Consider the following 576716-nt stretch of genomic DNA (forward strand, 5'->3'; position numbering starts at 1 on the left):
CTCCGGTTCACTTCTGGAATTTCAGACTTTAAAGTCTAAAAACCACTGTGCGGCCGTGCCACAGACCATACTGGGCCAGCGCAGTACACTCCTGGTGACATCAGCGGGAGCGAGGACACGGCAACGCAGGCGCAGTGGTTTTCAGACTTTAAAGTCTGAAATTCCAGAAGTGAACCGGAGGCGGGGCTGGAGCATCGGTGAGTGGCTGCGGGGGACCATTAGAAGCCCCGGGTAAGTTCAAACATCGGGTATCTGAAACTGGATTATGCTATGGTCTGTCCAATTTTGTTTCTGAGTCTCATATAGGAGGAAGTTGATCGGCAGAAGGGGACCTGTCCTGTCCAAACAAAGCGCATATGCTGATTTGTGATTGAGTCAGCCACTAACGTTGGTGAGCGTGTTTTGTACTATCTGTGATTAGATTTAAAGCAGGAAGAGCTGTTTTTGGACTATATATTTATCACACATATTTCTGGACATTGTTTATGCATAAGGAGTGTGAGCGCTATACAAGACTTTTAAATCATTGTTTCAGGGTGGTGATATCCCCTATATTGTTGAGCGATCGAACCCAAAGAATATTGTAAGGGGTACAAACGCTGAATATTGGCTTGAGAGGAGCGCTCATACCACATCATAATCAAAAGGATTCAGATCAGACCTGTCGGAAATAATCGATTCCATCAGTCTGATCGAAAATTGCATTGCTTGTAAATAAACATTAGAGGAGCTCTTAATCTAATCCCTACTGTGGTCAGTCATTATTTTATGTAACTATTTTGTGCGTGCAAACATCATGCAGATGGCATCCTGGCTCAGATATGAACCAGAGACCTTAGCGCTGCAATGCGAAAGTGCTGCCCACTACACCACTGTGATGCCTAGTACAGCACATTTTGTACACGAAAACAACTTTTTGTTGTTATACAGGTCCTTCTCAAAAAATGTGCATATTGTGATAAAGTTCATTATTTTCTGTAATGTACTGATAAACATTAGACTTTCATATATTTTAGATTCATTACACACAACTGAAGTAGTTCAAGCCTTTTATTGTTTTAATATTGATGATTTTGGCATACAGCTCATGAAAACCCAAAATTCCAATCTCAAAAAATTATCATGAAAAGGTTCTCTAAACGAGCTATTAACCTAATCATCTGAATTAACTAATTAACTCTAAACACCTGCAAAAGATTCCTGAGGCTTTTAAAAACTCCCAGCCTGGTTCATTACTCAAAACCGCAATCCTGGGTAAGACTGCCGACCTGACTGCTGTCCAGAAGGCCATCATTGACACCCTCAAGAAAGAGGGTAAGACACAAAGAAATTTCTGAACGAATAGGCTGTTCCCAGAGTGCTGTATCAAGGCACCACAGTGGGAAGTCTGTGGGAAGGAAAAAGTGTGGCAGAAAACGCTGCACAACGAGAAGAGGTGACCGGACCCTGAGGGAGATTGTGGAGAAGGACTGATTCCAGACTTTGGGGGACCTGCGCAAGCAGTGGACTGAGTCTGGAGTAGAAACATCCACAGCCACCGTGTACAGGCGTGTGCAGGAAATGGGCTACTGGTGCCGCATTTCCCGGGTCAAGCCACTTTTGAACCAGAAACAGCAGCAGAAGCGCCTGACCTGGGCTATAGAGAAGCAGCACTGGACTGTTGCTCAGTGGTCCAAAGTACTTTTTTTTGGATGAAATCAACTTTTGCATGTCATTCGGAAATCAAGGTGCCAGAGTCTGAAGGAAGACTGGGGTGAGGGAAATGCCAAAATGCATGAAGTCCAGTGTCAAGTACCCACAGTCAGTGATGGTCTGGGGTGCCATGTCAGCTGCTGGTGTTGGTCCACTGTGTTTTATCAAGGGCAGGGTCAATGCAGCTAGCTATCAGGAGATTTTGGAGCACTTCATGCTTCCATCTGCTGAAAAGCTTTATGGAGATGAAGATTTCATTTTTCAGCACGAACTGGCACCTGCTCACAGTGCCAAAACCACTGGTAAATGGTTTACTGACCATGGTATTACTGTGCTCAATTGGCCTGCCAACTCTCCTGACCTGAACCCCATAGAGAATCTGTGTAATGTGAAGAGAAAGTTGAGACACAAGACCCAACACTCTGAATGAGCTTAAAGCCAATGGGTACCGGTAAAAAAAAGAAAAAGTCAGATACTCACCTAAGGAGAGGGAAGGCTCGGTCCTAATGAGCCTTCCCTCTCCTCTCCCGGTGCCCTCGGTGCTTGGCTGGCTCCCCCGTTCGCGTCCGCCGCCGCAGGGACTTCGGAGGTCTTCGGGAGCACTCGGGCTTCCGAAGACGGGCCGCTCCATACTACGTACGTTGAAGCGCGTCATAGAGGGCGCTCGCGCATGCGTAGTATGGAGCGGCCGCGTCATCGGGAGCCCGAGTGCTCCCGAAGGCTTCCGAAAGCTCCCTTCGGCATGCGGAAGTGGCAGTATTTGACCGAACTGGTCGAATACTGCCACGGGGGATCCTGCGCGGGACCGGGAGAGGAGAGGGAAGGCTCATTAGGACCGAGCCTTCCCTCTCCTTAGGTGAGTATCTGACTTTTTCTTTTTTTTTTACCGGTAAACATTCACTTTAAGGCCGCTATCGAAGCATCCTGGGCCTCTATAACACCTGAGCAGCGCCACAGGCTGATTGCCTCCATGCCACGCCGCATTGAAGCAGTCATTTCTGCAAAAGGATTCCCGACCAAGTATTGAGTGCATAACTGGACATAATTATTTGAAGGTTGACTTTTTTGTTTTAAAAATACTTTTCTTTTATTGGTCGGATGAAATACGCTAATTTTTTGAGATAGGAATTTGGGGTTTTCATGAGCTGTATGCCAAAATCATCAACATTAAAACAATAAAAGGCTTGAACTTCTTCAGTTGTGTGTAATGAATCTAAAATATATGAAAGTCAAATGTTTATCAGTACATTACAGAAAATAATGAACTTTATCACAATATGCTAATTTTTTTGAGAAGGACCTGTATATTGACACATTTGTAACTCTAGTGTTTGTAAGTAGGGGAGTATCTGTAATTGGATTACGGCAGAAGATGAATTTCCCAGTAGGGCATTGGTCACGTTTCTGTCAGAGGGTTACATGGAGACCATGAAACCAGTGTATTGGAAATGGCTCACATGACACTGCCAGGTGGACTGCATCTCCTGAGCTTCTTTTAGTATGTTTTTTACAAGGGGTGCTTAAGCTTAGCTTAAAGGATTCCTTAGCGCCAAAATAAATTAAAAACGGGGAGAGCAGGCATGTGTTGTGGGCTTTCCTCATGCCCACCGCTCCCCCCGTTCCCTTCCGGTACTGCCTACCGATCCCCCGAACTTCCTTCCTGGTCGGGTGGTCACGGCTGACTGCACAGGCGCTGCCCGGCGACATGCGCCCTTGTTTCTGCAACTGTGAGCACTCTGCGCAGACGGACTATGTAGTGGTGATGTTGCAGCTATGTAGTGCGCCTGCGCAGATAGTTCCTGGCCGCGGGCGCACAAACAAGGACAAGCGTCACCAGGCAACACCTGCGCAGTCAGCCGTGACCAACCTGACCAGGAAGTAAGTTTGGGGGGTTGGTAGGTGGTACTGGAGGGGGACGGGGTGGTGTTCATGAGGAAAGTACAATACACATGCCTGCTCTCCCCGTTTTTAATTTATTTTTGCACTAAGGTATCCTTTAAAGAGAACCTGAACTGAAAATAAAAAGACAAAATAACCATACACAGGTCATACTTACCTCCCCTGTAGTCTACTCCTCAATCTCTTTCTCATCTCCCGTGTCCTGTTTGTCCGCTGTGATCAATGGAATTCTACATCCTCCATTTTAAAAATGGCCACTACCCCATAACAGCTTCCTGGTCAGCACACTGTTACACTGTAATATCACCCACTTGAGCCATAGGGAAACATGGACTGCACATTCAGTTGTAACTGACAGCAGCTGATATGTAACTGACAGCAACTGGTACATTTCAGTTCTGACAAAATCTTGTCAGAACTGGAAGGGATCGCTGTAAGAAGAAAATGGTGATCTTCTGAGAGGAACTGGCGGTGAGGTACGTATGTAATATTAATTTGCAGCTACGTCATGTGTTTATTTTAAATAATTTTACTCGCTTCAGGTTCCCTTTAAGGGTACTTAAACTTCTCCTATCCAATCTAATATATATTAATTTCTGAGATTACACATTTGATTTTAGCGGACCCCAAAAAGAAACCAGACAAGAGCTTGTCAGATTTCTGACAAGTTCTGTGCTCCTCTTCATCCATCAGTGCGGCCGTATTGAGACTGCACAAATATGGCCACGCCTGCACAGGAGCAACTCGTCCATGATCGGCTCTGTGCTACCGCAGGATCCAGAGGCTTGCTTCTACTCTGGTAAGTACTGTATATGCTTTTTTGGATACATGTAAACGCGGCTCCCACACTAGTTGGACTGTGACCTGTGCAGGATTTGTGATTTTTACACAGATGACATTACTTAGGAATAAAAGTAGGCTAACTATGAACAATAAGGAGTTGGATTTTATTGTATTTTATTCCAGGATGAAATTCTGCCTTAGGTTAGGTTCTTACTTGGCTGGGTTCCTGACATAGACAGTCACCGCTGATTTGATGTACAGTCTGCTGTCTCCATCGTTTAATCTGGGGTCCATTGTAATGGACGTGTCATAGATACTGTGCTATCTACGACATGCCCTGGCTTGTGGCATCCGGAAAACTTTATGCAAGGCAAGACTTTAATGCAATAGACACAATGGACATATTCAAAATGGACGTGTGAATGTATTCTATAGATCCTAGGTTCTCAATGTGTGGTAGGTGTACCCCAGGGGTAGTCCATCTATTAGAGTAATGGTGTGTACACACTTGAAAGATAAATGAAAGATATCACATCAATTTTACCCCCTTCCATGTAGTATGAGAGCCATACCTACATAGTCTATTCTATTGTGCTGAACTCCCCATCAGATAAAAATCTCTGCAAGATGCTGCACACAAAGATGCTGTACACATTCAAAAGATCATTATCTGCAAAAGATCTGTTCCTGCAAAAGATCCATTCCTGCAATATGCATTCATAGCCTATGAGATCTGCAGATCCTCATACACACCTTGTTTAACAGACTTCATCTGCATATCTGACAATCATCTGCAGAACTGAAAATCCATCCTGGTGGATCTGATCTGCAGATGAATGTCTGTTAACCTCCTTGCCGGTTATCCCGAACTCAGTTCGGGGTAACCTGCGCAGGAGGATTTCTCAGGCCCCGCTGGGCCGATTTGCATATTTTTTTTTTTTGTTACAAGCAGCTAGCACTTTGCTAGTTGCTTGTAACTTCCGATCGCCGCCGATCCGCCGCGCCGAGTCGTTCCCCCCCGCCCCAGACCCCTGCGCTGCCTGGCCAATCAGTGCCAGGCAGCGTTGAGGGGCGGATCGGGATTCCCTATGACGTCCCGACGTCCATGACGTTGGTGACGTCATCCCGCCCCGTTGCCATGGTGACCGGAGAAGCCCTGCAGGAAATCCCGTTCTGAACGGGATTTCCTGCTTACTCTGATCGCCGAAGGCGATCGGAGTAGGTAGGGGGATGCCGCCGCTCAGCGGCTATCATGTAGCGAGCCCTAGGCTCGCTACATGATTAAAAAAAAAAGTTAAAAAAAAAAAAACCTCCTGCGCTGCCTCCTTGCCGGAGGAATTGAACCGGCAAGGAGGTTAAACAAGGTGTGTATGAGGATCTGCAGATATAGACTATGAATGCATTTTGCAGGAATGGATCTTTTGCAGGAACACATCTTTTGCAGATAATGATCTTTTGAATGTGTACGGGCATCTTTGTGTAGAGCATCCTGCAAAGATTTTTATTTGATGGGGAGTTCAGCTCAATAGAATAGACTCTGTAGGTGTGGCTCTCATACTACATGGAAGGGGGTAGAATTGGTCTGATATCTTTCATTTATCTTTCAAGTGTGTATGTAGCATAAGTTTTAGGATCAAAACAAATATGAATCATATACTGTATAAATAAACTTAAGGTAAGTAAATATACACCACGTTCCAAATTATTATGCACATTATATTTTTCTCTGTTTTTCCTAGTTGATGCAAGTGGCAGTCAGTATCATTTTTGAGTCATCAACCATTAAAGTATAATTCAAATATTATTGAACTAATCTAATAACGGTATGTTTTTAAAAAAAATAAACTTGATATGCACTGTTCCAAATCAGAAGCCCGTGTGTTCCTCACTACTGCTCCGCTGTTAGCCAGTCTCCTGGGGTCCCCTCCGCAGCAGCATCTGCGCGATCGTGCTGGCTCATCGCTAGCAGTTGAGCTCCTCCATAGTGTGGCGTAGGATTTACGCTGTGCGGTCCCCAGAAGGTTAACCTTCAACTACCACCTGTACCTGTACTGCCTGCAATTAGTACAGAATGTAGAAATGGGCTAAAGTATCCGCCAGGCAAATCATTTGCTGCTAAGTTTGCGTATTCACCGCCTCAGGCGAATACTTGGTTGATTCGATTTGCCCCCTATACATCATCATTGAGCTAAACTTTCACCCCTTATCTCACAGTCAGCAGACACATGGCAGCCAATCAGCTAGCACCCCCTCCTGGACCCTTCATCCCCCTGTAAAAAAAGAAAAAAAAAGCCAGGATGGCAGCCATCTTAGACTCATTCTGTGACTGCTGTCTTAGTGAGAGCAGGAATGAAAAAAGGCATAGAAGGAAGTCTGGCACTATAGTGTTTAATGTTCAAAAAATAGTATCGCATCAGGTGGGTATATAGTGCATCAGCAAAACTTGATAAACAACAATTTGATCAAGCAGTGAAAGACACAAACCAACATGGTATCTTGATACTTAGCTGGGTACTGGTGGGAGGTGGCGGAGGTGGGTGCCAAGAGGTGCACGGCCTAACGACCGTTTCGCATGGCTTGCGCCAGGCTTTCTCAAAGGTGAAATGTGCAACAGTGCTGGAAAGGCAGCGGAGCGTTTTTAAAAGTGCAATAAATAGCACTTCCGGTCCGCCGTTATAAGCCACGCCCCCTCCGGAAGTTACAAAACTCATGCCCTATGACCTGAGAGCATTGTGGAACGCAAATGGTACGCATGCAAAGGCCGCGTGTACGCGTCAAAAATGACGTAGGCGCACGCGGACTCATCATACCCACAGCTCGCACAACGCTCCCAGAACGCGGATATGCCGCATGAAGAAACGCGTAAATGCGTAAGAACGACGCGCACAAGCGTCAAAAATGACGCAAGCACGTGCTATCCAAATAGCATGCAAAAAAGTACCTGCATCGCATGGAGCTACTGTACGTTGCTCAAGTCATGCGTACCGGTGGTTGCAATAAAAAACCCTTAGCCCACCCGCTCGTCAAAGGCGAGCAGAGAAAGGCCCAGGGTAAACAGCCATCAGTAGGCAAGATATGGCAAAGGCCTAGCAGGACTAGATATGGAAAATTATCTCATATCAGGCTTATTAGCCTTAGAGTATTATGGCAATATCTTGTGGGGCAAGGAAGGAGAGTTGATAGCACCGGAGGGGGATTGGGTGAATAGAGGAATAGTGAACCCAAAGGTGTGAAAGTGAGCAATAGGGAGGGGTGATATAAAAGAGGTGGGTACACTAGAGAGAGTAGAAGTGGGAGCAGTGGACAGTATTCCAAAGAGAGGTAATTGATTCAGTCCCAACACGGCATCCATCTAAAATAAAGAAACATATCAATGAATTTAAATATTTAATAATGCTCATCGAAGGGCGATTAGGAATAATTATATCAAAGGATGTAAATTGCCGTGCTGGGGATGAAAGGGCAACAAGTGGCGGCCAGGGGTGGGGGCACGAAGGATCCCCAACCAGGAACACGGAGAGAAACTAAGGATCAAGGAAGCATGCAAGATCTACGTAGTCATTTAGACCCAAAGGACCCATAGCATCCGTGCGTAGGATCCAGAGCGCTTCTTGTCTGAGCAAGAGTTTTTTTCTATCGCCTCCTCTGCGAGGAGTATTGCAAATGTCGATACATGCATAAGACAAAAGATTGGGGTTGCTTTGATGGAAAGTCGACATATGCTCGACGATCCTTGGGCAACCTTTGTTTTTGGGAAGCAGGCGAACGTGTTCCAAGACGCGTTCCTTCACCATTCTGGTGGTTTTGCCGACGTAAAAACGTTTGCATGGACACCACAAAGCATAAACCACAAATTTGGTTCTGCATGTGGCAAAAAAAGAAACGTTATGATGGATCGAACCTAAAGTGTAAGACTTACCGGTTTTCATAAACTGGCAGGCTTTACAAAAGCCACATTTATGATTACCAGATGAGGTGAGATCATTCAGCCAAGTGCGCTGTGGATGCTCGCGAAAGTCGCTGTGTACCAAAAGGTCACCAATAGTTGGTGCTCTCTTAAAAGCGATTAAGGGTTGAGAGGGTAAGGATTCTTTCAGGAGTGGATCTTCTAAAAGTAGGGACCAGTTCCTACTAAAAGCCCATTTGATCTGACTGGCCATGGGTGAAAAGTCAAAAGAAAAGACTCCTGTTCCCTTAGTGGACTTGACTCGCTTTTTCCTTTTTATAAGGTCAGATCTATCTCTATCAAGAGCTTTTTTAATGGCTAAGTTAAGTTTGTTTTCATCATAGCCTCGGTTCAGAAGCCTCTGTTTTAGATTTTCAGCTTGGTTAAGGAAATCCTGGAGCGTGGTGTTATTTCTGCGCAGTCGCAGAAACTGACCATAGGGGAGAGAATCTGTTACATGTTGTGGGTGGTAACTCTTGCGGTGCAGAATGGTATTGGAAGCAGTGGGTTTTCGGTAGCTCTTTGTCAATATGCCTTCTTCTGTAACGGTCAATTCCAGATCAAGAAAGCAAATGCTTTCTGTTGACCATTCCATTGTGAAGAGCATATTGACCTCGTTGTGATTTAGATATTCTAAAAAGCACTGCAAGAGTGGAATATCTCCCGACCAAAAGGTCAGGATGTCATCCACGTACCTGGACCACATCCTCAGAGCCGAGCGGAAAGGGTTATTGGGGGAATGAATATAAATTTCTTCCCAGGCTCCCAAGAACAAATTGGCATAGGTACAAGCTACTGGGGTCCCCATCGCCGTACCTGAGACCTGCTGGTACCAAGTGTCCCCAAACATAAAGGCATTGTGAGTAAGGATAAACTCCAGACATTCACACACAAATGCGTTGTGAGAAGCCTCCTTGTTGGACTCTCTGTCAAGGTACATCCTTACAGCACCAATGCCATCTGTGTGTGGAATTCTGCTGTAGAGACTGGTTACATCAATAGTCACCAGCAGATCCCCTCTGCACCACGATGAGGACTCCAGGCCCTCTAAAACATCAATAGTATCGCTGAGGTGTGAGGGGATATAATACAGCAAAGGTCGGAGGATGTGGTCCAGGTATCGTGACAGCCTTTCCGTGACCGCCCCCAGGCCTGAGACAATTGGTCGGCCTGGGGGATCGGTCAGGGACTTATGTATTTTCGGAAGGCAATACCAAACAGGCTTGACTGGGAAGGTAGGGAGAAGGTTGTTTGCCAAGGCTGAGGTCAAAAAGCCTTTTTCAACCCCTCTTCTAAGAAGTGATCTTAGGGCAGAGTGGTAGCTCATAGTGGGGTCTTTTTTAAGAGGTTTGTAGGTAGAGGTATCAGACAATTGTCTCATGGCTTCTATCTTATATTTCTCAGTGGAAAGAATTACCACTGATCCCCCTTTGTCAGCTTTGCGGATGGTGAGATCAGGACGATTTCTCAGCCACCGCAAAGCATTACTTTCAACAGGGGATAGATTGGGAGTTACTGTGGGGTAGATCAAGGCCTTGATATCATTGTCTACTTGTTTTTCAAAGTGGTCAATGCAGGAACCTGCTTGAGTGGGAAAAGGCATAATCGATTTGCATGGTTTAAATTTAATATCTTCAGTCATTGGTACAGCAACCAATGCTGAATCAACCAGAAGTTCATTCAGAGCTGTGATTTCTTCAAGTTGTGTCTCCTTCCATGAGCCCATAGTGCTGAAACCAAGTGTTCCTACTGATTTCATATCAAATTCTTCTGGGTTTTTTAAGGACAGGGGCTGCTCTGCCTTCATTTTTCCAAAATGATGTTGGATATTCAGTTTCCTGATTCCCTTATAAAGATCCACCTTGAATCGAGAGTAGTCGAATTGTTGTGTCAAAGAAAAGTTCAGGCCTTTGTTGAGTAAGCTTTCCACCCCATCTGGTAATTCTACAGTGGTCAGATTTACCACACTGGTCTTGATGTTAGAAGGCATGGTTTCTAGTAGGTTACTTTCCTCTTCTTGTTTTTTCCTCTCGATTTGTCTTCCCAGGTCACCCTTCTGCCCTTTTCTCCCTCTTCCTCTCCTGATGCGCCGCCTAAAGGGGCACCAGCTGGATTGGTTTGAGGTTTTTTCTTCTTTGGGGTATGCTTGGGGCGCGGATTAGGGACGTCTTCCCCACTTGACTCAGAATCAGTGGTCCAGTAACCCCTTGGTTGTTTAGGTGAATTGGGTTTCGCCTTGGGTTTGGAACCGTAAAGTTGTGCCCAGGAAAAGATTCTTCCAAACTTATAGTCTTCTTTATCACGAAGGAATTTTTGTAGCTTTCGTGCTTTAATATTATCTTGTACTGTTGCTAGCTTTTTATCGATTTTGTCAACTGAGTTTTTAAAGTGTTCTTCAGATACTAGCTTACTGAACTCTGTTTTATTTTCTGAAATAGCACTGGTGAGTAGATTAAGTTCAATCCTGCTTCTATTTAGAACAATGTCTTGTAGACGAGCTGAATGTTCCAAAAATTCTTGCTTCCAAGCTTCGACAAACTTCGGATCCTGTTTATATTCGGAGGGTTCCTGATACCTCCTAAAGCCCCTGGCCACCAATTGCTCTCCCTTGTACCTCTCCAAGGTAGTGACCGTCCAAAAGACTCCCACCTCTCTCTCACATAATCTCCTCAGATTTTGTTCCAGCACCTTGGCACCCACAGAACTGTTAGAACCGCTTGATCCACCAGTGTTGGTGAAAAAACTGGTGAGATCTGACCTCCCTGCTATAACGTTATCACCATGGACCGTTAGTGGTTGATGGGCAATGTCCAAATCCTCAGGGGGGCTGTCCTCTTCGGTATTGGACATATCCGGTGCTCAATACCAAAAAGCAAAAAGCTGGTACAAGTGTGTGGGAGAGCTGGCAGGCACTCAGAGCTATAAAGCCAAAATCAACAACAGATACCCAGTACACTATGTGCTCAAGACTGGCAAAGGAAACGGTTCTGCAGCAATGAAAAAAGGCATAGAAGGAAGTCTGGCACTATAGTGTTTAATGTTCAAAAAATAGTATCGCATCAGGTGGGTATATAGTGCATCAGCAAAACTTGATAAACAACAATTTGATCAAGCAGTGAAAGACACAAACCAACATGGTATCTTGATACTTAGCTGGGTACTGGTGGGAGGTGGCGGAGGTGGGTGCCAAGAGGTGCACGGCCTAACGACCGTTTCGCATGGCTTGCGCCAGGCTTTCTCAAAGGTGAAATGTGCAACAGTGCTGGAAAGGCAGCGGAGCGTTTTTAAAAGTGCAATAAATAGCACTTCCGGTCCGCCGTTATAAGCCACGCCCCCTCCGGAAGTTACAAAACTCATGCCCTATGACCTGAGAGCATTGTGGAACGCAAATGGTACGCATGCAAAGGCCGCGTGTACGCGTCAAAAATGACGTAGGCGCACGCGGACTCATCATACCCACAGCTCGCACAACGCTCCCAGAACGCGGATATGCCGCATGAAGAAACGCGTAAATGCGTAAGAACGACGCGCACAAGCGTCAAAAATGACGCAAGCACGTGCTATCCAAATAGCATGCAAAAAAGTACCTGCATCGCATGGAGCTACTGTACGTTGCTCAAGTCATGCGTACCGGTGGTTGCAATAAAAAACCCTTAGCCCACCCGCTCGTCAAAGGCGAGCAGAGAAAGGCCCAGGGTAAACAGCCATCAGTAGGCAAGATATGGCAAAGGCCTAGCAGGACTAGATATGGAAAATTATCTCATATCAGGCTTATTAGCCTTAGAGTATTATGGCAATATCTTGTGGGGCAAGGAAGGAGAGTTGATAGCACCGGAGGGGGATTGGGTGAATAGAGGAATAGTGAACCCAAAGGTGTGAAAGTGAGCAATAGGGAGGGGTGATATAAAAGAGGTGGGTACACTAGAGAGAGTAGAAGTGGGAGCAGTGGACAGTATTCCAAAGAGAGGTAATTGATTCAGTCCCAACACGGCATCCATCTAAAATAAAGAAACATATCAATGAATTTAAATATTTAATAATGCTCATCGAAGGGCGATTAGGAATAATTATATCAAAGGATGTAAATTGCCGTGCTGGGGATGAAAGGGCAACAAGTGGCGGCCAGGGGTGGGGGCACAAAGGATCCCCAACCAGGAACACGGAGAGAAACTAAGGATCAAGGAAGCATGCAAGATCTACGTAGTCATTTAGACCCAAAGGACCCATAGCATCCGTGCGTAGGATCCAGAGCGCTTCTTGTCTGAGCAAGAGTTTTTTTCTATCGCCTCCTCTGCGAGGAGTATTGCAAATGTCGATACATGCATAAGACAAAAGATTGGGGTTGCTTTGATGGAAAGTCGACATATGCTCGACGATCCTTGGGCAACCTTTGTTTTTGGGAAGCAGGCGAACGTGTTCCAAGACGCGTTCCTTCACCATTCTGGTGGTTTTGCCGACGTAAAAACGTTTGCATGGACACCACAAAGCATAAACCACAAATTTGGTTCTGCATGTGGCAAAAAAAGAAACGTTATGATGGATCGAACCTAAAGTGTAAGACTTACCGGTTTTCATAAACTGGCAGGCTTTACAAAAGCCACATTTATGATTACCAGATGAGGTGAGATCATTCAGCCAAGTGCGCTGTGGATGCTCGCGAAAGTCGCTGTGTACCAAAAGGTCACCAATAGTTGGTGCTCTCTTAAAAGCGATTAAGGGTTGAGAGGGTAAGGATTCTTTCAGGAGTGGATCTTCTAAAAGTAGGGACCAGTTCCTACTAAAAGCCCATTTGATCTGACTGGCCATGGGTGAAAAGTCAAAAGAAAAGACTCCTGTTCCCTTAGTGGACTTGACTCGCTTTTTCCTTTTTATAAGGTCAGATCTATCTCTATCAAGAGCTTTTTTAATGGCTAAGTTAAGTTTGTTTTCATCATAGCCTCGGTTCAGAAGCCTCTGTTTTAGATTTTCAGCTTGGTTAAGGAAATCCTGGAGCGTGGTGTTATTTCTGCGCAGTCGCAGAAACTGACCATAGGGGAGAGAATCTGTTACATGTTGTGGGTGGTAACTCTTGCGGTGCAGAATGGTATTGGAAGCAGTGGGTTTTCGGTAGCTCTTTGTCAATATGCCTTCTTCTGTAACGGTCAATTCCAGATCAAGAAAGCAAATGCTTTCTGTTGACCATTCCATTGTGAAGAGCATATTGACCTCGTTGTGATTTAGATATTCTAAAAAGCACTGCAAGAGTGGAATATCTCCCGACCAAAAGGTCAGGATGTCATCCACGTACCTGGACCACATCCTCAGAGCCGAGCGGAAAGGGTTATTGGGGGAATGAATATAAATTTCTTCCCAGGCTCCCAAGAACAAATTGGCATAGGTACAAGCTACTGGGGTCCCCATCGCCGTACCTGAGACCTGCTGGTACCAAGTGTCCCCAAACATAAAGGCATTGTGAGTAAGGATAAACTCCAGACATTCACACACAAATGCGTTGTGAGAAGCCTCCTTGTTGGACTCTCTGTCAAGGTACATCCTTACAGCACCAATGCCATCTGTGTGTGGAATTCTGCTGTAGAGACTGGTTACATCAATAGTCACCAGCAGATCCCCTCTGCACCACGATGAGGACTCCAGGCCCTCTAAAACATCAATAGTATCGCTGAGGTGTGAGGGGATATAATACAGCAAAGGTCGGAGGATGTGGTCCAGGTATCGTGACAGCCTTTCCGTGACCGCCCCCAGGCCTGAGACAATTGGTCGGCCTGGGGGATCGGGCAGGGACTTATGTATTTTCGGAAGGCAATACCAAACAGGCTTGACTGGGAAGGTAGGGAGAAGGTTGTTTGCCAAGGCTGAGGTCAAAAAGCCTTTTTCAACCCCTCTTCTAAGAAGTGATCTTAGGGCAGAGTGGTAGCTCATAGTGGGGACTCTCCTTCCTTGCCCCACAAGATATTGCCATAATACTCTAAGGCTAATAAGCCTGATATGAGATAATTTTCCATATCTAGTCCTGCTAGGCCTTTGCCATATCTTGCCTACTGATGGCTGTTTACCCTGGGCCTTTCTCTGCTCGCCTTTGACGAGCGGGTGGGCTAAGGGTTTTTTATTGCAACCACCGGTACGCATGACTTGAGCAACGTACAGTAGCTCCATGCGATGCAGGTACTTTTTTGCATGCTATTTGGATAGCACGTGCTTGCGTCATTTTTGACGCTTGTGCGCGTCGTTCTTACGCATTTACGCGTTTCTTCATGCGGCATATCCGCGTTCTGGGAGCGTTGTGCGAGCTGTGGGTATGATGAGTCCGCGTGCGCCTACGTCATTTTTGACGCGTACACGCGGCCTTTGCATGCGTACCATTTGCGTTCCACAATGCTCTCAGGTCATAGGGCATGAGTTTTGTAACTTCCGGAGGGGGCGTGGCTTATAACGGCGGACCGGAAGTGCTATTTATTGCACTTTTAAAAACGCTCCGCTGCCTTTCCAGCACTGTTGCACATTTCACCTTTGAGAAAGCCTGGCGCAAGCCATGCGAAACGGTCGTTAGGCCGTGCACCTCTTGGCACCCACCTCCGCCACCTCCCACCAGTACCCAGCTAAGTATCAAGATACCATGTTGGTTTGTGTCTTTCACTGCTTGATCAAATTGTTGTTTATCAAGTTTTGCTGATGCACTATATACCCACCTGATGCGATACTATTTTTTGAACATTAAACACTATAGTGCCAGACTTCCTTCTATGCCTTTTTTCATTGCTGCAGAACCGTTTCCTTTGCCAGTCTTGAGCACATAGTGTACTGGGTATCTGTTGTTGATTTTGGCTTTATAGCTCTGAGTGCCTGCCAGCTCTCCCACACACTTAGTGAGAGCAGGGACAGTGTGTTGTAACAGGGAGAGAGTTAGGTAGGCCTGTGTTCTGTGTCCTCTCAGTGCAGATTCTTGCTGCTACCACATTGTCCAGAACAGCTAAGCCCTTCTTAAGGCTGACACATTGTTTTTCTTGCTATTGTAATGCTCTTCTCTGGCCAGTGCACAAGTTAGCTGTAGGAGACAGGTCTGCTGGTCCTAGTAGTGCCCCAACCATAACCCACTTTCACACCACTACTGGCATCTAGTATCCACTGGCCCCTGTGTAAAACCTCAGTGCTGCTAGAGACAGGTCTGCTGATCCTAGTAATGCACCGACCATAACCCACCTTCACACCACTACTGGCATCTAGTATCCACTGGCCCCTGTGTAACACCTCTTTGCTGTAGGAGACAGGTCTGCTGGTTCTAGTAATCAGAATCAATTTTATTTCGCCAAGTAAGTTTGCACCTACAAGGAATTTGTATTGGCAGTTGCTTAACAAACACAAACAAAACCAATACAAGGACAGACAGTGTGTATATTACAAGTCAAGGACATTATGCAAGTATAGTGGCAGTAAGCAATGTGAGAATTGTTCATTTTCAGTTCTGTGCTGATTACTTTAAAGTCCTAGCAGCTCTAACGTGGTTCAGCATTAATTATGGCTACCGCTTGAGGAAAAAAGCTTTTCCTGTGTCTGGAGGTTTTGGAAGCGATTGACCGGAATTTTACTCCTGAAGGCATGCACTGGACGAAGGAGTGAGCTGGGTGCGAGGGGTGTAAGGCAATTTTGGTTGCTCTTTCTGCACCTGCTAGCGTAAAGATCCTGCAGGGAAGGTAAGCTACAGCCAATTATCCTTTCCGCTGTTCGGATGATGCACTGCAGCCTCCCCTTTTCTAATGCTAAGCAGGAGCCGAACCATACAGTCATAGATGATGTTATGGTGGATTCGATGATTGCAGTGTAGAACTGCACCATTAGATTTTGAGGTAGGCCAAACTTTTTCAGCTGCCGTAGATGGTACATCCTCTGTTGCGCTTTCTTGACAATAGTGGCATTGCTGCTGTTTGAGATTGTGGACCCAAGAAACTTGAATGACTCTACTTGGGTTATTATGGATCCATTTAGGGTTAAGGGGAGGTGCTGGGGGGGAGATCTAAAGTCTATTATCATCTCCATGGATTTGAGAGCATTTAGTTCCAAGTTGTTGCTGCAGCTTTCCTCCACCAGGAGGAAAGCTGTCCCACCACATGCCTGTATGCAGACTTGTCCCCGTTATGTATGAGACCAACTACTGTTGTGTCGTCTGCAAACTTCAGAACCTTAAGGCTACTTTTACACCAAGACGTTGCGTTTTAGGGGACGTTAAGGTCGCATAACATGCCCCTAACGCAACGCGTGGTGGTGTTGAAGTTGGACGTCAGATTGAGCCGCGTTATGCGGCTCTCAAAGCAGTTATGCGGCTCTCAAAGCAGCCGCGCCAGGATAGTGATGGGAAGTCCGGATCTTTTTAAGGATTCGGATCATTCCAATCGAATCATTGAAAAGATCCGGATCTTTGAACCAAATCATTTGAATCATTTTACTAGGGAAGCAGACTGGGTGAGATGACTAGCAGGACAGGACTTTCCCTGCACTGTACATTCTGTATGTTCCTGTTTCTTCCAGACAGAAATCCACTGTGAACCGAATCTTTCATTTTCATGATCCGGATGATTCGACTCACAAAAAAGATCCGGATCAAATGAACAATTTGTTCATGATCCGGACAACACTACGAGTCCCACCACAAGTCACCACAGTGCAGTGGATATTAACTAGCCATGTGGCTAGTCACTGAGCATGTGCAAACAATCTAACGCAGCTCTATAGGGGTATAACATACAGCATGCTGCACTTTAATTTAACGTGCAGCGTTATACCCTAACGCAACGTGTACACTGTGAACAGCACATTGATTTTACAGTGCTGTGAGTTAGGCTGCGTTACTGGTTGCTGTAACGTGGGACTTTAACGTCCCACTGTGAAACCAGCCAAACAAATGGATCTGTGGAGATGCAGTCATTGGTGTAAAGTGAGAAGAACAGTGGGGAAAGCACACAGCCCTGGGGTGCACCAGTACTGACTGTCAGAGAGCTTGATGTGTGTTTACCAAGTCTAACATGCTGTCTCCTGTCGTTAAGAAATCGGTTATCCATTTGCTGATGGATTCAGGTATGTGTAGCTGGGAGAGCTTGCTGTGCAGCAGTGATGAAATTATGGTATTAAATGCAGAGCAGAAATCTATAAATAAAATCGTGATGTAGGTTCCTGGGGTGCCTAGATGCTGTAGTACATAATGCATACACATGTTCACGGCATCATCTGCGAATCTATTAGGCCTGTAGGCAAATTGCAAAGAGTCCAGCAGGGAATCTGTGATAGATTACAGATAAGCCATTATCAGTTTTTCAAATGCTTTCATGACCAATGATGTCAGGGCAACAGGCCTGTAATCATTTAGGCATGTAGGTTTTGATTTTTTTGGAATTGGTACAATAGTTGAGCTTTTAAAACAGGCCGGAACAATTGAGAGTTCTAGAGATGCATTGAATATGTCTGTGAATACAGGCGCTAATTGATCGGCACAGAGTTTCAAGCATTTTGCAGAGACAGTGTCTGGCCCCATTGCTTTCCTAGTGTTTTGTCTATTTACATCTGATTTGCATATCGGTAGAGCATGCACATCTGGGGACAGGTTAGCAGATTTGGTCTGGCATCCTTGTTTTTGTAGATACTGAGGCACTGCAGGGGGTGGAGACGATGGCTGGTTGGAAGAGTGCTCAGTTTGCCTTTTGCACAGATGCACAGATGCAAATTATGCAAACTGACTTGGTGTGTTTGGCTATTGTTGCTAGTATCAAACCTGCAATAAAATGTATTCAGTTCATTTGCAAGCTGCAGGTTGTGTGGTGATTGTGGAGATTTCTTTCTGTAGTTCGTAATTTCATGTAGAGATTTCCATATTGAGGAAGAGTCGGCCGTGGAAAATTTTTCCTCAAGTTTTTTAGAGTAATCTTTTTTTGCGTTGGTAACGGCTCTCTGCAGTTTGTATTTCGCAGCTTTGTAGAGGACTTTATCGCCTGTATGATATGCCCTTTGTCGAGGTGCAGCTTCCTAAGATGTGATGTAAACCAGGGTTTATCGTTATTGTACCGGGTGCACTTTTTTGTGGGGAAACAGGACTCACTTTCACACCGCTACTGGCATCTAGTATCCACTGGCCCCTGTGTAAAACCTCAGTGCTGTAGGATACAGGTCTGCTTGTCCTAGTAGTGCCCCAACCATAACCCACCTTCACACCAATATTGACATCTGGTATCCTCTACTGCCCCCTGTATAAGGCCTCCGTGCAGAATCTGTGTTTTTTCTGGTCATTTACCTGTAAATGAACTACCTTAGCCTGTCCATAGGGGCTGGAAAACTGAACGCCTACGATTGTGCCCACAAGCACGGCGGCCACTACACACCACTACACAGACTGCCGCCGAGAGGACTAACATTTATGTCCTGGAGGTGTCAACTAGTAAAAACAAAGATATGCTCACCTGACATAATCACTAAAGGCCTTTGCTGTTGTTTGTGGACTGCGGTCCCTTAAAGGGGTTCTGTGGGGGGTCTGAGGATAAAAAACACCACTTACCTGGGGCTTCTATCTGCCCCATGTAGCAGTAATGTCCCACGCCGTCCTCCTCCAATCCGCCGTACGAAGCTTTCTTGTACTGCGCCTGCGCAGTAAGCTTCCGATGACGCGGGCGGGAGTGAGCAGGCCACGCAGCCGAAGTTGGACGGCGTGCCGCGCTAGACTGGGGCCGCCAGCGGAGGACGGCGTGGGACATTACTGCTACTTGGGGCAGATAGAAGCCCCAGGTAAGTGGTGTTTTTTATCCTCAGACCCCCCCCACACAGAACCCCTTTAAATGGGACGTTTCATCTGTCAGTGTGAAGCGTGTGTAACCCTTACACTACCTGATTGATATGTACATATGTCGGATGTTTAAAGCGCTTTATTCCACCAATGTAGGAATGTAATGTTATTTCTGCCCTTTAGCGATTAAAACAGGACTGCGTCAACTACGTAATTTTTGATTGGACTTTTGCAATGGATCCCTCTCCGGCATGCCCCTGTCCAGGTGTTAGACCCTTTGAAACAACTTTTCGATGACTTTTGTGGCCAGAAAGTCTTTGTAGGTTTTAACATTCTCCTTCCCATTGAAGTCTATGGAGATTTGCAGATTTGTGAATTTTTGATGAGATTCGCCTTCAAAATTTGTGAACCCAAAATTTGATATTCGGCCCATCACTAACAGAATGCTGCTGCCAGACAAGACAAGACAAATAATATTTACCGGTATATTGTGATTTTCTCCTGGTGGAAGGCACCAGAACTGCAACTACTAGGAAGCACTCTATAGACAGTAGCAGTGTTAGGGAGTCTTGCCCAAAGTCTCCTACTGAATAGGTGGTGGCTTACTGAACAGGAAGAACTGAGATTTGAACCCAGGTCGTCTGTCAGAGGGAGAGCCCTTAACCAGTACACTATTAATAACAAACCAGCCTTGCTACTGATTCTTCGCTCACTGCACTGGCTACCTGTAAAATGGAGAATACGCTTCAGGATTGGACTGTTCAAATCCCTACACAATTTGCACCCTGGATACATGAAGGAGTTTTCGAAACTGCACTATACCTCTCACAACCTCAAATCAGCAAGATTCATAAACTTGGTCACTCCCAGAGTGCACCTCAAAACCTTTGGAGGCAGAGCTTTTTGTCATGCTGCCTATAAACTTTGGAACGCTTTACCATACCCAGAAAAAATAGCCCCTTCCCTAGACTTATTCAAATCCAGACTGGAAAACCACCTGTGTAGCCTGGCATTTGCGGAATTCTTCCACTGTACCACAATTTAACATTCAACCAATTACTGGTCTGAGCCATGCTCATGCGCTTTGAGTTTTATGGGAGAAAAGCGCTTTACAAAAGCTGGTTTTTTTTGTTCAACTAACCTTAAAGAAATACTGTAGGGGGTCGGAGGAAATTGGGTTGAACTTACCTGGGGCTTCTAATGGTCCCCCACAGACATCCTGTGCCCACGCAGCCACTCACCGATGCTCCGGCCCCGCCTCCGGTTCACTTCTGGAATTTCAGACTTTAAAGTCTAAAAACCACTGTGCGGCCGTGCCACAGACCATACTGGGCCAGCGCAGTACACTCCTGGTGACATCAGCGGGAGCGAGGACACGGCAACGCAGGCGCAGTGGTTTTCAGACTTTAAAGTCTGAAATTCCAGAAGTGAACCGGAGGCGGGGCTGGAGCATCGGTGAGTGGCTGCGGGGGACCATTAGAAGCCCCGGGTAAGTTCAAACATCGGGTATCTGAAACTGGATTATGCTATGGTCTGTCCAATTTTGTTTCTGAGTCTCATATAGGAGGAAGTTGATCGGCAGAAGGGGACCTGTCCTGTCCAAACAAAGCGCATATGCTGATTTGTGATTGAGTCAGCCACTAACGTTGGTGAGCGTGTTTTGTACTATCTGTGATTAGATTTAAAGCAGGAAGAGCTGTTTTTGGACTATATATTTATCACACATATTGCTGGACATTGTTTATGCATAAGGAGTGTGAGCGCTATACAAGACTTTTAAATCATTGTTTCAGGGTGGTGATATCCCCTATATTGTTGAGCGATCGAACCCAAAGAATATTGTAAGGGGTACAAACGCTGAATATTGGCTTGAGAGGAGCGCTCATACCACATCATAATCAAAAGGATTCAGATCAGACCTGTCGGAAATAATCGATTCCATCAGTCTGATCGAAAATTGCATTGCTTGTAAATAAACATTAGAGGACCTCTTAATCTAATCCCTACTGTGGTCAGTCATTATTTTATGTAACTATTTTGTGCGTGCAAACATCATGCAGATGGCATCCTGGCTCAGATATGAACCAGAGACCTTAGCGCTGCAATGCGAAAGTGCTGCCCACTACACCACTGTGATGCCTAGTACAGCACATTTTGTACACGAAAACAACTTTTTGTTGTTATACAGGTCCTTCTCAAAAAATGTGCATATTGTGATAAAGTTCATTATTTTCTGTAATGTACTGATAAACATTAGACTTTCATATATTTTAGATTCATTACACACAACTGAAGTAGTTCAAGCCTTTTATTGTTTTAATATTGATGATTTTAGCATACAGCTCATGAAAACCCAAAATTCCAATCTCAAAAAATTATCATGAAAAGGTTCTCTAAACGAGCTATTAACCTAATCATCTGAATTAACTAATTAACTCTAAACACCTGCAAAAGATTCCTGAGGCTTTTAAAAACTCCCAGCCTGGTTCATTACTCAAAACCGCAATCCTGGGTAAGACTGCCGACCTGACTGCTGTCCAGAAGGCCATCATTGACACCCTCAAGAAAGAGGGTAAGACACAAAGAAATTTCTGAACGAATAGGCTGTTCCCAGAGTGCTGTATCAAGGCACCACAGTGGGAAGTCTGTGGGAAGGAAAAAGTGTGGCAGAAAACGCTGCACAACGAGAAGAGGTGACCGGACCCTGAGGGAGATTGTGGAGAAGGACTGATTCCAGACTTTGGGAAACCTGCGCAAGCAGTGGACTGAGTCTGGAGTAGAAACATCCAGAGCCACCGTGTACAGGCGTGTGCAGGAAATGGGCTACTGGTGCCGCATTTCCCGGGTCAAGCCACTTTTGAACCAGAAACAGCAGCAGAAGCGCCTGACCTGGGCTATAGAGAAGCAGCACTGGACTGTTGCTCAGTGGTCCAAAGTACTTTTTTTTGGATGAAATCAACTTTTGCATGTCATTCGGAAATCAAGGTGCCAGAGTCTGAAGGAAGACTGGGGTGAGGGAAATGCCAAAATGCATGAAGTCCAGTGTCAAGTACCCACAGTCAGTGATGGTCTGGGGTGCCATGTCAGCTGCTGGTGTTGGTCCACTGTGTTTTATCAAGGGCAGGGTCAATGCAGCTAGCTATCAGGAGATTTTGGAGCACTTCATGCTTCCATCTGCTGAAAAGCTTTATGGAGATGAAGATTTCATTTTTCAGCACGAACTGGCACCTGCTCACAGTGCCAAAACCACTGGTAAATGGTTTACTGACCATGGTATTACTGTGCTCAATTGGCCTGCCAACTCTCCTGACCTGAACCCCATAGAGAATCTGTGTAATGTGAAGAGAAAGTTGAGACACAAGACCCAACACTCTGAATGAGCTTAAAGCCAATGGGTACCGGTAAAAAAAAGAAAAAGTCAGATACTCACCTAAGGAGAGGGAAGGCTCGGTCCTAATGAGCCTTCCCTCTCCTCTCCCGGTGCCCTCGGTGCTGCGCTGGCTCCCCCGTTCGCGTCCGCCGCCGCAGGGACTTCGGAGGTCTTCGGGAGCACTCGGGCTTCCGAAGACGGGCCGCTCCATACTACGTACGTTGAAGCGCGTCATAGAGGGCGCTCGCGCATGCGTAGTATGGAGCGGCCGCGTCATCGGGAGCCCGAGTGCTCCCGAAGGCTTCCGAAAGCTCCCTTCGGCATGCGGAAGTGGCAGTATTTGACCGAACTGGTCGAATACTGCCACGGGGGATCCTGCGCGGGACCGGGCACCGGGAGAGGAGAGGGAAGGCTCATTAGGACCGAGCCTTCCCTCTCCTTAGGTGAGTATCTGACTTTTTCTTTTTTTTTTACCGGTAAACATTCACTTTAAGGCCGCTATCGAAGCATCCTGGGCCTCTATAACACCTGAGCAGCGCCACAGGCTGATTGCCTCCATGCCACGCCGCATTGAAGCAGTCATTTCTGCAAAAGGATTCCCGACCAAGTATTGAGTGCATAACTGGACATAATTATTTGAAGGTTGACTTTTTTGTTTTAAAAATACTTTTCTTTTATTGGTCGGATGAAATACGCTAATTTTTTGAGATAGGAATTTGGGGTTTTCATGAGCTGTATGCCAAAATCATCAACATTAAAACAATAAAAGGCTTGAACTTCTTCAGTTGTGTGTAATGAATCTAAAATATATGAAAGTCTAATGTTTATCAGTACATTACAGAAAATAATGAACTTTATCACAATATGCTAATTTTTTTGAGAAGGACCTGTATATTGACACATTTGTAACTCTAGTGTTTGTAAGTAGGGGAGTATCTGTAATTGGATTACGGCAGAAGATGAATTTCCCAGTAGGGCATTGGTCACGTTTCTGTCAGAGGGTTACATGGAGACCATGAAACCAGTGTATTGGAAATGGCTCACATGACACTGCCAGGTAGACTGCATCTCCTGAGCTTCTTTTAGTATGTTTTTTACAAGGGGTGCTTAAGCTTAGCTTAAAGGATTCCTTAGCGCCAAAATAAATTAAAAACGGGGAGAGCAGGCATGTGTTGTGGGCTTTCCTCATGCCCACCGCTCCCCCCGTTCCCTTCCGGTACTGCCTACCGATCCCCCGAACTTCCTTCCTGGTCGGGTGGTCACGGCTGACTGCACAGGCGCTGCCCGGCGACATGCGCCCTTGTTTCTGCAACTGTGAGCACTCTGCGCAGACGGACTATGTAGTGGTGATGTTGCAGCTATGTAGTGCGCCTGCGCAGATAGTTCCTGGCCGCGGGCGCACAAACAAGGACAAGCGTCACCAGGCAACACCTGCGCAGTCAGCCGTGACCAACCTGACCAGGAAGTAAGTTTGGGGGGTTGGTAGGTGGTACTGGAGGGGGACGGGGTGGTGTTCATGAGGAAAGTACAATACACATGCCTGCTCTCCCCGTTTTTAATTTATTTTTGCACTAAGGTATCCTTTAAAGAGAACCTGAACTGAAAATAAAAAGACAAAATAACCATACACAGGTCATACTTACCTCCCCTGTAGTCTACTCCTCAATCTCTTTCTCATCTCCCGTGTCCTGTTTGTCCGCTGTGATCAATGGAATTCTACATCCTCCATTTTAAAAATGGCCACTACCCCATAACAGCTTCCTGGTCAGCACACTGTTACACTGTAATATCACCCACTTGAGCCATAGGGAAACATGGACTGCACATTCAGTTGTAACTGACAGCAGCTGATATGTAACTGACAGCAACTGGTACATTTCAGTTCTGACAAAATCTTGTCAGAACTGGAAGGGATCGCTGTAAGAAGAAAATGGTGATCTTCTGAGAGGAACTGGCGGTGAGGTACGTATGTAATATTAATTTGCAGCTACGTCATGTGTTTATTTTAAATAATTTTACTCGCTTCAGGTTCCCTTTAAGGGTACTTAAACTTCTCCTATCCAATCTAATATATATTAATTTCTGAGATTACACATTTGATTTTAGCGGACCCCAAAAAGAAACCAGACAAGAGCTTGTCAGATTTCTGACAAGTTCTGTGCTCCTCTTCATCCATCAGTGCGGCCGTATTGAGACTGCACAAATATGGCCACGCCTGCACAGGAGCAACTCGTCCATGATCGGCTCTGTGCTACCGCAGGATCCAGAGGCTTGCTTCTACTCTGGTAAGTACTGTATATGCTTTTTTGGATACATGTAAACGCGGCTCCCACACTAGTTGGACTGTGACCTGTGCAGGATTTGTGATTTTTACACAGATGACATTACTTAGGAATAAAAGTAGGCTAACTATGAACAATAAGGAGTTGGATTTTATTGTATTTTATTCCAGGATGAAATTCTGCCTTAGGTTAGGTTCTTACTTGGCTGGGTTCCTGACATAGACAGTCACCGCTGATTTGATGTACAGTCTGCTGTCTCCATCGTTTAATCTGGGGTCCATTGTAATGGACGTGTCATAGATACTGTGCTATCTACGACATGCCCTGGCTTGTGGCATCCGGAAAACTTTATGCAAGGCAAGACTTTAATGCAATAGACACAATGGACATATTCAAAATGGACGTGTGAATGTATTCTATAGATCCTAGGTTCTCAATGTGTGGTAGGTGTACCCCAGGGGTAGTCCATCTATTAGAGTAATGGTGTGTACACACTTGAAAGATAAATGAAAGATATCACATCAATTTTACCCCCTTCCATGTAGTATGAGAGCCATACCTACATAGTCTATTCTATTGTGCTGAACTCCCCATCAGATAAAAATCTCTGCAAGATGCTGCACACAAAGATGCTGTACACATTCAAAAGATCATTATCTGCAAAAGATCTGTTCCTGCAAAAGATCCATTCCTGCAATATGCATTCATAGCCTATGAGATCTGCAGATCCTCATACACACCTTGTTTAACAGACTTCATCTGCATATCTGACAATCATCTGCAGAACTGAAAATCCATCCTGGTGGATCTGATCTGCAGATGAATGTCTGTTAACCTCCTTGCCGGTTATCCCGAACTCAGTTCGGGGTAACCTGCGCAGGAGGATTTCTCAGGCCCCGCTGGGCCGATTTGCATATTTTTTTTTTTTGTTACAAGCAGCTAGCACTTTGCTAGTTGCTTGTAACTTCCGATCGCCGCCGATCCGCCGCGCCGAGTCGCTCCCCCCCGCCCCAGACCCCTGCGCTGCCTGGCCAATCAGTGCCAGGCAGCGTTGAGGGGCGGATCGGGATTCCCTATGACGTCCCGACGTCCATGACGTTGGTGACGTCATCCCGCCCCGTTGCCATGGTGACCGGAGAAGCCCTGCAGGAAATCCCGTTCTGAACGGGATTTCCTGCTTACTCTGATCGCCGAAGGCGATCGGAGTAGGTAGGGGGATGCCGCCGCTCAGCGGCTATCATGTAGCGAGCCCTAGGCTCGCTACATGATTAAAAAAAAAAGTTAAAAAAAAAAAACCTCCTGCGCTGCCTCCTTGCCGGAGGAATTGAACCGGCAAGGAGGTTAAACAAGGTGTGTATGAGGATCTGCAGATATAGACTATGAATGCATTTTGCAGGAATGGATCTTTTGCAGGAACACATCTTTTGCAGATAATGATCTTTTGAATGTGTACGGGCATCTTTGTGTAGAGCATCCTGCAAAGATTTTTATTTGATGGGGAGTTCAGCTCAATAGAATAGACTCTGTAGGTGTGGCTCTCATACTACATGGAAGGGGGTAGAATTGGTCTGATATCTTTCATTTATCTTTCAAGTGTGTATGTAGCATAAGTTTTAGGATCAAAACAAATATGAATCATATACTGTATAAATAAACTTAAGGTAAGTAAATATACACCACGTTCCAAATTATTATGCACATTATATTTTTCTCTGTTTTTCCTAGTTGATGCAAGTGGCAGTCAGTATCATTTTTGAGTCATCAACCATTAAAGTATAATTCAAATATTATTGAACTAATCTAATAACGGTATGTTTTTAAAAAAAATAAACTTGATATGCACTGTTCCAAATCAGAAGCCCGTGTGTTCCTCACTACTGCTCCGCTGTTAGCCAGTCTCCTGGGGTCCCCTCCGCAGCAGCATCTGCGCGATCGTGCTGGCTCATCGCTAGCAGTTGAGCTCCTCCATAGTGTGGCGTAGGATTTACGCTGTGCGGTCCCCAGAAGGTTAACCTTCAACTACCACCTGTACCTGTACTGCCTGCAATTAGTACAGAATGTAGAAATGGGCTAAAGTATCCGCCAGGCAAATCATTTGCTGCTAAGTTTGCGTATTCACCGCCTCAGGCGAATACTTGGTTGATTCGATTTGCCCCCTATACATCATCATTGAGCTAAACTTTCACCCCTTATCTCACAGTCAGCAGACACATGGCAGCCAATCAGCTAGCACCCCCTCCTGGACCCTTCATCCCCCTGTAAAAAAAGAAAAAAAAAAGCCAGGATGGCAGCCATCTTAGACTCATTCTGTGACTGCTGTCTTAGTGAGAGCAGGGACAGTGTGTTGTAACAGGGAGAGAGTTAGGTAGGCCTGTGTTCTGTGTCCTCTCAGTGCAGATTCTTGCTGCTACCACATTGTCCAGAACAGCTAAGCCCTTCTTAAGGCTGACACATTGTTTTTCTTGCTATTGTAATGCTCTTCTCTGGCCAGTGCACAAGTTAGCTGTAGGAGACAGGTCTGCTGGTCCTAGTAGTGCCCCAACCATAACCCACTTTCACACCACTACTGGCATCTAGTATCCACTGGCCCCTGTGTAAAACCTCAGTGCTGCTAGAGACAGGTCTGCTGATCCTAGTAATGCACCGACCATAACCCACCTTCACACCACTACTGGCATCTAGTATCCACTGGCCCCTGTGTAACACCTCTTTGCTGTAGGAGACAGGTCTGCTGGTTCTAGTAATCAGAATCAATTTTATTTCGCCAAGTAAGTTTGCACCTACAAGGAATTTGTATTGGCAGTTGCTTAACAAACACAAACAAAACCAATACAAGGACAGACAGTGTGTATATTACAAGTCAAGGACATTATGCAAGTATAGTGGCAGTAAGCAATGTGAGAATTGTTCATTTTCAGTTCTGTGCTGATTACTTTAAAGTCCTAGCAGCTCTAACGTGGTTCAGCATTAATTATGGCTACCGCTTGAGGAAAAAAGCTTTTCCTGTGTCTGGAGGTTTTGGAAGCGATTGACCGGAATTTTACTCCTGAAGGCATGCACTGGACGAAGGAGTGAGCTGGGTGCGAGGGGTGTAAGGCAATTTTGGTTGCTCTTTCTGCACCTGCTAGCGTAAAGATCCTGCAGGGAAGGTAAGCTACAGCCAATTATCCTTTCCGCTGTTCGGATGATGCACTGCAGCCTCCCCTTTTCTAATGCTAAGCAGGAGCCGAACCATACAGTCATAGATGATGTTATGGTGGATTCGATGATTGCAGTGTAGAACTGCACCATTAGATTTTGAGGTAGGCCAAACTTTTTCAGCTGCCGTAGATGGTACATCCTCTGTTGCGCTTTCTTGACAATAGTGGCATTGCTGCTGTTTGAGATTGTGGACCCAAGAAACTTGAATGACTCTACTTGGGTTATTATGGATCCATTTAGGGTTAAGGGGAGGTGCTGGGGGGGAGATCTAAAGTCTATTATCATCTCCATGGATTTGAGAGCATTTAGTTCCAAGTTGTTGCTGCAGCTTTCCTCCACCAGGAGGAAAGCTGTCCCACCACATGCCTGTATGCAGACTTGTCCCCGTTATGTATGAGACCAACTACTGTTGTGTCGTCTGCAAACTTCAGAACCTTAAGGCTACTTTTACACCAAGACGTTGCGTTTTAGGGGACGTTAAGGTCGCATAACATGCCCCTAACGCAACGCGTGGTGGTGTTGAAGTTGGACGTCAGATTGAGCCGCGTTATGCGGCTCTCAAAGCAGTTATGCGGCTCTCAAAGCAGCCGCGCCAGGATAGTGATGGGAAGTCCGGATCTTTTTAAGGATTCGGATCATTCCAATCGAATCATTGAAAAGATCCGGATCTTTGAACCAAATCATTTGAATCATTTTACTAGGGAAGCAGACTGGGTGAAATGACTAGCAGGACAGGACTTTCCCTGCACTGTACATTCTGTATGTTCCTGTTTCTTCCAGACAGAAATCCACTGTGAACCGAATCTTTCATTTTCATGATCCGGATGATTCGACTCACAAAAAAGATCCGGATCAAATGAACAATTTGTTCATGATCCGGACAACACTACGAGTCCCACCACAAGTCACCACAGTGCAGTGGATATTAACTAGCCATGTGGCTAGTCACTGAGCATGTGCAAACAATCTAACGCAGCTCTATAGGGGTATAACATACAGCATGCTGCACTTTAATTTAACGTGCAGCGTTATACCCTAACGCAACGTGTACACTGTGAACAGCACATTGATTTTACAGTGCTGTGAGTTAGGCTGCGTTACTGGTTGCTGTAACGTGGGACTTTAACGTCCCACTGTGAAACCAGCCAAACAAATGGATCTGTGGAGATGCAGTCATTGGTGTAAAGTGAGAAGAACAGTGGGGAAAGCACACAGCCCTGGGGTGCACCAGTACTGACTGTCAGAGAGCTTGATGTGTGTTTACCAAGTCTAACATGCTGTCTCCTGTCGTTAAGAAATCGGTTATCCATTTGCTGATGGATTCAGGTATGTGTAGCTGGGAGAGCTTGCTGTGCAGCAGTGATGAAATTATGGTATTAAATGCAGAGCAGAAATCTATAAATAAAATCGTGATGTAGGTTCCTGGGGTGCCTAGATGCTGTAGTACATAATGCATACACATGTTCACGGCATCATCTGCGAATCTATTAGGCCTGTAGGCAAATTGCAAAGAGTCCAGCAGGGAATCTGTGATAGATTACAGATAAGCCATTATCAGTTTTTCAAATGCTTTCATGACCAATGATGTCAGGGCAACAGGCCTGTAATCATTTAGGCATGTAGGTTTTGATTTTTTTGGAATTGGTACAATAGTTGAGCTTTTAAAACAGGCCGGAACAATTGAGAGTTCTAGAGATGCATTGAATATGTCTGTGAATACAGGCGCTAATTGATCGGCACAGAGTTTCAAGCATTTTGCAGAGACAGTGTCTGGCCCCATTGCTTTCCTAGTGTTTTGTCTATTTACATCTGATTTGCATATCGGTAGAGCATGCACATCTGGGGACAGGTTAGCAGATTTGGTCTGGCATCCTTGTTTTTGTAGATACTGAGGCACTGCAGGGGGTGGAGACGATGGCTGGCTGGAAGAGTGCTCAGTTTGCCTTTTGCACAGATGCACAGATGCAAATTATGCAAACTGACTTGGTGTGTTTGGCTATTGTTGCTAGTATCAAACCTGCAATAAAATGTATTCAGTTCATTTGCAAGCTGCAGGTTGTGTGGTGATTGTGGAGATTTCTTTCTGTAGTTCGTAATTTCATGTAGAGATTTCCATATTGAGGAAGAGTCGGCCGTGGAAAATTTTTCCTCAAGTTTTTTAGAGTAATCTTTTTTTGCGTTGGTAACGGCTCTCTGCAGTTTGTATTTCGCAGCTTTGTAGAGGACTTTATCGCCTGTATGATATGCCCTTTGTCGAGGTGCAGCTTCCTAAGATGTGATGTAAACCAGGGTTTATCGTTATTGTACCGGGTGCACTTTTTTGTGGGGAAACAGGACTCACTTTCACACCGCTACTGGCATCTAGTATCCACTGGCCCCTGTGTAAAACCTCAGTGCTGTAGGATACAGGTCTGCTTGTCCTAGTAGTGCCCCAACCATAACCCACCTTCACACCAATATTGACATCTGGTATCCTCTACTGCCCCCTGTATAAGGCCTCCGTGCAGAATCTGTGTTTTTTCTGGTCATTTACCTGTAAATGAACTACCTTAGCCTGTCCATAGGGGCTGGAAAACTGAACGCCTACGATTGTGCCCACAAGCACGGCGGCCACTACACACCACTACACAGACTGCCGCCGAGAGGACTAACATTTATGTCCTGGAGGTGTCAACTAGTAAAAACAAAGATATGCTCACCTGACATAATCACTAAAGGCCTTTGCTGTTGTTTGTGGACTGCGGTCCCTTAAAGGGGTTCTGTGGGGGGTCTGAGGATAAAAAACACCACTTACCTGGGGCTTCTATCTGCCCCATGTAGCAGTAATGTCCCACGCCGTCCTCCTCCAATCCGCCGTACGAAGCTTTCTTGTACTGCGCCTGCGCAGTAAGCTTCCGATGACGCGGGCGGGAGTGAGCAGGCCACGCAGCCGAAGTTGGACGGCGTGCCGCGCTAGACTGGGGCCGCCAGCGGAGGACGGCGTGGGACATTACTGCTACTTGGGGCAGATAGAAGCCCCAGGTAAGTGGTGTTTTTTATCCTCAGACCCCCCCCACACAGAACCCCTTTAAATGGGACGTTTCATCTGTCAGTGTGAAGCGTGTGTAACCCTTACACTACCTGATTGATATGTACATATGTCGGATGTTTAAAGCGCTTTATTCCACCAATGTAGGAATGTAATGTTATTTCTGCCCTTTAGCGATTAAAACAGGACTGCGTCAACTACGTAATTTTTGATTGGACTTTTGCAATGGATCCCTCTCCGGCATGCCCCTGTCCAGGTGTTAGACCCTTTGAAACAACTTTTCGATGACTTTTGTGGCCAGAAAGTCTTTGTAGGTTTTAACATTCTCCTTCCCATTGAAGTCTATGGAGATTTGCAGATTTGTGAATTTTTGATGAGATTCGCCTTCAAAATTTGTGAACCCAAAATTTGATATTCGGCCCATCACTAACAGAATGCTGCTGCCAGACAAGACAAGACAAATAATATTTACCGGTATATTGTGATTTTCTCCTGGTGGAAGGCACCAGAACTGCAACTACTAGGAAGCACTCTATAGACAGTAGCAGTGTTAGGGAGTCTTGCCCAAAGTCTCCTACTGAATAGGTGGTGGCTTACTGAACAGGAAGAACTGAGATTTGAACCCAGGTCGTCTGTCAGAGGGAGAGCCCTTAACCAGTACACTATTAATAACAAACCAGCCTTGCTACTGATTCTTCGCTCACTGCACTGGCTACCTGTAAAATGGAGAATACGCTTCAGGATTGGACTGTTCAAATCCCTACACAATTTGCACCCTGGATACATGAAGGAGTTTTCGAAACTGCACTATACCTCTCACAACCTCAAATCAGCAAGATTCATAAACTTGGTCACTCCCAGAGTGCACCTCAAAACCTTTGGAGGCAGAGCTTTTTGTCATGCTGCCTATAAACTTTGGAACGCTTTACCATACCCAGAAAAAATAGCCCCTTCCCTAGACTTATTCAAATCCAGACTGGAAAACCACCTGTGTAGCCTGGCATTTGCGGAATTCTTCCACTGTACCACAATTTAACATTCAACCAATTACTGGTCTGAGCCATGCTCATGCGCTTTGAGTTTTATGGGAGAAAAGCGCTTTACAAAAGCTGGTTTTTTTTTGTTCAACTAACCTTAAAGAAATACTGTAGGGGGTCGGAGGAAATTGGGTTGAACTTACCTGGGGCTTCTAATGGTCCCCCACAGACATCCTGTGCCCACGCAGCCACTCACCGATGCTCCGGCCCCGCCTCCGGTTCACTTCTGGAATTTCAGACTTTAAAGTCTAAAAACCACTGTGCGGCCGTGCCACAGACCATACTGGGCCAGCGCAGTACACTCCTGGTGACATCAGCGGGAGCGAGGACACGGCAACGCAGGCGCAGTGGTTTTCAGACTTTAAAGTCTGAAATTCCAGAAGTGAACCGGAGGCGGGGCTGGAGCATCGGTGAGTGGCTGCGGGGGACCATTAGAAGCCCCGGGTAAGTTCAAACATCGGGTATCTGAAACTGGATTATGCTATGGTCTGTCCAATTTTGTTTCTGAGTCTCATATAGGAGGAAGTTGATCGGCAGAAGGGGACCTGTCCTGTCCAAACAAAGCGCATATGCTGATTTGTGATTGAGTCAGCCACTAACGTTGGTGAGCGTGTTTTGTACTATCTGTGATTAGATTTAAAGCAGGAAGAGCTGTTTTTGGACTATATATTTATCACACATATTGCTGGACATTGTTTATGCATAAGGAGTGTGAGCGCTATACAAGACTTTTAAATCATTGTTTCAGGGTGGTGATATCCCCTATATTGTTGAGCGATCGAACCCAAAGAATATTGTAAGGGGTACAAACGCTGAATATTGGCTTGAGAGGAGCGCTCATACCACATCATAATCAAAAGGATTCAGATCAGACCTGTCGGAAATAATCGATTCCATCAGTCTGATCGAAAATTGCATTGCTTGTAAATAAACATTAGAGGAGCTCTTAATCTAATCCCTACTGTGGTCAGTCATTATTTTATGTAACTATTTTGTGCGTGCAAACATCATGCAGATGGCATCCTGGCTCAGATATGAACCAGAGACCTTAGCGCTGCAATGCGAAAGTGCTGCCCACTACACCACTGTGATGCCTAGTACAGCACATTTTGTACACGAAAACAACTTTTTGTTGTTATACAGGTCCTTCTCAAAAAATGTGCATATTGTGATAAAGTTCATTATTTTCTGTAATGTACTGATAAACATTAGACTTTCATATATTTTAGATTCATTACACACAACTGAAGTAGTTCAAGCCTTTTATTGTTTTAATATTGATGATTTTGGCATACAGCTCATGAAAACCCAAAATTCCAATCTCAAAAAATTATCATGAAAAGGTTCTCTAAACGAGCTATTAACCTAATCATCTGAATTAACTAATTAACTCTAAACACCTGCAAAAGATTCCTGAGGCTTTTAAAAACTCCCAGCCTGGTTCATTACTCAAAACCGCAATCCTGGGTAAGACTGCCGACCTGACTGCTGTCCAGAAGGCCATCATTGACACCCTCAAGAAAGAGGGTAAGACACAAAGAAATTTCTGAACGAATAGGCTGTTCCCAGAGTGCTGTATCAAGGCACCACAGTGGGAAGTCTGTGGGAAGGAAAAAGTGTGGCAGAAAACGCTGCACAACGAGAAGAGGTGACCGGACCCTGAGGGAGATTGTGGAGAAGGACTGATTCCAGACTTTGGGGGACCTGCGCAAGCAGTGGACTGAGTCTGGAGTAGAAACATCCAGAGCCACCGTGTACAGGCGTGTGCAGGAAATGGGCTACTGGTGCCGCATTTCCCGGGTCAAGCCACTTTTGAACCAGAAACAGCAGCAGAAGCGCCTGACCTGGGCTATAGAGAAGCAGCACTGGACTGTTGCTCAGTGGTCCAAAGTACTTTTTTTTGGATGAAATCAACTTTTGCATGTCATTCGGAAATCAAGGTGCCAGAGTCTGAAGGAAGACTGGGGTGAGGGAAATGCCAAAATGCATGAAGTCCAGTGTCAAGTACCCACAGTCAGTGATGGTCTGGGGTGCCATGTCAGCTGCTGGTGTTGGTCCACTGTGTTTTATCAAGGGCAGGGTCAATGCAGCTAGCTATCAGGAGATTTTGGAGCACTTCATGCTTCCATCTGCTGAAAAGCTTTATGGAGATGAAGATTTCATTTTTCAGCACGAACTGGCACCTGCTCACAGTGCCAAAACCACTGGTAAATGGTTTACTGACCATGGTATTACTGTGCTCAATTGGCCTGCCAACTCTCCTGACCTGAACCCCATAGAGAATCTGTGTAATGTGAAGAGAAAGTTGAGACACAAGACCCAACACTCTGAATGAGCTTAAAGCCAATGGGTACCGGTAAAAAAAAGAAAAAGTCAGATACTCACCTAAGGAGAGGGAAGGCTCGGTCCTAATGAGCCTTCCCTCTCCTCTCCCGGTGCCCTCGGTGCTGCGCTGGCTCCCCCGTTCGCGTCCGCCGCCGCAGGGACTTCGGAGGTCTTCGGGAGCACTCGGGCTTCCGAAGACGGGCCGCTCCATACTACGTACGTTGAAGCGCGTCATAGAGGGCGCTCGCGCATGCGTAGTATGGAGCGGCCGCGTCATCGGGAGCCCGAGTGCTCCCGAAGGCTTCCGAAAGCTCCCTTCGGCATGCGGAAGTGGCAGTATTTGACCGAACTGGTCGAATACTGCCACGGGGGATCCTGCGCGGGACCGGGCACCGGGAGAGGAGAGGGAAGGCTCATTAGGACCGAGCCTTCCCTCTCCTTAGGTGAGTATCTGACTTTTTCTTTTTTTTTTACCGGTAAACATTCACTTTAAGGCCGCTATCGAAGCATCCTGGGCCTCTATAACACCTGAGCAGCGCCACAGGCTGATTGCCTCCATGCCACGCCGCATTGAAGCAGTCATTTCTGCAAAAGGATTCCCGACCAAGTATTGAGTGCATAACTGGACATAATTATTTGAAGGTTGACTTTTTTGTTTTAAAAATACTTTTCTTTTATTGGTCGGATGAAATACGCTAATTTTTTGAGATAGGAATTTGGGGTTTTCATGAGCTGTATGCCAAAATCATCAACATTAAAACAATAAAAGGCTTGAACTTCTTCAGTTGTGTGTAATGAATCTAAAATATATGAAAGTCTAATGTTTATCAGTACATTACAGAAAATAATGAACTTTATCACAATATGCTAATTTTTTTGAGAAGGACCTGTATATTGACACATTTGTAACTCTAGTGTTTGTAAGTAGGGGAGTATCTGTAATTGGATTACGGCAGAAGATGAATTTCCCAGTAGGGCATTGGTCACGTTTCTGTCAGAGGGTTACATGGAGACCATGAAACCAGTGTATTGGAAATGGCTCACATGACACTGCCAGGTAGACTGCATCTCCTGAGCTTCTTTTAGTATGTTTTTTACAAGGGGTGCTTAAGCTTAGCTTAAAGGATTCCTTAGCGCCAAAATAAATTAAAAACGGGGAGAGCAGGCATGTGTTGTGGGCTTTCCTCATGCCCACCGCTCCCCCCGTTCCCTTCCGGTACTGCCTACCGATCCCCCGAACTTCCTTCCTGGTCGGGTGGTCACGGCTGACTGCACAGGCGCTGCCCGGCGACATGCGCCCTTGTTTCTGCAACTGTGAGCACTCTGCGCAGACGGACTATGTAGTGGTGATGTTGCAGCTATGTAGTGCGCCTGCGCAGATAGTTCCTGGCCGCGGGCGCACAAACAAGGACAAGCGTCACCAGGCAACACCTGCGCAGTCAGCCGTGACCAACCTGACCAGGAAGTAAGTTTGGGGGGTTGGTAGGTGGTACTGGAGGGGGACGGGGTGGTGTTCATGAGGAAAGTACAATACACATGCCTGCTCTCCCCGTTTTTAATTTATTTTTGCACTAAGGTATCCTTTAAAGAGAACCTGAACTGAAAATAAAAAGACAAAATAACCATACACAGGTCATACTTACCTCCCCTGTAGTCTACTCCTCAATCTCTTTCTCATCTCCCGTGTCCTGTTTGTCCGCTGTGATCAATGGAATTCTACATCCTCCATTTTAAAAATGGCCACTACCCCATAACAGCTTCCTGGTCAGCACACTGTTACACTGTAATATCACCCACTTGAGCCATAGGGAAACATGGACTGCACATTCAGTTGTAACTGACAGCAGCTGATATGTAACTGACAGCAACTGGTACATTTCAGTTCTGACAAAATCTTGTCAGAACTGGAAGGGATCGCTGTAAGAAGAAAATGGTGATCTTCTGAGAGGAACTGGCGGTGAGGTACGTATGTAATATTAATTTGCAGCTACGTCATGTGTTTATTTTAAATAATTTTACTCGCTTCAGGTTCCCTTTAAGGGTACTTAAACTTCTCCTATCCAATCTAATATATATTAATTTCTGAGATTACACATTTGATTTTAGCGGACCCCAAAAAGAAACCAGACAAGAGCTTGTCAGATTTCTGACAAGTTCTGTGCTCCTCTTCATCCATCAGTGCGGCCGTATTGAGACTGCACAAATATGGCCACGCCTGCACAGGAGCAACTCGTCCATGATCGGCTCTGTGCTACCGCAGGATCCAGAGGCTTGCTTCTACTCTGGTAAGTACTGTATATGCTTTTTTGGATACATGTAAACGCGGCTCCCACACTAGTTGGACTGTGACCTGTGCAGGATTTGTGATTTTTACACAGATGACATTACTTAGGAATAAAAGTAGGCTAACTATGAACAATAAGGAGTTGGATTTTATTGTATTTTATTCCAGGATGAAATTCTGCCTTAGGTTAGGTTCTTACTTGGCTGGGTTCCTGACATAGACAGTCACCGCTGATTTGATGTACAGTCTGCTGTCTCCATCGTTTAATCTGGGGTCCATTGTAATGGGCGTGTCATAGATACTGTGCTATCTACGACATGCCCTGGCTTGTGGCATCCGGAAAACTTTATGCAAGGCAAGACTTTAATGCAATAGACACAATGGACATATTCAAAATGGACGTGTGAATGTATTCTATAGATCCTAGGTTCTCAATGTGTGGTAGGTGTACCCCAGGGGTAGTCCATCTATTAGAGTAATGGTGTGTACACACTTGAAAGATAAATGAAAGATATCACATCAATTTTACCCCCTTCCATGTAGTATGAGAGCCATACCTACATAGTCTATTCTATTGTGCTGAACTCCCCATCAGATAAAAATCTCTGCAAGATGCTGCACACAAAGATGCTGTACACATTCAAAAGATCATTATCTGCAAAAGATCTGTTCCTGCAAAAGATCCATTCCTGCAATATGCATTCATAGCCTATGAGATCTGCAGATCCTCATACACACCTTGTTTAACAGACTTCATCTGCATATCTGACAATCATCTGCAGAACTGAAAATCCATCCTGGTGGATCTGATCTGCAGATGAATGTCTGTTAACCTCCTTGCCGGTTATCCCGAACTCAGTTCGGGGTAACCTGCGCAGGAGGATTTCTCAGGCCCCGCTGGGCCGATTTGCATATTTTTTTGTTTTGTTACAAGCAGCTAGCACTTTGCTAGTTGCTTGTAACTTCCGATCGCCGCCGATCCGCCGCGCCGAGTCGCTCCCCCCCGCCCCAGACCCCTGCGCTGCCTGGCCAATCAGTGCCAGGCAGCGTTGAGGGGTGGATCGGGATTCCCTATGACGTCCCGACGTCCATGACGTTGGTGACGTCATCCCGCCCCGTTGCCATGGTGACCGGAGAAGCCCTGCAGGAAATCCCGTTCTGAACGGGATTTCCTGCTTACTCTGATCGCCGAAGGCGATCGGAGTAGGTAGGGGGATGCCGCCGCTCAGCGGCTATCATGTAGCGAGCCCTAGGCTCGCTACATGATTAAAAAAAAAAGTAAAAAAAAAAAAAACCTCCTGCGCTGCCTCCTTGCCGGAGGAATTGAACCGGCAAGGAGGTTAAACAAGGTGTGTATGAGGATCTGCAGATATAGACTATGAATGCATTTTGCAGGAATGGATCTTTTGCAGGAACACATCTTTTGCAGATAATGATCTTTTGAATGTGTACGGGCATCTTTGTGTAGAGCATCCTGCAAAGATTTTTATTTGATGGGGAGTTCAGCTCAATAGAATAGACTCTGTAGGTGTGGCTCTCATACTACATGGAAGGGGGTAGAATTGGTCTGATATCTTTCATTTATCTTTCAAGTGTGTATGTAGCATAAGTTTTAGGATCAAAACAAATATGAATCATATACTGTATAAATAAACTTAAGGTAAGTAAATATACACCACGTTCCAAATTATTATGCACATTATATTTTTCTCTGTTTTTCCTAGTTGATGCAAGTGGCAGTCAGTATCATTTTTGAGTCATCAACCATTAAAGTATAATTCAAATATTATTGAACTAATCTAATAACGGTATGTTTTTAAAAAAAATAAACTTGATATGCACTGTTCCAAATCAGAAGCCCGTGTGTTCCTCACTACTGCTCCGCTGTTAGCCAGTCTCCTGGGGTCCCCTCCGCAGCAGCATCTGCGCGATCGTGCTGGCTCATCGCTAGCAGTTGAGCTCCTCCATAGTGTGGCGTAGGATTTACGCTGTGCGGTCCCCAGAAGGTTAACCTTCAACTACCACCTGTACCTGTACTGCCTGCAATTAGTACAGAATGTAGAAATGGGCTAAAGTATCCGCCAGGCAAATCATTTGCTGCTAAGTTTGCGTATTCACCGCCTCAGGCGAATACTTGGTTGATTCGATTTGCCCCCTATACATCATCATTGAGCTAAACTTTCACCCCTTATCTCACAGTCAGCAGACACATGGCAGCCAATCAGCTAGCACCCCCTCCTGGACCCTTCATCCCCCTGTAAAAAAAGAAAAAAAAAAGCCAGGATGGCAGCCATCTTAGACTCATTCTGTGACTGCTGTCTTAGTGAGAGCAGGGACAGTGTGTTGTAACAGGGAGAGAGTTAGGTAGGCCTGTGTTCTGTGTCCTCTCAGTGCAGATTCTTGCTGCTACCACATTGTCCAGAACAGCTAAGCCCTTCTTAAGGCTGACACATTGTTTTTCTTGCTATTGTAATGCTCTTCTCTGGCCAGTGCACAAGTTAGCTGTAGGAGACAGGTCTGCTGGTCCTAGTAGTGCCCCAACCATAACCCACTTTCACACCACTACTGGCATCTAGTATCCACTGGCCCCTGTGTAAAACCTCAGTGCTGCTAGAGACAGGTCTGCTGATCCTAGTAATGCACCGACCATAACCCACCTTCACACCACTACTGGCATCTAGTATCCACTGGCCCCTGTGTAACACCTCTTTGCTGTAGGAGACAGGTCTGCTGGTTCTAGTAATCAGAATCAATTTTATTTCGCCAAGTAAGTTTGCACCTACAAGGAATTTGTATTGGCAGTTGCTTAACAAACACAAACAAAACCAATACAAGGACAGACAGTGTGTATATTACAAGTCAAGGACATTATGCAAGTATAGTGGCAGTAAGCAATGTGAGAATTGTTCATTTTCAGTTCTGTGCTGATTACTTTAAAGTCCTAGCAGCTCTAACGTGGTTCAGCATTAATTATGGCTACCGCTTGAGGAAAAAAGCTTTTCCTGTGTCTGGAGGTTTTGGAAGCGATTGACCGGAATTTTACTCCTGAAGGCATGCACTGGACGAAGGAGTGAGCTGGGTGCGAGGGGTGTAAGGCAATTTTGGTTGCTCTTTCTGCACCTGCTAGCGTAAAGATCCTGCAGGGAAGGTAAGCTACAGCCAATTATCCTTTCCGCTGTTCGGATGATGCACTGCAGCCTCCCCTTTTCTAATGCTAAGCAGGAGCCGAACCATACAGTCATAGATGATGTTATGGTGGATTCGATGATTGCAGTGTAGAACTGCACCATTAGATTTTGAGGTAGGCCAAACTTTTTCAGCTGCCGTAGATGGTACATCCTCTGTTGCGCTTTCTTGACAATAGTGGCATTGCTGCTGTTTGAGATTGTGGACCCAAGAAACTTGAATGACTCTACTTGGGTTATTATGGATCCATTTAGGGTTAAGGGGAGGTGCTGGGGGGGAGATCTAAAGTCTATTATCATCTCCATGGATTTGAGAGCATTTAGTTCCAAGTTGTTGCTGCAGCTTTCCTCCACCAGGAGGAAAGCTGTCCCACCACATGCCTGTATGCAGACTTGTCCCCGTTATGTATGAGACCAACTACTGTTGTGTCGTCTGCAAACTTCAGAACCTTAAGGCTACTTTTACACCAAGACGTTGCGTTTTAGGGGACGGTAAGGTCGCATAACATGCCCCTAACGCAACGCGTGGTGGTGTTGAAGTTGGACGTCAGATTGAGCCACGTTATGCGGCTCTCAAAGCAGTTATGCGGCTCTCAAAGCAGCCGCGCCAGGATAGTGATGGGAAGTCCGGATCTTTTTAAGGATTCGGATCATTCCAATCGAATCATTGAAAAGATCCGGATCTTTGAACCAAATCATTTGAATCATTTTACTAGGGAAGCAGACTGGGTGAAATGACTAGCAGGACAGGACTTTCCCTGCACTGTACATTCTGTATGTTCCTGTTTCTTCCAGACAGAAATCCACTGTGAACCGAATCTTTCATTTTCATGATCCGGATGATTCGACTCACAAAAAAGATCCGGATCAAATGAACAATTTGTTCATGATCCGGACAACACTACGAGTCCCACCACAAGTCACCACAGTGCAGTGGATATTAACTAGCCATGTGGCTAGTCACTGAGCATGTGCAAACAATCTAACGCAGCTCTATAGGGGTATAACATACAGCATGCTGCACTTTAATTTAACGTGCAGCGTTATACCCTAACGCAACGTGTACACTGTGAACAGCACATTGATTTTACAGTGCTGTGAGTTAGGCTGCGTTACTGGTTGCTGTAACGTGGGACTTTAACGTCCCACTGTGAAACCAGCCAAACAAATGGATCTGTGGAGATGCAGTCATTGGTGTAAAGTGAGAAGAACAGTGGGGAAAGCACACAGCCCTGGGGTGCACCAGTACTGACTGTCAGAGAGCTTGATGTGTGTTTACCAAGTCTAACATGCTGTCTCCTGTCGTTAAGAAATCGGTTATCCATTTGCTGATGGATTCAGGTATGTGTAGCTGGGAGAGCTTGCTGTGCAGCAGTGATGAAATTATGGTATTAAATGCAGAGCAGAAATCTATAAATAAAATCGTGATGTAGGTTCCTGGGGTGCCTAGATGCTGTAGTACATAATGCATACACATGTTCACGGCATCATCTGCGAATCTATTAGGCCTGTAGGCAAATTGCAAAGAGTCCAGCAGGGAATCTGTGATAGATTACAGATAAGCCATTATCAGTTTTTCAAATGCTTTCATGACCAATGATGTCAGGGCAACAGGCCTGTAATCATTTAGGCATGTAGGTTTTGATTTTTTTGGAATTGGTACAATAGTTGAGCTTTTAAAACAGGCCGGAACAATTGAGAGTTCTAGAGATGCATTGAATATGTCTGTGAATACAGGCGCTAATTGATCGGCACAGAGTTTCAAGCATTTTGCAGAGACAGTGTCTGGCCCCATTGCTTTCCTAGTGTTTTGTCTATTTACATCTGATTTGCATATCGGTAGAGCATGCACATCTGGGGACAGGTTAGCAGATTTGGTCTGGCATCCTTGTTTTTGTAGATACTGAGGCACTGCAGGGGGTGGAGACGATGGCTGGCTGGAAGAGTGCTCAGTTTGCCTTTTGCACAGATGCACAGATGCAAATTATGCAAACTGACTTGGTGTGTTTGGCTATTGTTGCTAGTATCAAACCTGCAATAAAATGTATTCAGTTCATTTGCAAGCTGCAGGTTGTGTGGTGATTGTGGAGATTTCTTTCTGTAGTTCGTAATTTCATGTAGAGATTTCCATATTGAGGAAGAGTCGGCCGTGGAAAATTTTTCCTCAAGTTTTTTAGAGTAATCTTTTTTTGCGTTGGTAACGGCTCTCTGCAGTTTGTATTTCGCAGCTTTGTAGAGGACTTTATCGCCTGTATGATATGCCCTTTGTCGAGGTGCAGCTTCCTAAGATGTGATGTAAACCAGGGTTTATCGTTATTGTACCGGGTGCACTTTTTTGTGGGGAAACAGGACTCACTTTCACACCGCTACTGGCATCTAGTATCCACTGGCCCCTGTGTAAAACCTCAGTGCTGTAGGATACAGGTCTGCTTGTCCTAGTAGTGCCCCAACCATAACCCACCTTCACACCAATATTGACATCTGGTATCCTCTACTGCCCCCTGTATAAGGCCTCCGTGCAGAATCTGTGTTTTTTCTGGTCATTTACCTGTAAATGAACTACCTTAGCCTGTCCATAGGGGCTGGAAAACTGAACGCCTACGATTGTGCCCACAAGCACGGCGGCCACTACACAGACTGCCGCCGAGAGGACTAACATTTATGTCCTGGAGGTGTCAACTAGTAAAAACAAAGATATGCTCACCTGACATAATCACTAAAGGCCTTTGCTGTTGTTTGTGGACTGCGGTCCCTTAAAGGGGTTCTGTGGGGGGTCTGAGGATAAAAAACACCACTTACCTGGGGCTTCTATCTGCCCCATGTAGCAGTAATGTCCCACGCCGTCCTCCTCCAATCCGCCGTACGAAGCTTTCTTGTACTGCGCCTGCGCAGTAAGCTTCCGATGACGCGGGCGGGAGTGAGCAGGCCACGCAGCCGAAGTTGGACGGCGTGCCGCGCTAGACTGGGGCCGCCAGCGGAGGACGGCGTGGGACATTACTGCTACTTGGGGCAGATAGAAGCCCCAGGTAAGTGGTGTTTTTTATCCTCAGACCCCCCCCACACAGAACCCCTTTAAATGGGACGTTTCATCTGTCAGTGTGAAGCGTGTGTAACCCTTACACTACCTGATTGATATGTACATATGTCGGATGTTTAAAGCGCTTTATTCCACCAATGTAGGAATGTAATGTTATTTCTGCCCTTTAGCAATTAAAACAGGACTGCGTCAACTACGTAATTTTTGATTGGACTTTTGCAATGGATCCCTCTCCGGCATGCCCCTGTCCAGGTGTTAGACCCTTTGAAACAACTTTTCGATGACTTTTGTGGCCAGAAAGTCTTTGTAGGTTTTAACATTCTCCTTCCCATTGAAGTCTATGGAGATTTGCAGATTTGTGAATTTTTGATGAGATTCGCCTTCAAAATTTGTGAACCCAAAATTTGATATTCGGCCCATCACTAACAGAATGCTGCTGCCAGACAAGACAAGACAAATAATATTTACCGGTATATTGTGATTTTCTCCTGGTGGAAGGCACCAGAACTGCAACTACTAGGAAGCACTCTATAGACAGTAGCAGTGTTAGGGAGTCTTGCCCAAAGTCTCCTACTGAATAGGTGGTGGCTTACTGAACAGGAAGAACTGAGATTTGAACCCAGGTCGTCTGTCAGAGGGAGAGCCCTTAACCAGTACACTATTAATAACAAACCAGCCTTGCTACTGATTCTTCGCTCACTGCACTGGCTACCTGTAAAATGGAGAATACGCTTCAGGATTGGACTGTTCAAATCCCTACACAATTTGCACCCTGGATACATGAAGGAGTTTTCGAAACTGCACTATACCTCTCACAACCTCAAATCAGCAAGATTCATAAACTTGGTCACTCCCAGAGTGCACCTCAAAACCTTTGGAGGCAGAGCTTTTTGTCATGCTGCCTATAAACTTTGGAACGCTTTACCATACCCAGAAAAAATAGCCCCTTCCCTAGACTTATTCAAATCCAGACTGGAAAACCACCTGTGTAGCCTGGCATTTGCGGAATTCTTCCACTGTACCACAATTTAACATTCAACCAATTACTGGTCTGAGCCATGCTCATGCGCTTTGAGTTTTATGGGAGAAAAGCGCTTTACAAAAGCTGGTTTTTTTTTGTTCAACTAACCTTAAAGAAATACTGTAGGGGGTCGGAGGAAATTGGGTTGAACTTACCTGGGGCTTCTAATGGTCCCCCACAGACATCCTGTGCCCACGCAGCCACTCACCGATGCTCCGGCCCCGCCTCCGGTTCACTTCTGGAATTTCAGACTTTAAAGTCTAAAAACCACTGTGCGGCCGTGCCACAGACCATACTGGGCCAGCGCAGTACACTCCTGGTGACATCAGCGGGAGCGAGGACACGGCAACGCAGGCGCAGTGGTTTTCAGACTTTAAAGTCTGAAATTCCAGAAGTGAACCGGAGGCGGGGCTGGAGCATCGGTGAGTGGCTGCGGGGGACCATTAGAAGCCCCGGGTAAGTTCAACTCATTCCCCCCCCCTTACAAGATTCCTTTAACTAGTGCTTACACCAAATACTAACTTTTCCCCTAAACTGTGCGGCGACCAATGTGCTTTAATGTATCACTGGTCTTCTTTTGTAGAAAGTTATAAATACTGATAAAATGCAAGTACACAATAAAATACAGAATAAATAATACTAAGAATAATAAAGTGCGCTGCAGCTATCCTGCCATTTACATGATCTGCCTGCCTGGGGCTACTGTAGTAGAGTCTAGACTAGGTAGAGCCTGGTCAAATTCTGATTTCACTGCGACTATAGAGCAGAGCTGCCATTCCCTCCTCCCACCAGCATGAGCGCTGCTGCCACTGAGGAGCTAGGTGTATGCCGGGTTCTGCAGACAGCACTAGTCAATCCCGGAACTAGTCACTATCTTCTTTTGACAAGGCGGTGCTCGGATAGTCGGCCTGTGACGCTGCCGGAGGGACGTTGTGGAACCCGGGCGGAGGGGTGCTCGTACCTCCGGTAGGGAGACACTACGGGTAGCGCACTAGTACTGGAGAGGGTGAATGGGTTAGCGACACTCGTGGGGCAGTGCTAAGGGACTACAACTCCCAGCATGCCCTGCGACTTATACCGGGGTGGCTGATGTCGGTAGGTTTGTGGGGTGACACAGGTAGCTCTGTTTCTTTATGTCACGATTTGTGCAAGCGTGTAAGTTGGTCCTGGGTGATACAGATGTGTGAGGCAGTCCATATACTGAACAATCAGTCTGCTTTGAAGACCTACCTGACCATTATATAATACATGACGTAGATGTGATTGTTGATGATGAATTGTTCAGTCATTAGTGCTAGTCTACTTTGGGGGGACCCTGTTGGAAACCCCATTTAAATAGGCGACCCAGCAGGAGTCACTATCCACCCCACCAACCAAATTGGTTTAGTAAAGTTGTAAGGGCCGGTTCACACGGGCGTCTGCCGGCTTTTGGCGGTGTAGTGAAAAATTTTGCTACCCATCATATTTTGCAACTTGCCATAGAGGACAGTGTATGACTGTGTAGGCGTGGCTCCTCTGTTAACACGCCTGTAATTTTTTGCAACCACAGATCCCATTGAGCTAGAAGGGGGATTGTTCCCTCCAGGGGGGGTTATTAGTTGAGCAAGAGGGGGGATTGTTCCCTCCAGGGGGGGGTTATTAGTTGAGCAAGAGGGGGGGATTGTTCCCTCCAGGGGGGGTTATTAGTTGAGCTAGAAGGGGGATTGTTCCCTCCAGGGGGGGTTATTAGTTGAGCAAGAGGGGGGATTGTTCCCTCCAGGGGGGGTTATTAGTTGAGCAAGAGGGGGGATTGTTCCCTCCAGGGGGGGTTATTAGTTGAGCAAGAGGGGAGGGTTCTGTGTGAGAATAGGGTTTGGTTGGGTTGCATTTTCTGATACAGATAGGTTAAAGTCAATGGTTAGGTTGCACTTTCTGATAGCTATACCTATAAATAAATGCAACCGGTTGCAAAATCTGATAAAGTTGCAAAAAATTTCACCACAGCGGCTTGGCGTTCGGACTTTCAGCGGCTTTCAGTTGCAGTCAGTGTTTTTTTTTTCCCCATAGGGGGACATTAGCTGTGGCGGTTAAGTGCCCCAGGATGCTACATGTAGCGTCCAGGGTCGCCTCGAACGCCAGGGAAAATGGGGACCTGAACGCCGCGCTTGCATGAACGCCAGTAAAAGCCTGGTACAAACGCTCCCATTCACTTGAATCGGAGCGTTTAAGGGCTGGTTCACACAGGCGTCTGCCCCGCGTTTACCGCTACCGTTTGGGACTTGGCGTTAAATGCAGGGCTGTGGAGTCGGAGTCGGGCAATTTTGGGTGCCTGGAGTCGGAGTCGGGAAAAAATGCACCGACTCCTAATTAATTTGTAACTGTAATTAAAATAGAAAATATGATAAAATGTTCTATTTCTCAGATAATAGTCATTAAAAATAATGTATATATACAGTAAAAGCTGTGCTTAGTCCACAAAAATGAAATAAACCAATCAAAATTAGTTACTTGTGCTGCTTCAATAAAGCAGTCCCTGTATTTTTAAGGTCAGATATACATATCTGATTGTGACTGTATATATGATGTGTACACAGGAATCTCTCTTATATATACAAAATAACATCTATGCTGTAAGAATAAAGCCTGATGTGTAGCTGTGTCACTAATACAGATTGTCAATGAGATGGAAATAATTCTGCACTGATGCTGATTTATTCAAATGTATGCACTCCCTTTGCTGATGAAATCAAATAATTTAATATGTTGTTAAAATTTGGTTTGGTGACTACAAATTAAAGGGTACCTGAGACGGATGAAAAGTAAAGTTTTATAAATACCTGGGGCTTCCTCCAGCCCCCTTTAGGCTAATCAGTCCCTCGCTGTCCTCCACCACCCGGATCTTCTGATATGAGTACTGGTAATTCAGCCAGTCAGCGCTGTCCGGCCGCATGCCGCTCCCACAGCCAGGAACATTCTGCACCTGCGCAATAGTGCTGCACAGGTGTAGTATGCTCCTGGCGGCGGAGTGTGTGCATGCGCACTACGCCCGACTGGCTCAAGTACCTGGACTCATAGCAGAAGATCCAGGTGGTGGAGGAGGACAACGAGGGACTGATTATCCTGAAGGCGGCTAGAGGAAGCCCCAGGTATGTATAAAACTTTAATTTCATCTGTCTCAGGTTTACTTTGTTACACAGTAGTACTATACTCTGCATATGCACTCCCCACAGAGCTGCAGGGAATCCACTGAGAATGATGTGCACATTGAACACAGAGGTGTTGTCTGTCACCCAGAATCTCCTCATTCCCCTGCAGAGTACCTGCACATCATTCTTACATGTACCCACACTTACATTGCCTAGGGCCTGATAGATGTTCTTTGTTCCGGTTTGTACCTTTTACAAGTACTCTTACCAAGGACTAGTTTTAGTCTAAAGGGAATAAATATAGTAGTCTACATATCCTTCTCACTTCAGTTGTCTTGTAAAATTCCTAAGCGTTGGCAGTTAAGAGACAAATTTCATGTTACATACTTTTAATCAACAAAATTGTAATATGCAAATTAGAGGAGTCGGAGTCGTGGAGTCGGAGTCGGTGGAATCCTAAACTGAGGAGTCGGAGTCGGTGGATTTTTGGACCGACTCCACAGCCCTGGTTAAATGCTCCCATTCAAGTGAATGGGAGCGTTTGTACGAGGCTTTTACTGGCATTCATGCAAATGCAGCGTTCGGATCCCGATTTTCCCTGGCGTTTGAGGCAAACGCTGGCGGAACGCTGGCGGTAAACGCGGGGCAGACGCCCGTGTGAACAAGCCCTAAAGGTGGTAGTAAAATCAAGCTCTGTGCCTGAAGGCTGCGGGCGAGGGTCCTGGTGTGCAGTGTTAATGTTTGTGTTTCCCACTGGATCCCTATTTTTTACAAATTAGTGTTTGTGACCAAATGTAGTGAGTTTGGCGCTAGTCTAGTACCAAGCAGGAAACATTATAGGGAAATTTTGCTAACTCGATTGGGTGGACAGCACATTCTCGAACTGCAAGGTTTCAGATAGGTTGTAGTAACCTACGTCCCCATACAACGCCTTGTGTCTGTAAGAGGGTGCTGTGATTGAAGAACTGTTCCCTATGAGGCTTCCTGTTTAGTTCCTAAACGAGACAAGTGCCTGTGAGTTTTCTGCTAGCAAGAAGCAGCCATTTTTTCAATAAGGATTCCTGTTGGGTCCTCTAAAGTAGACTTCTGCCCTTAATTTTCCATTCATTAAATGTCACTCTTTCCTTGCTGTGTATGGATAGCTGCAGCTGGGCACACACAAAACAATCGGTGCTACAGCAAAATTACCGTTGCACTAACTGTTGAGAAACTTAATGCTGGCCGTGAGAGAATGGTTTTAGAACACACAGTGTGTTGCATTTCACTGTGTATGGCAGAACTCGCCCAACCCATGCCCCTAAAGCTATGTACACCCGCATGACTAAAGAAGGCTGAGGCAGCCAATTACAATCGCCTCAGCTGATAGGCGTGTGTACAGTAGCCCCCAACCACCACCCCATTAGTAAACAACCCTGCGGATTAACTTGGCTGAGCGACGACCAACTTCATTGTGCACGCCGCTTCCCCGCCCACCACGTCACACACCTGTCAATTGTCCCCCCTTCGCTTCGATGCTCCCTGAGGGATCAGGTCCTGATTCCCGACGGGCGACATCAGTCAAAGGTGTGTACGCTCCTTAACAGCTGGCATTGTTTAAAAGGAAATAAATATGGCATCCTCCATATCTCTCTCACTTCATGTTCCCTTTAAAGGGCATTATTATATACTGATCCAGCAGAACTGGTTTTCCATCATACAACTGGTGTATTAAGTTTCCCAGAGCTGTAAAACACAGTGTAATATAACCTGTGGTGACTTATTTACTTGGAATACTGTATAAAAATGAATTCTGAGTTGTGCATTTGTTCCACAGGTTGCGGTGTTCCTGAGCAGTGACAGTGATGGATGCAGCCACACAGGGCAATGGGGGAATTGTATCAGATGTGGTCTTCGTTATTGAAGGAACAGCTAACTTAGGACCATACTTTGAGTCTTTGAGGAAACATTATCTGCTTCCTGCAATAGAGTAAGTTCGGTTAGGTGTGGAAACTAAGCAGGTGTGTTGTAGATGGAGTTGACGTGCGATCGCAGCAGCACAGCAACTAAAGTTTTCAACGAAAATAATTGTATATGTACAACAGGAGGAGATGGCAGCGCTTCCAAATGCAGGCTGCACCCGAATTGACCAGCTGCATAGATGTGCAGAGCTAACACACGGTCAAATTACACAACTTGCATTCAAAACAGGTGCAACAAATGGAGGACGTTAGCTTCCAATAAAGTTTGTGTGTAGATTATTCAGTACTAGACTTTTCCACCACATTGAGGGGAACTCACAGAAGAGTCCTAACCTCTAACAAATAAACAGTGTAAACCTTGGGCAGCTAGCCATAAAATGGTCTACACATTCACATTTTCTAAAGAATAGCAAAGGAATTGGCAGCACTCCTATTCAGGATGCAACTGAAATGATTACCAATAGAGGTGTACAACACCCAAGAGACTGAAATACACACTTTGATTTCTAAATAGATGCAAAATATGCACTAAACCATAAAACTAGATAAAATACAAATGCATTGAATGCAAACTGATACACATGGATGCCGCTAGTTTATCTAGTTTTAGGGTTTAGTGCATAGTTTGCATCTGTTTTGAATTCAAGGTGTGTATTTATGTCTCTGGGGGGGCCGTTGCACACCTCTGTTGGTAATCATGTCAATAGGAGCGATGCCAATTTCTTCGCTAACTATATATGTAGCTATGGGCCTGATGCACAACTGTTGGCAATGTTACTGCTAACACTAGCTACGTAATTAGCACAACTTTTGTGTTACTGGGGTGAGTACCAGTAGCATCCTGATAACACACCAACAAAGTGTGCGTTACCCCGGTAATGCAAGATGCGCTAATTGCCTAAAGTGCACTACTCCCCTGTTATTAGTACCGCCCCAATTGTCGTTTGTTTCCAGTGCACAGAACAATTTACCGACAGTTTGTGCTGCAGGCCCTGTATTAGGTAGGGGAGCTGAGAATGGTTAATTTATACAGATAAAATGATAGGATAGGCCTTTTATCCCTCCCTGGTTGGTAGGAGATAGGGATAGTTTGTGAAATGCAAATAACGACAATCTGATACAAATTTCTTGGTAAATTATGCAAACATATGCAGTTTGAAAATGAAACCGTAAAATTTAGCAGCGGCCACATTTGACTGGTTCATTTTCAAGCTGCATCTAACTACCATAACATTTCGTCCAGTTGTTTAGAATTATTTGCATTTTACTGACCATCGCTGGTAGGAGATGATCTTCTTAGGTGTGATTGTCTATCTAATCTTCTAACATGTTTTTCTGTAGGTATTTCAATGGGGGTCCTCCGGCAGAAACAGACTTTGGAGGAGATGTAAGTTGCTCATTGTCATTTACAACCATTGTAGCTGTCTAGGCAGAGGCTCCACACATGTATACTAACCTGCTACTGCCTTGGCTTCTTTCAGTATGGCGGGACACAATATAGCCTTGTGGTCTTTAATACTGTGGATTGCGCTCCGGAGTCCTACGTTCAGTGCCACGCCCCGACCAGTAGCGCCTATGAGTTTGTGCAGTGGCTGGACAGCATCCAGTAAGGCTCATCTGTGTTATTTTCATTTTCTTTCTTTGCTAAATCATTCATTGAAAAGTGTTAAACATAATACCCCAGACACTTCATTTTCACAATGAGGCTGAATAGTGGCTGTGAATAGCGAGATCCAGCATGAAGCTGGATGACCGCAGCAGCAAAGCCCAGTTAGATACAGGGATGGGGCCTGGGGATGAGTCATGTCATCTCTGTGCCTTCACAGCACTGTGTACCGCCTGACTTGGGTGCCACCATGGATCGTAATGGTAATTATGACTATAGTGGCGCAGGAGGGATTTCTCGACGAATCACTAATTCGGGTGCCGGCAACAGCCAGACCCCAAAATATGTCCATAGAAGGACAAATTATATTATCAATAGGGGGATATATTTGTTGTTTTTCCCACATTGCCTAGCTCAGGGAGAGCCATCTCTTTGCTTCTCCCTGCTTCCAGCTGACCACCACCGGGAACATACGTACGCCTGGAGGACCAGTGAGTGGAGAGTGGCCGAAGGGCAGAGACCCAAATAGCTGGAACCAGGATATGTAGCTATAGTAATCTAACCCCTACCCCCCAGCTTCCTACTATACTCTGCTTTTATGGTGGGCAGGAAGAGACATGCCACTGGGTGCCCTGCATTACGTTACGAGGTTGTGTTTGGGGGGACAATATTGGCGTTGAGTACAGGGGGCTTGATTTGGTAGCCTCAACCAGGGCTGTGGAGTATGAGCAATTTCAGGTACCTGGTGTCGGAGTCGATGGTTTCATAAACTGAGGAGTCTGATGAATTTTGTACCGAATCCACAGCCCTGGCCTCAACATTCCTCTTACTTCAGGTTCTCTGGAACCTGACGCGAGAAGTATATGGAGGCTGCCATATTTATTTCCTTTTAAACAATACCAGTTGCCTGGGAGCTGTGCTGGTCTATTTGGCTGCAGTAGTGTTTGAGTCACACTAGAAACAAGCATGGAGCTAATCTTATCAGATTGTACAGAAATGTCAGATGCCTGATCTGCTGCATGCTTTTTCAGGGTCTATGGCTAGACGTATTAGAGGCAGAGGATCAGCAAGACAGCCAGGCAACTGGTATTAAGTAGAGGTTCTTTCGTAGAGGCGCCCCAAAGTGGTAGCCTTTTATCTCTCTAACACACACACCGCTGCCGTGCCTGGGATAAATCCTTCTCATCCACAGAAGCAATATGTTAGAAAAGGCCACAGCGCAAGGTGATCATAACCAAAGGCACACCATAAGTCTCTTCCACCTCCAGAGATCCCACTTGGATGCTTGATGCCTAAATGTGCCGCTCACTCAGTGCACCAAAAAGACAAAGAGGGATTCTCTCAGTGGAAAAGTAAGGCAACTTTATAAAGAACATCAGCTTGATACACAGCAAGTCTCACTCACATTAAGAGGGTCCTACATCACTTAGGACCCTCTCCGGAAATAGCGCTTCCCACCCTTGTGGTACTATGTGGAATACTTGAAAATCAGATGTACAGCAATGCCCACTCTTGTCCCTTATTTGCAAGTATTCCACATCCTATGAGCCATCAATCTGCTGCCAGCAGCAGATCGACCTAGATTTTCCATCCAGTTAGATCAAATCGATCAATTGGGGAATTTGATAGAATCGATTTCTGATCGATTGATTCTATAGGATTGATCGATGGATGGATGAAATCGACCAGTGTATGGGCCCCTTTAGATAGGACAGTAAATCCACTGAAAAAATCTCATTGTGTATTCCCAGCACTATGGTCCAATCATGCATTTAGATCGATTTCCAATAGATTTCCTTCTGAAATCTATTGGAAATCTGTTTCTAGTGTGTGGCACACATCAGATAGATTCCTGTCAGATTCGACCTGACAGGCATCTGACAGAAATCTATCTGATGGGCGAATCTGCTGCAAATCTATAAGTGTATGGCCACCTTGACACGCAAGTCTCCCATGTGAAAGTGCATGGCATAGTGGTAAGAGCTGACACGGGTCTGTTCATCTTTCTCTGCAGGTTTATGGGCGGTGGAGGGGAGAGCTGCAGCCTCATCGCTGAGGGACTCAGCACTGCTCTACAGCTTTTTGATGATTTCAAGAAAATGAGGGAACAGATGTAAGTTGTGGAAGACTTCAGGTTCTTTTCCATTATGAAGCATGAGGCAGGCCCCAATGAATAGGCATTGTTTATTAGTAGCTCTAAGCGTCCCATATTCTATACATCCGGAGATGTTTTATACAGAGCACCTCAGCAGTGAGGCAGAAAATACACAGTGAGGACAGATATAGAGAATGCGGTTTCACTCCTTCAACTGAAACAGCTGTGTGGTGTTGTCAAGGTCTTGTTGACCTCAGCACTGGTGATTAGTGTGGGGTCTAAGTGAGCACGGGTCTTCACCAGCGCACTCCGCAAGGGATGATGGGCCACTACCCCTAACAAGTGACAAACTTTTTTGCTGCGTGGTGCCCACCAGGTCACAACCCCCAGGGCTGCCCCACCAGTGATGAGAAGAACAAGAGGGGTGAGCCTTGCAATAAGGGAAGAAAAGCAGACTGGGAAGACAGGCTGGACTGATGTGACAGGACCGACTGATGACATTACTAGCAGGCAGTGGCGGACACAGCCAGCAGTGGGCCCCTGTGCAAAATTTCAATTGTGGGCCCCTATGACATGCGAAGCGTGCCGCGGCAAAAATGGGCGTGGCCATAACCTAAAAATAGGTGTGGATAGAACCTGAAATATGGCAGCCTCAATATTATTCTCACCTCAGGTTCCCTTGAAAAGTGCAACGCAAAGACAGTGGGTCCAAGTTTTGGTGACCCTTTCCCCAGAAAATTCACATAATTGTGCAGGTTTTCTCAAGAAAATACACATAATGTGAGCAGATATGCCCAGAAAATACATTCAATCATGTCGGCAGATATACCCAGAAAATACATTCAATCATGTCGGCAGATATACCCAGAAAATACATTCAATCATGTCGGCAGATATGCCCAGAAAATACATTCAATCATGTCGGCAGATATGCCCAGAAAATACGTGCAATCATGTCGGCAGATATGCCCAGAAAATACGTGCAATCATGTCGGCAGATGTGCCCAGAAAATACGTGCAATCATGTCGGCAGATGTGCCCAGAAAATACGTGCAATCATGTCTGCAGATGTGCCCAGAAAATACGTGCCATCATGTCGGCAGATGTGCCCAGAAAATACGTGCAATCATGTCGGCAGATGTGCCCAGAAAATACGTGCAATCATGTCGGCAGATGTGCCCAGAAAATACGTGCAATCATGTCGACAGATGTGCCCAGAAAATACGTGCAATCATGTCGGCAGATATGCCCAGAAAATACGTGCAATCATGTCGGCAGACATGCCCAGAAAATACGTGCAATCATGTCGGCAGACCTGCCCAGAAAATACGTGCAATCATGTCGGCAGATATGCCCAGAAAATACGTGCAATCATGTTGGCAGACCTGCCCAGAAAATACGTGCAATCATGTCGGCAGACCTGCCCAGAAAATACGTGCAATCATGTCGGCAGACCTGCCCAGAACATACACCTAATATAAATAAATACAAAAAAAATGTACTCACCTGCAGCAGCAGACCCCCTGTCCCAGCCTCCATCCGGCGCGCAGCTCCCATGGGTGGTTGGGTGGATAGGTGGGTGGGTGAGTAAGTGGGTAGCCTGGTAGGTAGGTAGGTAGGTAGGCAGCCGGGTGGGTAGGTAGGTAGCCCTTAGCCGGGTGGGTAGGTAGCCGGGTGGGTAGGTAGTCGGCGGGTGGTTAGGTAGTCTGGTGGGTAGGTTGGTAACTTGCCCAGTAGGTAGGTAGCCGGGTGGGTGGTTAGGTAGGTAGCCGGGTGGGTGGTTAGGTAGCCGGGTGGGTAGGTAGGTAGCCGGGTGGGTAGGTAGGTAGCCGGGTGGGTGGTTAGGTAGCCGGGTGGGTGGTTAGGTAGCCGGGTGGGTAGGTAGGTAGCCTGGTGGGTGGGTAGGTAGGTAGCCGGGTGGGTAGGTAGGTAGCCGGGTAGGTAGGTATCCGGGTGGGGGGCCCAACTCCTATCCTCCCTCACCTCAGGGGGCCCCCTCCCTGTATGCGCGGTGGGAGAGCGGCAAATACAGGAAGTCTCCGGGGCTCCAGCAGGCGCTAGAGGCTCAGCCGCTTGGTCTCCCGTGTCTCCAACTTTGTATACTGCTCGCTACTTCCTGGTTTAGTAGCGAGCAGTATACAGAGTTGGAGACATCGGAGACCAAGCGGCCGCTGAGCCTCTAGCGCCTGCCCGGAGCCCCGTAGACTTCCTGTATTTGCCGCTCTTCCGCCGCATGAGGGGGGGGGGCCCGAGGTGAGGGGGGAGGATAGGAGTCGGGGCCCCCCAGGAAAAAATAAATTAATAATAATAATAATAATAATAAATAAAAAAACAGCAATACTTAATGGGCCCCTGAAGCAACGGAACTTCAGGGGCCCTCGTGCGGCGTATGTCCGCCACTGCTAGCAGGTGACTAAAACTTGCGGTAAAGCCCAGAAACATTACTGGCAGCTCTGGTGTGTCGGCAACTGTTGCCTACACTGTGTGGGGGCCGTGACTCACAGAAGCAGAGAGGTATAACATATGACTGACGGGAGCTCCCCTAAACCCCCACCCCCCAACCACACTCACACTTCTTCTTTCACTTCTTCATTACCACCCCAAAGATTGTCCTACCAAGCCAGTTACTCTAGCGGTGTCCATTCTTCCGAAATGAGTCCATATATCCTATCCTACCATCTTACCCTTCAGTGTAGTGCTCCCTTTATTATACTGCCCCTTCCGTTTTAAAGCATACAGTCTCCTTTCCTTATAGTTTACCTTAACAGTATAGTCGTGCTCTCCTTCATCCATCTTATTAGACTTTTTATTGGTGCTATGCTGGTAATGAACACCTCTATATGTGCATTGTATAGAAGTGATCCTTAAAAGATACCCAAAGTGACATGTGACATGATGAGATAGACATGTGTATGTACAGTGCTTAGCACACAAATAACTAGGCTATGTTCCTTTTTTTTCTTTCTCTGCCTGAAAGAGTTAAATATCAAGAAATTCCCCTTTTTACCTCTTTCTTGAAGAAGTCATTTTCTGCTAGGAAAGTGTTTTATAGTTGGAATTATTTATCAGTGATGTTCACACTGTAATCACTTCCTGTCTGAGTCAGGACTGAGTCAGCCACTTACATACCTGATATTTAACTCTTTCAGGCAGAGAAAGAAAGAAAGGAACACAGAATAGTTATTTGTGTGCTAGGCACTGTACATACACATGTCTATCATCTTGTCACATGTCACTTCAGGTATCCTTTAACCACTTGCCGACCGCACGCTTATACCGTCCGTCGGCAAAGTGGCAGCTGCAGGACCAGCGACGCAGTTCTGCGTCGCCAGCTGCAGGCTGATTAATCAGGAAGCAGCCGCTCGCGTGAGCGGCTGCTTCCTGTCAATTCACGGCGGGGGGCTCCGTGAATAGCCTGCGGGCCGCCGATGGCGGCTCGCAGGCTAAATGTAAACACAAGCGGAAATAATCCGCTTTGTTTACATTGTACGGCGCTGCTGCGCAGCAGCGCCGTAAGGCAGATCGGCGATCCCCGGCCAATCAGCGGCCGGGGATCGCCGCCATGTGACAGGGGACGTCCTGTCACTGGCTGCACAGGACGGATAGCGTTCTGTGCAGCCCGGATCACCAGGGGGGAAAGGTAGGAGAGGTAGGGGGGGAATTTCGCCGCAGAGGGGGGATTTGAGGTGCCCCTCCCCCGCAACATCCCTGCAGGCAGGAGCGATCAGACCCCCCCTGCACTTCATCCCATAGGGGGGAAAAAAGGGGGGGGCGATCTGATCGCTCTGCGTGCACCCTGATCTGTGCTGGGGGCTGCAGAGCCCACCCAGCACAGATCCCAACAAACAGCGCTGGTCCTTAAGGGGGGGTAAAGGGTGGGTCCTCAAGTGGTAAATAAACTGTTTCCTCACTCTAAATACACTGCATTGGTAGGTTTTGTGGCTCCATTTTACTTGAGAGCATAGGGCCCCGTGTAAAACTTACACTGGGGCGGCCCCAAGCTCCTTAGCCACTGGCCTTTTGCAACATTCATAAGCATTTTTATCTATCCCAGTTACACACAGAACAATATCAGACTTATTATGCCATATTGTTTAGTCCAGGCAGACTGTTGGTTCTGGAGGAAGAGGATTCCATGGTGATCATCCTGTCTCATGTATTTGTATCTTGCAGCGGCCAGACACACAAGGTGTGCATACTGATCTGTAACTCCCCACCGTACCTCCTTCCTGCTGTAGAGAGCACCACCTATTCTGGTTACACCACGGAGAACCTCGTCCAGAAGATCGGGGAGGTACATGTAACTTCCAATTAGCTTGTCCAGGAAACCTGGCTATGTACGGTCTCATGTGTCTGCAGCTTTTACCAAGTACTAAAGCAACCTATTTGGAAATGGGTAGACTATGAAGAGGAAGAACTGTAGTTTAATGATTGTTTGCAAGTGTATGAGGAGGAGATGCTGTACAGACAGCTGAGGGAAGGGAGAAGCAAGACGACAATGGATGATGAGGAGAGAGGTGATGGGAATGGTAAAGCACACCAATGACAGACAGACACAGAACATTTATATTGCGTTTTTTCCTGGTGGACTCAAAGCGCCAGAGCTGCAGCCACTAGGATGGGCTTAGGCAGTAGCAGTGGTAGGGAGTCTTGCCCAAGGTCTCCTACTGAATAGGGCCTGGCTTACTGACCAGGAAGAGCCGAGATTCGAATACCCTGTTCTCCCTGCCACTATGACACTGTTTCCTTTACTGCCCCATGGCGTACATTAGTAAAGACAATAAAAGAAATAACAAAATCGGCACACTTCAAAGAGAATCTGAAGTTAGAGGATATGGAGGCTGCCATAATTATTTACGCAATACACATTTCCTACCTGTCCTGCTGATCCTCTGCGTCTAATACTTATAGCCATAGACCCTGAACAAGCATGCAGATCAGGTTTTCTGACCCAGTTAGCTGCATGCTTGATTCAGGTGTGATATTCAGACTTTACTGCAGCCAAAGAGAGCAGAACAGCCAGGCGACTGGTATTGTTAAAAAGGAAATAAATATTTCATAAACACTGACTACATTTATAAATGTAAAAAAACATTTTTTTTATTCATTACATTATTTTGACTACAGTTCCTCCATAAACCAGGTGGGTCTAGCGCTTAGCCTATAGAGCGGCCAACTCCAATGACACTTCCACGATACTTTAGTTCACAGTTGGATGATCCATATTTAATGACAAGTTCCACATGAAAAACCTACACTTTTAAACTCAGGTCTCCTCTCCCTGTGTGATGGGAGGCGGCTGCTGTGTGATGGGGAAGGGGGCAGATGCAGCTTCTGTGTGACCAGGGAGGCAGCTGCTGCGTGACTGTCTGGGGGCAGCTGCTTATGGCTGTGTGATGGGGGGCAGATATGCCTTCTGTGTGACTGGGGAGCTGCTGCTGCAGATTGTGCATGCACAACAGCAGCAGCCGCCCCCAGCACACAGCCAGCAGCAGCACAAGCCCACAGCACACAGCCAGCAGCAGCACAAGCCCCCAGCACACAGCCAGCAGCAGCACAAGCCCCCAGCACAAAGCCAGCAGCAGCACAAGCCCCCAGCCAGCAGCAGCACCCATCACATAGCCAGCAGCAGCAGCAGCTCCCCAGTCACACAGAAGGCATATCTGCCCCCCATCACACAGCCATAAGCAGCTGCCCCCAGACAGTCACGCAGCAGCTGCAGCTGCCTCCCTGGTCACACAGAAGCTGCATCTGCCCCCTTCCCCATCACACAGCAGCCGCCTCCCATCACACAGGGAGAGGAGACCTGAGTTTAAAAGTGTAGGTTTTTCATGTGGAACTTGTCATTAAATATGGATCATCCAACTGTGAACTAAAGTATCGTGGAAGTGTCATTGGAGTTGGCCGCTCTATAGGCTAAGCGCTAGACCCACCTGGATTGTGAGGTGGTGTCAATCTGAAAAGAAGAGGAGCGCTGTCACAGCAATATAGACTGAGATTCAAGGACTTGTGATAGCGAATACTCGACTGAAGCATATGCTATCTATTGTACCCGTTTGTATTTTGGCAGGCGCAGTTTGTGTTTATTATAAGTTCCTCCATAAAGAAAAACCTAAAGTGAATATGTGGAGGCTTATGCAGCACGTTACAGATAAAACTCAACAGTACAGTTCCACCCCTAATTAGATATCAAATTTACAAACACGACAAAGTGGGGCTTTAAATGAACAGATATTCGTCTTTTAATTCTTCATATCAAAAGGTCTTCACAGTTGCGGACACACAGGTCAACACAATTTCCAGAACTCCAAATTACAACCAAACCGACTGCCTGACACGTGTTTCACGAGGACCTCCGCATCAGCGTTGATGGTGGTTATCTCTGGACGTTGTCCACTTGGTGTTGTCTTCATACTCTTACAGATTGCGGTCTGTGGTCTCTATTTGGACTCACATGTGATGTACATGTATACTGTATGCCTCTGAAGAAGCGATTTTTGATCGTGAAACACGTGTCAGGCAGTCGGTTTGGTTGTAATTTGGAGTTCTGGAAATTGTGTTGACCTGTGTGTCCGCAACTGTAAAGAGACCTTTTGATATGAAGAATTAAAAGACGAATATCTGTTCATTTAAAGCCCCACTTTGTCGTGTTTGTAAATTTGAATATGTGGAGGCTGCCATATTTATTTCCTTTTAAACAGTACCAGTTACCTGCTTGCTCATAGTCTATGGCTAAAAGTATTATCTCTGGTTAATAGAAACAAATGCAACACCCTCCATATCCCTCTCGCTTCAGGTTCCCTTTAAAGTAGCCCTGTAGTGAAGCCGTTGTGTTCTGCATTCATAAGTCTTGGAGAACATACATATGCTAGATGGTATACATATGCTACCTCAGCAGCTGTTTATCGGCCATAGTCCGCAGTCTGAGCGCAGGCCTAGGCCTCTGTACCGCTCTTGCTCCCCCCTCTCCCAATGGATCAGAACGTGTCACTAGCCTGCAATCTAGTGACACATCTTTACAGCATTCAGTCCTGAACAGTCACCCAAGGGATTCCAGTCCCTTTATTCTCCATGTAACCATGGGTTGTGTTTTCTGCAGCGAGGGATCCACTTCTCTATCATTTCTCCTCGGAAGCTGCCAGCTTTACGGACGCTGTTTGATAAAGCCTTGACAGTGGGTGGCCTGATGGAGCCTCAACCAAAGGACTTCAGCCAGGACCCCCGACACATGATACTGATCAGAGGGATGGTCCTCCCAGGTTGGTGAAACTGGCTTTCTCCTATTTAGACTGTTGTACGTTATTATGGTTCCTGTAGCTGCTGCCCACACAGTAGATGTTGTGGTTTTTAATATCGGATGCAGAATCTCTGCAGAATATAAAACTGCTCAGATTATTGCTGTTAACAGAGATGTATGCTTTGTTTATTTTTGTTCTTTTTTTTTTCTTTTTTTTTTTTTCTCTTACATTGATGTCGGCATCTCTCTGTACTGTGCTCCTCTCTGCATAAGCAAATGTACTGATAACTTGTGAGAGAACATGGAAGTGGGTGGGAGGCTGAGGATAGTGGGCTTGAGGCTGGGGATATTGGGCGGGAAGCTGGGAAAGTGGGCAGGAGGCTGGGGATATACTATGTTTTAATTGCTAGTTAGTAGTTAGGTCTCTTTCGTGAGGGCACATCATAGTCATGGAAGAGTCTAGTACTGAACAATCTATGCGCAAACTGTTTTGGAAGCTAACATCCTCCATTTGCTGCATCTGTCTTGAATGCAAGTTGTGTAATTTGCTCGTGTTTTGGGCTCTGCACATCTGGTCAACTCGGGGACAGTCTGCATTTTAAAGCGTTGGCATTTTCTCCTGTTGTACGAAATAGGAGGCTGGGGATAGTGACCAGGAGGCTGGGGTAGTGGGTAGGAATCTGGGTAGTGGGCAGGAGGTGGGTATTCAATAGAGATGGAGTTTGCACAAAGAGCTTCAGTGAACTGCAATAGAATTACGTTTCATGCAGTCATGCATCTATGTACTGGAATATTGTTAGTTTCACCATAGGGTTCACAAGTCTTTCAATTTCTGTTCTAATCTTCCAGGTGTTAGGGTTTTCTTTTGACAATTTAAACTTAAATTGATCCAGTGGAATCTGCATTTGATTTGCCCCTTTTCGAAGCATTGTAGAGATTGTATACCATTTCCATCAACTCAGAATTATTTGCATCTCATTGACCATCCCTGCTCTCAAGCATGTTTATCATCATTTTTATTAATTCATTAGAAAACAATGCAATGAAGCTGCATTGTTTTCTAGAATGCCACTTGCTAGAAGCGGAACACACAAAAGATTTCATATTTGGCGGATTAAAAATGAATAAAAAGCATCTAGAGATTATTATACTTGCTGGCTTTCTATATACTTGTGTGTTATTGACTGCCCTTATGGGTCTCTCTTTTTATTAAATGTTTGTGTTCATTGAATATCATTGCTGTGTTTTCCTTTATAGTTGGCGGAGCTGCTACCGTTCCACCAAAGCCATCCATCCCGCAGCCGCAACTTCCTGTTGTACAGCAACCACTTCCTTCTGCGCCTAGTCACCAGCTTCCTTCAGTGCAGCCCCCATACATAGTACGTATCAAGGCTATCCATAACTCCATTATAACCTGTGCCTACTCTGACGTCTATTGTATCATTTGCTGCTCGGGTACATTAGATTAGGCAGCGATACAGTGGATAGATGGTACATGCTTGTCATTCAGTGTATGTTGTTGTTGGACATAAACTCATTTGTGTTGACTTCAATCAGCAGCACAACCCCCAGGCAAATACCCTGACGCAAGCACAGATAGCTGCCCAGTCTGCTGTGGAAGCTGCCAAGATCCAGCAACGGAAGACCAACATGCAGAACCCCTGTAAGTACCACGGATATTTCGTTTTAGATTTGAACTATGATTACAGTATGTTGTAGTAATCCTATCCCAAGTCCCTTAAAGCACGTTTCTGGTGTACAAGCAAAAGCTAATACTGTATATACTTAAATACTGTATATACTTAAAGGGAACCCAAGGTGAGACAAATATGGAATCTGATACATTTATTTCCTTTTAATCAATGCAAATTCCCTGGCTCTCCTGCTGATGTAATTCATATCTCTGTACAGATGGTTTAGATTAGTCAATATCCAATTTTAAATGTGGACAATATGAGAAAATGAGCTGTATATTTAAAAAAAAGGGGGGGGGGTGGCGAGTAAAAAATCTTTAACATATACTACATCTTTTACCTAGCTATAGTTTAAGACATTTTAACCACTCTTAAAGCATCACTTTTCTAGGTGTCTCTCTAGGTAGGTAGCTTCTTTCCCATCTGGTAGTAGAACTTTATGCTAGACAGCTGGATAGCATACTGGTAAGGCTTTTGCCTATGACGTGGGACTTGAGCCCTTGACCAGGGTTCGAATCCTTTACTTAAGCCAGTGAATAAACAGTAAGGAGTCATTAGGCAAGGCTCCCTAATGATCCTGGTCAACCCATGGAGTGCCACCCTTAGTGTCTGAAGCCCTGAAGTAGTTTGAGTCCATCAGGAGTAAAGGGCAATGTTAATTGTTTGAATGTTATGTGTCTAGGCAGCTTCACTACCTCTGCAGTACTTGCTGCTGTCACACTGCATGTGAACTGCCGTCCTGCGGGTGATGTCAGCACTATGCACAATACAGGGACATTTAGCCCACTCTGTTTCTGTCATTTCAGCCTGTCAGCTGAAAAAAGTTAAGGCAGGGCCCAATTCTCATCAGTTATGTGTGTTTTGTGTAGATAACAATCTGAATAGTGGTCAGGATATAGTATGGTGCATTGCTTTGTATTCCTCAGTAATGAAATGTCATCAGGTCATTTTCTTCTGTATTTCTTTTTTTCATTCATATTTTTGGTTTTTATGTTGATAGTTATTGTCCAGTTTACTGATCACATTTTATAGTCCTCACAGTAGTTAGTTATTTAAGCTGTGCTTGCACTGAAATGTCTTCTGATGATTGCTTTTACAGTTGCAGGCATTGGTGGCTTGCCGAATAACCCGGCTGTGGTGTCACCATTTAACCAGCCACCAGCTCAATCCAAGATGGTTGCCTCAACCGCCTCTCTGATAACACCTCCCTCTCAGCCCAGTCTGGTCTCCACGGTAACCACAGGATCTGTTCCAGCCCAAGGCCAGTTACCACAACAACCACCGCCACAGCAGCCGGCCCCACAACCCATGGTAAAGCCAACATTGCTTTCATTTACCCACTGTGTTTGTTTTCTGTTGACTCGTCCAGATTTTGTAAGCTTTAATTTCCTATCATTATTATTATTACTTTGGTTTTATATAGTGTTAGCATTTTCTGTGGCGCTGTAATAACTGTAGAAATTTCTTTAAATCCCATATTTGTTTTGAGGATTTGTCTGTACTTCTAGCACCTGCTGCTGCACTCTGTTAATTAAGCTCCCATACAGAGTAATAATGGCTAATTGAACTTCCTTTTTATTTCCAGCAATTAGAATTCTTAGTTGCAGCTGTCATAGGCATATTATTGACTAGGTATTGAATAACATTCTTTACCTCATAGGTTATTGTTTAAATCCAGGATTAATTGATTAGATCCCCCAACCAGTCACTGCTCATATTTCTCAATATATATATTGTTTTATACTGCTTATTCTCTTGTGTAATGTGCTGCAATTAATTTAGCTTATATCAGCTCTGTCCCAGCTCCGAGACAAAAGACAAAACAAAATCCGCATTGAAAGTCATTTGCAAGACGCTGTGAAATGCCAAGAAATTTAGCAATGCTGGCCTGACCTAGAGATCACAGGACACTGAGCTCATCTGATTGCATCATGTTTAATTAAGTACATCCCTAACACACCTCTTAATAATTATGTACACCCTCTACTAACCATAAACCGTCCCTCAAATGAATAAACATTAATTGTTACGTCATGTAATCTATAAAATTAAGGGCTGCGTCCCAATAAAGACACTTGTTAATTATGAATCTAATAGATATGGTCTCCGTGTCTCTTTGATTCAAGGTTTCTAAATGCATGCATAGAAACAGATAACATTAATTTGGTGCACCTGGATAAATCCATTAAGGTAGTGTTCCCCGCTATATCACAGCCAGGAACAAGTTTTTATGACCTCTAATTAGTTATCAGGTAAAATTACCCTGTAGTCTGACTCCACCTGACTTTTGAAAGACTGTGATTTATAGCCCTGGTTTATTAGCCCTTAACCACTTACTGCACCAAGTGCAGTATAATTACTTCTTGAGAAACTTCACTTGAAGTCCCAGGGACATAAATATTTATTTTCAGCGGCAGGGAGATGAATGGGGAACGCAGTTCCCATTCATTAATCTAAGTCCCGTTTCAATGATCGCCTGCATCAATGAGATACCACAATCATTTGTAACTAGAAAATAAACATGTCCATTCATTACTTCCTGTTAGCATACTTATAGCACGAAATAGAAATAATGCACCACATCTTGTGGCCAAATAGTAAAATTACGACGACAATACCTGTTAACCCCTTCCTGTCACTGAAAAGTAGATCTGATTCCAACACTTCCAAACAGATAAACACTGTGGTTGTCCTTGGCAGGTCTTGGTGCGCTGTATCAATTGTTATGTATAGAGTGCTTGGGGGAGCCTAATGTAAAACTTGCACTGGGGCCCACAGCTCCTTAGCTACACCACTGGGTATTATGACTTAGTGGGTGAATGTAAAGCTTGACACTGTTTTCTCTTGTCACTTGGGTATGAAATGTCTAGGGGCATGAAGGGGTTAATGAAGTTACTTATTTGAGTGCATGCCTTTGTACATACTGCTGCGCTTGTGCTGCATTTTTAAAATCGCTAAGCCTTCGTGAAAATAGAAAAAATCACACTGCACCAGTGTGTACAGGTCTTCACGATTTTCATGATTTTTCAAAAGACCTTGCGATTAAAAAAAATGCATGCGATTTTAAAAGCGCAGCAGTGTGTGCAGGCCCTAACTGACTCTCATGTGTAGTGTTTATCTTTCCAGCAGCCTATTGCAGCAGTGCAGGGTGTAGTCCCGGCCCAGCAGCCGGCCCCCCAGCAGATCGGGGCCCCACAGCTGCCCGCTATACAGCAACAGCAGTCTGTTGCCAACAAGATGCTGGCATGGAGCGGCGTGCTGGAGTGGCAGGAGGTGAGCAGTTCCATCTATTGTCTTATATGGTATAAATATTACTTATAACTAGGTGACCAGATCTGCAGCAAAATAATTTGTTGCATTCTGTGCTTAATCTTTCACCCAGAAGCCTAAGCCAGCCTCTGTGGACACCAATGCCAAACTGACACGCTCCCTCCCGTGCCAAGTGTATGTCAACCCTGGAGAAAACCTGTAAGTCTTTAATTCGTATTGCTGTTTTTTCCTGATAGATCTGCTTTATATTTCCTGAACAAGGAATTAGCCTCATCTACTGTGACCTGACTGTATACACACAACCTCCTTGCTTTCTCCCTTCCTGATCCAACTACCAACAGGCACATGGGTGGAGTGACACAGCAGCATGATGGGGGTAGGGCCTAAGCTGTTGCTTGTGACTGCACTGCCCATAAAATTGTATGGGCATTATCTTAAAGGACACCTGAAGTGGTATATGGAGGCTGCCATATTTATTTCCTCCTAAACAATGCACATTGCCTGACTATCCCCCTGCTCCTGTGCCTCTAATACTTTTAACCATAGACCCTGTACAAGCATGCCGGTCAGATTCTCTGACTGAAGAGTGACTGGATTAGCCACATGCTTGTTTCTGGTGTTATTCAGACACTACAGCAGCCAAATAGATCAGCAGGGCTGCCAGGCAACTGGTAATGGTACTGGGACTGCAGCTCACTGTTACCAAGCAGTTTGGTCATTTATGAATAGACTCCAGCTTGCAGGAACAAGATAGTGAATTTAGAAAAAAAAAAAAGTCTGAAACACCACATGCGGTATTTCATCGTCGGAAACCAGATTGCCAACCAGCCCTTTGTGAATGGAGGCCACAGTGTGAATTTACACTTAAAACCTGTACTAATTTGTTTTTGTTTTTTTAAATGGTCACACCACATGGCTAAGAACTACCTGCATTCCAAAAAGGGGGTTCTGCTGTATTGAGAAGATGCATGACAGGCACCACATTCTTTGAAGTTTCCACCTGTGGAATAAAAACAATATTTGTCCAGAGGATGTGTGCTGGCGGGTTGCAGAAGAGGCTGCCTGCAACGTCTGGGGAATTTGAATCTCTACTCATATCAATGCTACCTTTGTTGTAGTAATCCTTAGGAACAGTGGCAGCTTTTCGGATGACTTTGCAACCAGTAATGGTTGTGTAGACAAATGAAACTGAAAGTTAATGCTTTGGGATGGCCTGTAGCGCTTACATGAATGTGGGGCTGCACTTTAACAAGCAGGACACCTTTAGCTGTAGAATATAGATGTAATCTCAGCTTTGTTTTGTTTGCAGGAAAACAGACCAGTGGCCTCAGAAGCTAATAATGCAGCTGATCCCACAACAGTTGCTGGTAAGTTAGGCAGTTTATGTAGTCCAGTGACTACCTGATGTACATTCACCGGCCTCATCATTAGGTACACTATGCTTGTTCCTGGACAAGACCACCTTTTGCTGGTAAATTATGTAGTCTGGTGAGTGCATGATGTGTGTTATCCTGGGGCTGACCTAACAAGCCACCATTTTGATCGCCACCACTTTTCATTCATGATAAGGAACCCCTCTTTGTAATATACTATTTTCTTTAATAATTGTTATCTGATGTATGAAGTACAGCAATAATTTGTATCTAATACGATAAGACAGAATTCCAGATAAACTCAACATCCCACCTGATCTCAGTGGAGCTTGATAAGTGACATCGGGCAGCGCTGCTGAGGTGGTAGAGCACCTATGACAATTTGCAGGGACTGCGCAGGAGGAGTTGCAAGAGTTGCCGGGGCTGCACAGGAGGAGTTGCCAAGGCAGCACAGGAGCAGCCGGTTCTGTGCAGGAGGAGTTGCCAAGGCAGTGCAGGAGCTGCCAGGGCAGCGCAGGAGGAGTTGCAGGGGCTGCACTGCGCAGGAGCTGCCGGGCAGGGTTGCACAGAGGAAGTAGCAGGGGCTGCACAGGTGTTGCAAGGACTGCAGCCAGTGCCAAGCAGGTGGATCCAGCAAGCATAGTATATAAGACTTCGCTATTAACAGGGCAATGCAATGAGTGGGAAAAGATCGATTTGGTGCCCACCGCCAAAACAGATGACATAAGGGGAGTATTTGTTGGAGATGGGCATAGTTTAGGAGGGTTAGTGCTGGAGCAATAGCGGTGGGAGATAGAGTTCTTAAAGTTAGGTTATACTTAGCTGTTGAAAAATGGTTAATATTAACGCATCGTTCTTGACCTATTTGCTTATTTACTTTCCACACAAGCAAGAAGTTTCATGCATCTTGGCAGTGATAGCTTGCAAATGCCTTATGTTAGAATGGCAACATGGTCTTCCCATTGCTGAACAGAATTTATGGAATTCAACATTGTTCCTTTAATAACTCAATTTAGAAGTAAGATTAAAACTTGCGCTAAACCTCCCATTGACACTACGGCACGGGTGAACTTGATTAAAATTTTTAATTTTGATACCTCAACTTTTATATGTTCTGTATAATTCTACAATCTGCACACCCATCAAAAGGTTCAGAATCTTTGACACAATCTTTATGGAACTCATTTGAAACCATAAAAAGACATGGTATTAAGTTGCAGACCCTCCTATATCCAAAGGATGAAGGAAGGCTAGTGGCACCTAATCTCTGGTGGGGATATTGTATAGCTTCACAACATTAAGCTCCATCTACACCATACAATTTTTTGTTCGATTCATTGATTCCATTCAATCCGACATGTCCGATCTGGATTTGATTCAATTCAATTTGCCATTGCAAAACAATGGCAAATTGAATCGAAACCCAATCGGACATGTTGGATTGAATCGAAACGATTAATCGAATTGAATCGCACAAAAAATCCAGGGAGGAATGTACCGGTAATTGAGCGATATGCTTTAGGGTGGATAAAGGCTCAGGAGGGGGTGACGTTCCTTTCTATCACACACTAATTGTGATACAAAAGGCATCGACTAAGCTGTGGCAACTCCCAAGTTATAACACAGAGTACACAATATATAGGCTACTGTGGGACAATACTTTATATCTTGAATTGGCTCAATTTGAATTAACTGGGTTGTGGGGGTGTGTGTGTGTGTGGGGGGGGGGTTCGGGGGGTCGTCGTCGTCGACTTATGTTGTTCAGGGGATACAGTTAGCACCTTCAGTGAGCTGGAACAGTCATATTCCCTAGATCAGTGATGGCTAACCTTGGGACTCGACTTATGACAAGACTACAAATCCCATTATGCCTCTGCCTCCCCGAGTTATGCTTAGAGCTGTCAGTGTTGCAATGCCTCATGGGACTTGTAGTTCCACCACAGCTGAGGTGCCAAGGTCAGCCATCACTGCGCCTAGATAATGATGTTCTACTGATATCTACAACTCAGACATTTTAATATTGTTTATTATTAATTGAATTTATATAGCGCCGACATATGCAGCACTTTACAATAAATAAGGTTACAAACATAATAATAGGAATGGCAGACCACACAATACAGGTAATAAGCGGTAAGACACACAATGCCTGATCATACACTGGAGTAGTAGTCCAAGTAATACAAGTTCATGTAATTCTGTGAGCAGGATGCACGATTAGGTAGAATACACATACAATAGGGAGGGAAGGCCCTGCTATAGGCTTAAGGTATAAGGGGAAGGGGCGGTGACACAATAGGAGGGGGGCTGCATGGAGAGATTCCATGTGCTCTGTCTAGGCTGGGATGGTGTTCAGCAATCAAACTGAGGTTATCAAACAGAGGAAGCCACCTTTGGTGTGTTGCAGTATTCTGCTGAATTGCAGGTTCAGTGCAGATCAGATGAAAGACCATCACATACACAGGCAGATGCAGTTGACCTGCTACTCTGTTTCGCTCATTGAAATCTCCAGACAGACTCTGGCACCTAAAACCAGCCCCTATATTTCAAGTACACCCGAAGCATTTAAAAAAAATAGTATTACATTGGTAATGGGAAGCCTCTGAGCAGTCCAGAAGCTTCCTGGAATCTCTCACAGCCCATATTCCAGCTCGGGGTCTGTTTAAACTTACTCAACTCTCCTCAGTCAGATGCGTTTCTTCTGGTTGTGGATTAGCATGTCCTGACTGGGCATGCACAAGAAAGGTCCATGCATGCCCAGTAGAACAAAGCACTTCATTCTACTGGCAATATGTGAACCTTACTCCTGCATGCCCAGTCTGGATACGCTCATCTATGGCTGGGTGCACGGCTGGAAAAAATGTATTCAACAGTTGCGTGGCCATTACGTTTAGAGGATCCCTGAGCTGGAATGTGGGCTGTAAGAGGATCCAGGAAGCCTCTGGACCATCCAGAGGCATCCCACTACCAACATATAAGTATCTATGTTTTTGTTTTGTTCTTTATAAATTCATGCTTCAGGTGTACTTATACTATGCTACTTTAGGATGCTCAATGGTAAGGGCATTATATCAGGATGTTATTGTGAGAAAACGCGGAAAAGCCGCCGCGTGTGCTCAGAACAAGGCGGCTGATTCCACGCGTAGGCCTACATCTGCCAGTATGGCTAAACGCGGAGAAACCGCCGCATGCCCTGATAGCGGTGCGGCTGGTTTCGCGTCCAGCGCGACGGGTGGTACACAACACATGTCTGGTGTGGCTGGGACTGATAGTCCACACAGGTTCAGAAGGACGCGCGCGCGCTGAGAGGCAGAACTTTTATGACAGCCAGAAGGGAGTCAGCTGACGAATCTACCAGTTCCCATTGGTCCATCACTTAGGGGAGGCGCTGGAGAGCGCTGTACTATATATACCGGGTGCTGGTCATTCACTGGTTGTCTGCCGTTGCGATCACTACGTTGAAGCACTCAGACCTTTTGTCAGAATCTGTGTTATCATTCTGTTATACTTCAGACTAGTTCCAGGGTGTTGATTATCACGGACCTCACACTCAAGACTAGGCATTGTTTATTATCTGTTATGACTTTCTGCTTTCCTGACCACTCTTCTGTTCACTGATTCGGTACTTCGCATATCTGATACTCTGTTGCCAAACCCTGCTTGCCTTAGGATTACTGAATCAGCCTCCTGTCTTTGTACTTTGTATGTCCGTGTGTTGCCGACCTGGCTTGTCCGACCTTGAGAACTATCTCCCCAGTTTAGAGATAGTTCTTCGATCAGTCAGTGACATCCTCCTATTGGTGTCACTCACGCTCTGGTCCTTCCTTCTCCCAGCCTGACTCCTCCCTGCAGGAGATTCTCAGGCTGCTGAAAGGTACTTGTTCTCTAGTGCAGTATTCCTTACTGCCTTTGTACCTGTCCTCCAGATATTGTCCTCAAAGTATTACTGTTGCACCTAACACTCATATCTCTCAGGTGTCCAGAGGTTAGTAATATATCTGATTATCGGTGATACTGCAGATCATCAATAATCAGGTATATATCTGCATTTTTGGTGATACTGCAGATCACCAATAATCAGACCCTCTCTGTGTTACACCGATCGTTACAGTTATACTGTTCTTTTGACATAATTTCTTAATATATTTCCTCACGTCTGTCTTCAGAGATGGTAGCATGACCTGGGGGGACCCAAAGAGACTGGATGGCAAGATACACTCGCTACAGTCTCTTTGGTGTCTCTCAATGCTTCCCTTAGAACTTATTTCAGCTCTAAAATGTACCCAATGGGGCTAAGATCAGACCAATTGTGTCCCATATAATCTGTGACACTCATGTTATGGAGGTGCCCCAAACTCGATAGGTACTGAGAACATGTTAATTTAAATAAATAAAAAAAAAAGAGAGAGAGAGAGATGGAAAGATTGTGCTTTGCATTTTTTTTTCAGTAGAGAGCAGAATCCTGGTTGTTCTGGTTCATAGTATGTTTGGGTTCCCAGAAGCACAAGATATCAGCAGAAGTCTTACGTTATCTGAATGTGCAGCAAAAATAATGGAGTGTTTTTGTGTTTATGACTGGCAGGCAACCTTAGGACCGTTATTCAGGAATTCTCGAATGGTGCAGTTTCACTTTACCAACAAGGATCTGGAGTCACTGAAGGGTCTCTATCGCATCATGGGTAGTGGCTTTGTAAGTATTTATTCCTACCGCTGCAGCTGAAGACAGTGTAGATCACTACCAGGTCATGGGACTTTTTGCGCCGTACCGCGGGTCTGCTCGTCTCACAGCAGCGCATCTTGTGGCTGCTGTGTAGAGTCAGTAAGCAGGGCGCAGAGGTTCCCATGGTAATGGCGATATACATCGCCACTCTCCTGCTGCCTGACACTACACAGCAGCTGGGAGATGCACTGCTGTGAGAGATGACATCACACGCATGGAGAGGGGCCGGCAGGGACTATGGAGGAAGCGGCCGCCAGCTCATAAGGTATCAGGAGCAGGTGGCCGCGTGTTTGGAGGGGGGAGCATGCACTGGGGCAACCATACTAGCTATACTGGAGGCACCTATGCTAACTATACAAGGGCAACTATACTATCTATACTGGGGGCAACTATACTGTGGCAACTATCCTGCCTATACTGCGGCAACTATACTATCTGTACTGGGGCAACTTTACTAGCTACCTACCTATTCTAGGGCAAATATACTACCTATACTGGGGCAACTGCACTAGGTATACTGGAGTAGCAATACTGGGGCAACTATACTGGGGGGGGGGATTGCTGTCCAACCCCCCTACTCCTGCCTCCGCCGCCCCTCTCTCCTTGAATTTGACATTTACTTCCTGTAATCTACAAAGTCTCCCATCCTCATGTAGACACACAGGTTCTACTGTAATTCAGCGAAATATAGTCAGGCTATCTTCCTGCTTTGTGTGTCACATGATCACACCTCATTGACTCTCCCAGCACTGAATCCAGGGTATGTAAGTAGTACTGCAGTTCCATAGGACATGGCGGGACAACCATGACTGCTGTACAGAGAGTGTATGTGAGGTGGACAGAGATTGCTCACTCAGAGATTTATTAGCATTGCTCAGAAGTCAGTGTGATTATTTTTCTGTATAGTTGTTAATTTGCAGTTTGTAGCTTCAGGTCTATTTCTAATCTATTAGGTTTTTTTTCCATATTAGGCGGGCTGTGTCCACTTTCCTCACACCACTCCATGTGAGGTGCGGGTCCTCATGTTACTCTATTCCTCCAAAAAGAGGATCTTCATGGGCCTGATACCGTATGATCAGAGTGGCTTCGTCAATGGCATCCGACAAGTAATCACCAATCATAAACAAGTGCAGATGCAGAAGATCGACCAGCAGCGGAATGTAAGCAGAAACTCTCATTATGATTTATAAGGAGACCATTATCACTTTGCATGTAACAGGAAGCATCACCAGTTGTCACCCAGCTTTTTGGGTCTCTTTATGATGGGGAAAAAAAAGATTAAAACCTCTGGCTATGTCCCTAATCCTATGACTATTCTGACGATTTAGCGACTACAGAGCTCAATGCCACAGATTTTCACCAGCAGAGGCTGCAGGCAGCATCACTCCACAGTCTCTGCTTATCTACTGCTCTGCATCTTGATTGAAAAAGTTGAACACTCAAGGCCCATACACACACCTGACTTAGAGGAACTGCAGTGAAAGTATTGTAATGAAACAGTGTTTCATTTCTACAATAATTATGTATAAATGATTTAGTCAGTGTTTACCCATTGTAAAATCTTTCCTCTCCTTTCCTATATTTCCAAATGGTCACCATTATTACAGCTTTATTATTGACATTGATTGCCATTTACCCCAGTTGTTGGGTTACATCTAGAGTCCCCCCGCCATATATATGTTAGGAGCACCCAATAAGTTTGCATGAATGCTTTCCAATCATTTCCTTATGCTGGTGTGTAATTTTGGAGTTTATTTCGGCAGTTAAGAATGGTGTTCCCCGCTGGGCCTCTGCACCCGCAGGCTGCACTGGGCTGCCATCTGTGGAATAGATCAGCTGTTAGTATTTTTGACAAATCCGCTGCTATCCTACCTGACAGTAGACATTTCTGCGGAGGAAATACATAGTCTGTGGCCTAATACGTAATTACCCCTCCCCCCTACTTTTTATTTTTAGCTGAAAACTAACTGTGATGATTGATTGTGAAAAGCGCAAGTATCTCCTGGGGTTTGTCTGGGGGTATGTGTACCGTGTGTAGAGAAACTAGGATCTAGATCTTTTGAAGGGTTGGATAGTATTAGAAGTCCTTTGGCCATACGACCTTTAGGGCTAATTCACATGGGCAGTAAGCTTGCTGTTTTCGGTGGCCAGTGAAAGCATAGTTTAAGATTGACCCACTGCTGTTCAAATTAAATGAATGGAAGCACTTTTTGGGATCCGTGTGGTAGATAACATCGTTTGTGTCTTGGAAGCAATGTGCAGATTCCAGCGTCTACTGCATTTGCACGCTTCCATGTCCTCCTAGGGGCTCAAATGCAACATGAGGATGAAATGCTGGGAACTGATGAGCGCTTTTCGTAGCAGAAAATCATTTAGGATTGGCTAAACAAGCCGGCAGCCACCTGTGTGAATCAGCCCTTATCCGTCTATATGACTTTGTTGCATTATTTTGTCTTTGTTGTAGCAAATGGGAGCAGCTCAGTCTATGGGCGCTGGATCTATACAAAACAACCCCCAAGCCTTCTTATCCAAGCAGCCCGGTGCCCTGCCAGTGCCACAGACCGTACCCCAGCAGGTGAGTCATCCCATGGGGCTAATGAATGCTTGTGCGGTGTTTGTATTGCCCTCTGTGACTCACTCCAGCTTATCTTCTGCTGTCGTCCTGTTCCTGCAGATGCCAGGTCAGCAGGTGGCACCAGGCATGCCCTCTGTCAGTCAGGTCTCTATGATGGATGAACAGCAACGATCGCAGAACCTGGTGAGTTTCTATTTGTGTTTTTAAGGTGAAACCGTACATCTCTGGACTGGAAACTGGACAAAATAGGATCGCAACGATGCTGGAAAGTCTCATCACTTCCTCAATGCGATGCAACACCTATAGTGCAGCATACAGTCCATAGAAATATGCTTGCAACGCACCCAGAACTACATGTCGCCTGTTAACACTGCATGCAGTGCATTATCGCAGCGGAATCCTTGCACTGCATCTCAAACAGCTAGTGTGAAAGCGCCATTGGGTTTGGATGAAATTATATTGTCCATTGCCCTCTGACACAAAAGACATAGTGTGAAAGGAGCCTTAAATATTACAAAATCATTTAAAACCCGTCAGTCATCGTTGGCAGTAGATGTTGGCGTTTAGGACAAATCAGCAGGGAAAGGGTTAATCTCATGAATTCCTTGATTGATAATTTTTCCAGAGCTATTCATGCTGCATACAGTACATAAAACAATATTTTTTTTCTCCTACTTGCAAAGCTAACCTTTTGTAGTGGAGACTTCTGGTGTGCGTCTTTTTCCTTTTTTTTTTTTTTGTCTTTGACAGCCCCACCAATGCTTACCTTTTTCCCACCAAACATTTGCTGTACTTTATGACAAACTGAAAGCATTGCTTGAATGTTATTGCATCATTATGTAATATTATGTTTAGTTGCTAAGCACCACACTACTGTTGTCAGACTGTACACATTTCAATAAGTGTAGCTTGCACACAGAAGCTCCTTCTCCTTTACTCAGACATCAAAGAACTGTAGAGCTCAGTTCATAATAGTTAAGTGACTGATGAGATTCCCAGGAAAAACAAATAAAAGTAAACCTGTTATCCTTTTAAAACACTTTAAAAACGTATTTATTCTTATAAGTTATACTAGTGTGGCTTTTTGGGGGGAACGGGGAAATCTAGACATAAACTATGCTTGAATGTCTCACTGACTGCAATGCTGTGATGACTCTTTCCAGTTACATATCCGAGTGCAGCAGCCTCCTCAAGGTGCTTCCCAGCAGCCTCAGCAGGCCACACAAGTCACAGTACAAGCACCAGGCCAGCCTCAGAATCCACAGGTGGGAGCCATGCTGAGGCCTCAGAATCCTGGTGCCAACCCCCAGCTTCGAAACCTCCTACTCAGCCAGCAGCCGGTGAGTATTTCCAGCCCAGCGTCCTAGGGAGATATTCAGTGTACAGAACTGTCATGAGAGAAATAGTGGAGGCTGCCACTGTTGGCCTCTTAACCACCCTGGTGTTCTATTAAATGCGCCAGGGTGGCGGCGCAGCAGTATTTTTGGTGTTTTGTTTTTTTTAAATCGTGTAGCTAGCCTAGCGCTAGCTACATGATTCCCCCCTCCCTGCGGCGTCCCTCCCACCCTTCCGATCGCCGCTGCCGCGTCTTCCCATAAGGAAATCCCGTTCTGAACGGGATTTCCTTTAGGGCTTCCCCCGTCGCCATGGCGACGATCGTGATGACGTAATCAACGTCATCGGAAGTCCCGATCCACCCCTCAGCGCTGCCTGGCACTGATTGGCCATGCTGCGCACGGGGTCTCGGGGGGGGCCTATAACGCGGTGGGTAGCGGCGCATCGGAGGTGAGCGGCAGCGGTCGATGTAAACAAGCAGCAAGCAATGTGCTTGCTGCGTGTTTTAAAAAAAAATTGTCAAAATCGGCACAGCGGGGCCTGAGCGGCGCCCTCTGGCGGTAATGGACGAGCTGAGCTCGTCATTACCGCCAAGGAGGTTAAATAAATCTAAAGTGACCTGAAAAATGAAGGTAGATACTCACCAATGGTGAGGGAAGGCGCTGGATCTCAGAGCCTTCCAGGTCTTTTCTGTGCACTTTGTTTCACCACTAACTCCCCGTGAAAGTCCGTGCCTTCGGAAGTGCTCGGAAAGCTTTGAAATTACTTGTATCCTGAGTGCTTTGGAAGACAGGTGGCTCCATACAGCGCTCACACATGTGCAGTATAGAGCTGCCCGTCTTTGGATCCATCCAGTGACAGGAGTACTTCCAAAGCCTTCTAAGGTTCCTGAAGGCTTATCTGAACCGTTGGTCAAATAACTTTGCGATCAGCAGAAGCCAGCACTAAAGGTGCAGTGAAGGAGGGGAGAGGTCTGTGATCGCTGCAGGAGCTATGGATTAGGTGAGCCAAGCTGCCGATTCTGATAATTTGGACACTGGGGCAGAGGAGGATACACGGGGGGGAGCGGAGGACAAATGGGGGGAGCAGGGGACAGAAGGTGACACATGGGGGACAGGAGGGGAAATACTGGGGACAGAAGTGGACATAATAATTGGGAGAGAAGCTCCACAAGATGCTCCTGGACCATGGATGTGCACCAGGTTCACTATATATTGTATTTTTCCCCCTGTATTTTGCCATCTAAACCTAGGCGCGTCTTATATTCCAGAGCGTCTTATACTCCGAAATATACGGTATGTACAGGTAAATGAGAAGGCTCGTTTCAGAACTCTAATCTCCTGTGCTCTGTCTTTCAGCCACAGTCAAGTGTTCCCCAGACCCAGCAGCCTTTGCATCACCTGCAGCAGGCCGCCCAGGGCTTGGTCCCACACCAGGCACTAGGACAGCAGATGCAGCACCAAGCCCCTGGACAGCCACAGCTGCAGATGCCAGGACAATCTCTCCTGCACCAGGCACAGACACAGCAGTGGAGCAATCAGATGGCACAGCGGGCACCTCTGCCAGGTAAGAGAAGCCAGCAATGGCTGAGGGTGGGATACGGCAATCAGATTGCAGCATTCATTCTAAGGAACTAGTAAGCATCATTGATGAGTTTTATATTGACTGGAGTGTAGCTTTGATGAATGCCAGTATCATCTAATATCAAATTGTCGTTTGGCATACCTACGCTAGATTCTCAGCACAGGCAACCCCAACCAGCACCATCTAGTGTTTGTGCAAGGCTTAACATAAAGCCCCATCTACACGATACGATTTTTTGTGCAATTCGACTACAATTCTATTTGCGATCCGATTAAATCCGACATGTCCGATCGGGATTCGATTCAATTTACCGGATCGTAAATAGAATTGTATTCGAATCGTACAAAGAATCGTTTCGTGTAGATTGGGCTTTAGTGCTCAGAAGACTTGTCTCAAGTCCTCCCAAATAGTGAGGTAAGCAGATTCACTAATCTCAGTGTTTGTCTCCAGTCATCCAACAGTTGTGGTAATTGTGCAGACATCTGATGGATCTTCCCCCTCCACTGTAAACACAATCTGCTTGTAAGGAGAATTTGTTTGCCCAACACCACTGTCCAATGCTCCTCTCTACCTCAATGTGTTGCTCTCTTGGCCCTATTGCAAAGGCAGAGCAGAGAAAATTATTTTTTACAAGAGGATAGTCAGAGCTGAATTGCACTGAGTTGACTTTCAGATGCAATACAAGCCAGGACTTTTGGCCCAACCAGCAAGTTATTTTTTGATGGGAAATGGCATTGGTATCTCCCAAAAGATAAGACTATGTACGAGAGGCATTGTTGAAAAAAAATGTTTTCTGATTTATTTACTTTTGAGCAAAAAGTGTCCAGTCCAAAATTATTCATACCCTTCACAAACTGTCACAGTCTGTGGGAAAATCCAAAGTTCTATACCATTCCAAATAGTCCAAGCTGTTCTAAAGCATCCTAATCACTCTAATTGGAAACAGCTGTTTTAATCAACTCAACGGGTGAAAAACAGCAGCTCTCTGCTGGTGGTTTGTGGACAATCATGTTTAAGACAAAGGAGCTCAGGGAGGACCTGTGGCTGCTTATTGTGGTTGCTCACAAGCCAGGAAAGGGCTACAAGGCCATTTCTAAATGTTTTCAAGTTCCAGTGGCTACAGTGCAAAGTATTAAAAAATACAAGATGTTCCGCACTGTTGAAAATCTCAGAAGATGTGGTCGGAAGCCAAAAGTGACACCTGTGCTGGTCAGGAGGATAGTCAGAGAGGTGAAAAAGAATCCAAGGATCTCCACCAAGGCCATCCTGGTGAATCTGGGCTCTGCTGGTGGCAATGTTTCAAGGCAGACAATCCAATGGACACTGCACACTGCTGGGTTCCACGGATGCAGACCAAGGAGGACGCCACTTCGCCAGATAAGACACACAAAAGCTCACTTGGACTTTGCAAATGCTCATCTGGACAAAGAAGATTTCTGGTCTTCGGTGTTATGGTCAGATGAAACAAAAATGGAATTGTTTGGTCACAATGATGTTTCCTTCATTTGGTGTAAAAAAGGAGAAGCCTTCAACCCAAAGAACACCATCCTCACTGTCAAACATGATGGTGGGAACTTAATGCTTTTGGGGGTGTTAATGCTTTGAGGGAACCTAATCACAGTAAACGGCACCATGAAAAAAGAGCAAAATATGAGTATTCACAAAGACAACATCAGGCGGTCTGCAGAGAAACTTGGCTTTGGGCACCAGTGGACATTTCAGCATGACAATGACGCAAAACACACAGCAAAAGTGATGAAGAAATGGTTAGCAGACAACAACATTAACATTTTGGAGTGGCCCAGCCAGAGTCCTGACATGAATCCAAATGAGAATCTGTGGAGAGAGCTAAAGATCAGGGTGATGGCAAGAAGAAACAAAGGGGGGTTGCTGAGCTGGGATTCCACACCAAGTATGACACCTGGTCCGCCGGTGCACAATCCCTCCGTGGGTCACCACTCCACACCAGTAGGATACAATTCGTGTACACTTGAGGAAGGGGGAAACCCCGAAACATGTCGTGTCGGCTACTGTTTTGATAAACGCAAGTTTAAAACGCCAGTTGAGTGCCTCCTTCATTTCGAATTGATGGCAAGAAGACCCTCCAACCTGAAAGATTTGGAGCTCATTACTAAAGATGAATGGGCAAAAATACCTGTGGAGACATGCAAAAAGCTGGTCTGCAATTATAAGAAGCGTTTGATTGCTGTAATAGGCTTTTCTATTGATTATTGAGAAGGGTATGAATAATTTTGGACTGGACACTTTTTGTTCAAATGTAAATAAAAGATGAGAATTTTTTTTGCCTCCTGTACATCGTCTTATCTTTTGGGAGACACCTATGTCATTTCCCATCAAAAAATTACTTGCTGGTTGAATTAAAGTAACTTTGAGTTAATATTTCCCTATGAGTAATTATGGGCAGCACTGTATGTATGCTTGTATGTATGTATATATATGTAATATAACCGAGACATCTATATCTATACACACGCACGCACGCACGTAACTAAACATTTCCTGAAAATGAAATTAGTTTACACGATTAAATATTAAAGACAGAATATTGAGGTTACACCTAATGTATCTAAAAGGGGCATCACCCTACTGGAGCCCATTCATGTGGGTGCTAATTACTTATGCTACGTACACACATGCGACAACGATCGTTCGTTGAGAACGACGAACTAACTTTTAATTGATGAAAGAACGACCTATGTAAAGATAGTTTTAAAAGGTGTGTAACGATCTGATCGTTAGAACGAACGTTACATCACGTAAAGCAACTATTGCGCCTGTGCATAAAAATGAGAAGTTTCACAGAGAAATAGTGAAATGCGCATGTCAAGCCTAGTACGAACGACCGTTTCCAACGATGTACTACTTTTGCAAACGATCGTCGTTGGTTAAAATCCGCCGAGACAGAACTTTCTTTTGTAGCGATTTGGCTCGTTCGTCGTTTGCCTTAATAGTCGGTGGTTCGTTTTTTGTAACGCACGTCGTTGGTAAAGATCGGGGAACGATCGTTACAAACGACTATAGTCGCATGTGTGTACGCACCTTTAGTCTACACTAAATTAACTTGAAGTGCAGAAAGTTTGCACTTAATGTTAATTAACCTCTGCCAAAGCCCCGCCCTGGGGCAAAACATGTAAAGTGCACCTTAGATTGAGTAATTAGCACCCACCTGAATGGACTCTAGTAGGGTGATACCCCTTACCTCAATCTTCTGTTCTCAACATTTTAATAGTGTAGATTTTCATTCTCTGAAAGAGTTTAGTTACATTTTTGAATCGTATATGTAGTTATGTTTTATCCATTTTCTCCAATGGTCCTCTAAAATAATTTAAGGGGGGGGGGGGTGAATGTTTGTCTCGCGTTAATGTTTAAAGAGATATCTTACTTCCTGTCTGGGCGGGAAGTGATGGGAATTTTCACAGATGGTCGTGTAGGACAGCAATACAAATGTTAAAGCTTTTGTAAACCCCTTACCACAATACATTCAGAAACCTTTTCCTGGAATGAAGCTGTAAGCAGTGATTAGAGTGCAGTATTTTCCATGCAGTTCCTTCATGTATTGATGGTGATTGTTCCGTTTCAGTGATGATGAACACTGGGCCCCGAGGACCGATCTCCCAGCCAGGATTGCAGCAGATGCAAGCCCAGAGTGTCATGGAGGATGACATCTTAATGGACCTCATATGAAGATGAAGTAGTCTGTTTATGAACTGCGGTTCCTCAAGCTTTAGTGATGTCCAGGAAAGAGTTGAACTCTCGAAGCATTACTTATGATTTGGAACTGTTCAGCTACTCACATCCTCAATTAGCCCATCGGCTTTCCTATGGAACCTTATGAGCCCCTATGTGGCTGAGATGTGCTGGAGTTTAGACCAGTTGCCATGGATACATACATGACTTCTGGCAAGAGGTTTGTGAGCCAATAACTGACACCATGTTCTCTAGTGATTTTCAGCCAAACATTTTCCTGGATAATGTTTAATGCTGCTAGAGGACTCCAACATCTGTGCAGATACACCCACCTCCAGTCTGCTCAAAACTATTCTTTAGAGACTTTTTTTTTTCCTTCAAATCTACTTCTCAATCGTCCTGGACATTACAGGAGACTTGCCTTTATCATCCACCGGGGGGCAGCACTCAGCCAGTAAATCTCATACTCTGTGATGTGATGAGATGTCTAATGCACAAGCCAGTGAATTGTGCTGCCTTTTCATTAGTTTTGACTTCTTTGGTCAAATATTTAGTGAATAAAATTCTTTGAAAGAGAGAACTAGTTGTTTTCCAGTTTGGTGTGATCTGCTGTCGCATACATGGATGGGTATCATAACTTTGTGCAGTGTATTTGTTTTTGATGTCTGACTTGTGCTGCACCCTCTGGTTCTGATGGTGTAGCAGGACAGAGATTTGGTGACGTTGAAGAGCTTCGTTTACACCAGTGGAATCTATAAAAAAAAATATGGGCCAGATCTAATTCACCTTCTCTCCTGAGTTATCTCCTAGGAGATAATTTTTAATCTAACTTTTCCACTTTGTTGGCTTAAAAGGTGTTTCTAATAAGATGTGAAAACATCACCTAGGAGAGAACATGAATTGGATTGGGCCCTGATCACCATTAAACACCTCCACACCCACTGGGCACATGCGTCTTCATGACTTGACAAAGCCTTGCACACACCCTTCAATTATAATTAGCCAATCTCTGACCAATTTTACCACCTCCATGTAGTATGAGGGCTTTTTTTTCGAAAAAATCAGGACCACAGCAATTTTAATGCAAGTCAATGGGAGCGTGTTTTTAAAAGTGCAAACGCAGTGCTGATGGATCGAAAAGTGTTCTGCAGTGTGGCTCAGCCCTGAGAGTTTACCTATGTAATCTGCTCATAGTATTCAATATGTTTACCCTCATACTACATGTAGGTGGTAAAATTGGTCAGTGATTGGCCAGTTACAATTGTACTTGTGTACACACTTTCAATTACGTTTGACCAATCACTGACCATGACTACCTCCTCCATGTAGTATGAGAGTCAACAGATTATGAATACTATGAGCAGATTGTGTAGATTAACCCTCACACTACATGGAGGTGGTAGAATTGGTCATAGATTGACTAATAATAATTAAGTGTGTACCAGGCTCGTGGGGTGGGGGAGGGTGAACAGGAAAGGATGGTGGGCACACCATGATGTGGAATTCTTCCTCTCATGAAGTAGATTCTCCTGGCGCCACTAGATTACAAACCAGTACGCAACTACTGTATATACTCGAATATAAGTCTAGAAATTTAGAAATAACTCCCTAAATAAAAGTATAGGTGTCAACTTATACACGAGATGCGAGCACACTAGTAATTGTGTGTACTATTAGGGACATTCCCATTTGCAGCAATGTACCCAGTGGTAAGTGACATTTTCTTGACAAAGGAAATGTCAAGAAAACACAGGTCTGAAAGTCCTGGCCACAACAATTAACAAGGAAAGGGGCAAAGGGAAAAGTATTGAGCTGCAGGAGGGGAGTGAATTATTGGTGACTTGGAGGAGTTATTGGCTGCATGTTAAAACCTATACTGAGAATAACCTCCCCTGGGGATACTCACCTGGGGTGGGGGATGCCTCAGGATCCTATTGAGGCTTCCCCCGTCCTCCTCGGTCCCACGACGGCGGAGATAAAGATCTTCCAACAGCGGGGATGTTACATATATATGTAAATCCGCTCGGAGATAGGTGGAAATAGCCGATACGCCTGCGCAGTAGAGCATACTGCGCAGTACGCTCTACTGTGCAGGCGCATCGGCTATTTTTCTGGAGCGGACGCGATAGAGATCGGCTATTTCCGCCTATCTCCATGCGGGAAGCCGAAACAGCGGCCCCGCTGGAGCCAGGAAAGGTAAATAAATCGGCACTTATCAGCGCTTGTCAGGCTTGTCGAGGGAGGATTCCGGGACATTTTGGGGGAACCAGCGCTGGATTGCCTGCAGCTACAGGGGAGGGGGAAGCCTCATTGGCACCCTGAGGCTTCCCCCTCCTGAGGTGAGTACCCCCCAGGGGGAACTTTTTTTTTTTTTTGTTACAGGTTTTCTTTAAGGACAGGAGGGGTTAATAGCTGCAATACTGTATGCAGTGTAGTCATTAACCCCTCATGGTCCCCAAGATCAGCTGTTACTACTTCCTGCTCTCGAAGTGCAGCCATTAACTTTGCTGGGTAGACTTATACTTGAGTCAATACATTCCAGCTGAAGAGGGTCAAATATTGGAGTCAACTTATACACAAGGTCGGCTTATATTCAATGATATACAGTACAAGCACAGTTCAGGCAGTTGCTCCTCCCGGGAGCTAGCTCTTTGCTTTATGATGCACACAGGCCGAGCATGGTAGTGTGATGCAGCCACCCCACATCCCACAATGCAATGCTTCCTGCCTGTGTCTGGTTCACCTGGAGAACTGCAGCAAATAAAAGTAGATCATGAAGATACTGTATATACTGTAATAATGCAGATAAGTCTACCGGTGGTTCCACAATTCATCTACCGCTGGTCTCCCTAAATACTGCTCAGAAAACTTTACAGAGGAGGTTACCGTTTCCCTGTAGAGGGATTATCGAAGCAGCTGTGCTGACAGCTGGAAGCAAACCCAATGAATGTGCGGCTGTCTCTACACAGAAGGCTCTAACCTCAGAAAATTCCTTTTCAAGTAGACCTGATGCTGCTGCCAGAGTTTACCACAGAGCTACTCAGCAGACGCGAGCCATTTTAGGTTTGTTAGTCAGCAATCACCCCAATAGCCAATGTTTCTCAGATTCACGCCTGACAACCAGCATCACACAGTTCCTGATGGGATGACAAAGAGCAAACTCCACCCCAAACAGGTACTTCATCTATAGGTGAGATCACCATGTACTACTTTACTTCAGGAGCACTCTAAATGCAGAGTCCCCAAGAAATGACATAACACGCTTTATCATCACATGCTCAGGCAAGTTGTCATCTACAGTGAAATCTACACTCACCTAAAGTATTACCAACACCTATTCAATTTCTCATTAATGCAATTATCTAATCAACCAATGACATGGCAGTTGCTTCAATGCATTTAGGGGTGTGGTCCTGGTCAAGACAATTTCCTGAACGCCAATGTCAGAATGGGAAAGAAAGGTGATTTAAGCAATTGTGAGCGTGGCATGGTTGTTGGTGCCAGAGTGGCCGGTCTGAGTATTTCACAATCTGCTCAGTTACTAGGATTTTCACGCACAACCATTTCTAGAGTTTACAAAGAATGGTGTGAAAAGGGAAAAACATCCAGTATGCGGCAGTCCTGTGGGCAAAATGCCTTGTTGATGCTAGAGGTCAGAGGAGAATGGGCCGACTGATTCAAGGTGATAGAAGAGCAACGTTCACTGAAATAACCACCCGTTACAACCGAGGTATGCAGCAAAGCACTTGTTGAAGCCACAACACGCACAACCTTGAGGCGGATGGGCTACAACAGCAGAAGACCCCACTGGGTACCACTCATCTCCACTACAAATAGGAAAAAGAGGCTATAATTTGCACGAGCTCACAAAAATTAGACAGTTGAAGACTGGAAAAATGTTGCCTGGTCTGATGAGTCACGATAGTCAGAATTTGGCGTAAACAGAATGAGAACGTGGATCCATCATGCCTTGTTACCACTGTGCAGGCTGGTGGTGGTGGTGTAATAGTGTGGGGGATGTTTTCTTGGCACACTTTAGGCCTCTTAGTGGCAATTGGGCATCGTTTAAATGCCACGGGCTACCTGCGCATTGTTTCTGACCATGTCCATCCCTTCATGATTACCATGTACCCATCCTCTGATGGCTACTTCCAGCAGGATAATGCACCATGTCACAAAGCTCGAATCATTTCAAATTGGTTTCTTGAACATGACAATGAGTTCACTGTACTAAAATGGCCCCCACAGTCACCAGATCTCAACCCAATAGAGCGTCTTTGGGATGTGATGGAACAGGAGCTTTGTGCCCTGGATGTGCATCCTACAAATCTCCATCAACTGCAAGATGCTATCCTATCAATATGGGCCAACATTTCTAAAGAATGCTTTCAGCACCTTGTTGAATCAATGCCACGTAGAATTAAGGCAGTTCTGAAGGCGAAAGGGGTTCAAACACTGTATTAGTATGGTGTTCCTAATAATACTTTATGTGAGTGTATATGGCTGTATTTTCAGCTTAAGATGGCACTATAAGGACATCACAAATTGGCTGAAATGTCATCCCTACTCTTTGTACGGACTTCTGCTGTACAAATCTGCATGGCCAGCAATTTACACCAAGGGCTCCCACCACGTTCAATAAAAATGATTGGTTGCCTTCATCATGTTTCATTGTGAGGTACTGAATGGCAGTGTATTAACTGTCAACTGCAGGGGAATTGTGCCAAGCAGCTGTAGCAAAACTATTCATGGGATTGGGTAAACAAGCTTGCTGTAGGTGCATGAGCACAACTCTGCATTAACACAAGTGCCCATATGTTCACCTATCAATAACCTTCATTATGGTCTGTGACCCTTTATGCTTATTAATAAACCCTCATGAATTACACAAGCTCACTTGTATTCTCTGACTATTTTGGTCTGCTGATTCCAACTGAAATACCTTTTGAATTTGCGCTGCTCTCCATGGCCCCGCTCATCCTCTGCAGCTGGTGTAATGTCCGATCACTGGCAGAAGAAATCGAAAATGGCCGCAACCCCGAAGTACTTCCTGGGTCCTGGCTTAGCGCTGATTGGAGGAAGCTGGCAGAGGCGGGGGAGGGAGGTGATTGATGGCTGGAGGCCAATCAGATTGTTGCTAGCTTTGAAGGGGACTGCAGAGCCCAGGGGGGACTGACAAGCGGCACCAGAAGGACACAGAAGCATGTCATTGGGCAGAGAACATGCCTCTATGTCCTATCCTCCTATATATAATCCGCCTTGGCTAATCTTTAAATTTGTAAGGCATGGGACCCACTAGATCACTTTCAACAACGATATGCTTTCTAGCGTTTTTAGAGCCTTTTACAATTGCAAGTGGGTTTCAAGCGTAATAAAGACTACTTCAGAAGAATATTATTTTGACTGAAACAAAAACAGAGTTTTCTAGATTGATTTATACAGTACATGGTAACATATAACGGCTTCATGAACTGTTCAAACCCTCTCCCATCCCATCTTCACTCACATGAGTTGGTCAGGAAGGAGATGGGAGGGGGAACGAGCCCCTGCCTGTGTTACAAAGGAGTGAGCAGAGGGAGGAGCTGGGCATGGTCAGGTGATGGCTTTGGAAATCAGTCACAAGTCCCAGAGATCTGTGTTCTATGGAACAACTGCATAAACAATTGTGTAAATGAATAGCATAGTCCCCTATTCACATTTTACTACCAATTAAAAACCACATGGGGTTAACTAGGACTTTAAAGTGAACCTAAGATGAAAATAAACTGATGAGATAAACAATTGTATTTATCCTCCTACTCCTAAAATGACTTTTAGATATCCCATGGTTTTATTTTATATTTAAACATTTACAAAATAGATTGAATGTTTTATTGTCTCTGTACAATGGCAACCTATTAAGTGTCCCAGAATTAAAATACATGAACTATTGACCTTTTTTCTATCTCTTAAAACAACTTCAACTTGAGGTGGATAAGGGATTTGATTACTCCTTGTACTAAGAGGATGTGTAAATCTCCTATAACTTGAAAAGTACGCAGTGCGTGGAGGCTGTATTGCACAATGCTAACAGCAAATGTATTGCAACTTGATTTCCTTGTGGGGAAGGCACTTCAGAATGACTTATGGATAAGAGTCCAAGGAGCAATGTCCATGGAATTGGACCTTTTATAGTAACCAGTCTGTGCTAGTTGGACTGATTTGTAGTGTCATTCGCTCCTGTCGGTAGTTGTAGCAATATGTCTCCGACAATAATATTGTGCAGTTGTACAGAGGTTCGATCTCACCAGTCCTGGAGTGTAGATGGCAGGGTGTTCTTCCTGGGAGCCGCTCGATCTTACCCGCCCCGGCCGGCGGCAGGGCAAGAGAGTCTAGACGGCTGAGCTGCGTCGGGCTGGTTAGACTGGTTAGCCCGGCTCCCCTAGAGAGCGGAGGTGGCGGATGATGGTGCACTTTAACGGTGTCCGGAGTGTCCTCCTTCCAAGCGGTGCATGCAACCGCGTAGCTCCGATACGCCTCCTTCACCTCTGTGTAAGTGACGGGTAAGATCGAGCGGCTCCCGGGAAGAACACGCACTGCGTACTTTTCAAGTTATAGGAGATTTACACATCCTCTTAGTACAAGGAGTAATCAAATCCCTTATCCACCTCAAGTTGAAGTTGTTTTAAATTATTTTATATTCCATTATTAAAGTTTTAATGATACTATATGAATGTTTACCTAGCGCAGTCTGTTACGTTTTTATGTTTGATGCACAAGTAAGGAATTGGGACCCCTTAACAGTACTAGCAGCTTTTGAGCAGGCGCAACACTATCCATTTACCTTTTTCTATCTCTCCCCGCCCTCAGAAGTTGTATTCTGCCAGGAAAACTTTATGGCTGTAATTTGCTGCTCAGTGAGGCTTACCATATTCTCGAACTTTACATACACATGTTTATTTTATCATATCACATGAGGTACACTTGAAATGATCTTTTATTGGGTTTGTTCCACCTCATCCCCTCTGTGTCAGCAATGGTGAGAAAATGTCTCCAGGCATGGCCCTCCCTTTAGGTTTGCTCTACAGCTGTCCGTTTCTTGAGATGATATAGCTAAAAAACGAAAGTTATAAACGGGGGCATAACTATAGGGGAGCAGCCCTCCGATTGCAGGAGAGCCCAGAGCTGTGTTAGGGCCCCAAACTTCTAACCTTCCCTCGTCTAGATAAGGTGTTTTGTGGCTACACTTGTTATGGTTGCAAAGATCATGATGGTCACACTTGTTTTATGACCCTTGAAAGATTAGCCCCCGGTGTGTGAGGGTCACCAAGGGGAGGCGAGAGAAGAGTTGTGAGCATTGGTGGGAGCCCTATCAAAAATGAACTGGGGGGGGCCCATAACTTGTAGTTGGACCACTGGGTATAAATAACAAATGTCAATCTAGCTCTTTGCCCAGTGGAGGAGATCTGTTGGTGCAGTTGTATAGGTCATACTTATGAACTTCTAAGTCTTTTACCTTTTTCAGCTTGCTGAGCCTTTTGGCTGGCATTTAGTGAAGAGCTTGCACTACCACTTGCTCAGAGGAAATTATCCTTCATCTAACACTCGTTGACATTTCCATGTGCTTTTAGGAGTGCTCAAGAACCTGCGGAGGAAGTAAGCTTACCTCATCCATGTGCTCCCGTAGAGTGTGGTGTGAAATAAAACTAGCAGACGTCTTTTTTTTTTTTTACTTTAGGAGTGGAAAGTCTCCTAAGGCATGGGGTGGATTTATTTAACAGCTCTGGAAAAGGCACACAGAGATACACTGCATTGTCCACAGGCAAACCGGATGTTGATTGAGGTGTTCCAAACTGAGTAGTAGAAGCCTCCTGAGATCTGTGATTACAGGCTTACGTATGTATCATGCTGACACGAGGATGGAAAGACCATGCTATGCATTAGTGATAAAAAAAAGGAGCAATCCTTGTAGACTGGCAGTAATAGTAATCCCTGTAAACAGTGGTAATCCCTGTTTGTTGTAGATAAGCTTGGCCCGTTTAGGGTAGGCCAGGATAGAATATGCCACAGGATTCAGATATAGTCTATTTTAAGTCATTTTATCTGCTTTTGTCAAATTCATGTTACTTTTCATACATCAGTGCTAGGATTCTTTTTCTTAGGCTGAACGTTTCTGGCTCCATCTTGTCTTCTTCTCTTGGCCCTGTCAGTTTACAACTGCAGACCCAGCATCCAGGATTACGAAATAAGTTCTTTGTGGATCCATATGGTTCACGTAGAACTGATAGTCTTTGCATTTGTCACATACAGATTTTCACTCCTACAGCAACTCTTCTCTAACCGGAAATCACTTCAACGTAGTTGGCAGGATACAGGCCTACTTGGCCACGGGCTGTCACCCCTTTGCACCAGCCCTGTTCATCTTCATCTTCAATCTTTGTGAGTTCATCACCTAGTTGTTGAAACATCATAAATACAGATCAGACATACAGCATCTGTAGAAGCAGGAGTGGAGAGGTGGTAAGAAGGCATCTGTAGAAGCAGGAGTGGAGAGCTGGTAAGAAGGCATCTGTAGGGGCAGGAGTGGAGAGCTAGAAAGAAGGCATTAGTAGGGGCAGACTTATAAAGAAGGCATCTGTAGGGGTAGGTGTCGAGAGCTGGTAAGAAGGCATCTGTTGGGGCAGTGGTGTAAAGCTGGTAAAAAGGCATGTTATAGGGGCAGGGGTGGAGAGCTGGTAAGAAAGTATCTATAGGGGCAGGAGAGAAGAGCTGGTAAGAAGGCAACTGTAGGGGCAGAAGTGTAAAGCTGGTAAGAAGGCATCTATAGGGGCAGGAGAGAAGAGCTGGTAAGAAGGCATCTGTAGTGGCAGAAACATAAATCTGGTAAGAAGGCATCTATAGGGGCAGGAGAGAAGAGCTGGTAAGAAGACATCTGTATGGGCAGGGGTAGAGAGCTGGTAGGAAGGCATCTATAGGGCCAGGAGAGAAGAGCTGGTAAGAAGGCCTCTGTAGGGGCAGGAGTGTAAAGCTGGTAAGAAAGCATCTGTAGGGGCAGGAGTGTAAAGCTGGTAAGAAGGCATCTGTAGGGGCAGAAGTGTAAAGCTGGCAAGAAGGCATCTATAGGGACATGAGAGAAGAGCAGGTAGAAAGGCATCTGTAGGGGAAGGAGTGCAAAGCTGGTAAGAAGGCATCTATAGGGGCAGGAGAGAAGAGCTGGTAAGAAGGCATCTATATGGGCAGGAGAGAAGAGCTGGTAAGAAGGCATCTATATGGGCAGGAGAGCAGAGCTGGTAAGAAGACATCTATAGGGGCAGAAGTATAAAGCTGGTAAGAAGGCATCTATAGGGACAGGAGAGAAGAGCAGGGAAGAAGGCATCTGTAAAGGCAGGTGTGTAAAGCTGCGTAATATGTTGGCGCTTTATAAATACAATAAATAAATAAAGAAGGCATCTATAGGGGCAGGGGTGGAGAGTTAGTAAAAAAGCATCTATAGGGGCAGAAGAGAAGGTAAGAATGCATCTGTAGGGGCAGAAGTGTAAAGCTGGTAAGAAGGCATCTATAGGGGCAGGAGTGGAAGGCATCTGTAGGGGCAGAAGTGTAAATCTAGTAAGAAGGCATCTATAGGGGCAGGGGTGGAGAGCTGGTAAGAAGGCATCTGTGGGGGCAGGAGTGTAAAGTTGGTAAGAAGGCATCTGTAGGGGCAGGAGTGTAAAGCTGGTAAGAAGGCATCTATAGAGGCAGAAGAGAAGAGCTGGTAAGAAGGCATCTATAGGGGCAGGAGAGAAGAGCTGGTAAGAAGACATCTAAAGTAGCAGGGGTGGAGAGCTGGTAAGAAGGCATCTATAGAGGCAGGAGAGAAGAGCTGGTAAGAAGGCATCTATAGTAGCGGGGTGGAGAGCTGGTAAGAAGGCATCTATAGAGGCAGGAGAGAAGAGCTGGTAAGAAGGCATCTGTGGGGGCAGGAGAGAAGAGCTGGTAAGAAGACATCTGTATGGGCAGGGGTGGATAGCTGGTAAGAAGGCATCTATAGGGGCAGGATAGAAGAGCTGGTAAGAAGGCATCTGTAGGGGCAGGAGTGTAAAGCTGGTAAGAAGGCATCTATAGGGGCAGGATAGAAGAGCTGGTAAGAAGGCATCTGTAGGGGCAGGAGTGTAAAGCTGGTAAGAAGGCATCTATATGGGCAGGAGAGAAGAGCAGGTAAGAAGGCATTTATAGCGGCAGGAGTGTAAAGCTGGTAAGAAGGCATCTATAGTAGCAGGGGTGGAGAGTTGGTAAGAAGGCATCTATAGGGGCAGGAGAGAAGAGTTGGTAAGAAGGCATCTATAAGGGCAGGAGAGAAGAGTTGGTAAGAAGACATCTATAGTAGCAGGGGTGGAGAGTTGGTAAGAAGGCATCTATAGGGGCAGGAGAGAAGAGTTGGTAAGAAGGCATCTATAGGGGCAGGAGAGAAGAGTTGGTAAGAAGGCATCTATAGGGGCAGGGGTGGAGAGCTGGTAAGAAGGCATCTACATGGGCAGGGGTGGAGAGCTGGTAAGAAGCCATCTATAGGGGCAGGATAGAAGAGCTGGTAAGAAGGCATCTATAGGGGCAGGAGTGTAAAGCTGGTAAGCAGGCATCTATAGTAGCAGGGGTGGAGAGTTGGTAAGAAGGCATCTGTCATTTATGGTTCCACTGGAAAGAAAAGACAAGAAGCAGTTGTATATTTTGTCACCAGTTACACATGCACTATTATCTGGAAGCAGATAAAACTATATTTATAACAAGAGACAATTCCATCATATCACTTCTGTATGATTTCAGATAAGAGGAAAGGTAATGACAACAGGAAGGCTGAGAGAAGTGGGACAGAGTAAAACTCACCTGCTTTAAAACTGAGCTCATCAGACTCCTGGCCGCAATAGTCATACACAGCTCGCACGCGGACCCCGGGGACGTTTACTGGGGGCTTATTCATGCTGTGAACCAATCAGAAGATTCGTATTACAGGATATTAGAATTGTGACAAGATTCAGTATAGCAGTAATAGAGTATTGTACCATGTTAATATAAATATTAATAATATAAATATTAACCCCTTCAAACTACATGCAATCAGGGAAATAAACATAAATGCTTCTTAAAGGAGACATCCGGGGTATTTAAAAAACAGATCATCTTACCTGGGGCTTTCTCCAGCCACTAGCAGCTTATGTGTCCCCTCTGTTGCAGTAGCCGACCTGGCGAAGTCAACCGCTTCTGCGATCGCGCCGCTCACGATCGCACTCGCGTAGCCGGCGTACTGTGCATGTGCAGAACGGTCCTGGCCACTGGCGATCCTTCACGCAGGCACAGATGTGGCCAACCTTGCCAGTTCGGTTGTTGCTATGGAGGGACCCTGGGACAACGGCTGGGAGCGGAGCTGCGGCGAGGGACATATAAGCTGCCAGGGGCTGGAGGAAGCCCCAGGTAGGTAGATCTGTTTTTTTGTTTTGCTTTTTTTAAATACTCTGGATGTTTCCTTTAAGGGGTTGAGAATAGAGGACATTAGTTAAAGAGGCCCTGTAGTGGAGTCCATGAATTATCAGCGTGGGCCATTACAGCGCAGGATGAAGCTGAATAACGTCTCGCCCTGCTCCTGCACACACTCCGGGCCCACACTGATTACTATTCCTGTGTCGAGTTGTACCAACTTGGTGGACACGTCATTCAGGCACCGGCTATCGTCGTCTTTTTTTTTTCCTAATTTGTGCAGCACCTGGCTGGAACTCCGGGCACCCAAATCAGGCATGCAGCGCTGGCGGCAAAAAGATAGGCGCATCACTGTGCCAAAATCAGCTGCCTTGACTGCAGTGACATATAGTAGAATGCAGTAAATAATTCTGGATACCCACTTTTATGTTAATTATCCTGGTCAGAAACACTTCCTTTATCTACAGTATATATTGGTATGTAGCCCCGCCCTCTCAGTGATGTCACAGCCAAGACTGTTTATCTATGTTTAGCTTTAGCTATGTGGAGTTCTCCTCTCAGAGCATTCTTGGAGGCCAGCTATTATTTCTACTGGCTTTAGAACAGCATAGAGTAAACAAACCTGGTACACATGTACAATTTTGATTGGCTAATTTTACCACCTTCATGTCCATTTATCTGCATGGACAGCGTTAAAGAGAACCAGAGGTAAGAGGAATATGGAGGCCGATGTAATTGTTTCTTTTAAATAATGCACATTGGCTATTCTGCTGATCCTCTGCCTCTATAACATGAAACCATAGACCCTAAACAAGCATGCAGATCAGCTGTCTGACAAATCTGACAAGATTAGCTGCATGCTTGTTTTAGGTGTGTGATAAAGACCCTAATGACCAGAAAAATCAGCAGGACAGCCAGGCAACTGGTATTGTCTAAAAGGAAATAAATATGGCAGCTTCCATAGGTCTCACACCTCGGGTTCCTTTCAAACGACAAGCACCGAGGCCGTTGTTTAACGTTGCAGATCAGTCCGTGTGAACCAGGCCTTTATCTTTGCTGGATTCTGGTGTAAGAAAAGTGGTAAGTATTGTATTAGATCAGGCTGATCTCACCTTCCCTCAGTGGGTGTCACGCTGTATAACCTCACTTTGTCCTCTTTCACTTTCTTCTTTTTCACTATCTGTTGTTCAACATCTGGACTCCACTCCTGGAGGGAAAAAATTGCCTTGTGATTGAAATACATTTTTTGTACAAAATGGAATTTCAGACTGTTTTACACACAGAGACACTCTGATCTCAGTGTAATCAGTGTAGATGACCACAAAAAGAGTAATTTACTCCTGTTACATTTTTAATACAGAACAAAATTGTTCTTTCATATAATAGGAACCTCCCCTGCAGGTCTACTTTAGCCGCTCACAGGTGATACTGGCAGCTGCCATCTTGCATTATAATGTAAAACCCAGTTCAATCTAGAAGCACAACACTGCTGTTTGTAGACTGTTTTATCTTGCCTTGCACACAGAAGATCTCTGAAGTTCTGCCTGTTGCACGCAGAGATAAAAGAACAATTGCATGCTGGAGAGCTCAGTAATGTGGGTAAGGCCTGGAACCCACTAGCAGCGCTTTTCTAAGCACTAGCCTTTTGTAAGCACTTGTGAATTGAAAAACTCTTGCTAATGTAGTGCTATGTGTATTAGCAAAAATCAAGTGTTTGTTCTTTAGAAATCTGTAGGCAATCCATTGGAGAAGAGGTTTGACTGTAGATCTGCTTAAAGTGAACCTGAAGTGTAATTAAAATAAAAATACAGAGACTTGCCTAAGGAGAGGGAAAGCTGTGGGTCCTTAGAGCCTTCCTGTTCTGCTCACGGTCCCCTCATTCCAGCGTTGTCTCCCCGGTTCTCTTCCGCTGCGGGAGGCTTTGGGAGCCCGAGTGCTCCCAAGGATAGGTGGCTCTGTAGTGTGTCTGCGCTAGTGCGCTCATGCACAGTATAGAGCCGCCCGTATTTGGGAGTGATCGGGCTCCTGAAGACTTTCAAAGCCTCCCACAGTAGGGGATTCAAACAGGGGGAGCCAGCACTGGAATGAGGGGACCGTGAGGAGAATGGGAAGGCTCTGTAGGACCCACAGCTTTCCTTCTCCTAAGGCAAGTATCTGTATTTTTATTTTAATTGTGCTTCAGGTTTGCTTTAAAGTATATTTGCAGAGGGGTACACCCTTTTGTGCAACTCTTCTTCCTCTTTGGGCTGCACATTTGATATTTGCATAATTAAAGTTGTCGCTGATAAGACAGAAAAAGCTTTATTTGACAAGGCTACTCTTATGGAAGCCCTTCCAGCTCTGAACACTCCCAGTTACCATCATGGAATGGTTGTATACAGTGCTAGGTTCTGTTACAAACTACTCTATTGGGAGTACACAAACAATCTACTCTCTTGGGAGCCCTTCCAGCATGGAGTACCACTAGTCATCTTCATGTTCTGTACAGTGTCACAGTGCTAGGTTCTGTTACAGGCTACTTTCATAGCAGAGTTTCCAGCACTGAGCTATCAAAGGATCTGTGATAAGATGCTTAGCTTTATGTCTATTTAGTACCCTTGGACCAGAGGGGTCCACTATGGGCCCTCCCTCAACCGCAGCATTGGCTCTTCAATAATGCTATGCTGGTAATGATCACTTCTATATATGCTCTGAATAGTGGTAATCAATAACAAACTGTTTCCCTCCTCTGCTTACACCTCTCATACTGTGGATGGCCTTGGCAGGTTTTGTTGCGTCATAGGAATTGTTATGTACAGATTGCTCGTGGGGTGCAATGTAGAACTTGCACTGGGGCCCAAATCAGGAGTTGGTTCAAATATCATCTGACTCCAACTCTCACCCCTCATTTTATGATACCACCAACTCCAAAATTGCTGACTCCACAGCCCTTGCAGAGCTATAGAGTGGGTACAAAAATCAGCCAACTCCTCAATTTATGAAACCACCCACTCCAACTCTGACTCCCAGAGCAGGATCATCCACCAGGCAACATAGGCAGGTGCTTGGGGCCTAGTGGGTATCAAGGGGCCCACCTGCCACCTTCTTTGACCTCTCTTCACATCAGCTTACCAAAAGGACCACAAGGGAGCTCCAAATGTACTACCTTGCCTAGGGCCCCATTACACCTTAATCCATCTCTGCGGACTCCAACTACCCAAACATTTCTCAGACTCCAACTCCACAGCCCTGACCCAAAGCTCCTTAGCTATGCCACTGGTTGTAGCCCTTATTTGGGCAGTGACTTTACAGGAGGGTGGGAAAGCGTAATTCATAACCCTATGCCCTTGAATAAAGGTGTTATCTCTTTGTATTCTGCTTACTATTGCTCTGTGTGTGAGTAGGCGTGGTATTCAGAGTGGTGGTGAGCCAGTGACCAGGTGTGAAAATCCTAGCGGTTCTCCTTCAGTAATCGATTTAAACGATGTTGTACCTTCAATGTTTAGACACCAAAAATCAAGAAAAATCATGGGGACAATAGTCGATTCTCTTGTGACCAACTAATATTTTCTGCCCTGTTTGATCGAGAAATTGGGTCAATTTGGGCAGACATCGGCCAATTTTCATCAATCGAGCATAATGGAACAAACTCGATTCTCCTTGGATAAAATGGTTGAATTGAAAGGTCGATCGAATGTAAAAATCAGGTCATGTATGGGCACCTCTATGGATGGCCACCATATTCAGCCATCAGATAGATCCCTGTCAGATCAAATATGTTCTGATAAGGATCTATTTCTACCACACACTAGCCGTAGATTTTTTAATAGATTTCAGATTGAAATCTATCAAAACTCTATTGCACTGTTCGATGCAGTGCAACGCTATTGGCTGTCAATCTACCGCATCTCCAGACCCACCGACCGATTGATATCGTTCTGATTGACTGATTCAACCGTATAAGGTCAAAAATCGATCAAACAATTGATTCGGCCATGGCATAGATTTCTAGAAGATTCGCTATGGATATCGATGGTACAAAATCTATGTATGGCCACCTTAACTTAAAAGATCTGTGCTCTTGTCTAATCGGAGTCAAATTCTAGCTCAGGCAAACTATTCTTGTGGCCATGGCTTGATCACTTCAAAAGTAAAAAAAAGTATAAATCCTCAGCACACTATTTGCTCTGGTTGGTGCAAGGTTTGTGATTTGCAGTTACATAGTAGTAGCTACTTTTTTCAGTAGTCCAATCAGAAAATCCGTGAACTCACCTCCAACTGAGGCCAATTCATTAACATCCCCGGACCGTGTCTGTTCCTCCACCATTTCAGATCTTCCTGGTCACTGACTGCTGTGATGGCCTGGCTCAAGTCACCATAGACGGTCATGATGCTGACAAAACAGAAAGTCAGACAGTTACCAAGAATACCCCTCCCAAACATTTGTCTCATTCTATTTAAAATTTTCATTGCTGGATTTTAGAAGTTTCATTGTTAATTCCTTCTAAACCTACTTGACAAGAGCTTATCGAATAGGGTTCTTGGGGCCACACTCCCATCATGTACGAGCGCATATGGTTTATACATGTGCGGAAGATAAAGGCTGTGCATAAGCAGGCCTTAATCACAGGAGGAATGTAGCCAGAAGATGGAGAAGGTTCATTGCAAGAACTTCCCATTAGTGCCGGTTCAAGCCACGATGGGGCCCCCCTGAACCCCCACACCAAATTTGCCCCAGGCCCTTCAAGCCACCTGCCCCCTGATCTCCCCCTCTACTTTAATGTGCTCCCAGGCCCCTGCACCATTTTTAGAAGTACAGCGACTAACCTGTCCCGTCTCGTTGTTCAATTTGTTTGTGCTCTCATCTCCACCCTCACAGGGGTACCTTTTCTCCATTACCCGGCGCATGTTATCCATAATGTCATGTGATGGGTCATGGAGAAGAAGCAGCCAGTGGGAATGAAGATGGGGAGCACGGACAGACCAGTGTGCTGGGACAGAAGAGTCGCTATGCTCCTCAAACAGTGCAGGGGTCGAGGAGAACACAAGTTGGGGGAAGATCTTGGGGGCCCAGCAGCGCTCAGGGGCCCTGGGGCAATTGTCCTCTTTGCCTCTATGGTAGTACCGGCCCTGCTTCCCATTACTGAGGTAAATTTCACTTAATTTTACCCCTTCCCATCACAGGTTTGCAAGTATGTTGGATATTTAGGTGACTTCGTGGGGCAGGTTCACACACTGGATTCTTGGCCGAGGCTGTTCCAAACAACCACCTTGGCCAAGTTCAGTCAAGCTTGTGTTCGATGTTCAATTTTACACTTGGGGCTAATTCACAAAAACTGCACTATGGCTGCTCGCACTGTTCTGACGTCCCCTCTTGCTGCACTGCAATCACCACTTGCATTTGGTCCTGCCATTCAGAACTACAATGTTGTCACAGAGGTGAAGCACAATGCAGCCTTGCAGAAGAACACCATATGTTGGAAGATTCCTGTGCACATGTAAGGTTTGAAGTGCATTGTCAACGTAACCTACCTCTCATTATTGGTGACATCCAGATGTTTGTGTATGGACATTAAAGCCTGTTTGAGGAACACTATTTTCTTTTGCTCTAGTTGCTGGCTTTGGTCAAACACAGTCTCCATCTCCTCCATGTATTTGGGATTATATTTGTTGAGTTCTTGTAAGGTTTTTTCATACCTTTGCTTCACCTGCACAAGTAAAGAAGAATATTCAGTTCCAAAAGGTTGTGTAAATTGCCAGCAATCATTGCAGTACTAAAGCTAAAAAGTACTGTATATTCCAGGATATAAGACGACCCACAACTTTTTCAGTTAAAATTTGAATTTCGTGATATACTCACCGTATAAGACTACCCCTCTTGACTGTTGGACATTTGTATACTGTACCGTATGTACTGGTGCTATACTGTATAAACAGGTACAGATACTGATGCTGTACTGTGTGTGGTACCCAGTATACAACAACTAGCCAATCATGGCAAGCGATGTACCTTACCGGCGATTGGCTGGTTGTTGTATACAAAGCCTGCTTGGATTGGTCAGCTATCCCTGTCTCCAATACTACTTGTACAGCACCGCCCTTGTTGCTTTCATACGATCACTGCATACGGTGGGGATGCGGCTGCAGACGATTTTGTGCTCCTCCCTCACCACATTCTCCAGTTCGGCTCGGAAGTTTCAGCACCTGCCCTATAAGGTGACACCCGACGTATAAGACGACCCGCGACTTTTGATAAGATTTTCCTGGGTTAAAAAGTAGTCCTATACGCCAGACTATGCAGTAACCAAAGTCCTGTCTACAAAAAGGTAAGAAGTCTATGGTGGCAAGCTTGGGGCAATGCATCTTTGATGTCCCATTGTTTATTTTTTTCGTATCTTTCTTTCTTGACAAAGAGCTCAGTTTAGTTTTTAAAATTATTACAACATGTCTAAATTTTTTTACTTTCAAAAGGTGTTTATTGAAATATTGAATCATACATGTCTGGTCATATAACACCAAAACAGAGCTTGCGGTGATTACAACGTATAACCAATATTCTTATAGGCTAACAAACATACAAACAAATATTCTTTATTATTATAGAGACAATATGTATCCGTGAGGCTTCTCTCACGTGGATATTAACAGTCCATCAGTTCAAAGAAGTACCCTGTTAGGAGAAAAAAGTCAGTTCCTTTTATACCTTACACTAATATATTGATCTAGTTTATGGGGGGGGGGGGGGGGATTACCTTGATCCTACTCCTTGTTATTTATCTTATTAGTATGTTCTATAATGTTTATCCTTCTAACATCTCTCAAGCTCTCAAGCTTATTGTTACTCCCTGTCCATGTTTACCAAATTAAGACATAGGTGTTTCCCGTGTTTGGATTCCAACCATGGGTTCCAAGTGGAGAAGAATGGGGAAGAGTCCCCTGTTGTCAGAGCCATTATATATTCATTCGTACATATATAGTTAATTTTTTGTATTACCTTTCCCCAATTTAGATCATTAGTAAGCCAGGCCTGAGCTATATGGGATCTAGTGGCTACTAGGATCTTAGTGAATAGGTTACTTTCTTCTTTCCTTAGGTTGGTGGGTTTTATATTTAATAAGGCTACCATTGGGGTAGCTGGGATTTTTTTACCCCAAATTTCATCTAGTAGCCCAAATGCTTTGTTCCATATCTTCTGAACAGTGGGGCATGTCCACCAAGTATGGAAGTATTCTCCCAAGTTGGAACAGCCTCTAAAGCATGTTTTTGGAATGGAGGTTTTATATTTATTTATCCTCAAAGGGGTTAGGTATGAGCGGAACATAATTTTGATCGAGGTTTCTGTCAGGGAGACATTATTAGAGCATTTTGAAGTGTTTCTCCATATCAAAGCCCACTGAGAATCCTCTATTTCGTGTCCTAAATCTCTCTCCCATTTTATCTGATACATTTTCTTCTCTATGTTTATTGGCTGCATTATCAATTTATACAGTAGAGATATTGGTTTACTTATTTCCCCTTTAGAGGTTATTTCCTTCTCTAGATTGGTCAGTGAGGGGAGATTTGTTTTCCATTGCTTTGAGATGTAATGCTGAATCTGAGCGTTCCTGAAGTATTCAGTAGGAGGGGGAAACAATCTACTATTAAGTTTCCTGTCTCTCCTCATTATATCATAAAAATTGTATAGTTGATTGTCTGTCCACCACCTAAAGGTTCCTGGTTGTTGTAGGCCTGGGGGAAAGTCTGGGTTTCTTATTATAGGGGCTAATGGAGAGTTCTCAGTTATTAGCTTATATTTGAAGCGTAAAAGATTCCAGAGTTTAAATGCTGAGGAGATGATAGGGTTTCCACTATTTTTGACTTCCTTGGGTATTTCTTTGGACCAGACTATATCTTGAATCCTAAAAGGGAAGATGAAGTGGTTCTCTACTTCTCTCCATTGGGAAGTGTGGCTTCTAAAGGTCGTGCTTACAAGTTGGGATATTCTTGCCGCTTGGTAAAACTTTAAGATGTTTGGTACTCCTAGTCCTCCTTCTAGTCTATGTCTATGCATAATTGAGGTTGCAATACGAGGTTTCTTTTTCCCCCAAATATATTTAAATATGTCTTTCTGTAAAGACTGTAGGTGATTAGTGGGAATTTCTATAGGGAGAGCCCTGAATAAATAGAGTAGTTTGGGGAGTATGATCATTTTTATAGATGTTATTCTCCCTATCCATGAGATTTTCAGTCTTTCCCAAGCGGTGAGTTTTTGTCTGAGTTTTTTAAAAAGCGAGGGGTAATTAAACTCATATAGTTCCTTAAAATTTGAAGATATTTGCACTCCTAAATATTTAAGGCTTTTATTTTGCCAAATAAATTGGAAATTCTCTTTAATTTGTTTATCTAACTGAGGGGGGAAATTTATAGCTAATGCCTCTGTTTTCTCCTGATTGCCCCTCAGTCCAGACGCCAGTCCAAATAGTCTTAGTGTCTGTATTGCATTAGGTAGGGTAATTATTGGATCAGTCAAGGTCAATAAAAGATCGTCTGCGAATGCACTGCACTTATACATATTTTCTTTAATTTGTACTCCTTTTATATCTGGATTTGACCTTATTGCTTCCAATAGTGTTTCGAAGGCTAAAACAAAAAGGGCGGGCGACAGGGGGCATCCCTGTCTGGTTCCTCTTTTGATTAGAAACGGCTCTGAGAAACAGCCTGAGGACAGAACAGAGGCAGAAGGGTTAGAGTAAATATTATTAAGTATTGTGAGGAAGGGGCCATTAAATCCAAATTTAGTTAGAACTGCAAACAAGAAGTCCCAGTTAAGTGAGTCAAAGGCCTTCTCTATGTCCACTGCTAGCAGTAGCATAGGAAGGCTCTTTTGACTCACCGCATAAATGATATTATTGATTTTCCTTATATTATCTGGACCTTGCCTGCCTCTAACAAACTCTACCTGATCGGACTTAACCAGGAGCGGTAAAAAGAGATTAAGTCTATCCGCCAGCAACTTTGTCAAAATTTTATGATCCACATTTATGAGGGAGATTGGCCTGTAGTTCTTGCAGAGTGACTGATCCCTCCCCTCTTTGGGGATTACTGTTATAGTTGCATTGTTGGAAATTTGTGAGATCTGTTTCCCCTCTCTGATTGACATCAGATATTGTAATAGTTGCGGGGCTAGTATTTCTTGGAATGCTTTATAATATTGACCATTCAGTCCATCCGGGCCTGGAGCTTTCAAAGGTTTTAACTGCTTAATAGCGTTCAGCACTTCAGAGAGAGTGAACGGTTCATTAAGTGAGTCTGATTGTTGTTGAGTTAATTGGGGGAGCTTTATTTGTTGTAAAAAACCTCGTATTGCATCCTGTGTAGACGATTTATTGTTATTGTACAATTTGGAGTAAAAGTCCCGAAAGAGACTGGCTATTTTAATCGGGTTATGGGTTACCCCTCCTCCTGGGATTTTAAGTGGGCTAAATTTGCTGGCTCTGTTTCTTCCTGCTAGGATTCTGGCCATTCTAGTGTTCGCTTTATTAGCTAAGTAGTATCTGTTGTAGCCTAGCCATCGAAAAGACTTTGCTACCTCCTCTGTATTTATGATATCCAGTTGCTCCCTGACTTCGGTAATGCGTTTCAGTGCCCCTTTAGTCATATGAAGATTATATGTTTCCCATAGTGATTGTAGTTCCTGTTCTAGGGCCTCTTTATTAGCCTGTCTGTCCTTGTGAATGGCTTTTGATAGGCTGATGAAGTGGCCCCTGATATAGGCTTTATGAGCGTCCCACCAGTTACTTGTTGAAGTTTCATTTGGTTTATTGAGTGCGAAATAATCCTCTAATAGTGAGGAAAGTTTCTGAACATTTTTGGGATTCTGTAGTATAAAAGGTGGGACTCTCCATCTAGGGATTTATGTAGTCTTATAGGATAAAGTAAATGTAGAAATTACAACTGAGTGATCTGATATTGAGGAGTGTATGATGGTCGAGTCTTTTTTTTTTTTTTTGAAAGAATATTTTTATTGAGTTTTAAGTGGCAACAGCGCCACTACAGCATAACAAATTCAACATTGTAACATTGGTACAATACAGTCCAGAAGGGAAAGCGGGAGAATATTGCTCGGTATGATGGTGTTCTGTAATCTCAGAAGAGGGGGGGGGCATAGGGGGGGAGGGTCTGGTCCGGTCGCATGCCTCTCCAGAGTACTGTAATATCAGCGGTTAGGTTAGTAAACTAGATATTAATCAATGAACTCTAAATCATAGTATGAAAGCCACTTGTTCCATGTTTTAGCGAATTTCTTAGGACATTTCCTCTTAGTATATACTCGTTTAATATATATTAAGTCCTTGTGGACATACGCTTTCCAGTGCTTCATACGTGGGGGGGTTTCTTGGTTACATTTTAACACTATCATCTTTCGTGCATAAGCTACCAGTGTCCTGTATGCTGTCAGCTTGTGAGTGGATAAAAGGCTATCCTCAATACTACCCAGCAATAAAGCCTCGGGGGTAAATGGTATAAGGATGCTAAATATTCTCTGAAGTTCTGCGTGGATATGTTTCCAATATGGTGCTATGTGAGTGCATTGCCAGAAAACGTGGAAAGAGTCTGCTTTGGCCTGCGCGCATCTATTGCATGCTCCCATTGAATTTGGGTAGATTCTAAGTAGTCTTGCTGGAGATAGATAGCATCTGTGGATGAATTTGAGGGCAACTAGCCTGTCTCTGGATGCAATAGTGGTCGTAAAGAAGTAGCTGAGGATAGTCTCCCATCTCTCTGTGGTTAGGTCCGGGATATCAGATTGCCATTTTTTGAGGAGGTCCTCAGCGATTCCTCTACCCCTTGGAGGAAATAATTTGTAAAAGGTGGATACAACATGTTAAAGATGTTCCTTGATAATTTCTGCCTCAATAAGGTGTGACTGTATCAGCAGAGGGCCGTCTGTGGGGTGAAATTGTGCTTTAAATGCATGCCTTAGCTGTATGTATCGAAAGTACATAAAGGGGGGTATGCTAAATTCCCGTTTTAGTGTTGTAAACGATTTGAGGGAGCTATTGTCTGTAATGTCCGCTAGCTTGGTAATGCCGTGGTCCGCCCAGATTTTAGGGTCTGGAACCGTTAGGAAGTGGGGTAGGGTATGGTTAGTCCAGAGCGGTGTGAACGGAGAAATTTGCCCAGGGCGGGACATGAGACTATTTATTTTCTCCCATACTCGTACTGTATTAAGCATGTTTGTGGTTGCGCGTGGAATTTGTTTACTGCCTCTGAATGGGAGACTGGTAAGGGCGTTAAATGAGCCCATGATTTCAGCCTCCAGAACAGTAGCAGGGTTTAGTGGGGATTGGGCAAACCACCAACGTATGCTAACTAGACTGGAGGCCCAATAATAGTATTCAAAGTCAGGGAGGCCAATGCCTCCCTGGGTTTGATTGAGCTGCAGAGCTGAAAGTGCGATACGGGGGTTTTTGGAGTACCACAGCAGGGCGGAGATATTTTTATTTATTTCTATGAAGAACTTTTTGGGAAGCAACACTGGACAGTTTCTAAAGTAGTAAAGAAATTTAGGTAGCATGTTCATTTTGATGGCGTTTGCCCGTCCTAGTAGTGTCAGGGGTAGGGTTTTCCAGGCTTGGCATTTCTGTTTGAGTTTGGTCAGAGCAGGGTGGAGGTTTAAGCAGGTGTAGTCTTGTGGGATTCTCGTAATTTTGATCCCTAAATAGGTAATCTCCGACACCCATCTAAGAGGGTTTACGGGAAGAGGAGGTATGACTTGTGTGTCTAGTGGCAGTATCACCGATTTGTCCCAATTGACTTTAAAGCCAGAGTGGGATCCGTATGTTTTTATTGAGGAGAGTGCGGCTGCTAAAGAGGGACCGGGATCCGTTAAATATAGTAGTATATCGTCTGCGTAAAGAGAATTTTTTTCTGAGCAAGACCCATATTGTAACCCCCGAATTTGCGTGTTGGCCCTAATCATAATAGCTAGCGGTTCGATTGCAATAGCGAACAGTGTTGGTGATAACGGGCAGCCCTGTCTCGTTCCCCTTGAGAGCACAAAAGGGGGAGAGATATTTAGCCCAGTGCGTACTAAGGCCCTCGGCGTGGTGTAAAGCACTCTGATCCATTGTACAAACTTAGCACCAATGCCAAATTTATGCATGGTTCCCCATAAAAAATCCCAATCCACCACGTCGAAGGCCTTTTCGGCATCAAGGGAAACCACCACGCGCGAGCCAACGTGATCATGAGTTATTTCAAGGTTAGTCATTAACCGTCTCAGGTTAATGTCGGTCCCTTTACCTGGGATAAACCCGGACTGATCCGGGTGTATTATTTTGGTGATAATTGAGTTCAATCGGATGGAGAGTATTTTAGCTAATAATTTGTAATCTTGGTTTAGTAAGGATATCGGGCGGTATGATTGACATAGTGTTAGGTCTTTGCCTTTTTTGGGGAGGACGGTAATTAGCGCTTCTTGCATTGAATGGGGAAGGTGGCCAGTTTCTAGAATGTGTTTGAATAGTCGAAGAAGGCGCGGGGTGAGCATTTTTCTGTATTGTTTATAAAAAGCCGCTGGCAGTCCGTCTGTGCCGGGAGATTTAGAGTCCGGCAGACCCTTAATGACTTCTTTAATCTCTTCCTCAGTGATGTCTGCTTCCAGGAAAACTCTGTCATCAGCAGACACCACTGGGAAGTGCAGAGTATCTAAAAATGCCATAATTTGTGGTGGTGGGCTGGGTTGGGGTGAGGAGTATAGTTTTTTGTAATAAGCTGTAAATTCATTATTTATGTCTTGGGCATTGCTCAGATTCTCGCCTGCTTGATTTTGTATTAAGCCAATATGATAGCTGGGTCGCTCTTCCCCTATCAGGTATGCTAGCAGTTTGCCAGTCTTGTCACCCTGTTCGTATATACGGGTGCATTTTGCTAGGTCGGCCTTTGATAGGACGGATTTTTGTTTGTCTGAAAGGTGTGTTAGTGATGTTTGCCAGGTATCATATGATGCTTTGGATGGTCGAGTCTTTAATTCTGGTTGTGAATATTTTCGAGGAAAAAATATAGTCCAGCCTAGACGAACTATGATGTGGGTGGGAGAAGAAGGTGAAATCCTTCTTTTTGGGATGTACTTCTCTCCACGTATCTGTGAGGCAAAATTCTTTTAAGAGTCTAATAAATGACTTAGGTGGGGCGTTCCTTTCTGAGATAGAGGATATGGATTGGTGATCTATTTTGGGATTCAATACTAAATTCATGTCTCCGCCTAATATGATGTTTGTATCATCACATTTTTGTAGGATGTCCATAATCTCCTTAAAGAAGGCGCTATTTTTTGTGGACGGAGCATATATATTTCCTATAATTACTGGCTTCCCTTCCATATCCCCTTCTAAGAATATGTAACGCCCCTCGTTATCTGATATCTTCTTACGAAATGTAAATGGTGTGTCTTTGTGAAAGAGGATAGCAACACCATTCCTCTTAGCCGAAGGGTGGCTCGATAAATAAAAATCTGGGAAGAATTTATGATAAAATTTCGGGTATGAGACTCTTGTGAAATGTGTTTCTTGTATCATAATAATCGAGGGATTTTTAGCTTTATAAAATTTCATACATTTTGCCCTTTTCATTGGGCTGTTAAGGCCCTGGGCGTTATGTGAGATTATTTTCATGTGGGCCATTCTATAGTGTCAATGTTGCTGTTCTCGTTTCTCCAAGGAGCAGGCCACTGTCTTGTGTGCAAGGATCCCCCCATCCCTGTGTTCTGACAAACTGTAGGAATTGACATATTGAGCTTATTTAACATTATACTGTTTGAACTGAGTAAGTGTAGCGTACAAAACCATAACATATGGTACGCATTATAAGTTAACTTCAACATCTTATTAGAGAGAAGATAAGTAGTGGGGCAGCAACTTAACACAGCTGGACCTTTCTTATTTATCTATAGTAGTTGTGAAATCAAAACTCCTGAACCTTTTTCCTACGATATATGCTATATAAGTATATGAGGCATAAACAAAGAACACTTTAACTAGAGAATTCTTATGTATATACTCAGCTTTCTGTTCTTCTCAGATAGTAAAGCATAATGGTGGGAGATCCATAGTACAGTTCAGCGTTCATCAAAGGATGAGCATGGATCTTGCAGTGCAGATTATATCAAAGAAGGACTTATCTGCATTCTTTCAGGTATTGTCCGAAGTCGTCTTGGCTGCTCTAGGAATCTTAGATGGGGTGTGCTGATTTTCTCTGCTCTTTTTGTATGCAGAGTGATGGGCTTCCTGTCAGTCTCTGTTCATTCTCTTTGATTTGTTTGAGGAGTCCATCGGGGTGTCCTCTGGTATGTCTTGGGCTCCATTATCTTTAAGTGCCTTTAGGCCTTCTTGTAAGGTGTATATTTGATATCTCTTGGGGCCCAGATTAAACGCTAGAGCGAAGGGGAATCTCCATCGATAAGGAACAGCTTTCTTCTGCAATGCTGTAGTGATGGGTCTAAGAGTGCGCCTTTTTGCCAGCGTGATGGGGGAGATGTCCAGGAATATCTGGGCCTTGTGTTCTCCTATTCCATTCTGGCCCATGCTGCGTGCTGCTTTAATTACTTCCTCTTTTGCTTCTGCATAGTGCATTTTGAGGATAATATCTCTTGCCCAATCAGGGTTTTTGGGGGCTTTCAATGCTCTGTGAATTCTATCAAATCTCAGCATTTCGTTCGGAATGTCTGGTAATAATGCCTTAAAAAGCGCGAACACATAACCTTTGACATCCGTCACCGATTCAGGGACTGACCTTATTCTGATATTCTCCCTTCTTCCCCGGTTATCCAGGTCTTCCAATTTATCTTCATTGTTTGTTATTCTCTCTTCTTGTGCTGTATTCTGGTTTTGGAGACCGTTAATGGCGTCCGCAGCTTCATCCACTCTTATTTCCAGCCTATTTGTTCTGTTCCCCAGCTCCTCTATTTGTGCTGATAATGTGGAGACTGCCGTTCTGATTTCATTCTTAAAAGAAGCCTTCAGCTCTGCCAATAGGTCTGTAATGTCCTTTAATTTAAAATCCGTACGCTGGATAGTAGCTCCTGCTTCTGAAGTCTGCCCGCTCATCTCCTGTTGTTTCTCGGCGGCCATTTTGGCTGCAGCAGCTCCGCGCGGCCTGAAGAAGTCCAGCGATCTGTCCGCGGAGTCCTTAGCTTTCCCCTGGCCAGCTGACATGCAAATGGTAGAAGGGATCTTCCTACAGCCTCCGGTGCCTCTTGTGCTCGTTAAAGTTGGGCGGTTCAGGAGTTATGCCTCATTCGGTCCGTGCTGTGATCGGAGCCTACGGAGCACCCGTCCTCATCCCTCCGCACCGCGCATGCGCCCCCCAACATGTCTAAATTATACGCAAGGATTTCCTGTATTTAATCTCACGAAAGGAAGGGGGTGGGGAGAAGGCCAACAATTGCTATTTTTTTCCCAGGGTTTTTTGGGGGAGGGGGGAAATCGGGGAAGGGGATGCTGCTATCTTAGTTTGGGGGGTATCACTTCCTCCTCCTTTCACCTACCGCCTATGGTCACATTGTTTGACTTGGGAGAAGTGACCCTTGGGCGGTGAAATGTGTTTGGCCCCTGAGTAATCTGGATCCTTTGCATGGCCCTGATCACGAGAACTGTATGATGAATGAGCCCTGTTCCTTATTACACAACCAGGGTGCATCTTGTGATTGTAAAATGCAAATCTGTAAGGTCACTGTAATTTTCTGCAGTAATGAAACATGGAAGTATCTGCATTTCATCTATCTATGTCAGGGGTGTGCAACCTCTTTAGGCCAAGGGCCATATCACCTGTCCTTGAGAGTGCTAGGAGGCCGAACTAGTGAAATTAAACACAGTTTTTGCCGATTGCCGTTAGGTACACTATGCCAGTGACATTTTGTAAAGTAAAAAATCTCCACGGAAAATAACCCATAAACCGTGTGTAGTTAGCACAGTGGCAGCTGCTAATCCGTGGCTGTTACTGCTACAGTGGTGGCTGATTACCTACATGGACACAACGTGACCCATGTATGCGGCACCACAGCTAAGGCCTGCAGGCCGCATGGAATTAGCAACTGTAGAGAGCTTTGGGGGCCACCAGAAAAGGCTCGGCGGGCCGCATTTGGCCCCTGTGCCGGACTCTGGACATGCCTGATCTTTGTGGTTAAAGTGAACCTGAAGCAGGGAAAAAAGTAAAAGTTAGATACTTACTTCTGTAGATGGAAGCCTCTGGATCAGGGTCAAGCTGAGGCAGAGGCTGGATAGGCTCCTGCCACTCGGGACAGAGCTGCAAGGGTGCAGGGAGGTGAGCCTGACTACCTCTCCTTGGGCCCCACTCTTGTCACTGTGTGGCAACATGTGCGCTCCTTCCCACCCCCCTTATTGACTGCGTTGAGTGCAGCAGGAGAGGAATTACAGTACACAATCACCTCCTCCGAGTTCCAGGCACTGGAGGTCCCGTCTATCTTCTCTGTACTGCTGCCGCTTTGTACTTCCTGCTTCTCAAATAGAGATGAGTAACAGGAAATACAGAGCGGAGGCGGGTCAGAGAAGACAGACGGGACCTGCAGGGCCTGGAACCCATAGGAGGTGAATGCGCGTTGCCTGTAATCCTTGCCCGCTGAACTTCATAACACTGCATATGGGGAGAGGGGCTGCCTAATACTGTATGGGGGAACATCTGACTATTATAGGCTATTGTAATGGCGCGTGATCAGTCTAATACTGGGGCACATCTAGCTATTATACTGGGGATGGGGCTAATACTAGATATACATTTGGCTATTACACTGGGGGGGCTACCTAATACTGGGGGTAGAACTGGCTATCTATGCTGGAGAGGGGGGCTGCGAGGAGAACGCCAGCGCATACCACTAAGGCTGCATCTGAAATGACCACCAGCTCAGTGTGCAGCACCTAAATAGATTTTCTGCACACTTCGCATTCAACTCAGATGCAAATCATATACAAATCTGCTACTACTTATCATGCAAACAGGAAACTCAGGAGGAGGGGCTGGGAGCAGCTAACCTGACAGTTACATAGTTAAGGAAAGGTAGGGGGAAAGGATGCGCATCCCTAAACACGTTGCAATTGAATGATTAATCTCACAGGCATACACCGCCTCTGCCAGACTGAAAAATGCATGCCCTGCATCCAAGACAAGTGCTAACATTTATTAAACTAGGAGGAACTTTAGCTTCCAATATGGTTTGCACGCAAAGTATATTATACTAGACACTTGCGCCACGGTGAGGCAAACCTCGGAGCAAGTGACCTAACCTAAATTTAAAACCTTGGGAGCAGCTAAGCAAAAAAATGTGTAACTTACATTTGGTTGAACAGCGAGGAGAACGCCAGCGCATACCACTAAGGCTGCATCTGAAATGACCACCAGAGAGGGGGGCTACCTAATACCAGGGGCACATCTAGCTGTCTAACCTGGCGAGGGGAGCTACCAAATGCTGGGGGAACATCTTCTAAACTGGGGCTTTCTTCTAAACTGGGAAGAGGGTCTTCCTAATACTGGGGGCACATTTATCTATACTGGGGTGCGCACAATTCGGGGGGGGGGGGGAGGGGCTCGCACATTGGAATCTTCACCCCTAGTGCTGGAGAACCTGTGTCTTGGCCCTGCTCTGGATCATCTGTGGTCCACAAGTACTGAAAGATATCTTGTTTCATCAGTTCACACTGAAAATAATACATGGATTCTACTAAGTTGCAAATGATCTGATCTATTTTACTAACGTTGCTGTCCTTAAAGCCACAAGGAATTACAAAATCTTCCTTTAATTTGCTGAAAGTCATAGCCTCAATGCATAGGTGTATGTATAGGTCTCGATGTATAGAAAACAGGTGAAGTGTCTGTATAGTACCACAGAAACAGTGCAGGACAGTGACTGGGAATCTTGCCTTACCTTGTCCTTATCCTGCTTACATTTTTCACGATCTTCTGTGAGTTTCTTCTGTTTCTCAAGAGACAATTCTGGGTTGATTTTTCCATTGTTTTCTCGGACAGTCGCAAAGTGCTCCTTTTTGCAGGCTTTGTGGTATGAGAACTTTGCCTTTTCAAGCTGCAAAACACCAATATTGCACAGCAGAGGATCACCAGTTGTATAGTATTTCTAGCATGAGGGACAACTGCAAATTATACAGCCCTGCCACCAGTGATGATCGCAATAAACAAATTACGATTCCACTAAATTTCGTGTACATTTTCACAATTACGCTTATACGTAATTACGATTTGCAAATTCAATTGATTTCGTGTAGTCATTCGTATTTTCGCATAAAATTTTGCAGAATTTCTTGCCAAATTTAGCAGTGAACAGCAAAGTCCCCAAACATGCTATTGACACCCCCAGATAAAAACTAGAATCTGTATGGAGAACACCAAGGTTGCTAGAGAGCAGCGCCTCCAGTAAGTGGCGCCCATGGCACATGCCATTCCTGCACCCCTGTAGATACGCCTCTGCATGGATGATACATATGGAATGTGAGGGGGTGCTGCACATGAAAGGAGAGCCACAACATACTTGGCCTAGGGGCACAAAAAGTATGTATATGGATGGGTGTAAGATTTTATATTTTTAAAAAAAAGTCAGTTACCACTTTGTGCTGTTAAAAAAACTCTACAGGATGCAATACAAATGGGCGGAGAAACCACCATTCCCAAACCTTCAGTGGCCTATTCATTTTCATCAACTAGAGCGCATGCTTCCACTTTTGCACTAGTGGGTAGTATTGTGATGGCACTATTTACAGTTGCCTGCTCTGTAGTTACACCTTTGCCTTTTGTAGCAGACATCCTGGTTTCTAGAACTGCAGCAGACTCTTACCTTCTTCAGCTTCTTGGCCCAAGGCTTCTGTGCCTTGTGGAAGCCGCTCTCTAATTCGCAGGACTCCTTGAAGCCACCGAATATCTTGCGGTGATAGGCGTCCTTCTGCCAGTTGCGTATTCTGTCTGTGTCATCTGTCATCAAGGTCTTCTGGATCTGCACATGTAAAGCGCTGAGCCTTTCTGTAGCCGTCATGAAGGACTGCCAGGCGCGCAAGAGAGAGCCATACATGGGGCCTGCCAATAAAGATAGAATCCACGTCTAAATGTGTAGAAATACACTTGTATGTACTTGCATAATAACGAATATGCATAATGTGCTAATAACTGTAAGTCCATACTGCTCTGCTGGTCTATGACACTTTCACTAACCTTTAGGTGATAACATAGACGGAGCTAATGATTCCGGTAAATGTCTGTAGCCCATCTGGTTGGACACTCCTACTTAGAGGTCTCAGGAGACACATTCCCTTGGCCTGGGGCTCAATAGGGATGGCAATTCACTTTCAAGAATGCTAGTATTTTTTTTTTTTTGAGAACCTTTACCAGTAAAAACAGGAAAATCGGTTTTGGCCTTGGCCGATGAAATCACACTGAAAATGTTCCATGCACCATGACTGCGATTTTGGCAAATCACAATTACTCCAGTGGAATCACGGCCATAGGGTTACATTGGTGAACCACTTTTGGAATCACCATCAATTCCTAGAAAGCACAAATCTCAGCTGAATATGCTCTAGCTGGACTCAGGCCTTACGCAATATACCTGCTTCACTCATGTGATACTCTTGATAGCGTACAGCACATTTTCTCAACATTATCTCAAGAACTCATTGACACATATATTTAATAGTAGTACATGGTAATTGATTTCCAGGAATTCACAGCTGCTTTTAATTAGGTAAAATACTAATGTGGAAGTTTTTTTTTAAATATTGGATTTAAAGGACCACTATCTTGAAAAATTGGAAAATGTAAAATGCATGTGTAAGTATATGTATGAAATGTACTTTTGTTCCAGACTAAAACGCAGTATAAATCACTTTTTTCTATCTCTCTGTAGCTTACAGTAGGCATTAAAAATCTGACAGATCTGACCGGATTTGGACTAGTCCATCTCTTTATGGGGGATTCTCAGAGCTTTCTTCATTTTAAAAAGCACTTACTGAATGGCAGTTGCTCAGTTCAATCATATCAATTTCAGTTAAACATTTTTCCAGGTTTTTCGGTAAAACAAGTACCGTATTTTTCGGAATATAAGACGCACTTTTTCTTCCCCAAAACTAGGGGGAAAAAGTGGGTGCGTCTTATATTCTAAAGGTACGGTATTTGGGCCCCAAAACATACTTACCGGTTCCTGCAGCCGCGATCCTGTCCTCCTCCGTCTTTCTGCCGCCATCCAAGGGTCATCCGAGGGTCCCAGCTGTGGTCATCTGAGGGTCCCAGCCATCCCATCCAGAATCCCGGCTCTTCAGTGTCCCAGTCGCCAGATCGTCTTCACTGCAGACAGCAGCCATGCGGTAATCACGCGCTGCTGCCTCGCCGACATCCTCCATGGTAACGGCGTCCTCTTCCTAGTTACGGTGCCCCCTTCTGTGTGACGAGCGGCGCATGTGCGCCGGGTCACGCATGACGTCAGGCGCACATGCGCTGCTCGTCACAGAAGGGGGCACCGTAACTAGGAAGAGGACGCCGTTACCATGGAGGATGTCGGCGAGGCAGCAGCGAGTGATTACCGCATGGCTGCTGTCTGCAGTGAAGACGATCTGGCGACTGGGACACTGAAGACCCGGGATTCTGGATGGGATGGCTGGGACCCTCAGATGACCACAGTTGGGACCCTCAGATGACCCTTGGAAGTCGGCAGTCAGGCGGAGGAGGACAGGATCGCGGCAGCAGGATCAGGAGATATGCTGCAGGGGCAAAGTGTAGTGTAGTTTGTGTTGGGTGCAAGATTTAGTTAGTGTAGTGTAGTTTGGGTTGGCTGCAGGGGTTAGTTAGTGAAGTGTAGTGTAGTAGTATAGTGTAGTTTGGGTTTCTACAGGGGTTACTTAGTGAAGTGTAGTGTAGTTTGGGTTGGCTGCAGGGGTTAGTTCGTGTAGTGTAGTGTAGTTGGTGGGGGCAGCAGGGGTAAGTGAAGTGTAGTGTAGCAGGATTTAGTGTAGATGAGCAGTTCAGCTTAGATAGAGACAGTTTTGGGGGGTTTAAAGGTCCATAAGACACCCCTGCAACATAGACGCACCTAGGTTTAGTTTTTTTTTTTTTTCCTGATTTTTGCCTTCTAAATCTAGGTGCGTCTTATATGCCGGAGCGTCTTATATTCCGCAAAATACGGTACTGCAATTTCTACTTGGATATACAGACTACCCAGCAAGCTCATGGTGAACCAGAACTCATAGGAGTGTGTAAGGGGCTACAAAGGACCAAAAAGCCCCTTTACTAAAATGTTAAGCAAAAAGTCCTACTCCATAGAGCCATATTAATCCATGCCATGCACTAATGAGGATCGACCAATCCAAAACAGTCTGTATGCATGTTGGATTACTGTCGCTCTGTACAATTAACAAGCTGACAAATCATTGCATTCCAGCGGTTCTGGAGGTGTGGCTAGCTAACAAGGACGACAAATGATGATTTGCATATTCAGCAGTGATGCATTGTGGGAGACATCATATGCTCAATCCAACCTGAATTATCGCAAATACCTTCTGTTTTTAAAAAGGCAAACTTTTGTTTTACTTGGATATAGGGATGGTCAATGAGATGCAAATAATTTCGAGTTGATGCAAAATGGTGCAAATTTTATGCAGCTTGAAAATGGACCAATCAAATTCCATCTATTGATTTATTGATTGGCCCATTTTCAAGCTGCCCAAATTTGCATACAGAATTGCGTTGACCAACCCTACTTGAATAGGTTTATCATTGTGTACATACTGTATTAAAATATATTTAACAAATCAGATTTGTGAATAAAGAAACATTCCCTATGAATCCAGCTACTCACTGGCGTCTACTAGAGGTTTCCATTTGCGGGTCCATTCGTCCATCTGTAGGGCATATTGTCTCTCTATCTTTGCTCGGTCTTGAAAGCAAGCTACGATGTCATCACACAGCTTGTAGCCATCTTCTGTCCGCTTCACTGTGCTGCCATAGTTGTTAGGCTGGGAAATGGGGAGGAAGCAGCCATGTCATTTGGGAATACTGTAAGCTTTACTATTCCTACTACATGACATGCACCAACTGCACTGCAAGCAAGAACATTTCATAGTTCAATATAACTTAATGGTTCTCCTCAGTGTGAACTAAAATCCTCTATTCCCTTGTGTAGGCATATAGGAGGCTGCAAATTTAGTACCAGGAGGAGGCTTTGCCAGTGGTAAATGCGGTGAAAATATCTCCCCAGCCATTCAGATCAACAATTTAAGACTAGTACTCTTGAGGTCAAAAAGGGGTAGTTACAAGCAGTTACAACATTACTTAAAGAGACTCTGTAACAAAAATTGCATCCTGTTTTTTATCATCCTACAAGTTCCAAAAGCTATTCTAATGTGTTCTGGCTTACTGCAGCACGTTCTACTATCACCATCTCTGTAATAAATCAACTTATCTCTCTCTTGTCAGACTTGTCAGCCTGTGTCTGGAAGGCTGCCAAGTTCTTCAGTGTTGTGGTTCTGTGATGCATCTCCCCCCCCCCCCAGGCCCCTCTCTGCACACTGCTGTGTGTTATTTAGATTAGTGCAGCTTCTCTCTGCTCTATTATCTTTTACAAGCTGGATAAATCGTCCTCTGAGCTGGCTGGGCTTTTACATATTGAGGAATTACATACAGGCAGAGCTGTCTGCACTCTGAAGGAAGAAACAGCCTGACACTTCAGTGGAAGATAGCTGCAGGGGGAAAGAAGCACACAAATGATCTCTTGAGATTCAAAAGGAAGGGTGTATACAGCCTGCTTTTGTATGAATGTATTTTCTATGTGTGGACATACTGTACATCAACCTACTTCCTGTTTTGGTGGCCATTTTGATTGTTTATAAACAAACTTTTTAAAACTGTTTTTAACCACTTTTAATGCGGCGGGGAGCGGCGAAATTGTGACAGAGGGTAATAGGAGATGTCCCCTAACGCACTGGTATGTTTACTTTTGTGCGATTTTAACAATACAGATTCTCTTTAAAGGAGTTCTTTCGCGAAAAAAGTAGGCAGTTAAAAAATGTGACAGATGACAGCTTTTGGGCCAGTCCATCTTTTTAAGGGGCATTCTCAGGGCTTTCTTTGTTTTCAACAGCATTTCCTGAACAACAGTTGCAAAATTTAACTGACATAATAGTGTGCAAGTGATTAGGGAGGCCGGCTGGTATCTTGCTATTTTGGTAGTTAAACTGTTGTTCAGGAAATGCTGTTGAAAACAAAGAAAGCCCTGAGAATCCCCCTTAAGGTGGCCATACATGGTACAATTTTTCAATTAGATAATTTAGTTCGATTATTCCATTAGATCGAATATAAAGATTTTTCCAACATGTCCGATCATTTTTCCAGAAAAAAACAGGATAATCGTTCGAATTTCTTGATCGAAAAAAAAAAAATATTTTCAACTTTCATTCAATTCGATCATTTAGATCGAATAAACGGGAAAATCGAACGTTTTTATTGTACCATGTATGGCCACCATTATGCTGGCCACTAACGGTCCAATTTCTAGCGAAAAATCGTTCGAGCGATCAGAAATTCTGATCGGACGAAAAATCGTTCACTACACCATCAACTAACCAATCATTGCTTCCTATCTATCACGACCACCAAGAAAATCCAAATTTTCGTTCGACGAAAATTCATTCAGGCGACATTTTTTTCACTCGTTCATAATCGATTGTGTCCACCAATGGAGATTATTTACAACCAATCCGATCAGAATTTCTGATCGCTCGAACGATTTTTCGCTAGAAATTGGACCAATAGTGGCCAGCTTTAAAAAGATGGACTGGCCCAAAACCTGTCATCTGTCTCATTTTCTAACTGCCTACTTTTTTGTGAAAGATCCCCTTTAACCTCCCTGGCTTTATGATTATCTCCGCGTTTTTTTCCGCGATCGCGTTTAGCGCTTCTATAGCACTGAAACACGATCGTGGGAAATCGCCTGAAAATGGTGTAGGCTACACGTTTGCATTTGGCGATTTGCATTAATCGCTGGTGTCACGGACGGTTGCGTAGCCGCAGGCGCGTCCTGTAACCGCCCGTGAAGAAAAGCGATCGCACTCGATTCTCTGCATCGATTGCGCTTCAAATCGATACAATCTGGGTTGAGTGTGTAGGGGCAGCTGAAGTCTTTTTTCAGCAGAGAGATAGCACCAGCCCACCTGCTGGATGGCTCTTTTGATATGCTAATGAGCCTGGGCCCAGAGAGTCCCTGGCTTCAAGCTGTGCTGATGGCCCATCCATCAGGTATAGACCATGACAGAAGCAATCTAGTTGGGAGAAAAGCCAGACCCTCCGGCTCCCTCCCAGCAGGGGAGCTGACACCTAGCTAGCTGCCCAAACTTCAAAGAGCCTTTGCCTGGGAATGACCTGCTATCAATCCCAGGGGTATCTCATATTCCATAAACTGCTATATGTATCATATTTTCTGTGTTGCCAGGCTGGCAGACCCTCCAAACTAACAGAGCATGCTTGGCCCTATCTGGCGCTGGTTCTGAAGACATTTCAGACCATTCTGAGGGAAAGACTGCCAGTTAGGCAGTTCGAAAGTGCCCTGCTGATACCACAAGGGTCCCACCCCTCATGTTTGGTATCAGGCTGCTGGGTACATCAAGGCAGACCTGAAAATATTAGTAAATCTGCCCTGACCTGTACGGTTCTGTGAGATAGAGCCCATATATGGTTAAGGTATGATTTCTGGTTCCCAGGACAAGGGGAGGACTCATCTCATGTTCTAAGGGGGTGTGTGGGCCCGCCCTCACTCCCTCCTACTGAATCAGGGGCATAAGAATGGAAGAGGACCCAAACTCAGTGTCCTCCACCCTGAAAACATCTTGAACTCATCTTTGCCAGCTTGAGGATATGCTGGCATCCACCTGGTCTGAACTTTGATTGAAATCAAGAACTTTACAAGTTTTCCCACTAAAGGACATCTTTCCAGGAACTAAGTATTTTTCTCCCTTCTTTTATTTTTTATACTGGCTACTACTGTTTTAATAATTGTTGATTTTAATAATTGTCTGTATATATTAATTATTTATATTGCTGTGAATAAAAGACTTCCTCCAAGTCATTCACTGTTCCGCTACCCTGCTTATCAGCACACACAGAACTGATCCCGGGTCTCTGAAGATACGCTACTGTTTGTTTGTTGTTGGCTAGACAGAATACCGTGTGTTTAACCGTTTTATTCGCAGGACTAGTCAGTCAGTAAATCGGGTCCACTGGCCCATACCAGTGGTGGTGGCAGATACCGTGGAATCGTGTGTACGTTGTAATTACCCGTGTCTCACAGGCTCCCTTCTGGGTTGTCTGCGGCTAATTCTTAATGGTTCCTGCGCATTGACTGCGACCATAGTTCACACGATCTGTGCGCTGGCACCGTTTAGAAGGCTAAGTGCGGTCAGCCACTAGGGCTCCTGTGACAGCTGGCGATTAACGCAAATTGCCCAAGTAAGAACGGGCCCATAGGGTATTATAGCACTAGTGCTTTAAAAGCCATGCAATTTTTTTCACAGGCTTTTAGACCCTAAAAACAAGAAAAAAAACATACCACAGAGAGGTCTGCAGCAGCTCCTGCATATAACTCACTCAGGCACAGGATTACCACTCTGAGCTGCGCATTTCCGCCCCGAGTCTGACTCGGAAATACCGCTAAGGAGGTTAAAGGAACACTATCGCAAAAAATTGTAAAATATAAGATACATGAAAACACATACATAAAAAGTACATTTCTCACAGAGTAAAATATGCTATAAATGACTTTTTTTCCTATGTTGCTATCACTTACAGTAGGTAATAGAAATCTGACAGAACTGTCAAGTTTTGGACTAGGCCATCTCCTCATGAGACATTCCCAGGGTTTTCTTTAGTTTCAAAAGCACTTAGTGAACAGCAGTTGCTCAGTCCAACTGCCAGAATAGTGTGCAAACAGGTAGGGAGGCGGACTGCATGTTTCTATAGATCTTTTCCACTGAGTGCTCCTGTAAAGAATAAATAGAATACTGAGGATCCCCCTTAAAGCGATGGACTAGTCAAACACCTGTCAGTTCCGTCAGATTTTTACTACCTACTGTAAGTGTCAGCAGCATAGGAGAAAGTAATGTATAGGTCATTTTACTCTGGAAGAAACATATTTATTATTTGCATGTGTTAACATGTATTTTAAAATTTTCATGATAGTGGTCCTTTAATGGAGAAAATGACAGGATGCAAAACCATGCTTACTGAGGTCTACCTGTTCTGTCTGTCTAATGCACTGTTTCTTAAAACACACCTATCTCTAGCCACAACATTTAGACCAAGGGCATCACCGTAACAGCAGCCTACCATAGCAGAAAATGCCATCCAGGGTACAAGCAGCTATTTCCTATGCATTTCCTATTTATATAAAAGAGTTTATATATGAGGGGGTGCTGACAAATATTGAGCCTTACCCAGACTATCGTCTGTTCCCCAATCTCAAAAAAACACTTAAAAGGACAACGATTTGGGAGTGTTTTGGAAGAACTAATGCTACAAATGAGTTACACCAGCAGTCAGAAGAATTATATTTAAAAAGCTGCAGGACAGATGCTGCAAGTGCATTGACATCCTGTGTACACCACTGTTCTGAGATGATATTAGCACATATATGAAATTCCTCCACCACAAGACATGTGAAAGGACTGGTGCCCTGCAGGGACTGGGACTCAATACCTTGGGGGGACAGGGCTAGACAGAGGCGGGGGGGGGGGGGGGGGGAAGGGGGTTGGAAGAGGAGGGACGACAGGGTGGTGCACAAGAAGCGTCACAGGGCGGGTGAAGTGAATAAGGAGAACAATGCCGTCAGCCAAGTTGATTCACCAGGCGGGTTGCACACCAACAACCCGAGGGGGCACTGACACCCATCTGAAGTGCTCTGGTAAAGTGTACCAGAGACAACACATACTTACCGTTTTATACATTCATGGGGCTTCCTCCAGCCCCATGCACATGGATCGCCCCCACGCCGCCATCCTCAGCCTTCTCTATCGCCGGTACCGGGTCCCGTAACTTCAGCCAGTCAGGGCCAGTCCTCTGCCGTCGTCCTCTGCTGCCTGAAGCTCCAGTATCGGATCCCGTTAGTTCGGCCGCTGGAGAGATATGTAAAGAGCTCACTTCCTCCTGTGCAGAATGGTCGCGACTGGAGGAAATTAGGGGACCTGGTACTGGAGCTGCAGGCAGAGGAGGACGGCGGGGTGGCAGCGATCCGTGCGGATGGGGATGGAGGATGTATGTATAAAACGGTAAGTATTCGTCCTCTCTGGTTTCCTTTAAATCGTCTTGCTTTGGAATACTGTAATAATATACTCATTACAGATGAATGCATTGATCTATTGGGCCTGAAATTTGCCTAGGACTGATTTGATTCTCAGTCAGTTGATGGCAAAAAATCTCCTGTCTGTTGGACTGCATTTTATTTCAAAGAACAGTGTTCCCCACTTTAATTAGTATTAGGGAGTGTTCTTAATCCCAGCTGATTACAGGACGTGTATAAAAGACACCTGTTCACAAAAGCAATCAATCAATTAATTATTGATTCCAAACTAGCCACTATGGCAAAGACCCATGAGCTGTCCAAGAATGTCAGGGACAAGATTGTAGACCTGCACAAGGCTGTACTGGTCTACAAGACTGCTGTTATTCTGTCTTTCATGGCTACAATAAACGTACCATTACGTACCACCATTACAATTATAAACTGGTCATTTCTTGGTCAAGGACACACAAGGAAAATCAGCACGGCATCAGATCCTTATTTCCCTCATTGTGCATACTAATAATGATGTTTCTTTCTTTGTATACATTCTTTGCTTTCTTGCATGCACATACTGTACGGTGGTTTGCACCCCCTACTCCCAATCTCTAGTGATGAACACTGTGGACTCACCATCCAGAAGCTGTCACTGGTGGTGTCATCTCCTGCAACTTCACTGTATATCACGGACATGGCCAGGCCTTGTTCCTCTCTGCATAAACTTCTGTAATACAACACACAACCAACCATTAGACATAATAATATGAGTAACCCCAAGGTACTTGGATAATTGTCACACCCAAAGCTAAAAATATTGATCACAATACCTACTGATGTTGAACAGAGATCACATTAAAAACCACCCTCATACAGTTTTCGGAACACAGAATACAGTATTAAGAAGTGGTGCATTCTTGACTTGTAAAATGGTTACCTGACCCTAGACTTGCAATAATGGATGAGAGGCTGGGTGTCATTCTGGTGAAATTACAAAATTGTACCACTTAATTCAGAATAATTTGCACAGATTGAGTCTTCACCATTCAACTTCTCAATCACATAGTACATATAGCCAGGGCTGTGGAGTCGGAGTCGGAGTTGTGGAGTCGGAGTTGTGGAGTCGGGCAATTTTGGGTGCCTGGAGTCGGAGTCGGGAAAAAATGCACCGACTCCGACTCCTAATGAATTTGTAACTGTAATTAAAATAGAAAATATGATAAAATGTTCTATTTCTCAGATAATAGTCATTAAAAATAATGTATATATACAGTATATATACAGTAATAGCTGTGCTTAGTCCACAAAAATGAAATAAACCAATCAAAATTAGTTACTTGTGCTGCTTCAATAAAGCAGTCCCCGTATTTTTAAGGTCAGATATACATATCTGATTGTGACTGTATATATGATGTGTACACAGGAATCTCTTATATACACTAAATAACATCTATGCTGTAAGAATAAAGCCTGATGTGTAGCTGTGTCACTAATAGAGATGGTCAACGAGATGGAAATAATTCTGCATTGATGCTGATTTATGCAAATGTATGCACTCCCTTTGCTGATGAAATCAAATAATGTGATATGTTATTAAAATTTGGTTTGGTGACTACAAATTAAAGGGTAACTGAGACGGATGAAAAGTAAAGTTTTACACATACCTGGGGCTTCCTCCAGCCCCCTTCAGGCTAATCAGTCCCTCGCTGTCCTCCACCACCCGGATCTTCTGCTATGAGTCCTGGTAATTCAGCCAGTCAGCGCTGTCCGGCCGCATGCCGCTCCCACAGCCAGGAACATTCTGCACCTGCGCAATAGTGCTGCACAGGTGTAGTATGCTCCTGGCGGTGGAGTGTGTGCATGCGCACTACGCCTGACTGGCTCAAGTACCTGGACTCCTAGCAGAAGATCCAGGTGGTGGAGGAGGACAACGAGGGACTGATTATCCTGAAGGCGGCTGGAGGAAGCCCCAGGTATGTATAAAACTTTAATTTCATCTGTCTCAGGTTTACTTTGTTACACAGTAGTACTATACTCTACATATGCAATCTCCACAGAGCTGCAGGGAATCCACTGAGAATGTTGTCCACATTGAACACAGAGGTGTTGTCTGTTTACAATCTCCTCATTCCCCTGCAGAGTACATGCACATCACTCTTACATGTACCCACACTTACATTGCCTAGGGCCTGATAGATGTTCTTTGTTCCGGTTTGTACCTTTTACAAATACTCTTACCAAGGACTAGTTTTAGTCTAAAGGGAATAAATATAGTAGTCTACATATCCTTCTCACTTCAGTTATCTTTTAAAATTCCTAAGCATTGGCAGTTAAGAGACGAATTTCATGTTACATACTTTTAATCAACAAAATTGTAATATGCAAATTAGAGGAGTCGGAGTCGTGGAGTCGGAGTCGGTGGAATCCTAAACGGAGGAGTCGGAGTCGGTGGATTTTTGGACCGACTCCACAGCCCTGCATATAGCAGCATGGAATGACGGATGTCTGTCTTGCTGTGCAGAATATTTGACGACATAGGTTTCCTGCAGCAAACTCACTTTGGAGGATCCAATGACCTCATACAATAAGGAGTCTCCTGTTTACTTCCATTTGAGGGCCCCATACAAAACATTACATACTAAACCGCCATTGTATGGCTTCTCCTGGAGGACAAGGGTAGGCAGATGTATGGTCAGAATTTTGGTGAGGATAAGCAGCCAACATATTGTGTACATCTGCCAAACACAGGCCTCAACACCCCTAAAGTGCAGCACTCTCCCATTAAATAGGTGATGGCTGAAGTTAAGAGCACAAGTTTATCAGAAGACATGGAAACTCTCCCAGAAAACCTCAGTCTAGGTTAGCCCTCAATGGATTCACAAAAAGTTGCTTCAGGCCAATGGAGGAGAGGCACTTTGGATCCACTGGCTTGCAGAACAATAGTGCCCATGGCTTCTCTGTCTTAGATAGCGTTGGTCCAAATCATGAAGCACCAGGATTAGCTCAAGCCACTAAATGTATAGGAGGCAAAGTCCTGCAACAACTCTCTTTGTAGGTCATACATGTCAATCTCTGGCCCTGTTGGCCAAATCTGGCCTGCAGAACCATCAGATTTGGCCCCAGAGTGCTTTCCCCACTTTGCATTTTATTATTGTTGATACTCAGGGAAGGGGAGGGAAGGGTGTACTAGACACCAGGGAACTGTATAGGGGAGGGAGGCCATTAGATACCAGTAAACTTTCTAAGTGAGGGAGGTGGCCACTAGACATTGAAGTTGACCCCAATACTTCAGTGCTCCCAGTGTTCAATTTTGACCCACTTTGTATTTGAGTTTGAAACCTCTGTGCTACCAACATGGAAATGTTTTTGCCTTAGTGAGGATGGTGACTATGAGGACATCTTTTGTCCAAATGGCATACTGTAAGTACACTCACAAATGTAAGACAAACTGTAGCATGGTTTGCTGTGCATCATGGGAATTGAGATAAAAAAGATGCAGAAAAAAACAGTATACACATTATTGAGAGGAACTGATTCTGTCTATGCCCAAACAACTCCACATAACCTTGTGGTCATGAGTGTGAGATGAAAGCCAAGTGGTATGAAACACACAATAATCACACTGTATTTTCAGAGCTAGAAGTCTCAGTCCTGTTATCTAAAGACGCTCACACCGTCCCGCACACAATCCACACTTTGTCTGCTCAGCAGGATATTTACAGCAATTCTTTGTATTGTTTGCAGTCACTGACTCCCTCAGGGGAATATTCACAACCAATGTTTACCTCATATTTACAGTGCAAGTAAATGCAGGTCTTCTGCAGTGAGAATTCACTATTTAATTTCAATCTCTTTCCCTTTTACGGAGGAACGTAGCAAAGAGCTCTGCACTTTCTCCTCAAGAGCATTCAAGGGAACCTGAGGTGAAAGGGATATGGAGGCTGCCATATTTATTTCCGTTTAAACAATACTAGTTGCCTGGCAGTCCTGTTGATTTCTTTGCCTGCAGTAGTGTCTGAATCACACACCTGAAACAAGCTTGTGGCTAATTCAGTCAGAAACATCTGATCTGCATGTTTGTTCTAAAGCTAAATGTATTAGAGGCAGATGACCAGCAGGTCAACCAGGTAATCTACATTGTTTAAAAGGAAATAAATATGGCATCCTCCGTATACTTGTCACTTCAAGTTCCCTTTAATACATTGAATTGAAATTGAGGCAGGTGCTAAACGGGTGGCACAGATGATTGATAAACTTTTATTTACCCACATACACACTGATGTTTTCACAGACAGAAATAAAAACACAGGGTGAAGGCCAAGAGGAGGGGACAGCAGAGAATGAGATGGCTAGATAGTACAATGGATGCAGCAAAGAGGAACTTGGACAAGCTTCGAGAGGCAGTAGGATAGAGGGGCCACGGGGTCACAAAGAGTCAGACATGACTGAATTGCGACTGAACAACAACTGCTATGGGCTGCCAAGTGCTTTACTTTAGTGCCAGCCATCAGCTGTGTCGGGTTTGGCTATTGTTAGTGGAGCTATGAGTATCGGTGCTGGCAAGCAGCTATTGGCATTGATATTGGCATTGATGGGCAGCTAACAACATCTGGGTGTGGCTATTATTATCCATGCACCAAATATTGGCATTGGGCTTCAGTTATGGTATATAGCCAAGCCTCGGAAGCTTAGCTAATAAATTATGTCTAATAAGTAAGGTCATAGTCATGGCGAGGAGAGGAGTGTTAGAAGTAGGGGTGTTGATTTTAGGCATATGCAGTAGGTAGGACAGTAGTAGGGTTAGGCGTCAGGTAAGCCAATAATAAACATTTAGGTAATACAAAATTACCGGTATTCAAACTATCGGCAACACCTAGGGCCTACTATGAACGCAATCACCAATAAGCCATGTAACTCAACCTATATTTAGTGCATACATTTGCTTAAAAAATATATAGAATCCTGCATTAACTCTAAATTATTAACATCTCATTCATGATCCCTATTCAGGACAGACACGGAGGACATCTCAGGAAAGGCATGAAGTTGCAGATTATTATCTGTTGCGCCTCCTGATGGTGAAATCTGGTATAGCAGCACAATAAAAAAAATTGTATGAACCACTGTATATTATTAAGTGGATTCCACAGAGCAGTAGCAGAAGTGTGGTGCAGCTGTAGTACACCAGGGTGCTGCAGGAGGTTGGAACCTCTCTAGCTGTCTACTCAGCGACACCCTCAGCTAAACATGGTATTTCCAGGTTTCTTAACGCCGCCTTTGAAGATGAAGAACACTGAAACTCCCACGTCTCCTCTTTGCTGCTATATTTAGTGACATCTGCACTTAGGATTATACATCAATAGCGTGGCTTATCAATGAAGGAAACGAAGGAAGCAGCAATTGTCTCGGGAAACACGTGTCTGCGATACGCAGAACAATGTGCGGCACTGCAGGAAGCGTGTCACAGACTAGGATATCATTTAAGGAAATAATAAATATTAAAAAAAAAAAAAAGCTTACTGTTTTACAACTGGACTTTGGTTAAACCTAAACCCATGCTGCTTCCTTCCCACTGATTCATATGCTTGTGCTTGGATTTACTTTTGTAACAAAACCTTTCTATACATGTATGTAAAAAAGTGGATTGTTGTGTGCTCTTGGGTTCACAGCTTGTGCCTGGTGCACCCCTCCTGCCACTCTTCTCCAGTGTACAGGGCAGGGAATAACTACAGGGGAGCAGACCCTGCAACCGCAGAAGGCCCCCCAACTACTACTTCACTCTCTACAATAAGGAGTCCAGCCTTTAGGTGTTTCTGTGGCTACGCTTGTTATGGGTATAAAGATCATGATGGCCACACTTGTTTTATGGCCCTTACAAGACAGGATCCCGGCTGTGAGGGTCACAAGAGATCAGCAGGGGAAAGGGTGTGAACACTGGAGGGCCCGATCAAAGTTTTACTGGGCCCCATGATTTATAGTTACAGAGTACAGGAGTGAATGTGAGACTCAGCAACCGCATGAGCCCTTCAGGAAATGGGGGCAAGGCTCCAGGATAGAGTGGAGGCCAATAAAGCTGAGGGGCCACAGAATGTATGACTCTCCAGGTATGGTGACCTCATAGATGTGCTTTAATATTTGTAATTTATTGACATCTTCCTATCGTTACTATCTGCTAGTCAGTTGGAATATCTGCATGTCATTGTTATCTGCCAGTCGTCAGTGTTATCTACTTGTCATTGTTGATATTTTCAGTTCAGTGATATCCTCCCATTGTTGATATCTGCTAGTCAGTTGTAATATCTGCATTGTTATTCACATCTATACTTATGTGTCATATGTGGCTATCACTGATATCTGCTGCTATAGCTGTTGCTAGACCTCTGGTGACATACAGTATTTAATTCACTGGTGATCCAAGCACTGGCAGCCGTTGGGGACCGCTTGACCTATATTTACTGTTTCCCTGCTGCCCTTGCTGAAGACATAGGAAGATGTGGATGAGGAGTCAGGATGAATATGACGCCATCCTCAGAGAAGCAGCACATCCAGCCTCCGCTGCACACAGGTCACCGGAGGCCCATGAATTGTGGAGTTAGGAGCACATCTAGTAGAAGGCAGATTCCTGGAACCAAATATCTTCTGGCTTGGAGCAGCATTCCCCATCCAGCCTCCCCACCTCCCAGTGCACCACGTCCAGCCATGTCACTTCTACAGCTAGATCTGTGCTGGCAGGTATCGGCCTGGCCTCCTGCTTATTTTCCATGCAAGTCTAATAGTCATAAAACGCAGGCAGTGCAGCAAATTGCCTTGGCAGATGCTCGGCCTCTGAGCTGTACAGCTGATGTGCTTCACTCACTAAGAATCAGTCCCACTTCTCAGCTTCTACAAGGACGCCAATGTCAGTAACACAACAGACTCTTCATTTCATTTCCTCCAGTCATCTGTGACATTTAAACCAGCTTCATATGTAGGCTCATTTTATATGTAGGCTAAATTAGAAAAGGATTAAGATGAAATAGGGCCCTAGGCAAGATAGCACTTTTTTGCCCAGCGCTCATGGTCACCTGGCTTTTTTAGTTAGACTTGCTGGGTACTAGCATCCATCGGACCCCTCAAATCCCTCCAGGCCCTAGCCCGATTGGAATATAGATAAGCTCGATCAGGTCCACTCCACTGCACAATAAAGCGGACCCAATGGGGCTCGGCTATTTCCGCAGGAGCCCCATCGGAAAGCTTGTACTATGCCTCCACGGTAGCCCAAAAGGTAAATATCTTGCTTTGTATACACATTTGAGCACAGCATAAATCAGATTTCAGTAGCTCACCGAACTGCCCTCAGCCAATCAGTGAGGAACAGGTATGTGGGACAGGTGATGACAAGCTTTCTTCTTGTTGGCAGCGGCAAAAATAGAGCCAGGCTGACTGAGGTAAGATTTATTACAGCAGAAACATTCTGGATAGATTGGAGGGCTTGCAATGCAGGGTAAGGTTCCAGGCTGCATATTAAACACAGAGCAGTGGGTAAATGAATTTTGATTTTGTGGCTGGCAGTCCTTCTTTAACAAGTACATTGTGTTGAATGATGGGCCCCCCTTCTCTAGTGTGCCTGAGACAACCCCTTCCTTTCCCAGTACTGGCTGTGCCTGGAGATTCCATTGAAGGCTAGCATCATGAGATAAATATGAGCTCTGGATTTAGGGAATATATGCAGCGAGGTATTCGGGGCCAGGAAAGTTCTGATGTATTGCTAGGTTAATCTTTGCTGTGTGGGAATGTGTGGAATGCTGCGATGGAGTGCACAATGTCACTGCAATGTCAGATGTGTGTTGTGTACTCACACTGCCCTGTTATGAAACACCTGTAGACACAACAGCCCGTAGCTCACACAGCATTGAGTAGGGGAAAATGCTCTGGACCTGATAACAGCAAATTCTTCTCCATTTTCTCCACACTTCTAAGTTATCATTCCAAGGCTGTCATCATTTCATACCAGCACTGTTATTATGCAGCTGTAACAATAGATCGGTGCTGCTTTCCACGTGGCTGGGCTAAAATCCAGTAGCTTACTATTATATTAGTTGTTTTTTTGCATTGTTCTCGGCATTGTGCACTGGGTTTGCCTGAACAGCACCCATTTGCCATGGTCTGAATGAGAGGTAAGCAGCAGCTGGTAATTACAGATGATCAATGGTAGTCTTTGATTTGTCCATTTTCACGCTGCATAAATTTGCATACAGAATTTCCATAATCCTGCATCAATTATTTGCAGTTCTTTGACTATCCCTATTGCTAGTGGGGTCTATCGAACCCTGGGGGGTCTATGTTGACATAAAATTTGTTTTTTAAATATTTTTTCTGCAATTGGCAATGGGGGTAGTTAGAGTTAGGTGTCAGGTAAGGTGTTTGTGTGCGGGGGAGGGGGCTTGGGTGGTTAGGGTAATGCATCAGGTAGGGTGTCAGTGTGTGTGTGGGGGGAGGGTGGTTAGGCGTCAGGTGTGGCCGGGGGGGGGGGAGTTATTAGGGTTAGGCATCAGGTAGGGTGTTTGCGCAGTGGGGGTGGTTAGGGTTAGGCATCAGGTAGGGTGTTTGTGCGAGGGAGGGGCAGTAAGGGTTAGGTGTCGGGGGAGAGTTCTGTGTGAGAATAGGGTTAGGTTTATCTGTAGAAAAATATGGGTATTGAATACCCATCTTTTACGATCCTCCTATACTCTTTCATAGGGGAATATCGGTAAATTTACTGATAACCTACTATTGTCCTTCTTGGGCACCCAAGTTTCCAGGCTCCCTTTTATTATATATGTCCGGCTGCATCCTTGCTCTACTTTCATGCAGAAAATGAATCCTTCAGGGCAAGTATATGAACTGTATAATATTACAGCAGTCATTTTTTACAGTTTCATTTGCTCTGTCTCCCACTTTTGAGAGTCCCAGTGAGAGTGAATTGAGTGGGGCTGCACGAGGGTTGTGAGCAAAATCTTGGCATAATTAATTTCATACAGCTGTGAGCCCACTGGCGTGCATAATGACTCATCATAGAGAGAACAAGTATGCAAAAATTAAAAAAAATGGAGCAAATGCATCCACAAAGAGTGGACTGTTGCCATGGTGGCTGCAAAAAGCATCTGGGCTGTGGAATCGGTGCAAAAATCCTCGGACTCCGAATCTGTAGGTTAGGATTCCATTGACTCCGACTCCTCTAATTTGCATATTACAATCTTGTTGATTGAAAGTATGTAACATGAAATGCATCTCTTAACTGCCAACACTTAGGAATTTTAAAAGACAACTGAACTGAGAGGGATATGGAGGCTGCCATATTTATTCCCTTTTAAACAATACCAGTTACCTGGATATCCAGCTGATCTTCTGCCTCTAATACTTTTAGTCATAGACTTAGGCCTCGTTCACATCACACACGCTTCCGTGCGCATTTGGAAGCGCGTATGACGTGGTAACATGCAAGAACGACAGAAGAGTATAGACAGCCCTTCTGCCATTCACATCAAATGCGCTGCGCAGCACTACGATGCGCTATGATGCGCTTGCGTACTGCTGCATGCATTCTGCCTGCAAGCGCAGAGCTGACCCATTCACTGTCATTGGATGGGATCAGCAGTGCAGCAGGTAGCAGCGCAGATCATACGCCTTGCGTTCCAATCGCACAGCATCTGCGCTACATAGATGTGGACGAGGCCTAAAACTAGTCCGAGGTAAGAGTACTTGTAGAAGGTACAGACAGAAACAAAGAACATCTATCAGGCCCTAGGCAATGTAACTGTGGGTACAGTGATGTGCAGGTACTCTGCAGGAGAATGAGGGGATTCTTCCTCCATACACATTACACATTCTTCATGTACAATCTGTACCAGGTTTATGGGCGATAGACAACACCTCTGTATTCAATGTGCACAACATTCTCAGTGGATTCCCTGCAGCTCTGTTGGGAGTGCATATGTAGAGTATAGTACTACTGTGTAACTTAAAGGGACACTGTAGGGGGGTCAGGGGAAAATGAGTTGAAGTTACCCGGGGTTTCTAATGTTCCCCCACAGACATCCTGTGCCCGCGCAGCCAATCACCGATGCTCCGGCCCCGCCTCCGGCTCACTTCTGGGATTTAAGACTTTAAAGTCTGAAAACCACTGCACCTGCGTTGCCGTGTCCTCACTCCCGCTGATGGCACCAGGAACGTACTGCGTAGGCCCAGTATGGTCTGTGCCTGCACCGTGCGCTCCTGGTGACATCAGGGGAAGCGAGGACACGGCAACGCAGGTGCAGTGGTTTTCAGACTTTAAAGTCTGAAATTCCAGAAGTGAGCTGGAGGCGGGGCCGGAGCATCGGTGATTGGCTGCGCGGGCACAGGATGTCTGTGGGGGACCATTAGAAGGCCCGGGTAACTTCAACTCATTTTCCCCCGACCCCCCTACAGTATCCCTTTAAAGTAAACCTGAGACAGATTAAAGTTTTATATATAACTGCAGCTTCCTCCAGCCCCCTTCAGGCTAATCAGTCCCTCGCTGTCCTCAGGGACGGATCTAGACAAAGTTACGCCTGGGGCAAGGTCAGGTTTTGGCGCCTAAAGGTCAGATTTTGGCGCCTAAAGGTCAGGTTTTTGGCGCCAAAACAGCGCCTAAAGGTCAGGTTTTGGCGCCTAAAGGTCAGGTTTTGGCACCTAAATTGCAATTCCCCATCCAAATTTTGCCGCCTTTTTAAGAATTCAACAAACTGCGCCTGGGGCAAGAGACCCGCCTTCCCCCCCCCCCCCCCCCCCCCCCGATCCATCCCTGGCTGTCCTCCTCTGCCATCTGGATCTTCTGCTATGGGTCCAGGTACTTGAGCCAGTCAGGCGTAGTGCGCATGCACACCAGGGGAGGACTGGCCCAGGGGGACGGGGGGCAATTGCCCCCCGGGCCGCCCGAATCTTAAGTAATTAGGGCCAGCTGCTGCTATACGCAGCGGCCGCAGACATACCACAGGTGACAGGTTCGCTGTGGGGATCGCAACCTCGCGCGATATTTCCCGGCAAGTTGAAGTATCCAATCAGAGAAGGGGCTGAGGCAGCCGGCCGTGATGTGCCCTTGTGCGTGGCTGCGGCGGATGTGAGCGGCACAAGAAAACAAATAGCTTAGGTCCTCTCCGGCCCGGTGGGTTGACCCTGCTTGACTCCGCCTGGAGCTATTGCCGCCCGCAACGTGCTGCTGTGCCTGCGGTGTCATCGGAGTGAGCTGTCTCACTCTTCAGCTTTCTGTGCTGGGGGGGCTGGGGGCCTGGAGCTGTGGCTACGAGTGGGTGGCTGGATTGGCTGGAGGAGTCAGACACAGTCCTCCCCTGTGCTGCTGTGCCTGAGGTGTCGTCGGAGTGAGCTGTCTCACTCTTCAGCTTTCTGTGCTGGGGGCTTGGAGCTTGCGGCTACGAGTGACTGGCTGTCCTGGCTGGAGGAGTCGGACACTCGGGGGGGGGGGGGGGGGCTGGGAGTCGGAAATGCCACCTATAGCTGCTTGCTGCTGTGGAGGAGGAGGAGGTGTAGGACTGAGGAGACAGGAGGATAGAGGAGGTCGGGTCCAGGTCGCCAGAGGAGAAGGTGGTTTTTATAAATTTTGTTTCTGTACTTCTTCTCCCTTCTCGTCACTGAGTTACTCACACTTTGCTGCCTGCCTGCTACTGCTGTCAAATTCAATTCTCTGCCCAGGCCAGTGCCCTCTGAGTTTTTTTTGTGTGTGATAATCATCCCCATTCTGACCCTGGCCTGAGGGGGAACGTTTTTTCTTCTTGTGGTGTGATTGGCGGCAGGGGAGGGGGGAGGCAGGCAGTTAGGCACTGTCAAACAGGTAGTTAGAAGGGGGGGGGGGGGTAGGTGTCAGACAAGTAGTTTGTATGGTGGGTGGGCAGGAGTGGGGTTAGGCATCACCAGGTAGGTAGGTTTGTGTGTGTGTGTGTGTGTGGGGGGGGGGGGGGGGTTGTTTTAAAGGAGTTATCAGGCATTTTTAATGAAATAAGTGCTACTTACCCGGGGTTTCCTCCAGCCCCACGCTCCCAGCATGTCCCTCGCCGCAGCTCTGCAGTCAGCCATTCGCTGCCGTTGCCTCCCAGTCCCCGGCGATGGCACCAGTCCGACCTGGATGTCGGCCTGTACTGCGCCTGTGCGAGCAGCACTGTCAATCACCGCCACGTGGACCGGAGTGTACTGCGCAGGCGCAGTAGTTCTGCGTCTGCACAGTACGCTCTGGTCCATGTGGCGGTGATTGACAGCGCCGCTCGCACAGGCGCAGTCGGCCTGACGTCATCGCCGGGGGCTGGGAGGCAGCGGCAGTGAACAGCTGACTGCAGAGCTGCGGCGAGGGACATGCTGGGAGCTTGGGGCTGGACGAGCCCTGGGTAAGTAGCACTTATTTTCAATAAAAAAAAAAAAAGCCTGATAACTCCTTTAAGGTTAGGCATCAGACACAGACAGGTAGATTGTAAGGAGAAATGGGGTTAGGCATCAGAGGGTGTGTGTGTGTGTGTGTGTGCGTGCGTGCGTGTGTGTCTGGGGCTGTTAGTCATCACAATTTGAAGATTTGTACACAAGAAAGATATGGCTTTGGGCTGGGGATGCCGTGAAACGGGCCTCTAGTTTGTGTTGTCCTTCCAGGCCAAAAGGTCCCAGTCCTCCCCTGATGCACACATTCCGCCGCTGGGAGCATACTACACCTGCGCAGCACTATTGCGCAGGTGCAGAACGCTCCTGGCTGTGGAAGCAACATGCGGCCGGACTGCGCTGACTGGCTGAATTACCCAGACTCATAGCAGAAGATCCAAGTGGTGGAGGAGGGACTGATTAGCCTAAAGGGGGCTGGAGGAAGCCTCAGGTATGTATAAAACTTTTATTTTCATCCGTCTCAGGTACCCTTTAGTCACCAAACCAAATTTTAACAACATATCAATTTATTTGATTTCATGAGCAAAGAGAGCTACACATCAGGCTTTATTCTTACAGCATAGATGTTATTTAGTATATATAAAAGATTCCTGTGTACACATATATACTGTACAGTCACAATCAGATATGTATATCTGACTTTAAAAATACGTGGACTGCTTTAGTGAAGCAGCACAAGTAACTATTTTTGATTACTTTATTTCATTTTTGTGGTCTAAGCACAGCTATTACTATACAGTATATAATTTATGATGACTATTATCTGAGAAATAGAACATTTTATCAAATGTTCTATTTTAATTACAGTTTAAATTCATTAGGAGTCGGAGTCGATGCATTTTTCACGACTCCGACTCCAGGCACCCAGAAATTGCTCTGACTCCTTGACTCCGACTCCACAGCCCTGAAAAGCATACATGAGAAACTCGAAAAATGAGAATTTCATGCTAAAGTCCATTTATTTCAGTAATTCAACTTAAAAGGTGAAACTAATATCCAAAATAGAAATCCTTTGCAGGTGTTTTGAATTAATTAGCTGATTAGAGTCTGACAATTTGAGCCTAAAATATTGAACCTTTTCACAATATGCTAATGGTCTGAGATTTTGGGGTTTTCATGAGATGTAAACCATAATCATCAAAATGAAAACAAATATAATACTCTAGCTCACACAGAACTACCCTACCGTCCCCAGGATGCAGATTTCAATGTAGCTAAGTTTCCTCTACTTATTACTAGTTGATAGCTATTAGCTACCATTTTGATAGTTTTGATTTTATTTCTTCTCTTCTCTCAATCTCAGGGCATAAAAACCACTCTATGACTACCCTATAACAGACAACCCCTCTCTTGACATGATGTGTTTCGACACCTAGAGAGGAGACTAATCTCGGGCAATACAACGCTTAATAAGATTATGCTCTGATCAGAAAAATGCTAGATATTATTGCTGTAGATCTTGAAAACCTTTCAGTATTATATAGATATCTATGTTTCATTATTTCACATCATATTTCAAGTATTTTATATGTTTAATATCTGTACTTATATATCAATGTTCACCCAACTGTACTGACATTGATGTGTTGCATCACCCTGTTATAACTGCTTCAATAAAATAATAAAAACTTATTGATGTAAAAAAAAATTAAAACAAATAAAGGCACAAAATATCTTGCTTTGCATGTATGGAGTCTATTTTATATATTAGTTTCAGGTTTTTAAGTTAAATTACTGTAATAAATGGACTTTTGCACGATATTTAAATCTTTCCAATTTTTACCTGTAATTACGTGATGACTGATGCCGCTGCAGCCACTGGAGACCAAGACATGGAAGAGGAAAAATAAATCGCCCATGTCTTTCTCGCTGCCGGCAGGCATGGTCGGAAGAGCCCATTTCCGTTTCCGGGACAATTCCGCATACCGTCATACCGAAATTCCGCATACCGGCACATTCCGGCGGTATTCCGCATGTATTTTCCGCAATTTTTATCCGGACTTCCGTAATTTTCGAATGATTGTGTCTATGTTGTCTATTGTCAATAAAGTTGTTGTATATTACGGAAAGGTGATTGAAAAGTGTACTTTCGTAAATTTCAGCCTTTTATTACGGAAATGCTGTTTTTTTATATGCGCACTGTTTGGGGGGTGGCGCCCAGGCGGAATTTCGCGTCCATGAGCTTGTCATGATTGGTCAACTCATTCCGCATCTCCTGATTGGTCAATTCATTCCGATTCGGAATTTGCCGGAATTCCGCATTATTCCGCATTCCGGTTTGACGTTTCCGGATTCCGCGGAACAATGCGGAGACCCCAATTCCGGCGGAATTTCGGTATTTTAGCTTCCACGGAATTTGGAAGCTTATGCCTGGCTGCCGGATCTTCAAAGAGGCGAGTTGCCTTTCTGCTGTACTGCTCTCTGCATAGTGGGGGCCTCTGGTTACCTATTACTGGGGGTCATATCTGGCTAATTGGATCAGGGAAGGGCTACATCTGGCTACCTAATACTTAGGGCTTCTCTGGCTACCTATACTGGGGGAGTCATATCTGGCTACCTATACTGGGGGGGGGGGGGGGGTCATACGTGGCTATCTATACTGGAGGGAAGTCATATGTGGCTACCTGTACTGGGGGAGTCATATGTGGCTACCTATACTGGGGGGGGGGTCATATGTGGCTACCTATACTGGGGGGTAAGCTGCATCTGGATAACCTAGGTGTCATATGTGACTACGACTACCTATACTAGGGTCCAGTCTAGCTACCTGTACTGGGGTTTTATATCTGGCTACCTTATACTGGGGGCTTCATCTGGCTACCTAATACTGGGGGCTCCTCTGGCTACCTATACTGGGGGGGGGGGGCGTTATATGGCTACCTGTACTGGGGATCCCATCTGGCTACGTATTACTGTGGGCTCCTCTGGCTACCTTATACCAGTCTACCTATAATGGGGGGCTACGTCTGGCTACTTTTTTACACACTGAGAGCTTTTTAAAAAGAGTGGGCTCAAAAAATAAAAAAAATGTAGGCTACCTGATCCGCAGGGCTGAGCGGATCAGGTAGCCACAAAAAACAGCCGCTCCTGTTGGCCGCAATAGCCCACTTTCACTTGCGTGACCTCTGGGTCACAACGCTGCACTGAGAGACTGTGTTGTCTCTCATAGTGTGCAGGAAGGTGCGGGGGAGTGGCAGGAGGTGCGGCCTGGGAGAGAGAGCTGCCCAATGGCAGCTCAGGAAACCCTGTAGGAACGCCCTGGTTGGGAATTTTAAACAAGAAATTTCTCTCCCCTGTGTTTCCCACCTAGTTAGTGACAAATCTTTTTGCTAAACTAGGGGGGCTATAGCACGGGGGGGGGGGGGGGGGGCAGAGAACGGCGGTTGGTTGGGGGACACAGAGCCATGTCATCAGGCAGAGAACATGGCTCTGTGTCCCATCTGCCCCCGGAAGACGCACCTCGGGTTCTCTTTAACCTAGAAGCTGCTCTGGCTTCAACAGTGCACCTATAATGATTACATCCCTGCTAGAGACATTTGTTAATGTTTTACTGGTGTGCAGTCATGCAGCAGTGGCAAACTATAACTTTGCGGACTTCGATATAACTCAGATTATCACTGTAATCAAAAGACACGCTGCATTGCTTCCAGTCTGATTTACTGAAGAATCTAGATACACAAGATACAAAGATCAGGGCACCAGGCTAAGGCCTAGTCCACACTAAGTCCGGAAATGTATCCGTGGCTCCGTTTTTCAGCCCTGATTGCGTTTGCAGGGACTGGTTTCCAAAACCTGAACGGAAGGTCCGGATCTGCTGCATTTTCACGCAATGGATCTGGATCCTGATACACGCAGGGGTAGTGGCAGGCAATGGGAAAACAGATTTCCCTCTACACAGGCAAATTTTGACACAGAAACGGATCTGTTTCTGTGTCACAGCCTGGGGGTGGAGAGGGGGCCACCATGCTGGAGGGTGATAGCAGCCAGGACGGGGTGACAGCGCTCAGCGGGGAGGGGGGACGCCCCCCCCTCACCTGGGTCCCCCGTCCCCGCTACCCCTCCAGCTACTTTGCGCAAAGTAATTAAAAGGTTGCTATGCGGCGAGCTTACCTTCTTTACTTCCTCTGCTTGCCGCGTCACTTCCTGTAATGCCGCCCTCTGAAGTATAGAGGGCGGCATTGGAGGTGGTAATGCAGCGAGCGGAGGAAGTGAAGGTAAGCTCCCGCTTGCCGCATACCAACATTTTAATTTCTTTGCGCAAAGTAGCTGGAGGGGTAGCTGGGACAGAAGACCCAGGTGAGGGAGGGGGGGGGCGTCCCCTATCCTCGCAGACCGCTGTCACCCCCGTTCTGGCTGCTATCACCCTCCAGCATGGCGGCCTCCTCCTGGGCATACATTTCCACGGACTGGAAACGTATGCACCAAAATTGCACACAAAAGTAAAAACGGAGGAAAAAAAAACAAAAAACCAAACAAACCGGATCCGTTTCAAACGGATCCGATCTGTCACGGACCTAGTGTGGACCTAGCCTTAGAAGTTCCCACTGAATCACCTTTATTGCATCCTCGTAACAGACAAAGCCTGACAGCTGTTTCATGGGCAAAGCCCGCTTCCTCAGAGGCAGAAAGACAAGTGATGGATCAAACATTACATTCTTATATAGAGAACCTGTTGAACTTACCCTTCTGTTAAAACCATCAAACTACCGAGCGTTCGGCGTGTAACAAGCGCCACCCCAAGCCACCAGCTAGGCCACACCCCTTCCCAGATGCGTAATCCAGGGTTTCCCGAATCGTCGCTGCTGACTGCCCGTCGCAGACCGTGGCGTCGCACCTAGAGCCAATAGCGCTGCTCGGCTACTGCAAGGGGCTGAAAAACCGCTGAAAGGTCTCTGAACTCAACTGCAGCGCATTACCGCAAGCACCACGCTTAACACACGGACCGTGGAGTAACACAAGTCTATGGGCGACGCACCTTGCTTAAACGACAGAGCGCATTGCGTCATGGCACACATGCGCAGACAAACAAGAATCCCTGTGATGTACTTCCTACTCAGCATGGAGTACGTCACTGAACTGGGGATGGTGCCAGGCATATGACCCTGTCGGTGCACTCTGCCGTAGGGTCATATGATTGACATGTTTTGCAAGGCTGTGGAGTCAGAGTCAAGGAGTCGGAACAATTTTGGGTACCGAAGTCGGTGGTTTCAATAAACTGAGGCGTCGAAGTCGGATGATTTTGAACCAAATCCATTGCCTTTGTAAAAATTAGACTAAGGAGTCGGAGTCGAGGAGTTGGAGTGGGAGCGATTTTGGGTACCTGAAGTTGGAGTCGGAGGTTTCATAAACTGAGGAGTCGGATGATTTTTGTACCGACTCCACAGCCCTGATTTTTTGCAAAGCGATGTGGCAGGAGCATCGTACCACAACGCAAAAGATAAGTGTAAAACCGGCCTCAAAGCTACGGATGAAAATAAGCAGACCGTTGCTGGAAATGAAGGAGGAACTGTGAGAAACATCTTGTACTGACGGCTCCTGAAGTCCCATGTAAGCCTCACAGATGACAAGAACTTGAGTACTTGAAAGGCTGATGGCCTTTCAGTTTGTCAAACTAAACTGTACAGTTACTGGGAGGAAAGAGGGACAGTCTGCCGAGCAACTTACTGTTTACCTAATTTGATGGGGTGAATGCACTAAACTGCATTAAGCAGAATAACGTGCGTAAAGTCTTACTGCCTGATGAGTAAAGCAGAATGCAATAAATTGCATGCCACGCATTACGCTCTACTTTTCCTATGTAAGACTTTAGACACTTTTTTTAGGGAACTGGGAGAAATTGGCAGCGCTCCTAATCAGGCCGCATCTAACATGACTACCAACAGAGGCATGCAGAGCCCCCTAGAGGCTAAATACACACCTTGTATTCAAAACAGATGCAAACTATGCACTAAAGAAACCTTAAAGAAAACCTGTACTGAGAAAAACCTCCCATGGGGGGTACTCACTTGGGGTGGGGGAAGCCTCCGGATCCTATTTAGGCTTCCCCCGTCCTCCTCGGTCCCACGGCGGTGGAGATAAAGCTCTCCGAACAGCGGGGATGTAAATATTTACCTTCCCGGCTCCAGCGAGAGCGCAGCATCGGCTCTCCGCCTCGGAGATAGGCGGAAATAGCCGATCGCTGTCGGGCCGCTCTACTGTGCAGGCGCAAGTCTCCTGTGCCTGCGCAGTAGAGCAGACCCGACAGAGAACGGCTATTTTCGCCTATCTCCGCACGGAAAGCCGCAACAGCGCCCCCGCTGGAGCCAAAAAAGGTAAATAAATCAGCGCTTGTCAGCTTTGTTGAGGGAGGATTCCGGGACAGTTTGGGGGAGCCAGCGCTGGATTGCCTGCAGCTACAGGAGAGGGGGAAGCCTCATTGGGACCCTGAGGATTCCCCCTCCCGAGGGGAGTACCCCCCAGGGGATCCTTTTTTGGTTACAGGGTCTCTTAAAACTCAGTTAAAAAGGAATGCAGACTTAAATAACAAAAGGGATGCTGCTAGCCAGAAGTAAACTTACATTTCTATACATCAGGAGAAGGTGGCAGCGCTTCCCTAGCCTCTGCACATCCATGCAGTTGGTCAATCAGATGCAGCCTGTCTAGGGAAGCGTTACCACCTCCTCCTGCTGTAAAGACTTCAGACACGCAATTCTACTTAACGCAGTTTGGTGCGTACACCCCATAGTGACTCTGATTGGACATTACTTATTAGTTAATTACATATGATAGGTTTTTTTTTACTGGACTTAAATAATAAGATATTTTTATGCACAATATAAGATGTAAATACTTCCTTGTATTCTTCACAGCTGTGCTAATCAGGGGCATTGTGAGGATCTGAGACAGTCACCAGGGGAGGTTACATAGTTACATACAGTAGTTGGGTTGATAAAGGACATTTGTCTATCAAGTTCAATTAGAAAATATGGTACACTAGCCTGCATGCTCACATATCTTATTTGATCCAGAGGAAGGTGAAAAATGACTACAAGGCTTGGACCAATAAGCTCTAAGGCCTGGTGCACACCAAAACCAAAAACCGCAAGCAGATCCGCAAAACGCTAGCGTTTTTAGCTGCGTTTTTCTTCTTATTTTGAAGCGTTTTGCTAGCGTTTTGCGGTTTTGTGCTGCGGTTTTTTGTACAGCAGATTACAGATATTGTTACAGTAAAGCTGTTACTGAACAGCTTCTGTAACAAAAACGCCTGGCAAACCGCTTTGATGTAGCATTTTTCAGAGCGGTTTGCGTTTTTCCTATACTTTACAATGAGACAGAAACGCCTCCGCAATCCAAAATCTGCAGCAGCCCGGGACTATGCGTTTCGGAAAAACGCCTCCCGCTCTGGTGTGCACCACCCCATTGAAATACATTACCCAAGCGTTTCCACATCCGCAATCGGATCTGAAAACGCTGCCGAACCGCTCTGGTGTGCACTAGACCTAAAAGGGAAAAAAAACCCTTCCCAACTCCAGATGGCAATCAGATAAAATCCCTGGATCTACAACACTGGAAATTACCTAGTAATTATAGCCATGGATGTCCTTCAATGCAAGGAAAGCAACCAGGCCCCATTTAAACACAGATATAAAATTTGCCATAGCTACTTCCTGTGGTAATACATCCCACATTTCAACCACTCTTACTGTTAAGAACCCTTTCCTAAATAGATGGCAAAAACTTTTTTCCTCCATGCACCAATCATGTCCCCTAGTCCTTTGCAGAAGCCTAAGTACAAAAAGCTCATCCGCCAAGCTTTTATATTGCCCTCTAATGTATTTATACATGTTAATTAAATCCCCTCTAAGGTGTCTTTTCTCCAGACTAAATAAGCCCAGTTTATCTAACCTTTCCTGGTAAGTCTCCTTTCTTGAGAACTTCCATCCCTCTAATGAATTTTTGTTGTTCTGGACTATATTCCATATCCCAGATGCTGCGTTACAAGAGAACTAAACAAAGGCAGTACATTCCGAGTTTTTATTTCTCAATAATGCATCCCAAAATGTTATTTGCTTTAGCTAAAGCTACTTGGCATTGAATACGATTAATTAACATGTTGTCAGTGAGTACTCCTAAGTCCCTCTAAGTATGATATCCCCATCTATAACCTATTTATTTTGTACTAGTGACCTTAGCCTATTTAAAAACGGGCTAAGTCTGTCACTGCGCATGCGCCCGCCGCACATGCCCGTCCGCCCCTTGGCCCGTCATCCCTTGCTGCGCGTCACTCCCCCTCAGTGACTCTGCATCCCTGCACATGCGCAGAGCGCAAAAGGGACACACACACGGACATGGGATGCAGAGACACTTAGGGATTATTATAGAGGATGGTGCTAGACCGTTGGAATGATTAAGATACACGACTTCACATTTTTAGACAATGAATTTCACCTGCCATTTACTTGCCCATATAGCCATCCTATCTAGATCCTTCTGGAATATGTCACCATCATCCTGTGTTGATAATTCTGCACAACTTTGTATATCTGCAGTAATAGCAACAGTAGTTTGTAGTAAGTCGAAGCTGCGTATCTATGAAAATGCTATGAAATCGCCATCTCTGCACATATCTTCTAGGATAATATCTGCTGAAACCCCTAGCCACTGTTTTAGAAGACAGCCTGCTATGCCTATGGCCAGTTCTGTTTATTTACAGACTGGTCGAAAGCCAGGATGGCAAGTCTTCCACTCACCACAAACTGTAGAGTCAGGTCTGAGGTCACTTGCATTCTTCCCCAGCACCAGAGGAACTGCTAGTGTGAAGTGTCCTTGTCATCTAAGAGACCACTCATTTGCACATGGCTTTTAAATGGCTTGAGCTTGGTCTCAGACACTCCCCTTGTAGACTTCTGCATTTGAGCATAGAGTGATGTCACTACATCACCCCTCCCCTGGACTTTCTTAAAAGGATCTATTGTGTGGCTGTGCCGATTGTAGTAAGCTCACTGTTATGGCATTTATGAAGCAGCGGAACAAAGATTTTTACTTTTTATAGTTTTTGCCTAAAAAGGGATGTTCCACAAGATAATGCTTTAACCTGTGATCATGGAGATTATTTTTAACATCTGTAAAGAATTCAGCCAGGAACAAGGAGCAGCCATGAATCATTCCCCACAGTATAACTTTATAACGGAACCTCCATTAAACTGCGGCATTGTTGCCATGTATTTTTTTCTTTTGGCCATAAAAGCTTATTATTTGCTTATGAGGTGAATTTGCCAGGTATGGATTTGACTGGAACTGGGGCATGTGATAGCCAGTGACGAATGAGAGAGCTGTTGTCATGTCTGGGAAATGACAATTACCTGAAGGTCAGAAGAACTGAGTAAATCTTAGAGAATAACTTCTGCCCAGAAAGCATGTCGGTGACCTGTGAAGAGGGGAAATAACACTATTTAAAGAGAAGTACAATCAAGGCCGGATTTATACATTTTCCGCCCCAAGCCAAGTTTCTTGTTGCTCCATCCAGTGGGCCTGCCCCTCCAGCCCTGCACCTGTATGCTTTTCCAGTGCGCAGGGGGTGAAGGACAGCAGAGTCCGGAACAACCACTGACAGGCCACGAGGGAGAAAGAAGCCAAGAGGAGTCAAGCTAGACAAGTAGAGATGATCAATGAAATGCAAATATTTCCGAGTTCATGCAGATTTATGTACGTTTTTATGCAAATATATGCAGCTTGAAAGTGGACCAATCAATTTAAACCTGGGTGGGACTTGATTGGGCCATTTTTATGCTGCGTATATTTGCATAAAAATTTTCATAAATCTGCTAGCCAGGACCAGCCTGCAGAGAGGACAGAACAGAGCAGACACTCACTCACCTGACGACTGTCATGAGGAGGCTGCAGGTGAATATCTTTATTGTTATTATGGGTGCCTACCACTGACAGCAGGGATTTGGGGGTACACTGCTTAACAATGTAGAGGGCCTAATTATTTTTTTACGAGGAAACTCTGAGCCCATTGCAGAAAAGGTGGACACCGCTACACCCCACCAGCAATGGGCTGTGCTGGATCAGGTCAGCAAAACCCGTAGAAATATATGTAGACAAAAGATGGTCCACACCAGTCCATTACAGTTCTTCTTTATTGATAGGACACGTCCCAAATAAACACCATCACATCTCAAGCTGACATGTTTCGGACTCACTCAGTCCTTAATCGTAGCTAAGTTTGCACAGAAAAACCATTGACATATAAGCACACCCGCATCAGTAGCTCCACCTCTTGCCTGCCCCATAAGGGCGGCCTTGCCTGGGAGCAATTACTAATACAGGAAGCTATTCTGATGAGACTGATAGTGTGTTGTGTGTAATAAAATGATACAAATGTATACATATACACAATAAACAAACAAACATAATAAAATCAGAAAACACTTAAAATGTCAAAAAAAGATCCTAACAAAAATATAGGATCAATAAGAATAACGCACAGCACCAGAGCAGTTGTTATCAAGATACAAACCTGCCTAGGAAGGAGCTAGCGGGGATCACATCACTGTGTAGTAAGGCTTAAATCCCACCTAGCATTAAGGCCCTGTGGTGCCCTAGTGTCAAACCTAAAAATCCACATAGCTTCCCTCCTGAGCAGATGTTTATAGGAATCCCCCCCCACATATAGATGGGAGGATTCTCTCAATACCCTGGAACCGAAAACAGGCCATATTTCCTCCATGTGAATCTCTAAAATGTCTGGCAACAATGGAAATGTTAGTGGATAGCCATCTATGTCCCAAATAGTGTTCTGCTATTCTCTGCCTCAGCGGCCTAGTGGTACAGCCAACATATTGAACTGAACACTCCGTACATGTGATTAAATAGACCACATCCTTAGAGCCACAGTTAATAAACTGCTTGACTGGAAAAACACGGGCGCTGATGGCAGATTTGGTCTTTGAATGTACATGACAATAATGGCACATGGACACCTCACATCTGTAGGAGCCCACCAGAGAAAGCAAAGTGCTTGACTGTTGTTTTGACTCAAACAAACTAGGGGACAGGAGTCTGCCAAAGGTGGGAGCACGTCGACTAGCTAATCCAGGGGTAGGGAACCTATGGCTCGGGAGCCAGATGTGGCTCTTTTCATCGGTACATCTGGCTCTTAGACAAATCCGTAGGGGTTGATTCACTAAGCTGAGCAGTGCAGCTTAGTGTGGCAGCGCAAGTAAAATTTTCAAAGTAGGCACGCTACTGCTGTAGTATCCACTACTAACTTACTCGCGCTCCCCCCCAAAACTAACAGTTGTTCCAGTTGTCCTGCCCTGTACCCTGTCGGGTCCAGTGTCTTTGTTGGATGAGATCCCCGCACTTTGATTGACTTATTGTACTTTAAAAATGTTGGACTTACATAAAATGCACACATTTACTTGAATTTAGTTTGAAACATATCATATGGCTCTTACGGGATTACATTTTAAAATATGTGGTGTTCATGGCTCTCTCAGCCAAAAAGGTTCCTGACCCCTGAGCTAATCTAAAACCTCCACTAATGATCAGGCACAGTCCTGTATCTGCTTCAAGAACAGGTAGGTATTTGGTTATAATGTCCATAACCTCTTTGTATTCCGTCGAATAAGTGGTCACGAATGTGGGTTTTCGATTGGTGGTAACCCGAGTTGAGGTATTCTGTACCAGCTCTGACCTTGGCCGAGAGCAGGCCCTAGATCTACCCCTCTCTATGGACCACCTGGGGTATCCCCTATCCCTAAGGTGTGTTTCCACAATATCCATCTCTCTGGCTAATTTTCCCTCATCCGAACAGTTGCGTGTGGCCCTGGTAAACTCACCCACTGGAATACCCTTAAAGGTGTGTGCCGGGTGGCAACTGTTGGCTCTAAGGGTAGAGTTTCCGCTGCATGCCTTCCTGTAAGTGGTGGTACTAACTGTTTTCCCAATCGGATCACCCCTTAAAGTGATGTCCAGGTAGTTGATGGAGACACTACCATATTCAAATGTAAACTGTAGATTCATTCCACTTGCATTAAAGTGCTCCACCAAGAACTGCACACCACAGGGACTCCCCTTCCACACCAACAACAGATATATACCTCCCGAACCACACAACACTCTCTATGTGGCCGCAATCACCTCCAAACACGTGGCTCTCCTCCCACCATCCCATATACAAATTTTCCAGGGATGGAGAGAACTTTGATCCCATGGAGGTGCCACGCCTCTGGAGGTAGAAGCGACCATCAAACATAAAGTAGTTATGGGCCAGGAGGTAGCGGACGGAATCAAGGATGAAAGTCTGGAGGTCTGCTGAGTAGTCTGAATATCTCCCCAAATGATGTTTCAGAGCTTGTAGGGCCAAATTGTGTGGGATACATGAGTAGAGGGATTTCACGTCAACCGTGATCCAGGCATATCCTGCCCTCCACTCAAGGCCCCTAACACTTGCCAAAAAATGTTTGGTATCTTTGACATGACCAGGAAGGCGCATGACCAGAGGCTGTAACATGGAGTCCACTCAACTGCCAAGGCGCTTGCCTAGAGAGCCAATCCCAGCCACTATGGGCCTGCCCTCCAGACAAGCGCCCGGCTTGTGAATTTTTGGCAAATGATGAAAAATGGGTATGGTAGGATGTTGTATCCCCAAATATTCCACCAGCCTCCGGTCAAGGACCCCCAAGCTCTCTCCATATGACAACAGGCTAAGCAGCCTGTTCCGAAATTCCAAAGTAGGATCCCTCCTCAAGGTTTTGTAAGTGCTGGCATCCCCCAGATGTCTTAGGGCCTCATCCCTATAGTCGACTGCCCTGGTGCTGTGCCTTGTTCCTATTGATCCTATATTTTTGTTAGGATCTTTTTTGACATTTTTAGGGTTTTCTGATTTTATTATGTTTGTCTGTTTATTGTGTATACGTATACATTTGTATCATTTTATTACACGCGACAAACTATCAGTCTCATAAGAATAGCTTCCTGTACTAGTAATTGCTCCCAGGCAAGGCCGTCTTTATGGGGCAGGCAAGAGGTGGAGCTACTGATTCGGGTGTGCTTATATGTCAATGGCTTTTCTGTGCAAATTTAGCTACGATTAAGGACTGATTGAGTCCGAAACATGTCAGCTTGAGATGTGATGGTGTTTCTTTGGGACATGTCCTATCAATAAAGAAGAACTGTAACGGACTGGTGCGGACCATCTTTTGTCTACATATGAAACTCTGAGCTCGATTCACTTTTCTCCTACGTCTTCTCCTAGGTCATACATGTCAAACTCTGTCCCACGGGCTACACCTGGCCCTCAGAGCCATTAAATTTTGCCCTCAAATGGGTTCCCAAATTTGAATTATGTTTGGCCCAATGAACACCACCAGGAAAGCTACATTGGAGGTGAAGCCCTAGATCAACAGGAGAGCACTATGGGGGAGGTAGGGGAAAAGCACAAAGCACTAAGGAACTGCATAGGGAAGGGTGGAGGACTCTAGACACCAGGAAACTGTATAGGGGAAGTAGGCCCACTAGACACCAGGGAACTGTATAGGGGTTAGAGGAGAGCCATTAGACACCTGAGAACTTTATAAGGGAGTTTGGTGGCTAGTAAACATTGAAGCTGGCCTGCGACTTGGTCCCAGTGTTCAATTTCGGCCCACTTTGTATTTGAGTTTTACACCCCTATCCCAGGTGGTAATTTTTCATCTTCTGTTTAGAGCAACTTTTCATCACTCTGCAATTGAAAAATTACAAAGAGGCTAAAGGCTAAACTCTCTAAATCCAGCCTAAGAATTTTTGAGAGATTACGTAGGACTCGTCTTCCATTATATGTGTTGATGTACGAGGGACTCTGCCTTATTCTTGAAGGGTCCTATTCAAGATCGGCCTACTATACTAACATTTAAATCACTGCATAATCTGGGCCCTGGATACTTGAAAGAAATGTTGCAGCTGCGTAGCAATCCCCGCATTCTCAGATCCACAGGTTCTAATAATCTAGTCATACCCAGAGTCCACCTGAAAACTTTTGGTCCCAGAGCCTTTTGTCATGCCGCTCCTACATTATGGAACTGCTTACCTCAGCAGATCAGTACAGCTCCATTCCTGGACGTGTTTAAATCCAGACTGAAAACCCACCTGTTCAGTTTGGCATTTGCAAAAGTATAATTTTTGTTATGTTAATACTTTATCCTACTACCAATTTCTGAATCTGAAAAAGCCTAAGCGCTTTGAGTCCTGTGGGAGAAAAGTACTATAGAAATGATATTGTTGTTATTGTAACAATTAAGGGGGGGCTCTGCTTAATTGTGTTTAGAGATGGGGGGAGGAATGAATCCTAGTTATGTGTGGAGATTTTGTTAGGGAGGGGGGAGATGGTAGATCACTTTGACTCAGTAATTTTAGAAGTAGCTTGCAAGCCAAAAAAGTGTGGGCACTCCCAGGGGTGTAAGTACAGGGAAGCAGCCCAGAGCTGTAAGGGGGCACTCACTTCAAAAAAAGGGGTCCATTTTTCAGTTCAGGTGTTTTTGTGGCTCGTCTTGTTATAGGTGTGAAGAATATGATGTCTAGACTTGTTTTATGATGGTCACCAGGGGTACACAAGGGAAAGAGTGTGAGCATTGGGGGGTCCTATAAATGTTTTGCTGGAGTTGGGGGCATGATTTGTAGTTATGCCACTGGGCACTCCCAACTTAGGGGGTTACTGTGATGTATTATCTATAAGTTATCATTAGAATGTGAAAACAAACATTGTCTAGCCCATGATGCTTGTTGAAAATGCTCAATAAACGTTGTAATCCTGGAACCACTGGAAACTACATCAGCAGCACCAGACTCATTAATACAGTGGAAAGCATGCAGTTCATTGGAAGCCTCTGAAAAACACTTTTGTGATAAAACGCAAGCCTGACTTGTATGTATCTGCATATAATTGGTATTGCAGCTGAAGCACCTAGACAAATATTTACCTCAGCAGTCACACTGCAGGACGCCAGGGCTGAATTACACCAAAACTCATAAATATGCTCTATTTTATCACGCGGAGTCATAATTGTTTGATTTCCCTGGAGTCTGATGACTCTGCTCCCACGGACTACGTCTGCTGTATAAAGAAAGCAACGTATACATTAGTGTAATATGAAAAAGGGGCTTGGTATTTTCAACAGTGCATCTATTCTACAGGCTGTGTTCTCCCCAGAAGTTCATTTCAGGTGGGTGGGGTGAGGCTGTGTTTTATTTGTTAAAATGCGGTTGCAGTGAACAGTGGGCAGTGCCACATGGAACATATCAAATCAAATCAAAAATAGCTTCATTGGCATCACCAAGATTCATACAAGCATTGCCAAAGCAAGGAGAAATGGGAGATATGGAAGGGGGCGGGGTAGGGGTACAATAGATAATAGTCCATGGACATTTTTAGGTTTACAGTTCATTGTCACTGTAGCTTCCTCCTTTCAGTCTGTGGCATGCTGTGACATAGTGTGCAGCGATTGTCATTGTGGATTCCTCCTCTCAGTCTGCGGCATGCTGTGACATAGGGCCTGATTCACAAAGCGGTGCTAACCCAGTTAGAGACTTTAGGCGTGATAACCATTGCACCACGCTGGTGAAAAGCCAGTTTAGATAAGTTTAGATCGCACGCAAAGCAGCGCCATTAAACTCTACGCGAAGTGCACCAGACTTTGCTAGCGCAAAACTTTTGATCAGCTGTGCACTGCGGTGCTAACCCAGTTGGTGCTATAGTTATCACGCCTAAATATACCACACCTAAACTTATCACACCTAAACTTATCACGCCTAAACTGATTTTAGGCGTGATAAAGGGCTTTTCACCAGTGTGCTAACTGTTAGCACCGCTTTGGGAATCAAGCCCATAGTGTGCAGCGGTTGTCAGATTCTTCTTCTCCTAGTACATTTATTGTACCAAAATTCCATTCCTGTAAATGTTGGACTCTTTTGATATCTGTTGAAATGGATCAGAACTCAAAAAAATGAGTTCAATGTGGTGCAACGTACCATAATGCTCCTTTTACACTTGCATTGCAAGTGTGCGTTGCATTATCCTGTTTTACAACAGAGTAACGCAATGGCATTGCAAGGCAATGGGGCCTTGCACACTTATGGCATTGCATTGGGTTGGGAAGGGCCTAATTGGCTGCCGAGACGCTGCAAAGTCAACAGCGTGTTACTGTTGGACTTCCACGGCGACGCAGCAGATGTATTGCAGGAAAGCGACGGCGCTGAACGACGGGAATATGATGGGAAAACCCAGGAATCCCAGTGACATACTTCCTGTCCAACAGTCACTGGGCGAGGGGCGTGTTGGGGGCGGAGCTATGCATATAACCCTGTTGGCGCACTCTGCCGCAGGGTTATATGATTGACATTTTGTGCAGTACGGTGTGCGTTGCAATGGGGGTGGATCATAGCACCGCAAATGCACTGGCAGATGTAAAACCAGCCTAAGGCTGTGACATTAACCTATAACCATACTTCCCATAGAAAAGAGGGACACTTCCAAATTCAAAGCTATTTAAGCAAAGGACATTATTATTACGTATTGTGAAGGCCAATGGACCTTCATGTCACCAAACAGATCACACCCCATGTGTGGTATGTCATAACTGACAGGATCGCAGATATAGGCGTCAATTCATCAAGCATTACAGCATTCAGTAATTCTGAAATCATGCTGAGTTTACAGAGCAAAATGTCAATTCATCAAGGCTGGTACCGCATGGCAAGGTGAAATTACCGAGCAGTGAGGTAAATTACCGACTTGTGCAATAAACACCTCCAGCATATGTCAGCAATTGTCAATTCATGAAGATCAGAGCATGCGGTAAAACGCAGGAATATGATCTATAGTTATCGGCAGCTCTTATCTGTCAAAAACCAGCTACGAATACCCTCCATGTGGATATACCCATGATTGACAGGAGAGCCAATAGTAACAGCTTCTTTACGTGAGTTTTCTGGTGTTGCGCGTGTATTCAACTGTAGGCGCAGTCTGCACAATCGTTTTCCCCCCTTGCCTTACAGATTGCTCATTCCGATGATGTATGTGGAAGGCGGAAGCTGCAGAACACGGCCGGAGAAGTGTGCGCACAGGGAGATGGTCACTGTACCGTCTTCAGAGGACGGAGATCGGCGGTTTCTGTTGAGAGACAGAGTGGAGCTGTGCTGGAGTAAGGGATCCGATGCCCATTACGGAACTGAGAACTTATACCCTCTGGTCTGCCATCAGGAGATGGTAAGACATTGGACTGTGCGCCCTATTAGCGCTGGGATCACTCGTACTATTGCATTCTTTTTCATTGGGTCTGGGGGACAGGCCTGACCCTGGCTGCTCTATTTCCATTGCTTGGTGCTGGTATCCATTCTAAAACAGAACAGTAAAAAAGGCTGATGGCAAATGCTGACTGCCACCAGGCCAGTGTTATATGTACCGTTATATACTGTATCTTTATGAGGAATAAAATGCTGCCACCTACACAGTTAGTCAACCACAGAATTAATTCACAACAGTGCTCTGATTCTGCCACAGAAGCCCAGTCCTCTCCACACTAACCACTCACACCATACCAGAAGCGATAGCGCATGGAAACACCCGACACACAAATGGGATTCATTAAATGATTGCTTAAGTCAAGTGCAGCTCATTCACGAGACTGCCCACAAAAATGTACACCTGTATTTTTAAAGCTGAACTTTTACCACTTAATCCAAACCTCCATTCAATCAAGAATAATGAAATGCAAACATCTCGTTATATTAGCATAGTTTGAGAGAGTGAGGTCTATACCCGGTCCCAGTCTCTTCTGCATTATTCAGTGCAGTCCGTACCTAATTCAGGCATGAGCTAAAAAATCTTAGGGACCTCACAAAATTTCACATTTTTCTTTCAGTAACTTTTTCACCAGATCAGCCTGTGGGCTGTTTTCACTTTAAGGAGAAGAAGAATTTTCATGTTTCAGCGCTCCTCGCATTAATTCACCAATAACTTTATCACTACTTATCACACCTAAATGATCTATGTCTTGTTTTTTTCACCACAAATTAGGCTTTTTGGGGGTGATACTTGTTTTTAGTAATTACTTTATTTTCTATGCATTTTAAAGGGAAAAATATAAAAAATACACAATTTCTCCAATTTTATCCCCTATAGTTTTAAAATAAACAATACTACTGTTAATAAAACCCACACATTGTATTTTTTTATTTGTTCCAGTTATTGGTGACAATCATATGATCACTCCCCACAAGAACAGTCAGACACAGCAACATTCAGAGCAGCACAGGAGTTGGCCCGTGCATTTGATCGCAATTGCAGAGCAGCACCAGACCATTTTTAAGTCAAAGTAGGATGGACATAGCTACCGTTGTTTGTGTATGCATCTCAGCAGCCATTGTGATCTGGCGGAAGGCTGGAGCTCTCTTGCCACTATGCTAGCACAGCCCATTTATTTAATGGTGTGGGCGGTACAGTTTATCGCTCCCCAGTAAAAGAGACTGATTTATGTGTGTGCATCTGTTCCCTTTGTTTAAAGATTAAGAACCAGAATTGCCTCCAAATGAAATTTAGGTTCTAGAGTTCGCATGCGTGCTGACTCGGTAAAGTAGGGACTATTTGGCGTAAGTAGAGTAGGGACCAGTTGGCATAGGTAGAATAGGGACCAGTTGGCATAGGTAGAGTAGGGACCTGCTGGCATAAGTATAGTAGGGACCAGTTAGTGTAGGTAGAGTAGGGACCAGTTGGTGTAGTTAGAGTGGGAACCAGTTAACGTATGTAGAGTAGGTACCAGAGTAGGTACGTCAGTAGATTTGGGGCCATTTGGCTTGGTAGAGTAAGGATCAGTTGGCATAGGTAGAGTAGGGACCAGTTGGCATAGGTAGAGTAGGGTCCAGTTGGCATAGGTAGAGTAGGGAATAGTTGGCGTAAGTAGATTTGGGGCCATTTGGTGTAGGTAGAGTAGGGACCAGTTCTAAAGAGTGAACATTGTAGTTGTGAATTGGCCAAGTACAAAATATATTGCAGTCTGTTTTGGAGACTAAGATCCTCCATTTTGATAACCTAAAGTCTTTTATTAGCATCAGTGTTGCTTGCTTAATGTGACCATGTGTTTATGTTGCTTTCTTATTGTGACCATGTGTTTATGTTGCTTGCTTACTGTGACCATGTGTTTATGTTGCTTGCTTATTGTGACCATGTGCTGTAAGCGCAGAGGGTGAATGATTGTTTGCAGCTCCAGTCCAGGACATCAGGACAGATGGACCATGTATCCTTTCACTCACAATCCTCTGCAAGGGAGGGGAGACAGGACAGGCTGGTGGTTCGGGGCAAATGGCTGTAATTCAAAGGAGGACAATGTGTAAATATAATAATTTATGACAAAATAATTAAAATGTTCTTAATTTGTTTGTGCTGACCCAAAGTTATGTTCAGAGCCGGATTAAGGCCAAATGGGGCCCTAAGCAAAATAACTGATTTGGCCCCCCCCCCATCATGTCGTAATAGAATCAGAAGATGCAGCTAGGGATGATCGGAAAGAGCAAATTCCGTTCTGCCGGAAATAGCGGATTTCATCAGCGTTAAATTCCGTCGCTATGAAAATTCCGCCGGATTTATACGGAATTCCGCGGAATTCCGGATTCTGCCGGAAAAATTAAAATAATAGCAAGAGCAACCTTATTTATTCTATATGGTAGCCTATAGACCCTATTAACTGTTCCCTTAGTCCTTTTTCTCCTTTTCCTCCCTTCTCCCGGAGGGAGGAGGGACTCATCTTCCAGGTCTGAGTGCGTGGTAGGTAGCTCTCTTCACCGCTATACCACCACTAACACTACATGCTGAAGCGAGCCTAGCATGTACCATTATGATATATCCAAGAGAAAAATTAGCTTGCTTAAAGATTTGTAGCATGTCAAAAGCCAACTCACCTTGACCAGGAATAGAACCCAGGCCTACCGCTCTGTAGGCTGCTATCCTAACCATTATACCACCAACACAACACACTACAATGCTACATGCTGAAGCCAGCCTAGCATGTACCATTATGATATATCCAAGAGAAAAATGAGCTAGCTTAAGGATTTGTAGCATGTCAAAAGCCAACTCACATTGGCTGGGAATCGAACTCAGGTCTAGTGCTTGGTAGGCTGCTATCCTATTCATTCTACCACCAACACAACACATTACAATGCTACATGCTGAAGCCAGCCTAGCATGTACCATTATGATACAGTATATCCAAGAGAAAAATGAGCTTGCTTAAGGATTTGTAGCATGTGAGTTGGCTTTTGACAGAGCGAGCGGCTGCACTGTAGAAGAGACAGATGGGTTTCAGATGACGGGATCTCTATCGCTTGGATCATGGATAGGTGAGTGAGCGTTTGCCATCCGCTGCTATCATTCTTGCTGCAGCTGTGGTTCTCTGTGGGAAGGGAGGGAGGAGTGGGCAGCGGCAGAGCGCACAGTAGCAGGAGGGGGACCTAGGAGTAGAACCTGGTTCTGAAGACAATCAGCAGCGCACGGCATCATTTGACAAGACAAATAACATTTATATCGCGCTTTTCTCCTGGCGGACTCAAAGCGCCAGAGCTGCAGCCACTAGGATGCGCCCTATAGGCGGTAGCAGTGTTAGAGAGACTTGCCTAAGGTCTCCTACTGAATAGGTGCTGGCTTACTGAACAGGCAGAGCCGAGATTCGAACCCTAGTCTTCTGTGTCAGAGGCAGAGCCCTTAAAGGGACTCCGAGCAGTGCCTGTGGGTATGCCTTTAAGCATACCCACAACTAATTAATTACATCCTCACACCTACCAGCATGATGTTTGTAATTATATCCCCCTGGGTTCCTTATATTTCATTGCATTGTGCTGAATCGAGCTGCCGACTTTGGAGAAAAGTTGTCCTGTGTAATACAATTTAACTATGGAAAGATGCATATCATTTTGAAGCTCTCTTTCTCCTCTGTCCAATAGATAAACTGCCACCCTACGCCTTTTAGCTTTCGCTATTTTCGCGATCGAAATTGCTGTGGCTGCGATTTCGATCGCTGAAATATCGAAAACTAAAAGGCATAGGGGGGCGGTTTATATATCATTAGAAAGAGGAGAAAGAGAGCTTTAAAATGATATGCATCTTTCCATAGTTACTGCACTGCTCAGAGTCCCTGTAACTATTATACCATCCAGCCACCGCTGACAGGATGGTGATGGCTGGTTTATGTGCTGATGGGGCCCCTTTTACTCTGAATGGGGCCCCAAGCGGCTGCTTTTGTTGCCTGGTCGGTAATCCGGCCCTGGTTATGTTTGTCTTTGTGAGTCCTTCTGGTGTAATTTATTATGCCTCCAAGCTTTCTATTACTTTAATGCTATACCAAGCCTAAATCCAGCATTGGGTACAGTCCGACTGCAGAGGTGAACAAAGCAATAGCCCAACAGACATACACCACGACCTACAGGTAGATTTGAAAGGCACAGAAGATGCAAGACTCCTAAACAGACATCAGACAGGTTGAAATAATAAGAAACTGTAACTGTATGAGGCCATAATCCTGGCTACACTTAAGGCCCCATTTACAGTAGCAGTAATTCCTGCCTTACATTACCCTATTTTGCTGCAAGGTGCCACAAAAGCAATGAAAGTATATGGAGACTTTCACACTTATTGCGACCCTTTGCGGTGCACCGGTAGTATCATCATTTAATGCTAGTGGAATGGCGAGGGTTAAAGGAAGCAGTCGCAGCTGGCAGACAGTGCTGGAAATTTTGGAGAAGTATAGATAGAAGTGGTTTTAACTGTTCTGCTGGAGAGATTAATGCAATCTGTGACACTTCTCCAGGCTGTGCGATGTCCCCTGGGTGGGAGCACTCAGCACAAGTGGAATGTGGCCAAATATTGCTGCAATCTCCTATTGTCCTGTTATAAACACCAGCAGCACATCTCAGCCCATGCCGTGATCATAAACAAAGAGCCTGTGTTACTACTGGATCAGTAATATTCCTGCTTCCCATATTTACCGTATGCAGAACTGGCACATCACACTCTGTATTATGCTACCTTCACACTTTCCCACATTTTAAATGGAACCTTAAAGGATAAGTGAACTTGGGGATGATTCACAAAGCTTGCTTATTTTTCACCTTAAAGTGTACATGAGATGAGCTATTTAAAACATTTTATACTTACCTGGGGAGGCACTCAGTAGGGTGGCGAGGGACACATCCATGCTCATGGGGCTGGAGGAAACCCCACATATGTATAAAATCGTTTAAATAGTCCATCTCAAGTTTACTTTAAAGACACCCGAGGTGAAAACAAACTAATGGAATAAATTATTGTTTCTATCTTCCTTCTCTTAAAAATGACCTTTAAAGATATTCCACGGTCTTATTTTATGTTATGTAAATCTACTTTTTAAGTTTTAACTGATTTATTGTTTTTGCTCAATGACACATTCATTGAAGAATGCTAGAGCTAAAATCTATGAACTAACTGACCATTTTTATCTCTTTCCTGCTCTCAGAAGCCATTTTCTGCTAGGAATGTGTTTTATAGTTGGAATTTCTTATCAGTGAGGGGCACACTGTAGTCACTTCTGAGTCAGGACTGAGTCAGCCACTTCCATACCTGATATTTAACTCTTTCAGGCAGAGAAAGAAAAAAAGGAACACAGCATAGTTATCTGTGTGCTAGGCACTGTACATACCCATGTCTATCTCATCATGTCACGTCACCTCAGGTATCCTTTAAATGTAAAGGCAGCCATACATAACGATGATGGCCAGATTCAACCAAAAAACAGATCTCTCTCTGATCAACTCTGATCAGAGAGAGATCTGTTGGCTGCCCATACACCACCGGCCGATTCCCGATTCTTCTCAGCATGAAATATTCAGTGAATAGGCATTGTGACGCCGTCTAGCTGCCCCCGGCCGTTGTCCCCAGAATGTTAGATGTCGCCCCGGTGCCGATGCATGTAAATACTTTACCTGTCCACTGCCCCCAAATGTCTGTGTTGTACTTCTGCATTGGTGCCCAACATTGCTGCCAGTGTTATAACATGTAAGGCGTGTGTGATGTGTGAATACAGAAATACGGCAGAGACTCGTCAGACAATCGGGAGCACCAGACAGGTAAAGTATTTACATGCACAGGCCCCGGGGGCATCTAACATTTAGGGTAACATTGGCCAGGATTCCGTCACAATCGTTGCAGTATCGTAAGCCGTTATTGCCGTGGACCCGATTGACCATGTTGGCCCGAGATTTCCCAGCATGTCCAATCGATATATCTGATCAGTTTTGGTCCGAAATTGGTCCAATCATCGATCAGGCATGCTTGATGCAGCAACGGTTTTCATCTGATTTGTTAGTGATAATCAAATCAGATAGTTGATCGCCTGTAAAATCGACAGAAGTATGGCCAACCTAAAGAGAGGTAACAAATAAGGAGAGCTAATAATGGATGAGATAAACAGATAAGGAGAGGTAAATCATGAGTTAAGTCAAATAAGGAGAGATAAATTGTAAGTTAATAAGTAAGGTGAGATAAACCAACAGAAAAGCCTTGAGAATCAGCCCCCTTTGCACATCAAAATGCAAAACAGGCACCAGATCTTCACCAGGTGCATAATGTCATTATAATCTAGAAATCTGAGAATCCAATGGACTGGCTGCCTGTTGTCTGCACATGACGGTTGTCCCGCGTTCAGACAGCGAATGGAAATAAGTTGCAGCTACCACAGTGAAACACTCATGCGGAATGCCAGAAAAATACCAGACGAAGAACGTAGTCATGTCACTAACTGTTCCTCAGAGCATCTCACAGTGTAAGCTCTACTACTGTCATAGCCCAGCTGTGGCATAGGAATCACTAAGCTATGGGGCCCATGGCCACGGAGGCCATTATGTGAGTGGCCAGTGGTGATAGGGGGTCTACAGCAGGCCCTGTGAGGAGCAGTACAGACTGTCACATGTGAACCCCCTTTCCCCCATGCAGAGTTACGGGAGTGGAGTGTAGGAGAGAAGAGACTCGCATCTCCAGGCTCCACCGGCAATCTATCATATCCAGTCATCCGCGGCTCCATGACTAATGAGTACAGCGCCCCCTCCCATCATGATCTTTTTTTTTTGGGGGGGGGGCAACCGAAATCCTGCTATGGGGCCCCATGATTTCTAGCTACACCCCTGTAGTCCAGGATCCCATACTCTAATGCTGGGAATACACGGTTCATTTTTGAAGCTAAATTCAACTCTCGATTCTCTTATCTTCCGCTCGTTTTTCTTATCTTTTTCCATTAACTTCTATCAGAAAACCAGCGGCCAAGGAATCGAAAGTGAGATCGGACATGTCGGAAATTATCTATCGAACCATCTTATCAGCTTGAAAACGAACCGTGTAGAATCCCAGCATGAGGCCAGTTTTTGGGAGAGCCCATTAACCAGTATATTTTGGGGTTGAAATCCACACAAACAAGGGCAGAACATATATACTGCATACAGATAATCTGCTGGCCCCAGCACTACAATAGCCAGGGACCCCAGCACTACAAGGCAAGAGTGCTTTTCCATGCAATGCCCCAATATCAGTACATATCAGATCTAGGCCAAGAGATTCCTGATGGGAACTTATCAATGCACCAAAACAATACCAGGAAACAACTCTAACCTTATGGCCATCAAGCTGCCGATTTCTGAGATTACAACCAATGCTGAATGCAGAAATAAAAGCTCAGTGAAAAACCTGATGAAGCTGCCTGTGTGGATTTACATACCCAAATAACAGGGATTATGTCACTCAGAAAAACTCGCAGCAATCCATCAATGAGTGATTGATGACAGAGTGCCTATAAGGTATTATGTTACAATAAGTAAAATGAATGGAGGGCCTTGTGGTCTGGTGCACAGTGGAATATAGGCAGAAGTGGCCTTCTGTGCTAGGTTCTGTAAAGACACGTTGCTAGCCTGGACAATAGTGAAGTGTTCTGTTGCTATGGAGGGTGGAGGAGGGACGAGCAGTGCCGGGCAAGGTTCTCCTGGGTGGCCTCATGGCTCTGCGTCCAGAAGCTGGTGCCTCTTGAGCCTCTCCCTGGGCCCCGCCCTGGAGACAAGAAGTGATGCCCACAGGAGAGGCAAGGAGTGGGAGGGGGTAAGGAACAGAACAATAGTAATTGCCAGTGCTCAGATGAATTGATATCTGTTCGATACACTGCAGCCCCTGTACACGCTCTAGATTCTCAGAAGAGAAGTACTGGTCTTTAGTTAATGTAAAAAGGTTTTCAGCACCATGCAACTCTTATATTCCACACGTGACTGACCATTATTCGTAAACAGGGAATGTAAGCTAGGATAACATCAGCTGCAGTGGTTTTGTTTCATTTCAATCTGTTTTCTACCAGACAGGAAAAGCAGGATTGGGAATGCATAAATACATGTGGATGACACATGACCAGGACAGGAGACTGTGCTTGGGGCAGCGAACTGCACAGTAAATCTCTGTACAGATAGCTGGCGCCAGAGCCAAGCATTTCTGAATGAATGACACAAAAATGTTATGTCCGTACAGTAGTTGTCCCACCACCACTAGAGATGGCTCTGCTCTGGGAAATGGCGGCTGCCGGGGACATCGCTCCCATTTTGTACAAGGACGGCCAACACCGCACAGGTGACAGTACGGTCGGCATCTGTGCAGAAGCACAAAGATGCTCATGTATGGACGATGCCTATGAGAGACGGTCGTCTCTCATAGGCATCAGCCTATAAAAGTGATCGCTCTGTGAGCCTCTCTAGGGGACAGACAAACACAATCCCCTGCAAAACCCCACCCCAGGACTTGAAGCCTTTCGGCATAAGGTGGTCCTGGGGCTGCCGCCATCCCCGACACCGATCGGCGTTAGGCGGTCGGGAGGGGGTTAAGTGTAATGACAGTTTGGATAATCCTTAGCTGGCTGCAGATAGAAAAGTAACAGAACTTTTTTTACTCATTGCATAATTGTGTTCCTTTCATATAGTTTATAGGGCATTCCTTAAGCCAAATACTTTTTTTGTTTTGTTTTGATACTCTAATTCCCTATAAACTAAACAAGCCTCGCCCACAGCTTTTTCAGAGACCCTTGGCACTGTAGCAAGGGCTTATGGGAGCTCAGTCTGGGCAGGAGGAGGAGGAGGTTACTAGCCATTGATTTCAGAGGCAGAGGGGAGGAGGGAGGAGGAGAGGGGACTGAATTTACACACAGGCAAGCTGATAGCATCTCCAGCCCCCAGCCTGTGACCAGGGCTAGCGCTACCATAAAGGCAAAGGAGGCAGCTGCCCCAGGGCCCCAGAGCTTGTAACGGCCCAGTGGCTACAAGAGGAAAAAAAAAAATGTTTCAAATCGACCTTATAGTTCTTGAGAAAATCGATTATAAAGTTTCAAAGGAAAAAAAAATACACATTTAAAAACCAGCTGAATTTAATGGTTAATAGCAAATCCACCTTAAATTCTTGAAACCCTAAATTTGCAGGATATGTTAAGGAGATCATTGGGAATAAGAGGAAAAAACAATTTTTCAAAAAGACCTTATAGTTTTTGAGAAAATCGATTTTAAAGTTTCGAAGGAAAAAAGTATACTTTTAAATGCGGTAAATGTCACTTTTAGTAGCAAACCTAACGGTAGTGTAATTTTACATGTATCAAAAGAAAGAGCAATAAATTTCCTGACGGGGTTTCCAGGAGGTCCATACGCAGCCGCAGCGCTTTGGCCAGGGATCGCTATACAGCCGCAATATGGCTGTATGAAGATCCCTGGCATTTTTTTCCTATTTTCCCAATTTTTTTTTTTATGTTTAGAGTGTGGGAATTTTTTTTTTTTTTAATTATGTGGGGTCCCCCCTCCTGAAACTTTTTAACCTCTTGTCCCCCATGCAGGCTGGGGTAGCCAGAATGTGGAGCTCCGACCTATTGGGGCTTCAAACCCTGACTATACCAGCTGAAAAAAAGGTCCTTTAATGCCACTTTTTGCTCTGGGGTATCTGTTGGGGGGGGGTGCGGGCCCAGGTTTATTTTGCCCTGGGGCCCCATTGTTGCTTAAACCAGCCCTGCCTGTGACAATGTGACAAACAGAACATGGCTGCCCTCATTGTATCACAGGAATAAATAATCATAAACTTTTGAAGCTGTATGCATCCAGATTTGCTGTGTAAACTATCTAAACTTTAGATAAGATATATAGACAAGTTACTTGTTATAGTTAGTTTTTCATCTCTGATCCGCTTTAACATACAGTACAGAGGCATAGGCAGCAGGTGCTTTTGCCTTCTGGGATAGGCATAGTGCAAAGCAAGTCTGAAAGCAGTCTTTGTGTTTCAGCAACACCAACACCAGTGCTTTATTTGTGCTCTACATGCTTTGAAGACTATTTACAATATTTCCACAAAACAGGTAACAAAACATAAACAAGAACTTTGCCATTAGATAGACTAACTAGAACCTAAAGATAAAAGTCCCCTCTACTGGGAGTAAATCTACTGTTTATCCCAAATAAAAGGCATCAAATACCAACAAGGCTTTTATAGCTCAACAATCTTACACCTTTTGTCTGTTCACATCCCCACACACCATGGACTTCTTCACAGAGAAGCACTGCTTTAGACCGAACTAATCTGGGTTATATGCTCACTTGACCACCTGTCTCAGGGAGAACACCAAATCCTGGAGTGGAAATGGTAGTGAAGAGGACAGAAATCCGGGACATATATAAACACTATCAATCAATTTTCCAGACACTCTCTCTCTGCAATTGCCACAAACATTATGTAAAATCCCTTCTGCAGCACCCAACAATGTTGTCAAATGGAAATGTACTGATATCTAAGTGTTACAGTATGTTTGCCTGTTTCGGTACATTTACGGCAATCGAAAGAGTTTTGAAATCTATAAACACCTAGCAGATTAAACGGAGGCATTGCTTGTACATGAGCTCCATGTATATTTATATAGTTGTAGGGAAAGCTGAGAGGCATGCTAAGGCAGCACAGTTGATCGCTATGTATAGCATGCCACACATGAGGGTGGATGAACCAGTGACCCTCCCTGGCATGCAGTATGAGTAAAAATCAGCCCACGGAGGACTAGCAATGTTTATAAATACCTTGTTGTGACTTTTTCATAGACTTGGCAGGGACAGCTTTCATCCCAAAAGATTCTATGGCCAGAATGAGGACGCAGAGTAACTACAATCCCTGGCTCCAGCCTGTGGGCACTTGTTCCTGCCATTTAGGAGGAGAATGTCTGTTTGTTTTCTAGTCTAATGCTGGGGATACACGGTACGTTTCTGTATTGTGTATCGAGCAGCTGATCCGGCCAGCTGATAATATTCAGCTGGTCCGATCAAGCTGCTCGATCCCCGCCCACTCGATCCCCGCCGGCGGACAATGGCAGAGAATCAAGCTGCTGATAAGGAGCGCCGGCTGGGACGAGCGGTAATCGATCCGCGCGGACAAGCGGGGACGCGGATGGGGTCTGTTCGACCCGTGTATTCCAAGCATTACTATCATTAACATCTACTGTAGTAGGTTACTAGTGTTATTTCTCATACACAGCTAATTTGCCTTGTAAGATCCTTGAGGCATTCATGGCGGTGGAACGCCGAGAACCATGCTGAGGCCTAAGCCTCTGGGCCCGGCCGTCACTGGAGCGCATGGCTGTCAGCTCCTATTGGATAAGCGGCATCCAATGACCAGACAAGCCTGACATGCCTTCTTAAAATGTATCTGGAATGAAAACAAAATGCTCTTTATGGGTACTTACCTAAGTTGTGCAAAACCTCTGGATCCTTAACAGGTGTAACGATTGCGGAATCGTCTCCGTGGTCAGCGGCGGCAGCGCACCAGACGTGCGCTGACGCGGCGGATTTCCTCCACAAGCGTATAATTGAGGACACCCAGGCTAGGTGCTATGCACCTGCAGAGGGAAATTCCTGTCGGCAGGTGGAGCTGTGGAGTGCAGAGGAACAGCTCCTCTGCCCTACCACACACGCCAGACAGGAATTGTACGAAGGGAAGAAACGCAATCGCAAGAGAAGCGATTGAGAGTGAGCACAGAGACAGATTGTGTGTGTGTGTGCATAAAATTAGTCGCCAACCCGCGACTGTGCACACACCACAGCAGATAAGAAGCAGGAACGCGATCGCGAGAGGTGCGATCGCCAGACGTGACACAAGGTTACAGCAAGGCGGAGCACGAGAGTAGCAAAGGCACAGCAAATAATACAATGAGGAGATACGGAAAACAACAAACGCTAGCTAACCGCGAACACCGCACTCATTCGCAACAGTGCACGCGGTTATGCGCGGTCTCCACGTGATAAGCACAATAGAGACAAGCACGCCTAACTAACCATCGACAGACAAACATGAAACAGCGGACGCGAACGCTTGCTTAACGGTTACCTCACCGAGCCTCCAGCAAGCGGTCGTAGCAGACAAGACAGACACACGAAAACAGGGACAAGCGAGAGATAGGATCCACAGCACTAGCGAGTGCGATCCAGGTACAGAGTAGCAGAACAGAAGGATCCACAGCACTAGCGAAAAGTGGCCAGCACGATCCCAGGAGACAGAACAGAAGGATCCACAGAGTCAGCGAAAAGTGGCTAGCGCGATCCCAGGAGACAGAACAGAAGGATCCACAGCGCTAGCGAAAAGTGGCTAGCGCAATCCCAGGAGACAGAACAGAAGGATCCACAGCGCTAGCGAAAAGTGGCTAGCGCGATCCCAGGAGACAGAACAGAAGAGATAGCTGGTAGCAACCGCTGCACCAGCTATACTCCAAGAACAGAGATCAGAACCATTTCCTGTCGACCACCGCTGGGACAGGACAACAGCAACAGAACAAACAAACAGATAAACAATCCTAACTGCACTTAGGGAATCTGCCTAGCACAGTTTCCAGGAATTACTCTAAGCTGATCTTCAAACCAAGAGCATGGCTGACACTCTCTAGGAGTGTGTACTACAAACCCTGAAGGAATGACCAGCAAAGGACTGTGGGTAATCCCAACCTTTATACTGCCAGTCATCACAGGAGGCAGGTAGGGGATTTGCATAACGAATGTATGCAAATTCCTCAGCAGCAAGCTGCAGAACTGACAAAACGTCTCTCTTAAAGAGACCTGCAGAATGCAGACGTGAACAGTGATCAAAACACTGCCTGTCTGCACAGGCAGCTGAGCAGATTCTCACAACAGGCTTCCCTTGTCTCCCTCCACCTCACCTTTCCACTGCCAGGAACCCCTGACGCTCGTTGCCAAGGCTTTGTAGATGCAGCACGGCTGCGCTGCGCAGGCGCACACAGTTCGCTCTTGTGCAGTAGCATGGAGCCGAATGGGATTGGCTTTTAGAGGTTGCTTCGCGCTATTGCGCAGGCTCCAGCACAGTGCATCTGGGCTTGTCCATGTACAGGATGGTGAAGCGAGCTTTGGGTGGTCCCTGCGTTGGAATGGTGAGGTGGAGGGAGACAGAGGTAACTTCTGGAGTATGCAGAGGCTTGCATCTACCGGGGTAATTATGTGACAGGATTCCTTTAAAACAGAAGGTATTTGCATATATCCAGCTTCCCATGATTGATTACCTTCCTGGCCTGTTTAACTGGCATCTCTGCACACAATATTATCACTTCCCAAGAGGCCAGGCTACGTTCCAACAGTCTTCTATTACTATAATTATTTCTTTATATACTGGAATTATTATCCTCAAATTATTGTATGGCCTGAGGGCAGGAACCCAATAGAGCGTTGTTTTGAGCGTTTAGAGAGCGCTTTAAATCGCTAGCACTTTCCCTAAAATTTACTGTAGAATTTGTTACATTTATTTACATTGGTAGAGCATTTAGGGCCTAAATGCTCTACCAATGTAAATAAATGTAACAAATTCTACAGTAGCAGGACATGCAGCATTTTGGGAGCATTTGCGCTTCAATGTAAAGTATATAAGCGCTGGCAAATTGCTCATGAATCACTGCACATAGCGATTTGAGTGCGATTTTAAATTACTACAAACTGTAAAAAAATGATGATACATTGAAAGGTACTTGAAGAATAAATGAAATTGAGTGCTAGACAATAACAATGCTTTTGCTGCCAGAGGTTCCTCCAGTCTACAGTGAATACTGATAAATAGATTTGTAATCCTCAGCGCTGCACGTTAAAACACCCCTCCAGTTGCTGCTTGCAGACAGTCACCTAGTGCTCAATATATAAGATGTGGCCACCACCCAGGGTAAAAACCACAACACAGGCTTAGTATTCCTGGCAACAGGGGGTTAACACATTTTATTTAAAACACATTGCACATATGATAAAACAAAAACACACTAAGGGAAACGTCTACATACAGTTATCAAAAATGTATTGCACAGAACCAAAATATTACCACATAGAAAACCCTTATCCCCCCATAAAATACACGGCTGTGTGTTGAAGCCTTGTCAGCTGACCACACGCACTTCCTCATACAAACTTGCACAATTAATACATAGCTTAGGATCCACTGTGGGTAGAAAGTTGCGTCCAGCAAGATAAGTGGATACACCACAATACAATTGCCTTAATATCTCACGGATCACGGATCATTCATGAAATAATTATGCAAGTAGGATAAACCAGAGCTCATTGCCACACTGTGCTTGAACGTTCCTCCTCCAGCCCCTTTTTGTGTTATCTTTTATTTTTCAAATCTCAGGTATACTCTTTGTTGTTTTAAGCAGCAGAATAAGGAAGCAAAGGTAAAAATTTAATGAGAAATTGTCTATACAGTCGTATTACTGTACACTTAATACTTCAATGCTTACATATCAACATTCAGACTGCCAATAAACTCAATATTACCTGGCACTCAACAAATGGACAATGGAAAGATAATGCATTACAAGATAACGGCATTGCAAACACAGGCGATCCCTCAGGTGAAAGCAAGCTAGCAGCACATTGGGCCTGATTCACAAAGCGGTGCTAACAGTTAGCACGCTGGTGAAAAGTTCTTTATCATGCCTAAACTCAGTTTAGGCATGATAAGTTTAGGTGTGATAAGTTTAGGTGTGATAAGTTTAGGCATGATAAGTTTAGGTGTTATAAGTTTAGGCATGATAAGTTTAAGCGCCAACTGGGTTAGCACCGCAGTGCACAGCTGATCAAAGTTTTACGCTAGCAAAGTCTGGTGCACTTCGTATAAAGTTTAATGGCGCTGCTTTGCGTGCGGGACTTTGCAAGCGATCTAAACTTATCTAAACTTATCATGCCTAAACTTATCACACCCAAATTTATCATGCCTAAACTTATCACACCTAAACTGGCTTTTCACCAGCGTGGTGCAATGGTTATCATGCCTAAAGTCTCTAACTGGGTTAGCACTGCTTTGTGAATCGAGCCCATTCTGTTCCTATGGAGGGGGTGAAGGGATGAGGCAGGGCACAAGACAGAGTGTGAGGGGTTAGGAGAACAATTGTGTTGCACTCAGATGAGAGGAACAGGCAGGCTAGATCTCTCGCTATGGCATCAGGGCCAATATACAGATGCTAGATTCTCGGCAAAGACTGTCCCAAACACCCACCTCAGCCGACAAATGAAGTCTATGAGCTCGATTCACAAAGCGGTGCTAACCCAGTTAGAGACTTTAGGCGTGATAACCATTGCACCACGCTGGTGAAAAGCCAGTTTAGGCGTGATAAGTTTAGGTGTGATAAGTTTAGGTGTGATAAGTTTAGGCATGCTAAGTTTAGATAAGTGTAGATAACGTGCAAAGTCCCGCACGCAAAGCAGCGCCATTAAACTCTACGCGAAGTGCACCAGACTTTACTAGCGCAAAACTTTTGATCAGCTGTGCACTACAGTGCTAACGCAGTTGGTGCTTAAACTTATCATGCCTAAACTTATCACACCTAAACTTATCACACCTAAACTTATCATGCCTAAACTTATCACACCTAAACTTATCATGCCTAAACTTATCACACCTAAACTTATCATGCCTAAACTGAGTTTAGGCGTGATAAAGGGCTTTTCGCCAGCATGCTAACTGTTAGCACCGCTTTGTGAATCAGGCCCTATGTGTGCGTACACACATACAATTTTGATTTCCCAATCACTTGCCAATTTAACCTCCTCCATGTGGTATGAGGACCTACAGGTTTTGAATACTATGAACAGATTGTGTAGGTAGTCTCTCATACTACATGGAAGTGGTAAAACTGGCCAACCATTGACCAATCAAAATTGGATGTATGTACGCGCCCTTAGATACACCAAGGTAACACTGATCATGAAGGCATGGCAAATTTCTTGTGTAAACTGTTCATCAATGTCCATTCTTGGGGAAGCTTTATTGAGACATATGACCAGAAAATCGGATCAAAAGTGGTAAAGTTGCCAAGAGCAACCAAACAGGTTTCAGTATAAAGGAGGATTCTGATTGGCTGCCCTGGATAACTGCTCTGCCTCTGCTCTATTTTTCTTTGTGTGTTTTCTAAGAGTTTGAGGATACAACCTCCCTGCTCTCACTTTCTATGTGATTTCAGGTAAACATTACCAAAATAACCAACCAATAACTAAAGAAAACATACATAATAACATCATATTTAAAAGGAACCCGAGGTGTGAGACCTATAGAGGCGGCCATATTTATTTCCTTTTAAGCAATAAAAGGTTGGCTGGTAGTCCTGCTGATCTTTCTGGCCAGTAGAGTCTAAATCACACACTTGAAACAAGCATGCATTTAATCTTGTGAGATTTGTCATAGACAGCTGATCTGCATGCTTGTTCAGGATCTATGACATAAAGTATTAGAGGCAGAGGATCAGCAGGACAGCCAGGCAATGTGCATTATTTAAAAGAAAATAAACATTTCAGCAGTGGCGTAGCTAGAAATCATTGGGCCCCATAGCAAAACTTTTATGGGGCCCTAAGATGGAGGCACTCTTAAGCAATGCCACCTGTCCCTACCCCATGAATACAAGTTCATTGGGCAATTTATTCTGATGCAATCAAAACTGCACATAGTTCAAGGGCACAGAGACAAAGCCAGATGGGGGTGAAACACAAATAAGCTAATTTTGAATAAATTAAGTACCCACTGGGCTCCCTATGCTCCAGGGCCCCATAGCAGTCCTCCGTGTCCCTCTCACCTCGGGTTGCCTTTAAGAAAAATTATCCCTGATATGCAGTTGCCTCAAACCCCCTAGAATACAGCAGCTCATCATATCCATGCATGAGTACAGTAAAGCTGTATTACTCTGGGCTGTGGCTCTGATCCTGGCCTCCCATGACCCCGGGGCATTCATCACTGACAGCTAGCAGGTGCCCCAAACTGCTTGGAACAGTGGGTGCCTGTCCAGCGGCTACACTGGGGTGCCAGCTGTCTCATCAATACCACTTTGGCAGATATAATTTTGTATGTTCTGGCTTTTTTAGTATTAAATACAAAGTACGAGGAATATTCACTCTGCAATATTTCCCTGGGCAGTCTTCTTTCCATTCAGGAAAGACCAGGGATTGCCACACATAAAGTGACTGGCAGGGAAAGAACCGACAACATTAAACATTGTTTACCTCCAGATTGCCATAAAATCTACTTTCCAGGTCAAACCACAACTTTCTCTGACCAGTTGAGTGACTGACTTGGCTAATTCTTGTTCGCAGAAATCCCTAAAATCATTTTTAAGTCACGTCAATGTCCTAATTAATACCAAAAAGACAGTTCAATAGTAGTCACATAAAGGTATAAGGGCCCAATCTCTGCTTCCTAGGCTTCATGTATTGGCGAGCAAAACAGGTAATGCTCAACACAGATCTGAGAATTGGAATGTGATAATTTCACTAGTCTCCCAATGAATCAGTGTGGCGTGTAATGAATGATGTTCCACCAACAAAGGAAGTTACATGTGACCAGATGTCCTCCTGCATCGGAAGCATACACAATACCAACAGATTGTAATAGGGACTTGGCAACAGATTAAAGAGATGTATCCAGGATCAGAGCAACTGTATTTTTTCTTCCATTTTATTCACATTGTCATATACCTATATTGATGCCAACCAGCACGGGTTTGCCTACTACTCCAAAATTTCATCCAACAGAAATGAATCTTGAGAAGTCTTACCACAGTCTGAAGCAAAGATCCACTGGCCAAGAGACATTGGAATAATAAATCCATATATTAGCAGGCTGGGAAGTTCTGTCTGAGTCTAGTGGTGATGGTAGTTGGAAGCTGTTGGTACTTTGCTGGTGTTCTTGTTGCAGTAGGACATGACATCTGATAAGTTGCAACTGCCTCTGCTAGTCGACAGTTATTACACACCACAATATTCCATTTTGGACTGCTTTTGAAAGCATGTTATGGTCATTACGTGATTTGTTGCAAGAAGACATTTCCTATTCCAGTATTTCAGTTGACCATTGCCTGCTTGTGATGCCAGTACACGAGTTGTGAGGTAGTCTGGTGCGCATACTGTAGATTGGCCCATAAGTACTGTGCACTATGGCCTTCCATTGAGCTGTCTTTGGATTCATACATCACAGTTCTTCTTTCTTTGTCCAGGTACTTTAAACATGCTTACAGAAGTTGGAGATGTTTAGGTTACTTTAGTTTACTTAAAGGGAACCTGAACTGAGTAAAATTATTTAAAATAAACACATGACGTAGCTGCAAATGAATATTACATACTTACCTCACCGTCAGTTCCTCTCAGAAGCTCACCATTTTCTTCTTAATTTTAAGAGATTTTGTCAGAACTGAAATATACCAGTTGCTGTCAGTTATATATCAGCTGCTGTCAGTTACAACTGAATGTTCAAGGTAATGTCCATGTTTCCCTATGGCTCAAGTGGGCGATATAACAATTGAACAATGTGCTGACTCGGAAGCTGATATGGGGTAATGGCCATTTTCAAAATAGAGGACAGAGAATTCCATCAATCACAGTGGACAAACAGGAGAAAGAGATTGATGAGCAGACTACATGGGAGGTAAGTATGACCTGTGTATGTTTATTTTGACTTTTTACTTTCAGTTCAGGTTCTCTTTAAAGGGTTAATGTACTTACAAAAAAATAACTTATCCAAAATTCTCTATTACTCTTACCCCTATATTTTCACTGGCTAAAAATAAGGTACTTTTTAAGGTATTTTTTTACTTCAAATTTGATTACAGAGAATGGAGGGCCATAACCTTATACTGGCTATTGAAGGTCCGTCCATCTGATATTGGCTGGTTACACATAGAACCTGATGCACTTACTGCTGGCAATAATGCCATGTGCAGGCAGCACAATAAGTATGGCCCATTGTACACAGGTGAGGCAAATAATGAGAACAGCTGTCTGTCAGCAATGAGAAATCGCACGCATTGGGCTTGATTCACTAAACCGTGATAACTCAAATATCACACCTTATCAAAGATATCACACCTTATCAAAGTTAACACGCCTTATCAGAGTAGCATAGTGAGCGCTACGAACGTATGCCTGCTAATTGACAATGGCACTCGTCCTGCCCTGAGCCCCTGCGGGTTTGTAGCACTCGCTATGCTACTCTGATAAGGTGTGTTAACTTTGATAAGGTGTGATATCTTTGATAAGGGGCTTGATTCACTAAACCGGGATAATGTTTATCACAGCTGCGCTAGGGGTTTCGCGAGCACGAAAATGCTAGCGTGGCCATGATACGAGTTCTCACGGTTTAGTGAATCAAGCCCAAGGTGTGATATCTTTGATAAGGTGTGATATCGTTGATAAGGTGTGATATTTGAGTTATCACGGTTTAGTGAATCAATCCCATGGTGTGATAAAAAGCAACAGTGTCTGCATTTTCCCCCTGCTGCGGAAAACTGCACAATGCTCCCAGTGTACTGCAATTATTGGGAAGCATTATGTGGGTTTTCGCAGGCATTTGCCACACCGCAAGTGTGACCCTAGCCTCAGAGATTTAGGTCCATATTGGCACAATAACACCACGCAGGTTCTGCAGATCTGCACATCAATGATGCGATTCTCCTATTCCACCACATCATGGGCGAAACACGGCTTCCTTATGTGTTTTTTTTTGAGGGGGGCCCTAACTGTGACATTACAGTTAGCTCCACCTACATCTTGTCATGGCCACACCCATTTTCTGACAGGCACTCCCTTTCCTCTTCTGGTAAATAATCGGCACTGGGCGTCAAATTTCCTAGGCACGGCCAATGTGACGAATACAAGCTTTATGTTATACTTTTAGTTCCCTCAAGATGTTTTTTCTCAAAAGTTCAACTTGCTGCTGTTGCACTTATATACTCTTAATATATTTTTCTGTGCTTAGTGCTTCTGTTCATTTTATTTCATTCTATGGAATCCTTTCTGACATGAATTCTCTCTGGTTATTCCTTTCATTACATTTTTTCCATGCATCTTCCCAAGTCACTTCATCTGTCACTGGAAAAGCTTGACTCCTCTCCACTCACAGCTGTGCTAAATCATTCTGCAATCCTCTAGCACTCTGCCTTTTACGACTTTCTCCTCGGTCTTTGGCTGCATCTCGCTCTGCTGTCCAGGGCACAATGCGGAGGGGATGGGTACAGTGATGTACAGAGGCCCCCCTGTCACAGGCAAGGAAATCTACTGTAACCCACCAGCTGCCGAGGTGTGATTGCAACTGCCTTTCCCTTTACAATAGTCTCTTTCCCCTATCTGCAGCCAGAGGAAGAGTCTTTTGGATATTACAGCCCTGAAGGAGTGAGTTTTACTAAGGTGTGAAGGTAGATCCTAGAATGGCAGGCAGTAGCAGCCAATCAGATGTTGGTTTTCACAGCTAACTCAGCTATTCTCCAACTGTGAGGTGTGCCACATAGGTTGGAGAGGAAAAGTGCACACGATTCTTAATAGCTAAAGGATGCTGACTCTCCAGTAATGGCTGCCAGAGAATACAAGTGCAGACATTCTTGGCCTTCATAGAGGCAGTTCAGTCTCTCTAGTGACTGACTGACTGTTCATTTCAGCAGCTCTGAAGGTTAAAAGCCCAACATATAGGAATGACTTGTGCAAGAATGGCCAGTGGTTAGAATCTACTGCCCGCAGCCTGGAAAAGAGGAACAGGTTAGTTGCGGCCAGTAAACTGGTCTCCGTTGGATGCCGCAGGCCAGGTCACCTCCTGGCGGGCCAGATGAAATGGCCAAGCGGGCTGGGTGTGGCTCGCGGGCCATAATTTGCCCACCCCTGGTATACACCCACAGTGGAATGCCACTTTCTCTTTCAACCCTTTCCATAATATAGTACATCAGTACATGCCATTCAGCAGAGCTCAGGCTCTGCGCCTGTACAGCGTGTGCTTCACAAACTGAAGGTAATATTCAGAAAAGACTAAGATGATATTTGCATACACTGATAATATTCAGAATTTGCTCAACTATTATGTCATGTTATTGCAGAACTCAACAGCATGCTAAAACGTTACGTGTACCTAAAGCGGGAATTTAAATTAAAATCAGATACTTACCTCAGTAGTGGGAAGCCTTCGGAAAGTCCAGAGGCTTCCCTGATCTTCCTGTGACTCACCTTTCCAGCGCTGGACCGTACGTGTGCATGCGCTAGTACAGTGCACACATGCCCAGTACTAAACTCATGCACAACTTTTTCCTCCATCCTCCTTCCTGGATAATTATTATTCTTGCATTGCTGTTATCTGTGTTTTCCATAATTTCACACATCAATTCCTTCATGTATCAGAATGGTAACTAAACCGAGATTTAAGTCAAATAAATGCCCAGCATTCAGGAATGATGTTGCCTCAGCTGGTGTGGGATTGCGTTATTCTCCTGGATGCAGAATACACAGAACACAAGAAGGTTTTCGCAATGTTACTTTGTGGAAATCTTTTCAGAGGGAGTCAAAGGCCGTCTCCAGTTGCTGCCCATTCCCCGGGATCCCGGCTGGCTGTATGAATGCCTGAGCCTGCGTTGCCTAGAGGCGGCTGTGTACAGTGGCGGGATTCACGCCATTGTCTGCTCTCACCAGCAAGCTAACAATGGCAGACACGGCTCTCTGAGTAAAAAAATAGAGGAAAAGAATCCCTCAGAAAAGCATGTCAAATCACTGACCTGGTCATGCTATCCAGGCTTACTATCATAACCCTGGACAACACAGGTGGCATATGAATACATATTCAGAGGATGCCTCCAATATCAAAATTATCGATAGTTCCAGAGATATAGGTTTCCAAAGTAATACGAAAATAATGATTTTTATTCATAAAATACAAAGTTCACCACTACATCCCAAACCTCCATATTGGTGCTATACTGTGATAGGTGGTCACTTGGTCATAGGGAAGCTAAGGAGTTCAAATTATTTTCTTTCACTTAAAGGGCAACTGACTTAAAGGGACACTGTAGGGGGGTCATGGGGAAAATGAGTTGAACTTACCCGGAGCTTCTAATGGTCCCCCGCAGACATCCCGTGCCCATGCAGCCACTCACCGATGCTCCGGCCCCGCCTCCGGTTCACTTCTGGAATTTCAGACTTTAAAGTCTGAAAACCATTGCGCCTGCGTTGCCATGTCCTAAATCCTGCTGATGTCACCAGGAGCGTACTACGCAGACACAGACCATACTGGGCCTGCACAGTATGCTTCTGGTGACATCAGCAGGATCGAGGACACGGCAACGCAGGCGCAGTGGTTTTCAGACTTTAAAGTCTGACATTCCAGAAGTGAACCGGAGGCGGGGCCGGAGCATCGGTGAGTGGCTGCGTGGGCACAGGATGTCTGCGGGGGACCATTAGAAGCCCCCGGTAAGTTCAACTCATTTTCCCCCGACCCCCCTACAGTGTCCCTTTAAGAGAAATATGGAGGCTGCCAGATTTATTTTCTGTTAAACAATACCAGTTGCCTGGCAGCCCTGCTGGTCTATTTGCTGACAGGAGTGTCTGAATCACACCAGAAACAAGCATGCACGTTACCTCAAGCACCAAACAACGCACGGTGCTTGGGGTAAATAGAAGTGGGGATAGTGGACACCCCTGTCTTCTACTTGAATGGACTTGAGATTGTCTGATTGACTGTAATCCTTGAACGTTGTATACATTTTGAAACCATTTTCAGAATCCAGCACCAAAGCCAAACCCCTCTAAAATCTGCAGATATGACCATTTGATAGAGCAGAACTACAGTTTAGTATAATATTCACTAAAACTTAATTCCCTGCCCTTTATCACCCGTACGGTAATCCTACATGCTTTTGTCCCAAAGTAATGTCATCTGTATAATTTCTGTGTAATGTTTCATTGCTGTCTATGTGCCCAATACATTCGCTATGAAATGTTTAGGTGGTGTCTACGTTCTTATTACATCCTGAGTTGAATGTTTTATTGGTGTGTATGTCTCTATAACATCCTCTGTGCAATGTTTATTGGTGTCCCTGGGTTATATATTTAATAAACTTCGGTAATCAGAATACCGTACGTAAAGATTTACTGCATGATGAGTAGAGCAGAATGCAATACATGTGCAATACATTATGCTCTACTCATCAGGAGGTAAAACCATACGCATGTTCTTCTGATTACAGCAGTTTTGTGACTATACCCCTATGTCCCCATTATATCCTCTATGGAATGTTTTTATTGGTGTCCATGTCACTGTTAGATCTTGTAAGGAATGTTTTATTGGTGTCTATGTACCCATTAGGAGGCTTTAACCTCACTTCCTTTCCCAAGGACATCCCTGCTGTGAGATTAATTTCTTGTTCTTCCTGTAGTGTAATAGAGCTGCTGTCAGAAACATTCACATAATCTGAAGTCCTAGCTGATTTTTTAAATACACAGTGACTGTATACAATTTTCATTTGATATCCGGCATAGTGGATAAAATAGCTACACAGACTAATGAACTAGTTCAATGTCTGTTAAAGAGAAATTGTAGGGAAAATAACATAATGAATAAAATGTCTTATAGTTTATTATTATTATTTAGTATTTATATAGCACTGACATCTCACGCAGCGCTGCACAGAGAATATAGTCTTGTCACTAACTGTCCCTCAGAGGGGCTCACAATCTAATCCCTACCATAGTTATATGTCTATGTGTGTATCATGTAGTGTATTTACTGTGGTCTAGGGACAATTTAGGGGGAAGGCAATTAACTTATCTGTATGTTTTTGGGACGTGGGAGGAAATCAGAGTGCCCAAAGGAAACCCAGGCTGACACAGGGATTACATACAAACTCCTTGCAGATGTTGACCTGGCTGGGATTTGAACCGGGGACCCAGCGCTGCAACACGAGAGTGCTAACCACTACGCCACCATGATGCTCATTTACAATATTAATTTAATTATTATTCAGTCAGTGTTTGCACATTGTAAAATATTTCCTCTCCCTGATTTACATTCTGAAATTTATCACTGGTGGTGACATCTTTAGTTCTGCCAGGTGATCTGTATAGAATCAGTGTTCTCCCCAGGCTCTTTTAGCCGGGTGCTCCACCCGGCTAGATTTGGTGACCACCCGGCTGTCATCGGCTCACCTCCTATGCTGTAAGCAGAGTTGCCCTGCATTTTCATCTCAACCCACCCGGCTACTTTTTCATGCCACCCGGCTACTATTTCATGCCACCCGTCTGGAAAAAAATTCTGGGAAGAACACTGAGAATGTTCATTACTGAGAGTTCTATGCACAGAGGGATATGTATTGCTTGGCAGTTGGAAAAAGCTGTTATTTCCCAGAGTGCAGTGAGGTTCACAGACAGCAAACTGTCAGGACCATGGTCATGGCCTCATGCTATGGAAAAGGTTTCACCACAATATCAGCCATACAGACCCTCCTGATAATTTATCTGAAAAAAAGGTAAAGATTTCGAGTGGAAAAGAAGGTATTAGCTACTGATTGGAATAAAGTTCAAGCCTTGGTTAAAGTTGCTTTTTATGCTGCCCATGTTTTATCTAACTTTTTTATTTGACTAGACAGGAACTTTTTCCCCTTCACATTGCACAGGGAAGAGAATGCATTCCTTTGTTTAACTACAATCTGAACAGCTACTGTACAGAATGAAGATTTCATATTCACCAACAACCCAGGGCTATGAAAGGCCTACTTTCCACTTCAGCCTGACACTTTAACTCTTTGCAGGAAACTGAGGAAGTTCTTTCCAAAGTTATTTAATCTTGTTCAGATGGACATCTGAAAACGAGAGAACGTCTATGTTGAGTACATATAAACTCATCAGTTGTTTAGTTGTGCTATGAGTTATTCCAATAGAATATCGGTAATATAATAACTCTACTATTCCACTATCACCTGGGTGCTGAAGAATTGATGCCTTGGAATTGTGGTGCTGGAGAGGACTTTTGAAAGTCCCTTGGACTGCAAGAAGATCCAGTCAGATCAGTCAATCCTTAAAGGGAAGATCCACAGAGTTTAAAAAAAAAAAATCGAATCCACTTACCTGGGGCTTCCTCCAGCCCGTGGCAGGCAGGACGTGCCCTCAGCGCCGCTCCGGAGGCTCCTGGTCTTTTCCGGTGGCTCACTCGACCTGGCCAGGCTGGCTTCCAGGTCGGGCTTCTCCTTGCGCTCCAACGTGCGTCTCACGCGGTCATGCTGATGTCATCGGACGTCCTACGGACTGTACTGCGTAGGCGCAGAACTACTGCGCCTGCGCAGTACAGCCTGGAGGATGTCCGATGACATCAGCGCGACCGCGTGAGACGCACGTTGGAGCGCACGAGAGCCCGACCTGGAAGCCAGCCTGGCCAGGTTGGGTGAGCCACCGGAGAAGACCGGGAGCCTCCGGATCGGCGTCGAGGGCACGTCCTGCCTATTTTTATTTCTCCGTGAACCTTCCCTTTAAAGAAATTAACCCTGACTGTTCATTGGAAGGAGCAATGCTGAAGTTGAAGCTGGAATACTTTCGATACATAAAGAGAAGGCGGGACTCATTGGAGAAGATCCTGATGCTGGGAAAGATCGACAGCAAAAGTAGGAGATGTCAGAGAATGAGATGGCTGTATAACATAATGAAGGCAACAAACATGAGCTTGACCAAGCTTTGAGAGGCAGTAGAGGATAGAGGGGCTTGGTGTGCTGTGGTCCATGGGGTCGCACTCGCAAAGTGTTGGGCATAACTAAATAATAGTGGCTGAAAAACAACTTTATCAACCACCCTAATGCCTAACTCTATCCCCTACCACTAGCCTTCAACCCAAAGCACACCTTTCTAAATGCCTACGACTAACCCCCATACTGCAGCGTATTCTTCCCCTGATGCCTTACACCAACTTCTTCACCCTCGTGATCACCCCCCTACCTTATGTCGTAATACTTCTCACTTACCGTACGATGAGAGCTCCACTCGTCCTGCCCTGAGCCCCTGCTGGTCCAATCACTTTAAAGGACATTATCCCCGCACTTTGATTGGCCCAATAGGGTGCCTGTCAAGTTTCCTGTCAAGTGACAAGCAGCCTATTGGGCCAATCAAAGTGCGGGGATAATGTCCTTTAAAGTGATTGGACCCGCAGGGGCTCATGCCAGGATGAGTGGAGCTCTCGTCATTGCCAATTAGCAGGCATAAGTTCGTAGTGCTCGTTATGCTACTCTGATAAGGCATGCCAATTCTGACAAGGCACAGCAACTCTGATAAGGCACGCCAACTCTGATATGACACTGTAACTCTGATAAGGCATGTTGACTCTGATAAGGCACTCTATTTGTTATAGTGAATTAACCCCAATGAGTTTTAAGTAGATTTTGTGTAGTTTTTGTGAAAACGTCTATAGATAATGAATGACATAATGACTGGAGCTAATTTGCTACAGATGTGACTCGCTTCTGATGACATCATGTCACAAGCCTGATGTGCCGGAACACGGTATACAGTAACACAAAGGTTCTGGAACTCCTTGTGCATCCAGTTGCCTAAATACAATGTATCCCATCATGATCCTAGATCAGACACTGTCAGTGCATCACTAACAAACCACATACTGTATTGATCAACAGCAGTGAGGGAATGGCAATGCCTGTGATCCACCGGTTAGTTGATTTTCTGATCTACTAGGTTCTCTGCTCCAACAGCAGCTAAAGGATAAGCGGACCTGAACTCACAACTTCCTCTGTGCTCTAAAAGATAACAAACAGCATAATAACCTCTAAAGAAAAACATTTTCTTTGTTACAGCTGATACAAATCCTTTAATAAATCTGCAGTGTGTCTTCTTCCTGCTTTCATGGAAGCAAGCATAGGGTTAACATCCTGTGTTTACAAATTAGCTGCTAAGAGATCCAATTACAGCTGTGATTAGTCACAGATGAGGGGGGTTAGAAAGGCTAAACTCTCTAAATACATACAGGGTGCATTTCTATATGTTCTCCTTCTGTCCTGTGCAAGAGTTTGGGTCTACTTTAAAGGATTGTTCACTAGAACCTTTAATAGTAGCCTATGATGGATGATGCAAATATTTTTTATTACCAATTTTGCTCTTAGAAGGAAATATAAAGAACAAGCAAAGTCCCAATTATTACATACACCTGAAGAAAACAGCATTCTTTGCATTCCGTGATCCTGATGCTATAATAACATTTTCCAATAACCTGTTTTTACTTGAAGTAACAAATTGCATCAATGGCGATTTCTTTTGCCCTTTTGCACCTAACTGGGTATTTGAAATGAAAAAAGGCAAAGTAAAATGTTATCTTGTTACACCCATCAGGATGCTTGTCTTTAGGCCCTGCCACTTGCTGCAGCACTGCACTAAAAGTTCTGTACGCAGGACTACTGCTATTTGGCTCCAAGAGACCAGAAGAAGTAGTTTACCATATTAGAAATTTACTACCGGTATATAAGAAATTGTCTTAGAAATGGCCCAGCATACCCTGGTACAATCTCTGCTGCAAAGGACCAACTCTGTCCTCTCATTAGAGGTACAGTACAGGCACGTGCACATTTCGGTGGACTAGAAGGTTAAAGGGATACTGTAGGGGGGTCGAGGAAAAATGATTTAAACTTACCAGGGGCTTCTAATGCCCCCCCTCCCGCAGACATCCTGTGCCCTCGAAGCCACTCACCGATGCTTCAGCCCCACCTCCAGTTCACTTCTAGAAAATAAAACCACTGCGCCTGCATTGCCGTGTCCTCGTTCCCACTGACGTCACCAGGAGTGTAAAGCACAAGCCCAGTATGGTCTGTGCCTGCGCAGTACGCTCCTGGTGACATCAGCAAGAGCGAGGACACAGCAGCGCAGGTGCAGTGGTTTTCAGACTTTAAAGTCTGAAATTCCAGAAGTGAACCGGAGGCGGGGCCAGAGCATCGGTGCGTGGTTGCAAGGGCGCAGGATGTCTGTGGAGGATCATTAGAAGCCCCGGGTAAGTTCAACTCATTTTCCCCCGACCCCCCCTACAGTATTCCTTTAAGTATGTCTTAGGGCTGCATAGCCAAGTTGGACAAACTGCTGGTACAGTATCCTGGGCTCACTGAATAGAGGCAGCCAATCGCTTCCTGTGAGTGGCTCTGATAACTCTGCAGGCGGGACTTGCAGCATGTGTCCTGCAAAACTTTGTGCTCACACTTGAGCCAATCACAAAGCCTCTCTTCAAAATGCAGCCAATCATGATAAGCCACTTACATCTGTAATGCAAGCGGCTCCGCAGGCGGGACTTAGCACTACCTTCACCACTCTCCTTAGTCCTGCAGCAAGTCGGCCCACTCTGATCTGCACTAAAAGTGAAAGTAGCCTGTACTGCAGTCCACACCACACGCTACCAGGAGTGTCACCGCTAACAAGGTAAGAGATACCCTGGAGTGCATACCATGGGAGGACTGTGATAATACTTTTATCAATGATTGCAAAGTGGAAGTGGTAATGCTGCATCCTCTTTTGTTTACATTCACAGTATACCTTCTTTTCCCCAGGCTGCTTATTTGTACAGTACTGTATATCCAGCGCTGGTGCCATTCTACTTCTCTTACAAATGTTATCAGGCATCAACTCACTTTCAACCAGCCTGATGAGAGCCCGACCATGGGTTTCACACACTGATATATGACTCATGCACCGCCCACTTTTCAGCATCATGTAGGGGCCAAAACACATTTACTATAACAGAAGTTTTATTATATCCGAGTTTACTATACCAGGTGTTGCTCCCATAGATTTATAATGGAGAATGGATGACACCTGGAGAAGTAGTTTACTATACCCGAATGTTTATTATACCGAGATTATACTGTACTAGAAACTTCTCAAACACATCACAAACCCAACAGAAATGCAAGACATGCTCTGGACAAATTACTTTCACCCAGCCAGCCATCCAGTGAGCTTAAAGCAATCAGTGACTGACTGGACAAAGGTTGGTCTTCACCAAGGTGTAATACTCCTCTACAGTCCTCAAGTATTAATAGCTAAACCATGGAGGTAAGACTTTAGGAAGAAAGACCAATAACTTACCACAAACTATGAGTGATTTAACCTCAATAAAGTGGAAAATCAGGTTTTATGAATCACAGATGAAAAAACTGGAACAAGCATATTTAAGAAAGGCCAGATACTGCACAAGACAAAGCCTTCTCCAAACCAACAATGTACAGGAGAAAGGGGAAATACAATACAAGCTATGCCAAGGTGGAAAATACTTGGAATTGCATAGATACGTATTCAGTTCCAGGGATGCCTAGTCTGGAAATTACCGTAAACCAATCACAGCAAAAGAAGGCAGCGAGAAAAGCAACACAAGCCAAACACAACTCTGAATGCATTTTAAATGAAAGTTAACACTGCTTCATAGGATTTCTGCCAGAACTAAAACTCTGTATTTAACATGCTTCACAAATGCCACTCAAACTCAGCAATACGTCCATCATCTCAGGGCTGCGGTAGAGAGTGATGGGAGCTATATAGGGGTTAATGGAAGCCTACATCACTTTAGATTTTAGACTTCAGTTCTGTCACACAGACCAAACCACAAAGCAAGGAGGAGGAACAAGAGGATGTCATGTGACTGCTTAGTCTTCAGTGAAATAAAGATACAGTACTGAGGAGCTGTTCTCTGTCCGGTTGGCAATGAGCAGAGAATGGGCAAAAAATGTCTGTTCTCCACTCTAGTGGGAACAGAGCTTCTTTTCCCTTTTGAGTGGAGAATGGAAATTTTTTTGTCCATTCTCCACTCATTGCAAACTGGACAGTGAACGGCTATACATAGGAGCCGTTCACACTTGTCACGGATCTGTTGCAGTAAGCGGACTGGCGACCGCACTTCTGTGTAGTCCGCGATAATCCTAGACAGGCGGATGGATACGTCTGCATCTGCCCCGGACGGCCACTTGTGAAATATACTGTTTTTGCGGCTTTTTTTGCAGCAGGTGTCAGTTAAGATTAGGCATGTAGGGGTGGGGTGATTAGGGTTATGCATGGGGGAAGATAAGGTTAGCTGGGGGGGAGGTTAAGCGTGGGTAGGTGGACGGCTAATGTTAGCCGTGGTTAGGAGGTTTAGGGTAGCCTTGGGGGGGGGGGGGTGGTAGGGAGTAAAATTAAGCTTCGGGGGGGTAAAGGTTAGGTTTGTTAGAGGGAGGGTTCTGTGTGAGAATAAGTTTAGGTTTTGTTGTAGTAAAATATCGGTAAATTTTACTGATATTTTACTAACGAAAAATCCGACTCTAGAAAAGAATAGCGGTAAAATACTATTGGCTATTCCCAGGCGCCCACATTTCCCAGCGCCTCTATTTTATGCATGTGTATAGTGCTAGCTTTCTGGTCAGCTTCAGTTTTGTATAATAAAAGACTTGTGGACATTCTAACATCTTCAGGTGGAGAAATCTGTAATTGTTGCCGATGCCATTCCTGCTGTCACCACACGAGGCAGAAGTGTAACCAAGGGCAACACCAGCTGCAGGCACACAAAATAAGACAGCTCTATGGTAGTGGACCTGAACTCTTGCACTGGACAGAAAAAACACATAGAGAAATGCATCCTGTATGTACTTAGAGAGTTTAGCCTGTCTAATTCCCCCTCATCTGACTAATCACAAGTTGTAATTTGATCTCTCCCCTGCGTCACCTGACTGCCACGGCAGATAAGCTTATTTGAAAGCACAGGATGTGAAAAATATGTCTGCTTCCATGAATCTGGATGTAGACACACTGCAGATGTATTTTAGGATTTGTATCAGCTGTAACAAAGAAATGTTTTTCTTTAAAGGTTATTATGCTTTTGCATATCTTATAGAGCAGAAAGGAATTTTTGAGTTCAGGCCCGCTTTAATAAGATACTGATGGAGGAAGAGCAGAGTTAAAAAGAGGAGTTAATTAAAAGCTAGAGATGGGGTGTGTGCTGTGCTGCTGTCAGTTCTAGTCGGTAGTCTGTTTACCACCACTTCTCTAAAGGGCAACCAACCTTGTGCATTACTGGATGTGCTTTAGAGAGGTTTAAGTCATTCCGCAACCTAATAACGTTTTCTGCATCATGGAATTTGTAATTATAAGATGAAGCTGGTAGACTTTCTTCTTTCCTTACACTTTTACTCTTTCCGCAGTACCCACATTGATACATTAAAGCAGAGGTGTCAAACTCAACTGCATAAGAGGTCAAAGTCACTGGCCAAATTGTTTAAGATTTAACATTTATTAAACAATCTCAAATGAAGTGACGGAACTATAGTGCCTGTGACTGGCCTGCTCCTCCCCTTCTGCAGAGTAGCACAGTAGAACAGTTCAATATATACCTGTTTCCAGGCCCAGATTTACATCACAGGAGCCTATAGGCACAGATGTCCTGGTGCTTTAGACGTCACCCTCCATGACCTACAAATCCCCACCAAACCACACCGCAAATCTGCTGGTCACTTCACCCTTACTTCCCTTGCCGGTCATAGGTAGTAGCTACAGGTGTCCCTTAGTATTAGGTAGCCAAAGGTTCCCCCCAGTACTAAGTAGCTAGTGGTGCCCCCAACTGAAGGGAGATCTCATCAGTGGAATGCCAAAAGCTGGGGGAGTAACCTCTCATTTATGCTCTGCTTGGGACTCTGCATAGGGAAGGAGGGATGGAGGCACTCAGGGAGGAGGGTAGTGAGCCGCCTTTCCCACCATCAGGCACCTGTAAGCACGTGCCTACAGTACCTTATGGTAAATCTGGCCCTGGCTGTCAGTACAGCTTCAGGTCTCCTCTGATCTTCCTGACAGCCACATGCTCTATGCAGCATACCTCTGGTTCCTGGCGCATGTCACATGATCGCGAGAAGGAAGTATGGAAGCACAGAGCATGTGACTGCCAAGAAGAACAGAGGAGACACCATATCGCTACAGCAGGCAAACAACACCCTTCTCCTCTGCACTGCTCTGCTATGGGGGAAGATGGTGCCGGGGGGGGAGGGGGGAGGAAGAGGGAAGGGATGTCTAGGTGTGTGTGTGGGGGGGGGGGGGGAAGGATTAGATCCAAGGAGGGGGTACCATGCTTATTTAATTTGGTTGGTGGGTGTCTCCTGGATTATTGGAATATTGCCGCACCCCAGCTCAAACTGACAATGTTTCGGTCAGAAACAGTGTCATCTATGCCCACCTCTGGACAGGAAGGCAGTGTGCCGCCTTTCTTTTGCTGCTTACAATGATGGTCATTGGAAGCTCTTGAGGGCCACATTCAGCCTGTGGGCCTTATGTTTGACACCTGTGCTCTAAAGGCTTCCAATTAGTCTACACCTCAAAATATCCTGCACTGCAATGCTGCTATGGAGTATAAAGGCAGCTCCCTCTCCCTCACCAACTACAGTCCTGAGAACCTGCAGCAGCTGAAAATACAGTGCCTCAGCAATCAATCTCACCATACATTCATGCCTAAAAGACAAAATGCCAAGCATGGCCGAGACACTCCAAAGCTGGCTACACACACTGGATTACAGTCCTTAAAAAACAGCAAATTCAGCCTGTTACACATTTAATCATTAGTCTTCTACTATAAAGTTGCTGGGTCTTTTCCTTCCGAATCTCTCCCTGAGCCCCGTGCCATAATGATTTCTCTGCCCGAGATAGAGCATCGTGGTCCTTTGCTGCAAGTGAGTGAAGTTGCGCACCGGAAGCCGGTGGACACGCGGCGCAGGGAGAGATTTGGAAGGACAAGATCTGGCAGGTTGTTACAGGGGCGTTTCTAGGGTCCTTGCCTTGGAGATCGGGGGCACCTGTGGGCACCAGGTGGGGAGGTATATGCGGCACGCGCAGCACGGCAAAAATGGGCGTGACCATGAGGTGAGTGGGCGTGGCCATGGGTGGGGCCAAATGTACATGAACTTAGCAGCGGTGTAAGCTACAGATAACGGGCCTGCCCATCGAAATATTGGATGGAGCCCCCTGTCCTTTATTTAGATAATTTACAATCAGTATAGGCATAGATCAAAGATGTATACGCACATACAATTTTAATTGGTCAATCACTGACCCCCAATTTTACCACCCCCGTGCAGTAAGTGGGCCAACAGACAATGAATTTTATGAACAGAGCTAAAATTGGCTAATCAAAATTGTATGTGTGTACCAGGCTTTACAGCTAATACTATAGATACTGAAAGTAGCAGGGATCAGCATACAATATAGCTGGTTTACAATCAGTAAAGGCACAGAGTAACACCTTACACTGTACACACTGGAGGTAAATCAGCACACAGTGCAGGCACTAGAGAACAGCGTATACTGTACATACTGTAGGCAGCAGAATTCAGCACACTGCAGCTAGCGTGCCAAAAATATGAGGATCACATTGTGCGGCGTGCTTATCGCGCCGCACCGAAAAATGGGTGGGCCATGGACCAGAATATAGGTGTGGTAACGGGTGGAGACAAATTTACATGAACCTAGCAATGGTGGGACATTAGGTTATGACAGTGGTGGCGAACCTTTTGGAGGCCGAGTGCCCAAACTGCAACCCAAAAGTCACTTATCTATCGCAAAGTGGCAACAGCAATTTAAACTAAATACTGTACAAACGTTTTAACTCATACATGAACATTATGGAAAATCCAAGTTGAAAATAAACTGTAAAGATAAACAATTTCATCCATCCTACTCCTGAAAAATGTATTCAATTTTTTAGAACCTCCCAGTTTTATTTTCTGTTTTAAAAAACTAAAAAAGTAGGTTTAATGCTATTGTCTCATATGATAAGGATTCAGCTTTTCCCGTAGTCTCGCAGTTAGCAATCATGTGACCCCCAACAAGACAAATTCAGCAATCATGAGGCCCCCAACAAATCATGAGGCCCCCAACAAGACAAATTCAGCAATCATGAGTCCTCCAACAAATCATGAGGCCCCCAACAAGACAAATTCAGCAATCTTGAGGCCCCCAACAAATCATAAGGCTCCCAACAAGACAAATTCAGCAGTCATGAGGCACATAAATAGACAGCATTTCACATAAATAGGCAGAATGCCCCCTTAATATGGTAGCCCCCCCAAGTTAGGTAGTGAGTGACAGAGACCCCCAGGTTAGCTAGTGAGTGACAGGCGCCTCCAGTTAGGTAGTGAGTGACAGGGACCCCGATAGTGAGTGAAGGGACCCCGATAGTGAGTGACAGGGAGCCCCTTTAGGTAGTGAGTGAGTGCCAGGGAGCCCCTTTAGGTAGTGAGTGAGTGCCAGGGAGCCCCTTTAGGCAGTGAGTGAGTGCCAGGGAGCCCCTTCAGGCAGTGAGTGAGTTCCAGGGAGCCCCTTCAGGCAGTGAGTGAGTGCCAGGGAGCCCCTTCAGACAGTGAGTGAGTGACAGGGAGGCCCTTTAGGCAGTGAGTGAGTGACAGGGAGCCCCTTTAGGCAGTGAGTGAGTGCCAGGGAGCCCCTTTAGGTAGTGAGTAAGTGCCAGGGAGCCCCTTTAGGTAGTGAGTGAGTGACAGGGAGCCCCTTTAGGTAGCGAGTGAGTGCCAGGGTGCCCCTTTAGGCAGTGAGTGAGTGCCAGGGAGCCCCTTTAGGTAGTGAGTGAGTGACAGGGAGGCCCTTTAGGCAGTGAGTGAGTGACAGGGAGGCCCTTTAGGTAGTGAGTGAGTGACAGGGAGCCCCTGTAGGCAGTGAGTGAGTGCCAGGGAGCCCCTTTAGGCAGTGAGTGAGTGCCAGGAAGCCCCTTTAGGCAGTGAGTGAGTGACAGGGAGGCCCTTTAGGTAGTGAGTGAGTGACAGGGAGGCCCTTTAGGCAGTGAGTGAGTGACAGGGAGCCCCTTTAGGCAGTGAGTGAGTGCCAGGGAGCCCCTTTAGGCAGTGAGTGAGTGCCAGGGAGCCCCTTTAGGCAGTGAGTGAGTGACAGGGAGCCCCTTTAGGTAGTGAGTGAGTGCCAGGGAGCCCCTTTAGGCAGTGAGTGAGTGACAGGGAGCCCCTTTAGGTAGTGAGTGAGTGCCTGGGAGCCCCTTTAGGCAGTAAGTGAGTGACAGGGAGGCCCTTTATGTAGTGAGTGAGTGCCAGGGAGCCCCTTTAGGCAGTGAGTGAGTGCCAGGGAGCCCCTTTAGGTAGTGAGTGAGTGACAGGGCGGCCCTTTAGGCAGTGAGTGAGTGCCAGGGAGCCCCTTTAGGCAGTGAGTGAGTGCCAGGGAGCCCCTTTAGGTAGTGAGTGAGTGCCAGAGAGCCCCTTTAGGCAGTGAGTGAGTGACAGGGAGCCCCTTTAGGCAGTGAGTGAGTGACAGGGAGCCCCTTTAGGTAGTGAGTGAGTGCCAGGAAGCCCCTTTAGGAAGTGAGTGAGTGACAGGGAGCCCATTAGGTAGTGAGTGAGTGACAGGGTGCCGCCGCCGCTCCCCCCCCCTTGCCTCGCAGTCAGCAGACCTCAGGATCAGCGGCGACCCGACCAGTAGTACGAGCGGGCGCCAGACGCACCCGCTCTATATGCGGAAGTGATGTCACTTCCGCATATCAGTGCGGGCGCTGGGTCCTAGCACCCGCCCGATTGGTCGCCGCCTGATCGAGGTCTGAGTGATGCGGCGGCGGCTGGAGGGAGCCGCTGACAGAGGGGGTGATCGGCGGCCAGGCGGAGATCTGTGGCACCCCAGGACAGATTGGGGGCACGTGCCCCCCAAAATAGGGCTAGCGACGCCCCTGGGTTGTTATAACTTTATAGTAGAGACGAAAGCTACATACCCATGTCGCGATTTTTCAAGTGATTTTTCTTGCACCCAGGAATTTTTTGGGCGATGAGCGATTGTTGCCACAATCTCACGATGTGGGTGCGAGTGATGTTTTGCAATGTTTGGTAATTACAACCATCACGGCAGATTGCATCTTTAAGATCCCTGACGACTTCTGCACAAAGTGCTGCGATCGTTTGAACTCTCGTGTGAGCCTGTCGTGTGCCTTTACGTGTTCCCAAGGTTACGAACATGGATCAGGGAACACTCGTTCAACGTGTCGTGTTGCTGAGTATTCCCCCGATCCATCTTCAAATGAGTATGGGCCTTAACGATTAAGCCTGGTACATACATCTAATTTGATTGCCCAATGATTGGCCAATTTTATCACTTCCATATGGTATGAGGGCCAACACTATGAATACTATGAACAGATTGGGTAGGCAAGCTCTCATACTACACACAAGTGGTAAAATTAGCCATTATGTTGGTCGATAATCTAGTGTGTGTACAGGGGCCCCCGATGTTGCCTAAAGATCAGGCATATGGAATCATTAGCGACACGGATGCAGAACTGACCCTCGGGCCCATTGCTCTCCTTCTCACCTACCAGAAACCATTTCATCATATGCTGCTCATCTCCTACCCCCATTGCAAAACATGCGTCGCTAGCATGCCCTGTAGGGACAGCACTGGCATCTGTGCACGAGGCTGAACAACAAGCCTGTTTGAGTGTGAGGTAAGAGTAATCACACTATCATTCAGCACACAGTGGGGGAAATTTATCAAGTTTGTCACACAGCAGCAAGAGACAAATTTAAAGAGACCATACACAGGATCAATTTTTTAAGTGGTTTCGATTTTTTGGGATAAAATCTGCTTGTGATCTATTGAACATAACTCTGCCAACCAACAAACTTCTGAACGTCCTGAACAGTTCAACAATTGAAATGGTTATAGGGTGCTGTAGTTAGACTTGTGCTTTGTTGGTGAGGGGGGTGTGGGGCAGTGTCAGATCAAGGCAAGGCATTCCAATGCTTTAAGCGGATCTGAGATCAAAAACGAAATATAAAAAGTAACTTGTCTATATATCTTATCTAGTTTAGATAGTATCTTATTAAGTATAGATAGTTTACACAGCAAATCTAGCTGCAAACAGCTTCAACAGTGTATGATTATTTATTCCTGTGATACAATGAGAGCGGCCATGTTCTGTTTGTCACATCACACACAGGCAAGCTGATCTGCATCTCCAGCCCTCAGCCTGTGAAAACTTCACTCCCCTCTCCTTCTTCCTCCTCCCCTCTGCCTCTGAAATCTCTAGCTAGTAACCGCCTCCTCCTGCCCAGACTGAGCTCCCATAATTCCTTGCAACTAAGGCTCAGAGTGCCAAGACTCTCTGGAGAAGCTGTGGGCGAGGCTTGTTTAGTTTATAGGGAATTCGACGATTAAAACAAAAAAAAAAGTATTTGGCTTGAGGAATGCCCTATGAACTATATGAAAGGAACACAATTATGCAATGAGTAAAAGTTTATCTCGGATCCACTTTAACCCTTTCGGGACCGGCTGCCTAACCTCCCTTAAGGACCAGGCGTTTTTGCTGAAGGGGGGGGCATATGGGGGGTTTAGGGCAGCCGGATCCCTGCAGGGTCTTGCTGGGCTGTGTCCCCCTGTGTGGCCAGGTGTCCCCCGTTCAGCAGCTGCTTTCACTCACCTTCCAGGCTCCAGCGACAAGCCGCAGCAGACTCCTCTGCTCCGGCCGGCATCTCTGCTCCTACTGCCGACATCATCAAGCCGGGACCCGGTGCTGACGTCAGAAGGAGCAGAGATGCCGGCCAGAGCAGTGGGGAGTGCCGATCGTCGCAGGAACGGCAGGGAGGTGAGTGGATGCTCTTCTTTCCCCCCTACCCTCGCAGCTGTCAAAGTCATACGTGATGGCTGCTGATGACTGAGGGGAGATGTCAGCTGTCATATGACAGCTTAATTTCCCCTTTCCGGTGCGATCGTGTCGGGACGATTCGTTAGCGCGGAAGTTGAATCAATGTCCAGTCAGGGCGGCAGCACCACCTGCTGGACGTAGATTCAACCTACGTCGGTCCCCAAAAGGTTAAAACGTTACTAAGTTGGCAGTTACAGATTACAGAGCAATCACAGAGGTGCCTGGCTCTTCTACTGACCACATATGCTATTGCTCCGTTGTTATTGCCTGATGAAGCGGGATCAAACCTGCGAAACGCGTTGCATATTTGGAGTTCATAAATAAAATATATTGACTGTGTTTACTACAGTCGTTGTGTGTCTACTTGGAGGAGGTAAGTCCACCACTACCTCCTCTATTTACCAAGAATTTGGTTTTTAAGCTCATTTAGCTTCCTTTTATCCTTTTGGCGCCTCTGTTCTCCTGCATAATATTGAGTCCACCCTGGGTGGCGGGTTGAACCCCTTTTACTCATCTACAGAGAGTGACTTCTTATTCCTGAGTGGGGTCAGGAAAATCTCCCCACCTGCCTTTACAGTGGTTGCCTAATGGTAACCCTGGTTTGTGAGTATTAATATTTACTCTATCTAGTAACCATTTACCAGTACATATTACACTATTGGGGCTCTTGGTGTTCCTTGTTTTTAGATTACAGAGCAAGTTCATGGTAAACCAGCACTCCTAGGAGTGTGTAAGGGGCTACAAACCGCTACATCTAGACTCAATCAGATTTCTTCTAATGATAGAATCATGACCAATTGAATGCTTCCCAAATCAGCTTGGTACTGACCCATGTATTTTTTACACTCACACTGGAGCCTGATTTATAAATTTCTCCCTCTGCTGGTCAGTAATAGAACTGCATCAATATAAAACCTTCCCCAGACCACTTCTCATAGATGCGCCTGTAACTATTGCTCATTTGACCTAAATATTTTCATGGTTGTCCCAATGGGCTGTCTAAGACTAGTGCTACTGTGTAGGAATTAAAAACCAGAGAGGGCATGTTGTCAACCCTTTAATAAATTAGAAACAGCTTGAATTGTGATAAATACTGTCCTGAAATCGTACTTGAAAAATCCCGCCCATTGCTTGTGATCACGTGTGTGACATTATTGCAAAACTTGCAGCTTTTGGCCATCACAACATGTGGTTCTGCTTCTATGCAAACTTCCCATAAGAAGGATCAGATTGGCTTGTGCAGTCTGTTGATAGCACAAATGCAGTTATTTACAGCAACCAATAAGAACTCATCGTTTATTTTCTGCCTGTTCTGGTAACCAGGCAACAAGCCACACAATAACGATGGGTATACATTACTCAATTTTCCTGTACAATCTACCATTCTATTCAATCATTCAGATTGGGGAAGAATCGATTATGTTCCATTCTGCTCGATCAATGAAAATTGGCCGATATCTGGTTGAATTGACCAATTTACTAGATCGGACAGGATGGAACATGTTGGTTGAACATAAAGGTATCGGTTACTGTTCACATGATTTTGATCGACACAGAATCGATTTTTGGATTCAGAGCATGAAGGCACAACATTTAGATGTGTTAGTGAAGGCGAATCGCCAGGATCTCGTTTGCAGTGTGTGAGCCACTAGTCGAATGGTCAACTGCACTGTATTTAATCGCCCAATAAAGTCAATCGTTTAATAGCTGGCCAGTCATGGGGGCTACTGCGCATGGCGGCCCCGAGCCACATTCACCCTGATCACGCTCTTGTTACTGGGAGGGTTCTGTGCATGCTCAGTAACGGTTTTCCCATACTGCACATGAGCAGAATGTTGCCATGCATGGGGACGCGACACGGAGGCGCGTGACCAGACAGCTCTCAGGGGGTCGCCGCTGCTGGCCGGAGGGTCCTAACTCATAAATTATCTCTTTCTAAAGTTCAGGTGAAAAATATGTAAGCTGAATAAGTCAAGAGAAAAGTTAGGTCAATCAATCCAATCATAGTTTCAGTGCTCTGAAAGTCATAACTTAGTTTGTTCTACCCCTGGCATCCATAAGCCCGTGTGTTACTTCTGTAACCACCAGAGCCAAACTAGATACAGATACTGCAGACACAGAGTACGTCCCAGGAGCAGCAGATACATGTATAGGTTGAATACACGCCATGAAAGTTACAGAAAAATGAAGCCAGCAGACTTACCAGAGCTGAGTTTCCCCGCAGTCCTTCTCACCGTCTATGCCTTGCAGATGATGACTCGGAGTCGGAGATCCCTGCCAGCTAGCTGGGAATAGAGATGGCCAAGAGAGGAGGAGGCTTAGGCAGGAGTAGGAGGGGTAACATTAGACAGTGTCAGATGGGGAAAGCACATTGAGAAGAGTATAAGCCAGCTCTGGATATGCCTGCTCTGATTCTTCATGCTGAAGCCCCACTGCCTGAGATGGGGGGAGAGAGGGCACTCAGTGTTATGTTACAGCTTCGTGTTAATGAATAATGCTTTCATGTTCATTCCTCTGCGAGTAAAGCCCTCTGTTCTACCGCTATAGTCATACATCATCACATTACTGATTCTTTACAACCATTCAGTAGCCCAAGTCTCCAAACTTCCACAGCACACAAACTGCACCCAGCAATAACCAGCGGCAGTAAGCCGTGATAAGTTCAAGTGTTAGATTCCATTCACACTGGAAATCGATAAACCCAATCGAAAACGCTGAGCAATTTTCTGCAGTTTTCCAGCGTTTTTTCCTAGAGATTTTCCAGTGATTTTTCACTGTACAGAAAGTGTTTTTTCAGCGATTAGCGTTTTGCGATTTCTAGTTCAATAAGCTGTGTCTAAAGGTGGGTACACACGCACTACCAAACGCAACGACGGGTCCACTGGGCGGTCTTTAGCCGACAGTATGCGCGTGTGTATGTGCTGTCGGCGCCTTATCAGTCCGCTGACAGCGCGTACACACGTGCATACTGTCGGCTAAAGACCGCCCAGCGAGAGGGTCCGGCGGATCTGTCGTTGCATTTGGTAGTGCGTGTGTACGCACCTTAAATCTTCCATAAACAGGAAATGACATCTGCACTGGAAAAAGAGGTGTTTTAAGGGTAAACTGCAAGGTTTGATGGGTAAAATCGCAGGAAAATCGCTAGAAAAACTCTGTTGATTGTGAACAGGCCAGCGCTTCCAGAGCGATTTACCAGCGCTCCTATTACTTAACATTGAAACGCTAATCGCTCAGAATCGCTCAGAAAATGCTGCAGGCAATTGCGTTTCAGCAAATCCCAAATCGCTTAGATGAGAACACTTACATATATATTTTTCATTGTACAAGCGTTTTTCAAAACGCTAGCAATTTTCAGCGATGCTGAAATCGCTTGTAAAGCGCAAAGGTGTGAATGGGCCCTTGATTTGTAAAGCACCAACATATTCTGTGACGCTGTACAAAGTAAGAAACAAACATGGGGTAGATAATAATACAGACAATAGTGTACACCGTCCAATAGACACTGGTACAAAATACAGATTTGGTAATAACAGTGACAAATGTAACATGAGGAATAAAATGTGTAACAAATTGCAAGATACAAAATGAATAACAAAGTATCAATGTACTTAAAGGAAATCTGAAGTCATAAAAAAGCAGTGATGGTTTTTGGAGTCTCATGTCCAAGCTGAGGCCCTTTTCCACTGGCCGCAGATCACTAGAGCGATTACAAATGCAGCACGATTGTGCTTGCGATCGCGCTTGCTAGTGGAAAAGGGCCCTAAAGGTTCTTGGACATGAGACTGTGCTTCTCAGACTACAGCCTAGCTAGTAGCTCTGACTGGCTCTTATCACAGTAAAGCTCCAATAATGTTAACATTGCTAAAGTTATTATTGAACAATAAGGAAATCATGCACACTTGGGGGCATTTTACTTTAAAGTGGACCTGAACTCTTGCACCTGACAGAAGGAAAACAGAGAGAAATGCCTCCTGTATGTATTTAGAGAATTTAGCCTGTCTAATTCCCCTCTCATTTGTGACTAATCACAAGTGTAATTTGATCTCTCAACTGTGTCAGCTGGCTGCCACGGCAGAGAGCTAATTGGTAAACACAGGATGTTAACAATATGTCTGCTTCCATGAAATCAGAAAGTAGACACACTACAGATTTATTGCAGACTGTAACAAATGTTTTTATCTTTAAAGGTTATTATGCTTTTGCTTATCTTTTAGAACAGGCATGGGCAAACTCGGCCCTCCAGCTGTTACGGAACTACAAGTCCCACAATGCATTTGCCTTTATGAGTCATGACTGTGGCTGTCAGACTCCTGCAATGCATTGTGGGACTTGTAGTTCCTTAACAGCTGGAGGGCGAAGTTTGCCCGTGCCTGTTTTAGAGCAAAGAGAAAGTTCAGAGTTCAGTTCCACTTTAAGGCTCTTTTCCACTATGAAATGCGACCACAATCACAATCGCACTGCGATGCAATCACATTTCAACCCAATTTCCACGCATGCGATTGCAATTGAGCTGCTACACGCAACATAGAGAGCTCAATCGCATCCAATACACGGCAGGGCAACGATTGCACTTGGGACAAAATCGCAACGCATTCGGATCGCACTAATGGAAATTGCCACTGCTGGTTCCATTCGTTTTACTTTGCCCTGCATTTTGTAATCTGTTAGGGATCAGAATCAGATCGCAAAACGCAGACTAGAGGAAAGGGGCCCTAAAGGGACTGAAGAGTTTATCAACTTGCAATTATCTGTGACAGTCTGGTGGTCTGACACTTTAAATGCAAAGATGTTTACATGAAAATAGGGACAGCCAAAATAATTTGGCGCATCTTTTAGTTTTACACGGAGCTGCTGACTTTAATTTGTCTTCATTAGAGACTTTAGTCTTGCAAATTACAGGCACTCCCTTTGACGTGTACATGCAGTGCTCTATGAATAGTTGGCAATCACAGCTTCAGAACTCACGACCAAAAATGAGAATTTGACCAGGCAGCATCTTACTTCTTTCTTAGAGAACCGTATCCTGACAAAAGTTGGCTCTGTCCTCCTTCCCAAACTAGCCAGTATTACACGCAAGCAGCGACTGATCCAGTAACAGCAATGCACACAGTAATGAGATAGTGGTTGCCAGAGTACTGCCTGCATGCCTGTGTTCTAAGCTGAGGATTCTATTACTATTTTCTTTATAAATTGCTAGCCTATGATGGAGTGCTGTGCTCTAGTGTAGATGGCGGGGATCAGATCATACATGTATGCTAGTATGACCTAACCTGTCACTACTCTCACACTCCTCCTCTGCCGGGCAACTAATAATCCCACCCCAGTTGGTGTGCAACTAATTAACCGTGCCTCCCCCCCTCCCCCCTGGTGGGCAACTAATAACCTCTTCCCCCTCCTTGGTGGGCAACTAATACTATGTAAATGTTTGGTGACTTGATAAGTATGCTAGGATGTTGGCGCACCGGATTATCCACAAGGCAATTCTAGGCAGTTGTCTAGGGCCTGGAGAGAGTCTAGCAGCCTGGTGGATGCTAGTCACCATTACATTTTAGGTGGTGATTATCAGTGGTGAACAAAAACTGCCATCTTGCCTAGGGTCTCATTTAATCTTAAATCTATTTCTGGCAGGGATGATTCAGACAGCTTAGTTATTTTTCAACCTATGAAATAAACAAATACTGGGAGATAATTCATGAGCTAAACAGATAAGGAGGTTGATTTACTTAGGGCCGGTTCACACGGCTGTCTGCCGTCTGTATTAAGCCAGGTGGCATGAAAAAGTAGCCGGGTGGGGTGAGATGAGAGAATGCAGGGCCGGTGCTTCTGTGAGCAACTATGCTTACAGCACAGGAGGAGGTGAGCTGATGACAGCCGGGTGCTCACCAAAACTTGCCGGGTGCAGCACCCAGCTAAAAGAGCCTGGGGAGAACACTGGGGGAGGGTGGGGGCTACTACACACTAGAAACTGGGGAACTGTATAGGGGTTGAAGGGGGGGGGAGGCATTAGACACCAGGGAACTTTATAAGGGAGGAAGGTGGCCAGTAGACATTGAGGTCTATATTTAAGTTTGACACCAATTCTCGAAAGATATGCTCTGAAATTTCCTTCAAAAAATGTATGACCCGTTTCTTCTACATGCAGCTGTACATGTTTTCCTGCACGCAAAAAAAAAAAACCAACGCATTCAATCTGACGTTTCATGTAACATCAATGAGATGTTTCCATCTAATACGTTTTACATTTGCAAAAAAAAACAGCACGTTGCTCTTCCCTGTGCATGCTCATCCCATGGAATGTGTGGCTGTGGAAAAGACAAAAAATTTTTTCATACGAACGCACAGGGTGCCTGGGAAAGCTGCGCATGAACATGAATTACCCATGTGGAACGCACAACTAGTGGAAAAGAGGCCTAAAAGACCAATAAAATACCTTTGGCTGGGTTCACATATGACATAGCATGAAAAAGTAGTGTTTATGTGTGGTGTGTTTGCGATTTTCTGTTGCATTTTTACAGCGTTTTTGGTGCGATTTGCAATTTTTTAAACGCAGATGCGGTTTTAATGTGTTTGCGGTTCGCTAATATAAAGCGCATATGCGGTTTGTATGCATTTGTTTTTTGTTTTTTAATTCATGCAAATCACTAGGAAGACAACAGGAAGTGGAAACAGATTAGAGAACTTTAATTTTTAATTAAAATGCATTAAAAACACATTAAAAATGCAATGCATATGCATTACCATAGACTTTCATTATGTGCTTTGGCAGCCAGCCTGTATATTATGCAGCACTACCAGCGCTTGCGAAACGTATACTGTACAAACGCAGTGAAATGCAGCTTCTTCTGCATCCCATAGACTAACATTGCTGCATAAAACGCAGCGTTTACCGCTATGCTAGTGTTATGTTATGTGTGTATCCAGCCTTCTAGTAAACTGTATGATAAAAGAAAATATACGTGTGGCTGACTTTAAAGTGAACCAGAGACGAAGCACCCTCATGTATTTAACATATATATCAGTGGGAACATTAGAGAAAACACCTACCCTGCTCTCCGTTTCATTCTTAACTGTTCAGCTTGCTTCTTATCAGCCCTGATAAAATCCCAGACTGAGCATTCAAAGCCAGATTGAATGCTCAGTTGGGGATTTTATCAGGGTTGATAAGAAGCAGGCTGAACAGTGAAGAATGAAACAGAGAGCAGGGTAGGTGTTTTCTCTAATGTTCCCACTGATATATATGGTAAAATACATGAGGGTGCTTTGTCTCTGGTTCCCTTTAAGCAGATAAGTGGGCAGATCACGCTGCGGCCGTTTATGTTTCTGCACAACATGATGATCAGCTCTGCTATTACTGGAAGAGTGAACTCAGCAGCAGACAAATCAATAAAGGTTCATTATGATCCAGGAAGGGGATTATATAGTCATAGTGTTTAAATATGCATTAAAAAGCAAGCAGTATAATGTAAGTAAGTCTCAAGATATCTATGCACAAGGCTAAACATACCATCTCCTAACCCTTGCACACACACTAGCTGGCTGGGGGCTGTCTCTGCCAAGAATCTAGTGTGTGTACAGCGTCCCCCGACCTCCCTTGGTGCCTCGGCCAGCGATCAGCCTGGTGGACCCTCTCGGCCGAAGGCACCGTTCTCCAATGGCCTAGCAATAGGGGTTGCAGAGGTTGTGACCGCACCGGGGCCCTTGGGCCAGAGGGAACCCGAGGGGACCATCCTCAACCACAGTATTAGCTCTCTATAGGCCCTGTGCTGGTAATAGTCACTTCTATAGATGCTTTAAATAGTATTAATCATCAACAAACTGTTTCCCATCCCCGTCTTACACCTCTGACACTGTGTTGTCTTTGGCGGGTATCAGTTGGTATAGAGTGCTTAGAGGGGCCCAATGTAAAACTTGCACTGGGGCCTATAACTCCTTAGCTATGCCACTGCCAATCTCTCTAATCACCCTGCAAGCTCAGTGCCGCTGTGGTGTTGTGCACCGTTCCATTGTACCTCCCTACCCCCCCCCCCTCCTTTTCCCCATAGCAGGAGAACGTGTCTCTAGCCATACTGTATATCTGTACTGCCTAGGCTCCATACTGTTGCCCGAGTGTTCAAGCCCCGGTCCTTGCCGAGCGACAGTACTCATAGGTCTGTATGCGGCTACAGATTACGCCGCATACCAATACAGGCGGGCAGTAATTATCACTTATTATTGTTGATTTTTCAGAATGACAGTGTAAAGCTGTGTACACACATACAATTACTGTCACCCACGGGTATCAGGACGGGCTCTCTTGGACAACAGGTCGAGGTGCATTCTGCACGGATGAGTTGTTAGTCTAGAAGCTAGCAACACCTTCTGTTACCACATCCAAAATTTCACATGGTGCACACAAAGTTGAATTTAGTTTTCAAAATGCATCACATTCATTCTTTCACAAATTTCTTCTAGTTTCACACAAACGGTACAATAACAAATAGCTCCAATTGCAGAGAGTTTACTGACTGCCTGATGAGTTTCGCGGCTATAAGCCGCTTCTTCAGAGGCATATGTAAAGGTATGCACTATCTGTCAAAATAAACATATATACTGCATCTGCAACCATAGAGCATTACCCCTACACAAATGTATATTTTTAATCTAACATTGGATATCCATAGCCCCACATCACTGAAGAAATGAGTCTCAGGTAATAATACAGGCTACTGGGATTTTAGCAGAGATAAATGTAGTTATTTGTTTGTTTTAATACCATAAGAGGAAGACAATATGTTAAATCAAATCATTCAGTAGGTTAAAAAGTTTTCGATCTAAATGGTTATAAAAGACATTACAACATACTTAAAATGTATATATACAGAAAAACAATGCAAAAAAGCAAGCTTTAGCTATTTCTCACAGTATAATTATTACTAGGATACCAGAGCCAAACACACTAGGAGAAACGGGGGGAGCAGGCCTGTAAGGGGAGCTGTCCTGATGCCCACCGTTCTCTTCCCTCTCCTTTCATACCTGAAGCCCCTCTGACAGCCTCTTCAGGGTCGCCAGATTCGGGCATCACTGCACCTGCGCTGGCCCGGCTGCGGTGTCGTACAGCACACACATGATGTCACTATTGACTTCATGCGCAGAGCTCTCCCTACATGCCTGCTCCCCCATTTCTCCTAGTGTGTTTGGCTCTGGTATCCTATAAGACACATAAAGCAAATATATGATGATTTCCCAACACTTATAAAGTGCAAGGATCATGGGGTATCTCTCTTTTTGTTTTAGGATCCACCTTTTACTGTTATGGATCAATACCTCACCTATAGAGTAAGTACCCGTATATTTACATCATATCTTATTGGACTTTCACTTTTAGGCAAAGATTGATTAGACCTCAATGCGTTTTGTGAACCATGAAGCAGAAATTGTACACTTCCTCAGGAGCTATTCCCAGCTCTTTATTGAAATTACATTGGCAAATGGGCTAATTCCATCTGTCTATGTATTTCTTATCTAATTATATGAGGGGTGGATAGTTCCATAGAGGTCTAATACTGGACCGACTAATCATAAATATTAGGGCATCAGACTGGAAATTGCCCTTCTGCTGTGCTGCGATGGCTAGCAGACTTATACTGTATGTATAAAATAAAAGCAAAGCATACCTCCACTTAGACGAGATGTGAATCAGGACACACAGATGTAAAGATCAATCTTACCCAATCCAGAAGACACAAATGTCTCCAATCACTAAAGGAAACAAGGCAATCCAAGCGGTAAGTGCATCGCTAAAGATTTAACAGACACTGAGCATAAGAGAAAACGGTAGTTGGGGAGGAGGAAGAAGGGAAGGAAGGGGAAAAAGTAGGGGGAATGGTGGGAGGTAGGAAGGGTGGAGTGGAGAGTTATGGCAGCTACAAAAGTCCCGGAGTGTTCATTACTATTCCCCTCCAGGCCACCATTGAGTCGGTGGTGAGACGCAATTCAGCTTCCAACTATTGCTGGCGGCCGAATTTACGCTGTTTTTTATTGTAATTTGGGTGCTGTATTTTGATTACAGTCTATAGCGGCGCACAAACTTCCAACAACATTTTTGCCTGATTCGTGGTGGGGAATAGGGAAAAGGAGAAACTGATTGTATTTTGGTTTGTGAATTGTACCACCTTCTGCTACTATGGAGGCGGGCTGGGCGGTCATTGCATGATTGTGATGTGATTCTAATCAGAGGGACGCTTATGTGCACTCATTGCTTTTAGAGTATTTTAGACTTTCATCGCCCTTATATGGTCACAGTTTTTGAGAGCACAATAAAGAATTCTGTTGTACTAGTCCAAGCCCTATCCCACAGAGCCATATCAATCCCTGCCGTGCACTGATGAGGACTAAAAGTCTGAAACAGGCTGTCTGTATAGTGGGTTGACATGGCTCTGCAAAATGTATAAGCCAAAGGCTTGCTGTACACCACTGGTTCTGGATGTAAGCCTGGCTTCAGGGGTATAAAGAGTCCATTTGCATATTTAGTACTGATGCATTGTGGGAAGGCGCAGTTGCTCACTGAGGCCTCTTGCACACTGCAGGTGATTCCGATTCAGATTCCGCTTTTTAATCAGTTTTTACATCCGATTCCGATTTGCAGTGTGCAGGGAGGAAACTGCAAATCAGAATCGGAATCGGATGTAAAAAACGATTAAAAAGCGGAATCTGAATCGGAATCGCTTGCAGTGTGCTGAATTATTGTAAACACCTTCTGTTTTCAAGGGACACTCCGTGCGCCTCTGCCGGCTATGCGTCATCACGGCGGCCAACGTGATAGGTCTGCGCATGTGCGGTTTTCCTCCGTGATGGCGAACCAGGAAGAGTCGGCCCGGGTGTCGCCGGTAACGGGGGCCGGCGGAGGTGCACGGAGAAGAGCCAGGAGGATGCCAGGGGACCTCGCGGCCTGCAGTGGGCTGGAGGAAGCCCCAGGTAAGTGCAGTCTGGCACTCCTTAGTGTCCCTTTAAGATGGCAAATTACATTCAGCATTTCTTTTTAGTAGGAGGGCTTTTCGCTCTTTTTTAGTCCCTTATATCAGGGCTTTTCAACCCTGTCCTTATGGCCCACTTATGCTGGGAATACACGGTACGTTTTCGCGGCTTGATTCTGCCGCCCGATCGATTCCCCGCTCGATACCGTGGACGATTCTCTTATCTTCTGCGCATTTTCCTTATCTTTTTCCATTGTCCCCCATGCGGTATCGAGCGCGGAATCGATTGGGTGGGTGATCGGACATGTCGGAAATTATCACTCGAGCCATCTTAATGGCTCAGAAACGTACCGTGTATTCCCAGCATAACAGTACATGTTTTGGAGAAAACCACAAACATTCACAGGTGAAGTTATTAGTGTCTCAGCAGAGCTCATTAACTGCCCCTGTGGATTTCCACAAAACATGCTCTATTGGTGGTACTTGAGGACAGAGTTGAAAAGCCTTGCCTTATATGTTCCTAGGTGTTTTGGGTCACCCTGAGCTGCTTGGGTATTCTGTAATAGAGTATTTTTGTCATTTTTAAACCATGTTGCAGTGGCCTACCTTTTTTGATGAATGTTTTGGCTGCCTGCATACTTGTACCAGGTGTGTCTCTCAGAAACAACTAGATCACCATCACCACAGCCAGGCAAAAAGTGCTTTAATGCAATTTTGTAGCTCTAACTTACCTCACCACATAAATTTAATATGTCAACTTTACTACGATTGTTAGTGAAGGAGATACATATCAGTACTTACAGGAGCAGTCGCTCCATCTCCGTATAAACTCATGACAAGATGGAAGTCATTAGCGTGGCCATTATCAATGTTAATGCTGCCCAGAGGTCCAAATGAAATATAGAGAGTGTTTTCTCCCTTCCAGGAATCAATCTGGGACCACTTCTCTGTAAATATACACATTACAGCCTCTTATGTAATGTCTGAAGATGAAATATCAGCAGACAAAGCCATTAACTCAGACTCTCCTGCTGCTCTGAGTAGATTTTAAAGGCGTATTGTAGTGACATACAATAGAATGCAGTACATTTTTCTGGAAACCCACTTTAACAGTCATTTTCTTGGTTTCAGCATCAGAAACACTTCTTATAGCATACCTCCCAACTTTTTGAGATAAGAGAGAGGGACACTTAAGCCCCGCCCCACCACACCCCTAATCACGTCCCAATATACTTCGATCATGAATACTATGAAGATTTAATATCAAAAATATTATAAATGCGAAAGTTTGGATGTTTGTTACTCAAACACGCAACAATGGCTGACCAAATGGATTTGAATGACATTTGGCTCACACATGGTACATTACCTGGAATAACATATAGACATAAAGAATACTTTTCATCCACATAACCAAAAAGTGGGCGGAGACAAATAAACATTTCACTGGGAAAATGTAAACTGCAGCCATTCTAAGGGCCTGTACACACTGCTGCACTTGCGGTACGATTTTAAAAACGCATGCGTTTTTTAAAATCGCAAGGTCTTTTGAAAAATAATGAAAATCGTGATGACCTGTACACACTGGTGCGATGCGTTTTTAGAAAAGCGCAATTGCAGTGCCTGCTGCGCTTTTTTAAGCGCAGCGCTTGAAAAACGCATGAAAAAACGCAATGCAATGCGATTCCATTGCGTTTTACAGAAGTCAGTATCCCAGAAGACTCTTTAGCCAATCTGCAACTACAAGAAAAACGCAAACGCATCAAAAATGCATCCGATGCATTTTTAAAACTACATGCACTTGCGATTTTGCTTGCGTTTTTCAGTGTGTACAGGCCTACATTGTTAATGGTAGGGTTCTCAAAGTTTGCACAGTTGGTCACATGTGACTGGGATTACAAATTTCACTGGGAAACTGTAAACTGCTGTCATTCTTGCACTTTTAATGGCACAAGCCTCAAACCTGGTGCAGTTGGTCATTGGGTGACTGGGGTTCAAATTCAGAAAAGGGGGTGCAGCCACAAACAGCCAACAGCAAATTATTGATGCCAAAGACCGCAAAGCTCACAAACTTGGTCATTGAGTAATTAAGTAATTGAGTGTTAGGGTTAGAAAAAGTGGGCGCAGCCAACACCAGCCAAATATATACCCGTGCAACGCCAGGCTATCAGCTAGTGTTTCATATTTTTTTAATCAGGAAACTATGAAACTTTATAAATTACCATTTCAATTTTACTTTATTTTACTATAATACAGCTTATAATTCTTACTGAAAGCACCCTCTGTACATTGAACTAAATGGGGTAAAATACCATCTGGGAGAGAGGAGGGTAGTTTTGTCAGGCCTGTGTTAGTAAATAAAGTAAAATTAAAATGGTCATTTATAATGTTTCATAGTTTCCCGATTAAAAAAATATGAAACAGAGAGTGCTCTTAGTAAGAATTATAAACAGTGCTATAAAGTGAACGAATGTCTTCCTAGTTTCAGATCTTGTTAATATCTGTGCAGAAAATCTTTTCATAAACTGTTGCCAGATAAATTGCTTCTGAAGTACTTGTTCAGGACAGGTGCTTAGACACTGGACACTTCCTGTACCACAAAGCTACTTACTGTATCACAGACTGCCTTTCAATAGCTTGCAATCTTCTCAGTAAGATTCAGTCTGTGCTTTCCCTTTTGCAGTCTATACAATGAAGGTGTTGCAATTAAGGCAGCAACGGTAGCCACACCTACACAGCTTGAAAATAGATTCTCTACTTCTGGTCATGTGATCACCAGAAGTTCCAGCTGCAGAAATCTCATTTAAAAGAACAAGGTAATGTTTTAGCACTCTTACTGGTTGCAGCCGGGCCTTAAAGTGTACCTGAGATGAATCGTATTCATACATATGTGGAGCTTTCTCCAGCCTCCTTCAGCCAGATTGTTTCCTCGCCTCTGTTCTCCTCCTCCTGGATTCTCCGCAATCCTCCTGGTAACTTCAGACAGTCGGAGCAGGCGCAGTGCGGCTGTGTGTGCTCCCCCGTCGCGCTCCCGTAGGGGGTTTCGTTCTGCACAGTAGTACTGCGCAGATGCAGAATGCTCCCAGCGATAGGAGTGCGATAGGGCGTCCACGTGCAGCTGGGCAAATACAGTAAGCCCTGACTCCCAAAGTTACTGGGAGCCATAGCGGAGGAACAAGGCAATGGAGAAGGGCGGCGAGGGACAGATCAGGCCAAAGGGGGCTGAAGGAAGCCCCAGGTATGTATGAATTTTTCATTTCTATTGGTAAGCATCAGTATTCTCTCTTGCCCAGTAATATATATTTTTTGCACGCTGACTTTTGAAGTCATAGTTTGGTAAACAGAAAGTCAAAAGTATAGTAAAATACAGTAAAGAGACCCTAGAAAAAAAGAATAGCATAAAATAGTCATAGTCAAAAGTATAGTAAATAGAAAACTTCAGGGAGAAAGGCTAAAGCCCACCTTAGATTGATGTGTAATGTGTTTCAGCATCTAAACCAGCTTCATCAGATCCAAAGTCTGATCTGATCCCAGCCAGCAACAACAGATCAGACTCCGTAACTGATGAAGCTGGAAAAGACTAGTGTAACGTGTTGTTCAGTAAAGTATTCCCTTTATAGATCTAGGAAGTAAGTTGTCCATCCTCCATGAAATTTCATTTTTTTTAAACTATTTTAGGCCATAGAGTGCCTTTACTTCTTGGACTCCAAGGGCCCTGTCAAGGTCCTGTTCCCCTCTTCTTCTCACATAGATAGGAGACAACATGGGACAACCCTGTCTTTTTTAGAGATTTTAGTGACAGTACAGTAGTGGGATGGTCTAAAAAGGTCTAAAGATAAATATACACCCAAAGTCTATAGAGTGGTTGGCTAATATTGGCAGCCAGAACTAATTGAGTGCAGACTTTTTTCAACAGTCTTCTCACCTTACACCAGGTGGGGGCTATTTTTTTTGCTTCACAGATGAACAACTAAATTGAATAGGGCAGATTTAAACAGTATGTAGGCGGGGAGTTCAAGCTGTCCCCCAGCTGTCCCCCAGCTTAACTCCAACTCTTCCTACCAAGTCCGCCCTCAGCTCTCTGGCCTCTAGCCCCTTGCCAGGGCCACACCACTCCTAGCCAGTACTGCCCCATACCCCAGTTGTTAGCACTCTAAGGGGACGTACCCGCAATACATGCTGCTACATACAACCAAATGCACATGTCTTGCTTGTTAAGTACTGTCTATGTAAAAATGTATGCTGCCATGCCCATCTCAATGTACATCTTTGTTGTCAAGAACTGTTTGTCTTTGTAGCAATGCCTATGCCATGCGTACCCCAACCAATTCCGGGTACGACAACCATCGTACTTGGCGAATAAAAGTCATTCTGATGACATCTTGAATGGGTCACCTTGAATTATCATTGCTAAAGTAGAACATTGAATGAATGAACCATGATAGGTCCACATTTAGGAAGCCTGCCAAAAAGCACAAATATTCCATGAAGTCTTTAGATTTAAATGTTCTTGCCAAGTCTGAGTTGATAAGAATCTCTTTATTGAAGTAGGGGCTGCCAATGGTGCCACCTTGTTACCAGCCTTGAACCACTACGAGTTGTTGAAAATTTGTATCTAGCTGACCTTCTTCTAGCAAACAGCAGACAAGCCTTATGTGGAGTACCCTGATAGTGAGGAAAACGTCTGTGTAGGTGGCATAATCTCTTGATGAAAGTCATCATAGCTGGCCAATGACATGAACATTCCGTACATTGCTGTTGCAGGGATGGGTAAAGGCTAAACACAAATTCTTTCCTCCATCAATCTTCACCAGGGGATACACTTTGGCTTTATTTGTTAATGTATCACCAGCATAAGGGATCCCACCAATCCACATTGCCGGACAAATATTCAGCAAGGGTTAAAAACGAACTCCACGATGAGCTAAACATAACTGTCAGGATCTCTCCTGTAGCATGTTCTGTCAGTTGCTGTGGGACTGCAACCGGGCAGTTCTGACTTATCTGCTTGCATTTAGTTGCACATTCGCAATAAGTCTTATTGTCATTTGCAATCACTCTGCAGTTCAGAGCAGCTCAGGATGCCGTCATAACTCCTCCTTTTGCTTGCTGCAGTTAACCTACAGACAGATATCCCTGGATTTCCTACATGCATGCCGTTACATAGTATTGCATGTATTTGTTATGAGAGTCTTACAGCTGGCAGCTTGTGATCAAGCTGGCTCAGGATTGCGTAATTATTATTCAGCTGTGTGGGAATTTGCATGTCTGTATCCATTGGCTGATACCGACATAAAAGTCTGCCTCCCATCTCAGACCCCGCCCAACATAGCGTTCAGCTCTCTGAGTTGTCATTGGGTCCATGCAGTGAAAGTTATTATTGTAAAATTGTATAATGCCTTGCTCTGTATTTTCATGCCTGTTGGATGTTTGCTGACCTGCGGGGGTCAGTAAAGTCCTTCTGATCCTGATAGCTTGGATTCTGCCAGCACCACGTTGGTGACTGGTAGTATTGCTTCATGCCTTGTTCTTGAGGATGTAACTAAAGCAGCAGTTGCCATTAGTTACGCCCCTACCTGTTAGTCTTGTCTATCTCAGTGTGAATGTTGCCATCGCTGAAGCAGCGACTAGTTGGCAAAGCATTCCGTCTGTCTGTCTGTTGTTTGTCTTGTTAATTGTCATTACTTGTGCTTTAGCTAGTTTCTTGATAAATATATATGCAGATCTGCAAATATATATTTATCTATTAGTTGAGTCATTTGTTATTTTTCTGAATTACGTGTATGACCTTAGCCTGTTACCGACTCCGAATCCGCCTAGTCCACTGTACCACTGCCATCTGATCTATCGTGTATGACCCAAGCATGTTACCGACTACGTCTGTTGTGTATTGTATCACATAGCATCTAGCCTGATAGGCAGCCCAGAGCTGCAGTTGCTCTGGGCAATCTTGCTCCCTTGTTCATTACTCCTGTGTCCATCTGTGAAGCCTCTTCCATTACCCAGTTACATAGTCTGGAGCACACACGCTGACTCAGAAAGTATGCCTCCCCAGCATTACAATAACATAACTATCCTCATGGTTATACGAGTGTTTGAATATTGTTTGTACTGTAGTTGTCACGAACTGTCTCCTGCCATTTCCTGCTGCCTGTTGGTGGTAGTAACTTGGACTGCCCTGGACATTCATTGCTCCACCAGCAGAGGGCTCTAAGGACTTTGCCTCATCCTGAACCTCCACCATCCACCAGCAGGTGGCCTGTTACTGCTTTCACAAAGACTTGCAGTTCCCTGTTTGGCCTCTGGATGGCTTCATGGGAGCTCTCATTAAAACTGTTCACCACCAGCTGCATCCTGTGGTTGCTGATCACTTGGACTATATAAGTCTGCCTCTTCCTGCAAGTCATTGCCAGAACTTCCTTGTTACAGGTCTGAGTCTCTGGTCACCCCTGTTCCTGATACCTGGTTTCTTGTACCCTGCCCTGTGATCTGATTATCTGCTACTGAACCTCTGCTTGTCCTGACTCTGCTTATGTTTACTCCTCTGTACTTTGTATGTATCTGATTACCTGTTGCTGACTTTATTCCGTTTTGACCTGTCTTTGCCTGCTCCTTTTTGATACCGCGTTGTTGTATATCATTGCTTGTACATATATATCTCGTGCACACCGTTTGTAAATAGATAGTTAGATAGTTAGGTGTTATATATATATATATTTTGTCACTGCTTCCCGGGTTATTTGTGTATATATTGTGTGCTGTGCATATGTGGTATGGTATTTGCATTATGCTTGCATGTATGCTAGCATTATTGCATTCGCAATAAAACATTATTTTGCACCTTAATTCCTGGTTCCAGTGTCTGTATGCTGCAAACTGTGGTCAAACCCTGTTTCTCCGTTCAGGCTCCTGACAGTAAGTTCTGGCCATATATACACTGACCACTGCAGCTATACTGCACACTGATACCTGGCTGTTCTGTCCAAAAATGGATCTGCAACAAATTGATTATTATGCATTGCTTGCTGATGAGGATGAAGCTGAGTGTCGTGCAGTTTTTGCTGATTTCTCTAAAGTTGAATTGCAGCAGTTGATTAGCCAGACATATAGTTATGTCAAATTAGGAATAATTCGTACAGAAGATATTGAAAATTTAGCCAGGATCTGGAATGATCTTGCATACCCCAAAATGACAAATATTTGCATGCAACCTGATTCTGACCAAGGTGTAGTCAGTGATTATGATCCACCATTTGACAATTATGCCATAGAAGCTCTGATTAACTTGTTTGAGGATGACAGGGAATATTTTCTTGATCATTACTCAAACAAAGGTAAACAGACTGTGCAGGCTTGCATAGATTCCCTCCAGTCCCTGATCACTCAGGGAATATGCAAGTATGGGAAAGCTTCCCTTTTGCTAAATGCATGGCAGAGAATTATCTCTGCAGGTTCCACAGCTCCTGCCTTACCTGTTATAAGTCCTGTCCAGGTTGATTTTACTTCTGAACAAGTTAACATGTACTATAGTTATTTGAAGACAGACAGAAAAGCATTTTTTGACTTTTACATTAAACAAAGCTTTGCATTTGTTTCTGGATGTAAATGTGCGGTTGAGAGTCTGTTGTCTGACAGAAAATGTAAGCCTGAGTCAGCCCATGCTTTGATCAATGCATATTCAGAAATCTTGTCATTATGCACACCTCCTGTTAACCCTCTGAATGCCACTCACTCCCAGCCCACTGCAGTTAAAGAGCTGCAAAGTCAGTCTCCCAGCAAAGAAGAATTTAATTTTATTTTTGACTCTGAACTGATTGATGATTTGTTTGATTTTCTGAGAAAGGATAGAGAAGGATTTATTAAGTATTACTGTGACAAAAGTGAAGGTTTTGTGTCTGCCTGTATACGAGCAACTGAGACATTGATTGCGCATAGGCTTTGCAAGTATGAATCCGCTTCTGCCTTAATTGCTGCCTATTTAGAAGTCCTGCAAGTAATAAATTCTTCAGTTAACCCTCCGAATGTCTGTCACATTCAGAATCCTCAGCCCACAGCTACTAAAAAGCTTAAATGCCAATCGCCCATTACAAAACAATTTGATTTCATTTTTAACTCTGATCAGATTGATCACTTATATGGTTATTTAAAGAGAGACAAACAAGGGTTTTATGAATCTTACTTTGAGAAGGGGGAATTGTATGTGTCTGCCTGTGTTCGTGCAACTGAGTCATTGATGCTGCATAAGCTCTGTAAGCGTGAATTTGCTTCTATGTTGATTACTGCCTGGCGTGAAATCCTTTCTTCCTGTTTCCACTCTCCTCCTTCTGCTCATTCTCCATGTATCTCTTCTTGTGCCCAGAACTCAGAACCTGCAATAGTTAAAAAACCTGTAAAAACAGCAACATTACAAACCGCTATCAGATCCACACCTTGGTCCTGGCAGTATCCAGTTATATCAAGAGAACCTGGTGTTCCAGTTTCCAGAGTGGTCACCAAAACCAGACGCAAATACTTTCCTACAGCTTCCATTACTCCAGTCATCTCGCCTTCCGTGCAGCCTCCAGTCATCTCGCCTTCCGTGCAGCCTCCAGTCATCTCGCCTTCCGTGCAGCCTCCAGTCATCTCGCCTCCTGTGCAGCCTCCAGTCATCTCGCCTCCTGTGCAGCCTCCAGTCATCTCGCCTCCTGTGCAGCCTCCAGTCATCTCGCCTCCTGTGCAGCCTCCAGTCATCTCGCCTCCTGTGCAGCCTCCAGTCATCTCGCCTCCTGTGCAGCCTCCAGTCATCTCGCCTCCTGTGCAGCCTCCAGTCATCTCGCCTCCTGTGCAGCCTCCAGTCATCTCGCCTCCTGTGCAGCCTCCAGTCATCTCGCCTCCTGTGCAGCCTCCAGTCATCTCGCCTCCTGTGCAGCCTCCAGTCATCTCGCCTCCTGTGCAGCCTCCAGTCATCTCGCCTCCTGTGCAGCCTCCAGTCATCTCGCCTCCTGTGCAGCCTCCAGTCATCTCGCCTCCTGTGCAGCCTCCAGTCATCTCGCCTCCTGTGCAGCCTCCAGTCATCTCGCCTCCTGTGCAGCCTCCATCTAACTCCTGTTTGGTGCAGCCTCCAGTTAATGTTCCTGTGACACTTGTTATACAGACTCTTGCCTTCCTCTCACAACTCTTGCAGACTTTGTATGCTCCAGAATCCAGTCCCGCCATTTGTTTGTCTACAAAGCCTTGTCTCCAGCCTGCAGAGACTTTGCCTCCGTCTGCAGAGCCTTGTGCTCAGTCTGCAAAACCTCATTTCCAGTCTGCAGAGACTTCAAATCAACCTGCAGAATCCTGCTCGCAGTCTGCAGAGCTTTGCATCCAGTCTGCAGAACCTTGTTCCCAGTCTGCAGAATATTGCCTCCAGCCTGCAGGGACTTTGCCTCAGTCTGCAGAACCTCAATTCCAGCCTGCAGAGACTTTGATCCAATTTGCAAAAGTTTGCATCCAGTCTGCAGAAACCTGCACCCAGCCTGCAGAATGTAGCCCTCAGTCTGCAGAATCTCGCCCTCTGCTGGTAGAGACTTTGCCTCAAGATACAGAAAACTGCATACAGCCTACAGAACCTAGTATCTTGCCCACACAGTCTCAGTGCCAGCTCACACAAACTGTATCAGGGTCTCAGCCAAAGGTCCAGTCAAGTGCTCAGCCAACGGTTCAGCCATGCGCTCAGCCAACGGCCCAGCCAAATGCTAAGCCAAAGGTCCAGATCCATGAAGTTATACAGTCTGTTGCCCTGCCTGAAACTACTGAGCCTGTTGCCCTGTCTGAAGCTTCCCAACCTGTTAACCTGTCTGAAGTTTTCCTGCCTTCTGTTTCACTTGATGTTATGCAATCTGCTGCCCAGCTGTCACAGACTTCTGCCGCTGCCCAGCCTCCACAGACTTCTGCTGCTGCCCAGCCTCCACAGACTTCTGCTGCTGCCCAGCCTCCACAGACTTCTGCTGCTGCCCAGCCTCCACAGACTTCTGCTGCTGCCCAGCCTCCACAGACTTCTGCTGCTGCCCAGCCTCCACAGACTTCTGCTGCTGCCCAGCCTCCACAGACTTCTGCTGCTGCCCAGCCTCCACAGACTTCTGCTGCTGCCCAGCCTCCACAGACTTCTGCTGCTGCCCAGCCTCCACAGACTTCTGCTGCTGCCCAGCCTCCACAGACTTCTGCTGCTGCCCAGCCTCCACAGATTTCTAATGCTGCCCAGCCTCCACAGACTTCTGCTGCTGCCCAGCCTCCACAGACTTCTGCTGCTGCCCAGCCGCTAGAGACTCCTGCTGCCAACGCTCCTGATGGTGCCAAAACTACTGTCTGCCCTGTTGGTACCAAGCCTGCTGCATGCCTGATGTCTGCCAATCTCCTGTTAAGCCTGATCCTGTCCTGTCTTCTACCAAGCCTGATGATGCGTGCCAGTTTCCTGCTCTGCCTGAAACCTGCCAACCTGTTATCAAGCCTGATGCCTGCCAGTTTCCTGTTTCACTGCTTGATGGTTTCTGGTGGGTGTTCCAGCTTCCTGAGGTCCAGTTTCCAACATTGCTTGCTGTTCAAAGAATTCTGGTCATATTTTGGTTGGCATTGTTTCCCTCCCTGCCCACCCAGGTCTGGCATTTGCTGTTTTCAGTACTTTTTGCTGTTTTCTGGGTCTTGCCTGATGCTATACAGTTTTTCATCCAACCTGTTTCCCTGCCTGGTGATCTTCATGATGCGTTCCTGTTTTCTAAAAACACAGTTGCAAATTTTAATTTTTTGTTTACTTCCCTGATCACCCAGCCGTGGTATCCACTACGAACCCTATTTAAATTTGTTTTGCCTGCCGTCTCCTGGGACCCTGGTGGTGGGTTTGTAAGGTCATGGTGGAGCGTCCTGAGGCCGCTCCTTAAGGGGGGGGCTATGTCACGAACTGTCTCCTGCCATTTCCTGCTGCCTGTTGGTGGTAGTAACTTGGACTGCCCTGGACATTCATTGCTCCACCAGCAGAGGGCTCTAAGGACTTTGCCTCATCCTGAACCTCCACCATCCACCAGCAGGTGGCCTGTTACTGCTTTCACAAAGACTTGCAGTTCCCTGTTTGGCCTCTGGATGGCTTCATGGGAGCTCTCATTAAAACTGTTCACCACCAGCTGCATCCTGTGGTTGCTGATCACTTGGACTATATAAGTCTGCCTCTTCCTGCAAGTCATTGCCAGAACTTCCTTGTTACAGGTCTGAGTCTCTGGTCACCCCTGTTCCTGATACCTGGTTTCTTGTACCCTGCCCTGTGATCTGATTATCTGCTACTGAACCTCTGCTTGTCCTGACTCTGCTTATGTTTACTCCTCTGTACTTTGTATGTATCTGATTACCTGTTGCTGACTTTATTCCGTTTTGACCTGTCTTTGCCTGCTCCTTTTTGATACCGCGTTGTTGTATATCATTGCTTGTACATATATATCTCGTGCACACCGTTTGTAAATAGATAGTTAGATAGTTAGGTGTTATATATATATATATTTTGTCACTGCTTCCCGGGTTATTTGTGTATATATTGTGTGCTGTGCATATGTGGTATGGTATTTGCATTATGCTTGCATGTATGCTAGCATTATTGCATTCGCAATAAAACATTATTTTGCACCTTAATTCCTGGTTCCAGTGTCTGTATGCTGCAAACTGTGGTCAAACCCTGTTTCTCCGTTCAGGCTCCTGACAGTAGTGTACTGCGCAGGCGATGTGATGACGTTAGCTCCACCGTGAGCAGTTTTTGTGCAAGCGCAGTGGATGCCAATCTGATGAGGTCGGCATCTTGCAACGGAGGGGACCCCGGGGCACCGTTGGGAAGCGGAGCTGCGGCGAGGGCACAGGACGACTGACAGTTTTTTTTATGTCTTTCTCAGACATTACCTTTAAAGGTTATGTTTTAAAACACACTATTTCTCCATTAGAACCCCTACTGTTGTTCTTTCTCATCTTTCTATATTGTTCCTGTGGGGAAATTGGGATACTTTGCTTTTTATTAGCCTTGTATTCCATTTTATTGGTGTTTAATATTTGGTATTTTTTATATAATTTCTATTGTAAATATACCTGTTTTTTACTGTTGAATTTGTACCACACAGCTTCCCATTCAGAATTATTAGTCACCTAAGCTTCAGCATACTCAGTCAGTCGGCCAGATCTAACTAGGAAACTGAGGCCAGAAGATAGATAGGCAACGTACAAACAGTCCAGGGACTAAGAATAGCGGGGAAAATCTGAGCATGCCTGTAAACACCTTCTGCACATGCCTTCGCTGTAAGGCCACAGCAGCTATAGAAAGCACAAGCATACAGGCGTTACGTATGATTCGGGAGGCAGCATACTACTACTAGTAGGCAGGCTGATCAGGGTGATTTCAGTTAGCAGCCTACACGCCTATATACAGTTAAAGACTGGATAAACCCAGGTACAGTCACCTGCCTGGATGGCTCCTACTAGCAAGATGTCATTATCGGCATCACCTTGCGCCATTTTTAAATGTATGCACATATAGCTTTAAAGAGGAGCTGTTAGGTATAAGGTCTCAGAGAGAAAAAACACATAGATCAGTAGCTAAATATTGGCTGTACTTACATTAGATATGCATTTCACTGTCCACGTTTGGATTTCACAGAATTTTTATATAGTATTTGCAGAGAATGATGCTCCTGACAGCTCATGGCAGGTTCCATGTTTGTCTGTCTCCTATGAAGCCAATTGTGTCGTCATGTCCTCCCTGCTTCCTGATGATTCGACTCACAAAAAAGATCCTAATGGACAACACTACTGTGCAGTGAATATTAATTAGCCATGTGGCTAGGAACAATAGCGGACTCATGCAGTATACTCTTCCCTGTGATTTTTCAATGCTGTGAGCTGGACTGCATTACAAGCTGCTGTAACATGAGCCTGTAACTTCTCACTAGCAGCCGAGGGGAGGACCCAAGGTGGGGAGAAGCAGCCCCAGAATGCTTTGCAATATGTTATGCGGCCTCTCGTCCTTTTAAGAGCTTGGGAATAACAGCCTTGCTGTTCAGCACACATCAAAAGTAAGAGAGATTTTTAACTTCAGTATTGCCTTTTTGGCTTCCTTCTAAACTGTTTAACACAGGAGAATAGAGGTTTAAATTAGCTTTTGCAGCCTGACAGTTACTCTTTAAAGAAAAAACTAACCTTTTCGGGACTGGACGGCTCTGGCCCCTTAAAGTGAACCTGTGACGAACATTACGGAAGGTCGTGCGCGTAAACGCCAACAATTTTCGTATGGCCCCACACAGTTACTGTCAGCCCTGGGTAGAATAAAAAATGCCTTTCTTTGCTCTTCTTCTGAGAGCATGGCAGGAGTACAGCCCTCCCCCACATCCTGTTCAGGTCAGGAAAGAATTCACAAGTGGCCAGACCACCTGGGGAGCAGCCATTTGGTCACACAGCTCATGTTCCACCAAACCAGCTCAAACTGGTTGAACTTCAAATTTCCCTCCAAGCTTATAGCTTCACACAATGGGAACATTTACTTTATTAATAATTCAAGATGGGTTTGGCACAGAAAGACAACAAACACATTTCCTGATACCCAGAAATCAGTTCTATCACTCACCTGAAGTATAATTTTCTGGCTATCAGGAATCAATAGAGAATCCACTTTATCCGGCCTGCGTAGAGCGAATGTGACAGACTAGGCATGCATAGCCTCGTTTAATAGATGGTCGCGAGCAGTTTACGAATATAGTCTCGGATTTGCGATACGCCACTCCTGGGCCGAGTCACACAAATTATTAATAAATTGGTACATTCCTTGCTCTGAGTCTGTGGGTGGCAACCTGCCTGCCAGGAGGTAACCCTGCCTCAAACACACCTACTCTCCAGGTAGTGACCGCCCCAAAACTCTGGTCAGTAAAAAGCGTTGGCAAGGAACTCCTCCCAGTTCTCCAAATTCCATCGACTAAGGAACGTCTATGCAGGCGCTAAGGAGAGCCAGCGCCTGCAGTGTACAAAGGACTTTTAAACTGAATGCCTACTTTTAAACTGGACTATTTTCTTCATGCTTCAAATAGACTGCTCAGCTAACTAAGTAAGAACTTTCTGATTTTATTCCTTTTATTTTTAAGCTCTGTGTTTTATATGTTAATAGGTGTATATAACTGTATGTAATGCATTTGTGTTATTAAACGTTTAAAAATCGTTTAGCGGTTATGACCTGTTGCTGAACATACACAACCGTACCTATTCTCCTGAACTCGCTACCCTGTGTTTAATAGAAGTACACCTTTATAACCCATATGCGAGAACCCGGCCCAGATATAACGATCTGACCCAGGTTCCTGCATACTGCTAAGGGTTAATAGAGCGTTCTCGAAGTCCTAGTAAAATTACAGTAGCGGGCTGTGTAACTCGCTTGGTGGCAGATCTTTGAATTGTATATGTGTGTGGAGTGATTCGGTTGGTATCAGAACGCTCCCTTCGCGAGTCAGTTCATCAAATTGCGAACGCGGGTTACCCTTCGTGATGAACAAATGACCATGTAAGAGGATTTCTGACGCTGATCGACTGACCCACCCACAGACCGGCCTAGCGGTCTGTGACATTGTTTGGCAGCTTTTTGGGATTTGTGAATGTTCAGAACATCAACGGCAACTTTATTTGATTAACCTGCCAGAACAGATCAAAAATCTGTGGTCGATAACCGGTGCATTACAATTTATATAGACTAAACGTGTAGCACAGAGTTCCCCCCCTAATCTCTTTTGCTATCCTATCTTTTATTTGGCAAAAATGGCTGCAGCAAGATACAAGAAAATGTCAGTGGCAGACCTAGCAAACTTGTGTGAGGAAAAAGGCATTATGACGTATAGAAAAAAGAAATCGCAATTGATCGAGGACTTGTTGCGACTGAATATCCAGCCGGAGCAGATGCTGGGAGAGCACACTCCTGGTTCAGACGGTGCTGTAACTGGGGCAGAGGAAAGTGAGCGGTTGGAGCAAAACAACCCACTTCCAGACCCAGAGGAAAACAGTACCACGTCTGAACCGGTCGCTGTAACTGCTGAGGAGCATGGTGGCCGGCAGGAGCCCGCCCATGCCAACCTGTTCTGTGTTCCTGATGCTGGAATGCAACCTGGATTACAAAGGCTGTTGGAGACAAATCCTGAGCTGTACATGCAGATTGTCAGAGAAAATGCTGACCGTGCAGAACGCCAGCGCCAGGCGGAAATGGAAGCCTCAGAGTGAGAAGCGGAACGGGCAGAGCGCCGGTGGCTTGCTGAGAGAGAAGCGGAAAGAGAGGAGAGAGCAGCCGCACGCAGACATGACCTTGAAATGGCCAACCTGCGAACGCAAGGCCAAAATCCCTCGCAAAGTGCTCCGGAACCCCGGCCCACAGCAGGCCCGTTTGGGACTCCAAAGTTTAAATTCCCAGAAATGGAGAAGGGAACCGACCCGGACACTTATTTACACTCATTTGAAAAGACTTGCCGTCAGCATCATCTGCCCCAGGAGCAGTGGGCGAGATATCTGACACCCAACTTGCGGGACAAAGCGCTTGAGGCGTTTGTGGACTTACCCGCTGAGAAAGACAATGACTATGAGGCGATAAAAGCTGCAATTATCGCCAAGTACCAGTTGACCCCAGAGGTCTATCGCAAAAAGTTTCGCTCCCTGCAGAAAGGCCACACCGACTCTTACACAGACCTGGAGAGTCGCCTGCTGACCGTGTTCAGGCAGTGGTCACGGGGCCTCAAAAAAGACTCTCACCAAGGTCTGGAGGACCTCATCGTGCAGGAGCAGTTGCTGAACTGCTGCACTCCAGATGTCCGGCAGTTTGTCTTGGAGCGGAAGCCTGAATCCGCCAAAGCTGCCGCAGAACTTGCAGACACTTTTGTGGCCACCCGTGTGCCGGACAGCCGCAAACCTCCAGTCCCGAGCTGGAAAGGGGGGAGACCTATGCAACCCAGCTCTCCTCCCCCTGCTAACCGTGGGAATCGGGTCCCACAGCCACAGAGGCCGGATGCTGCACCTGCTACTCATCCACCTGATGCCACATATGTTCCGAAGTGTTACCACTGTGGACAGCGAGGACACCTCAAGTCTGCCTGCCCCGAGGTGAGGACGCCGTCTCCAGAGCCTAGCGCAGAAGTGGCTAGCGCATCCACTACTGCACACGCCTACCTCGTCATGGGAGCAGCAAATCCTCGACTTTCCAGAAATCATCAAGTCGTGGAAGTTAACGACCAGATCGCTGTTGGTTTCCGTGACACAGGCGCAGAGCTTACCTTGGTTCGCTCTCATCTTGTAGCCAGGGAGAATTTCCTGCCTAATGAGCGTGTCACACTTTTGGGAGTTGGTGGCGCACACGCACGCATCGCCAAAGCTCGTGTTGTTCTCGATTGGGGAAGGGGCCGCCAGTCAAAAGTTGTGGGGGTGACAGATGACATCCCAGTGCCTGTGCTGTTGGGCACCGATCTTGGCACCCTACGATCCTTTTATGAACCTGTGATCAACACCCCGGATTGCCAGTCTGGACCCACTCAGGTACTGTACAAGCTTGGGGTGGGACAGAGGGAGGCAGCCAGGGTAATGGTACCTAGCCCTCCTAGGGAAGGAGGCCAGGAAGCGGTACCTGCTTCTAATGGACAACTGTCTAATCACGGTTTGTCTGATGCTAAACCTGTCACTGTTGTTCCAGATACCTGTGTACATGATGTGAAAAATGAACGTAACTGTGATGTTAATGTTGTAGCAGATGTTGCCAATAGCTTCCATGATGAATCTCACAGTGCAAAAAATGATGTATGTTTAAATGTGACAGTCTCTAATCTAAGAGGTAACAGTCTTGTGTTGCCTGGGTCATATCCGTGCAGGGCAGTGGAAGCAGGCCAGGTGTCAGAGCAGGCAGCTGGGGGCCTAGACCTCCCCTCCTGCTATGACAGCCAGAGTGCTCCACCATTGCCTGCTGTTAACAAACAGCTGGTGGAGACAGGCCATGCCTTCCCTGTCTCACCCTTGCATGTCTTCCCCTTGCAGAAGCAACCCAGTGCAAAACTGCCCAGAGGTCCACCCTCTATCCTTCCTGGAGAAGGGGCAAGCCTCGCCACCCAGGTGAAGGCTGATTCGTTTTTTAAAATGTGCTCTAATGTCCACCTAGGTTGTGCTGACCAAAATGTTGTGCCAAGGTGTAGTCAGTTAGAGCAGGGGTATGCCACGCTGCTTCCAGATTCGCAGGCTGACACCCGAGAGTCAGGAAGTGACCCGGATGTCAGCCAACGACTCTCTCCCTTACAGGAAGCGCTATGCAAACCCAGCCAGGCCTTTAGAGGTAAGCCTGTTGGTGTGCATCGCACCGTCCGCAAAGCGGACACTGGGACACACCGGACCATGAGGCCTTATGCTTCTGGTGAGTTGTCTAACGGGCAGTCAGATAAGAAGTCGAGAACCCGTTCAGTAGCTAAGCCCGCGTAGAGCGGGTCATGCAGACCCACTCTGTGCGTCCGTCTGGGAGGGGAGAGATGTGACGAACATTACGGAAGGTCGTGCGCGTAAACGCCAACGATTTTCGTATGGCCCCACACAGTTACTGTCAGCCCTGGGTAGAATAAAAAATGCCTTTCTTTGCTCTTCTTCTGAGAGCATGGCAGGAGTACAGCCCTCCCCCACATCCTGTTCAGGTCAGGAAAGAATTCACAAGTGGCCAGACCACCTGGGGAGCAGCCATTTGGTCACACAGCTCATGTTCCACCAAACCAGCTCAAACTGGTTGAACTTCAAATTTCCCTCCAAGCTTATAGCTTCACACAATGGGAACATTTACTTTATTAATAATTCAAGATGGGTTTGGCACAGAAAGACAACAAACACATTTCCTGATACCCAGAAATCAGTTCTATCACTCACCTGAAGTATAATTTTCTGGCTATCAGGAATCAATAGAGAATCCACTTTATCCGGCCTGCGTGGAGCGAATGTGACAGACTAGGCATGCATAGCCTCGTTTAATAGAGGGTCGCGAGCAGTTTACGAATATAGTCTCGGATTTGCGATACGCCACTCCTGGGCCGAGTCACACAAATTATTAATAAATTGGTACATTCCTTGCTCTGAGTCTGTGGGTGGCAACCTGCCTGCCAGGAGGTAACCCTGCCTCAAACACACCTACTCTCCAGGTAGTGACCGCCCCAAAACTCTGGTCAGTAAAAAGCGTTGGCAAGGAACTCCTCCCAGTTCTCCAAATTCCATCGACTAAGGAACGTCTATGCAGGCGCTAAGGAGAGCCAGCGCCTGCAGTGTACAAAGGACTTTTAAACTGAATGCCTACTTTTAAACTGGACTATTTTCTTCATGCTTCAAATGGACTGCTCAGCTAACTAAGTAAGAACTTTCTGATTTTATTCCTTTTATTTTTAAGCTCTGTGTTTTATATGTTAATAGGTGTATATAACTGTATGTAATGCATTTGTGTTATTAAACGTTTAAAAATCGTTTAGCGGTTATGACCTGTTGCTGAACATACACAACCGTACCTATTCTCCTGAACTCGCTACCCTGTGTTTAATAGAAGTACACCTTTATAACCCATATGCGAGAACCCGGCCCAGATATAACGATCTGACCCAGGTTCCTGCATACTGCTAAGGGTTAATAGAGCGTTCTCGAAGTCCTAGTAAAATTACAGTAGCGGGCTGTGTAACTCGCTTGGTGGCAGATCTTTGAATTGTATATGTGTGTGGAGTGATTCGGTTGGTATCAGAACGCTCCCTTCGCGAGTCAGTTCATCAAATTGCGAACGCGGGTTACCCTTCGTGATGAACAAATGACCGTGTAAGAGGATTTCTGATGCTGATCGACTGACCCACCCACAGACCGGCCTAGCGGTCTGTGACATTGTTTGGCAGCTTTTTGGGATTTGTGAATGTTCAGAACATCAACGGCAACTTTATTTGATTAACCTGCCAGAACAGATCAAAAATCTGTGGTCGATAACCGGTGCATTACAATTTATATAGACTAAACGTGTAGCACAGAGTTCCCCCCCAATCTCTTTTGCTATCCTATCTTTTATTTGGCAAAAATGGCTGCAGCAAGATACAAGAAAATGTCAGTGGCAGACCTAGCAAACTTGTGTGAGGAAAAAGGCATTATGACGTATAGAAAAAAGAAATCGCAATTGATCGAGGACTTGTTGCGACTGAATATCCAGCCGGAGCAGATGCTGGGAGAGCACACTCCTGGTTCAGACGGTGCTGTAACTGGGGCAGAGGAAAGTGAGCGGTTGGAGCGGTCTCGAAGTCCTAGTAAAATTACAGTAGCGGGCTGTGTAACTCGCTTGGTGGCAGATCTTTGAATTGTATATGTGTGTGGAGTGATTCGGTTGGTATCAGAACGCTCCCTTCGCGAGTCAGTTCATCAAATTGCGAACGCGGGTTACCCTTCGTGATGAACAAATGACCGTGTAAGAGGATTTCTGACGCTGATCGACTGACCCACCCACAGACCGGCCTAGCGGTCTGTGACAGAACCTCCAGACTAAAAATCTACTCAGCAGCACTGTAAAGGCTTGGTGTTTCTTTAACAGTTTCACAGCATCAGAACTTTGTTTTTCTTACCCAAACCTCAGCCTCATTTGTAGCTGCACAGAAGCTAATCTCTGCCCCATCAAAGAAACCTGCCCGGGCATTTTTCCCCTGATGCTGTGCAAAGCATAATGGGATTTCTGATGTTGTTGTTCTCCTTCTGCTGTTTTGGAGCAAATTTGTTTTTTTAAGTTTTGAATTTGAAACCTAGCGAGCGCAGCTGGGAGGGGTGATCAGGACACAGAACTGTGTCTCATGCTCATAGAGAAGTGCTGGTGACCATTTGTGCAGGGGCGGGGCTATGCGCCAGTTGAAAGAACCCTACTGGGCCCTTTCAGCTGGAGCATAACCCCCTATGATATGGACTTAGAAAACCGCTCTCCAATTACAGCCACTGTGTGAAAGAGGCGTAAGCAGAGAAAAATTTATGTTTTGTTAGATTCATGAATATAACTAATGCAGCAATTGGGAGAGTGCCCCAGGTGCATCCCTCAGGTCCACTGGCCCTGGTGTGTTACAACCTCTGCATCCCCTATGGCTTCACAAACAGATGCTGGAAGCACTAGGGGCTGGTACTGTATTTCTATTTAAGTCAATCTTCACTCGCTGCTTTTCTCTACTGTGCGGACACCCGTACATCACACGACCACGATTCAACACACTTTTCAAAAACGCTGGTTGTATCTGTTAAAAGTTACACATCTAATGTCTCTTGTATAAAAGTAATTGCTCCTGTGCACAGTACTATTTAAAAATTGTAAAAATTCTTAATATCATTTCATCACACATACGTACGTCACACATACCTTTTAAAAATAATTATTACTACCATGATTAATATATGTGTGTGTGTATTATAAAATATGTACATAAAAATCTAAAATAAAAGATAAAAAAACATCAAAAATGTATCCCAGGATAGATTGTATTTCTCATAAAGTCCGTGTCCGCTGTGGGCCGATCACACCATTTCCTTAGACACCCTGTATAAATACAAAATGAGTTCTCAGATGGTCTTGTTAAAAACATCTATACCTCCACGGGTTAATCATGAACTTTGATCACTTTAGTGGTGAAATATAGGTACCATTATTTATACATTCAGTACAACCTTGGATTGAGAGTAACTTGGTTTGAGAGCGCTTTGCATTGTAAAATTTTGACTTGATATACAAGCAACGTCTTGATATACAAGCAAAAAACATACATGTGCGTCACGTAGTGATGGGAATTCCGGCTCTTCTCGGAGAATCAGATCTTCTGAATCGGCTCCCATTAAAGAGCCGGCTCTTATGGCTCTGAATCGGCTCTTCATTAAATATCATTAGACACTACTCAGAATCGGAGTAAAAGCCCCGCCCCCGTCTCCATGACAACTCCAGACTGCTTTTCTGACTGAAGCAATGCCTCCTGCTACTGCTCTGCTCCGCCCCGCATACAATCCTAGTACAAGCTGCAAGAGGACTACATCTCCCAGCATGCCTCAGCGCCCTTTATTACAGAGCACAGCAGAGCTCTGTGGGATGGCTGAGGCATCGGCTCTTTTAAAACTGAGAACCGGCTCTTGTCGTTCGCAGCAAAGAGCCGGCTCTTAGAGCCGGCTCGTTCGCGAACGACCCATCACTAGCGTCACGACATACTTGTTATAGTCCTTTTTGTTGGAGCTTAGTGTTGTGTACATGCAGACAGGGACCCAGAATAACAAGTTAGGACTCATAAATCATACACCACCATCAGGAAACACAGCTTGCTTAGAACAGAGAGACTACAGAGTGAAAACAGGAAATGACAATCCCATAAAGATTACCACCATGTTTTACACACAGTGACATCTTGTGCTTGTTTTAATAACTATGTTGTTAAAGAGACTCTGTAACAAATTTTTCAGCCTTAGTTCTTCTATCCTATAAGTTCCTATGCCTGTTCTAATCTGCTCTGGCTTACTGCAGTCTTTCCTAACTGCTGTGAGAATCCGCTCAGCTGCCTGCGCAGGCAGGCAGCCTTTTGACCATTGTTTAGGTTTGCTTGCTGCAGGACTCTGGAAAGGAGACCTTCTGTCAGTTGTGCAGCTTGTGTTGCTGAGGGATTTGCATACATTAGTCATGCAAATCCCTTACCTGCCTTCTTTTGATGACTGGCACTATAAAAGCATTCTGCTCCCAGAATGCTTTGCTGGACATTTCCCTTCCATGGTCTGTTCCTGATGGACATTGCTGGAGTGTCAGCCATTCTCGTTTGTTGAAGTTATCTTAGTGTAATTCGTGGGGATGCACTAGGCAGTTCCCTAGTGCAGTTAGGATTGCATTATCTGTTTTGCCTGTTCCGTCTGTCTTGTGTTCGGATCGCACAAGCCCTAGCGTTAGCGGCTGTGGATCCTTCTGATTGAGTCTGGAGTGTAGGTTGGAACAGCGGTTGTTTCTGCCTACCTCATCTGTTCTGTCTGCCGTGTGTTTGGATCCTTCTGTTCTGTCTCCTGGGATCGCGCTAGCCACTTTTCGCTAGCGCTGGGGATCCTTCTGTTCTGTCTCCTGGGATCGCACTAGCTACTTTTCGCTAGCGCTGGGGATCCTTCTGTTCTGTCTCCTGGGATCGCGCTAGCTACTTTTCGCTAGCGCTGGGGATCCTTCTGTTCTGTCTTCTGGGATCGCGCTAGCCACTTTTCACTAGCGCTGGGGATCCTTCTGTTCTGCTACTCTGTACCTGGATCGCGCTAGCCACTTTTCGCTAGTGCTGTGGATCCTATCTCTCGCTTGTCCCTGTTTTCGTGTGTCTGTCTTGTCTGATTCGAAACGCTTGCTGTAGGCTCGGTGAGGTAACCGTTAAGCAAGCGCTCGCGTTCTCTGTTTCGTGTTTGTCTGTCTTTGGTTAGTTAGGCGTGCTTGTCTCTGTTGTGCGTAACACGCGGAGACCGCGCACAAACGCGTGCACTGTTGCGAATGAGTGCGGTGTTCGCGTTCAGCTAGCGTTTGTTATTGTCTTTATCTTTCTCTTTGTATGATTTGCTGTGCCTTTGCTACCCTTGTGCTCTGTCCTGCTCAGTCTTGTGTCGCTATTGGCAATCGCCATTCTTGCGATTGCGTTTCCTACTTCGTTTCCGCCGTTGTGTGTTCGCCGTCGCTGGGTGGCGACTAATTTGGTGGGCACACATTGGTTCTGTCCTTTTGCTCTGTTCCCTGTGGGCTATCCAGCCCTGCCTGATTGTACCTTGTCCCGGATCTGTACAATTCCCATTTGGCATCTGTGGCTGTGCAGCGGCTGTGTTCGCCTGCACTCCACAGCGCCATCTGCCGGTGGGAATTGCCCTCTGCGGGTGCATAGCACCTAGCCTGGGTGTCCACAATAATACGCTTGTGGAGGAAATCCGCCGCGTCAGCGCACGTCTGGTGCGCTGACCACGGAGACAATTCCACAATCGTTACAACTGCACTGTCTCTGTAATAAATCAATGTATCTTTCCTCTGTCCTGTTTGTCGGGCTAAAGCTTGATTGTGTGGAATGTGCAGGGCTGCTTGTGATTGGTAGAAGCGATACACACCCTCCGCAGGCCCCCTGCACACTCTGAATGACTCACACACTATGCTTAGCTGAGCCTATTAGAAGCTGGTTAGTTTGTTTGTAAACACTGCCTAAAACTGTTAATTACAAGCCAGGATTGCAGCAGAGAGTGGCAGAAACAGCACAGAGGGGCACAGGAGAAAATAATGAATAGAATGGTATGCTTTTTATTGTAAGAATATTAGAGTACAGATTCTCTTTAAACCTCTAACACTGTTGTTGTTTTGTTTCAACTTTCAGTTTGGGCTATTTGCATCAGCAGACTGAATCAATTTCCAGTAGGTAAATCTAATCAAGCAATTGTACTGTTGCTAAAATGAATTTCATATACATTCAACTTACGAGTCCCTTTGTTAGTATGGTTAGTGTCCCACAAAGATCCAGCTGGCCATTTTACACTGTCCGCTCTGCTGCGACCTCCTGACTGCTTGCTCTTCCGGGTCGCAGTGGTGCTCTTCCTGGTGATGTCATCTTACTCCGTAGGGCTGATGTGGCTGTAATAAGATGATTTTTGGACAATATTCAGTATTGCTCCACTAATGCCTGCTCTGGATTGCAGGGCTTTAGTGGCTCCGACTCCTCAGTTTATTCAAACTACCAACTCCAACTCCAGGTACCCAAAATTGCTCCGACTCCTCGATTCCAACTTCACAGCCCTACTGGATTGGAAGAACGCATTTTGGCGAACATTGTTGCCGTCATCATAGACAATAAGGAGGTGCACCACCATTGCAAAGGATTTTGCTCAACTAAGGTGCGCCAGGTCTACTCCAGTGTCACCAGTAGGCCACACATTCACCACTCATCAATACCAAAAATCTCAAATTCCGTTTAGTCCCCTTGGTGCCAGGGTGTCCAGGTAAAAGATTTGGAAGTTCTCCCTACAGGCCATCCTGCCAATATAGTCACCTCCCCTTGGGTATCTCCTCACCCTTTCTATTCCATAGAACACCACCTGGTCACCCTTACATTGGTGGCACTGTGTGAAATGTTTGGAGATTGGGTGCTTCTCTGATCTTTTTGTTTTATGTAGGCCAGATGTTCCTTTACCCAACATAGCTCCTACCACATTGGCAAAAATTGCAATCTCGTATCGAAAGGTAGTTATATCTGAAAGGAAGCCTAAAGCAAAAACAGTTTATCTTACCTGGGTGCAATCTGCGTATGTATGTAAAAATCTCTACTGCGCATGCGGAGAACGCTCCCGGCAAAGGGGACACAAACAAGGATGAACCAGTACCTTGCATGCACAGCGGCTGCCGACTTACCCTGGCTGAAAGAGGGGTGCTTCAGGTGACTGGAGCATCGTAGAATCATGGCACGGGCACGGGACGGCTGCAGGGGGATGGTAGAAGCCCCAGTCAAGTTAAACCGTTTTTTTTATTTTGCTTTAGGTTCACTTTAAAGAGACTCTGAAGCGAGAATAAATCTCGCTTCAGAGCTTATATATAGCAGGGGCATGTGTGCCCCTGCTAAAACGCCGCGATCCCGCAGCTGAACGGGGGTCCCTTACCCCCCAAATCCCCCCTTGCAAAATCTACGACCAACTTGGTCGTAGATTTTGCTGCTGCTGGAGGCAGGGCTAGCGGCTGCAGCCCTGCCTCACAGCACGTCTATCAGCGGCACATCGCCGCCTCTCCCCGCCCCTCTCAGTGAAGGAAGACTGAGAGGGGCGGGGGAGAGGCGGAGATACGCGCTGACAGACGCGTGTGAGGGCAGGGCTGCGGCCATTAGCCCTGCCTCACCAGGAAGAGATCCCCGGGCACCATGGAGGGGATTTGGGAGGTAAGGGACCCCCGTTCAGCCGCGGGATAGCAGCGTTTTAGCAGGGGCACACATGCCCCTGCTGAATATAAGAGCTGAAGCGAGTTTTATTCTCACTTCAGGCTCTCTTTAAAGCAAATGTGAAGTGTAATTAGAATAAGAAACAGATATTCACCTAAGGAGAGGGGGCCATATACCGTAGAACCTTCCCATTCCTCTCATGGTCTTCTTCCACTGTCGCCCCGTTCTTATCTGCCGTCTTGCCACCACCACGCCGTGAGAATCCTGTGTGAACCGCCGACAAAGTATCTTTTCAGCACTCAAACAGTAGATGAAAAATTACTGTCAACATTATTCTGAATATTTCCTTGCTTGCTGGTGGCTTAAAAGGAGGCATGTTATTGATAATGTGAGGAAATATCACCTAGGAGAAAACTTAGGAGAAAAAGTGAATTGAATAAGAGCCAAGGTTTCTCCTGCTTCCAGGTGTCGTGCCAGCCAACTTTATGTTGTTTTGTGGCAAACATGTTTAGGGCAGATCCCATAAAAATACCTCTCTTGAATTGGGCCAGTCACCACTTGCGTGGCAGCCTTTATGGCACATATACTTCCACTAGCGGTGACACATTCAAATGCTATGTTATTGCTGGCAGTAGTGTCACCAGCAGCACAGCAGTTTGTCGCTCCATCACTATTGAATGACTTCCTGTAACATTTCAGATATCATTCATCTCATGCCTACCGATGCTGTATCCAACAATGATGACACAGAAATCCATATGGACTCTTTGCTAATGAAAGATTTGCCCATCTGCCTTGGCTCTTATGCTGTTTAAAGCAGACCTGAACCCTTGCATGGGACAGAAGGAAAACATATAGAAATGCACCCTGTATGTATTTAGAGAGTTTAGCCTGTCTAATTCCCCCTCATCTGTGACTTACAGTCATGGCCGAAATTGTTGGGAGCCCAGAAATGTTTCCAGAAAATCAAGTACCGGTATTTCTCACAGAAAAGCATTGCAGTAACACTTGCTATGCACATGTTTATTTCCATTGTGTCTATTGAAACAAAACAAAAAAAGGAGGGAAAAAAGCACAAAACTCTGGGCTGGACAAAATTATTGGCACCCTTAACTTGATATTTGGTTGCACACCCTTTGGAAAAAATAGCTGAAATCAGTTGCTTCCTAGAACCATTAATAAGCTTTTTACACCTCTCAATCAGAATTTTGGACCACTCTTCCTTTGCAAACTGCTCCAGGTCTCTCTTATTGGAAGGACACATTTTCCCAACAGCAATTTTAAGATCACCCCACAGGTGCTCAATGGGATTTAGATCTGGACTCATTGCTGGCCACTCTCTCCAGCGCATTGTTGCCATCCATTTCTGGGTATTTTTTGACGTGATTGGGGTCATTGTCCTGCTGGAAGACCCAAGATCTCAGACGTAAACTCAGCTTTCTGACACTGGGCTCTGCAGTGTGACCCAAAATCCTTTGGTAGTCTTCAGATTTCATGATGCCTTGCACACATTCAAGGCACCCAGTGCCAGAGGCAGAAAAATAACTGCAAAACATCATTGAACCTTCACCATATTTAACCACTTGAGGACCACAGTCTTTTCGCCCCTTAAGGACCAGAGCCTTTTTTTCCCATTCAGACCACTGCAGCTTTCACGGTTTATTGCTCGGTCATACAACCTACCACCTAAATGAATTTTACCTCCTTTTCTTGTCACTAATACAGATTTCTTTTAGTGCTATTTGATTGCTGCTGCGAGTTTTAGTTTTTATTATATTCATCAAAAAAGACATGAATTTTGTCAAAAAAATGACTTTTTTAACTTTCTGTGCTGACATTTTTCAAATAAAGTAAAATTTCCTATACATTTGAGCGCGAAAGTTATTCTGCTACATGTCTTTGATAAAAAAAAAAAAACATTCAGTGTATATTTATTGGGTTGGGTAAAAGTTATAGCGTTTACAAACTATGGTGCCAAAAGTGAATTTTCCTATTTTCAAGCATCTCTGACTATTCTGACCCCCTGTTATGTTTCATGAGGTGCTAAAATTCCAGGATAGTATAAATACCCCCCAAATGACCCCATTTTGGAAAGAAGACATCCCAAAGTATTCAGTGAGAGGCATGGTGAGTTCATAGAAGATTTTATTTTTTGTCACAAGTTAGCGGAAAATGACACTTTGTGACAAAAAAAAAAAAAGTTTCCATTTCTTCTAACTTGCGACAAAAAAAAAAATTAAATCTGCCATGGACTCACTATGCTCCTCTCTGAATACCTTGAAGTGTTATCTACTTTACAAAATGGGGTCATTTGTGGGGTGTGTTCACTGTCCTGGCATTTTGGGGGGTGCCTAATTGTAAGCACCCCTGTAAAGCATAAAGATGCTCATTGGACTTTGGGCCCCTTAGCGCAGTTAGGCTGCAAAAAAGTGCCACACATGTGGTATCGCCGTACTCAGGAGAAGTAGTATAATGTGTTTTGGGGTGTATTTTTACACATACCCATGTTGGGTGGGAGAAATATCTCCGCAAATGACAATTTTTTGATTTTTTTTTACACACAATTGTCTATTTACAGAGATATTTCTCCCACTCAGCATGAGTATGTGTAAAAATACACCCCAAAACACATTATACTACTTCTCCTGAGTACGGCGATACCACATGTGTGGCACTTTTTTGCACCCTAACTGCGCTAAGGAGCCCAAAGTCCAATGAGTACCTTTAGGATTTCACAGGTCATTTTGCGACATTTGGTTTCAAGACTACTCCTCACGGTTTAGGGCCCCTAAAATGCCAGGGCAGTATAGGAACCCCACAAATAACCCCATTTTAGAAAGAAGATACCCCAAGGTATTCCGTTAGGAGTATGGTGAGTTCATAGAAGATTTTATTTTTGTCAGAAGTTAGCGGAAATTGATTTTAATTGTGTTTTTTCACAAAGTGTCATTTTCCGCTAACTTGTGACAAAAAATAAAATCTTCTATGAACTCACCATACTCCTAACGGAATACCTTGGGGTGTCTTCTTTCTAAAATGGGGTCATTTGTGGGGTTCCTATACTGCCCTGGCATTTTAGGGGCCCTAAAGCGTGAGTAGTCTTGAAACCAAATGTCGCAAAATGACCTGTGAAATCCTAAAGGTACTCATTGGACTTTGGGCCCCTTAGCGCACTTAGGGTGCAAAAAAATGCCACACATGTGGTACCGCCGTACTCAGAAGAAGTAGTATAATGTGTTTTGTGGTGTATTTTTACACATACCCGTGCTGAGTGGGAGAAATATCTCTGTAAATGACAATTGTTTGATTTTTTTTACACACAATTGTCCATTTACAGAGAGATTTCTCCCACCCAGCATGGGTATGTGTAAAAATACACCCCAAAACACATTATACTACTTCTTCTGAGTACGGCGATACCACATGTGTGACACTTTTTTGCAACCTAGGTGCGCTAAGGGGCCTAACGTCCTATTCACAGGTCATTTTGAGGCATTTGGATTCTAGACTACTCCTCACGGTTTAGGGCCCCTAAAATGCCAGGGCAGTATAGGAACCCTACAAGTGACCCCATTTTAGAAAGAAGACACCCCAAGGTATTCTGTTAGGAGTATGGTGAGTTCATAGAAGATTTTTTTTTTGTCACAAGTTAGCGGAAAATGACACTTTGTGAAAAAAAAAATCAATTTCCGCTAACTTGTGACAAAAAATAAAATCTTCTATGAACTCATCATACACCTAACAGAATACCTTGGGGTGACTTCTTTCTAAAATGGGGTCACTTGTGGGGTTCCTATACTGCCCTGGCATTTTAGGGGCCCTAAACCGTGAGGAGTAGTCTGGAAACCAAATGCCGCAAAATGACCCTTGAAATCCTAAAGGTACTCATTGGACTTTGGGCCCCTTAGCACAGTTAGGGTGCAAAAAAGTGTCACACATGTGGTATCGCCGTACTCAGGAGAAGTAGTATAATGTGTTTTGTGGTGTATTTTTACATATAACCATGCTGGGTGGGAGAAATATCTCTGTAAATGACACATTTTTGATTTTTTTTAAACACAATTGTCCATTTACAGAGAGATTTCTCCCACCCAGCATGGGTATGTGTAAAAATACACCACAAAACACATTATACTACTTCTCCCGAGTACGGCGATACCACAAGTGTGACACTTTTTTGCAGCCTAGGTGCGCTAAGGGGCCCAACGTCCTATTCACAGGTTATTTTGAGGCATTTGTTTTCTAAACTACTCCTCACGGTTTAGGGCCCCTAAAATGCCAGGGCAGTATAGGAACCCCACAAGTGACCCCATTTTAGAAAGAAGACACCCCCAAGGTAATCCGTTAGGTGTATGGTGAATTCATAGAATATTTTATTTTTTGTCACAAGTTAGTGAAAAATGACACTTTGTGAAAAAAACAATAAAAATCAATTTTCGCTAACTGTTGACAAAAAATAAAATCTTCTATGAACTCGTCATACACCTAACAGAATACCTTGGGGTATCTTTTTTCTAAAACGGGGTCACTTGTGGGGTTCCTATACTGCCCTGGCATTTTACGGGCCCAAAACCGTGAGTAGTCGGGAAAACAAATTTTTCAAAATGACTGTTCAGGGGTATAAGCATCTGCAAATTTTGATGACAGGTGGTCTATGAGGGGGCAAATATTGTGGAACCGGTCATAAGCAGGGTGGCCTCTTAGATGACAGGTTGTATTGGGCCTGATCTGATGGATAGGAGTGCTAGGGGGGTGACAGGAGGTGATTGATGGGTGTCTCAGGGGGTGGTTAGAGGGGAAATTAGATACAATCAATGCACTGGGGAGGTGATCGGAAGGGGGTCTGAGGGTTTGGCCGAGTGATCAAGAGCCCAAACGGGGCAAATTAGGGCCTGATCTGATGGGTAGGTGTGCTAGGGGGTGACAGGAGGTGATTGATGGGTGTCTCAAGGTGTGATTAGAGGGGGGAGATAGATGCAAGCAATGCCCTGGCGAGGTGATCAGGGCTGGGGTCTAAGGGCGTTCTGAGGGTGTGGGTGGGTGATTGGGTGCCCTAGGGGCAGATTAGGGTCTAATCTGATGGGTATCAGTGACAGGGGGTGATTGATGGGTAATTAGTGGGTGTTTAGGGTAGAGAACAGATGTAAACACTGCACTTGGGAGGTGATCTGACATCGGATCTGCGGGCGATCTATTGGTGTGGGTGGGTGATCAGATTGCCCGCAAGGGGCAGGTTAGGGGCTGATTGATGGGTGGCAGTGACAGGGGGTGATTGTCGGGTGGCAGTGACAGGGGGTGATTGATGGGTGATTGATAGGTGATTGACAGGTGATCAGTGGGTTATTACAGGGAAGAACAGATGTAAATAGTGCACTGGCGAATTGATAAGGGGGGGTCTGAGGGCAATCTGAGCGTGTAGGCGGGTGATTGGGTGCCCGCAAGGGGCAGATTAGGGTCTGATCTGATGGGTAACAGTGACAGGTGGTGATATGGGGTGATTGATGGGTGATTAGTGGGTGTTTAGAGGAGAGAACATATGTAAACACTGCACTTGGGAGGTGATCTGACGTCGGATCTGCGGGCGATCTATTGGTGTGGGTGGGTGATCAGACTGCCCGCAAGGGGCAGGTTAGGGGCTGATTGATGGGTGGCAGTGACAGGGGGTGATTGATGGATGGCAGTGACAGGGGGTGATTGATGGGTGATTTATAGGTGATTGACAGGTGATTGACAGGTGATCATTGGGTTATTACAGGGAAGAACAGATGTAAATATTGCACTGGCAAATTGATAAGGGGGGGTCTGAGGGCAATCTGAGCGTGTAGGCGGGTGATTGGATGCCCGCAAGGGGCAGATTAGGGTCTGATCTGATGGGTAACACTCGGACACTGGGACCACCAGGGCAGGAGGCAGCCAGTATAATAGGCTTTGTATACATTACAAAGCCTATTATACACTATCCATGCGGCGATCCGGGTGCTAGTAACCATGAATGACGCGATCGCCATATAACCACGCCCGCCGCCGCCACCGGCTTAAGGCGGTCGGCAAGTGGTTAACTGTAGGTACTGTGTTCTTTTCTTTGTAGGCCTCATTCTGTTTTCGGTAAACAGTAGAATGATGTGCTTTACCAAAAAGCTCTATCTTGGTTTCATCTGTCCACAAGATGTTTTCCCAGAAGGATTTTGGCTTACTCAAGTACATTTTGGCAAACTGTAATCTTGCTTTTCTATGTCTCTTGTGTCAGCAGTGGGGTCCTCCTGGGTCTCCTGCCATAGCATTTCATTTCATTTAAATGTCGAAGGAACGATTGCGCTGACACTGATGCTCCCTGAGCCTGCAGGACAGCTTGAATTTCTTTGGAACTCGTTTGGGGCTGCTTATCCACCATCCAGACTATCGTGCGATGCAACCTTTCATAAATGTTTCTCTTCCGTCCACGTCCAGGGAGATTTGCTCCAGGGAGATTTGCTATAATGCCATGGGTTGCAAACTTAAAAATGTGGCACTGTGGACAAAGGAAAATCTAGATATCTGGAGATAGAGTTGAAACCTTGAGATTGTTGATATTTTTCCACAATTTTGGTTCTCAATTCCTCAGACAGTTCTCTTCTCCTCTTTCTGTTGTCCATGCTTAGTGTGGCACACACAGACACACATTGCAAAGACTAAGTGAACTTCTCTCCTTTTTAAATTCTTTCAGGTGTGATTTTTTTTAATTGCCCACACCTGTTACTTTCCCCAGGTGAGTTTAAGGCCCCATTCACACCTAAAAACAAAAACGCAAGCGCTTTTTTTCCCCTCCCGGCGCTCAACTGCACGTTGTGTTTTTGTAAAAAATGCTTTTCTGAGCACTTTTTCTGAGTATTTTTGTAATTCACTCCTTGACGCAAGTCAGGAAGTGAACTCTTTCACCCGGAAAATAATAAATACAATATATTTATTCTTATAAACGCGAAACGCAATCACTGCACAAAGCGATTTTGTGTGTGTTTTGCATTTTTCCTATGCCTTCCATCATAGCAAAAACGCCTTAAAAATGGTACAGGCAGCGCTTTGCTGAGCGGATCGGAAACAAACCACTCAGCTGTGAACTCTCTCATAGGGAATCATTGCACAAGTGTTTTGTGGGCGATTTTGAAAATCGCCTGCGCTTGAAAAAAGGCAGAAAACGCCCCTAGTGTGAACGGGCCTTCAAGGAGCATCAAATGCTTGAAAAAATCTTATTTTCTGGAAACATTTCTGAGGTTCCCACAATTTTGGCCATGAGTGTAGCGCAGGTTGTAATTTGATCCCTCAGCTGTGTCAGCTGACTGCCACGAAAGAAATCTAATTGGTAAACACAGGATGTGAACAACATGTCTGCTTCCATGGAAGCAAAAAGAAGACACACTGCAGATGTATTGCAATATTTGTATCAGCTGTAACAAAGAAATGTTTCTTTTTTTAAAGGTTATTATGCGGTTGCTGATCTTTACAGCAGAGAGGAAGTTCTGAGTTCAGGTACACTTTAAGAGTCTGACTTCCACTAATGTCCTCTTCTGGTCATTTTTACATTTACAGTACGGGTTAAAGATTGTCACGGACAAAACTTTTTCATTTCAGAGTGACGCCTGAATCCCCGGCTGGCACTTGGTGGTGTGACTGCAGATTTGTTGGCACGGTCCTGATTTTTGGGAAGCCTTGTTCCTACACTAACTGCATTCCAGACGACAGCTGCTGGAGCTAAGAATAAAGCCTGCCCCACCCGGCACCAGGCTTGGCTGACTCGCAGCTCCATCTAGATGGAAATCATGAAGCTCCAATGCAGTTTATTTATGTATGAAGGTAATCAGAAGCTGTCATCATCAACCCTCATATTCCCCAAGAGCATCAAGCCGCTTGTTCGATAATAATAATGTACTGTGTTGTGCTTTTTCACCAAATATTACTGTTCTAATTTACCAATACACCAAAAGCCATTTACCAATGCACATTTGAGTTTTCTAATGCTCCAGTGAAACTCCACCTACAAGTTCCAGAGTGTTTCTAAAGCTTCTGTACACACGCTAGATGAAACTCGGTCAAGGCAGCAGATAATGACCGCCTCTGCCGAGAAACTGGCATGTGTGCAGTAGCTTCCTAACCCCCTTTGGCCAGCGATCAGGCTGGCAGATCGCTTAGGTAGAGCGAGGGCTGACAGCAATGTGTATCCCTTCTTGCCCTGCTTTCACGTGACATCACTCCCGTGCTCCATCAGCACTCTACCCTCCCCATAGCAACAGAACATATCTCTAGCCTATGGCTAGCAACAAGACTACAGCCCTAGGCCCTGTAATGGTGCCCGAGGTATCGATTTTCTCAGGGCTGTGGAGGCGGAGTCGAGGAGTCGGAGCAATTTTAGGTACCCAGAGTTGGAGTCGGTGGTTTCATAAACTGAGGTGTCGGAGTCGGATGATTTTTGTACCAAATCCACAGCCCTGGTAAGTATTAGGCTAAGGAGTCGAGGAGTCGGAGTCAGAGCCATTTTGGGTACCTGGAGTCAGAGTTGGAGATGGTAGTTTCATAAAATGAGGAGTCGGATGATTTTTGTACCGACTCCACAGCCCTGGATTTTCTAGCTGTGTATGAGGCTTTAGGCCTTTTAACATAGAAGGTTGAAGGCAGTAAATTGACCGCCTGTCAGCTACTCCCTGCACTGGCTAAGCGCTTGCTAGCACTTGGCACTGGTGAGGCAGCCACAGCACCGAATCACATTTGAGCATGGTTGGCGGCGCACAAAGCGGGTTGAAACCCGCTTCGTCAGGGGCGAAAACACATCTTTGCCTCTGATGAAGAAGGTTTAACCTGTGAAACAGCTGTTAGGCCACACACACCATTCAATGTCTGTCGGATGTCTGAAGATGTATAAAAGGTGACTTCTATTGGAATCTTTGGTTTGGTGCCCGGATTCTTTTCTGCTTTATATGGATGTATTAAAAAAGTATTTGCTTAAAGCAGAACTGAACATACTGTACCTTAACAAAAAAGTTTTACTTACCTGGGGTTTCTGCTAGCCTCCTGCAGCCATTCTGTGCCTGCGCCGTCCTGGAACGAACCTCCGGTCCCCGCCGCGGCTCACTTTCTCTTTCGCCGATTTACAAGTCAATGTCCACTGCCTGTGCGCGTCCTCGTTTGTGCTCCCATCGCTGTGAGTGTCCTGCGCAGGTGCAGTATGAGAAAATCTCTACTGCGTCTGATGCTCCCGGCAATGGGAGTGCGAATGAGGAGGAGCGCGGTCAGGGCTGTGCAGGCGCAGTGGGCAGTGACCGGCACAAGAAAAAGTGAGCCGTGGCAGGGAGACCGGAGGATCGTTCCAGGTATGCGTGGGCACAGGATGGCTGAAGGGGGCTGGCAGAAGCCCCAGGTAAGTGAAACTGTTTTTTTTTTCTTTTTTAGGTATCTTCGGGTTCCCTTTATTTTACAGTATGGTATCTATGGAGACGGGATGGCAACGTCGGTTAGCCTGATGACAGTGTTTCAGATCTGGGATTTCCGATGAGGAATCTTATCCCTGAGTTCCCCAAGAAGCACAGAACATGCAATGTAACTTGCCAGCAACCATGCACAGCTGAACTATCCCTTCTGGATTGAACTGGTTTTTAACACTTTACAGCCTGATACTAAAGGCCAAATCTCTAAACTGAATTTTCTGCTTGCGCAAATTAAGTTATATATCACTTTCAACACATGGAATGATGTCACACTGGAAAGTTCCGCACATGATTATTGGAACGCCATCTGGCAAAAATTTTATACATGGCAATAAGCGTGAAATAAAAAATGATGTGACTCGGACACAGCGCGTAAACGCTAATTAGCCGCATACATGTTTGTTTATAAGTGCAAAGACTGTAATTGTTTGGTTCACCGATAATGACATCAAGTTGTTTTAAAAGTTTATGAGCCAGAAATGTATCTTTGGCTATAATGCGCCACCTAGTGTAAATGATAAAACACTACAAGTCATTAAATAGGTTTATATTGGCTATGCAAAAGCATTATTATTTTGTATTCATATATTATTATAATTTATTATTTATTTAGCGCTGACATCTTCCGCAGCGCTGTACAGAGTATATCGTCCTTAACTGTCTTCCATAGTCTTATGTCTATGTATGTATCGTAGTGTATGCAGCGTATGTAGCGGAGTCTAAAGGGGCCCATACACTGGTCGATTTCACCGTTTGATCGATCGCAAAATCGATGCTCGATCGAATGGCCGATCGATTTGCGGCCGATTTCAATCGATTTGATCTATCTGACAGGATGGAAAATCTTGGTCTGTCAGCAGCAGATCGATGGCCCACAGAGTTGCATTGGATCTAATGGTGCAGTAATGCCTCGATCGATTGATTTTTAATAGATTTCCACTAGATTTCATTCTGAAATCTACTGGAAATCTGTTCCTACTTTGTGGCACACATCAGATTCCTGTCAGATTCGACCTGACAGGCATCTGACAGAAATCTAACTGATGGTCGAATCTGCTGTAAATCTACCAGTGTATGGCCACCTTAAGACCAATTTTTATGAAGAAGAATCAGAAGAATCAGAATCTTTATTTCACCAAGCACGACTGGGCCGTGCCCGGAATTGGGCTTGGCACGTACAGGCAGGTGCGTAACTAGAAATCACTGGGCCCCCCTGCGAATATTTGGATGGGCCCCCCCCCATAGGTGCCAAATAATCGTAATGGGGCAGCGTTTCACTGTAAATTAATTGTAAAGTGGGCAGCATTTTACCAGACAATCGTAATGTGGGCCAGAAAATTGTAATGTGGGCAGAGTTCACCAGAAAATCGTAATGTGGGCCTTGGTGGAGGGGTTTGTCTCTTTGTTAAGAATTCTTTTACAGCTGTCCTCAACGATGAGATGGAGGAAGATTGCGAAGATGTGGAGTCCGTTTGGGTAAATATTCATGGTGGAAATAAAAGTTGCCAATTGCTTATTGGGGTATGCTACAGACCACCTCTTATTAATGAAGCTGCAGAACTGCGATTACTACAGCAGATTGAAAAAGCTGCAAGTAAAAACGAGGTCATAATTATGGGCGACTTCAACTTTCCAGACATTGACTGGGGTATTGAGGCTACCCATTCTGGTAAAAGCAGCAGATTTCTGGCAGCACTACAGGACAATTACTTGACTCAAATGGTAACGTTGAGGACAAGCTTTTAAACGTATTCTCAATCAATATTGTAGTATGTATATCCCATATGGAAACAAAATGTCTAGGAATAAAAAAAGGCCTCTATGGATGAATAGAAAGGTTAGGGATAAAATGAAGAGGAAAAAGAATGCCTATAAGGTCCTAAAACAGGAGGGGACTGAGGCTGCACTAAGCAATTATAAGGAGTGCAATAAAAATTGTAAAAAAGAAATTAGGCTGGCAAAGATCGAAGCTGAAAATCAAATCGCTAGGGATATCAAATCTAACCCAAAAAAGTTTTACAAGTACATCAACTCTAAAAAAAGAAAGGTTGACTGTATAGGAATCCTAAAGGATGAGGGTGGGAACTCAATGGTGGACGACCAAGGTAAGGCAGAGTTATTAAATGCTTTCTTTGCTTCTGTCTTCACAAAGGAAACAGCACTGTTGCAAATTACAGAGGCAGAAGAGTCTCAATCTTCTAACTGTAATATTAAATACTTAACGCAGGAAGAAGTAAAGGCAAGACTAAATAAATTAAAAATAGACAAGGCACCTGGCCCGGATGGCATGCATCCTCGGGTCCTAAGAGAATTAAGTTCAGTTATAGCTAAGCCCCTTTATCTTATCTTTTGTGACTCTCTTGCAACTAGCAGAGTCCCAGTGGATTGGCGTACAGCCCACGTTTTCCCATTATTTAAGAAGGGCAAAAAATCTGATCCAGGAAATTATAGACCTGTAAGCTTAACATCAGTTGTATGCAAACTATTTGAGGGGTTACTAAGAGATACTATACATGACTTCATAGTAGAAAATAATCTTATTTGTCAGCATCAACATGGGTTTACTAAAGACAGGTCCTGTTTGACTAACATGCTCAGCTTTTATGAGGTAGTGAATGCTAATATGGATATTGGGAATGCTGTAGATGTGATATACTTGGACTTTGCAAAGGCCTTCGACACTGTTCCCCACAGAAGTCTGGTGCAAAAGTTGAGGATGCAAGGACTGGGGAAGAGTTTGTGTGCATGGATAGGGAACTGGCTAATGGACAGAAAACAAAGAGTTGTGGTCAATGGATCGTACTCAAAATGGGAGACTGTTAGCAGTGGGGTCCCACAGGGGTCTGTACTGGGTCCAGTGCTCTTCAATTTATTTATTAATGACCTAGTAGATGCAGTAGTGAGCAATGTTGCTATTTTTGCAGATGATACAAAATTGTGCAGAATCATCAACTCTCAGGAAGATAGTGTCATATTGCAACAGGATCTGGATAGGATGGCTATATGGGCACATACATGGCAGATGAAATTCAATGTTGACAAATGTAAAGTCATGCATTTTGGTCGTACCAATGGTCTAGCACCATACAAAATATATGGGATACAGTTGGGAACATCAAACTTGGAGAAGGACTTAGGAGTACTCATCGACAACAAGTTAAATAATCGTACTCAATGCCAAGCCGCTGCAGCTAAAGCGAACAAAATTTTGGGATGCATTAAAAGGGAAATAAAAACTCGAGATGCTAGCATAATATTGCCCCTGTTTAACTCTCTAGTAAGGCCACATCTGGAATATGGAATTCAGTTCTGGGCACCACATTACAAAAAAGATATTGCAGTTTTAGAGCAGGTGCAGAGACGAGCTACAAAATTGATACGTGGGATGGAAGGTCTCGCTTACCAAGAAAGGTTAGATAAACTGGGTTTATTTAGTCTAGAGAAAAGACGCCTTAGAGGAGATCTAATTAACATGTATAAATACATTAGAGGGCAATATAATAGCTTGGCGGATGAGCTTTTTGTCCCTAGGCCTTCTCAAAGGACTAGAGGACATGAGCTGCGCATGGAGGAAAAACGTTTTAGCCATTTATTTAGGAAAGGGTTCTTTACAGTAAGAGTGGTTAAGATGTGGAATGCATTGCCACAGGAAGTCGTTATGGCAAACTCTATACCTGCATTTAATGGGGGCTTAGATGCTTTCCTTGCGTTGAAAGACATCCATGGCTACAATTACTAGGTTATGCCTAATGATGTTGATCCAGGGATTTTATCTGATTGCCATCTGGAGTCAGGAAGGAATTTTTCCCATTTGGGGCTAATTGGACCATGCCTGGTGGGGTTTTTTTCGCCTTCCTCTGGATCAACAGGGGTATGTGGGGGACGGGCTGGAGTTGTACTAAATTGTACTGGTTGAACTCGATGGACGTATGTCTTTTTTCAGCCAAAATAACTATGTAACTATGTAACTATATAATGTGGGCAGAGTTCACCAGAAAATCGTAATGTGGGCACCAGTCACCAGAAAATCGTAACGTGAGCAGCAGTCACCAGAAAATTGTAACGTGGACAGCATTCACCAGACAATCGTAATGTGGGCAGCGTTCACCAGAATATCGTAATGTGGGACAGAAAATCGTAATGTGGGCAGAGTTCACCAGAAAATCGTAATGTGGGCAGCAGACACCTGAAAATCGCAATGTGGGCAGCAGTGACCAGAAAATCGCAATGTGGGCAGCAGTGACCAGAAAATCGTAATGTGGGCAGCAGACACCAGAAAATCATAATATGGGCAGCAGACACCTGAAAATCGTAATGTGGGCAGCAGACACCAGAAAATCACAATGTGGGCAGCAGTGACCAGAAAATCGCAATGAGGGCAGCAGACACCTGAAAATCGTAATGTGGGCAGCAGACACCAGAAAATCGCAATGTGGGCAGCAGACACCAGAAAATCGCAATGTGGGCAGCAGTGACCAGAAAATCGTAATGTGGGCAGCAGACACCAGAAAATCCTAATGTGGGCAGCAGTCACCAGAAAATCCTAATGTGGGCAGCAGTCACCAGAAAATCGCAATGTGGGCAGCAGTGACCAGAAAATCGTAATGTGGGCAGCAGTCACCAGAAAATCATAATGTGGGCAGCAGTCACCAGAAAATCGCAATGTGGGCAGCAGTGACCAGAAAATTGTAATGTGGGCAGCAGACACCTGAAAATCGTAATGTGGGCAGCAGACACCTGAAAATCACAATATAGGCAGCAGACACTAGAAAAAAAAATGCACCTGTGAAAAAAAAACAATTCACTTACCTGACAGAAGTCTTCTCCTCTCCCGGCATCTGGCTCGCAGCTCCCCGAGTCCTCCTGCAGCACATCTCCCGCGCTGACAGGCAGAGTGCAGGGCTACGGCAAGATGGCCTGAAGCCCTGTACTGGAGACACAAATAGTCTCCAGTGCAGGGCTTCTTCAGCGGCCATCTTGCCGTAGCCCTGCTCTGCCTGCCGGAGACTATACAGGCTGCTGGAGCGGGGCTGCGTGGAATGAACTGGCGCAGCGTCTATTAGATGCTGCGGCCAGTTGAGCACCTTGCTGGGGGGTCCAGAGCAGCGCTCCCCCCACGCACAGTGAGCGGGCCCCAGAGCAGCCCCGGGCCCCCCTGCGGCTGAGGGGGTCGCATCCCCGGTAGGTACGCCCGTGCGTACAGGGTACTGATACACGATAAACAGTGTTTACAGATACAGGACAGGACAGCAGTAGGAACAGAACATTTGCAGAATTAGAACATTATATAACATTTATGCAGAGGAAGACACTGTGGCATAAATTACAATACAAAAAAAAAACAAAAAAACGAAAGGTACGCTTGAGCTGGAGCGCCGTCTATGTGCAGAGTGCTTCAGTGCGTCATGGTATTGTGGGGTGAGGATGGGCATTTCCATGGAGAGAGTTCAGGAGGTTGACAGCCGAGGGAAAGAAACTGTTCTTATGTCTTGAGGTCCTGGTGAAGATGGGTCGGAACTGGAGCTTCCAGCTCAAGGGGAGCTGATTAAAGAAGTGGTGGCCTGGGTGTGAGGGGTCGTTGGCGATCTTTAATGCTCTGGTGTTCAGCCTGGAGTGGTAGAGGAGGTCCAGAGTGGGGAGGGATCTCCCGATGATCCTCTCCGCAGATTTGATGACCCTCTGCAGTTTGAGCTTGTCGCTGGCGGAGGAGCTGGCGTACCAGACCAGGATGGACGAGCATAGGACGGATTCGATCGTGGCCGAGTAGAAATTTGACAGGAGTTTTGGGGCCATACCAAACTTTTTCAGTTGGCGGAGAAAGAAAAGTCTCTGTTGGGCTTTCCTCTGTGTTGAGACAGTGTTGGTGTTCCACCTCAGGTCGTTGGAGATAGTTGTGGCCAGTAGGCGGACGCTGGGGACTCTTTCCACTTCCATGCCATCAATGTGGATTGGAGGTGGGGTAGAGGCGCGCCTCCTGAAATCAACGATCATCTCCACTGTTTTTGCTGTGTTTAGGACCAGACCGTTCTCTCTGCACCAGCGGCATATGCTTTCGACCTGGTGGCGGTACGCCTTCTCGTCGTTCTTGGTGATGAGCCCTACAATGGTCGTGTCGTCGGCAAATTTGATTACTTTTACCGAGTCTGACGTGGATTTGCAGTTGTTCGTATACAGAGAGAACAGAAACGGCGACAGGACGCAGCCTTGTGGGGCCCCTGTGTTGGTGATCCTAGGTTGTGAGGAGATGGAGCCTGGGGAAGCAAGTTAACTTATTTGTATGTTTTTTGGATGTGGGAAGAAACCGGAGTGACCGGAGGAAACCCAATGAGACACGGGGAGAACATACAAGCCCTGGCTGGGATACTAACTGGGGACCCAGCACTGCACTACACTACCACTACACCACCGTGCTGCTGACATCTTCCACAGCGCTTTACAGAGGATATATACTTGTCACTAACTTCCCCTCACAAGAGCTCATAGATAATCCTTACCATAGTCATATGCTCATTGTAGTCTAGGGCCAAGTTAGTAGGAAGTCAATTAACTTCTCTGTATGTTCTTGGTATGTAGGAGGAAACCAGAGTGCCAGGATGAAACCCACACTGACAACAGACAAACTCCATGCAGATAGTGCCCTGGCTGGGATTCGAACCAGGGACCAGCGCTGCAATGCAAGGGTGCTATCCACTACACCACTGTGCTGCCTGTAGTTGATATGAAATTCCCCTATTAAAAGCAGTTAATGTTGGTGCATTCGGTGTGCGTACCAGTGCTGGGCTGCTGCACTGACATCCTCAGCATTAACATGCTGGCACTTAGGAATTTGATGGAAAGGTGGTTGACTGGGCATCGATACTCGGATGTGGTGTGGCCAAAACAGCAGCACGTCGTCCTGGGGAATGCAGTCTTTATTCCTTGGTTATTCTGTAGAAATTGTTGTTATGCCTAAACTACTACAAATTAGTGTGTAGCCAAATCACCTCCACTAAGCATACTGGCAGAAGACAAGTGGAGTGGGAATTGCAGGGAAGGGGCTGAAAGGTGAGTAGTAGTTGAGGCCTGAACCCACTAACACAGTTGTGTCTGTTTTTCAGCATCTGTAACAGTGATGTTTAACTGAAAAGCGGACACAACTGTTGGGGCTCATTCGCATATTGGACGTTTTTATGTAGCGCATTCGCATATTGGACATTTTATGTAGCGCAGCGCTGACACCATGCGTAACGCATGGTGTTTATAAAATGTATTTAAATCAATTGACCCTGTTCAGATCATTGTGCTGCAATTGCCAGTGCTGCTAAAATGTAGGGTTGTCAGCATTTTTGAGTTTTGCTGATCAGCAACGCATGTAACTTAATGCATGGGAATGCGTATTTTTGTATGCATAATTGATTGTCCTCCCCCATCCCTCCCATTATTTAGGGAAAAAATGCATAGAAACGCATACAAAAACATGCATAAACGCGTTTCTCGTTTATAAATTGCATTCATGTGGGATTCCAAATGCACATGGTGTGAACGAGGCCATAGTGAGCTCAGGCCCTAATACGTTATGGTTAGGCATCAGTTTCCATATGCACGATTTTAGCCGAGCTTTTGGATACGCGATCGCAGGCACATCAGAGAGTGCACAGACTGAATTGCAACGCATGGTTGCACGCATTTTGGCGTGATTGCACAGCGATCCCACAGCGCCTCTGGGGGAATCACGTCATGCAACGCAGAGCTGTGCTAATGCACAGCCCCCTGCGTTGCAAATGGGAACAAGCCCTTAGGTGGGTGTTAGGAGTGAAACTATATGGACCATATAGACTACAATGCAATTTGCAGCTATGGTGGTGCCGACTGAGTAAAATGCATAGCTGAACTCTGACTAGCGGCACAGCAGATGGCACGAGATGGTAATGTGCATCCAGGGTTCAGCTATTATTTTACAATTGTGAAGACTGTCTCTGTTTATTTATTTATTGTATTTATAAAGTGCCAACATATTACGCAGCGCTGGACATTAGTTTAGGTTACAGACAATATTTAGGGGTGACATACAGCGATAAGACAATACAGGAATACAAGAAAGACCAGATCACACAGCACAGTATGAGTACCAGGCAATGCTTAGTCAGTCACTGGATGGGAGCATGGAGATTAGGCAAGTTAGGTTCACTCAGATGCATAGCATGGGTGCACAGTAATGGAGGTGCATGATCAGGTAGGACACAAAAGGAGGAGGACTCTGCCCAAAGGCTTACAATCTAGAGGGAGAGGTAAGGACACGAAAGGTAGGGGACCAGAGTTCAGCTGTGGGTTTAGAGCAATTGTGAGAGGTGGTAGGCCAGAGTGAAAAGGTGAGTTTTGAGGGCCTTCTTGAAGATATTGAAGGAAGGAGTTGCCCTAATGGGTGGAGGTAGGGAGTTCCATAGTGTTAAATATTGACACAGTGAGGCCTAGAGGATTCCCTGCCTTCATATCAGTCCTTATGTCCCAATCTCCTCCGCAGTCTTCACCCTGTAAAGCACGTCATCAGTGGCGTAGCTAGAGATCATGGGGCCCCATAGCAAAACTTTCATAGGGCCCTCAGATGTAGGCACTTTTAAGCAATGCCAGCTGCCCCTACCGTGTGGATATGAGTTATTTGGGCAATTTACATTCTCATGCAGTCAACACTGCACATAGTACATGGGAACTGAGACAAAGTTTGAGGGTGGAGGAACACAAGAATGTTAATGTTGAATACATTAAGTACCAGCTGGGCCCCCTAAGCCCCGGGGCCCCATAGCAGCTGCTATGGCTATTGCTACGACCCTGGGCGTTATCAATCAGCCGAGCAATGACAAGTGCGTTGTCCCAGCATTCAGTTACATCCAGGCCTTTAAGAGCGCAAGGTATAAAGGCTGAGATACCACCAGAACCCACTAGGCAGTACTACAGGAAAAGTTCAGATAGTAATGTAGTCCAAACAAGCCAGGGGTCATAAACATAACACAATCAATTGTAATACCAGGGAGCAGACGATAGAATAGTCTAATTCAGGCAAGGGTCGGTCAAGGCAGCAATCCACAGAATAGTTAGGTTCAGGCAAGGGTTGATTAAAGCAAAGGTAAAAAGTAGTATAGACAGGTCACACCCAGAAACTACCAGCAGCTAATACTATTACGGGCTAAAATAGTACACAGCCACCAATCAGAAGACTCACCCAACTATCTACCAATCAGGCCTCCTGAGTCAGCTGACACTTCCTGTCAGTGCATAATGCCGGTACAAGGCCACATGCTTCTGAATCCCACGACCCCCAACACACGCACACTGCGCCGCAGGACCAACGTATTCAACCCGACCAGCAAGCGGAGGACCGCCTCACTCCGTCCCACACCCAGAAGTGCCAGGGGCACAGTTGGTGCGAAGATCAAGCGAGATCATAACAATGTCATGTGTTATTGTTCTTCTGATCTGATCATCCTGCTAAGAACCAGATGATTTATTTTACGTCCTGATGTGCAAAACCTTAGAATTTAAAGAGGGTGACTGTAGATAATTGGGCGGCATGTACTTGTAATTGTAACAGATGCCAGCGCTTAATAGTATAGCCAACACATACATGAGTCAGATGAATCCCAACACCAAAGTTCAACTCCAAGAAGATGATCCGCAAGTTGTGATTTGACCTAATCACAATTGTTCCTGTAGGTAGCTTGCCGCAGAACAATCTGCACCATGTCGTATTTCACACACTCTACGGCAGACAGCACCAACAGTGCAATTTGCGTAGCTACACCCAAACCCCCTTCCGTTCCTAACAGTGACCTGCTCCCTGCTGGATGTAATTGATTTTTGCCCTGTCGGCGCATGTGCCCATCACCAACACAATCTAAATAGATTGTTGGGGTGTCATTGACTCCAATGCAAATGAGTGTTCAGTGGTAATAGCGCATTGCCCCGCAGGTAGTGTGGACAGTCTCAGAGATTAATGGCCACTAGAGATGGTGGTGAACAGCTCACCAGCGAACATCTATGAGCAGCCCGGCCCTGTACTATGTCCGGGTCGCAATGTCCCGCATTAGTACGCATACTCGTGTCCGCATGGGTCCATTAGTACGCATGGCACGCTTCGTGAGGTCATGCACATGCGCAAAGCGTGCCCGGCTACAGGCGCACAATCAAGGACGCGCACCGCTGGGCCTGCATACTAAAGGACGCGTCCAGGCCGGGGCATGCGTACTACTGCGGGACATTGTGACCCGGGAGTAGTACAGGGCCAGGCTGCCCATAGATGTTCACGTCAAGCAGCTCACCTGCGAGGTGAACTATTTGCCTACACCTCTAATGGCCACTGCGACATTGGAAAAGGCATACCTCCCAACTTTTTAAGATGAGAAAGAGGAACACTTAAGCCACGCCCCTGCCACACCCCTATCACACCCCTCATCACGCATACCATAAAGATTTCATAAGAAAATATATATTTCTCTACTAAAAAATGTGTTTGATTGACTCCCATCCTTTAAATTGAGATATTACTCATTTTAAAATGTGCATAAGAAGGAAAATGAACCAGGATAGAAAGGACCGGTGTGGTTTTAATTATAAAACAACATATTATTTGCATAGAAAAAGAGACAAAGGGCTCTATTCACTAAGAGGAAAAAACACCGCAAATTTTTACCGCAAAATTTCCGCCAGCGGTAAACTCCACATTTTTTCCACATTCACTAATATTTTCGGCATGTTTTCCGCATGCGGTAAAAAAAAGATGTGGAAACAGCCATTAAACGTGCAGTAAACATGCGGTAAAAAGGTCGCATGAAAAATAGTTTAAAAAAAAATGTAGTTAAAAAAAAAGTCCAGCAAGCACAGTCCTTAACCACTTGATGACCCAGCCTTTACCCCCCCCCCCCCCCCCCTTAAAGTGAACCTTAAGTCAACTGTAAAAAATGAGATTTACTCACCTGGGGCTTCCCTCAGCCCCCAGCAGCCGATCGGTGCCCTCGCAGCCCCGCTCCGACGCCCCAGGACCCGCCGGCGAGCACTTCCGGTTTGGCCGTCACCGGTCGACAGGCATGGGAACGCGAGTGATTCTTCGCGTTCCCAGCCTGTATATCGCCCCCTATGCTGCTATTGCGGCCAGGAGGTCCTTATAAGACCAACTTTTGCCAGGAGGCCGCAATAGCAGCATAGGGGGCGATATACAGGCTGGGAACGCGAAGAATCACTCGCGTTCCCATGCCTGTCGGCCGGTGACGGCCAAACCGGAAGTGCTCGCCGGCGGGTCCTGGGGCGTCGGAGCGGGGCTGCGAGGGCACTGATCGGCTGCTGGGGGCTGAGGGAAGCCCCAGGTGAGTAAATCTAATTTTTTACAGTTGACTTAAGGATCACTTTAAGGACCAGCACTGATTTCGCTGATTTGTGCTGGGTGGGCTCTACTGCCCCCAGCACAGATCAAACACCAGGCAGAGCGACCAGATCGCCCCCCTTTTTTCCCCCACTAGGGGGATGATGTGCTGGGGGGGCTGATCGCTCCTGCCTGCGTGTGGCTGGCGGGGGCACCTCAAAGCCCCCTCCACCGCAGGATTCCCCCTCTCCTCCCTTCCTTCCCCGGAGATCGGAGGCTGCACAGGAACGGATCTGTCCTGTGCAGTCTCTAACAGGTTCCTGCCTGTCATGTGACAGCGATCCCCGGCCGCTGATTGGCCGGGGATCGCTGATCTGGTACAACGCTGCTACTGTTAGCAGCGTTGTACAAATGTAAACAAAGCGGATTATTTCTGCTTGTGTTTACATTTAGCCTGCGAGCTGCGATCGACGGCCCGCAGGCTATTCACGGAGCCCCCCGCCGTGAATTGACAGGAAGCAGCCGCTTGTGCGAGCGACTGCTTCCTGATTAATTAGCCTGCAGCCGGCGACGCAGATCTGCGTCGCTGGTCCTGCAGCTGCCACTTTGCCCGACGCGCGTTATGAGTGCGCGGTCGGCAAGTGGTTAAGCCTACAGACTTCATTAAAGTCAATGGGATGCGGAATATATCACCTACTACTTGTAAGGGATAAGGAAACGGTAAATAACGACGAAATTATGCGCCAGAAAAGTTTTGAGAATTGATTTTTTTTTGGGCAGAAAATACCAACTTTTGTGGAAATTTTTCCGCATGAATTCCGCACTTTTTCCGCATGCACAGATAACATGCTGAAACCTTTGTGAATGTGAAACTTGCCGATGTTTTGGTTGCAAACTTCCGCATGTACTTTACCGTATGCGGGAAGTCATCGAGAATAGAGCTCAAAGTCCTGAAAGATGGACAAATGAGGAAGAAAGAGGGACAAAGGGACAGGGCTCCCAAAGAGTTGGGAGCTATGGAAAAGGGGTCCTAAAAAATATCAATGCATTATAAACAAAGTACAACTAATGAATTTAGACACCAAGGCACACAATATGCTAGCAAGGCGAAACAAGTCAAGACCTGTCTAATATGAGTACTTTACTGTAAGAACAGCAATAAGACAATCTAAGAAGCAGTTTCCATCACCTGAAACACCACACCACCCACCACACTGGCTGTTTCCAACTCAAATATACTCTCCATAGCAATGTGTTAGTAGGATGCCCCTTCTACTGCCTGATATGATGGAATAATTCAAGCCTGACCTCTTACATGGCAAAATAAAAAAAAAAAGAAAGTTTACTGGGTTTCATGTTTTGCTTGTTCCTGGTAAACCACATAAATCCGGCTTTGTAGAGAAATCCACGTGACCTCCGTAGCAGGCAGTGCGAAGGGCGTCCTGAGGGGGCCTCAGACTGCTCTCCCTATATAAAGCCTGCAGGGGAACATGTGCGTCTCTTGTTCCGTGAACGCGGAGAGAAAGATGATTATGGAGATGGCGCTGTTCGTGGAGGTGCCCGCTATGCACAGGCTGTGCTCTGGTGACTGGGATCGGACGGCTAGCTGGCTGCGCGCTGCATGATGGGAAGCCTTTGGAACGAGCACGTGGTTGCCTTATCACTAACGTAGGTGAATGATCCTGGCCTGCCTTTATAGAAAGGAGATTGTAGGTTTGTGGAACTACAGGTCGCAGCGTAACCTGCACGATGTAGTCTTCCAGAAAATGTGTTCAGGTAATCCAGCAGTGCATTTGCTCCCTGTATGTGTTGATGGCTTGATTAATATGGCAGTGCCTAATTAACAGCTTCTGTATGGCGCCCAAATTATGTGACTCGTGATAAAGGTGCTAATCCTGCATTCAAAACTTGCAAAACTTTTTCTGCTGTTATGGATTGGGTTTATCACATACTTAGGAGCAATGGCCCTTTAGTAGTCAGTGCCAAACAGTTAAATGCTGGGAGTGCTTTTTATCTATAATATATTCATCCTCTTCCATTTATTTCACTGCATAGCTGCTTATCCTCTGATTACTTTTGTTCACAAGCAAGGCTGAGGTGATTCAGCTATTGGAGGAGAAAAGTGCAGTTCCTAGTATACACCTCAGTAATTTAGCTAAGGGATCCTATGAGTTGTTGCTCAAACAATGTTTCAACCAGAAACAGTCACTGTTTTGCTGTGCTGGAGGGTCACATTAGGCTTGGGGTCCTTATGTTTAACACCTTTGCTCTATATTGAAGTACAAAAAAATGAGCTGCATGTTTGGTCACATTTAGTATATATCTGTTCTGAGCTCTGCCAGATGGGAATATGGTGACCCATAATGGTCTCTTTAGGCAGTGCTTACAGTAGGTGATGCAAAACCTTACAAAGGGCTATGAATATAAACTGACAGAAAATACTGTAGTGTGCTTGTCCCCATGATGCTAGCACTGGGCTCTGAATCTATGTGAACGATGCCTGTGCCCCTCTGTCTTGACATGCAGAGGGCCTGAGGGACAGCACTCAACTACTGTATTATGACTCTAAATCAATAATGCAATCTGGCATGGGGGTTACTTTGCCTACTACAGAAATCCATGTATAAACGTTGATGGACACTTATGATTCAGCTTTGCTTTAGAAAATGAGGTAATTATGTAGTTTGGTCTGTAGTGAACTGTAGACTCATATTGGTATTAAAATCTTTGCACTACTGCTGAAACGATTTGTGCATTTAAGACCTTGTCGTGTAACAAATGTACTTGCTCTAATTTGACTTGTATGTGACCATTTCGACTGCTAATTCTTGATTGCCACTCTCTAACCCTCTTATAGGTCTGGTTAGACTTTCATCCAGGATGATCCCTGCCTCTGGGAGAACAATGGCTTCATCTGGAGAGTGAGTACACATTTCGAAAAACTGCCTTATTGTCCAGCTCTAGCCATTACCATTATGCAGTGTAAACCTTCAACCCAAGCTATTGCTTTGAAGCAATGCTTAAAGGAATAATCAGCCAAGTTTGGCTAAAATCTGATTCACTTGGGGCTTTCTCTAGCTCCTTGCAGCTGTCTCGAGGTTGTCCTTACTGTGCCTGCGTGAAGCGCCACTAGCAGTCACAGTGGGCTTGACCGACAGTTTCACGCAGGCGCAGTAAGGATTACATTGCGCTCGGCCTCTGCACTGTGCAGGGACCCTGGACTGGCGGCTGCGTACGAAGCACTCACCGTGGGACAGACAGCTGCAAGGAGCTGGAGAAAGCCCCAGGTAAGTAAATCAGCTAGCTAAACTTGACTGATTCCTTTAAGGAACAGTTGTATGTGCTGTCCCTATGATGCTAGCACTGGGCTCTGAATCTATGTGAGCGATTACTGTGCCCCTCTGTCCTGACATGCAGAGGGTCTGAGGGACAGCACTCATCATAGCTAACATCTAGATTTCCCTCTAAAGCAGGGGTCTCAAACTCAATTTCCCCGGGGGCCGCAGGAGGCAAAGTCAGGATGAGGCTGGGCCGCATAAGGGAGTTCACGTGTCCCCGCCGCAAAACGAGGGCTGCAGAGCCCCCAAATTGCCCCGGGGGCAATCCGCCGGCATTTCCTGGAAGGGGCAGAGCTTTCAGCTTCAGCTCTGCCCCTCCTGACGTCAATCGCGGCGGATCGCCGCCTCTGCCCGCCCACTCTAAACATAAAAAAAAAAATTGGGAAAATAGGAAAAAATGCCAGGAATCTTCATACAGCCATATTACGGCTGTATAGCGATACCTGGCCAAAGCGCTGCGGCTGCGTATGGACCCCCTGGAAACTCTGTCAGGAAATGTATTGCTCTTTCTTTTGATACATGTAAAATTACACTACCGTTAGGCTTGCTACTAAAAGTGACATTTACCGCATTTAAAAGTATACTATCTTCCTTCGAAACTTTAAAATCGATTTTCTCAAAAACTATAAGGTCTTTTTGAAAAATTGTTTTTTCCTCTTATTCCTAATGATCTCCTTAACATATCCTGCAAATTTAGGGTTTCTAGCATTTAAGGTGGATTTGCTATTAACCATTAAAGTCGGCGGGTTTTTAAATGTGTATTTTTTTCCTTTGCAACTTTAAAATCGATTTTCTCAAAAACTATAAGGCCGATTTGAAAAATTTTTTTTTCCTCTTGTAGCCACTGGGGGACCCTACAAGCTCTGGGGCCTTGGGGCCACAAAATATTGTATCGCGGGCCGCAAATGGCCCGCGGGCCGCGAGTTTGAGACCCCTGCTCTAAAGGATACCAGATGTCAAAAAACAAATATGCAGTGGGTAGGGGATTATGAGTGAAAATTTACCATGCCTTCCGTCAGCCAACGTTCTCCTGTAATCCATCCCGGTCTTCTCACAAGTCAGACAACTCCTGGCTTGTAATATGGACAAACTGCCATGCATGTGCAGTATGTCTCAAACTCCCCCGTGGCTGCGCAAAATGATGTAGCAGCCTGCTATGTCATGCATAACCACCAGGGGAGCAGAAAGGACATACTGTGCATGCGCAATGCAGTAAGTCCGGAGTACAATTCAAGAGTTGTCTAACTCAAGCTAAAAGAAGAATCAAAATCCACTTACCAGGGGGCTTCCTCCAGCCCCTGGCAGCCGTCCTGTGCCCTTGCCGCAGCTCTGCTCAATGCCTGTCCTCCGCTGCAGAAGCTGACCTCGCTAGGTGGTCTAGCTGACATCAGGTATGTACTGCGCAGTACAGACCTGATGACATTGGCTGGACCACATGGCACGCGCAAAGAGCTGACCTGGCAAGGTCAGCTTCTGCAGCAGAGGACACCGGCAGTGAGCGGAGCTGTGGTGAGGGCACAGGACTGCTGCCAGGGGCTGGAGGAAGCCCCAGGTAAATGGATTTTGATTTTTCTTTAAGCTTGGACATCTCCTTTAGGGCCCGTTTCCACTAGTGCGGTGCGGAATCGCTGCATATCACCGCTGACTAAATCGCATGCGGATGCGATTCCGCATGCGTTTTTTGCTGCAATTTCGCATAGGCAGGGTATATGTGATTTTAACCGTGTCAATTTACATTACTTCCAATGCAAAATCGCACGCGAAATCGTGGCAAAAAACGCATGCGATTTCCCTATTAAATACATTGCCTGCGATTCGCCTGCATTCCACACGCAGGCGAATTCTGCAGGGTCTACCGTGCAGAAAAATCCTGCACATAAAAACGCAAATGAAAACTGACAAGTGGAAACAGTCCCATCCACTTGTATTGCCTATGCGAATCCGCATGCGTTGTCTGCATGCGAATTCGCGCTAGTGGAAACGGGCCCTTAAGGGTGGTGTATGACTTGTAGGGGTATTCTGTACTACTCTGAAATGCACAAAGCCAGGTAACACAAACCTTGTCACAAAGATCCTTGAAAGACTGGTCATGGCCCATCTGAAGTGCACCACAAATGCCCTCGAACCACATCAGTTTGCATATGGGGTGAACAGGTCTGTAGATGTTGCTATCCACATCAGTCTGGCATTAATCTTGGAACTATGCAACAAACTGAGTGCCTACGCCAGAATTTTCCTTTAGTTCGCCTTCAACACAATCTGCCAGTTTATCCTGCAGGATAACCTGACACCTGGTGTTGTGGCTCAAGGACTTGCTCAGCAACATAACACAATTAGGCCGGGTTCACATTAGGACGCATCCGCCTGTATGCTTGCATTCTGCTCCGTGAGCAGAGCAGTACACGCAAGATCCTGACATGTCAAACATCAGCTCCGATGAGAGGAACATAGCAATGTGAACTTTCCCATAGGGAAAGCATTGCTGTGGCTGCTGTGTTCCGGTCATTAGAGCGGAACGTAGGCTGAAAACAGCCTAATGTGAACCGAGCCTTCATCAAGCTTGGGCTTATCTTCAGAACGAGATACAGATGCCTCCCAAGGGTGCATATTGTTACGATCTAACTGGACTTCAGAATTAAACAGTCACACCTAACCTTGTCACCATTGAAGGCATGGAAGTCACCATGGTAACATTTGATTTCTGGGCAAACTGAATTGTGCATCAAACAAGACTGCAGTATAGCACAACATGGAGGCACTACAGGAAACCACTGTCACAAGAGCCCTTAGTGGTCAGACCGCAATTGGCCTTCTAAACGGTGCCAGCGCACAGATCGTGCAAACTCTGGTCGCAGTCAATGCGCAGGAACCGTTAAGAATTAGCCGCAGACAAACCCGAAGGAAGCCTGTGAGATATGGGTAATTACAACTTTACACGATTCCAGGGTATCTGCCACCACCGCAGTTACCATGGGACCGAGGAGCCCACTGACTGACTAATCCTGCGAATAAAACGGTTAAACACACTGTATTCTGTCTAGCCAACAATAAAAATAAAGTAGCGTCTCTTCAGAGACCCGGAATCAGTTCTGTGTGTGCTGATAAGCAGGGTAGCGGACAGTGAATGACTTGGATAAAGTCGTTTATTCACGGCAAATAATTAATATATACAGACAATTATTAAAATCAACAATTAAGCTGTTCAGTATTTGATAGCCTTACAAATTGCACATTGTGCAGTATGGTACTGCTCGGTGAACACTGTTATTAAAGTGAACCCAAGATGAGTGATGGCTGACATATTTGTCCTTTTAAAGGGATACTTGAGGCAAAAAAATGACATTTACTCACCTGGGGCATCCCTCAGCCCCCCAAAGCTGGATGGTGCCCTCGCAGCCCTGCTCCGATCATCCTGCCCCCGCCGGCGGCTACTTCTGGTTCGGCGACAGCCGCCGACAGGCTGGGAACGCGGCTGATTTTCCGCGTTCCCAGCCGCTGCTATCACCCTCTATGCTGCTATAGCGTGTATATATACGCTATAGCAGCATAGAGGGTGATAGCAGCTGCTATCACCCTCTATGCTGCTATAGCGTATATACGCTATAGCATAGCAGCTGCTATCACCCTCTCTGCTGCTATAGTGTGTGTGTGTGTGTGTGTGTGTGTGTGTGTGTGTGTGTGTGTGTGTGTGTGTACTATAGCAGCATAGAGGGTGATAGCAGCGGCTGGGAACGTGGAAAATAAGCCGCGTTCCCAGCCTGTCGGCAGCTGTCGCCGAACCGGAAGTAGCCGCCGGCAGGGACAGGACGATCGGAGCGGGGCTGCGAGGGCACCATCCAGCTTCGGGGGGCTGAGGGATGCCCCAGGTGAGTAAATGTGTTTTTTTTTTTTTTTTTTGCCTTAAGTATCCCTTATAGCAATACCTGTGGCCTGGCAGTCCTACTGATCATCTGCCTAATACTTTAAGCCATAGACCTTGAACAAACTTGCAGCAGATCAGGTGATTCTAAACTTGTCAGAACTGACAAGATTAAGCTGCATGCTTGTTTCAGGTGTGATTCAGACAGTACTGCAGCCAAATAGATCAGCAGGACTGCTGGGCAACTGTTTAGCCTCCTTGGTGGTAACCCCAAGCTAAAGTTGGGGAAGAAAACCACAGCTCAAAGTGGTAACCCCAACCTACACTCGGGGTAGCTGCCGGAGGTTCTATGCAGAGCAATGCATGTAGCTGGTGTTACAATTCCCCCCCCCCCCCCAGGGCCGCTGTTCTTCTTACTCTCCTCGGAAGCGGTTTCCGCCTGGTGAGATCGCTGACTGTCGTCATGACAGCCGGCAATCTCACTATAGGGTTATAGTGCCACCTGGAGGATGGGGAAAACTGCAGTGCTGGGGCTGCTGCAGACTCTCTAGTGGTGTGGGTTTTTTCCCCATGCTTTTAGGGTCTAAAAGCACATGAGAAAATTGTACTGCTTTTAGAACTCAAAATCAGAAGGAATCATACCTCCAGGGAGGCTAAAAGGAAACCTGACAGCCTACATATCGCTGTCACCTCAGGTTCACTTTAAAGTCCTGGTATGCCTGGTCAGTTGCAATTTCCTTGTGTGGAATGCTTGGACCTGGAGATAACGTGGTAAAGTGGGCCCACCGTTGAATCCTTTTAGTTGCATTTAGATCCTTTGTTAAAAATTAGTCTTTGATGTAATGTTTGTTTGGTGTTTCTTCTAGGTAATGCATGACCTGTAACAGACATATGGTTGGGAACATGGGAAAGCTTATAAGCAGGTATGTTTCCTCAGGACTGGTAAATGGTAACATCTGTCCCAATGATGGTAGCACTGGGCTCTGAAGTCTTTGAATGAGAACTGTGCCCTGCTGTGACTTGACAAACAGTGGGTCTGAGGGACAGGTTTAGAAGGGCTAATTCATTGCATCAATGGTGTTGCTGAATAATTTTGCATTACTTATCACCACCTATACAATTCTGAGCCTGTTCACAGTACTGCATTGTAATGGATTGCATTATTGCAATGCTGCATGCAGACTTGAATTAAAGCAGTAGGATCACCCATACTATTCCAGGGGGAAAAAAACACATATATAAGTAAATACTTGATCTACTTGCATAACATGTATTGTATTGTCCACGTTTTTGATTTCAGTACATTTTATATAGTAAATTACTAAAATTCTGTTCCTGGTGGGGGCCATGTCTTTTGCCCACAGTAAAGGCTAACTCGTGATGTCATTTCTGCCCTTTACTTTTTTTCTTGTCTCCTCCAATCGCTGAGTCACCTCAGCCTTGCTTGTAAACACAAGTGATTAGGGGATTAGGTTTCAGATAAGCAGCAGGCAGGGAAATAAAGGGAAGAGGAGGAATATATTATAGATAAAAAGAACCCCCAGCATGCAATTCTTTGGCACCGACTACTAAAGAGCCAGTGCTCCTAAGGTATATAACTCCAAATCATAACAGCAGAAAAAGTTTTGCAAGTTTTGAATGCAGGATTAGCATCTTTATCACTTAATACACTCAGATCAGTTGCTGTTGAAATTTGATTTTTATGGTGACGATACCGCTTTAACATCTGTCCAGTCACCATTGCAGTTCACACACTTTAATGTGTGCGGGGGGGGGGTGTCATGGTGGGTGGATTTATATCGGCAAGGGCCTACTTCACAGTACCCCATGTGCAAATTTATGCTGGGGATTACAGGACATGGAAGTGTATTCTTATGGGAAGGGGGGGGGGGGGGGGAGAGCAATGATTGCTCCTGCACTAAAACTTGGGGCATACAGCTTTGAAGATGGAAGTCTCTTATCACACATGGAAGCAAATAAAACCTCATGTGGACTTCTGTAACAATGAGTTGCTCCATAAACTTGCATATCATATGTTTATCTACAGTAGCATTGTTTTAAGGCCCTATTCACAGTGCTCAGTTGTGTTGCAGAACAATTCGGCAGGTTAACTCGCTGCCCATACAATGCTATAGTTTGTTCACCGTACTATTGTAACGGTCACTCTATTCTAGTTTGCTGCATGCAGGCTTTGTATTAAAGGGAAGGTTCAGGGAGGGATAAAAATAAAAAGCTGCATCCACTTGGGGCTTCCTCCAGCCGGCGGCCAGGTCGGGCTTCTTCTGCGTTCCAAAATGCACCTCACGGCGGCGCGCTGACTTTATCGGACGTCCGAGCCTGCGGAGCAGCGCCAAGGGCACCTCTTGCCTGCCACGGGCTGGAGGAAGCCCCAAGTGGATGCAGCTTTTTTTTTTCTCCCTCCCTGAACCTTCCCTTTAAGTATGTTCAGTCTCGAGTGCCATTCAGTCATTATAATGCCTGTTACACAAGTGACCACTAAACACTGCCTCAAAACAATAGTGGATGGAAAAGGTGTCAACAGGCACTGTTGGTGGGCCTTGAGGACAGGGTTGGGAATCCTTGCTCTAGGTGTGACAGTTATTGGGGAATGAATTGGGAGGAGCTCTGAAATGTGAAAATTCTACTAATCTATAAGGTGAAACCAACCTGGGGGCTGAAGTGGCTAATTGGTATTTCCTGTATACAGCTGGATGCTCTAAAGGTGGCCATACACTGGTCGATGTGCCATTAGATCGACCAGCTGACAGATCCCTATCTGATCGAATCTGATCAGAGAGGGATCGTATGGCTGCCTTTACTGCAAACAGATTGTGAATCGATTTCAGCCTGAAACCGATCACAATCTGTTCAGCTGCTCCTGCCGCCTGTCCCCCCCCCCCTGTATACATTACCTGAGGCTGGCTCCCAGGCGTCTTCTCCGCACTGCTGTTCTTGCTCCATCCCGGCGCTTCCTGTGTTACTCCGTGACCAGGAAGTTCAAATAGAGCGCCCTCTATTTCAACTTCCTGGTCACCGGAGTGACACAGGAAGTATAAGCGTACACTGGGAGATGCGGAAATGCGGTGCAGCGAGGAGAAGAGGACCCCGGAGCCAGCTTCAGGTAATGTATACATGCTCGGATCGGGCCCGAATCGTACGCCGCAAGCGACGCGCTCCTACTGCCGGGCGATCGAGGGTAATTTCCCGCACGGCGTGATCGACGGTCCGATCCGATTTCGGGAGGGAATCAGATCGGCGGGTGCGTTTAGCGCAAGCGATTGGCAGCAGATCCGATCCCAGGATCGGATCTGCTGTCGAAACGGCCGTGAATCGAGCCAGTGTATGGCCTGCTTTACAGTGGAAGTTTTACTTTGGTGATAGCTGTGTAGTTTAGCATTTGTTTCAGAGCATGAGTGTACTTAGTGTTTAGCATGGCTTTATTTATAATTTCCTGTTTCTTTTCTGCAGGTTTCTACAGAATGTCCTTAGGAAGCCTCATCTGTTTCATGTAGTATGAACCGGTTATCAAATGTGTTGTAGTATAATGCCCTGCAGGGTATAGTTGAGCACAAATAAAATATATATTCTTACAAGTTATGGTATTGTCTTAATTTGGTCTATTGTCACATTTGCCATTGTTACACCCTGCACTTTACTGATTTTTTTTTTTTTTAAAGAGAACCCGAGGTGGCATTGCATTGTTACTGGGGCACAGAGGCTGGTTGGGCACACTAACACCAGCCTCTGTTGCCCCATCGTGTGCCTCAAAGACCCCCTGCTCGCCGCTATACCCCCGCAATGCTGGCGACACGCAGCGTGTCGCCAGCACAATGTTTACCCTAGCGCTGTCTGTCAGCGCCGCCTCCTCCGCATCGCCACTACCCGCCCGTGTCCCTTCCCTCCCGCTGATTGGAGGGAAAGGGATGAGGGTGGCTAGCGGCGATGAGGAGGCGGCGGAGCGGTGCTGACAGACAGCGCTAGGGTAAACAGGGCTACAATCTCTATTTTGACCTATGACACTGTATTATCAAATCATTTGCATGATCTTGTTTTGTGAGTTTCCTGTATGTTCTACCTTGTATGTTACCCCTTTTATCTATTGTGCAGCGCTGCGTAATATGTTGGCGCTATATAAATACAATAGTGTGAATGGGCCCTCGGGTTTAAAAGCCTGCGAAAAAAATTTGTACAGCTTTTAGACTCTAAATCTGGAAAAAAAATCAACACCAGGGAGGTTAAAGCGCAGTTCGGCAACCAACAGTACATGTTTTGCAGAAAACCACAAACATTCACAGGTGAGGGAATTGGCATCTTAGTAGAGCTGATTAACTCTCGATTTCCACAACATGCACTTGTTGGTGGGCCTTGAGGACAGGGTTGGTTAATACTGGTTTAAAGGGCTGCTATTTATATTAACACAAATATCAGAGTAAAATGTGCTATACAGCTGTATAGTGGTACAAAAATCCTCTGACTCCAGGTACCCAAAATTGCTCCTACTCTGAATCCACAGCCCTGGTGCTATAAATGTTTTGTTGTCACTTACTGTAGATTGTAGAAATCATACAGTGAGTCCTTAATTTGGCATAAAAAAAACCTTCAAGCCAAAGAACATCATCCCCACTGTCAAACATGGTTGTGGCAATCTAATGCTTTGTGTGGTTTTTCAGCCACTGGACCAGGGAACCTAATCAAAGTTAACCACTTAATCACCGCCTAACGCCGATAGACGGCGGCAGGTCGTAAGTGGATTTACATGGAACTGGCCGCTCAAAGTTCCATGTCAGTTCATGGAGGGTGTCTCCGTGAACAGTCTGCGAGCCTCCGATCATGGCTCACAGGCGAAATGTAAACACGGGGAAGAAATCCCAGGTGTTTACATCACACGGCACTGCTGCACCGTAAAGGAGATTAGCGATCCCTGGCTCCTGATTGGCTGGGGATTGCCGGTATCTGATAGGCTGAAGCCTATCAGAGGGCAGTACAGGATGGATCGCTGTCCTGTGCCACCCACAGTAAGGAGGGAGGGAAAGGGATGGAGGTGGAAAATCGCTGCGGAGGGGTGCTTTGAGGAGCCCCTGCTCAGCCACACAGAGCAGTGGAGATCCGACCCCCTCAGCAGGACATCCCCCCCCCTAGTTTGGAAAAAGGGGGGGGGAGTCTGATCTGCCTGCCGGGCACACGATCTATGCTGGGGGCTGCAGAGTCCATGCAGCACAGATCAGAGAAACCGGTCCTTAAGTGGTTAAACTGCATCATGATAAAAGCAATACATGAGATTCTAACATCAGGCGGTCTGCAGAGAAACTTGGCATTGGGCACCAGTGGACATTTCAGCATAATGACCCAAAACACACAGCAAAAGTGGGAAAGATGGTTAGCACAAAATTGAGTGTCCAGCCAGTGTCTTGACTTGAATTCAACTGAGAATCTGTGGAGGGAGCTAAAGATATGGCAAGACACTTAAACCTTAAAGATTTGAAGCTCATTGCTAAAGATGAATGGACACACATCTGAGATGTGCAAAAAGCTGGTCTGAAATTATAGGAATAACTTCTGTGATGGCCAATAAAGGTTTTTCTGTTTGAGAAGGGTATGCATTTTGAGCTAGACATTTTTGCTCAAATGTAAATGAAAGCTGAGATGTTCCAAAGTAATGCCTCTGGTACATCTTATCTTTTGGGAGATATCTGTTAATTCCCATCAAATACTTGCTGGTTGAATAAGTAACTTTGTTATAATGTGACAGTGGTATGAATAATTATGGGCAGCACTGTATATGCCACTTGAAAATGGACAAATCAAAGCAAACCATGGTGGAAAAAGTTGGTCCATGTTCAAGCTGCATAAGCCATAAGTTGCTTCTCATTGCCCAGCTTTAGTTAGTTCCAGTGTACATCACTGAAAGCTGCCTCTTAACAGTTTGGGAACTCTAATGCACATGGAAGGATGATCACTGTGTTCATCCAGGATCATGCAGTTGGCACTAAAACTACACAAATTGCAATCTTGCTCTTAGCACACCAGGGCTGTGGAGTTGGTACAAAAATCATCCAACTTTGACCCAGACTCCTCAGTTTATGAAACCTTAGACTCAACGTACCTAAACTTACTCTGACTCCACAGCCCTTGCATGGCTATGGGGTGGGTACAAAAATCCTCCTATTCCGCCTCTTCAGTTTATGAAACTGACTCCAGGTACCCAAACTGCTGACTCCACAGCCTTGGCCATCTCCAATCTGGTAGGTAAATGTAGAATCCAGGTGTAGCTTCTTTCTGGACAATTAGAAAAAAACGTTGGTACCAGCTGGAATTTAAGTAGCTTAGTCTGGATTTCTACTGCCATTGGTGAAATTTATTTGGGACTATATTACAGTTTTTATTCCCAGGCTACAACAGAATATAAGTGCCCATACACTAAACTGTATTTTCCAATTATTTACCTGTTCTACCACTCTGCACAATTAGATATTAAAGCTTTTAGTAGAATACTTGCTGACAGCTGTTAGCCTTGCAGTGCCTGAAGCAATACAAGCTATGAAAATGTTTATACTGTTGCCTACACATTCATGCTGGCATTCACTGTGCAGAAACAGACTTGTCAAAACCATGTTCAACCAACTTTTGATTCATCATTTAAAATGCTATACTTTGAATAGATTTTTGATTCTTGCTGTATTCTTGAGTACATTTTTAGTGATTTCCCTAAACGCTCAGCTAATGTTAATGGATGGGCTAAATTCCACTAGAGCGATTGTGATTAGCATAATTGCTAAATCGGGATATGCAGCATTTTTGAGCGTTAGCATTTCTGCAAAGTATAAACGCTGGTGTAATTGCTCGTGTATCACTATACAGAACAATTTGCTAGCATTTTTAATTACTGCGCACTAAAAAAATTTAATTGAAAGGGCCAATCAGAATTAAAACCGCTAATCACTACAGTCACTGGCAAAATGCTTACACTTTTAAAAATTGCTACAAAATCCCCAGAAAACTCTTACAAAACGCTCATTAAAAACACAAGCTATTGTGATTTGCACTTTGTAGTGTTTCCAGGCCTCACTCCTAATTGACTCTTTACTAGCCAAAAATTATTCCTTCACAACAGAGCAAACTGAAATCACAGGATTTTTTTTATTTATAAAGTATCAATATTACACAGCACTGTACAAGTAGGGATTACAGATTATAAACCTACATAAACTAAAAACCCTGTTAAATCAAAATCAGGCACTCCCCAATCTCTTCCTGCAGCTCTAATACAAAAGTTAATTGGCCCTAGACAATGGTGGACTGGATCAAGGTAGGATGACTGTTGGTGTCCAGATTATATACATTATGTAAAGCCGTGTGCTATATAAATACTAAATTGCATGCAGACCAAAAAATATTGGGTGGCAGGAAGCTTCCAAACAGTTTTCATTGTCTGGTCAAACTCAAATGTTGGATAATTTTCATAAGAACAGTTAACCACCCTGGCGTTCTATTAAGATCGCCAGGGTGGCTGCGGGAGGGTTTTTTTAAATAAAAAAAAACTATTTCATGCAGCCAACTGAAAGTTGGCTGCATGAAAGCCCACTAGAGGGCGCTCCGGAGGCATTCTTCTGATCGCCTCCGGCGGCCAAAAGTAACACGGAAGGCCGCAATGAGCGGCCTTCCGTGTTTTACTTACTTCGTCGCCATGGCGACGAGCGGAGTGATGTCATGGACGTCAGCCGCCTCCAATCCAGCCCTTAGCGCTGGCCGGAACTATTTGTTCCGGCTGCGCAGGGCTCAGGCGGCTGGGGGGACTCTTTCGCCGCTGCTCGTGGCGGATTGCCGCAGAGCGGCGGCGATCAGGCAGCACACGCGGCTGGCAAAGTGCTGGCTGTGTGTGCTGCACTTTATTTCATTAAAATCGGCCCAGCAGGGCCTGAGCGGCACCCTCTGGCGGTAATGGACGAGCTGAGCTGCAAGTGCCAATCTAATCACTTCCCTATTGCTACTAGACTTATACAGTTGGACCTGTGTCTCATGCTCCCTGTCAGGCTCTTACTGAGCCGCCGATGATCCCATCGGTGGGCCCTGGCCACCCCGCCTCCTGGGGGCCCCAATGCTGAAAAGGAGGGGGGCTAAGCGCAGGAAGGGGGGGGGAGTGGGCACAGCCCTCCCTCACCTAGGGCCCCCCCCTTCCGCGCTCCCCCTCCCTCCAAAATTTCAGCCAGCCAGTGGCAGCAGCGGGGAATAGCTTAGTGACCGAGAGTCAGATCGATAGCTCTGCGTGCCGCTGGTCTGGGCTTCTGCACTGCCTGTCCAATCACGCTCTCGCAGTACTTCCTGTGAGAGCGTGATTAGACAGTACAGTGCAGGAGGCCAGACCAGCAGCGGCATGCAGAGCGATCTATCTGTCTCTCGGATGGTAAGGGATTCCTGCGCTCACTGCCGCTGCTGGCTGCTATTTTGGACGGTGGGAGTGTGGAAGGTGCGTGGGTGTCACCACGCACTGGAACATCAGCATGGTCATGATGAGTCATGGGCAGACTAACAAAAAAAACAAAACACAAAATAAGTAGTGGTGTTATTCACAAAGATTAGGGCCTCAATTCACTAAACTTACCTCCTGTCTTTAATAACTCTTCTAGAGTTGTTACCATGGTGATAAGGCATGTAGTATTCAGGAAACATTTTACCTCAGGCAAGCCTAAAGTTAACTCTTCTGTCTTTAAATTAACTCTCTAATCCTTAAAATAACTCCAGAGTTAAAGACAAGCTGTTAATTTAGCTGCATGTGAAAATAACTACAGAGGCAAATTAACTACAGAGGAGGTAAATTAATTACAGGAGAGGTAACTTAACCGCTTGCCGCCCGCGTCACGCCAGTAGGTGTGGCCGCGGCGGCAGCCCCAGGACCAGCTAACGCCAATTGGCGTAAAGTCCTGGGGCAGCAGTTTACGGGAGATCGCGCGCACGATGCGCGTGCATCTCCCACTTGGTGGGCGGAGCCGAGCTCCGCCTTCAGTCTCCGAGCGGCGATTGCCGCTCGGGAGACTGTTACACGGCGAAACCGCCGTGTATTTACATGTGCAGCGCTGCGATCAGCAGCAGCGCTGCACTGGGGACAGCCGTGTGACACGGCTGTCCCCATGGGGGACAAGAGAGCGATCGGCTCTCATAGGCAGAAGCCTATGACAGCCGATCGCCGTGATTGGCCGGCTAGGGGGAGGGAGGGGATTTAGAAAAAAAAAATAAAAGAAAATGTCCAAAAATATTTTAAAAAAAACCAAACAAATATTTATTTAAAAAAAAATAAACACGGGGGGGGATCAGACCTCACCAACAGAGAGCTCTGTTGGTGGGGAGAAAAGGGGGGGGGGGGGGAGATCACTTGTGTGCAGAGGTATACGGCCCTGCAGCTTGGCCTTAAAGCTGCAGTGGCCAATTAATGTAAAATTAGGCTGGTCACTAGGGGGGTTTACCACCATGGTCCTCAAGAGGTTAAGGAATGAAGAGGTAAGATAACTCTCTCACGTGTGGAGGTAAGTTTTCTCTTGCCTTATTATCTCTAGCATGATCTTAGTGAATTGAGGCCAAAGTCTGACCAGATACATTTTAGCTAAAATATTCAAGTAGTTACATGCCTCATGATAATTCATCAAGTAGTCGAATGGCAGCAGATTTTCCAACAAAATGCAATTCCCCCCCCCCCCACTCAAGAAACTGCAATGGAGAGGTGACTGCCTGTCGTTCATTAGCTTTGGACAACAAACTGAAGTAGTTCTCAATGAGTGTTTTGCTCTATACACAGAATTCCCTTCAGTGGCAGGGGAAAGTGGCTTTGAAATGTCAGTTGTCAGGTTTTGCAGAGCTCATGGAATATGCTAGTTCAGGTGTCTGCTCATGGCATGCGGCTGCGTGTCCTCCAGATCCACAGCAGGCAGAGGATCAATGTGACCGACAAAATCCCCACCACAATTGAGAGTGCCAGGATCGTTCCATCTGCAATTAAAAAGGGTGAATGGTGATTTTTAACTATTGTGGGGGCAATTTGAAAAGCCAACTGTTACTCTTTAAAGCTAGTTTAGAAGAGAAAAAAAAAAAAGTATTCTAGCTTTAAAAAAGGAAAGCTGTACTTGTATACCTTGCTACTAAAAATGCCCCTCAGGAATGAGCAAAGAATTTACCCTCTAATAGGGTTGCTCTCTTGGAATAGCTATCAGTAATTGAAATTTAAGTTAGATTACGCTGCCAATGGCCAAGGAGTGTTAACTTACCTATACAGCCACGTATAGATGATGCGTTTCACTTGGGGGCCATGTAACTCCCCTACTTCCTCTTTCAACCCCAGAAGAATTAGTGGAGTTATATGAATCGTCTAGGCAGCTGCAGAGGTAAGTTAACCCCCCTTTGACTGCGAGAAGCACAATTTACCTTAAAGAGTAACTGTTAGCCCCCAAATTGAAATTTAAAACACTATTGCAATGTTTTATTTATTATATAAGTGAGCCAAAAAGCCAATGTACAAGTTAAAAATCAATCTAATTTTGTTACTATCTAACCTTTTCCCCCAGCTCCGGACGCAAGCCGCATATCAGATACTGTAGCATGCAGAGCATGCCTATGTCTGGCCGACCCCCCTCTCCCCCCCAGGACCAGGTGCCAATATATTCTCCCCACCGCAGCTGACCGCTCTGACACGGAGAGAGAGCGGCAGCACTTCCAGAGCAGCACCGCAGAGCAGCCGCCGCCGAGTCACATGTGAGAGAATCACATGTGAGAGAGATGCACGGCGCTGGCTGCTCTGCGGTGCTGCTCTGGAAGTGCTGCCGCTCTCTCCGTGTCAGAGCCGTCAGCTGCGGTGGGGAGAATATATTGGCACCTGGTCCTGGGGGGGAGAGGGGGGTCGGCCAGACATAGGCATGCTCTGCATGCTACAGTATCTGATATGCGGCTTGCGTCCGGAGCTGGGGGAAAAGGTTAGATAGTAACAAAATTAGATTGATTTTTAACTTGTACATTGGCTTTTTGGCTCACTTATATAATAAATAAAACATTGCAATAGTGTTTTAAATTTCAATTTGGGGGCTAACAGTTACTCTTTAAATAAAAAGTCAAAATAACCATACACAGGTCATACTTATATCCCGTGCAGTCTGCTCTCAATCTCTTTCTCCTCTTCTGCGTCCCATTTGTCCACTGTGATCAATGGAATTCTCCATCCTCCATTTTAAAAATGGCCATTACCCCATAACAGCTTCCTGGTCAGCACACTGTTAAACTGTAATATCACCCACTTAAGCCATAGGGAACCTTGCACATTCAGTTGTAACTGACAGCTGCTGATATATAACTGAGAACAACTGATCTATTTCAGTTCTGACAAAATATTGTCAGAACTGGAAGGGATCACTGTAAGAACAAAATGGTGAGGTAAGTATGTAATATTCATTTGCAGCTACGTCATATGTTTATTTTAATTAATTTTACTCGCTTCAGGTTCCCTTTAAATTTCGATTACGAGGAGCTACGTACTCATAAAGAGCAACACTATCCTCTATGCAAGATTCTGACCAGGAAATAGGAATCTGACATTGTAGTAAATTAACACAGGTGTGAGTTAATCAGCAGTGTGGGATTCTCATTGGTACCTGAAAAGTTCCACCTTGTAGTCATCATTTTTTGTATAGGGTGATTTTTTTTTTTTTTTTATTCATCTTTGCCCTAAAGTATTCCAAATGCCCTTCTTTTGTGCTCAGCTGCACAGGGGTGTAGTGTCTACAAATGCCAGCAATTTACTTCTTTGCTGCTTCTCTGTTCAAGGGGACTTTCCTATGTTCTACATTAGCCTAGCAGCAGCTACAGTGCAGTGGTGCCTCATGTAACAAAGCCCCCTCCTGCCTGTGGGAGGAAATAAAAGGAGAGCATGCAGTGTGCACCGAGGTAAAGATGGTCAGTGAGCTGCAAGAAATTGAGTTGATACCGGATTTTGCAGCTTGAAAATGGACCAATCTGATTCGATTTACCATCGGTAAAGAGCTCTCACATTTACGCTGCCGTGAATATGTAAAGGGTGATTTATTTTTTCAACTAATTCCTAACCCTTCACTATCCCTTCTACTAGCATTCTTTCCAGATTAAATATTTTCTAGTTTTATTTTTTTTTAGAAATTTTGCGATAGTGGTCATTTAATTATTCATAACATTCTCAAAATTAGTGTATGTGTAATACAAAAGGCACATTAACTGTGCCTGAACTGGGGATTCCACAATCTTTTCTGCCACCAGAGGGCGCAATGACACACTGGTATTGTTGCCAAGGAAATGCATATAAGGAACTGGCGTTGTTTACAAAGAATTGCATATAGCAGCCTCCATATCCCTCTCACCTTGGCAGGGGCGCATCTGGGTAATATAAAGCCTGTGGCAAACACTGAAATGGTGCTCCCAAGCCAGAGCTCCTTTCCCCCACAGCATCCTTTCTCTTGTACATGTGTTATCATTGCCTCTGTTTTTTGGCTCGGGATATTGCTGAAGTTACTTTTTTGGGGAATATTCTCTTATTCCCTCTCTGTCCTCTTTTCTAACCTTAAAGTGAACCTCTGGACTAAAAATCTACCCAGAAGAACTGAAAAGGCTTGGTGTTTCTTTAACAGTTTCACAGCATCAGAACTTTGTTTCTCTTACCAAAGCATCATTTGTAGCTGTATTTTTAGCTAAGCTCCACCCATCAAAGAAAACTGCCCGGGCTTTTTTCCCCCTGATGCTGTGCAAAGCATGATAGGATTTCCTATGTTGTTGTTCACGTTGCCTAGCAACTGGGAGGGGTGATCAGCACACAGGACACAGGAACTGTGTCTCATGCTCCCTGTCACCTCTTTTCAACCAAAAAGATGGCTACCCCATGAAATCACAAACATTTGCCTGTTCTTTTAAAACAGGGTGGGTAAGAGATTATATTACCTATCTATTTTAATTAACATAACTAATGTAACTTAATGACAGTATGTTTGTTTAGGCTGAAGTTCCTCTAAGCCAAGTGTGCCCTACATACATAAGTTAAGTAGCCATGTTCCCCAGAGAAGAGAAAGAATCTGATATGAAGTCTGAGTGCCTGGGAGGCATGGGGCGCAGCACAGGGGCAGGCATGGCGCCCATAGCATGAGCCATGCCTGTACCTCTCTAGATACGCCTCTTCACCTCGGGTTCCCTTTAACTTACTTATTGGGACAAAGTCTGTTTTTTTATAGTCCTATGGCTTACCGTACATTTTTTTTTCGTTTAACACAAATTTTTTTATTCATGAAATTCACATAGCTTAAACAACTGAATAAGAGAGAGTGCATGATCAATGTATTTTAAACACATACAAATGTCTCTTATGAAAAACAAAAGGGAAAGCAATGTGAGTAGTAAAAAATTATGACATATTGGTATCATTCTAATAGTAATTATTTCTGCTCATATCGAAATGATATTTAAAGCTATGGAGACTTATAGTACTCTAGCTCAAGGGAGAGCAATATAGAAAAATAGAAAACTGAGTAAGAAGAAGAAAAAAAAAAAAAAAAAAAAAAGGGGATAGAGAGATAGGTCTATTTATGTGGGTCTGTCCATTTGTCTATTATCTGGTATTTTAAGACGTAGTTTCTTTAGGTCCTGGTTGATAGAGCAGATATCTATTATAATCATGGAGGGTTGTAGTTCAGGAAGTATGTTTCCCATGGATCCCATATTTTATCATACTTGGATTCTGTGTCTCGCAGTATAGCTGTTAAAAGTTCCATCAGTTTAGTCCATCTAATTTTGGCCATAATTTCGGAAGTTGAAGGAATAGAGAGACTTCGCCAGTGTGAAGCCAGGGCGAGTCTGGTAGCCGTCAAAATATGGGTTATTAATCTCATGGTGTGTTTTTTGGTTTTAGGAATGGGTTTACCTAGCAGCATATATATAGGATCCATGGGAATATGAGTACACGTTACGTTTAGGATCAAGGTTTGAATTTCTATCCATAGAGGTTGAATGACAGGGCAGGCCCAGTAGATGTGTTCGAGTGTGCCTATATGTCCACAACCCCTCCAACAAGTATTAGGGAGTTCATGGTAGATCTTAGCCAATACTTCAGGGGTTCTGTACCATCTAAACAGTATCTTGTAAATGTTTTCTTTTATCTGTGTGCACATAGAAGTATGTTTGGCGTTTTCCCATATAGAGGACCAATCCTCCAAGCTTATGGGTCGGCCTAAGGCTTTTTCCCATCTTGTCATGTAAACATGTTTGGGTTTAATGGAGCCAGATTTATCAAGTAACAGAGTGTATATTGATGAGATGAGGCCTTTTTGATGCCCTTTGTGATCACATAGACGTTCAAATGGGGTATATTCGAGTAAGGGACTTTTGCCTTTGGAGAGGGATCTTAGAAAATGATAGGTTTGATTATACTCCATAGTGAGCTTAGCTGTGAGTTGTATTTTGTCTTCTAGTTTTTCTTTAGTCACAATATTTCCCGATAGTACATCTATCCAGTTGCTGAAGTTAGTGTATTTAAGAGTATACCATCTAGCCATAAAGTCTTCTGCCATCCCAGGGATAAAGGCTGGATTTCCCAATATGGGATATAGTGGAGATATGGGGGATCTAAGATTGGCCGTTTTTGCAGTTGCCCGCCATATTTGTAAGGTAAATTTGATGGTAGGGAGTAGCTGGTCGGTAGGGATCTTAGGTGGAATCTGGGGCCAAATTAATGCTGGGAGGGACATTGGGAAGATGCTCATTGCTTCAGCTTACCGTACATTTTTACCGCAATGTTAATGTAAGTCAATGGAAGCGTTTTTTTAAAAAGCTCTCCGAAAGCTCTAATGGCCAAAAACGTTCAGAAAAGTGCTTATAGTGAGTCTGAGCCCTAAATGAGTTCCTGCGTGAGTTGGTTCATTTTGTGTACTGTTTCATTTTGAGCTGTCCAAGATGAAAGGGAATACATTGAGGAAGATTTCTGCTGTGATGCTAAAGCCTGGTACAACCTTTAATTTTGATTGGCCAATCACTGACCAATTTTACAGAAGTAGTAAAAATTGGTCAGTGAAAAGCCATTAAAAAATGAAAATGCGTACCAGGCTTTAGGGTGCGTACACACATCCAATTTGTGTTGACCAATTTTACCACTTCCATGTAGTATGAGAGCTATCAGATTTTGAATAGATTGTGTAGGCAATCTCTCATACTATATGGAAATGGTAAAATGGGCCAGCTGTTTTTTGTTGTTTTGTTTTTATGTAAGCGTGTGACTTGCGATTGTACTTCGAAGACAACTCTCTCATTTAACTTCTAAAGAAAATTCCATACATATTCTCTTACCGTTACCTGATTTCTGGGGCTGTTCTTGACGTTGGCATTCTTTAGCCCAGTCCTGCGGTATAACTGGTGCCAGGAGCTTGGTAAAGAGCTGCAGTGGGCAAGGAAATGTGCAGTTTGGTAGCTGCAGCTCATAGGGTTCATTATTAGACTCATTCCGATAGAACATCCCGACACTGTAAGTGCTGAAAACAGAAATATATAGCTGGGATACAACAAAACCTGGGTTTTTGTATAAAATCTTCAGCAACACTTTGACTATCCACAATGTAGAGAAAACATCTGTCGTGTTCTTTAAAGAAACCCATTCAGTACAAGACATTTGTAATCTTTTCTGTTTCAAACTACCGTGACTGGGAAGTCTAACTTTTGTGATCAGAGGTGCCCATACTCTATGCACACTGTTTTAAGGCACTGTGTATTTCCCTGAGGAAGCAGGCTAGTACCAGTGAAACGCGTTGTCCAACTGGAATTTTTTTTATTTAAAACAGTCAAACTAGTGTCCTATCTACCGGAGAGATCAATTTTTATGGCAATAGAAAACTATTATTCCAATACTTTGGGCACCTCCGTCACTGTTTTATTCTGTTATTTGAATAGCGTTTCTAAACAGCGGAGTGTCACAGTGAAAGGACCTGATAGATTTTCTATACAGTATATTGCTTGAACACAGTACTGGAGACACAGGCTTTCCCCAATGCTAAACTGAACATTTAACAAAGTTTGTAATTATCTTCTATGTATTCCTGACAGCTTCCTATTTATGTGAAGCCCGGCTAAACATAGAATAATTATAAAACTGCAAGGTTAGTGCCGACTAGATGGGCATTGACCCTACTGTCTACTTCTATAGGTGAACTGCCACCTGTCTGGGGCCAAGTATTTGCTCTTTCCTTGGCTAGGACTGTGGCCCGTCTTTCCATTGCTGTTCTTTAGCTCCCTATAGAATAGATTAAAGCTACAGTATGTATACACACAAGATGTTTGTGGAAAAATAGCCATGGGCTACAATCCACTTCGAGCTTAGTCTATGCCCTACCACCTCACCAATCATCTTCTACTCCATGGACATCCATAATTTAGGCAAAAAGGTTTGCTCACCTCAGCCCTACTAGTACAGTGCAAAAAGGATTGACTCACATACCAGCATCTGATTAATGCAATAAATTGTATTGTATCTCATTCAACAGGTAAATATATACAGAAAAAAAAACATGCAAGTCAGTACATAATACACAGCAAGTGGGAGTATACTAGAACTACTATGGAGTCACTATTATGCATGCATCAAAGTAGTTACAACATCATTGCCATCTGAAGCAAAGTGTAGTCACATATGAGCAGCAATTGAACAACAATAAAGAGTTAATATCAGCATAACCCCATAGTAAATGCATACCCTGACAGTGCCGTTTCAGGGTGACGTTCGTCAGAGGGTATGGTTTAAGGCTCATTCCTTGCTACAATCCACTTAGAGCTCAATCTGTGCCCCACCCCCCTACCAATTACCTTTTGCTCCACATACCTCCATAGCCATGGGCTACAATCAACTTGGAGAACCAAGTCTGTTGCCTACCCTCTCACCAATCACCTTCTGCACCACATGCTACTATAGCCATGGACTGCAATCCATTTAGAGAGTTCAGTCTGTGCCCCAACCCCTCACCAATTACCTTCTGCACCACAGACTGCCATAGCCATGGGCTACAATCCGCTTAGGGAGTTCAGTCTGTGCCCCAATCCCTCACCAATTACCTTCTGCACCATAGACTGCCATAGCCATGGACTGCAATCCACTTAGGGAGTTCAGTCTGTGCCCCAATCCCTCACCAATTACCTTCTGCACCATAGACTGCCATAGCCATGGGCTACAATCCGCTTAGAGAACCAAGTCTGTTGCCTACTCCCTCACCGATCCCCTTCTGCACCACATGCTACCATGGCCATGGGCTGCAATCCATTTAGTGAACCAAGCCTGTTGCCCATCCCCTCACCGATCCCCTTGTGCACCACAGACTGCCATAGCCATGGGCTACAATCCTCATATGCTGGGAATACACAATGCGTTTTTTTTGTCTATTTTCCATCCGATCAATTTTCGATTCGTTTATCCACTTGATTCTCTTATCGTTTCTTATCTATTTCCATTCACTTCTATAAGAAATCGATCAGAAAAACGATCGGACATGTCGAAAAATGATCTATTGCACTATCTATCTGCCGAAAAAAGGTATTGTGTATTCCCAGCATTAGAGAGCTTATGCTAGGTACACGATACAATTTTCTGGCAGATTTACCTGCCAGATGGATTTTTTTCCAACATGTCCAATCTGAATTTCAATCAATTTTTTGATCAATTTCTATAGAAGTAAATGGAAAAACGATTGAAATTCAGAATGGACATCTTGGAAAAAAATCAAACTGGCAGGTAAGTCTGCCAGAAAAGAGTATCGTGTGTACCTAGCATTAGTCTTCTGGCTGCCGGTAAATGCAGTGCAGACAACAGAGCAACCCCTGGGTGTGCAGCAGCTGCACAGAGATGGACAGGCTTGGTGGAGGTTATCCTGAAATCTCTCCAAGCATAATTAGATGCCAGCAAACTATCTAACTTATCTAAGGTCAAACATAAACACCAATTTTGAATAGATGTAGAGTAGTTCTTTAACTTAAATATAGAATTTTTAAAATGTCACTTTGTAACTTACCCATCATTCTCCTTATAAAACTCAAATATGTGGCATGAAGCATATGGTGGGTGGACTCCATTATACACCTCCAGGGCTCCCTGTAATGCCAGGATAGTGCTGTCATGCTGGGCACAGGATACAAAAATCCATGTATTAGTTATGTGAATGATCAGAAGCATTCTGAAAGCCACCATAAACAGATACATTCACAGCTAAGGAGGTGAAAGTGCTGATATCTGGGCAGAGAACAAGATTCGTCATTTGAAGACATTTATACAGTGGCTTGCAAAAGTATTCGGCCCCCTTGAAGTTTACCACATTTTGTCACATTACTGCCACAAACCTGAATCAATTTTATTGGAATTCCACGTGAAAGTCCAATACAAAGTGGTGTACATGTGAGAAGTGGAACGAAAATCATATATGATTGCAAACATTTTTTTACAAATAAATAACTGCAAAGTGGGGTGTGCGTAATTATTCAGCCCCCCTGAGTCAATACTTTGTAGAACCACCTTTTGCTGCAATTACAGCTGCCAGTCTTTTAGGGTATGTCTCTTCCAGCTTTGCACATCTAGAGACTTTCTTTGCAAAACAGCTCCAGCTCAGTCAGATTAGATGAACAGCGTTTGTGAACAGCAGTTTTCAGATCTTGCCACAGATTTTCGATTGGATTTAGATCTGGACTTTGACTGGGCCATTCAAACACATAGATATGTTTTGTTTTAAACCATTCCATTGTTGCCCTGGCTTTATGTTTAGGGTCATTGTCCTGCTGGAAGGTGAACCTCCGTCCCAGTCTCAAGACTTTTGCAGACTCCAAAAGGTTTTCTTCCAAGATTGCCCTGTATTTGGCTCCATCCATCTTCCCATCAACTCTGACCAGCTTCCCTGTCCCTGCTGAAGAGAAGCACCCCCAGAGCATGATACTGCCACCACCATATTTGACAGTGGGGATGGTGTGTTCAGAGTTTTCCGCCACACATATCGTTTTGCATTTTGGCCAAAAAGTTAGGTTTTGGTCTCATCTTTCCAGAACACCTTCTTCCACATGTTTGCTGTGTCCCCCACATGGCTTGTGGCAAACTGCAAACTGGACTTCTTATGCTTTTCTGTTAACAATGGCTTTCTTCCTGCCACTCTTCCATAAAGGCCAATTTTGTGCAGTGCACGACTAATAGTTGTCCTATCGACAGATTCCCCCACCTGAGCTGTAGATCTCTGCAGCTTGTCCAGAGTCACCATGGGCCTCTTGACTGCATTACTGATCAGCGCTCTCCTTGTTCGGCATGTGAGTTTAGGTGGATGGCCTTGTCTTGGTAGGTTTACAGTTGTGCTATACTCCTTCCATTTCTGAATGATCGCTTGAACAGTGCTCCGTGGGATGTTCAAGGCTTTGGAAATCCTTTTGTAGCCTAAGCCCAGTGGCGTAGCTAAGGAGCTGTGGGCCCCGATGCAAGTTTTACAACGGGGCCCCCCAAGCACTCTATACATACCGTAACAATTGATACGGCGCACCAAAACCTGCTAATGGCAACTACAGTGTCAGAGGTGCAAGAAGGGGATGGGGAGCAGTTTGTTAATGATTATCACTATTCAAAGTATCTATAGAATCGATTATTATGCACACAGGACCAATAGAGAGCTAATACTGCAGTTGAGGGAGGGCCCTATGGGGCCCCTCTGGCCCAAGGGCCCCGATGCGGTTGCAACCTCTGCAACCCCTATTGCTACGCCCCTGCCTAAGCCTGCTTTAACTTTCTCAACAACTTTATTCCTGACCTGTCTGGTGTGCTCTTTGGACTTCATGGTGTTATTGCTCCCAATATTCTCTTAGACAACCTCTGAGGTTGTCACAGAGCAGCTGTATTTGTACTGACATTAGATTACACACAGGTGCACTCTATTTAGTCATTAGCACTCATGAGGCAATGTCTATGGGCAACTGACTGCACTCAGACCAAAGAGGGCTGAATAATTACGCACACCCCACTTTGCAGTTATTGATTTGTAAAAAATGTTTGGAATCTTGTATGATTTTCGTTCCACTTCTCACGTGTACACCACTTTGTGTTGGTCTTTCATGTGGAATTCCAATAAAATTGATTCATGTTTGTGGCAGTACTGTGACAAAATGTGGAAAACTTCAAGGGGGCCGAATACTTTTGCAAGCCACTGTAAATCTCAGCTGTTACTTTGCTTAACCTCCTTGCCGGTTATCCCGAGCTCAGCTCGGGGTAACCTGCGCAGGAGGATGTCTCAGGCCCCGCTGGGCCGATTTGCATAATTTTTTTTCCTACACGCAGCTAGCACTTTGCTAGCTGCGTGTAGTACACGATCGCCGCCGCCGATTCGCCGCTACCCGCCGCGCCGAGCCGCCCCCCCCCCCCCCCCCCCCCCCGCCCCAGACCCCTGCGCAGCCTGGCCAATCAGTGTCAGGCAGCGGTGAGGGGCGGTTCGGGATTCCCTGTGACGTCCATGACGTCGGTGACGTCATCCCGCCCCGTCGCCATGGCGACCGGGGAAGCCCTGCAGGAAATCCCGTTCTCAACGGGATTTCCTGCATACTCTGATCGCCGAAGGCTCGCTACATGATTTAAAAAAATAAAAATAAAAAAAGTGCGGCGCTGCCTTCTTGCCGGATTTTTTAGACTGGCAAGGAGGTTAAAGAGGAACTTTAACCAAGGATTTAACTTCATTCCAATCAGTAGCTAATACCCCCTTTCCCACAAGAAATCTTTACCTTTTCTCAATTAGATCATCACAGGAGTATGTATGACTGATATTGTGGTTAAACCCCTCCCACAGTGTGATGTCATGACCATGGTCCTGACATTTTGCTGTCTGTGTACCTCATTGCATTGTGGGAAATGACAGCTTTTTCCAACTACCAAGTAAGCAGCATCTCCCTCTGTGCATAGAACTGTCAGTAATGAACATTTTGAACAGATCACCTGGCAGAACTAAAAATGTCACCACCTGCTGTGATACATTTCCATGACATTTGTTGACTGAGCTGTTGAGTCATTCCTATATTGTAGCAGATTATGAAACAAGAAAACTACAAACTGCAGCAAGCATAATAGCAAATTGTTGTGGAACTTACAGCGGAGTACATGATCAGCTTAAGCGGTGAGGCTTTCAGAAGTGCTTGTGTAAAATTACGCAGTATGGCATCCACAAGGATCCCTTCATCACAAAATCATTAATGAGAAAAAGAGAAAATATTACAATCTGTCAGAGCTGGCTTGTAAACAAATGTTATAGTGCAGTGATAAAGTCTAGGGAAATGGAAAGACCAGTACATGTTATGGGCAGCATCGTTTTAAAGGGGCACTTTGACAACAAAAAAAATTCAAATATGTGCAAACATATACAAATAAGAAGTACTGTTTTTCCAGAGTAAAATGAGCCATAAATTTCTTATCTCCTATGTTGCTGTCACTTACAGTAGGTAGTAGAAATCTGACAGAAGCAACAGGTTTTGAACTAGTCCATCTCTTCATGGGGGGATTCTCAGGGATTTATTTATTTTCCAAAGCCCTTAGTGAATGGCAGTTGCTCTGTCCAACTGGCAAAAAACTGTGTAGCGAGCAGGGAAGCTGGCCTACATCATTGTTTAAATCCTTTTTAGGGAATATCTTTATAAAGAATAAAAGCCTTGCTGAGAATTCCCTATGAAGAGATGGACTAGTCCAAAACCTGTCGCTTCTGTCAGATTTCTACTACCTACTGTCAGGGCCGGTTTAAGCAACAATGGGGCCCCAGGGCAAAATAAACCTGGGGGGCCCCCCAACAGATACCCCGGAACAAAAATCGGCATTAGGGGACCTTTTTTGCAGCTGGTATAGTCAGGGTGTGAAATCCCAATCGGTCGGAGCTCCACATTCTGGCTATCCCAGTCTGCATGGGGGACAAGGGGTTAAAAAGTTTCAGGAGGGGGGACCCCACATTATTTTTTTTCAAAAAAAATTCCCACACTCTAAACATAAAAAAAAAAATATGGGAAAATAGGAAAAAATGCCAGGGATCTTCATACATCCATATTGCGGCTGTATAGCGATCCCTGGCCAAAGCGCTGCGGCTGTGTATAGACCCCCTGGAAACCCCGTCAGGAAATTTATTGCGCTTTCGTTTGATGCATGTAAAATTACACTACCGTTAGGTTTGCTACTAAAAGTGACATTTACCGCATTTAAAAGTATATTTTTTTCTTTCAAAATTTTAAAATCGATTTTCTCAAAAACTATAAGGTCTTTTTGAAAAATTGTTTTTTCCTCTTATTCTTAATGATCTCCTTAACATTTCCTGCAAATTTAGGGTTTCTAGCATTTAAGGTGGATTTGCTATCAAACATTAAAGTGGCGTTTAAATGTGTATTTTTTTTCCTTTGAAACTTTAAAATCGATTTTCTCAAAAACTATAAGGCCGATTTGAAATTTTTTTTTTCCCTCTTGTAGCCACTGGGGGCCCCTACAAGCTCTGGGGCCCTGGGGCAGCTGCCTCCTCTGCCTCTATGGTAGCGCCGGCCCTGCCTACTGTAAGTGATAGCAACATAGGAGAAAAGTAATTTATGGCTCATTTTACTCTGGAAAAAAACATTCTTCTTATTTGTCTCTGTTTGCACATATTTTACAATTTATCGCCATACTGCCCCTTTAAATAATGGGGCATATGAGAAGACACAAAAGCAGCACCTGATATATGCCGAGGTAGGGGGGCATACCATGGGGAGACCTAATCACAGCACTTATTATATAAGCACTTGTTATGGGAGGGTACATTATGGGTGCGCCTAATGGTAGCATTTCTTATATGGGGGACATTGTTAGTAAGGATAGTAATCTGTTAATTAATTGCAAATTACAATGCAAAATTATGACTTTGCGAAATTTGTGCTCCTCACTAGACATTGGTAGCACTTGTTATAACAGGGCAATAATTCCTGCACTTGCTTCATCAGGGGACCTCATGGCAGTAATTGTTACCATAGGGGAATAGTACAAGGGTGCATAATAGGGTTTACTTACACTCAAATATGTTTCTTTATCCTGCCCATATGTTATATTTCTCTAGTTCTGAGTCGCTGGATGAAGAACATAAGTCATCTACCAATCCTGGTTTCAGTGTGGTGAGTGGCAGCCCTTGGGGGAGCTGTCTATGCCTTCCCCTGTGGTGCTTAGCGGGGGAGGTGCCCTTGAGCAACCACATCCATTGAGTGCTCCCTGCTATGCTTCCCTTTTCTGGTGTGGTCCTCTCAAGTCGCACAATGTTGCATTTAGACAAATTTGCAGGGGAGGCAGAGACCTACTCACAGCGCCCCTGTTAAAATGCAGATACTTTAGCTTGAACTAACCTGTGCAGGGAATAGCAGTGTGGTTCAAGACCCTGCATATTCTTGCAAGAAAATACAAATTTGCACAAGCTGTGCCCTTAACAAGCCGAAAGGCTAAATTTCAGGTGCTGCTTGGTTGAGCATACATCCAGCCTTCTTTTTATCAGTTATGCTCCCTGCACACTGCATGCGATTCCGATTCTTAATCGGTTTTTACATCCGATTCCGATTTTTAATCGTTACTGCATGCTGCGTTTTTTTCCTCCGTTTTTCTGTTGATTGCATTCAGGGAAAATCGGAATTGCAAATTGGAATCGGAAACGGAATCGCAAAACGGATTTGCAGTGTGCAGCGAGCCTTAATGTATTGCGGGGTTAGGCCTCGTTCACATCAGGGCCGTTTCTGTGCGCTTTCCACAGCGCACTGCCCTGTGCGTTCAGCAAGGTATTGATTTTTCCATGTAACTAAATGTAGCTGGTTCACATCTATGCGCTGCGCTGAGCAGCGTTACAGAAACGTAGTGTTGCAGGCATTTCTGTGCGTTGAGCTGTAAAGCGCACAGCAATGCAAGTGAATGGGTCCGCTTTTTTAGCGCATAGAAGCGCGTACAAGCGCATAGAAGCGCATGCGTTTTTTACCCCTAATTGGAGAAAAAAATACATTTACATACAAAAACAAAGTTTTATTGACAACTGCTGCTGCTACTGTAAACAAAACGTGCTTTAAAGAAGCGCAGCGCAACGCACAGAAACGCGGACTAAAGCGCGCACAAGCGCATGCGTTTTTTACCATGCGCTTTAACACGTTTTTCAGCGCAGCAGATGTGAACGAGGCCTTAGTGATTTAGCACTCGGCTGATTGTAGTCATCTATATCTGTCTGCAGCGGTGAGAACTGATCTTCACAATACATTCTTGCTGTGATTGCATACGCCACAGTACAGTTTTCTGGAAGTACCTAGTGCATTTTTACTTGAGGGTCTAGCAGTATTGGTTTTAGGTGAATAGATAGAAAAATGCTAGCAAAAGAGACATTTGTGTTAGTAAAGCATTTATCACTGCTGTGTTTAGATGTGGAGAGCTACTGAAATACGTTTTTGGTTTTTTTTTACCTCCTGTCAGTCTGGCCTTCTCTTTGATTTTGTGAAATCCCATATGAGCTTGAATATCAAAAGCGGAGATTTCCTCCAGTGTCCTAATCACTTCTGGGGTAGCCCATGAGGGCAGAGTAAGGTTGTGAGATTTCTGAAATCCAGAAAAATTGAGATTACAGTAGGCTTTACTTCTTAATTGATCAATTTTATGTTTTATTCTCTATCTGTAGGGATTACAACAATCAAACACTAAATTACACCATAACCACAGCACAGCAGCACAGGGACAGCAATGGGTGGAGACTGGAAGAAGGCAGCAGAGGGACAGTGATAGGCGGAGACTAGAAGGAGGCAGCAGAGGAACAGTGATAGGTGTAGATTAGAAGGAGGCAGCAGAGGCACAGCAATAGGTGGAGACTGGAAGAAGGCAGCAGAGGGACAGTGATAGGCGGAGACTAGAAGGAGGCAGCAGAGGGACAGTGATAGGTGTAGATTAGAAGGAGGCAGCAGAGGCACAGCAATAGGTGGAGACTGGAAGAAGGCAGCAGAAGGACAGTGATAGGCAGAGACTAGAAGGAGGCAGCAGAGGGACAGTTATAGGTGTAGATTAGAAGGAGGCAGCAGAGGCACAGCAATAGGTGGAGACTGGAAGAAGGCAGCAGAGGGACAGTGATAGGCGGAGACTAGAAGGAGGCAGCAGAGGGATAGTGATAGGTGTAGATTAGAAGGAGGCAGCAGAGGCACAGCAATAGGTGGAGACTGGAAGGAGGCAGCACAGGGACAGTGATAGACAGTGTCGGAGTGGGGGGTGGAAAAACTGACGAAATCCACCTGCTGGCCAAGCAGCCGTAACCCTGCGTTATCACTCCCAATAGAAACCTGCAGCAAGTCTTCACTGTGAGCAGCAACACCTGATTACTGCTGCTTGGCCAGCAAGGGGATTTCCTCAGCTTTTCCATCTCCCAGTCCGACACTTGTGATTGGTGAAGACTGGAAGGAGGCAGCATAGCAGCACAGAGACAGTGATAGGCGGAGACTGGAAGGAGGCACCATAGCAGCACAGAGACAGTGGTAGGCGGGGACTGGAAGGAGACAGCAGAGGGGCAGTGATAGGTGGAGACTGGAAGGAGGCAGCACAGCATCAAAGGAACAGTGATAGGTGGAGACTGGAAAGAGGCAGCAGGGCAGCAACGGAACAGTGATAGGTGGAGACTAGAAGGAGGCAGCACAGGGACAGTGATAGGCGGAGACTGAAAAGAGGCAGCACAGGGACAGTGATAGGTGGAGACTGGAAGGAGGCAGCACAGGGACAGTGATAGGCGGAGACTGGAAGGAGGCAGCACAGGGACAGTGATAGGCGGAGACTGGAAGAAGGCAGCACAGGGACAGTGATAGGCGGAGACTGGAAGGAGGCAGCACAGCAGCACAGGGACAGTGATAGGTGGAGACTGGAAGGAGGCAGCACAGGGACAGTGATAGGTGGAGACTGGAAGGAGGCAGCACAGGAACAGTGATAGGTGGAGACTGGAAGGAGGCAGCACAGGGACAGTGATAGGCGGAGACTGGAAGGAGGCAGCACAGCAGCACAGGGACTGTGATAGGCGGAGACTGGAAAGAGGCAGCACTGCAGCACAGGTAGACTGGAGACTGGAAGAAGACAAAGCTTGTCAGTGGTGGTGTAATAATTTACAGCGATCTAAAATCTGACCTGACAGAAAAGAGTGTCGTAAACTTTCCAGACTTTGCGTGGGTTCTCCATGCTGTAACCTGTGAAACTCGCTATACGCTTTGTGAAATTCTGTCAGGGAAGGGGAAAAAATTGTTATAGTTATGTTAAAGCCCTTGTTATAAAATGACACTGTTACAATGCTTAAAGAGAAACTCCGACCAAAAATTGAACTTTATCCCAATCAGTAGCTGATACCCCCTTTTACATGAGAAATCCATTACTTTTCCCAAACAGTCCATCAGGGGGCTCTGTATGATTGATATTGTGGTGAAACCCCTCCCACAAGAAAAGTTTGAACTTTTTTTGGCATTTTCCTGTCTGTGAACCCTGTTGCATTGTGGAAAATAGCTATTACAGCTCTTTCCAACTGCCAAAAACCATGCAGCAGCTACATCACCTGCCAACAGTAAAATGTTCACTGGAGTTCCTCTTTAAAATGTGTACCTAAGACATAATAAACACAAGAATTTATACTTACCTGGGGCTCCCTCAAGCTGCCTGTGTCCTTCCAGTCCGTTCCTCCACTGTCCGTCCCTGTCTGAGCCAGTCGAGGTAATTAACAATTTAAGCATGTGCCATCACTCATCAGGTATCAAAGTGTAACAAACTTTATTAATGGAAAAACACCCGTTCTGGTACCGGTACCCCTGTAAGGATGGTGATGTGTAAGGGTGATTGCGGCATGTCTGGGTTTGGAGCGCTCCAGTCATTTTAATTGGTTTTATGGTCTTACCCTAGTGTGTGTTTTTCCATTAATAAAGTTTGTTACACTTTGATACCTGCTGAGTGATGGCACATGCTTAAATTATTAATTGGTTGGTCTCAATTGTGACGTCATTCCTGCTGCGCAGTTCTTGCAGGTTACACTACGAGGTTGAGTATGTGCAGTTTTTTGTACAAATTTAGCCAGTCGAGGTAAGCTGCACATGGTTGCGCTCCCATAACTGGAAGCACTCTGCGCCTGGGCAGTTACAAGCCTTAACTAACTGCGCAGGTGCAGAACACTCCTGTCCACGGGAGCATGACCAGTAGTGCCCAATTATTGGGGCGACAGCAGAGAAACCGACTAGACTGGACAAACACTGAGGGAGCCCATGGAAGTCCCAGGTAAGTATAAATTATTGTGTTTATTATGTTTCAGGCTTCTTGTATTGTGTAAAAATTGTAAAATGTATGTCTACATACAGATAAGATGTAAATTTGTCCCAGAGTAAAATGCAATATAAAAGGAGTGTTTCCCCTCACATACACCCCTCCCTCCTTTGTCATGGTCTCACTTTGGGCCAACTTCTCTAAACATCAGTAAGATTGCCATGCGCTGTTACAAATGCCTGTACTACGCATTTCACGAGTAGCGCATTCCACATCACCTGGCAAATGCTTGCATTGCTAAGGTAAGAAGTGCTACACTACTTGCATCATGCACATTACCCTAACAACATGAGCGCTAACCAGGTAATGTGCGTTGTGGTGACCTTCTATATCATCAGTGTTAATAACGTAAAACCTTAGCGACATTTATAATAATAAATTGCAGTTTCTTGTTATTAAAAATTGTTTAGTGAGTTATTGATTTTATTACATTTGCAATACATGGTTTGATGGGTAACATTTAACTGCAAAAGCAGTTGTTCTAAAGCAATGCATTGTGAAAAAGCTTTCAGTTAAAATGCGTAGATGTGAACTGAGCCATAGGGAAATCTGGACATAACCCTCACCTGGGCTGCACATCAGTTGTCCCTTTATACAGTAACTAACTACAGCTGATTCAGTGTAAACCAGACCTAATGGTGGCCACTAATGGTCCAATTTCCAGAATGACCAGCCAGCCGAAAATCGAACACTAATGGGAAGTGAAAACTTGCCAGATCCGATCACTGGAATCAAAATTTTTTCCAATCAATTCCATGTAAACAAAATTGGTAAATGTGGTGGTAAAAATATAAAGTGCATGGCAACCAATGCTCGGAGCCTTGCAAATAAAATAGACGAACTAGAGTTCATTCTGAATGACAAAGGCTATGACCCTGTGGGAATAGTGTTGGGCGAACAGTGTTCGCCACTGTTCGGGTTCTGCAGAACATCACCCTGTTCGGGTGATGTTCGAGTTCGGCCGAACACCTGGTGGTGTTCGGCCAAACTGTTCGGGTTCGCCCGAACTGCTGAATGCCCGGCCGAACAGGGCCCCTGTTCGGCCTAACAGGGCCCTGTTCGGCCGAATACGGCCCCCCTATGGGGTCGCAGGCATAAGGGGGGAGCATGCCCCGATCGCGGGGGGGGGGGGGGGGTTGGAAATTCCCCCCACCCCCTCCGCTAGCGCTCCCCCCTCTGCCCGCTTCCCCATACAAAAGTTTGACGAAAGTAAAGTGGTGGCTGGCTGCTGCAGTGGCTGGCTGGCACTATGAAGTGACTGAGGAGGAGGAGGAGGAGTAGGACGCGTTGAGGGAGGTCGGGCAGCGGGCGGTTCAGCGGTAGTACCCTTGTGGTACTTCCGCCCTTTCTCTGACCTCACGTCCTCTGCGTGATGACGCATACGAGGGTACGCGTGACGCGTACCCTCGTATGCAGAGGACGTGAGGTCAGAGAAAGGGCGGAAGTACCACAAGGGTACTACCGCTGAACCGCCCGCTGCCCGGCCTCCCTCAACGCGTCGTACTCCGACTCCTCCTCCTCAGTCACTTCATAGTGCCAGCCAGCCACTGCAGCAGCCAGCCACCACCACCGGTACTATTTTACTTTCGTCAAACTTTTGTATGGGGAAGCGGGCAGAGGGGGGAGTGCTAGCGGAGGGGGTGGGGGGAATTTCCGACCCCCCCCCCCCCGCGATCGGGGCATGCTCCCCCCTTATGCCTGCGACCACATAGGGCCCCCAAAAGCGGGATGTTCGGGGAGTTCGGGGTTCGGTCCGAAAATGCCGAACATCGCGGCCATGTTCGGCGAATGTTCCCGAACATCCAGGTGTTCGCCCAACACTATGTGGGAATAACCGAGACATGGATGGATGAAAGCCATGACTGGATAGCTAATTTAAAAGGATACAATGTGTTTAGGAGGGATAGAACAGGGAAAAAACACAACATGATAACGTTTGATCTGGTGACTGATAGGCCACGGGGCAGCGGGACCACTAATACTATGAATTTTAGAAAAGCAAAGTTCAATCAAATTAGGCAGGCACTAAGTTTGGTGAACTGGGATAATGTACTACAAGGGGAGGACACTGAAGGGAAATGGCAAGCTTTTAAACTTATTCTCAATCAATATTGTAGTATGTATATCCCATATGGAAACAAAATGTCTAGGAATAAAAAAAGGCCTCTATGGATGAATAGAAAGGTTAGGGATAAAATGAAAAGGAATGCCTATAAGGTCCTAAAACCGGAGGGGACCGAGGCTGCACTAAGCAATTATAAGGAGTGCAATAAAAAGTGTAAAAAAAGAAATTAGGCTGGCAAAGATCGAAGCTGAAAATCAAATCGCTAGGGATATCAAATCTAACCCAAAAAAGTTTTACAAGTACATCAACTCTAAAAAAAGAAAGGTTGACTGTATAGGACTCCTAAATGATGAGGGTGGGAACTCAATGGTGGATGACCAAGGTAAGGCAGAGTTATTAAATGCACTGTTGCAAAATACAGAGGCAGAAGAGTCTCAATCTTCTAACTGTAATATTAAATACTTAACGCAGGAAGAAGTGAAGGCAAGACTAAATAAATTAAAAATAGACAAGGCACCTGGCCCGGATGGCATGCATCCTCGGGTCCTAAGGGAATTAAGTTCAGTTATAGCTAAACCCCTTTATCTTATCTTTTGTGACTCTCTTGCAACTGGCAGAGTCCCAGTGGATTGGCATACAGCCCACGTTTTCCCATTATTTAAGAAGGGCAAAAAATCAGATCCAGGAATATATAGACCTGTAAGCTTAACATCAGTTGTATGCAAACTATTTGAGGGGTTACTAAGAGATACTATACATGACTTCATAGTAGAAAATAATCTTATTTCTCAGCATCAACATGGGTTTACTAAAGACAGGTCCTGTTTGACTAACATGCTCAGCTTTTATGAGGTAGTGAATGCTAATATGGATATTGGGAATGCTGTAGATGTGATATACTTGGACTTTGCAAAGGCCTTCGACACTGTTACCCACAGAAGTCTGGTGCAAAAGTTGAGGATGCAAGGACTGGGGAAGAGTTTGTGTGCATGGATAGGGAACTGGCTAATGGACAGAAAACAAAGAGTTGTGGTCAATGGATCGTACTCAAAATGGGAGACTGTTAGCAATGGGGTCCCACAGGGGTCTGTACTGGGTCCAGTGCTCTTCAATTTATTTATTAATGACCTAGTAGATGCAGTAGTGAGCAATGTTGCTATTTTTGCAGATGATACAAAATTGTGCAGAATCATCAACTCTCAGGAAGATAGTGTCATATTGCAACAGGATCTTGATAGGAGGGCTATATGGGTACATACATGGCAGATGAAATTCAATGTTGAAAAATGTAAATTCATGCATTTTGGTCGTACCAATGGTCTAGCACCATACAAAATAAATGGGATACAGTTGGGGACATCAAACTTGGAGAAGGACTTAGGAGTACTCATCGACAACAAGTTAAAGGGACTCTGAGCTCAGAAAAAAAAGGAAAGTTGTACTCACCAGGGGCTTTCTCCAGCCCAGTGCTGGTCGGGAGGTCCCACGCCGGCGTCCTGGCTCCTCTCCTTCTCCCCGCTCCGGAATGGCTGGCAGGCCGCAGCCCGGGCGACACTCTCCCGAGTGTCGGGCTGCTTCTTCCGCATATGACGCGGATTACGTCACACGCCGGCCGCCTCGCGTCATCACGGCGGCCGGCGTGAAAGTACTGCGCATGCGTGAACAAAGCGCGCATGCGCAGTACTTTCACGCTGGCCGCCGTGATGACGCGAGGCGGCCGGCGTGTGACGTAATCCGCGTCATATGCGGAAGAAGCAGCCCGACACTCGGGAGAGTGTCGCCCGGGCTGCGGCCTGCCAGCCATTCCGGAGCGGGGAGAAGGAGAGGAGCCAGGACGCCGGCGTGGGACCTCCTGACCAGCACTGGGCTGGAGAAAGCCCCTGGTGAGTACAACTTTCCTTTTTTTTCTGAGCTCGGAGTCCCTTTAAATAATCATACTCAATGCCAAGCCGCTGCAGCTAAAGCGAACAAAATTTTGGGATGCATTAAAAGGGAAATAAAAACTCGAGATGCTAGCATAATATTGCCCCTGTTTAACTCTCTAGTAAGGCCACATCTGGAATATGGAATTCAGTTCTGGGTACCACATTACAAAAAAGATATTGCAGTTTTAGAGCAGGTGCAGAGACGAGCTACAAAAATGATACATGGGATGGAAGGTCTCGCTTACCAAGAAAGGTTAGATAAACTGGGTTTATTTAGTCTAGAGAAAAGACGCCTTAGAGGAGATCTAATTAACATGTATAAATACATCAGAGGACAATATAATAGCTTGGCGGATGAGCTTTTTGTCCCTAGGCCTTCTCAAAGGACTAGAGGACATGATCTGCGCATGGAGGAAAAACGTTTTAGCCATTTTTTTAGGAAAGGGTTCTTTACAGTAAGAGTGATTAAGATGTGGAAAGCGTTGCCACAGGAAGTAGTTATGGCAAACTCTATACCTGCATTTAAAGGGGGATTAGATGCTTTCCTTGCGTTGAAAGACATCTATGGCTACAATTACTAGGTTATGCCTAATGATGTTGATCCAGGGATTTTATCTGATTGCCATCTGGAGTCGGGAAGGAATTTTTCCCTTTTGGGGCTAATTGGACCATGCCTTGTGGGGGTTTTTTCGCCTTCCTCTGGATCAACAGGGATATGTGAGGGAGCAGGCTGGAGTTGTACTTTATACTGGTTGAACTCGATGGACGTATGTCTTTTTTCAACCAAAATAACTATGTAACTATTGACCAGATCTGGCAAGTCTTTCCCATTTGTGTTCTCAATCGATCATTACCAGCTAATTTTTAGCCGTTCAGGAAATTGGTCCATTAGTGGCAACCATGAATGTGGGGTTATCAGTTAGTGTAGCGTTAAAGAAAACCTGTAGTAAAGAAAAGTGCCTCTGGGGGGTGCTTACCTCGGGAAGGGGAAGCCTCTGGATCCTACTGAGGCTTTCCCCTTTCTCCTGTGCAGCACTGATGCAGCCCTGGCTCCCTCCGCTCCCTCCATCAGCAGCAGATGGCAATATTTACCTTTGGGATCCAGCGCAGGCGCAGTACCAGCTTCCCCCTTGGGCTCTGGCAGAAATAGCCAAGCTTGATCGGGTCCACTCTTCTGCGCAGGCGCCTTGGGCCTTTTTGTAGATAACACCCCTCCACCAAGGGTGGGCTCAAAACTAGTAAGAACACATGAAAAGAAGTGTTAATTATAGAGTAAAATACACTAGACACAAGTTTAAAAAGGGACATAGTGGTGAGCTTCCCTCTCCAAAGAGGAATCGATTTTGTAGAATTTCAGACAAAATTGGCTTTATTTGACTACCCAGCAGTGCAGCATGTTTCACAGGTAAAATAGGGAGTAACTGTGACACAGAGGCGCTTGGCTTGAACTACACTCATTCCAGTTATTCCCTATCGTGCCTGATGAAGCAAGGCATACCTGCGAAATGCGTTGCACTGTGGAGAAGTCAAATATAGCCAATTTTTGTCTGAAATTAGGCAAAATCGAATCCTCTTTGTGGAGGTAAGTCCACCACTACCTCCCTTTTTTAACTGTATTTAGTGTATTTTACTCTCTGACTGGCACCTCTGTTCAAGTGTTTCTTACTGATTGCCTATCACTGCAAATGATCTGTGCAGTGGCGTATCTACAAATCATGGAACACCCCAATAAAACTCTGATGGGGCCCCCGTTGTTCACACCCCTTTCCCTTGCCTACCCCTGTTGAGCATCACAGCATTGGGGACCATCTTGTGAGAGTCATAAAACTGTTCTGGACACCTGATCTGAAGGCTGGACTCCTTTATCAGAGGGAATGTAGTAGTAGTTTGGGCCCCCTTCAGTTCTTGGCCCCCCTGCAGGGGATGCTTCAATATAGTTACATCCCTGGATCTGAGTACATGCAGTGTCAAGTGCTTCAAGCTATCAGAACATTGCTGTACAAAGTCTTCTGACTGACACAGACTGCTTGTTGCCTGCATTAACCAATGTGATCCTTCCTGTGTGTTTTCCTTTCAGTCAATGAAAATGAAACAAAAGATCTGATTGGCCCGTATTGGTTATAGCAGGAAATACATTAGACAGAGAGTTCGTTCTGCCGGGTCCTCACCTTCCAGCCATCGATCTTGCTCTGATACTCTGGAAGCTGGGTGGTCTGCTTCATTAGCTCATAGAAATGAGGGCAGTCTTTAGAAGGAAATTTCAGAAGCTAAACCATGGATATGAAAAAGGAATAAAAAAATAAATAAAAAAACAAACTCATTTTGCAATTGTAAAGATGATGATGATGCTATTGTCACAAAAGCTTGCCATACATCTAGCAACGATGGGCAAATTCAACCAAGAGACAAATCTCTCTCTGATCGAATTTGATTAGAGAGAGATCTGTCCGATGTCCATACACCACAGGGGGAATCCCAATTGATTTCAGCATGAAATCTCTCAGGATCAGCCAAGTCCGTCGCAACCTGCTGCTGCCCCTCAGTGTATAAATGTGCCCCCCATGTGCGCATTTATACTTTACCTGTCCTGTGTCACCCACCGCACAGTGCCCATCCGTATTATAGCACGTCACACACGCGCCACACCGGTGGTGTGTATACCGCTAACGGAAGAGCGGGAGATCCTGAAGAAGGATGGGAACCGCGCAGTGGGCGACACAGGACAGGTAATGTATAATGCACACGCGGAGGACACACTTATAAATACGGGGGGCAGTGTTGGGGGTTTCGTTGCTGGTCCCAACAACTTGCAGCATGTCCGATCAATACATGTGACCCGAAAATGGTCGCATCATGGATTGGACATGCTCTTGGCGGCACAAAGTTTTTATCCAATTTCATCCAATAGTAATTATTGAATCAGATGGTCGATCGGCCGCCAAGTCGAGAGATGTATGGCTACCTTAATATCATAAATTCTAATTTTATTTTGTCAAGTGTAGTTATTTTTAGGTTAACCAAATATCAGAACCTCTATATGGCCTCTCACACGCTATTACAGTAAAGTCATTCAAACTGATTTCAGAATAAGTGATCACTCAGTGGTCCAATCACCTTCACTCTCACATCTGATGTGCTGATTGCAAGAAGGTAGAGGTCTTCATCTGCTCTGCATTCAAAGGGGAAGTTTTGAGAATATATGAAATATTACCAATAAAGAATGATTTATTCTGGAAGCTCCACCTGCTGACATAACTATTAAAGTTTACCCTTTCAGATTTTCCATTGTTAGTACTTGTGATTAGCAGACTACTACCATTACTCACATAATTCTTAATTGGATGCAGCCATTCCAGAGAAATTCCCTCTGGAAAAGCCAGTCATGTGACACAGGATTCCTCGCAGCTACAAGCATTCTGGATGTTCCTTAGCTGCAATCTCACTGCTAAGCAGAGGACCACTCCTCCCACCTGCTCCTCCTCCTGCTTACACAGTAACTTTTTGCTGCCAGCACTGCAGCTCAGCAGATTCTTATTATTTTAAGACTCTGATGTGGCTACAGTGCTTGACACAAACAGTTAATAAGTTTAAAGAGAAACTCCGACCAAGAATTGAACTTTATCCCAATCGGTAGCTGATACCCCCTTTTACATGAGAAATCTATTCCTTTTCACAAACAGACCATCAGGGGGTGCTGTATGGCTGTTATTGTGGTGAAACCCCTCCCACAAAGAAATTCTGAGTACGTACTCTTGACAGTTTCCTGTCTGTGAACCCTGTTGCATTGTTGCACTGCCAAAACAGCAAGCAGCAGCTACATTACTTGCCAGCAGTAAAAAATGTCACCATGTGATAAATGGCAGAATATAAATCAGGGATTCAAAATATTTTACAATGGGCAAACACGGACTAAATCATTTATACATAATTATTGTAAAAATGAAGCACTTTTTTTTATTACATTATTTTCACTGGAGTTCCTCTTTAAGGGCCCCTGCCAGTGGTCATGATACATGTCATAGGTCACAATGAGGGTAACATGGCAATGGTCACATAATTGCCTGTAAAATTGTATTTTATTCATGAATGAGAATTTGAGGTGATGGTCACAATCTACCTACTTCTTCTATATAAATATTGGAAGGTGTGATGAAGGGTAATCAGCTTTAGCGTCTTGCATATAAGTAAAATGCACACCGGTAAGTTTAAAGCTCAATTTCACTGACCTTTACCTCTGAATCCACTAAACAATGTATTTTGTATATGCAATGCATATACAATTTTATGAAAGGGACATTTTAGTTTTTACATCTTAAAATGTAGACTGTTTTCCTTCCTCAAGCTAGCCATACACTATACAACCGCACCACAGACCGTCACGACTCACGCAATAGACCTCGGCGTACTCGAAACTGGCAAAGAACATGCTCTCAAAACTTACTTTTTTCCGACAAGCTTACACTCTACCTTAGGCCAATTCACCTTTGACCACTGGCCAACTTGTACTCCTACTAGATCTCGTAAACACATTGCCTCTGAATATTGTATACCACCCCACCTCATGCCCCCCCCTCCATTCCTTTGGATTACAAGATCGCAAGGGCAGGACTCTCTCACCCTTTGGTGTCTTGGAATTTGTTACACATTTATTCCTATTGATTTTGTCACTGTCATTACCAATTCTGTATTTTTTACTGATTTTTATATTTTATACCAACTCCGTATTTCATATATTTGTGTACACCATTGTATAATTTTATACCCCATGTTTATACTTTGTACAGCGCCACGGCATATGTTGGCGCTTTACAAATCAATAATAATAATAATCACCTCGCCATTCCCAATCACATAATGTCGTCTGCGGGTCGATCACAGTGCCATGGTTAACCACAGTTTTTGCCCAATTAGACATTTCTATCAAATCGAATCAAATGTCTAATTGGCCACAAATACTGTATAGCGTATGGCCAGCTAGTATGACTACTAGTTGCAGCATTCCCTGCCAGAAGCCTCATGTTTAGCTTCCCTGCAGCTTACTGTTTAACAGAACTATCTTCATTCTGCATCTTCTCCCTTATCTGAGCTGTGCAAGGTCACTCAGCCTTGCTATGGTTGTGCCACAAGAGAACTTCTGGCCAGCGTCGGAATACAGACTCGTGTATATAAAAAGCACATGAAAGAAGAATGTGTTGCCATAGAAGTAAATCAGATCCGGATGTTATTTTGTACACTGCAAATTATTAAATGAAGAAGAATCTGATTGGATGCTTTGGAAAGCACATCAACACTTTTGTATATTTATTTATGAAGTGCAAATCCTTCTGAGACATTTAGAAAGAATCCAGTCCTTATCTCGTTATCACGGTGACACGTATTATGATGGTGACACACTATGAGTAATCAAATGCAATAAAACATCACAGCAGGGGCGTAACTAAAAATCACTGGGCCCCCCTGCAAATCTTTGGATTCCCTCCCCCCCCCCCCTGCAAACATGGTGTACAGACAATGCATACAGAAGTACAACAGACTAGTGTGCTCCCATTCTCAGCTTATTACACTCACTCTGTCCATCTCTGATGGAACGGAACTGGCTCTGCAGACTTCTCTGGCATCACTACAGTACAGAGCACTTGGGGAGGGCTAGAGTAGTTGGGGGATGAGCGCTGTACACAAGAGCCTGCTGCAAACTGAATAGGGACTGCCTACAAATCTTTGTCTGCAAAACTTTGTATGGTTCCTTATCAGTGGCTGAGCAGAGGCAGTCATTAGAACACTTGTGCAGACAACAGAAAGCTTTTTCTCTCTGTGTCCTTAGTTGTCAGTCTGTCAGGACAGGAAAAATAAACTTCTTCCCCCATGGGGCCCCCTGCTGCTTCTGGGCCCCCCTGCAGCTGCATCCCTTGCAGGGTCTATTGTTACGCCCCTGCATGGCAGTGTGTGAGACGAGTAAGGCCTCTTTCACACTGTTTTTACCGCAGGGTAATGCAACACCAATGAAAGGCTATGGGACCTTTCATACCAGGACAGTGTAATGCAATGTGACGGAAGTGATGTTTTTCACCGCTGGCAGGACGCGAGGGAAACAGTGCGTGGGGGGCCAGCTTGCACGGCGACGTGCTGCGGACTGGAAGTCATGTAGGTCTATGGTGACGCAGAAATTGTGGTTGCCGCACGTAATCGTGTCGCGCATATGCGGAAGCGTATTTTGTCAATACACTTCTGCACAATTTGTCTTTTCGGCCACAGGAAGTGAGCATTAGAAAGCCTTACTTCTTGATTGGCCCGATGCCAGAACAGGCTGTTTTTGACGTGGCGGTGCAATGGGACACTCGCGTTGCTACACTATTGCTGGTTGGCAGTGTGAAACCGGCCTAAGGGTAAGTTCACACTATGCTCACTGCTGGATGTGAACACACTGCCCTTACAATTACACGGCCCTACACTACCCAAATGCACTTCTACAGTTGTTTCCAGACAACATATACAATAACAAGCACATCACCATGACGATTCTCATGCTATGAAGAAAAACGTGCGTGTTACAATGTGAAGAGCGCGCGTTACGTTCTGCCTGCACTGTAGAACAGGCGTTGCGCAACTCACATTGCATAAACAATACCAGTTACCTGGCTGAGCTTTTGGCTTGTATTTGAGTCACATACCTGCAACAAAGCATGCAGCCAGAGGAGCCAGACCAGAGTCAAAGCATCTGATCTGCATGCTCATTCTGGGCCACTGACTTACAGTATTAGGCAGAGCATCCTTACAGATGTCAGGCAACTGGTATTGTTTATTAGAGACTGAAGATAGCAGCCTCCATAGTCCTCTCACTTCAGGTTCCCTTCAAACACAACACACGGGGGATAATGCAGAACAGACGCATACAGACTCACTGACTGAATGAAGCCGTTCTCACATCCACTGCTGCAGTGTACCAAGAAAGATGGTAGGCCTATATTTTCCTCACTATTAACCCTCCTGGCAGTAGCCCCGACCTACACTCGGGGTAGCCGCCGCAGAGGATTTCTCTGTGCCAGGAGGGATTTTTTGAATAAAACCTGTTGTATCCTTTGTAGCTAGCATTCCCCTAGCTACCATTGTCCCTCAAGTCCCTCAGCTCTTTTTTAATCACCCCCGATAACCGCCGTTATACGTACCCCCCCCGGATCCCGCAATGGCGCAGCCTCTCCAATCAGTTCCAGGCTTCGCTATGGGGAGGATCGGGATTGCGCATGGCGCCATTACGTTATGACGTCAGACGTCATGTCTGATCGTCCCCATAGTGATGACTGAAGCTCATTGGGGAGGCTGCAGCTCTCGCGGGATCGCGGCTAGGTAACGTATAGCGGCGGCGATCGGGGTATCAGAAGGGTGCGGGGAGACTTGGGGGACAATGGTAGCTAGTCTATTGCTAGCCACAAAGGATACAACAACTTTATTCAAAAAATCCCTCCCGCGGACGCAGCCTCAGAAACTGCATACCGCCAGGGAGGTTAAAGTGGTCTGAGACTCTGCATTTCTTCTTCACTCTAAAAGATACCTTATAGCATTAAACCTACTAGCACAAACAGAAATTGTACCAGAAAAGTATTCAAACAGCACACAGCACAGCACTTTGTTTTGCAGTGGAAAGCCCCTTCAGATTATGATCCACATCCAGAGAGGAGATAACATTATCTTTTGTTTACGTTCCTCAGTTGTTACATTGTGTTTAACAATTGAAAACAAGCTCTTTTTGCTTCAAGCATGCACACAGTTCAGAAGGGCTCACTAGAAGATTTTAATATATTATGAAAATCAGCTTGAATAAAATGCATATGGCAGCTTTCAGAGCAGATAAACTATACTTTAGGAATTTGTAAACAGACAATATTACTTGTGCACAAAAGCAAATTTAATTATTAAGTAATTACATAATTGTATGGGTAATAACAAATTAAATGTTATGTTAGGGTTTCAGACCACTTTAAGTAAGAATAATTTTGTGATGATGGAAGAGGAGGAGGAAAGACTGAACACCCCCAAGCTGATTTATCAAGACAGGAGTGAGGTAAACGAAAGCAACTGCAGACCAGTTGCCCAGAGCAACCAAACAGAACCTTTAGAATGAACTGGGCATGTGCGAGCATGTTCTGTGCATGCTCAGTAGTGGGAAGCGCTTTGGCACCGAGACATTTTCCTCTGTGCATGAACACTTCTCTGTTCTGGGCATGGGCGGACCATACTCGTGGCCTCACGGCTTGAAGAAACCTCTATACCCATTAGGTCGAATAGGTATAGAGGGATCCAGCACTGGAACTGCAGGAAAGGGCCTGGGAAATCTCTGGACTACCCAGAAGCTTCCCAATACTGAGGTAAGTATCAAACTTTTTATGTTTTACATTAACTTTAGGATTGCTCTAAAACTGAATTCCATTCACCGATGTAAGTTAGAAAATATTTATATGTAAGGCATCATGACATTCTCTTTTAAAGAGGAGCTGTCAGCCATACTATCTCAGAAAAAAACAACATATAAGTAGATACATACTTGCTCTACCTACATAACAGATGTATTGCACGGTCCACATTTTGATTTTAGTGATTTTGTTACAGTAAAAAAAAAAGAGAAAATCCTTATTAGCATTTTCCACTTTAACTGTGGCTATTCTGAAACCAATCCTGATGTCATTTCCTCCCTTACTCTCCTCTGCCTCCACTATAGAAAGTGCATTATCTCAGCATGAGAAATATTGGCCAATAGAGAGAAAAAGAGGTGTGGGAGGGGAAAACAGGAGGGAAAGAGGCTTCAGCCAATCAGGCTGCATTAGTTAAGTCTGAGGGGAAAGTAGAGAAGTAAAAAAGGACAACCCAGCAGTTGGGCCGAACCTCCGATTTTAGGTTCGCGAACCCTGTTCGCGAACTTCCGCGAAAGGTTCGGTTCGCGAAAAAGTTCGCGAACCGCAATAGACTTCAATGGGGAGGCGAACTTTGAAAGTTTAAAAAAATTCTATCAACTGGAAAAATGATAGAAAACATGTTTCAAAAGCTCTAATATCTGGAGCCACACCTAATTGAGTGAAAGACACATCACTGCTGGAGGACCCACCCACCCACCCACCTCCTCCAAGCAAGGTCCTTTATACCATTTGCCTGCCTACACTAATTAGTTATGGGACAGCTGCTACACACTCTGCTAGGGAGATTTTAATTGGCCTCGCTCCTCCCCTTCTACCTCCTACCGGAGGGAGGAGGGTCTCTTCTGCCAGGGAATTATACTATTTTAAAAACCAGTATACATCATACCATAGCTGGGAATACATACATGAGTATACATCATACCATAGCTGGGGATACATACATGAGTATACATCATACCATAGCTGGGAATCAAACCCAGATCTCACTGTGTGGTGGGCATGTCACCCTAAGCACTGTACCACTACAGAAGTAAGTGAAGCTAGCCTAAAATTTAACATTTATGCTCAATGCAATAGAACCATTAGGTTGCTTAAAGGAGAACTGTAGTGAGAGGTATATGGAGGCTGCCATATTGATTTCCTTTTAAGCTATACCAGTTGCCTGGCAGCCCTGCTGATCTATTTGGCTGCAGTAGTGTGAATCACACCAGAAACAAGCATGCAGCTAATCTTGTCAGATCTTACAAAAATGTCAAACACCAGATCATACCATAGCTGGGAATCAAACCCAGATCTCACTGTGTGGTTGACACGTCACCCTAAGCACTGTACCACTACAGAAGTAAGTGAAGCTAGCCTAAAATTTAACATTTATGCTCAATGCAATAGAACCATTAGGTTGCTTAAAGGAGAACTGTAGTGAGAGGTATATGGAGGCTGCCATATTGATTTCCTTTTAAGCTATACCAGTTGCCTGGCAGCCCTGCTGATCTATTTGGCTGCAGTAGTGTGAATCACACCAGAAACAAGCATGCAGCTAATCTTGTCAGATCTTACAAAAATGTCAAACACCAGATCATACCATAGCTGGGAATCGAACCCAGATCTCACTGTGTGGTGGGCACGTCACCCTAAGCACTGTACCACTACAGAAGTAAGTGAAGCTAGCCTAAAATTTTACATTTATGCTCAATGCAATAGAACCATTAGGTTGCTTAAAGGAGAACTGTAGTGAAAGGTATATGGAGGCTACCATATTGATTTCCTTTTAAGCAATACCAGTTACCTGGCTATCCTGCAGATCCTCTGCCTCCAATACTTTTAGCCCTAGACCCTGAACAAGCATGCAGCAGATCTGGTGTTTGACATTTTTGTAAGATCTGACAAGATTAGCTGCATGCTTGTTTCTGGTGTGATTCACACTACAGTGGCTGGATAGTGTACTGGTTGAGGGCTCTGCCTTTGACATGGGAGACCAGGGTTTGAATCCTGGCTAGGTCAAGTACCTATTCAGTAAGGAGTTCAAGGCAAGACTCCCTAACACTACAGGGTGTCCTCTTGAGCGCGTCCCTGTGGCTTGCAGCTCTTGAGCGCTTTGAGTCCGACAGGAGAAAAGCACTATACAAATGTTTGGATTATTATTATTACTGCAGCCAAATAGATCAGCAGGGCTGCCAGGCAACTGGTATAGCTTAAAAGGAAATCAATATGGCAGCCTCCATATACCTCTCACTACAGTTCTCCTTTAAGCAACCTAATGGTTCTATTGCATTGAGCATAAATGTTAAATTTTAGGCTAGCTTCACTTACTTCTGTAGTGGTACAGTGCTTAGGGTGACATGCCCACCACACAGTGAGATCTGGGTTTGATTCCCAGCTATGGTATGATGTATACTCATGTATGTATCCCCAGCTATGGTATGATGTATACTCATGTATGTATTCCCAGCTATGGTATGATGTATACTGGTTTTTAAAATAGTATAATTCCCTGGCAGAAGAAACCCTTCTCCCTCTGGTAGAGGGTAGAAGGGGAGGCCAATTAAAATCTCCCTAGCAGAGTGTGTAGCAGCTGTCCCATAACTAATTAGTGTAGCCAGACAACTGAGTCAAATGGTATAAAGGACCTAGCTTGGAGGGTGGGTTCTCTAGCACTGAAAGCAGTGTGTTTGACAATAACATGTCTGCTGACAGTGAAATGGAGGCTAAAAATTTTGCTCAATACAGCATTATGGGGCGAATCGAACTTCCGCAAAAGTTCGCCTGATGCAGGCGAACGCGAACCCCCAAAGTTCGCCTGGAACTGTTCGCCGGCGAACCGTTCGGCCCATCTCTACCCAGCATGCTCTGCAACCTCCTTTGTGCGGCAGATGTACCAAATAAGAGTCAGGTAAACTGGGGAATGATCATTTATCAACAAGAAAAGTAATAGTGATTTTAACTTTTGGATTGCCTGGTTAGCATCCTTATTACTTGTTTACCAGATAAAAATAAAAAATAGATTTTTTATTTTATGCCCGACAGTTACACTTTAAGATGCCCTCTGTTGTATTGTATAAGGAAAATAGAGTTGTCATACTATAAAGTGGAGCAATCTCTCACCCTGTCTTGGTATACTGGCACAGTATGCACAGGGATCGGCTGCCAGGGGAGGTCTGGATGCCACATCTGGGTTTGGTTGAGAGGGTACAGGCCCGCCAAGTTTGCCTGGGCACTCATCAACGTCCGGTCATAATCTGTACTCCTTACATAGATCTGTATGAGCAAAAGAAAAGAACAAAAAATATTGCAAACTTACAACAATGCATGTTGTGTCTGTGAAGGTTGTCAGTCATCCAGACCATGTCGTGGACCTTTTCAGTAAATTGGATGTTAGAGTTTATAAAAGCTTAACATCTCAAGAAAATCTATTTAAAGAAAACCTGAAGATAGTTTAAAAAAAAAAAAGAATTTCACTTACCTGGGGCTTCTACCAGCCCCCTGCAGCCGCCCTCTGCGAGCGCCATCCTGGAATGATCCTCCTGTCCCTCTCCGCGGCTTTCCTTTTTAGCGACTACTGTGCCTGTGCAGCCCTGAACACACACGTCCTCACTCATGTCGCCGTCCTGCGCATGCGGTGTCCCGCTGGCAGCCTCTGAAGATCACCCGCCCCCGATGAGTCGGCGTCTTTTGCGTATGCGCGCCCATGTCACCAGAAGCATACTGCGTCTTCTATGCAGTAGTACGGGGATCAGTGATCTTCAGAAGCTGCCAGCGGGACAACGGAGAAGACCGAGGTTTGGGGGTTCTCACAATGTATTGCTTCAGGCGTCAAAAAGTTTAGAACCGGCCGTGAGTGTTGTTGTTTGTTCCCAGCAATATGCAGGGCCGGATTTAGGCCAAGGCCACCTAGACCATGGCCTAGGGCACCACAGGAGCAAGGGCACCAAAGCAGCAGGCTAAACTGGTGCAGCATTTTTTGCAAGCTTGAAAATGCTGCAATGCAGGGAGATCAGGCTAGCGCCTGACCACGGTGCTCTGCTGCTAGCTGCCTGTGCAGCAGCCATCTTGCTCTCTGTGCACGTTTGCATTGTGGCCGGCGGCTATGGACTTGTGCAGCATTGGAGACGGAAAAGAAGAGGAAGCTTCTGCTCTGGAGACAAGCGGAGAAATGAGTGACACTGACGGCTGCTGCAGTGTGAAGGTGAGCTGGCTACCTATACTGAAAGTGTGTGTGTGTGTGTGTGTGGGGGGGGGGGGGGGGGGCAGGAGGGATTAAGGGAGTCATCTGTCTACCTATACTGGAGGGAAAGGGGGAGGGGTCATCTGGCTACCTATACTAGAGGGAATGGGGGAGGGGTCATATGGCTACTTATACTAGAGGGGAGGGGTCATCTCGCTTCCTATACTGAAAGGGGGCGGCTGGTGACAGTGGCCTTGGGTGGTAAAGAGTATAAATCCATCCCTGGCAATATGTGAAGCATAGTGCAGGGAACAGGAAAGTGTGACACTGCGGTATGAGGAGCAAACTATGACAGAGAAATTAGGTACACATGGGAGTCCCATAAATATGATTGGCAGCTACTCATTCCAACAACTGTCTTTTTACATTTGTTTTAGATGTTTTCTTTTTATCACCAGTCCATAACTTGCCCTCATCTTTTCTGTGGGTATGTTTGGACTCTGTGACCCATGAATGTTATGCACAAACAAAGGTTGTCTCTATGGTCTGGTCGTGCACGTTGGCAATGAACTGCTGTTTCCCTGGTGCTACACGTTGGCAGTTTGATGAAACTGCAGTACAGCAACGTACTTGTGTGACTCAACTGCAGTGCAGTCACATCTGCTCTGAGTGTGTTAAAGGTCAACAAGTGTGCACTGATCCAACACCAGACCAAACTCTGTGCACTCATGTGTGTCACTAATGACTCATTGGTCAGCTCAGTTGTGCAGATAGGACTTCCTCACGACTGTAAAAGCTATGTTTGAAAAATAATTAATAGTCAGTTTGTACTTTTGCTGAGAAATACAAAAAAAATCCTCTAGTTTAAGAGAACCCGAGGTGTGTTTGAAGAATGTTATCTACATACAGAGGCTGGATCTGCCTATACAGCCCAGCCTCTGTTGGTATTCCAAACCCCCCTAATGTCCCCCTGCACTCTGCAATCAGACATTATTATTATTATTATTATTTATTTATAAAGCGCCAACATATTCCGTGGCGCTGTACAATGTAAGAAAACAAACAAGGGATACATAATGATACAGACAATGATATTCATCAAATATAAACACTGATACAAGATACAGCACTGCTGATTACAATTTGATTTAACATGATGACTAAAATGTATAAATGTATAACAGTGTGCAAGCAATTAAATTAATAACAGTCCATGACACAAAAGGGTGAGAGCCCTGCCCTTGCGAGTTTACAATCTAAAGGAATGGGGTGGAAACAAGAGGTGGGGGAAGTATACAGTATATGTACAGGCAGTGCGTAATTAGGTTATTTAGTGGGTGCATGGCCTAAGCTAGAGAATACGCTTGTCGGAAAAGGTGGGTTTTGAGGGAGCGTTTAAAGGTTTCAAAGGTGGGAGAGTGGCGGATGTGTTGTGGAAGGGCATTCCAGAGGAGGGGTGAGGCACGTGAGAAGTCTTGTGCACGTGAATGTGAGGAGGTAATTGTAGAAGAGGATAGAAGAAGCTCATGTGCAGATCTGAGATTGCGGTTGGGTTGGTATCTGGAGACTAGTGAGGAGATGTACAGGGGAGAGAGATTGTGGAGAGCTTTGTAGGTTAGGGTTAAGAGTTTGAACTGAATCCTTTCATTAATTGGTAGCCAGTGAAGAGCTTGACAGAGAGGGTCAGCAGAGGAAAAGCGAGAGGAGAGATGAATGAGTCGAGCAGCAGAGTTCAGTACAGAATTGAGCGGTGTTAGTCGGTTAGTTGGAAGTCCACCAAGCAATATATTGCAATAGTCCAATCGAGATATAATAAGAGCATGTACTAGCATTTTGGTTGTGTCATGGGAGAGAAAAGGTTGGATACGTGCTATGTTTTTCAGTTGGAAATGGCAGGAGCTGGTTAGGGAGTTAATGTGAGGAGTAAATGAGAGAGAAGAATCAAATATTACCCCCAAGCACCGTGCTTTGGGAACTGATGTTATAGACGTGTTGTTAACATTTATTGTAATATCAGGCAAAGGGGTGGACAGGGATGGTGGAAAGACTATTAGTTCAGTTTTATTCATATTAAGTTTTAAGAAGCGAGAGGACATGAAAGAGGAAATAGCGGACAGGCAGTCGGGAACCCATGTGAGGAGGGAGTTAAGGTCTGGGGCCGAGAGGTACAGTTGTGTATCGTCTGCATATAGGTGGTATTGGAAACCAAATGAGCTGATTAAGTTACCAAGACCGTGCATGTAGATGGAGAAGAGGAGGGGACCGAGGACAGAGCCTTGAGGTACCCCCACAGACAGAGGATGTGAAGAGGAGGCCTGATCTGAATAAGAAACAGTGAAAGACCTTCCAGAGAGGTAGAAAGATATCCAGGAGAGAGAGAGGTCCTTTATTCCTATAGATGAAAGGATCTGTAGGAGTAGAGTGTGGTCGACAGTGTCGAATGCTGATGACAGATCTAGAAGGATGAGTATGGAATAATAGCCTTTGGATTTAGCTGTGAGGAGATCATTAGCTACTTTGGTGAGGGCTGTTTCTGTGGAGTGGTTTGGCCGGAAGCCAGATTGGAACTGATCAAGCAAGGAATTTGCAGATAAATACTGACTTAGTTCAGCATGAATGTGGCGTTCAAGTAATTTAGATGCAAATGGAAGAAGTGACACTGGGCGGTAGTTAGCAAGTTCGGTGGGGTCTAGAGATGGTTTTTTAAGTAGTGGTGTTACAACAGCCCTCTTGAGTGAGGATGGAAAAATTCCGGTGGAGAGGGATAGGTTAAACAGCGATGTTAGGGCAGGGATGATGGATTTGGATAGCTGTGGAATGAGATGTGATGGGATAGGATCCAAAGAACAGGTGGTTAGATGGGATTTGGAGATAAGGGAAGAGAGCGAATGTTCGGAGAGTAGAGAGAAACTGGAAAGAGAGCAGTCAACAAGAGGAGTGGAGATGGAGTTAGATGTCTGCGTGGAAAACACACTACGGATTTTTGCAATTTTATCTGTAAAGTATGTTGCAAATTCTTCAGCTGATAAGCATGAAGAAGGAGGAGGAGGGGGTGGTCGGAGAAGGGAGTTGAAAGTACTGAACAGGCGCTTTGGATTGTGCAAGTGAGAGGATATGAGGGAGGAGAAGTATGATTGTTTTGCAAAAGAGAGAGCGGTTTTAAACTTGTTCAACTCTTTTTTGTAAGTAATGAAATCCTCATTAGTATTAGTTTTTCTCCAACAGCGTTCAGCTACTCTAGAGCACCCCTTTAACTGATCACAGTGCTGTGTTTACATCTGTAGTGTCAGTTTTGCGCCCCCCTCCCCCCCCCTGGCTGTGATTTTTGAGGGATTGCAGAGTGCAGGGGGACCTTAGGGGGGTTTGGGATAGCGACAGAGGCTGGGCTGTATAGGCAGATCCAGCCTCTGTATGCAGATAACATTCTTCAAAACCACCTCGGGTTCTCTTTAAGTTTAAGGATTGCAAGGGGTAATAGGAAATATTGACCTCCCTGGTAATATGATTACTTCCTGATTTTAGGGTCTAAAAGTGGTGCCATTTTTTCTCCCTTTTAGACCCTAAAACCAGGGAAAAAAAATCACACTGCAGAGAGATCTGCAGTAGCCCAGCACATTACTCACCTCTGCTGGATCTAGTACTGCAGTTTTCTCTCTGTCCACAGGTGGCGCTGTCAGATTTAGGGTAAATGTGATATGAAAAGTAGAAAACAATATTTCAGCGGGATTCCATCTTTTCTGTTTCTTTGTGATGCCAAAAGTGACATCACTTCTGCTTTTTTTTTTTTTTACACCCAGTGTTTTCCCTCCCTAATGACACAGCTTATTGTCCTTCCCACAGTAAACATCACCTAGTCAACAGGCTTGCATCGCCATGTAAACACTTCAAAGGGTGGGGCTGGGGGGTTTAATTTCCTTTTGGTCACAGTGTCCTTATCTTATCTGAAATAGGAAGCTTTCTGTTATTTGCATTCTGAGATAAACTTGTTACTGTAGCGAAAACAAAAATAAAAACTTTCCACAATACTGTTTTTGCACAGCACAGTTGCTGTAGTTAGGCACTCAGACCAGTTAAAAATAAATAAAAAAAACTGAGAGACACATAGGGACCTATTTTAGAAAAAAAAAAGCAGTTTGCATATATTTTTGGAGCACTATTTCTGGCATTTTTTTGTTTTTGGATGTTACAACCCCTTTTTAAAAGCAGGCCTGGGACAATATTGCCAGCATGTCTCACCTCGTACAAAAGCTTTTCTTTCTTTAGTTGTATACAGCATTTGACAATGATAATCTAATATTAGGTAATGTAAATGCTGCAAACATCTATAGTCTACTGCTGTGTCTCAGCACAGAAGAAAACATTTTACTCTAAGATTCTACTCATAGTGGGCCATTTACCTCCTCCTTCTTGTACGCTGGGCTCAGGAAGTTTCCATATCTTTTCCTCAGATATCTTCCTAGGTCATAATGCTGCCTCATGCCTTCCTGGTGACAATACAGGAAATATTTCATCATTCCAAGATCACATGTATATTAATCCATAGGTGTACCACTGTTTCTGATAGGTTCACTGCCTCATCCACTAACCCCTATGTCTCCTCCCCTAATGTCTCCAACCCACTACCCTCTGTACTGAAATCTCACAAGGGCACGGACCTCCTCCTAGATATTGCAAGATAATGTGCAGTTATAAAGTATAGCAATATATTCACAAGTGCGGGTTGCTACCAGAGACAACCACTGATATGGGCTTGTGGGGGAGTACTGTCCGCACTCGGCCTTTGGAATGGATGTGCCATTTGCCGGCTCCCGATCACGTGACCCACATGAGGTTCAGGGATCAAGGGGGCCCATGCTATCTTTTTGCAGGGGGGGGCCATATTAAGTCTAGTTACGCCCCTTATCTGATTGTTTGCACTTTGGGAAACTGCTTCTTTATTTGGACTGGTCTTGATAATTCACCTCCGTCAAATACTTGGACCACATATACGTATGTACCTTGGTCAGCTGCTGCAGTCCATTTTCCCAGACTCCCTCCTTGTATGGGTCATTTGGGTAAGTGTCGATTGGTGAGCGATCTCCATGACGATATACCTGATATGAAAAATAATTGAACTTGCAAAGCTGAAAGCCATAGGATAGTGATTTGCTGTTAAAGGCAAACTCAATCACAAAAGTGAACATAGCAACCTAGTCTTTTGTTTATAATAAATGTGTATACCTTGGCTTGCAAAAGTATTCGGTCCCCTTGAAGTTTTCCACATTTTGTCACATTACTGCCACAAACATGAATCAATTTTATTGGAATTCCATGTGAAAGACCAATACAAAGTGGTGTACAAGTGAGAAGTGGAACAAAAATCATACATGATTCCAATCATTTTTTTTACAAATCAATCACTGCTAAGTGGTGTGTGCGTAATTATTCAGCCCCCTTTGGTCTGAGTGCAGTCAGTTGCCCATAGACATTGCCTGATGAGTGCTAATGACTAAATAGAGTGCACCTGTGTGTAATCTAATGTCAGTACAAATACAGCTGCTCTGTACTGGCCTCAGAGGTTGTCTAAGAGAATATTGGGAGCAACAACACCATGAAGTCCAAAGAGCACACCAGACAGGTCAGGGATAAAGTTATTGAGAAATTTAAAGCAGGCTTAGGCTACAAAAAGATTTCCAAAGCCTTGAACATCCCACGGAGCACTGTTCAAGCGATCATTCAGAAATGGAAGGAGTATGGCACAACTGTAAACCTACCAAGACAAGGCCATCCACCTAAACTCACATGCCGAACAAGGAGAGCGCTGATCAGTAATGCAGTCAAGAGGCCCATGGTGACTCTGGACAAGCTGCAGAGATCTACAGCTCAGGTGGGGGAATCTGTCCATAGGACAACTATTAGTCATGCACTGCACAAAGTTGGCCTTTATGGAACAATGGCAAGAAGAAAGCCATTGTTAACAGAAAAGCATAAGAAGTCCGTTTGCAGTTTGCCACAAGCCATGTGGGGGACACAGCAAACATGTGGAAGAAGGTGCTCTGGTCAGATGAGACCAACATGGAACTTTTTGGCCAAAATGCAAAACGCTATGTGTGGCAAAAAACTAACACTGCACATCACTCAGAACGCACCATCTTCACTGTCAAATATGGTGGTGGCAGCATCATGCTCTGGGGGCGCTTCTTTTCAGCAAGGACAGGGAAGCTGGTCAGAGTTAATAGGAAGATGGATAGAGCCAAATACAGGGCAATCTTGGAAGAAATCCTCTTGGAGTCTGCAAAAGACTTGAGACTGGGGCGGAGGTTCACCTTCCAGCAGGACATTGATCTCTAAACATAAAGCCAGGGCAACAATGGAATGGTTTAAAACAAAACATATCTATGTGTTAGAATGGCCCAGTCAAAGTCCAGATCTAAATCCAATCGAGAATCTGTGGCAAGATCTGAAAACTGCTGTTCACAAACGCTGTCCATCTAATCTGACTGAGCTGGAGCTCTTTTGCAAACAAGAATGGGCAAATATTTCAGTCTCTAGATGTGCAAAGCTGGTAGAGACATAGCCTAAAAGACTGGCAGCTGTAATTGCAGCAAAAGGTGGTTCTACAAAGTGTTGACTCAGGGGGCTGAATAATTACGCACACACCACTTTACAGTTATTGATTAGTAAAAAATGTTTGGAATCATGTATGATTTTCGTTCCACTTCTCACGTGTACACCACTTTGTATTGGTCTTTCACGTGGAATTCCAATAAAATTGATTCATGTTTGTGGCAGTAATGTGACAAAATGTGGAAAACTTCAAGGGGGCCGAATACTTTTGCAAGCCACTGTATCTATATATACACAGTTCTCTAGAACTCAGGGCTGGTTCACATGGACGCTTGGTGGGCATTTACCGCTGGCACCCAGGAAATGTGGTTAAATGCTCCTATTCAAGAGAATGGGAGCGTTTTTATCTGGCTTTTACAGGCACTTGCGCAAATGTGGAGTTCCAATCCCGTTTTCTCCTGTCATTCCAGGCAACCCTGTATGCAACATGAGGTGTCCAGAGTAGATAATCACTGTGTCTTCGCGTTCCCCTGCGGGGAGGGAAAATCGTAATGGGCCACCGCCGAAAGCCCAAACAAGATGCCGCCGAATGAGTCGCCGCTGGAAGCTGGGCAGAAGCCCGTGTGAACCGGCCCTTAGTTAAAGGACCTCTGTCACAAAAATCTTAACATTTTAAATACATGTAAACATATACAAATAAGAGGTACATTTCTTCCGTAGTAAAATGAGCTATAACAGTATATCACGTGATAACTGTGGCGCCCCAAGCGAAAGAGATAAGAGGAAAAATATTGCAGCTGTGTGAGGATAAATCCTTCTATCCAAGTAGGAATTGTAGTGCAGTAGCCACAGCACAGGTATATTCTGCTTAATACTTCTTACTGGTGTGTATCTTTCCACTTGCCACCGCCTGTATATGCACTCACGGTGCAACGAGATAAGACAGGGATGCTTTCAGTGGGTTTAAAACAATTCTCATTTATATCTGGAAAAAAGGCTTACCAAAGGGCGCAGGTTACACTTACTTCATGAGGGTCCTAATCCACTTAGGACCCCCTTTTGGCGTATTTCGCTTCCCACCTAATGTGGTACTAGGAAGCAGGAGATTTGGGCGCATGAGACAAGTGGACAAAAAGGGCGCCCCATTCACTCCCATTATAAATATCGTTTAATGGGCGCCGAACAGGGAAAAAAAGGCGCTGGAGATTATTAACGTTTTAACAAACGGCGCCCGGAGATTTTTAAGGATTTATAACTATGTTTGTGATGATTTAACTTTACAAAATGAGCCTGTGACGAATAACGTTTATAAAGATACTAAATCACTATTCCTAAAACATTATTATCCACCCCAAAAAATTATTTACATTTTTTATTTACATTTTTTATTTATTAATGTCTGTAAAACATTATTATCCATAGAGGGTCTTAGGTTTAGGCACCACCAGGGGGGTCTTAGGTTTAGGCACCAACTGGGGGGTCTTAGGTTTAGGTACCAACAGGGGGGTCTTAGGTTTAGGCACCACCAGGGGGGTCTTAGGTTTAGGCACCAACACGGGGGTCTTAGGTTTAGGCACCAACTAGGGGGTCTTAGGTTTAGGCACCAACAGGGGGGTCTTAGGTTTAGGCACCAACTGTGGGGTCTTAGGTTTAGGCACCAACAGGGGGGTCTTAGGTTTAGGCACCAACAGGGGGTCTAGGGGTTAGGGATAGGTACAGGGAGGGTCTTTAACAAACGTAAATATAAGTTTCAGTTTACAAACAGGGAAGATTAACGTTTTAAGAATTGCCCATCTCATACACATTATTTAGTGATTTATAAATTCTTAAAACACTATTTGTAAACGAAATTCTACACAATATTTCTATAAACTATAATACTGTTTATCGTTTACACCACGCGCCCTTTTTTTCCGACGCCCTTTTTTGATGTACGCGTGGTACTAAGTGTCCTCTATAAGCGACCCTTGTTTGTGCTGCCCGCTCTTGTCCCTTGAAAAATAAAATGAGCTATAAGTTACTTTTCTCCTATGTTGCTGTCACTTACAGTAAGTAATATAAATCTGACATTACCGACAGGTTTTGGACTAGCCCATCCTCTCATGGGGGGGGGGGGTTCTCAGGGTTTTCTTTATTTTTAAATGCACTTAGTGAATAGCATTGCTCAGTCCAGCTGCCAAAAAATGTAAGGTGAGCAGGGAGGCTGGCCAGCCTCTTTGTATAAATCCTTTTCAGGGAGTGTCTTTGTAAAGAATAATGGCCATGCTGAGAATCCCCTATGGAGAGATAGACTAGCCTAAAACTTGTCGGTTATGTCAGATTTCTACTACTTACTCAGTGGCGTAGCTAAGGAGCTGTGGGCCCCGATGCAAGCTTTACAATGGGGCCCCCCAGGCACTCTATACATAACAATTGATACGGCGCACCAAAACCTGCCAATGGCAACTACAGTGTCAGAGGTGCAAGAAGGGGATGGAGAAGAGCTTGTTAATGTTTACCACTACTCAATGTATATATAGAAGTGATTATTATGAGCACAGGACCAATAGAGAGCTAATACTGTAGTTGAGGGAGGGCCCTTCGGGGCCCCTCTGGCCCAAGGGCCCCGATGCGGTCGCTACCGCTGCACCCCCTATTGCTACGCCCCTGTACTTACTGTAAGTGACAGCAACATAGGAGAAAAGTAATTTCTGTCTCATTTTACTCTGGAAGAAATTAACTTCTTATATGTATGTGTTTTAAATTTTAAGATTTTTGCAAACGTTTTTCCTTAAAGTGAACCTCCGGACTAAAAATTGACTCAGCAGCACTGAAAAGGCTTTGTGTTTCTTTAACAATTTCACAGCATTAAAACTTTGTTTCTCTTATACAAGCCTCATTTTTAGCTGCACACAAGAAAACTGCCCGGGCTTTTTTCCCCTGATGCTGTGCAAATGCATGATGGGATTTCTGATTTTGTTGTTCTCGTTCTGCTGTTTTGGTGCAATTTTTTTTTTTTTACATTTTGAGTTTGACATTTGAAGCCTAGCGTGTGCAGCTGGGAGGGGTAATCAGAACACAGGATAGTTGGAACTGTGTCTCCTGCTCCTTGTCACCTCCTTTTAACCAAAAAGATGGCTGCCCCCATGACAAAGATGGCAGCCCTCATGAATCACAAACATTTGCCTGTTCTTTTAAAACAGGGAGGGTAAGAGATTATATTACCTATCTATTCTAATTAACATAACTAATGTAACTTGATGACAGTATGTTTGTTTAGGCTGAAGTTCCCCTTTAAGGCTACTTACACACCAAGACGTTGCGTTTTAGGGGACGTTATGGTCGCATAACGTGCCCCTAACGCAACGCATGGTGGTGCGGGAGAGGACGGTAGAGTGAGCCACGTTAGGCGGCTCTATCCGCATAAGGTCTCCCAGGGTGGCGCTGATTGGCCGACGGGACCACGTGATGCGGAGCAAGACACTCCGCATCACGTGGTCCCACCGGCCAATCAGCGGCCGCCAGTGCAGTGAATTAAGTAGCCATGTGCGCGGCTACTGTAGCGGCATCTCCCCGCCTCCTCTCCGCCCCCCACTGAGCATGTGCAAACAGTCTAACGCGGTTAAAGCCGCTAGAACGCACAGCATGCTGCACTTTCACTACAACGTGCAGCGTTACATGTAACGCAACGTGGGCAGTGTGAACAGCCCACTTGTGTTACATTGCTGTGCGTTGGGGGAGCGTTACAGGCTGCACTAACGTGCGCCTGTAACGTCCCTGTGTGGAAGCAGCCTTAAGGAGTTATCGGGCAAAATTTAAAAAATTAGCTTTACTCATCTGGGGCTTTCTCCAGTCCTTTGCAGCCGACTGTCACACCGACCGCTCCGCTCTCCGCCGAGGTCGGCCTCGGCGGCAGATAGCGGATCGCTCGGTGTGGGACAGTCAGCTGCAAAGGGCTGGAGAAAGCCCCAGGTGAGTAAAGCTCATTTTTTAAATTTTGCCTGATAACTCCGTTAAGCAAAAGTCTCACACAACCAGAAAACAAATTATGGTCTTTGAGGATGCATAAATCTACGTTTACACTTCTTTATACAGTAATCAACCTCTGTTACATTAAGTCTGTTCTTTGCCTTAATTTTTTTTACTTACTGTATTTCAACATGAATACAGAGTTTATGGTTAGTATACAGTGTGGGGCATAGTACTGTTTTTTAGCTAGGCCTATTTTTAAAATTGACTCTCAGGCAAATAGAAACTGGGGGTTTTACTATATATATATATATATATATATATATATATATATATATATATATATATATATATATATATATATATGTATATATACTCAACCCCCCAAAAATTTGAGTATTAAGCCTTTCTCAATTGCAAATATAGGATTAATATCCACCACTTTGGGCCTGATTCACAAAAGGGTGCCAACCTAGTTAGCACTCCTAAAAGCTTTGGACGTGCAAACTAGGGTGCTAACTAGTTTGCACATCTAAAGCTGGTATTGATTGCGTGCAAAAGTTAGCGCACAAAATTTTGTGTGCGCAAAGTTTAGCGCTGCGCAGTGCGCGCGAAACCCATCGCATAGGTGTGCCCGAAACATCGCATCAGTGCGCCCACAGTTTCGGGTGCACCTATGCGACGTTTTGGTTGCAGCGAGTGCGACTTTTGCACGCACCAACTTAACAAAAGTTTGCGTGCGCAAACTTTTTTACGTAAATATTAGTGTGCGCAAAGACACATTGCGCACGCTAAGGGGCTTTTCACTGGCGTGCTAACCCTTAGCACCCTTTTGTGAATCAAGCCCTTTGTGTTGGTCGAGCCTAAGGGTAAGTACACTGCCACATTGCTGATCAAATTTCAGTAACGAGGTTCAGGCAGGGACATCAGACACTGGATAGACAACAGTGATGTGCTGTGCAGCAGTGTGTTGTCACAATGCAATGTGGCATGCATTTTTTGCTGCAACATAGAGCAACACAGGTGCTATGTGTTTGAGTATAATGCATGGCAAGCCCCCCTTACAGAATAACACTTGACTGAGTACAGAGTCATATGCATATATTAAATAAGGGCACCAGGAAAAAAAGGCGCAGGGTTAAGACGAAATTTTAAAATACTGTCTATAACAATATTTTTTATCGTTTCTTCACCTTTATCTGAGATAGAATAATGATAGAATAGTAATGTTAAAATAATGGTAGTAAAATTGGTGCCAGGTGAAGCCAAAAACGCAAAATAATGTCTATAACAATAAAAAAAGAAAACATATTTACAGTCGTAATCAGCTATTACAAACATTGGTAAATATTACTGATATTTTACTACTACTACTAAACCTGACCCTACTCTCACACAGAATCCTCCCTTTACCAATGCCTAACCCTAAGACCCCCCTGGTAGTGCCTAATTCCAAAATCTCCCTTCCTGGTGCCTAACCCTAAAAGCTCCTTTCTCCACTGCAAATAACGTGAATACAAAAGCAAAACGATTCTAAGATAATACATTTCAAAAAGATAATTATGAAATTATTATTCTCAAAACGAATTTCAAAATAATTAAAAAAAAAAAATTAAAACAGTAATTTACAAAATGACAATGGTAAAAACGAATTTCAAAATAATATTTTCAAAACACTAATTCTTCAAAAAAATATTTCGTTTGGACGGGCCCAGCGCCTGCTATTTATCAGACACCCAAATTTCTTCTTTGGTGCCCAATAGCTGATATTTTGCATTAGTGCCTATGAGGTGTACAAATAGTCCATTATCCACAAATTTCCTGATTCCGCATCAGATCACCTGATGATCAGTATACTGGATCAGAGATTTAGCAAATATTACAGGCACAACAGCCAGGGATGAAGCTTTCATTAAAAAAAATTAATACTCAGCAATGATGGATTTTATTCAGAGTTTCCTTTAAAACGCATACACATCACACGTTCCTTGTAGTTTTCAGCCAGTATTGTCTCTGTAATCTCGGTCACAGTGTGCTGGTGTGGATTTGTTTGCTGCAACATAACATATTCCATGTCCTGTTTCGGTTAAGTGTTTCCTGCTCTGATGCTGTAGGGTGAGGTTTATTTACCAAGTAGAAATTAATTACAATAATAGTGTGGAATGTCTGCTGACACTTGCAGTACTCTCTCCAAGCACAGCGGGGCTAATTTATCAAAAGATGTGCACAGAAAACTGAATCAAAAGTGGCGCACCAACATGCAAATCAGTTAATTTAGGCGTAGATTACGCATGGTAATTTGGGCGCCACCATAGGTCACTGTATAAATTGCAGCTATCGAGCACCAGGGTAGTAATTTGGGCACCTACTAAATTGTGGCTATAGCTGGAGCTGGCGCAAGGAAGGTCATTTGGGCACTGGGTCAATTGAAATTGTAGGTTAGTATTAGGTGTAGGTGGCGCTGGGTGGGGGGGGGGGGGGGGGGGTGTGTGTTTGGAATTGGTTAGGCGCCGCATTGGTGAGGGGTAATGTTTGGTGTAGGTAAGGGAGAGTTAGTGTGTGTGTGTGTGGGGGGGGGGGGGGGGGGAGTGTTACTGTTATGTCTGCTTTTCACATGGGAATTTGGGTAATTTACCCCCGGCCATGGCAATTGGTGTGAATGGGCAGCGCCTGTACCATAGCTTGCCGCCGTTTACCATTATTGGCGCTAACATCACATTCCAATCCTGATTTTTGGTGCTCCCTATCAATCAATTGTTGTATATAAATTTCCCAGCGTAATGTCTGGAACACACCATGCAATGTCCCTTCACATCAACAGGTCAAATCAATCATCTCCAACAGGTCTAATCAGGTTTCCAATCTATTTTTTTTTCAATCAATTTTGTGCAGAGGTAATTGGAAAATCGATTGAAAACCTAATCGGACATTTTCAATTTGACCTGTCGATCTGACGGGAAATTGCATGGTGTGTACCGGGCATACAACCTGTACTAGGGCCCATAGCTACACCACTGTTCACTACAGAACCAGAAAATAGCAGAAGGAAGAGTATGTTAGTGATAAACCCCTCATCATGAAATCTCAATTCCAGGTTTTAATACAGTCATATGAAAAAGTTTAGAAACCACTCATAAAGCAAACCTGAAGCGAAAATAAACTTATGAGATAATACATTTATGTGTAGTACAGATAAGAAATAGAACATAAGTAGCAAAAATAAACTGCATCTCCTATTGTTTTCCAGTACAGGAAGAGTTAAAAAAGACTTCAGTCCATCCTAAACACTGGCATGGATCTGGCCCTCCAGGCCTGGAGTTCGACAACTGTGGTGTAGGAGCTGCCATGTCCCGCCCCCCCCCCCCCCCCCCCCCCCACTCTACCTGCCCATTATTTATCCAGGGGATGTGAGAAAATAGCATCTGTGACTTCTGTAAACACATTTGAAGCACCGTGTTTTAACTACCCAGCCTCCCTGCTAATGAATGATTTTTGTTTGTTCTCTGCTAATGTGTGCAATAAAATAATTACAACAGTCCTTATATCCCTGAAGTTGGTTAGCTAAGCAAAAAAGCTTGTCTGAGCTATTTGACCCACCTTAGGTCAAATACAGTCCTGTTTTCTGAAGCACTTAAATAACCATGAAACAGTGAGAGACAGCTTGAGATAAGGTTTCACTGCAGGAAAGTTCAAAGGATCATTATTCCTGCTTTGTTTCATAGCTTTAAAAGACAGTTTGGTTTTAAAACTGCACATATGGCAGAATGATTCAATGGTGTATAAAAAAAGTTATATAATGATAGTGACAAGACAATATATATATATATATATATATATATATATATATATAATATATATATATATACACTGTACAGCGCTGCGTAATGTGTCGGCGCTATATAAATACTAAATAATAATAATAATGATAATAATAATATAACTGAAAATAAAAATATGAGACTTTGCTACTAATGTTCTATTCATTATCCGTGCTACAGATACAATTTGTTGTATCATACCTTTTTTCCGCTTCAGGCTTGCTTTAACCACTTCGCCGCCCAGGTACAGTATATCTACGCTCCTTTGGACTTGAGTTCCCCGCCCAGAGCGTAGATATACACCCCCTCCGCTCCGCTACCGCCGTTGTCCGCGCTCCAGCTCGCTTGTGCGCACGCTCCCGCGCTCGTGAACACCGCCGCCCGTTCGCCCAGAGATCAATGAACGGAAAAAACATTCCCGTCCGTTGATCTCTGCCCCCCAGCAATAATCGGCTGCTTCTGTGAGAAGCAGCGCAATCATTGTGAAAAAAAAAAGTTTCCCAGCCTCCCTGAACATCCAGTAAGCGTACTTCCGACGCTCACAGGACGCATTCACAAAAATGTACTGTGGCCATCTTGTGGCCAAAAAGTAAAACTACACCCAAAAAATTTTTTCATATACAAATACATTATTTTACATTATAAATTGACTCATTAACTCCCACACTCCCCAATTGTTACCTTTTTTATTTTTTTATTTTTTTTTGTAATTAAAAAAAATGACAATAAAAAAAAAAAAAAAACATAAATAGTTACCTTAGGGACTGAACTCTTTAAATATTTATGTCAAGAGGGTATAACACTGTTACTTTATAAATTATGGGCTTGTAATTAGGGATGGACGCAAAGCTGAAAAAAATGCACCTTTATTTGCAAATAAAATATTGGCGCCAAACATTGTGATAGGGACATAATTTAAACGGTGTAATAACCGGGACAAATGGGCAAATAAGTTACATGGATTTTAATTACAGTAGCATGCATTATTTAAAAACTATAATGGCCGAAAACTGAAAAATAATATTTTTTTTTCCAAATGTTTCCCTATTTTCCCATTAAAACACATTTAAAATAAAATAATTCTTGGCATAATGTCCCATCTAAAGAAAGCCTAATTGGTGGCAAAAAAAACAAGATATAGTTCATTTCATTGTGATAAGTAATGATAAAGTTATAGGCGAATGAATGGAAGGTGAAAGTTGCTCGGATGCTGAAGGGGTAAAACCCCTCAGTTGTGAAGTGGTTAAGGTTTTTTTTTTGTGTGTGTATATCATTGGAAGCACTTTCAAAGTAGCAACTTCTTTTTTCAATATACAGTAAGTCGGCATATGCCGTATAGCAACATTATTTCTGCAGTAAAATTAAATGTATCAGATTATCTATGTAAAAGAAAACACATAGTTACATAGTTACATAGTTATTTTGGTTGAAAAAAGACATACGTCCATCGAGTTCAACCAGTACAAAGTACAACTCCAGCCTGCTCCCTCACATATCCCTGTTGATCCAGAGGAAGGCGAAAAAACCCTTACAAGGCATGGTCCAATTAGCCCCAAAAGGGAAAAATTCCTTCCCGACTCCAGATGGCAATCAGATAAAAACCCTGGATCAACATCATTAGGCATTACCTAGTAATTGTAGCCATGGATGTCTTTCAACGCAAGGAAAGCATCTAAGCCCCCTTTAAATGCAGGTATAGAGTTTGCCATAACGACTTCCTGTGGCAATGCATTCCACATCTTAATCACTCTTACTGTAAAGAACCCTTTCCTAAATAAATGGCTAAAATGTTTTTCCTCCATGCGCAGATCATGTCCTCTTGTCCTTTGAGAAGGCCTAGGGACAAAAAGCTCATCCGCCAAGCTATTATATTGCCCTCTGATGTATTTATACATGTTAATTAGATCCCCTCTAAGGCGTCTTTTCTCTAGACTAAATAAACCTAGTTTATCTAACCTTTCTTGGTAAGCGAGACCTTCCATCCCACATATCAATTTTGTTGCTCGTCTCTGCACCTGCTCTAAAACTGCAATATCTTTTTTGTAATGTGGTGCCCAGAACTGAATTCCATATTCCAGATGTGGCCTTACTAGAGGGGCAATATTATGCTAGCATCTCGAGTTTTTATTTCCCTTTTAATGCATCCCAAAATTTTGTTAGCTTTAGCTGCAGCGGCTTGGCATTGAGTGCGATTATTTAACTTGTTGTCGATGAGTACTCCTAAGTCCTTTTCCAAGTTTGATGTCCCCAACTGTATCCCATTTATTTTGTATGGTGCTAGACCATTGGTACGACCAAAATGCATGACTTTACATTTTTCAACATTAAATTTCATCTGCCATGTATGTGCCCATATAGCCATCCTATCCAGATCCTGTTGCAATATGCCCCTATCTTCCTGAGAGTTGATGATTCTGCACAATTTTGTATCATCTGCAAAAATAGCAACATTGCTCACTACTGCATCTACTAGGTCATTAATAAATAAATTGAAGAGCACTGGACCCAGTACAGACCCCTGTGGGACCCCACTGCTAACAGTCACCCATTTTGAGTACGATCCATTGACCACAACTCTTTGTTTTCTGTCCATTAGCCAGTTCCCTATCCATGCACACACACTCTTCCCCAGTCCTTGCATCCTCAACTTTTGCACCAGACTTTTGTGGGGAACAGTGTCGAAGGCCTTTGCAAAGTCCAAGTATATCACATCTACAGCATTCCCAATATCCATATTAGCATTCACTACCTCATAAAAACTGAGCATGTTAGTCAAACAGGACCTGTCTTTAGTAAACCCATGTTGATGCTGAGAAATAAGATTATTTTCTACTATGAAGTCATGTATAGTATCTCTTAGTAAACCCTCAAATAGTTTGCATACAACTGATGTTAAAGGGATACTGTAGGGGGGTCGGGGGAAAATGAGCTTAACTTACCCGGGGCTTCTAATGGTCCCCCGCAGACATCCTGTGCCCACGCAGCCGCTCAACGATGCTCCGGCCCCGCCTCCGGTTCACTTCTGGAATTTCTGACTTTAAAGTCAGAAAACCACTGCGCCTGCGTTGCCGTGTCCTTGATCCCGCTGATGTCATCAAGAGCGCACAGCGCAGGCCCAGTATGGTCTGTGTCTGCGCAGTACACTCCTGGTGACATCAGCGGGAGCGAGGACACGGCAACGCAGGCGCAGTGGTTTTCTGACTTTAAAGTCAGAAATTCCAGAAGTGAATCGGAGGCGGGGCCGGAGCATTGGGGAGTGGCTGCGCCAACACAGGATGTCTGCGGGGGACCATTAGAAGCCCCAGGTAAGTTCAGCTCATTTTCCGCCGACCCCCCTACAGTATCCCTTTAAGCTTACAGGTCTATAATTTCCTGGATCTGATTTTTTGCCCTTCTTAAATAATAGGAAAACGTGGGCTGTACGCCAATCCACTGGGACTCTGCCAGTTGCAAGAGAGTCACAAAAGATAAGATAAAGGGGTTTATCTATAACTGAACTTAATTCCCTTAGGACCCGAGGATGCATGCCATCCGGGCCAGGTGCCTTGTCTATTTTTAATTTATTTAGTCTTGCCTTCACTTCTTCCTGCGTTAAGTATTTAATATTACAGTTAAAAGATTGAGACTCTTCTGCCTCTGTAATTTGCAACAGTGCTGTTTCCTTTGTGAAGACAGAAGCAAAGAAAGCATTTAATAACTCTGCCTTACCTTGGTCATCCACCATTGAGTTCCCACCCTCATCCTTTAGGAGGCCTATACAGTCAACCTTTCTATTTTTAGAGTTGATGTATTTGTAAAACGTTTTTGGGTTAGATTTGATATCCCTAGCGATTTGATTTTCAGCTTCGATCTTTGCCAGCCTAATTTCTTTTTTACAATTTTTTATTGCACTCCTTATAATTGCTTAGTGCAGCCTCGGTCCCCTCCTGTTTTAGGACCTTATAAGCATTCCTTTTCCTCTTCATTTTATCCCTAACCTTTCTATTCATCCATAGAGGCCTTTTTTTTATTCCTAGACCTTTTGTTTCCATATGGGATATACATACTACAATATTGATTGAGAATAAGTTTAAAAGCTTGCCATTTCCCTTCAGTGTCCTCCCCTTGTAGTACATTATCCCAGTTCACCAAACTTAGTGCCTGCCTAATTTGATTGAACTTTGCTTTTCTAAAATTCATAGTTTTAGTGGTCCCGCTGCCCCATGGCCTATCAGTCACCAGATCAAATGTTATCATGTTGTGATCACTATTTCCCAAATGTTCTTGAACCTGTACATTTGATACATTATCTGGTCTATTAGAAATGATCAGATCCAGTAACGCATTCCCCCTAGTTGGTTCCGTTACCATTTGAGTCAAGTAAATGTCCTGTAGTGCTACCAGAAATCTGCTGTTTTTACCAGAATGGGTAGCCTCAATACCCCAGTCAATGTCTGGAAAGTTGAAGTCGCCCATAACTATGACCTCATTTTTACTTGCAGCTTTTTCAATCTGCTGTAGTAATAGCAGTTCTGCAGCTTCATTAATATGAGGTGGTCTGTAGCATACCCCAATAAGCAATTGGCAACTTTTATTTCCACCATGAATATTTACCCAAACGAACTCCACATCTTCGCAATCTTCTTCCATCTCATCGTTGAGGACAGCTGTAAAAGAATTCTTAACAAAGAGACAAACCCCTCCACCTTTTTCCCCTGTTCTATCCCTCCTAAACACATTGTATCCTTTTAAATTAGCTATCCAGTCATGGCTTTCATCCATCCATGCAGGGGAGGACTGGCCAGGGGGGAAGGGGGGAGATTTCCCCCCAGGCTGCCTCTCTTTTAATGATTTAGGGCTGGCCGATCCACCAACTGCTTTTATAATTATCCAATCGGATGAAAATCTGTGCCGCCACAAGCATGCCCAATCAACAATTTGACTTATTTTGGGTGGAAAGTAGTTGAATGTATCAATCTGAGATGCTGGGAAATCTCAGGCCGATGTATTCGTTAAGTGCGATAATAACAAACTATGTACGCAATGGAAACCCCGGCGGTTTCCCTCAAAATCTATTATGTACCCCACGGTGCCTGTGCATTTATACTTTACCTGTCATGCTGTCCCTCTAGTATCCTTGCTGTATTTCTGCATTGGCATGACCATGTGACTACCGGTATATAGCACGTGGGGCGCATGTGACGTCATTTGGGCTGGGTCTGCCATGAAACCGGGCCTCTAGTTTGTGTTTTCCCTCCAGGCCAAAAGGTCCCAGTCCTCCCCTGCCATGTCTCGGTTATTCCCACAATGTCATAGCCTTTGTCATTCAGAATGAACTCTAGTTTGTCTATTTTATTTGCAAGGCTCCGAGCATTGGTTACCATGCACTTTATATTTTTACCACCACATTTACCAATTTTGTTTACATGAAATGGGCTACTTGAAGTTTTACCAACCTCCTAAATCTTTATACTGTCCCCACCCCCCTCTCCACCCCCCATAATGTTAGGTTCCCACTGTCTTTTTACCTTATCTTGTCTACATATTGAGACTTTATCCTCCCGCCTCCCCCCAGATCCTAGTTTAAAATCTCCTCCAACCGTTTAGCCATCTTCTCCCCCAATGCAGCTGCTTCCTCCCCATTAAGGTGCAGCCCATCCCTGCTGTAGAACCTGTAGCCGACTGCAAAGTCTGCCCAGTTCTCCAGGAACCCAAACCCTTCCTTCCTACACCAATTTCTCAGCCACTTATTTAACTCCCTAAGCTCCCTCTGTCTCTCAGATGTAGCACGTGGCACTGACAGTATTTCAGAGAACACCACCTTGGAGGTCCTTGCTTTAAGTTTATCTCCAAGTACCTGAAAATCATTTTTGAGGACCTTCCATCTCCCACTAACTTTGTCATTGGTGCCAATGTGTACCATGACAGCTGGGTCTTCCCCAGCCCCACCCAATAATCTGTCAATTCTTTCCGCTACATGCCGAACCCGAGCACCCGGGAGGCAACAGACTGTACGGCATTCACGGTTTCTTCGACAGATTACCCTATCTGTGCGCCTAATAATTGAATCCCCTACCACCAGTACCTGTCTAGCCTTAGCTGCACTCCTATTCCCGTTCTCGGGCAGTCTGCCCCTTGGTTGCTAAGGAGCACATCCTGCTGCAGCATTGCTACTTCTGAATCATCCTCCCCAATATTACGCAAACATGCATACTTATTAGTGAGGGACAACTCGGGACTAGCCTCCCTGCCACTTTTTCCCCTACCCTTTCTAACTGTGACCCAACTAGCGGCTACCTCTGCTTCTTGCTTTGGCTTTACTCCACCCACCTCATCTTCACCGGTTGCATCCAGTGTCTGGATCGTGAGATCCAAGCTCATCTCCATGTTGTGTATGCGTCTCAGTGTTGCAAGATGCTTATTTAGCTCTGCGACTTCTGCCTCTAACTGAGCAACACGCACACACCCAGGGCAACAGTAAGCACCCTAAATCCGCTGATCAAGGCATGCATACATGTCGCAGGATGTACACTTTGCAGTGCGCATCATAACAAAATTATACAAGTGCACACATTTAGGCACCTCAACAGAGAGGTGAAATCAATACTTAGACAAGCCTTTGCAAAGTATATAAGATAGCTCATTTTGTAGGTAATGGGAACAAGGTAAATTGCAGTTTGTACTATAAAGGGCAACAAAAAGATACCTGCGTATAAGCGGATCCTTGTACTGGGCATGCGTGGTTTGTGAACTTGCACATGCACAAATCTAAAGCACTTATTTGTGGACAGGATTATTTCCAAATTACACAATTTGTGAAAGTTCTGCTAACCAGCCAGTGGGGCAATGGAGGAAGCCACAGGAAGCAGTAAGAGCTTCCTAAACATGGGTGTAGCAATCACCCCTGCGACCTCTGCCATTGCAGGGAGACCTAAGAGCTTTGGGGGCCCCTCCTCCTTCCGCTCCCCAACCGCAGTTGCAGCAGATTAGAAAGAAAAACACCACTTTTGCTCACAAAAACCATTCCGCCACCAACTCCCGCCATGCAGAGTAGCAAGTAACGGGAAAGTGTGTAGTTTTTTTCCTGCTTTCAGACACTGCTTCATAGCAGAACACTCTCTGCTGCCATTTAGCTGCAGTTATTCGCCAAATACGGTCAGTGGCCAACAGATCAAGGACTGACCTGTGTGCTAAGCGTGTAGTTCAGACATCCATGTGAAAGAGGCATGTAGGGGTGATGCACACATGATATGTCTGTGTAGCAGATTACCCAGCAACTTATGGTGAACCAGAAATCCTAGGAGTGTGTAAGGGGTTAAAAGGGATCAAGAAGCCTCCTTACTAAAATGTTACGCAAAACAGAAGTTTGCCTTCTTACAACAGAAGGTACTTGCGATTATCCTGGTTGGAGTGAGCATTTGAGGATTCCCAAAGTGCATCACTGCTTAATATGCAAATCCTCCCTTTGCACTGATGAAGATCAACCAATCCGAAACAGTCTGTATGCATGTTGGATTCGTTTGGCTCCGATTTGGAATGATCGCACAGCACCCGACAATTTACTCTGCTTTAGTCAGCAAGGGAGCATATGTAACAACTTGAGACATGACATGCTGCAGCTCAACACAATAACACACTGCCTGGATGGCTGCGAGTCTGTGACAAACAAACTGCTCACCCTCAGCCAGTCGGCTATCCTCCATTCCTCCTCACTCAGGACACTCCCTTCTGCTGTGCAAGTCAAATGAAACACTGCTGCTCTCCATCCTTCCCCCTCCTCACACAGCACAACAAGCCGCTTTTCCCCAATGATGACCTCTTCACCTCGCTCGCTCTCCTCCTACCCCTGACTGCATGCTGTAAGTGTAAACACACAGTATAAAAATGCCATCCCTGTAAGTGTCTGATGCAAGTGTTTCACCTTGCCTCATGAGAGAACCGGCCCTGAAGCTGACACATCATTGCATTCCAGTGGTTCTGGAGGTGTGTTTAGCTATCAGGGACACCAAAGGGATGATTTGCATATTCAAAAGTGATGCATTGTGCTCATTCGCAATTACCTTCTGTTTAAAGAAGGCAAAATGATGCTTTGTGTCGGTGTAGATGACAGCTTGCAGTCCTAGTAGTTGGCGCTACAGAAAATACCTCAGGTACTTTTAAAGTAATTTAGATAACATCCACCAGTCAATGAGCTTCTACAAAAATAAAAACACGCTGTAGCTGAGTGCTTGGAGCTCAGCTTTAAAAGTACTGAACATTGAAATACAGGTAGTCCTTGGTTAACGAACGATATAGGGACTGTAGGTTCGTTCTTGAATCTGAATCTGTCCATAATTGAAACACTGTGCCATCTCACTCTGTCCTCTGAACCTCCTCTATGGCCCCTGTGTTTCCAGTGTCGTCCCCTCTGTGTCACCTATGACCCCTTCAGTGTCCCGCCATACCACCTCTGCCCCCATGTGCCCTCAGTGTACCAAAGCAAAATGTTTTTTTACCAGTTTAAAAACCAGGTTTTCTCTTTCTTTTTTAAAATCGATCTCCTTGAAAACTACGAGGTCTTTTTGACAAAAATCTTTTGACTTGTTCCCACAGGGTCAAATTTCTAATTTTCGAGCTGTTCGCAGCTACGAGTTGTTCGTAAGTTAGGTGTTTGTTAGTCAGGGGGACTTCCTGTAGTCACTATTATTAAACATGCTCATGCTAACTAGTCTACATTTCATAACACTTACCAAAATGACAAACTTCAGGTTCCTGCAGGAGACATGGAGTGAAAGTCCACTGATAAACGCTATGTATGCAGGCCATATGCACGAGGGACCCATGTTACCTACATGGCATTGCCACAGCCCTACTACATGAACAATAAGAGCTATACAGCTGCAGTATCTGTGACCTCTAGGCTTTTATCAGTGTGCATTAGTGAGAGGGGAGCAGCCCAGACAGAGAAAACAAGATAGGTTGCTGAGTTAACATGAAGCAACTACTGTAATTACAGATCGCTGCTGATATATTGCTACATTACAGGTGCTTATTAAAACCCAATTTCAAATGTCATATTTTAAAACCGCTCCACCTGTTTGTGAAGGTACCTAAAACATGAACCCTCAGGGGAAACCCTTCAGCTGACCAATGTAGAACAGGGACATTTGGCTTCCAACAACATTCTAGTTATTTTATTGGAGAAGGAAGCCATAGTTAGAGCCCTACTTGAACCGCTCATTAATTTGAAGAGCATATGATAGTTTTGTGTTTGATACAATTGTAGATTTTGCACTAACTATATTGAAATTACGTGGATGGTTGGGACCTGGAAATCCTTGCTGCCAGGAAAGTGGGAGTTGTCTCATCTGAATCCGCCTACCTCAACCTTCTGCTGAGAAAGATGAACTCTTTGCGTCCAGAACTGCAGCTTAGCAATCTCACCATCTTCCTGCCCATTCCACAACCTACCCCTGCTCTGTATGTAGTAAAGCTTTTAATCATTCCAACACTCTCCCCCAGTGTATTTGGAGCTAGCCATACATACCTATGTTATCACCCTGCCATGTCTGCAATAAGACACCATTTCTCATTGCTCTTGTTTTATTTTTTTTATGGGTACGGTATCAAATGTGCTATGTGCTTTTTCACACAATCAGCGAGGACAATATGACTGTTCAGCTGCAGCTGCAGTTCGGACCACAGTGAGTTAAATAGCAGCACAAGGAGGGGGCGTGGCCAACTTTGCTCAGGCAGGAAAAGACTGGCTGATCCTCCCTCCCAGCTCCTCAGTCACTAATGCTAGGTACACACCATACAATTTTCTGTTAGATTTTCTCTTAGATTTACCTGCTAGATAGCTTTTTTCCATGTTGTAGGTAAATCTAACAGAAGAATCTAACAGAAAATTGTATGGTGTGTACCTAGCATAACATCCTCTTATTGATAACATTGGGGTAGGAGGAGGAGTTTGGACAACTGTATGTCTAGTAAAATTGCATTTGTCATCTCAACAGGGAATGGAGCTACAGGAATACTATCAAATATTGGAGTCTGAGCTCCCATACCACTCATGACCCCTCAGCACTGGTTATAAGCATGCTCAGCAAATAACTGCATTGCTAGTCTTTACAAAACATATTCAAGGGGCTTTCTGGTTGTTGTACTCTCTTAAAGGATACCTGATCTGAATTTAAATTTTTTCAAATTGAGCACAGAGGTAGCTTTGCAAGCAAGGTACTGTGTGTGCTCTGAGATGTCTGGTCCACTGCCCCCAGTCAGCGTAATAGCCATGAAAAAAAATTGACTTTCGTAAAAGTCAAATTTCAAAACAGGAAGAGGCAGTCTTCTGTAGCTAGCCCCTCTTTTCCCCACCCATTCCTGGCTTCCTACACGCCCCATGCCACACATTGTGCTCACTCCCATGCTTCCTCATGACCTTTGCGCATGCTCGGTACAGCCTATAGTTTGGGAACAGCCGCATATTCAGAAACAGAAGGAGCAATGACTGGGGTAAGCGCCATTTTATAAATGGAGGTACTAGTTTTCAGAGGGGAGCAGTGGATGAACGGGACATCAGAAGATGACAGACATAATCTACAGGGGGTAAATATTAAGCTCATATGTAGATTTTATTGTTTTTATTTCAGGTCACTTGTCCTATAACTTTATATTCTTACAAATAAACAAGGATAAACATCTATCTTTATCTCAACTTGTAGAAAACAAATAAGAGTATTGATTGGCAAACAATTAGACATGTTTTAAGCTGGCCAAACACTTTTTTGGCCCAATTAGATATTTGTTCAGACAAAACATGTAATCCATCATAAATTGAAGTTGATTTAATCACATGTGATTGATATTATGATTAGTATTAAGTGAAATCGATTTAAAGACTAATCTGCAATATTGGTCTTTAGCTGATTGTACAATAATTGATCATTCTATCAATCGTAATACCGTTCAAAAACAAAATCGAATGGTAACAGAATATTGTATGGCTAGCGTTTAAGGACGCATCACCCTCTAATCAGGTTAATGATCAATATCTGGCTGATATTGACCATCTACGTGCATACCGTTGTGCACACTAGATATCAGGGCCCATATGCAATCCACTTTCTCTCCTAGGTCACAGTTCCCCAACCCTGTCCTCAAGGCCCACCAACAGTACATGTTTTGCAGAAAACCACAAACATTCACAGGTGAGGTAATTAGTGTCTCAGCAGAGCTGATTAACTACCTGTGTGGATTTCTACAAAACATATACTGTTGGTGGGCCTTGAGGACAGGGTTGGGGAACACTATCCTATGTGATAAAAAAAACCTTTAACCCACCAGCAAGAAAGAAAATACTTTTGATAGTACTTTTCCACCAACTTTTTGGTACTTTTTCAATTCCAAAGTGCTGAAAAATTATTTTAAATACAAGATGAAAATTTAACTCCTAGCAGATAATTCAGGAGAAAAAGTTAATTGTATATGGGCCCAGGAGTGAGGAGACATCTGACACTCACCTATGGAAGAGGAAGGCTCTGGGTCCTATAGAGCCTTCTAGTTCGTCTCACGGTGCCCTTGTTCCAGCTCTGTCACCCCTGTCTTCGACCGATAAGTCAGAGACTGCTTTGTGCCACCACGGGAGGCTTCAGCAGTCTTCAGGAGCCTGAGTGCTCCTGAAGACGGGCGGCTCCGTACTGTGCCTGCGTGAGCGTGCTCTCTCGTGTGCGTGCAGTATAGAGCAGCCGCCTAGAGGACCCAGGGCCTTCCCTTTCCATTGGTGCATATCTTCTGGTTTTTTTTTTTTTTTTATTTCACTTCAGGTTTGCTTTAAGCACTGTCTACCTCTAGACAAATTTGTACTATGTTGCTATGTCACCTGTAAATCATGTGACAACACTCGTCTCTTCCTTCTTTACGTCTTTTATGACTTCAGTTACAATTTTAATCTCCATCGTTAGCTGTGTAGTTGAATATTTATTTCAGTTCTAATCACAAGGGTAGCGCACTTGTTGAAGGATTAAAAGGGGCCACTGTATTTGTCTTATGTTGGGAATACACCATGAGATATTTTGGCAGATAGATGGTTCGATAGATAATTAATGACAGGTCCGATTTTATTTTCGATTGTTTTTCTGATCGATTTCTCATACACGGGAATGGAAAGTGATAAGAAAAACAATCAGAAAATCGTTCGGAAAACCGATGAATCTGTGTAAAAATCTTGTGTATTCCCAGCATTACAGACTGAAGGATAAACACAACTTGAGGTTATGGCTTGCTATGGAGCAAACATGAAGGAGGCCACAAAAACAAGCGAGTTACGCCAAAGACCTATATTTATGTTGTGGAGCATCAGCAGTCTTGCAGATGTCTCTGACGATGCTTGCTTCCTGTAAATAGTATTTAAGGAGCTGTGTGGGTAAGTTACTATAGATTTACTGATTTCCAAAGCTTGTCCAAGCTGGTGAGGATGGTAGGACATACAAATCTTGTCTGAATTTATTAAAATCTATCTGCTGTTAGGTGAAAAAAGACAAGACACGCTAAAATGTAGGGGGTTATTGCAGTGGCGTAGCTAAGGAGCTGTGGGCCCCGATGCAGATTTTACATTGGGCCCCCCCAAGCACTCTATTCATAACAATTGATACGGCGCACCAAACCCTGCCAATGGCAACTCAGTGTCAGAGGTGCAAGAAGAGGATGGGGAGCAGTTTGTTAATGATTACTACTATTCAAAGTATCTATAGAAATGATTATTATGAGCACAGGACCAATAGACAATAGACTAATACTGAAGTTCAGGGAGGGCCCTATGGGGCCCCGATGCGGTCGCAACCTCTGTGCCCCCTATTGCTACGCCCCTGGGTTATTGAATTTTGAGTCACGAGCAAGTACCTCCACATATAATTTTTTTGTAGTTTAAAAGTTTTCCTTACCACAATCAGACCTTATACTGATATTACTCAAGAAAAGATTGATTTTTTTTTTTTACCATATATTCCGCCCATGCCCCCCCCCCCCCCCCCCCCCCCCATAAATCCTGGTTACCTCTGTAAGATCAATTTTGGTTTTCAAAAATCTATGGCATCCTCCTTCAGTAAGTCTGAAGTGAAAAAAAAAAAAAAACAGACACTCTTCTAAGGAGAGGGAAGGCTCCTCCTTCAGCAGTCTCCGACCCATTGGTCAGAGACTGCTCTCTTCCGCTGTGGGTGGTCTTCGGGAACACTCGGGCTCCCAAAGTTGGGGCGCTCCATACTGCGCAAGCACGTTCGCATTCTCTCGGGCACTCACGTGTGCGCAGTAGAGCCATCCTTCTTGACTAGACTGCCGAAGCCTCCGCGGTGGGAGATTTAAAGGAAGGAGCCTGCAGGACAACGAGGGGATGAGAAGAGGAACGGAATGGCTCTACTTAGGCGCATTCTCTCAGGCACTCACGCATGCGCAGTAGAGCCATCCTTCGTGACTAGACTACCGAAGCCTCCGCGGTGGGAGATTTAAAGGGAGGAGCCTGCAGGACAACGAGGGGGTGAGGAGAGGAACGGAATGGCTTTACTTAGGGGAGTATCTGTTTTTTGGGGGTTTTTTTGCTTCAGACTTGTTTTAAAGGACTCATCAAAAAGTTAGTGTTGCCTCGCACTCGCTACTGGTTCATACCTTAGAAGGGTGCTACAGCTGAAAAAGAGGGATGACGCCCTCTGTAAATCTTCAAATAAAGCAGGAAGCTGGCAGATCCAATATGTATCTTTATTTGTTCTGCGTATAAAAACACCAACGTTTTTATACACAGAACGAATAAAGATACATAATTGAATGTGCCAGTTTCCTGCTTTATTTGCTTTAAAGGACACCTAAATTGAGTGTGATATTGAGGCTGCCATATTTATTTCCTTTTAACCAATACCAGTTGCCTAGTATTCTGCTGAGCTCTTTAACTGCAGTAGTACTTATGAAAACACCTGAAACAAGCATGCAGCTGATCCAGTCAGACTTCAGTCAGAAACATCTGATCTGCATACCTGTTTAGGGTCAATAGCAAAAAGTATTAGAGGCAAAGAATCAGCAGAACATCCAGGCAATGTGCATTGTTTAAAAGAAAATAAATGTCAGCCTCCATATCCCTCTCAGTTCAGGTGTCCTTTAACCTCTTGCCGACTGCTCCATGCAAATTGGCGTGAGCAGTGTGGCAGCCCCAGGACCGCTCCACGCCGATTGGCGTGAACGGCTGGGAATGGGCTTTTCAGGAGAGTGCGCATCTCCGCTCTGATGACGGAGCTCTGCTCTTCCTCCAGTCTCCCAGCAGTGATCGCCGCTCGGAGACTGTTAGACAGCGAAACCGCTGTGTAATACCTATGTACAGTGCAACGATCGAAGGCAGTGCTGTCCCCCCGCCGGACACAGGAGCAATCCGCTGTGATAGGCAGACCGGGAGGGGAATTAAAATAATAAAAAAAAGCAAAAAACAAAATAAATATTTACAAAAAATAAACACACCTGGGGGCGATCTGACCCCACCAACAGAGATCTCTGTTGGTGGGGAGAAAAGGAGGGGGGGATCACTTGTGTGATGAGTTGTGTGGCCTTGCAGCGAGGCCTTAAAGCTGCAGTGGCCTATTTAGTAAAAAAAAAGGCTTGGTCACTAGGGGGGGTTTAAGACCGCGGTCTTAAGTGGTTAAGTCTCATTGAGGGGAATGCTGACTATTTTCTCACAGTGATAGAGGTGCTAGCAGAGTGAGAATATTTCAACTTACCTCCTCTGTGTCCTTCGTTCATTATCTGCTCATCTGGAGTTCCAGCCTCCTTACTTGTTACACACTGGCGCAGTGGTCATGTGACATTCCTGTCACATGACCAGACCAGGATTTACATCACAGGTGCCTATAGGCACAGATGTCCTGGCACCCTAGACTTCACCCTCAACGAACCTACAACCATCCCGCCGAAACTGCACTGCAAGTGTGCTGGCTGTCCCAGCTGTCACTTCTCCATTACTTCCCTTGCCCGTCATAGGTAGATACAGGTGTCCCTTAGTATTAAGTATCCAGAGATACCCTCAGTATTAAGTAGTTAGTGGTGCCCCTGACTGAAGGGCGATCTCATAAGTGGAATGCCGAAAGATGGGTGAGTAACCTTTTATTTACAGTGCAAGTGAAATCGTCGCCGGGAGACTTGGGCGCCGGATACAGCTCGATATACGGCTTACCCTGCTCCTGCACAAGTCCTGGCAGCGTTAATTACTATTCCCCCTCCAGGTCCACATGGATAGTGGGGAATGATGTAATTTGGCTGCCAGCTGTTGCTGGCAGCCAAATTACAGTGTTTTAAAAGTAATTTCAGCTCCGTCCTTTGAAGGCACCAGTTACTCACTCTGCGCTGCTATAGCCGTAATACCTATTACGGTCTATGGTGGCGCCGGCTGCATCCAAATCTCCTGTATACAATGTGTTTGTTCATTTATACTCTGCTTAGGACTCTGCATAGGGAAGGAGGGAGGGAGGCACTTGGGGAGGGAAATGAGCCGCCTTTCTATCATCAGACGCCTGTAGGCACATGCCTGCAGTGCCTAATAGCAGATCCGGCCCTGCACATGACCATTGTGCTGTTGTAATGATTGAGTGTACATGAGGCCAGGAGTGAGGACAAGTGTACAGCGGATGACGAGGAAATAGAGTAATCAGGCGGGTAATTATAACCAATGTGTTCATGCCAATTTCCGCAAGGGGATGCAAAAACATATTAATGAAGGGCACTTCAATTCAAAATATATTTAGATCATAGTGATCACATTGGCAGAATAAGCAATAAGTGTATTACTAAGCGAATGACCCCTTTAGAGTGGCTTACTCAGTTTATCAATCCCAAAAGTTCTATTCAGTATGTGCCCCAATGTACTAATTTTAGCCAAATCAGCAGTGCAAGCTATCCTGCAAAAATCCTCCATCTCTACATTAAAGTGTACCTAAATTCAGAACTTCCTCTTTACTCTTAAAAGATAAGCAACAGCACAATAACCTTTGCAGAAAAACATTTCTTTGTTACAGATGATGCAAATACTGCAATAAATCTGCAGTGTCGCTTCTTGTTTACATGAAAGCAGACATCAGCTGAGAGATCAAATTACAGTTGTGATTAGTCACAGATGAGGGGTAGTTAGACAGGCTAAACTCTCTAAATACATGCAGGGTTCATTTCTCTATGTTTACCATCTGTCCTGTGCAAGTGTTCAGGGCCTCTTTAAACAGGCTTCATAGAAGATGCACTCGAAGTGTTAGGCCCAGTGCACACCGAGTGGATCCGCCGGCCGCATCCGCCTGAAAATCCGCTTGTCTAATGTAATTGAATGGGCTGGTGCACACCGGCAGTTTGAGGTTTTTAGCAAACCACAAACGTGCCTCCTGCTGCACGTTTGCGGTTTGCAAAAAACTTCAAACCGTCGGCGTGCACCAGCCCATTGAAATGCAAAAGCCACGCGGATTAACAGGCGGATGCGACCGGCGGATCGCATCCAAATCTGCTCGGTGTGCACTGCGCCTTTATCTCGTACTCCGCACTCAAAACCGCTAGCGTTTTGTGGATTTGCTAGCGGTTTTGGTGTTCACTGGGCCTTAGACAACATACACAAATCACACTAGGTATACTGCAGCCAGGGCCAAACAGGATGTTTTCACTATGGCAACGGGAAATTCTTAAGTAAACACTGAATGAATTGCATGTAATATTACTCGAGCAGGAAAGGCTGAAAAACACCAAACAAATTGCATAAGATACAGTGATTACTCCCAGGACATGGTCATTTCAATATGCTGAAATGCTAAGGCTACTTTCACACTATAACTGTTGTATATCCAGGAAAATAGGACTGCAACGGTGATCAAAGTAGCGTGTTTCGGCTCGGATATGACACATACAGCACATAGACTTATGCTTGCACTCCATCCATAACCATGCGTGTTGTCAGATAAGGCACTGCATGTTGCTCATCCCGACAGAAATCGTCACACTACACCGCACACTGACCAGTGTGGAAGCAGCATAGAAATATAACTGCATGGCATCTTGATATTGGCCTTTATTCAATTTACTTTTCCTCCTAAGTTTTCTTCTAGGAAATTATTTGTCATCTTTTTAACCAGTTCCCCCACTGCTGGAACGTATATCTACACCCCTGGAAACTTCACTTAAAAACCAAGGGCGTAGATATACGTACTTGTTTACCTCGCCATTCCCGATCGCTGTAACCAGGGGCATTGCTAGCCCCAAAGATCAGTGGCATTTGCTCCCGATCTATTCTGGAGTGCCCCGGATGTCCCTCAGGCAAAGTCAGGGGTGGTGCCTCAACGGTGGGCATGCTGGGAGCTGTGGTGCATTAATTGGAGGTATGCTGGGTGCTGTGGTGCCTCTATGTGGGCATACTGGCTGCTGTGGTGCCATGCAGGTAGCTGTGGTTCTTCTATGTCTGCATTTTGCTGGGCATGCCTACTTAGACCACTGTTAAGTTAATGTAAATTTGACTCCACCCAAGACTCCACCCACATTCTGGTGCATGCCCACACCCATTTTCCGGCTGGAGTGCCCAAAAGTGCCCTGGATCCCTTCAGATTCTAGCAACGCCCCTGCTGCCATTCGTTACCGTTGGAATCCTGCCATTCAGAGATCGGTTAACCTCCCTGGTGGGCTAGCCGCTGGGAGCGCTATGCAGAGTATAGTGCGCAGCAGGCGTTTTTACTCACCTCCCAGGGGATCCAGACTTTGGTATCCGTTCTCCTTCCTGTCCACCGAGGCTCTGAATCACTCTGGTGAGATCGCTGTCAGTGATCTCACTATAGAGTTACAGCACCACCTGGAGGACAGAAGGAAAATTGCAGCGCTGGAGCACAGCGAGGTAGGTGAGTGAGTGCTGAGGCTGCTGCAAGCATTCTGGCGGCATGATTTTTTCCTGATCTTAGGGTCTGACATGGGCTGAAAAGACCCTAAAATTAGGAAATAATCATACTGCCATGGAGGTTTATAGGAACAGCTTGTTCCCAACCCCAATCACAATGCCTATAATGAATGAGAACCAGCATCAGCGAGATGCCGGCATTTCATTAACAAAGTGGAATTAAAACAGCAATTAAGTCTAGCACCATCTTGTGGCCAAAAAGTAAAAATGTACTCACATACACTTTTCTATATAGAATTACATACATTTTTATTAATTTTTAACTCTTTACACCCCTACCCCATAGTTACCAAAATAAAACACTTGTAAGATAAAAAAAAATGACACCATTTAGGGAAAAAAAACATACATAGTTAACTTATGGGCTTTTAAATATGTATGTCATAAGGGAATGTTACTGTTAATTTTGCAACTAAAGGCTCATAATTATTGATATAGTATATAAAATCAAAAAACTGAAAAAATACATCTTTATTTCGAGATAAAATATTATTGGCATACATTGTTCTAGGGACACAATTTAAACATAGTAATAACCGGGACAAATAAAATGTGGGTTTTATCTATCGAAGCACATTTTAAAACTATAATGGATGAAAACTGAGAAATAATGTTTGTTTTTTTTCATTTTTTTTCTTATTATTCCCGTTAAAATGCATATAAAATAAAATAATTCTTAGTATAAAGTACCACCCAAAGAAAGCAGGGCCAGATTTGTACTCTTTACTGCCCAAGGCCCACTATCATTAGCCGCCCCCTGACCATCAGAATCTCCCCGGCGCAACTAATGCCTGGTACACATCGTGCAATTTCCCATAACATAGATGGGCTAAATAAATTATTTCTGACAGGTTTGATCTGATTTCCGATTCTTTTTGTGATTGATTTTCTGATCACTTCTGTATGAAAATCGATCAGAAAAACAATAAGATATTAGATTGGACCTGTCTGAAATAACCGATTCAACCCATCTGATGGGAAATTGCATCGTGTATACCAGGCAATACACACTGCTGTAGCTAGATGACTGTAGAGGACTGCTCCCCCAGCTAGTATAGGTACCTAGGTGACTCCTCCTCTTTAGTATAGGTACCTAGGTGACTTCCTCCTTTAGTAAAGGTAGCTAGATGACTCCTCCCCTTTAGTATAGGTACCTAGGTGACTCCCTCCTTTAGTAAAGGTAGCTGGATGACTCCTCCCCTTTAGTATAGGTACCTAGGTGACTCCCTCCTTTAGTAAAGGTAGCTAGATGACTCCTCCCCTTTAGTATAGGTACCTAGGTGACTCTCTCCTTTAGTAAAGGTAGCTAGATGACTCCTCCCCTTTAGTATAGGTACCTAGGTGACTCTCTCCTTTAGTAAAGGTAGCTAGATGACTCCTCCCCTTTATTATAGGTACCTAGGTGACTCTCTCCTTTAGTAAAGGTAGCTAGATGACTCCTCCCCTTTAGTATAGGTACCTAGGTGACTCCCTCCTTTCGTAAAAGGTAGCTAGATGACACCCAACTCCGTCCACCTTTAGTATAGATAGCTCGATATTCCCTCCCTCCTCTGTCCACCATTAGTATAGATAGCTCAATGTGCCCCCCCCCTTCAATAAGTAAAGGAAACTCTAGGGTAGCTAGATAGCTCCTCCCTCAATGCGATGCTGGCCAGTACATTATGGTCTTCATTCCCTGCTAGCCTGTGCCCCTTTGCGCTGGGCAGGCAGGGCAGCTGAGAAGGGAATCCGAGGTTCAGCTCCACCGCAATACCGCCATGCCTGCCTGCCACGTGGTGCCACAATAGTGGAGTATCGGGATGCTCCAAACTCAGACTACTGCAGGCAATGAGTCACCTACCCAGGCTTGGGCTCCACTCCAGCGCTGAAGCTTCGCTTCATCTTCTCCTCCTTAGCTGCTTGCTTGTGATCTTCAGCCGGCGCCTCTCTCTCCCTCTCTCATCATGTGATGCGTCAGGACTGGCAAGAGAGAGGCACAACTGGCATTGTGTAAGGCAGCAACAGCCTCCTGCATGCCCTGTTTCAAAATTGGCCTGTGATCTTACAAAAACTCCTCCTCTCTTTCCTCTTGCAACCTATCTACCACTCCATGAAGCTGGTCCTGTTTTTGGTGGAGACATTCCTTTTGGTTGACTTGAGTTTGATGTGTCATCACTAGGGATATGAGATGTAAGGGTTGATGGGACATCGGTAAGGTCTATGGTGTCTTCTTCATCTTCATTTTCTGAAACCTCCTCCTCATTCAACAGGAAGGCTGTCTTGTGTCCTATGAAAGGACAATATAATGTTAAAGGGACACCATCAATTGACATGTTTTTTTCAATTGAGATAGGAAATGTTTGGGAAGTGCTGCTAAATGTTGGTGTATACATCTGAATCCTTAGCTCTCTGTTTACTGTTATCTAATCCCTTACACACTGGCAGTCTGCTGAAAATCTGACTGCAGACTCAGCCATGAGGGAAGGGGGGTATTCCCTCACAGTGCATCAGCTCAGTCAGAAACAGGCAGAGCTTTCTTTCACAGAGAGCAGAGGAAATGTATCTTATATGCAACATAAACATCTGTAATTGTGTGTGTGAAACCTGATATATGAAAACAAAAGCCTGTCAGGTAATCTGCTTCAATATTACACTGTTCTTAGCATGTCAGGTTGCAGAGATTCTTACAGATTCATACCTCTGCAAATGAAACATTCCAAACGTAGCTAAAATCTACACACAATGAAAGCTTTTACCGCTAATATTTAACATGAAAAATAGGAAAATGTTTATAGGAGGATGGGTGAACTGTTCAACATGAGGAAGACTATCTGACTAATCCTCCTATCTTCTCCTGTAAACAAGCTCCCAACCTGCGGGACTGTTTGGTCCATGCAGATATGGAGGGACCAGGATCACAAGTCAGGCTCTCGCGTAGGGGCACATTTCCGTGTCTGAACTGCGTCCACTGCAGTTCAGTCATTAAAGGGGACCAAACTGTCCATCCCCACAGGGGTACTAAATTTAGGAATCAGGGATGCCACACGTGATTCCACATATGTGGTATATGCTTTAAAATGCCCATGTGGCCTGCTATGTATAGGCCAAACAACTCAAAAGATGAAAGTGAGATTGTCATCTCACAAGCATGCCATACGTGAGGGCCTGACTGATGAAGCTGTCCCCTATCACTTTAGCCAGGCTAGGCATAATGTTAGCCAGCTTAAGTTCCTTATAATAAAGCAGGTGATGCAGCCCAGTAGAGGAGGAGATAGGCTTAAGAGACATCTCTGGAGAGAGGCACATTGGATTAAAAAGCTTGACACCATGGAGCCAAGGGGACTAAATCGTGAGTTAGATTTGGTTCCTTTTTTATAATTTTTTCTTGTCCCGTTCCCCTTGTCTCCATGGTGACTGGCTGTGATGGACATTGGTATCTAATGTGCTTTTGTGTGCTGTTTTGTACCTCTCACAACCTATGTTATGCGGATCTGTGCATATTGCACTTGGATTTCAACTTGCCACTATGTGGCATTATTAGTGTAATTATATAGCATTTTGCATCTATAGGTTTATATTGACGTTTCTATGTATTTGCCCCCGCTGCCCGCTCTGGATCTCTAATATATATGTGCAACCACATAGCGCTATTTGCTTTCTAGCTATATGTACAGTTACTGACAGCGGAGGTAATGTTTACATCTGCGGTAGGTGGTGCGCCACCTCTGGCGTACCGCATACTGATTGGCTGGCGCTACGTGGGCAGGGGGAGATGGATGACGTCCCTCCAGGCACACGTGACCCTGACATTCCCCATCTGGTCCGCCGATGACGGCGACACAGTGGGTGGAGACGAAGGGGATCCGCGGCCATCGTTACCTTTCGATGCAGGACTTTGACCAATTGATTTAACCTCCCTGGCGGTATATTAAAAACCGCCAGGTGGGGGGCGTGGCCAAGACGGAGTTCCGGGTAGACGTCTGATCCCTGAGCTCCCGCTTCAGCTCTCACAAAACGACCCACAGCAGTGCTCGATCTCCGAAAAAACACCCCAGCATGTCGGAGGAGATAGAGATGGAGGCAGAGACCTCCAAGAAAAGGAAAGCGCTCCATCCTAAGAAGCTAACAGACTTCTTCACGGAGAAGTCTGTATGAGCGCCACGCAGGATCCAAGATGGCGCCGGTGACTCCTCGCTAAGCGCTGAACACAGCGGCAGGAGAGGTAACACAGAGCAACACAAGGGGGATCTGATACATTCAGGCACACATAGCGAGACCCTGGCAACACCAGATCAGGAGAGTCTCTCCCCATCTGCCAGCCCAGCAAGGCAGCGTCAGAGGATAGACACCTCAGCCACTGCAGATCTTCCAGCAACTTATGTATCCCAAACAGGGGAACACCCAGGTATGAACACTAACATTATAAATTTCCCTGCTACAGAACAAGCGGCATCCCAGTCCTTTATAAAGGACATTTTAATGTCTTTTAGAGCAGACCTGCTCTCACAATTTGCACAGATGCAAACTTCTCTGCACACAGAAATCACATCTCTGGGGGAAAGAATAGATGCGTCAGAGAACAAAATCTCAGACCTAGTGCGTGAACACAATGTCATGGTGGACAGATCCAAAACGCAGGACAAAGATATTGACTGGTTGAAAGCTAAATCGTCTGATTTAGAAGATCGTTCCAGAAGGAATAATTTGAAGTTTAGGGGTATCCCAGAAGCTATTTCTATCGCAGACCTTAAAACATATGTGGTTAAACTCACTAAACATGTCCTACCAGAAACAGCAGATATTGAACTCACGCTAGATAGAGCGCACAGATTACCCAAACCAGCACACCTACCAGACCACGTCCCCAGAGATGTGATAGTTCGCTTTCTTTTCTATCATGTCAAAGAGAACTTACTGAATGCATTGCGCCAAATGGGTGCCCTCCCTGATCCATACTCTAAGATTCAGATATACTCTGACCTATCTCAAATCACTCTGCAACAAAGACGACAACTGCAACCACTGACCAGAGCCTTACAAGCTGCACAAATTCCTTACAAATGGGGTTTCCCTACTAAGGTTATCTTTTCTGTGCGCAACAAACAATACTCATTTGCCTCCACTGACTCTGGACGAATCTTATTTAAACAACTGCAGATTCAAATCCCAGAAGTCTCTCAAGCCTCCAACAGACCAAAAAAAGGGACCTCCACCTCCTCCTCCCCTATCAACAATGGAGATCAGCACACCAACGCAGATTGAGCTGAACCAGGCCAGTTGTTCCTTGATAGACTAAACTAATACAAGGAGTCTGTTCTTGTAGCAACCTTTGAAGTTGCAGTTGCCCCCGGCAATGATGTGTAGAATACTGAACTTATGTTCTACCACTCACGGTTTATTCCTATGCTTTATGTTTAAAGCTTTGTTTTATGTTTCTAATATGTTAATGCTGTTATTATTATTATTCTTTTCCACTTGTGCTTCTAAAATAACCTCAGTCAAGTTGCATGGCCTCTATTGGACTACCAGCAACCTAGCTCACAAAAACAATGTTTCAACCCTGACTTTACAAAACACTTCATGGTATGAAAATGGCTGACTCAGATCTAATTAAAATCACATCAATCAATACAAGAGGTCTCAATTCCCCTTTCAAAAGGAGACGCTTTTGGTCTGACATGTGCTCAAATCGATCACATATAATATTAGCACAAGAGACCCATCTGCTCTCTACAGATGTGAAATTTTGTCAACACAAAAACTTCCCTGTATCATACCATAGTGTGTTTTCTAAAAAAAAAAGAGGAGTTATGCTAGCATTTCATAAAGATTTGAATGTTATTCCAGAGCAGATAGAAATTGATACAATGGGAAGGTATATCTGCTTCGTAGGATATGTAAACAACCAGCTAATGACAATAATTGCATTATATGCTCCAAATTATGCACAAAGAGCCTTTCTTCAACGGACCCTAACAAAACTGGAAAAAGTTAAAAAAGGGCTTTTACTAGTAGGAGGTGATCTGAACGCATGCATTTCCCCTTTAGATTCCTCCTCTTTCTTTAGGAAATCCCCTCTTCCCTTACTAGAGAAAACTTTAAGATGGAACAACCTGCTTGACCCCTGGAGAATAGCCCATCCCACAGAAAGGGACTATACCCATTTTTCAGCAGTACATAAAAGCCACTCACGTATCGACTTTTTACTAACGGATAGTTCCCTACTTCAATTGGTAACTTCCACAGACATAGGCACCACCACCTGGTCTGATCATGCCCCCATACACATGACTATCAAGGCCAATCTTCAATTTAATAAATCACGTTCCTGGAAACTAAACCAAACTATCTTAAATGACCCCAACACGATCCCAACTTTTAGGAACAATTTACAGGAATTTTTCGAATTAAATAACAAGTCTGAAGTTGCTCAATCAACAATTTGGTCGGCCCATAAAGCATATATGAGAGGGCTATATATTAGACAAAGTTCATATGTTAAAAAAGAAAGAGATAAAAAATACAAACTACTACTACAGCAGATAAGAGATGCAGAAAAAATACACAAAAACACTCAAGATGAAGCCCTAAACAAACAACTCTTCCTTTTAAGAAGAGAACTACACGATTTATTGCTAGACAGATATGAGTATAACCTACAAAAAACCAACACTATTAAATATTCACAAAACAACAAAGCAGGGAAATTCATCGCAAGATTAGTGAAACATAGACAGAACAAATCAAACATTCACTCTATAATTCATCCCACCACCAAAACGAAGGAATTAAACCCCAAATTGATAGCCAACGCTTTTAAAGACTACTACCAGTCCTTATATAACCTCAAAGATGATCCACATACCTCACAACCCTCCCCTCAAATTATCAAGGAATATCTTCACTCTATAAATCTCCCCTCCTTGTCAGCTACGCAGTTGGATAAATTAAATGCCCAGTTCACATCCAACGAGATTGCCAAAACTATTAGATCCTTAAAAAGAAATAAAGCCCCAGGCCCGGACGGCTTTATAAACGAATACTTCATCAATTTCTCACAAACCCTGTCTCCAATCTTAGAGAACCTCTTCAACTCCTTCTTAAATGGATCCACCATACCGAAAGAATATCTTGAGGCCACAATATCTGTGATACCGAAAGAAGGAAAAGACCTTCAACACCCGAGCAACTTCAGACCGATTTCGTTATTAAATTCAGATCTAAAATTATACGCCAAAATTATTGCAAACCGATTATCGATCATATTACCAGAACTCCTACACTCAGACCAGGTGGGGTTTACGAAGGGTAGGCAAGCTCCAGATGCCACTAGACGCATGCTAAATCTCTTGAGAAAGGTGGAGCTCTGTCGAACGCCTTCTCTTCTCCTAACACTGGATGCCGAGAAGGCGTTCGACAGAGTCCATTGGGGATACCTGCAAGCCACCTTAATAAAATTTGGCTTTTCTGGCCCAATATTGAATGCTATTCCATCTCTATATAGCACTCCCTCAGCTAAAGTTAATGCAGCAGGCTTCCTTTCTGACAAATTTGATATATCAAATGGTAAGCGCCAAGGCTGCCCGCTCTCTCCTATCATTTTTGTCTTAATTATAGAAACACTGGCTCAAAAAATAAGATCTTCACCCAACATCAAAGGTCTAACAATAGGGAAAACTTCTCATCTTATTAGTCTCTTTGCAGACGACATAGCTCTTCTGCTTACCGAACCGATCAGTTCACTAACCTCTCTCCTTAGAGAACTACAGAACTTCTCAGAAGCCTCATACTACAAATTAAATCAAAACAAATCTATGATATTGGGAATGAATATTTCTTCTAAAATAAAAAACACTATTAAACAGAAATTTGAATTCTCTTGGGCGGACTTGGCAGTACAATATTTGGGTATCAAATTGACAGCAAAAAAGGAAGACCTTATAAAACAAAACCTCATACCACTACTCTCACAAATAAGGAATGAATGCTCAAACCTTGAAAAATTAAATTTTTCATGGACAGGCAGAATAGCCGCATTTAAAATGTTTATCCTACCGAAGATTTTATATATTTTTAGGACTCTACCTATCCCATTACCTAGCTCATTCTGTAAAGATGTGAAAAAAATCATGACCAACTTTATTTGGTCTGGGCGTAAATTTAAGAACTCCGACATCACTGGTATACACTCCCAAAAAACGAGGAGGCTTAGGTGTTCCAAATATAGAAGTATATTATCTATCATGTAATCTGGAATATGCTAACTCGTGGTGGTCAAACAATATAGGGAAAAATTGGGTCTCACTAGAAAAAAATATTATAAGCTCAACTCCTAGAGATTTACTATGCAGCATAATGTTAGGCCTCAAACCTCCCAAAATAATATTTCCCACAATTCAAGCCACACTATTAGCTTGGGAATACTACCTAAAACATCCCTCAGATAAACAAACTAAAAAAATTCACCCACGAATAAATATCTCTACAATGCAATTATTTATAAATGATCTAAATGTCAAACCGCTAACAGACGCAGGTATAATTTATCTAAATGACTTTTTCCTTAGAGAGAATGCAAAAACACTCCAAGATATAACTCAAGAATATAAATTGAACTCCCCTACAACTTTCACATGCTATAGAGTGCTAGATTGCATTAAAACACGGAAACTCAAAATCCCAGCAGTATCAGACACAATCCTTACCATGTTAAGTGCCAAAATTCCTCAAAAAGGAGCAATCGCAAACTGGTACGCTGAACTATCTACCACCCAAATTTCGCCATTAAACAAATACGCGAGTACATGGTCAGTAGACCTCTCCACAGATATTACCTCAGACCAACTACTCCTGGCCAATAAAATGACCCAAAACCTGTCCAAGTGTACATCCCATTGGGAAGGGTTTTTTAAGATAATATCTAAATGGTATCTAACCCCAAGGAAATTAGCCTCTTTCAAGCCTAAAACCTCATCACTCTGTTGGAGATGCTCCTCCTCCACAGGTACATTAGTCCATATGATTTGGAATTGTGTTATAGTACAAACACTATGGCAGAAAGTAGAGCAACATATCACCCGGCACCTATACAGGGGATTCAAATTATCTCCCCAATTAGCACTACTAGGCATAGGTCTTGAGTCAATCCCCATAAAAGTTAGACTTCCTATTGCCCACCCAGGGGCGTAACTAGAAATCACTGGGCCCCCCTGCGAATATTTGGATGGGGCCCCCCCCCCCCATAGGTGCCAAATAATCGTAATGGGGCAGCGTTTCACTGTAAATTAATTGTAAAGTGGGCAGCATTTTACCAGACAATCGTAATGTGGGCCAGAAAATCGTAATGTGGGCAGAGTTCACCAGAAAATCGTAATGTGGGCCTTTAGAAAATCATAATGTGGGCAGAGTTCACCAGAAAATCGTAATGTGGGCACCAGTCACCAGAAAATAGTAACGTGACCAGCAGTCACCAGAAAATTGTAACGTGGGCAGCATTCACCAGACAATCGTAATGTGGGCAGCGTTCACCAGAATATCGTAATGTGGGACAGAAAATCGTAATGTGGGCAGAGTTCACCAGAAAATTGTAACATGGAGAGCATTCACCAGACAATCGTAACTTGGGCAGTGTTCACCAGAAAATCGTAATGTGGGCCAGAAAATCGTAATGTGGGCAGCGTTCACCAGAAAATCGTAACGTGGACAGCATTCACCAGACAATCGTAACGTGGGCAGTGTTCACCAGAAAATCGTAATGTGGGCCAGAAAATCGTAATGTGGGCAGAGTTCACCAGAAAATCGCAATGTGGGCAGCAGTCACCAGAAAATCGCCATGTGGGCAGCAGTCACCAGAAAATTGCAATGTGGGCATCAGTCACCAGAAAATCCTAATGTGGGCAGCAGTCACCAGAATATCGTAATGTGGGCAGCAGTCACCAGAAAATCCTAATGTGGGCAGCAGTCACCAGAAAATCCTTATGTGGGCAGCAGTCACCAGAAAAATCGCAATGTGGGCAGCAGTCACCAGAAAATCGCAATGTGGGCAGCAGTCACCAGAAAATCCTAATGTGGGCAGCATACACCAGAAAATCGTAATGTGGGCAGCAGACACCAGAAAATCGCAATGTGGGCAGCAGACACCTGAAAATCGCAATGTGGGCAGCAGACACCTGAAAATCGTAATGTAGGCAGCAGACACCTGAAAATCGTAATGTGGGCAGCAGACACCTGAAAATCGTAATGAGGGCAGCAGACACCTGAAAATCGCAATGTGGGCAGCAGTGACCAGAAAATCGCAATGTGGGCAGCAGTGACCAGAAAATCGTAATGTGGGCAGCAGACACCTGAAAATCACAATGTGGGCAGCAGACACCTGAAAATCGTAATGTGGGCAGCAGACACCAGAAAATCGCAATGTGGGCAGCAGACACCAGAAAATTGCAATGTGGGCAGCAGACACCAGAAAATCCTAATGTGGGCAGCAGACACCTGAAAATCGTAATGTGGGCAGTAGACACCTGAAAATCGTAATGTGGGCAGCAGACACCTGAAAATCGTAATGTGGGCAGCAGACACCAGAAAATCATAATGTGGGCAGCAGACACCAGAAAATCGCAATGTGGGCAGCAGTGACCAGAAAATCGCAATGTGGGCAGCAGTGACCAGAAAATCGTAATGTGGGCAGCAGACACCAGAAAATCGCAATGTGGGCAGCAGACACCAGAAAATCGCAATGTGGGCAGCAGTGACCAGAAAATCGCAATGTGGGCAGCAGTGACCAGAAAATCGTAATGTGGGCAGCAGACACCAGAAAATCGCAATGTGGGCAGCAGACACCAGAAAATCGCAATGTGGGCAGCAGTGACCAGAAAATCGTAATGTGGGCAGCAGGCACCAGAAAATCATAATGTGGGCAGCGGACACCAGAAAATCGCAATGTGGGCAGCAGACACCTGAAAATCACAATGTGGGCAGCAGTGACCAGAAAATCATAATGTGGGCAGCAGACACCTGAAAATCACAATGTGGGCAGCAGTGACCAGAAAATCATAATGTGGGCAGCAGACACCTGAAAATCACAATGTGGGCAGCAGTGACCAGAAAATCATAATGTGGGCAGCAGACACCTGAAAATCACAATGTGGGCAGCAGTGACCAGAAAATCATAATGTGGGCAGCAGACACCTGAAAATCACAATGTGGGCAGCAGACACCTGAAAATCACAATGTGGGCAGCAGTGACCAGAAAAATCACAATGTAGGCAGCAGACACATGAAAAAAAAACAATTCACTTACCTGACAGAAGTCTTCTCCTCTCCCGGCATCTGGCTCGCAGCTCCCCGAGTCCTCCTGCAGCACATCTCCCGCGCTGACAGGCAGAGTGCAGGGCTACGGCAAGATGGCTGCCGAAGCCCTCTACTAGAGACACAAATAGTCTCCAGTGTAGGGCTTCTTCGGCGGCCATCTTGCCGTAGCCCTGCTCTGCCTGCCGGAGACTATGCAGGCTGCTGGTGGAGCGGGGCTGCGGGGAATGAACTGGCGCAGCGTCTATTAGACGCTGCGGCCAGTTGAGCACCTTGCTGGGGGGTCCAGAGCAGCGCTCCCCCCACGCACAGTGAGCGGGCCCCAGAGCAGCCCCCAGAGGGCGGGCCCCCCTGCGGCTGAGAGAGTCGCATCCCCGGTAGGTACGCCGGTGGTGACAGCCTTTCCTCCTCCGGGCCCCTGACTTGCTAGGGGCCCCCCTGCAACTGCAGGGGCTGCAGGGTCTATTCCTACGCCCCTGTGCCCACCTAATCTTCGCATCCAGACATATTATTGCGAGCAACTGGAAATTAAATACAGCCCTACCATTTCACCAGGCACTCTCAATCTCTAAAAGTAATCTCACCATGGAAAAATACATTAGATCAAGAATCTCCTCGACAATGCAACATTAAACACATGTATATCCTCTTAGTAATGATACAATAGAGTCCTTTTAGGTAATAATCTTAATTAGTTAAATCCGCACAAGTGGAACCAGTTCTATGTTACCCCCTATGGGTCTACTTTCCTCCCTTTTAACCTTTAACTTTTAACTTCTACTTCATATCCCTAATACCACCTATCTGAGTTATACCCAAGACTATCTATATTTCGTATAGTTTATCTACATTAAAATCCAGAAAATGGTATGCCTTAATACGAACTCTTCATAGTCACAATACAGAGACAAGGTATAAAAAGATAGTCCAGATAAAACAACAGCAAAACCTCATTTTACTATCCCTAACATGTGCAACTTCTAGCTGTGAGAAGGGTAGGTCTCCTACCCCTGAACCCTTCTCTATGAGCAGCTGGGAACACTCCCTCTCTCCTTCCACCCATTACTATGGGCAGTGGCGGGAGATAAGGCAGCTTCACCCCAGCCTGGGTTAGATAACTCTGATATCTATCTTTTCCATGTCTATGTTTATACTGTTTAATTTGCATTTTGCATTTCAGTTGTCATGTCATATATAAACAGAAAATTGTACAACAACATTTTGATATTATGTACCACTTTTCTGAAATAAAAATTTTATTGAAAAAAAAACAAAACCGCCAGGTGGCAGCGCTGACTTTTTTTGGTATATTTTTTTTTTAAAATCATGTAGCGAGCCGAGGGCTCGCTACATGATAGCCGCTGCTCAGCGGCATCCCCCCAGCCCCTCCGATCGCCTCCGGCGATAGGCGATCAGGAAATCCCGTTCAAAGAACGGGATTTCCTGTAGGGCTTCCCCCGTCGCCATGGCGACGGGGCGGGATGACGTCATGGACGTCTAAGGGAGTCCCGATCCACCCCTTAGCGCTGCCTGGCGCTGATAGGCCAGGCAGCGCAGGGGTCTAGGGGGGGGGGCTGTACGGGGGCGCGGATAGCGGCGATCGAGCGCGGGGCGGCGGCGATCGGTGTGCTGGCGCAGCTAGCAAAGTGCTAGCTGCGTCCAGCAAAAAAAAAATTACGCAAATCGGCCCAGCAGGGCCTGAGAAAACCTCCTGCGCGGCTTACCCTGAACTACGTTCGGGGTTACCTCCAAGGAGGTTAAATGGTGAAGAGGTGTCTTCCAGACTTTCGTCCAATCTGTGAGTACGTAGACAGTTCCCTATCAGGTCCGCAGGTTGTGGGGCCTTGTGATAGGAGTTTTTGAAACTGCGTATTTTGATTGGGTGTTCGCAGAACCATGTCATTATATAAAGGAGTGTTGTACACAGATGTAATGTATTTGACTTGCAGCTTAGCTTGACAAAGAAGCGGAATAGCTTTGAAACTTTGCTGTGATGGCTGACAAGCACTTTAATCAATAAAAGAGCATTTAATACAGATGGTGCCGGCTTCCTTGGTATACGTTGAACAATAACCTGGGGTGCTGCCAGGTCTGGCCGAGGCACATCAAACAAGCAAGCAGAAGAGGTGCATCACTACTTTCCTTCCAAGGTGACCTGGCTTAGCACGCGAGGATAAGCACCTATCACCACCCCAAAAACCTTTTGCATTTAAAACATATTGGAGTAATTTTGTTATCATACGTTAGCCATATACAATGCATATGATAAAGTCAAATGAAGTGTCATACTTACACCTCCACCTCCAAAAACAAATAACTTTTCTTTTCTTTTTTTTTCAGATGTCTTGCAACTGTTCACATGTGTGTCACTTCATTATCAATATAGAATGGGAAGAATAGTTTTAGAGACTTGTGGTGTCACCTGGAACATTCTACAGCCTGAATATTTGAAATTCCCAGATTCAGCAGAATCAGAGCAAATGACCCATATGCAATTCACTTTTCTCCTGAGTTTTCTCCTAGGTGATATCTTTACAACTTGCCATAAAATGTTTTTTAAGTCACCAGCAAGCAAGAAATTACTAAAAAATAAATTTGATAGTACATTTTCACCAACTTTTGGGTATTTTTTCAATTGTAAAATGCTGAAAATTTTGTTTATAGAGAAGATGAAAATTATCTCCTAGGAGATAACTTAGGTGAAAAAATTAATTGCATATGGCCCAATATGTGATAAATTGTTTTGGTACCGTGGATGGCAAACACATCCAAATTGTTATGCCTGCAAATAGTGGAAGCTAGTTTTATAATCATAAAAAAATATTTTTCCATCATTCTTCTAGCTGTGACAGATGCTAATTATAAATTCATTCTAGAAATGTGGGGGCACAAGGAAGTAGCAGTGACACTTTCTTGTATAGCCGCTTCGGAGTAAAATTCAGGGAAGGCCGCATCAACTTCCCCTCTCCTCGTCCTTGGCCAGATACAGATGGACCTGATAGGCCATTTGCGTTTAAAGGGTTGAGGGCCTTTGGCCTTTCCGATCATATGAGGAGGCCATTTTCACAAATAAATTTAACTCCATAGAGGAGTATTTTTAACCTTTGACTCAGCAGTGCACGAAGAGTTGTCAAATGTGCATTTGTTATATTGGCAAACAAATGGAGAATCTTCCATACCAGCATGCAGATTTTTACAGTAAATTCCATTTACCCACTGCTCTGTGTTTATTATGCAGTCTGCAACCTGGTCCTGCATTACAAGCATTCCAATCTATTCAGAAAGGTTTCTTCTGTAATAAATCTTATCTCAGTTAGCCTGGCTCTATTCTGGTACATTGCTGAGGAGAGGAAAGCTTGTTATCTCCCCTCCCACATTCCTGCTCCTCACTGATTGGCTAAGGGCAGTTCAGTGTGACATGAGGCTAATAAGGGAAATACACCTCTCTGCAGAAGCTGCTGAAATACGATCTATGCTGTTCTCAGATGTGTTTACAAAGCAAACTAGATATGAAAGTGCAGTTTCTAGGAGGGGAAAAAAATCAAGATTGGCTTCGGTCAGCGGCACTAAAGATGGAAAGTGCCTGGAATAATTTTCTCTTTATTTACTGTATAAAATTCACTGAAATGAAAACATGGACAGTACAATATATATGTTATATAAGTAGAACAAGTATTTATCTACTTATATATGTGTGTTTTTATGACATCCCTATTAGTACTAGGTCAGGTTCTATTTACCTGCTAATATTTTAATTAGTCAATCTAAAAATGGCAGCACGCTATAAGTGTTGCTCATGCAGTGTGAGCCATAAATATGTTTGAACAGTCATATACTGCAGGGGTCCTTGCTGATCCCCCTCCACTCTTCCACTATATATATGAGTGGGGTGTAGCTATCCCACAGATCGACTGAAGTGATCACTGCTAAGGGTGGTCCGGACCGGAGTGTGGTCGCTTGCTGTGAAACTGTAAATCACCCTAGCTAACCCCTCAGTAGTACTGGTCCTAGGTACCACCCTTATAGGGGGGGCTATTTACAAAGTGCTAGAAAATGTGCATTGTGCTGTACATAAAGACCCTAATGAGATCACATTTCACCACAAAGGCTGAAGAAGCCTTTGTGGTGAAATGTGATCTCATTAGGGTCTTTATGTACAGCACAATGCACATTTTCTAGCACTTTGTAAATAGCCCCCCCTATAAGGGTGGTACCTAGGACCAGTACTACTGAGGGGTTAGCTAGGGTGATTTACAGTTTCACAGCAAGCGACCACACTCCGGTCCGGACCACCCTTAGCAGTGATCACTTCAGTCGATCTGTGGGATAGCTACACCCCACTCATATATATAGTGGAAGAGTGGAGGGGGATCAGCAAGGACCCCTGCAGTATATGACTGTTCAAACATATTTATGGCTCACACTGCATGAGCAACACTTATAGCGTGCTGCCATTTTTAGATTGACTAATTAAAATATTAGCAGGTAAATAGAACCTGACCTAGTACTAATAGGGATGTCATATTGACATTGGTGTTTGTTTAATTTTCCCTGGTACAATTTTTATTCGGTTTGTGTTTGTCTTCTATATGTGTGTTTTTCCAGGGATAGTATGGCTTTTCCTGCTGCTTTAATGCAGTGACTATAACAAAGGCTACTTGTGTACTACACAATTTTGTGAGAATGGAGGGAAATCTTGCAGATGATGAGGTGTATCACCTGCTCCACCCACTCGCATCAGCTAGAAGAGGACCAACTTCTGCTACTGAATTGCATGATGAACCTAATTATTTTAATTCACCAGAATGATCTTAGTTTGCATAACGATTTTATGTGAAATACTGACTCTTTTTGCTGCTGTAACCTGTTATGTCATTAACTTTGCTCACAAAATACATTTCCTTTGGGAAAAAAATGTCCTGGAAACATGTTTTATTATACAAATGACATACTTATTTGACTATTGCTCACATTAATTATACAATGTTGCTATTGCAATCTTACCAAATGTATGAAATGGGCGCTAAAAACACAACCTGGTCATGCTATTTTTATATTGTACACTCACATTCATTAGGTGAGTATCAAATATCAATATTCTACATTTGATATACATGGTCTGCATTCACAATAACTAGCATTGCACAAATAAGGTTATTAGAAAAGAACAAAACAATATACTTACTTTTACATTCTTTAACGTCAGTGAAAGTATATGCCAGGACAAGCGAGCCTCTTCAGATAATTCTTTGGTAATCTTTATTATATAATACCCCATGAGGCTGTACTTTAGCGATCACATCCTCAGTTGTAGACCACTTTTTGCAGGGCATTTTGCTGGGTTTCTCTGTAGAAATCACTGTGGCCTGTCCTTCATCCAGGAGTGATACAGAAAACAGGAAGTTACCCGCCGTTTTCAATGCATTATGGGTACAAAAGAATTCTGGGTAGCTCCAACACTCATGAAGATTGACCTTATGGATAAAGTTTTAATGGAAACGTGATTTTTGTATTTTTTGTACCAATAAAATTGTATCAAGTTTTGTACAGCAAGATCGTGCTGTGGTACTTTCATTGACGATTGTTGTCCTTACAAACAACGAATTGTTGTCCTTACAAACGATTTCTGCGTGCTTTGCCCGCGCTCCTATACTTTACATAAAAGTGAAAAAGCTCACAAAATGCTGCAAGTCCTGCAATTGCGATTTCTGAAATCACAATGACTCTTGTGGGATTGCCACCATAGTCTTGCATTAGCAAAGCATTTTTAAAAGCGCCAACGATTCTCAAAACACCAGAATTGCTACAAAAAGCATTCTAGTGTGCCCCAGCCCTAAATGGAAATAAAAAAGGCAGAATCCGTATACTTCTCACTTCAGGTGTCCTTTAAGTTTACAGATATCATGTGACCTGTGCCAGCCAATAGGAAGCTGCAGTAAAAAACACTCATTTCAGCAATATTTTATTTGCTAATAAAAAGGAAAAAACAAACAAACAAAACAAACAAAACAAAACCATCACTTTGGCTTTGCTTTTATGGATAAGCTTAAGTGTTTTTTTTTTTGTTTGTTTGTTTTTTTAAGCACTAGAATAAAGTTTACCAATAATATTTATAGGCATTATTATTATTATAAAGGTCCCTTTATAAAAGGTCCCTATTATAAAAGACTCTACTGTCTTTTATTATGAATGTTGGTATAGTAAAAAGCAAACACACTTTAACAAGTCCTGATTGTCTCTGATAGACTTAATGGATCCACACTCGAAAAGCATTGTTCTGTTTACATATTATGATGAACATGATGTCCTTGCACGTTGCCAAATGTCGGAGTTCTGTTATTTTTATCCCTTGTTTACCAAGGTGGCTGCATACTAGGAGGACAGTACCGTGTGCTGCTGTCGCAGAAACATATTATTAATAGGTGATTACAAATGTAATTCTACATTGTTTTTAATCACACACTTGTCATTATGATGTGTTTATATATTTTCTTACTGTGAGAAAACGCAGGAAAAGCCACCGCGTGCGCTCAGAGTAAGGCGGCTGTTTCCGCGTCCAACGCGGTGGTCTGCACGCGTGGGCCTACATCTGCTAGTATGGCCGAACGCGGAGAAACCGCCGCATGCCTTGATAGCGGTGCGGTGGATTCCGCGTCCAGCGCGGCGGGTGGTACGCAAGACATGGTGTGGCTGGGACTGATAGTCCACACAGATTCAGAAGGACGCGCGCGCGTTGAGAGGTAGAACTTTTATGACAGCCAGAAGGGAGTCAGCTGACCAAGCTGGTCAGCTGACGACTGTACCAGTTCCCATTGGTCCAGCACTTAGGGGAGGCGCTGGAGAGAGCTGGGCTATATATAGTGGGTGCTGGTCATTCACTGGTTGTTTGCCGTTGCGATCACTACGTGGAAGCACTCAGACCTTATTGTCAGAATCTGTGTTATCATTCTGTTATACCTCAGACTAGTTCCAGGGTGTTAATGATCAAGGACCTCACACCCAAGTTTAGGAATCTGTGCTATCATTTTGTTATACCTCAGACTAGTTCCAGGGTGTTGATGATCAAAGACCTCACACCCAAGATTAGGAATCTGTGTTATCATTTTGTTATACTTCAGACTAGTCCCAGGGTGTTGATGATCAAGGACCTCACACCCAAAGATTAGGAATCTGTGTTATCATTCTGTTATACCTCAGACTAGTTCCAGGGTGTTGATGATCAAGATCCTCACACCCAAAGATTAGGGACTTGTGTTACCGTTCTGTTATATTTCAGACTAGTTCCAGGGTGTTGATGATCACGGAGCTCACACCCAAGACTAGGCATTGTTTATTATCTGTTATGACCTTCTGCTTTCCTGACCACTCTTCTGTTCACTGATTTGGTACTTCGCTATATCTGATACTCTGTTGCCAAACCCTGCTTGCCTTAGGATTACCAAATCAGCCTCCTGTTTTTGTACCTTGTATGTCAGTGTGTTGCCGACCTGGCTTGTCCGACCTTGAGAGCTATCTCCCCAGTTAAGAGATAGTTTACAGATCAGTCAGTGGCATCAGTATTGGTGTCACTCACGCTCTGGTCCTTCCCTCTCCCAGTCTGACTCCTCCCCACGGGAGAGTCTCAGGCTGTTGAAAGGTACTACTCCAGCAGTATTCCTTACTGCCTTGTACCTGTCCTCCTGGTATTGTTCTCAAAGTATTACTGTTGCACCAAACACTCATATCTCTCAGGTGTCCATAGGTTAGTAATATATCTGATTATCGGTGATACTGCAGATCATCAATGATCAGGTATATATCTGTATTTTTGGTGATACTGCAGATCACCAATAATCAGATCCTCTCTGTGTTACACCGATCGTTACACTTACAATTACAGATGCAGACAGGTACAGAGGTGAGTCTATGAGCACTGATTTTCCAGCCTAGGCAGAGTCACACTTGAGCACCTGTTTGCATTTTCATGCATGCCCAGTAGAACGAAACCGCTCGTGCACTCTAAACAAATCAGCCAAAAATCTATTGCCCCATCATGTCTGGTGAATCCAATGGTGATTGTTTTTGTATTGGTTGGAAGGTGCAAAGGACCCCAGGATAACTCTGGTTGTTAGGCACCCTGTATGGGCCCCAGTGCAAGCTTTACATTGGGCACCCTCACGCACTCACACACATCACAATTACAGCTAAGTGTTTTTTTTTGGGGGGGGGGGGGGGGGAGGAGGCTAGGCAGGATTGGCATTCAAATACACACCGAGCCTCCAGCGACGTCGTGTAGACTTCCTGCAGCTCCTGGTGGCTTTCTGGCACACTGAAGCCGATGTGTCGCCTGACCCGATGCAGGTCAGGTGACACGATGGCTTGCATGCACAGAGGAAAGCTGCTAGGAGCTGCAGGAAGTCTACAAGACGTTGCTGGAGGCTCTGTGAGTATTTGGGGGGGGGGGGAGATTTGTACTTTTTCAGCCAGTCAAGCAAATGTATCCGGCATCAGGCAATTTCCACTGGTGCCAGATACTGGGGACTCTGCTGTATTAAGGTGCGTACAAACATCTGATTTTATGCTCAATTTTCATTCAAACCGGACGTTTGAACGAATTGTCATTCAAACAAAAAGTCGTTCAGACTCCTTGTACACACAGACGACAAGTCACGAGTCAAAACTGCTGCTTTCGGTCTAACAATCGAATGTACACACGTCCAACTGTCGTTCAAATGGCCGGTTTGAATGACAAGTCGTTCAAAAATATCAGACATGTGTACGTACCTTTTATAGAGAACCAAAATCTGTCAAGGACAGACGCAGTGTCACAGAGGTGTAAGCAAGGGGAGGGAACATTTTGTTAATGATGAATGCTATTAAAAGTACATACGGTATAGGGTTGATGATTATTACCGGCAAAGCAATAATAAAGAACTAATACAGTGGTTGAAAGCGGCCCCTGTAGTCCCTTCTGGAGTTGGGGCCCCAGTGTGGTTGCAACCTCTGCATCCCATAATGCTAGGCCATGGATAGCACCAATTTAAAGAATAAGTTAACATGCCAAGTCATTTAACGGTTCTACATTAAGCATAGACTGTAACTCCTGGCTGTACACTGCACACTGATTTTTGTGTGATTTTCTCTGTCACCACCCGGAGACTATCAACTGGTATGAAAGCGGGCAGACTCCCAAAGCAGTTGCATTATAGCTATGCAAGGCGCATCCATATAATAAACGTGCCTGGAAAATAGGGCGTAGGCGATTACCGCTAGCAAAATATCGGGAAAATTATCAATATTGTGCTACTGAATTCTGATAGTAAAACATTGGTAATCTTTACCGATATTTTACTATGTCTAAATCTAACCCTATTCTCTACCGATAACTTACCCTTAACTCTCCCTCTAGTATGCCTGACTCTATCTCTCCAGCAGCCGCTGGAGAGATACGTAGAGGGCGCACTTCTCTTGCGCAGACTGACTAAAGTTACGGGACCAGGTACCGAAGAGGGAGAAGATCAGGACCAGGTACCGAAGGGGGAGCGATCCGTGCGCATGGGGCTGGAGGAAGCTCCAGGTATGTATAAAACTTTTACTTTAATCCAGTTCTGGTTTCCTTTAACCCCTTACCCTTGGCGCCTAACCTACTGCCTTCACCCTTTGTGGCTCCTAAACCTTAGCCCCCTCTTGCCGCAAAGCCATGATTTGCAGCAATGAGGGGAAATTTGGGTGCATGGAGGCACCCAGTAGAATATCGGGCGCCAAGTCTTCCGGTGCACCAAAATTTCCTCACATTGCCGCAAATCACAGCTTTTACAATGGGTGCCTAGGACAACAACCTTCTTTCCAAGGCGCCTGCAGGGCCCTTGGCAATGGCACTACTGTCCAGCTATTACCAAAGAAGGAGCCCGTGGTCACTCAAACTAAGGCAGATGGAAAATACCGAGAAAACATGGAGAACAGGATGATCAGCGTCTTCTTAAAAATAATTTTTCCAATATGTCAAAGATGCTAAGGAAGCCCACACATGGTCTGACCCACTCTTGTTGCTAGTGCTCACTGTGGATTATGCTGCCAAAGAATGGGCTACATAGGGCACACTTAAACTAGGTACAAATGCTAAATGACACTCAAAGCAGCCATTAAGGATCATCTGAGCTGAGGATCTTGTGAGTGTCGAGGAACCCTAAGACCTAAAGATAACCCCTGACCCTGAGTGCAATATTTGCCTCCAAAGCAAAGTGTCTACTTAAATTGTGTCACTCGAGGCACTGAATAACAATCCTTTTGAGCAACAAGCATTGCACGTGTGTGTATGCTGCTAGGCAGAGATCACATTGATAATGGCAGGTGTCGAGAAGCTAAAAAAATGCTTGATCCAATATTTGCTACACAAATTACAGATGTGCTCATCACAACTAAGTGGACTTTCCCATTCCTCACTACAAAAATAAATAATGTATGCCACATCCAATTTCCGGCAACATCAGGGAGAAAAGGACCCCAAAGAAGATGATTTCCTAACTCCAGGAGCACTTCAATGTGCCACACGTGTTGCTACCTACAGGAATAGGCTAGCTAGAGTTCAGTCTGTGGAATGCTTTACGCAATGTCAAACATTTACTCACCACAACAACGAAAGTCAGGTTGTCCTCCCGCCCAGAAGAAGCTGTAGAGATCAAAGGATTGATGATCACCAGAAGAAGACAACACAACTCTAGATTCACCGCCATACTGTTTGGAGTTTAAATACAAGCTGATGGAATGTGTTTCCAAACTGACAAACCTGCCCTGACTTGTTTACGTTATGAAAGGAAGTACTAATTCCATTTCCCTTGCTTGGGAGGGAGCTGCCCTATATCCTGCTGGATGATGAGAGGTGCTGGTGCTTTCCTCCACACATCTACTTCATTGTATACAGAAGACTTCTCAGTTTTCTAATAAAATCTTTAAGAAAAGTTGATATCATCTTATAATCTTAGATACAGCTGCAGATGCATACTGTACATTCTGCAGAGGCCACCAACACCCCAATGGGTTGATTCACAAAATATCTCACATCTGGCTTAAAGAGCCATAGATCTAGTGACTTTGCGGCCGATTGGCCATCCAATTCGATAACTATTATTGAATCGGATGAAAATCTGTGTCGATACGGGCTAGCCTGATCGACGATTCAACAGTTTTCGGGATAAAATTTGTTGAACGTATTGATCGAACATGCAGGAAAATCTTGGGCTTATGTGGTTGATCGGGTGCGCGGCGCTAACGATGTAGGATATCAAGATGACCAAGATGGGACCCAAGGCCGCTGTCCTCTAAAATGATAAACTGTATGTGCCTCCTGGTGCCTGTGTATGACTATACGTTACTTGTTCAAACTTTAACAGCTGGAACAGCGCTCACAAATTAATATATATAAAAGCAGTGAATGCTAGTTGTTGCGTGTCACACTCTAAGCCAACATCCACTATATTCATCAAAACCACCTATAGGCGCTATATTAAAAGTCCTTTGTTAACAAACGTGCTTAGCAAATCCCTCAGCTCCTGACCGGAGGAGGGGATGTGTCCCAATAGAAGAAATAACTAAAGTTTCTTCTTATATGGTTGGGAGTGCTGCAGATGATAACTAGGTTACACTAGTAAGTCAATGCACAAAAAACTAATCTGTGCCCTTCCAAAGATGCTAGTACGATTCACTGTAGATCAATCGCAGTAATGAAGGCCCCTTGCGGGTACAGACTCACCAGATGCTAAGGACTAACGACCAAGTAGCACCTTCAGGGTGTAGCCCCCCCCATCGCCTCACTGGCAATACCAGCACAACCTCCATCCTCTGTGGCTATGCTGGTCCCCATGGTAATCCGCCCTCCAGGGTCACTAAGGATAGGATGCTTACATGGCATAAAAAGACAAGGAAGACCCGCTTCAAATGGTGCATTACCACTTTTATTAAAAGTTCAAAAAACACTAATTGCCCAAGCTAAAAACATATATTGGCGGTCAGACAGGCGGGCTAAAAGCAAGCTGAGTCGTAACAGCCATAACTACACTCTGCCAGGACCCCCAGCAAAAACCCTGCTAACCCCCTCCCCCCCTTACTCGTGTAACAGAGTAGCCGCAGTGGACTTAACCTATTTATCTATGACCTATTTATACATTACCTTTGACAGAGTAACACAGCAGGGAAGAGTAACAATTAGCTGCTTCTAGCAAAGCAAATTCCTTTGCTACTCCTGCATCATACCTCTACTCTGTACTCCCTGAGGAGGTATGCCACTGCACAGTCACTCGTCTGAGTGAAGAGGTAAGCAGACTGAACTAAACCAGCACCGCACTACTCTACAAAATGCTGGGAGCACTGGAGGGTGGGAGAGCAGCAGGCCCCCTTGGAGTTGCAGGGTATATTGTTAAAGCAAACTTGAACTAAAAATAGACTTATAATTGTATGTGTAGCAGCAAAAGTCCTCCAGGATTATCGCTCCCTCACCGTCCTCCTCCGCTGCCTGCATCGTTCACAATTGGCCCCGGAAAGTCCTCCAGTTGGCGCAGGAGCAGTCCGGCCACGTGTGCTCCCTGGCCATGCATGCACAGAATGCCCCAGACCAGAGGACCTTCAAGGACAATTGTGGACGATGCAGGCAACACAGAAGGACGGTGAGGGAGCAATCAGCCTGGAGGGAACTAGAGGAAGCCCCAGGTATGTATATATTTTTGTTTCTCTCTCGCCGTCTCAGGTTTACTTTAAAGGACATATATTGCAAAAAGGGTGTGTGCAACAAACACCAAGTAAACCCTTATATACCTGGCTTTGCAGATAAGGCCTAATTAGCTTATTCATGAGACATGGCTCAAGCAAATCTGCATTCGCTTTTGCATGCCAGGATATGCAGGGTTTTGCCAACTAACTCACCGCAAAATTTTTGCCCTGCGGGGGATTCATTCGCGCAGCAATTAGCACTTATCCAGGATCGCCACGTGGAGGCCCCCCAGGAAAAGGGGGGCCAACAGGGCACTAAAAGCACACTCACTGCTCAGAGACTCTGCAGCCGTCCGCACCCACCTCCCAAAGGATAGGACCTACGTTATTTTGTATTGCGTCCAAGTGCATTAATATGCCAGGCCAAATGTGTGCGATTTGGGAGCCCTACGACATCTGCGCCATGCCAGCGGCGTGTATACCACTAACGGAAGAGTGGGGGGTTCCGAAGAAGAATGGGCACTGCGCAGTGCGTGACACAGGACAGGTAATGTATAAATGCAAACACAGGGGGTGCATTTATACACTACGGTGGTAGTGTCTGGGGTTTCCTCGCATTTGTCGCTTGTCTCTATATCGCTCGAAGTTACCACTGCGCAGCTGATCGACCATGACAGCCCTACATCTTGCAGTATGTCCGATCGATACATGCAACCTATTTCGGCCAGGAATTAGTTGCATCGTCGATCGGGCATGCTCTTGGTGGCACCCATTTTCATCCGATTCAATAATAAGAATTGGATGGTTGATCAGCCATCAAGTCAAGAGATGTATGGCACCTTAATCCACCATTGTCTTGTACTGTTGACTGTATTGTTTATTTTGTATTGTTATACCTTATTATATTCTGTTGTAGAGCCCCACGGAAGATGCTGGCGCTATATACACTCACCTAAAGGATTATTAGGAACACCATACTAATACGGTGTTTATCCCCTTTCGCCTTCAGAACTGCCTTAAAGCGGTATCGTCACCATAAAAATCAAATTTCAACAGCAACTGGTCTGAGTGTATTAAGCGATAAAGATGCTAATCCTGCATTCAAAACTTTCAAAACTTTTTCTGCTGTTATGATTTGGAGTTATCACATACTTAAGGAGCACTGGCCCTTTAGTAGTCGTGCCAAAGAATTGCATGCTGGGGGTTCTTTTTATCTATAATCTATTCCTCCCCTTCCCTTTATTTCCCTGACAGTTGCTTATCTGAAACCTAATCCCCTACTCACTTGTGTTTACAAGCAAGGCTGAGGCGACTCAGCTATTGGAGGAGACAAGAAAAAAAGTAAAGGGCAGAAATGACATCACGAGTTAGCCTTAACTGTGGGCAAAAGACATGGCCCCCACCAGGAACAGAATTCTCGTCATTTACTATATAACATTCACTGAAATCAAAACGTGGACAGTATAATACATGTGTTATGTAAGTAGATCAAGTATTTATCTACTTATATATGTTTATTTCCCCTGGCATAGTATGGCTGATCCTACTGCTTTAATTCTACGTGGCATTGATTCAACAAGGTGCTGAAAGCATTCTTTAGAAATGTTGGCCCATATTGATAGAATAGCATCTTGCAGTTGATGGAGATTTGTTGATGCACATCCAGGGCACAAAGCTCCTGTTCCATCACATCCCAAAGATGCTCTATTGGGTTGAGATCTGGTGACTGTGGGGCCATTTTAGTACAGTGAACTCAATAACCAATTTGAAATGATTCGAGCTTTGTGACATGGTGCATTATCCTGCTGGAAATAGCCATCAGAGAATGGGTACATGGTGGTCATGAAGGGATGGACATGGTCACAAACAATGCTCAGGTAGCCCGTGGCATTTAAACGATGCCCAATTGGCACTAAGGGGCCTAAAGTGTGCCAAGAAAACATCCCCCACACCATTACACCACCACCACCAGCCTGCACAGTGGTAACAACAAGGCATGATGGATCCATGTTCTCATTCTGTTTACGCCAAATTCTGACTCTATCGAGACACATCAGACCAGGCAACATTTTTCCAGTCTTCAGCTGTCCAATTTTGGTGAGCTCGTGCAAATTGTAGCCTCTTTTTCCTATTTGTAGTGGAGATGACTGGTACCCGGTGGGGTCTTATGCTGTTGTAGCCCATCCGCCTCAAGGTTGTGCATGTTGTAGCTTCACAAAGCTTTGCTGCATACCTTGGTTGTAATGAGTGGTTATTTCAGTCAACGTTGCTCTTCTATCAGCTTGAATCAGTCGGCCCATTCTCCTCTGACCTCTAGCAAAAACAAGGCATTTTCGCCCACAGGACTGCCGCATACTGAATGTTTTTCCCTTTTCACACCATTCTTTGTAAACCCTAGAAATGGTTGTGCGTGAAAATCCCAGTAACTGAGCAGATTGTGAAATACTCAGACCGGCGTGTCTGGCTCTAACAACCATGCCACGCTCAAAATGGCTTAATTCACCTTTCTTTCCCATTCTGACATTCAGTTTGGAGTTCAGGAGATTGTCTTGACCAGGAACACACACCTAAATGCATTGAAGCAACTGCCATGTGATTGGTTGATTAGATAACTGAATTAATGAGAAATTGAACAGGTGTTCCTAATAATCCTTTAGACGAGTGTAAATCAATAATGATAAAATGCCCTGTGCACTTTTCATTTAAATAACATCAAGGTATATAATGCATCGTAATGCTGCTGGTATGAAAGAAAATACATACATGAAAATGGAATCAAACTGCTGAAAGGAATACTGTCTGGTAATATTTTAAGGCGTGTACCTGGCACATACTATATACACATTCCAGACATGTCAGAATCTTTGTGAAGGAAGGTATTTGTGTGGCAGGAGCTACACGCGTGGCAGATGGACAAAGCCACAAACTAACTGTGTTTTCCAACAAGATATCTGTGGTAATCAGGCATACCGGGACATGTATGAATCATCTCAAGTTCTTTGAACATCCTATGTGATTTTATTCTAACAACTACTTTCCATGTTATCATGGTTGACCAAGACTTTAATGTATGCCTTGAGCTGTGAAAAAGTTATGGTGGCTATAACCAAGACCGTGGCTGCAGGAACCACAGCTCAGAGCCTCTCTGAAAGAACCAAGACCACCAGGCAGCAGGCTGAACAGGTCTTCGCAGTGGTCCCTGTGACTGACCACAAACTCAAGATTTTTCACTAGATGCCCAGGTCTTCCCAGGCCAACTGGAAGCTGTAATCCTTCCATTGGGTCCTGGCTTGATCTTCACCCCCATCTGGCTGTGCCGAGAACAGGTTCAGCCATATAATGCATGGAAGCCTCAGCATTCATACTACATGGTATGTCTGCTGCCATTTCTCTCTTCTTCACAGAACTGAGCTTTTCTTATTGCCCATACTCACGGGCTACAATTGTCGCCGCAACTTGCGGCGCGCGCGTGTTGCGGCGACAGGTCGCCCGTGAGTATGAGGCGTTGCACGGGCGCGCACCCCGAACCGTCGCTGATGTCGCCAGGCGATTGAACCGCTAAATCGCCTAGCGACAGTTGCCGCCGCAACTGTCGCTAGTCCGCGTGTGTATGCGGACTAGCTACAGCAACCCCATAGCCGGCACACTGAGTTTCCGGCGGGGAGGAAGAACGTCGGCGACAGCTTCCGTCGCGCCACTAGTCCCTCTTCCGCAGTGTGTATGCGGAGGGACGTGGCGACGAGCTGTCGCCGAACTGTCGCGCACACGCTCTCGTGTGCTAGCGACATGCAGTTTTGGTTGCCCGTGAGTATGGGCCATTAGTGACAGGTCCTAGCTCAGTTTAGGATTGGGTTCATTTTCAGGGTTGGTGTAATTATTTAAGAAAACTAAAGTCATATCATCTGCTCCGATGAACCATCTGCAAATAGATGGGGAGTAAAGAGAATTTGTAACAAATTTCATTTTCCTGGAATAAGGTGACTGCAGCCATGAGAGTTCCCTGGACCCAACGCTGTGAAAACAGCGCAGGAGATGTGGGCGCAGCTGGCGCCACCATAGACCATAATAGGAATTACGGCTATAGCAGCACGTGAGTAATTTGGGCGCCTACAAAAGACGGAGCACAAATTACTAAAACAACACTGCAATTTGGCCGCCAGCCGAATTACATCTTCCCCCCCACTATCCATGGCGGCCTAGAGGGGGAACAGTAATTAATGCCGCCGGGACTTGTGCAGGAGCAGGGTGAGCCGTTGATCGGCTTTACCAGCTTGTTTCGGCATGGGGCGAACATTTCAAAGTCTTTGTATTTTTCTTCAATTTGTCAAAATGCACAACTGAATACCCAAGCAGCTCAGGGTGACCCAAACCACTAGGAAAGTCTAGGGGACTAAAAGAGACCGAAAAGCCCTCCTACTAAAAAGCAATGCTTTATGTGATTTGCCTTCTTAAAACAGAAGGCATTTGCGATGATTCAGCTTTAAGTGAACATGTGCATTAAAGGAAACATCCAAGCTCTACAATAAAAAAAAACTCCACTTACCTGGCACCCTCACCACAGCTCCTCTCACTCCCGGTGTCCTGCGCTAAAGAAGCTGTTTTGCCTCACGGGAAGGGTTTTTAAACCCTCTAACTTCGCTCACCACCGTAGTGGGTAAAATGAATTGCAGCAAAACATGAGGAAAAATTCAATAATAATATTTATTGAGCTACAATCCTGTTGTAATAATTATCTAGGCTTGCAGAATCATAGTTACATTGTATTTGAGTAATTAGTGAACATCAATATTATTTCTTACGAAGTATTGCAGCATTACCCAGAGAAGATCAGGGGACCTCAGCGACCTCGGAGGGAAAATACTTGGCTACACCAACAGATGGCATGTCTGCTTGTCCTTCGAAAGGCCCCAACTCGAAAGCATTTTCCCTCCTTTATATAGACAGAATTCAATGTCTGCGCAGGTGCAGAATATGTTTCATCCATGCACCTGTGCAGATAAGGGTGCGTGATCACCATGTGCTTGTATCAGTACGCGTGTGCAGACAAGACACATGACTGCGTGATCACAACGTGCTTTAGAGGCGTCACAGAACACATGCTTATGTGAGAACTTTGCACAATATCTCATATTTTGAGATAGCAACATTCCCATGTTCAGTATCCCATGAGAATGAAAATCATGTTAACTAAAATAACCACTAGTGTTGTGACTAGCAGCATTTCATGGTCAGTCTTCCATGAGAATATAGCAACACTCTCATGGTCAATCTTCCATGAGCGTGTTACGGTTAGAAATATCTAATTGCCAGTTTTTGATGAGAATGAACTGCCTTATAAAAGAGGCTAACATCGGGTCTCTACTGCGCCTGTGCAGTAGAGACCCGATGATGTCACGTACACCACATGACCCGCGCCGTGGAGCGCACATAAAGCCGACCCGGACGCCGACCTGGTGAGGTCGGCTTCTTTAGCGCAGGACACCGGGAGTGAGAGGAGCTGCGGTGAGGGCACAAAACAACTACCAGGGGCTGGAGGAAGCCCAAGGTAAGTGGAGTTTGTTTGTTTTTTACAGCTTGGATGTTCCCTTTAAGGGTAACCACAGATGTTCACTTAATTCTGTTTTAAGAAGGCAAATCACACTTAAACGCACACAAACCAATTGTTAAAATTATCAGCGCTAGTATGGTTGAGGTGACCCACCGGGAAACATCATCGCCGTTTTTTCCGGTAACATGATTGGTTGCTGTTTCAACAGCTCTCCAATGACAGCATCCTCTAGAAATTTTAGGATTCAGATGGTTTGTAATAATAACCTCACCCACACTATTCGGCCAATTACAACACTCCAAATTGTAGAGGGTGCGGTGATTGAAGAACTGTTCCTTATGATGTTTCCTGGCTGATCACCTCAACCATACTAGCTCCAAAATATGCACATGAAAACAATCTAGGATTCTGATCACACTTTGCAGTTTAGCTACACCATTTGGTTTTAAGGTTTTGTGTGGTGCAACTGGGTTTTCAGGAGACAAGAGGGGGACTTGAAGCCGCATTGGGAAATCACATGAAAATCGCACTTGATAAGCGATTTTTGTGCACTCCTATTGACTATGCCTAAGCGCAATTGCATAAAATGCACTGCAGGCAGTGAGATTGCACTATAGCGCATCGCAATAGTGGAAAAGCAGCAATTTGATTATGTTAATATAGAAACATGTGATTTAAAAATTGCATTCCGAGAAAACGAATCGAAGCGCTGCCAGTGGAAAAGAGCTTGACGGCACGTTTGCATTTTTTAACCTAAAAACTTCCACAACAGCACATTTCTTTGGTGTACCTTGTGATGCAGTTATGCAACCTCTGATTAAGCAATATAAAGTGATGTGAAAAACTATTTGCCCCCTTCCTGATTTCTTATTCTTTTGCATGTTTGTCACACTTAAATGTTTCTGCTCATCAAAAACCGTTAACTATTAGTCAAAGATAACATAATTGAACACAAAATGCAGTTTTAAATGATGGTTTTTATTATTTAGTGAGAAAAAAACTCAAAACCTACATGGCCCTGTGTGAAAAAGAAATTGCCCCCTGAACCTAATAACTGGTTGGGCCACCCTTAGCAGCAATAACTGCAATCAAGCGTTTGCGATAACTTGCAACAAGTCTTTTACAGTGCTCTGGAGGAATTTTGGCCCACTCATCTTTGCAGAATTGTTGTAATTCAGCTTTATTAGAGGGTTTTCTAGCATGAACCGCCTTTTTAATGTCATGCCACAACATCTCAATAGGATTCAGGTCAGGACTTTGACTAGGCCACTCCAAAGTCTTCATTTTGATTTTTTTCAGCCATTCAGAGGTGGATTTGCTGGTGTGTGTTGGGTCATTGTCCTGCTGCAGCACCCAAGATCGCTTCAGCTTGAGTTGACGAACAGATGGCCGGACATTCTCCTTCAGATTTTTTTGGTAGACAGTAGAATTCATGGTTCCATCTATCACAGCAAGCCTTCCAGGTCCTGAAGTAGCAAAACAACCCCAGACCATCACACTACCACCACATTTTACTGTTGGTATGATGTTCTTTTGCTGAAATGCTATGTTACTGCTACGTCAGATGTAACGGGGACACACACCTTCCAAAAAGTTCAACTTTTGTCTAATCGGTCCACAAGGTATTTTCCCAAAAGTCTTGGCAATCATTGAGATGTTTTTTTAGCAAAATTGAGACGAGCCTTAATGTTCTTTTTGCTTAAAAGTGGTTTGCGCCTTAGATATCTGCCATGCAGGCCATTTTTGCCCAGTCTCTTTCTTATGGTGGAGTCGTGAACACTGACCTTAATTGAGGTAAGTGAGGCCTGCAGTTCTTTAGATGTTGTCCTGGGGTCTTTTGTGGCCTCTCGGATGAGTTTTCTCTGCGCTCTTGGGGTAATTTTGGTCGGCCGGCCACTCCTGGGAAGGTTCATCACTGTTCCATGCTTTTGCCATTTGTGGATAATGGCTCTCACTGTGGTTCGCTGGAGTCCCAAAGCTTTAGAAATGGCTTTATAACCTTTACCAGGCTGATAGATCTCAATTACTTTTGTTCTCATTTGTTCCTGAATTTCTTTGGATCTCGGCATGATGTCTAGCTTTTGAGGTGCTTTCGGTCTACTTCTCTGTGTCAGATAGCTCCTATTTAAGTGATTTCTTGATTGAAACAGGTGTGGCAGTAATCAGGCCTGGGGGTGACTACAGAAATTTAACTCAGGTGTGATAAACCAGTTAAGTTATTTTTTAACAAGGGGGGCAATCACTTTTTCACACAGGGCCATGTAGATTTGGAGTTTTTTTTCTCACTAAATAATAAAAACCATAATTTAAAACTGCATTTTGTGTTCAATTATGTTATCTTTGACTAATAGTTAACGGTTTTTGATGAGCAGAAACATTTAAGTGTGACACAGTGCTCTACACATATCTGGCAGTGGCACCGATGTCCCCTCTCTCTCATCTACCTGTCCCTGCAAGGCTGGCTCCCCTCCAACAGAGCGATCCATCTCTGCTCTGCTTCCAGGACCCCGCTGCCCGCTGAGAGGGGGCGTACCGCTCCTGGCTTCACCCCCTTTTTGATCCGAATCATTCATTTTGGTGATCCGGATGATTCGACTCACAAAAGAGATTCGGATCAAAGATCCGAATCGTTCATGATCCGGACAACACTAGAAGCCTCTGGATCCTAATGAGGATTCCCTCGTCCTCCTCTGTCGCTCGGTTTCAGCTGAGGCAGCCCCCAAATGGCAGAGAGGCAAATATTTACCTAGTGCGATCCAGCACAGGAGCTGTAGCTGCTTTCTGTTCAGGCCAGACAAAAGTAGCCAAGTCTGATCGGGTCCGCTCTACTGCGCAGACGACTCACGCCTGCACAGTAGAGCAGACCCAATCGGGGCCGGCTATTTCCGCCTGAGCCTGATCTGTAAGCCGCTACTGTGCCTGCACTGGAGCCAAGGAAAAGAAATATTGCAGGTGACACTACGCATGTTTCAGGGGAGCCAGCGCTGGATCCTGAGGCTAGGGAGGATGGGGAAGCCTCATTAGAATCCAGATGCACCCACCCCAAAGCCCCCCCCCCCCCCCCCAAAAAAAAAGTATCCTCCAGAGTTTTTTTTCCTTACAGATCCTCTTGAAAGGAAACCAGAGATGAAGCACCCTCATGTATTTACCATATATATCAGTTGGAACATTAGAGAAAACACCTACCGTGCTCGCTGTTTCATTCTTCACTGCTCAGCCTGCTTGTTATCAGCCCTGATAAAATCCCCGACTGAGCATTCAGCCTGGCTTTGCTCAGGAATCATAATAGCGGAGTCTCTCTTCTCTGATGTCTTTTCAAGCCCTAGCCTGCCCCCTTCTGGCTCTGCTTTCCCCTTTCTGTATACTTGCAGCATCACAGAAAGTTGTGATGAGATGGGAGGAGCTGCTAAAGTAAGGCTATATTGAAAAGCATTTTTTTTCAATCTATATTTGTTAGTCATAAGAGGATTTTAGAGATGGTGATTTCATTTTGCACACAGTCCACTAAATAATATGCTTTTCTGATGAACTGTGTTTTACATGAAGTTTTAGTTAAAAAATGGCACACCAGAGCAGAGAAAATACCAGGTATAGTCTTTATTTTGTAAAATCTATCGGGGAATATGTTTATTTTGTGCCAAAGCGTTCATCTCTGGTTTCCTTTAATAGTGAGCTGGGTTTTAAAAAAGAAAACACAGAGAAACAGTACACAGGACAACCAGCAGAAATATTATTTTCATATCACATTTCTCTTAAATCTGACAGTGAACACAAAACAACAACACCATAAGCAAGCTAAATACATTTCTTATTGGACGATTTATTTCTGTTTGTCAGTTAGTATGAAGTTTCATCCCACTTTTAGTCATTCTGTACTCTCCAGCCATTGTGTATCTTCAGGACCAGGTCTCGCTAGGAAAATACCAGGACATGCTGGGACTATAGTAGGTCACCTGTTGCGTTCAGCTCCATAGCATATTCGGAAGTTATGCCTCTCTGAGCCTCCTCGTCAGCTGAGCTCTGGTGAAGAGCGGAATCCCCCTCAGCAATGACCCCAGCAACGTTCACATCAGCATAATGCGCTGCACTGCCACGTGACACCAGCCTATCGCTCCCATTCCTCACTCCTATTGGCTGAGGCTTCCGTCTATCCGCCCATTCATCCCGCCCACAGCTCCCACCTACGCTCCGCCAGCGAGGTCAATGCCCTGCAATACCCTGATTGGCTGTCCAAGCCTGGGAACCTGCAGTCTCGTGCCTGGGGGCGGGACGAGTGGCGGAAGTGTCGCGCTGGTTTCGCGGAAGAGCGCCTGAAGTTGTTGGGAGAGAATCTGAGAGGATGGGACGGTGGCGAGGCACAGGTGAGAGCGTGGAGGACGGGAGGGGGGAGGGGTCGGTGCACGCGGGTGGTGGGTGACGCAAGAGACCCCGGAGGAGGCGGAGTCAGCAGGCTGTCATACACACCTGGGGGGAGAGCTGCAGCCTGTGACATCATGGCCTGACAGCCTTCACCTCCTGGGATCTCACCCTGGAGAAGGGCTGCATATCCATGGCTGGAACGAGAGGAGCAGTGTCTGTGACAAGCAGCCTACACAGATCTGCATGGCAATGTAGTAATACACATCGCCCACCACCTGCAGATGTAAACATCACTTGCAGATCCCCTCTACCCAACTATTCTCCTTCCTGCGGAGTAAAGTGAAGGGGCATGTGTTTCCTGTGTACTGCTGATTACGTTATGACAGTGATATTTACAGCTGGTAGACGTTTGACATGTCACCCTTCCCCACCCCCTTTTATGTTTTGTTTTGTTTTGTTGACGTTAAAGGGGGTTGTGACATCCAAAAATTAAAAATGCCTACAAATAGTTGGTGCATATATATATATATATATATATATATATATATATATATATATATATATATATATATATATATATATATAATCTAATCTATCCCCCCTTTTCCCTAAAATTGGTTCCTATATTTGTACCTTAGCCACTTAAGGACCAGGGGATTTTCCAGTGATCGGTGCTGCGTGGGCTCTCCAGCCCGCAGCACCGATCAGGTATGTGGCAGGGCAATCAGACCCCCCCCTCCTTTTTTTCCCCACTAGGGGGATGTCCTGCAGGAGGGGTCTGATCGCCGCCGGTTATTATTGATTTGCGGGGGGGCTTCTCAAAGCCCCCTCCGCAGCGTTTTCTGCCCTCTCCTCCGTTCCTTCCCTCTCCCTCTGTGCTGCGCAGGACGGATATCGGTCCTGCGCCTCTTAGGATAGGCTTCTGCCTATCAGATGGCCGGGGATCGCCGATCTGCCTTATGGCACTGCTGCGCAGCAGTGCCGTATGATGTAAACAGCGGGGATTTTTTCCCCGCGTGTTTACATTATGCGTGCGAGCTGCGATCGGCGGATCGCCCACTGTTCACGGAGACAGCCTCCGTGAACTGGCATGGAAAGGCCGCCTATCGGCATTAGGCGGTCGTTAAGTGGTTAATTGTTGTTTATTTTACCTGCTCTGTGTGCCTTTGCTGAGATGTGCTGAACTGTGAGATGCCAACAGAATAGTTGGAAGTATTTTTTTTTCTTTTTAGCTACAGTAACAAGCTTATCTCAAAATGCAAATCTCAAAACTTCACATTTTGCATAAGATAAGGACACCATTAGGCTCTGTTCCAACTTGTGCGGAGAGTGGACATTTTGTGTTCGTTCTCTGCTCCACAATGAACGGCTCCTATTTTATAAACGGGAGCCATTCACCTTTGTCACGCTACAACGTATCCGCAGGATCTGCTGCAGTAATCGGACCGCACTTCTGGGGTAATACTGGGCAGGTGGATACGTTCCCTCATATAACCTATGGTGATAACGCATCTGCCTTGGGCTACACTGTACAATTTTTTTTGTCAGTTGGACAGAGCAACTGCCATTCACTAAATGCTTTTGAAGATAAACAAAACCCTGAGACTCCCCCCTGAGCAGATGGGCTAGTCCAAAACCTGTAGGTTCTGTAAGATTTCTACTACTTACTGTAAGTGACAGCAACATAGGAGAAAAATCATTTATGGCTCATTTTACGCTGGAGGAAATGTACTTCTTATTTGTATGAGTTTAAATGTATTTTAAATTTTACGATTTTCGCTGTAGTGGTCCTTTAATATGAAGTTTCATCCACTTTATTCTTTCTTAAAAGATTAGCTTTCCTCAGATTCATGAGCATACTGACTTATCAGCGCTAGTCTACTTGAGAGGTCCCAGCAGGAAACATCATAGTGAAATTCCACTAATGTGATTGTGTGAACAGCATCCTCTCCAACTTGCGGATGCTTCCAAAAATGGCATTAGACCCATAGACACTTGGAATTCCCCCATGTGTAACACCTGCCTGAATGTTTTACTCATTCATTTGAATTGCTAAACAGAAGTCCCTCTGAGGGTCAGTTAAGTGACAAGACAATATACTCTGTAGAGCGCTGCAGAAGATGTCGGCGCGATATAAATACTAAATAATAAGTCAATTACGTAGTTTTTAGTTAGGGCAAATCTGCATTTTCCCGGCATAGCAAATGTTTGAAAAAATGTCTTTTTGATAGCAGTGTAAACATAGCCTATTGGGTCTGATACACTGATACACTGTGAGATGCAATGTTTACATACTTGCTTAGCCAAATTGACTTTTCTGCTAGACAATGTGCCACCTTCTTGTTGCTGTAGAATTGTCTTTATTTTGCCACAGCTCTGTCCTCAATCTCTCTTCCCCAGTTATTAAAGGACTTCCGATGCAACAAAAATTATCAAAACAAAATCAGATTTTACTCACCTGGGGCTTATTCCAGCCTATAGCAGCCGTCTCGTGCCCTCGCCACAGCCCCGATCCTCTGCGTCTGGCTGCTGGTAAAGATCGCAACCCTGCCGGCAGGCAGTAGTTGTGCGCATGCGCAGTATGCTCCAAATGACGTGACAAGAAGGAATGCCCGTGCAGGCGCAGAGGGCCCGACCCGCCGGCGGGGTTGCGATCTTTACTGGCAGCTAGCGGGACAATCCGGAGGAACAGAGCTGCAGCGAGGGCTCGAGACGGCTGCTATGGGCTGGAAGAAGCCCCAGGTGAGTAAAGTCTGTTTACATTTGTCACATCAGAAGTCCTTGATGATGTACTGTTAAGATGACCCAATGGGAATCCGCTTAAGGAAATTCCACTAACATGATTGGTTGCTGTTTCAACTGTTCTCCAATGACTACAACCTCTACGACTTATAGTGTTGTAATAGGTGGTAATAACTACATGCACACTATTTGGCCACTTACAACAATTCTTCTTGTTGTGCAGGGTGCTGTGATGGTAGAACTGTTGAAACAGCAACCAATCACGTTAGCAGAATTTCCCTATGAGGTCACCTCAACCATACTAGTGTTGTAATTAATGGTACCTGGCCCACTCCTACTCATGCAAACATTGGCTTTCATGGGTGCAGATAGTATGGCTAAGGTGCCAGAACAGTCTGGCAATCTTTGCTGTTCCTCAGCTTGATGGCCTGTGGTGCATGTGTCAGGAATGGAGGGCGCCACAGATCAGCTTCTTCACAAGTAAGCAGGGCTATGGGTTCAGTTTAAGGACTTAAAGAGACACTGTAGGGGGGTCAGGGGAAAATGAGTTGAAGTTACCCAGGGCTTCTAATGGTCCCCCGCAGACATCCTGTGCCCGCGCAGCCACTCACCGATGCTCCGGCCCCGCCTCCGGTTCACTTCTGGAATTTCAGACTTTAAAGTCTGAAAACCACTGCGCCTGCGTTGCCGTGTCCTCGATCCCGCTGATGTCACTAGGAGTGTATAGCACAAGCGCAGTATGGTCTGTGCCTGCGCCCGGCGCTCCTGGTGACATCAGGGGAAGTGAGGACACGGCAACGCAGGCGCAGTGGTTTTCTGACTTTAAAGTCTGAAATTCCAGAAGTGAACCGGAGGCGGGGCCGGAGCATCGGGGAGTGGCTGCGCGGGTACAGGATGTCTGCGGGGGACCATTAGAAGCCCCGGGTAACTTCAACTCATTTTCCCCCGACCCCCCCCTACAGTACGCACCATGCAATTTCCCGTCGCATAGTTGGCTCAAAACCATAATTAATACAAATTGAAGCACTCGGGGGATAATGTACAGATACGTATTCCCAACAGGGACAGGCCCCTAACGCACTAAAACAAAACTTTAATTGGTTGAGATTAAAAAAACAAATGTTTGGGTAGCAGCAAACCAATAGTACAAACAGACTGTGTTGGTGTAAAATACACCAGCAAATATGTGTCAGAGTATATCCATCAACCAGACAGGCCCTGACAAATACAGGGGCGTATCTATGGTATCACTCTCGTGCATACAGGACCAAAACTCTGAGTTTTAACTGTTAGTGCACTTGGTGTAATTGTGTACCCCCACACTGTCCGCTTCTTATTGTGTCAGATATACTGGGGAGATTGACTATTCAAATTGGTCCTGTATGCACAAGAGTTATACTATAGATACACCCCTGTATTTTTCGGGGCCTGTCTGGTCGTTCATACATATAAACATAGACGGTCCAATCAATCTCCCAATCGATGGATATACTCTGACACCAACACAGTCTGTTTGTACTATTTGTTTGCTGCTACCCAAACATTTTGTTTTTTTAATCTTAACCAATAAAAGTTATGTTTTAGTGCGTTAGGGGCCTGTCCCTGTTGGGAATACGTACCTGTCAAAACAATTATTTCCGACCAGTCCGATCTGATTTACGATTGTTTTCCTGATCGATTTTCCGATCACTTCTATACAAAATCAAGCAAAGAAGTGATGGGAAATCCGATCGGACCTGTTAGAAATAATCGTTTTGACCCATCTATCTGGTGGGAAATTGCATGGTGTGTACCAGGCATTAGACTGATCAGCTTGAGGCTTAGTTCTCACTGCAAAACACAATCGCTAAGTGCTTAGCAATTGCAAACTTGCAGAGTGATTTTTGCCTCAACAAGTGCTACATACTGTAAATTTTTGATTCTCAAAAAATCAAAACTTTACTGGTGAAACACCCTCATAGATTGACACTGCACTGGCGCTTTGCCGATTTGCCGGCGATTGGCAAAGTGAATTGCAATTGCCCAGCGTGAACCAGTCCTTACTTCAGTTGTATGATATGATGTGGGTTAAAAGCCACTTTTAGGGCCCGTTTCCACTAGAGCGAATCTGCATGCGTTTTCTGCATGCGTTTCCTGCATGCCGATTCGAATAGACAATACAAGTGGATGGGCCTGTTTCCACTTGTCAGGATTTCTGAGCGTTTTTCTGTGCAGAATAAATCTGCATGACAGAGCCATCAGAATTCGCATACCGCCTACCGCAATGCAATTCGCATACAATGTATTTAATAGGAAATTCGCATGCGGTTTTGGCATGTGAATTTTCATGCGAATTCGCATACGATTTCGCATAGAAACAATGGAAAAGCACACAGACACTACCATGGTTAAATTCGCATACATAGTCATCCATGCGAAATCGTATGCGAATTTGCATGAAACCGCATGCGAAATTCGCATCCGCATGCAAATTTTTCCCACGGCGATTCCCACCACACAAGTGGAAATGGGCCCTAAAAGTAACAGGGTTGTAAGTTTTCACCTGAGCATTACTACTGTCCTCAAATTGCTGATGTCCACCCTTCTTAGGGCTGGTGCACACCAAAAACCGGCTAGGGTGAATCGACCTTGGATGCTGCATGTAGCGTCCAGGGTTGCCTGTAACGAAGGGAAAAATCGGGTTCAGAACGATGCGTTTGCGTAATGGACAGTAACTGTGCAATGTTAAATGCTCCCATTCACTTGAATGGGAATGTTTAGCCGACAGGTCCCGGACGAATGGAGGTAAATGCCGCCAAGCGTCCGTGTGAACCAGCCCTCAAAGAGCACCCGAGGTGAACCTTGGGTCAAAAATAAAATACTTAAGGGGAGGGAATCCTCTGGGTTCTCCTCGTCACGTTGTCCTCTGCTGCTGCCCGGGCCTTTCCTGCACATCACGACTGCGCTCCACTTCATGTGCGGCTGCGTCCTCGCAGTGTCATGGAACCGCTCGTCAATGATCAGCTCAGACTTACTCCGCAGGACTACCGAGCTTGAAGAGGGGCTCGGTCGCAAGCTTGTAATCCAATAACAACTTGTCTGATTCCATTGGGGGACCGCACTTGGCACCAGTGCACCAGAGGACAGCGTGAACAGCCTCTCTACAGGATCCAGAGGCTTCCCTCTGGTACACTTTATTCTGCAAACATTTCTTGTATATTCTTGAGGCAGGGAACACACTTGACTGTTTTCGTGCGCGTTTTCTGCACAGAAAAACTGAGAACTCATGTTAATCAATGGGCTAGTTCACACTTACTGTGTTGTTCGCGCGCAGAAAAAAAAACTGACATTCTGCATCATGACTCTGCACATTTTGGCAGTTTTCTGTATCAATTACATCAGCTGCTGTGAAAAAACGCGCGCGTTTTCCTGCATGGAAACACACTAGTGTGCAGAAAAAGTATGCAGAAAAACGCGCGCGGAAAACTGAAAGTCAAGTGTGTTCCCTGCCTTAAGGAAGAATGATAATTTCAGGAAATGATCATGCAAAACAATGTTTGGGTTGAATGTACAGTATTATTGATACTTAATTTTTTTTTTATTCCCAACATTGTCCCATCCCATAGTGGGAACCTAGCTTAAATGGGCACTATGGCAAAAAAAGGTTTTGGACTAGTCCATCTGTTCATGGGGATTCTCAGCAAGGCTCTTTATAAAGATATTCCCTAAAAAGGATTAAACCATGATCCTGGCCAGCTTCCCTGCTCGCTACACAGTTTTTTGGCAGTTGGACAGAGCAACTGCCATTTGCTAAGTGCATTTGAAAATAAACAAATCCCTGAGAATCCCCCCATGAAGAGATTGACCAGTCAAAAACCTGTTGCTTTTGTCAGATTTCTACTACCTCCTGTAAATGACAGCAACATAGGAGAAAAGTAATTTATGGCTCATTTTACTCTGGAAAAAACATACTTGTTTGTTGGCACATATTTTAAATTTTATAATTTTTCACTATAGTGCCCCTTTAAAGCATGTACTGTTGCCAGGGATATACAGTAAATGTGCCTAGAGTTACTTATTTCATGGTAAAATGGAAAGGTGTGGTTTTTTTTTGTTTTTTTTTTGTTTTTTTTTTTACTGACATGCAACATTGATGGATACTACTGTATAGCAATTCCTTCCTTTTTTTTTTGAATGGTTGTTGCTGGTAGGCAGCAGTAACTTGATGAACCTGCTGATTCCTTTCTCCATGGCTTTGGTGTGTTGTGTTGTGTTCCAAGGACTTTCTGTAAACAGCACTTTTTATATGACCTTGGTATGGAGTTTCATGCAGTCACACTTTTTTTTATTTTATTTTTTTTAATTTATTTTTTTCTCAATACTACTGTCCTTTTGCTTAAAGGAAACCAGAGATGAACGCTTTGGCACAAAATAAACATATCCCCTGATATTACAAAATAAACACTATACCTGGTATTTTTGCCGCTCTGGTGTGCCTTTTTTTTTTTTTTTTTTTTTTTTTTTTTTTTTTTACTATAACTCCATGCAAAACACAGTTCATAAGAAAATCCATATTATTTAGTGGGCTGTGTGCAAAATGAAATCACCATTTTTTCTAAAAACCTCTTAAGGCCCCATTCACACTTGAGCATTTTGCTGGCGATTTTGGAAAAACGCTCAAGCGCCAGTGCTTTTTCAAGCGCTAGTGCAATAATACCCTATTGGCCCATTCTCACTTGGGCGATTTGCATTAATCTCTGGCAATTAACGAAAATCGCCAAATGCAAATTTGTAGCCTGCACCATTTTCAGGCGATTTTCCGGTGATCGCGTTTAGTGCTATAGAAGCGCTAAACGCGAACGCAGAAAAATGAAAAAGCACGAATGGCGATTTTTTTTTTTTCGCTTAAACGCCAAAAATCGCCTGAGCAAAATGCTAGCAAAAGCACTAGCGTTTTGCAAGTGTGAATGGGCCCCTAACAAATCTAGATATAAAAAAACAAACATATTTTTCAATATACACTCAGCACCAGCAGCTCCTTCCATCTCTTGAGGGCTCGTTCCCACTGTTGCGACGCGATTTCGGCCGCATTCCGACGCTTGTAAAAACGCATGCGGATGCGTTTCCGCATGCGTTTTTACCCGCGATTTCGCATGCGATTTCGCATGGCAGGGTGCCATGCGAAATTAACCATGACACTGCCAGGGCTAAATAAAATTGAAAAAGGTGCGAAATCGCGGGTAAAAACGCATGTAACAAACGCATGCGTTTTTACTATTAAATACATTAGCGGCGATTCGCACGGATTCCCGACGCAGGCGAAATCGTTGGCTCTTTTGTGCGTTTTTTTACCGCTGAAAAAAACGCTACAGTGGAAACAGGCCCATCCACTTGCATTACATGTGCGGATCTGCATGCGTTGGACGCATGCAGATTCGCGATAGTGGGAACGAGCCCTAACCGCTCTCTGATGCTGCAGTATACAGAACAGGAAAGCAGAGTCAGATGGGGGCAGGCTTGGGCTTGAATAGACATCAGAGAAGACAGACTCAGCAATAATGGTTCCTGAGCAAAGCCAGACTGAATGCTCAGTCAGGGATTTTATTAGGGCTGATAACAAGCATGCTGAGCAGTGAAGGATGAAACAGAGACTAGGGTAGGTGTTTTCTCCCACTGATGTATATGGTAAAATACATGAGGGTGCTTCGTCTCTGGTTCACTTTAACCTCATTAGCGGTAAGCCTGAGCCAGGCTCGGGACGGAAATCCGCAACTCAGAGCGATAATCCCGTGCCTAAGTGAGTTACATGCAGGAGCTGCTGCAGATCTCTCTGTGGCAAGTGGACAAAAAGGGCGCCGTCATTCACTTCCATAATAAATATTGTTTGCTGGACGCCGAACAGGAAAGAAGGGCACCCGGAGATTAACGTTTTCCAGCGGCACCTGGAGATTATTAATGTTTTCAAACTGCACTTGTGGTGATTTAAGTTTACAAAACGCGCCCATAACGAATAACGTTTACAAAAATACTAAACATATTTATAGTATTTAACTAAAACGTTATTTAAAATTTTATCCCTAAGGGCCCGTTCAGATCAGAAATGCGGATGGCCATGCGTGCGGAACGCGTGCGGACCGCAACGCGTACGAACGCATGGCCATCCGCGTTTGTGTGCGTTGCGTGGCTGATCCCATCACTGAAAAGTGAATGGGACAGCCACGCGTTTTTGCAAAATCTGCGTGCAGCATGCGTTCCCGGACCGCACAGGTCCGGAACGCATGCAGTGTGAACATCAGACATTGCACTCTATGCAATGTCTGATGTCGTGCGTTTTGGCCACCTGCACGCGTTTCCAAAACGCGGCTGGAAACGCGTGCAGTGTGAACAGGCCCTTACTGTTTTTAAAATATTATTATTCACATAATAAAGCAATCAGTACATACATTGTAATATATTTTTTACAGTCACTATTTGTAAAACATTATTCACACAATACAGCGATCACTAAGGGGGGGTTTTAACAAACGTAATTATAAGTTTTTAACTTTTAAAACGGAAGATTATCGTTTTCACAATTTGAGATTTCATACACATTGTTAAATGTTTTATAATTTGTAAAAATTATTGTAAATGGAATACAACACAATATTTTTTTATAAACGCTATTACCGCTTATCGTTTACACCACGCGCCCTTTTTCCTCGACGCCCTTTTTGCATGAACGCATACTATCATGTGCGCAGTACAGTCAACCGTTGGGACAGGGGGACGGGCCAGGGAGCAGGACAGGCGGGTGCGCACTTACTGGCCGCGGTGGCGTGTGAAGAGACCTAGAGCCTGTTTTTAAACAGGCTTAGGCCAACTAGTTTCTGTATATATAGATTACTTATTATGACTATTATCTGAAAAATAGAACAGATTTCGACTCCAGGTACCCAAAATTTGCTCCGACCCCACAGCCCTGGATTTAACTACAAAGGTTGGGCTGCCTTTTGTGGACCTGTGCAATACCAGTTGTCTGGTTATCCTGCTGATCCTCTGCCTCTAATACATTCAGCCATAGACTCTGAATAAGCATGCAGCAGATCAGGTGTTTCTGACAATATTGCCAGATCTGGCAAGATTAGCTGCATGCTTGCTTGTGTTATTTAGACATTACTGCAGCCAAATAGATCAGCAGGACTGCCAGGCAACTGGTAATGTTTAAAGGGATCCCGAGGTGACCATGATATGGAGGCTGACATGTTTAGTTCCTTTTTAAATAATGCACATTGCCTGGCTTTCCTGCTGATAATTTGCCTTTAACACATTCAGCCATAGACCCTGATCAGGTATGGAGATCAGATGTCTGACATCTGGCAAGATTAGCTGCATACTTGTTTCAGGTGTGTTATTTAAGGTGGCCACACATCAGGCGACTTGGTGGCCGATCCACAATCCAGTTTGATTATTATAATCGAATTGAATGAAAATCTGTGCCCGACCGACAAAGCATTTCAGGACTGAAATTGGTCGCACTGTCAATCGTGCATGCTGCAAGATGTCAGGCCGAGGTTGGTTGGTCGGGTGTGCGGCGGTTCAGTGGCCAATTTCGGAACGAGAGTTGAAACCTCCACCGAAATGTATAAGTGTGTGATTCGATTAGAGATAAATTTGTCTTTGTCGAATCTGCCCATAATCGTCAGGTTTATGGCTACCTTAAAGCCCCATCTACACGATACGATTCAATTACGATTCTATTTACGATTCGATTAAATCCGACATGTCCGATCGGGATTCGATTCGATGCAATTCAATTTACCATTGTTTTGCAATTGCGAATCGAACCCAGATCAGACATGTCAGATTTAATTGAATTGTAAAAAGAATCGTACAAAGAATCGTATCGTGTAGTTTGGGCTTTAGACTCTACTTATCAGAAAGATCAGCAGGGCTGCCAGGCAATCGGTATTGTGTAAAAGGGAATAATACTGCAGCTTCCATAGGTCTCACATCTCGGGTTCACTTTCAGCATGGATTAGCGGATGTGCTATTGCAGTCACAAGGAGACACCCACAGCATTTACCACTAATTTTTTTTTTTTTTTTTTTTAACCCAGTAAATCCAGGTCAGCGTGCTAGCATCTCATTAATCCTCTCTAGTTCAGGTTTGTATTTGCCAACTCAATCTATTGCTGGATCTTCCTCATAGAAAACGTAGAATGAGACAATCAGCCTTATGTCATTGATCTGTTAGGCCGGATCCACACTATGGCCTAGTGCACACCGGAGCGTTTCCGCTGCGGTTTGCGATCTGCTTGCGGGTGCGGATCCGCTAGGGTAATGTATTTCAATGGGCTGGTGCACACCAGAGCGGGAGGCGTTTTGCAGAAACGCATACTCCCGGGCTGCTGCAGATTTTGGATTGCGGATGCGTTTCTGCCTCAATGTTAAGTATAGGAAAACCGCAAACCGCTCTGAAAAACGGCACTTCAGAGCGGTTTGCCAGGCGTTTTTTGTTACAGTAGCTGTTCAGAAACAGCTTTACTGTAACAATACATGAAATCTACTATACCAAAACCGCTACACAAAACCGCAAAACGCTAGCTGAAACGCTACAGAAAAATAAGAAAAAGCGTTTCAAAATCTGCTAGCATTTTGCGGATCTGCTAGCGGTTTTTGGTGTGCACCAGGCCTATGAGCGCTTTTCTGAGCGCTTTGTGATTAGCGCATTCTGATGTATCCCATCACTTTCGTTAAAATCGAGGTAAAAATCACCACGATCGCATATGTGAAAAATCGCTGCGTTTTTTTTAACCGCAATTTTAATGGGTGAATGGGAGGAATTTTAAAAAGCACTAATCAATCACAAAGCGCTCAGAAAAGCGCTTATAGTGTGGATCCGGGCCTTAAGCTGGCCACGAACGTTCCAATTTCTAACGAAAAATCATTCGAGCAATCAGAAATTCTGATCGGAAGTGAAATATTGTAATACATTGTTCACTACACCATCAACGAACCAATCTTCCTATCTATTACAACCAAAAAAAAAAAAAAAAAATCCAAATTTTGGTTCGACGAAAATTCATTTGGACAACATTTTTTTCACTCGTTCATAATCGCTTGTGTCCACCAATGGAGATTATTTACAACCAATCCGATCAGAATTTCTGATCGCTCAAACGATTTTTCGCTCGAAATTGGACCGTTAGTGGCCACCTTTAGGCTCAAATTTGCAAATAAAGAGAAGGGCAATTTTTTTTTTTTTTTTATCATCCCACCTTGTACCAAAATCCAAAGCTGAACTTGATGAACTAAGGATGCAAAAATAATCACCTTCCAGGCTGGCCTTTGCCCATTCAGGCTGGACCACCTAATATCTGGGGTTGGGTTGTGATGTTACAACGTGAACAGAGAGTTGTAAGCCAGTCTGTTGTTTTGTGCCATTTGTATAGCATTCAGTTGGAACAGTGGGTAGGAGGGTGATGCCTCTGCACGTTGTGCAGTAGCCACAGTTATGGAGAACAGGGTTTTGGCTGCTGATAGGGTTGAGAGTTGGAATAGAGTTGTAGGAAACAGGCTGTGTATGGTGATCGCTTTCTTTTTTTTTGGGGGGGGGGGGGGGAAGGGGAGTGGGTTGTTGGGAAGAATTTACATGTGCATTCTCCAGGCCTATGCCATTGCTGCTGATTTTGCAAAAAAACTGCATCAGCACTGAAAATTAGAACGTCAGTGAGGGCCTGAGCTCACTGCTGTGTTCGTAAGAGCACATTTCAAAAACGCTTGAAAAACGCATGTGTTTTTATAAATGCAGCAGTGGGCTCTGGCCCTAAACATTTCCGTTGCTTAACGACACATGCTGCACCTGCCCACTGCCTCACTTGTAGTGTGAACAGGCACTGCTGTATCATACAGCACAGGTTATGATGCTGTGTGTGTGTGGAACAGGAAGTGCCCTGCTGCTGGGAATCTCTCACAGAGTCAATACAAGGAATAGGGAACTGCAGTATATACCTGCAGTGCAAGGCACTAAGAACATGACAAAACGCACAACCAAATGTAGAGTGGTGGTCGCCATTTTGTGCCTGTACTTAGTTTGGCATCTTTGGGTATAACTTAAAGAGAACCCGAGGTGTGTTTAAAGAATATTATCTGCATACAGAGGCTGGATCTGCCTATACAGCCCAGCCTCTGTTGCTATCCCAAACCCCCCTAAGGTCCCCCTGCACTCCCTCATAAATCACAGCCACGCTGCTGACAAACAGCTTGTCAGAGCTGGCCGTGTTTATCTCTGTAGTGTCAGTCTGCTGCTCTCCCCGCCTCCTGCAGAACTCCAGTCCCCGCCTGCATCCCTTCCCTCCCTGCTGATTGGAGGGAAGGGACAGGGGCAGGGACCGGAGCTATGCAGGAGGCGGGGGAGCAGCTGAGACTGACACTACAGATGTAAACAGCCTCACAGCATGGCTGTGATTTATGAGAGATTGCAGAGTGCAGGGGGACCTTAGTGGGGTTTGGGATAGCAACAGAGGCTGGGCTGTATAGGCAGATCCAGCCTCTGTATGCAGATAACATTCTTTAAACACACCTTGGGTTCTCTTTAATGTAAAAAGACAAGAGGCAAGTAAATAATGGCACCTCAGAATGTTAGAGCTGCTCTGACACAAGTTGGCATGAAGCATAGTAAACAGGCCTTGGAGAGTTCAGCTTGATTAAATCATTTGGTTCTTCAGCTGTGAAGGTTATGTAGACTGAAGGCAGTTCCTATCTTTTAATAGAACTCTGATGTGATAAAGAGTATCCTCCAACTTATCTTTGTTTTATTTCAACTTATTTCCATACTTTTTTTTGTTTGTTTTTTTTGTTTTGTTTTCTCCAATTTTTTTATGTTTTCTGCTTGTAGGCCCCATTTCCACTTGTGTGTTGCTGGCTGCGACATGCATGGACATCAGAGGTGCATAGACTGCACTGTCTTATGTTTCCATCTATGTGCTGTGATTCCGTGCGGTACTGCAATGCATGCTCACATGCAATTTTGCTTAAACACAGTGAAATCCATTCTCTATAAGCATAGCATATCCAAGTAGAATTTCATTCGCCTATTTATTAGGCCCGGTTCACATTAGCGTTCGCCGTCCGGAATCGCCGTGCCAGAGCCGGACCGCATGCGGAACAGACGGAACGGACGCACGGCATAGCAATGAAAGTCTATGCGTCCGTTCACATGCGTCCGTTTCGTCCGGACCGGAGCCGGACCGGACCGGATCCGGACTCCGGCATAAGATCCAACATACGCTATTTTTTGGTCCGGCTCCTCCGGCAGACGTATCTGGAGCGGAGCCGGACTGTTGCATCCGGCCAATACAAAACAATGAGAACCGGAGAGCGCACAACACACTGGCTATAAAAAAACGGACGTTCTACCCCACTTCCTATGCTTTTTCTAGTGGCCATTTTGGATGGGGACCACATGGGCCCAGCGTTCACAGAGTGGAGCAGCAGGGATTTCATGCTTGGCAGCAACATGTCTGATGATATGTCTGATAACGAGGAGGTGAGGCCTTCTCCCCACATAGTAGTAGGTGAACAACAGGAAGGAGAGAATTCCCAGGTACGAGTAAAAAATGACTGGATCCATGGTCCCAACTGCAGTCTCTGTATCCACGGATGGTCTCCACACGTCCACCTGTCTCCAACAATGACCCCAGAGCTTCTGCTGACCTCCCAGACCCCAGGTATTTACAGGTTGTTATCTCTTTAAGAAACCGTATCCGGACCGCAACCGTGTTAATACTGCACGGAAAACGGATGCAAACGGACCGGATCCGGACCTGATCCGGATAGGAACCGTACGGATTAGGTCCGGTCCGGATCCGGTGCGGTCCGGACATCCGTTCCGGTGTTTACAAAACCGCAAGTGTGAACGGGGCCTTACATGGATTGTACTGTTTACGTTTTATTCCTGCTTGCATAGCCTCTGAGTAGAGCATATCCTACTGAGTCCCTCTAGATTTATTTACCGGTGTGTAACCCCTTATGAGTTTGATGTTTCCTGTGATAAAAATATATTCAATCGGTGTGCTCAGATAATTACCTCATTAAAATGGCTGAGTAGAAAAGACAAGTCAGTGAAGTGGGGCAAAGAGGCCAAAAGACACCCACCTATCAGAGGCTTTGCTGAGGGCACAAAGCAATGATTTTGAATTACAAAATGACATATTTATTTCATGCAAGACTGGAGCAAAGCAACAAGTGGAAACAATGTTGGGATAATTTGCACCTTAGAGCCACCCTCTATAGTGCCAAAATCAGATTGTGGCCTAGTGCACACCGAGCAGTTTTTGGAGCGATCCGCCGGCCGCATCCGCCTGGAAAAACGCTTGGCTAATGTATTGCAATGGGATGGTGTACACCGGCGGTTTGAGGTTTTTCCCAAGCTGCCCGTTTGCGGATTTCGGAAGCGTTTCGTCCTCAATGTAAAGTATAGGAAAAACGCAAACCGCTCTAAAAAAACGCTACTTCAGAGCGGTTTGCCTGGCATTTTTGTTACAGAAGCTGTTCAGTAACAGCTTTTACTGTAACAATATGTGTAATCTGCTACACAAAAATGCACCCAAAACCGCTAGGTATGTTTAGAAAACCTCTCTAAACATACCCAGAATCGCTCTGAAATCAGCTCACAAAACCGCTAGCGTATTGCGGATCTGCTAGCGGTTTTGGTGTGCACTGGGCCTTTGTGATGGAAGGCTGCATATTCCGGGGGATCTCTTCAGAGAAATTTGCATGTTTACATTTCACTAGTTTCAGAGACTGGTGCAGGTGGATTAAATCGCAAGTTTATAGGACCAGTATTGTGAAAAATTGTAAAATCCATATATGTAAAATGTACATTTCTCCCTTGTGCAATGGGGGCGGAGCTACAGTGCATGAGCTGGCCCTGTCCCCACCACTGATGCTGGGCCACACCCCCTCACCGCAGGTATACTTGCAGAGCCCTCTGAATCTTTTTTTAGGATCACCCATGTCCTCCCCAGCACCCTGGAAAAAATAGGTGCTGGGAAGGACGAGCGTGATCCTAAAAAATAATTGGTTAAAATGATTAAATTACTTTTTTCCTATGTTGCTGTATCAGTAGGTAATACAAAACTGAAATACTTTGGACTCTTCTATCTCCTCAGGGATTCTCAGTATTACCTTTTTATTCTTTATAAAAACCATTCCCTGGAAAGGATCTATATAAAGATGCCGACCAGCTTCTCTACTAGTTTGCCCTTTATGTTTGTAGATGGAGCTATGGCCTCAATTCATAAAGCATTACTGCATCCGGTAATGCAGAAAAGCTTGTTCCACCCGAGAAGCCTTCCCAACCTATCAAACTCTGATCAGTGGGACTTGCAGGAGACAGGGGCTGTTTCTATCAGCTCTGCTCCTGTCAGTCATAACTCTCTCTGACTTCCCACAGTCTCGCACAGTCCCCGCTCTGTTTACGCCACACTAGAGGTGGCGGTAGAATTTCTGGACTCTACGGCATGTTGTAGTCTTTATGAACTGACATTTAAGTACACGTGTGGGGGTAGTCACCCCAAAAGTCGGTAATTCATCTCACTGCTCGGTAATTTCAGCTTTTCCTGCAGTAACAGCCTTTATGAATTGACATTTCCCTAAGTGCTCGGTAAAGTCAGTTTTCTACCCCCAGGCAGTTGCCAGAGAGGACGGAGCAAAAGAGTTCCCCTGCCGCCCTTCAGCCGTTTAACCCCTTAAGTTCCTGTTTGAAGATGCAGAGGAGCTAGTGGGGAAATCACCTAAGCATGGCATGTGTAATGACTCCTGGAAGTTCTTCTAAGCGGTGGCAATTAAATAAAAAGTTAAGAAAGACTAATGGACAGATTAGAGCGAGCAGAGGCAGTATAACAAACCTGTACATTCTAGAGGGATGTCGGGATGCCTCTTACTATTGCAATGCCCTCACTGCACGGAACAGCTTTGCAACCAAACAGCTCAACGCTGGTCTGCTCTGCTGTTGCCGAACAGGCTTTTGTCAATGGGCTTCGGTAAATTACTGAACTTCTACCGCACCTGTGAAAATTTTTATGAATTAGCACACAAAAGTGTAAAATACAGAATGCGGTATTTTAACGTCCAGATTTTTTTTTTTTTTTTATCGCACAGCCTTTTAGGAATTGAGGCCTATGAGCGTTTTGAGTTTTTTTTTTTTGTTTTTTTTTATTGCTAGCGTTTTTAAAAAATGCTGTAAAAACGCTTGTGTAACGAAATCCAATGTGAGTGTTCTTACATGAGCAATGCACTTTTTTTCCAATCGCAAACACGGGTCCTGCACCATTTTGTGAGTGTTCATGCTTCAATGCAAGGTATAGGAAATCGCTCTAAAGCACTTAGAACAGCAATATTGTGAGCTTTTTCTTTCTTTCCTTTTTTTAAATTTTTTTTTTTAAAGAGGATCTGTAACATCAAAAGATCCCCTGGGGGGTACTCACCTCGGGTGGGGGAAGCCTTCGGATCCTAATGAGGCTTCCCACGACGCCCTCCGTCCCTCAGGGGTCTCGCTGCAGCCCTCCGAGAATAATGACGTCAATATTTACCTTCCTGGCTCCTGCGCAGGCGCTCTGACGGCTGTCGGCTCCAAACTACACGGAAATACCCGATCGCCGTCGGGTCTGCTCTACTGCGCAGGCGCAAGTTTCCGGCACCTGCGCAGTAGAGCGGACCCGGCTGTGATCGGGTATTTCCGTGTAGTTCGGAGCGGAAAGCAGCCACAGCGCCCCCGCTGGAGCCTGCAAAGGTAAATATTGAACTGACAGTCGGCTCTGTCGCCGGCTGTTCGGAGGGCAGCAGCGAGACCCCCGTGGGACAGAGGACGGCGTGGGAAGCCTCATTAGGATCCGGAGGCTTCCCCCACCCGAGGTGAGTACCCCCCAGGGGATCTTTTTGACGTTACAGAGTCTCCTTTAAGCAAAATTGCTTTAAAAGACATTCAGTTCCAGGTCGAAGATTGCACTTCCTGTTAGTTTGCACACAGAAAACGCTTGCAAAAAACACAAAAACCGCTGGTAATTGCTTCAACAAAATCGCTCAGAACTAGGCTTTAGGCTAGAAACCCACTAGGAGAGCTTTTCTGAGCGCTTTGTGATTTGAAAAGCTCTAGCTAATGTAATGCTATGGGTGTGATCCCACTTGAGTGATGTGATTTTATAAAAATCCCCCATAGCATTGCATTACCAAGAGCTTTTTCAAATCACTCACGCTTACAAAGCGCTCCCAGTGGGTTTCTGGCCTCAGAGTGAGCAACTGCAGTTCAATAAGTGCTTTTTGTTAATAAAGAAATAACTGAGTATCCCTCTTGAGGAGATGGACCACTCCAAAACCTGACAGAACTATTAGATTGTCACTACCCACTGTAACTGATAGCAACACACACAAAAAGCAATTTTATAGTGCATTTTATTCTGGGAAAAATGTACATTTATATGTATGTATTTTAATCCTTTAGCCAGTTCAAAGTGCTCAGTTGTGTTGCAGAATTCTGCATATCAGCTCATTGCTTATTCTATGGGCCTGTTCACAGTACTGCGTTGTAACTGATCACTTTATTCTAACCTGCTGCATTCAGACTTTGTATTCAAGTCTATGTCCAGTCTCCATTGCAGTTTACACTCATTATAACACATACATTATGCAACTGACCACTGTGAACCTAGCCTTAGACTGCCAGCTATATTTTTTTTTTAAATTTTTTTTTTTTTTTTTTTTTTTTTTTTTTTTTAATACAAAAGCTGCACGTCGGTGCCGTATATGCCGTATATGTCTAAAGGTGCACTTCCGCCGGCAACGACGGGTCCGTCAGACCCTCCCGCTGGGCGAGCGTTCCAGCGACAGTAGTGCGTGTGTACGCGCTGTCGGCGGACTGATAAAGCTGTTTCTGAATGATCCTCTGAGCAGATCGTTCATAAATGGCCTTATCAGTCCGCCGACAGCGCGTACGAATGTGCTACTGTCGGCTGACCGTTTGCCCAGCGGGAGGGTCTAATGGACCCGTCGTTGCCGGCGGTAGTGCGGTGTGTACGCGCCTTAAGATAGTCAGTAGGGATTGTCACTGAGGTGCAAATTAATTTAAGATGGTTGAAACTTATGCTAATTATTATACAGATTAGGCCCGTTTTTACATTAGCTTTTGCCAGCGGAACTGGCCGTACTGTTCCATTGTCCGTTCCGCTGAACGGACAAAAAAATAAAGGAAGCAGATCCCAATTTTCTGGACCGTTTCGCTTAGCGGAACGGAAACTGAAGGTTTTGCAGCTACATAGGAACAAATAGAAAACTGACAGTTTACAGCACACTGGCTGTAAAAACTGAGTTTTTACCTGATCCTGATGGCGGATCTGTACGGCCGGCTCTGCAAAAAACGCAGATGTGTACCGAACCTAATATGAAAATCCATTGTAAAATGGACTAATACAATCTTGCATTGAAAGCATTTCACTGGACTATATGCATGCTGTATAGATTTGCAGTAATATTTGCATATTTATGCATCAAAATAGAATTATTTGCATATTTCAAGTAAAGTAGAAAGTTGGGACTGAACCAAAACTTATTATATGTCTTTTAGACTAAAGGCCTGAGCGGGTCTAATATTTCAGACCTGCAACCCCGCTACCCGCACCCGACCCGCAACCTGCTTTTTTTGTGAATCTGGTACGTGCACCCGACCCACAGGCCTCCTGACCCGCTTTTTCCATTTTATTATAAAATATGCATTTGTAGTTTCATTGGAAGGCTGTAAAGTAAGTGAAACCTATTTTTGTACACAAACCAAAGCCAAGAAAGTGTTTTTAAGATCTTTTTTTTTTTTACTTTTGACTTAATTATGTCTCTACTTTTTATTATTCATACAGTTATCGTATCGTATTTTTCGGACCATAAGACGCCCCAGACCATAAGACGCACCTAGGTTTAAAGGATGAAAAACAGAAAAAAAAAATACTAAACCTGGGGCATCTTGTGTGGATATTCTCCCCTCCCCAATTTATATGTCCCCCTTGTACCTCTTGTGTCCCCTTTGTACCTTTTTAGTGTCGTCCTCTGTCCCCGTGTCCTCATCCATGCTCCTTGTGTCCTCTTTAATGCACGCAATGTCCTCTTAGGTTAGCTAGCACTGAACAGCGGTAAATCCTCAACGTTAACAGCCGCTGGGTGGTCTGTGCACGTTGCCGAAGCTTCTCTGCATTGGTGATGTAAGCGGAAGTGAAGTGCAGAGAGGCTTCGGCAACGTGCACGGTCCACCCAGCGGCTGTTAACGCGGAGGATTTACTGCTGTTCAGCGCTAGCATCCATCGGTAAGCCGCAGCCTTCACACTCCCCACATATCCCCACATTAGAGAGCCAGGGAAAGGAGTCAGAGGGGATGGGGCAGAGGAGGACGGGGGGAGGGGGGCGTAAGCACTGTATAGAGGGATGCGACAGCTTCGGGGGACACAGACACTGCATTACAATACTGCAAGACAGTCTTTAGACAGACGGGGACGGGGCTGTTTGTGTGCCTGAAGCAGAGACAGCTTCTCAGAAAGTGTTTTTACTTGTTACAGACAACATTGGAATGTAAACAAAGATACTGTTATCTCCAGTTTGGATGTGGATTTGAAGCTGAATAGCGGGACAAAGTGCTTTGTTTAACCATTTCAGTGATCTGCTAAAAAAAATTCTGGGATAGTAGGTTTAAGGCTGTGAGGAACCGTTTAGAGCTAAGTAGAAATGCTGACTTTCAGTGTGTACACAGCATTAGATACTAGTATGGGGGAGGGGGAGTCTCCAGTTGAGAGCAGGAAGGAGTCTGCTGGCATTAAAGATTAGCAGCAGCAAACAAGTAATTTGGTATTCTGGATCCAGCAGCCATCACAGATTTTGAGAAGCAAAAGACACACAATTATCTCATGCTTGCTTTCACTACCCGTGAGCCGAACTACACCCGCTACCCGCAACCTGATTAGAATCAAAATGGGTGCCCGAACCTGACCCGCATTTCAGATAATCCGTGGGTACCCGACGTCCGTGGAAGAGGAATATGGGGACACACAAATGTGTATAGATGTCTGCTCAGTCCGAAGTAGTTATGTATTAATAAGCTTTTAGACATCCATGGCATATGGGTGCAAAAATACAGAACACCTATAGATGTGGTGGCAGTCTAAGGGTTAAATTATTTACATATTCTTCCTAGTTTAACTGTAACAGTCATTTTAAAGTTCAGGCAGTCCCCCCTACTTACAAATGGCTCAAATTAGTGTTTTGTACAAAAATGTCTATGTACAAAATGTACTGTACGGTTTTTGTTGATTGTATTTGTGTTGCTACATGTAACAGTATTGTATAAACTATTCAGTGTTCTGCCCAGGCTCTTTTAGCTTGGTGCTCCACCTGGCTAATTTTGGTGACCACCCGACTATAATCGGCTCACTGCCTCAATTGCCTCCTATGCTGTAAGCAGAGAAGCGCCGGCCTTGCATTCTCCCGTCGTGCCCCACCTGGCTACTTTTTCATGCCACCCGGCTGAAAGAAATTTCTGGGAAGGACACTGACTATTGTAGGTGATTAAAAACAGAAAAAAGTGTTTATACTATATGTCCAAATTCAGAGTAGTCCAATAGTAATTGATCCACAAATCATTATGTTTAACTTGCAAACAAATTCCTGGAATTGAACCTGTTTATACAGTACAGTGTTCTCCCCAGAATCTTTTTCCAGCCGGGTGGCATTAAATAGTAGCCGGGTGGCATGAGAAAGTAGCCGGGTGGGTGAGATGAGAGAATGCAGGGCCAGTGCTTGCGTGAGCAATTATGCTTACAGAATAGGAGGAGGTGAACTAATGACAGCCGGGTGCTCATCAAAACTAACCGGGTGGAGCACCCGGCTAAAAGAGCCTGGGGAGAACACTGCTATGAAGATGGCTAGAAGGCATATTTTAGCAGGAGTCTGAACAAGCTTGTGCTAATTCTTTCCTGCTGTATCCAGATCAAAGAGCATTCTCTCCCATTTAGAACACACATATTTGGATTGAGGAGCTGCTCAAAATGCATTGGCAGAGATTTGATTAGGTATTTTGGAGCAATATATTTCTGGCAGATTCGATCAAGATGCTGAAACTGCCTGTCAGTTGATCAGAAAAATCGATATGTGTATAGCCAAGCACCACTTTTTTCTGGTTTCTAATAGCTATAGGAGCTGCCATGTTCCCCATCCCCTTCTAGCTACCCATTATTTATCCAGGTGAATGTGTGAAGTTGGCATCTGTGACTTCTGTAAACCATTTGAAGCACAGTGTTTTATCTACCCAGCCCCCCTGCTAATGAAAGCTTTTTGTTTATTTTCAGCGAATGTGTGCTATAAAATATTTACAGCAGTCCTTCTATCCCTGAAGCTTCTGCACCATATTGTTGGCAAGCATATTTAATGTCCTCTTGAGATGGCCTGGGTGCTAGAAATGGTGCTTTGCTTAGTGTAGTGCGATAGTGTTTGGGCGTGTTACTTTGCCATGTGTGGGATCTCTTTCTGTATTGTGAACGGTAACCTGGAAGCCAGTGGGCTTAAATGTTACCATGCTTGTCGTGTGGCGTGTCATGAGTGACAGCACAGCCCTTATACTTCATGTTCGTATATACCTCAAGCTGTCTTTCCTGAGCTTCAGCTACAATGTTTATAGTGATAACGAAGATGAACCTTTTTATTTATTTTTTTTCTTTTGTATACACTTACTGGTCTAAGTTTACCACACAGTCTGCTGTGGTTTTTCCACCTGCTCTAGCTCTAGGCTATTTTAAAAAAAGGCCAAATCTGCTGAGGCCAGCGATAAGAAAGAACATTGTTCCTGTGGAAGTGAAAACAAGTGTTTCTCCATCAATAGATGAATAGTCTAGTGATGTTCTAGAATTGTTTGAGAACTACTTGTCCTCCATGTTGTTCCAATGCTGACCACTGTAAGTGGCTGACTAATATTGATACTTTTTGGATGGTCTCATAACCTGTGATTTATTTTCATTTTTGTTTTGTGTGTTATGATTGAGCACCTTATCTTCAACCATTCAGCACTGGGAAAATGAAAGTGGTGTGGGCCTGTATTTTGAAATGTTTAACTTTTTAGTGTTTGTTCAGGTTGAGTCATTATTTCATTCTGCACAACTTAGCACACAAGTGATTTCCCCCCACCATTCTCCTGATTCTTGTATTACATTATCCTATTTGTTTGTTTATTTTTTTTTTTACCTAACTCCCTCCCCCCAGCCAGCCAATCATGGCGATCGGCTGTCATAGGCTTCAGCCTATGAGAGCCGATCGCTCTCTTGTGTCCCAGGGGGGCAGCCGTGTCACACGGCTGTCCCCAAGTACAGCGCTGCCGTAGATTACAACACTGTACTATGCCAATAGGTGGCGGTTTCGCCGTCTAACAGTCTCTGAGTGGCAATCGCCGCTGGGAGACTTAAGGCGGAGCTCCATCATCCAAGTGGGGATATGCGCACATCAACGCACGCGATCCCCTGAAAAACACTCTCCAGGACTTTACGCCGAACAGCGTTAGGCATTCCTGGGGGAGCCACTGCGTTCACGCCCATTGGCGTGATGCGGTCTTAAAGTGGTTAAGCAATCCCAGTTGCCTGGCAATCCTGCTGATCCTCTTCCTCTAATACTTTTAGCCATACCCCCTGAACAATCATGCATCGGAAGGTTTCTGACATTTTCAGATCAGACAAGATTAGCTGCATGCTTGTTTCTGGTGTTATTCAGACACTACTGCAGCCAAATAGACCAGCTGTGCTGCCAGGCAACTGGTATTGTTTAAAAGGAAGTAAATATGGCAGCCTCCATATCCCTCTCACTTCAGTTGTCTTTTAATTTCTACTGTAAGTTTGAGACCCCTGCATGGCACCTGACACTATCTGCCCTACCTTCTGCCTCCAATGATATCATCCCAAGCCTGATCTCACCCCCTCCGGTTGTGTGCGAGGCCGATGTTCTGCACCACCTGTCAACATGGGAAAGCCTCTGCCCCTGTTAGCATGTCACCAGCCTGCAAACCTGCTCATGGCAGCTCACTCCCATCCTTACCTCCATCTACGCTGGGTCCCTACAAGTGGGTAAACTCCCTGAGTGCTTAAAGGAGTCCACCATCATCCCTGTTTTTAAAAACAAGGAGTCTCTGACCTCCACTTAAGGCCTGTGGTCCTTACTTCCATTGTCATGAAGACCTTTTAAAGAGTGGTCCTATCCCTCCTTAAAGGGAAGCTTAACCCCTTTGCCATTCCAATTATTGCGGCAAGGGGGCAGTGCAGCACTTTTTTTTTTTTTTTTTTTTAAATCATGTAGCTAGCCTAGCGCTAGCTACATGCTAGCCGCTGAGCAGCGGCATCCCCCCACCCACTCTGATCGCCTCCGGCGACCTGCGCAAGCAGGAAATCCCATTCAGAATGGGATTTCCTGCATGGCTTCCCCCGTCGCCATGGCGTCACCGACGTCAGAGGGTGTCCCGATCCACCCCTCAGCGCTGCCTTGCACTGATTGGCCAGGCTGCGCAAGGGGTCTGGGAAGGGGGGGGTCAGCGCGGCGCAACGGGTAGCGGTGAATCGGTGGCGAGCGGCGGCAATCGAGTTATGCACACAGCTAGCAAAGTGCTAGCTGCATGCAATAAAAAAAAATTGTGAAAATCGGCCCAGCGGGGCCTGAGCAATCCTCCTGCGCAGGTTACCCTGGGCTCAGCTCGGGATAACCGGCAAGGAGGTTAACTGAGAGGGATGTGGATGTTTCCTTTTAAACAATACCAGTTCCCTGGCAGTCCTGCTGATCTTTGTCTGCAGTAGTGGCTGAATCACACACTGCTGATCTTTGTCTGCAGTAGTGGCTGAATCACACACCTGAAACAAGCATGCAGTTAATCCAGTCTGACTTCAGTCAGAGCACCTGATCTGCATGCTTGTTGAGGGGCTGTGACTGAAAGCATTAGAGACACAGGATCAGCAGGAGAGTCAGGCAACTGGTATTATTTGAAAAGGAAAAATCCATATCCTTTTCAGTTTAGATTCCCTTTAAAGAACTCCCGAGGTAAAAATAAACTAATGAAATAAACAATTGTATCTATCCTCCATCTCCTAAAATGACTTTGTAAGATATTCCACAGTTTTATTTTATATTTAAATCAAGTTTTTACTGTTTTATTGTTTTTGCTCAATGACACATTCATTGAAGTACGCCAGAGCTAACATCTATGAACTATTGACTGTTTTTATCTCTTTCCTGCTCTCAGAAGCCATTTTCTGCTAGGAAAGTGTTTAATAGTTGTAATTTCGTATCAGTGAGGGTCACACTGTGTTGCCTTTACTAAACCCATTCCAGTTCGCGTATAAAGAAAGCAGGTCCATTGACAAAGACATCAATATCTGCCAGGAGCTCATCAGCGACCACTGGGACAGACTGGACTCTTATGCCAGAATTTTCCTCCTGGACTTACAACAGGTCCCAAGTCGTCAGGCTGGGTCACATCTCCATTCAACCATGGGTCATCAACACTGGAGCCTCGCAAGGCTGTGTCCTCACCGATCCTGTTCTCTCTCTACACAAATGATTGCATATCCATGGCAATCTGTCAAGGTCCTCAAATTTGCTGACAACACTACCATTGTTGGCCTTGTAACTAAGCATGATCAACAAGCCTACCACCAGGAGGTTGAAAGAATTTGCTACTGCTGTAAAGAGAACAGGCTGGTCCTCAACACAGCCAAAACTGTGGAGATGATCATCGATTTCAGGAAGCATGTCTTGGTCCCACCCTGATCTACTGTACATCGATGGCACTGAAGTCGAGAGAGTATCCTAAGCCTGCCTCCTGGGTACAACCATCTCCAGCAACCTGAGCTGGAATGCCAACAAGGCCTCTACCCAGGAGAAAGCCCAATAGAGACTATTCTTCCTTCACCAACCATTTAATATGTCCTCTTTTCATCCAACCTGGTCTGGTATGTCTCTGCCAGTGACCAATACAAACTACAGACAGTCATCAGATCAGCAGAAAGGATCATTGGGAACCCCCTCCCCACTAGACTTCCTCTACAACTCCAGACTGCGCTCCAGAGCAATGAGGTCCACCAGCGACCCCTCTCGCCCAGGCCACTGCTTCTTCAGTCGGCTCCCAACAGACTGGAGGTTTCGGGCCATCTCCACCAGGACCTCTAGGCACAGGAACACTTTCTTACCTTCTTCCCTCTGCTGTCAACCTCCTGAACACCTGAAAACCCCTTTTACCCCCTTAGGATTGCGGTTGTTAATTGCCGTTAGTCGTTATCGATAAACTGTCTATTTAAAACACTGTCCCCTGCTGTAATAATGTATCTTGCTTACTTACACTGCTGTTTTTTATTGTGTCCTACAGCCCAGTATGTGCAAACTACATTTCCGGGCACGACCCAGTCATGGTTGGTGAAAAAAATAATTCTGATTGCCTGGCTGTCCAGGTGATCCTCTGCCCCTAACACTTGTAGCCATAGACCCTGATCAGGTGTTACTGACAAGATTTGTTGCATGCTTGTTTAGGTGGGTGTTTCAGACACTACTGATGCCAGAATGATCAGCAGGACTGCCAGGCAACTGTTATCGTTTAAAAAAAAAAAAAAAAAGATAGGGCGGACCTCTCTCTTCAGGTTCCCTTTTAAGTTTCCAATCCAAGAGTCACCTAATACTTTACAGGAACAGGAAGTAAGGGAGTCCTGTGAGCACGCTGTCACAACACTTGAAATGCTGTTTGATTTGGAGAGTTTTGCTGCACTCCAAAAACTGATAGTGCTGTCATTTTCTGTATACTGGCCTTCTTTATGCTTTAAGCTGGCAAGCTCTTGAATTCTGCATTAATTTGCCTAGCTGTTTGCAGTGATCTTTTTATGTTATTTTTTTTTTAACAGTATAATTGTGAATGGCTTCTATTGACCAGTTTGTGTCACAGTCGGCATTGTGGTGGATAATAAAACGATTACACATTTAGTTCCTGCATATTAACCAAATTGTATATCTAAGCCAAAAAGACAGAGGCTCAGTGTCTCTATCATACCGCCATGAACAAAAAATGTCCTGAACAGTCTCTTCATGAATATTTGCTGAATGTAGCTGTGAGTCAGTCCTGCTCCTTCCCCCACATCTCACATTTTCCACTGCGCACAGTCAGTCCTTACCGACCATTTCAGTTTTGTTACGCTTTGTGTTATGTATTTTTCTTGCCTTTACATGCAAGTTATAATGTAGCTATGAATAAGGCTATAGCTTTAGGTGGCTAGGTGACATTACATATACATTAATAAAGCCCAATGTGGTATAAAACTATGTGGAACCATGACTGTACATTGATTTATTATATCAAATCTAATGTCTTCTCTATTGATAGTTAGTGTAAACCTGAGATCAAATAAAATAATACAAAAATAAACATACCTGGGGCTTCCTTCAGGCTAATCGGTCCCTCGTGGTCCTCCTCCTTCTGGATCCTCCGTCAGAAGCCCTGGTAAGTCTGCGAATCGGGGTGTATTGTGCAGGCCCAGTCATGCTCCCGTCGCTGGGAGTGGTCTGCGCAGGTGCAGGATGTTTCTGACTGGGGGAGCACACGTGGCCGCACTGGGCCGACTGGCCCCAACTGGCCGAATTACCGGTTCTGTTGAGGCCACCTGGCTAAATTACCAGAGGATTCAGAAGGACGGTGAGGAGCTAATTAGCCTGAATGGGGCTGGAGGAAGGTACCGGTATGTATAATTTTAAAATGTTTTACATCTACTGATTTTGTGGCCCGATTTACCATCCGATTAGATAATTTTATCGAATTGGATGAAAATTTTGTCTGCCTGGTCAATTAACCAGTTGATTTCGGGTTGAAATCCGTCAAATGTGCCGACGGTAATGGCGCTCCATTCACCTCAAAACATCATCCCCCAAACACCATGCCCGTGCAGTGTAAAATCTGTCCTGCGGGGGACCGCTCGCAGGTGGGGCATCTGGGGCAGTCAGGTGCCATATACATGCCTGATTGTTGACGGACTTAAGTCAGGCGTGTTTACGAAGCTTAAAGTGAACCCTGTTGCTATAAAAAAAAAAAGTTTAATTTACCTGTGGCTTCTACCGGCCCCCTGCAGACGTCTTGTGCCCGTGCCTCGACAAAACTATCTTCCGGTCCCCCGCAGTGAGCCAATTTCGGTTTCCCGGCGATAGGCCAGTCGGCAGGCTACTGTACCTGCATGGCCCTGGCTGTGTGCGTCCTCAATCATTCTCCCGTACAAGATTTTTCGTATTGCGCAGGGCAGATATGGGAGCATGATTGAGGACATGCGTGACCAGGGACGCGCAGGTGCAGTGGCCTTCCAACTGGCCAGTCACTGAAACCGAAACTGGCTCACTGTGGGGGACCAGAGGATCGGTTTGTCCTGGCGTGGGCACAGGATGCCTGCAGGGGGCCAGTAGAAGCCCCAGGTAAGTTTAACCTTTTTTCAGAATAGGAACCCCCCCCCCCCCCCCCCCCATGTACTAGTACTAGTGCGAAAACTTTCCAAACAATCTGTTTGGAAAGTGAGTGGAGTATGTTGTCATTCTCACTTTGCTGTTCCTGGTTGTCTGCTTCGCTGCAGGGTAATGGCCGCACATCATAGTCAGAGCTGCTCACATTTGGATGTGAAGAGACATCATAGTGCCTGGCAGGAGGCAGCAGGACTCGGCCTAAATTTCCATCAGCCATAGACTATACTCTGCTGCGATTCCTTACCCCCAGCACAGCCTTATCAACCAGGATCAGCGAGGTGAGAACGGCAACCCTCTGCCCCTCCTGCCTCCCACCAGCCATCCAGCTGATCATCAAACGGGCTGCCTGGACTGTTTTACCTACAGATGTCCTGCCCAGGAGGGCATCGGCACCAATGGGGTGAGGAGGTAGACAGTATGGCTCCTCCTACTGGCTGGCTCCTTTCTTATGCTTTAGCAGGGGTCCCCAACCTTTTTGAGCCCGGGGCCCACTATCCCGACCAAATTTTTTTCCGGGGCCCCCCTGGGGTCGGGGGGAGGAGTGGGCGTGGCTAGTGTCGGCGGCAGCAGCCCCCCCCCCCCCCCTTTTTTCCCAGATTCCACAGTATAGCAAGTACAGTTTCCACAGTATAGCAAGTACAGTTAGCCCAGTATAGCAAGTACAGTTACCACACTATAGCAAGTACAGTTAGCCTAGTATAGCAAGTATAGCTACCCCAGTATAGCCAGTAGTTACCCCAGCATAGCAAGTACAGTTAGACTAGTATAGCAAGTATAGCTACCCCAGTATAGCAAGTACAGTTAGCCTAGTATAGCAAGTATAGCTACCCCAGTATAGCCAGTAGTTACCCCAGTATAGCAAGTACAGTTAGACTAGTATAGCAAGTATAGCTACCCCAGTATAGCAAGTACAGTTAGCCTAGTATAGCAAGTATAGCTACCCCAGTATAGCCAGTAGTTACCCCAGTATAGCCAGTAGTTACCCCAGTATAGCAAGTACAGTTAGCCTAGTATAGCAAGTATAGCTACCCCAGTATAGCCAGTAGTTACCCCAGTATAGCAAGTACAGTTAGACTAGTATAGCAAGTATAGCTACCCCAGTATAGCAAGTACAGTTAGCCTAGTATAGCAAGTATAGCTACCCCAGTATAGCCAGTAGTTACCCCAGTATAGCAAGTACAGTTAGACTAGTATAGCAAGTATAGCTACCCCAATATAGCAAGTACAGTTACCACAGTATAGCAAGTACAGTTAGCCTAGTATAGCAAGTACAGTTAGCCTAGTATAGCAAGTATAGTTAGCCCAGTATAGCCAGTATAGTTAGCCCAGTATAGCAAGTATAATTACCCCAGTATAGCTAGTACAGTTACCACAGTATAGCAAGTACAGTCAGCCCAGTATAGCAAGTACAGTTAGCCTAGTATAGCAAGTATAGTTACCCCAGTATAGCTAGTACAGTTAGCCCAGTATAGCAAGTACAGTTAGCCCAGAATAGCAAGTATAGTTAGCCCAGTATAGCCAGTATAGTTAGCCCAGTATTGCAAGTATAATTACCCCAGTATAGCTAGTACAGTTACCACAGTATAGCAAGTATAGTTAGCCCAGTATAGCAAGTATAGTTAGCCCAGTATAGCCAGTATAGTTAGCCCAGTATTGCAAGTATAATTACCCCAGTATAGCTAGTACAGTTACCACAGTATAGCAAGTATAGTTAGCCCAGTATAGCAAGTATAGTTAGCCCAGAATAGCAAGTACAGTTAGCCCAGAATAGCAAGTACAGTTAGCCCAGAATAGCAAGTACAGTTAGCCCAGTATAGCAAGTATAGTTAGCCCAGTATAGCAAGTATAGTTAGCCCAGAATAGCAAGTATAGTTAGCCCAGTATAGCCAGTATAGTTAGCCCAGTATTGCAAGTATAATTACCCCAGTATAGCTAGTACAGTTACCACAGTATAGCAAGTATAGTTAGCCCAGTATAGCAAGTATAGTTAGCCCAGTATAACCAGTATAGTTAGCCCAGTATTGCAAGTATAATTACCCCAGTATAGCTAGTACAGTTACCACAGTATAGCAAGTATAGTTAGCCCAGTATAGCCAGTATAGTTAGCCCAGTATTGCAAGTATAATTACCCCAGTATAGCTAGTACAGTTACCACAGTATAGCAAGTACAGTTAGCCCAGTATAGCAAGTACAGTTAGCCCAGTATAGCAAGTACAGTTATCCCAGTATAGCAAGTATAGTTATCCCAGAATAGCAAGTATAGTTAGCCCAGTATAGCAAGTATAGTTAGCCCAGTATCGCTGCCCCAGTGTCGCCAGTACAGTTAGCACAGTGTAGCCTCTCCTCTCTTCCCCCCGCGCGGCCGCCGCTCCAGTTACCTTACGAGCGGGCGGTCGCTTCCTTGTATTCCACATAGCTCCTCTCCTCTTGCAGCACCTCGTATTACAGCAGCGCTTCCCGCGCGGCTGCTGTAAGGAAGGGTAGGAAATAGGGCAGCGGCTTCCTGTAGCGGCAATCGCCGTTACCATGGGAACGCTGCCCGCCTCCTTCCCTCCTTACAGCATGCGCACAGCAAGCGCTGCTGTAATACGAGATGCTTCAAAGAGGAGAGGGGCTATCGGGAATATAAGGAAGAAAGCGGCCGCCCATAAGGTATCAGGAACGGCGGCCGCTGGGGGGAGAGGGAGAAAGGCCAGATCTGCCGCGGCCCCCCAGAAATCTGCCCACGGACCCCCAGGGGGCCGCGGCCCCCAGGTTGGGGACCTCTGCTTTACTACATGGCTGAGATTTAGTTGCTGACAGCTCAGAGCTGGTCCTAAAAACAGACCATTAGTACGTTTTTTTCCCGACTACTGTATTCTTTCAAAATTGATATTTAAGGAGGATTTTACCGCACAAGTCAGTAATTTACCTCCCTAGTCGGTAATTTTACTTTTTCATGTAGCCTGCTTAGAAGATTAGATGTTCGGTAAAATCGCCATTTTTTTTTTTTTTTGCATTACTGAATGTTGTAATGCTTTGAGCATTGAGGCCATTATGTACAGTGCTGCACATAATTATTCATACCCCTTTCCTGTGATTAGGTTCCCTGGTCCATTGGCTGAAAACACCCCCAAAGCATTCCCACCACCATGTTTTACAGTGGGGATGGTGTTCTTTTGGTTGAAGGCTTCTCCTTTCCTTTTTTACTCCAAATGAAGGAAACCTCATTGTGACCAAACAAATTAATTTTTGTTTCATCTGACCATAACACAGAACACCAGAAGTCTTATTCTTTGTCCAGATGAGCACCTGCAAAGGCCAAGCAAGCTTTTGTGTGCCTTATCTGGAGAAGTGGCGTCCTTGGTCTTAATCTGTGGAACCCAGCAGTGTGCAGCAGGGCTGTGGAGTCAGGGCAATTTTGGGTACCTGGAGTCTGTCGGTTGTTTCATAAACTGAGGCGTCTGAGTCGAATGATTTTTCTATCAATTCCTTAGTTCTGGTAATAATTAGAGTGAGAGTCTGAGCCATTTTGGGTACCTGGAGTTGGAGTCAGTTTCAAAAACTGAGGAGTTGGAGTCAGAAGATTTTTTGTACCGACTCCACAGCCCTGGTGTGCAGTGTCCATTGGATTGTCTAACTTGAGACATTGCCACCAGCAGAGTCCAGATTCATCAGGCCTTGGTGCTGACCCTTTTTCACCTCTCTCACTATCCTCCTGGCCAGCACAGGTGTCACTTTTGGCTTCTGTCCACATCCTGAGATTTTCCATAGTGTGGAACATCTTGTATTTTTTAATATTTTGCATTGTGGCCACTGGAACTTGAAAACATTTAGAAATTGCCTTTCTTAAGAACAGCCACAATGCGCAGCTGCAGGTCCTCACTGAGATCTTTTGTGTTAGCCATGACTGTCCGCAAACCAACTGCAGAGAGCTGCAGTTTTTCACCTGTTGAGTTGATTAAAACATCTGTTCCCAATTAATCAGGGTAATTAGGATGCTTTAGAACAGCTTGGACTATTTGGAATGGTATAGAACTCTGGATGTTGCCACAGACTGTGACAGTTTGTGAAGGGTATGAATAATTGTGGACTGGACACTTTTTGCTCAAATGTAAAGGCAGCGGAAGCTCCACAGATGGTGAATCTATTTCATGCTGAAATCAATTCACAATCTGTTTGCAGTAAAGGCAGCCATATGATCCCTCTCTGATCAGAGGGGGATCTGTCTGTTGGTCGAATCTGATGGCAAATCTACCAGTGTATGGCCACCTTTATTCTTTCTTCACAATAATGCCTTTTGTACATCGTCGTATTATCTTTTGGGAGACCCCTATGTCATTTCCCGTCAAAGAAATTACTTGCTTGGTTAATTAAAAAAACTTTAACTCAAAATTTGCCAGGGGTATAAATAATTATGGGCAGCACAGTAGTAGGACAGACAGACATGAGCAGTGGCAGACACGAGCAGTGGCTTCTCCAAGGAATATTTTACAAGGAGGTAAAAGTTCAGCATTTACTTTATAGTATTTGTATAGCTTCAGAATGTCGCACAGCATTTTATGGAGTGCGTAAGACATTCACCTCTGTAACTGCACAAATACCATGTTTCTTCATGTGCCAGAGCATCTTCTTACACAGCAATTAAATAGGAATATGGGGGTGGTGATTGTGGAAAACAGGGTTTTCTGTTGATGGAAGCAGGGAAATGCAGCATACATTGCAGACAATCCTGTCCTGTCATGTGGTGGAAATGAAGACCTGATATTGTACACATCCCTTTGAAGACTGAAGATTTTACACCTTCAGCAGCTGAATCATTTAGATACCTCCAGGCGACGAGCGTTAGCGTGACAACACGGATATCTACAACAATATGGCTGTGTGTGTGATGTTTGTTGCCTTGTCTTGTAAGAACTAATTGCTGTAGTGAAATCTAGGCTTTGCTCAGTTCAGTATTGCTGGACCTAAAATGGAGATTTAAAGGAAACCTGAACCGAGTGAAATTATTAAAAATAAACACATAATGTGCCTGCAAATAAATATTACATACTTACCTCACCGTCTGTTCCTCTCACCATTTTCTTCTTACAACCATTCCTTCCAGTTTTGAAAAGATTTTGTCAGAACTGAAATATATCAGTTGCTGTCAGTCATAACTGAAAGGACAACTGGTGAGCAAGGTAATGTCCAAGTTTCCCTATGGCTCCATCAAAATGGAGGACAGAAAATTCCATTGATCGCAGTGGACAAACAGGACGCAGGAGAGGAGAAAGAGATTAAAGTGAATGTTTACCGTTTTAAAAAAAGAAAGTCAGATACTCACCTAAGGAGGGGGAAGGCTCGGTCCTAATGAGCCTTCCCTCTCCTCTCCCGGTGCCCGGTCCTGCGCAGGATCCCCCGTGGCAGTATTCGACCAGTTCGGTCAAATACTGCCACTTCCGCATGCCGAAGGGAGCTTTCGGGAGCACTCGGGCTCCCGATGACGCGGCCGCTCCATACTACGCATGCGCGAGCGCCCTCTATGACGCACTCGCACGTACGTAGTATGGAGCGGCCCGTCTTCGGAAGCCCGAGTGCTCCCGAAGACCTCCGAAGTCCCTGCGGCGGCGGACGCGAACGGGGGAGCCAGCGCAGCACCGAGGGCACCGGGAGAGGAGAGGGAAGGCTCATTAGGACCGAGCCTTCCCTCTCCTTAGGTGAGTATCTGACTTTTTCTTTTTTTAAACGGTACCCATTGGCTTTAATGAGTAGACTACACAAGAGGTAAGAATAACAAGTGTATGTTTATTTTGACTTAATTATAATTTTCAGTTCAGGTTTGCTTTTAAGGGTCAATTTGAAGTCAGTTGTAGCATATGTAAATACACTGAGTGGCCACTAAATTGGAGATGCCCTCTAATAACCAGTTGGTCCACCTTTAGCTCTAATCACAGCTGATATTCTTCTTGGCATGGACCCAACAAGATGCTGATACCATTGCTGAGGTACGTTGGCCTATGCTGACTGAATGGCAGCTCTAGGGCTCTGGGTCTGATTGGATGGTGGCGTTTCCAAGTTTTGAAGTGATCCTGTGGCCAAATGGTAAAATTACACCTACTTTTATTTCATTAAAAAGACCTACACATAATTTAAAATTGAAGTGAACCTTAACCGAGTGGGGGCAGAAAAGTTTCACTTACCTTGGCTTCCACCAGCTCCCTGGAGATGTCCTGTGCCCTCGCCATCCTGGAACGATGCTCCGGTCCCCCACTGCTGCTAAGTTTCCTTTTCGACCTCTGCCCAGTGCGCCTGCGTGGCCCTTGATCATGCTTGATCATTTTGTTATTACATAACGTGATTTTTCTATAGTAAAAAAAAGAGAAAATCCTTCTTAGGATTTTCCATTTTAACTTGTGTCTATCTTGAAGCCAATCCTGATGTCCTTTCCTCCCTTACTCTCCTCTGCCTGAATGTGTATGCATTGCCCTCCCTCCTCCCAGGGGAGGGGGCCGTCATGCTGGAGGGGGTAGCAGCCAGGAAGGGGGACAGTGGCATGGAGGGGGGTCGGACCCACCTCCTCTCACCTGGGTCCCCTCCCTTCCGTGCTCCCCCTCCAGCTAGTTTCCTAAAATCCAGCATATAGCGAGCGGGGAACTTACTTCCTTGTTCCACCGCTCGCCGTGTGACTTCCTGCAATGCCAGCCAATGAAGTACAGAGGGCAGCATTGCAGGAAGTCACGTGGCGAGTGGTGGAACTCAAGGAAGTTAGTGAGTTCCCAGCTCGCTATATGCTGGATTGATTTTAAAAGAAAGTAGCTGGAGGGAGAGTGGGGAAGTGGGCACGGGGTGTCCAGCCACCCCCGCAGCTGTACCTGCTGCCCCCCTTCCTGGCTGCTTCCCCCTTCAGCATACCAGGAGACACCTATGGCTATGACTGAGGGGAGGAGCAGGCAATCCGGATCTCTCTCTGTGTCTGTGTAGAGGGAGATCTGTTTTTGCATTGCCTGCCACTACCCCTCCGTGTATCCGGGCTCCGTCAAGTCCCTTCCGGGGTCCGTGAAGTATCAACAAGTCCGGACTCTCCATTCCGTTTTTATAAAACTGATCCCCCGGATTGCCCATGGATCCATTTTTAAATTGGGTGAAGACGGCTGCTATTTTCACCATTAGAATCGTTTTTGTACCCGGACCAAACCGGAGCCACAGATACGTTTTTACTTTTTACAACCAGTGTGAACCGGCCCTAAATTAACACTGAGCAGGGTTAAAAAAAAGTGATGTTCCTTCTGGCATCACAGAGAAGCAGTTAAAGTCTGAAGCCATTTATTTTAATTTTTTTTTTTTTTTTTTTCTATTGCACAGTTAACATCCAAGCCAATTTGCCACATCCCCACGGCAGAAATAAGTATTTATCCCCCTGAAATCCCGGGGCAAAATTCCATGACTTTTGAAGTCACAGATTTTGCTGCCCGGTAGCGTCAGAGCTGATTTTCTTTGATTTAATTGATGGATTCACTGTTGGAAGCTTAGTAGCTGCAAGCGATGTTAAAACAGCGCAAGTGATTTGGGCGCAGCTGGTGCCACCATACACCATAATAGGAATTACGGCTATAGCTGCACTCAGTGAGTAATTTGGGCGCTGTCAAAATACAGAGCACAAATTACAATAAAAACACTCTGCAATTCGGCCGACAGCAATAGCTGGAAGCAGAATTGCATCTTTCCCCCACTATCCATGGCGGCCTGGAGGGGGAATGGTAATTATATCGTCTTTATCCTGCGCCCAAATCTCCCAGCAGCTGATTCATAGGTATCCCAGTAGCTGAACTCCTGTTATTTTATTGCACTTCCTTTTTATCTCTGGGATTGCTGAAAATGTAGATTGTTCAGTCTCACTGTAGGTGCTTCATATTGCTCAGACTATCTTCATGTTCTCTACAAGTGCTTTTTTGTTTGTTTTTTTGCATCATCCGGCTCTGGCTTTGTTCCTGACCTCTGTCTGGGCTCTACTCCTCCCCCTATTTGGCTTTGTTTCTCTTGGAAGCCCACTGCCCCTGGATTCAGTATTACCGCAGCACACTACACAGTATTGTATCAAAATGCCCGCAAGTGGGCTTTGTAGTCGTGAAAGCCAGAGTATTTCTATGGTGTGACCTGGCCTAATAAACAATTAGGGCCCTATTGCACTGCATCCATTGTATTGCAACAAACAATATCGTCGCAACTATATTCCTATGGTGCTTTCTGATTGAGTGTAGCATATTTCGAAACTGGGTAAGGCATGCATTTACAGTGGTAGTGAAGCATGTTTTCATTGAACTGTATGGTTGCATTGCATGTTAAACGGCAGCATTGCGTTGCGATGGTAATGCAACATGCCCCATGCGAAGGGCCCTAATCCCTCGTTCACAGTGATAGCACACATCTTTTACTACTTTTATCGTTGGGTGCTGCAGGGATCGTCTGATTTCTCCTTCCCTCCTCTCTTAAGGGGTCCGAAACTGCAGTTCACCTAAGTGGAATGTGGTAGAATGTCAGAAGAAATTATAAGCATGATTTTGTCACCCAGCTATGGTCTGACTAAGTCTTATTCGTAAACAGGAAGTGGCTGTAAATCCTGCACATGACCTTATTAATGTTATTCTGGATGTCTTTGTATTCAGTCAGAGGTCCTATTTTAAAACTATTTTTCTTCTCATTTGAAAGTTCTTTGGATGTCCTTTCTGCTTGTGCAAACTGCTTTGCTAAGTATTTCTATTCATGCTGGTGAGAGTGGATAATGCAAACCTCTATGAAAAATGTACCGGTACCTAAAATGTACCTAAGCCTTTTTTATTAAAAAAAAAAAAAATGTTTTTCCATTGATTCATGGGTAGCTAAATACCCTCACTTTGTCTCTGTGAAGTTCTATTCCTCAGATATTCCCTCTTCCTGTCCTTTAAGGTGCATACACACGTACTGTTGTAACAAACGACGGGTCCATCAGACTCTCCCGCGGCGTGGTCGTTCTGCCGACGGTAGTACTACTGTCGGCAGAACGACCACGCCGCGGGAGGGTCTGACGGACCCGTCGTTTGTTACAGTAGTGCGTGTGTACTGACCTTTAGACTGTTTGCAAGTCCTCATGCAGGAAGTTGAAATATCGGAGGAATGGAACTTCACCGAGACAAAGTAAAGGCCTGAAGCTAACCATACTTCAGAGGAGGCCAACCAAATATTTATATATTGAGAAATGTAATACTGTTCATTTTTTTTTTTTTTTTTTTTTTTTTTTTTTTTTTGTGGCCCTATTTGTTATTCATGTTTGTTGTACTTACACATAAAGTGTGTCTTCCACATTTTACTTAGGGTTTGTGAGATAGATTTTTCCCGTTTTTGCCCTGCAATCAGCTCTCATTTTTTTCCAGTACTGCTTACTGTACATACATTAAAAATTGCGCTATTCACCGATGACGCCATGTTCTTAATTTTTGGCCTGTACCCGTTTTCCCCGACAATATATTTATTGTATTTATAAAGCGCCAATGCAAATTACGCAACGCTGACATGGAGCAATTATAGTATAGCAACGTGTAAGTTTTTTTACATTAGGTTTATTTTTGAGTAGATATTGGTGCTACAGTATATAAATAAATAGTGGCAAAATGTTAACCTTTTTAGTGACCATAATTTTGATTCTGCAAGGTCTTTACATGACTGTGTGGTAATAATTAGGGAAGGTTGAAGTAACCAATGAACAGACTGTATCTCATCTTAAACCATTTTTACCAGCAGTTATGGTTGGGTGGAAGCTGGTCATATGTAGTAACTCCACCGCACAGATACTCTTTTTAAGCACCTGGAGGGCGTACATGCAAAAACGGCGCAGGGTGAAGCCAAAAAACTGCTAACCCTGCTCCTGCAGAAGTCCTGGCGGTGTTGATTACTACTTCCCCTCCAGGCCCCCATAAGACGTAGTTCGGCTGCCATCTATTGCTGGAGGCCAAATTGCGTTGGTTTTAAAGTAACTTGGACCCAAATTGCTTTCTAAGCACCGCTATAGCCGTAATTCACATTAAGGCCTAAGGTGCGCACAACTTTCCCTGCGCCATTTGCACAGTTTTGACCTGGAGATGTGTGTTGGCTAGTGCAGGTGTATACATCTGGCTGTGTGGAGAGAGTAGAGGGGAGGAACAGCCAGACACACCACTTATCAGAGGGGCAACAAAAGCAATGGGGTGGGATGTTTGTTTTTGTCAGTCATTTAATGTAGCCGTCCCCTATTTGTTTTTTCTGTCCCCTGTGACAGCTTTGTTGCCTTTTGTGCAGTGCAGACTGGGAGGGGACCTGACCTGGTTGTCAAGGACAGGTTCAGAATATCACCGGCTTTTCACCTCTTATAGACCCATGCGGTCACTATAGTTCACAAGCATGTTGAGCAAGAAAACAGGCTCCACCTCCTCTGTGATGACACCATCCCAAGCCCCAGAACGATACAGTAGCCTAGCTCTGCTTTCCCCTGGACTTTGCTCATTGCCATTCTGACACGAATCCTGAGAGAGAGAGCGCAAGCTCTGATCTGTCAAGCGAAGGATAAAACTATAGTGGTTAAATTCAGGAAGTCTAGTGAGGTTACTATAGGTCATTGCTCCAGAATGGGGTGGTTATCAGTGAATGTCCTCTGCACTGATGGTGTTGAATATTTTGCAAATTCGCTAATCTTGGGATCACTGTACATGGACAGGTAAAGCTTTCTGTCTCTGTACATTCTACTGTTTGTTTTTGTGTTTTTAAACGTAGAGCTTGAGAAGGCAGCAGTGTGTAGACTCTGCCTTAGGAAGATGATGCTTTATGAAGAAGTTGAGAGCCTTCAGGACCAGGAGTTGTATTTTGTCTGATTTTAACTGGTTTTGCTAAAGTGTAGTGTGGATGTGTGTTTTGTCTATGTCACTTTCTCTCAATGTTGCCTGATTGCCTATCTTACCCTACAGCTCATCTGTTGTCTTCTTCCCATTTAGGGCCAATTTCCACTGTAGTTTGAGTATGGGTGCGAAAATGTGTTTTAATGTGAAGTTGTTAAATCTCATGTGTGTTTATGAGCGTTTTGAATGCAAATTTTCATTCCCATTTTTATCTCCATAGCAACAGGTCATTATTGTGGCTACACCGAAAACAGGAAGAAGCATGTTACATGGAAATTTTTTTCTAGAATAGGCCCTAAGCCCTGCATTAATGTATGTCTCACAGGTATCCCACATCCATTCACCTGTTTGTCCGCTGATCACATCCCTTCCCTTGCACCCTATATGCTTCGCTCTACAGGCCGTGCCATGTCTTCTCATCTCTCTGCTGCCTGCCCCCCTCCACCTCACATCCTCCTCCTCCTCCGTTCATCACCTCATATATCCCATAGTGCTCTATGTGTCTGGGCAGCACGGTGGCGTAGTGGTTAGCTCTCTCGCCTTGCAGCACTGGGTCCCTGGTTCGAATCCCAGCCAGGGCACTATCTGCAAAGAGTTTGTATGTTCTCTCCGTGTCTGCGTGGGTTTCCTCCGGGTACTCCGGTTTCCTCCCACATTCAAAAAACATACGGATAAGTTAATTGGCTCCCCCTAAAAATTGGCCCTAGACTACAGTACTTACATTACATAATATAGACATATGGCAATTGTAGGGATTAGATTGTGAGCTCCTGTGAGGGACAGTTAGTGACAAGACAATATATATATATACACACTGTACAGCGCTGCGTAATATGTCGGCGCTATATAAATACTAAATAATAATAATAATGTGTCAACACCACCTCCTCAATCTCACACCTCTCCATTACACATCCTTTTTCTCTACTAATGTTCTTCCTCCCCTCTTTCTCAATCTCTCTATTCCCCCCCCCCCCCCCCCTCTGTATCACATACTAATTTTCTCTTTTCCCACCTCTACCCCCCAAATAAAAAAAAAATGTATACACGTCCCCTCTCCCCATGTGACCTTTATATACTTTGTCCCATATCCCCCTCCCCCTCAAATATTGCCTCTCCTATTTGCCATCTCTCTCTCCCTCAGGTGTTAGAGGCTGATGGAGGTAGCAATCGTTTTGTATGCATCTTTGTATGCCCATGAGTTCATGCAGAAGAACAGGCCATAAAAGGGAAGTACATATACGTCTTTATTCAGGAGAGGGTTAATCACCCGTAATGGTGTCTGAAGTTGAGCACTTGGCCATATTATGGAAACCCTTCTATTATGTATCCGTTAAGTGTTCTGACAGTGCAGTGGTTTCACTTTGTTGTTTGTTGTGCAATTAGAAGCTGACGTGGCTGACCTGTTTTTCAGATTGCTTTGTATGCTCTATCCATGCTGGCACTTGTAGTCCCTCAACACCTGTATGCTGGCTGATCCTGGAAAAACAGCTGATTCTGGAACGCGTAAATCTGGCATCCGCTACCTAAATACGTTTTTCATCTTTGGAATTCCTAGAACTTGAGTTAATTGCGGTTTCTTGTTCCACTTTGGAATTTCTTTGGCCAAGGACGTTACAAACCAGAACACATTGTCCCAAGGTCTCAACGTTGCATGGAGGGAATAGGAATTTCCAGATAATGACAGAACATTTGCAGGATTTGGGGTGTTTTTAATCCAGTTGTACACAGAACAGAGCAGCTTTTTGGTCCCTCTTCAGATTGAGGAACTTGATTGGGAAACAAAACTTAATTTAGCTGCCAGACAGGACCCTCGTGGTTTGTTGCATCCTAAGCTTGTCACATGCTCCAGTTTTTTTTTTTTTTTTTTTGCTTTTTTTTTTTTTTTTTTGCTTTTTTTTTTTTTTTTAATGTAAAGAAAAATGCTTGTGTATCACTATTGTTCATGTGATGCTTTTTATTTTTTTTGCAACATGGATTTCATCATTTTAAATCTTTTGTGTGCCCAGGTTCAAATGCTGGTGGGAAGAAGCTCCAATCACTATGAAGGACTAAAAGTTTCTGCTTCTGAGGAAGAGTTCCTTTCGCTGAACATTTGTGGTAGGTTACAGGAGCTTTCTTCTTTCCTGTACATTATGTAGTCCTCTCTAGATTGTTAAATAATGTCTTGAGATGTAGGATACACAATTTCATGCTGCTACTGAAGCTATGTTTGCTTACATTTTCCTGTGTGAAAAGACACTTTTAGGCAGTGATTGAAGTTCTGCAGAGAGCAGTATGGCGGTCTCCTGTGGCAAATCTTCACAATTTGTTTTCTACCTGATCATCTGAGAATACTTTAGGGATGTTGAACTCCAGCCTTCAAGGTCCGAGGTCTTTAGACATTTTTGGACCAGTTCAAATTAATTGATGGGACTGAATCAGGAAATGTGTGGGTTATCAAGTAGAACACATTTCTCAGTCCACCTTAAACACTGGCATGGATATGGCTCTTGAAGACTGGAGTTTTGACACTCGTGCTTCAGATGAAGTATGTTGATATGGTGCACATGATCTAGTGTTGTCTAAACTTACTGCAGATACATAGTTTAGGCACTTAGTCGTAGGCCAGCACTGTCATCATCAGCTACAGGAGGAGTGATTAGATAACAGACCCCAAATCAGATGACCAATAGTGAGTATTAATAAAGGGGCCCATACACCTAACTATTTTCCCGCCGATATACAGCCGATTCGATCACAGAATCGGCTGTGAAATCGCCGCGCACACCGCTGACAGAACGATCGATTTCCGTCCGAAATCGATTGTTTCCATCCGTGCGGAAGATTTTTCTCGATCGCCGGCGGGTCGGCAGTGCGTCCATAGCGGCATTCGAATACCTGATGACCGACGCAATACAGCGGGTATACATTACCTGTTCCGCCGGCGCGACTCCCCTGGTCCCCGCTGTCTTCTTTCCGTGCTGGATTCCGGACCGCTGCAGCTACACAGAACTTCCTGTCCCGGCAGGAAGTTTAAATAGTAGAGCGCCCTCTACTGTTTAAACTTCCCCTGGACAGCAAGTTCAGTAGCTGCAGGAATGGTCCGGAGCGGAGAAGAAGACAGCGGGGACCAGGGGAGTCATGCCGGGGGAACAGGTAATGTATGCAGGGGGGGTGGGGGGGCGGCAGCAGCAGCAGCTCCACAGATTGTGAATCTATTTCAGCCTGAAACCGATCACCATCTGTTTGCAGTAAAGGTGGCCATACGATCCCTCTCTGAACAGATTCGATCAGAGAGGGATCTACCTATTGGTCGAATCTGATGGCAAATCGACCAGTGTATGGCCACCTTTCGACTTATTAGTGTGGGTAAGGTATAGTTTAGGTGGGTGCTCATACATTACTCAATTTTTGCAGGCCAATCCACCTGGTGTCATAACAGCTTGTGCTGCCCTACACGTTGTGCTGCTGCGTGTACATGTATAGCTGCTACATCATCACGCAGCCACACATTATACAATGGGTCATCACCCATCCACAAAGCACTGCACATCACTGCGCATAACTCAATTTATACTGCTCCGCAATGCCTCTGTCTGCCTTAGCCCACTGCCAGTGACCTCGCCACCGCTAGGCTCTGCCCCCACCGATCTCATTCTCTGGGCTTTCTCTAAGCTTAGTGTTGACAATATTTAAATGGTCATTTAACTGGCGGGGAACGGCTGTGGCTGGTCATGTCGCTGGCCGGGGGCGGAGGCAGGCAGAGACATTGAAAATACTGTGCAGCAGCAGTAAATCAGGCATGTGCAGAAGACCCAGACTGGACCCGACTGAGCCAATTACCGGGGCTGATCATGGCTGAACGGCAAACCGCAGGAGGACGGCAGGGGCCCCAGATGGGTTCATGGGGCGGGAGGAAGCCCCAGGGAAGTATCGGTTCTTAGTGGTTTCTGATCTCTGGTACGCTTTAAAGTGAACCAGAGACGAAGCACCCTCATGTATTTTACCATATATATCAGTGGGAACATTACAGAAAACACCTACCCTGCTCTCTGTTTCATTCTTCACTGTTCAGCTTGCTTCTTATAAGCCCTGATAAAATCTCTGACTGGTAAAATACTTAGGGTGCTTTGTCTCTGGTTCTCTTTAAGGTAAGGCTGCTCCAGCTCCTTCATGTTGGACGGTTTTTGCTAGTGAACTGCTATCTTCAAGTCTGACTACAGAGTCCATTCCAACACATTTAAATATTTCCCCTTAAACCACTTGGGTGTTACTCTAGCACAGCGGTGGCGAACCTATAGCACGCGTCCCCAAGGCGGCACGCAGAGCAGTCTCTGTGGGCACGCATGCTGTGTTGTTTCGCCACCGCCAATCTGGTGCATGCCTGGAGGGGGTGGAGCAGAAACCATCGCCGCTGATCTGGCTACATGCCTGAAGGGAGAGAGCGGGAGTCCCTGCCGCTGATCTGCTTGCATGCTTGGAGGGGGAGCCATCACCAAAGATCTGCCTGCATGGCTAGAGCGGTTGGAGCTGAAGCCGTCAACACCGATCAGCCCGTATGGCTGGAGGGGGTGAATCAGGAGGAGCAGAGCAGTGTAAAGTACCGCCCCCACTCTGCTCTGATCAGACCTTTTCGCAGGAGGAGCAGTTGTGCACGGAGATGCTGTGCACTGCTAAGCTCCGCGCCCTGCAGGGCTTCCTAGTCGCGGCCCAGAGAGGAACTCTGAATGTACCTTTGTGCAGCAGCGGCCCAGAGAGGAACTCTGAATGTACCTTTGTGCAGCAGCACTCCAGTCAAGATCGAGCCTGCATATACAGACGTAAGGCTGAATAATCTAATGTCTGTAGAGGAAGGGGGGAGTGGCATTAATCGGTCATGCACCATCCTGGGAAGAAGGGGGGAGGGGGAAGGGAGGTGGCAATCTCTCTGTCATTGACAATTCTGGAGGAGGAGGTAATTTTTTGCTCTGTCATTAACTGTCAAGAGGGGGCCACAGCAGCAGCATGTAGTTAGCCTCCCTACCTACCACCATGTAGTTAGCCTCCCTACCTACCACCAGCATGTAGTTAGCCTCCCTACCTACCACCCACCCAGCTTGCACCTACCACCCACCCAGCTTACACCTACCACCAGCAGCATGTACCTACCCTCTCTTTCCACAGCCAACCTACACTGGAGCAGCGCAGCAGCATGCACCTACCTACCCTTCCGCACAGCATTTACCCTACAAATGCCTGTCCAGCCATAGCTACATACTACTTCTGCAGCCCACCTAGTTGCAGCTACCTAACCACAGTCCATCCCACCCAATTTGCAACTACCTACCCTTCCATACAGCCTGCCCAGCAACAGCTACCTATTCTCCCTACTGCGCTGCTGCTGCTGTCTGCATACCGCCCAGCTGCAGCTACCTTACGTACTTGCACTCACTCATGTCCTGCAGCAGCTACCTAATCTTTCTACTTACCCTCCCAGTTGCAGCTACCTAACCTCCCTATTTACCAAAACTTCCTCCTCCCCCCCCCCCCTCCCCCCAGCCACAGCTACATACCCTCCCTACCTATCCAACCGCCCAGCTGCAGCCACCTTACATCTCTACATACCTACCTACCTGCACTCCCTCCTGTCCTGAAGCAACTACCTCATCTCTCTACCTTCCCTCCCTTTCACTTACCGCTACCTACCTTCCCTACCTACACTTCCACCTCATCAGCCCAGCTACTCACCCTCCCTACTTATCCTTCAATCTAGCTGCAGCTACCTACCTCCTTAGACCCCTTAAGAAGTTCAGCCAGGGTAGCATTTATATGGGGTAGGAACTGGCATGCCAGGATGGGGCAATTGCTGCATTTCATATGTGAGGTGCTTGATGCATTTTAAATGTGGGTAACTGCATAATTTCATTGGTGGGGGTGATTGATGCATGTTAGATGTGGCGTAATTGCTGCACGTCATTCGTTTGGGTGATTAATGGATTTTAAATGTGAGGTAATTGTGCACATTTCATTTGTGGGGGTGATTGATGACATTTTAAATGTTGGGTTATTGCTTAATTTCATATGTGCGCTACTGATGCATTTTAAATGCCCCGTAGTTGCTGCTTTTGTTGGGGTAATTGCTGCATTTTAAATGTAGAATGGCCTTTAAAAGCCAGTGTTCACTATACATTGTAATGTTGGCACTCTATGAAAGATAAATGGACTTTGAGTCACGGTTTGGGCACTCTGCTTCTAAAAGGTTTGCCATCACTGCTCTAGCAGAAACTCAATCATGTAAGGGGCCAAACTATAAAACATTGCCTAAATTGTGGGCCAAAGTGTTTGATTTAACATTTTACTGAACAGTCTCAAATTAAAGGGAACCTAAACTGAGAAGGATATGGATTTTTCCTTTTAAAATAAGACCAGTTGCCTGACTCTCCTGCTGATCCTGTGTCTCTAATACATTGAGGCTGCATTTCCACTTGTGCCGTGCGAATCGCCACGGTAAAAATTCGCATGCAGATGCGAATTTCGCATGCGGCTCCATACGAATTTTCATGCGAATTTGCATGGATGACGATGCATGCGAATTTAACCATGGTAGTGCTGGTGTGCTTTTCCATTGTTTCTATGCGAATTTGCATGAAAATTCGCATAAAAATTCGCATACTCAAACCTCATGCGAATTTCCTTTTAAATACATTGTATGCGATTCGCATATGCGGTATGCAAATTCTGATGGCTCTGCCATGCAAATTTTTTCTGCACAGAAAAACGCAAAGGAATCCGGACAGGTGGAAACAGTCCCATTAACTTGTATTGCTATGCGAATTTGCATGCGAAAAATGCATGCGAATTCGCGATAGTGGAAATGGGCCCTTAGCCACAGCCCCTGAACAAGCATGCAGATCAGGTGCTCTGACTGAAGTCAGACTGGATTAGCTGCATGCTTGTTTCAGGTGTGCGATGCAGCCACTACTGCAGCCAAAGAGATCAGCAGGACTGACAAGCAACTGGTATTGTTTAAAAGGAAACATCCATATCCCTCTGTTAAGATTCCCTTTAAGTGGCGTAACTAGAACAAACGTGAAGGCCTGGGAAGTCGCTCCTCCCCCATCCGCAGAGTAATCCTTTAATATTTACCTGTCCCAGTGCTGCGTTTGGGTCTCCTCCAATCTTCCTGGCTCTGAATGTATGTCACATGTTTAGGAGCGGGTGGTATGGCAGTATAGGGCATGCAGCTGCCAGGAAGAATGAGACACAACTCCTCACTGGAGCAAGTAAATATTACACTGCTCTGCTGCGCTACTCTAAAGTGTGGGGAGAGGGTGCCGGGGTTGACGTGTGTAAGGAGTCCTGTGGGTTGTTGCTGCACTCACTCTGACAGTGTTTAAACCAGAAATGCTGTCATCTTCTAGAAGGGATTACCGTGTACTGTTTTTTTGGCTTTTGTTTTTACTGCTTACAATGGTGCATATTTGGCAAGGAGGGCCGCATTCGGACCATGGACGTTGTTTGACACCTGTGCGTTAGCAGTATGCTTTGGGTCATTGTTCTGCTGGAAGGTGAACCCTCCACCCAAGTGTCAAGTCACTGGTGGACTGAGATAGAGGTTTTGCTCAAGAATATCCTTGTATTTAGCACCATCCATCTTTGGCTTTAGATTTCTCAGTAAATTAAATATTCTGCAGCAATCACCTGCCGGTACTACAAATCTTGCTGCCTGTGATACATTTGACAAAGTAAATCGGGCAGAGGAAAGCTTTCACAAACACAGACTAAATAATAAATTAATATTGTGAAAAAAAAGCATGCTTAAAGTTCACAGAGTATTTTATCCACAAGATGTACCTGGTAAATATTGTGTTTATTTTGTAAAGACTTGCCGGCCTCTTGCTGCATCTCTCTGGATTAGGGAACCCCCTAGAATGCTTTGATCTCTTGCTGTGTCACATGACTGTGGAGCACCAGCAGCTGCTGGGAATAGCCCACACACACTGACTGCTTTGTGATGGGACACGGGTGATGTAGCAGATGTACCAGTATGAGTAATGGTGACTAATGTCTCTTGCACTTGTTTTCCTTTTGCAGTGTTTGGCTTGGAAGATGCCTGGAGAAGCCTGACCCAATATGTCAGCCACGGCTGTCGATTGCTCTGATGTGTCACTCGGTGAGTGCTAATTTCCCTACTGGATACATTTGGGTTTAACTCATTCCAGCAGAAATGTTTTTTGGGGGTTTAGTTTTGAATAGTGGGGGAGCCGATGTCACCAGAAGCGCTCCTTACTACAGAGCCCGTCACTGATTACATAACCTGAGGAAACGGGCAGGGACCCGTGAAACGTGTTGTCTTTTTAAAGTGTCCAATAAAATCACCCATTTATTCTTTTAAAGAGACTCCGTAACAAAAATTGCATCCTGTTTTTTATCATCCCACAAGTTCCAAAAGCTATTTTAATGTGTTCTAGCTTACTGCAGCACGTTCTACTATCACCATCTCTGTAATAAATCAACTTATCTCTCTCTTGTCAGACTTGTCAGCCTGTGTCTGGAAGGCTGCCAAGTTCTTCAGTGTTGTGGTTCTGCTATGAACTCCCCCTTCCAGGCCCCACTCTGCACACTGCCTGTGTATTATTTAGATTAGGGCAGCTTCTCTCTGCTCTATTATCTTTTACAAGCTGGATAAATCCTCCTCAGAGCTGGCTGGGCTTTCACATACTGAGGAATTACATACAGGCAGAGCTGTCTGCACTCTGCAGGAAGAAACAGCCACTTCAGTGGAAGATAGCTGCAGGGGGAAAGAAACACACAAATGATCTCTTGAGATTCAAAAGGAAGGCTGTATACAGCCTGCTTGTGTATGGATGCATTTTCTATGTGTGAACATACTGTACATCAACCTACTTCCTGCTTTGGTGGCCATTTTCTTTGTTTATAAACAAACTTTTTAAAACTGTTTTTAACCACTTTTAATGCGGCGAGGAGCGGCGAAATTGTGACAGAGGGTAATAGGAGATGTCCCCTAACGCACTGGTATGTTTACTTTTGTGCGATTTTAACAATACAGATTCTCTTTAAAGCTATATATATGTTTTTGTATGAGCTACCCCTCCTACTTTTAAGAAATTCCTTTAAAACACCATTGTCATTGGGGCACCTCCTCCATCCCCATAATATCATCAGAGAGAGCACAGACATTGAATCGGAGGGATCCTAATTACCTGTGCATAATTCAACCTGCATGTTTTATATTAATGGGAAAAAACAGATACCATCTCTATCTGATCTTCCATGTAGGAACTAAAGGTACCCATACATCTCTCAACTTGGCGGCCGATCAACCATCCGATTCGATAATTATCGAATCGGATGAAAACCGGTGCCGCCAAGAGCATGCCCGATTGTTGCGACCAATTTCAGGACGAGCATGTCGATTAGACATGTTGCAAGATGTTGGGCCATCGTGGTCGGTCGGTTGCGCGGCGGCCGGTGACGGCGAGTGATATTTGAACAAACGCCCACACTATCACACAAACACCCATGTTACTCCGGCAACCACGTTGGGCAAGCATATGGACGGAGCCAGCGGCAGACATGGACAGGTAATGGAGGGGGGGGGGCTATTGAACATTAGGGGGACAGCATAGGGCCAATTTCGGATTGATTTCAGCATGAAATTGATCAGGAATCGGCCTTTGGTGTATGGGCAGCCGACAGATCTCTCTCTAATCAGATTCGAACAGAGAGAGATCTGTCTCTTGGTCGAATCTGCCCATCGTCGCTAGATGTATGGAGCCTTTATTCTACGCTAGCTTTTTTCCTCTTGGTTTACCCTGCTACTTTCCCTTATAGATGGTGAGCCTTACCACTCTGTGGATACGTTCCTGTTGGATTCTGCCAGTACCACTAAGTTAAATATAAAGGAAGAGCGATCCGAGTCTCAGGGAAGTTCCTTACTACCTACTGAAAATGAATTGCATGGGACAGATGGGGAGGGCTCCTCCCACAGCGCAGGTGAGGATCTTTTCTTTATGCTATTGCTTATCTGTTCCTGTACACATAACATTGCTGGTCACCTCATCTTAGACAAAATCATTGTTTCACAAACCAGTCCTCACGTCCCAACAACGGTGTATATTGTGCAGGCAACCTCAAATGTGTCCCACGTGTGTGGGTGTATTGTGAGGGATACAAAATCACATGTGGGTGTAATGCAAGGTGCACAATACTACATGTGAGCATGTAATACAATATGAGTGGGTGTGATGTAAATCCTGGCCAATGGACTAACTTAATCAAGATGGTGCTGTGCCCCAAAGATTTTGAATATGTTGCATCACTCTCCAGTATACGTCCCCCTTGCATTTTTTAAGTGCCTTAGGTCGGTCCTACTCAGCATTTTTTGGGGTAAAGGGCGCTATGAACTTGAAGCAGATTTTTAACCCATATAAAATGTTAAAAAAAAACAAAAAAACACACAGCTGATTTCTTTACTAACCCGGACTCCATCCTTCTTAATTTCGCCGTTCTCTGATGCTCGGTTATAGTAAAAAAAAAAAAAAAAAATTGTTTTTATTTTTTTACATCCTTCTCCAAGATTGCCGCAACCCCGAAAGTACTTTCAGGTCAGAGCACCGTGGACATGCAGCGTACACTCAAAACAAGCCCTGCACGTGTTTGAGCTCATTAGATCTGAGCATGTGCAGAGAGAGCTGTCATGCACGGGTCGGTCAGCGCAGCAGTATATGTCAGCACTGACCAATGCACTTTATGTCCAGATAGGTACCGCGCTGACATACTACCTTATCTTGCTGAAGCAAGTGGAAATTCTCCCTGCAACATACAGGCTCAAGTCGGGTGCTAAAGGAGCGCGCACAGAGGGAGAAACCTTCTGTAGTGACGTGTAATCAGGGGCTTGCAATGGGCAGGAAAGGGGAGGTTCTGATATCAAACTTCTAAGATGAAAATTTACTGGTCACCGTAAGAGGGGGAGCAGAGTTCCTTATTCCAAGTAACTTAAATGGGCAGCTAAAGCGATCTTTTGCCTAGACAGATGACATTGGTTATGAGCTAGCGATCACATTAAGGTTCATGCTAACTAACGTGTTACTTTTGTCTCCCTCCAGCAGAGGAGCCGGAGCGTAAAAGGAAGAAAGGTCCTGCACCAAAGATGCTGGGTAATGAGGTGTGCAGCGTGTGCGGAGACAAGGCCTCCGGCTTCCACTATAATGTGCTGAGCTGTGAAGGCTGTAAAGGCTTCTTCCGGCGCAGCGTCATCAAGACTGCCAAGTACTCCTGCAAGAACAATGGCAAGTGCCAGATGGACATGTACATGCGTCGCAAGTGCCAGGAGTGCAGACTGCGGAAGTGCAGAGAGGCCGGCATGCGGGAGCAGTGTGAGCCATTCTTTCTTTCCCATTTATTATATTAAGTATTTGATTACTCTGTCACTGGAAGGGGGGGGGGGGGGGGGTCAGAGAGGCTCCATGTAATTCTTGCCATTGACCCCATTATTTGCTGGGAGTGGCCCTTTTAAAACTGTTGCAACGATGAAACAGAGGCGCCAATCAGGATAAAACCATGTTAAATCAATAAAAATGGAGGAAGTGGGACTCACCTCCTCATAGAAGATTCAACACGATTTTTAGCAACAAAAACTTTTATGGTGTACTCCAAAATATGCAATGTGTTTCGTGGGTCTCAACCCACATCTTCAGGCAATAAAGCAGGAGAAGCTTTTTGAAGTTCCAAGTGAGCGTGATGTCCCTGTCTCCATCACGGAGGGGCCATGCTCACTTGGAACTTCAAAAAGCTGCTCCTGCGTTGCTTGAAGAAGTGGGCTTACTCCCACAAAATGCATAGCATATTTTGGAGTACTCCATTAGGCCTGGAACCCACTGAAAACCGCAAACGCAACCGCTAGCGTTTTGTCTGAGCGGTTTGCAAGCGGATTCATGCGCGTTTTTGGTCGTGTTTTGCAACATTGTATTTTTTTCCCCAGCGGGTGCCTAGCGTTTTGCGTTTTTATCCTGATTGGTCCTGTGAATTATTTTTCATTTTGTTACAGTGTGCTGAACCGCAAAACGCTAGCAAAACCGCTCAGTTTAGGTTTTGCTGAGCGTTTCCGCTAGCGGTTCAATACTTTACATTGAAGCGCTAACGCTCCCAAAATGCTGCACGTCCTGCGTTTGCGTTTCTGAGAAACGCAAACGCTCCTGTGGAAGTTGCCCCATCCATTAACATTAGCCCAGCGTTTTGGCAAACTGCTAGCGTATCGCAGTGCTGCCAAAACGCTGCCAAAAGCGCTCCTGTGGGTTCCAGCCCTTAAAGTTTTTGTTGCTAAAAATCATGTTGGTTCTTCTATCAGGAGGCGAGTACCACTTCCCTATTTTTTTTTTTTCGTTTTAACATTGTTTCATCTTGATTGGCAGCTGTTTTTCATTGTTTTATCATATACCGAGTCCCCTCACAGTGGAAGGGTTTACCCCCATTTTTCCTGTCTACAGAGAGTGACCTCTTAAAGGAAACCAGAGACGAGGAATCTTAAGTTTCATGCATACCTCGGGCCTCCTCCAGCCCCATACACTTCCTCCAGCCCCATACACACGGATAGCTCCCACGCCACCGTCCTCAGTCTTCTGTATAAAACTTTTAATATATTTCATCTCTTGTACACTTTACCAGAGATGGTTCAAGTTCCCCTAATGCTTATGAAGTGATTGCCTAACGGTAACCTACACTTGTGAGTACAACTTTATTACTCCACTTCACACGGTCTCAGACATACTACACTATTGTGAGCTCATGATTGCTTTCTTTACTTCACTGTGTGTTGGGTGATGGAGGCAGAGCTATACTAAGCTGGAGGCAGAGGTATACTATTTAGCTGTAACAAGGTTGTGGGAATTTAATTAGGTTTAGGGACTGCAAGGAATTAAGTGTTGGCTGAGATTCTGCTGTAGGAAACACACTTGCAATGTATGTTGAAGATACAAGGAAGTAAACTGTTAGAGCCCGTTTCCACTAGAGCGAATCTGCATGCGTTTTCTGCATGCAGATTCGCATAGACAATACAAGTGGATGGGCCTGTTTCCACTTGTCAGGATTTCTGAGCGTTTTTCTGTGCAGAAAAGAATCAGAATTTGCATACCGCTATGCGATTCGCATACATTGTATTTAATAGGAAATTCGCATGCGGTTTTAGTATGCGAATTTTCATGCGAATTCGCATACGATTTTGCATAGAAACAATGGAAAAGCACACAGGCACTGCAATGGTTAAATTCGCATACTAAGTCATACATGCGAAATCGTATGCGAATTTGCATGAACATTCTCATACAACCGCATGCGAAATTCGCATCCGTATGCAAATTTTTTCCACGGCGATTCCCACCACACAAGTGGAAACTGGCCCTTAGGAATGACCAGAGAAGAATGTTTATGGCTGTTCCCTGGATGCTTGTAGGTCAGCTACTTTTAATTTATTGGATCTCAAAGAAGAATGACAGCCCTGGAATGTGTGTATGAAAATCCATGTAGCAACAGTTCCTTCTGGCTAGGTTCACAGTGGGATGTTGCGGAGCTGCGTTATAAAATTTTATAACGCAGCTTGCCGCACTGCAATGTTAAGGCTTTGCGACGTTCACAGTACGATGTTAGTGCTACATTGTAATGTGTAGCGTTATGGTAACGCACTGCTTTTATCTCACACGTTACCGGGTACAGGAAAGCATACTTTTCATTGCCTGTATGCTTTACTTGTCTACTTTATGCAACGGTAACGCAGCATTAATCTGCGTTACCACTTTTTTTTGTTGCGTTGTAACTTGACATCGCAACGTCCCACTGTGAACCTAGCCTCAGTGTTTGTGAAGCTGCAGTTCATTTTAGGCAGATAATAGACCTATACATACTGTGTCAGGGAGTGAGCCTCATGTTTGTTGCGTTAGCAGATTACACCAGCCAGTTGTCCTGTAGAGGGAAGGATTGATAAGAGCTATAAGCAAATTCTGACCGCTTTTGTTGCCAAGGAGAAAATGCCACGCTCAAAATGTTTTTCTTCCATAGATCTAATTATGAGTGCGAGATTGTTACATACTGAACTGGAGCCTGTGTCAAAATAACTAGCCATGTAGATGTATTAGTAGTGGTGGCTTTTAGGCAGGTAGGCCAGCGTATGTGCTTTTATATGTTTGTGTTACATAACATAAGCATGAACTGCAATGGAGACTGGAGGTATGTGTTAATTCACTTTATTCTAACGCGCTACACACAGACTTGGATCTGTTACAGTACAGTACTGTGAACAGGCTTATAAAATTGTATGGACAGCGATATGGCCTGCAGAATCCTGCAGCGCTACTGATGCACTATTGAAGGACCCTTAGAAAGACTGACTGAGATTAGTTTTCCAGAGCTTTGCTGGTCTGCAGGAATTCCCTGTGATTTGGTGGTTGGCACTGAATGTTGGTGATCGGCTGCACAGGGATGTGCTGGGATGTGGTACTGCATAGCAATGAGCTGTGGCACTACAGGAGACGCACTATGATGTGGCGCATAGAGATGCACTGTGATTTGGCACTACAGGAGATACAGTGAGATGTCACTGTACGGAGATGTGCTAAAATGTGGTGCTCACTGAGGTTTGGCTTTGTAGAGATATGCAGGGACATGCACTGAGATATGACACTGTACTTGTACAGAGATATAGTGCTACAGGGGAGACACTGATATGCACTGAGTAGTGGTGCTACAGGAAATACGGTGAGATGTGACACTGTACAGAGATATGGTGCCACTGGAGACACACTGATATGTGACATTGCACTGATGTGCACCGAGTTGAGGTGCTACTGGAATATGGTGAGATGTGGCACTGTACAGAGATGTGGTGCTACAGGAGACACACTGATATGGCATTGCACTGATGTGCACTAGGAAATACGGTGAGATGTGGCACTGTACAGAGATGTAGAGCTACAGTAGACACACTGATATGGCATTGCACTGATGTGCACTGAGTAGTGGTGCTACAGGAACTACGGTGAGATGTGGCACTGTACAGAGATGTGGTGCTACAGGAGACACACTGATGTGGCATTGCACTGATGTGCACTGAGTAGTGGTGCTACAGGAATACGGTGAGATGTGGCACTGTACAGAGATGTGGTGCTACAGGAGACACACTGATGTGGCATTGCACTGATGTGCACTGAGTAGTGGTGCTACAGGAAATACGGTGAGATGTGGCACTATATGGAAACTTGTGTTGAGTCCTGTGTAAATGGCAGCGATGTTCACTTCGTTCTCTGGGCACATCTCCAGAACATTATGTCTCCTCACTGGCTGTGACCAACTGCAGCAAATAAATGAAATAATCCTGGATTGTTCAGTTCAGCACACAGACACATTACAGGGCTTCTCCAGGCAATCTTGCCCCGCAGCTGACCTGTGATGGCCATCATTTACTTCTACAGGAGACGAGTGGGGTCATTGTGGAACTTGAATGACACATTGACTTCTTATTCCTGCAGTGTCATGCTGCTGGAGAGGCAATTAAATAACAGTGCAAACAGCTATCCCAGTCAAGTAAAACTTCATTATTCGATATTAGATCATAGTCACAGTGGGGATTCAGGGAATCTCTACTACTAGTCAGTCAATGCTAATTTTGCTCATTTGAATATATATTTAATGTAGATTGCATGCAGATCGGAACTAAGCCACGGACCTCCACGATACGAACACCTAAAAAAAGCATAATTGCAATTAGCAAAAAAGAAAAGGACCCTTGTTATGCATTGTTCGCAGTGTGTGTGGGTTGGGCTTCATGATCCAGTTTTGAGAGGGGTTGTTGAGAATAATTTTACGGTTAAAGGGAACCTGAGGTGAAAGACAGACATCCTGAAGGCCTATTTATGTGTTTAAGGGCCCATTTCCACTATCGCGAATTCGCATGCGTTTCGCATAGCAATACAAGTGAATGGGACTGTTTCCACTTGTCAGGATTCCTTTGCGTTTTTCTGTGCAGAAAAAATTCGCATGGCAGAGCCATCAGAATTCGCATACCGCATACCGCTATGCGAATCGCATACAATGTATTTAATAGGAAATTCGCATGAGGTTTGTGTATGCGAATTTTCATGCGAATTTTCATGCAAATTCGCATAGAAACAATGGAAAAGCACACCAGCACTGCCATGGTTAAATTCGCATACATCATCATCCATGCGGATTCGCATAGAAATTCGCATGAAATTCGCATAGACATATTTACCGCGGCGATTCGCACCGCACAAGTGGAAATGCAGCCTAAACCATGCACATTACCTGGCTGTCCTGCTGATCCACTACCTTTTTTAATACTTTTACCTATAGACCCTGAACAAGCATGCAGATCAGATGTCTTTGACTAAAGTCTGACTGGATTAGCTGCATGCTTGTTTCAGGTGTGTTACTCGGACACTATTGACCAGATCAACAGGACAGCCAGGCAACTGATATTTTTTAAAAGGAAACAAATATGGGAGCCTCCAGATGTCCCTCACTCCATATGTACCTCCCTCTCAGATTCCTTTTAAAGTTAACACTTAGGCATAGAGGTGAGGGTTAGTTATTTAAAAAAAGGGGGATAACGGCAGCCAGGCCATTTTCACTGTACAGATGGGCTACTCTGCTCCCTGCATATTGTGTCCTATGGGAGGGGGGCAGAAGGAGGATTTTCCACCTCAGCAGGTTGCTGAAGAGGCTACTGATACTGAAGGACACTTGTACACACAAGACTGTCACCTGAAGCAATCCCTTTGTGTGATGAGTCTGCTCTGTGTATGAGGTTCTGTGTTTAGCTGGATTATCTATGTGCATCTGTGAGGAATTTCTGTTAGGAAGTCTGTGTGTTCAGTAATATGTATAGCCAATTCATACACTGCCAGATGGTCATGACTAATGATTAGATTTGTTGCTGAATATGCAGAAATTGGCCCGTGTTTAACCAGCCTCAGGCCAAACAAAATGTAGTTTGAACCTTGAAATGATTAGGACTGTCAAACAACCCTGCTGGTTTCAGGCCTGCTTCTGGCTGTCCAGCTGTGTGCTTGCAGTGTGTGCTCCAGCCCTGTTTAGTCACTTTCTGTCATATGAAGACTGGCAGCTGACTGTGTGACCCTGTTGCACTTCCTCACAGGCGTCCTGTCTGAAGAGCAGATCCGGAGCAAAAAAATCAAGAAGCAACAGCAGCAGGAAGAGGATGTGGTCCGAACCTCTACAGTGCTGATTCCCCCCAGCCCCTGCATGCTGAGCCAGGATATCGTCCAGCTCACTCCTCAGCAGGAAGAGATGATCCAGCAACTGGTATCTGCCCAGCAGCAGTGCAACAAGAGGTCCTTCAGCGATCAGCCCAAAGTAACGGTATGACCCCTGGCAAGGCCTTGCATCATGTGTATTGGCCTACCAGTTTTACAGTACTTATGACTCCGTTAAAGTTGACCACTGATGCAAAAGTCTTATAATTCTGCCCAGCTACACCTGCTATTCACACACGCTTGTTGCGATGCATCTAGGTGTAGGAATCCTCACCTGTCCACTATCACAAAAAAATTTAAAACTTAAAATACATGAAAGAAATAAATACTTCTAACGGAATACCTTGGGGTGTCTTCTTTCTAAAATGAGGTCATTTGTGGGGTTCCTATACTGCCCTGGCATTTTAGGGGCCCTAAACCGTGGGGAGTAGTCTGGAAACCAAATGCCTCAAAATGACCTGTAAAATCCTAAAGGTACTCAGGACTTTGGGCCCCTTAGCACACCTAGGCTGCAAAAAAGTGTCACATGTGGTATTGCTGTACTCTGGAGAAGTAGTATAATGCTTTTTGGGGTGTATTTTTACACATACCCATGCTGGGTGGGAGAAATCTCTCTGTAAATGACAATTTTTTTATCTTTTTTTTTACCCACAATTGTCCATTTACAGAGAGATTTCTCCCACTCAGCATGGGTATGTGTAAAAATACACCCCAAAACACATTATACTACTTCTGAGTACAGCGATACCACATGTGTGACACTTTTTTGCAGCCTAGGTGTGCTAAGGGGCCCAAAGTCCTATGAGTACAGTTTGGATTTCACAGGTCATTTTGAGGCATTTGGTTTCCAGACTACTCCCCACGGTTTAGGGCCCCTAAAATGCCAGGGCAGTATAGGAACCCTACAAATGACCCCATTTTAGAAAGAAGACACCCCAAAGTATTCCGTTAGAAGTATGGTGAGTTCATAGAAGATATTTTATTTTTTGTCACAAGTTAGCGGAAATTGATTTTTATTGTTTTTTGTCACAGTGTCATTTTCCACTAACTTGTGACAAAAATAAAATCTTCTATGAACTCGCCATACACCTAACGGAATACCTTGGAGTGTCTCCTTTCTAAAATGGGGTCACCTGTGGGGTTCCTTTTACTGCCCTGGCATTTTAGGGGCCCAAAACTGTGAGGAGTAGTCTAGAAACCAAATGCCTCAAAATGACTGTTCAGGGGTATGAGCATCTGCAAATTTTGATGACAGGTGGTCTATGAGGGGCCGAATTTTGTGGAACCGGTCATAAGCAGGGTGGCCTCTTAGATGACAGGTTGTATTGGCACTGAAGTGCAGGAAGCGCAGGATGTTCTCAAATCGTGTCCTGGACATGGCAGCAGAGAACATGGGCATGTGATGTATTGGGTGCGTAGACCAATAAGACCGCAATACATTCTTTTTGACTAGACCCATGTTAAGGAGAAGGCCCCAAAAAATGTTACGTTCAGAAACTTGGAGTGGTTTCCACCAAAAAGGCTGGGCATGGTAGATTCTTGGATTGGCGGTTGCATATTGTGTGGCATAACAGTTGGTCTCAACCACAATTAAGTCGCAGAGAGCAGCAGTGATCAGAAAAAAAATTCTGTCACTGCGGTGGGGCTGGTGAGGGTTTGGCTGGGTGATCAGAAGCTCGCAGGGGGCAGATTAGGGCCTGATCTGATGGATAGGAGTGCTAGGGGGTGACAGGTGGTGACAGGAGGTCATTGATGGGTGTCTCAGGGGGTGATTAGAGTGGAGAATAAATGCAATCAATGCACTGGGGAGGTGAGCGGAAGGGGGCTTAAGGGGGATCTGAGGGTTTGGCCGAGTGATCAGGAGCCTACACGGTGCAAATTAGGGTCTGATCTGATGGGTAGGTGTGCTAGGGGGAGATGGGAGGTGATTGATGGGTGTCTCAGGGTGTGATTAGAGGGGGGAATAGATGCAAGCAATGCACTGGGGAGGTGATCGGGGGGGGGGGTCTGAGGGTGTGGGCGGGTAATTGGGTGCCCGCAAGGGGCAGATTAGGGTCTGATCTGATGTGTAGCAGTGACAGGGGGTGATTGATGGTTGATCAGTGGGTGATTAGAGGGGAGAACAGATGTAAACAATGCACTTGGGAGGTGATCTGAGGGCCGGTCTGCGGACGATCTGAGGGTGTGATCAGGTGATCAGGTGCCCGCAAGGGGGAGGTTAGGGTCTGATCTGATGGGTGGCAGTGACAGGGGGTGATTGATGGGTGATCAGTGGGTGATTACAGGGGAAAAGAGATGTATACATTACACGGGGGTGGTCTGGGGAGGATCTGAGGGTGTGGGTGCAGTGATCAGGAGCCCCCAGGGGGCAGTTTAGGACCTAATCTAAAATATAGTGTTGACAGATAGTGACAGGGAGTGATTGATGGGTAAGTAGGGGGGTGATTGGGTGCAAACAGTGGACTGAGGGGGTGACTGGGGGGAGGGGGGGTGTCTGAGGGGTGCTGTGGGCGATCAGGGGGACGGGGGGGGGGGGCAGTATCAGTGTGTGTGTGTGTGCTTTTACTAAAAGGGCTGCCTCCTGCCCTGGTGGTCCCTCGATCACTGGGACCACCAGGACAGGAGGCAGCCTGCATAATACTTTGTTAGCAGCAGATCGAGGGTTAACAACCCACCGGCGCTGCTAACTGGCCGGTGGGTTGAAGTTGTGGGTGGGCTGAGCCTAATGCCAGCGGATGCGCACAATTCCCGGCTGCTCAGTCCCCCAGGTACCACCGCCGATCGGCGTTACGTGGTCCTGGAGGTGCCACTTTGATGACACCCATAGGTAGTGGGCGGTCGGCAAGTGGTTAAAGAGGAACTGTCGCTAAAATTTTAAAATTTAAAACGCATACAAATAAGAAGTACATTTATTCCAGAGTAAAATAAGCCATAAATTACTTTTCTCCTATGTTGCTGTCACTTACAGTGGGTAGTAGAAATCTGACATTACCGACAGGTTTTGGGCTAGTCCATCTCTCCATAGGGGAATCTCAGCATGACCTTTATGCTTTATAAAGACATTCCCTGAAAAAGATTTATACCAAGATGCTGACCAGCCTCCCTGCTTACCATACAGTTTTTTTGGGCAGTTATTCCACAAATGAAGTTGGCACACTATCTGTATTTCTGGGTGCATCATAAAGTGGCACAGGCAATGCCACAAATCGACAAGGATACGTAACCACATGCCTTGATAAAGGGGGACCCTGCGAAGCCCCCGAAACAATTGTTGGACTATATTATGGCACAATAAAACAAGTGTATGCTGATACTCCTGGTGTGCTGATAATACTTGTGGACTCTCTTTTTTTTGGCAGTTGGACGGAGCAATTGCCATTCACTAAGTGCATTTTGAAAATAAAGAAATCCCTGTGAACCCCCCCATGAGGTGATGGGCTAGTCTAAAACCTGTCGGTTCTGTCAGATTTCTACTACCTACTGTAAGTGACAGCAACATAGGAGAAGAGTAATTTATGGCTCATTTTACTCTGGAAAAAAACGTACTTCCTAATTGTATATGTTTACATATATTTTACATTTTAAAGCGGAACTGTAGAGAGAAAATAAACACATTGTTTCACTCACCTGGGGCTTCCCCAAGCCCCCAGCAGCCGTCCTGTCCCGGGACGCTTCTCGACGAGCCTCCGTTCTCCCACTGCCAGCTACTTTCGGTTTCGCCACTGCGCCTGCGCAGCTTTGGCCACACGTATCCTTTCTTTGCGTTCCCTGCTATTGCAGAGGGGAACGCGATCAAAGGATACGCTTGGCAGGGCTGCGCTGGCATCGACTTACAAGTCGAGGTACGGGACGGAGCTGTGGCGAGAGAAGGGAGGCTCGGGCAGGACTGGCGTGGGACAGGACAGCTGCTAGGGGCTTGGGGAAGCCCCAGGTAAGTGAAACAATGTGTTTATTTTCTCTCTACAGTTCCGCTTTAAGATTTTCACGACAGAGGTCCTTTAAGTGTCATTAGTGATTGACAGAGCATCTTGCAGCTTTTCTGTACAGCAATTGTTCTGAAATGGCCATCCTCTGTGAAGAATAGGGATGATGAGCGAGAGGTACTCTGCTTTAGGAATTACTCACAATAATAGTGATCAGGTGAGATCAGTCCAATGCACCTGATCACTGGGGAAGGACCAACTACTCTGTGCACTTGATTTTTATACAAGATGATCACAAACAAGATGTGTGCAAAGCTTTAGTGACACAAATTTTTTCAGTGACGCAGTGCAGAAAATGTGCCAGTGCTACATGACTATATAATAGCAATAACAATAATCCCTAGATGTTATCTCGGCGCTTGCCAAGAAGATATGACCCTGTAGCCTTGAACTTTGAAAACAGCCTTCTCTCTGGAGAGCAGTAAAAGGCTGTCAGTGTTTATGGTGCAGGCTTGCCGTGGAAGGAAATAGTTGTATTTAAATGTTTGGTTTCATTCTTCTCTGTGTACTCACAGGCTTAAGTGTTTTACCCTCCAGCTTTAGCTGTGGCTCCAGATAGGGCCAATGGTGTCACAGATTCACTTCATCTTGGGAAAGATGTGGCACCATTCAATTGAATAGAGTGCCTGCTGTATTGTCTGTGCCACAGAGTAACTGGGACTGGACCGCACACTGGGGCAATGCTGGGAAAACTGGAGCAATGGTTAGATTCCAGGCATTATTGACTTTACTTTCCAGGATGCATCAGCAGCCCAGATTTGGCACTCTATACAGCTGGTGATGTGGTTTTAGCATGTTTAAAACAATACTGAGATCAGGGTAGTTAACTGAAGTGAGAGGTATATGGAGGCCGCCATATTTATTTCCTTTTAAGCAATACCAGTTGCCCAGCAATCATGCTGATCCTTAATGCTGACAAAACTGAGGTTCTTGTTATCGAGGGCCAGGGCTCAACAGCAAAGCAGCCCCAGTCTCAACCAACACCGGATAGGGAGCTCAGACCTGAACAACTCAGACTATGTGCGCAGCCTGGGAGTACTGATTGATGGGAAATTAAGCTTCAGGAATCTCAGCTGTTGTGAAACATTCCTTCTTTCACCTAAGGAATATTGCAGGGATTAAACACCTAATTCCTTCACAGGATCTTCCAACCCTAGTTCATGCCTTCATCACATCAAGGTTAGACTACTGCAACGTCCTCTACACAGACCTGCATAAGAAAGACTTACGCCGCCTGCAATTAGTACAGAATGCCGCAGCAAGGCTAACGAGCCAACCCCGCCATTGCCACATAACACCAACCCTGAGCGCACTCCACTGGCTACCGATAATATGGAGAATCCTGTTTAAAATTGGCTTACTGACATTCAAATCCTTGCACAATCTGGGCCCTGGATACCTGAAGGACTTGTTGCAACTGCATCACACCCCCACAATCTCAGATCAAAAGGACGTAACACCTTGGTCACCCCCAGAGTCCACCTCAAAACCTTTGGAGACAGAGCCTTTTGTCATGCTGCCCCTACACTTTGGAACTCCCTGCCACACCCAATCAGGACAGCTCCATCCCTGGAAGCATTTAAGTCTAAACTGAAAACCTACCTCTTCAGTCTGGCATTCATGAACATCTGACTATCTCCTCTGTAACACAACCCAGCCTGAAACCCTGTATTAATCTGAGACACAGCTATGCGCTTTGAATCCTATGGGAGAAAAGCGCTTTATAAATGTTATTGTATTGTATCCTCTGCCTCTAATCCTTTGAGCCATAGACCCTGAACAAGCATGCAGATCAGGTGATTCTAACATTGTCCGATCTGACAAGATTAGCTGTGTGCTTGTTTCTGGTGTGATTCAGACATTACAGCAGCCAAATAGATCAAAAGGACTGCCAGGCAACTATTTTTTTTAAAAGGAAATAAATATGGCAGCCTCCATATTCTTCTCACTTCAGTTGTCCTTTAAGTCAATTTTTCAGACTGGAAGAGGCAGGCTTGCTGTGATGTCTTTTCCTATTACCCTCCCATTCGCTCCTCTGAAGGTAATTTAAAGGGGTTCTCTTGCACTTTTAAAAAACAAAAACTGCCACTTACCTGTGGCTTCTATCGGCCCCGTGCAGCTGGAATGTGCCGCGCCATTCTCCTTCGATCACCAGTGTAATTATTCGTCTTAACTAGACGAATAGAAGTGCGGCTGCGCGATTGTGGCCACGCGCATGCTCGCCAACCGCGCGTCAGCGGGAGCTTACTGCGCAGGCGTAGTACAAAGTTTTCCTGTACTACGCCTGTGCAGTAAGCTCCCACTGACGCATGCGGGAGCGAGCACGCGCGCAGCCGCACTTCTATTCATCTAGTTAGAGGAATAAATACACCAATGCCGGCGGTGGGGAACGGGTGATCGGAGGAGGACGGCGTGGCACATTCCAGCTGCACGGGGCCGATAGAAGCCCCAGGTAAGTGGCAGTTTTTGTTTTTTAAAAGTGCAAAAGAACCCCTTTAAGCTAAAAAGTGAAATCCTTTAATAGAGGGAAGCTTCTGGAAAAGCTTCTTGAACTTGGTGTTCCAGCACTGGAACCCTCTGCATCTACCCAACAAAGTTATGTCATATAGATTGATGCAGCCACACTCTAGTCTGTGTACATTCGTGGCTGCACTGTGCAGGCGCCACTCAGCCTAAACCGTTTCACAGAGCCACTTGTGCACAGCTTTTTCCTCCATCAGTGCTCCTTTTCACAGAGCTGGGGGGACCTGTTCACAGGCGGGAGCGTGGATGCAAAAAGGGGGTCCATGTGACCAGCGGTGGGCTACAGGAGGATCAAAGAAGACTCTATAGCAGGGGATTGATCTACCTGTAGAGTACAAGGACTTCATGGTAGATCCTGACCGCACTACATTTTCCATTCTGTACATACAATTTTGCTCCTAAAATTGTACATAGGTAGACCATTTTGACTTGCTAATTTCGAAAAAAATGCGGCCACCTCTGCTCTAAAGGATCCAGAGGCTTCCCTCTACTGTATCTCATTTTTCCTTTTTTAAAGTCATAGGTGATGGGATTGGATCGGTTAATTTTGGTGCAAACTGCAGCTATCGTCCTTTTGCACCACCATTGACACAATGTTAATTTGCAGCTATGGTGCGCCAAGGGGTAAATTTTGTTGCGAGCGCTCAGCAATGACATAGCTGAACGCATAGAATGGTAATGAGTTCTGCTACATTGTAGCTAAACTTGTATAGGGGTGTGGATAGCATTTCCAAAGGTAATAAGTTTGGCAATACTGTAGCCAAACTGGCATACCGCTGGGAATGGTAGATTAATTTGAGGGGAAAGGAACGGGTTTGGCTAGCAGAGCCCTGAAGGATAGTGTAAAAAGGCAGCAGGGAGGAAGGTTAGTGTTAGGCATTGGAGAGGTTCATGCTAGGTGTGGATGGGGGGGGGGGGGGGGGGGGGGGGTAGGTTGGTGTGAAGAGAACGGAGAGAGGTAAGATATAACACATACGGGGAGTCCCCGGTAACTGAGATAGGGGCTGTAGGTTAGTTTAACCTGAATCTGTTCTTAAGTTGGGGCCCTGTGCCATCTCTGTCCCCTGTACCTCCTCTGTGCCTCCAGTGTCCCCCTCTGCGTCACCTCTGCCCTTTGTACATGCTTATACAAGTTTAAAAGCCACTTTTTCGAATTTTTTTAAAATCGATTTTCTCAAAAACTACAAGTTCAATTTGAATTTTTTTTTTTTACTTGTTCGCACAGAATCCTTGCCATTCGTATTGGCGGGTCGTACGTAAGTCAGGGACTTCCTTTATTATAATTAGTAATATATTGCACTTAAAGGCACAATGATCATAAGTGTAGTCTAATAGGAGGAATGTGATGATGGGGCCGGGGGAATGAGAAGAGGAGCAGACAGTGCACAGAGGTGTGTGGGTCCCGCATGAGCATATACCTCTGCGCTCACCTTAGGCCTTGACTCTGGTCAGGAGTCCTTTAACTTATACTGGGCTATAAAACTGTAGCCAGTGTATAATACAGTATGTGCATTCTGCTACCATAGACTTATGCCTGGTACACACAATGCAGTTTTCCGTCAGATTGGACCCGTTGGAACTAATTGATTCTACTGTCAATCATTTTTGTGTGATCAGAAAATCGACCCAAAAAACGATCAGAAATCAGATCAGACCTCACGAAAATAATCGATTCGACCTGATGGAAAATTGCATTGAGTGTAACCAGGCATTAAAACAAGTAAAATGTTTGTGGTTTGTGTGCCTTTAAATAACTGCATACATGCACAGGCAGACTGATTGTCACTAGTGAATGGAGTGCTTGTCACATGTACACTGGCTTCCTGAGACAATGTTGTCTTATCACTTTCATATCCTCATTTGGTTTCAGTAGAGCTGAGCTTGCATTTCTGCCATTGACTGTGCTTTCTCTGTCTCCTTTCTCTCCAGCCATGGCCTCTCGGCACTGACCCCAACAGCAGGGAAGCCCGCCAACAACGCTTTGCTCATTTCACCGAGCTCGCCATCATATCCGTGCAGGAGATTGTGGATTTTGCCAAACAGGTCCCTGGATTTTTGGAACTGTCCCGAGAGGATCAGATAGCACTTTTGAAGGCATCTACCATTGAGGTTAATTGCTTTAGATTGGTTTACTTAAAAGGCAACCTAAAGCATAGTGAAAAAACTGTTTTATTTACCTGGGGCTTCTACCAGCCCCCTGCAGCTGCCCAGTGCCCATGTAATCCTGAAACCGTCCCCTGTCACAGCTAAGTTTTGTTTTTGGCAACTGGCCAGACACCAGGCCATTGCAGCTGCGCGGTGCTGGCCGCTAATGTTGCCGCCCTGCGCATGCACAGTACGAGATTTCTTCATGTGCAGGACGGCGGCATGAGCGAGGACCCCCTCGGCCAGGGCTGCTCAGGCGTAGTGCCCCGGTGACTAGTCAGTTGCCAAAAATGAAAGTTAACAGCGGTGGGGGACTGGAGAATCATACCAGGACGGCGTGGGAACAGGGGGGGGGGGGGGGGGGGGGTTGTCCCAGTTAAGTGAAACTTTTTCTTTCCTCTTTTTTTTTTTTTTTGTCACTTTACTTTAGGCTCCCTTTAATGCACATTTAATAGAAAAAAATTTGATTGGCCCAATTCCGGGCTGCAATCAGTTTGTAACAAATTTGCATGCAAACTGGCATTATTAGCATCCCGGGGACCATCTCTAGTTGTAACTGAGGTGTAGAAGACTGGATGAATAGAGATGACATGAAATAAAGATGGCTGCAGGAACGATAGTGGTTTGTTGGTTGCATTAGGTCTAGTTTACAAGGACAGATTCCTACAGCTAAATGCCATGTTGTATCATCCTACAGCCTTTCCTATGTGTACTGTAAAGTGGTACTGGCTAAAGATCCAAGCTTTTCAATGAGTAGGTGGAGTATTGTAGCCACTCCTCTTTAATTGTACCTAAAGGGGAAACAAAATGCTCCTAGTGGGTTGATAATTTGGGAGGGGTAAGCCTCTTCAGAAGGATTCAGAAGCTTCCCCCTCTTGAAGTATCCCCCCTAGACTCTAGGGGGAATACTTCAAGAGGGGGACGGTTCTGGAGGCACTTTATATGCAGGGGGTAAGGAAGGAGGTGGAGCAGTGCCATTTGGAACTGAAGCAGCTTGAAGTGGCTTCGGGCCCCATTGCCATCCACGAATGGCTACACTTGGTGAAGATGAGTGTGGGAGGGGTTCACAGAGGGAGGGTGAGTATGGGAGGGGTTCGCAGGGGAGGAGGCTATAGTTAAAGGCCAGAGCTGTGGAGTCAGTACAAAAATCATCCAACTCGGACTCCTCAGTTTATGAAACCACCAACTCTGACTCCGGGTACCCAAAATGACTCAGATTTCTTAGTCTAATACTTACCAGGGCTGTGGACACTGTACAAAAATCATCCAACTCAAACTCCGACTCCTCTGTTTATGAAACCTCCAACTCTGACTCCAGGTATCCAAAATTACTCCAACTCCACAGCCCTGGTTAAAGTCAACTCCAATAGTTTTTCCTTAATTGAATTGAACCTTAAGTTATGGTAAGCTTTTTCATCATATACTAAAAGTGACATGATGAGAGAGCCTAGTTATTTGTGTGCTTGACACACTTTTTTTTTCCCCTTTTACTGCCTGAAAAGTTAACATTTGGGTATGCTAATAGCAGTTTCTCTTTAGTCTTACTATAGTGGAACCCTCACTGATAATTACAGTCATAAAACTTTTTCCTGGCAAAGAACAGCTTTTGTGTGCAGTGGATAGATAAAGTCAATAGTTCATATTTTTTACTTTGGGACACAGACTGTGCCATTGAGCATATTAAATCTGTTTAAAGAGGAACTCCAGTGAAAATAATGTAATAAAAAAAGTGCTTCATTTTTACAATAATTATGTATAAATGATTTAGTCAGTGTTTGCTCATTGTAAAATCTTTCCTCTCCCAGATTATCATTCTGACATTTATTACATGGAGACATTGTTACTGTGGGCAGGTTATTTAGCTGTTTCTAGCTGTTCTGTCTGTTACAGACAGCTAATAACAGCTATTTCCTGTCTGTGAACATTGTTACATTGTGGCAGTTTGCCAGCAGTACCGCGGTATTCAGAGGTTCTTGTGGGAGGGGTTTCAGCACAAAATCAGTCACACAGCGCCCCCTGATGGTCTGTTTGTGAAAATCATTGTTTTTCTCATGTAAAATGGGGTATCAGCTACTGATTGGGATAAAGTTCAATTCTTGGTTGGAGTTTCTCTTTAAGTTTTAAAACCTAAAATAACCCCCCCCCCCCTTCCCCCCATTAAATACAAGCAGTCATTACTGTGATTGACTCACAGTGATCACGGTCGAATGGCAATTAAATTGTGACAGTGGAACAAGCAAACAAGCAGGTTACAGTGTTACAGCGTCGGCGAGGATGATGGGAGCGGTGTGCATGCCGCGAATGCAGAAGTTGAAATTACAGGCTGTAGTTTTCAACTAGCCCGGTTTGGAAGCGGTTAAATAAAATAAAATTGTGATTTTACCTTTTAAGTAACCAGATTTCTCTTCCTCATATATGTTCTCTTTTACTGCGCTGACAGATAATGCTGCTGGAGACAGCAAGGCGCTACAATCATGAGACTGAATGTATAACTTTCCTGAAGGACTTCACCTACAGCAAGGATGACTTTCATCGAGCAGGTGAGATATGCAGTTATCTGGCTTAAAGGACAACTGACCTGAGAAGGATATGCCATATTTATTTCCTTTTTAACAATGTACATTGCCTGTCTGTCCTGCTAATCCTCTGCCTCTAATACTGTTAGCCAGAGTCCCTGAACAAGCATGCAGATCAGGTATTTGACTGCATCTGCCGCATGCTGGTTTCAGGCGTCATTCAGACACTACTGATGCATGAAAGATCAGCTCTGATTGCTGAGCAACTGGTATTGTTTAAAAGGAAATTAATATGGCAGCCTCTATACTCCTCTCAGGTCAGTTGTCCTTTAAAGGATACCACAGCCCAAAGGCTGGGGTAAAATACATGCTGCAATGCGTAGGGAATGAAAAGCGCATGCTTACCTCGTTCCCTGCCGTCGGCCCCCACTCGTCTCCTACAGCTGCCGGTACCGGCCGACTCTCCTGACCTTTAACCCGGACATGCTACGCATGCACAGTATGTCCTATAGTTTTCCCTTCTGCCGTCGCATCATGACAGCAGAAGAATAAACACTCCCAGCGTGTGCCACTAATAAAGCTAGCGTGAGATGCTAGCTGGAGTGGCGCTAGGAGCGGCGATTTGGAGAGTGGGGAGGGGGAGCAATCTTTTGGAGCATTTGTACATAGATGCCATGACATCTACCGTATTTTTCGGAATATAAGACGCACTTTTTCTCCCCCAAAAATAGGAAGAAAAAGTGCGTCTTATATTCCAAAGGCAGGGAATCCCCGACTTCAGAACAGCCCGCCGATGCCAACCGCCGATCGGCCGCATTGTCGGGGACTCCCTGCCTTGTCCCCCTGTGTGGTCTGCCGGGTCCCGCTCCCCCGGTAACAATAACTGCAGAGCAACTCACCTTTCTATGGATTCCAGCGCTGTGTGCTCTTCTGTGTGGTCCTCCGCCTCCAGCATGTCAGCTACACCTGTAAATGAAAAGTTAGCGCAGAGACGCTCACCTACTCGGCAGCGGCGGCACGATCTGCAGACATCTTGGTCCCGGGCGGCTTCCCCTAGTGACTGCTCCTGCTAATGACTCATTGAGTCATGGGGAATGACTCATTGAATCATTAACAGGAGCCGTCACTAGGAGGAGCCCCGCAGCTTCCCCTAGAGACGGCTCCTGTGAATGATTCAATGAGTCATTCCCCATGACTCAATGAGTCATTAGCAGGAACCGTCACTAGGGGAAGCCGCCCGGGACCGAGATGTCTGCAGATCGTGCCGCCGCTGCCGAGTAGGCGAGCGTCTCTGCGCTAACTTTTCATTTACAGGTGTAGCTGAAATGCTGGAGGCGGAGGACCACACAGCAGACTACACAGCGCTGGAATCCATAGAAAGGTGAGTTGCCCTGCAGTTGTTACCGGGGGAGAGCGTCGACATGGGGGGGGGGGCAGAGGACAGGATGGGGACTGGGGGGGGGGGGCACACAAGTGGACATGCACAGGAGGGGGCACACACAGGAGGACAGGAGGGGGACACAGGGACTGGAGGACCACACGGGGGGGGGGGGGGGCTGAAGTGGACACAGAAACACACACAAGGGGGGCAGGAGGGGACACACACACACACACACACACACACGGGTACAGGAGTGGACACAAGGGGCCTGGAGGACCATAGAGGGGGATGAAGGAGACACACAGGACATGAGGGGACACATGGGGTAGTAGGACCACACAAGGTGGCAGGAAGGGATGCCACACACAAGGGGACAGAAAGGGACACATAGTGGACACAAGAGGACAATGGGGAGAACATGTACTGTACAATACGCTCCTGGAATATGGACGCACCAGGTTTAGTATATATTGTATACATTTTTTTCCCCAGATTTTTGCCCTCTAAACCTAGGTGCGTCTTATATTCCAGAGCGTCTTATATTCCGAAAAATACAGTATGTTAATGCAGCACATAAATCGCCACATTCATATAAGCATTTAAGCACACCCTAAAACGGGGGAAAAAACATACTGCAGAGAGATCTGCAGCAGCGCCATGCATATAACTTACTCTGGCACGGGATTAGCACTTTGAGCTGCGGTTTTCTGTCCCGAGCCTGACTTGATATTACCGCTAAGGAGGTTAATTACAATGCAAATAAAGTTACGGTACATTAAAAAGGCTGCAATATGGCAACAGCCTACTGGTTTGAGCCTCCCTGGCTATTGTTCATGCAAGGCAGCACAATATATCGTGCAAATTAATTCCTTATACAGTGCACATAAAGTAACAGCTAGCCAATCACTGCTGAGTATGTAAAGTAGAGGACCTGATGGGGAACAGGCTGGAAATGACTGTTATGGCCACTCCCCTTTTTCCTATTGGTCACTCAGTATTGAAAAATGCAATGTCTACCAATCAATAGAAGTCCACATAATAAATAGGAACTCACCCCGGAGCAGTGCTTTTCAGCGCTGCTAGATTTGGGCGCAGCCAGGGCCTCCATAGACTACTAGGAATCACTCCTATTGCAGCGCTCAGTGAGTAACGTTGGGTCCGTCAGAAGACGGAGCCGAGGTTGCTTAAAATACACTATAATTCGGCCTCCAGCAATCGCTGGAAGCCAAATTATTTCATTCCCCCACTATCCATGTCGGCCTGGAGGGGGAATAGTATTTAAACCGGCCCGGACTTGTGCAGAAGCAGGATCAGCCATATACCGCTGAATCCTGCGCCCAAGTCTACCGGCGCCGATTTCAAATGTACTCAACTCACCCATATCAGTACAAGATAGTCTCCCAGGATGTGAGGCTAATAGCATGCAACAGACAGCAGTGTCCATGAAATTGCGACTTAGAAGCCACCTGAGAACCCCTCCTTTCAGCTACAGAACATGATATATTAGGTTGACCTTGGTTTTATGGAATTTTGAGGTGATGGAAGAATTGTTAACCGGAGATAAACCACTTACGGCAATCAAGTGATGACAGTTACCAAGGCTGTCCAGTCAATGATTAATGTTGTTTCTCCCATACTCAGGGCTTCAGGTTGAGTTTATAAATCCCATCTTTGAGTTCTCTCGTGGAATGAGGCAGATGCAGCTGGACGATGCAGAATACGCCCTTCTCATAGCAATCAACATCTTCTCTGCTGACCGACCAAACGTGCAGAATCACCAGCTTGTAGAGAATCTCCAACTGCCATACGTGGAAGCTCTGCACTCCTACACTCGCATCAAGAGGCCACAGGTGGGTATGATGCCTTGTCACCCCAAAACTCTTACTACAAGTATGGATTATTCAACAGGCTGGCTTTCAGTACAGAACATGTTCACAGTATAACACTAGCGAATGTGTGGAAAACCTGGCATCTTCCAGAAAGAGGGAAAAATCATAGGAGAGACCAGGAGCCCCTTATGGTGTAGTATGTTATGCAAACTGTATAAATTAGACCAATAAAAGTGGTTCTCACAAATCCGAGTTGTGGAATGGCAACCACAGTATATAAGCTTTGGGTGTGAGGTATGCGATCACACTTGCGGATGTACATATCTTGAAATGGTTAGTCCGCTCTCCAGAAAAAGTGTAGTTAGGGTCACCAAAAGGGGAGGGAGACTGTTAGTGCCCTGAACTGATTACCACCCCCATTGTGGGTCGTAACGTAACTTGGGAGGGCTCTGCCCCAAAAAGTATAGAACACTTAAAACAGTTCGAATGGTAAAAGGAACTTTCCTCAGGATGATACATAGTTTAGGGGAAAAAATAAAAAGTTTATTTGACAACAACAAAAAAAATGAAAGACAGCACATTTCACGGGAGTTAACCTGTTACCTTAGGTCAGTAGTAGTGTCTTAGAGCAAGTAGTGCCAAATCTGGAGCACCTGTGTGGGTTGACCCCCATGCTATACATTGTCTAATTTGTAAAAAAAAAACTAAACTAAAACTTTTCTACCCTCAACCGTGGGATGCGAAAGTTTGGGCAAAGTTGTTAATCATATGATTTTCCTGTATGAGTCATTGGTTGTTACGATAAAAAATGTCAGTTAAATATGTCATACAGGTGACGCACACAGTGATATTTGAGAAATGAAATGAAGTTTATTGCATTTATAGAAAGTGTGCAATAATTGTTTAAACAAAATTAGACAAGTGCGTAAATTTGGGCAACACAAAAAAGAAATTAAATCAATATTTAGTAGATCCTCCTGCAGAAATTACAGCCTCCAAACGCTTCCTGTAGATTCCAATGAGAGTCTGGATTCTGGTTGAAGGTATTTTGGGTCATTCCTCTTTACAAAACATCTCTAGTTCATTCAGGTTTGATGGCTTCCGAGCATGGACAGCTCTTTGACTCACACCACATATTTTCAATTATATTCAGGTCTGGGGACTGAGATGGCCATTCCAGAACGTTGTACTTGTTCCTCTGCATGAATGCCTTAGTGGATTTTGAGCAGTGTTTAGGGTTGTTGTCTTGTTGAAAGATCCAGCCCCGGCACAGCTTCAGCTCTGTTACTGATTCCTGAACATTGGTCTCTAGAATCTGCTGATACTGAGTGGAATCCATGTGTCCCTCAACTTTGACAAGATTCCCAGTCCCTGCACTGGCCACACAGCCCCACAGCCCGATGGAACCACCACCATATTTTACTATAGGTAGCAGGTGTTTTTCTTGGAATTCTGTGTTCTTTTTTTCCTCCATGCATAATGCCCCTTGTAATGCCCAAATAACTCAATTTTAGTGTCATCAGTCCACAGCACCTTATTCCAAAATGAAGCTGGCTTGTCCAAATGTGCTTTAGCATACCTCAAGCAGCGCTGTTTGTGCTGTGGACGGGGAAAACGCTTCCTCTGCATCACTCTCGCATACAGCATCTCCTCGTGTAAAGTGCGTCAAATGGTTGAATGATGCACAGTGACTCCATCTGCAGCAAAATGATGCTGCGGGTCTTTGGTGCTGGTCTGTGGGTTGACTCTGACTGACTGTTCTCACCATTCATCGCTTCTGTCTATCTGAGATTTTCCTTGGTCTATTACTTTAAGCCTTAAAATTAAACTGAGCCTGTGGTCTTCCATTTCCTCAACATGTTCCTAACTGGGGAAACGGGCAGCTGAAATATCTGAGACAGCTTTCTGTATCCTTCCCCTAAACCATGATGGGGAACAATCTTTGTCTTCAGGTCATTTGCACGTTATTTTGAGACCCCAATGTTGCTACTCTTCAGAGAAAATTAAGAGTAGGGAAACTTGCAATTGACCGTCTTAAATACTCTTTCTCATAATTGGATTCACCTTCATATGTAAGTCAAGGGTCACTGAGCTTACCAAGCCAATTTGAGTTCCAATAATTAGTTCTAAAGATTTTGGAATCAATAAAATGACAACAGTGCCCAAATGTATGCACCTGCCTATTTTGTCTAACCTCCTTGGCGTTCGGGGTAAGCCGAGCAGGAGGTTTTCTCCGGCTCTGCTGGGCCGATTTGTTTAAATTTTTTTTTGCTGCACGCAGCTTGCACTTTGCTAGCTGCGTCAGCACACCGAGCGCCGCCGGGATTTCCTGATCGAAGCGGGCGGGGGGATGCCGCTGAGCAGCGGCTATCATGTAGCGAGCCCTGGGCTCGCTACATGATATAAGAAAATTTTTTTTAAAAAAAAACTGCTGCGCTCCCTCCTGGCGGAATTTTTTTATACCGCCAGGGGGGTTAAACAATTATTGCGCACTTTCTGTAAATCTAATAAACTTTTTTTCACTTTTCAAATATCACTGTGTGTGTCTCCTGTATGATATATTTAACTGACATTTTTTTATCATAACAACCAACGATTTATACAGGAAAATCAAGTCAATTAACAAGGTTGCCCAAACTTTCGCACCCCACAGTATGTATCATCCTTAAGTAATTTCCTCTTACCTTTTAAACGGTTTACTTTTCAGGGTCCTCCTTCCTACGATATAACTCTAAGAGTAGGTTCACACTTGTCCGTTCCAGATCAGATCCGTTTCAAACCGATCCGTTTTTGTAAAATTCTTTTCCCTCCCCGGTTTCATTAAATACCTTTTTGCAGCCTACGTTTTCAGTCTGTGTAGAGGCGTTTTCCTATTGCCCTTCACTACCCCTGCGTGTATCCGGATCCAGATGCAGTGCATGAAAATGCAACAGATTCGGACCTTCCGTTCAGGTTTTGAAAACGGGGTCCCGCTAACGCAGACGGATCCGTTTTTTGTTTAGGTACAGACGGCTGTTATTTTTAACATTGCTATTCCTGGCTCCGGTTTTCATCAGGTATTAAAAACGGAGCCACGGATACGTTCCCGGACCTAGTGTGAACCTATTCTTAGCCACACACAATCTGCTCATTGTAGTCAATATCTGTTTACCCTCATATTACATGGAGGTGGTAAAACTGGCCAATCAAAATTGAAGGAGAGAGTACATACCAAGCTTAATGCTAGGTACACTCAATACAATTTTCTGACAGATTTACTGTCAGATCGATTATTTCTAACAGGTCCGATCTGATTTCTTATTTGTGTCGTTTGTACCTAGCATAAGACAAGACAAATAACATTTATATCATGCTTTTCTCCTATTGGTCTCAAAGCACCAGAGCTGCAGCCACTAGGGAACATTCAGTAGGCAGTAGCAGAGTTAGGGAGTCTTGCCCAAGGTCTTCTTACTGAATAGGTGCTGGCTTACTGAACAGGAAGAGGCGAGATTCAAACCTTGGTCTCCTGTGTTAGAGGCAGGGCCTTTAAATATATATGAAAGCTAAACGGCTGTATCATCACAGAAGTTTAGGGGAAGGTAGGGAGCTCATTGCATCTCATTGACCATATCTGTTTAGTGAGAATACTAGCTGTAATGTAAAAGTAACAAAGGCAATTTCCTGGTGGCAAGGGTGTTGCAGAGCACTGGGGAAAGGTTGAGATGACCAATCGAGAAACCTCATAGGGAAATTCTGGTAACGTTATTGATTGTTGTTTCAACAGTTCTCAAATGACAGCACGGTTTAGAAATGTTAGGTTTCAAATAGGTTGTAGCGATAACTACGCCCACACTATTCAGCCAATTACAAGGCTTTAAAGAGACTCCGTAACAAAAATTTCATCCGGTTTTCTTCCATCCTACAAGTTCCAAAAGCTATTCTAATGTGTTTTGGCTTACTGCAGCACTTTCTACTATCACAGTCTCTGTAATAAATCAACTTATCTCTCTCCTGTCAGACTTGTCAGCCTGTGTCTGGAAGGCTGCCAAGTTCTTCAGTGTTGTGGTTCTGTGATGCATCTCCCCCCTCCAGGCCCCTCTCTGCACACTGCCTGTGTGTTATTTAGATTAGTGCAGCTTCTCTCTGCTCTGTTATCTTTTACAAGCTGGATAAATCCTCCTCTGAGCTGGCTGGGCTTTCACATACTGAGGAATTACATACAGGCAGAGCTGTCTGCACTCTGCAGGAAGAAACAGCCTGACACTTCAGTGGAAGATAGCTGCAGGGGAAAAGAAACACACAAATGATCTCTTGAGATTAAAAAGGAAGGCTGTATACAGCCTGCTTGTGTATGGATGTATTTTCTATGTGTGGACATACTGTACATCAACCTACTTCCTGTTTTGGTGGCCATTTTGTTTGTTTATAAACAAACTTTTTAAAACTGTTTTAACCACTTTTAATGTGGCGGGGAGCAGCGAAATTGTGACAGAGGGTAATAGGAGATGTCCCCTAACGCACTGGTATGTTTACTTTTGTGCGATTTTAACAATACAGATTCTCTTTAAATTGTAGAGGGTGCTGTGATTGGAGAACTGCTCCCTTTGAGGTTTTCCCTTGGGTCACCTTATCTATATAGCTCCAGCGGTGGATCACTCGTGTACCGTAGTATTTACAGCTGCCCTCTCTTTTCTACAGGATCATCTGATGTTTCCGCGTATGCTAATGAAGCTGGTCAGCCTGCGAACTCTCAGTAGCGTTCACTCAGAGCAAGTGTTTGCATTGCGCCTACAGGACAAAAAACTGCCACCCTTATTGTCTGAGATCTGGGATGTTCATGAGTAGAGGACATCAGCCGAGATGACAAGAGACCACTTTCTCCATGTTCTCATGCTTGCTCAGCATTGACCCCAGATCTGTATACAGACTGTACATCAGAGATGTCTGAGACCTTCCTGGCCCTGCCTAGGCCACACGGGGAGACTTTGAGCATAACCCCAAAGGGGTTTTCTTTCCCAGGAAGCCACTGCTCGGCCAGAGACTGATGTCAAGGTGGAACCAGTAAACAGCTTTACAAAGACTTCTACAGAGAAGGCCCAAGTTGGCCTGAGGGGAATATATCTCCTTTTTTTCTTCAGGCTTAAACCACACAAGTCCTGTTTCTCAGGAGCCAGTTAGTTCTAGGTGGAATGGAATTATGACTTAGAAGTGGGGTTCAGGTCCCATAGACAATGACTTTTATAATGTAGTCCTCTTGGGCTTGGATCTGGAGCTCTCCACGCAGCAGTGGTTATTGGACGATCACCTCAGCGCTAGTTGTGCGTTAGATGTAAATGTACAGAGATGCTTTAGTTTCCTTCTGTGAGGCAGTGGCACGACGTCTCACTGACCCCACTGTAGTATTTTCTTATACAGGGAATTTCAAGGGTGGGTAAATGTTGTGTTATGAGGTTGGCTACCTCGAGAGTCAGATGTTGCTCTCCTTGATTCAGTGAAGCTTCTATCACAAGGACTAGAGCGATAGACATCCCCTATCTATCAGTGAATGCGATACTGCATCTTCTGCTTCCACCAGCCAGGTCTTAATTTCTTTCCCCTTGGCGAATCTTGCACTTGATTACCCCGCTCCTATATTTTTATTATAATGCACTTACAGATCTTTTGTGTTTGGCACTTACACTGTACAGTGGACAGTTGTCCCAGGAAGTTGACCAAAGTCTGTAACAGTCCACGATTGACAAAAGACGACAGATTCTGTGATGCGGAGATGCTGTAGCTCGACTGCGGCTTTTCTTCACAGTATTATGTATAACTAAAGCACAGGGCACTTCATTGGCATTACTCTGTAGTGTAGACACTGACAACCCACTTCTATGCAGTTGTCCATCCTATTCGGGAGACTGGACAACACCTTGAAAAGGTAATGACCGAAAGCAGAATCCCAGCCTTAAAGTAACACTGAAGCAAAAAAAAAAAAAAAAACTTATGATAGAATTAATTCAATGTGTAGTACGGATAATTAATAGAACATTAGCAAAGAAATGGGTGATATTTTTATTTTCAGTTATATAGCTTTTTCTTTATAACCTTGCATCATTCTCTAATATTTACAAACACTGCATTTTAACCTATGAAACAGAGCAAAGCTAATGACCCTTTGAACTTCCTGCAGTAAAATCATATCTGAAGTTGTCTTTCATTGTTTCTTTGATGTATATATACTTCTGAAAATAGCAAGGTGGCCAACTATATTAGTTGGAGAGCTCAGAGAAGCTCTTTTGCATAGTTAACAAGTGAAGTTTCTTAACTCTTCCTGTACTGGAAACTATACGAGACTCTTTTCTTTGCTACTAATGCTATATTTCTTAGCTGTACTACACATACAATTCATTATATCATAAGTTTATTTTCACTTCAGATTCCCTTGAATTCTGGTGTCCATATGTAAGTGGAATTGTAGTTAAATTCCATTGGTATTATTAATGATGGAAGTTTATTTTTAGCAATCCCTTGTGCTAGCAATGTAATCAGACAGGGATCAGTATTGGTCTATGGAGCAGTACATAAAAGCAGTTTGGGACTAAGCTTTACTTGTAAGCACAATGCTTCTAAAAGCTTAGTCTCTGACACACCCCCTTTCAGCTTCTGCTCAGTGATAGGGTGGGAGATGTGATAGGAGGAATGGAGGAAATCATAGCAGACAGGCCTGTAGTGCTACAGGCAGAACATTCATTTATGATCTCTATGGATGCCTATGATGCTGTATGGAATTACATTGAGGGACGTAAAGAATAAACATTCTGCTATTGTAAGTAACACAGCTGTGTTCATCTTTTATTGCAAGTTAAGGTGAAAATGTATTACTCTATTCAAATGAAGTAGTAGACTGATGGAAGCAGTGTTAAGCCGCGTACACACATCCAATTTTGATTGGCTAATGACCAATTTTCCCAATTGCAAGTAATATGAACGCTTACCTACAGAATCTGCTCATAGTATTCCCAATCTGTTGGCCCTCATACTATATGGAAGTGGTAAAATTGGGTGTATGTACCAGACTTTAGTTTCTGCTTGCCTGATCACCTGACAGCACAGTGATGTCACTCCTTATTCCTGGCCCCTCCCATTACTCATGAGATCCCATAGACTTTCATTGCCTTAGGGTCCTTTTACTCTTAATCCATTTACGCTTGGGTATGCGTTTTTTTTCATAGCAATGCATTGTGAAATAGCTTTCAGTTAAAATGTGTTAAGTGTGAACTGTGCTATAGGAAAACATGGACATTACTTTGAAAATCAGTTTAATTTCAGCTATAACTAAGAGCAACTGATTAAGTGTAAAAGGGCCCTCAGCGTTACCCTGCGGTAAAAAAAGGTTAAAGCAACGCAATGGAAACGCTCTAGCGTGAAAGTGGCCTACAAGTATTGGAGGCAGAGGATCAGCAGGACTGCCAGGAAACTGGTATTGTTTAAAAGGAAATAAATAAGGCGGTCTCCATATCCCTCTCACTTCAGGTTCCCTTTAAAGGACAACCGAGGTGACATGATGAGATAGACGTGTATGTACAGTGCAAGGCACACAAGTAACTAGGCTGTGTTTCTTTTTTTCTTTCTCTGCTTGAAAGCGTTAAACATCAGGTATGATAGTGACAGTTTCTGTGGGGTCGGGATTGGGTCACACTATAGCATAATCCTCACTGATAAGGAATTACAGCCATAAAACACTTTCCTGTCAGTAAATGGCTTCTGAGAGCAAGAAATAGATAAATAGGGTCATTAATTCATAGATTTGAGCTCTGGCATACTTCAATGAAGGAGTCATTGAGCAGAGAGACAATGAAACTGAAAAATGAAAAACTCATTTTAAATATAAATTAAAACGGTGGGATATCTAAAATGTCATTTTCAGGAGGAGGATAGATGCAATCAGTTTATTTTCACCTTTGATGTCCTTTAATGAAAAGTTACTGCTAAGAGGTGCCCCAATTTTAAGACCAAACTGGTAGTTTAGTCTTGTTTAGGGATATTCCTTCTGGGGCATGACCACTGGTGCTGAGACAGATGGAGGTGTGAGACATGCCTCCTCTGGTTCTGCAGAGCTATCGGCTTGATTGGAAGATTCACATAAAGCATTTTTTTTATGTTGCCTTGGAAATTGAAATACCTGGGGGTGGGACTTATTTTTAGGCACAGTGCTGAAAGTGTTGGAACTTCCCTATTGGGCAAGCCCTTCACCGAGCTGCTGCAGGCACAAGTGTTGTCTAACTCTTTATTCATGTCGGCAGCATTTTGTGTACCTTCATTGCAGAAATTCCTAATTGCCAGAGGCTCCCAGACACACCTGCTGTCCCCCTGAGCTGCACTGTATTGTAATGAAAGTAAGGAGGCCACTGGGAAATGGACAACTTCCACTGGGTCACCCGTCAGTAGCGATGTTAATTATTCCAGTTTGCATGCAAATTGAATGCAATTCCTGTTGGTTATAATTGGCCCACTTCCAAGCTGCAATGCATCTCATTGACTGCTGAGGTCAGACAACAGCTTTATCAGCTGACACAAGAGGCAGCAGAACACCAGCCATAAGATTTTAACCACTTCAGCCTAGTGTCGAAAATCGTATGCATCCGAGCAACGTTCCCCCTCCCATTCATTCGCCAATAACTTTATCGCTACTTATCACAATTAATTGATCTATATCTTGATTTTTCCACCACTAATTAGACTTTCTTTGGGTGGTACATTTTGCTAAGAATTATTTTTTTCTAAATCCATTTTAACAGGAAGATTAAGAAAGAAATGGAAAAAAATATTTCTCAGCTTTTGGCCATTTATAGTTTAAAATTAATATATGCTACCGTAATTAACTCATGTATTTTATTTGTCCCGTTTGTTACACCGTTTAAATTATGTCCCTATCTCAATTTATGGCGCCAGTATTTTATTTAGAAATAAAGGTGCATTTTTTTCAATTTGCGTCCATCACTATTTACAAGCTTATAATTTTAAAAAATCTAATAAAATACTCTCTTGACATGTATATTTAAAAAGTTCAGACCCTTAGGTAACTAATTGTTGTTTTTTTTTGTTTTTTTATTGTAATTTTTTTTTTTTACTAAAAAAATGTATTTGGGTAATTTTTGGTGTGGGAGGGAAACAAATAATTTTTAAATGTAAAATAATGTAATACTTTAATAAATAATGTATGTGGATGTAATTTACTATTTGGCCACAAGATGGCCACAGTCAAAGTCCTGGAAGTGTACAATCACGCTTCCAGGAACTACAAAGAGGACGGGAAACATTTTGTTTTTTTGCAGAAATACCGTCTGTTTTTCTGCGGGGGACTTAGATCGGTGAATGGGAATTATATTCACTGATCGGGGGGTAATGGCAGGCAGCAGGAGAGCGCGATTGCGCACCTCAGGCAGCGGCAGTAGCACAGTCTATCTGGACGGATATATCCGTCCAGATAGACTGAAGAGGTTAATATAGGTAAGCAAGTCGTGGCCTGTCTAGACTGACCAGATTCATGGTTTTTGCTTGGGGTTCTGCTTTACATTTAGCCTGTTATTTTGTCTTAAAGTCAATGGGAACTGTACAAAAAAAATATGCCAGATACTTACCTATGGTTAGGGAAGGCTCTGGGTCGTATAGAGCCGTCCTGCTCCTCTCATGGTCCCCACGTTCCAGCGCTGGCTCCCCTGGTAACAGTATTCAAACAAACTGTATGGAGTATGCAGTATGGAGCCACCTCTCTTCGGGAGCAGTCGGGCTCCCGAAGACTTCCGAAGTCCCCCACAGCGGGGGATTCAAACAGGGGAGCTGCTGCTTATACAGGGGCACTGTGAAAGGAACGGGAAGGCTCCAAAGGATCCAGAGCCTTCCTTCTCCTTAGGTATCTTGCAGATTTTTTATTTTCTTTTACTGTTCCCATTGACTTCAACTCAGATACTTATGTATTAGGCTATTGACCAGGGGCTGCTCTGTATTTCCCCTGCAGAAAAGTCTAGTGTCAGGTAGTGGGTAGGATGGAGGCGCCCAATGTCTGTTCTATTTTAGTATTTTTAAATAAAAAATATATAATAAAAAGAGAGGTAATTGCTTGCCTCTCCAAAAGATATAGACATCAGTTCAACTGGAAAAAAGTTTTTATTCAAAAAGCAATCTGACAACGCATTTCACGGGTCATGGCCCGCTTTCTCGGATCAATCCAAAATGCCTTGACAGCATAGGGGATAGAGTGTAGGCACCTCTAAGATTTAACTAGAAACTTTTTTCCAGTTGAACTGGTGTCTGTATCTTCTGGAGAGGTAAGCAATTGCCTCTCTTTTTATAATATATATTTTTTTAAATTTAAAAATACTAAAATAGAACACACATTGGGCACCTTCATCCTACCCACTACCTGTCAGACCTCCTTTGGAGGTAATAGCTTTGCAGTTTTTCCGGAGAGTCTATCGTATTACAGGAGAGCGACCATCCAGTATCCAGCAGGATCTGGAGTACCGAGCGGGGATGGTTAATTCCCTGCATGCCTATAGGGTGGGTGCAGGAACTGCACCCCACCTTTGTGAGTATATATTTATATAATTTTCTCCTCCTTATACCTGACGATACTGCACCATTGGACTCTTGGTCTCTCCTTACTTCTCACTTAGGTATTCTTGGCCCTTACAAGAATCACCAAAGGAAAAATACCCTATAGTGTCAGGTAGGATTGCAGCGGATCTATTCCACCAATGGCAGCTCAGTGGTGCCTGAAGGTACAGAAACCCAGCGAGAATCACTATCCACACCACCAACCCAATAAGTTTAGTAAAGTTGCATGAGTGGAGGTGGTACCTGAAGCATAGCTCCAAACCTCTTTCGGAGGGACAGTCCCTCTTTGGGAGCCATGTCCCTCTGTCCCTCTTTCTCTCCTCATTTGTCCCTCTTTCAGGGCTTTGTCCCTCTTTCTATGTAACTATATATTTCTCTACTAAAAAATGTTTTTGACTCTAAACTTTATTACCATCCTTTAAATTGATATATTACTAATATTAAAATGTTAATATAAAGGAAAATGAAGCAGAATAGAAAGGACCAGTGTGGTTTAAATTGTAAAACATATTTTTCTTATGAAATCTTTATGGTATGCTTGACTAGGGGTGTGGTGGGGGCGTGATCAGGGGTTTGGCTTAAAGTGGATCTGAGGTGAACTTTTACTCATTGCATAATTATGTTCCTTTCATATTGTTTATAGGGTATTATTCCTTAAACCAAATACTTTTTTGTTTTAATACTCTAATTCCCTATAAACCACGCCCACAGGTTTTCAGAGTGCCTTGGCAGTAGCAAGGGCTCATGGGAGCTCAGTCTGGGCAGGAGGAGGATGAGGTGTTACTAGCCATTGACTTCAGAGGCAGAGGGAGGAGGGGGGGATTAGGTTATTTTTTTACAGGCTGAGTGCTCAAGATACAGATAAGCCTCCCTCTGTGTAATGTTTACAAACAACATGGCTGCTGTCATTGTATCACAGGAAGAAATAATCATTTTCTATTAAAGCTGTTTGCAGCTAGGTATGCTGTGTAAACTATCTAAACTTTAGATAAGATATATAGACAAGTTACTTGTTATAGTTAGTTTTTCATCTCGGATCCGCTTTAAAGAGAACCAGAGATCCTGTAAAAAAAAGAAGTTATACATACCTGGGGCTTCCTCCAGCCCCATAAGCGCTGATCGATCCCACGCCGCCATGCTGCGCTGCCCGCAGCTATGAGAACCGGGACCACGCTCTGCCGCCAGTCGGAGCCAGTCTAGCGTAGCAGAGGTGCGCTCTTTGCGTATCTCTGCAGCACTGTATGTAGAGGGCGCACTTCTCCTACATAGCCCGGCTCCGATGACGTCAGTGACGAGAGCCCGTTCTTGTAGTTGCGGGCAGCGCTGGGTGGCGGCGTGGGATCGATCAGCTCGTATGGGGCTGGAGGAAGCCCCAGGTATGTGTAACTTCTTTTCTTTACAGGATCTCTGGTTCCCTTTAAGTGTGCCTCTTTCTCATCTCAAAAGTTGGGCGGTATGCCTGAAGTGAGTGCCCTCTCCATGGTCCAGCAGCCGAGGGACCTGCTCTTCACTGAGCTGCAGTCTGTGGAATAGATCAGCTGTTTGTGATGAATCAGCTGCTATCCTGTCTGACACAGGGCGGATTTCTGGAAAGGCCCAGGCCTTGGGCGGCTGCAGCCCAAGGGGGCATCTGGACATGAAAAAGGGATTGCTGCAAATTGCGGGCAACATATGAAAACAGAAGCTGATATCCAAGGTAGCTGTACATGAGACGGGCTGCAGTACAGGGATGTTACACATGGAAGAGGGGACTGCACATGGAATGGGAGGGGTGCTGCTGCACATGGAAAGGGAGCCCAAACATACAACATAGGGAGGCACTCACTTCCTATAAAGCTCCTGTAAACTCTCCTGCATGCACCACCTAGTGGACATGATGGGAAATCACATGTAAAACAAACATGGCAAGTGTGACTGCTGACTGAGTCTGAAGCTGCAAACTCCATGGCTGTCATCATTATACTGGCTTCACTTAACTATACTGTATCCACAGAGCTGGCTCATCCCAAAGCCAAACCTAGGCAGTTGCCTAGGGCCTTGAAAAAGCCTAGCATTACAATTACCACTGAACACCACATTGCTACTTACAACTGCAGTTACCACAACACTCAGGGTAGGAACACACTAGGCAGAATCGCATATGGGTTTCCCATAGTACATAATGGAAAACGCATATGAGATTCTGCCTAGTGTGTTCCTACTCTTAATGATTTCTGCAGGGGGTGAATCAAGGGACTCTCATGGAAAAGAGACGCAAACAAAAGAAGAGCAGGAGCCCAATATAGTGTAGGAAGTCAAGATATTTAGATTAAAACTGTGCCAGAAAAAAGGAACTTGCAAACCTGGGTTGCTAGGTAGCAACCCCCATTGGCGCGTGTGGGAAACATCTGTCCCGCTCTCGAGTGTCTGTTCTCGAAGATTTGGTCGCTCTCTATTAGGCCTGAAAGATAAATCGAATTTAAACCGAAATCGCGATCACTAACCTCACATTTTCGGAATTGACAAAGTGACAATTATCGCGATCACATAATTTCCACATGGGGGAAGTTTGAAGAAATGGCTTCAAACCTTCCCAAAGTCCCGGCGCGTGCGGCCCGCAGCGTTGGACATACCTTACGCACAAGTCTAACGCTGTCCGTCATCTATCGTCGTCTGCCGGCTCTGGTGCTTGGCAAAACTCTGGGTTACTCTGTCACATGACATACAGGAAGTTTTCCGTGCATTAGAGCCTGCAGGAGGCAAAGTGGATAGATGGGCATCGCTAGACTCGTGCTTGAAGCTATGTCCAGAACTGATGCAGTTTGGAGGACAGAGGAGGCACATAGAGACACAGAGCGGACACAGAGACGGTGTGGGCACAGATGGAGGCACAGAGAGAGACACAGAAAGACACAGCGGACACAGACGGTGCGGGCACAGAGGGAGACACGGGGCACAGAGAGAGACACAGCGGACACAGAGACTGTGCGGGCACAGATGGAGACACGGGGCACAGAGAGACACAGAAAGACAGCGGACACAGACGGTGCGAGCACAGAGGGAGACACCGGGGCACAGAGAGAGACACAGCGGACACAGAGACGGTGCGGGCACAGAGAGAGACACAGGAGACATGGGCACAGAGAGAGACACAGAGCGGACTAAGAGACTGTGCGGGCACAGAGGGAGAAACCGAGCGGGCACAGAGACACAAAGGGGGCAAGAGAGAGACCCAGAGAAGGCATAAAGAGGCAAAAGGGGCACAAAGAGATACTGGGGGACAGAGGGGGAACAAACAGGCACAGAGGAACAGGAACAGGGAACAAAGCTTGATTTGAAGGAAATCGTGAATCGATTCGAAATCGCAATTTCAGACAGAACTCGCTCAATTAAATTTTTTCCTAAAAATTCAGGCCTACTCTCTATGTTAAATAGAGACTGCTGTCTCTACCCTCCAAAGGAAGGTGACATAACGGTATTGGGTTAAGAGGTGCCCAATGAGATATAAGGAGATTAAGATAATACTGAAAAACACGTAAGCGATTGCTTACCTGCAGAAGAATGTCTGAACTTGTATATTATAAAACAGGATTTTTCATCACATTGGAAAGACCACGCATTTTGTGTGCTACAATCCCACTTCGTCAGGTCAATAACGTGCCTTAACAGCTTCACAGAACTCCTAACTAAATTCCACATGTATAGTTTTCATACTACATACCTTAACATACTCTTTCCATCTTTTCATTACACACACAAACACACATTTTTATAAATCCTTTCAAGTTTTTGGCACAGCACTGTGGTGTAGTGGTTAGTGCTCTCGCCTTGCAGCGCTGGGTCCCCGGTTCGAATCTCAGCCAGGTCAACATCTGCAAGGAGTTTGTATGTTTTCCCTGTGTCTGTGTGGGTTTCCTCCGGGCATTCCAGTTTCCTCCCACATCCCAAAAACATACGGGTAAGTTAGTTGGCTTCCTCCTACATTGGCCCTAGACTATGATACGTGCACTTCACAATACATACATAGACATAAGACTATGGTAGAGATTAGATTGTGAGCTCCTCTGAGGGACAGTTGGTGACAAGATAATATACTCTGTACAGCGCTGCGTAATATGGCGGCGCTATATAAATAAATATACTTGAGTATACGTCTAGAAATTTATGTCTGATTCACTTCATAGAAATATAGGGGTCGACTTATACACGAGTCACGGGCAACACTGAGCACACTGAGTAATGTGTGTACTAATAGTGACATTGCCATTTGCAGCAATTTACCCTGTGGTAAGTGATCCTTTGAGGAAAGGAAATGCCAATAAAACACAGGTCTGAAAGTCCAGGCCACAACAATTAAGAAAACGGATGGGGGGAAAATACTGGGCTGTATAAAAGGGAGTGAATAATTGCTGCACTTGGGGGGCCTGGAGGAGTTATTGGCTGCACTTGAGGGACAGGAGGGATTAATGGCTGCAATACTGTATGCAGTGCAGTCATTAACCCCTCCTGAGCCCCAAGTGCTGTCATTAACTTTGCTGGGTAGACTTATACTTGAGTCAATAAAAAAATTCAGTCTCAGAGGGTTGAATAGTGGAGTCGACGTATACGCAAGTTCGACTTGTATTCAAGTATGCTGTATACGGTAAATAAATTAGAATATCGTGCAAAAGTCCATTTATTACAGTAATTCCACTTAAAAGGTGAAACTAATACATGAAATATACTCATTACATGCAAAGCAAGATACTTCAAGCCTTTATTTGTTATAACTTTGATTATGACTTAACAGCTTATGGAAACCCCAAAATCAAAATCTCAGAAAGTTAGAATGTTGTGAAAATGTTCAATATTCCAGGCTAGGTGTCAGTCTCTAATCAGCTAATTAATCCAAAACACCTGCAAAGGGTTCCCATTTCATATATAGTGATGTCGCGAACCTCCGATTTTCGGTTGGATGTTGAGTCACTCTATACAATAGTTATTAATTCAAATGTGTGGTAAGCTCCAGCCCCTCCCATATTCTGGGTATCCAGATTGATGTCATGTGACAGCATCTTATTGTCATTTAACTCCTAATGCAGCACTTTTATGAAGATTATTTGCTCAGTCCTGCACCTGCTGTGTTCATGCTTGCTTGCCATGCTGAAATTCATTATTTTCCCATTAAGATGAATTAAACAAGACTGTCTATTGTTGTTAAAAGCACATCTATTTTGTGCTCATCTAATTTTTTATAATGGTTACTAGATAATTTTGTTCTGCCTTTTTGCGGCTGTGGCAGTACATCAGGCTTGTTGACTTTGTAGGGTATTTCCCAGAGGGCATGGAGTGTGTGCCATGTGCCTATTGGAGCTCAGGACTGGCAGAAATACCATCAGTACTGCAGTCCTGACCACTGTGAGTTAAGCTTATTCTGCTGGAGGAAGCAGCGGGCTGATCATGGCTGAACGGCAGACCATGGTAGGATGGCGTGGGACTCAGGTGAGCTTATGCTGCTGGAGGAAGCTGCGGGTGAGTATCAAATCTTTTTGTGACAGCTCTGGTTTCCTTTAACATGATGATGTAGCCATTTCACGTCGTTAGGCTGGCGAGGTGTCACTAATGCACCTGCGCAATGGGGCATACAGGCCATTAAATAGCTGATGTTGGGAGACATTGCGGTTGTGCGATCAGTTTGAGCTGCCCACACACCGGAAGCTCCAAATGGACTACAACACTTCTCACTGATCACATTGCGCACCGAAAATGGAGCAGTGTGCAGGGAGAGTGAAGCACTCCGTACAGAGAACAAAAACAGAAAAAGAGAAATGGTGTAATGATTCCATTTGGAGCTTCCAGTGTGCGGGCAGCTCAAACTGATCGCCCAACTGCGCAGGTCTCCCGACATCAGCTGCTAATCTGCTGTATAATGACCTGTATGCCCCATTGCACATGCACATTAGTGACCCCTCGCTAGCGTGATGACGTGAGATGCCTACATCATCCCATTTATGCTGGGTACAAACTTTGCGATTTCCCGCTTGATCAGCGGAATCGATCGATTATTTCCAACATGTTCGATCGCGTTCCGATCGATACAGCTGTCGATTTTGCATACTTAACATGCAAAATCGACGGCTGTATCGATCGAAACCCGACTGAACATGTCGGAAATAATCTATCGATCCCGCTGATCGAGCGGGAAATCGCAACGTGTGTACCCACCCAGCATTAGGAGAAGCTGCTAATCTGGGGAATTCAGACACCAGTGTCCTGTAGTAATAGACCATGTAGCTCTCAAATCCACAGCACCATCTAGTGGCAAAATCCAATAGTCTGCTACAATTACAATTTTACAATTTTTTTCTAAATCCAAAATAATGATATTTGAAGAGAAAGGGGCATTTAAAGAGACACTGAAGCGAAAAAAAAAATTATGATATGAATTGGTTGTGTAGTAGGGGTAATTACTAGAACATTGGTAGCAAAAAAAAATTCTCATTTTTATTTTCAGTTATACAGTTTGTTTTTTTTATAACATTGCATCATTCGCTAATATTTGCAGTTCAACATTACTCGGCATTCTAAATGTTTTTACAGAACAGGCAGTGAACTTTTGGCCTGTCCTGAACTGTTCTCTGCAAAAGAAAAAAAGCAATACAGTTGAGATAACCTAATCGGAGGTCAGAGCTCTCAGTGACTTTCAAAGTCGTAGAGCTCAATGGCTATTTGCATAGATAACAACTGGAGTTTCTTAACTCTTCCTGTGCTGGAAACAAATATTACACTTATGTCTTTGTTCATAATGCTTTATTTCTTAGCTGTACTACACAACCAATTCATTATATCATAATTTTTTTCGCTTCAGTGTCTCTTTAAGTGCAACACAGGTTTTAAACTGCATTTATTAATCTTGAAGAAAAGCATTGGGACTCCCAACAAATAACTCATAAGAGTAACTTTTGAAGAACTAAAGGGGCACAAAGGAGGAAATGTTGCGTTTGTAACTCTTCATTTTCTGCACTTAATTTCTCATTTTCAAATGGCATACCCATTACATTAAGCAAGAATGATCAGCATCTAATTGACTACCACCTACTCAAAGTAATATAAAATATCCACGTAAAAATTACAGTACAATCACTTTCAGTGCTTTGTGGAACCCCTTTTACTTTAATTACTGTTGGTATGTTTATTTGCTGACTTTGCACATCTAAACTGTCTACTCTTCTCTACAGAACTGTAGAAGCTCATTGGGTAGTGACCATAGGAGGATGGCAATCTCAATCATTCCTAAGATTTTCAGTAGGGTTTAAGTCTGGGCACACACTAGGCCATGCAACGGCACACTTGCCAGCCATTTTCTATGTCAAATAGAAGGTGAACCTCCCGAAGCAGGTGGTTTCGGCGGATAGCGCTCAGCGCCGGGCGCCTCGTGGCAGCAATGTTGTGCTGCACATAAGAGTAGTTTGGGGCTGTTTCTTAGAAGGCAGCATTCTGCTTTACATAGCATTTTAGGAAGGAGGATTTTCGGTCTATTTCAGCCCCTTACATACACCCCTAGGAGCCGGGCTGAGGCAGAGAGGCTCCAGCCTCAGGGCGCAGTGTAAGAACTAACAACTCACTCAGCTATCAGTCAACTATTGTGTCTGAAGCAGAGAGAATTAAGAAAAGCAATTAATTGCCCATTCATTTTTTTACAATTGTTAATTGCCCATTAGCACAGTCCATTTTCAGGGTAATTTGGTTTCTATGGTTGAATAGGAACCTTTCCCTAGGTTACTGATATTAAAAAACCTTTTTTGTATTTAGTATATGGTGCTTGTCCACACCTTTATGTCTAGAAATAAGAGAAGGGTATACATGGCAGTGACTTAAAGCCAAATAACTAGAGACTAAGGTGTTGGGGGCTCTTGGGTGCCTCTAAGGCCTCGTTCACACTGCACGCATTGCCGTCCGGATTTCGGCAACGCGTGCAGGAGGCAGACACGCACAGGGGCGGACTGACTATTAGGGCACTCGGGCACGGACCGAGGGCCCGTGGTCAGGGGGGGGGGGGGGGGGCCGCCACCCGCCAGAGAACCCTGAGCAGGAGGGGAGACAGCCAGTGAAGGAGGGCGATGGGCATAGCAGCGGAGAAGGGGGGAAGTTCCCCCCCCTTCTCTCACCTTGGGGCCCCCCTTCCTGGCTCTTCCCTCCGTAATCTGCAAAGTGTCGCACAGCTGGAAGCGGCTGACAGTGGGCGGAGACTTACCGCTGTTCAGCCACCGGAGGGAGCGCTGATCTGTGTGCCTCTACTCTGGGCTTCTCAAGCCCACACTAGCGGCACACAGATAAGCGCTCCAAGGTGAGAGAAGGGGGGGGGGGGGGGAAACTACCCCCCTTCTCCGCTGCTATGCCCATCGCCCTCCTTCACTGGCTGTCTCCCCTCCTGGAGACACCTACAAGCCTGGCTGCATATACTGGGGGCACTTACAGACCTGGCTATACTGGGGAGACCTATACACCTAGCTGCATATACTGGGGAGACCTATACACCTGGCTGCATATACTGGGGAGACCTATACACCTGGCTGCATATACTGGGGGCACCTATACACCTGGCTGCATATACTGGGGAGACCTATACACCTGGCTATACTGGGGAGACCTATACATCTGGCTGCATATACTGGGGGCACCTATACACCTGGCTGCATATAGTGGGGGCACCTTTACACCTGGCTGCATACACTGGGGAGACCTATACACCAGGCTGCATATACTGGGGGCACCTATACACCTGGCTGCATATACTGGGGAGACCTATACACCTGGCTGCATATACTGGGGGCACCTATACACCTGGCTGCATATACTGGGGGCACCTATGCACCTGGCTGTATATACTGGGGGCACCTATAGACCTGGCTGTATATACTGGGGACACCTATAGACCTGGCTGTATATACTGGGGACACCTATAGACCTGGCTATACTGGGGACACCTATACACCTGGCTACATATACTGGGGAGACCTATACACCTGGCTGCATATACTGGGGGCACCTATACACCTGGCTGCATATACTGGGGGCACCTATAGACCTGGCTGTATATACTGGGGGCACCTATAGACCTGGCTGTATATACTGGAGACACCTATAGACCTGGCTATACTGGGGACACCTATACACCTGGCTACATATACTGGGGACACCTAAAGACCTGGCTATCTATACAGGAGACACCTATAGACCTGGCTATCTGTACTGGGGACCCCTATAGGCCTGGCTACCTATTCTGGAGACACCTGTAGACCTGGCTACCTATACTGGGGACACCTATAGACCTGGCTATCTTAACTGGGGACATCTATAGACCTGGTTATCTATTCTGGGGACACCTGTAGATTAGGCTACTTATACTGGGGACACCTATAGACCTGGATACCTGCACTGGGAAAACCTATAGACCTGGATACTTCCACTGGGGATACCTTTTGACCTGGTTACCTATACTGGGGGCACCTATTTTGGGGAAACTGCTGCCAGATTAACTATTTTTGGGGAACTGCTGCTGCCAGATTAAGTGTATTTTGAGAAACAGCTGCCAGATTATGTGTATTTTCGGGGAACCGCTGCCAGATTGTGTATAATGGGGGAACTGCTGCTTCCAGATTCTGTGTATTTTGGGGGAACCACTGCTGCTACATGTATTTTTGGTGATCCGCTGCCAAATTATGTGTATTTGGGGGAACAGCTGCTGCCAGATAACGTCTATTTTGGGGGAACGACTGCCATATTATCTGTATTTTGGAGGAACCTCTGCCAAATTGCATGAATTTTTGGTGAAATGCTGTCAGATTACATGTATTTTGGGGGGAAACACTATGGCAGAGTTCAAACTTCCCCGGCAGACCTTTTACACCACTGCTAAGGTCATGTATATTTTTCCCCACCCATGACCACGCCCACATTCTGTTGAGTGACCACACCCATTTTTTGGCACGCCGCACAGCGCGGCGCAGGGGTTTTTGACAGTGTACAATATCACAATATAACTTATTTACTGTTGTCAATAAATTATTATATCTTAGTCTGTAAAAATATAACGTGAAAGGTGGGAAACACTGGTATGGGGGCCCCATAATCTCCTATTGCCTGGGGGCCCCATGAGTTGTCAGTCTGCCCCTGGACACGCACGACATCAGAAAGTGCATAGACTGCGCTGTCTGATGTTCATACTGCATGCGTTCCGGACCTGTGTGGTCTGCAAACTTTCAGTGAACGGGATCAGCCACGCAACGCATACAAACGCAGATGGAGTCCGATCGCACGGCCATCCGCATTTGCTGATGTGAATGGGGCCTTAGTCTAACAGCAATCAGTGTGTGACGGCTGTAATGAGAGGGATGGAGGAGCACACTTTGGTGTCTCAGCCTTGGGTGCTGGAAGTCCTTGTCCCAGCTCTGCCTAGGAGTTCTGGTTCACCATGAGCTTGTTGGGCAATCTGTAAAACTGAAATGCCTGTAGTGGAGCATTAGGTGGCGCCAAAGCTTCAAAAACAAATCTAGGCTGATTTTTTTTTCTGCATAAACGTCAAGCAGCTTCCAACAGGGAGACTGTGATAGCAGCAGATGGATGGCGACACCAGTAGGGCAGATACACCCAACACATCCATATGGTGAACAGAACTGCACAGTGATCCCGGAAATATGTACAGCTATGTAGCAGCAGAAAACAGAGCCCCGAGTCCATCCACTGGATTCCATTATAGGAATTTACCCCTAATACAAATAATGTGATTATTGTAACTGTCATCAGCTGGGCTGCCTTTGCAATTTGGTTGATTATTAGCTGATCATTGTGAGATGTTGTACTAAATTGAAAAATGGTTAAACTGCAATTGACTGATGGTCACCTGGCTTTTTTAGTGGGTAGTAGTGTCCACCAGGCCCCTAGACTCTCCATGCCCTAGGCAAATGCCTATGTTTGCCTGGTGGATGATCAGACTCTGCTGCTGTGCATGTTATATTGGGCTTCCTACAAAGAGTTATCTCAAGTCGCAGAAACTGGGCGGTATGACTTCTGGCCAGGCTGAAATACTCTATTATTATTATTAATATTATTGTTATTGTTATTATTAACAGTCATTATAGGGACACATGATGCAGAGGTTGCTGTGTGAATGTCTTCCCTTCTTCTGTCTGACCTTTATTTTTGCTTCGCAGAGCCTCACTTTGGAGAGACTCATTTTTGGATCACCTCTGAGGTTTGTCTCTTGTAATATTATTAAAAATAATAATTTCTATAACACCACCACCTTCAGTAGTGCTGTACAGAGTAAGAAAACAAACATGAGTTTGGGGAGGGGGTGTCCTAAAGGCTAATTTAGGGTCTGGGGGGATAGAGTGAGGGGAATTGAGGGTGTTAGGGAAGGAACTGGGCTTGTTGAGGGTTCTGGAGGGAGAGAATGAAGACTAGTGAGGGTTCTGGAGGGAGAGGGTGAGGGCTATTAAGGGTGCTGGGGTGGGTGAGGGGAAACAGGCTTATTTAGGGTCTGGGAGAAGAGTGTGAGGGTGCTAGAGGTTGGGGGGGGGGGGGTTACTGGGGCTAATTGAGGGGATGGAGTGAGGGGTATTGAGGGTGCTGCTGGTGGGTAAGGAGAGAGGGGGCTTGTAAAGTAAGGGCTTTTAGGGGTGCTGTGATCTGTGAGGAGAGAGATGAGCTTGAGGGTTGGGGAGGGGAAAGTAAGCACTGTTGTGGGTGCTGGGGGAGGGTGGAGAATTGGGAGAGACGAGCTTAATAAGGATGTGCAGGCAGGCTCGGACTGGGCCACCAGGAACACGGGAATTTTCCCAGTAGGCCTAGCCCCTTTAACTTTAAATGGGCCCTCCCGGCCCGTGCACAGAGAAACAGGAGAGAAGAGGGTAGCAGCGCAGGAAAGGGGGGCTTGGGCACACAGCGGCGGGGAGGGGGCCCAACTCCCCCTCCCTCACCTGGGGTCCCCCTTTCCACACTCCCCGCTCCAGAATTTCTCACAATGGCAGAAGCCGGGCAAGGAACTACTTACTTCCCCTGCGTTCCAGGCGCTGGGAATCTGCGTCACATGTCTTCCTTCTCCAATGCCTCTCACTGTACTTCCTGATTAGCAGAAGTACACTGAGCGGCATTGGAGACGGAAGATACGTGACATGTAGAGACTCTGCGGCAGAACACCGGCATCTGGATCCAGGATGAGTTGTTCCCCGCTTGCTGCCACCAGTCCACCACTACACTAAAAACTGGAGGGGGTGTGCAGAAGGAGGGGGGCCCAGGTAAGGGAGGGGGGAGTCGGGCCCCTTCTCCACCGCTGTGTGCCAGCAAGCTCCCCCTTCCAGGCTATTGGGAACACCTATAGCTAACTATGGGGACACCTAAAGCTAGCTACCTATATTGGAACACTGATAGCCAACTAGCTATACTGGGGACACCTATAGCTAACTACCTATACTGGGGACACCTATAGCTAACTACTGGAGACACCTAAAGCTAACTATCTATACTGGGGACACCTATAACTATACTGGGATGCCGATGGCCAACTACCTATACTGGGGGATACCTAAAGCTAACTACTGGGGACACCTAAAGCTAACTACCTCTACTGGGGACACCTTTAACTACCTATACTGGGGACACCTATAGTTAACTACCTATACTGGGGAAACCTATAGCTAACTGCCTATACTGGGGACACCTATATCTACTTATACTGGGGGACACCTATAGCTAACCACCTACAATGGGGACACCTATAACTTGCTACCTTCACTGGGGACACCTATAGCTCACTACCTATACTGGAGACACCTATTACTTGCTACCTATACTGGGGACACCTATAGATTACCTATACTGGGGACACCTATAACTACCTATACTGGGGACACCCATAGCTCACTACCTATACTTGGGACCCCTATAACTTTCTACCTATACTGGGGTCGCCTATAGCTAACTACCTACCTGTAACTTGTTACCTATACCGGGAGCACCTATATCTAACTACCTATACTGTGGACACCTATAGCTGGCTACCTATGCTGGGGGCAACTATACTCAGGCTCTAGGGCCTGCATGTCACGTATCTTTGCCTGAGGCAACTGTCATATGAAGGGCCTAGAGTCTAGGCCCTTCATATGACACTTGCCTCAGGCCCTGCATGCTCTAATGCCGCCAGGTTTTGCAGGCAGTAGCACCCAGCAAAACACCCAGCCAGCCCTGGCTACCAAATACTACCTAATTTGGGGACGTGGCTACTTAATTCTATTTTCTGGGGAACATGGCTACTTTATGTATACAGGGCCCATTTGATTACTAAATTATTTTATTTTGACACACCTGGCTATATTTTTTGTGTACTGTAATGCTGGGAATACACGGCTCGATTCTGAGCCATTTAGATGGCTCGATAGATAATTTCCAACACGTCCAATCTCCCGCCCAATTGTTTCGCTGCTCGATTCTGCATTGAGGACAATGGAAACAGATAAGAAAAATGAGCGGAATATAAGAGAATCGCCTGCAGAATCGAGCCGTGTATGCCCAGCATAAGACACCTGGCTACTTAATTATTTTATCTGGAGGTGTGTGACTACTTAATATTTTTATCTAGCGGCATTTGACTACTTGATAAATTATCATGAGGCATGTCACTACCTGATTATTTTATCTAAAGTTTATTTTGTCAGACCCACTCTTATTTATTTTTGGGTCTGCCCATGTTCCAGTGCATGGCCACTCACATTTTTTTGCTAGCTATCTCCCCGTTATAGGCTGAGCTCACAATCTATTCCCTACCATAGTCTAATGTCCTACCAAATTAATTATATAGCACTGGCACCTACAGAGTACATGCATATGTGAGCCCAAATTTGGGGGGGGGGAGTGGGCCCCAGGCTACTACTTTCTTGGTGGGCCCTTAGTGCCCCAGTCCGACCCTGAGTGCAGGTGGAGGAGGAGAAAGTGGCCAGGTGCATACTTTATAAACCATCTGCTGAGGCAACAGCCAGTGAGCATGAGGCTCCACCCCCTGGCCTGTAACTATCCACAGGGCTTTTAACATTGAGAACGGTTTTGGAGGTGAGTGGATTGAGTGGTTGTTTTGCAAATGGGAGTAGGGAAAAAAAACAACAAATTAGTATTTCCCATTGGGGTGTTTTTGAATTTTTTGCTCAGTGTGCCAGATGAATAGGCTACTGTTAAAGCAGACCTGAACTCAGAACGTCTCTCTGCTCTAAAAGATACACAATAGCATGATAACCTTTAAAGAAAAACATTTCTTTGTTACAGCTGATATAAAACCTAAAATAAATTTGCAGTGTTTCTACTTCCTGATTCATGGAAGCAGACATATTGTCAATATCCTGTGCTTTCAAATGTCTGCCTTATCTGCTGTGGCAGTCATGTGACACAGGTGAGAGATGATATTACAACTTGCAATTAGACACAAATGAGGGGGAATTAGACAGGCTAAACTCTCTAAATACATGCGGGGTGCATTTCTCTGTTTTCCTTCTGTCCTTTGCAAGAGTCGGGTCCACTTTAAAGCTTCACTTGGTGGTGGTGGAGTGAGGAATGTGAATGGTGGGGTGGTATTCTGCAAGAACAAAAGTTTATTGGGAGATAGGTGCTGAATCTGATCATGTGCTGGATTAAAAATTAAATTATTCATTCAAAATGGAGAAGTTTTTTTTTTTTCCACTATTTCACATCTGTCTTATGGTGCCCATACATGGTACAATTTTTTTCTTTTCTTTTTTCGATTAGATACATTATTTAGATTTATCCCGTTAGATCGAAAAAAAAATCACATAGTTGTTTTCGAGGTACCATACACGAATGTTCGATTAGGCTGAAAATCCAGGAAAAATGATGCCAAAAAATAAAACAGAGAAAAAAAGTTCGAGAGAAAAAATAAAGTATTTGATCTAATGGGTTATTCGATCGGAAGTGATGTTTTTTTTTCAACCGGAATCTTTTTTTTTTTTTTTTTTTTCCCCAGCTCGAGCTGTATTTTACCTCAGATAGTTAACACAGACGGCAGTTGTAGCTCAAAGCGTCTATTGAGCTGTATTTTTCCTCTGAGTGGTTCAATTAATTTATTGTAAAGTGGTTATTACCTCAGAGCAACTACATATGTGTATTTTACCTCACAGTGTTGTTGCTTTTTTTTGTTCTGAGGGAATTTTTACCACAGAGCGATTACAAATGGCTCTATTAACTAACAGGAAGAAGGCCAAAATTGCATTTGCGTTGTACCTGTGGACTCTCCTTGATGAGGACAAACCTACTACACTTTAGTAAAAAACAATATAATTATAGTAAAATGATGATAATCATACACACACTTCAATATTTAATCTTGTTATGAAGGAAATGCAAATAAAGATTAGTCTTTGAAATAATTCTTACAATTAGGATCTAAAAGATCTTTTCATACAATTTAACATACATGATACAATTGCAACACACAATCATCAACATTTTTCCAGCATGTCCGATCAGATTTTTCTCTAAAAAAAAGGGATAATCTTTCGAATTTCTTAATAAAAAATTTTTTTGACTTTCATTTGATTCGATTGTTTAGATCGAATAAATGGGAAAATCAAACGTTTTTATTGTACCGATTATGGGCACTATTACTTTTTTATTTTTTACCTCTACCTTATTTGGTTGTTTCATCATTAAGGTGGTAACAAGATTGCACTATAAGTCCCTATTCTATAGCCCCACCTTCTCGTGGCCACTGCAAGTGGAAAAGAGGCTTTTGTCCTTAAAGGGAACCTAAACTGAGAAGGATGTGGATTTTTCCTTTTAAAATAATACCAGTTGCCTGACTCTCCTGCTGATCCTGTGTCTCTGATTTTAGCCACAGCCCCGGAACAAGCATACAGATCAAGTGCTCTGATTGAAGTCAGACTGGATTAGCTGCATGCTTGTTTCAGGGGAGGGATTCAGCCACTACGGCAGCCAAAGAGATCAGCAGGACTGCCAGGCAACTGGTATTGTTTAAAAGGAAACACCCATATCCCTCTCAGTTTAGGTTCCCTTTAAAGTGAATCTGAATGGAAAGAAAGTGTCCCTAGGGGGTACTTACCTCAGGAGGGGTAAACCTCTGGACCGTTAAAAGGAGTCCCCCGTCGTCCTCCAGAGACGATCCAGAACTGGGACCCCCAAAATTCCACTTGAAACTGCGCAGGCGAACTTGCAACTTTCTGCTTGGTCTCTGGCAGAAATAGTCAAGCCTGGTTGGGTCTGCTGCACAGTAGAGTGGACCAGATCAGGTTTGGCTATTTCCCGCCAAGGCCGGATTTATACTTTTTGTACACCTAGGCCAAGTATGTTGTGACTGCCCTTTCTTGTGCTGCAGCGCCCCTCCCCTTCCATGTGCAGCCCCCTCCTCCATGTGTATCATCCATGTACAGCAACTGCTTTCTTTCAGGAACAGCTCTCTTGATCATCAGTTTCCTGTTCCATGTGCTGCTCTCCATTTTCTCCCTCCTCTTTCATATTTATTAACTACTCCTTCATGTACAGGTGCCCTTTGGCTTGCAGCCGTTCAAGGCCCAAGCCTTTGTGGCCTTTCCAGACATCCAGCCTTGGCCAAAACACAAGTGGAAAGCAACTAGTGCGTGTGCACGAATCGGCGAATGTTGTTATTGTTTTGGCTTTTTTGTGGTTGCCAGCGCTGGATTGGGCTGGCTGAGGAGGACAGGGTAAGCTTCATTAGTATCCAGTCGCTACCCCCTCCCAAGGTGTTTTTTTTTTTAATTTACAGATTCTCTTTAAAGGAATTCTATCAAACTTTCTCTATTTCTGTAAGCATTATAAATCAATTTGCCAACAAAAGTAAGAATAAGCACAGCATATATTTTTGCTGTGCAACCTCTCTTTGTCTTTATTTAACTTACTGTCGGTGTCCCCTGAGAACTGACAGCGACATGGAATTGGGGCAGTTCATTTTTGCAAGAGGGGAATCCTCTTGCTGAGTATAGCTGTAGTTTACTCTATTCTGATGCTCCCCACTCAGCAGTGAATTATGCAGCACACGATCGGCTCATAAAGTTACTGAGAGGAGCCCTCTCTCACTCCTAGTCTGAAGGAGACTGTGCTGAGCTGATTTATCTTCCTCTACGGCTTCTCTTCAGAGCAATAACGGCGCCCTCCTCCAGCTCATATGTTTACGTTGTGTAGAAACAATCACGCAGCTCAGTACAGTCTCCTTCAGACTAGGAGTGTACGTTTCCATGCTCAGAGCATGACGGGCAGACTTTTACCAGAAACAGATAAAATCAGAGACTGAATTAAGGTGAAATGGGCCCTAGGCAAGTAACAACTTTGGGCCCACCTTTGATAGTCACCTGGTTATTATTTTATTTTGGTTAGATTTGGTGGGGACTAGCATCAACTGGACCATTAGTCTCTCAGTTGCCTTGTGGATGATCCAGCTTTGGATAAAATCGACACCATGTCACTATTTGAAATTAGGCCCCACATGAACTACAATGCAAAATTGTGGCAATGCAGCAAAGATTGCTTAATTTTGGTGGTATTGTATAGCCAAGCACTGAATTGGGTTGTAAGGGATATTTGGGAATCAGAACTTGGCTGTAGTTTAGCCAAGTTGTTGGGTACAGCAGATCCAGGGTGTTTAGTTGAGGCACACCACTGCTCAGTTATTGCATAGTTAAGTGCTGTATATTGATTTTACGAACCATAGGGTAATTTGCCGCTGCACTTTTTAGGAGGGTTAGTGTTATAGTTAATAGTTAACAGTTTAGTATTAGGAGGTTACGGCTAGTTAGGATTAGATGGTAGGAATTAGAAGTGTGGTAAAATTGGATTGTGAGCGGCCAATCTAAATATAAGCTTAAAGTGGATTCGAGATTAAAGGTGGCCATACACTGGTCGATTTGCCATCAGATTCGACCAACAGATAGATCCCTCTCTGATCGAATCTGATCAGAGAGGGATCGTATGGCCACCTTTACAGCAAACAGATTGTGAACCGATTTCAGCCTGAAACCGTTCACAATCTGTTGTGGTGGTGCTGCTGCTGCTGCCCCCGCCCGCATACATTACCTGCTCCGCCGGCGCGACTCCAGTCCCCGGTCACCGCTGCTCTGTCTGCGCTCTGGTCTCCAGGTCCGGCATGCCTCACTTCTTCTAGCCCGGCAGGAAGTTTAAACAGTAGAGGGCGCTCTACTGTTTAAACTTCCTGCCGGGCTAGAAGAAGTGAGGCATGCCGGACCTGGAGACCAGAGCGCAGACAGAGCAGCGGTGACCGGGAGACTGCAGTCGCGCCGGCGGAGCAGGTAATGTATGCGGGCTCTATTGCGTCGGTCGTCGGGCACTCGAACGCCGCTAGCGATGCGCTCTTTACCCGCGGGCGATCGACGGTTATTTTCCGCACGGCACGATCGACGGGATCGGACGAAATGGATCGAAATTCGGCGTGTAGCGTGAACGATTGGCAGCAGATTCGATCCCAGTGATCGAATCTGCTGTCGAAACGGGCGCAAATCGGGCCAGTGTATGGCCTGCTTAACTTTTACTCATTGCATAATTGTGTTCCTTACATATAGTTTATAGGGCATTCCTCAAGCCAAATACTTTTTTTTTATTTTTTTTGTTTTAATACTCTAGTTCTCTATAAAAACTTAACAAGCCTCGCCCACAGCTTCTCCAAAACGCCAAGGTACTCAGACCCATGTACCAACGGCTTATGGGAGCTCAGTCAGGGAAGGTGGAGGAGGAGGTTACTAGCCAGAGATTTCAGAGGCAGGGGGGAGTGCATTTTTCACAGGCTGAGGGGTGGAGATGCAGTTGCAGATTACCTGTGTAATGATGACAAACAGAACATGGCCGCTCTCATTGCATCACAGGAATAAATCATCATAAACTATTGAAGCTGCATGCAGCCAGATTTGCTGTGCAAACTATCTAAACTTTAGATAAGATATATAGACAAGTTACTTGTTATAGTTACAGACTAACCTGCAAGCTCATGGTGACCCAGAACTCATTGTAGTGTGTAAGGGACTACAATGGTCCTAAAAGCCCCCTTACTAAGATGTTAAGAAAAACAAAAGTTTGCTTTCTTAAAACAGTAAGAATTTGCGATAATTCAGGTTAGAGTGAGCTTGAGATGTCTCCCAGGGCATCACTGCTGAATAATCCAACATGCATACAGACTGTTTCGGGTTGTTTGATCCGCATAAGTGCATGGCATGGATTAATTTGGCTCTATATGGAGTAGGGCTTGTAACACTGAGAGGTATAGAGCTTGCTGGTTAGTCTGCACCTCTCGGTGTTACAAGCCCTACTGCATAGAGCCAAATTAATCCATGCCATGCACTGATGAGGATCAAACAATCTGAAACAGTCTGTATGCATGTTACATTATTATGGCTCTGTACAAATTAACAAGCTGACACATCATTGCATTCCAGCGGTTCTGGAGGTGTGTTTAGCTTCTAAGGGTACAATGGTTAATTTGCATATATTCAGCAGTGATGCCCTGGGAGACATCTCAAGCTCACTCCAACCTGAATTATCGCAAATTCTTTCTGTTTTAAGAAAGCAAACTTTTGTTTTTGTTATAGTTTTTCATCTCTGATCCGCTTTAAAAGATAACTTAAAGGGAACCAGAGACGAAGCACCCTCATGTATTTTAACACATACAGTGGGTTGCAAAAGTATTCGGCCCCCTTGAAGTTTTCCACATTTTGTCATATTACTGCCACAAACATGCATCAATTTTATTGGAATTCCACGTGAAAGACCAATACAAAGTGGTGTACATGTGAGAAGTGAATCGAAAATCATACATCATTCCAAACATTTTTTACAAATAAATAACTGCAAAGTGGTGTGTGCGTAATTATTCGGCCCCCTGAGTCAATACTTTGTAGAACCACCTTTTGCTGCAATTACAGCTGCCAGTCTTTTAGGGTATGTCTCTACCAGCTTTGCATATCCAGAGACTGAAATCCTTGCCCATTCTTCTTTGCAAAACAGCTCCAGCTCAGTCAGATTACATGGACAGTATTTGTGAACAGCAGTTTTCAGATCTTGCCACAGATTTTCGATTGGATTTAGATCTGGACTTTGACTGGGCCATTCTAACACATAGATATGTTTTGTTTTAAACCATTCCATTGTTGCCCTGGCTTTATGTTTAGGGTCATTGTCCTGCTGGAAGGTGAACCTCCGCCCCAGTCTCAAGTCTTTTGCAGTCTCCAAGAGGTTTTCTTCCAAGTTTGCCCTGTATTTGGCTCCATCCATCTTCCCATCAACTCTGACCAGCTTCCCTGTCCCTGCTGAAGAGATGCACCCCCCGAGCATGATGCTGCCACCATATTTGAAAGTGGGGATGGTGTGTTCAGAGTGATGTGCAGTGTTAGTTTTCTGCCACACATAGCGGTTTGCATTTTGGCCAAAATGTTCCATTTTGGTCTCATCTGACCAGAGCACCTTCTTCCACATGGTTGCTTTGTCCCCCACATGGCTTGTGGCTAACTGCAAACGGAACTTCTTATGCTTTCTGTTAACAATGCCTTTCTTCTTGCCACTCTTCCATAAAGGCCAACTTTGTACAGTGCATGACTAATAGTTGTCCTATGGACAGAGTCTCCCACCTGAGCTGTAGAGCTCTGCAGCTCGTCCAGAGTCACCATGGGCCTCTTAACTGCATTTCTGATCAGCGCTCTCCTTGTTTGGCCTGTGAGTTTAGGTGGACGGCCTTGTCTTGGTAGGTTTACAGTTGTGCCATACTCCTTCCATTTCTGAATGATCGCTTGTACAGTGCTCCGTGGGATGTTCAAGGCTTTGGAAATCTTTTTGTAGCCTAAGCCTGCTTTAAATTTCTCAATAACTTGATCCCTGACCTGTCTTGTGTGTTCTTTGGACTTCACAGAGTTGTTGCTCCCAATATTCTCTTAGACAACCTCTGAGGCCCTCACAGAGCAGCTGTATTCGTACTGACATTAGATTACACACAGGTGCACTCTATTTAGTCATTAGCACTCATCAGGCAATGTCTATAGGCAACTGCACTCAGATCGAAGGGGGCCGAATAATTATGCACACACCACTTTGCAGTTATTTATTTGTAAAAAATGTTTGGGATCATGTATGATTTTCGTTCCACTTCTCATGTGTACACCATTTTGTGTTGGTCTTTCATGTGGAATTCCAATGAAATTTATTCATGTTTGTGGCAGTAATATGACAAAATGTGGAAAACTTCAAGGGGGCCAAATACTTTTGCAACCCACTGTATATCAGTGGGAACATTAGAGAAAACACCTACCCTGCTCTCTGTTACATTCTTCACTGTTCAGCTTGCTTCTTATCAGCCCTGATAAAATCCCCAACTGAGCATTCAGTCTGGCTTTGCTCAGGAATCATTGTAGCTGAGTTTGTGTTCTCTGATGTCTTTTCAAGCCCAAGCCTGCCCCCTTCTGGCTCTGCTATAATGACTCAGCTATAATGATTCCTGAGGAAAGCCAGACTGAATGCTCAGTCAGGGATTTTATCAGGGCTGATAAGAAGCAAGCTGAACAGTGAAGAATGAAAGAGAGAGCAGGGTAGGTGTTTTCTAATGTTCCCACTGATATATATGGTAAAATACATGAGGGTGCTTCGTCTCTGGTTCTCTTTAAGTAAGAGGGATATGGGGGGTGCCATATTTATTTCCATTTAAGCAATACCACTTGCTATCCTGCTGATCCACTACTTGTAATACTTTTAGCCATAGACCCTGAACAAGCATGCAGATCAGGTGTTTCTGACACCATTGTCAGATCTAACAAGATTAGCCACATGCTTGGTCCTGGTGTTATTCAGACACTACTGCAGACAAAGAGATCAGCAGGACTGCCAGGCCACTGGTATCATTTAAAAGGAAATAAGTATGGCAACCTCCATATTCTTCTCACTTCTTGTTGTAACTTGTCAATATTTTAACTTGCTTGTATTGCATGAAGAGGCAATAATCTGCTTTGTTACCATCAGGATATGCTTTGAACATTTATGTTACAAGTTAGTCACCTGCTACAGGTGCATCCTAGTAATTTAAAGAGGAACGTTACCCCAGGATTGAACTTTATCCCAATCAGTAGAGTACAGTTCTACTTTAACTTTGACTCCATATTAAGAACCAAATGTCTCAACTATCTGAGCTCCAGGTGGCGGTGACGGAGCAAGTGTTCTACTCACCCAAGTGTTTTAAAGCAGCAGGGACAGCCATACTATCCCAAGAAAAAAAAAAAAACCATAAGTAGATAACTACTTGTTCTACTTACATAACATATGTATTGTACTGACCACGTTTTAATTTCAGTGGATTTTATATAGTAAATAAAGATAATTCTGTTCTTGCCATCTTCATTCCCTCTAACTGAAGCCAATCCTGATGTCATTTCTTCCCTTACTTTTTTTCTGCCCTCAGCCAATTAGTGGGAAGCAGAAATGTGGGGAGGGGTGATGACAAGCTTCCTTCTCATTGGCAATGGCAAAAATAGAGCCAGGCTGACTGAGATAAGCTTTATAACAGCAGAAACATTTCTGAATAGATTGGAGTGCTTGCAATGTAGGGTAAGTTTGCAGGCTGCATATTATACACAGAGCAGTGGTTAAATAGAATTTGATTTTGTGGCTGACAATCCCTCTTTAACTCCTTGAGGACCAGAGGTTTATACCCCCCTAGTGACCAGGCCATTTTTTTACAATTCGGCACTTCACAACTTTAAAGGGCAACTGAAGCGAGCAACTGAAGCGAGAGGGATATGGAGGCTGCCATATTTATTTCCTTTTAAGCAATACCAATTGTCTGGCTACCTTGTGTGATGAAATGCGGAAAAGCCGCTGCCTCTCAAGGTGAGGCGGCTATTTCCGCGTCCAGCATGGCGTCACAGCGCGGAAAAAATGCTGCATACCGCATAGGCAGAGTGGCGGAATCCGCATTGGGAACGGCGGAATCCGCATTGGAGGCGGCTCCCGCACTCGGTTCACTGGATACATTGCAAAACAGTACTGGTGTGGCTGGGACTGATAGTCCACCTAGATTCAGAGTGACATGCGCGCGCGCACAGAGGCAGAGCTTAAATAACAGCCAGAAGGGAGTCAGCTGACCAGGCGGGTCAGCTGACATTTTCCACTACTCTCATTGGTCCAGCAATTAGGGAGGTCCTGGAGAGGTCCTTGTGTATATATACTGCTGGCTGTTCACTTGCTCTTTGTCTGGCGTTGCGAACACATACGTGGGAGCACTCAGACCCGTAGTCAGATCCTTAAGTGTGCCGGGACCAGCTGGAGCTTTAATCCTACACTTAGCTAGATTCTGTTGATAGCTTAAAGTACTAGTTTGATTGTGATTATCTGTTATGACCTTCTGCCTGCCTGACCATCCTCTTGTATTCTGATCTTGTACCTTGCTATTCGGATACTCTGTTGCCGAACCCCGGCTCGTCCTTAGACTCTGCTTCTGCCTCTTGATCTTGTACCTCGATATTTCTGATACCCTGTTGCCGAACTCTGCCTGTACCTAGACTCCGCCTCTGCCTTCTGAATCTGTACTTTATCTGTCCGTGTGTTACGATCTGGCTTGTCTGACCTCGAGAACCAACCTCACTATTGGAGGCGGTTCCCCGTCCTGGTAGTGGCACTTTCTCCTGAGTGTCACTCTCAGACTTACCTTCCTACTCGCAGCCTGACTCCTCCCGCCTTGGAGAGTTCAGGTCTTCAGAAGGAAGCCGTGCAGTACTCCCCACTGCACTGAGGCTCAGTCCTCTTAGTGTTACTGTTACACCAAACACTACACTATACTCAAGTACAGAGGTTAGCTGGTATATCGGATTATCAGTGATACTGCAGATCACTTATAATCTGGTATACATCTGTATTCCCAGTGATACTGCAGATCACCGGTAATCAGATCCTCTCTGCGCTCCACCGTTCGTTACACCTTGCTAATACTCTACCCCTAATACTTTTAGCCATAAACCCCGAACAAGCATGCAGCAGATCAGGTGTTTCTGACATTATTGTCAGATCTGACAAGATTAGCTGCATGCTTGTTTCTGGTGTTATTCAGACACTACTGCATCCGATTAGACCAGCAGGGCTGCCGGGCAACTGGTATTGAATAAAAGGAAATAAATATTGCAGCCTCCATAGATTTCTCACTTCGCAAATAGAGCTTTCTTTTGGTAGTAATTGATTGCTGCTAGTTATAGTTATTTTTTATTTTTTTAAAAAAATATTTATAACAAAACTTTTTTTTATTCCCCCCCCCCTCCCCCAAATTGGCCCTAGACTAAGATACTGTACATACACTGTGGAAATCCTCCACAAGCGTGCAGTTAGATAGAACCCAGCTTGGGTGCCAAGCACCTGTAGAGGGCAATTCCCACTGGCAGATGGAGCTGTGGAGTGCAGACGAGCACGGCCTCTGCACGGCCACAGATGCGAGATGGGAATTGTACGAGTTTAAGCAATGCAGGGCAAGATCGTCCTTAAAGAGAGAGAACACAAAGACAGAATGTATGTGTGTCCACCAATCTAGTCGCCACCCAGCGACGGTGAACACACAACAACGGAAACGAAGTGGGAACGCAATCGCAAGTGTAGCGATTGCCAATAGGGACACAAGACCGAACTAGACAGAGCACAAGTGTAGAGAAAGAGCACAGAGACAAAATGTATGTGTGTCCACCAATCTAGTCGCCACCCAGCGATGGTGACCACACAACAACGGAAACAAAGTGGGAACACAATCGCAAGAGTAGCGATTGCCAACAGACACAAGACCGAGCAGGACAGAACACGAGCGTAACAAAAGGCACAGCAAGCAAGAACAATCAGAACATCAAGGAAAATGACAAACGCTAGCTAAACGTGAACTTCGCACTCATTCGCAACAGCGAACACGTTTACGACACGATCACCACGCGTTAGTCGCCCAGTGATAAGCGTGCCACCCTAACTATCCAATGAAACGCAAACATGAAATAGAGAACGCGAACGCTTGCTAAACGGATACCTCACCGAGCCTACAGCAAGCGTTTGTACCAGACAAGACAGAGAGACGGGGCTACCAGTAGCTATCGCTGCTCTGGCTAGCACCCTTAAGGCAGAAAACAGAAGGAAGCACTGCCACTAGGGCGAATGCAATCCAGACAGATGGAGCAGCCAGTAGCAACCGCAGCTCTGGCCTACACTCCCAGACAGACAGAACGATTTCCTGACGACCGCCACTGACGACAGGACAATCGAGACAGAGAGACAAAACAAGGCAATACAGATAATACAACCTGACTGCACTAGAAGGGATGCCTAGTGCAGTCCCCAGGAATTACTCTAAGATAATCTTTAGCAAATAAGCAAGGCTGATACTCCAGGAGAGTTTAGCAGGAACAAACCATCATGACCAGCAAGGGATTTTGGGAGAAAATGGTATTTATACTGCAATCCATCAAAGGAGGCAGCTAGGCAATTTGCATGACAAGTGTATGCAAATTCCCCAGCAGAGCAACTCTGAAACCTGCAAAGCGAAGACAGGTCTCTTTTCCAGAGACCTGTAGCATTCAGACCTAAAGAATGGTCAAACAGCTGTCTGCCTGTGCAGACAGCAGAGCAGATCATTACAACTACTATATATAGCGCTGGAGGAATTTTGGCCCACCCATCTTTGCAGAATTGTTGTAATTCAGCTTTGAGGGTTTTCTAGCATGAACCGCCTTTTTAAGGTCATGCCACAACATCTCAATAGGATTCAGGTCAGGACTTTGACTAGGCTACTCCAAAGTCTTCATTTTGTTATTCTTCAGCCATTCAGAGGTGGATTTTCTGGTGTGTTTTGGGTCCTTGTCCTGCTGCAGCACCCAAGATCGCTTCAGCTTGAGTTGACGAACAGATGGCCGGACATTCTCCTTCAGGATTTTTTGGTAGACAGTAGAATTCATGGTTCCATCTATCACAGCAAGCCTTCCAGGTCCTGAAGCAGCAAAACAACTCCAGACCATCACACTACCACCACCATATTTTACTGTTGGTATGATGTTCTTTTGCTGAAATGCTGTGTTACGTCTACGCCAGATGTAACGGGACACGCACCTTCCAAAAAGTTCAACTTTTGTCTCGTCGGTCCACAAGGTATTTTCCCAAAAGTCTTGGCAATCATTGAGATGTTTTTTTTAGCAAAATTGAGACGAGCCTTAATTTTCTTTTTGCTTAAAAGTGGTTTGCGCCTTGGATATCTGCCATGCAGGCCATTTTTGCCCAGTCTTTTTCTTATGGTGGAGTCATGAATACTGACCTTAATTGAGGCAAGTGAGGCCTGCAGTTCTTTAGATGTTGTCCTGGGGTCTTTTGTGGCCTCTCGGATGAGTTTTCTCTGCGCTCTTGGGGTAATTTTGGTCAGCCGGCCACTCCTGGGAAGGTTCATCACTGTTCCATGTTTTTGCCATTTGTGGATAATGGCTCTCACTGTGGTTCGCTGGAGTTCCAAAGCTTTAGAAATGGCTTTATAACCTTTACCAGACTGATAGATCTCAATTACTTTTGTTCTCATTTGTTCCTGAATTTCTTTGGATCTTGGCATGATGTCTAGCTTTTGAGATGCTTTTGGTCTACTTCTCTGTGTCAGATAGCTCCTATTTAAAGAGACACTGAAGCGAGACTAAATCTCGCTTCAGCTCTCATACATAGCAGGGGCATGTGTGCCCCTGCTAAAACGCCGCTATCCCGCGGCTGTACGAGGGTCCCTGACCCCCCAACCCACCCCCCGCAAATCTTGGTCGCAAGTTGGTCGTAGATTAGCCCTTCCTAGAGGCAGGGCTAACGGCTGCAGCCCTGCCTCTCAGCGCGTCTGTCAGACGCGCATTGCCGCCTCTCCCCCGCCCCTCTCAGTGAAGGAAGACTGAGAGGGGCGGGGGAGAGGCGGAGATACGCGGCTGACAGACGCGCGTGGGGCAGGGCTGCGGCGGTTAGCCCTGCCCCAACCAGGAAGCGCTCCCCCGCATTACGGAGGGGATTTGGGGGGACCGGGACCCCCGTTAAGCCGCGGGATAGCGGCGTTTTAGCAGGGGCACACGTGCCCCTGCTAGCTATGAGGTCTGAAGTGAGATCTATTCTCGCTTCAGACTCTCTTTTAAGTGATTTCTTGATTGACACAGGTGTGGCAGTAATCAGGCCTGGGGGTGACTACAGAAATTGAACTCAGGTGTGATAAACCACAGTTTAAGTTATTTTTTTAACAAGGGGGGCAATCACTTTTTCACACAGGGCCATGTAGATTTGGAGTTTTTTTTCTCACTAAATAATAAAAACCATCATTTAAAACTGCATTTTGTGTTCAATTATGTTATCTTTGACTAATAGTTAAAAGTTTCTGCTCATCAAAAACAGTTAAGTGTGACAAACATGCAAAAAAATAAGAAATCAGACAGGGGGCAAATAGTTTTTCACATCACTGTAGACATATGCATGTGGTAGGGATTAGATTGTGAGCCCCTCTGAGGGACAGTTAGTGACAGGACAATATACTCTGTACAGCGTGTCGCAAAATGACAGCGCTATATACATGTTTTTTTATTTTTTAAATGAAAAAAACAGCCTGCCAGCAACGATCGCAAACTGGCAGGCTGATTGCTGGGATCCACTGTGTGCAGTGATGGGAGCCTGCGCAAACCTCGCTGTTTGTGAGATGACGCCAATGCCATGTGGCCACACTGAGACCTGAGAGAGAGCCACTCTCCCGCCTCCATCCTGCGTTAGGCGTTCGGAAGGTGGTTAAAAGGGACATCAACAACTTCACATGTATGGAGGCAAATCCAACAATTCTGATAAAATAACTAAAACAAAGACTTTGTTGAATCCCTTCATATGTTAAAAACTTGATATGTTGAATATTATATATAAAAAAAAAAGTTCTTCTAAGTTATAAATGACATACGTTCATGTTCAGCAGTCCATCATATACCTTTCCACACATGGCCATGAGTAGCTTGCTGTTAACACATTGCCTGTATGCCAGCAGCAGGAACCTTACATCTCATACATAAAAAGATCATAGGAGCTCACACAACAGCTCAGTGATACATAGAGATAATCCAGTGTTCATGAGACAGTATGAGCCTAAGGCACACTTATGTACATACAATGCATCACTGATTATAGAGCGATAATGAAGTGGTCATGAGACGGCACGCGCCAAATAACCCTGTTAGTTTACAACACGCAACTATTAGGCTAACAGTGGGCTACTCATACAGCCGTCCGTGTATAGATACAGAACATAATGCGTGGTTCAATATGTACATATATAATTGATGACCTCATAATATGTTTTGAAATTACTTGAAACATAAATGTTTTTTTTTTCACATACAAATGATTTCATAAAGTTTGCCTTTTAATTCTTCTGATAGAATTGTGAAACATGTAGGTGGGAATTTTTTGAAGCCCTTATAGAACCGATTTGTGTGTGCAGCACTCTTACCATCAGAGCTTGGTCTAAGTCAAGGGTGTCAAACTCAAATACAAAGTGAGTCGAAATTGAACACCATGACCAAGTCACAGGCCGACCTCAATGTCTAGTGGCCACCTTGCTCTCTTATAAAGTTCCCTCGTGTCTAATGGCTCCACTCCAACCCCTATACAGTTCTCCAGTGTCTAGTGGTCCTTCTCCCTCCCCTATACAGTTCTCTGGTGTCTAGTAGTCCCCACTCTCCACCTATACAATTCCCTAGTGTCAGGGATGGCCTTTGATATGAGCGACCGGAGCGATCGCTTGGCGCCAGCTCTCAACTGCGCATGCGCCCTGTCGCCCCTTGTTGCCCCGCTGTCTCTCCCTGCGTCCTCTCCGTCTGTAATTAGAGCAGGACTACAAGAACATGGTCACCGATGTCCACAAATGCGGACAATCGGCGGCCATTTTCTTGTAGCCCTGCTCTAACTACAGATGGAGCGGAGACGGGGAGAGAAGAATGACGTCGGCGCTGGAGCGTAGAAGTCAGGTGAGTCTGTCTCTGCCCGGTGCGCTGCCGCAGAAGGCGGGGGGGGGGTTGACTGGGAGCATACTACCTATACTGGGGGCATACTACCTACACTGGGGGCATACTACCTACACTGGAGGCAGCTATGCTTCTACACTGGGGGCAGCTATGCTACTACACTGGGGGCATACTACTACACTGGAGGCAGCTATGCTACTACACTGGGGCATACTACCTACGCTGGGGGCCTACTACCTACACTGGGGGCAACTATGTTACTACACTGGGGGCAGCTATGCTACTTACACTGGGGGCAACTATACTACCAATGAGGGCTACTATACTAGCTACCTTTACTGTGGCAACTATACTACCTATGCTTGGCTACCTACACTGAGGGCCCCTACACATGAGATCCTATACTGAGGGCCCCTATACCTGGCTACCTACCTACCTATGCTGAGTCTGAGGGCATTTTTTGTGGAGGGACGCACCACAGCTATAACGAGCGTTGCAAATTGTTGGTGCTATATATGGGCCTGTGTGTGTGCGTGCGTATGTGTGTACGCGCGCAAAGAGGATGGGGGGGGCACCAAAATCCGGTTTCGCTCAGGGTGCAGTGAAACCTAAGGCCGGCCCTGCCTAGTGTTTATTATTTCCCCCCCCCCCATATGGTGATCTAGGGCTTCACCTGTTAAATGGCTTTTAAGAGCAGGAAAGAGATAAAAAGGATCAATAATTCATTGATATGAGCTCTAGCATACTTCAATGAAGGTGTCATTGAGCAGAGGCAATGAAACAGTAAAAACCTAAAAACTAGATTTAAATATACAATAAAACTGTGGGATGTCTAAAAAAGTATTTTTTAGGAGAAGGAGGATAGATATAATTGTTTTTTTTATCAGTTTATTTTCACCTCGGATGTCCTTTAATTACATGTATGCCTCGTTGAAGCTGCCAAATATGATGTCACGTCAGGAGTACTCTTTCGTATCTCAACAATTACCACAAGTTTAGGCTTTTGATGGAAAACATGTTCAAAGAAGTGATGAGGTGATCAAAAACCTACTGAGAATATCTGACCTGATATTTCGCAGTTGCAGATGATCTCATCAGTGCGGTTGAGCTGTGTGGTCAACTCACTGAAGCACAATTTGGAACAGAGAATTAAAGAAGAAAGGTGTGGCCACCAGTGCTAGTGAGACTAAGCCATGGCTATCACTGGTAAAAATTGGTACAAACTCAAATCGGAGGATAAAGCTGGCCATACACTGGCCCGATTTGCGCCCGTTTCGACAGCAGATTCGATCACTGGGATCGAATCTGCTGCCAATCGTTCGCACTACACGCCGAATTTCGATCCATTTCGTCCGATCCCGTCGATCGTGCCGTGCGGAAAATAACCGTCGATCGCCTGCGGGTAAAGAACGCATCGCTAGCGGCGTTCGAGTGCCCGACGACCGACGCAATAGAGCCCGCATACATTACCTGCTCCGCCGGCGCGACTCCAGTCTCCCGGTCACCGCTGCTCTGTCTGCGCTCTGGTCTCCAGGTCCGGCATGCCTCACTTCTTCTAGCCCAGCAGGAAGTTTAAACAGTAGAGCGCCCTCTACTGTTTAAACTTCCTGCCGGGCTAGAAGAAGTGAGGCATGCCGGACCTGGAGACCAGAGCGCAGACAGAGCAGCGGTGACCGGGAGACTGGAGTCGTGCCGGCGGAGCAGGTAATGTATGCGGGCATGCGGGCGGGGGCAGCAGCAGCAGCACCACCACCACCACAACAGTTTGTGAACGGTTTCAGGCTGAAATCGGTTCACAATCTGTTTGCTGTAAAGGTAGCCATACGATCCCTCTCTGATCAGATCCGATCAGAGAGGGATCTATCTGTTGGTCGAATCTGATGGCAAATCGACCAGTGTATGGCCACCTTAAAGACCTGGAGAAAGTTCAAAGCTTGAGATATCTAGGCTCAATATTCTCTGTAGAGTGGATAAGATTACCAATAGCTGGAAGTTAATACATATATGCCAAGGAGAAGTAAATGAGAAAATATAATCATATATTTTCTTCTCTATCCTTGTGCTTACTTTGACCTATAGTGTTAAGGGCTGGGCTGCGCTGCAGAGCACTTTTCGATCCGTCAGCACTGCGTTCGCGTTTTTAGAAAATGCTTTCACTGACATGCATTAAATAACGGTAAAATTGCAGCGACTGCGATTTTTTTAAGTTTATTTTTAAATTGTGCTTGCAGCAATTTTGCCACGATTTCAAACAACCCAGCACTGAAACAGGTTACAGCCTACAGAGATGCAAATATATTAGAAAAAAACGGTAGCAGAAAAAAAGGACACCGCAGGCTAGTGTACAAAAAGGGCACAACATAGACTCTAATGCATTTATCGCTAATATGGTGAAAAAAGAAGAAAAAAGGGCACCCAATAAATATCGTTAACAACATTTGAACATTAAAGGTTTTGAAGTATGTTATCGTTTTAGAAGCTTGCAACGTTATAGTTTTTGTCATATTATTTTGTTTGTACGTACAGATTTGACATTATCAAAAATATTATTGGTTCCATGTGTAAAAGGGTGTTTCTGCAGGGGGAGTGGTTAGGGTTAGGCAACATTTTTTTTTTCTATCTTTTCATTTTTTGTTTCATATGCTGGTAGGATGGTGTTTACGGTCACTATTCATTTTATTTTCTTTCATGTGCTGGGAAGTTGGTTTTAAATGCCACAGTTCACTTTAGCTTGGAACTAATGGTGCATGTAGTCAGCCCAGTCACATTTGAACTCAGGATTTACGATGTCTCCCCATCACCCAGAGTCTGTTGTATGTTATGTTTTAGGAAACTGGTGATCTTATCTATTTAGCCAGGATGCCTGTAAAATCCTCCTGAAGTAGAAGTTAAGGCATCTAATTACATTTATTTATGTCTGCTAAAGAATGTTTCTCCTCTGTATGTCAGTATATATAAGCTGTGTTTTGTACCTTTTGTCAGTAAATGCAGGAACCAAGTTTGACGAAGGCTTATTACTAACCGAAAGCTTACTGTTTATTCATCTCTAAGTTTGCCAATAAATGGTATCATCCTGATTCAAAACACCTTGTCTTTCAACTGGAAATCGCTAAATTCCAATGCAAGAGTTGGAATTCAGAATTCAGCTACATTTGTTTGCTCATCAGGGATGGGCTCAAATTTGAATTTGGGTGAATCCGGATAGTTGCTATCCAGATTTCACCCAGTTACCTGTGCGGGGTGGGCGGAGGGGGTCACGCTTACCTATCTGACGTCTTCTTCGGTCTGTCCCTCGGCGCCTCCCACGATGTGGTCCACGCGCGTCACGTGAGTTTGTAGTCACGTGACGCGCGTCACGTGAGTTTGTAGTCATGTGACGCGCGTGGTCCGCATCGTGGGAGGCGCCGAGGGACGGACCGAAGAAGACGTCAGATAGGTAAGCTTGACCCCCCCCCCCCCCGCCCACCCCGCACAGGAAACTAGGTGAAATCCAGAGAGCAACTATCCGGATTCACCGGAATTTGAGCCCATCCCTGGTGCTCATCCTTACTGAAGATCACAGTTTGCAGCAAATACTGCTGCTGGACAACAAACGCCGTGACAAAATACTATTTATTAGTGAAATTGCATAGAAATAAAAACACAGCAACCAGTCCCAACACCTCAGATATCCAATTCAAAGCACAACCCTCAGGGCCCTTTCACATGGGCATCTGAACTGCATGCTCCGTGAGCAGTTACCAAGGAGCAGCGAGCATTTATCAGGCAGCAGCAAGCAGTTATGAGAGTTTGACAGTCTTTTCATTGCCTATCAACTGCTCATATGAAAGGGCCCTAACAATCTATCTAAATACAAATACATAAATATATACAAACAGGCAAGGTACCAAGCAAAAGTGAGGCAAGTCGGGAACAGAAATCAGGTCAAACAGTAAGTCAAAGGAAAGCAGAACAACAAAGCATCAGGCCTGGAACCTACTAGCAGCGTTAGTGATTTAGAATTAAGTTAGCAAGAGCTTTTTAAAATATTATAGCAACAAGAAAGAGAATTGGCTCTTGGGTGCATGAGAACGTACCAAATATAAGCTTAATTCAAGTCATAAACATACATGAAATAGAACACCTTTGCATATAAATATGTACAAAATTAGGAATATAAAACCAATAGCCACATAACTCCAACTTGGACAAAAAGGAGCTGCAGTCCCACGACCCATCGTACAAGTCCGAGCCCTAGTATAATAGTTGTAGGCACAGCACAGTGTGTATCAAATTCAGATGGCTATAGATCCTAATCGCAGATCCAGTTAGTAAACCCTTAAGGTAGTAGGACATGGTATCATCAAGACATCCGGTGCATAGCAAAATCACACTCAGAAACTGATTCCTCAAAGTTAATGCTGCACGACCAACATAAATGTGGCCCCAAATTGCAGGGTACAACTACAATGATGAACCATTCGTGTGCAGACTGAACCAGTGGAAATAATGACCAATAACTTTTGCATACAGTTCACACGTCCAAAACAGCAAGAGTGATATAGGCCGAAAGGGCCCCTATGGCTCGGATCAGAGATGTTGAGATCAGGTTTAGTTATGCATAGTAACCACTCCTGGTAAATGGTACAATTGCTGTGTGGCTCAGATCGGTCAGGTGCCCAGGTGGAGATGGCAGAATAAATGTCCTATATGCCTGACATGTTTTTCCACTTCTCCTGGCCTCTTCAAAGGCAAGACATCTCTAAGAAGGTTGTGCATTAGACGCCATAGCGGACATCTTTAAAGTAAGCCGCCCGGACCCGCCTACCGTCTTCCCTGCCAGCGCCTCTGTCCACACTTCCGGCAAGTTGACATCAGAGTGTGTGGGCGCCAGGTCACATGAGCGCAAATGTACTCCAGCGAAACCACTGCTTGGAAGCACACAGATTATGCTCTTCCTGCAGGTTCCTGAAGCGACACAGTGCCCAGGCTGCGAATACCCCATTGTGTCCTGAGGAAATTCTTCGGACTGGTTATTTGGCAGTTGTGTGCGTGGTGTCGCTGCCGGTTGTGTCAGCTTTGTGCCCACTGGCTCCTTGTAACTGGCTGAGGACTCGGACCTCGTGCGTGATGTGCTGGTGCTGCTTAACCCACTGCTGGACGCTTGAGAGGTCATCCAATTAATTATCTGGTCCTGTTCTTTTGGATTTGATTTCCTGGACAACATGGGCGGTATTGAGTGGGTTTTCTTCGGTGCTCCACTGTGGCCTGTACGTGAACCGTCAGGGGGAACACCTCTTCTCTTGCCCCTCCCTCTTTCACAGGATTTCTTCTTCATTTCACTTATCCGTAAAAGTACACGCTGACTGGCAGCAGTACAGTGGCAGTACAGAAATGCTATACAGTGGCGGGTGAGCGGTGTACTACTATTCCCAGCAGCGACACAGAGCACAATGCTATACAGTGGTGGGTGAGCGGTGTACTACTGTTCCCAGCAGAGACACAGAGTGGCAGTAAACACAATGCTATATAGTGTGGCTGAGCGGTGTACTACTATTCCCAGCAGACACACAGAGTGGCAGTAAACACTATGCTATATAGTGTGGGTGAGCGGTGTACTACTATTCCCAGCAGCAACACAGAGCACAATGCTATACAGGGTGAGCGGTGTACTACTGTTCCCAGCAGACACACAGAGTGGCAGTAAACACAATGCTATATAGTGTGGGTGAGCGGTGTACTACTATTCCCAGCAGCGACACAATGACCGGGGGACCTTGGCTAGCCTGGCTGGAGAGAGAACTACCCTGCCTGCCTACCCAAAGCTAAACCCACAGACAAATGGCGGAGAAATGACGTGGATCGGGTATTTATTTACCCGAACCACGTGACCCGTTCGGCCAATCAGAGCGCGTTCGGGTCCGAACCACGTGACACGTTCGGCCAATCACAGCGCTAGCCAAACGTTCGGGAAACGTTCAGCCATGCACTCTTAGTTCGGCCATATGGCCGAACAGTTTGGCCGAACACCATCAGGTGTTCGGCCGAACTCGAACATCACCCGAACAGGGTGATGTTCTGCAGAACCCGAACAGTGGCGAACACTGTTCGCCCAACACTACTTGAGACTGATTTTTCTAAGGTTTTATGGACTGATAAAATGAGAGTGAGTCTTGATGGGCCAGATGGATGGGCCCGTGGCTGGATTGGTAAAGGGCAGAGAGCTCCAGTCCGACCCAGACGCCAGCAAGGTGGAGGTGGAGTACTGGTTTGGGCTGATATCATCAAAGATGAGCTTGTGGGGCCTTTTCGGGTTGAGGATGGAGTCAAGCTCAACTCCCAGTCCTACTGCCAGTTTCTGGAAGACACCTTCTTCAAGCAGTGGTACAGGAAGAAGTCTGCATCCTTCAAGAAAAACATAATTTTCATGCATGACAATGCTCCATCACACGCTTCCAAGTACTCCACAGCGTGGTGTTAGGCTTGGTGGTGTATTCTCCACAGTCAGCATGCAACGCATGAGCTGACATGAAGGAGGTACACACTCTAGCACAAGGAAACAGGCTATCCCTAGTATAGTGGAGGGGAGGACTGACTCCAATAGGAGATTGTGGCGCACAGAGCCGGTGCAGATCCGCCAGCCACAAACAATACTTTCGCTATAACGTCTCAGCGCAAAGTAGCGCTGAGCGCATAAACCAGAACTGAGGAGATCAGGACAGGTAGACAGAATGAACGCTTGCTAGCTAGCCGCTACTTAGTGCCAGCAAGCGTCCACAACAAGACAGACTGGAATGAGGCAGCCAATGCGTTTGCAGCGATGGCGTGCCTCACAAAGATAGGACAGGATAGTCAGGAAATAGCAGGATCAAGATAGATGAACGTAACACAGACAAAAATACAATAAGTATGTTTTCCTAGCGTATTACAATTACAGCTATCAATGAAACTATTTGTATCTCTTCGCAGAGATGAACGCAATCCACAAACAGAACCAGGAGCAGGATAACTAACTCAGCACGGGTGATCACGATACGCGCAAACTACCAAAACGTGCTGGAAAGCTGACTAACTGAACACAGGATATAAACAGTTCGTGTACGTATACATCAGCGACACTGATGTATCAACGTAACACGAATACAAGGAAAATAATAAACGTGCTGGTATGCATATATATTGGCAATGAACCAATATATGATGCAAGACCAGCAAAGTATCTTTAGAACAAGAAACACGATCTGGGGCTGAAGCAACAGCAAGACAGGCTTAAACTGAAGCTATGATAACCCGAGGAGTCCTGCAGGAAGCAGATCTTTATACTGAGGTCATCCAATGGGAGCAGACATGCAGATTCCCACACAGGTGAATGATAATCAGTCACAAGCTGACAGCAGGGAAAGGCAGACAAAGCTATGCAGCTTGCATGGAAAGAGATCAAAACTGCCTGAGCTGCAGCACTACTACTGCCAGCAATACCTGCTGCAGCAGCGATCATGACACGTGGCTGGCAAGAAAGGGTATAAAAGAAGAAAAATTAATGACATGGCCTCCTTGTTCACCAGATCTGAACCCCATTGAGAACCTGTGGTCCAGGGGCGCCTTTACCTACTGACCACCCAGGCAGCGGCTTGGAGCGGCTTTGATGGGGAAGGCGCAATAAATTACTGTCAGTCCAAGGGGAAATAAAAATTCCTGTCCTGAAAGACCGTTGTAAGGGACTGGAGAGAAAAAGATTTCCTTCTGTTTTAAGAAGGCAAATTACACCAAGCTTTGCTTTTTTAGTAGGAGGCATTTGGTTCCTTTTATCCCCCTATACATTCCTAGTAGCTTGGGTCACCCTGAGCTGCTTGGTTACTCTGCTCTTTTTAACAAATAGTCTTCTGCTAAGTCACTAAAGAATCATTCAGAGTTCAGAATTATAGATACTCCCTAAGAAGAAGGTGTCTCTGGCTTATAGCTGTTCTCTTGCCCCTCCACAGAGGAGACAGCGACAGCGCCCTACCCCCAAATGTTACTGAGTCTGCAGAGGGAGTGAGACAAACAAACAAACAAACCGTGAACTCTGCAGACAGCTGTGTGCTCTGCTAGAATGTCTGCATGTCTAGATGTCAGGAGGATCGCCATGACTAGCTATGGATCATCTGATCCTCTCCCCTACACAGCCTGCACTTCTCCCTGAATTCAACAGGACAGTGTTTGAAGTGTGTAATGGACACAGTGGGGGTTGCAGGTTTTGTCTTTCATTGTGTGTGAGTGAATAGGAGGGCAGCATCTAAAGCTCAAACAATGATAATGGACATGTAAGCAATGTGTGTAATTACATCCATCACTACTTATAATTGAAGATGGCATAATAATGTATTTCCATTAATGCTGTCTGTTTGCCCTCTCTCTAATGCTATGTACCACCTCACGATTTTTCCAACAATTTTCCCGATGTTCATCAATTTTTTTTTTTGAGCGACAAGTAGTCATTTACACGATGTCGTGACATCGCTTAGCGTTGTGTGGTGAAAAGTGACCGTCACTGAGGATCAAGTAAAGTACTGAGGTCGCTTGACTTCTCGTTCGCGCCCGTCCTGTAATGTCACGTGACATCTCACATACCCGCTGGCAGGAAGATGAATCGCTGGACGCTTGTCATGAGGGACACCTCGCTGGATCCATCTTCCTGTGTTGTTGCAGTCACTGTGGTGAGTGTGGAGCTTAACTTTGCTTGCCCTCACCCTCTGCTCATGCTCCCTCTCCAACTGTCTCTCTGACCAAACAACTGCTACTTGGGGAACAATGTGCACAACTATGTACACTAGTCTGAGAACTCTTCAGGGGAGCCAGTAGCATTTGGAACTATTATTGTGTATTTATGTAGCACTGACATCTTCAGCACTTTACAGAGTACATAGTCATGTCACTGACTGCTCACTGGAGCTTACAATTTCATCCCTACCATAGTCAAACTGTAATGTCCGACCATATTATTATCATGTATTTATATAGCACTGACATCTTCTGCAGTACTTTATATAGCACTGACATCTTCTGCAGTACTTTACAGAGTACATAGTCATGTCACTGACTGTCCTCAGAGGAGCTCACAATCTAATCCTACCATAGTCATAGTCTAATGTCCTACCATATTATTATTATGTATTTATATAGCACTGACATCTTCTGCAGCACTTTACAGAGTACATAGTCATGTCACTGACTGTCCCCAGAGGAGCTCACAATCTAATCCTACCATAGTCATAGTCTAATGTCCTACCATATTATTATTATGTATTTATATAGCACTGACATCTTCTGCAGCACTGTAGAGAGTACATAGTGATGTCACTGACTGTCCTCAGAGGAGCTCACAATCTAACCCTACCATAGTCATAGTCTAATGTCCTACCATATTATTATTATTTATTTATATAGCACTGACATCTCCTGAAGCACTTTACAGAGTACATAGTCATGTCACTGACTGTCCTCAGAGGAGCTCACAGTCTAATCCCTACCACAGTTATAGTCTAATATTTTCAATATAGGATTGTTTTGGGGTAAACCAGTTAACTTATTAGTATGTTTTTTAGGATGCAGGAAATGTCTGAAGTGTCTGAAGACAGAAACTCCATGCAGATTTTGCCCTGGCCAATGTTCAAGCCTAGGACTCAGCACTAAAATGCAGTAGTGGTACCCACTGAGCCTCTATTCTACTCATAGATATCTGCTCATCCATGTCATCAATTCTGACCCTCTACTACCCTTCCTCCCTCCATTCTACTTCTCTTCTCTTGTATCACTTACACTACAAACACACTGTGCTTATCTCCAGAATGGATTATGAATCAAACTGTTAGGCCCAGTGCACACCAAAACCGCTAGCAGATCCTCAAAACGCTAGTGGTTTTGGAGCAGATTTCAGAGCGATTCTAGGCATGTTTAGAGACATTTTCTAAACATGCCGAGCGTTTTTGTGAAGCAGATTACAAATATTGTTACAGTAAAAGCTGTTACTGAACAGCTTCTGTAACAAATACGCCTGGAAAACTGCTCTGATGTAGCGTTTTTCAGAGCGGTTTGCATTTTTCCTATACTTTACATTGAGGCAGAATCGCTTCTGCAAACCGCAAATGTGCAGCAGGAGGCACGTTTGCGGTTTGCTAAAAACCTCAAACCGCTGGTGTGCACCATCCCATGGAAATACATTAGCCAAGCGTTTTCACAGACAAATGCGGTTGGCGGATCGCTGCTAAAACCGCTCCTTGTGCACTGGGCCTTAAACCACCTTACCATATCAGCCCTTCAATGTCATGATATACCCACTCTAGTCCTACCCTAACAGGTGGTAACATATTTGCATATCTCATAATGTTTGTGAAAAATTATTTTGAAAGTAAGAATGTCTTGCTTGATAATCCAATCTTGCAATGTGACTGCCATTGGAACTTGTAGTGTGGATGCTGTATTTATTTGAGGTGCATACTGGCAGCATGTGCTGTATGGCATACAATGCTGATCATCCACAAGGCAAACTTAGGCAGCTGCCTAGGGTCTAGAGAGAGTTTAGGGGCCTGGTGGTTGCTAGCCCCCACCAAATCTAACTAAATAAGCCAGGTGACCATCAGTGGAGGGCAAAGTGTTATCTTGCCTAGGGCCCCATTTCATAGTTATCCCTCTCTGATGGCTTATATCATGTGTGAAGTGTTCTATAATGTATATGATTTTTGTTTTATTTTTTATGGGGGGGGGGGGGGGGGGGGGAGGGGGCGCCACAGGATTACTTGCCTGGAGTGACAAGAAGGCTAGAGGCGCCCCTGCTGTGGTCCATCATAAAATGTGAGATTTACAAGGAGGGAAAACAGTACCCCTCTCTGAACAGTGTCTGGGAGGCTGTGGTTGCTGCTGCACGCAATGTTGATGGTGAACAGATCAAAACACTGACCGAATCCATTGATGGCAGGCTTTTGCATGTTCTTGCAAAGAAAGGTGGCTATATTGCTTGCTGATTTGTTTTTGTTTTGTTTTTTTATGTCAGAAATGTATATTTGTGAATGTTGAGATGTTATATTGGTTTCACTGGTAAAAATAAGAAGTTTTAAATCAGGATGATACCATTTATTGGCTAACTACAAATGAATAAGAATAAACAAGCTTTCGGCCTTGCAGCCTTCGTCAGGTTTACATCCTGTTAGTTTGCAAGCTGGTGGTACAGACAGCTTATATACATAAAAAATGTAAACAGGTAGATTTGCGCCCACTCAATATAAAATGAATTCAATTGGCTGCAGTCAGTGATAAATGGGGTTACTCACACCCCCACCATTCAAGCATTCATAAAGTTTTAAAAATCACTCATGCGCCTATATATACCATCACATATACAGTTTTATTCAATTCATAAATTCAAATTCATATATATTACATTAATATGCAAGCAAACACTAGCCAACTTTCTCAGTCCCACCTCCCTATGGTAAACAGTCTATGGTGTGCCAGACTGTTTACCATAGGGAGGTGGGACTGAGAAAGTTGGCTAGTGTTATGTGACTGTATATGTGATGGTATATATAGGCGCATGAGTGAGCTTATATACATGCAACATCAAAAGGGAAAACAGATATTTTTTTCAAGCATAAATACGTCATTAAGATGCCTTAATACAACTGGGAGTCCAGATTTGGTATCATTAATAGTGTCGCAAACGTATGAATGGACACAGGCACACTATTAATGATACCAAATCTGGACTCCCAGTTGCTACACACTTTCGGTCTAACGGACACAGCATGGATGATCTTCGTGTCACCGCCTTGAAGGGCGGCTTCAAAACGTCAAATGACCGATTAATAGCAGAAACAAAATTTATAAATTGGTTCAATGCTGTGCAGAAGGGTTTGAATAAGGACAACAACTTTCTATATTGGTATGAGATTGATGATATATGAACTGTCTCAGCCACTCTAGCTGAACTTGTGAACTAAGAATTTACGATACCTCTGGGTCAATCCTAAATACCAGGTCTGTGAGCAATGGAGTAAACAAGGATCCTTATCTTACCCCATTTAGATGGTCTGTTTGTATTAAGGCATCTTAATGACGTATTTATGCTTGAAAAAAATATCTGTTTTCCCTTTTGATGTTGCATGTATATAAGCTGTCTGTACCACCAGCTTGCAAACTACCAGGATGTAAACCTAACGAAGGCTGCAGGGCCGAAAGCTTGTTTATTCTTATTCATTTGTAGTTAGCCAATAAATGGTATCATCCTGATTTAAAACTTCTTGCTTTTACTGATGGCTAACACGGTACAATACCCTACTGGTAAAAATAAATAATTGAAATGGGTATATATTTGTTTTTTGCTAAGTTGCCTAATAATTATGCACAGTAATAGTCACCTGCACACACAGATATCCCCCTAAAATAGCTAAAACTAAAAACAAACTAAAAACTACTTTCAAAAATATTCAGCTTTGATATTAATGAGTTTTTTGGGTTCATTGAGAACATGATTGTTGTTCAATAATAAAATTATTCCTCAAAAATACAACTTGCCTAATAATTCTGCACTCCCTGTAAATGGTGTTTTAGCAGCACGCTACAGCAGTGAACAGGTAAAAAAAAAAAAGTGCAAAGTAGAAGACCACTACCAGAATCATGAAATGGCATGTTTAGAAAATTTTATGTTGTTATAAGAAATTAGGTTTTTCAAGTGCATTGCATGATATGTGTCTATAGGTTGATTATTGTATAAACTCACTAGTTGGTGGGCACTGGGCAGGCATACATGAAATAAAGGCATCTAGAAAACAGGGCGCACGATATTGCAGATAGTAGAATATCGCTAAAATAAGTGATATTCTACTGCTGGATTTCATAGTAAAATATCAGTAATACTGATATTTTACTATAGCTAACCTAACCCTACTCTCACACAAAAGCTTCCCCTGTTGGTCCCTAACTGTAAAACTCCCCAGGTGGTGCCTAACCCTAAGACCCCCCCTGGTGGTGCCTAACCCTGAGATCCCCCCATGGTGCCTATCCCCGGTGGTGCCTAACCTTATCCCCTCTCCTACCCCTCTGCAGCACTATTGCTGCTAAGATGCTAATTTTGGGCACTGGGAGGTGGCCAATGAGTGGCAATCATTTACATTTTCCGCAGACGCTCGATAGCATCACTGGCACCCACTATGCGAGCACCCGCAATTTGCATTTCAACAAACCCCCGGCACCCGTGACTTTATCGTGCACCTGCGGATGTGGAAATTTTCAATGATTACCTCTCCGCGCCCAAAACTAGCATCTTAGTGACAAAGTAAAAGCCACGATTTGCATCAAAAATTGTAAATTTCGGAACCGGCTGGCACCTGATAGCGGCCGCCGCCCTGAGCCCACATTTCTGCTTTTATCACAGGCGCCAATGCAGCACCCTTTCTTCCATAAGGGCTCCTGCGTCCTTTTTTCCTGTTTCGACTGGGCAATATACCCAGTGCCACATGCCTATCCTGTTGGCTGTAGCTGGGTTGGTATATTTATCTGCATATTTACAACCTACCACCTCCCATTTTAGAGTGGAGACCACTTTTGTGATGTATGATTTTTGTAGTGTGGCTCCATAAATTCCCTGGACTGCCTTTGCAACTGGCCTTGGCTAGTAGTGTGCAACTGCCACAAAAAGGCTCCAGTGGTCACATGGCAGCTATTTTACCTGTTAAATATTGGAATTCATGCCAATTTTAACCATTCTGTGACCGCCTAACGCCAATTGGCGGCTGCTGAGTGGCTGCCCCAGGACCTTGCGTCAAATCCTTGGGGCGGAAATTAGCAGGGAGTGCGTGAGCATGCACGATCGTTCCCTGCCGAGTCACAGAGTGGAGCTCCGTGATCAGCCTGCCAGCCTGCGATCATGGCTGGCAGGCAGTTAGCCAAAAAAAACCACACTCTTATTTACATGTACAGTGCTGCGATCTACTGCAGCACTGTATGGGCGACAGCTGTCACTGAGCTGTCCCCTCGAGTGGCAGGGAAACAGACCCCTCTCATAGCGAGATGCCTATGAGAGGCAATCTCTGTGATTGGATCTTGGGAGAGGCAAAAAAAAACATTTTATTTAAAAAAAAGGACACTAATATTAATAAAAAAAAAAAATACAAATCGCAAATTACAAATCGCAGCAGCAATCAGATGCCATCATGCCACCAACAGAAAGCTTTGTTGGTGGCAAGAAAAGGAGCCATGAGTAATTTGTGTGCTAAGTTGTGTGGCCAGGCAGTGAACTGTAAGCGCTGAGGGCTATTTTTGAAGGGCTTTTACAAGAGCTTTCTGAGCGATTTCCGCTTAGATAAGCACTTTTATAAGCACTTTTGTGCAATGATGATTTTTGTTCACGTCAAGTCAGGAAGTGAACTCTTTAACCCGGAAATGAATAAATACAATGTATTTATTCATGAGAGTGCTGGGGAAATCGCAATTCAAAGCACTTTTTCAAGCTCTTCGCAAGTTTGCCATAAACTTTCTATTGAATCCCAAACGGTCAGAAAATGGTGCATGATTGGATAGAAAGCTCATCGCTTTTATGAGAACACTCACATGAGCGACCATTGCACTAGTGCTTTTAAGGCGATTTTTAAAATCGCCAGTGCTAAAAAAAAGAGTGCAGTGGCTCTTAGTGTGAACAAACCCATAAAGCTGCAGTGTGCTGAATTGTAAGAAATGGCCCGGCCACTAGGGGGTGTAAGCCTGCGGTCCTCAAGCAGCTAAGCTCTAACAAGAATGGGGCGTGAGAGGATAAGATGAATGTTTAGGGGAATTCATACATTGCGTAATTGCAAAAACATTGCGTACAGCATACTGCATTTGTGAATTGTAATTATGCCTGTAAGGACACACAAACGCATTACTTTACATTTAATGCATACAAACATTCGCATCTATTCACCAGTGTACTGCGCATGCGCAGCTATTAGTTTACTATTCAATGGGAAAAATGCGTTCGTATGCAACAAAAACTTTGTGTCCATCAGCCAGTATACTGCTATAATATATACAGTATACAGTATAATAAATATTCAATACAAGTAATCGCTTTGTATGCGTAAAAACTTTCACGTCCATGTCACGCAAAGAAAATTATGCAACATTCGTAAATTTCACCTACTTCTAGAGACTTTGCGCAAACTAAATTTAATGTAAATTCCTCTTACATGCGCAATTACAGTTAGATTATGTTTACATATACATTTTTTTACACGTAATCTGCAAATTTCACATTACGATTACAAAGCTTAAAGAGACACTTAAGCCAGAAAAAAAAAATGAGTTTTCCTCACCTGGGGCTTCTACCAGCCCCCTGCAGCAGTCCTGTGCCCTCGCAGTCACTCACTAATCCTCTGGTCCCCCGCTGCCAGCTAGTGTAGTTTTTGCCGACAGGCCCGTCAGGACTGGTCATGCGTAGCTTTTTCTGCATTCCCGACTGTAATTAGCGCAATTGCGAGCCGCAATGCGTACAAAAATACGCGTTGCCGCATTACGCACGCATAGATATGCAGAAACGCGTATTTTAGTACGCGTTGCGGCCCGCAATAGCGCTAATTATAGTCGGGAATGCGGAAAAAGCTACGCGTGGACAGTCCTGACGGGCCTGTCAGCAAAAACGACACTAGCTGGCAGCGGGGGACCAGAGGATTAGTGAGTGACTGCGAGGGCACAGGACTGCTGCGGGGGGCTGGTAGAAGCCCCAGGTGAGTAAATCTCTTTTTTTTTTTGGCTTAAGGTTCACTTTAATTGTGAATTACGATGCGTAAATACACATAGGTGTAATTTCTGACCACCACTAGTTGTAACAAGAGTTTATACCTACTAAATTACAGAAAAAAAGCTGACAGTGACGTAGCTAAGAAAATATATGGGCCCCAGTGCAAGTTTTACAAGAAGGGGATGGGGAACAGTTTGTTAAAGTGGACTTGAACTCTTGCAAAGGACACAAGGATAACATAACAGAAATGCACCCTGTATGTATTTAAAGAGTTTAGCCAGTTTAAAGTGAACCTCCGGACTAAAAATCAACTCAGCAGCACCGAAAAGGCTTGGTGTTTCTTTAACAGTTTCACAGCATCAGAACTGTGTTTCTCTTATACAAGCCTCATTTTTAGCTGCACAGAAGAAAACTGCCCGGGCTTTTTTCCCCTGATGCTGTGCAAGGCATGATGGGATTTCTGATGTTGTTGTTCTTGTTCTGCTGTTTTGGTGCAATTTTTTTTTTTGACATTTTGAATTTGACATTTGAAGCCTAGCGTGTGCAGCTGGGAGGGGTAATCAGGACACAGGACAGTTGGAACTGTGTCTCCTGCTCCTTGTCACCTCCTTTCAACCAAAAAGATGGCTGCCCCCATGACAAAGATGGCAGCCCCCATGAATCACAAACATTTGCCTGTTCTTTTAAAACAGAGTGGGTAAAAGATTATATTACCTATCTATTCTAATTAACATAACTAATGTAACTTGATGACAGTATGTTTGTTTAGGCTGAAGTTCCCCTTTAATTCCCCCTCATTTGTGTCTAATCACAAGTTGTTATTTGATCCTCCCCCTGTGTCACATGACTGCCTATGGCAGTTAAGCAGATAAGCCCATTTGAAAGTACAGGCTGTAAACAATATGTCTGCTTCCATGAATCAGGAAGTAGAAACTGTGCTGATTTATTTTAGAATTTGTATCAGCTGTAACAAAGAAATGTTTTTGTTTAACCCTCCTGGCGGTATGAAAAATTCCGCCAGGAGGCAGCACGGCAGTTTTTTTTTTTTTTTTTTAAATCATGTAGCGAGCCCAGAGCTCGCTACATGATAGCCGCATCCCCCCGCCCACTTCGATCGCCTTCGGCGATCTCCGATCAGGAAATCCCGTTCAAGGTCAGCGACGTCGTGACGTCATTGGGAGTCCTGATCCACCCCTCGGCGTTGCCTGGCTCTGATTGGCCAGGCAGTGCACGGGGTCTGGGGAAGGGGGGGCCGCGCACCGCAACGGATAGCGGCGATTGGGCGCGGGCGGCGGCGATCAGTGTGCTGGCGCAGCTAGCAAAGTGCCAGCACTGCGGCCCCCGGTTGTTTGCGCGACCCCCGGTTGTTTGCGCGACCTAGTGGACAGTGCCGTGCGCAGCATGGGGGGGGGGGTGGGCTGGGGTGCGGCTGCATAGCTAGCATAGTTGCCCCAGTGTAGGGAGTTTAGTTGCCTCAGTATAGCTAGTATAGTGCCCCAGTATAGCTAGAATAGTGCCCCAGTATAGCTAGTATAGTGCCCCAGTATAGCCAGCATAGTGCCCCAGTATAGTCCCCCAGTATAGCTCGTATAGTGTCCCAGTATAGTGCCAGAGTATAGCCCCCCAGTATAGCTAGTATAGTGCCCCAGTATAGCCAGTATAGTGCCCCAGTATAGCCAGAATAGTGCCCCAGTATAGCTAGTATAGTGCCCCAGTATAGCCAGTATAGTGCCCCAGTATAGCCAGTATAGTGCCCCAGTATAGTCAGTATAGTGCCCCAGTATAGCCAGCATAGTGCCCCAGTATAGCCCCCCAGTATAGCTAGTATAGTGCCCCAGTATAGCCCTCCAGTATAGCTAGTATAGTGCCCCAGTATAGCCAGTATAGTGCCCCAGTATAGTGTCCCAGTATAGCTAGTATAGTGCCCCAGTATAGCCAGTATAGTGCCCCAGTATAGCTAGTATAGTGCCCCAGTATAGCTAGTATAGTGCCCCAGTATAGCCAGCATAGTGCCCCAGTATAGCCCCCCAGTATAGCTAGTATAGTGCCCCAGTATAGTGCCACAGTATAGCCCCCCAGTATAGCTAGTAGAGTGCCCCAGTATAGCCAGTATAGTGCCCCAGTATAGCCAGTATAGTGCCCCAGTATAGCCATTATAGTGCCCCAGTATAGTGCCCCAGTATAGCCCCCCAGTATAGCTAGTATAGTGCCCCAGTATAGCCCCCCAGTATAGCCAGTATAGTGCCCCAGTATAGTGCCCCAGTATAGCCAGTATAGTGCCCCAGTATAGCTAGTATAGTGCCCCAGTATAGCCAGAATAGTGCCCCAGTATAGCCAGTATAGTGCCCCAGTATAGCCAGTATAGTGCCCCAGTATAGCCAGTATAGTGCCCCAGTATAGCCAGCATAGTGCCCCAGTATAGCCAGCATAGTGCCCCAGTATAGTGCCCCAGTATAGCCCCCCAGTATATCTAGTATAGTGCCCCAGTATAGCCCCCCAGTATAGCCAGTATAGTGCCCCAGTATAGCCAGTATAGTGCCCCAGTATAGTGCCCCAGTATAGCCAGAATAGTGCCCCAGTATAGCTAGTATAGTGCCCCAGTATAGCCAGCATAGTGCCCCAGTATAGTGCCCCAGTATAGCCAGTATACTGCCCCAGTATAGCCAGCATAGTGCCCCAGTATAGCCAGCATAGTGCCCCAGTATAGTGCCCCAGTATAGCCCCCCCAGTATAGCTAGTATAGTGCCCCAGTATAGCCCCCCAGTATAGCCAGTATAGTGCCCCAGTATAGCCAGAATAGTGCCCCAGTATAGTGCCCCAGTATAGTGCCCCAGTATAGCCAGAATAGTGCCCCAGTATAGCTAGTATAGTGCCCCAGAATAGTGCCCCAGTATAGCCAGTATAGTGCCCTCCCGCCCGTCCCCGCGGCCGCCGCTGTTATTACCTTAACAGCTGCCGCTCTCCCCTCTCCGGCGCATGTGTTTATTCTAGCAGCGTATCTCCGGCTGCTCTGTGTGATGCGGAAGGAAGCAGGGCAGTGGCTTCCTGTAACGGCGATATGTATCGCCGTTACTATGGTAACCGAGCCCTGCCTCCTTCCGCATCACACAGAGCAGCCGGAGATACGCTGCTAGAATAAACACATGCGCTGGAGAGGGGAGAGCGGCCGCTGCTAAGGTAATAACAGCGGCGGCCGCGGGGACGGGCGGGAGGGGGAGAAGAGGACGGCACACCAGGCAACGGAACTAGTGTGCCGCGGAACACTGGTTGAAAAACACTGCTCTATTGCTACTCTACTGAAAACTGATATAGGCTGGATGCACAGATAACATAACGTGAAAGGTCGCGTTTTATATCACATTCGGGGAGTTTTTATGTGCGTTTTTGCTGAGTTTTTACTGCATTTTTGGTGCGTTTTAGTTAGCGTTTTTTTTTTAACGCAGATGCGTTTTTCAAGCGTTTTGCGTGCGTTTCAATGCGTTTGCGTTTTGCATATACAAAACACATATGCGTTTTGTATGCATTTTTCATGCTTTTTCCAATTGCGTTTTAAGCAAATAACTAGGAAGACAACAGGAAGCGGAAATACATCACAAAACAATAATAAAAAACGCATATAAAAACGCATGAATAATGCATACCATTGTGTTTCCATTGACTTTCATTATGTGCATTTTTGATGCGTTTTTTTAATATTATGCAACAAAACATGCATTTTTAAAAAGGCGTTGTTAGAAAATGCAAATGCGTTTTTTTATATGCGTTTTTCCTGCTGCCCATAGACTTCCATTAGCAGCAAAACACAGCATTTTCCGCAACGCTAGCATTTCTGCTAAGTGTGCACCTGCCATAAATCAAGATAACAGCTAATGTTTTCCAATATACATTAATTACAATTATAGCCAAAATTATAATATAGTTATTAACAAAATTGGATAAAAAGATGTTCATAATTTGTAAACAGTAAAGAAAATGTAAGGAATTAGTAGTATTTGGACATATGAGCCATCTCCCAACTGACTAGGCTTAAAAAAAAATGCCTGCATGAGATCATCCTCATGGCTCCCAACTGACCAGGATTCAAAAAAATGCCTGCATGAGACCACTGGCATGAGCTCAACTGCCGGAGATGGCATGAGCTCAACTGCCGGAGATGGCAGTTGGAAGTCATTAGTCAGTTAAATGCCATTGGAAACTGCAGCAGTTTGCGAGTCTCCAGCTGAATTTATATTTTAGAAGAAAAAAAAGGCTTTTGGAAGAAGAAAAACCTGACAAGAGGACTGAATAGGACATCATGATGACTGGACCAGGCCCAAGCCATGGGCAGGGATCACCGAGGAGGAGGGGGAAGAAGAGGAGCAGAGGAGGGCCGGCTGTCAGCAGCCAGGCCACAACAGGGAAGCAGAGGGCGAAGAAAAGAAGACAGAGGGGTCCAAAGCCCTGGCTGCCAGACCTGCGGCTGACCATGGAGGACAAGATGGATCTCCAAGGCACCGGGATGCTCCGCTGCGCAGTGTTAGAGGCAGCTGTGAAACTCTTGAGACAACAGTTCCAGGATGCGACTGGTCTTCCCTGCATCAGAGCAGTGTGCTTTCCGGTCAGACCCAGAACAGTGCCCACTGTTCAGTTCCACGTGGATTGCCAACATCAGCATGGATTTGTCACTGCATGTGAAGGTACAAAGGTGGTGGTTGCAGACAGCTACAAGGCCATGGCTTTTGGAAGTATGGCCATCAGGCAGATAAAAGACAGCTACAAAAACTACATGAAGGACCCAACAAAAAACATGGAGTATCTGGCGGTGGACCAACAATCAAGCACCAGCAAAGACTGCGTCATCCATTGCATTGCAAACGCCTACGAGCTGCTGGCAGCAGATGGGAACCCGGAGTGTGTGTACAACAAGCAACTTATGAGACCGCATCTGCTGCAGTGCTTCACCAACAGGAAGATAACTGAATTTCCCAAGGATTACAAACCAGCAGGACAACCTTCAGTGAAACCTTTTAAATGGAAGCCCTGAAGCTAGAGTGGATTCTCCATTGCATTGCTTGCCTCCCATCACCTGCAACACCAGCATCTCTGCAATGATACAGCCACCGGTCACGTAAGTAGTAGCTGACTATTCTCCTAACATGTTAATCTTTACTAACTCAGGAATGAGATGCCATGCTGGCAAATGAAAGCCACTAGCCGCTTATTAATGAACTGGCTGCTTAATAACTAACCGGCAGGTGGAATTCATTTGCTAATGCCCTAATTTTTTTCTTTGGGGGGGGGGGGGGTTTCAATTTTTTTTTCTATACCATCAAATGTATACATGAAAATAGTTTATAATGGCATCATCCTGGGTTAGTGATGATTTACATGTAAGAAGGATTGTCCACCCGACCCAAGCCATACCTTCTGCTTCCATGCGGCAAACATCTATCCGCTCCACTCCAAGATCCTAATCGCTTCTGTCTACACACTGAAGCATCAAGCTCAGCTTAAACACCCCTCTACAAGCAGCCTAATAAACAGGCTGGGTAAGTATCTAAAAACAAAGCTAGGTGAGTATCTATAAGAGTCTGGGTAAGTATCTAAAAAATACAAAGCTAGGTGAGTATCTATAAAACAGTCTGGGTAAGTATCTAAAAACAAAGCTAGGTGAGTATCTATAAAACAGTCTGGGTAAGTATCTAAAAAAAAAAAAAAAACTAGGTGAGTATCTAATAAACATGCTAGGTGAGTATTATCCTTCACTCAGGCTAGGTTCACAGTGGTCAGTTGCATAATGCATGTGTTCTAATGTGTTATGATTACTGTGAACTGCAATGGAGACTGGCCATAGACTTTAATACAAAGCTTGCATGCATAGAGTTGGAATAAAGTGATCTGTTACTACGCAGTACTGTGAACAGCCCCTTAGAATTGTATGGGCAGTGAGCTGACATGCAGAATTATTTAGCAATTATTCTGCAACGCAACTGACCACTGTGAACGGGGCCTTAGGGCAATAACCTTCTTCTTTATTTTTACTTCTTTGTTGTTGTTGTAGCCCCCCCCCCCCCCCCCCCTCCCCAAAAAAAAGTAAACAAAAATGCAAAAAAAAATTCCTCTTCTCTCCCTGACCCTGAACATTCTTTTGTTTGTTTTTTAAATAATGTGTATTAGGTTTGTACTGACAGACTGACCAATGACAAATCAGGGTTCACAATGAAGCTGGGCATACACTATTAGATATTTTTGGAGATCAGATAAACGATCGATATCCCCCTAATATTCATCCTTTATCTGAGTACCACCCTGCACAAACTGGCGGGTGACCCCTGTGCCCCCTGGGTAATCAAGAAAAGAAATAACTTTCTTAACTAATGTCTGATTGATATATTGATAAAAAAATTATGTGAGAATGACCTAATTTTTAATAGATTTTTGTTTTAATCAATTTTTCCATACAAACAAATGTCTAAATTATTACAAATGTCTAATGATGATTGCCCACCTTCACACAGCCAGGCATACAGACTTACACCGACTGAATGACATACCCTGACTAAAGTAGAGTGACGCACACAGACACACAATCACTGAGTGACTGTAGTGATAGGGTAGGGCATACAGGTTAGGAGATGAAGGGATAGACAGACTCACAGTGACTGCAGTGATAGGGTAGGGCATACTGGTTAGATGTAGGGATAGACAGACTCACAGTGACTGTAGTGATAGGGTAGGGCATACTGGTTAGGAGATGAAGGGTTAGACAGACTGACAGTGACTGTACTGATAGGATAGGGCATACAGGTTAGGAGATGTAGGGATAGACAGACTCACAGTGACTGTAGTGATAGGGTAGGGCATACAGGTTAGGAGATGTAGGGATAGACAGACTCACAGTGACTGTAGTGATAGGGTAGGGCATACAGGTTAGGAGATGTAGGGATAGACAGACTCACAGTGACTGTAGTGATAGGGTAGGGCATACAGGTTAGGAGATGTAGGGTTAGACAGACTCACAGTGACTGTAGTGATAGGGTAGGGCATACAGGTTAGATGAAGGGTTAGACAGACTCACAGTGACTGTAGTGATAGGGTAGGGCATACAGGTTAGGAGATGTTGGGATAGACTGACTCACAGTGACTGTAGTGATAGGGTAGGGCATACTGGTTAGGAGATGAAGGGTTAGACAGACTGACAGTGACTGTAGTGATAGGGTAGGGCATACAGGTTAGGAGATGTAGGGTTAGACAGACTCACAGTGACTGTAGTGATAGGGTAGGGCATACAGGTTAGGTGATGAAGGGTTAGACAGACTGACAGTGACTGTAGTGATAGGGTAGGGCATACAGGTTGGGAGATGTAGTGTTAGATAACAGTATTTGTATGTTCTCGTCTGAAGCATGGTTACCTATGTTTAGTGTCTGTGAAGTCCCATTCTGCAGATATTCCCATTTTCTGCTAGCCTGCAGGAGGAAGTGGGAATTCCTGAGAAATGGGACATCAAACAAAGTAAACATGCTATTTTCCTATGAATCATAATTAGCTATTTACATTTGTCTCTGTAAAGTCCACTTTCTTTAGTAATCTGATCTTCACAGAGGAAGAGGGAATATTTCAGAAATGGAACATCACAGAGACACAGTAAAGGCGCACAGCTAATCATGCCCCAGAATAGAATATACAAATACTTTTTACTAAAAAAAAAAAAAAAAAAAAAAAACAAGGTAAAAGATGACTAGCATCTATTAGAGTAGGGTAGCGTAGTGTAGTGTAGAACCTGTCCGAGAGGAGTCTACCTTGGCGTTGGTGGGCAGGCTTACAATCTTTTGGCCAAAGATGATCATGTTATCTGCAGGGAATAAGGTGCTCATACACTTATCAATGTTACCCGGCAGATTCGATCATTATGATTAAATCTGCTAGAGATCGATGCCACAATATGGCTGTCCGATCATAATTTGAAACGATTTCCAGATGAAATCAATCCATGCTATCGATTTCTGCAGACAGAAAGGGACCCGTCCATCTAAAATGTGTTCCCCTGGGGCTGTATCCCGTTTGTGCTGATCCTGAAGGGAGGCATTTTAGTGCACACAAGTGGCTTCCTGCCAGCAATACCCTTCACGGACACTGCAGGCCTAATTTAGCCTATGAAGGGTGACAACATGAAAGGAAAAAAATTATCCCCCCCCCCCAGGGCCCGCTCGGGGACTTTTGGGGGGCAGCAGGGGTCGCAGCACAAGAGGAGAGTGTGGCAGATTGGTGGGGAGGGGGGAAATTCCCCCCCTCCCTCACCTCGGGCTCTCCTCTCAGCGCTCCCCCTCCTGCAATCATTGGTGGTGTTCGTGGCAGCAGCGGCGGTGGCGGCAGGATGACTCATTATCTCTTTCTCGCCGAAGCTCTTCCGTTCTCTAAGTGCAACTTCCTGTTTACACAGGAAGCTGAATGAAGCACTTAGAGAACGATAGAGCTCCGGCGAGAAGGAGGTAATGTATTCATCCTGCCGCCACCGCCGCTGCTGCCACGAACACCACCAATGATTGCAGGAGGGGGAGCGCTGAGAGGAGAGCCCGAGGTGAGGGGGGTCGCATCCCCTATTGTTACACCAGTGAATAACAAGGCCACCTCTATTTATACAGTATCATTTTTTGGCCAATTGATTAACTAAAAGACTCCTAAGCTGTGTTTTATGCAAATTTTCGCATTCCGATGTTCCCATGCACACCAAGAAAGTTAATGTAAATGATTATATATATAATCAATTAAAATTCGCTTTTACATTTTCACATTTGGAATTATATACGACGTGCATGTCCATTGTGTAGAAGAAGCAAGCATGTAGGCAGTTTTTTCTACAGAAAATTGGAATGCGAAAATTCACACAACGCATGTCCAATGTGATGCCACTGACTTGCATTAGGTATGCGGCAAATGCAAATTCGCAAAAACAGGTGTGAAAGATGCCTAATAATTGTACTTTTTTTCTTTACTACAGGTTTTCAAGCCAGAGCAAGTGCTTTCTTCCTTTTTATTTTCCTGTCAGGGCTGGGAGTCACAACTGGCGGCCAATTAGAGGCCTATGTTCATTTGCTTTTTCTTCTTGGTATCAAAAAATGAGCCTTTTTTCCAAATAGTTGGAAGGAAAGGAATTTCAAACAGGAAAACAAGAGCATCTAATCAGTGATGCTGAGTGCACCAGAGGCCAGTAATTGTCCATTATACAGTCTGTTATCATGCGGGCCATGAGAGAGAGGAAACGCAGTGCCTGGTAGTCATGCATAGCATGTCAGTCAGATACACTCCGCATCCTCCATTGGCCAGAAAAGGATCAAGATGAAATGGAGCCTTTGGCAAGATAGCAGTTTTTGCCCACCGCTGATGGTCACCTGCAGGGCCGTATCTATTAAGAGGCACCCGTGGGCCGGTGCCATGGGCGGGTCCTCGGGGGGGCGGCCACCTATAGTTCAATAATTTTTTATTTTTTTTTCGTTGGGCGGGGGAGGAGGGGGGTGCGGGGGGAGCGGCGGAGAGCGCACCTACAGATGACGAGGGGAGCTCTCACCCCCGCCCTCCAGCACAGTGGCAGCGGCCGGCCAGGAGTCAGGACATGATCCTGGACTCTGCATGCCGCCTCCTGGTCTAGTGACGTCACTAGACCAGTAGGCGGCATGCAGAGTTCAGGATCATGTCTGCCACTCTGCTGGAGGGCGGGAGCGACCAGGGAGAAGCGTGAAGGACACGCTGGCAACTGCAGCCCAGCTACCCAGCCAGGAGCCAGCTCGCCCAGCCAGGTAGGTACCCAGCCAGCCCGCTGCCCAGCCAGGTACCCAGCCAGCCTGCTGCCCAGCCAGGTACCCAGCCAGCCCGCATGCCCAGCCAGGTACCCAGCCAGCCCGCTGCCCAGCCAGGTACCCAGCCAGCCCGCATGCCCAGCCAGCCCGCATGCCCAGCCAGTTACCCAGCCAGCCCGCATGCCCAGCCAGGTACCCAGCCAGCCCGCATGCCCAGCCAGGTACCCAGCCAGCCCGCATGCCCAGCCAGGTACCCAGCCAGCCCGCATGCCCAGCCAGGTACCCAGCCAGCCCGCTGCCCAGCCAGGTACCCAGCCAGCCCGCTGCCCAGCCAGGTACCCAGCCAGCCCGCTGCCCAGCCAGGTACCCAGCCAGCCCGCATGCCCAGCCAGGTACCCAGCCAGCCCGCATGCCCAGCCAGGTACCCAGCCAGCCCGCATGCCCAGCCAGGTACCCAGCCAGCCCGCTGCCCAGCCAGGTACCCAGCCAGCCTGCATGCCCAGCCAGGTACCCAGCCAGCCCGCTGCCCAGCCAGGTACCCAGCCAGCCCGCTGCCCAGCCAGGTACCCAGCCAGCCCGCATGCCCAGCCAGGTACCCAGCCAGCCCGCATGCCCAGCCAGCCCACATGCCCAGCCAGGTACCCAGCCAGCCCGCATACCCAGCCAGGTACCCAGCCAGCCCGCTGCCCAGCCAGGTACCCAGCCAGCCCGCATGCCCAGCCAGGTACCCAGCCAGCCCGCATGCCCAGCCAGGTACCCAGACAGCCCGCATGCCCAGCCAGGTACCCAGCCAGCCCGCTGCCCAGCCAGGTACCCAGCCAGCCCGCTGCCCAGCCAGGTACCCAGCCTGCCCAGCCAGGTTCCCAGCCAGCCTGCATGCCCAGCCAGGTACCCAGCCAGCCCGCTGCCCAGCCAGGTACCCAGCCAGCCCGCATGCCCAGCCAGGTACCCAGCCAGCCCGCATGCCCAGCCAGGTACCCAGCCAGCCCGCTGCCCAGCCAGGTACCCAGCCAGCCCGCTGCCCAGCCAGGTACCCAGCCAGCCCGCTGCCCAGCCAGGTACCCAGCCAGCCCGCTGCCCAGCCAGGTACCCTGCCAGCCCGCATGCCCAGCCAGGTACCCAGCCAGCCCGCATGCCCAGCCAGGTACCCAGCCAGCCCGCTGCCCAGCCAGGTACCCAGCCAGCCCGTTGCCCAGCCAGGTACCCAGCCAGCCCGCTGCCCAGCCAGGTACCCAGCCAGCCTGCATGCCCAGCCAGGTACCCAGCCAGCCTGCTGCCCAGCCAGGTACCCAGCCAGCCTGCATGCCCAGCCAGGTACCCAGCCAGCCCGCATGCCCAGCCAGGTACCCAGCCAGCCCGGTGCCCAGCCAGGTACCCAGCCAGCCTGCATGCCCAGCCAGGTACCCAGCCAGCCCGCTGCCCAGCCAGGTACCCAGCCAGCCCGCATGCCCAGCCAGGTACCCAGCCAGCCCGCATGCCCAGCCAGCCCGCATGCCCAGCCAGGTACCCAGCCAGCCCGCTGCCCAGCCAGGTACCCAGCCAGCCCGGTACCCAGCCAGGTACCCAGCCAGCCCGGTACCAAGCCAGGTACCCAGCCAACCTGCATGCCCAGCCAGGTACCCAGCCAGCCTGCATGCCCAGCCAGGTACCCAGCCAGCCCGCTGCCCAGCCAGGTACCCAGCCAGCCTGCTGCCCAGCCAGGTACCCAGCCAGCCTGCTGCCCAGCCAGGTACCCAGCCAGCCCGCATGCCCAGCCAGGTACCCAGCCAGCCCGCTGCCTAGCCAGGTACCCAGCCAGCCCGCATGCCCAGCCAGCCCGCATGCACACTTGACAAAGGCCTCCGGCCGAAACGTTGTGTTTCTAGCTGCTATGATACAATAAATTATTTGCTATAATTGCACAAATCCAGGTAGAGATCCGGTCTCTTTTTCAATTTGCTGAGCCTCTTGTGCACCTTTGTGGATCCAGGTGCTGACTGGTTGACTCCCTGGTACTTATTCTGCAGTAGAGCTACTGGACTTCTTTTTCTGTTGTAGCCCGCATGCCCAGCCAGGTACCCAGCCAGCCCGCATGCCCAGCCAGGTACCCAGCCAGCCCGCTGCCCAGCCAGGTACCCAGCCAGCCCGCATGCCCAGCCAGGTACCCAGCCAGCCCGCATGCCCAGCCAGGTACCCAGCCAGCCCGCATGCCCAGCCAGGTACCCAGCCAGCCCGCTGCCCAGCCAGCCCGCTGCCCAGCCAGGTACCCAGCCAGCCTGCTGCCCAGCCAGGTACCCAGCCAGCCTGCATGCCCAGCCAGGTACCCAGCCAGCCTGCTGCCCAGCCAGGAACCCAGCCAGCCTGCTGCCCAGCCAGGTACCCAGCCAGCCTGCATGCCCAGCCAGGTACCCAGCCAGCCCGCATGCCCAGCCAGGTACCCAGCCAGCCCGGTGCCCAGCCAGGTACCCAGCCAGCCTGCATGCCCAGCCAGGTACCCAGCCAGCCCACATGCCCAGCCAGGTACCCAGCCAGCCCGGTACCCAGCCAGGTACCCAGCCAGCCCGGTACCCAGCCAGGTACCCAGCCAGCCTGCATGCCCAGCCAGGTACCCAGCCAGCCTGCATGCCCAGCCAGGTACCCAGCCAGCCCGCTGCCCAGCCAGGTACCCAGCCAGCCCGCTGCCCAGCCAGGTACCCAGCCAGCCCGCATGCCCAGCCAGGTACCCAGCCAGCCCGCATGCCCCGCCAGGTACCCAGCCAGCCCACTGCCCGCTTTCCCAGCCAGCCCACTGCCCGCTTTCCCAGCCAGCCCACTGCCCGTTTGCCCAGCCAGGTGCCAAGCCAGTCCACTGCCCGCTCGCCCAGCCAGGTACCCAGCCAACCCACTGCCCGCTCACCCAGCCAGTCCACTGCCCGCTCGCCCAGCCAGGTACCCAGCCAACCCACTGCCCGCTCGCCCAGCCACCCAGCCTGCCCGCTCGCCCAGCCTGGTACCCAGCCCACTGCCCGCTAGCTTAGCCAGGCAGTGGCTGGATAGTGTAATGGTTAAGGGCTCTGCCTCTGACACAGGAGACCTGGGTTCAAATCTCGGCTCTGCCTGTTCAGTAAGCCAGCACCTATTCAGTAAGGAGTCTCCTTAACATTGCTACTGCCTACTGAGTGCGCTCTAGTGGCTGCCTCGCAAGTGCTTTGAGTCCGACAGGAGAAAGGCGCTATACAAATACTTGAATTAATTACTCAGCCTGCCCACTGCTTGCTCACCCAGCTACCCAGCCAGCCCACTACCCGCTCACCCAGCCAGGTACTCAGCCAGCCCACTGGTGTTATGCTGCCCACTGTGTGATTTACTGCTGAAATGCTGCCCACGTTGTGATTATTTTCTGGTGAAATGTTGCCTACATTGCAATTATTCTCTGCTGAAATGTTGCCCACATTGCGATTATTCTTTGCTGAAATGTTGCCCACATTCTGATTATTTTCTGGTGAAATGTTGCCCACATTGCAATTATTCTCTGCTGAAATGTTGCCCACATTGCGATTATTCTTTGCTGAAATGTTGCACTCATTGCGATTATTTTCTGGTAAAATGTTGCCCACATTGCGATTATTTTCTGGTGAAATGTTGCCCACATTGCGATTATTTTCTGGTGAAATGTTACCCACATTGCGATTATTCTTTGCTGAAATGTTGCACTCATTGCGATTATTTTCTGGTGAAATGTTGCCCACATTGTGATTATTTTCTGGTGAAATGTTGTCCACATTGCAATTATTCTCTGCTGAAATGTTGCCCACATTGCGATTATTCTTTGCTGAAATGTTGCACTCATTGCGATTATTTTCTGGTGAAATGCTGCCCACATTGCGATTATTCTTCGCTGAAATGTTACACTCGTGATTATTCTCTGCTGAAATGCTGCACACATTGCGATTATTTTATGATGAAACACTGCCACATTATGATTATTTGGCACCTATGGGGGGGGCCCATCCAAATTCTCGCAAGGGGGCCCAGTGATTTCTAGTTACGCCCCTGACTACTACCTAAACTGGGGATACCTATAGACCTGGATATCTATACTGGGGACACCTATAGTATGTCTACATTTGGACACCTATAGACCTGGCTACTGTACTTATACTAATTATTTATATAGCGCCAACATATTACGCAGCGCTGTACAGAGTATGTATTGTTTTGTCACATAACTGTCCCACAGAGGGGCTCACAATCTAATCCCTACCATAGTCATATGTCTATGTATGTATCGTAGTCTAGGGCCAATTTTTAGGGGAAGCCAATTAACATTATACTTATCTGTATCGTATGTTGTTGGGATGTGGGAGGAAACCAGAGTGTCTTAAGGAAACACACAAAGACAAAGGGAGAACATACAAACTCCTTGCAGATGTTGACCTTGCTAGGATTCGAACCAGGAACCCAGCGCTGCAAGGCGAGAGTGCTAACCACTACGCCATCATGCTGCCATACCACTGTACTATATTGTACTTACATCTTCAGCAGTACTTCACGGAGTACGTAGTCATGTCACTGACTATCCTCTGAGGAGCTTACAATCTAATTCTCCCATAGTCTAATGTCCTACCATATTATTATGTATTTATATAGCACTGGCATATTCTGCAGCACTTTGCAGAGAACAGTCATGTTACTGACTTTTCTCAGGGGAGCTCACACTCTAATACCTACCACTATTTTGTGCGAGAGAACACTGGCTAATGTGTGGGGTTTTTTTTTTGGGGGGGGGGGGGGGGGGACATTTCCTACTTGCTTTTTTAAGGTCACTTTACTCATACCCAGGGAGAAACCATGGCCCCACTGACTTTGGGCTGCACTCTTACTAGGATATTTTAATTAGCCACACCCACTGCGTTATGGACACGCCCACTTCATTCGGTGACCACGCCCATTTTTCGCCACGCCGCGCTTCGCGCGCCGCCAACGTTCTCCTAGGGGGCGCCGTAGGTTTGGTGTGCCTAGGGGAGCCCAAACCCTAAATACAGCCCTGCCAATAGGGGCACCGGAGGAGCAGCATAGGTACTAGCGTGATACATATTAAATACATATACAGCGGGATGCGAAAGTTTAGGCAACATTGTTAATCGTCATGATTTTCCTGTATAAATTGTTGGTTGTTACGATAAAAAATGTCAGTTAAATATATTATATAGGAGACACACACAGTGATATTTGAGAAGTGCAAAGAAGTTTATTGGATTTACAGAAAGTGTGCAATAATTGTTTAAACACAATTAGGCAGGTGCATAAATTTGGGTACCACAAAAAAGCAATAAAATCAATATTAAGTAGATCCTCCTTTTGCAGAAATTACAGCCTCTAAACGCTTCCTGTAAGTTCCAATGAGAGTCTGGATTCTGGGTGAAGGTATTTTGGACTAATCCTCTTAACAAAACATCTCTAGTTCATTTAGGTTTGATGGCTTCCGAGCATGGACAGCTCTCTTTAACTCACACCACAGATTTTTAATTATATTCAGGTCTGGGGACTGAGCTGGCCATTCCAGAATGTTGTACTTGTTCCTCTGCATAAAAGCCTTAGTAGATGTAACGATCGGTGTAACACAGAGAGGGTCTGCAGTATCACCGAGAGTACAGATATATACCCGATTATTGATGATCTGCTAACTCTAACCTCTGGACACCTGAGAAAGATGAGTGTTTGGTGCGACAGTAATACTTTGAGGAGAGCACCCGTATCGAGGGTGCAAGGCAGTAAGAGATACTGCCCAAGAACAAGCTCCTTCCAATGGCCTGAGGCTCCCCAAGGGGAGGAGTCAGGCTGAGAGTGGGAAGGACCAGAGTGTGAGTGACACCAATGGTGAAGTGTCACTGACAGATCTGTGAACTATCTCTAAACAGTGGAGACAGTCCTCGAGGTCGGACAAGCCAGGTCGGCAACAGACAGACAGATAAGATACAGTGGGAAGAGACTGATTCAGAGTCCTAAGGCAAGCAAGGTTTGGCAACGGAGTATCAGATATAGCGAGGTACAAAATCAGAGATCAGAAGAGAGGTCAGGAAAGCAGAAGGTCATAACAAATAATCAACAATGTCTAGTCTATAGGTGTGAGCTCCTTGATCATCAACACCCTGGAACTAGTCTGAAGAATAACAGGATGGTGAAGCTAATTCCTAGTCTTGGGTGTGAGCTCCGTAGTCATCAACACCCTGGAACTAGTCTGAAGTATAACACAGATGATACACAGTATTCCTAGTCTTTGGGTGTGAGGTCCTTGATGGTCAACACCCTGGAACTAGTCTGAAGTATAACAGAATGATAACACAGATTCCTAATCTTTGGGTGTGAGGTCCTTGATCATCAACACCCTGGAACTAGTCTGAAGTATAACAGAATGATAACACAGATTCCTAATCTTTGGGTGTGAGGTCCTTGATCATCAACACCCTGGAACTAGTCTGAAGTATAACAGAGATAACACAGATTCTGACAAAAAGGTCTGAGTGCTACCACGTAGTGATCGCAACGGCAGACACCAGAGAAATGACCAGCACCCAGTATATATAGCAAAGCGCTCTCCAGCGCCTCCCCTAAGTGCTGGACCAATGAGAAGTGATAGGACCGTCAGCTGACCGGCTTGGTCAGCTGACTTCCTTCTCGCTGTCATATAAGTTCTGCCTCTCAGCGCGCGTGCTTCTGAACCTGTGTGGACTATCAGTCCCAGCCATACCAGACATGTGTTGTAAAGCACCCGCCGCGCTGGACGCGGAATCCGCCGCACCGCTATCAAGGCATGCGGCGGTTTCTCCGCGTTCGGCCATACTACTAGTTGTAGGTCTACGCGTGCCAACCGCCGCGTTGGACGCGGAATCAGCCACCTTGTTCTGACTACACGCGGCGGCTTTTCCGCGTTTTCTCACAGTGGATTTTGAACAGTGTTTAGGGTCGTTGTCTTGTTGAAAGATCCAGCCCCGGTGCAGCTTTAGCTTTGTCACCGATTCCTGGACATTGGCCTCCAGAATCTGCTGATACTGAATGGAATCCTTGCGTCCCTCAACTTTGACAAGATTCCTAGTCCCTGCACTGGCCACACAGCCCCACAGCATGAAGGATCCACCGCCATATTTTACTGTAGGTAGCAGGTGTTTTTCTTGGAATGCTGTGTTTTTCCTTTTTGCATAACGCCCCTTGTTATGCCCAAAATAACTCAATTTTTGTTTCAGCAGTCCACAGCACCTTATTCCAAAATGAAGCTGGCTTGTCCAAATGTGCCTTAGCATACCTCAAGCGGCTCTGTTTGTGCTGTGGGCGGTGAAAAGGCTTCTTCTGCATACAGCATCTCCTTGTGTAAAGTGCGCCGAATGGTTGAACGATACGCAGTGACTCCATCTGCAGCAAGATAATGTTGTAGGTCTTTGGTGCTGGTCTGTGGGTTGACTCTGACTGTTCTCACCATTCATCGCTTCTGTTTATCTGAGATTTTTCTTGTCTGCCACTTTGAGCCTTAACTTGAACTGAGCCTGTGGTCTTCCATTTCCTCAATATGTTCCTAACTGTGGAAACAGACAGTTCAAATCTCTGAGACAGCTTTCTGTATCCTTCCTCTAAACCGTAATGGTGAACAATCTTTGTCTTCAGGTCATTTAAGAGTTGTTTTGAGACCCCCATGATGCTACTCTTCAGAGAAATGTAAAGGATGAGAGGAACTTACAATTGATCCCCTTAAATACTCTTTCTCATAATTGGATCCATATGCGTATGTAGGTCAGGGGTCACTGAGCTTACCAAGCCAATTTGAGTTACAATAATTACCGTAGTTCTAAAGGTTTTGGAATCTATAAAATGACAACAGTGCCCAAATTTATGAACCTGCCTTGTTTTATTTAAACAATTACTTTCTGTAAATCCAATAAACTTCATTTCACTTCTCAAATATCAATGTGTGTGTCTCCTATATGATATATTTAACTGACTTTATTGTGATAACCAACGATTTATGCAGGAAAATCATGACGATTAACAATGTTGCCCAAACTTTTGCATCCCACTGTATGTAAACCTCACATCCATATACGTAAACCCAATGGGCGTAAATAACATCCATAAATCAAATTATGCTAAACCACACTGTCACAGGAGCCCTCAGTGGCTGACCGCACTTAGCCTTCTAAACGGTGCCAGCGCACAGATCGTGCGAACTCTGGTCGCAGTCAATGCGCAGGAACCGTTAAGAATTAGCCGCAGACAACTCAGAAGGGAGCCTGTGAGACACGGGTGATTACAACGTCACCTACTGGTTCAGAGTAAACTGCCACCACCGCGGTTACTATGGGACCGTGGGGCCCACTAACTGACTGACTAATCCTGCGAATAAAACGGTTAAACACACGATATTCTGTCTAGCCAACAACAAACAAACAGTAGCGTATCTTCAGAGACCCGGGATCATTTCTGTGTGTGCTGATAAGCAGGGTAGCGGAAAGTGAATGACTTGGAGAAAGCCGTTTATTCACGCAATATAAATAATTAATATATACAGACAATTATGAAAATCAACAATTATGAAAACAGTAATAGCCAGTATGAAAAATAAAAGAAGGGAGAAAAATACTTAGTTCTGGAAAGATGTCCTTATTGTGGGAAGAATCATAAAGTCCTTGGTTTCAAAGTCCAGAGTTCAGAGTTCAGACCAGGTGGATACCAGCATATCCTCAAGCTGGCATCTGATGAGTGCAAGATGGTTCAGTGTGGAGGACTCTGAGTTTTGGCTCCTCTCCCATTCTTATGCCCCTGATTCAGTAGGAGGAAGTGAGGGCGGGCCCACACACCCCCTTAGAACATGAGATGAGTCCTGCCCTTGTCCTGGAGACCAGAAATCATGCCTTAACCATATATGGGCTCTATCTCACAGAACCGTACAGGTCAGGGCAGATTTACTAATATTTTCAGATCTGCCTCGATGTACCCAGCAGTCTGATACCAAACATGAGGGGTGGGACCCCTGTGGTACCATTAGGGCACTGTTGGACTGCCTAACGGGCAGTCTTTACCTCAGAAGGTTCTGAAATGTTCTCAGACCCAACGCCAGGCAGGGCCCTACCTGCTCTGTTAGTTTGGAGGGTCTGCCAGCCTGGCAACACAGAAAATATGATACATATAGCCATTTATGGAATATGAGAGACCCCTGGGATTTATACCAGGTCATTCCCAGGCAAAGGTTCTTTGAAGTTGGCAGCAGCAAGCCACATGTCGGCTCCCTGCTGGGAAAAGGAGTCGGAGTGTCTGAGTTCCCTCACTCTAAATTTGGTTCTGTCATGGTGTTTGTCACCTTATACCTGATGGATGGGCCATCAGCACAGCTTGAAGCCAGGGACTCTCCAGTGCAGATTAGGCTCAGGCTCATTAGCATATCAAAAGAGCCATCCAGCATGCTGGTGCTCTCTCTCTGTTGAGAAGAGACTGCCGCTGTCCCTACACACTCAACCCAGATTGTACCGTTTTGAAGCGCAATCGATGCAGGAATCGAGTGCGATCGTTCTTTTCTTCACGGGCGGTTCCAGGACGCGCCTGCGTCCCCGCAATCGTCCGTGACACACACCATATCCATTCCCCACATGCAACAAAAACATGTAGACAGAACGCTCATGGCATAATAATTTCCAAAGCGATGGGGCAGTGTAACCAACCCCTCGATGGACCAAATCTGTCTAACATGTCTATGAATATTGTGTTTTTATTGCTAGACTAGTGTTAGGCCTTCCCCCAGAGGGTCCATCATCGCCGCGGGGAAGTCTATTAGGTAATAATCTGTGCACACATTATTTACTGAAGCGAACACCCTCCTTTGCCTGTTTTGAGTGCTAGGTGTGTAATATTGTCCAGTTACTGGAGCTCTGCACAACCATGCAGATTGATCATTCAGGTATAACTTCTGTTTGAAAGCGCTGCCATGTCTCCCGCTGTATAACATGGCTATGGCCACAGGGGAATAGAGTAGTAGCAACAAAAAGAAAAAAAAGAATAAATTATACCATAATTAGATCTGAGTAATTTGTGGCCCCACAAAAAGAAAAAAACACAGGTGAGCAACAATCAATAATAATAATTTTAAATTACTAGCGCTCAGAAAAGCGCTGCCCGTGGGTTCCAGGCCTTCACAGTTCAGGAGCATCCTGCCACCAGCCGATGAGGTGAGATATTGCAAAACTCCTCACAGCTAGAAGGAAACTAGAATACAGTAAAAATAATAATATATTACTTTAAAATAATAATAAATAAAAAACGTAAATAAAATGTAGGTTGTGTACCATAACTAAGGGAAACTCTGCACAAAGTCATGGCTCTACCTATTCAGCAGCCTACAGCTGTCTGCTTACACCCAGTAAGTCTGAAACAATCCCCCATTAAGGCACATACACACGCCATACTGTAGCAAACGACGTGCTACTGTCGGCAGAACGTCCGCCCAGCGGGAGGGTCTAACGGACCCGTCGTTTGCTACAGTATGCCATGTGTACGCACCTTTAGTCATGTAGGCATGCAGGAGGGAGATTGATTGCTTTTTCATCCCCTGTTGTCTGATAGCCAATCATGGCCGCCACCAGACTGTTATAGGAAGGCATGGTTTCAGACAGATTCAGACTGACTGGGAGGAGTGTGGGGAGTAGGCAGGCAGCTGGAGGTCAATTATAGGGGGTTGCAACACCCTAAAAAAAAAAAATTGCCAAAAAATAGTGCCCCAGAAATATTTACTCCCCCCCCCTTTTTTTTTTCTAAAACAGGCCCCTATATGTCGCAATTGTTAACCTGGTCTGGGTGCATTTGCCTAACTGAAAGAGCCGTGCAGTGCCAGCAGGATTGTGGAACGTTTTGCTGCAACAATAAATGGCCTCTTTTCCACGGACAGTTGTGCTGTGTGCTCAGCAAGCAGTTACCAGGCATCAGCAAGCAGTTGTGAGAGTTTGAGAGGCATTTCAATGACTATCAACTGCCCATGGAAAAGAGGCCTAACAAGCTTATCTCAGCATACAAATAACAGTAAGCTTCCCATTTCAGATAAGATAAGGACACTATGACTAGAAGGTAATTGAATCTCCCTTCTTATGAATACTTTATGCTGGGCATACATGGGTCGAGGGAATCGATCCGGCGGGTCATCGGACCTCTCGGAAATGATCAGCGGCTCCATTGATAAGGGGGAAACGTACCGTGTATCCCCAGCATTACACAGTGATATAAGCATGTTGTCTAGGTGATATTTGCTGTGGGAGGGACAGTAAGCTATGACAGTAGAGAGAGAAAATTAACACTGAGCTGGGCTGAAAAAAAAAAAAAAAAAAGAGAAAAGCGCAGTAGTGATGTCACTTTTGGTATTACAGAGAAACAGTAAAGATGGAAACCAGCAGAAATATTACTTTCTTTCTTTCAAATCACATTTTTCCATAATCTGCCAGTGAACACTAAAAACAACAGGATAGGTAAGGTAAATAAGTAATTTCTTATTGGATGATATTTTTGTTTTAAATGTCAGTTAGGGCTGGTTCAGACGGGCGTTTTTGTGGCGTTTAACGCAGCGTTTCAGACGCAGTGTTTTTTGGGATCTACTGCCATCCCATGCAAGTGAATGGGAGCGTTTAGAGCTGGCTTTTGCAGGCTTTCATGAAAGCCTGGCAGTAGATCCCAGCGTTGCGTCTAGTCTCAAAAGCAACATGCTGCTTTCAGAGGCAGTAAACGCGAGGAAACAATACCAGAGACCAGAACTGCTAGCCTTGAACGCTTTTCAAAAGCTTTCAAAAGCTAGCTTTTAAACGCTGGCGTTTAAATGCAATGCCAAGCAAAAGCTCAGCAGACGCCCGTGTGAACCAGCCCTTAATATGTTGTTTAATCCCACTTCAAGAGGACATGAAGATGTATGAATAAGTGTATCAAGCCGCTACATTTTTTAATTTTGAGGAAACTGCAAACTTGTTTTTACCAAAACTATTATGCATACTTTTCTTTAAAGGACAAATGAAGTGAGAGTGATATGGAGGCTGCCATATCTATTTCCTTTTAAACAATACCAGTTGCCTGGCTGCCCTGCTGATCTATTTGGCTGCAGTGGGGTCTAAATAACGCCAGAAACAAGCATGCAGCTAATCTTGTCAGATCTGACAATAATGTCAGAAACCCCTGATCTGCTGCATGATTGTTCAGGGTCTATGGCTGAAAGTAGAAGCAGAGGATCAGCAGGAACTGCCAGGCAACTGGTATTATTTAAAAGTAAATAAAATATGGCAGCCTCCATATCCCTCTTGCTTTAGTTGTCCTTTAAATTACTGTATGTTCTATGACTTGCATATAAACAAACTTCCTCTAAACTTAGGCCTTACAGCAGTGAAGATGAGTTTTTAACCCTCCTGGCGGTATAAGAAATTCCGCTACGAGGCAGCGCAGCAGTTTTTTTTTTTTTTTTTTTAAATCAGCCCTGGGCTCGCTACATGATAGCCGCTGCTCAGCGGCATCCCGCCGCCCTCTTCGATCGCCTTCGGCGATCTCCGATCAGGAAATCCCGTTCAAAGAACGGGATTTCCTAGAGGGCTTCCCCCGTCGCCATGGTGACGGGGCGGGATGACGTCACCGATGTCAGCGACGTCGTGACGTCATTGGGAGTCCCGGCACGGCGCGACGGATAGCGGCGATCGAGCGCGGGGCGGCGGCGATCGGTATGCTGACGCAGCTAGCAAAGTGCTAGCTGCATCCAGCAAAAAAAAAAATTACGCGAATTGGCCCAGCAGGGCCTGAGAAAACCTCCTGCGCGGCGTAGTTCGGGGTTACCGCCAGGGAGGTTAATATCCTCAATACACAATGAGCTTAAAGCGAATCCAAGATGAAAAATTAACTACCGTGTTTCCCCGAAAGTAAGATACTGTCTTATATAAAAAAAAATTTCAAAATATGTGCTAGGCACTTATTTTCAGGGAGGTCTTATATTTTGTGGGGGTAGCCAGGACCCCTTTTAGTATTTAGCCAGATTCCCTCTGTATACAGGTAGATCCCTCTGTATATGGCCAGATCCCCTGTATATAGGCAGGTTCCCCTGTGCATAGCTATTCCGCGTGTATAGCTAGATCCCCTGTATATAGCCTGATTCCTATGTATATGGACAGATCCCCCGTGTTTATAGGCAGATTCCCTCTGTGTATATGGCCAAATCCCCCTGTATATAGGCAGATTGCCCCTGTATATAATAATAATAATAATAATAATAATCTGAACATTTGTATAGCGCTTTTCTCCTGTTGGACTCAAAGCGCTCAAGAGCTGCAGCCACTGGGACGCGCTCAAGAGGCCACCCTGCAGTGTTAGGGAGTCTTGCCTTGAACTCCTTACTGAATAGGTACTTGACCTAGCCAGGATTCGAACCCTGGTCTCCCATGTCAAAGGCAGAGCCCTTAACCAGTACACTATCCAGCCACTACTGGCCAGATGCCAGATGCCCTGTATATAGGCAGATTGCCTCCCTCACCCGCGCATCCGCTCGCCTGCCCGCTTTACCACATCTGTGCCTGGTTCCTGGCCCCTTGCTAAAAAGTCGGATCCCCCCGCTGTTCATGCCCAGCATAATTAAAACTGCAGATCAGCGGTGAAGGCAGATAATGCAGTTCAGTAAGCACTGCCGTATACAAGAAGTGATCTTTGTTCACTTCCTGTACAGGGCGGCGCTGTTACTGAACTGCAGTAGCTGCCTATTACCGCTGATCAGTGGTTTGAATTATGCCGGGCATGAACAGTGGGGGGGATCCGACTTTTTAATGAGGGGACCAGAAGCCGGCACAGATGAGGTAACATGAGCGGGTGGGCGGAGGTGAAGTGAGCAGGACCCCAGCACCGACCATGTCCTCGCCTGGTCCACTGCCACTAGGGCTTGTTTAAAGAGGATGTCTTATATTTGGAGTATACTCGAAATATAAGCTAGGTCTTATTTTCAGGGGATGATTTATATTCGGGGAAACGCGGTATAACAATTAACTTGTCTATATATCTTATCTAAAGTTTACACAGCAAATCTAGCTGCAAACAGCTTTAACAGTATATGATTACTTCTTCCCAGGGCCAGGCCGAGACAGAGGCGAGAGAGGCTTCAGCGTCAGAGCGCAGTGTACTAGCGGGCGTACAACTCACTCAGCTACTGTATCATTCCCCTATGCCATGTTCTGCTTGTGATCATTACACACAGGCAAGCTGCTCTGCATCTCCAGCCCTCAGCCTGTGAAATCTTTACTCCCCTCTCCTCCTCCCTCCTCCCCTCTGCCTTTGAAACCACTGGATAGTAACACCTCCTCCTGCCCAGACTGAGCTCCCATAAGCCCTTACTACATGAGTCTGAGAGTGCCAAGGCACTGGAGAACATGTGGACGAGGCTTGTTTAGTTTATAGGGAAGTGGAGTATTAAAACAAAGCAAAAAAAAGTATTGGGCTTGAGGAATTCCCTATAAACTATATGAAAGGAACACAATTATGCAATGAGTAAAAGTTTATCTCCGATCCATTTTAAACATGGCTTCCTATATACCGTAGTATAATTTTTAACCTGCAAACTCGCAGTCCTGAATAAAGTGAATCCGGGGCTATTTTAGTACACAGATTTCCTCATTTCTGTGATAGGATCTGTCGGTGGCCATCATCCCCGGAAGCCAAAAATAACGCAGGTCAGCTGCAGAGGAGTCTGTGGTTTTATTACTGTGGAAAATAGTATGTATTTAAGGAGGAAAGCATGTCGACAGATGAAAAGCCAGTATGACTCTAATAGACACACGAATGTCTCCAAGAGTTCCCCATTCATCCCGCCTGGTTATTTATAGCAACGGGAGGAAACTGTGGCTTGTAGGTAAATGTGTTTATTCTGTGGACGCAATTAGCTGCCCTCTTTACTCTTTTCATTCAGAGCAGACGCTGGGCAGAGCCTGCTGGAGGTGGTCCAGACAGGGGAGTGGGCCGGACACATTCCCTAATGTAAGAAATCTCTTTATAACCTGTTCATGTTTTATGTTGTTTGCCTTCTTAAAGGGGCAGTCCCTTTCCTGACCAGAAATAAAATCCCCACCCTTACTGGCTTGCATGCTGCCACCAAAATAGACTCACTCAGTCTGCCAAAGTACACTTTTTTCCTCCAAAAAAAAGTTTTATTGGAATTTTTGTAAGCATTACCAATGTGTAAATGTTGGGAAAGGCAATGCAGACCTGTACACAAACTATCAGTACTGTTCTCTGGCGGACAAAGCTAACAGTGGGGCCCATATCAAACAAGATGGCGCCTGGATAGGAAGCCACGGCCACAGGGCTCCGGCAATTACTTCTTTTTTTCTCCTCTCCCTGGATCCCCGCCCGGCCATGGCTCACCACAGAGGCTCCTTCCATCACCTTCAGCGGTGCGGTGTGGTGCGCTCGCTCTCCGGGGCTGACCCCACGTGTTGATGCGGATGCTGGCCCCTTGGCGGATTTTGCCAGCGGGCTGCAGCTGGTCGGGCCCCGAGGAGACCTCCGGGCGCTGTTGGCCTCTCTCTGCTGTGCTGCCTCCTACAGCCGACCCACTCGCCGCTGCTTCCTACCCGGCCACCCACGTGGACGAGCTCCTCACCGCGAGAGCGGCTCTCCCGGCCACTCCAGAGGCAGTCTCCACCGCCGCCTCCAGCCCGCTATGCCCGCTGGCCATGGTTGTTACTGCCTCCGCGATCAGCTGACGCTGAGCCGCTGCCGAGGAGACCAGACCGGGACGACGCATGGAGGGAGGCGACAGCTGCTGCAGGAGCCGCCGATCACGGCAGCAGGACAACACAGGTCCACGCAGCTTCCCTGCCACTCCCAGCTGCTGTAGCCACGTGGACGACACATGGAGGGAGGCAACAGCTGCTGCAGGAGCCGCCGATCACGGCAGCAGGACAACACAGGTCCACACAGCTTCTCTGCCTCTCCCAGCTGCTGTAGCCACGCGGACGACACATGGAGGGAGGCGACAGCTGCTGCGGGAGCCGCCGATCACGGCAGCAGGACAACACAGAATTACACAGCTTCTCTGCCGCTCCCAGCTGCTGTAGCCATGTGGTGTCTCCCACAGTGCACACAGCCGACCGGGGCCACGTGGAGCCTCAGCCATGGAGTCCCAGTGAGAGGCCAGAGCTAGTGCCATGCTGCTGCTCCCAGCCCTCCAACGCACATGGGAGCTGGTCCACTGCTCCAGGCAAGGCAGCTCCTGAATCTGATCGAGGGCTGCACCAGCCATCGGGTCACTGGCCATGCTGCCCCTTCGGCCACCAGATACGGACACCGGCAACACACTGCCCCAGCAGCCATTCGACCCATGCTCTCCTCCACCGCTGCCAGAGCCTCTCCACCACAGGGTCGACAGGGTACCCGATGTCCTGCACTCCACCACCACTGTGCCTGCAGCCCCATTGTTGTACATCAGCTGCACCGACAGCCATTGGGTCTTTTTGACCAGGCCACTAGCCGGCTGCGGCAATGCCCAGGGACCATCTCTCTTCTCTCTCCTCTCTCTCGGCTCTGTCCTCACTTTCTCCTTACCTTCCTTCCTTCTCTTGTAATCTTCTCTCGCATCTCTCTCTCTTCCCAGGGTGGGACTGGGGGGGCATCTGATTCAAGTATCGCTGCAGAAGCGTTTGAGTGCCATATACGGCAGCGGATTACCCCCTCCAGTCCTTCTCCTGGGTCCACCTGTTTCTATTCTCAATATCTCTCTACGCTTCTTCCCATTCTCTATATCTCTCTACGCTTCTTTTCCTGGAATTCTGGGGGGCATCCAAATAGCTGCAGAGCTGTTGAGCGCTGCAGAGAAGGTAGCGCTCCACTCAAATAGCACTGGATGTCTCCTCGGGACCTTCCACTACGTAACTATGTAACTAAGTATTATGTTCCATGCACTGTGTACTCACTACTAAATGTAATGTACATTACTGCTTGCGTTTTTGCTGTACCATCACCGACCCTGTATGTGCCAAAAATAATTCCGGGTACAACCCCCGTTGTACTTGGCGAAATAAATGATTCTGATTCTGATTCTATGCAGAATAAATGTACGGGGTCTCCATGTGAGTGGGCGTGGCCATAACAGATCATGGGTGGATCCAGATACAATAACATAAAACTACTTGCATCTAGGTTACATTCTGTAGGCACTGTATTATTGTAGCACACATTTTTTTTTACTCATAAATGATTTGCCCACAAGCAAATATCACAGCCTCTCTTGCGTTCTTCTAATAAAGGTGCAAAAATTTAAATGGAAAAAAAGGTCCTTACTGCAACCAAATTATTCTTTTTGTGTATTTATATAGCACTGATATCTTCCCCAGCACTTTACAGAGTACATAGTCATGTCACTGACTGTCCTCAGAGGAGCTCACAAGCTAATCCCTACAACCTATCATAGTCATAGTAAAATGATGCAGGAAGACAAAGACCGCTACATGGAGGAAAGTAAATCAGGGAGGGAGAGACATCCACAGGGGAAGTGTGGGATAGTGCCATCAAGGAAGAGACAGCCACAGAGGGGAGAGTGTGGGATAGTGACATGAAGGGAGAGACAGCCACAGGGGGGAGTGTGGGATAGTGACACAAAGGGAGAAACAGCCACAGGGGGGAGTGTGGGATAGTGACACAAAGGGAGAGACAGCCACAGGGGGGAGTGTGGGATAGTGACACAAAGGGAGAGACCGCCACAGGGGGAATGTGGGATAGTGACACAAAGGAAGAGACAGCCACAGAGGGGAGTGTGAGATAGTGACATGAAGGGAGAGACAGCCACAGAGGGGAGTGTGAGATAGAAAGACAGCCACAGAGAGGAGTGTGAGATAGTGACATGAAGAGAGAGACAGCCACAGAGGGGAATGTGGGATATTGCCATCAAGAAAGAGACAGCCACAGAGGGGAGTGTGAGATAGTGACATGAAGGAAGAGACAGCCACAGAGGGGAGTGTGTGATAGTGACATGAAGGGAGAGACCGCCACAGAGGGGAATGTGGGATAGTGCCATCAAGGAAGAGACAGCCACAGAGGGGAGTGTGTGATAGTGACATGAAGGGAGAGACAGCCACAGAGGGGAATGTGGGATAGTGCCATCAAGGAAGAGACAGCCACAGAGGGGAGTGTGAGATAGTGACATGAAGGAAGAGACAGCCACATAGGGGAGTGTGTGATAGTGACATGAAGGGAGAGACAGCCACAGAGGGGAATGTGGGATAGTGCCATCAAGGAAGAGACAGCCACAGAGGGGAGTGTGTGATAGTGACATGAAGGGAGAGACAGCCACAGAGGGGAATGTGGGATAGTGCCATCAAGGAAGAGACAGCCACAGAGGGGAGTGTGAGATAGTGACATGAAGGAAGAGACAGCCACATAGGGGAGTGAGTGATAGTGACATGAAGGGAGAGACAGCCACAGAGGGGAATGTGGGATAGTGCCATCAAGGAAGAGACAGCCACAGAGGGGAGTGTGAGATAGTGACATGAAGGAAGAGACAGCCACAGAGGGGAGTGTGAGATAGTGACATGAAGGGAGAGACAGCCACAGAGGGGAGTGTGAGATAGTGTCATGAAGGGAGAGACAGCCACAAAGGGGAATGTGGGATAGTGCCATCAAGGAAGAGACAGCCACAGAGGGGAGGGTGTGAGATAGTGACACGAAGGGAGAGACAGCCACAGGGGAGAGTGTGAGATAGTAGCACAAAGGGAGAGACAGGCGGGGGATGTGGGATAGTGACACAAAGGGAGAGTCAACCACATGGGGATAAAGAGGGAGAGACTGACAGCCATGGGAGAGGGAAGGGCAGTGGTTAATGACAGGGAGAGACAGACACATTAGTGACACAGTAGTAACACAGGGCGAGAGTGATACAAGGTTGTAGAAATGGCCAAGGTTGTAGAAATGGCCACTTGGGAAGGGAGTTACAGAGAGAAATTAAAGGAGAAGAGCCTAGGCAGTGTTCCCCTACCCTGTCCTCAAGGCCCACCAACAGTGCATGTTTTGTGGAAATCCTCAGTGGTAGTTAATCAGCTCTGCTGAGACACTAATTATCTCACATGTGCATGTTTGTGGTTTCCTGCAAAACATGTACTGTTGGTGGGCCTTGAGGACAGGGTTTGAGAACTCTGGCCTAGAGGATAACCCAGCCCTGACTATGCTGCTGCAGCGGCATGGGCCTCTACAATACATGGGGCCCCTGTTAGTGTTGGGCGAACACCTAGATGTTCGGGTTCGCGAACGTTCGCCGAACATCGCCGCGATGTTTGGGTGTTCGCGCCGAACTCCGAACATAATGGAAGTCAATGGGGACCCGAACTTTCGTGCTTTGTAAAGCTTCCTTACATGCTACATACCCTAAATTTGCAGGGTATGTGCACCTTGGGAGTGGGTACAAGAGGAAAAAAAAATATTTGAAAAAGAGCTTATAGTTTTTGAGAAAATTGATTGTAAAGTTTCAAAGGAAAAACTGTCTTTTAAATGTGGAAAATGTCATGTTTCTTTGCACAGGTAACATGCTTTTTGTCGCCATGCAGTCATAAATGTAATACAGAGAAGAGGTTCCAGGAAAAGGGACCGGTAACGCTAACCCAGCACCAGCAGCAGCACATGTGATGGAACAGGAGGAGGAGGCGCAGGAGGAGAAGGCCACGCTTTTTGAGACGCAACCCAGGCCTTGCATGAGGACAAAAAGCGTGCGGATATAGCAATGCTTTTTGCCGCCATGCAGTCATAAATGTAATACAGATGAGAGGTTCCATAAACAGGGACTGGAAACGCTAACCCAGCAGCAGCACACGTGATGTAACAGGAGGAGGCGCAGGAGGAGAAGGCCACGCTTTGAGACACAACAACCCAGGCCTTGCATGAGGACAAGAAGCGTGCGGATAGCATGCTTTTTACCGCCATGCAGTCATAAATGTAATAAAGATGAGAGGTTCCATAAACAGGGACCGGCAACGCTAACCCAGCAGCAGCAGACGTGATGGAACAGGAGGAGGCGCAGGAGGAGAAGGCCACGCTTTGAGACACAACAACCCAGGCCTTGCATGAGGACAAGAAGCGTGCGGATAGCATGTTTTTTACCGCCATGCAGTCATAAATGTAATAAAGATGAGAGGTTCCATAAACAGAGACCGGCAACGCTAACCCAGCAGCAGCAGACGTGATGGAACAGGAGGAGGCGCAGGAGGAGAAGTACACGCTTTGAGACACAACAACCCAGGCCTTGCATGAGGACAAGAAGTGTGCGGATAGCATGCTTTTTACCGCCATGCAGTCATAAATGTAATAAAGATGAGAGGTTCCATAAACAGGGACCGGCAACGCTAACCCAGCAGCAGCAGCAGCAGCACACGTGATGGAACAGGAGGAGGCGCAGGAGGAGAAGGCCACGCTTTGAGACACAACAACCCAGGCCTTGCAGGAGGACAAGAAGCGCGCGGATAGCATGCTTTTTACCGCCATGCAGTCATAAATGTAATAAAGATCAGAGGTTCCATAAACAGGGACCGGCAACGCTAACCCATCACAGATGGTCATTGTTCATGTTACTTGGTTGGGGTCCGGGAGTGTTGCATAGTCGTTTCCAATCCAGGATTGATTCATTTTAATTTGAGTCAGACGGTCTGCATTTTCTGTGGAGAGGCGGATACGCCGATCTGTGGCGATGCCTCCGGCAGCACTGAAACAGCGTTCCGACATAACGCTGGCTGCCGGGCAAGCCAGCACCTCTATTGCGTACATTGCCAGTTCGTGCCAGGTGTCTAGCTTCGATACCCAATAGTTGAAGGGTGCAGATGGATTGTTCAACACAGCTACGCCATCTGACATGTAGTCCTTGACCATCTTCTCCAGGCGATCTGTGTTGGAGGTGGATCTGCACGCTTGCTGTTCTGTAGGCTGCTGCTGCATGGGTGTCAGAAAATGTTCCCACTCCAAGGACACTGCCGATACCATTCCCTTTTGGGCACTAGCTGTGGCTTGTGTTGTTTGCTGCCCTCCTGGTCGTCCTGGGTTTGCGGAAGTCAGTCTGTCGGCGTACAACTGGCTAGAGGAGGGGGAGGATGTCAATCTCCTCTCTAAAGTCTCCACAAGGGCCTGCTGGTATTCTTCCATTTTGACCTGTCTGACTCTTTCTTCAAGCAGTTTTGGAACATTGTGTTTGTACCGTGGATCCAGAAGTGTATAAACCCAGTAATTGGTGTTGTCCAGAATGCGCACAATGCGTGAGTCGCGTTCAATGCAGTCTAGCATGAATTGAGCCATGTGTGCCAGAGTCCTGCCAGAATCCTCATCATCCTCTTGTGAGCGTTGTGATAGTTGTTGTGATGCATCATAGTCATCACCTTCTTCCTGGTCTGCTTCTGCTGACCATTCGCGCTGAATTGTGGAAGTCCAACGTGCACCGCTCTGGCCCTCGTCAGTGGTGGCATGAAATTCCTGCTCCAACTCCAGCTGTTCCTCCTCCTCTTCTTCGTCATAGCTGCTGGGGCCAGCGTTTTCTGAGGCGGATGGCCTGATGTTGGTACCATCACGCTGATCGTTTTCTCCTTCAGATTCCCCCAGTTGCATCATGACAGCTGTTTCCTTGATTTTCAACATTGACCTCTTCAGTAAACACAGCAGTGGTATGGTAATGCTGACTGAAGAGTTGTCACTGCTCACAAGCAACGTGGACTGCTCAAAATTTTGGAGGACTTGGCAGAGGTCCAACATGTTGGCCCAATCGGATCCACAGAAGCTTGGCAGCTGTCCGGATGCGCCTCGGTACTGCGCCGTCATGTACTGGACCACTGCACTCTTCTGCTCGCAAAAGCGGGCTAGCATGTGCAGCGTAGAATTCCAGCGCATAGGGACATCACACAGCAAGCGATGGTGGGGGAGATTGAAGCGCTCCTGCATCTTGGCGAGTGCCCCCGAAGCAGTACTGGAATTTCTACAATGTTTGGCCACTCGTCGCACCTTCAACAGAAGATCGGCCACACCTGGGTATGTCCTCAGGAACCGCTGAACTACTAGGTTCATCACGTGCGCCAGGCAAGGGATGTGTGTCAGCTTAGCCAACCTTAAAGCGCGAATGAGATTACTCCCATTATCACACACAACCATGCCCGGTTTCAGGTCCAGCGGTGCCAGCCACAAATCCGTCTGTTCCTTTATTCCCCTCCAAATTTCCTCCCCTGTGTGCTGCTTATCCCCAAGGCAGATCAGCTTCAGCAACGCTTGCTGACGCATGCCAACAGCTGTGCTGCACTGCTTCCACGATCCTACTGCTGCTGGTGCTGGGTTAGCGTTTCCGGATGAGGTACAGCTTTGAGATGCGTTGGAGGAGAAGGAGTCAGAGAGGTAGGTGCTGCTGTTGTTATCCAGTGGGAGGGATGGCGGTGCAGCTGTTTACGGCGTGGGCAACACCCGCGCCGTAGCAGGTAAGGAATCGCTGCCAGGCTCCACAAGGTTCACCCAGTGCGCGGTAAGGGAGATGTATCGACCCTGGCCGAACGCACTCGTCCAGGTGTCAGTGGTGAGGTGAACCTTGCAGGCAACGGAATTCTTCAAGCTTCGGGTTATTTTGCTGACCACGTGCTCATGCAACTCAGGCACTGCAGAGCGCGCAAAGTGGTAGCGGCTGGGAACAACGTAACGTGGGATGGCCACTGACACCATGCCCTTGAAGCTGTTTGTCTCCACCACTCGATATGGCAGCATTTCGCAGGCCAGAAGCTTGGCTATGCTGGCTGTTACTGCCACGGCCCGGGGGTCATTTGCTGGCAATTTCCTCTTGCGATCAAACATCTCCGAGACAGACAACTGAATCGTAGGGCTGCACACTGAAGGGCTGTTGGTTGTTGTGTTTGATGAACACTGGGAGACCTCAAGAGCACTACTCCGGAAAGTGACAGTGTCAGCGTCTGATGTTTGTGAATGTTGTGAACCACGCAATGGCTGGGCTACTGCTGCTGCTGAGGCGGGTCTGGTGGTGAGTCTGGTGACCCCAAGGGAGGCAGTGTTGCTGGTACCCTGTCCTGCCGTGTTTGCCCACAGAGTGGGATGTTTGGATAGCATTTGGCGGCTCATGCTGGTGGTGGAGAGGTTGTTAATACTTTTCCCCCTGCTCAGGCGGGTCTTGCACACCTTGCAAATCGCCATAGTACCATCCTCAGTGCAGTCTTCAAAGAAAGCCCAGACTTTGGAGCACCTGCCTTGCTGGCGATTTCTGTTTGCGCCTCTTTTGCCTCTCACTTGAACTTCCACGCTTGTGGTGCCTGAAATTGCGCGCCGCCTACCTTGTGGCACAAGGCGAACTCGTGCAGCAGTGGGTTCTTCAACAGACTCATCTGTGCTGCTGCTACGACGGCGATGTTCTCGTTCACAAACAAAATCTGGGTCTATGTCCACATTGTCCATACCCTCCTCTTCCATCTCCTGAAACTCGTCATATGTCATTGTGGGGGGCCGCCGCCGTGGAGTAGAGCTCCCCAGAACAACCTCTGCGCAGCTCACTCCAACGTCGTCTTCCAGATCTTGTCGACCGACCTCCTGCAATTGCAACCCCTCCTGCCCAACTTGCTCTGGGATTTGGGTTTCCGAGTCCTCCTCGGACTCGCCTTGTATTTCAGTGCGCGGTGCATTTCCCACAGTTAATGGTTGTGAATCCGGGCACAACATTTCTGGCTGTTCCTCCATTGACCTTTGAAAGGTGGAAGTTTGTTGGGCTGGGAATAGCTCCTGCGAATACCCCATTGTGTCCTGAGGTAATTCATCGGACTGGTTATCTGGCAGTTGTGTGCGTGGTGTCGCTGCCGGTTGTGTCAGCTTTGTGCCCACTGGCTCCTTGTAACTGGCTGAGGACTCGGACCTCGTGCGTGATGTGCTGGTGCTGCTTAACCCACTGCTGGACGCTTGAGAGGTCATCCAAGTAATGATCTGGTCCTGTTCTTTTGGATTTGTGAGGGTTGTTGTCCTGGACAACATGGGCGGTATTGAGTGGGTTTTCTTGGGTGCTCCCCTGTGGCCTGTACGTGAACCGTCAGGGGAAACACCTCTTCCCTTGCCCCTCCCTCTTTCACCGGATTTCTTCCTCATTTCACTTATCCTTAAAGTACACGCTGACTGGCAGCAGTACAGTGGCAGTACAGAAATGCTATACAGTGGTGGGTGAGCGGTGTACCACTATTCCCAGCAGCGACACAGAGCACAATGCTATACAGTGGTGGGTGAGCGGTGTACCACTATTCCCAGCAGCGACACAGAGCACAATGCTATACAGTGGCGGGTGAGCGGTGTAGTACTGTTCCCAGCAGACACAGAGTGGCAGTAAACACAATGCTATATAGTGTGGCTGAGCGAGGTACACAGAGTGGCAGTAAACAGAATGCTATATAGTGTGGCTGAGCGAGCGGTGTACTACTATTCCCAGCAGACACAGAGTGGCAGTAAACAGAATGCTATATAGTGTGGCTGAGCGAGGTACACAGAGTGGCAGTAAACAGAATGCTATATAGTGTGGCTGAGCGAGGTACACAGAGTGGCAGTAAACACAATGCTATATAGTGTGGCTGAGCGAGCGGTGTACTACTATTCCCAGCAGACACAGAGTGGCAGTAAACAGAATGCTATATAGTGTGGCTAAGCGAGGTACACAGAGTGGCAGTAAACAGAATGCTATATAGTGTGGCTGAGCGAGCGGTGTACTACTATTCCCAGCAGACACAGAGTGGCAGTAAACAGAATGCTATATAGTGTGGCTGAGCGAGGTACACAGAGTGGCAGTAAACAGAATGCTATATAGTGTGGCTGAGCGAGCGGTGTACTACTATTCCTAGCAGACACAGAGTGGCAGTAAACAGAATGCTATATAGTGTGGCTGAGCGAGGTACACAGAGTGGCAGTAAACACAATGCTATATGGTGTGGCTGAGCGAGCGGTGTACTACTATTCCCAGCAGACACAGAGTGGCAGTAAACAGAATACTATATAGTGTGGCTGAGCGAGGTACACAGAGTGGCAGTAAACACAATGCTATATAGTGTGGCTGAGCGAGCGGTGTACTACTATTCCCAGCAGCGACACAATGACTGGGGGGACCCTGGCTAGCGTGGCTGGAGCGCGAACTACCCTGCCTGCCTACCCAAAGCTAAACCCACAGACAAATGGCGGAGATATGACGTGGTTCGGGTATTTATTTACCCGAACCACGTGACAGTTCGGCCAATCAGAGCGTGTTCGGGTCCGAACCACGTGACCCGTTCGGCCAATCACAGCGCTAGCCGAACTTTCGGGGAACGTTCGGCCATGCACTCTTAGTTCGGCCATGTGGCCGAACGGTTTGGCCGAACACCATCAGGGTGATGTTCTGCAGAACCCGAACAGTGGCGAACACTGTTCGCCCAACACTAGCCCCTGTGAGGCTGCACAGGCCTGTGTCCACCTCTGCTACTGTTTCTTTGTGGTGTATGGCAGGGGCGTAACTACAGAGGAGCAGCCTCTGTGACTACAGGGGGGCCCAGGGCTGTAAGGGGGCCCCAAATACCACTTCACTCCCATAAAGGGGTCCATCCTTCAGATCAGGTGTTTTTGTTGCCACACTTGTTATGCATGTTAGATTTATTATATCCACTCTTGTTTCATAATCCTTTCACAATGGGTTCTAGGCTGTGAGGGTCACAAGGGGTAGGCAAAGGAAATGGTGTGAACACTAGGGGGGCATCACATTTTTGCTGGGGCCCCTATGATTTGTAGTTACACCCCTGATCATGTTATCAATTAGCTTCAGCCAACTGATATGGGACTTAATTCTAGTTTTTGGAATAAATAAATAAAATATATATATATAATTTGTATGCTTTTTTAATGTTTTTGAGCAGATATGCAATTTTGAGTTTTATACCACTTCAATTATCCCAGGCAACCCCTTTTCAAACTGTTAAATTACTCTTTTTCCCTGCTTACCTATTGTTTTCCCTTTACTTGTCACATATTAAATGAAAGGTACAAAATGTTCAATACAGTCATAGTTAATGGTTGTTTTGAGCGTTCAGGAATGCCGTCCCTGGATCCGTTTACAACTTGCTCTAGACTTGGCAGTGCAGTTGGAAATGTTTGCTGTTATGTAACATTTGTCATGTTAAGCTGTGTATTCTGCTTGTATTGCACCTTTCTTGGTTAAATAAAGAATTAAAAAAAAAAAAGAGTAAAGACACCCTAAAGAGTAAGTTCTGCTGTTGATAACTTTTAAAGGACAAAAATTAAATTTTAAGTGAAATTCTCCTCTCAATAAAACAGCTATCATCATGTATCAGTGCTGTACAAATGTTTTAGAAGATTAATGTGACTGTATTATTATGTCAATCTGCAGCTGACTATCATCTTGTGAAAACTAGCTGAGTACCCATACCTGTACTGCACTTCATTTCCTTACTTGTAATCTTAGTATCGGATACAGACAGCCCAGGTAATTCCTCTTCCTACGTGGTAAATTACCTGCACAAAGCAGAAGGTTTCGTTAAAGTGGACCTGAACTTTTGCACAGGACAGAAGGAAAACATAAAGAAATGTGAATACATTTGAAAAAGCTGTAAGTGGAAAAAGGCGCATGATAGTGCTACCGATATTCTACTACATTGATAAAGTAAAATATCGGTAATATTTACTAACATTTACTGATATTTTACGATGACCTAATCTCTCCCTACTCTCACACAGAACCCTCCCCTGATGATGTCTAAACCTTTGTATCAGCTGTAACAAAGAAATGTTTTTACTTTAACCACTTCACCTCCAAGGTTTTTCCCCATAAACACCAGAGCAATAGCACTCCTTCAGTGAATTCACCTATAACTTTATTACTACTTTTCACAACGAAACAATCTATATCTTGTTTTTTTCGCCACCAATTAGGCTTTCTTTGGGGGGTACTTTTTGCTTACTTTATTCTAACTGCATTTTAACAGGAAAAAGAAAAGATTGGAAAAATGTCATTATTTCTCAGTTTTCGGCCATTATAGTTTTAAAATAACACATGCTACCGTAATTAACACCCACACATTTGATTTGCCCATTTGTCCCGGTTATTGCAATGTTTAAACTTTTTCCTAAGTACAATGTATGGCGCCAATATTTTATCTGGAAAAAAGGTGAATTTTTTCAGTTTTGCATCGGTCCCTAATTACGAGCCCATAATTTAAAAAGTAACAGTAATATACCCTCTTGACATACAAATTTAAAAGTTCAGTTCCTAAGGCAACTATTTATGTATTTTTTTTATTGTAATTTTTTTTTTTTTACCTCCAAATTTTGGGGGGAACTATTGGGGACTGTGGGAGGTCAGGGGTTAATTTAAAATGTTTTAAAGTATCAATGTATGTATTTTATTGAAAAAACGGGGACATGCTTTGTGAATGGCGGCGCCGTCTTATGGACGGCTGCACCCATTCACACAAGGACTTAGATCAATGAATGGAAACTGTGCTCCCATTCATTGATCTCCTGGTTAACGAACGGTGGCAGTAATGAGCGCGGGAGCCAGGGCCGGATTACCAACCAGGCAACAAAAGCAGTCGCTTGGGGCCCCATTCTGAGTCAAAGGGGCCCCATCAGCACCTAAACCAGCCGTCGCCATCCTGTCAGCAGTGGCTGGATGGTATAATGGTTAAAGGGACTCTGAGCAGTGCAGTAACTATGGAAAGATGCATATCATTTTAAAGCTCTCTTTCTCCTCTTTCCAATGATATATAAACGGTCACCCTATGCCTTTTAGTTTTCGCTATTTTCGCGATTTAAATCGCGGCCACAGGATGACTTTTCTCCAAAGTCGGCAGCTCGATTCAGCACAATGCAATGAAATATAAGGAACCCAGGGGGATATAATTACAAACATCATGCTGGTAGGTGTGAGGATGTAATTAATTAGTTGTGGGTATGCTTAAAGGCATACCCACAGGCACTGCTCGGAGTCCCTTTAAGGGCTCTGTCTCTGACACAGGAGACCAGGGTTCGAAACTCGGCTCTGCCTGTTCACTAAGCCAGCACCTATTCAGTAGGAGACCTTAGGCAAGTCTCTCTAACACTGCTACTGCCTATAGGGCGCGTCCTAGTGGCTGCAGCTCTGGCGCTTTGAGTCCGCCAGGAGAAAAGCACGATATAAATGTTATTTGTCTTGTCTTGTCAAATGATGCCGTGCGCTGCTGATTGTCTTCAGAACCAGGCTCTCCTCCTAGGTCCCCCTCCTGCTACTGTGTGCTCTGCCGCTGCCCACTCCTCCCTCCCTTCCCACAGAGAACCACAGCTGCAGCAAAAATGATAGCAACAGATGGCAAATGCTCACTCACCTATCCATGATCCAAGCGATAGAGATCCCGTCATCTGAAACCCATCTGTCTCTTCTACAGTGCAGCCGCTCGCTCTGAACTTCCTGATTCTCAGATCAGACAGGAAGTAGTAATAGTAGTAGTAACAGAGCGGCAGCACTCTAGAGGAGACAGATGGGCTCCGGATGACGGGACCTCTATTGCTTGGATCGCAATAGGTGAACGTGAGTCATCTGGAGCTGTCCTTCTCCCCCGCTGCGGCTGCCTTCTCTGCTGGACTATCGTATTCACTGGGATGGAGGCTGCATGGTGGCTGTCTAGTTTGGGAGGAAATCGGTTGTTCGGTGGTGGGGGTGGTTATGTAATTCTGTCTGGGGAACGGCTTCCGGTTTGGCGGTGTCCAGAGCTTTCTCCTATTGCCAGGCTGGAGATGCAGGGGGAAAGTGCAGCTGCTGTGATATCTGGCGCCCTCTTCACAGGGGTGCCCCAGTCCCTGAGTGCAAATGTCCCAGCCATTCATCTCTCACTCTGAATTTTGCCGCTGCTATTCCCTGCATTGTGCACCCACAGAGGAAAGCAGGCTGTTGCCCATAGCAACCAGTAGTTAGGCTGCCCCGGTGTGTGCAGCATGTTGCTGTGCAGCTGCATCTTCTGATTCTATTACGACATGATGGGGGGCCCAAATCAGTTACTTTGCTTAGGGCCCCATTTAGCCTTAATCCGGCTCTGGCGGGAGCGCATGTGCGTGGGAGGGGCAGGGGGTTGATCGGGAGTTTACTAAACAGGGACAGAGATACTCGTGCCGAGGGAGGGGAAGTTTTTAAAGGTTATTATGCTGCTGTGTATCTTATAGAGCAGAGAGGAAGTTCTGAGTTCAGTTCCGCTTTATTTTCTACACCTGTACTAATTGAGTTACTGACAGCCAGGGCCGGCCCGCTCATGAGGCGGGGTGAAACTTTTGCCTCAGGTGGCAAATTTCCAGGAGCGGCATCCGCCCGTCCGTGCGGGGAGCCGGCCGCCGAGCTGGAGGGGTAGCTGGCAGGACGGGGGTATTGGGCCTAGCGGCGGGGAGGGGGGGTCGGACCCCCCCCCCTCCCTCGCCTGGGTCCCCCGTCCTCCGCTCCCCTCCAGCCTTACATAGAAGCAGCCGCTATTTGTAAGAGGCACGGGCGGGGAGGACTCACCTCTTCCTCGATCCAGCGTGCGCTCCACTGACGTCACTTCCTGCAACGCTGCAGGAAGTGATGTCAGTGGAGCGCACGCTGGGAAGAGGTGAGTCCTCCCCGCCCGTGCGTCTTACAAATAGCGGCTGCTTCTTCTATGTAAGGCTGGAGGGGAGCGCAGTTCGGGGGACCCAGGCGAGGGAGGGGGGGGTACGACCCCCTCCCCGCTACTAGGCCCAATACCCCCGTCCTGCCAGCTACCCCTCCAGCTCGGCGGCCCCCCAGAGGGGGGGGGGGGGGTGGCGGCGGAAAAAATTTTTTTTGCCTCAGGCGGCAAAAAGTCTAGGGCCGGCCCTGCTGACAGCAGCATGGACATTTCCAAGTTGACTGACTGGTCAGAGCATAATGAAGGAGCTATGGAGAGTCGGGATGATTGTCTTCTCAGAATCAAGGTACAAAGGTGGTAATTCACAAAACGTACCTCTTGCATTGGCCCATATGCAATTCACTATTTCACCTGAGTTTTCTCCTAGGAGATAAATTTTCATCTTCAAATTAAAATACCTTTCCAGCACTTTTCAACTAAAAAAAGTACCAAAAAGTAAGTGAAAAGGGACTAATAAAAAAAATTTGGGGGGGGGGGGGGGGGGGTTTGGGGGTCAGGCAGCCAGATCCCTGCTGGGGTTTGCTGGGCTGTGTATCCCTCCTGCCTCCAGATGTCCCCCCTTTCACCACATGCCTTTAGGGCTCTTTCACATTAGGGCAGATTTTCTGCGTTTCAACGCAAAGGGTAAAGTTTGCGTTACCCAAGGTTAAATGAAAGTCCATAGACTTTCATTTTAGCTTTCACATATAGCGCAGCCTTTTTGTGCGTTGCGTTACACTGCACCCAGGCGCAGTTTTTCGGCCGACGCTAGCTTTATGCGTTACAATGTTAGTCAATGTAAAACGCACACTATGCGTTAACGCAGGCAATTAGTCCCAGAATGCAACAGAGGAACAATGTAGAAAGTTGAAAACTAAAAGAAAAAAAAATTACCTGCGTTTTTCTATGTGCTGTAACGCATTGAAAACGGATTAAAAACGCACACTCACTACAGTGCAGCGCATATCAAAACGCATTAAAACGCATACAACAAAACGTATGCTTTGAGCGTTCTCCAACGCAAGCTCTGATGTGAAAGAGCCCTGACTCATCTCCCAGGCTCCAGTGATGAGCTGCTGGGGACACCTCCACTCTCGCTGGCTTCCCCGCTGCACTGACGCTAAGTGCCGGGTCACGGCTTGATGACGCCATCAAGCCGGGACCCGCCACTTAGCGTCAATACAGCAGGGATGCCGGCTAGAGTAGAGGGGAGCGACGATCATCGAGGAACGGCAGGAACGTGAGTGGATCCTCTTTATTCCCCCCCACCGCCGCAGCTCTGTAAGTGATCACTATGATCTGCCGGTGATCATAGTGATCACGTGATCAGAAGCTATACGCGATGGCTTCTGATCACTGAGGGGAGATGTCAGCTGTCATATGACAGCCAGGGCCGGATTTGTATTCTTTACCGCCCAAGGCCACTGTCACCAGCCGCCCCCTTCAGTATGGGTAGCAAGATGACCACTCCCCCCTTCCCTCCAGTATAGATAGCGAGATGACCCCTCCCCCCTTCCCTCCAGTATAGATAGCGAGATGACCCCTCCCCCTTCCCTCCAGTATAAACCAGATGACCCCTCCCCCTTCCCTCTAGTATAGCTAGCCTGATGACCCCACCCCAGTATAGGTAACCATATGACCCCTCCCCTTTACCTCTAGTATAGGTAGCCAGATGATCCCTCCCCCTTTCCCTCCAGTATAGGTAGCCAGCTGACCCCTCCCCCCTTCCCTCCAGTATAGGTAGCCAGATGACTCCTCCCCCCTTTCCCTTCAGTATAGGTAGCCAGATGACTCCCTTAACCCTTCCATTTTCCACCTCCCCTTTCAGTATAGGTAGCCAGCTCGCCTTCACACGCAGCAGCCATCAGTGTCACTCATTTCTCCGCTTGTCTCCAGTGCAGAAGCTTCCTCTTTCTTTCAGTTTCCAAAGTTGCGGTCAGGCGGTCGCCTGATCTCCCTGCATTGCAGCATTTGCAAGCTTGCAAATGCTGCACTAGTTTAGCTTGCTGCTTTGGTGCCCCTGCTCCTGTGGTGCCATAGGCCATGGCCTAGGCGGCCTTGGCCTAAATCCGGCCCTGATGAAAGCTTAATCTCCCCTCTCCGGTGCGCACGATCGCGTTGGGATGGTTCGTTATCGTGGACGTTGAATCTATGTCCAGTCAGGGCGGCAACATCACCTGCTGGATGTAGATTCAAACTATGTCGGTTCCCAAAAGGTTAAAGAGAATCTGAAGCAAAATTGAAGAAAAAAAATCAGATACTCACCTAAGGAGAGGCTCTGGGTCCTATAGAGCCTTCCCGTTCCTCTCTTCATCCTCTCGTTCCCCTGCAGGCTTCTCCATTCAAATCTCCCACTACGGGAGGCTTCGAAAGTCTTCTGGAGCCTGAGTTCTCCCGAAGACGGGCAACTTTCGAAGCCTCCCCCAGTGTGTATGTGTGTGTGTGTGTGGGGGGGGGCTAATCTGGCTACCTATACCAGGGGGCTCTCTGTTACCCATGCTGTGGGTTAATTATAAGGTGTCTTCTTGTACTGACGGTGACCTAATACTGGGGGGGGGGGGGTATCTGTAGCTTCCTATACTGGGGGGCTACCTGCTGTAGCCAGGGCTGGATTTGTACTCTTTACCGCCCTAGGCCACTGTTAACAGCCACCCCCCTTCAGTATAGGTAGAGAGATAAAAACACTCCCCCTTCCCTCTAGTATAGGTAGCCTGATGCCCCCCCCCCCAGTATAGGTAGCCATATGACTCCTCCCCCCTTTCCCTCTAGTATAGGTAGCCAGATGACTCCTCCCCCTTTCCCTCCAGTATAGGTAGCCAGATGACTCCCTTAATCCCTCCTTTTCCCACCTCCCTTTCAGTATAGGTAGCCAGCTCGCCTTCACACCGCAGCAGCCATCAGTGTCACTCATTTCTCCGCTTGTCTCCAGTGCAGAAGCTTCCTCTTCCTTTCCATCTCCAATGCTCACCAAGTTCATAGCCACCAACCATAATGCATAGAGAGCAAGGTGGCTGCTGCACAGCAAGGTGGCTGCTGCACTCGCCTGATCTACCTGCATTGCAGCATTTGCAGGCTTGCAAATGCTGCACCAGTTTAGCCTGCTGCTTTGGTGCCCCTGCTCCTGTGGTGCCCTAGGCCATGGACTAGGTGGCCTTGGCCAAAATCCGGCCCTGCCTGTAGCACAAAGGTACTTTTATAAATAAAAATGGGGGTGAGACCAAACCAAAACTTAGCTATGGTGCCCCATGATTTCTAGCTACACGCCTGGCAGGAAGCAATAGTACAGACCCATTTACCTGAATAGACAGCATTTATGCGACAAGCGTTTACCGCCACAGAACCGTTATTCTGAACCAGACCTCAGACTACAGCCTTGTGTACCATCACTCTGAACCACTAAAGCCTTGTGTTTAATTAACAGAGTGCCTGGGCTGTGCTGCAGTCTTTCCAGAGGACATTAATTACCCTAGAAACAGGCCTAGCATGGCCGGGTATTGAGTGTCTCTCCCCAGAGGATCTCTGCTGTCTCTACATATGTTTGTATGTAGACAGGCGCTTGAATACTAAACTCTCTCTGCAGGTCACAGAGCAGTCAGCCAGAGTTACTTGTCGACCCAACACGTGCGCCAAGGATCAGAGAGGTCACTGCAGCTGGGGCCACCGATTCCCCTGATAATATCAGGCCAGAATGAAAACACCATAAAATGTGATGAGAGGACAGAGAATCAGCAGAATGAGGCCAACTATATCTGACACCTGCAAAGTTATTCATTACAGGGGGATTAGCAGGAATAATGCACAGCCAGATTATTTTACTGTGTGTTTGTTTATTGTTTTTTGCTAATAAAGCAGTACAAAGAACAATGAATGGTAGAGACTGCCTTGGACGAGTTTAATCTAACTTAAACAACACCTAAAAGTGAGAGGGATATGGAGACATATTTATTTCCTGTTAAAGGGAAGGTCCGAGCAACTTCAAATAAAAAATCCATTTATCTTGGGCTTCCTCCAGCTCCTGGCAGCCGTCCTGTGCCCTCGCCACAGCTCCAGTGGCTCTCGGTCCCCTCCAGTGGAGATGCCGGGGTCGGCTTCTTCTGCCCTCCAGCATGCGGCTCACTGGTTGCGCTGACGTCATCTGGACTGTACTGGCCAGGTGCAGAACTACTGCGCCTGCGCAGAACAGTCCGGATGACATCAGCGTGACCCGCGTGCGCAGGTGCAGTGGACACCACCGGCGGGGAGGGGAGTAAAGCTGCGGCAAGGGCACAGGACGACTAGCAGGGGCTGGAGGAAGTCCCAGGTAAGTGGATTTTTTATTTGCTAGAATTCAACCCTCCTTACGTTCTCTCGCCTGCTACAACAGGAGAAAGCCGTCACACAGTATCTCTACAACTACAGTAGAAGGATACACTCTGGGGAGATAGGGGATGTTCTGGCCCAAGAACTGGACACTCATGCGAAATGCCTGCAGGTTCATGCGGCAGTTTGAGGAGGTGACAAACATGGTGAGTCACAGTGAAAGCGCCATCAGCGACTTGATCCCGTACGCTTTCTTCCTGGAGCGTGTCGTGCGTAGAGTGGTGGATCAAGCTGTGGAGGAGCTTGAACAGGAACAGTTACAGGAGGAAGAGTTGTGGGATCAATTCTTATCAGAACAAGATGTTTCCTCAACACCTGCGGCAGCACAGAGGGGGGAGGAGGAGGAGGAAGAGTTGTGTGGGGAAGAGGAGTCAGACTCGGATAATGAGGAAGGTGTTTTTTTTTTGGAGGAGGAGGTGGCCGCGGCAGAAGAAGAACAACCGCAGCAGGAGTCTCAGGGGGCTTGTGCTGCTCAACGTTCCCGTGGTATTGTTCATGGCTGGGGGGAGGAGGAGAACTTACCTGACGTCACTGAGGAAGAGCAAGAGGAGATGATGAGTACGTCTGGATCCAACTTTGTGCAGATGGCGTCTTTCATGCTGTCCAGCCTGTTGAGGGACCTCCGTATAAAAAAACTGAAGGGGAATGAGCTGTACTGGGTGGCCACGCTACTAGACCCTCGGTATAGGCACAATGTGGCGGACATGTTACCAAGTCACCTGAAGGCAGAAAGGATCCAGCACATGCAGAACAAGCTGGCAAGTATGCTTTACAATGCGTATAAGGGTGATGTTACAGCACAACGCAATAAAGGTACCACTGCCAGTAATCCTTCTCCCATGTCCACGCAGGCAAGGACAGGACGCTCCAGCGATCTCATAGTGATGACGGACATCTGGACATTCTTTAGTCCAACGAGGCGTTTTGCCTTAGCCCTTCTGGATCCACCCTCCACCAACGTCTCGACCGGCAGGTAGCCGACTACCTGGCCTTAAGTGTGGATGTAGACACTGTGAGTAGCGATGAACCCTTGGACTGCTGGGTGCGCAGGCTTGACCTGTGGCCAGAGCTGTCCCAATTTGCCATCCAACTTCTGTCTTGCCCTGCCTCAAGCGTCCTGTCAAAAAGGACCTTCAGCGCAGCTGGAGGCATTGTCACTGAGAAGAGAAGTCGCCTAAGTCACAAAAGTGTTCAGTACCTCACCTTTATTAAAATGAATGAGGCATGGATCCCGGAGGGCTACTGCCCACCCCAAGACTAAGTCAGTCCCCACACACAGCATCTCTGCCTGCACGCCGTGTGACTGCCTGCCCCAAGACTAAGTCGCTCCCCACATAGCATCTCTGCCTGCAGGCTGCTTGACTGCCTTCTCCGCCACCATCAACAGGGTCCAGGACACCAGGCGGATTCCTGAATTTTTAAGGCCGCTGCTAGCAGCTAGCAGCGGCCGCTATAATAATTTTTCTGGTGCGTGCACATGCCTGCCTAATTTTTCTGGCTGCACTGCAGCAGCAACAACAGAACAAGGGCTTGATTTACTATGCGGTGCTAACCTACTTAGCACGTCTAAAGTCTTTAGGCGTGCTAACCAGGGTGCTAAGTAGGTTAGCACCGGTTTTCTCAATCAGATCGCGCGCTAAGTACTACGCGCAAAGTTTTGCGCGCGCAAAGTCCTATGCGCACGCTAAGTCCCATAGGCTTTAGTGGGCACTTCGCACGGAGCGGTCTGCGCTCTGTGTAGTGCGCGCGCAGAACTTTGCGCGCGGTACTTTGCGCACGATCACTACTTCTCACATTTAAACTGAGTTTAGACGTGCTAAGGGCCAGTGCTAAAGTTAGCACCGTTTTGTAAATCGAGCCCCAAAAGGCATGTACATGTGCCAATTCCCCTTCGTGATTACCTTGCCGCGGTGAAGGGGCTTGCGTATCACAATGAAGCAATGACCGCCGGCTATATGAGGTCTCACGGGGGCACACCCAAGATAATAAGGTCGTTGCTTCATTGTGGACAGCCCATATTCGATCAGCTGAACAGTCACTGTTGTTCTATTGAGCTACCACAGCCAGGCGACTATATGGGCTTGAAAACCGCTATCGCCTGCACTCTGGCTATGGTGGGTAACCAGTCAGCACGTCCGTCACTACACAAACAGCTGTTTGCGGTGCGTTACACAGTGAGTTTGGTGTGTCAGTGTGAAGCAGTACTCTAATTACACTCCCTGATTGATACTGTATATACACATGCAAGATGTTTTAAAGCACTTTAGGCCTGCAATTTAGCATGCAATGTAAAATGCTGCTGTGCGTCAAATCCAGATTTTTCTCCGGGACTTTTGGTGTGTATCCCACTCCGCCATGCCCCCCTCCAGGTGTTAGACCCCTTGAAGCGTCTTTTCCATCACTTTTGTGGTCAGCATATATGTTTCTAGTTTTCAAAGTTTGCATCCCCATTGAAGTCTATTGCGTATCGCGAAAGTTCGCGCGAACCAAACTTTTTGCAGAATTTTGCATTTGAGGTTCGCGAAACGAAAATCGGAGGTTCGCGCCATCTCTAATGTTGACCTGGCTGGGATTTGAACTGGGGACTCATCACTGCAAGGCGAGGGTTCTAAACACCACGTGTAAAGGGGAGGTTGGCAGAAAGGAGGTTTAACTTTTCGCCTGTTTGTTGAGCCTACAGTACAGGTGTCAGTTCTGAAGCTGTGATCCATGTTTCTGGCTCATTCAGTCTGGCAGCTCTTATGAGTTACACTGAAGAGCTGTCTCACCTGCCACATGCAGGATTTATATTGTGTGATTGTAATGCTGCTGTCTCTTCTGTTAGCGTTTACACAGGTGGCGCTGGAGAACGTTTTACTATCGCTGCTCACCTAATCGTATTCAGCCTATGATAAATGAGGCTCTCGGAGGACAGAGAAATTCTTATCTGCTGCAACAGACCATGTTTATTCTGAGCCTACTCCAAGGGAAGAGGCTGGAGTAAAAGTTGGCTAGTGATAGGGGTGTAATGTATATTTGCAGTAGTGTATAACGCTACCCACTGTGACAATAATAAACCAAACCCCATGGTCAGAAAACTCAAATACAAGCAGTCCATTAAAGTGTTATTCTCATCAGAAATAATTGTTTCCTCTAACATTAAGGCTGCTTACACACCAAGACGTTACAGGCGCACGTTAGTGCGCCTGTAACGCTCCCCCAACGCACAGCAATGTAACACAAGTGGGCTGTTCACACAGCCCACGTTGCGTTACATGTAATGCTGCACGTTCGGTGCAAAGTGCAGCATGCTACGGCGTTGGAGCGGCTATAGCCGCGTTAGACTGTTTGCACATGCGCAGTGAGGGGCGGAGAGGAGGCGGGGAGAGCCAGCTACAGTAGCCGCGCACATGGCTACTTAATATTCACTGCACTGGCGGCAGCTGATTGGCCGGCGGGACCACGTGATGCGGAGTGTCTCGCTCCGCATCACGTGGTCCCGCTGGCCAATCAGCGCCACTCTGGGAGACATTATAGGAATCGAGCCGCCGAACGCGGCTCACTCTACCGTCGGCTTTTGCAGCACCATACGTTGTGTTAGGTGCACGTTATGCGACCTTAACGTGGCACCTAACACAACGTCTTGGTGTGCAAGAAGCCTAAACACAAAAAAATGACACTCTAGTGGGTTCCAGCCCTAAGGCCTGGAACCCACTAGCAGGCTGTTACTAAGCAGATGTGATTTGAAAAGCTCTTGCTAATGTAATGCTATGGGTTTGATCCCACAGCAGCGATGTGATTTTATAAAACCCCTCCATAGCATTGCACTAGCAAGAGCTTTTTCAAATCACTAGCGCTTACAAAAGGCTGCTAGTGGCTTTGAACTCTTAGGGCCGGTTCACATTTGAACTAAATCGCGTTCGTGATTGTAATTTGACATACAAACTCTTGCGATTTTACTGCGATTTGCTCTTGCCAAAGGGCTGCATGTAGCACGTTTGCGATTGATCGCAATCGCAAACCCGGCAGTGAGAATGAATCCATAGGGATACATTAGCAGCATCACTTTGCTAATCACCGGCGATTAGCAATGCTTTGCCAAATCACCAAGTGTGAACCAACCTTTAGACTGCTCTTATGGCTTTTGAATGTATATCACTGAGTGCACTCCTAGAGAAGTAATAAGTGAGAAAATAAAGGAGATAAAGTTCTCTGCTTTTAGGCTGCTTTCACAGTGAGATGTTACAGGCGCACGTTAGTGCAGCCTGTAACGCTCCTCAACGCACAGCAATGTAACTGCAATGGGCTGTTCACAGTGCCCACGTTGCGTTACATTGTAACGCTGCACGTCAATCTAAAGTGCAGCATGCTACGGCGTTAGAGCGGCTTTGCCGCGTTAGCCTGCTTGCACAGGCGCAGTGATTAGCCACATGGCTAATTAATATTCACTGCACTGTGCTGATGTCACTGGCGGGACCACGTGATGCGGAGTGTTCCGCTCACATGGTCTCCACCAGCGCATGCGTACTATAGTACGCATCACGACACATCAAAGAGCCGCTTGACGCGGCTCTTTGCTAACGTCCTCTGTCACCACCATCATCATGCGTTGCGTTAGGTGCACGTTACCTAACGCAACGTCTTAGTGTGAAAGAAGCCTTAGACTACTCCATCTCCTCATGGGGGATTTCTTCATTTTCAAAAGCACCTACTGAACGGCAGCTGACAAAATAGTGTGCAAATGAATTTGGAGGCCATACAACATTTTGTATAGATACTTACCAGGGATTGCTTTTGTAGACAATAAAGGCGATATTGAGAATCCCACATGAGGAGATAAACGAATCAAAACCTATCAGAGTTTTACTATTTACTATAAGCAACAGGAACATAGGAGAAAAGTAATTTATAGTGCATTTTACTCTAGGAGAAATGTTCTTCTTATTTGTATGTGTACACTTTTTCATTTTTTTGTGTTTTTTTTAAAGAAATGTTATTATATAATGACAAAGGTGCCAGGCCCATCAATCCTATGGGACATTTGCATGAAATGTGCTGTGGTACAACCAGTGACAACTAGGTGACATTTTCCACACACGGCGTGGTGCAAAATTGACAGAACCCATTTCCTAAAGTTGACCATAGATCTGTAGACTTGGTGGCCGATTGACCATCAGATTCAATAATTATTATCGAATCATATAAAAATCAGTGCTGCCAAGAACATGCCTGATCGACAATTCAGCCAATTTTGGGACAAAATTGGTTGCATGTATCGATTGGACACGCTGGAAAATCTTGGGCCGCCATGTGTGACCTGGTGTGCGGCGGTAACGGTGTGCGAAAATAGCGAACGATGAATGCGACAGAAACCCCATGCTGCTGTCTCCTCTAATGTTTTCTGACCCCCCCCCCCCCCCCCTCTTTTCTGGTGACTGTGCAGTTATACTTTATCTGTCCGCATGTCCGCGCCCTATTCCTGCACTTGGCCCCACATGACTACCGGCATTTTGCGGTTACCTCAGTTAGTAAATAAGGCATATGAATTATTTTTAATTGTATTAATAAAAGTTATATTTTATAATGTACACACTCTAGATAGGAATCCATTTTTTGTTTTACAATGAGGACATGAGTGTCCGCAGATAGCGGACAAGTATAACTGCACGGGCACCGGAGTGGAACAGCGACCGAGGGTGGCGTCGCAGCGTCACAACGTCGAGGGGGGAGAGAGAGAGGGAGAGAGAGAGAGACAATTGGTCAATCGCCCGCCAAAATCGCTAGATGTATGGCCACCTTAATAAGAGGTAACATTTCTAAAACCTGGAAAACACAACTGATTCACAAACATAAAAAAAACAACAACAACAAAAAAACACACATAAAAACGTGCTCTTGCTGTACACATAATAACATGGCAAAAAAAAAAAGTTATAAAAAACACAAAAACAACTTTAAACTGTAAGTCAACTGTAAAGATTGCACCTGGTAAATCAAACATGGCAAGAGGTACACAATACACAATGACATAATGGGCTAACAGAACTCTACTTATCTTTGCCAGGTCTATTATGGTAACATACTCCCATTAGTAATGTTACATATGGAAACGTTTCCAAACATTCTGATGCCTTGGATGCTGTTCACATATTGGGGCATATTTAACCACTTCAGGGACAAGCCTTTAAGGGAACATAATCACAAAAACTGTAAAATAAAACATTTCTACACATACAGTACATTATTTGCTGCCATTTAGAGCCCTTTCACACAAGTCTGTTTCGTTGTGTTGTAATGGTCAATATCACTGCACTGCAACACAATACAATGATATTCCTATGGAGTATTCCACATCAAATACTGTGTGGCGGGTTTCAACGCAGTAATTCCCAGCATGCCGTGCTTTAAAGTGGACCTGAACTCTTGCACAGGAAAGAAGGAAAACCGTGAAATGCACCCTGTATGTATTTAGAGAGTTTAGCCTGTGTAATTCCCCTTCATTTGTGTCTAATCACAAGTTGTAATTTGATCTCTTCCCATGTCACCTGACCAACATGGCAGATAAGCTCATTTGAAAGCACAGGATGTTAACAATATAGGCCCTTTTCCACTATCCACTTAAAATAGTGGATCACCGGCGTTTTGTCGATTGCTAGTGCACCATGATTTACATGTAAATTCGCAATGCACTTTTCCATTAGCACGTTTCAATTTTTCGCAAATCGCAATCGTCGGGCTGAAGGATTATTGGGGCATTCGAGTTTCACTCTTGATGGTTCACATTGCAATCGCAATTCCCTCACATCTGTGACTAATCACAACTGTATTTGATCTCTCAGCTGTGTCAGCTGACTGCCTCTGCAGAGCAGCTAAGTTGTAAACTCAGGATGTTAACCCTATGTCTGCTTCCATGAAAGCAGGAAGTAGATACACTGCAGATTTATTTCACGATTTGTATCAGCTATAACAAAGAAATGGTTTTCTTTAAAGGTTATTATGCTGTTGCTTATATTTAAGAGCAGAGAGAAAGTTTTGAGTTCAGGTCTGCTTTAATTGAGTAATGCGTGTGTTTACAGTGGCAGTGAGGCATACTTTCATTGTACTGTATGCTTCACTGTATGGTCCCACTGCAGCAGTAATGTGTGGTGCATCTTTTCTTCTATGTTGCTTTCCATGAGAAAATGTATGCGTGCTCAAACACCAAGTTTAACCCTAACAAGTCTGGCTTTGCAAATCTGGCCTAATTGGCTATTCATGAGGCAATGCTCATGCAAATGTGCATTTGCTTTCGCATGCCAAACTATGCAGGGTCAAAAAACCAATACCGCAAATAGGGTTGAGCCGAAATTTTCGAAATTTCGCGTTACTATAATTACGCATGCGAAATTTGCTATTACGGCGCGAAATTATGGTAGCGTAATTGCCATTAAAATCGTAATTGATAATACCGTAAGCGTAATTTCCAACGCGTAATTTCGCGTTTCGTTCATAACGTAATTTCACGTACAACTATACCGTAATTTCACGTTAAACCATAACGTAATTTCGCATTTCTTCGTAATTTTGCGAATTTCGTAATTACTTGTTAGCTATAAAAAGAAATACATTTTAATCAGAAGCGAATCAGCGGTAGTCAGACGAACGCTAACAAATTTTCGCATATGAACGCTTTTTCGCATTAAATAATGTAAAAACTAAGCATGCGCAGTTCAAGGGTGTATTGACAAGAATGTTTCTACGCATAGAGCAAGCTTTTTCGCAAAAAGTACACTGTGATCAATGAGAGTAATATGAACTATCGGGAAATTACGTTACGTAACTACGCTTACAAACGTTTGCATGCAAGGCAAACGTAATTTCGCGATACCCACCGTAACGCGAAAACTACGGGAAAATTAACGCTTACAGTAATATGAACTATCGCGAAATTACGTTATGTAACTACGCTTACAAACGGTTGCATGCAAGGCAAACGTAATTTCGCGATACCCACTGTAATGCGAAAATTACGCTTACGCGGAATTTCGCGAAATCCTTCTTCATTACGATTATGTACTTACGGCCATAATCGTACTTACACTAATAACGCGAAATTTCGCAAAATCGTAATTAAGTCATTACGCTCACCTCTAACCGCAAAGCAGTCGCCCTGCGGGAATTAGTTCATGCTACATTAGCACTATCCAGGAGCACCACGGGGAGGCTTCCCAATGCCCCCATACAACCGGGGGGACCGCATGGTTCCAGGATCTCTCACTGCCGGGGAACCACAGCTTTACCCTGGAGGGGGAGGCTGGGTGGCACAGGCGACCCCCCCCAAGCGTGGCCAGCGCTGGGGAGAGCCGTCCGCACCCACCTCCCAATATTAAAAACAGGCACTTACCTTAAAGAGACTCTGTAACAAAAATTGCATCCTGTTTTTTATCATCCTATAAGTTCCAAAAGCTATTCTAATGTGTTCTGGCTTACTGCAGCTCGTTCTACTATCACCTTCTCTGTAATAAATCAACTTATCTCTCTCTTGTCAGACTTGTCAGCCTGTGTCTGGAAGGCTGCCAAGTTCTTCAGTGTTGTGGTTCTGTGATGCATCTCCCCCCTCCAGGCCCCTCTCTGCACACTGCCTGTGTATTATTTAGATTAGGGCAGCTTCTCTCTTCTCTCTTATCTTTTACAAGCTGGATAAATCCTCCTCTGAGCTGGCTGGGCTTTCACATACTGAGGAATTACATACAGGCAGAGCTGTCTGCACTCTGCAGGAAGAAAATGCCTGACACTTCAGTGGAAGATAGCTGCAGGGGGAAAGAAACACACAAATGATCTCTTGAGATTCAAAAGGAAGGGTGTATACAGCCTGCTTGTGTATGGATGTATTTTCTATGTGTGGACATACTGTACATCAACCTACTTCCTGTTTTGGTGGCCATTTTGTTTGTTTATAAACAAACTTTTTAAAACTGGTTTTAACCACTTTTAATGCGGAGAGGAGCGGCGAAATTGTGACAGAGGGTAATAGGAGATGTCCCCTAACGCACTGGTATGTTTACTTTTGTGCGATTTTAACAATACAGATTCTCTTTAACGTCCATTGCGTTCTGCTACATGCGCATTAACTTGGGGGCACCACATGAGAAAGGAGTGAAGCATGGGTCACCCCGAGCTTTAGAGCTCAGGGCTGGCTCGCATACAACACTCCAAGCATTTTCTTCAATGTTGCTTCGCGATCTTATTGCAACGTAGTGGACTCAGTATGGTAGAGCCCTTGCCATATGCATTATTAATATTTACAATAATGATTATTATATGATTATTATGTAATCTCTCAACCTCTTGCCAACAAATTTTGAAAACAAACTATAAACTGGGCTTAGAATGAGTAAAAACACAATTCCCGGACCAGCAGTGGTGTAGCCATAAGGGGTAAAGAGGTTGTGACCCCACCGGGGCCCTTGGGCCAGGGGGGGGCCTCAGGGGGCTCTCCCTCAACCGCAGTATTAGCTCTCTATTGGTCCTGGGCTGGTAATAATCACTTCAATAGATGCTTTGAATAGTGGTAATCAATAACAAACTGTCCCCATCACCTTCTTGCACCTCTGACACTGTGGTTGTCCCTAGCAGGTTTTGTTGCGCCATATGGATTATGGATAGGATGCTTGAAGGGGCCCAATGTAAAACTCGCACTGGGGCCCATAGCTCCTTAGCTATGCCACTGCAGACCCAGAGTGGATTGATACTGGGAATTATAGACCCATGCCAGGCAGAAATGTTTATCGGTTTTGATTGCATTTGTCAGAAATGTATGGCTGCGATTTGGCACATCCAGGGATATTTTCTGATGTGGGTTTGGGTTGGACAGTATAGCACCTAGGTTCTCAACGTGTGGTACGCGTACCCCAGGGGGTACTTCTGATGGTTCCAGGGGGTACTCGGGCTTGATATAATTAACCAAGTATAATAAATTTAGAGTTTTAGATTATGATAAATCCTATATAAACAACACCAAATTAGTATTTTAGCTAATTAAAAGCAATAATAAATGCTTGCAAATGGTTTAGAACCAATTATTATGTACTATGATTAAAAATATATTTGTCAAGGGGTACTTGAGATAATGTTTACTATGCCAGGGGGTACTTGGTGAGTACAGGATTTTAAAAGGGGTACATACCAATAAAATGTTGAGAAACACTGGTATAGCACGCTTGTTGGATCCACTCAATATTGTACAGTGTGTGGCCACCTGGTGGTATAATGTCCTGCCACTGAGGTGTCTAGAGACGCTTTATCACAAAATCCAAAGTGCACAGCAGCCTATTGTGCATGGCAGCCACACACTGCAGCTGAGAGCAAACAGCCCATAACATGAGCATGAAGCGACCTGTATGTGGCAGCACCTGTGTACACAGCAACCCCCTGTCTGTATAATGCAGCCAGTGATATCAGCAGCATCAGGCAACGCTGCTCACATGAAATGATTTCCAGAGACCCCCCATGTGGAAATTGGCATGGCCAGTTTGGAAAGGTTCTTCTCAATGTAATTTCCCAAATGTGAGAATATCTTTGTGTTGGAAACCTAACCTCATAAGCTTGGCTATGGCCTGGGAGACACTAAAGCAATTTTGGGCACGTTTTCAGAAGCTCGGACAATCGCTGGTGCTTTCAAAAACCCTTTGCTAGTGTAAGTCTATGGTTGTTAAGCACGCTAGAGCGCTTGCGATACTGGAAATCGCAAACGCAGGACATTCAGCATTTTGTGAGCATTTGGGCTCCAATACATATTATATGAGCAGGAAAACGCAGCTGCAATCACCTGCAAAGTGCTTACACAAAGCGCTAGCGATTGCAATTTTTAGTGTGTTCCAGACCCTACACTTACTTTCCTTCAATATTATGCCTAAAGCCTCTTTCCCACTCTATGCTGACAAAACTGATTTCTTTTCAGGGCCTGAGCCCACTGATTCAGTTGTGTCCGCTTTTCAGTTACACATCATTGTTACAGATGCTGAAAAGCAGACAGAAGCGGACACAACTGCGTTAGTGGGCTCAGGCACTAACTGATTTGTTGTTCCATAACAGTGCATTTTGAAAAACTTTTAGTTACAGAGGAGTGAAAATAATGTAATGAATATGGAATTTTTGTTTACAATATTCATTTATAAATGATCTAGTCAGTGTTTGCCTATTGTAAAATCTTTCCTTACACTGATTTACTTACTAAAAGGTATGTCAGGTGGCGACATCTTTAGTCCTGTAAGGTTATTCCTGCGGAATGTTGGTTTAGGGCTCCAACCCACTAGCAGCCTTTTCTAAGCACTAATCACATTTCTTGTGTAGGATCACACACATAGCATTACATTAGCAAGAGCTTTTCAAATCACAAGAAAGTGTGTGTGTGTGTGTGTGTGTGCGTGCGTGCGTGCGTGCGTGCGTGCGTGCTGCTGCCTGGTAACTGCTTGCTGAGCACACAGTTCAATTGCCCATGAAAATTAGCTCTCGGGCCTGGGACCTACTAGAGCATTTTTTTGAGCGTTTAGGGATTGCTTTCAATCGCTAATGATTTCCCTAAACTCTCCCAATGTAAGTGGATGGGACAGATTCCACTACAGCGATTATGATTAGGTAAATCACAATCACAGGACATGCAGCATTTTGGAAGCATTTCCATTCCAATGCATTGCATAGGATCACAGAAATCGTTTCCAAAAATCGCTAGCAAAGTGTTATCACAAATCACTAGCGATAGCGCTTTGTGCTTTCTAGTGGGTCCCAGGCATCAGGCTGGTCATGAACATATACATTTTTCTAGATGATTCAACCCCTTTGGTTAAACCTGCCAGAGATCAGAATCTGTTGCTCCCAACATGTGCTGCTGATCAACTTTCAATTTGTTTTTGGCAGTTTATCAATTTCACATCTTTATTAACAACAACAGCAGTGTGTATCAAACTTAAATCTGCATCATGGACCACAAAATCGATTATATCAGTAAGGCCTCTTTTCCACGAACTGTTGAGCTGTCTGCTCAGCAAGCAGTTGCCAGGCAGCAGTGAGCAGTTACCAGGCAGCAGCAAGCAGTTACCAGACAGCAGCAATCAGTTACCAGGCAGCAGCAAGCAGTTGTGAGAGTTTGAGTGGCATTTCACTGCCTGTAAACAGCTCTTTTCCATGGGCATGAGCATATGTTATCAAAAATGTGAGATAATCAAACCGTGGGATGATTGTTCGCCGCATCTGCCACATCGCCGCTGCCCCCTAGTGTATAAATGTATGGGCACCGCTCAGTGGGCGACACAGGACAGGTAATGTATAAATGCGCACATGGGGGGCACATTTATACACTAAGGGGGCAGCGTCAGGGGTTTCATTGTAGTCTTCGCTCATTCCTATATCGCTTGCAGTTACTGCTGAGCACCCGATCGAACATGACAGCCCAACATCTTGCAGCAAGTCCGATCGATACATGCAACCGATTTCCACCCAAAATTGGTGGCATAGTCGATCGGACAGTCGGGAGATGTATGGCCACCTTTATAATTCTACACACAAACAAGAGTGATGCCATACATTTACTGAATTGTTTGATTAACTTATCATTATAGCATGTTCCTTTGTTTTTCAGAATTAGACCACCACTCATTATGCCTGGTACATACCATGCAATTTCCCTTCAGATAGGCGGGTGGAATTGATCATTTCTGATGGGTCCGATCTGATTTCATGTCATTTTTCTCATCGATTTTCTGATCACTACAAAATCCAAAAGAAAAGTTAAAAGTCAGATTGAAACTGTCGGAAATTATAATTTTGACCCGCCGATCTGACAGGAAATTGCACAGTATCTAATGGCGCGTACACACGCCATTCCGCTGCAAACGACGGGTCCGTCAGACCCTCCCACTTGGTGCACGTTCAGCCGACAGTAGCACGCTCAGCGGATCGTTCAGAAACAGCCGCCGACAGCGCGTACACACGCGCATACTGTCGGCTAAAAACCGCCCATCGGGAGGGTCCAGCGGACCCGTCGTTTCCTTTTGTAGTGCGTGAAATGAAGCGCACGACCCACGCTGATATGAACATTCTCATAGACATTCATTGCACAAGCGTTTGGCAGGCAATTTTTAAAATCGCCTCTAGATTGTAAGCCTTTGGGCAGGGTCCTCCTCCTTTTGTGTCCTACCTGATCATGCACCCCCATTACTGTGAACCCATGCTATGCATCTGAGTGAACCTAACTTGCCTAATCTCCATGTTCCCCTCCAGTGACTGACTAAGCATTGCCTGGTACTCATACTGTGCTGTGTGATCTGGTTTTCGTGTATTCCTGTATTGTCATATTGCTGTTTGTCACCCCTAAATATTGTCTGTAACCTAAATTAAAGAGAACCCGAGGTGTGTTTAAAGAATGTTATCTGCATACAGAGGCTGGATCTGCCTATAAAGCCCAGCCTCTGTTGCTATCCCAAACCCCACTAAGGTCCCCCTGCACTCTGCAATCCCTCATAAATCACAGCCGTGCTGTGAGGCTGTGCTTACATCTGTAGTGTCAGTCTCAGCTGCTCCCCTGCCTCCTGCATAGCTCCAGTCCCTGCCCCCGTCCCTTCCCTCCAATCAGCAGGGAGGGAAGGGATGCAGGCGGGGACTGGAGTTCTGCAGGAGGCGGGGAGAGCAGCAGACTGACACTATAGAGATAAACACAGCCAGCTCTGACAAGCTGTTTGTCAGCAGCGTGGCTGTGATTTATGGAGGGATTGCAGAGTGCAGGGGGACCTTAGGGGGGTTTGGGATAGCAACAGAGGCTGGGCTGTATAGGCAGATCCAGCCTCTGTATGCAGATAATATTCTTCAAACCCACCTCGGGTTCTCTTTAATGTCCAGCGCTGGGTAATATGTTGGCGCTTTATAAATACAATAAATAATACTGTGGTCTTTCTTGTATTCATGTATTGTCATTTTGCTGTATGTCACCCCTAAATATTGTCTGTAACCTAAATTAATGTCCAGCGCTGCGTAATATGTTGGCACTTTATAAATACAATAAATAATAATTATAATAATGTGAAAAAAGGCTGAAAAACGCCTCCAGTGTGAATGAGCAGATTTATTGTGCTGCATAAAAGTACCAATCTGTAGGTGAAAACAGCCACAATCTGAGAAGAAAGGAAGATTAGGAGATCATCAGTGCAGTGAAGGATCAGAAATTAATAGTTTTCACTCCATAAAGCCGTCACTTCAGGACAGGGTTGTAAAAGGCACCCCACTAACCTTATAAATAAACACACGCTCTATACCTGGTAAGAGCACCAAGCAGTGTAACTTTAAATCACTGGTGCCATAAAACATATTATCTGAAGGCTCTCTGGAACTGGATCAAGTAATACATCAAGTAATGGAAGGTAATTGTTTTCATATGTGAGAAAAGGGAGGTGATTACAGCTAGGTTGTGCTTGATAGTGCCCCTATCTATAGTATGAACCAAATGATTCCGGGTACGATACTTCAATGCCATGGCTGACTTAAAGGGGAACTCAAGCTTCAGCTATTCCATGCTAGAGTCAACTCCATCCAGCACTACGGCTGCTTTATATACCAATGTTTAAAAAAACAGGCTGTTCAAGCAACAGACAAACCTTTAAAAAAATAGAGATAAGAAATGTTTAACCTTTTAGCAGCCAATTAATTTAGAGGCTTGCAAGTTCTCCAGGCTAATTTATTTCAGCACATTTTTTATTTCTTCTTTTCTAGATTTCCTAGCTTCTAATTAGTACTGCTGTAATGTGTATTTATGGCCACTTGTCACTAGAGGGCGGTGTGAGACAATAACAGAGGACTTCTGCTTTCAGTTTTTATGTCTTCTGCTTGCTGAGAGAGATTAAAGCAAGTCAAGAATTTACAGCACAAGGAGTTCTGCCAGCTGAAGACAAAAGCACTGCACTTATCTTGAAGTCAGAAAACTCTTTTGTGGGAGCAGGTAAAAGGACCCCTGAAGTGAGACGTATAAGGAGGCTGCCATATTTATTTCCTTTTATTTTTTTTATTTTGTTTATTTAATACCAGTTGCCTGGCAGCCCTGCTGGTCTTTTGCTGCAGTAGTGTCTGAATAACACCAAAAACAAGCATGCGGCTAAATTTTGTCATATCTGACAATAATGTCAGACACACGTGATCTGCATATGCTTAATCAGCGTCTATGCAGGGGCGTATCTGGGTAATAAAGAGCCTATGGCAAACTCTAAAAATGCGCCCACTCTAAACCCCCCATCCCCCCCGTTAGAGCCCCCTCTCCTTCTAAAAACAGCATCCTTTTTCGCCTTCATGTGTTATGGTTGTGTAACGATCGGTGTCAGCACGCAGAGAGAATCTGATTACTGGTGATCTGCAGTATCACCAAGAATACAGATCTATACCTGATTATGGATGATCTGCAGAATTACCAATAATACAGATATAGCGATAACCTCTGGACACCTCTAAATCTATATGGTGAGTGTTTGGTGTAACAGTATGACTTTGAGCAACCCACCTGATGAACAGGTGACCCTAAGCAGTACAGAAGACACTGCTATGGAGAGTACAGAAACCTTCCAGCAGCCTGAGACTCTCCAAGGGGTGGAGTCAGGCTGAAGGTAGGAAGGACCAGAGAGTGAGTGACACCTGAAAGTGGATGTCACTGACTGATCTTGGAGACTATCTCTTAAGTGGAGAGAGATAGCTCTCGAGGTCGGGCAAGCCAGGTCGGCAACACACAGACAGATAAAGTATAAAGACAGAAGGCTGATTCGGTATCCAAGTCAGGCAGGGTTTGGCAACGTGATATCAGATATGCGTGGTACCGAATCAGAATGCAGAAGGATAGTCCGGAAAGCAACAGGTCATAACAAATATCAAACAATGCCTAGTCTTGGGTGTGAAGTCCGTGGTCTCTACACCCTGGAACTAGTCTGAAGTATAACAGAATAATAACACAAGTAATCTGGCTCAGTGTGAATTCCCAGGTCCTCCTGGTTCAAACACACTGCTGGATCTGACTAAGGTCTGAGTGCTTCCACGTAGTGATCGCAACAGCAGACAATTTGAGAGTGGCCAGCAGCAACCATATATAGAGCAGTGCTCTCTGGCGCCACCCTAAAGTGATCAACCAATGGTTACCAGCTCTGAGGTCAGCTGACCGGCCTGGTCAGCTGATTCCCCCCTTTACCATCATAAAAGTTCTGCCTTTCAGCGCGCGCGCGCGTATTCCTAAACCTGTGTGAACTAACAGGCTCAGCCACACCAGCTGCACGCTGCTGCGTGCAAACCGCCGCGCTGGACGCGGAACCAGCCGCCTTGCTGTCAGTACATGCGGCGGCTTTTCCGCGTTCTGCCATGTCACTAGATGCACGCTTCCGCGTGCAGACCGCCGCGTTGGACACGAAATCAGCCGCCTTGCTGTCAGTACACGCGGCGGCTTTTCCGCGTTTTCTCACAGGTTGCCTGTGTTTTTTGGCTCGGGATATTGCTGAAGTTACTTTTATGGAAATATCTCTTATTCCCTCTCTGTCCTCTTTTCTAACTCTAAGCCAAGTGCACTCTACATGCATAGGTAGCATGCAAGTAGCCATGTTCCCCAGAAAACAGAGTAAAGCTGGCCACTAACAGTCCAATTTCTAGCGAAAAATCGTTCGAGCGATCAGAAATTCTGATCGGATTGGTTGTAAATAATCTCTATTGGTGGACACAATCGATTATGAACGAGTTTAAAACATGTCGCCCGAATGAATTTTCATCGAACGCAAATTTGGATTTTCTTGGTGGTCGTGATAGATACGAAGCAATGATTGGTTAGTTGATGGTGTAGTGAACGATTTTTCATCCGATCAGAATTTCTGATCGCTCTAACGATTTTTCGCTAGAAATTGGACCGTTAGTGGCCAACTTTAATCTGATCTGAGGTCTGAGTGATGGGGAGGCACAGGGGCAGACATGGGGGCGCAGCATAGAGACAGGCATGGTGGCACAGCACAGGGGCAAGCATGGCGCCCATGGTACTGTGGCACCCATGGCACAAGCCATGCCTGCACCCCTCTAGATACGCCTCTGGGTCTATGGCTAACAGTATTAGAGGCAGGATAGCCAGGCAACTGGTATTGCTTAATAAGAAATAAATATGGCATCCTCCATATCCCTCTCACTTCAGTTGTCCTTTAAGTGATTTCTGGCCCAGTCTTTTTCTCCTGCCATTACTAGCTATGGGGGAAGGATTTGTAGCACTGGTAGGTGATGTAACACCATTTCCTCCCCTATAGCTCGGAAATCAGAATCAATGGTATTCCTGTTCCTCTGATAGCTGACATGTCACGGATCAGGCAAGGGAAGAGGACCCCCTGGTGGTGGTGATGTGAACAACAGCTACAGGACTTCTGTGTGGTACAAGAAGGGCAGTTGTTACTGAGAATCTCTGAGATGCTGTACTAAGAAGAGCACAAACAATAGCTGAAGCTCCTTCAGGTATAATAAACGTACGGCAATTTTATTCTTTTTTCAGGTAGTACAACTCAGCAAAGCTCTAGTGGCCGTACATCAGGCGACTTGGTGGCCGATCAACCATCCGACTCGATTTTTAGAATCTCTACTGCCAATGCAATGTTTTCCAGATGTGTGAGGAAACTGGAATGCCTGGAGGAAACCCAAGTAAGCACAGGGAGAACATACAACCTCCATCCACATACACAAAGAGAAGGCAAGCTCTGCCATTTGAGTGGTTGCACAGGACTAGGGAAATCTTACCTTAGTACACACCGTACTCTTTAAATTAGACCTAAAAAAAAAAAGAATTAAAAAAACGTTTTGTGCTTTTTATGGGAAGTTTTTCTTTTCTTTTCTTTTTTTTTCATTCTTTAGCCAGTGAAGTTTCTTTAACCCGATGAGACTGAATTGTGTGACAGTGTTTGCTTAGGCTCCTGAGATGCACAAGGCCGTTTCTTTGTGGTGGGTGTAATGATGCAGCAGGTTTCATGTCTTCCCCCACACACAGCTGCTAGAGGATGACAGCTCAGTATAGTAGCCAGCTGATGAAGGACACGTCTGCTTTCTGCGCAATCACTGACGGCTCCTCTTGTGAAGCACAGACACAGCTCCTTCAGCATCCATTCCTGAGCTGTATCCTGCAGTCGTCTCACAGGTGGCACCGCAGGCAGTACAGGTGCGTTCACACCTGTGATGGATGATCAGGATCCGATCCCCTCGGGCGATATCGCTGGGCCGGGCTGCACAGACGCAAAGCCAGTTGTGTAGCTGACCACACGTTCTGTTGCTATGCAGGGGGCGGAGGGACAGTGGAGCAGCACGCGTGTGACTTCAGGACCTGCATGCACAGTAGAATCGTCGCTGGGGATGAGTTGATCCTCCAGGCCAGAACCGGATCATTCACAAGGCAAACCTAGGTGGTACCCTAGGGTATGGAGAGAGTCTAGGGGCCTGGTGGATGCTAGTCCCCACAAAATCTAAGGAAAATATCTAGGTGATCATCAGCAGTGGGCAAAAACTGCTATCTTGCCTAGGGCCCCATCCTTTTCTGCACCAGGCGGATCACTTGCGGGTTGGGTGTTGTGAGCCTCTGTACACAATCATCTGACTTAAGTCAAGAGTGTGTATGAGGCTTAAGACCGCAGCAAACACAGCACAGCGCTAAAGCATTAAAAAATAAACATATGAAATAAAGTCACACAATATATCCTGGAAATGAAAGAAAACAATATGGTGTGTTTACTAAAGCCAAAAGGTTTAAAATACACACATTAGACAGCTCTCTGACAAAATGGTTGGTTTGGGCCTCCGCTGCCGGGAATCTAGTGTGTGTACAGCAGCCCTCAATCTCCCCTAGTACCTTGCCAGCAATCAGCCTGGCAGATCAACACGGGTGAGCGCTGGCATTGTCCTCAGTACTCACCCTAACTGCTCTGTCCACTCTAACCTAACCCCACTCTCACACGGAACCCCCCTCTACCCATGCCTAACTCTATGCCCCCCCTCCAGTGCTGCGTAACCTTTATCCCCCTCCCCGTGCCTAACCTTAACCGCTCTAAGTTGTGTCTGAAAATTATTTTCTAATTTGATTTGTTTACACCTGACCTGTCAGCTCACTTAAATTGTTGCTGCCTTCAAGATAGTGGGTAACACTGCAGGTTGGCCTTCTGGAAGTGCCAAAAAGTGTGGCTTTCTTCTTTAGCACTCTTTAGGGGCTTCTCAAGGTATTTCAATACATTTTACTTTTGGCCTTGCATTTTTTTCAAAAAAAAGTTAAGGCGGCTATATATCAGGCAACTTGGCAGTCGATCGACCATCTGATTCGATTATTATAATCGAATTGGATGAAAATTGGCACCACCAAGAGCATCAGGGGCACATTTTACACTGGGGGGGGGGGGGGGGGGGGACAGCACCAGGGCGGTGAGGCGACGTATGCGGCGTCACAAGGCAAATTACCGAGAGATTTCATACTGAAATCGACAGGGGATCGGGATTCGGTCTGCGGTATATGAGCAGGCAACAGACCTCTCTCCAATCAGATTCAATGAGAGAGATCTGTCTCTGACTCTCGATTGATCTGCCCATACATCGTCAAATTGCAGGAAAACAACGCCACTTGCATTTACTCATCTATAGTGACCGACTCCACTCCAATATTACTATTAGCTAAGCGAAGGTACTTTTCCTTTCCAGCACATGTGATACCAGCCGCGAGGTAAGATGAGTGCTTCAGCCATTGTTTGCCATGTTATTTGATAATGATTGATTGAGGCTGCCTGTGGCAGGACAGATTGCCGTGGCCCTATCTTATGGATCCAGGTTACGTTTCAGCCAAATGCCAGCGGAGAAAACTCAGCTCTGCCATTAAACCGCCTTTCACATCAGGATTTGTTCTTTTTCTAACAAGAGGACACAGTTGACATTAACCTCCAGCCAATGCCTCATTTTGACCTCTTCCCAATCTTGTGCATTCTTCTTCACATTCCCAGACTACCGTGCCCTGAGGTTTGTTTATGGGATGTTTGCGGTTAATGAGCTGATCCCCATTTATTCTCTTTTACATGGCTACTTTCTCCTGAAATGTCATATCATGTTCAAGGGACGCTATTACTCTAACAGATTGTCCTGGTCAAGCCAGTGCGGCTATCCCGTACTGCCAGTGCCTGGACTGATCTTACCCTGCACTCTATTCCGTATTATGTGATTATTTCATGGCTCAGTCACATGGGTACTCACCCAACATTGCCCCTCACAGCGAATAACTGCTTAACCGGTACCTGTATAGAAAAAAGTGCCCCAAATTACCTGAATAAAGGGAAGCCTCTGGATAATCATAACACCTACTGCAGGGGTGTTAAACTCAATAACAAAGTGGGCCGAAATTGAACACTGGGATCAAGTCACGGGCCAACCTCAATGTCTAGTGGCCACCTCCTGCTCTTATAAAGTTCCCTGGTGTCTAATGGCCCCCTCCCACCCCTATACAGTTCCTGTCTAGTTGCCCCCCCCCCCTTCCTCCCCTATACAATTTCCTGGTGTTTAGTGCCTCCCTTCCCTATACATTTCCCTGATGTCTAGTTGCCCCACTGCCTCCCCTAAACAGTTTCCCTGTGTCTAATGGCCCCCTCCCTCCCCTATACACTTCCCTGGTGTCAAGTGCTTTCCCCTTTCCTCCCCCATATGGCTTTTCTGGTGATCTATGGCATCACTTTCAATATAGCTTCCTTGGTGATTTAGAGTGGGTCAAAGAGGGGAAACCACTTGGGGGCCAAGTTTGATGGCTCCACTGGCAGGTTCAGTTCTAGAGTTTTTGCTGAGGATGGGCTTCATAACACCCTCCCCCCCCCCCCCCCACACACACACACACCGGTAATTTGGAATGATCGCACAGCACCCCGACAATTGCCTCCCCATCTGTCTTGCCTCCCCCCTCCTCACTCACTGTCAGACTCCTCACACGGCACAACAAGCTGCTTTTCCCCAATGATCAGGGACGGATCTAGGGGGGCGGGCAAGCGGGTATCTTGCCCCAGGAGCAGTTTGTTGAATTCTTAAAAAGGCGGCAAAATGAATGGCAGTTTAGGCGCCATAAACTGACCTTTAGGCGCCAAAACCTGACCTTGCCCCAGGTGCAACTTGGCCTTGATCCGTCCCTGCCAATGATGACCTCTTAATCTGGCTCTCCTCTCACTTCTCTTCCTACTCTGACTGTATGCTGTTACAAATGCTACCCCTGTAATCTCTGCGTCTGATGCAAAACTTTCACCTTACTTCATGAGAAAACCGGGCCAGATTTGGCCTGCGGTCCGGGATTTGACATGTATGACCTACAGCCATGCTTCCATCACACCTCCAGTCAATCCTTTATTATACCTCCAGCCACCTCTTCATCACAGATCCAGTTACCCCTTCAAACTTAGCTCAAGGTTAACACTTTTTAGTAGGTAAATACATTTATGTATACAGCAGCTCTGTATATATGGGCCTAAAAGGGGAACATTGGCAGAGTGAAGAAGACAGATATTTGCTTCCAAATGAGGAACTGTCTCTCCAAATTTGGGGCAGTTGTAAGTTCTGATCTTCCACATATTGCACATGACATAATAGAAATGACCATGGAACTTCCTAACACAAGTGCAGCTGCAGGCCACATTTAGTTCCAGTAATAGAACTCCACAGTACAGACCAGTAAATAATAAACATACAGTTTCCAAAATATAGTAGTAATGAGCCTAATGAAGTCAATTAGTAGACTGCCTTGTAAAGAATAAATATAATCACAAGCATGTGACAGTCCTCGCAGGGATTCCAAATAATAGCAAATTCAAAACAGCCACCACATTATGTAGCCCCATAAGCTAGACACACCACTGTGTGTTATAGGCAATGGGCCAAATCCATGCATGACAGTAGCTCTACAGTGGTGGACTTCAGAGGAAGGCCGCTCAGCGCCTCATTGTCTATTGTGGGCACATACTGAAGTGAAACGTCGTCCATAAGAATGATCTGTGCATCATCACAAAGAAGCAAAGCTGAATAATAGTGATGGGCTGTCATTTTGCAGCGAAATTTGGAATCACAAGGCGAAACCGTAATGCAAAATTTCAGGCTCTTGTGAAATTATTTTCGCACGTAATCATAATTATCATACGTAATTTTGCGAAAATTTAACTTTCTCATCTTCGTAGACTTTACTGTATTTACATGAAAATGTGTCTTCTCATGCCCATAGTCTATGCCCATAGAATTCATTCCTGTGAAAATGTGTTTCTCATGACCATAGACTTCAATGCGTTGGAGCGCAAATGTGTTTTCTCATGCCAACACGTTAGTGGATTCGAGCAGCATGGTGGCAGAGAGGTTAGCAATCTCATCTTGGCCCAAGACTATGATACACACACTACACTATACATAAAAATTGGCCCTGGACTACAATACATGCACGACTACACTATTTATACATAGACATATGACTATGGCAGGGAGGAGATTGTGAGCCCTTCTGAGGGACAGCTAAGTGACAAGAGAATATATACTCTGTACAGCGCTGTGTAATATGTCAGCGCTATATAAATACTTAAATAAAAAAAGAAATATTACTCTATTATTATGAACATCACACCTATCACGCCATGTGGTTTTTAATTGTTTTTAATCTTATGTGGTTGAATTAAATAAAGGTTATTACGCATTTTGATATATGATATATTTTGATATATTAAATTTATACTGTACAGCTTTGCAGAAGATGTCAGTGCTATATAAATACTAAATAATAATTCCTTTAAATGTAATTTTGTGTAACCTGCAAAAATTAAGTAAAATCAATCGTAGTTGCCAAAATTTCACGAAAACGAAATTATCCATTACAATCAACACTACAGAATAATATACACAGGGCCAGATTTACCATAAGGCACTGTAGGCCCGTGCCTACAGGCACCTGATGATGGAAAGCGGCTCTTTCCCCTCCCCAAGTGCCTCCCTCCTTCCCTATGCAGAGTCCTGATGAGAGTGTAAATGAGAGGTTACTCACCCTAGTATTTGGCATTCCACTGATGAGATCTCCTTTCAGTCAGAGGCAACTTTAGCTACTTAATACTGAGGTTCCTCTAGCTACCTAATACTTGGAGGCACCTCTAGCTACTTAGTATTAGGTAGCCAGAAGTAATATTGAGGGGGACCTGTAGTTACCTATGACGGAAAGGGAAGCACGGGAGAAGTGACGGCCAACACAGTTGAGGTGCAGTTTGGTGGGGTTTTGTAGCTTCATGGAGCGCAAAGTCTAAGGTGTCAGGACATCTGTGCCTATAGGCTCCTGTGAGGTAAATCCTGGCCTGAATATACAAATAATGTTCTTCTGTAGAAGCAAATGATAAAATAGATCAGAGCCGCTTACCAGAGCTGCTAATGTGATTGCCGATAACATTTTTTACTAGTCGACTATTCAGGTCAGCCAAATGCTTTATGCCCCTTTTACACATGCATTACAAGTGTGTGTTGTGTTACCCTGTGTTACTGCAGGGTAGCACAACAGCAATGCAAGGCAATGGGGCCTAGCACACTTACCGCATCGCACCAGAAGTTTCGGAATCACTGACCCCGGACTTGTAATAAGTAATGTAAGTCTACGAGCGATGCGTACCTTTTAAAAAGGTTGGCGGCGGTGTTGCGGCCCACATGCATGGAACAACGGAAATACGACAGGGATCCTGGAATCCCAGTGACGCGCTTCCTGTTCAAAAGGTGGTTTGTCACTGAACGAGGGGCTTGCGGGGTGGGGGGGGGGGGGGAACAGCGCTACACATATGGTCCTGTCAGCATACTCTGTTGCAAGATAATACATTACAATTTAATAATATGAGTTGTAGGCCAGGGGTGTTGCTAGGGTCCTAAGAGATCAGGGGCACTTTTGGGCACTCCAGATGGAAAATGGGTGTGGCCATGCAACATAATGTGGGTGTGGTCATGGGTGGAGCCAAATTTACATGAACTTAACAGTGGTCTAAGTAGGCCTGCCCAGCAAAATGTTGGATGAAGCCCACTCTCCATTAATACAAAAAAATATATATATACAGGTAGTCCCCGACTTACAAACGCCCGACTTACGAACGACCCGCCGAAACGAACGGCATGGATTCTGTGTTTCCATGGGAACAAGTCAATTTTTTTTTTTTTTAAATTGGACTTGTAGTTTGGGAGAAAAGTGATTTAAAAAAAATTCAAAGAAAAAATGGCTTTAAAAGTTGTATAAGCAGGTACAGAGGGCTGAGGTGACACAGAGGGGGACACTGGAGGCACAGAGGAGGTACAGGGGAGGTACAGGGGACAGAGATGGCACACTATTCTGGTTATTCAGGTTAAGAACAAACCTACAGTCCCTATCTCGTTCGTTAACCGGGGACTACCTGCATATGCAGCATATCACATACGTAAATAGGCAATGCCACTTAAACATAACTAGGCAGAGAGCTACCTTGCTTCTGTGTTGGCTGCTCTGGCTTTCTGCTGGGCGGGCTGGCATGCCTCCAGGTTATCTGGCAGACCCTCTATAGCATTCACTGACCTTCTAGTGGACCCCCTCCTATGGGCCTTCCATTGAGGCACCACAACTCCAAGCAAACTCCCATAGAAGAACCACAGCTCCCTGCATGCCTCCATAAAGGCATCACAGCACCCAGCATGGAACCAAAGCACCCAGTATGCCCACATAGAGGCACCACAGCTCCCAGCATACCCCTGATTGATGCACCACAGCTCCCAGCATGCCCACCATTGAAGCACCACAGCTGAAGCGGCCTGGGGGACATCTGGGGCACGTGCCACTAATCTTTGGGGCTAGCAACGCCCCTGTTGTAGGCTCAGGTCTGGCGGTCTAGTTCTCCTCTCTTCTTTTTGCATCATGTAAGCTTTGACTTTTCCTTGTTGTGCACGCTTTTCACTTTTCTCCATTGCAGCTTATTGCTGGATCAGATGCACTGCTTTGAATTCTCTCCTGTGAGATTTATATTGGAAATTCAATCTATCTGTATTACTATTTTTTTTATTATTTATATAGCGCCGACATCTTACGCAGCGCTGTACAGAGTATATTGTCTTGTCACTAACTGTCCCTCAGAGGAGCTCGCAATCTAATCCCTACCAAAGTCCTAGGTCTATGTATGTTAGGTGTTTCCATCAGGGCCGGATTTGTACTTTCCAGTGCCCTAGGCCTGCTGTCATCTACCCCCCCCCCCCCCCCCCCCGCCACCACCACCACTACCAAAAAACATTCTGACCAACACTGACTATCGATCATTGGTTTGAATGGGCTCATTTCAGTTGTGCTGCTCTGCCTCCCATTCAGCCAAGAATCAGAGGATGCTCTGTCTGCTCAATAATTCCTGCAATTTGTGCTCCTGCCCGAAAGTGCACAGCAGCCAATAGTGTTCTGGGAATGCATACTTGAGAAATGACGCTGATATATGTACTTGTCAAGAATGTATAACACTATACTGGCGTTGGTTGCTGTGCACATCTGGGCAGGAGCAGAAAACTTGCGCAAGTCGCAAGTGGCCAGAGCATGCGCTGCTTCTTTGTCCTCTGTGCGACTGGCTGCAGTCATAGCCACATACAGGTGACAGGGAGCGCAAGTGGCCAGAGCATGCGCTGCTTCTTTGTCCTCTGTGAGACTGGCTGTAGTCAGAGCCACAAACAGGTGACAGGGAGCGTGAGTGGCCAGAGCATGCGCTGCTTCTTTGTCCTCTGTGCGACTGGCTGCAGTCATAGCCACAAACAGGTAACAGGGAGCGTGAGTGGCCAGAGCATGCGCTGCTTCTTTGTCCTCTGTGAGACTGGCTGCAGTCAGAGCCACAAACAGGTGACAGGGAGCGTGAGTGGCCAGAGCATGCGCTGCTTCTTTGTCCTCTGTGAGACTGGCTGCAGTCAGAGCCACAAACAGGTGACAGGGAGCGTGAGTGGCCAGAGCATGCGCTGCTTCTTTGTCCTCTGTGAGACTGGCTGCAGTCATAGCCACAAACAGGTAACAGGGAGCGTGAGTGGCCAGAGCATGCGCTGCTTCTTTGTCCTCTGTGAGACTGGCTGCAGTCATAGCCACAAACAGGTAACAGGGAGCGTGAGTGGCCAGAGCATGCGCTGCTTCTTTGTCCTCTGTGAGACTGGCTGCAGTCAGAGCCACAAACAGGTGACAGGGAGCGTGAGTGGCCAGAGCATGCGCTGCTTCTTTGTCCTCTGTGAGACTGGCTGCAGTCAGAGCCACAAACAGGTGACAGGGAGCGTGAGTGGCCAGAGCATGCGCTGCTTCTTTGTCCTCTGTGAGACTGGCTGCAGTCATAGCCACAAACAGGTAACAGGGAGCGTGAGTGGCCAGAGCATGCGCTGCTTCTTTGTCCTCTGTGAGACTGGCTGCAGTCATAGCCACAAACAGGTAACAGGGAGCGTGAGTGGCCAGAGCATGCGCTGCTTCTTTGTCCTCTGTGCGACTGGCTGCAGTCATAGCCACAAACAGGTAACAGGGAGCGTGAGTGGCCAGAGCATGCGCTGCTTCTTTGTCCTCTGTGCGACTGGCTGCAGTCATAGCCACAAACAGGTGGCAGGGCAGCTCAATGGAGAGAAACAGAGAACAGGTAAGTAGCAAACATCCTGTCAATACCCACTTTGGATGTTTGGTTGTAATTAGAGCGGACCTGAACTCAGAACTTCCTCTCTGCTTCAAAAGATACACAATAACATAATAACCTTTAAAAAAACATTTCTTTGTTACAGCTGATACAAATCCTGCAATCAATCGGCAGTGTCTACTTCCTGCTTTCATGGAAGCAGACATATTGTTAACATCCTGTGCTTTCAAATTAGCTTAGATGTTGTGGCAGTCAGGGGACACAGGAGAGATCAAATTACAACGTCAGATTAGACACAGATGAGGGGGAATTACACAGGCTCTCTAAAAAAATACAAGGTAGATTTTTCTATGTTTTCCTTCTGTCCTGTGCAAGAGTTCAGCTCCACTTTAAAGCATCTGAATGATATTTATTTATATTTGAAAAATCTATGTATCTCTTTTGAATGTTGAAAGTACATATGGTGGTTTGCTATAACATATTGACAGTATACAGGAACAAAGTCTTAAGAAGGCTTATTCACAGAAAGATTACTTTTTTTCTTTTAAGCCAATAAATGGTATCATCCTCATTCAAAACTCTCTGCTTTCGCTGTGGCTAAAATGGTACAATGCTTTACTGCTACAGGAAAGGAGAAGGATGCCAAACTATACAGACCAGCATAGAGGTAGTAACAGCTCAGGTGACAGTGACAGTTTAGCAATGAAAGTAAAGCAAACATCATTTTTATTCCTCTCATAGATGGTAGGAACAGAAAATGAGTCAGGAAAGAGTTAACTGAGACCACTGCTGGCTAGGAAGAAAAAAAAACCCTAAAGCCATAAATTTAAGTAGACTAGAGATAAGAAAGTGTAATTAACAGCTGCTGGGGTCAGTGTCAAAACTGTAAAGGAGAAAGTGAAGAAATTAGCAGGGTTCACTGATGTCTTTGAATGCCTGCATTAAAACTCAGCGGAACTTAGTTCTATCTGCTTTGTAATGTAAATCCCTGGTATTTCTCACATCAACTTGTATGATCATGATAAGAGGAATTGATCATCAGATGAGGTGACAGCAGATGTTGATTGAGAGAGAGACTTGCTGGAATTGGGGAACTCTGGAATTCAGCTATTAGTGCAGAGCAGGGCGCTGGCTGGCTGCTGCGGGACCAGAAGAGGTGATTAATTTTGACATATGACCTCTTCTCTCTCCAAGTCATGCCGCCCTTCTTATCTTATCTGATTTTATCGCCCTAGGCCGTGGCCTTTGTGGCCTTTCCAGAAATCCGGCCCTGGTTTCCATTATTTTGTCCAACCCCTGTATCACACCATGTGATTTTTAATTGTTTTTAATCTTATGTGGTTGAATTAAATAAAGGTTATTACGTATTTGATACTGTATTACCCTGGTCAGTGTGGTGCTTTTAAAGGGGCGTCTTTTAGTTTTGGGGATACTGGCTGTGTTTAGCCCCTAGCACGCTCTGTATTCAGGGCCGGATTTAGGCCAAGGCCACTAGGCCATGGCCTAGGGCACCACAGGAGCAAGGGCACCAAAGCAGCAAACTGGTGCAGCATTTATAAGCTTGCAAATACTGCAATGCAGGGAGCTCAGACGAGCGCCTGACTGCGGTACTCTGCTGCTAGTTGCCTGTGCAGCAGCCATCTTGCTCTCTGTGCATGTTTGCATTGTGGCCGGCGGCTATGGACTTGGGCAGCATTAGAGACAGAAAGGAAGAGGAAGCTTCTGCACTGGAGACGAGTGCAGAAGTGAGTGACATTGATGGCTGCTGCAGTGTGAAGGTGAGCTGGCTACTTATACTGAAGGGGGAGAGGGAAAAGGAGGGATTATGGTTACCTGGCTACCTATACTGGAGGGAAAGGAAGAAGAGTAATCTGGCTACATATACTAGAGGGAAGGGGGAGGGGTCATCTGGCTACCTATACTGGAGGGAAGGGGGGAGGAGTCATCTCGCTACCTATACTAAGGGGGGGCGGCTGGTGACAGTGGCCTTGGGTGGTAAATAGTACAAATCTGGCCATGTCTGTATTATTATCTGGATAGATTGTATGGTGCTGGTCCATTTGTTTCTATATTACACTGTCGCAGAGTTATATGTTTTCTTTTTTTGAGTTGTGGTGCGATCCAGCGGGGGCGGGGCATTGCAACACACACTTTAAGTGTAAAACCGTCCTGAGTCTGGAAGTGCCCACGGCTGTTATATGCACTGGGCATGGGCAAGATGGCGCCGTTCGTAAACTTTCCCCTGTGCACAGTGAATTTGCACTTGTTCACAGCTATGGGCTCTTCCAGCGCAATGTCAGAATAAAAGATGCTGGAACGGAGTACAGAGGGGATACTTGAGGCTACGATGTCAGTTAGCTAGACTATTTCCTCCTCCTCCAATGGCGCTACAGTCCAATTTGAGCCTTGGCCTCCTTCAGCTAGACTATTTGGTGAAGTAAATTACTATCTGTACTATAAAACGCCAAGGGATCCCCTTCACACGTTGGAACTGAAGACGATACTCAGCAGGCATCTTCTAATCTGGTACAGGAAAGGGTGTCTGGTTGAAGCTACATTATTTTTATTTTGGATTTCCCATGACAATCATGAATGGCAAAAATCTAGTGTATATTTATGCAGCTTAAAGCTGTGGCTAAGCAGCCTTACTGCCCGCCCCCTGCTACAAGCCACTTCCTGGCCTCAGGTTCCCTGCTGCCACCATTCCTGTGTCCTTATGTGTCCCCAACAATCATGTGTAATGAAATCTTTGTGTGAGCCACATACAGAGACATTTGCTTCACGGTGGCGTAGTGGTTACAGCTCTTGCCTTGCAAACGCTGGGTCCCCGGTCGAATCCCAGCCAGGTCAACATCTGCAAGGAGTTTGTATGTTCTCCCTATGTCTGCGTGGGTTTCCTCCGGGCACTCCGGTTTCCTCCCACATCCCAAAAACATACAGATAAGTTAACTGGCTTCCCCCTAAAAAGTACAGAGCTAGTGGTGGACATGGACAGGTAAACTATAGAGCACTGGTCACCAGGGGGCGCATTGGACATTACAGGGGACAGCGTTGGACTGGCAAGGCGGCGATGGCTGATGCGGCGTCACAAAGCTGATTCTGGATCGATTTGAGCATGAAATTGATCAGGAATGTCCCTGCAGTGTATGGGCAGCCGACAGATCTCTCTCTAATCAGATTCGATTAGAGAGAGATCTGTCTCTTGGTCGAATCTGTCCATTATCACTAGATGTATGGCTACCTTTACCGCATGGCCAGCTGAAATTACCGACCAATGAGGTAAATTACCGTCTTGTTCAGTAAATTCCTCAATAAATGTCAATTCATAAAGATTAGAGCATGTGGTGCAAAGTAAGATGGTCGGTATTTAAGCCCAGTACTGATCTGTTGGAAACTTGGTATCAGCATAAGAAAACACATGACAGACTGAAGCAGAGAGCCAATAGGAAGAGGAAGAGCCTCCCCCTCCTGCTACTCCCTCTATTGGTGCCGATATGCTCTCGGGCGGGACAAGTCTCTCTCCCCCAGGCAGCAGAGAAGAGAGCCAGCACAGAAGAGATTTCCCCTTCAGCCCTTTAGAAGTTAACCCTTTAGACTCCTGTTTCAAAATGCAGAGAAGAAACGGGTGAAATTATCCAATCATGGATGTCTTATGTTTATTGAAAGTTCATCTACATTCTGGCCATTAAATAAAATGTTAAAAAAGACTGATAGACAGGCAGGGCCGGATTTGGACATTTTACCGCCCAAGGCTCACTGTCACCAACCCCCCCCCCCCCCCCAGCCGTCCCATCCTGTGCACCACCCATCTTGTGTGCCCCCCTGTCCTGTTTTTTCCCTGGTCCTGTGCTCTCATATTGTGCTCCCCCATCCTGTGTGCTCCCCCCATTCTGTGCTGTGCTTGGGGGTTGCTCCACTGCTTGCTCCTGTGGAAGCAGGGTAGCTGCAGACTGGGTTTGTGACTACTTTACATGCTTGGCAGTTTAACTGCTTTAGTGTGCCAGCCCACTGCCCGCCCCTTGCTTCCTGGTGCCCTAGGCCATGGCCTTTGTGGCCTTGCCTGAAATCGGCCATGTAGACAGGATCAATTGGAATAGAAGGGAACATGTAGATCTAAAGGGATGCTGAGGATGACTCATACTATTGTAATGGTGTCACTGCATAGAAGTGGGAGAACATCACTGTAACAGAACAGAGACCTACTCCACAGCTGATCTACTGTTTACCGCACAGGTTGAGAATTGAAGCCATGTTTTTCAGTAAATAAACAAACTTCTTCTGCACCTGTGAAAATCTTTATGAATTAGGGGGAAAAAGTCTCAAATACTGAACTGTGGTATTTTTTTTATGGAACTGGCCTTTATAAATTGAAGCCATTGTGGGTGTGTCTGGTCCTTTGAATTCAACTCTTGAGTTCCGGGGACCAAGAGAAAAAAGACAAATGTTACTAGGAGCGCCAGGACAGTGTAGTATTTAAATTAGAGAGATAATGAAAGTTGGTTGCTGAATGGCAACCAGAGTATAAGGTAAGTGGACAACAAAAGAAAAATCCCTGCGCTGCCTTTGATGGATGGTGGAGAAGTGTGGATGGGTGCTGCTCCGGAAGCTGGATGGTGCCAGCAATTCTAACAGAAGACAAAAAGAGAACAGGAGCGCACCACTGGTGCAATGACTTTTTTACTACGATTAGACACGCTGATAAAAGTTATACTTACAGTGTATGGATAGTGTATGCGCCTGTCAGGCCTGCCGTCTATCCTCTCCTGTGTCCCGCGGTTGGTCAGAGCGGCGGGATGCGTTGGAACTAGCGTGGGAGTCGGAGGCGGTGGGCGAAGCCAGGACGCAGGGATGCCGTCTGACGTCACAAAGTTTCGGCGTAGACCACGCCTTCATCAGGACCTGCCGCTCTTGCATCCCACTGCTCTGGCCAAGCGCAGGACACAGGAGAGGATAGACAACAGGCCTGACAGGTGCATACACTATCCATACACTGTAAGTGTAACTTTTATCAGCGTGTCTAATCGTAGTAAAAAAGTCATTGCACCAGTGGTGCGCTCCTGTTCTCTTTTTGTCTTCTATAAGATAGGTGGAGAATACTGTCTCCATACCTATCTGTCAAGAATTCTTCTTCACATGGTCGTTCTCCAAAAAAAACAAATAAGTCTAGAGATCAGTCTCAGAGGGAACCCCTAATTAAGGGGAGGACCTGGAAGGATGGTAGGAGGATCCCTAGGGATATAAAAAGGTTTAAAATCTGTTTAAAATAAATAATAGTCTTACCTCGGATGATTGGGCTTTCAATATAATATTTATTGGACACTAATAACAATGATGCGCTTCACGGGTCTTACCTGCTTCCTCAGGTCAATTTAAAAAGTGGCAGAACGGCACAGACGCAGGGGCGCCTATTAGGGCTCATTCACACTATGTGCTGTCAGTTTTGACGCAACGCACATAGTGTACGATCCACATGGGAACATGAAAGTCAATAGACATTCATGCTACCATTCACATTACAGGTGTGCATTCCCATGCTTTACAATGTAACGCGTCTGGGAACATTTTGTCGCACGTTTTCCAATGGGTAAACGTCTGCGCTTTAGCACACCACAACGTGTATTCTGTGCAATGGCAAAGCATGCACGAAATCGCGTTTGTGTATGCGCTCTGTAGTGTGAATGAGCCCTTAGTTCACGTACATAGACACATCAAAACCTCAGAGGTATTCTAATGTTTCTGCAAGAAGAACAGAGGTCAGTCGTTAGTGAACCAACTTGGTAGATCACTAACTATCGGCTCAATAACGCTGGTGGCAAGTATACAAACTCTAGATGTTCACCCTACAGAAGGTCACAAGAGATTGATTCAGCTGAGGAAAATCTACAGCAGTGTTCTCCCCAGAAATTCTTTCCAGCTGGGTGGCATGAAAAAATAGCCGGGTGGGGCGAGATGAGGAAATGGAAGGCCAGTGCTTTTCTGCACAACTCTGCTTACAACAGAGGAGGTGGTGAGCCGATAACAGCCGGGTGCTCACCAAAACTAGCCGGGTGGAGCACCCGGCTAAAAGAGCCTGGGGAGAACACTGTACGGTTTGTACTTACCTTAACCACTTAAGGACCACAGGCTTACAACTCCTAGTGACCAGGCTCTTTTTTACAATTCAGTGCTCTGCAGCTTTAACAGCTCACTGCAGAGCCATGCAACTTAGCAAACAAATGGATCTCCCCCCCCTTTTCTGCCCACCAACAGAGATTACTGTTGGTGGGCTCTGATCGCTGCAGGCATTATAGTTTTTAAAATTAATTTTATTGTCTTTTTTTGTTTAAATAAAAAAACTTTTTTTTATTCCCTCCCCCGAGACCCAATCAGGGCGAGCTCCTCTCATAGGCATCAGCCTATGAGAGGGATCACATGGTGAGCCCATACAGGGGACAGCCGAGTGACAGGGCTGTCCCCAGTACAGCACTGCACTAGATTGCAGCACTGTACAACGAAAAGAAACGGCCGTTTCTTTTCTTTTTAGTCCGCCAGCCGCGATCGCTGCTGGCAGACTGTTGATGGGGTGGAGCTTGATCACTCAAGTGGCTAATCTCCTCCCCCAGGACTTGACGCCAATCAGCGTTAGGCAGACCTGGGGGAGCCACTTTGCGGCCGGCAATTAGATGGCTAGATGGTCGTAAGGTGGTTAATTATTGAAAAATTTGTAAGATAAATTATTTAACCCATGTTGGTTTCATATGTCTTTTCTTGCGCTTGGGTCCTTTGCCAGAGGCTTGGAAGCTTGATGGTCCTGCACAGCATCTTAGCTATTCCAAACATTGCCCTTCTGGACAGAAATATCTGATGTTGCTCCTGGGATCTGTTGGAGCCACTCCTCCAGCTTCTGAATCACAACATAGAGTGCTCCTAACACTACTGGTACCACTTTGGCCTTCACTTTCCACAACGTCTCTAGTTCCTCTTTTAGGCCCTGGCAATTCTCCAGCTTATCATGCTCCTTCCTGTTCTTGTGCTGCCATGATCCGTGTCTCAGTTCTGTCTCTAAGTACACACGGACCAACCTGCAGCCTGATTATCATTTGACTTTAGTCTTTTGGCTGATAATCAGGCATGCGTACACGTGCAAACAACTTGATGAGCAACTAATAACAGGCGGCTTGCCAGATCCAACTGTCGGATCTATGTTGGTCTGATATCATGCAGTTGGTGCGCAGTTGTGTGTGTACAAGTTGTTTGAAAGACTTGTACTTGTTTAGAATATGTAGTCCGTCAGTCCTCTTGCGTGCTCTGTATGTTGAGTTAGTTGTTTAGCCGTCTAGTCGTGTGGACATACAGCTCGTGTGATTCGTCAGGTTGTGTGGTTTGTCATGTTGGTCGTGTGGTTGTGTGCATGTTGGATGTGTGTATGAGCCCTTTACAGCCACTGGTAGGATTTGCCAAAGTCAGCCGGAGATGGCAATTTCTTTGTTTGGTCTTCCTTCTGCTGCTGCCTCAGACATTTTCTCAGCAGCTCATCTCAGGGAGTCCTCTTACTACTGTATCCTGGATGTTCTGGGTTTCATCCAGTGGCTCTGACACTCACCAGACCTCGTCTGCCCTTTTGTTCCAAACGCGTTCCAAAAATTTGGATAACACTTGAGAAAGTTTAGGAGGAAGCACAAAACAGCCTACACGTGGCACGCCTGTCAACACGTAATTGCATTATTTATTTATTGTAATTATAAAGCGCCAACATATTACACAGCGCTGGACATTAGTTATGATTACAGACAATATTTAGGGATGACATACAGCAATAAAACAATACAGGAATACATGCAAACCAGATCACACAGCACAGTATGAGTACAGGAAATGCTTAGTCACTGGATGGGAGCATGGAGATTAGGCAAGTTGAGTTCACTCAGATCCATAGGATGAGTGTACGGTAATTGAGGTGCATGATCAGGTAGGAGACACAAGGAGGAGGACTCTGGCAAATGCTTACAATCTGGAGAAAGAGGTAGGTGGGGACCAGAGTTCAGCGTTCAGCTGCGGGTTTGGAGCACCAGCGGGGGGGGTGGGGATGGGGGGGGAGGGCAGAGTGAAAAGGTGTGTTTTGAGGACCTTCTTAAAGAATAAGCCGACACCCATGCTAACCTAGAAATTAAAAACACATATATAAGTAGATAAATACTACTACTACTTTCATAATAGATGTATTGTGCTATCCACGTAATGATTCCTGTGAATTTTATAAAAGAAAAGCAGAGAATCCTATTCTAGGCAGTGGCCATTTTGCCAAGCTAATGCTGACATCATATCCTCCCTGACTCTTGTTTTCCCCCCTCCCTTCTCTTGTTTATTGTTTATTCATTAGCTGCCCTCCTCCCAGAGTTTTTTTCTTATTTACACATCCAATCACTGAGTCAGTGGCGGACACAGCCAGCAGTGGGCCCCTGTGCAAAATTGTAATTGTGGGGCCCCTATGACCTGCGGCGCGCGTAATATATGGGCGTGGCTACAACCTGCGGCGCAAAAAATAGTGGAGAGAACCTGCGGCGCGTAGCGCCGCGGCAAAAAAATGGGCGGGGCAATGACCGGATGAGGGCGGAGCTAACTGTAACTTAAAGCGAACCCGGGGTGAGGGTTTATTTCCTTTTAAACAATACTAGTTGCCTGGCGGCCCTGCTGATCTATTTGGCTGCAGTAATAAACTGAATTACACCAGCAACAAGCATGCAGCTAATCTTCTCAGTTCTGACAATATTGTCAGAAACCCCTGACCTGCTGCATGCTTGTTCAGGGTCTATGGTTGAAAGAATAAGAGGCAGAGGACCAGCACGGCAGCCAGGCAACTGGTATTGCTTAAAAGGAGAGAAATATGGCAGCCTCAATATTATTCTCACCTCAGGTTCCCTTGAAAAGTGCAACGCAAAGACAGTGGGCCCAAAATTTGGTGACCCTTTCCCCAGAAAATTCACATAATTGTGCAGGTTTTCTCAAGAAAATACACATATATGCCCAGAAAATACGTGCAATCATGTCGGCAGATATGCCCAAAAAATACGTGCAATCATGTCGGCAGATATGCCCAGAAAATACGTGCAATCAAGTCGGCAGATATGCCCAGAAAATACGTGCAATCAAGTCGGCAGATATGCCCAGAAAATACGTGCAAACAAGTCGGCAGATATGCCCAGAAAATACATGCAATCAAGTCGGCAGATATGCCCAGAAAATACGTGCAAACAAGTCAGCAGATATGCCCAGAAAATACGTGCAATCATGTCGGCAGATATGCCCAGAAAATACATGCAATCATGTCGGCAGATTTGCGAAGAAAATACATGCAATCATGTGGCAGACCTGCCCAGAACATACACCTGCTAATATAAATAAAACAAAAACATTTACTCACCTGCAGCAGCAGACCTCCTGTCCCAGCCTCCATCCGGCGCGCAGCTCCCATGGGTGGTTGGGTGGATAGGTAGCCTAGTGGGTGGGTGAGTGGGTGGGTGGGTTGGTAGCCTGGTGGGTGGGTGGGTAGGTAGCCTGGTGGGTAGGTAGCCTGGTGGGTGGGTAACTAGCCCGGTAGGTAGGTAGGTAGCCCGGTGGGTGGGTAGGTAGGTAGCCTGGTGGGTGGGTGGGTAGGTAGGTAGCCTGGTGGGTGGGTTGGTAACTAGCCCGGTAGGTAGCCGGGTGGGTGGTTAGGTAGGTAGCCTGGTGGGTGGGTAGGTAGGTAGCCTGGTGGGTGGGTTGGTAACTAGCCCGGTAGGTAGCCGGGTGGGTGGTTAGGTAGGTAGCCGGGTGGGTGGTTAGGTAGGTAGCCGGGTGGGTGGTTAGGTAGGTAGCCTGGTGGGTGCGTGGGTAGCCGGGTGGGTGGGTAGGTAGCCTGGTGGGTGGGTTGGTAACTAGCCCGGTAGGTAGCCGGGTGGGTGGTTAGGTGGGTAGCCGGGTGGGTGGTTAGGTAGGTAGGAAGCCTGGTGGGTGGGTAGCCGGGTGGGTGGGTAGGTAGGTAGCCGGGTGGGTGGTTAGGTAGGTAGCCGGGTGGGTAGGTAGGAAGCCTGGTGGGTGGATAGGTAGCCGGGTGGGTAGGTAGGTAGCCGGGTGGGTAGGTAGGAAGCCTGGTGGGTGGGTAGGTAGCCTGGTGGGTGGGTAGGTAGGTAGCCTGGTGGGTGGGTTGGTAACTAGCCCGGTAGGTAGCCGGGTGGGTGGTTAGGTAGGTAGCCGGGTGGGTGGTTAGGTAGGTAGCCGGGTGGGTAGGTAGGTAGGTAGCCTGGTTGGTGGGTGGGTAGCCGGGTGGGTGGGTAGGTAGCCTGGTGGGTGGGTTGGTAACTAGCCCGGTAGGTAGCCGGGTGGGTGGTTAGGTAGGTAGCCGGGTGGGTGGTTAGGTAGGTAGCCGGGTGGGTGGTTAGGTAGGTAGCCGGGTGGGTAGGTAGGTAGGTAGCCGGGTGGGTAGGTAGCCGGGTGGGTGGTTAGGTAGTTGGGTGGGTGGTTAGGTAGGAAGCCTGGTGGGTGGGTAGGTAGCCGGGTGAGTAGGTAGCCGGGTGGGTAGTTAGGTAGCCGGGTGGGTAGGTAGGTAGGAAGCCTGGTGGGTGGTTAGGTAGTCGGGTGGGTAGGTAGGAAGCCTGGTGGGTGGGTAGGTAGGTAGCCGGGTGGGTAGGTGGTTAGGTAGCCGGGTGGGTAGCTATCCAGGTGGGGGGCCCGACTCCTATCCTCCCTCCCTCCCTTCCTCACCTCGGGGGGCCCCCTCCCGATATGCGCGGCGGGAGAGCGAGCGGCAAATGCAGGAAGTCTTCAGGGCTCTCCAGGCATCCGCTAGAGGCCCAGCCGCTGAGTCTCCAATATGTCTCCAACTGGAGACATATTGGAGACTAAGCGGCTGGGCCTCTAGCGGATGCCTGGAGAGCCCTGAAGACTTCCTGCATTTGCCGCTCTCTCGCTCGCTTTCCCGCCGCGCATATCGGGAGGGGGGCCCCCCGAGGTGAGGGAGGGAGGGAGGATAGGAGTCGGGGGGCCCCCCGGGGGAATAAAATAATTTAAAAAAATATATAAAAAAAAAAAATACTTAATGGGCCCCTGAAGAAAACTGAACTTCAGGGGCCCTCGTGCGGCGGCACGGCCTGCACGGCCGTATGTCCGCCACTGCACTGAGTCACCTCAGCCTTGCTTGTAAACACAAGTGATCAGCTAGGCAGGGAAATAAATGGAAGAGGAGGAATATATAATAGATAAAAAGAACTCCCAGCATTCAAAAGAACTCCCAGCATTTCACTGTTTGGCACTAGGGCCAGAGCTCCTAAAGTATGTGATAACTCCAAACCGGCAGGGGCATGCGAGAAGGACGGCTAAAGGCACTTTGCCCACGGTCGTCCTAGTGCATCTCCCTCCCGGTAGATACTTAGCCCATGAACCCAGTTGGCAACTAATGGGGCAAGGGGGCCCTCTCATGCCTTCGGGAAATGAGAGGCCCCAAGCGGTCCCCGAGCCTCTGGCGAGGGGATAAGGGTTCCACTCCTCTCCGAACCTCGGTTCGGGGGGAAGGGAACCCTTGGGTCCTTCCCTTTGAGAAGGACCCAGAGGGTGCCGCATGCCTGGCTTTGTGGCAGTGTTATAAAGGCACTGCCATTTTCCCCGGGTATGCGCTTTAAGCCCTAGCATTCAGGGCCCCAGCCAAAAGGCGGGAGCTAAGAAAGCACACAAAAAAGAAAAGAAAATGTGATAACTCCAAACCATAAGAGCAGAAAAAGTTTTGAATGCAGGATTAGCATCTTTATCATTTAATACACTCAGTCCAGTTGCTGTTGATTTTTATGGTGACAATACCGCTTTAAAGATGTTGAAGGATGGTGCGGCCCTAATGGGGTAGGTAGGGAGCTCCATACTGTTGGAGCAGCTCCTGAGAAGTCCTGGAGGCGTGCATGGGACTGGGTGATGCGGGGGGCAGTCAGGCGAAATTCATTGGAGGAGCAGAGTGAGCGGCTAGGTGTGTACCTCTGAGTAAAATTAGAAATGTAGTTCGGGCAGGTTTTGTGGACAGATTTGTAGGCCAGACACAGTATCACAGTAGCATTATTATGTGGAACTGAGGATAGAGATATAATGCTGGGAATACACCATGAGATTTTTTTGGCAGATAGATGGTTCGATAGATAATTTCCGACATGTCCAATCTGATTTTCAATCATTTTCTGATCGATTTCTCATAGAGGTGAATGGAAATTGATCGGAAAAATTATCAGAAAATCAATCGGACATTAAATCTGCTGAAAAATCTCATAGTGTATTCCCAGCATTATGTAGTTGGTTTCAGCTCCTGTTATGTCTGGTACTGCAGAGAACTGCACAGTATGTACCTTTACATTTGCCATGAAAGCTCTTGCTGCAGCCATTAAGCTTCTGCTTGCTAATGAGCACTTACCATCTCTTGTGATAGTCTGTTAGCAGCAATCGCTGCTGGCAGACTGATGACGTAACAGAGCTGGTGCGCACACGATCCCATGCAATCTCTGCCCCCAGGACTTAATGCCAATTGGCGTTGCGCGGCCCTAGGGGAGTCGCCGCATTCACGCCAATTGGCGTGAGGTGGTTGTTTAGTAGTTTAAGGCTACTTTCACATCAAGACGTTGCGTTTTAGGGGATGTTAACGCGTAGTGGTGTTGAAGTTGGACGTTAGATTGAGCAGTTATGCGGCTCTCAAAGCAGCCGTTCCAGGATAGTGATGGGAAGTCCAGATCTTTTTAAGGATTCGGATCATTCGAAGCGGATCTTTGAAAAGATCCGGATCTTTGTACCGAATCATTTGAATCATTTTACTAGGGAAGCAGACTGGGGGTGAAATGACTAGCAGGACAGGACTTTCCCTGCACTGTACATTCTGTATGTTCCTGTTTCTTCCAGACAGACATCCACTGTAAACCGAATCTTTCATTGTGATGATCCGGATGATTCGACTCACAAAAAAGATCCGGATCAAATGAACGATGCGTTCATGATCCAGACAACATTAAAATCCCACCAGTAGTCACCACAGTGCAGTGACTATTAATTAGCCAAGTGGCTAGTCACTGAGCATGTGCAAACAATCTAACGCAGCTCTATAGGGGTATAATGTACAGCATGCTGCACTTTCATTCAACGTGCAGCGTTATACCCTAACGCAATGTGTGCACTGTGAACAGCACATTGATTTTACAGTGCTGTGAGTTAGGCTGCGTTACTGGCTGCTGTAACGTGGGACTTTAATGTCCCACTGTGAAACCAGCCTAAGAAAAGTATTTCTTTGTTACAGCTGATACTAATCCTGTATTAAATTTGCAGTGTGTCTACTTCCTGCTTTCCTGGAAACTGACATATTGTTAAAATCCTGTTTACAAATTAGCTGCTCTGCCGTGGTGCTCTGCCGTGAGCTGACACATCTGAGAGATCAAATTATGGTGGTGATTAGTCACAGATGAGTGTGAGATAGACAGGCTAAACTCTCAAAATACACACAGGTTGTATTTCTCTGTGTTTCCCATCTGTCCGGTGTGAGCGTTCAGGTCCACTTCTTAGAACACTAGTACTTAAAACCTCGTAGGACCTTGTTTATTCTCCGTCACCCAGACCGCAGACGACATATATTTGAAATTGCGTTCTAAAATTAAGATCAGTGATACTCCGGGGTTATGCTGCATATAACTAGACAAAAATAAGTCTTTTGTGAATAGCAGTGGTCACTGGGAGCATTCCACTCTCCATCTGAAGTGAAGACTGCCAGTTCTGTGCATGAATAGACTCTTTATCTGCACAGACATTGCCCAGATCATTTGATTAGTACAGGTTGATCAATAAAGACATGAAACCTTTGCCACAAAGCTGCTCATCAGCCTTCTTTGTTTACTAGGAGGGGAGTTGCTTTCATGCATAAATCGGTTATCTTAATCTCATAATCTGGTTAGCTCAGTACAGACAAGTACAGAGATAAAGGTAGCCATACACTGGTCGATTTGCCATCAGATTCGACCAACAGATAGATCCCTGTCTGATCGAATCTGATCAGAGAGGGATCGTATGGCTACCTTTACTGCAAACAGATTGTGAACCGATTTCAGCCTGAAACCGTTCACAATCTGTTGTGGTGGTGCTGCCGCCGCTCCCCCCGCCCGCATGCCCGCATACATTACCTGCTCCGCCGGCGAGACTCCAGTCCCCAGGTCTCCGCTGTCTTCTCCGCTCTGGTCTCCAGGTCCAGCATGCTTTACTTCTTCCTGCCCGGCAGGACGTTTAAACAGTAGAGCGCCCTCTACTGTTTAAACTTCCTGCCGGGCAGGAGGAACTGAAGCATGCCGGAGACCAGCGCGGACACGGAGCAGCGGTGACCGGGGGTAGTCGCGCCGGCGGAGCAAGTAATGTATTGGCGCTCTATTGCGTCGGTCGTCGGGCACTCGAACGCCGCTAGCGACGCGCTCCCTACCCGTGGGCGATCGATGGTAATTTTCCGCACGGAGCGATCGACGGGATTGGACGAAATGGATCGAAATTCGGCGTGTAGCGCGAACGATTGGCAGCAGATTTGATCCCAGTGATCAAATCTGCTGTCGAAACGGCGGCAAATCGGGCCAGTGTATGGCCAGCTTCAGGCTTCTCACTTCTGTTGGAAAGCTTCACTTTTTATAAAATAAAGCCTTGTACACATGCTAGATGAAAGTCATTTGAAACCTCCGACCAGAGCAGGACCATCCACCAGGCAATCTAGGCAGGTGCTTGGGGCCTAGTAAGTGTCAAAGGGCCCATCTGCCACTTTCTTTGACCTCTTTACACTTCAGCTTACCAAAAGGGCCACAAGGTGGAGCCCAAATATCCTACCTTGCCTAGGACCCCGATTACATCTTAATTCATCTGTGCGTCCCCGACAAACAAGTTTCACCGCAACAATTGTAAAAAATGTAGCTAAACAACAATAAGCAACTGATAGTGTAAATTTTGCCCGACCCAACTGGTGGATCAACTCATGATTATGGAGATTTAGGGCTTGTTCACATCTAGGGCGTTTTCAGACTTTTTCAAGCACAGGCCAGTCGCCCACAAAAGGCTTGAGCAATGAATCTCTCTTTGCAAAGCGGTGCCTGTAGTATTTTGGGGGCATTTTTGGTGTGATGGAAAATATAGGAAGAGCGCTAAACGCTCACAAAATCGCTTTATGTGGTGATTGTGTTCGCGTTTTTAAGAATAAATATATTGTATTTATTATTTTCCGGGTCAAAGAGTTCACTTCCTGACTGACATCACGGAATTAAAAAACAGAATCGTGGGAGGGGGGGAAACGCGCAAAAAAATCAAAAATCGCTGTCGTCAGCGATTTTGTTTTTAGATGTGAACAGAGCCTTAATGGTTTTGTCAAATCTAATGTTTAATCAAAAATATTATATAAAGTATGGCCAGTTTGGACCTGATGGTGAGCCGCTGTTTGTCACTGTGCAATAGCACTGCTTTCGTCCACATGTCAAACATACAGCTGGTGCCTGGTATTCAAACAACAGACACGGTCTGACACCATGACACTCCTGATAAGAATGCCATTGTGTGCTCTACAAGGCTGGATGGGCTTCAGCTGTGCCCATGTGTGCTCCTACTGTGGCCTGTTTGCTACTGACCTCAGATAAGCCCTAGTGTGTGTGACCTTAAAGCTGTGTACACACTCTAGATGAAACTCGTCCACCTCTGCCGAAAATTCAGCTTGTGTGCAGTAGCCTCCAACCGATTCACTTGGCATTGGTCAAGCGCTGGCTGAGAGATGGCTAACAACCGCGGCGCTCTGTCGACCCTACCACTGAATATGAAAGGTAGCCATACAACTAGTGATGATGGGTAGATTTCACCAAGAGACAGATCTCTCTCTGATCGAATCTGATTAGAGAGATATCTGTCACCTGCCCATACACCGCAGGCCGATTCCCGATCGATTTCAGCATGACATCTTAAGGGAATCGGAATGGGCTCTGCCATCTTTTTAATGGATCAACTGCTTCTGCTGAATTTTAGGGCTGGTTCACACGGGCTTCTGCTCAGCATCTAGTTCAAACGCCGTGTTTTTTTTTTTTTCAAGAATGCCAGCGCTTAACAGCTAAGCTTTCAATGGCTTTTGAAGGCTTTTGAAGGCTTTCAGGAGAGCGTTGCATTTTCTGGGCTTTTGCAGAAAATATAGGGAAAGGCTGGAATTTTATGGGCTTTCATTGGCTTTGAGTGGCTTTCAAACGCCTTCTAGAAGCTGCATGTAGCTTTTGAGATGAGACGAGACGCTGGGATCAACTGCCAGGCTAACATGAAAGGCTGCAAAAGCTTGTACTAAATGCCCCCATTCACTTGCATGGGACAGCGGTAGATCCCTAAAAACATTACTTTTAAAACGCTACGTTTAATGCCAGCAAAACGTCAGTGTAAACCAGCCTTTATTATACTTCCCAGCAGTGTCACCCTTGCGTGCACTGCAATGCATGCCGGGATATGTAGTCCGTGGATGCTAGAACGTATGTACTTGCATCCACAGACTGCATCTTGAGACTCTGTTAAGAACTATAACGCGTGGCAGACGTGGTTGGTCCATGGAGAAGATGGCAGAGTCCATATGGACCAGGGGCCAGCGGAGCAACCCTGTAGGTAAGTAGTGAGGCTCACCCACCCAACCCCCAACCTGCCAACAACACACTCCATTAAGAACCTCCCTTATGGGAAGGGATCATTTAAAAAAAACAAAAACATTTCTGGTGCTCAGTTGCCTGTAACATGCTCATTGAAGGTCGCTTCATCATGTGCTGCATTGTCATCTTCTTTCCCCAGAAACAGAACAGGCTGCTAGGCTGTAGTCGAATAATGTGTATGTACAATGCTCGTGTCAGAAACTGTCTCCCTAGCGATCAGGTCCTCATACCTATGGGGGAACAGTTATTCGTCACTCAGCTGGACTTTTGCATTGCCCTCTATGCACGAAGCAGGTGGTTTTGGCGCACGGAGCTCACCACCAGGCGCTGAAACCAGGCGCCCCATAGCACCAATGTTATGCTGTGTGGGGCGCTTAAGGGTAATTCAGAATCAAAATCAGAATCAAGTTTATTTCGCCAAGCATGACTGGGTCATGCCCGGAATAGGGTTGGGCACAGACAGAGAACTCAGCAGCAAAAACAAAAACAAAAAGACAATGAGAAGGCAACAACAAGTACACATCTAACATCAACCATGACATCTAACATCTAACCACGACAGCAGCAGCAGCAACCAATGGATGACGTAGTACAGTGAAGAAGCAATAGTACAGTGGTAGGTGTAGCTTAAACAAGGGAGGCACTAATTTGGGGGCAATGGTGGCCGGAAAGCAGGACACAGTGAACACATATGGTCTGACTACCGGCCTGAGGGGGGGAGCCAGTGAATGGAATTCAAGAGTTTAACGGCAGCAGGGAAAAATTCAGGGCTCTGGTGGCTGCCGGACCCCAAATTACATCGCAACTTGGAGGGGGAATAGTATTGAACACCACCGGGGAGTTGTGCGGCAGCAGGGGGAGCCGTGATCCGGCTGTCCATGCGCCCAACTCACCAACAATGCGACAATACGTTTGCCTGTATGCAGGCCTTCCAAACAAAGACCTGCACCGCCTGCAGCTAGTACAGAATGCTGCCGCATGACTGTTAACAAGCCACTCCGCCATTGCCACATAACACCAATCCTTTGCTAAGTACACTGGCTATCCATACAATGGAGAATCCTTTTCCAAATTGGCATGCTAACACACAAATCTCGACACAACCTAGGCCCTGGATACCTGAAGGATTTGTTGCAACTGTGTCACACCTCCCACAACCTCAGATCAAACGGTTCCGATAACTTGACCACCCCCAGGGTTCAACTAAAAAACCTTTGGAGCCAGAACTTTCTGTCATGCTGCCCCTACCTTGTGGAATGCCTTGCCAAACTTAAAGTGAACCTAAAGTCACACAAAAAAAAACGAGATGAACTCACCTGGGGCTTCCCTCAGCCCCCTGCAGACGATCGGTGCCCTCGCAGCTCCCCTCCGATGTCCCAGGACCCGCCGGCGAGCACTTCCGGTTTGGCCGTCACCGGCCGACAGGCATGGGAACGCGAGTGATTGTTCGCGTTCCCAGCCTGTATATCGCCCCCTATGCTGCTATTGCGGCCAGGAGGTCGTAATAGCAGCATAGGGGGCGATATACAGGCTGGGAACGCAAACAATCACTCGCGTTCCCATGCCTGTCGGCCAGTGACGGCGAAACCGGAAGTGCTCGCCGGCGGGTCCTGGGACATCGGAGCGGAGCTGCGACTCTGCGAGGGCACCGATCGTCTGCAGGGGGCTGAGGGAAGCCCCAGGTGAGTTCATCTCGGTTTTTTTTTGTGACTTTAGGTTCTCTTTAATGAAGACAGCTCCAACCCTGGACAAATTTAAAACTGAAAAGCCACCTGTTTGTAGTCTGGCAGGTATGACCAAATAACTTTTTTCCCTGTACACATCACTATGTACTGATGTGAGACAAGCTTATGCACTTTGGGTCCTACAGGAGAAAAGCGCATGTTTTGCTGTTGATGCAATGTGCCCTAGGTACTGATGAGTGAATATAGCCATTTTGTTTTTACCATCATTTACGTGAAAATGTTATGTTTTTGCACAAATGAGAGTTTTCTTCCACAACCTACGGGCATGAGAAAACACATGTCCACATTCATGAAAATTCACGCAAAAATATATTTCCGTGAAAATTTCACGTCAGGCGAAATAAGCATATTTCAATATGAAGATTACTTTATGAAGTAAATTGGAGCTCATCTCTAGCCCTGGGGTAGCGATAGGATCTTTTCCTTCCTGGCCGCTGTCTTTTGCTGGTCCACAAAGGCCTTCTGGGAACAGACAAACAGCTGGCTGAGCGAGTGCTGTGTTATGCGCTCCATTCTGAAGCATTATTAGGCATTATGCATGACGACGCAACCATTATATAGTCATTTATTAGCGTAAGTAAGAAACTTCCTTACCACTTAAATCCAAAAAACAAACACTTTCTTTTATGTACACAGTAGTAGCTTAGGAACGCCAAGTACCCACGATGACTCATTTTGACACATTACAGTTGAAAGTTTGGTTGGCTGTCTCAGGAGTGTTTGCTATAATGTCAGGATAACCCGAGTATAAAAAGTTACAGTGCCAGCTTAATATTAAAGGGACATTCCACCTGAGGGTCACATCCTAGATATAATGAACAAGTGTCAGCGACAATTTAGGCTTCCTTAGTCAGGTAGCCTAATTCAATGGGGAGCCTATTTTGATGGTCTTTTCTGCATGTCTGAGCTACTGTGCCAGATAAAAGCTCAACCCAACTTGGAATTGAACAACGTAATTCTCAGAAGCAATTATGTTAGTATACTCATGGCAGATTTCTGCTTGCCTGTATCTGTGCACCTATCCACACAGGCTTAAAGGACAATTGTGGCGAAAGGTATATGGAGGCTGCCATATTTATTTCCTTTTAAGCAATACCAGTTGCCTGCAGGCCTGAACGATTTTAGGAAAAGATTGAATTGCACGATTTCTGCCAAAATTGCGATAGCCACTTTAATGCACTATTTTCGATACACAACGATGGATCAGCACACCAATGAGTGCTCCCAGTATAGGTATTATTATTATTATTTATTGTATTTATAAAGCACCAACATATTACGCACCCAAGTATATGTGCCCCCAGTATAGTTAAGCCAGCTATAGGTGCCCTAGTAAAGGTTAGATAGCTATAGGTGCCCCAGTATAGGTAAGCCAGTATAGTTAAGCCAGCTATAGGTGCCCCAGTAAAGGTTAGATAGCTATAGGTGCCCCAGTATAGGTGCCACAGTACAGGTTAGCCAGTATAGGTGTCGCAGTACAGGTTAGCCAGTATAGGTGTCGCAGTCCAGGTTATCCAGTATAGGTGTCGCAGTACAGGTTAGCCAGTACAGGTGTCGCAGTCCAGGTTAGCCAGTATAGGTGTCGCAGTACAGGTTAGCCAGTATAGGTGCCACAGTACAGGTTAGCCAGTATAGGTGTCGCAGTACAGGTTAGCCAGTATAGGTGTCGCAGTCCAGGTTAGCCAGTATAGGTGTCACAGTACAGGTTAGCCAGTATAGGTGCCGCAGTACAGGTTAGCCAGTATAGGTGTCGCAGTACAGGTTAGCCAGTATAGGTGCCACAGTACAGGTTAGCCAGTATAGGTGTCGCAGTACAGGTTAGCCAGTACAGGTGTCGCAGTCCAGGTTAGCCAGTATAGGTATC

General features: G+C 45.4%; 4 protein-coding genes, 1 long non-coding RNA gene and 3 other non-coding genes across 19 annotated transcripts; 6 read left to right on the plus strand and 2 right to left on the minus strand.

The window, feature by feature from the left end:
* The first annotated feature begins 44705 nt into the window (after positions 1-44705).
* LOC137521618 (mediator of RNA polymerase II transcription subunit 25-like) lies at positions 44706-80709 on the plus strand. Of its 6 annotated transcripts, none has more exons than XM_068241101.1 (20): positions 44706-44815; positions 48788-48940; positions 50274-50319; positions 50414-50538; positions 52553-52651; positions 56807-56927; positions 59733-59892; positions 61128-61249; positions 61428-61533; positions 62664-62875; positions 64694-64837; positions 64947-65032; positions 66144-66201; positions 70790-70897; positions 71899-72087; positions 73392-73502; positions 73602-73685; positions 74666-74842; positions 76196-76403; positions 80023-80709. In XM_068241101.1, exons 2-20 carry the CDS (start codon positions 48816-48818, stop codon positions 80124-80126), a joined length of 2385 nt encoding a protein of 794 aa, XP_068097202.1. In that variant the 5' UTR covers positions 44706-44815; positions 48788-48815; the 3' UTR covers positions 80127-80709. The 6 variants fall into 6 exon arrangements, with proteins under 6 accessions (XP_068097202.1, XP_068097205.1, XP_068097199.1 ...); XM_068241104.1 differs by having other exon boundaries at positions 61431-61533; XM_068241098.1 differs by having other exon boundaries at positions 44707-44815; positions 64691-64837.
* A 7123-nt stretch (positions 80710-87832) lies between these two features.
* Positions 87833-244157, minus strand: LOC137521621 (protein kinase C and casein kinase substrate in neurons protein 1-like). 4 transcript variants are annotated; one of them, XM_068241114.1, is made up of 11 exons: positions 146202-146297; positions 140601-140665; positions 119479-119569; positions 113380-113536; positions 110374-110609; positions 109453-109608; positions 97068-97243; positions 95808-95928; positions 92669-92763; positions 90969-91063; positions 87833-88560 (listed from the first exon to the last, which is right to left on the minus strand). In XM_068241114.1, the coding sequence occupies exons 1-11, from the start codon at positions 146280-146282 to the stop codon at positions 88445-88447; spliced, it is 1389 nt and encodes a 462-aa protein (XP_068097215.1). In that variant the 5' UTR covers positions 146283-146297; the 3' UTR covers positions 87833-88444. The 4 variants fall into 4 exon arrangements, with proteins under 4 accessions (XP_068097215.1, XP_068097218.1, XP_068097216.1 ...); XM_068241117.1 differs by lacking the exons at positions 140601-140665; positions 146202-146297 and adding exons at positions 220662-220813; positions 244075-244157 and having other exon boundaries at positions 87834-88560; XM_068241115.1 differs by lacking the exon at positions 146202-146297 and adding an exon at positions 188445-188504 and having other exon boundaries at positions 87834-88560.
* A 185-nt stretch (positions 244158-244342) lies between these two features.
* On the plus strand, positions 244343-253675 carry LOC137521622 (uncharacterized). Its single transcript, XR_011022168.1, has 4 exons — positions 244343-244553; positions 245743-245806; positions 250949-251005; positions 253551-253675. It is a non-coding gene; the product is annotated as an uncharacterized lncRNA (long non-coding RNA).
* On the plus strand, positions 245338-245427 carry LOC137523199 (small nucleolar RNA SNORD88). The gene has a single exon (XR_011022561.1). It is a non-coding gene; the product is annotated as a small nucleolar RNA SNORD88 (small nucleolar RNA).
* Positions 246229-246318, plus strand: LOC137523197 (small nucleolar RNA SNORD88). Its single transcript, XR_011022559.1, has one exon. It is a non-coding gene; the product is annotated as a small nucleolar RNA SNORD88 (small nucleolar RNA).
* LOC137523198 (small nucleolar RNA SNORD88) lies at positions 251039-251129 on the plus strand. The gene has a single exon (XR_011022560.1). It is a non-coding gene; the product is annotated as a small nucleolar RNA SNORD88 (small nucleolar RNA).
* Positions 253676-259789: 6114 nt separating the features above from the next.
* LOC137522803 (testicular acid phosphatase homolog) lies at positions 259790-348167 on the minus strand. 2 transcript variants are annotated; one of them, XM_068242895.1, is made up of 11 exons: positions 348063-348167; positions 298959-299054; positions 298359-298445; positions 292902-293054; positions 283563-283661; positions 276232-276321; positions 274542-274674; positions 271203-271285; positions 268115-268221; positions 265419-265594; positions 259790-260060 (listed from the first exon to the last, which is right to left on the minus strand). In XM_068242895.1, exons 1-11 carry the CDS (start codon positions 348165-348167, stop codon positions 259960-259962), a joined length of 1230 nt encoding a protein of 409 aa, XP_068098996.1. In that variant the 3' UTR covers positions 259790-259959. The 2 variants fall into 2 exon arrangements, with proteins under 2 accessions (XP_068098996.1, XP_068098995.1); XM_068242894.1 differs by having other exon boundaries at positions 265413-265594.
* An 11764-nt stretch (positions 348168-359931) lies between these two features.
* On the plus strand, positions 359932-437588 carry LOC137521623 (oxysterols receptor LXR-beta-like). Of its 3 annotated transcripts, none has more exons than XM_068241120.1 (10): positions 359932-360045; positions 401159-401249; positions 407205-407283; positions 408966-409127; positions 410243-410509; positions 416299-416522; positions 424852-425031; positions 427508-427607; positions 430606-430814; positions 435471-437588. In XM_068241120.1, the coding sequence occupies exons 3-10, from the start codon at positions 407244-407246 to the stop codon at positions 435615-435617; spliced, it is 1329 nt and encodes a 442-aa protein (XP_068097221.1). In that variant the 5' UTR covers positions 359932-360045; positions 401159-401249; positions 407205-407243; the 3' UTR covers positions 435618-437588. The 3 variants fall into 3 exon arrangements, with proteins under 3 accessions (XP_068097221.1, XP_068097219.1, XP_068097220.1); XM_068241118.1 differs by having other exon boundaries at positions 359933-360045; positions 410240-410509; XM_068241119.1 differs by lacking the exon at positions 359932-360045 and adding an exon at positions 398792-398971 and having other exon boundaries at positions 410240-410509.
* Positions 437589-576716: the final 139128 nt, after the last annotated feature.

Source organism: Hyperolius riggenbachi, chromosome 6, assembly GCF_040937935.1.
Source record: "Hyperolius riggenbachi isolate aHypRig1 chromosome 6, aHypRig1.pri, whole genome shotgun sequence".
Lineage (NCBI taxonomy): Eukaryota > Metazoa > Chordata > Amphibia > Anura > Hyperoliidae > Hyperolius > Hyperolius riggenbachi.

Bases quoted from the DNA above. Each gene is read 5' to 3' on its own strand.
- LOC137521618 (XM_068241098.1), top strand. From the start codon at position 48,816: ATGGATGCAGCCACACAGGGCAATGGGGGAATTGTATCAGATGTGGTC. The intron at 48,941-50,273 runs GTAAGTTCGGTT...GTTTTTCTGTAG, and splicing joins TATCTGCTTCCTGCAATAGA to GTATTTCAATGGGGGTCCTC. The intron at 50,320-50,413 runs GTAAGTTGCTCA...GGCTTCTTTCAG, and splicing joins AAACAGACTTTGGAGGAGAT to TATGGCGGGACACAATATAG.
- LOC137521621 (XM_068241114.1), bottom strand. From the start codon at position 146,282: ATGACTCCGCGTGATAAAATAGAGCATATTTATGAGTTTTGGTGTAAT. The intron at 140,666-146,201 runs GTAAATATTTGT...CCCTCTTCACAG, and splicing joins CCTGCAGTGTGACTGCTGAG to GTCACCGACATGCTTTCTGG. The intron at 88,561-90,968 runs GTGAGTTTTACT...TTCAACAACTAG, and splicing joins TGAGCTCAGTTTTAAAGCAG to GTGATGAACTCACAAAGATT.
- LOC137522803 (XM_068242894.1), bottom strand. From the start codon at position 348,167: ATGGCGGTGAATCTAGAGTTGTGTTGTCTTCTTCTGGTGATCATCAAT. The intron at 293,055-298,358 runs GTAAATGGCCCA...TTGCTCATACAG, and splicing joins CAGCGTACAAGAAGGAGGAG to ATCTATGTAAGGAGTACAGA. The intron at 271,286-274,541 runs GTAAAAAAAAAC...TTTGTGATGAAG, and splicing joins GAAGGCCAGACTGACAGGAG to GGATCCTTGTGGATGCCATA.
- LOC137521623 (XM_068241118.1), top strand. From the start codon at position 407,244: ATGTCAGCCACGGCTGTCGATTGCTCTGATGTGTCACTCG. The intron at 410,510-416,298 runs GTGAGCCATTCT...ACTTCCTCACAG, and splicing joins GGCCGGCATGCGGGAGCAGT to GCGTCCTGTCTGAAGAGCAG. The intron at 425,032-427,507 runs GTTAATTGCTTT...CTGCGCTGACAG, and splicing joins TGAAGGCATCTACCATTGAG to ATAATGCTGCTGGAGACAGC.